We start from the raw sequence: 563993 nt of genomic DNA on the forward strand, positions 1-563993 counted from the left end.
GTTTGGACGGGATGGTGGATTTTGTTCCCTTCCCGAAACCTAAAATCCAAGGGGAAAAATGCCGGGCGTCATCTTCATTTATATAGCGCTTTTAACAATGTAGATTGTTCCAAAGCAGCTTTACATTGATAATAGGAAATTAAAAGTAAAGTGTTTTAGCTTTATAGCAGCTCTAGAATAAAGTTATTGTCCAGCTCGTGGATCAAGCAGTGTGATTAAAGGCAAGACGGAGGCTCACTGACATAACTTAACGTTACTTAAAAATATATTTCAGCATTTTGTTAATCGACGGCCAAACCGTTACCCCAATCCGATCGCGACTCTCCCGTTAGTTCTAGTAAAAGGTAGTTAGTAAAAGGAGGGAACATCACAGGGCTTGCCGGAGATCTCCAAGGAAAAGGTTGGTATGCAAACTTAATCAGTTCATAACAGTAAGTTAGTCCGACGTGTGAGCAGTAACGGTAGCCTGGCGCGCTACAAATATAAGCGGGAGAATGTTATCATTGCAAAGTGGTCAGGCTAATGTCTTGTATTTATTCCATAATACATATGGATAAGCTGTTTGATTTATAAATATTATAATATTTTCAGATTTCACTTACCCTGCTGGGCATGCACAGCTGTTCCTCAAATTTGTGTGTTTCCCATTTGAATGGTCAGCGTATGAGGCGCTGCTGCTTGCGCTGGGACCTAACGTTATGCTTTAACTTCAATTTTGATGAAATTATTCTCTAATCGTTTGCATATTATGTAGTGGATATAGCCCTCGAATGCATACTGCAGTCTTGCTCTCTCATATTTTCACCTGTCCACCAAAAATGACTAATTATCTCCTTAGGAATGTCTGAAACCAGTGCATACATACTGTAATAGACGTGCCAGGCGCAAAAGCTTGACAGGCGTAGCAACAGTAACTAAGGAGGGCGGGGCTTAGCGAAGGGTCAATTGACCCTTCGCTAAGCCACGCCCGAAAACCGCCACAGGCCAATCGTGGCTTAGCAACCGTAACTAGGCGCGGGAGGTCTGGCAAGCTTTCGAGCGAGAGGGAAACATGCCGCGTTGTGCGTATGGATTGTGCAAATCTGATACCCGGTATCCTAAAAGTTTGGACGGGGTGGTGGATTTTGTTTGCACACCTGATGACTGTGTTGGTTGGACGGTGCGGTAATTTGACAGTCAGTGCTTTGGTATTGCAAGGAAGTGACTTCATGATAGATTTTTGTGTGTAATGTATGTTAAGTGTGTTTAGTGTTTTGCAAATCACCGTGTGTAGAGTTTTGCAACAAGTGTGAGGTTGACAATGTGCTTATAGCAAATATGGGCTGATGTTTTGCTTCTTGAGTGTAAGGTTTTGCTAATAGTGTACTACTTTTAATTTTAGTGTGTAAGCAATCCAAAAAAACTGTATATACCATTTAAATGTTTGTGGTCAGAATTATTTAAAAAAAAAAAAAAAAAAAAAATCTTACCAACACTAAACTCATGTTATAAACTCTTGTCTGAATGAAGCCAGAGGAATATTGTGTTCCCTTGTTTACCCAAGAGCTTATAGCAAAAATGTGAAGATACTAAATTCAATTTTAGCTTTGAGGACAGCAGAATATAATGTAAAATAATGAAGCAATTGCATAGAATTCCATTACATTTTTTCTGCATTCCATCTCGCATTCCTTTCGTGGTTATCTCTCTCTCTCTCTCTCTCTCTCTCTCTCTCTCTCTGTGTGTGTGTGTGTGTGTGTGTGTGTGTTTTGCCTAGCTGGACCAGTGCCAGCCATATAAAGCAGGAAAGCCCCAGGGAGCTTCCTTAAACACAGTCTGTACATTGACCCAGTGGCTGGTGGCTTTTAATTACAACTCAAGTGATGAGTTCTGCCTGAGCATGCTCTGTGCCAGCCTTAGTACGAGCTGGTGAGGTCGCCACAAAGACACAGAACTCATTACACGCGATATGAGGTGGCATTCTGCAGTGTATAGGTGTATAGGCAATAGGTGTCATGCAACTTAACCAAATGCATTTCCTTTCAGCAAGGATGTAACATATTCAGATTTTTTTTTTTTTGACTTTTCTTAAACTAGCCTACTCGTTAATAACATTTCAACATGCTTCAACCATCCTCCATGAATAATGTTTAAAAATATATATATATATTTTACTTAAAAGACTACTATGGATCTTTGGCCTCTCTATTGCCATCTGTGGTGAAAACATGAAATCGAAAGTTTCCTGGGGAGTTTTTCATTTTAAGGTAATTTACGTCACTTCGATTCTACATGGATGAATCTGATGGTTTAATGATCACCATATCAGAGCCGATCTCTCATTTTACACCATGACCAACTGACAGTAAGAAGAAAGTGCTATAAGGCATATTTCTGGGGGGAAAAACGTGTTGTCTGAGAAAGTAAGTAGCTTTCCAGTAGTTCAAACTGTAGAGGTGAGAACATACGTAGGTGATATTTACATAAAATGTAAATATCTGCCGCCTTAGGGCGGTTCACAACAGAACATGAGGGTTAAGAATCAACCACTGAAAAACCAAAACTAGTCGACTGCTAATCAGAATACTGGGGAGAACGTTTCCTCTTCAGTGGTCTAATGTTCGTTTATGTCAGTCAGGTAACGTTACAGTAGCCTAGCCTACCCTACATAGAGCTTTTAGTTTAAGTAACGCTTTCTCCCTGAAGGTGATACACACTGTCTCTCATTCATTCATGGCATCAGCAAATCCATTATAATTGTTCTCTCTGTTACTATCCAGTATTTTGGCCTCTTTAGCAGTTTCCTCTTCCTGACCATCTGCTGCATGCGGGCTACTCACCTCATCTCCTCAGTAGCAAAGGGAGCGGGTCCGAGCAGTTGCCATGGAAACAAAACACCACTGTCAGCAATAAAGTTATCCCAGAACAACACACACACACACACACACACACACACACACACGGATAATGTGAGTTATCGAGGAAAGCCTCAGCTGGATTTCACACAGTTTCATGGAGTGTGACTCCAGAGAATATGCTCTTCCTTGCTGAGAGGAAAAAGAGGAAATGACACTAGAGAGAGACTCAAGAACAAAAAATGCCAAAAGGAGACGTGATCTGAAGGAGATAAAAATACATGTATCACTCACTTTGCCATATAACATTGCACACCAGGCTCTGTACTGCATATGCAACCAGGAAACAGCTTAAGTTCTGTTTAAGTTTATGGTGAGCAAAATCATTTACATTTGTATAAGTTTGGGGTCATTAAGATATGTTTATGTTTTTGAAAGAAGTCTCTTGTGCTCACCATGGCTTTATATTATGATGTAATATTGTGTAATATTATTATAGTTTAAAATAACTGTTTTCTATTTTAGTATATTTTAAAATTTGATTCATGTGATGGCAAAGCTGATCCTTCAGAAATCATTCTAATATACTGAAACATTTCTTATTATCAATGTTAAAAACAGTTGTGCTGCTTATATTTTTTAAATTATTTAATGAATAGAAAGTTCAAAAGAACAGCATGTGTTTAAAATATACTTAATGTACATAGTGGACAACAAGGAAAGCTTGTCTTATTAATCCAATCCAATGTGTATTTTGTCAGGTCAGTCACTTGGAAACCATTTGGATGTACATAAGTAATATGTCTTTTTTCTGGTCCCCGTGGAAATTAGCTTATAAATCATAAGTGATGTTTTTTGAAAATGTAAAAATGCAGAAAGTTTTCTATGGGTAGTGTTTAAGGGGTAGAGTTAGATGATAGAATATACAGTTTGTACAGTATATATATATAAAAAAAACATTATGTCTATGGAAAGTCCCCATAAGACATGGAAACACAACGTGTATGTGTGTGTGTGTGTGTGTGTGTGTGTGTGTGTGTGTGTGTGTGTGTGTGTGTGTGTGTGTGTGTGTGTGTGTGTGTGTGTGTTTTGGCGGACTGGACATCTGTCTGTGATGTGGCCAAATGCACAGAATTTTTAAATCATTTTCTCTATGTCCCATGCATAAAATGTTACCCCTAAACCAATGTTACTGATACAGAATTGTATTAATGTTTGCTCTCTCTCTTTCAGGTGTGAGCTGGTGTCTCAGGGTTCCCACTGAAGAAAGGAAACAGGTTGCCATTGAAAAGTAGTTTTGATACTGACCAAATCTATCTGAGGCAGACAGATTCAGCAGAGCTGTGAATTAGATAACATCTCAATCAGGTATCAAAACTACGTCTCACATGATCAGGACCGGAATTATGCATAGGCATTCTATAGGCACATGCCTATGCTTATTATTTCACTCTAATAGTAAAACAATGTAAAACAATTCATTTCAAAATTAACAAAATGTACAATACCAGGCAGAAACCTTGTATCTCCATTTCGTCATTTATAACCTGTAAGTTGATTTTTAAAGAAAACAATGCGATGCACTTACTGCCTTAAGTGCGTCCATTTTAATGGCAGACCAAACACGTATGTCCAACATTCACTGGTCTAAAACTCCATTTGAGCTTGATTTTGGTGGAATGTTAAAGGGATAGTTCACCCAAAGATGAAATTTACCCCATGATTTACTAACCCTCAAGTCACTCACCCTCAAGTCATCCTATGACATTCTTCTTTCGGAGCACAATCGGAGTTATATTAAAAAATCTCCTGGCTCTTCCAAGCTTTATAATAGCAGTGAATGGCTGTTTATGTTTTGAAGTCCATAAAAGTGCATCTATCCATGATAAAAGTGCTCCACACGGCTCTGCAGGGGTTAATAAAGGCCTTCTGAAGTGAAGTGATGTGTTTGTGTAAGAAAAATATCCATATTTAAAACATTATCGACTAAAATAACTAGCTTCCGTCAGACGGCCGTATGCATAATACGCAAGTCGACTTAGGCCACAAGAGTAACCAGTGACGCATGTATGACGTAGGATGTAGGAGTAGCGTAAGTTTAGACGCCTCTCGCGGTTCAACCAAACAGGACTGGGCAACAAACTCAAGCTCCTCCGACATTTCTCTTTAAAAACTGTCGTTTTAGACTTCTAATTCGTGACTGGTGTTTTGTTTTGCTCTATCCTCTGTGCTTCTGCGTTCGTCATTACGTTGTGCGATCGATGCGTACGGCCGTCTGCCGGAAGCTAGTTATTTTATTTTATTTATTTGTTTATTTGTCAGGGACAATGCAAAAGAGACACATTGTAACAGGTTACAATAACTTGAACAGATGTGTTGCATATGGGGTTTCTAGCTGAAGCTAATTTGCAACCCCTGTCCCTGGTTAGGCCTGGTTAGTCGATAAAGTTTTAAATATGGATATTTTTCTTACACGAACGCATCACTTCGCTTCAGAAGGCCTTTATTAACCCCCACAGAGCCGTGTGGAGCACTTTTATGATGGATAGATGCACTTTGATGGACTTCAAAACATACTGCCATTCACTGCTGTTATAAAGCTTGGAAGAGCCAGGAGATTTTTTAATATAACTCTGATTGTATTCGTCTGAAAGATGTCATATACACCTAGGATGATCTGAGGGTGAGTAAATCATGGGCTAATTTTCATTTTTGGGTGAACTATTCCTTTAATATAATGACATGTGCAAGTGTCTGACCATATAAAGCAACGATGTCAACTTTGACAACACAGTGTTTAATTATTTAAAAAATACAAGCCCGGTTTCACATGCTGACCAGGCTTAGATTAAGCCAGGATTAGGCCATAGTTCAGTTAGGACATTATTAGCTTGTATAAACTTTCAGTTGAAACAGCTCAAACATGCATTTAATCTGTGACTAGTCTTAAGCCTTGTCTGTGAAACTGGGGGACAACGATCAATTTTTCAAAGGGCATTTTTTTCTAAACTTATTAGATGTATGCATCACCTTTTATGTCAAATTCTGACATTCAAATTCAATTCAATTAGAGAACACAGTATACAGGGCTGTTACCAATCAATTGAAATCACTATCAACAAAATCCATCTTTGCAGTGCAGAGGTGACACAGAAGCAGCATCAGAGGTGGCATTAATATATTTACAATTGCATAAATAATGCTACAAGATTGTTTTTGAATTCAATATTTAAATATGAAATGATTTCTAATTTTAACTTATTAATGAAAAGGTATTTTAAATATGAATCTAAAACCGCCAAAAAGTTGCGGCAAGTCACTGTCTTAATGAGTTCATTCAACTGATTTGTTCAAACGGCTGATTTATTCAGGAACAAAGTAATTGACCGTCTTTATTGAATGGGTCATTGAATCATTAATTAAACTGATTCGTTCAAAACGCAGATTCATTCAAAAATGAATCATTTATTTTGCCTATATGTCACAATATGAGTTAAAGTCCGGCCCTGCACACACTGCTAATTGTAGGCTACTGTAAAACATTCATTTCAGGATGCATAAAATGGAAATAATCACCTTTCTCTGACAAAACAAGGTCTGTTATGTGTTGTTAAAAATGCTTGCAATCCTGCTGTTGAAATAAAAAAATAAAAAAAATTAAAAATATATATATATATTCGAAAACTAATGACATAATTCTAAAATCACGGTCATCCTGGTTATAAATGACAAATCTATGACTCAATTAATTACCTAAACAACCCCCCCCCCCCCCCCTCCCCCCCTGAAAAAAAAGAAAAAACAAAGAAGGGCATGTTAATAGTTCCCAACCGTCTTGTTCTCATTTAGTGAAAAAAAAAAAAAAACGTTTCTGACTAATGTTATCAAAGAGCAATCTTAGAATCAAGAAGCGCATCATGTGCTGATAGAGGTGATAAACTGCACACTCAAACCTACAACCTCCATTTTAAAGGAGTGTATAGGCTACTGTATGTGTCTTTAGTATTTTATGTATTCCATTTTCCTTCACATCAAGCCAAGCATGACTGAGATAGGTCTGCTTGAGTGACCAACAATAGTTATAGACAGTAGTTATATAACAGTTGGTCAGGATACAGCAGCGGAATCCCATTCACTTTTGCATTCTGACCTGTCTGAGGTCATGTTCTGTGTTCTGTCAGGAAGCTTAACTTGATTATTGACAGACAGGGAAGGATATTTGTCAGAAAGGAGAATTAGAAAAGGAATTAACCCAGAGTTACCACAGCTCAGATCCACCTGGACATAAAACAGCCATTTCAGAGAGTTCTTGGAAATGAGGGGTCACATTTTACATTGCTGTTTCCATGTTACAATTGTAAGTTGCTATATATGCAGTTAACTATGATAACATATTGTGCGTAACAACATAACAACGTTGCTCAAAACATGCAAAAACATGATGAAAAGCCAAACCGTATGTGGCTTGAGGTGTTGGCCTGATTCCTGCAGGTGCATAAAAGGGTTGCACAGGGGGACCCCCAACCAAATACCATACACACATTTTGTCCAGACCTCTGCTCTATATCAAAGCTTGAAGATCCATGAAATTGAACCAGAATCAGATTCATCAGTATGTGCTTAGAATGTAGAATATGTATAACTTTGTCTGGGTGTTGTAAAATGCATAAAAAGACACAAGGTTTCTTACATGGTGTGTTAGGGAGAGAAAGAGAGAGAAACCACACACTTCCAGTGAGTTGTTCTCAAGCTGTGTTTCCTGTCGCATGCTTTGCCACTCTAGCAGAACTGCAGAAATTGTGTGTTCCTTCTCTGCAAACGTTACTCACACAGATAAGCAGACTCAAGTGCATATAGTTTATTTTAACACTACCTGAAACAAACGACATTGCATATTAGGCTACCAACACATCAACCACATGTTTAAAGATGTTACACAGTATATCAAACTATAGCTTTGGGGATTTTGTATTCCTTTTATATACAACTAGGCTATGTAGGCGACATATTTCAACAAGGTTTTCAAAGTGTCTTTTGTTAATCTCAAAAGTTAGGCTACATCAGGCTACAAGATCGATATAGACGCTCGATCGCGAACAGAAGTTTCAATCATGGCAACAGTTCCTTGAATCGACCCCATTGAAAGTCAATTGAATACTTCTCACACGGATATATAGTGCGCTATGTTGGGCGGAGTCAAAGGTTCCGCTCGCTTTTGTGGGTGCTGTACAGTGCCGTGCTTTGAGACGCAGCCCCGCGCGTACGCGCATGCAAGACAGGTAGCGGCTGAGTACAGGGTGATTTGTGAGACGCTAAGGTGACAGTTCTTCTGCGGGAGGTTTATCTTTTCTTCGTTGCCGGACAGTAAAACAGCGAGACAACGGTAAACTAATTTGGTTTGTCTCTAGTTTCATACAAAATACTGAAAGTTGCCACTACCAGAAATAGAAGCGTGAATTCACGCAAGTGAATTCGTCTAACAACTTAAGTTGTTGACGCTTACAACACTGCGTGCGCGCTAACACACTGAGATGCTCGTTTGAACTGTTCGCTTCTGCATTTATATTTGTCATATTAAAAACTGTTGATTTAAAAACGTGCTTAAATGCGTGAAATTTGTTTTGTAGACAAATGTTCCGTAAAATTAACATGAAATATTAATGTTGGTCAGGATAGTGAAGGAAAACCATGAAAGTGGTTGAGAGAAATCCAGAGTATGCAATCTAGCTAAAATATAACCTAGAAAGCGTTGCTACTTGAAGAAGCTAAATAATATAGCCTATAATAATATAATTTCTCCTTTCGCCTTTTCCATTTCAGTTTCCAATTTCTTTGTATTTATTAAAAGTTATCTTAATATCAACTGTAAAATTACAATCAATGCAAATTGTTTCGCTTTGTTTTACTTATAGGCTACATACAGTAGGCTACGTAGGGTGAAGTAGTAAGTTTATGCTCTGAGCTTCTGCAAAAGAGCACTCACAGTTACACAAAGAGATCATCTATCGAGGGAATGAGACTTAAGCTAAGTGCTTATTCATGAAACAACTTCCCGTAACAGCAGTCAAATCAGCTTTCAGTCTTTATATGGTTTTTATTCTCTCTCTTTATTTTAGAGTCCGTATTGATCTGGTGATGTTTGCATGAACTCTGAGGCCTGTATATCAAGGTTAAGAGATAAATGGGAGATAGAAATATGATTTAAAAAAATTCCAAACGCAGTTTTCATTTGAATTCACATTTATTCATATTTTCACATTGCTTTAGCCTGTTATCTTGATATTCCAGATTGACAGACTATAACACGTGAAAGCGTGCAGATCTGTAAAGGAAGTGTGACAGGTTCAACAGCAGTTCTGACAGTGTACAGAATTATTGAATCAATTTAATAACAAATTATATTATCAGCAAAAATTGAATGTCACAATTGAGTAAAATTTGAATTTCACAATTTAATTGAACATCTGCATATTTGGTTCATCCCTCTTTTGCTTTAATGACAGCAGGATGAACTAAATAAACGTATGATCATGTTCTCCCGCATGATTTGATATGATCCAAAGAGCATCTTTTTTTGGAGAACATCTGACAAATGATCAATGTCACAAATCTACTTATTTATGACTTAGGAATAGTGAAGAATATTGAATTTGTTTTAGTGTGGAATTTTAAACCCTGTATGGGAAAGGTTTGGTTTGAATTTTTGATCAACTTTGAAATATTAACCCACCTTTATGCAAAGAATGGATATAATTGGCGTATTCTATCTCTCTGTCTCATCTCTCTGATTTCTCATTCATAGCCAGATTAAGTGAGATTAATCCACAAAACCAAAACAGACCATTTCTCCTCCTCACAAGCTTCCTAATTGTGTATCATTGAACAGAGAACAGACAGTGTTTCTGTAACATTTGCAGTCAGGTTTCTATTCATCATGGATGGCACACTTCGCACTCCATTTAATGTGAAATTGTTGCTTTTTGAACACGTGTCGTCATTTGGCCCCCTCTGTCTCTGTCTGCGTTACGGCAGGAGCTCAGACTCAGTTTAGGCAAAGATAACTGAGCACCGTGGAACTGACAAAGCACATTAACATGACTGACAGATCAGCTCTCGCATCTAATCGCTGCTCATCTGAGAAATGGTTTTTCACAAGGGCAGAGGGGAGAATGAGGGACAGACGACTCCAAATCCATGTGGCTCAGTGTAATCAGGAGGTGACAAATTGAAATAGATGACATCGAAAACTATGCCAGAGTAGGACTCTGCAAACCAGTTCAGTAAAAATAGCATGTACAGTATAAGACCAAAAAGATCACATGAGATTTAATTGCTATCATTATTATTGGGACAAAATATGGACAGAAGTTTTTTTTTTTTTTTTTTTGATCATCGATAGTCTTATCCAAGAGGCATGATTAGATGCACAATCATTTCTTTGAACGAATGCACAGTATTTTATGAAGAGAATATACATCAGCCCTAATATTATTAGTGCGATTGCAGGGATAAAACGTAATTTCAGCTATGAGACAATATCACATCTGTTGCAGCTGCAGCATTATTCATTAACAGCTCTGTTAGAAAATAACCTGTTACATATTACGAGGAATCAAAATGTCCTTGATTTTATTTTAAAAGAGAAGAGCCTGATGCACTAAGAAAATAATATTTAGCAAAAATGACTTCTACAGCATTGTGACGCCAGAGAGATTAACAGATCAACACATGCCTGTCCTTATTTACTCGACACCTATTTGGTTGTTGATTATGCTCGTGAAATGGGTGTTTCTTAAAAGTGCAGAAGTAAAAGGTAAAAGGTTCTGAAAAATTACATTTTGTGCAATGACCTTGCACTAATTTATAAGACCTCTGGGATAATAATGATAATAATAAATGTATGATATGACATCTTGAAATATAAGATCAAAGGTACCCTTGTGTTCACAGAGGTCCATGTAGAGTTTTGTAAGGCCGTAAACCATTTCTTGAACATTGAGGGTGGGACCAAAGTTTTGTTTTGTTTTTGTTTGTTTTTTTGTGGGGATGTAATATGGTCTTTAGGACCATAAAGGAATTATTAAAGGAATTAAATAATTAAAGTATTAAAAGGGATTTAAGGAAATAAAGAAAAAATAAGAAAAGGAAAAAAGAATGGTAAAAGAAGTTCTATGTATAATTGTAGTTGTGAAGTAATCAATTAAAACTATTTACAAATAATATTTTATTATAAAATATGCACACATTCACATACACAGACGAGTATATGGTAACATATTTTGGCCATCTCATTGACACTGACGAGCGCTGTTAGACCACTGAGGAGGACCGGCCTAAAAATGTAACTTTAAAAACTTTTTGTCATAGCATCAAAAAGAGCGGTGTGTTGTATATACGTTGTATTTCGCTGTCTATAGGCCTATTCACACCAAGGACGATAACTATAACGATAACAATGAAGATATAATTCTTCTAAAAATAAAAGAATAGACACATTATAGAGTCCACACCACAACTATAATGTAACGGCACCAAGAAACGATATCGTTGGAATCACTTTCAGAACTAAACTGATAGACGATAAAAACATTGACAGCCCATCAGAATCCACATGACTTTAAAGAGCTTGAGCTTTTAAAGCAGCAGACGACAAAACTGCAGCGTACACTTTTAAGCACACGCAGTTATATAGTTAGCATTCTTGGTGTGAACAAACCCTATATATATATATATAAGCCACTTTTATTTCCCTCTCACGTGTTTTCTGATGTACCGTCACCATCTCAAATGGAGGATGGGGAAGGACATGCATCATAATACTGTAGTGATTAAATATAATTTAATCTGCATTTCCTCCTCAACTGTTCGGGAATCTCTCCTTTCTACTGATGCAAATGATCCTGATAACCAGCATCCCTTTATTTTCTATACACTCTTTCTCTTTCTTTTCGGAGGAGAACAGAGAAGACCTTTAAACTTCTCAACCAATCTGGTTAAAAAGAAGATCAACCAACTTCGTTAAAATAAAAACAATCTCTTAAAGATAAACTCCCATGCACCCACTGCAAATATGAAGGGGGCGGTTTTCATAAAAATTGTATTTACAGTGTCCTTGTTACACATTGCATGTAGTTACTATAGTAATAACTATAAATTATGCATAATTACATGCAACTAACCCTAAACCAAATACTATACTATACTATTCTTATAGTAAGTACATGTAGCTAATTATTATTACTCAGTACGTAAATGTATAATTACGCTGTAACACGGACACCTTAAAATAAAGGGTAACCAAGTTTTTGATGTGTTTATAATGGACTGACTTAAAGGGTTAGTTCACCAAAAAGAAGCTTTAAAAGCTTCAAAACTTTATAAGTAATAATGACTTAAATGTTTGTTTCCTACTTAAAAGTTATCTTACAAGTTTAGACGACCTGGATTATACAGTAGCACACGTGTGAATGGACTAAGTGTATGTTTTGTGATGCCACAATTAATTTTACTTCATTAATTTACACCGGCATCTGTCCGTTATTTAGGTGGAGTTGTGATGGCCTCCTGATGCCAGTTAAACAAGTGTATACTCAGACACCCTCAGATCACAGACAGTGTATTATAGTAAGTCTTGACCTCTTCATTCATAATTATGGGTTAATACAATAATTGACCTGCTTCATTCATTCCTTTACCTTTTCCCCCCATTAAAACCTTTAGGACTGTGTGGTCAAATCTTAAGCTATGATAAGCATTGAGTAGCCTTTTTCTCACCAACTTGCTCCCCTTTAATAAAGATGCACTTTTGCATTGCATACAATTGTGACTTGCCAGCTAACCACAGCTGCACACTTTTGCTTAGCAAGAACATCAGCAGGAGTTTGACCTCTCTGGTCTGTCACAAGCCTGAGGTTAACGCATTTACTCTTCATTTTCTGGTGCTTTCATCACCCTGGCTTGTCTAACCTGTAACATTTCTCTATCTCTTTAATGTCAGCCTATAGACCCTCTCCTCTTTTCAACTCAGTATTTTATCATGGAGGCCAGGGGAAAGTATGACTTCAATGGCACAGCAGAAGATGAGCTCAGCTTCCGGAAAGGAGACATTCTGAAGGTGAGTGATAGAGGACCCAAGCACACAAACTAAAAGCTCTTACTTTGGTTTCAGAGTTGTGAGGCCCTTGAGTCAGGGCTTTAAAACACCGCTCACTGCAAGCGCCATTCTATGCATTGACCGCCACATGAAAAGCATTACAGATGCTAGTAAAAAAAAAACGGAATGTGAACAGTGTAGACAGTGAAAACAAGTATAAGACAAATACAGCTATTGTTTTGATACATTAACAAAAAAAAGGGCTCGCTGAACATGGGCTCATAAAACTCTGAATGCTTCATGACTGCACAGAAAGTGAGGGATTCAAGATTTCTTCAAAATGGTTGAGGTTTTAAACACAAATGGAGGTGTGAATTTGGACCTACACACATTTGATGAGTCATGTGAATTTTCAAGTAACTGTTGGCATCAGCAGCCAATGGGGAATAGTTCAAACAATCTTTTAGTGCTGCTCTACCACTTATACAGCAGTTACTCTATAGCTAGTGCCAATGCATTGGGCAAAGTTGATGTGAGTCATATGATGACTGTCCACTGTTAGTTTTTATTTTTTAAATAAAGACAATTATGCATTGCATAAAATAGAATAATATTTAAAAAATACAAATAAAAAAACTGTAATCATGATGATTATCAAAAAATCTGAATTATGACATTAAAGGTTGATCAACTTCTTGTATCATATTTCAGCTTTTTAAGTCATAAATGACTTTTTATCTCATAATTTCAACTCATGTCGTAAATATGTCCTTGTATTTCATAAATTTTGCTTTTTATGTCATAATTAGGTTTTTATCTCAAATTATCTCATAATTTTGAATTTTTTAACTCATAGTTATAATGTCATATAAATAAAAATATATATCTCATAACTAATATTTACCAAAGCATGATTGTTTTATGTGACAGAAATTCATTTTGACAAATACAACTCTAAACAGATCCTAGGATCTCAAGACGACTGGTTCAAGGCAGAGCTACATGGTCACGAGGGCTTTGTACCAAAAAACTATGTTGAAAGGCAAATACCAAGGTGAGCTCATGTGATATTTATCTTTGCAACCACATGTAAATAACCTGTGAGCATGTAGTAGTTAATAGTGAGACCTGAATAAGCACATGTGTATTTGGATTACCTCTCCAGCTGGTTCAAAGAGAGCGCCACTCGTGGTTCGGCTGAGGAGATGCTAATATCCCAAGAGGTGGGTGCTTTTCTGATCCGTGGCAGCCAGAGTTCCCCTGGAGACTTCTCCATCTCAGTCAGGTAAAACATTTAGTGGAATTAGTGGATTAATATTAGGATGTCCGATTTTAATTTTTGCATCAACACATATCCGTTTTGTTTTGCTTGTGTGTTTACTTAAGTTCACTGTAATCAGCGTAAAATTACACGAAAAGAAACGAATGTTGAAAATGTTATCCTAGTACTAATATTTCAGCTGGCCAATGAAGGTCACCCTTAAAGTGCTGTGAATCTTTTATCCCACAAATTGGAATGTCAGTGCTTAAGCCATGAGGCTGAAAGATCCTCATTGACTAGAGGCTCACACCTGAGCCATTTCAGGCCCACACACACTGAATCTGGCCTATGGAAACACTCCATCAATAATGCATCTATAACATCCATCTTATTACAGCGGTCAGACAGTCCATTTGTTTCAGCCATCCTCTCATAAATCACCTATACAGTAGGTCCTAACTGAATGCACTGTGCAAGACTTGAGAGAGAGAGAATGAGCAAGGGTTCCCTCTAGTGCAGAGAGCGGGTTGTGCAGCTTTTGTTAACCATAGTTAAAAAAAAAAAAAGTCTGTCATATGACCAAACGAGACACTGAAATAAGTGTGAACATTTCGGGTTGATTTTTATTACATTTAATGTTTAATTAATAATTAATATCTCACTTTGTTTTTTCCACTGCTCTACAGACACGAGTATGATGTACAGCATTTTAAAGTTATGAAGGATAAATCGGGCCAGTACTACCTGTGGACGGATAAGTTTACATCTCTGAACAAGCTTGTGGAGCATTACAAGATCATCTCCATATCCAAGCAGAGGGATATATTCCTAAGGGACGGAAGTGGAGATGAGCCAAGAGCACCTCCGCCTGTAAATAAACTTAATTTAAATCAATAAATACAGTAGGTTTGCTGTTAATCTTCTAGGTCTCTGTTTATAATGAATCTCATAACAGAACTCCAGTCAAACTTAATCATTAAACTCTCGTTTTACCTTCTTTGAACTAATCCATTTGCTGATTTCACTCTTGCTTCTCAAGAGATATCTGATGTAAGACCATCAAAAAGATTTTAATTTCTAAGTTTAGATATTATCAATGCACTATATGAGCAGATTCTGTCAAACGTGGCTTAAATGTGAATGAATCTGAGAGTCTGTGTACAGGAGATAAATAATGATCAATAATTGGTCCTTATTTTCAGTTAAAGAGTCAACCAGAAGCTCGGCCTCCCCCAGGTGGTGCTTATGGCGGTCCACAAACCTCATCACAACACCGCAACACAGCAGATCAAACTCACAACCAGAAGGTACAAGCATGTCAACGATCAAACCCCAGCTGTGCATGCATTTAAAACTGAAAAACCTTGCTGAATTATTAAAAAGCTTCCATTCAAAATGGAAGTATACCTGCTCCAACTAACCAATTGTAACCTACAGGAAACCTGGAAAACAGATTATTAAAAGCTTAAATATTAAATATTGTGTAAATAAAATATGTATTACATTTTAATTTTATTATATATATATATTATATATATATATATATATATATATATATATATATATATATATATATATATATATATAAAAATATAAATTGTAAATAATTATGCATAATAGTTTAGCAAAAAAAAAGGGAACAGTTAATAAAGCTGTGCTCTTTTTTTTTAGAGTAAGAGAGGAAGTGTTGAGGAGAAAGCTAACACTGTGGGTCACCATGGGAGGAACAGTCCAGCCCCTCGGCGAACCTCTGAAACTTTGCCTTCTCCGGTATGATACCAGAAATCTCACTTGCTCTCAAGGCTTAAACACTGTCTTGTATGAACTACTTCTTCTTCTTCTTCTTCTTTTTTTTTTTTTTAAAGTGATTTGTGTCATATTTTGTTAAAATACTTTCCTGTCCCAGCTTAATATGCTGAGACAACCAGCCAATGGTGTGAGTTTGGGAGTTAGGACTATCTTTTTGTCCAGCCAATAGAAAGTAGGGGGTGTTTGAGAAACTTGTTTGTGTTACATTGTCAGTCTGTTTTGATTTCTGTCTTTGTCTGTGTTCTGTCTATTAGTTCAGTTTAGTTTTCCTCTGCCCCTGCCTGTTTGTTTCCATAGTTACTTATTGATTAGTTTGTTCAGTTCAGGTGTGTCTTGTTAATTTGCCTCTTTAGTTCTGTCTATTTATACCCTGTGTTCTGTCTTGTTCTTTGTCAGTAATTTTACGTTGCATGAAGGTTGTTCTGTTTTTTTGTTCTGAGTTTATTTTTAGCTTGAGACTGTTTATTAAATATTACTGCTGCACTTAGATCCTGCTTCTGCTTCAACCAAAATTGTAACAATTTTGGCAATTCTTTTTTTGTGATGCTAGTGGCACAGAAATGACACACTTCACCTTTAAATGGCTAGTTATATAAATATACAGAAAGATATTAGTACCTTTTATGGTACTACTGACACTTTATTGTATGTGTGTGTTTGTGTGTGTCAGAAGTCAACCATACAGGTGAGAGCTGTATATGACTTCACTGCAGAGGAAGATGACGAGTTGGGCTTCAATGCTGGAGACATAATTGAAGTACTGGACCGTTCTGATGCATCGTGGTGGAAAGGTCGATTGCGCGGCAGGACTGGACTATTCCCTGTCAATTACACAGAACAGATCTGATATCTTCCGACTGCCTGGAGGTGTGGAATCACCATACTAAATCCATCGTACTCTCGCCAAATGCCTGCCTATAATGTATGGACTGGTTGATTATTTTTAAATTACTTTTATAAAGCTGGCTGCAGAACATTTGAAGAGAAGTGAGAAAAAGACATTACTCATGAAGGTCTTTCTTGCTTCTCTTTTTTTTTTATACATAACTATACGTTTGTTTGTTTTTTTGTTTTTTTACAAATAAGGTACGAAGAAAGGACTATATAATTTCCCTTATGTCAAATTCTCCTAATGACTAGACAGTTTCCCTTATACAGTATGAATTACTGAATTATACAGTACATTCTGTAGCCCATCCAATGACCGTTTTATCACTTTCATGTCCAGTTCATGTTTTTATTTTAAGATTTTCAGTAGAACACACTAACGCAAGAGAAGGTGTTACAGTAACAAGCAAAGCTTTCATGTTACTGTACCAATTTTTGTACTAAAAATCTGTCGTTTGTCAAAATAGGCCTATGGCACAGGCAGAATAGCTATGATGATTATTGTTTTACTATGCAGGATGGAAATACAGATGGCAAATATGATGATACCAGCGGTAGTATGATGGATTTGAATAAACTTTACCTTTCTGTTTTCGGATATAAGTTGTGTTATTTTTTAAAAGGATAGTTCAATCCAAAAAAAAAAAAAATGTCATCAAACCTGTATGACTTTCTTTCAATAAGTAAAGTTATACAGGTAGCCTAAATGATAACAAGTAACTTTTTGGGGGGTGTATTTTTATTGGTGGTAGTTGTATTTATTATTCAATTTCTTGGCAGTTTTAAAAATAGCCTAAATAAAGAGAAAAGTGCCGCGTCAGTCAGGGAAACTACCGTGACAGTTTCATCCGTCTTTTATATTTGAAGTTAAACAAGTGTCGTCATGTCAGTTCCCAATAACCTTCTTACAGTTCGGCGATGCTCCGCCCACAACTGTACAGAAACCCCGCCCACCCATTCTCTTATTAGTCTTGCTCTGAAATCATTCAACCAACCACTCAAACAGGTAAAGGTGGGCTGAGCGTACTGCCTGGAGCCACACAGGTGAACCGTTGTTTCCGGGAGCACAGCTGCCATGGCTGAGTCTCAGCTAGTATGCATGGACGACGATCATGTTAACGTGAAGATACCGGAGTCCAAACCAGAGTTTTATTACAGCGAGGAGCAGCGGGCCGCGCTCGAGCAGCTCTTGAAGAACGGGGATGGCGCGTTTAAGATGCGTCTCAAAGAGGATAACGTTAAAGACTTTCTCTCCGCCAGGGAAATCAAATGGATGCGGGACACGTTCCAGGAATATGACAGTGACTCGGACACCTGCTGCTCACGGTCGCCCCATGATAACAGTGAAGACTCAGGTGTGCACTCTACCTACTGGCCGACCATGTCTGATACGGAGATCCCTCCGCTGGACATCGGTTGGCCTAGCAACGGCCATTACAAAGGGGTAACTCGGGTGTCGGTTTACACCCACCCACCCAAAACTAACAGTCCGCACATTAAAGAGGTGGTCCGCAAACTCATTCAAGAATCTACAAAGGTAGGCGACTAAGGCCGTTTACTACTTGTTCCTAAAAACTAAACTTTTTAATAAATCTATTTTTGTTACTAGCCTACTAGTAGGCTACTTTTAAAAATAGTATTATGTGTTGTTCCAATACACTGTAAAAAGAAAGTTACTGCATTACATTTTTAAGTACAATCAACTTGGATGTTTAAGTCATTTCAACTTAAATTACATTAAACTGACTTATGTTGAAATTAGTTGTATCTTGTATAACATAAAAAAAAGCTGAAAATTGCTTAACTTCTTTTGAAAATGTTGTCATAACATTGATCATCATATCATTTTTTTACAGTGTAGTAACTCGAATGTAGTTAATTTTTACAACTCAGTAGTAGCCTAATCTGTTAAATTAGTCAAATCAAGGCACCTATGTTTATATAGCGCTTTATACAATAGGCTACAGATTGTTTCAAAGCAGTTGCACAGTGATAACAGGAACATTATTCAATTTTCATTTCGGCTGTACAGCAGCTCTAAAAGAAAACAGTGTCATTGCTGAAGTCAGTTCAGTGTTGATTCAGTTCTGTTGTAAATGTCAATTATTAAATTAGTTCGTTTAATCTATAAAGCAGTTCTTCAGAAAACAGTGATGTCATCGTCCAGCTCAGTTCAGCTCTCATCCAATAGTGTCAGTACAGTCAGATTATAATTGTTGAATATTAGTATTCAATGGCCTACTTATGCATTAGAAAATAGTACTTATTCCTTAAATAATATTCACTATACTAAAATCACAAGAAGTTATGATTCCATTGTTACTGGTTACTATTGGCAATGCTATTTGCCATTCAATTCTATGGTAATCTGTGGTTCACAGGTCAACTCTGTTTTACTAGTAACTCATATTACTAGTACCTACTAGTTCAGCTCCAGGAGATCATGTCTAGTTTTCCTAGTGCCAACTGAATAGTCACTATTACATTTTTAATTAGACCTCTGTTGTGAATTCCCATTGTTCGTAAAACTTACTTGGTAAGATTATTTTTTTAAACCATGAAGTAGCCATTTTAACCAGTTAAATAGGATAAAAAGCAATTAGTGATATAACTAGTGACATAATAAATGTTACTGGTAACAACTGGGATACTAATCTGTCTGTCTCAAATAAGATGTTTGAACCACAGATCCTCACACTAAAATCTAATGAATAATTAACTTGTGAAAAACATAGGCTACTAGTAACTATTGGATTACTTTATTTAAAATAAAGTACTAACAAATAAAGTAGTAACAGTAATGGACATTAAGGAAATAAGTGATTTTTAATTAGTGTCTTGACTAAGCCTGTTGTTTAAATATAGTCATATTTTAGATGTTATAGATTTATTGGTTTCTATTTGTATCATGCACATGATGATGAAGCATGTGGCCTCGACCAGCTTTACTGTAAGTTTATATGGGGCTGTCTTTATGACTTGATTCTAAGTTAATTGTCAGTCATGTGGTTTATACTTACGACTGAGCATGAATGATAAAGTTTTGGGGAAACTGAATAAATAATAATGGAATAAAGTTAAGTACAAATATTAAGAATTAAGTTCAGCAGATTTCGTCTGAAGTGAAGACGTCAGATTTCTTGGAAATTGATGAGATCTCTCTCGTGTAGCCTTGGGTTTTGTCTGTAACTTCCTTGTCAATCACACTGCCCGAGGCCTCAAGTCTTACCTATTTGCTACCGGGTTTACACACACACACACACATGATGCGACTTCCTTAACAGTGAGTTATACTGACACACTTCGGGAACAAAGCATTTCAGCGGCATCAGTCCACCCCCAAGTACTGTACACTAACCCTCACAAAAGCTGAAATAAAGGTTCATGGAAAATGTAAGCTCAAAAACTGGAGTTCTACTACATTTCATTTAATTCATGTAATTTATAATTTAGCTATACGTTTCCTCTCACAAATGCCTTGTAAATCTGTCATACATTCCAAATGGCATGAGATGACAGATCATTAAAATCTTTGTACCTGATTTTAATAGGTAATTTGTTTTTGTAACAGTAAAATTAATACAGTGTGAAATGTATAGCTGGTTAATTGAGTTGTTGGGGTATAGCTATTGTGTATATATAAACATTTTATCTTGTGTCTGTTCTAGTTTACAATCGTGTACTTATGGTGCAAAGAGCTGTGACAAGTAGGACTTATTTGCGGTGAAACTTATTCAAATACACTTGTCGAATGAAGTTGATGTCATTCTGGCAGGTGCTGTAGTTTTGTAGTTACGTTCATGTATAAATAAACTATACAGCAGCTGAGATTTCTTTGTCACTAAATTGTGAATTTATGTTTTTACTATTAGTCTTCAAGCTCAGCTTTTGTAATATTCAGTATTAATACAGACATTATATGCACATGTATGTCTAGTACAACATTCTGGGTACATTTGAGATGCTGTTCCTTGGATGATATTTAGACGTGCCTTAATTTCAGAGCCGACTGGCTTTTCATTTTAGTTTGAGGAAATGTGTCAATGTTAGCATTAGACTATGTCTACAGGACATTCCATTTACATATTATTCAGGTTGATCGTGATGCTCACACATATCTTCATCTGTCATCTGAATGTCTTTGATGTTCATCTGAAGCATATGGCACCTCCTCTTGAAGAGCTGATAAGAAACATGCGTGTTAAAAATAACATTTCCTTGAACTTTAACTTGTGAAGAATGCTTAAAAAGGTTATTAGTTCCTTGTCTGAAAGGGATAGCTTACTCACAATATAATAGGCCTGACTTTACAGCACTTCTAAAAAAAAGAATTCCATATGCATTTTTAATTTTTAGCAGAAGAACAGAATCTGTGTTATCAAAATTAATTAAACAGACACGCCTGTGTTTGTTTTCTCTTTAATGCAAATTGCTCCATTCTTATTTACATAGAGCTTTAAAGTGCGAGTCAGTGATGATGAAGAAGGGTTTGAGGCCTAACCTTAAAAACCTTAGAGCTTTGAACTAGCTTTAAAATTATCCAATAAATTCAAACTTTTTTTCCACGACATTGAGTTTTATGCTGACCTAGTTTACATTTTATTTGTTTAAATGCTGAAGTGTGTGGTTTATATATAACACATACATGCCCTTTGACCCAGATTGGCTGCTTTGTTTTATGGTTAGCTTGTGGCAGACTCATGTTGAGTTTGGACTTTTGGTCTAAACCCTTTGAGTAGCCTATCACCTCGCCTCTAATGCGTCTGCCGGATTATGTGTAGCTGTTCCCTGTTCTCCCTTCACCTGTATGAGACTTCACGTGTTACCTCAAGCAGAGACAAGCTACACTGCCACTGTAAAAAGAAGACTAGAGTCATCAAAAAAAAAAAAAAAAAAACACCACTTCATACACACCTCAAAGCAGATGCTATGATAAGCTCAGTGAATTAGTTAAGCTTTTACCACTGTTTGGTTTCGCTTGGTTTTCAGTTAGTTGCAGTGGTCATGGACCTGTTGACAGACCTGCAGATCCTGCAGGATCTCTTAGATGCTGCGAGTAAGAGAGGGGTGGCTGTGTACTTGCTGCTGGAGGAGAACGGCTTGCCGCACTTCCTGGACATGAGCAGCAGGTTGCAGATTTCTACACAGCATCTGAGGGTGAGTGAAAATTATTGACTGATTCACAAACGTTACCCCATAAATCAAAACAAGGAAAATAATAAATTGTATTTTAGATAAAGCAAAAAATGAAACCAATTTCAAGTAAGCACATTTCCCCCAAATGTTCATTACAGTAATGCAAAAAAAAAAAAGATTATCTTTCTTCTATTCTCATTACCATAATGTGAAAAAATGTAATAATGTGAAAAAATGTAATTCATGATTTTAATTAAAAAATATATATATATTTTATGAAGGCATTGTTTTTAAAATGACTGTAAGGAGAATAGTAAAAGTAAAATACCATGATGCATTATACTAAAGCAAATATAAAATATTTTGGTCCTTTACAGGCTTCGTTTTTATTAATGATATTATCAATTTTATATTATTTATATTTATTATTATCATTTTATTTTAGATTATTTTATATAATTCACCATTTTAACTGCACTATTGTGACCATGGAGTTTAAATCCATTAATATACTGAACAATTTTACTGAACAATTCTTGGTAAACTACCAGCTCAGGATTAATCAGTGTCTGTTCTTCAGCCCCATTCAAGTTTTGTTTCTTTTAAAGGGTTAGTTCACCTAAAAATTTTAAATGCTGCCATTAATTAATTACTCACCCTCATGTCATTCCAAACCCGTAAGACTTTCGTTTATCTTTGGTACACAAATGAAGATCTTTTTTAATGAAATCTGAGTCTTTTTTATGTGTGTTCACGAGAGCATCATGACGCATGCATGTTGTTCAGGGCTGGACTGGGACAAAAAATCAGCCCGGGCATTTTGGCCCAGACTGGCCCACTACAAATGATCATAAACACCACCCATCTTTGCACGCCCTTGAATATGTATACCAACTCCTATTCCTTAAAACCACTAATGCCATGTAATGAGTGAGTATAGGAACGAGTGAGAGTTAACAGATGAAATAACAAAAAAAAATTGTAATTTATTAAACAATTGAACTATACTCTACAGTGATGAGTCCTAAAACAAGCTATAAGCTGCGTTGGCATAGCAATACCAGTGTTTCTCACAGGAGTTTTAGTAAAACTGTGGTGGGTAGACCTCTGGTCCTCTAGGGGGTGCCCAATTTTTGTGTATTTTAATGTTAAATTCATCAATCTGGTGCACTTTGAGATTTTAAAATTAAAAGCTCCAAACCATATTCAGTGTGCAAATTCAACAAAGACAAACTCAAACCTCTTTTAGTTATAGTGTCTGTCTACATTACACTACTACATAATAATAGTTATAATATTAATCCCATGACAGTAATGGCCATATATTGTAAAACAAATGCACTGAGAAATAAAGGAAACTTTCATAATTAGTTTTGTTCTAATTTCTTTACTTGAAAGAGATAAACACATGATCTTTTATTTTGACAGAAAACATGGTTTACAAACGCGTCTCATTACAATTCTTGTAAAATTATGACATATCCTAAGTGTTTTGAAAGTAACTGTTAGTTCTGCTTACCGCAGGCTCTACACTTTCTCATCTCTCTCCTTATCCTCCTTACTATCATCATCAGCCATGGGAGCTGATGAAGGTCCTGCTGCTGCAGAAAACATATCTGTTATTTTGACACTTTACAGCATCTGCTTGAAGGGCCTGTTTCTTTTTTTCACGCTATTTCTCTGCACATTCCTTGCGGCTCAGCCCAGTGTCAATCAAGAAAATAACCAATGGACCGCTGATCTACGTGTTTCATGGAACAGTCTGTCAAAAAAAAAAAAAAAAAATTGAACGCTGACTTTGTCAATGAACGTTATTTTAATGCGTTACACCGGCACAAAGACCCCAGCACCGCCAATTAAGCAAAACAAAACAAAACGAATGGGCCGCCAATGTACAAGTTTTAAGGGCCGTTAAGACAAAGACAATAAAAAAAAGAAAATATGAGATGTATCGGCCCAAAAAGCACGTCGGCCCACCGGGTCTGCCAGATGGCCAGTCCACCCCTGGTGTTGTTGACGCAAGAGCAGACGTTGTTGTGTGAATGCACGTTGGAGATTAAAATTTTGTACAAAAAAAAAAGAAAAGTGGTAATAATTTTTTCCGCAAAGCACTCATCACTTCATAAAATTGAGGTTAAACCACTGGAGTCACATGCATTACTTTAATGATGTCTTTACTACCTTTCTGGGTAGTATTCCAAATTTGTGTTCCAAAGATGAATGAAAGTCTTACGGGTTTGGTATGACATGAGGGTGAGTAATTAATGACAGAGTTTTCATTTTTGGGTGAACTAACCCTTTAATACAAGCTATTAGTAAACCAATATGATCCCTTGCCATTTTATTCTTAACTCTGTGTGTGATCACACAATGTAAGTTAAAGAGAAGACGCATGTTAGTAAAACAACGTTTATATGTTAACAATAGGCAGACTTGCCTTATCAGGCTTTCCTGGAAATGAAGTCAAACATGAACACATGACCTGCAATATCACACATAAATGCACATGTTAACAGATTGTCAGTTGACCTTTAAGGGATCTGTGTGAACTTGAAACTCTGGATGGTTCTGCAGCCGTTGCCACAGGGTTCAACTGACTTCCTGGTCTGATGTGCACATGCATAACAGCGCTGTAGAATGAAACCCAGTACTTTCCGCAAGACTGCCCCAAATATCACCGATCTCCTTGAGATACACTGCCAAAAAGCCTTATCTATGTGGATTGTTTTATGTAGGACACTGGGGCTTTTTACTTTGAGCAATAGAGTTGGATAATTCAGCATTGTTATTTCCTGAAAGAGGATCTGCAGATTTCAACAGAGCTAAGAAAAAAGCGCAACTTGATCTCATTTAGGAGAGTTGTGGAGCACCCTCATCTCTCACGCTTCTGCCTTTTCCCTGTCCATGCCAGCCTTGTACTCGAGTCCTTTTGTAGCTACAGTATTCCTTTCTTTTGAGTCCTCAGTGTGCAAATGAAAGCACCACACCTCTGTATGCAAGGATTTATTTTTCATTAACCTCACACTAGCGATATATCTGCCCATGTCAGGTGTGTTGATCTGACACATCTTTTGTGAAAGCCAGATTTCACTTTATACCAGGAGTAAAGGCCCATTCACACCAAGAACGATAACTATAATGATAACTATATTGGCGTCCACACCAACGGGCGATTTACGTTCTGTTTTGTCAGGACTGAATACAGGCCCCCTCAGGCCTGAAAAGAAAAAATAAGTAAAAGTTGTTTTCGTAAAAAATGAAAATAGGGCTACGCGGTTAATTGAAATAAAACCGTAATCACCATATGGCTTTGTGCGGTTATCAAGTTCTAAATGCTGCTATTTAATTAAATATTTGGGCTGCGTGTTTTGTCGTCTGCTGCTTTAAATGCTCAAGCTCTTAAAAGTCGGTGGATTCTGATTGGCTGTTTTTATTTTATTATTCTATCAGCTAGAAAAAACATTCTGAAAGTAATTTCAACAATATTGTTCCTCTGTGTCATTATTTTTATAGCTGTGGTGTGGACTTCCCTATTCTCATAGAATTAGAATAATTCTTAAAACTTTATAGTTTCAGGAGGGTGTCATCAAGATGTTTGTACATTTATATTTTTGTATGAAGCTATTTATTTTTTTTTTTATGAAGTCACAATGTGACACCAAAAGTTAAAGCGGACTGTGTGTCTCGTACACATCTTAGCTAAGACTTAGGTCACAATTTTAACCAGTCCATGTCTGTTTTGACATCCTCTTTTACACACATAATTGAAATGATAACGGCTAGCTCTTGAGCTAAAGTTGACTATATTTTTCTATTAACAAAAACAAACTTGTGAGTCTAGAGTCAGTTGTGACAGGTTACTGGACAAGAGGCATTTCTTAATTCTTCAGACTGAACCTGTGGTAATTTTGACCATAACTTGACTGGAATGCTAAATAAAAAATATATTTTTAGCTAAACGTTTCTATCACATGAACCAATGTCACCCGTCTCATTTTGGTTTTTCATTATTATTTCACTGAATGAACCCCAAATTTAAAAATATGGTTAGGTTTTTCTGAAGCATAAGATTGTTCTCGTCATTTTTCCATTGTGACAAAAGAAATGATTTACAGTCCCAGAATTGTGTCTTGGATGGCAAAATCGGGGCAAACTGATGCAGTGTTCACTGTTCACCCTGCTTTAATTATTTTCTCCTTTGCTCTTTCAGAACCTGCGGGTGCGAACTGTGCGGGGCTCTGGCATGCCGCTGTCCTTTGGTCGTCTGCCAGGATCACATTGCTCAAAATATATGTTGGTAGATGGAGAGAAAGTAATGTTTGGATCCTATAGGTTAGTATGTAGACCAAACAGTACAAATTGCTGTTCTGTCCACCACTGTGTTGCTTTTTTCCCTCTTTCATCATTACATGTGCTTTACTCTTCCTATCTTCATAGCTTTACATGGAGTTCCTCTAGGATGAACCGAAACACAATCACTGTGATGTCAGGACAAGTTGTTGACTTCTTTGACAATGACTTCAGAGAGCTGTATGCAGTGTCTGATAAAGTGGACCTGTACTGTGAGTTTCACATCAGCAAGCCGGCCCTGCCAGTTCCTGTGCTGAAAACGCCAGCAGAACCCAGCAAACTCACAGTTCCCGTATCCACGTCGCGCTTCCAGATCTCTGTAGAGGACAACAAACAGGCGAACCTAAAGGTGCCTGCACATAAATACCACAACCCTAAATACTCTTTAGTCGTTGGCAACAGTCTAGGTGTAACAGGCTCTCTGCAGGATCTTTCTAAGCTGAGGGACTATGTTGACCAGGCCTCTGTGAGTAACATGGAAAAAATAATCTACCCCAACGGGGACAGTGTATGTTCACAGTCCCCTACATCCCCGGATGGGACAGAGGACGGTAAGGGCGATGGGAAGAAGCCCTCTCTGTTTGGTTCCAAAAAGCAGCGCTCTTCCTTCCGGCATTTCTTGAAAGGCAGAGCAAACAACCAGAGTCCAGATACTGTCTCTAAAACAACCCATCAAAACACAGATACAAAACAGATCAATCATAAAGACACCAAGCTTACCAACAGTTCCAAGGAAGCATCTCGGTTGGCCAATCATATTAAGGAGCAAGATGCATCCAAAAACATTTCTCCCGTTTCTCGCAAGATCTCAGAGACTGAAAGCACTGATGAAATTGAGGATACATTTGAGATCATAAATCCACCACAAGTGAAGTTTAAGCTCAAAAAGAGCAAAATGGGTTCAAGGAGTGTTTCTCTTCAGACTATTGACACAGGTGGCGAGGATGGTATGTATCCTCACTACAGTCATGTACAGTATTTTCAAATGGTGCAATATTTCATGAAGGGCTGCATGATTTGGGGAAAAAATCTAATTGTAATTTTTCTGATTAAAATTGTGATTGTTGTTTTAAAATGCAGTTTAAAAAATTCCAGGTTTGTAGGGCTGCACAATTTGGCCACAACTTTTTGATTTATATAGCAGTATGACAATATAAATAATGCTAATATTACAAATAATAAATTACTATTGAAATATTTCACTGTAAAATTATAAAATGCATATTTAAGAAAAATAATAATAATAATAATAAATATTATTATTAATAATAATAATTTTATTCTTCAAGCGTGAGCGTTAAAAGCGTCTTTTCTTTTGAAGATTTTTGAGTATGCACGTTAAAGCAACCCAAACTCAGACAGATGCTGAGATGGAGTTCATGTGGAGCAACATTTACTGTGAACTAATGAGCTGCTCATTTATAAGAACAAAGTGCTGCCCTTCACTCTGAAACACGCAGCGCAAATATTTCATTAAATAGGAGCCTTTACAACTTGATAACCGCACAAAGCCATATGGCGATTAAGGTTTTATTTCAATTAACGCGCAGCCCTATTTTCATTTTTACGAAAACAACTTTAACTTCTGTTTTCTTTTCAGGCCCGAGGGTGCAGAAGCATAGCCAGAAGAAGGCCTGTATTCAGTCCTGAGGTATCCCTGTGAGAGAAATCAACAAAAAGATTACAGATCAGAACCTTGATTACTGCTGTATATGCTGTAAAAAAGAGGACATTTTCTTCATTATGATGATTTTGGACAAGATGTGGATAGTGATTCTCCCTACAATTATGTTGATTCAGATGTTAGCTTAAACTTTAAATATTGGTGCTGTATTTTTAGAGGGTTGAGAAGTTGTTTGAACAGCTTCCAAAATGCTGCTGACACTGTGGAAAAAAAATGACTGAAATATATGCAGCCTGGGATCATGTGATCTCCTGCCGGTTACAGAGCTCATAGTTGGACTGCAGAGAGCTTTGAATTTAAGTGTCTAAAAAGTAGAATGTTACAATTTTTCTGTTTGGCAGATCTCTGCCCTACATATTATCTCTGTCCCAATCCGTTCTACTTGCCTGTGGCTCCCTCAGAGTCATAGAGGAAGGAGGGAAAAGGTCAGTAGCGTTGACAGATGCCCAATGAAAACATGCCTGATCAGTTACCATTAAAGGTGTGGTGACATTTACTGTTGCTCAGAGAACTTTCGCAGGCAAAATCCAGTCATTTAAAAAGGAATCTGCATGTTTGGGAGTTTTGCATGAGGGAGAAAAACTAATGTGACCGCGTTCTCTGTAAAGTATGCCGGTTGGACAGAATAGATGTGACACAACTGATTTTTCCATCATGAGTGCCAATGAATGGCCTTAAATAAATTGATTCTTTGTATTTCTTTTTTATTTAACTTCCTAACTGTGGAAAACTCCCTGGAAGAAAACACAATAAGTTTTATTTTCCAAATGTGAGTTTAATCAGATTTAATTGAGAAGTGACTAACAATTATTTTATGAAAATTATGAGTTCTATTATTATTGATGTGAATAGTCCAACCACATTACAGGTCTTTAAATTTTGAAAATGACACCTGTTGAAAAACCAGTATTATCATTCATCATCCTTTGATTAATGGAGCAACTATTTGGCCACCAGACAGTGAGTTATATAAAAACTAACTGCTTGATAATGTGTTGAATATTTGTGGTGTAGCTTTTTTTTCCCCTTCATTTATTTGCATTGTCTTTTGTCCAAGAGTCCTTGGAGTGATATAGATAGTGAATTATGGTAAATTGGTCATCTTTTTGACAGTTATATCAGTGTCAAAAAGTGACCCAAGTCACCTAAATTCAAAACTGCTGATATTTTTATATTGTCTTTATAAGACCATATAAAACAGCAAAAACAGAACTGTGTCAGTGTGCGTATGGTGACATCCACATTACTTCAGCTGACATTGTCAGAGATACGTCAACAGATCGGTTAGACTAACATGGGTGTGACATTTGCCTTAGCTTGTTTGTTAAGAGTGTTTTAATGTGCGCTGCTAAAATGTTTAATGGATAACAAATATAAAAACTGACATGCCTTTTTTTTTCTTTTCTTTTTTTTTTTTTTTTTTTTGAAGACTCTTCAGTCTACAAAGGTTATCAAATAGTACTGAAGGCACTTTTTGTAAACTGTAACAAGTTAGGAGTAAATTGCTAATCTTGCAAGGGAAAGAGAGGGCTGAAAAGATGGCGAGCGATTGACACAGAGATGAAGGAAATGATACACAGGAAGAAGGGAGTGTTCTCTTGTAGACCACAAGTGCAATATAAATGTTGCAAAGGAAGCAACTGTGTAAACCAATAAAGTTCAGATATCTTTCTTCAGTAGACTAGATTTCAAATGTTTTAGAAACGGTCTCTCATGTTCTATGTAAATATACACATGTATATTTATGAGTACTGTATTTATAGTTTGTATATACACAGTTCAATTCACGTTTATTTGTATAGCCTTTTCACAATAAATAACGTTTCAAATCAGCTTTACAGAAAAAGCAGAGTCAAGGGGGAAAACAGCTTGGGATTGAATATGTATACAGTAAATGTATATACATGAGTGTGTATTTATATATATATGAAAGCACACACACACACACACACACACACTCTCTACATTGATCAACAGTGCCCTCTGCTGGACAAACGAGGCTTGTTCGGCAAATACCTTTAATTAGTTCAGCCTAGTGCAGTCATTATAGTTTAATAACATGGTTGTAATGTATTCACTAGTTTATTTATTAGTTATCTGTAATTACATAAGCTTATAATCAAATAATGATATGTGCATTAAATAAATCATTTATTATGTACAGAATATGAACAATTTCAATCTAATAAACATTAATGCTTACCAGCAATGCAATACTTACAAGATGGACATGTTGATAAGATTTTTTTTAAAAACCTATAATTATAGTATTATAAATGTGTTTTAGTCAAATGGAAAATACACAGGAAAAAAAATAGCCAAAATAGTGACTGAAAACGTAATTAGCCTATTAAATGTAGCTTTTTCATTGAAAATCAAATTTAAACATAACTAGAAAAAATCCTACAGTTACCAGGTGACAGTAGAGTTATGGCTTTTTTACAATATTTTACAAATAAAAGAAACTGCGATCTTTCCAAGATTTCACGTAAGCTTTTAAATAAATAGGAAAATATTTGTTGACGTAACTCCTGAGCACAACACTGCTGTGTGAGTGAACCCTGAGGCTGCACACGTAGCAGCGGTGACCTCTTGTGTGGTGAGTGGGAGGCCTGACAATCAGCACCCTGAGAACCTCATTCATCTTTTCCGTCAGTCCAGTGTACCCATGAACGTCCCATTGGCTACCGTTGATACTTCAGTCTGTGTGCAACTGTTTAGAAAGATCAGATCTCTTCAGTTCATTAATCTGTCAGCTGTTTAATCGTGTTGTTCGGTGTGGCTGATGATCTTCTTCTTGCGTGCAGATACCAGGTCATAGAAAGGGTCTTTTGTGATGCAAGCTCTAAGAACAAGAGAGGAAACGGTTAGACTCAGATACACTTTTCTTTCTCAGTTCCTCTGTCAAAGCTAATCTAAATGCTTTTTCAATTAATTTATTTTTACTGTATGACTAAGTGTGTGTAAATTTCTAAACATACTTAACTTCCTCTTTCCCATGACTTACAACAACTCATTGCTGCACTCATAAAAAGACATTTGTTCACACACATTTTTTACAAGGACTGACAGCTGATAAAATGTGAGCCACTAGTTTAGAGTGTTGTAAATATCTTCTGTCTGCATCATATTCGTCTCTCATATTCCTTCCTGCTATCTTCATTTTTTACTATTATTATTTTATATAAAGGACTTGAATTACCACTGTGTATGAAATGTGCTATATAAATACACTTGCGTTAGTTACATCGGTTGCTATAATAATGATGTAAGCATTAGTGCAGGCGAAAAACAGGACAGAAAACTGGAAATTTTGCCTCTGCTCTTTTCAAAGAGGTCTAAAACCATTGACTCGTTCACTCATTCAATATTCGCTACTTAGTGAATGTCACATAGTAGTGTGTTATACGAGGAAAGAGACACCACTTAAGAAAGTATTGCATTTTGTTTGATGTTACATGAGTACTGTCCTAAATGATGAGAAAATACTTGGAATCCTACTTAAAAATGTAAAATGTTCCTGCAAAACTGGATTTCAAGCCTCATGTCGATGTGGTTTGAATTACATTTGTAAACACTGGATGTCTTGTCTTTTTTTTACTGTGCAAACTAGGGTTGGGTGCCATTCAGAAATTGTTCATGTTTATAGTATCTGCTTATTTTTAATTGTTCACTCATACTGTGCTGTCTGGTACCTGATGGCCTGGATCCAGTCTGCACGTTCTTCTTCAGAAGCAGCACTGAGTCTGTAGGAGTGATGTTTGCCCATCACAACTCTCCCATCTGTCTCGGTTTTACATGCCTTTATCGTCTCTCCTTTGCGATGAGGGCTAAACAACTCCAAACAGAACTGAACGCACACATTTTAAAAGAGAAAATGCATATGTCGTCATTTTCAAAAGGTTACATTCCATGGTTACAAGAGGATGTTACATCACAAACATTTAAATGCCGCTTGGTATTACGAGATGCTGACTCAGAAAGAAAAACAGAAAAAAGGATCTGGGCAGAGTTTGATTGATAAAGCAAATCTAGACTGTGCTCACAGAGAGACAGTTATCACTCAGTGACTAAAATAACCATCAAGCAGTAATAGGGGCCTATAGAGAAACACACTATCTATTGGATCAGTGATAATAGATGAGGTGGAATGGAAAAGTACCTGTTTGTGTCCGTACTCCACCTCGTTCACACTTAAGTTCTCTAGGGGAATGATGCCTTTTGGTTCTTGGTCCTAGGGAGGGAAAAATGGCCTTTTAATTATTTAATTATGAATATTCTTATTCAGCTTGGGGGAAAAATAACTAATTTAATGTGTTTTATATCAGCGAACTTGACATTTTTGTAAAGGTAGAGTACTTACAGTGGTGTATTGGAAATAGTAGAGGCAGCCATCAGTCAAAATGAACCACCTCCTCTTCCAGGTCTTTATCCTGCCACCTATGGATTAACCAGAATTGTTACTAACATTCATAAATATCAAGATGATCAGAAAGAACAGTCCTCTAATCTGATTGGCCGGGCTGCACTGGGCTGTTTCACAGCTTGTAATGCTGCTTAATCAAACAAATTATAGGAATGGAACTAATGATGTAAAATGCTCAAACAGAGGTCTATTATAATAGGGATGAAGCTGCCATGTCATAATTTTATTAACTATATTATATAAGTATTAGCTGTATGAAAGAGTAACAAACCTTCTTTTAGAAGCCAGCCCTCTCGATCAGGATTGAAGAAGGTGTGCGTGAGATCATTGCCGTCATCTTCTGGGATCTTAAAGGGTTCATTCTTAATGCTCTCATAAAGTTTCTACAGAATGTTTTCATAAAGAGAAATGATCAATTCTTGATTATTACAAATTCATGACATCAACAGTGGATTATTAAAAAAGAAATACAAAACTAATTTTCCTTTGAAATAAATTAAATTCCTTAAAAATTACATTTCTAACTACATTTACATGTATGCATTTAGCAGATGCTTTTATTCACATTCAATTCACATTTATTTGTATAGCGCTTTTAACAATACGCATCGTTTCAAAGCAGCTTTACAGAAAATGTATTTCAGAAATGTACATCTACAAAATCACAGTTAGCTAAAAATGTATTATTTTAAACAATGTAATAATTTAATGCAGAAACAATGAGCTCATTGAAGTATTTATCAAAAGCAACCTACAAAAGAACAGTATTATTGTTCAAAAGTTTGGGGTCGATATGATTTTTTATGTTTTTGTCAGAAGTGTCTTCATCAAATCTGCATTTATTAAAAATGATTAAAAAAATAATTTAGCATCTGCTAACAAAATGTAATTTGTTCCTGTGATGCAAAGCATCATTACTCCAGTCTTCAGTATCACATGATCCTTCAGAAATCATTATAATATTATGATTTGCTGCTCAAAAAAACATTTCTTAATATTATTAATTTCCAAAACAGCTAAAAAAAACTGCATTTGAAATAGAAATATTTTGTAACATTATAAATGTGACCCTGGATCACAAAACCAGTCACAAGTTGCACAGGTATATTTGTGGCAATAGCCAACAATACATTGTATGGGTCAAAATTATCGATTTTTCTTTTATGCCAAAAATCATTAGGATATTAAGTAAAGATCATGTTCCATGAAGATATTTTGCAAATTTCCTACTGTAAATATAAAACATTTATTTTTGTGAGTGAATGCAGCACAATCGCGAACATAAATGGACAACTTTAAAGCCGATTTTCTCAATGTTTCGATTTCTTTGCACCCTCAGATTCCAGATTTTCAAATATTGGTATCTCGACCAAATACTGTCAATTTATCAATGGAATGGAAATGGAATCAAACAATGGAAAGCTTATTTATTCAGCTTTTAGGTGATGTATAACTCTCAATTTCAAAAAATTTACCCATGTGACTGGTTTTATGGTCCAGGGTCACAAATGTCTTTACTGTCTCTTGTTTTGATTTTTTAATGCATCCTTGCTGAATAAATGGTAGTGTATCTGAATGAAAAACCCGTGGATTATAAAATACAGTAGATGTGAGTGTTTGGTCTGGTAAAGCTGTGATTTGAGGGAAAATTGACCCTGTGACTTCTCTCACCTCGAGTAGTTCACAGGGAAGATCTCCTCCATTGTTGATTCCTCTGTTCATGCTGATGAAACGTTCTAGTGTGGTCTTGTCTTTCACACTGGGGTTGTGCAAACTTGTGTTGAGCATGATGATAGCGAAGGAAAGGATGTAACAGGTGTCTGCAACACACACACACACACACACACACACAAGCAACTAGTTTTACTTCAGAACTTTTTACAGGATGAATTTTGAGTGTTTAAGCATTCGAATGAAACCTAATTTTTGATGATTATAAAAATACGTTATAGGAAAAATAAAGAAAAGCAAGTGTCCCCCTAGAGGGACACTACCAGTTAACAGGCTATAGTCAAACGCTGACATGTATTAATATTACCATGACCTGCATAGGCCCAGCAATATGCTGAAATATTAACAATAAGGAAAAAAGCACATTTTGGTTTCTAAATGTCTCTTGAATTTTGATTTTTTCATAATTTTGGCAGTGAAACATGAAACCTATCCTCTAAACGCAGAGGCAAACTACCTGTGGACTGAAAAACCCCAGCGTTACAGGTGCAGTAGCGCAGAGCGAAGGCCTCCATCATGCGGTCGATCTTCTGAGCCTCACCAGGTAGACGGAAACTCCACAAGAACTGCCTATGTCCACAATCACAGATTCCCCCCAAATTGACAAAATCAGTATTTGTATATGTTACAACGATACAAAGAAATTAAACAGCAAGTTGATGATCTCCTCTCACCTCAAAGCCTGAACTAGATTAAGGTTTGAGAACTCATGAAGGTGAACAAAAGCCTGCAAGATCTGAAGGTGGATCTCCTCCCTGTGGATACAAGAAGGAAATATATTTTTCTCTATATCAGAGCCACAAGCAGTATTCACCACAAAAATATAACCATCATCATACCTTTCTCCTAAGAAATCACCAATAGCTGTTTTATTGAGGCCTTCCTCTTTGTAAAGGAACTCAGCCACAGCCTCTGGTATCCACTCCAACAGGTCATTATCCACCAGGTACTGGATACCCTGAAAATGGCACAGTTACGATCAATGAAATAATGCAGATTTTATACCTCAGACCATTGGCACCACTGTTTTCAAACATTCATTAAGAAACAGGATATAAGATACAGATCTTGACGCATGATTGGCCATTGCAAGGCCTTATTCACAGTAGAGCCATCTTTGATTTCTAACGAGAATGATAGCGAGACTGTGACAGATAAACATGCATCTCTTCAGTGGGTTGTACTTTTATTTAATGTGTTTTTGGATTGTTCTGCTGACGAAACACAGCAAAAAATATATCTCCAATAAATTTAGTAGACAAATAACTCCAGACAACATGAGCTGTGGAAAATTGTAAGTGATCTAGGAGCTTTTTACGGCGGATGAAAACTGCTCTGAATAAGGTCTATAGGTATATCAATTGCATCACTCAACCTTTTATTGGTGAGATCTTTCACATGTAGGTTTCATATGATTGGGGGGAAACTGCTTTGGTGAAAAGATCAAAACTGGTCGTCGTTTTTAAACATACTGACCATACATACCGAGCTGCTCGGAAAATGCAGTGTGACTTCAGCTCACTTGTTCTACAGAAAACACAGGATGTGGTTCTATCTTTCTTTCTCTGTCTCTCTCCACCCCCTCTTCCTCTAACCTAGTTTAGCTAAATCTGCTTGTAGTTTTGAAGCTGTTACCATACATGCATCACGCTGTTTCACTGCATGCAACTCAAATGATTTATTCTTCATACCTTCTTTGGGTCCATGTTAAACTTCTTTTTTCCACACTGTATTCTCTTGTTCTTCATAACATTTTTACTAGAGGAGAATTTTAAAAAAAGGGCATTATTGTGACAAAAATGAAATACTGTACATTCTCTGTTCCACAAAATGTTTCAAGCCTGTTTATGACAATAGAGTGTTGATTCAGCTAAATCATGATGGAAGTGTGTAATGGTTGTTGCATATAACTGGTCTAACGTGGCTTAGCATGTCCAGATATAAAGTTAGCAATGTCTAGAGCCAAAGCACTTCTCGTAAAATTGATACCAAGAAACAGGAAACAAGTACCCACGCTCATCAATGGTGTTTCGTGATGTGCGAAAGACTAAACCTGCAAATGTTAACATTCATGGTAGAATTCAATTCTGTAGCTTCTAGTGCACATGCAAAGTGTCTTGTGTAAACACATGGTTTATTCTCAAACTAAAAGACTCAAAGCACCTTTTCCTGACTATGGAATGGCCATTGCAAGGTTAAGTTTGAGGCCCGAATTGATAATATGAGTTACATGCTTGGCTCTAGGAGTTTACATAGGATAAATATTGATGCACATGTATTCATATGTTCAGAAATGTGTGAAAATGACCACAATCATTCAATGCTGTCATGAAGAACGGTGCAATACAGAAAGTAACTACACAACGAAAAAATTATGTTGCAAGCGTCCAAATACATTGGATTGATTTTTTTTGTTGTAGTTGCTATGGTACCTCAGAGTTGAGTGATAGCGGTGAATACTCACTTCTCATCATCGGCCTCCATCGTTTGAATTTCTGTCATCATGCTTTCAATCTCCAGCCTGAGTTTCTGCAAGAGTGAAGACATTGATCAGCCAAAGCTTTGTCAACACAAATACCTAACTCCCATCATTTTCTTCAAAAAGTTTTGCATGACATTACATTAGCACATACGCTACTTGTGTTTGTGTGCTTAAAAGCCTTTGTTATATATGACACTCTTAATAATCACGATATGCAGAAAGACACTATAAAGCCAAATACCTGAATATCATCTAGAATCACATGCTTATGGACGTCAGATTGCTTCTTGTCATTTGTATTGAAAGCTAAAGGTGCTGAAGATGACATGGGAGCACAAATAGATCAACAGTTAGCAACAGTCTCACATCAGATCCTGGATCTCACACTCATGGAGAAGAGGAATAGTACAGAAAGGGAACCCTGAAGTGCAAACACAGCCCAAATGTATCAGCTAAATATAACATTGCCACTTCTGTTTTGGAGAACTGCCCCAAATAGGATGTATTTTGGTCTGTTACTGGTTGCATTAACACAACACTGAAATTTCTGTGGATGATATCACACAATATGTATAATACATACTTACTGACTGTGCCATTTGGAATAGTATATCATTAAGTCATTTTTTAAGCTCTCTTCAAGTAACACACACACAGGTTGCTATTGAGACTCCTTAGATCATTCAATGTTATATCCTTAATTATAACACTAAAAACACTGCTGGTACTTTAATATCACACACACACACACACACACACTGTCCTTTACAAAGTTTAGATGAAGGGGATATCACAGGTATCCCACTACAGGTGCACTGGAACATTTTGCCTGAAAATCCCCTAATTCACAGAACTTGTACAGCAATCTCAGACCTTAAGAAAATGATTAAAGAAGAACATACCTTTCCCCCAGAGGAAGCTGTCCTTTCTTTGGGTTCCCATGCTGGCTGTGCTGCAGGGGGACTGCAGTAAAACAGGAAGATCAGTCTCCGAGTCAGTGCACAGACACACACATCATTGCATATCACAAGAAATGTCAAATCTCGAAGTGCTGCTCTTACTATATTAGATAACAGACTGTATTAAAATAACGAGAAGTATTATGGTAATGTCTTGATGCTGTCAGTTTTTCAGCATACACATTTAGGCTATAAAATAATAATCAGTTGATAATATAACAATAATATTCATCCCAGCAACAATCTAACTACCGAAAAAATCAATGTGAAAAGACATAAATAACATGTGAACGTAAAGATAGTAAAATTTGTGAGCTAAAACGCTACGTAGATGTAAAACTTCTTTCTTACACTATAGCTAAGGAAATCAATTACAAAGTAGTCTATGCGATTAAATGGATGTAAAACAAAGTTTTGTCAAAAGCAAAAAAAAGTAGTGAAAACGCATACCTTCATATGTGCAACTCAGTGTGCAAGCGATTTCGCTGTCGTACAGTACGAATCTAAACGTGAAATGCGCTTTAATTGATGAACAAGCGCTGAGTTCCTGCGGGAGGAGGGTGACGTCTCACGACCATGAATGACAGCTGAGTTCTGAGAACTTCCTCAGCATGTCATAATTTTTCCTTCTTCAAAAATGTGAATAAGATTTTAGAATTCACTGACAGACACGTGTGACGCAATTGCTACAACAACCATTTTCAAAATCCTTCCCCTCAAAGTTTTTTTGAAAACTAAATAAATATTAATTAGCCTATAATTAATAATAATTATAATAAATAGTCAAATAGTTTTTTATTCTGTATAGACTATATTTCATACTACCTATTTATCTATATAAATGAATACGACCTATTTATCTATATAAATGAATACTACCTATTTATCTATATAAATCTATATAAATGAAAACGACTCGGTCGGTTACGATGTCCGGCTCCGTGTAAAATGTATGGCCTACATATTTTGTCACAGGTTAGGCTACTGATATGACTGGAAATTACATCACGTATGCACATTATTTAATAATATACTTTGACCTAGGGCTAAAACTTTTTTTATAAGTGTGCCTTTAAAGGCACGTTTCAATGATGATTCGACATTGCCCTCGTGTGGACTATAATGCGTATCACGTCGCACTGATTTAGAGCGCGTTCATGTCTTTCACTTAAAAGTTAAATACTTCCTCGTATAGTTCGACACTATACAGACACGTCCAAAACTGTCACAACCACATGAGCGAGAGCGCAGATTAGAGAGAGAGAGAGAGAGAGAGAGCGCGCGCGAGCGAACTGACACACTGAAGAAGCAAATCAGTTTCCTGTATTACAACTTAGTTCCTTAACAGTTGTTTTACAGCGGCAGCCGCCAGAAGTTTCTTTTTCTTTCTTTTTTTCGGAAAATGCAAGCAATAAAGTGTGTGGTAGTCGGAGATGGGTGAGTGAAGAAAGCTCTTACATGGATTTATTAGCCAAATCTGATTTTCACCGTTTACATTGAAAAGTTGTTTGTAAACATTAAAATGGTTTATAATTTCTTATTTATTAATGTTTATTAATATGAAACTGGCTTGATAGCGTTTATGACCGTTGGCTGTTGATGTCTTATAAAGCACTTATTTCATCTGCTTCGTCTGTTGGTTAGATTTAATTTCCTCATTTGTCACGTGAGATAGGCTACTTTGTATTTTAGTTTATATAGCCTCAGGCTTAGGTTAGTTGCTGAACCTATAGTTCATGCTTGAATACACAATTCATATTTCTCAAATGTATTCCCAAATAAGGATATAAAATAACCTACTGTACTTACAGGTTTCATGAGTTATGTAGGCTACTACAGTTGTGTTTGGCTAAAAGATAAGCACTGAGATGAGCAATATTTGGCTGACAGTCAGATTGGGTGTAGCAGAGGTATTTAAATCTTTGAACATTCACGGCAAAGTTAATACAATGTGGTGCAGGAAGTTATGTCACACATAATACCTGATAAAAAAAGGAAAACAGCATTTGCACTTGAGTTACGTTCCTCTGGAGGTTTTTATAATTTATTATGTGAGTGTGGTCATATGGTCTAAACCAGTGGTTAAGAGATACTTAAGAAGGGTCCAGGGTAAGATTTAGATTTTGCTTTTGCTTTAGTAGATTACAATCAATTTGGGAGGGCATTAATAAAATAAATAATGATAATTAATATTGGAGTTAAAAATGAACCAATTTCTTGGTCTAATGTTGTTGAAGCCATATTTGAACCTTAATGATGGGCCTGTTGTGGTACAGAAGCCAAAAAACATTGGGAAACGTTTGCTTACACAATTGGGCCCTTCATCAGTCTGTAAATATTTGGGCTGTTTCTAGTGGACCAAGCATGTTTTCCATGAAGCATGCATCATAACAGTGCAAGGAACACAAGTATCTGTTCTGAATGCGGTCATACAAAGTAGTGCAGTCAAACTGGCATCTTTTAGTCTGTTTTCAAGATGACTGACAATGACAGATAAGGACATTCTCCTTTATTCCTTTAGACCTAAACATGTCAAGCTTGTTGTTTGCTTTCTGTTAAACACAGACAAACATGTTAGGTATTTCTAGAACATATGCTGACCTACAGACAGCCATGATTCAAGATGGAGGATGAGATGGCTCTGATTTCGAACCATGTGAGACTGAAGCTGCTTTTCAAAAGGAGGAGGAGAAATTTGCATAGGAACATATATATATATATGAGGTTTTGTTTTGCCACATCACTTTATCTCATCTGCTGTATATAATGCAGTGAGACAGATCAATGCTGATGTACAGATCTGGAAGCAGAGCAGAAAGCTGCTGATGCAACAGTTATTAGGGATGTATGATGGAGGTTTAAAGTGTTGAAAAGTTGTAATTCATGAATGACAGTGTCAAAAGGAACTGTGCATTGCTTTCTGGCCTGGTTCAGTGGAACATCTAACATGGCAAATGGCAGCGGGGAGAGGTGCTTTCGCTTTGAGGATATCCTGTTTAAACTCTGTGCACGGTTCTCCATTTTGAAGCTGTTAACTTCCTCTTGCATTTGATGCTGTGACCCAGCTGCTTAAGTTCCTCGTATTGCTTGAAGATGAACTGGCTGAGCATTCCTCATTTTACAGCTTAAGGGGGGAAACATTGTCTAAAAATGAGAATTGTCACTTTTTACTCAATAAATTTTTTGAAGAATCTTCATTTACAGTAGATCTTTCTCATACAATGACAGCTTGAAGTTACCACAGGCTGTTCAGCTGCAACAAGGACGTAATGTGGACTAATTTGTGGTTAAATGGCGTTTTTTTTTTTTTTTTTTTTTTTACTTTGGACTGTGCTACATTTGCCCACATTACATTTGGTTGTAAGACTGCAGAACCAATGACACACCATGTTATGTTTGATTTGAGAGCTTGAATATTATAAGAGATTACTTCAATCAAAGGATTTATTTATTTATTCATAATAAGACGTGACCAATAGGAGATTGATATGTCACATTGTGATCTCTTAGCTGAATTAAAAGAACACAAACGTTAAAGCTGCAAATTGTAGCATTGCCGTAATGGTGAGCAAATTTAATATTTTGTCATGCATTTACAATTATTTGGTATATGTGGAATGTATGTTTTTAAAAAAGCTGAGTGTGACGCTATATTACTGCATTTGAAGTGTCCATAAAAGTTTTGCATGCTTAAAGTGCAGTCTGTGGAATCAGTCTGATTATGTAAAAAAAACCTTCACAAGACTCAAACTTTACAACTGAAAAGTTCAGATAAACAATGACCGATCAATATGTCAGGGAAATAATTCAAAAATTCGTTTTCTAATTAAATGAAACCGAGCGTGACCCCCATTTTTTGTTGTTCATATTGTGGATTCGCTTAACTCGTGCATGTGTGAACACAAATCCTGTAGCACTTGATTTTTTTCCCCCCTTTTTTAGTTTGTTTTGTTTTGAACTCTTATGCTATCACATGCTGTCTGCTCCGTGCTTTAAACTGTCGTGACATCCGGGTGGACATTTTCTACTTTTTCTGACACTCTTCCCAGTATCGGTTTGCTGTATCGACTCTCTCTTGCTCTCTGCAGAAGCCGGTGTTCTGACGATTTGTGCTACCCACTCAGATTGTGCTACCTCCCATTAAAACGGATAGGTAGCACAAATTGATAGCGAAACATGCTACCTATCAGAGTGTTTTGTAACGTCCATACCTACCGTTACCCTAAACCTACCTGTCCATACCTACACCTTCCCTTAAAACAATGCAAATATATTGTAGCACAATCTGATAGCATGTTTCGTCAGTACACCGGCTCCGCTAAAGCACGAGGCCTTGCACTCAAAATCTGTAGCACACAAGCACAAGTAGGCCTACATGTACACACTAATAGTGATCACGTTGTTGTACAGTTGTAGCAAATGCAGAAAATGCTTGTGTTTTACAATCAAGGAGAGAAAAACAGAATAAACAAGTTAAAGCGACCAGGGGCACATTTTTAAAAAACATACTTCAAAAAGAGGCTCGCTGTCTCTCTTCCTGGATGACACCGCCCAACTTCCTGTCATCCTGTCACGACAATGCCAGGCCCCATACTGAGTTTGCTCTCGCTCTCTTTCTCTCTGTATCTATCTAGCCTATATCTGATTCACAACTTCAAAGAGCCTCAGAATGTTTTCTGTTTTCAGCACACTGTCTGCAGTGTTTACTGGAATTTGTGTAGATTAAAATTTATTCGAGTATGCTCAGTGATGTAAGGCATGTTTGATTTCCCCAGTGCCTGCACTCACAGACTCAGTTCTGTTAATATTACATTATTTCGTCATGATTTTTTCCGTTTATGATGTTGAATCATGCCTTACAGTGCAATACACCAGAGCCTAGCCCTTCAGTCAAGTGCACACAAGTCTGGATAACTCAAATGGTGTATGGTTGTTGCCACATCTACAGTGCTGGTCAGAATTATGTGCCCCCTTGTATTGGTAAATATGATCAAAGATGGCTGTAAAAAAATTAAGCTGCATTGTTAATCTGCATTGTAAAAATTAGCAAAAATCTAACCTTTCATTGAAGTAAAAGAATTGAAAGTGGGGGGTAAATCACATTATGAAATAAATGTTTTTCTTCAAAACACGTTGGGAACAATTATTTGCCCCCTTTTATTAAATACTTTTTGCAACCTCCTTTTTCCAAGATAACAGCTCTGAGTCTTCTCCTATAATGCCTGATGAGTTTGGAGAACACCTGACAAGAGATCAGAGACCATTCCTCCATACAGAATCCCTCCAGATCCTTCAGGTTCCCAGACCCATGTTGGCGCTTCTTCTCTTCAGTTCACCCCACTCATTTTCTATAGGGTTCAGGTCTGGGACTGGGATGGCCATTGCAGTTGCTTGGTTTTGTGCTCAGTCACCCATTTTTGTTTTGTTTTTGGATCACTGTCCTGTTGGAGGATCCAGACATGGCCTATTATAAGATTTCTAGCAGAGGTTGTCAGGTTTAGATTTTTTTATCTGTTGGTATTTGATTGAATCTGTGATGCCATGTATCTGAATGAGATGTCCAGGACCTCTGGCAGAAAATTAGGCCCACAGCATTAAAGATACAGCAGAGTATTTCATTTTTCACATGGGGTACTTTTTTATCCCTGTGTGCACAAAACCCATCTTAAGTGTTTGCTGCCAAAAAAGCTATTTTTTTGTTTTTGTTTCATCTGACCATCCCAACGTGTTTTGGAGAGAAACATTTATTTCATAATGTGATTTCCCCCCCACTTTCAATTATTTTACTTCAATGAAAGGTTAGATTTTTGCTAATTATTTTTATTTTTTTTTAATAAAATATCAAAAGGATTAACAATGCAGATTTATTTTTTACAGCCATCTTTGATCATATTTACCAAGGGGGCAAATAATTCTGACCAGCACTGTATACTCTATTAGAGAGAGCAAGAGATAGAAATCAAGCAAGTGTGTGTAATAAAGATAGCAAATAGTTGTGATGTGACTGAACATGTTTAGCCTGAGGCGTGTAATTTTGGCCTTGCCCTTGAGTAGCTCCAGTGATTCTTGATGCGAAGGAGATGTAGCCACAAGCTCCTGGATCCCAGCATTCCTCACTTTCACTGCCTGCATGCAGCAACATGCGCTCCACTGGAATTTGTGTCTCGTACACTCTTATTTCAGCCCCTGTATGTATTTTGCAGCTTCAGGTGACCAGTTTTCATACTGAATGTCATCATCTAACTTTTTTATGTAAGCATGCACAATTGTTTGGAGGTATTTTGATTTGCTCTGCAGTCTGCTGGCACAGCTCTGCATGTGGCATAACTATCCCCTGATCTGACTGTAAAAGCAGTTTCTTTTCTAGGTGTATGAAAGGATTTCTGAGTATACAAATTATTTTGAAGGTAATCTTCTGTTGTTGGTAATATAATAACACATACACAAAAAAAAAAAAAACTTTTTTGCACTTCACAGAAGTGAAATACATTGGTAAAGGGCTGTTTAAAAAATGAGGAAAGGTAAAAAAAAAAGTGCAGCACAGAACGCTCAGGCTTTTATTAAATAGGCCTAGCTAATGCATGCCATAGGCCTACACTACAGACTACACCACTTTGAAAGTCGTCGTATTGCAGTTCTTTTCACACTACACAACTGTCTGTCGTTGTCGATGTCAGTTCCAGTCAAAACATTTCACACTACACGACTTGGATTGCAGATAGGTCTGGATATTTACGTCACATCAGTGACTATCGCTCATGTTTGAATTATCAATGAGGAGAGAGCCGATGTGTCGCTGATGACCGAGAGTTATTTAGCAGGTATCTAGACCTGTTTTCGGTTCAAGTACTGTGAAATACCATTAAAGGGGTGGTGTAATGCCCTATTCACAAGATGTAAAATAAATCTATGATATCCCCAGAGTGTGTATGTGAAGTTTTAGCTCAAAATTCCGCACAGATATTTTTATATAGTATGTTAAAGTTGTTACTTTTTGAGGGTGAGCAAACGCACCGTTTTTTTGTGTCTGTCCTTTTAAATTCAAATGAGCTGCTGCTCCCGGCACAGAGGGCTTCAAGAGCTTGTGTGTTAGCAGCTCCGATTACCTCACACACACTGAAAATTTTAAAAACTTTTAGCCTTTTATGTTCAAACCGGAGTCAGACAAAGATGGAGAGACTCAAGAAGAAGTGACAACATGTAGACAACATTTCTGAATGGTTAGTTGATGAATTTATGTAGCTTATAAGTCATTATCTTCTAGTCAATGATTAGCATATTCTGTCTTGATAATCTATAAATCGTGTTCCAGGGGCGGAGTTTATGTAAATTTTAGGGTTAGTGATGTCAATCCATGAACGTACTTGGTTAAGTCACGTTCACCATTATTTTGATTAAAAGATCAAGGGCACATGAATTTTGTGCATGGATAAATTATTTATAGTAATAATGCAATATTCCATAAAAAACAAGATTTGTCAACTTTGATTTCATGGTGATTTTAAAAGTTGAAGTTCTTTAATAACACTTGCTTCATGAGGGAGACGCTGAACAAGCGGCCACTGTATAGTGGTAAAATACGTCTGCACGTGTTTACATAGAAAAACAATTAAAAAGCAGTGCATGCAAAAAAAAATTTGTTCTGTGTGAACCAGTCATGAGATAGTTTAGCTTTGAGCAATGAAAAGCAATAGTACAGACAAAGTGGATACAGAATCTCTCCTTTCATGTATGGCATTGCTATATGCGGTTAGGAAAAAGGACCGCATACAATGTTCTTTGTATTTGAAAACAAATGTGTGAATTCACTATGGAAGTACAGTACACCTGTTCCTCTTATTAAATGATGGTTACATCAGATATCTAGTGTACTTTGAAGTAATTTTAGCAGCATGTGTTTTACTGAAAGTACTAAAAGTGCATTATATTGTTTGTTTTCCAGCAATCTAACCGATTTCTTTTTTGCGTTGTTGTTTGTGTTCTTCAGAGCTGTGGGAAAGACCTGTCTTCTCATCAGCTACACTACCAATGCTTTCCCTGGGGAGTACATTCCCACAGTGTGAGTACCACAACAATAGTGGAGGATTGAATTGTTTATATTTTTATGTTGAACTTGACAGTCATGGTGAAATATTGAGAGATTCTGTGGGTTGGCTTTTTTCACTCAGGTTTGATAACTACTCAGCAAATGTAATGGTGGATAGCAAACCAGTCAACCTGGGCCTCTGGGATACAGCCGGACAGGAAGACTACGACAGGCTGCGGCCACTGTCCTACCCTCAGACGGTACACATCACCATAAACATTTAGTGGAACACGTTCCCTTTAATACTCATAATTGTGATCAATCAATGTTTTTTTCGTGACAGATTTGAAACCATGGGGTCGGTAATTTAAAAAAATTGTTTTTTTAAAAGTCTCTTCTGTTCAACAAGGCTACATTTATTTAATCAAAAAACAGTAAAACAGCAATATTGTAAAATATTAATACAATTTAAAATAACTGTTGTCTATTAGAATACATTTTTTAAAATGTAATTTATTCCTGTGATGCAAAGCTGAATTTTCAGCATCATTACTCAGTCATTCTAATATGATGATTTGCTGATCGAGCAATATTTCTTATTATTATCATTGTTGAAAACACTTAATAGTTTTTGCTTAATATTTTCTTTTGTTTAGTTTTTAATTAAATAGAAATTGTCATAATTCTTTGATGAACATAATTGAAAAGAACAGCATTATAGCATTATAATAGAATATTGAATAGAAAAGAAATAGAAAACTGATCAATGAATCAATTAAATGTGTCCTTGCTGAATTAAAGTATCACTTTCTAGTTAATAACAACAAAAAAACAACAACAAAAAACAATCCAACTGACCCCAAACTTGTGACCGGTAGCATTTGTTCAGTTTATTCATCAAAAAATGTTCTCTGATGATATTTTTGCAGGATGTGTTTCTCATCTGTTTCTCTCTGGTGAGCCCAGCATCGTTTGAAAACGTCAGAGCCAAGGTAAGTCCTTACGAGTGGTTTAGTCTGGATATTTGTCACACCAGCATGAGCCTATAGACACAATCCCGCTGTAACCCACAATAACCCGCTGCCATTCTGTGCATTCTTGCCACATTCCCACATACACTCATGCTTGCCCTTATACACTTGCTCGATACTGCACTGGACACTAGATGCCACTGTGCATTAATCCAAGATGAATTTACTGACCTTAATCACAAACTTATAAAGTGCACATGTTGTTAACATCGGCTGCGTGTGTATTAGGGCTGTCAATAGATAAAAAAAAATGTAATTGCAGTTATTCTCACACTTATTGTGAAATTAATCTTACACCATTTGTCTTGTTTTTGCATTGTCATTTTGTTATCATTTCCTATATAAACCTTCATACTGAAGGGTGATTATCACAAAACTGTATGTTCTGTAAGCTTTTTTCAAGGTACATTTCGTTGTCTTTCCAAAAAAAGTACATGTGGAGGCCCCAAAAGGACACCAAATAACCAAATGATAAAAGGAAAAAAAAAACTTTTCAGAATTCAGTGTATAATGTGTGTAAAGTGCAACAGTAAAGAGCTTGTTTACATTTTAGACAAGTCAAGTTGTGATACTGAACAGGACCACATGGAAGATGCCAAAAAAGCCCCTAAACCAGCCGGCTTGACCTGACTGGATATACCTACTACAGTAAATGGATCCATTCAGAATTACTAAACACAGCAACATACACGACAGATAAATACCCTACCCTGTATGTGTGTGGGAAAAATGTGAATGTACTGAAATGTGTAAATGTGCATAAGTACAATGTGCGATCAGTGTGTCGAAAGCGCACATACAGGGTTTGTTTGTGCATCAATATAACAGACTCATGCGTGCTTACTTTACAATTCCTGTAGGTCACCGCAATCGTCTTTACCTTGATTGCAATCCTCATCCATCAGAACTTTACTAGCGAGACGCTGGTTTGCTTTATCCTGGCGAGAAACGTATTGCGCATCACAGTGGTGAGATACGTTCAGTCTGTACCTCAGTTCTCTCTTATGACTCAGTAACTACCGCGGGGAAAAAAAACTTCTTTCGTCTGTCCAATGATAGACTGGAGAAATGTTTGTGGTAATGTAATCAAAATATTTAAGACTCATCAAATCTGAATTTAAGACAAGGCCTTTTATTATGAAAACTTTAAGACATTTTAAGAGTTTTTAAGGAGCTGTGGCCACACACATCATCTTTACCTGTATGTTTTCCAGCCAGTCAAAAGGTTCATTCAATACTGACTCTATTTAATAACTTATTTATCTACCTCACACTCACAAAACCCCCTAAGGGAGTATAAAAACAGTGCCAGCAGCGCAGCTGACCTTGACGTGTTCTCCATTAATGCAACTGTAGATGCCTGACAGATACACACTTAGTGTCCTGCTAAAGGTACCGTGTTTAAATTGCTTCTGTTTCACCCTGACAGAGTGATCCCAAAAGAGAATGCTGTTTTATAAGTCAAAATGGCGGTTCTCTGCTGAGTGTGTAGTGCAATCAGAAAAGTCCTAGGGGCAAAAAGAGATGGTGTCGTACTGCCTGCTAGCGTTCAGGCGATGTGGAACGGTTCAGGTAGGCTTGATGGGTTACCTTTGACTCTGGTTTGTGATTCTACACATATCTTACCTGGTCAACAATGGGCAACCACCATATACTTAAGCATAAACAGAATATACTTTTTTTTTAATTGTCAGGGATATGTTCTGTTTAGAAAACTAAGTTTGATGTTTTTTACATCATGTTCTCTCCGCTAAATAGATCATTGTTTGAAAAGATTATTGATTGCAGGATCTGTTTTCACAACAAAGTGCAGTTTGATTGGAGAAAATCTGATGCTTTAAAGGGATAGTTCACCCAAAAATGTTTAAAATGTTGTTTAGAACCAAGTGTTCTTCAAAATATATTTTTTGTGTTCCACAGGAAAAAGAAAGTCGTACAGATTTGCAGCCGTGAAACAATACTATAATGTTCAATTTCTTAAGGGGTTAGTTCACCCAAAAATGAAATTTCTGTCATTAATTACTCACCCTCATGTCGTTCCAAACTGTAAGACTATCTTAATTTGTGTTCTGAAGATGAACAAAGGTCTTACAGTTTGGAACGACATGAGGGTGAGTAATTAATGACAGAAATTTCATTATCATTATCATGAACTACCAAACCGTTTTTACTGCATTTTTAAAGTATGATTCATGTTTGGTTCATGTTCAATTTAAATCATGTTTCTTTATAACAAACAATAGATTATGGCTATGTTCAGACTGCAGTCAAATTAGATTTTTTCTCAAATCAGATCTTTTCAGGCAGACTGTCTGCACTATTAATTGCAAGTGATCAAATAATATTTGTGTGTCCAGACACACATAACTCCTCCGTCACACAGCAAAATGCTGAAATCTTTGGACACTTTCCTGCATCCGGTTTGGAAGCCTCGTCACATACGTCACTTACATACGTAAAAGTAAATTGGCATTGTTGCTATTTCATCAACTAATTTTAACAGCCCTATTGTAAAGTGTTAACTATGCATCGCCAAATTGGCGACCAGATTATCTTTATTGTTATGTTAGTTTGCCATCAGCTATCAGATTAACTGTGACTATGATAGGAAAACTTTGTACTGCAAATGTGTGACCCTGGATCACAAAACCAGTCACAAGTCGCACAGGTATATTTGTGGCAATAGCCAACAATACATTGTATGGGTCAAAATTATCGTCATTAGGATATTAAGTAAAGATCATGTTCCATAAAGATATTTTTTAAATTTCCTACTGTAAATATATAAAAGATTTATTTTTGTGAGTGAATGCAGCACAATCACAAACATAAATGGACAACTTTAAAGGCGATTTTTTTCAATATTTCGATTTTTTTTTTGCATCCTCAGATTCCAGATTTTCAAATAGTTGTATCTCGGCCAAATATTGTCCTATCATAATTATTTATTCAGCTTTCAGATGATGTATAAATCTCAATTTCAAAAAAATTACCCATGTGACTGGTTTTGTCGTCCAGTCTCACATATTAGCCAAAATGAGCATGGTAATATAAAGCTGCATTTGTGAGACAGCAACTGATGGTGTAGACATAAAAAGAGAAAAAAAAAAGAAGAGATTAACATTAACAAAAGGAATCGTGATAATAAAACTCAAACAGAAAGATAGCTTTATAATATTCTACCGTCCTAGATTTCTTTCAATAATACAGACAAAAATGAGAAAGCAAAGAGGAAGCAAGTTCCTTTTCTGCTGAGTTGTTGTTGTTGTTATTATGCCAGACCTTATCACGACCCCCGCAGCACATTTAAGGTGCCTGAGATGGAACGGAAAGCAAATTGTTTGTGATATCAATAATTCTAGAACCACTAGAGGCTTAATCCGGTCCAATTTACATTGCTTAAAATCAGCGCTTGCATAAACAAGTCCGCAAACAGTCCTTTGAATTGTTATTAAGTTCAAACAATGGCAATCTCATCTCGCCGGTTCCTTAATGCTTTATGCTTTCACTCCCAATCAAATACCTTCAGAAGCTTCTTTCACTCTTTGTTTTTTCTACCCTCCCAGTCTTTCCCTTTATTATTTCAACAGTATATTCCTGAGTAGTAACCATGGTAACACTAACCAAATGCAAATGTAGTCTTGATAGATTGTGCAAGGTTGAGGAGACAAATTAAAATCTATTTAAAGGGGAGAGGAAAGCACATTGCAAGATGTCACGTGACCCGTGCTTACGCACCCATTCGGCAGCAATCATGGACAAGTTAAGTGCGAAGAGATCATTTCTCATTACTGACGGGGGCTGATAGTATGTGAAAACGTGGCACTGCAATAAGGGTTTGCTTTGACTTAGTCAGAAAGCGATGCTCAGAGAGCACACCACCCACCCGCCAATCATATATGCTCACAGATACCACTGGAGACATGCTGATCCCTAACGAGGCCCACCATTTTGTGTCTCTAAACCCTTTTGAAGTCTTTTATTAATGTTTGAAGAGAGGAAACAAATAAACCTTTAGTTGCATAGAAAAGCTCTAAGTGTTGAGCTTCTCCAGATCAAATGTAGGACTGAAAGGGAACAGATGAACAGCTAGTCATGAAAGCATCAAGGAGATGCTCTTTTTAAAGTCATCTTTATGTGCACTTAAATTCAAAGTCATTTCACTCGGCGACCATCTTTGAAATGCTTCTCGGGCATGCAAGTGCAGCTCCTATCTCTCTGAATGGGGAAACATCAAATTATCCATAGCTGTTCACCAAGCTTACAATTACATGACCAATGAAATCTAACAACAATTGTCTCATAAATGTGGTTTCTTATGTTAAAATATTGTTTAAAAAGCGTAATTTTCACACTGGACCAGCCAATGCGCATGTGTAGTCGTAAGCGTGCATGTCAGAACACTGACTGTTTCTAAAGCATCCGGAGCTTCTGCAGTGACGTGGTGACTTTACCAATCAGCGATCGACTCTTTTATTTAGAAGGCAGGACTTATTTCGCCTTCCCATTCATAGTAAGATGAGTGCACCATCTTTCTATATGTAAAGTCTTTGCTTTAGTTTGTAGTACAGTGTCTGTTCTGCATTTGTAAAAGTATGAAATTGCTCCCGATTTTTTACTTCAGAGTTCAAAACAGCAGTAACGTCTTCTACAGTATTAGCTTATAAATGGATGACTGCTTTGCCATTGCAAACGGTGTTTTGCCATACAAAACTTGAGTCTGGGATGGCAAGGACACCGTGGGCTTACTGCAATGCTCTTGTGCCCATTGATTGTTCAAGGTCTGCTCAACGTGACTGCATGGGTTGCTTTGTGAATGGAAACAATGGTGTTTATGAGTGTCAGATTAAAGACAACATTCAGAGACCAGGCCTTGAAAAGTGCAGCAGTCCTTGTGTGCTATAGGTTTTCAAAAGTCTTTTTCCTCCGCTCTGCAGTGACCAATTTAGAAACTGTTTTTGCTGCATTTTTCACATACTCTGCACACTTTCTGAGATACTACTCACATTGAGCTTTCTGAGCTTTAACAAAGTATTCAGTTGGTGCTTTTCTGTGGAAAATCTTTTCAGTGAAAAGGCCTTGGCACATCTCAACTTGACAGACATCAAGTGGAATAAACTGCATGTTAGCCTGTATTTTCACTTCATTCTGAATTGGAACTGAACGACTTGCACAGGGATTGTGGCGTTGGTAGCAGATCGTTGGAAGCATCAAAAAGTAGAAAAAATCTCAACTCTTTGCAAATAAATAGCTTCATAGTCCATGTATTTGACAACAGACAGGCAAAGAGAAATACCATAGAGCCTAGAGATGGACTGATAATCAGGAGTGAATTAATTGTTCTGATCTGCTCCTCTGCTCCCTCTAGTGGTATCCAGAAGTGAGGCACCACTGCCCTTCCACTCCAATTATTCTGGTTGGCACCAAGCTCGATTTGAGAGACGAGAAGGAGACCATCGAGAAGCTGAAAGAGAAAAAACTTGCACCAATCACTTACCCACAGGGTCTTGCATTGGCCAAAGAAATAGGTGAGGAGGCAGAGTCGGATTTGTTCTTTTATATCACTGGATGGCATTACACCACTGTTCAAAAGTTGGGGTCAGTAAGATAAAAAAAAAAAGAAAAAGAAAAAAGAAATGTATACTTTTGTTCAGCAAGGACGCATTTAAGTGACAGAAATACATTTATAATGTTACAAAAAATTCCATTTCAAATAAAAACTGTTTTTTTTAACTTATTGTTCATCAAAGAATCCTAAAAAAAATGCATCATAGTTTCCACAAAAATATTAAGCAGCACAACTGTCTTCAACACAGATGATAATAAGAAATCAGCAAATTAGATTGAGCAGCAAATCAGCATATTTTAATTATTTCTGAAGGACCACGTGACACTGAATACTAGAATAATGATGCTGAAAATTCAGCTTTGACATCACAGGAATAAATTGCATTTTAAAATATATTTATAATATATTCAAATAGAAAACATTTATTTTAAAATGTAATAATATTTCACAATATTACTGCTTCCACTGTAGTTTTTGATCAAATAAATGCAGCCTTGGTGAGCAGAGGATTTTTTTTTTTTTTTTTTAAACATTAAGGAAATTGGTTACATGTGCAGTTTACTTACAGTGTAAATATACATTTAAGTACTGAGTAATATCAAGTAACAAAATGTACTTTCTATAGGGCCAGGATTAGGAATGGGGTTTGGTTTAGGGTTAGTTGCATGTAATTATACATAATTTACAGTTATTAAAACAGTAGGTACATGTAACATATGTAACAAGGACACTGTAAAATAAAGTGTTACCAATAAAAGTGTCACCAAAAAATCTTGCTGACCCCAAACTTTTTAACGGGAGATTATTTGAGTTACATACTTCTGACAATAAGGCATACACAACCTTTTTTTACCCTCCACTATATGAGCTCCAGACTTAAACAGTTTATAGTTGCAACAATTGTACTGAAAATCTGTTCGTAGAAAAAAAAAAAAAAATAAGGCTTAAGATACAAGACAAATGCAAACACTGTTTATTGTCTGGTTTCTTTGTAACATATAATTACCACATAGTCTCTAAATGCAAAAAAAAAAAAAAAATTGCAAAGCACTACATATCAGGCTACAGATTTAGATGCTAAATGCAATTTGTTCTCAGTGTGATTTAAACTAGCATTTGGGAGAACACATGGGCTAGTCCTCCTACACGTTCAAGAAATGACAGATTTGTGCACACCTAATACACCCAGACATCTGGTGCTATGTTTCCCACTCAGAACGAATCAGAGATGATTCAGTACTATGCTTAAAATATATAGAGTGAGAATAATAATAATAATAATGCATTTTATTTAAGGTGCCTTTCAAACCACTCAAGATCACCATACAACAACTAGCAGCAATACCAATATTAAAACAGAAAATAACAGTAAATAACAATGGCAATCAAAAATAGCAATAAAAACGTACTAGACTTGAGTGCACAAAGTAATCATGGAAGATAAGCAATTCTGAATAGATGGGTTTTAAGTTTGACTTTAAATTGAGCTAACGAGTCTAAATTACGGATGTTGACTGGGAGAGAATTCCAAAGACGAGGAGAAGCACGGCTAAAGGCCCTATGGCCCATGGTGGTTAGGTGAGCAGAATGTATATGGAGGAGACCCAATGAAGAGGAACGGTTTGAGAAGGGGTGTAGGGCTGTGTAAGAGATCTGAAAGGTAAGGTGGAGCGAGGTTATGAAGAGATGTGTAAGTGAGGAGGAGAATTTTAAATTCAATCCAGAATTTGATAGGAAGCCAATGTAGCTTTTGGAGTGATGGGGTGATATGTTGAATAGATGGAGTCCGGGTTATGATACGGCTGCAGAATTCTGAATCAGCTGGAGTTTATGAAGAGTTTTGTGTGGTAAACCAGATAAAAGAGAATTACAGTAATCAATGCGGGAGGATGCACAAGCTAATGAACAAGAATAGCGGAACTAGGTGGAATGAGGAATGGACGGAGGCAAGCAACATTGCGGAGATGAAAATAACAAGACCTGGCTATGTTATTAATGTGAGCTTCAAATGAAAGGGTGCTGTAGAAGATGACCCCCAAGTTCCTAACCTGGCGGGAAGGAGAAACGGAGAACCGTCAATGGATAAAGTAAAACTGCAGGACCTAGAGAGAGTAGAATTAGTGCCAATAAAGAGTACTTCAGTCTTACTGCCATTAAGTTTGAGGAAGTTGGCAGAAAACCAGACATTTATTTTGTGAAGGCTGTTGGTAAGACAGGCAGGGGGAGAATGGAATCAGGGTTTGTAGATACATAAAGCTGTGTATCATCAGCGTAACAGTGTAATTTAATACCGAATTTGGAAAAGATATTACTGAGGTAGATTAGGAACAATAGGGGACCTAGGACAGAACCTTGGGGTTCAGCTGTGGTTAGCTGTGGTCCAGAACCACACATTTTTTTGTGTTACAAAAATTATTTTTTTTAATTTATTAAAACATTAAATTACATTTTTTTAATTGTACAAACTGTGTACGGTTTGAAAGGTATGAAGTGAACCAGGCATAAGGAATACCAGTGATACCAATATCGGATAAACGGTTTAAGAGAATATTGTGTGAAATTGTTTCAAAAGCTGCACTCAAGTCAAGTAAAACAAGAATAGAAAAGAACCTGCCATCAGTATCCATTAACACATCATTAGTTATTCTCACAATCCTATGCTTAGAACGAAACCCTGACTGAAAACACTCATACAAGTTATTTATTACTAAGGTGAGCATGAACCTGTGCTGCCACTGCTTTTTCAAGAATTTTGGAAATAAATGGAAGATTTGAGATGGGACGGAAATGATCTAGATTGTTAGAAAGGCGGTGCTAGTACCAAACCTGATATGTGTGCATGTGTTTGTGTGCGAACAGATGCAGTAAAATACCTGGAGTGTTCTGCTCTCACTCAGAGAGGTCTAAAAACGGTGTTTGATGAGGCCATCCGTGCTGTGCTCTGCCCACAGCCCACCAAGGTCAAGAAGAAGGGCTGTGTGCTGCTCTAAGGATGCACGGTATGTTTTCATGTGTGTTATTGTTCTGTTGAGACAGAAGAAGTCAGAGAGGGAGAAGGGCGTGCATAAAATTTCAGATGTGACCTCAATTACAGCAAACAGCTTTTGTTCTATTACTGCTTTACAGTTGTCCCGACTTACAAACGCGCTTCCTGTTGTAAGTTAAAGACAGTAATTCTGCTTTATGTCAAAGGCTATTCTTTAAAAAAGAGGATGTGAGGAGATGCAAAAAGTAGAACATCCACTGACCTTTTCTTCTTTCTGCCTCCAGATTCGTCACTGTAAAACAGGTACCAGAGAAATCCACTGGTTTTCTCCCACAAACCAACAAGGGATGCAATTGCATTATGAAAGCCTTTCTTCTCTTTTTAGCTGAATATAACTCCTGAATATACCACATTGATGCCAATGAAATAATATTGTTGTTGACAAAATATTTAATCATATTTTAACTGATGTATTGTGTTATATTGTGTATGAATCCTTTTTGTTCGGTACACAGTTGTGTATAAAAAAGCACAAGTACTTGTTTCACAAAGCTGAACTCAGAGGGACTTTTTAGACATATGAATCACTTCCACATAATACTTGTATAGTTATGTTTGGCAAAAATAAACTGTACAACTCAGTTTCCAATGGCAAAAATAAACTGTTCTGTTTCCAAACAGCTGTCTTTTTTCTCCATTCTACCTCTTGTCTAAAGAGCTCACTCATAACAGGTATACAATTAGTACACATCGTTTTCAGTGAATGTATTTGGAATTCTTTGATTCAGGTGCTCTTAGGTGCCAATTACTGTATAGTGCCTAATGCCGAGAATGTGATACAGATCAGCATGATTTCCCCACTGAGAGCAGAACTTGAGTTTGCATAGCTTCTCATTGCTTCTTTCATTGCTGAAATTGTAACAGCAGAAATGTGAACTTGCAGTATCTGTTGATATGATGGCACTCTCTCACCTTATCAGCCCTTCCTCTTCTATTAGCCATGTGGACTTTGTGACATGACAACACGCCAACATTGACTTCAATGCGACTGTCGTGAGCTCACATCAAAGTGTTGCCATTTACAGCAAGTCTAGATGTGGTACATTCTTCATCTCGTAGCTTTAGCAGTAAAATGTAAAACAGGTTTTGGTGTTGAGCCTATTTTTGCCATGTGCAGCATATTAAATTCAGCACAAAATTGGGAGGAATTGCACAGTAAACCTCTTTAACAACATTATTTAACAATATTTTGAAATTTAGGCTTTTATGAAGCAAAAAAAAGAATAAAAAATTGAGTGAAATATATACCTACTGTTTGAAAAAAGAAACACCTTTCTTGATACAAGTCCTGATGAAAGCCTGTTGTCTCCTCAGAGTGAAAATAAATAAATAAAAAGCAAATTGAAACTTTATATCTCAAATTGTGACTCTATCCACCTTTCAAAACGTAAGTAAGCTATTTCCTATGAATGCGAGACTTTGGATTCATTATCTGCTATAGGTAATAGACTAGAGGAATAACAAAGTGAAATAATCTGTAAAACTATTTGTGTTACAATCAGTGTTTATGATTATGATAATAAATTAAAGTTATATGATAACAAATAAGTTTGAGCTTAACAGATTATGTTTTTGTACAGCTAAAATAACTGGAAGTTAAACATGACCACGGCCACTTTTACATTAAAAATAAGGTGGATATTTTGACTTTGTTTCTCATAATTGCGACTTTATATCTGACAATGTGACATCTTGTGGTGTGACATTCTAATTATGATGTCATTCTGACTTTTGAAATTGCAACTACATTTTTTCTGTATTGTGCCTGATTTTATGTCTCACAGTGTGATTTAGTTCTTATTTTATTTGATCTCACCATCAGCTTTTTAATGTTTTTTCACTCTGAGGTGGAAACAGGCTGTCGAATGTTCCACACGCAGTGACAGACACACAAAACAGCACTTTCCATTCAGTAAACCTGACTGAATCCAGATGATTAAGTCATTTATAGCTACATTTTGGAGTTTCATGTCTCAACATTTGGATTAATTGCCATTTAAATGTAAGTGTGGTCCCCTTTCTCATGTAAATTAGATTTAACCATGCTGAGGTTTGTAATAGTTATCAAAGGCCCACTCCTTATAGCCATTTTATAATGTGTGGCTAGTTATAAAAAAATACTCAATGTAGCAATCCAGAAATAACTTTCTCTTTCTGTACAGAGTCACAGCTCTGAGAAGAAACACCATCAGTGTGAAAGCACAAAACACGCTGTCAATGCATATGGTGTGAAACCGGCCTTAAGGTGTTTTCAAAATGTTAACGACCCAGTTTCATGATAAACCAGCTGATAGTTAAGCAGAAACTCAGGATCGCTCAATCGGTTGCAGTACCTTGTAATTAAATGAATTAACCAGGACGCCATGAAATGAAAAATATTACTTAGATATTTTTCTGCTTTTGAGGCAAGGTAGGCTATTTATTTCAATGATTCACCCAAAAACTTGGTATGACTCACATATCACAGTGACTTATAAATAAAGCACTCTAAGAGGCAGCCATGGGGTCAGTGCAATGAGCAAGGAATGGAATCAGATAAAAAAAGAGGAGAGAGAGAGAGAGAGCGAGAGAGAGAGAGAGAGAGAGAGAGAGAGGAACACAAACACAATCAAGTGGAGTCAAGAGAGATCAGCTTCCCTTCAGCCATCTAAGGGGTTATAAATGATGTGCCGACGTGTGTGGATGTAAACAGGCTTCAGAGGCCGAGCTGCGCTCTGAGATCTTGTGAGGTATCATCTGATCTTCAGAAACCTCCCAGTCATTTGCGATGTGATGAGACGAGAGACCAATCCCACAGAAACGCCACTGGAATACCAATCTGATTGATTGTCTTCAACAGAAAGGAACAAAAGAGAAAGCTTCTGGGCAGAAAGCTAGACGGATACATAAGCTGCATAATTCGCCGGAGTCTGATGACGTCTGTTTTCTCGCTCCCACTCTCATTTGTCACTGCAGTGAATGAAACAATCGGTTTTAATACAATGGCAATCCATCAGCATTAAATTGTATGTCAGTGTTTGACTGATGTAGAATTAATTAATAATTTAAAAGTAGAATGTTTTCATATAGGTGGTCTATCTATCAAAGCATCCAAACATCTGCTGCCATCTCCACGGATTTTCTGATCACAAAATGTTCAATATTTAGTGTGCTGAAAAAGTGTTGAAAACCTGCTGTTGAGTTACTAAGGTCAGAATGGGTTAAATAAGTGACCGTGGCTCATGCTCATGTGATCCCTATACTTCTGTTTTTAATATATATATATATATATATATATATGTATATATATATATATACATATATATATATATATATATATATATATATATACATATATATATATATATATATATATATATATACATATATATATATATATATATATATATATATATATATACATATATATATATATACATATATATATATATATATATATATATATATATATATATATATATATATATATTTTTTTTTTTTTTTTTTTTTTTTTTTTTATCAACATGAACACAGGTCCACACCAGCACATCCTATCCAGTACAATGAACAAAGGTACAAACTGTGTTTTCAGTCTTCATCAGCTCAATTGCACTGTACTGATTTATGACATAACACAACAAATGAGTGGTGTAAGGATTGAATAGATGATCATTTTTAACATTATTTGAACTTTTCATGTCACATACTGTTCAAAAGTAAAAAAAAAAAAAAAAAAGCCAGTAAGACTTAGTAAGACTAAATTAACATGTTTATTCAGCAAGGATGCATTAAATTAATCAAAAGTGACAGTAAAGACATTTATGTTACAAAAGATTTCTATTTCAAATAAATGCTGTTAAACATGTTATATTCATCAAATAATCCTGAGAAAAAAAATATCAACATTGATAATAATAATAAATGTTTCTAGAGCAGCAAATCATCATATTAGAATGAATTCTGAAGGATCATGTGACACTGAAGACTGGAGTAATGATGCTGAAAATTCAGCTTTACCATCACAGGAATAAATTACATTTGAAAATATATTACAATAGAAAATAGTTATTTTAAATTGTATTAATATTTCACAATATTACTGTTTTACTGTATTTTTGATCAATCAGATTTTTTGGCGGTGTGTTTGGGGTCGTTATCATGCCGTTCGGCCCAGTTTCTGAAGGGAGGGCATCATGTTCTTCTGCACCTGACTCAACTTCTTTGATTGACCTTGCGAGGCCTTTTATGAGTGGAACCCGTCTTGGAAAACCTCTGCATGACCCTGGCCTGCACTGTAACTCAGCTTCAGGGTGTTACCAATCTTCTTATAGCCTAGGTCAACTTTGTGGAGAGCAACAATTCTAATTCTCAAATTCTTAGAAAGTTCTTTGCCATGAGGTGCCATGTTGAACATCCAGTGGTCAGTATGAGACAATTGTACTCAAAGCACAAATTTTAAATGCTCTTATACAAGATACACAAATTTGTATGGTCCTGTCAAGCAGACAAAAACATGAACATGATGAATAGGACACGTGGCTTTGCATGGTTAAACGACGTACAGCTATTATCACTTAGGGTGTACTCACTTTTGTTGCCAGCTATTTTGACAATAATGGCTGTATGTTGAGTTATTTTCAGAGGACAGTAAATATATAGGCCTACTGCTATACAAGCAGCACATTGACTACTCTAAAATATATCCAAGTTTCATTTCTATAGTATTGTCCCTTGAGTAGATATACTAAAATGTTTGTTAAAATGTGAGGGGTGTACTAATACTGATACTGTACTAATACACTATGTAAGGCAAGGCAAGTTTATTTATATAGCACATTTCATACACTATGGCAATTCAAAGTGCTTTACATAGAAAGGAATAAAAATAATCACAAAATAAAAGCAAGGAAAATTAAAACAGTTATTCATAATGCTTTACATAGAAAGGAATTAAAATACCACACTATGGCAATTCAAAGTGCTTTGCATAGAAAATAAGCACAAAATAAAAGCAAGGGAAATTAAAACAGTTATAAAAGGAATTAAAAGAGATAAATTATACAGTTATAAAATGATTTAGAGTAAAATGAATTAAAGTAGTAAAAAGATGATACATAGAATAAACTTCTCTTGCAAAACACCAGTGTATTTTATTTTGCTCTTACCCAATTCTCAGTGCCATTTGAGTTCAGTTTAGAATCAAAAGGAAGAATACAGTGCAGTCAGTCGGACATACAGTGGATACAGTTAATAATTAAAAGAGATAAACTGTCAAAACACTGGTGTATCATATTTTGTACAGCTGCTTGTTATACTGTGAGATTATCCCATGTGGATTGTACTGTGTCTGTGGTGATCTTTCGACGTGCCTAAACATTTTTGAACGTCTCCAATGGACCAGATTTTTCCCTAAAATCGGACAGAAGGAGCTCTAGGACTGACTCCTTGGGTTCACTGCCCCATCAGTCCGCACCCCAAAAACCCATTTGTTCGAAGCTCTAGGAATGGAGTCGATCCAGTCCGCACTCCACAGAACCTCGAGTTTAATTGACACATCAGACTCACTACTCCACCACAGACCCAGGTCATTAGCATGGTTTCATCTCTCAGTTTCTCCAATTAAGTAATTTATGTTTGTCTCTTATCCAATTTTCAGTGCCATTTGAGTTTAGAATGAAAAGGAGGATGCAGAAATAAAATACAGTGTAATTGATGTTTTGCCTATATCACTATATAACCGAATATCGTTTATTATCTTTGAGCGCTGTCTCTGTGCTGTGATGTGGTCAGAAACCAGATTGAAAACTGTCAAAGTATCCATTTGAGATTAAGAATTTGTTCAGCTGATTGAAGAAAACTTTTTCAATGATCTTGCCTATGAAAGGAAGATTTGAGGTTGGTCTATAATTGCTCAATATGTTGCTATCCAGATTGCTCTTTTTCAGGAGGGGCTTGACAACTGCAGTTTTAAGGGACTTTGGAAAAGTTCCATAGAGAAGTGAGGCATTTACCACTTCTAGAAGATCTGCTTCTAAGCAGTTTAACACACTTTTGAAAAAGGAAGTGGGGATTGTGTCAAGGGCGTATATGTTGATGTTTTAAGGTGCTGTACTTTTACCACTAATTTCTTCAAAATCAGACAGTAACTTTCTGCGGATGTGGTCTGATCTGTCTGACCTCAGTGCCACACAACAGACTATATATGTAAAAAAGCTAATCAGAGACTTTTTTTTAAAGAAAGTTGAATGGGTTTAATGTTGATAGATCACTTCTGAAAGCTTTTTATTCGTCCTTTGTTGAATCAATTTTAACCTTTGCTATGATCTGCTGGTTTGGCAATTTGAGCGTAACTAACAAAAATAGATTGGGGAGAAATGTAAGCATATGTCGGAAAATAATTGGCATTGATCTTAACAGCACTGAGCATATATACGAGGCCAGAGCTACACAGAGGGCAATGGCCATTTTGGTCAACATCACTCACCCACTACACTCTGAATTTTGCCTCCTACCATCAGGAAGGAGGTATACCTACCGAAAACGTGCCAGGTCCAACAGATATTTTAAATCATTTGTACCATTAGCTGTTGGGTTTCTCAACAAACTATAGGTACATGTGTATTTATGTTTTTATCTACCTATTATCTTATGGTTTTATGTGTTTTGTGCGAATGTGTATGTGTTGGCTACTTGTTGTGAACCAAATTGCCCCTTGGGGACATTAAAGATATTTCAACTCAACTTCAACTTCAACAAGATGCTGATCACCTTTCTGATATTATTGATTTTCTCAGAGAAGGAGGAAGCAAACTCACTGCATTTGCTGTCTGAGAGCATTTCACTGGGAATCTGGCTTGGGGGGGTTGTTAGAGACTCTACAGTAGCAAAAATAGTGAATGTGTTGTTTATGTTTCTGTTTATAATATTGGAGGCTGTCTTTACAGATGTTATAATGGACTACAAGTTTTGTCTTCCGCCACATGCGCTCAGCTTTTCTGCATTGTCTTTTCATATTTTGCTCTGCTGTTGAGTTTCTGCAAGGTGCTTTTTGTCTGCCACTCTTCTTCCTGACTTTCACAGGAGCAATATAATTTATTATACTCTGTACTTTTGAGTTAAAGGACTCAAGGAGAGAATCGACAGAGTCTGCAGATATGCTTGGTGTTAAAGATATGGCCTTCATAAATAGCACACTAGTGTTCATATTTAAGCATCTCTTTTTGACAGACACAGATCTAGCTTCAATAGTAGGAGAGATCAATATGTCAAAGAAAATACAGAAATGATCAGACAGTGTTACATCCTTAATAACAATCGATGAAATGTTTAGACCCTTACTGATAAGTAAATATAGACTGTGCCGCACGATTGTGTGTGGGTCTGTGTACATGTTGAGTCAGATCAAAAGTATTTAAAACAGTTATGATTTCTTTTGCCATATTGGTTTCTGCATTATCTATGTGAATATTAAAATCCCCAGCAATAGCAGAACAGTCAAACTCTGAGGAAATTGTTGATAACAGCTCTGTAAAGTCCCTCAGCAAAGGCTGGAGAGTTTTTTGGAGGCCTGTAAGTAATGATAAGTAAAATGCGTGGAGCACCTTTTAACACAATACCCAGATAGTTGAAAGACGGGTAATTCCCAAATGATACTTGCTTACATTGATAGACATCTTTAAATAGCGCAGCTACACCCCCACCTCTCCTACCCGCTCTGCATACACTCATAAAAGTAAAGTTAGGAGGGGCTGTTTCATTGAGGACTGTTGCACTGCAAGTATTTTATACTTCCTGTCACATGACAAGGGGACTTAATGTCATGTGTCATTTTTACAACCAAACTACAAATGGAGGAGGTTTAAGGAATAGGAGGAATAGGAAGTTTACATACCGGGTGAGAATGTCTCCAAAACATTCCATCTGAAGCATTCAGCGATATCCTCATGAGTTGGGAATCACTTCTCCGTTTGGATTACATTTATGCACAACTTGGATTATGTGTAACTCAGGACGGTGATCATGATTTAACCAAGTACAACATCTTTGTTGGTCCTGGAACAACATTCCATCCAAATCAATCAGATTTGAGGGACAAGATTACAGTTTATGTCAAGTTTAGGCATACAAGGCAAGGGTTAGGTGCTCCTACACCAGTGTTATTCATCATCAGTAGTAGGTAGGGTTAGGTTTAGGGGTAGTTTAGGCAGAGTAGATTACTTACAAATTGTAATCAGTTACTGATTCCAAATTACATGATATAATGTAAGAAAGATTACACATTTTAGGTAATGTATTCTGACTATTTTTTTTAAACTATTATTTAGTTACATTTGAGCTAGCACGTTTATCACATGGATTTGAATGGGATTTTTTTTTCAATTGGTAAAAAAGTGTTCACGTCCTCGTAGAACTCATAATAACAGCTTGTAAACTGGAAATTTTCTGAGAGCTTGTACCAACTTGTACCAGCTAACCGCTGCATATTAATTTGGCTGGTGATAGTGTTGCCATAGAAATCCATAGTTCTTAGTCGGAGGACAGCACTGAGTAGATCGTGACGTGTTGACATCTCAAAATTACGGTAATTGCGACATATGTATGTCGTACGAACCCAGATAACAATTGTGAAAATTTAGGTAGATTGATGGGCCTGTGCAGGAAGGGTTGTATATATTGTATGTGTTTGAGGTAGCAATGTTTTTTTGTTTACACTTGTCTGCAGTCAAACTATAACTGTTTCCGGCTTTTGATATCACTTTAATACACATCTTGAGCAGCATATGAACTCCTTACTCTCAGAACTCATGAACAAGCTCTTTGATAAGCTCTTCAACAATAAATGCATCCACACAGGACAGAAACCTGCATTTGTCAAATTATTTCAAGTATTGTTTTGTTATTGTTTTCAATTTAATTATTTTGGTCAAGACTAAACCTTTAAAATTTTCAGTTTATAGTAGACTGTCAATGAAATGACATTTGAGAAACAGCATCTTATAATTGTTCTTCTTGTTAATGTTAGTGTTTTTTTTAGTTGGTGCCACTTATTACAGCAATGTGTGAAATTACCAGCATGTATTACATGGACATTTTAATGTTTAATTTTAATGTTTATTGTGTTACCAAAAAAAGCCAACAGCTATGTGCTATGTTGTTTCTTTTGATCAGCTATAATGTTGACATGAAATTGACTGTTTTTCATATTTGCATGAAGCTGCAGGGATAGAGTACATAAAAAATGTTAATGATGCACATTTTTGCCCCTCTAGTTAAAACATATGCAATGACTGCGAGCATGTGCATGCAATATGTGTTATATGGAGGCATAGACGCTGATTTATGTTTCTGCCGGTGGGTGCCTAAATTTCATAACCCAACCAACGCAATCTTTCCATTTTTTTAATTGGAAATTTTCTAGTGCAAATACTTTACCAACTATATATCTTTATTCACCTCTGCTTCTATGAGCAAATGATAACTGGGCTAGGCAAGCTGACAAATGCCCCTTAAAACATTTTAACATGCATTGGTTAAAATGAATGGAGAATATCTTGTGTTTTTCCATGGGTGCTCTGCCATTTCTGTGGATCTGTGCCTGTATGGAGGCATTTTCTCACTCTCTTTTTTCAGTGAATTACATTATATCGGCCAACCAAACCTACAAAACCTTTATCATCTTCTCTTTTCTCGTTTACGGGTTCATGACCACACTTTTGTGTGTGTGTGTGTGTGTGTGTGTGTGTACTTTCTTATTTTTAGTTTAAAAGAAGTATATTAATAGCACACTTTAGTTAAAATGTTAAAATTAAATTTAACATTTAATTTAATATTCAACAATAATATTGATCTGCCTGCATTGACACTATTATACAAGAACTGAACTGAGCTGGACTGTGACAGTAATTTCTTCTGGAAACAATTTTTTTGCATTATTTTCCTGTTATCTCTGTAAAGCTGCTTTGAAACAATCTGAATTGTAAAAAGTGCTATATAAATAAATGTGACTTGACTTCACTTCACTTGAGTAAACTTATTTTTCATAAGGGTAGTCTCTCTGAAATGGCCTACCCTACCTTCAAGTTAGGAGATAGGAGACATTCATCTGTCATATCTGCTGGAATCGTATCAGAAATCATATAACATAGCCTCAAGGCATGCTGCTGGATCTGATATAACGGAGGTGTAAGTGGGTACCTACCTACAGTAAAGTGGCTTTCTGTTTTTTAATCTCCTTGACATGTCAATGAATCTCCTTGACATGTCAATTAATCTAATATGCAACCAGTTACACAAATTAACAGTCAGTCCTAGTTAAACTGGAAATCTGCCAATCTTCTGTATTTGCAGGCCCACTCAGTGAAGAAAGTAGGAGAGGTTTGACAGAAATGATGATGCTCTGAAGCATAGCAGAGCGCTTGGGGGTTTATACTTGTTGACATTTACAAGCCTCATGCTGGCTTAATGATACAGGAACAGAAGCAACCAGCGCACCTTAGCAATGACCTTTAGCACACTGTGGGAGTGGACCCACAAAGCTCGCCAGTCAGATACACCAGACTGTCAGACTCCTCTGAACTAACACTTGGACGAGGCACTAATGGAGCTCATTTTTTTATGCCAGAGAGAACCTGGTTAAATTGGGATGGCTGGTGTAAGGTCTGAGTGGTTGTTTATGGTGGCCCAGGGTTTGATGGATTTTAGAGAACATCTCTGGATTTGCTGTTCTTCAGCAAAGGCTTCAGCAGGCTTCAACAGTTCTGAAATGCCATGAATATACAAGGCAGGGATTTCTGAGTCAAGTGCAAGTAACGAGCTATTGATTTCCTGCATCCTATGACATAATCTTGCACATCATCATCAGATTCAGATCAGGTTTCGCTCACATACGAAGGAAAAGGAGCAATCTTCTCATGCATTCACTAAAGTTAACATACAAAACATCTAAATCTTTAAACAAGCAGCCATTATTTATTTTTTGATTTTTAAATGTTTGAAATTGGTATTATATGGTAGAATTAAAGGTGGTAGAAAGGTTGGTAGAATTATTTAGTTAAAGACCTTTTAACTCTAGCAACCTCTCAGTTTTTAAGTGATAACCTGCTTTAACCAGCTATGCACTCAGTGAAAGTCTTTTCTTTTGCATGCGTTGTATTGTATGACTCCTCAATGAAAATCCTGTTATCATTAACCTCTTTAGGCTGGCCACACACTTGAAGATTTTAAGGCCGTTTTTGAGCCCAATTTGCACCCCCCCAACGATCTGGTGAATTGTGTGGTGTCATTACGATTATTTTACTGCTCCCGATCACGTCAGAGCCTTCTACGATACCGAATCTCTTGATCGGGCTGCCTCTGACGTGATACCCGCAATAACCAATGAGAGCGAGCAAGCTTCACCTACCGGATATTGCGTGCTTCTATAGGCTAACTGAAACTTGGCAGCCACAAACATGCCATTAAGGAGAGTATTGAGATTGAGGAAGAAGATCACCCATATTTTTTTTTCTACTTTGTTTTTCACTGTGAAACAGAACGCGCAGCAGGAGAGCCAGCTGACAACGTCGATTGTCCTCCATTTGTTTTTCTTCTCAAGTCACATTTGATCTTGCGAGTCTCTGTGGGATATCATCTCACTGTGAAATCATTCCTAATCAATAAGTGTGTGGTCTTGCAGTCCAGCTGAATCATTTAGTCAGAGGATTATAATGCTAAATCGGTTGGAACTCATTATGTCTGTGGTCTCCCACAGTTTTAAAATCGGTTAAGATTTGAAAATCGTCTAGTGTGTTCCAGGCTTTAGCAGATGGCCCTCCTTCATGCGGCTGACAGCTGTATCACAGATTCATCCTTTTTTTTTTTATCCCAGATATCTCATGAAGGACCTATATCAGACATCGCTGCTGTACTACAGTAAGTGCCTGGTTTCTTGAAGAAATTCAAGATTACAGGGAATTGTATACAGTTATAAGCCATATTATGCAAGAATATTTGCATATCTCAGTTGTTGTTGTTTTTTCTTCAATAAAATACCCTTAAACGTCTTAGACAAGTAGACCGAAGTGAAAACTGCATGTCTTTCTTCAGTAAAAGTAGCTATAACCAGAGGCGTCGTCAGCCGATTTTGCCGGGGCTTCAGCCCCGAATGTTTTGAGTGTAGCCCCGAATGTTTTTTGAAAAGTTGACTGACAAATATGAAACTGGACAATAGCCTATGTAAACCCCCGAAATCATAAGTTGCCTTATTTCATTGTGCTTTGGCTTTGCTGCTGTCTCTGACTAGTGATTGTTGAAATCTGTCTCTGCAGACGCACCACGTGAGTGATTAGATCCTAGAATATCTCCAGGATTTGCGCAACAGCAAACAATCTCACAGCAATAAAAAAAAAAAAAAAAAAAAAAAAAAACGCAGTCAGCACCGCCGCACAGTCCTCTGTCAGACCAGATGTTGTCAGGCTATATGTCAGTAAAACTCAGAAAAACGAACTTTCCTGTCGTATCAGCCGTGTGCTCGCAGCGTGCACTCTTCAATATCACGCGCAAATGCAGCGCGCCCTGTATCACGCAAAAGAAACTACGAGCATGTAACGTTGTGTTCTGTCGTCAATGAATAACCAAAAGGGAGATTAAAGCTGCGTCATTTTTCATTATTAATATTCTAACATTTTATCAATATTGCAAAGTCATCAAAACTGACTCGTGTCATAAAAAAAAAATTTGTGACCAAAAATGTGAAAAATACATCTAGCCTAAATGATCGTTCTTGACATTCTTTTAACTATAAGCAACCCAATTTGTCTAGATCTGTAATATTATTTCCTTTGTATAATGAGCTTGTCTTTGTTTTAAATTATATTGTATTTTTATTGTGAGTGTGAACTGCTGCACAGTCGTGTGATTTAGGCAGCTTGATTAACATTATTACAATGTATTCCTATTTAACACTGATGTTCTTCGCTAATTACAGAAACTAAAAGCAAAATATAAGTATAAATATTTATAAAATAAACAAACAAAAGATTGCACTGGTGTTTGATTGAAATGTAGCCTAACATCTATGCAAAATAATCCTTGAAAGATTTCTCATTTAAGGCCATTCCTGTTTGGAATATGTGATTGTGTATTGTCAACAATAAGCAGAAACGTTCTGCATTTCCATTTTGTACTGTGGATCATTCATTTCAACATTTATCCTCATTCTCATGTTTAAGAATCTGTTATCTGCTTGACAAATAATTTATGCTACTGCCCACTTACATGCTTTTAAAGCTATTGTTATCCATTTTTTTTGGCCTTCAAACACCTTAAAATGCACATATGTAGGGCCAAGAAATCCAAATTTTCTCGGGGGAGCATGCCCCCGAACCCCCCTAACTACCTCACATTTGAATGCGCGTGTCTGTGGGGTAATGTGGGCTGGTGTGGCTGCCCCCTGCGTATAGACCTACAATATATAGGCTATTATTCTCTTTATCGAATCATGTTATCTTGTAACCCAGCCCCTGATGTTTCGGGCTCAGCCCCTGATGTTTTTAAAACCTAGAAACGCCCCTGGCTATAACCCAAGCCTTGATCTTTCTGAAAATTATTACTAGCATTCAGCAAGTATTTCCATCTTTCTGTGGTAAGAAAAAAGTAGCACAAATACTAGAAGATCAGAAGAGTAAATTACATGTCAGATTTGCAGATTTTACACGTGAGACTTGTCTCAAATATGCAACTGAAGCATGTTTTATTAGTCAATATTTAAGTTTAAACCAATCTGTTCCCTGAGGGTTTTCATGATAGTCGAGACAACATGATAACAAAATCCGATGCTTTATTCAACAGTTGAATGCGAACATACAGGTAAGTAGATTTCTGATGCAGACACAAATCCAAATTTAGCTCAAATGTAACAGTCTTTCTCTTTGCAGATGAATCCAGACTGAGGATTGCTAGGCACAGGGAAGGATGAAGGGAGATGAGGATGAGGTGTGACTTGGGTGAGAGGGTGGAGTTGTATGGTCTGGCGCTGATGGAGTGGCTGAAAACCGTAATTAAACAATTCAATAATCAATTAAAAAGGAATTTATTCCTGTATGATATTACACTGGACCAGAGGTTTGGAAAATGGATGGACGATTCAGTTATACCCACGAGGTGGGGCGGAGTTACGCTATGCAAATTCCGCAGACCCATGGCATTTCCTTGCCATTGGCTCATTTTGTAATACTCGAAGGTGAGAGGCTTTCTAAGCGAAACCTCATTCGTCGTCACGACGTAACGTCTCCATTCCCTACACAGGGAACGAGGCGTAACCAAGACGTTTCTTATGTCTCATTCGAACTACAGAAACGCGTCCCGATCTGGCAAACTTGCATAGTGTGGTTATAGCAGATATACTGTAGGGCCGCAAAGTGAATGGAGAAGTGCCTTTCACCCTGTTACAACTTGAAGAACCACTGAAACGATTTTGGAAACATTATTTTAAGGTAACAAAAAGTTATTTAGTGTTGCTTTAAAGGAACACTTCGACTTTTTGGGACTTTAGCTTATTCACCGTATCCCTCAGAGTTAGATTAGTCCATACATACCTTTTTCATCTCCGTGCGTGCTGTCTGTTTGACGCACCCACCGCTAGCCTAGCTTAGCACAATCAAAGACTGGATGTAAATGGCTACAGCTAGCATACTAATCCCAATAAGTGACAAAATAACGCCAACATTTTCCTATTTACATGTTGTGATTTGTATAGTCACAGTGTGTACAAATAACAAGGTCATATGAGACAGACATTTTTTAAACGTTTAAATACTGGGAACTATTTTCTCAGAAGGCGAAGCACTGCTAACGTTACTTGGGCGGAGTGATGAGCGCAGCACCCAAGAAGCGCCGTGGTGAGGAGCAGGAGTTCGCTCAGAGTTGGAGTAATAGAGTCAGCAATTAACTTACTAGATAGTAAATGCAAAGTTTACAATCATGGGTGTTCGCTGTTTTGTAAAGAGCTGCGATAATAAACAGGGGAATTCCAACCAAAAACACTGACCTGATGAGTCAATGGCTACTTGCTCTGGATATAGATCCAAACACACCTGTAAACATCATCAAGGACTATATCGCGTTTGTTTAGAACATTTCACTGAGGACGACTATTTTGAAAAAATGGAATTTGCCACACGGACCATGAAACGTGTTCTGAAGGATAACGTTACGGCCATTTCATCGATAGTAAAGACAGGACAAAGTGGATCACCTGCGGCTGCGGTAAGTGTTCCGTTATGTTTTTAGATGACTAGCCTACTGTTACAGTGCCATTAACGTTAGATGTAATGTAACCTTCGTGACACTATTACATGAATAGGGTGATCACTACTATTACAGTTGTTTCCGGGCTCCATGTATCCCCTGTAATGTTAGTATTGTGTTGTCACAAACGCGCTCTATCGCCCCAGTAACAAATAAGCGGCGCTAAAGGTAACTTTCAGGACTGAAGCCTTCAACTTGCTAATGAATTGGAGGGGGGATGGGCAGTTTTCATTTTTGAGAAACAGTAACCTTGTTTGTGAAATAGTAGGCTACTCCCGTTCTGATTCTCCCCTCGACCTCAGTCTGTTCGGCATTGTTTATCAGCTTCCAAAGTTTGTAACTCCTCGTCTGTGTATTCTGGCTCAAAACGATATGGTTTTGGATCTTGGTTTGATACCAAATAAAAATCCTCTGACAATTCCTCAAAGTCAGCCATGATCACGAATCACGTTCGCTACTAGCTAGTTAGTTGGTTTTGTTGACGGAACGGCTCTTCTCGGGTGCTGCGCTCATTTCTCCGCCCAAGTAGCAGTGTTTTGCCTTCTGAGAAAATAGTTCCCAGTATTTAAACGTTTAAAAAATGTCTGTGTCTCATATGACCTTGTTATTTGTACACACTGTGACTATACAAATCACAACATGTAAAAAGGAAAATGTTGGCGTTATTTTGTCACTTATTGGGATTAGTATGCTAGCTGTAGCCATTTACATCCAGTCTTTGTGCTAAGCTAGACTAGCGGTGGGTGCGTCAAACAGACTTAAAGCACGCACGGAGATGAAAAAGGTATATATGGACTTATCTAACTCTGGGGGATACTGTGAATAAGCTAAAGTCCCAAAAAGTCGAAGTGTTCCTTTAAGGGAAAAAAGAAATAGAGGTTAAGGAGTCACCAAACAACACCAGAATTTGAATGCATCTATCAGATTTGTGTCAAATGCCAACACCAGGCTGAAAAGAATACAGAATAAACAAGGAAACTGAATTTTTGAAATACTTTGTTGATGGAAATAAAATATGAACTTCTACATGATGTTTGTCATATAACTGACCAATATTAGAGAAATGTTAGAAACTTAACTTTAACTTAACTCAAACTAAACTAACAGAATGAGAGTTTAACACATTACTTACAGTATGAGCGCACAGTAGTGCGCTGTGACCTCACATTGTGACCACATCATGAGTATCCTGGGAGCTCATGGTGAGATCAAATTGTTGACTGGTTAGGGAATGATTTCAGACACAGCCTGCGATGCATGAACGGGTGAGTCCCGTTAATGAGTGTGACCAGGTGCAGGTGATTAGAATTTGGGTGAGAGTGAAGGAGTGGGTGGAGATGTAGGGTCTGTCTGGAGCTGATGGAGTGGCTGAATCCATCAAAATGAAGTTAAAATAAGATAAATTGAGAATAAGATGTTAATGTCCCAAAAAAATATACAAAAAAAGGCACATGGCCATTTTTGCTTTATCTGAAATGGCAATCTGTTTTAATGGGTTTATTTTTGACAGATTTTGTGTAATGTAGGGCCTACATGCATGTAAACGTGCTCATTAGTAGGCTACTCAAAAGTACTTAAAGATGTCATATTGGTCTATCAAACTATATATATATATATATATAGCTCAACAGCCAATGTGCCTTTCCTTAAAGCGAACAAATGAAGCTTATTCTCATCTGGGATCATTATTTGGAAATAATCTGTCCAGCAGTATTGTACACTAATGATTTTTTTGTTTGTTTTTTTTTGTTTTTTTCGTGCGAAGACGCCGTGCACTTGTAGTTTAAAACCAACAACGAACAAACCTCGCACAAACACACACACGCACAAGCTGACGGGTACCGGAGTGATTTATATCAACGCCTACCTTATGCGTGTGCTTGCGGAAGAGCCGTTACCTGGTTACAGAGGAGTGATGGAGCATTGAGTATTGTTCAGGACTCCACATATGAGTTTCTCTCTCGCTCGCTCGCTCGCTCGCCGAGTCAAGCCACCACGCGCTTTTCCTGCGGCATCTCCGGAGTGCGCAACCAACAGCTTGTCCAGGAAAAACGATTTAACCTGTGAATTAAGTTGAAAAATATCTCCACGAAGAGTCTTCAGTTTGTCATATAACCAATTGTAAGGACAAAGTTGGCCGACAAATCTTGTTTTAAGGTAGGAAACTTTGCAAAGAGCAATTTTGGGGATTTGTTCATCATTTTTGGTCGGTATATAAAGAGTTATGGGTTTTCATCCCATTTAAAATGATTTAAAATAATACTTTGTAATAAATATTAGGCTAATGTAGATAAGTGCTGTGTGATAGATTCTAGGCTACTTCAGGGCTCATTCGTGCTGCAGTAAACACCGTTGTTTTCCCAGTCAGTGTGAAAGGGATATTAGAAAGACAGGTGAAGCCAGCCTGATGTTGGTGAAGCGCAGGTGCTATTTACACAGTAATTACTTCGCGTTATTAGAGCGTTAATGTTACTTGGTAACATCTTAGTAAAGTCTTCGATTCAGATTGTAGCAACTGCCTTGTGGGCAATGATGATTATGGGCTATGCAAATACTTTGTAAATATTCATACTGATTTTTAATGTGCAAGGGATTTCAGTGACATGATCCTTGCTCCTTCATGGTGTGAAAAACATGCTAATTCTTTATCCAGTTTTGCTTATTTAGATGTTTTCATGACCTATAAATTCGGTAGGCAATTAGTTAGTAGTCTATTTAGAAACACATTATATTATTTGTACCCTTTCCACATTCTATGGAGTTATCAATATGTCTAAATACAGTTTTAAACCCTTATTTTTGTGTTTTTTGACATTCTTGCAAAAGCATTAAATGAACAGCAAAATTAGAATAAAAAATAAAAAGAATAACAAGGTTGCAAAATTTGTGTAAATAAGCTTTCACTTAGTATCTGATTTAGCAACATTTGGTTTGTAGTAATTGATAAACTTGTATTTGCTAATTGATAAAAAAAAAATTCCCACTACAGTAGGCTAATATGGTTTAGCTTGATGAGTGCAGACAATACAACAATTTGTGAAAAAATTAAGAAAAATGTAATTTCATTTTCTCTTTACACTTCATGCTGTAGAAAAAAACAAAAACAAAAACATTGTCATGCCCAATCCTGAATATGAGAATACATATGAGGTTGAATCTTGCATTGAGCTGCATTACTAATACTAATAGAGTAACAGAAGCCCGGACTCAAAAACCCACTGAGTGTAAGCCAAGTAAATCGCACCTTTTGCTCTAGGAGAAAATGCAACTCATGTCTATGTTCACAGAAGAAGCCTGCTAAGAAAGGCAGGCATACTAGCCAGTGAGCCAAGAGAACCAGTCTGTTCGATTCTCATTCAAGATGTGTCAGTTTTAACAGCCTACATAATGTAACTGGTGAACTAGCTGGCTCTGCTTACATGAAGCCATTTGAGAACATCTTGACCATGATCTTTCACAGACTGATAATTCCAAATCTTAGCATTTCAAATGTTTATTGCTACTTAAATGAATGTGTAATTTTTATAGTTAGTTAGTTTTTATAGTTAATTAGTTAGTTGTGGATAAAGATGTCATTTTGTGGATTTGCCTGGCCGCCAAGCGGGTATATATCCGTAGTCTGTCTTCTACATGAATAAAACAGAGAGAGACTGATTGAAAAAAAAAATAATAATAATAATGGGGGGAGAGAGAGACAGAGTGAGAGTGGAAGGGCGGGAGTGATAAATATGTGCCCCCGTCCACTACCTAATTATATATAACGGCTCCTAGTCCTGTTCCCCTTTAGCTGACAGCCTGTCTCTTTAAATCAAATGTTCTCCGGGGATACCTGTTCATTCCACAAGTCTGTGGAGCATAAGTTTTTGACATGTTTCTATAATACAAGGAGATTTGCACATTCTTGCACTGTTGTATGTTGCATGGTCTGATGTAATCCATTGTGATCCGCTGACTCTCACAAACATGTCTGGGTGCATCGAGTGTGTTAGTGTGTTATGTTTTATTTTTACCCACAGAACATGTCAGCGCCTCTGTCAGTAGCCTTTCAACTTTTCTCAGTGAGAGTGTTACTGTGTGAGCAACAGTAGGGCTGCATTGTCTCATCACATGCTTCTCTCCATCCTAACACTGCTCCAACTGTTCCACCCACATGCAGCACACACTACCATCTATCATATAGAAAGTTAATACAGCACACTAAACATCTACCACTTATTTTTCTGCTGGCAGAGATTTTTTTAAAGATGTGCTTCCAAAGTGTGAAAAGCAGGGCTTTCAATTTAACATGTTAATTTAGCTATTAATCAGTTATACTTTAAAATCTGCATAGAAACATTAATGATACTCCCTGACCCATAATGAGGGATTTTCCTACCATAATAGCAATCTAAACTTACTATAGGCCAGGGACAGGCTTATGTTCATTGATATGGAAATAAAACAAATAATATATTGACCTGTAAAGCTACTTTTTGTAATGCCTATTCAATGCTTTAATCTGGCAAAATAATGTAAAGTTTTATCTTACATATAAATATTAAAATAAATATATATTATAAATTAAATTAACAGTTAAAGATTTTAATTGATTGGCAGCCCTAGCAAAGAGTAACATAAAGTACATTCAGATCAGTGCTGTAGTGATGCATGGATCAAATGGCTGCTGTCATATATGATGAATTTCTCTTTCTTTTTGTCTCTCTGTCTCTTTTTCGTTCTCTAGCGTACTGGTATGCAACCTTAATCTCCTATTTTCTGACAGTGGGCAAAGTTCATCATTCCTTTTGAATTGTGAGAGGCTGATTAAATGCAGGGCTGATATTCAAAGATTTGCTTATACTTCGATGAGGTAAAAAATAACGCAAGGACATCAGCTCTTGACTTTAACACAACTGTGCCCAGGTGATTGAATGTCTTTCTATGTCTTCAAGGCTGAGATTGTTTCAGATAGGTTCAAGATATCTGATGCTATCAAGGGTGGAACTAATCAGATCAGCTTAGGGTGCCAAAGTAAGCAGGTGGATTTGATCTGGTGATATGGAGTAATTTTTGTTTGAGGAGGTCTGTGTGACTTTTGCAGTCTTTAGTGTTTTAAGTCTGCAGCATTTCAGGGGAGATAAGTGTGTTGTTTGTTGGTGCTACTGAGCTCTGTGTGGAGATTGCAAATCTTTGAGAGACAAGTTTAGAAACAGTCTGGCAGGCGTGCAGTGAATGTGTGGCCCATAAGATCTAACTGAACCAGCCTGCAGGGAGTGAAATAATCTCTCTTAGGACTGCAAACAATCAGTTACCACAGCTTTGGGGTATAGGAATTTAAAAAATATCTAGTTCAGTCATGAAACTCTAGAGGGCACAGGCTGATAGGTCTTAATAATGTATTAGTAAATGTTGAAATTAATATTAACTAAGATTAATAAATGTTGATGAAGTATTGTTCATTCTTAGTTCATGTTAACTAATGTAGTTAATAATGTTTACTAATGAACCTTATTAGTGTTACCCAATATTCAATAACATGCTAATTTTTTATTCGCTAGTAATTGCTCTGTTTGAGTCTTTATAAAATAGCCTAATTTTAAAATCCATTTCTAGACAATTCGAATAACTGGAAAGATCCTAGAAATCCATTGTCCAAAAACTATAGTAACACTGCATGGTGTTTTCACTAAAAGGGTTAGTTCACTCAAAAATGAAAATTATGTCCTCATTTACTCACCCTCATGTCATTCTAAACCTGAATGACTAACGAGCTGCTGTGGAACACAAAATGTGCCTTTTTTCGAAAATCTTGTATGACACACAAACAGTGACATATTTTTGTTCATAATGCTCTGCTTATATAATAAAAAGTAGATAATCAATAAAAATCTGTTAAAAAAAAGAATCCTTAAAGAAAAACAAGTAAATCACATGAAGGTCAAATGAAGTCAGGTCAAGTCACATTTATTTATATAGCGCTTTTTACAATACAGATTGTTTCAAAGCAGCTTTACAGAGATAACAGGAAAATAATGCAACAAAGTCTGTTTCCAGAAGAAAATAGCCTCACAGTCCAGCTTAAGTAAGTTCAGTGATGTTTCATTTTTGTCATAAAAAAGTTATTAATTTAGTTAATTTATACATATAGTCGCTCTGGAGAAAACCGTGATGTCATCGTCCAGCTCAGTTCAGTTCTCATATAATGGTGTCAATGCAGGCAGATCAAAATTATTTTTGAATATTAAATTAAATGTTAAATTTAATGCCCCCAAGCCCCAACTAAGCAAGCCAAGCCAATGGCAACAAAGGTGAAAAAGGCGACAAAGACAAAAAAGGCGACAGTGGCAAGGAATCAAAACTCCATCAGGTGGCAGAATGGAGAAGAAAACCTTGGGAGAACCCAGGCTCAGTCGGGGGTCAGTTCTCCTCTGGCTAACAAACCAACAGTGTATGATTATGATCCAGGCAGCATTATAGGTCAGAAGGCAGATTGGATTGGAACAATAAGAATATTATCCAGTTCCATCTGGTTGAAGATCGGAGTCATCACACCGGGATGGAGACGGGTTGTTGAGGATCAGTGCCGATGGCTGTCGTGTCGATGAGGCCTTCACAGGGGAGAATCTAGTTGACACAACCTCTGCTGACACTTCAGGGATGCGTTGTGGTCGTGTCTAGGCGCAGGTCCTCCATCTGGTCTGGATACGGCCCGGATCTGGCTGATTACATCATGCGTTGTGGTCGTGTCTAGGAGCAGGTCCACCATCTGATCTGGGTACGGCCCGGATCTAGCTGATTAACCTTGGAATAAGCAGAAAGACTAATATTAGCATAGATGAAGTACATCGGGTGTTATAGGAAGTGTTCCCGGTTCCGGCTGACCTAATTTATGCAGCCTAATAATCATTTAACTGATTTGAATAATAGGAATGTATAATTTTCTATGTGTATGCCAGGTTAAAGAGATGTGTTTTTAGTCTAGATTAAACTGACAGAGTGTGTCTGCTTCCCGGACAATGTTAGGAAGACTGCTCCAGAGTTTAGGTGCTAAACTTAGGTGCCAGCAGTAGATTTTGATATTCTAGAGATTATCAACTGGCCAGAATTTGAGATGGCAATAGACATGAAGGACTATTCACCTTATTTTTAACGGAAATACGGACGCAGCCAGTTGACGGTATTTTGTGCGAGACTTCCGGTCAGGCACTTCCGGTTACTGGCGAGCTCACCGTAGCGGTTAATCAAACAAGTATTCATAACAACTAACTCATCGTTATGGCTTCAAGGAAGACCGGGATTGTTTGTGCAGTTAGAGGTTGTCATAATAACTGGTACAAAAGAAAGATTTACTTGGCGTTTCTGTTGCGTGGCGTTTTCTATATCTCTGCACACCAAACGTGTCTGACGCGGCGCTGCTGCTGCTTGGTGACATATGATAAGCCTCATTGGTGATATATTCGACATATGGGGAGAGAGTTGTGGAAGGCCTATGTTAAACATAAATATATAGCAGCAAAGACAACGTCGGCAGTATTGACGCAAAATAGGTTGTCCACTTAATTCACATATTTACATTTTATTAGTATGCTTTGCGTGGTTTCGCACCTTGGAATGCTTATTTGTGTGTGTGTGCAGTTTTAAGACAGTCCCTTAATTTGCTTGGCGAATGTCTAACGAATGTCCAACATAAAACCTACTTTACCCTTCGCCTGTGGTTAAAAGCTTTACATTTGAAGAAACCACCGAAACGACCGTATGTTTGTTCTTTTCATTTCGTGAACACAAGACCTACAGAAGACCACCCGATACCAGAAAAGTGGCTGGGCTATGAAGTCTCAATAAAAAACTCTAAGGAGAAACAAAATCATAGTAACCTCTGTATAAAATCTAGTCATCATGGCGTTTATTTTGTATGATTTACAATTATTTATAGACATCTACTTATTGCTGTCCTGTGCTTTGGTTGCATTCTGATGGCATTATTAATACATTCGACATGACAAAAATACCTCCATAGATATATTAGTCCAGCGCTGGCTCGGCCGTGTTTAGGGCGGTGCTGAAGGCGCCGGCGAAGTTGGCACTCTGCCAGCTAGATGCATGAGTGTTTTCAACCAGGTCCGGTACCCGAACTGGGTGAGGCGGGGCTTTAGATCTTTGTTGTATTCATCTGTTACGTTATGTGTAACATTTTTCTGTCAATTCTGCATTTAATCCTTTGCGATTGATATCGTTAGTTAGCCCAGGGAAGCGAGGAAACGGAAGTGCTGCACAAAAACCGGATACTGGACCCATGTTTACTTCCGCGTTCGAAAATAAGGTGAATAATGCGTTAAGAGCTCGCTCAAGAACTGGGGAGCTAAACCATTTAGTACTTTGTAAACCATTTAGCAACTGTGTCTAAAGTGCTGGAAAAGAGAGAGTCAAAAGTTTCTGTCGCAATATCGAGTTCTTCTAAGCTATCTGGGATGCTGAGGAGATGAAACTGATCAGGAATATTATTAATAAAGCAATCTTTCGTGGCAGAAGTGATAGTTCTAACATATTTGTAACACAGAGTTGGCTTTGCAACCTTGGCTAAATGGAGTATACACAAGACTAGATAATGATCTGAGATGTCATCGCTCTGCTGCAGAATTTCAACGCATTAACATTGATTCCATGTGTTACGAACCCCTCTTTTCAAATGCTTGTTAAGGGAGGGGTAAGCAACATAAAAGGATATGTGAGACAAAAAAGGCAGTTTAAACTGTTTATTAGTATAACTGCACGACTCGCATACCACCGGCAACAGCAGGCAACAGATAGAAGAATCAAATCAACTAAACTGTAACCCAAAATAAAGTAAATTAAGATAAACAAACGAAAAATAAACAAACAAACATCGATCAACAAAAACATTAAAGGAAACACAAGCAAAACACAGCTTATCCCCAGCTGGCTGGACTCGCACAGGGCTCACGAGATGCACCGCTCAAGCCCTTCTCCTCCAGTGCACGCCACGCTCATTAAAAGAGCTTAAACGGTGACCAGTGACCACGTGGTTAGGAACAGGTAGTAACATCACCGCACCAGCCTTCTTCTCATGTCTACGCTCTCTCGTCTTATTCAACCCAGAGCGTCATTACCAAACAGGCAGCAGGTGTGTAGGGGCGGAGCTTCACCTCAGAAGATGGAAAATAAACCAAATCAGCACAAAGAGAATGAACACCAAATACAAATAACACACAAGGCTCAGGCTGTAACACGTGACAATATTAGATCTAAAGTATGATTATGACAATTTGTGGGTCCTGACACGTGTTGTCTAACTCCAATAGAGTTCAGAATGTCTCTAAATGCCAATCCGTTATCTACAAGTATATTAAAATCACCAACAATTAGGACTTTATCTGCAGCCAGTACTAACTCCGATACAAAATCAGCAAATTTTTGATAAAGTCTGTATGGTGCCCTGGTGGCCTGTATACAGTAGCTAGCACAAATGTCAAGCGAGAGTTATCATTTATACTAAATAGTGTTCCATTAAGCACCAACACTTCAAAAGATTTATATTTTAAACTAGACTTCTCAGTAATTCTGACGATATTACTATAGATTACAGCACCACCCCCTTTTCCTTTCAGGCGAGGCTCGTTTTATAACAGTAATCTTGGGGGGTGAACTCATTTAAAGTAACGTAATCGTCTGGTTTTAGCCAGGTTTCTGTCAGACACAACACATCTAGGTTATAATCTGTAATCATATCATTACCAATAAGTGCTTTTGAAGTAAGGGATCGAATATTTAGCAACCCGAGCTTTATCATTTGTTCATGTGTATTATATCTATTTTTTATTTGTTGAACACCATTAAAATGTTTACCCTTAAATGGGTTTGGGAGTTTTTTGTATTTCCTAGTTCAAGGAAAAGACACAGTCTCTATATGATGATATCTAGGTGAAAGAGTCTCTATGTGATGGGATTTATCTGACCTCAGTGACGTGAGACAGCTAGCAGACGGTCGGTTTAGCCATGAGCCCCAGTTCATGTTTGAGCTCTAAGACTATGTGCCATATTACTAGAGAGAAGATCAGCACCATCCCAGGAGGGATGAATACCATCTCTTTTCAACAGGTCAGGTCTGCCCCAAAAACTTTTCCAATTGTCTATGAACCCTATCTTATTTTGCGGACACCACTTAGACAGCCAGCCATTGAGTGAGGACAGTTTACTATGTATCTCCTCACTTCGGCGAACAGGAAGGGGGCCAGAGCAACGATTAGATAAAAGCTAGCGATGTCAGATTAATGTGATTGGCAATATTAGTCAATATCTAATATATGTTGATGAGTAGGTTATATTTAGCAATATAAACAACAAGGAATGATAATAAATAGAGATTCAAAACAGAAAGCTATATGGAGCTTACAGACGCAAACCAGCAGCAAGGCAGACAGTCTCTAGTTGAGTAAAGTCGAGTCTAGTCTAGTAAAGTGAGTAAATGATGACAGAATTAGAATTTTTGGGTAAACTTTTCTTTTAAGGACATACTGGATCATGAATTTATTAACAATTCAAGGCCTCCTGGCTAGATAGTTCCCAGATGGGAGGCTCCTGCTGCTCATCAGCACAAACACAGACTTTAGCTGTAAATATGCTGCAACCCTTCAACAAGTGTTATGTGATCTACTTTAATATGAATAAAATCATGCCTGTGGTGATGACACACACAGTGTAGATTTGCATGCATCTGTGCAATAACAATGCCAGAACCTAGTTACACTGAGTATTTTAACATATCATGTCATGAGCAGACTAAATAGCATTAGAATGGTCTCTTTGAGTGTGCAATTTTAGTAATGCACACAAGACGGAATGAAAACACTAATTACCTATGTATTGTCCCTTGACACAGAGAAAAGAAACAGAGAGCGCATGGTCTGACATTTAACACAAGTAAAATCAAAATCCTCCTCATCTTAGGTTTATAATTGCAGTTCTCAAACATTGTTCTTAACGTCTTAACACGTTCTTAACATGTTTCATCTATGAGACGAATGTGTACTAAATACTCTTATGTGATTGAATCTGGGAAACTTCACCAGAGAGAAGATTTACGGCTGATATGCGCAGCAAGGGCCAGTGATCTGATTAGCTGATGGGAACACTATGGAGATTGAGAAGAATATTTCAAACAGAACATATTGCACAGGGACACAAAGGTGACACCACATAGCAGATGTTTATAAAACATTCATAGGCGATCTTTAGTAATATTTATCAGACTTTTTTCAGCAGTCCTGTTTTTCACTGTAGCGAGATACACTGTAACATGGACACCTTAAAATAAATTGTAACCATTATTTTTAATCTCAAGAAGACAGCATAAAGTAAGAGGGTTTTTAAATTAATGTTGCATTAGCTTGTTTCTTCAATTGGTGTTGCATGCATAAGACATAGCCTAGTCTCCAACAATGAAATAAATAATTAATTTTTGTTCAAATAAAATGACAGGTGTTTCCACTTTATTTTGCAACATGGAAGCTATTTTTTGTGAATGTGTGAGACTTCCGATTCATTAGCTGCTATAGGTAAATAAATAAGAATAACAAAGTGCAGTAAACCATTTTTGCTACTGTAAGACTTGAGAAGTTAGAAAATGCTGGGCAGTCTGGTTGAGGAACAACCACTCCCTGAGAAGACTTTAACATTTGAACTCTCTCTTGTGAAATTAGCATCACCATTCGAGACGCAAGTCTCACCTAAGCATCATCCTAATCTACATATCTTTCCCTTGACCCCACATTCCACCGTTCCTTCTCTCTCTCATGCTGAGATCACCTGAAATTCACCCAAAAATCTATATGGTTTAATGTGAACAATTATCATACAACACTATACATGTTTGGTATCATTTGGAATGTCTCAGTGCGACAAAGTACCAAGAAGTTTCTGTCTCGGTCTGAGTATTTAAAGAAATCCAACAACAGGCTTAGGACGATTTGTAATGAGATCGGCCCATAATGCATTATTTCTTGAGTCAGGTACATCTTTTACTCTTTATCTCTGAGCATTTGATGTTATTGTATTGATTATCTTTGAACGGATTATGAAATTGGCATGATACATTTACCTGACATAATAAATTGTTACATTTGATTTTATTCTGATTTGCTCTGAAATTATTAACTTCAGTAGATTACGTTGTATCCAATGTTACCGCAAATATGCGTCAGATTAGTAACGGACTAACATCCAGTTTTGAGTGGAGCATAGGGCACACCAACTGCGATTTTAGAGTTCCGGCTAATATTTGGCACTAATTCAGGTGTACTTGGTTTTGTAAAGACTAAAAGGGAATTTCCGTTTAGGACAGCAAACTGCTCATTGACCAACCTAAATAGGGTGAGTCTTACCTCTGTTTAATGTAATGTTACTTTAGTCAAGTGTACGTGGGAAACCATGGCATGACCAAACCAAAGCTACTATCAGAGAAGTATATTGGTCGGCTTATATCTGTAGTAGTGGTCATGACCTCTGTCTAAAGAAAACGTTACTTTAATTCAAGTATATACAAACCAAGGGAGGCTATACAAAAATATCTTAGATTAAGTAACATGAATGTGCCCATCTAAGGTATTAGCCAATTACCTCTGTTTAGTGACCCGAAGCTGGTGAGTTTGTGATCGTGGGCCCGCATAATATATTGCCGGCCGGTGCAAGGACCCTGTGCGACTGAATGAATAATTAATAAGAGTTAAATTGAACAATCAAATGTATTGCTAAACTATTATATAAATGACCAATAACAAATTGGCATTCCAACCTAAATTCGAGTTCATGATAAAATGGAGTGAGATAAAAGCTTAATTAGAATCAAATTACTTTGCCACGCGGAAAAGACAGTAACACACAGAGACCTTCACCTGCTTATCGGAAACTGTCGTTGGACCGATTGGGCAGGCCTTACACTATAAACAAGTGGTATGCATGTTAAAAGTAATTATAAAAATTACATTTAAAAAGAAGGTGGATAGAAAAAACCCAGTGTGCTGTAATTTTGCATATTCCAGTGTTGATCAATGCAATATTGTTGTAAAGTTTATGCATAACGTGACAAAACGACATCAAAATAACTATCAAACCTATTTCAAACTTAATAGAAGCTCATTTGTATCCTACAATATGAGAGATAATCTCTCACTGTCTGTATAATGCATGCGCATCTGTTTGGGAATTGGAAATGTTCTTTATTAATGAGGCAGTATCCAGCAGAGATTTCACTTCTATGAAAAATGCAAATGGAAATATTTGTAAATATTTTAATTGTCACATTGTGCATGTATGCAAAACTAGGAAACAAATGTTAACTGATCATGTTTACATGGATGCAGCAAGTTTCCACGCCAAAGTTTCTGTTATCAGATCAGTAGTTTCTGTATTTATTTATTTTTTCTGTCTGACTAAACAATATCACTTCTTTACAACAACATATTGGCCCTATCTCAAATGCATCCCTTGTAGTCCTCCTCTGAGAGACACTTTGTTGAGCTAATGCCGGAGAGTCTGGAGTCCATAACAGGGCAGGGTCAGCAAAAGTACAGCTTGCTTATGAATCATAACCTGACAAATGGGACACCCTGGTGTTGTGAACTTCACAGACCACCATAACATGCAACATGCAAAGGCCACATCAAGTTATTTCCATGATAAAGATCTAGTTGAAGTGAGTCTCTAGTTGAATTGTACTTCTAGGCAGTAATGATTATCAATGATTATCTCCATATCATATCACATTCACTACAGACATTTATGTCCTAAACAATAAACAAAATAATAAAGGACATCATTTGACAGGGACAAACAGATCATTTTGTGGTTGATTTAATATGTCCATGCAGTTATTTTGTTGTTGATGTTAATTAGGCTGTTATGGTCGTAAAACATTAGTTCTGCTTTTCAGCTGATAAATTCCTGCTAAGTAATTAATTTGAAATCAATTCAGACCCGCATAAATGAGTCATATCTGTTGTTCTCTGTCTAGGTTAATTTATATCCATTTTATTTGGGCAATCAAATTCTCACAAATGTTAGCAATGAACTATAAAAATTGTAATTGTAATACGTGTGATTTAACGTTTATTTTTAAATGGCACTTTTAGAATCTTTTTTAGTCATCTATCTGAAAAGATTTGTTTAAATTAGTCAATGACTTAAAAATACGACGCCATAGTGTACTTGGTGACTTATGTAGCAGACATTACTTGCAAAACAACAAAAACAAACAAATAAACAAACAGAAGAAGCACAGCGTGTTGACCTCAGAGAGAGAGAGAGAGAGAGAGAGAGAGAGAGAGAGAGAGAGAGAGATACTTTCAGTGCAAATACTGGCAAAACTGACATCAAAGATGGCCCACTCATACCTTCCATAAAATCAGAGGGCAAAAAAACGAATAGACAGTGATTGGATTTTCTCACAAGCATATTGTTATCAAATACAATAGAGCATACGGTGTCCATTTGAAGTCTGATAAAGAAGTCTGATAAACGTTGAAAAAGATCAAAAGTCATTCAGAACATGGAGGCTGCACGGTTATGGAATTAATATTCTTCCCCTTGTAATTGCAAATGTTAATTTCAATATTTGCAATTAAATATTTATTGTGGGTGGTAATGGCATTTTTTACGATTCTATCCCATTATAATCAGTAAAGCTGCAAGTTTCATGTGACCGTTTGAGACCACAGTACATGCACCACGTTCTGCAGTCTTAGGAACACTTGCAGTTTCATTGGGTATTACATCATCTGCTTTGCAAGCTAGTGGCACATGTAACATGGATCAAATCAAATTGCTACCAATGCTTTTCACTTCGTTTGTACGCCGTTGTTAGACCCGCTGTCTTTCATCTCAACCCCCCTTAAAATCTGCAATTAACTCAGCTGTCAGCACTCTTGAAATCTGTGATTAGATGATCTCTCTACACCTTTGCTAAAAACAGCAGCTGCAGTAAAACTGTCTAAGGTTATTTCACTCTGAATCAATCCCTTAAAGGTCATTAGAATAATTTTTAAGTTCATTATGTATTCTCCTGCTCTAATCAGTGGAATAATCATTTCTGGGCTCCTCATTCAGCTGATGTTCAGCTCTAAATTTATGGAAAGTAAAACTTTAATCATGCATCTATGGATCAGACTGCTTAAAACACACTTATTATAATCAGTTGTCATTACTGATAGGCTTAAAGTTTCGATTAATTGGCTATCAAATTCATACATGCAACGCAGATGTCTGTGATTGGTAGTAAACACGCTGTAAATAAAACATTTTGGAATAATGGGAGTAGATGTTAATTGAATGCTGTAATTGACAATGCAATTAGTTAATTGTGAAAGTTATATTAACAGCCCTACTAGTGCATTGAGTCAAGCATCTCTTGAAACAAATTAAACAAAAAGAGAAGATAAGATTGTCTCTTTCACTAATTGGTGTTTTTTTTCTGCTGGTGGTGGGGGAGGGGGTAGTATGTCATTGTTCTTAGCAATTGTCCCAGGAGAAAATGCCAAATGATCAGATGAATGCCATATGACCACTGAATCATCCGGATGAATGGCTCCTATGAGGCAGTGGGTGCGAGAAGACAGATTAAAAGTGAGCATTTGTTTAAACAATACTGACCTCTCTGAGCAGAGCAGGTCTCTGTCTACAAAGCAATGAGATGGAAGGAGAGGAGAAAAGGACAGGGAGATGGGCAGTGTTGAATGATGAATTATGCATTGCTCTCACCATCCATTGTCCATAACCTTTCAGAAAAGTATCCTCCCTAAGTTTGAAAAAACATTTTTTTTATATTTAGCTCATGTTAAAGTGATATTTCAAAAACGCTGTTGAACATTGTTGATATTTGAAATTAACCCAAACAAGCACACCCCTCTTCAGTGCTCCGCCTCCAAAACTCACCATCCAATCCTAACCGCCCTGCACCGAGTCGATCTCGATCCCCGATCGGCAGCATGCGAGGCGAGTGCACTAACAATGACGCTAAAAAACACAGAATTCCCTAGCAATCATCAGCACTCACTAGCTGGCCTCCGTTACGCACGCAATCCAAGAGCAACAAGCGCAACAAAATAATGCTTCTCGAAAAATAAAGTGCAGATGATGAACGAATGACAAGGAACCACAAAAAAAAATTACGTACAGTACACAATAGTAATTACAAACAAGAGTTTGTTATTAGTTGCCAACAGCACAGCAGCTCCAGACAAACAATGACACTCAAACCCAGTGTTACTCACGTGTGGAGCGAAATCAAAGCAACATCTGTGTCTGTTTTCAGGCCTCCCCCCCCTTTAAGTAATATTAAAAAGAACTCTGACTTCTGAGTCTGATGGGTTGTCACACTCCATTTCAACAATATAGTTAAGATCATGTAAATAGACAATAAATGGTGGACATCTAAGCTTAAACAAAATGTTTATTTGCTTTGCTTCAAAATCAGCCTGTGGTGCAATGTCATTATAAATTGTATAAAGGTTTTTTTTTCTGCCTTCATGTCTAATTCATCCATGTAACTTTAAAAGACTCAATTAACTTTAAAATACTGCAAAAAGCGCTGCTTGCACACTTCGTCTTAATGAAATCAATCATTTGATCATCTGAGAAGTTTTTAAGCAAAACTGGAGCCAGAAAATGTTTTTGATGGTTTGGGTAGCTATTTAATCATGAAGGTTACGCGCGTGGAGTCGTGTGAATGTCAGGGACTTAAAAGATCACAGCCTTTCTTCTCTTGCTTTTATCTCTTTTCACTTATTATTCTCTTTGTTTGACTTGCACTTTTATTCTTTTCTACATTCATTTTTCAACATGGCGCTGAATACTACTTTTATCTGTTTTGGGGGACAAGTCTTTGTAACTCTTTATAAATATTTTCATAATGAATTAGCTTTCATTATAATGTAACGTCATTAGAAGACTTTGTTCTGAAATGTTTCAAAATACTATCATCTGTTTTCAATAGCAGGGAGATTCAAAGAATGAAGCACAGTAATTGTCAATGCATATTTTAGACATTTCTAAATTCTAAAAACAAAAATTAGCTTAATAATTTAATAATTAAAAAATGTTGTCTGATATACAGTGAGTTGTTGCTGGTATGTGTCTCCCATTTTATGTATAAACTTAATTTATGGCAGCCTATATTACTTTAAACCTCAATATAGAGCATTATGATGGCAGTTCTTCTCGGCATGTTTTCCCCTGTCTCTCTGTATGAGTGCTGCAGTGGCCCAGAGTCAATTTATCTTCCATATATTCTCTGCTTCTAGTTGTAATTGGGAAGGTGAGAGATATATTAAATAGAAATGGAGAGAGGCAGGAGTGAATATCTATTTCAAACAAAGAGGTGTGGAACTGCATCTCCTGATCCAACTTAATCTTATCTCTTACTGTTAAAGACTATACAGTATGATATGGGCAAATAAAAAAAATAAAAAAATCTGTCATTTACTCAACCTTATCCTGTTCCAAACCTGTATGCATTTCTTTCTTGAGTGAATGATAAGAGAATTTTCATTTTTGATGAAACTAGCCTTTAAAGAAAACCAAGGACAGTATAAATCCTAAGAATAAGCATGCACCACGTGCATTGACCAACTGTGAATGGGCTTCTAATCATCTGCTCAGTCAGTTCTGAGTCCCAGTGGGCATGATTGTTACTAAAATGTCAATTATTAGCCGTAGTCCATACGCCACATGTGGGAGTGCAGTGTTTGAATTGTCTGAAGAGTGAATGTACACCAAGACAAGCCAAACACAAATATCCCTGCAGAGTCAGTCTCATTGCCATCACTGCAATTGTTTCCTGACTGGCATGAAGTGCATATCTCACCCTTTATTCATTCATTCTATTTTAATAATGTTGTTTTAAATTACTATTCCCAGCAGAGCAAACCTTGCTTCTGTTCCATCATGCTTTGCTTTAGAATGTAATAGTCATGGTGCTTGTTTGTTTTTCCATATTTCAAGTCTATGCAGTGCTAATGTTTTGTGATGCTTCCATTTTAATGGTTCAGCAAGGTACTGCTGAGGCAGACTTTTCTCTACTGAGCATCACACATACACTGGATAATTGGCATGCCTGATTGCCTAAGGGACAAAAATAACAGCATCCAAAACCCTGTGAGCCATGTGAGTGTTTTTACGATGAAATGTCCTCTGCAATCCCTTTTCATGTACTAAAACCTGGAATTATATGGTAATATATAATTACATTTCCATGATCATTACATACAATAATATTTAATTATAGTAGTAATAATAATAATAATAAATTATATTTTTTTATGTAATATATCTGATTTAATTAATAAAAAAACAACTCTAAAATCAAGGTGTTCAACATGTAAACTGAACATATTTCTTACTCCGATGAAAATGCACCACTCATTTTTTTACACTCTCTCATTTTTTTTTTCACACTGCAGCACAGAGGTCTGTGAAGAAACCTAAAAAGCTTTTATAAACTGCATACATTCACCTCTGACACATCGGACACAAAGTACAGTCTGATTTAGATGAATGCTGATTGCTGTTGCCATTCACATTCATTTAGTAAAGTTTAAAAGAGACTCGCAAATGGAAGAAGACAAAGAATTTTGCATAATAAATAATGAACTTATTCAATTGTGTTCGACAATCAGTGTTTTTCCCCATACTTATCCAGACCTGGAAATTACTCAGATAAATCAAATTCCATATTTTTCTGACTGCCCACTCCTGCGGAGCGGTTCCCTGCTTACAATGAATTTAATCCTGTCTGGTCTCCTTTGCAGCAATCTTGCATTCCCCCCTAATATTTCACATTTTCTCATAAATCAAATAACTTGTGAGATGTACACGTTATTTAATTTCACTTTGATTTAATTAAATTTGTATCATTTTCAATATAATGTCAAAAAAGACATAGTAATTATTAATATATAGGCTACATTTTTTTTTTTTTTTTTTTTACAAAAGTTTAAATCTCAAAACAGATTTCATGTTTAAATGAAATTTCAAAAGGCATCGTTGTCGTGTTTGGCATCAAATAAATGTGGTCCTTTGAATATTGTCTTGGATCTTGAGGTCAGAAGTGTTGAGAACCACTGATCTAGTATTGTATTTTTTCACTTAGTAAGCTATATTCAGATTTGCAAAAACAGTGTGAAACAAACTTGCTAACAATGGTGCTTTTGTCTGTAGATTATGCACTTATTGAATGTGAGAGTGCTTTGAGAGAGAAATGATAGTTTGTGGTTGTTCTCTGTGCAGGACAATGGCCCCCAGCTGAAGGCAGTGACGGCAAGAGGGTGAGATGGAGCTGACCTCAACAGACGCCTCTGCTGCGCAGGGCTTATGGGGCAACAGCTCCATTCCTGGTTTACTCTTTAACGAGAGCGTTCTCAATGACACCTGTTTCCTCAATTCTTCAAACTGCACCAATGAGACAGATCCGGAGAACCGAGCAGGAACAAGCATGGCAGGAATCCTCATCCCTCTCATTTACATAATCGTCTGCGTCGTCGGCCTGGGAGGAAACTCTCTGGTCATTCACATCGTCCTGCACTACTCCAAGACGGAGTCGGTGACAAACATCTACATCCTGAATCTAGCTATAGCCGATGAGCTCTTCATGCTGGGCCTTCCATTCCTCGCCGTGCAGAATGCCATGCACTCGTGGCCCTTTGGCTCATTCACGTGCAGGTTGGTCATGACCGTCGACGGCATTAACCAGTTTACCAGCATTTTCTGCCTTACTGTAATGAGCATCGATCGCTACCTGGCCGTGGTTCATCCTATTCGGTCCTCTAAATGGAGGCGACCGCAGGTGGCCAAGGCTGTGAATGGAACAATCTGGGCTGTCTCCTTTTTGGTGGTCTTGCCTGTGGTGATTTTTGCAAACGTGCAACGGGAAGGAGGAATTTGCAATATCATATGGCCAGAGCCAGCCAACATCTGGGGAGCAGCATTTATCATTTACACCTCCACAGTAGGCTTTTTCTTTCCCTTGCTAGTCATCTGCATGTGCTATCTCCTCATTGTGATCAAGATCCGCAGCTCGGGAAAGAAGGTTCATGCCACGTCAACCAAACGCCGAAAGTCAGAGCGAAAGGTAACACGAATGGTGGTGATAGTGGTGGCTGTGTTTGTTTTTTGCTGGATGCCGTTTTACGCCCTCAACATCATAAACCTGGTGGAATCGCTCCGTGACGAGCCGCAGGGACTGCATCTATTTGTAGTGGTACTTTCTTATGCTAACAGCTGCGCCAACCCTATAGTTTATGGCTTCCTTTCGGACAACTTCAAGCGGGGTTTCCGGAAGGCCCTATGCCGCTCATCTCGAAGGGTCGAGAACCACGAGCCCACCGAGCAGCAGCAGCAGCGTCGGGAGGAACGAAGAAGAGTGCTGATGCCCAGGGAAAGCCTAAGAAGAGCAGTGAGAGATGAAGAGGATGAGGAGGAAAAAGAGGACAGGGAGGAAGTGACGGAGATGACGGAAATTTGCAGGATTACTCAGAATGGAAACGGAAGCGGACACCCTGAAGGTACCCGAGCCCTATTCTTAGAGCGACCCTCGGGTACAGGGGTTTCTGAGACGGGTACGCCAGACAGGAGAGGCACGGGTGGGGATGCTGTTGGTAAAGGACCGGGATTTGGGCTTGCTGCAACCTTGCTGAATGGGGCCAAAAATGGGAATGTGAAAACACTGCCAGAGGAACCGGTGGAAAAGAACGCCTCTCTGGAGATCAGCTACTTGTAAACTTGTGATTGGTGTCAGCTGGAAAAATTGTATTATTGTACCTGCCTCCCTGAGATCTGTTCAGTTTGTAGTTACTTTCTTTCCTGGAGTCTATCAATTTGTCTTAATGTCTGAGTTTACTATGAAGTTTCCTTCTAGTAATTAGACTTAATGATATGGAAGTGTACAACTTTGAAACAGAACATAAAAAAATCACAATGGATTTTACAATGGGTTTTCACAGCATTACATTGTATCAGAACCTATATGAGACCAGCACCACAATATGTGAAACATCTATGTGCCTTTTTCTAAATTTAGTTAAGAGATTTGATCAATGCAATGAATCCATGGCTACGACTGGGCACTAGATCAGTAAGTACATTTACATGGACTTTTGCTTGATTATAACTGTGCATGTAAGCGTACTTAGTGAGACTTGTAGCATATTAATATGTGATAAAATACTGGAGATTTTGTACATGTAAACAGGTCAGAAATTATATACCATACAAATTCCTACATCAGTTCTGTAAATATATTTTAAATGTGTTTTTTTTTTTTTTTGCCTTACTTGTAAAAGTAGTGTACACTAACTGAAATCTGCTGCAAACAGGATCTCAAATTCAATTGAATTGCATTGTTATATTATACAGTTTTGTGCTGTCTGTCAGTTGCGTTCTTGTTTATTGGCATTTTTTTTAATATTACACAAATATTCAACATCATCTGCCCTAAAACTGAATGTTCATTATCCAGATTATCATTTATGATATATTATTATACTGTTAATGCACCACTGCTGGACTATTTAACCAATGATAAATTCCCTCTTAACCACCCAAAAGACAAACATACACACAGGTACTGAGCATAAAGGGTTAGTTCACCCCCAAAAAAAATATAATTCTGTCATCATTCACTCACCCTATTTTTTCTTCCGTACTATGGAAGTCAAAGTGGCCCATCAACTGTTTGGTTACCCACATTCTTCAAAATATCTTCTTTTGCGTTCAGCAGAAAAAAGAAATTCATACAGGTTTGGAACAACTTGAGGATGAGTAAATGATGACACAATTTTCATTTTTGGGTGAACTAAAGGGATAGTTCAACTAAAATGAAAAATTCATTATTTACTCATCCTCAAGTTATTCCAAACTTATATGCCTTTCCAAAGTTATATGTCCACAAGGTAAAAAAAAACAAACAAAAAAAAAAAAACCTCACCATAGAGTAGTCCATATGTCTATTTTATGAATCAATACGACAAGTATGTGTGGGGGACAGACCAAAATTTAAGTTGTTGTTCAATGATTACTGCTTTTGACACAGTTATTATATAACTTTCCTAAGACTTGGAACATAGAGTACGCCATATTGACTACTTTTTAATGTATTTTGTAATTTTTGGAGTTTGAAAGACACTATGAACTTCAGTTGCTTGGAAAAGAGCTGTGTGGCGATTCCTCTAATAGTCTCTTTTTGTGTTCTAATGAAAAAATAACGACATGCAAGTTTAGAACAGCACAAGGGTGAACAAATAATGAAAAAAAAGAGTTTATTCAACATAGTTAAACAACACCAGGTATTTGAGCCTGACTTTAGGACCATTGGTTTTATCCAACACAAGCTAAAGAGGTTTAAGTGCCTCTTTATAATGTTATTTATGCTCTAATTCCACACACACACACAGCATAAGCTAAACATACATTCATATTCCAAAGTGTCAGTTCCCAGTGCCGTAATATGCTTATGTGACATTCAGATACCCTTTTCTGAGTGTTATAAATAAACGTTAACTATTGAGATCATAGCAAGCACTAACATATCAACTACACTCCCCATCACCCTACGCCACCTCCTCCTACGCTCAGGCTTACACTCAGATGGGTTTGGAGGCATATAGAAAGCCATTGCAGACACATTATGGAGAGAGAGAGAGAGAGAGAGAGAGAGAGAGAGAGAGAGAGAGAGAACTACCACCATTTCCATAATGACTCTGTGGATTTCACAGCTTTCGTTCAGAACTGATTGTTTCAATATAAAAAAAGAATGTGTAAAAAGCTGTGCGAAAATGTTATTCTGCTGGTTATTTTAAATTGTTGTGCTATGTGACATTTATCGCACACTGTGTTTACTATCGACCCGCTCAGAGAAGCTGCCGTTTGTGGCTGTGGGAAGAGAGGCGCCCATCCTGTGACCTTATGATTGGACAGCTCTCCGTATCTAAATGAATCTCTGTGATTCACTGGACGCTTGACACCCACCGAGGCCCACCCACACATGATATGGATGCACAAAGAGGCAAATAATGCTGAAGACTGCTTGTGAACGCTGTGATATTATTCATTTCTTGGCGCAGACTTATATGGGCCTCTTGTGCAAACAAAGCCATTTGCTCAAGGATAAAAATACATAGTTGCCCATGTGTTCTTAGTCAGTGCTTCATCAATTTCATGTGCAAATTAAGTGTTTTTTTTTTGTTTGTTTTTTTGGTAACACCAAATGTATAATCTTCTGTTCGTTTCACCTCTTTAAAGTATATAAAACATTGTCCTTTACTGAAGGGTTATTCATTTTAAATTGTTTAAATGTTTGAACCATGTAAGTACATGAATGCAGACAAATCTTGCTAGGAAAGCTCGATTTCACACAAGTAGGCTACACGTTGCATTCTCAGCGTTGCCACATGAGGTGCTATAGAGGTTAGGGATGACATATTTTTGTTGGGCAAAAGCATAGAGGGCAAAACCTGGAAACAAGTTAGCATTTTAGTACTTCCGGTTCCATCGTCCTGAAGTTGGGTTCAGGGTTTTTTGCATGGGTTTTTGGTTAAACACCTGAAATAAGGTCTGTGGTTAACACAAGCTGAAGATATTTTTACGTTTTGTTCTACAACATAAAAAAAAACAAAAAAAAAAACATCTGTAATACCCACTTGTAGGGCTGTGCTATAGACCTTATGTAGCCCCGCCCCTTTTCAGAGCTGCGCTCGTTGTCTTTTGACTTCCGGTCTGTTAAGTCATCTGCTTTAAACATTACAGTCCTCATGATAACTTTCGTTAACTTTACATTAAGTAAATCCTCTTCAAAAGCTAATTACTCCTGGACAGAAATGCCATAGAAATATACAGAGCGACTGCAAAAAACGGAAGTTAAAAGACAATATTCTAAAGATGGCGGCGCCCTCATTTCTCTGGCGCATAAGGTCTATATGACGATATGAAAAGTATATTGTTTCAAATTATGCTCTATCGTTTATATCGTGGTGTCGCAAAAAACATTGTTTACGACAAAACTTTTTCATCATTTGGATGACTGCAATCTTACACGCAACCACGGGGACACAGGCAGAAACGTGAATAATGGCGAGTGAAGGGCTCTGAGCAGGAGAAGGATCAGCCAAGACAAACCGAGGAGCTTGTTCCTACCGCTGTAGCATGAACATGGTTTGGTTAACTTTTTATATGTTTGGTTGACTATTTTATTTTGATAATGAACATGCTGCAATGTCAAGTTAGCAATGCTAGAATGTGTGCGCATGTGAGGCGCTGGCGCGATCACAGGAATTTTTGTCCTTCTGATGGACCTGTTACTCCGTATGGTCATATGGATGGAAGCAAAAAAAAATAAAAAAATGATTCAAAACTATATAGTTTTTGTAAAATACAGAAAACAAGCACGATGCCGTTTTCTGCCGTCTCGGTTTCCTTTACGTGAACTTTGGATCCCGTCGCATATGAGGCCAGCAAAAATTTTCCTTTCATTTTGTTAATCTGTAATTATTTAAGTGAAATAGCCTATATTTTGCGTATAGGCCTATATATTAGTTTTATATATTTAGTTTTATTCTGTTTCCTCCGTTATTTTATTTTGTTTCCTCCGTTCACAAAAGCGCTTTAAGTGCATGATGTGACATTGTGTGAATCAGTGTTCTACACTATCCTGCAATTTTCGCTGGTTTCAAAAACAAAAAGTTGCCAATTACCTGCTATTCATTTTCACTGAAATGTAGGCCTAATTGTTTGACATTTGGTGACATATACAGTAGCATATACAAACTAACGCCAGCGCACCATTGCGACTTTTAGGCTACCTATGACTTGACAGCTGAGCGCGGGCATTTCACTCACGTTGAAATTGGCTATGCCTCAATTATCACATTTGCACAGTAGCCTAGCCTACTATTTGAATTTGTGATTGGTTGACTGGCAAATTAAAATATTTAACAGAATGATAAAATAACCTTAATAACCGGTTAATGGCCTTTTCAAATAATTGTGTCTGTTCAAAACGATTAAATTCGATTTTGTTTCCTTTTCTGGTTATGTTCCTGTCCAAATTTCATTCGTTTGTTCTCGTTCATTGAACAGATTCGGAGCCCTGATTGCTGCTACATTTTAAACTTGAAAGTATAATGTTTACATTTGGCATTTTATATATCAATATTTGATGTTAGGGTTAGGTTATATATTTCATTCATATTTTATATTTCTACATTCTTAATCAAACATTTGCCCAGAAGTTCATTTTTGAGTACTTAAAAAAAAAAAAAAAAAAAAAATATATATATATATATATATATATATATATATATATATATATATATATATATAAAAATATATATTTTCCATGTGGTATATATATATATAACCTCATTGTGTTTGCAAACTATTCTAATTGAAACTTTAAGGCAAAAGTTTAAATTTTCATTTTTTTAATAAAGACTAAAAAAGTTGAGTGATATTTAGTGGCTTAGTGAGTCATGCGACTGTGGTTTAGATCATGGGTGTCCAGTCCTGCTCCTTGGAGGGCCACTGTCCTGAAGAGTCCAGCACCAACCTCAATTAAACACACCTGAACCAGCTAATCAAGGTATGTTTGTTAAAGGTAAGTTTGAGCTAAACTCTGCAGATCCAGGATCGAGTTTGGACACCCCTGATTTATAGCCTATGTTAAGCTTACGATTGTATTTAGGCTTCAAAATTAATTGAAGCACAAGTGTGCTTGTTAAAGGAGAACTCCGGTCAATTTTAACATTGAGCTCATTTTTTTGTACATTTGGAGTGCTGTCAATACAGAGAACAACGACAAAAAACGGTGTTGCCTACACCATGTTATCCTCTTTTTAAAATTTGCAATTTCGAAGTCCATAGTAATCGACTGTCGAGTTCACGCGCGTGATCATAGGTACTAAACCAATGCGCGTGAACTCGACAATCGATTACTATGGACTTCGACCGAAAACAGGATGTAAATACAGGTATGTGCGCTGGCTGAAATAACATCATTTTTATTCATATCTTTCACATCTACTGCAGTCAGATTCACCCGTGTTCACTCTGAAGGAATCACTCACAATGGCTGTGCACTTGTAATGACACATCAAGGATGTTAAGAGGCTAAAAGCAGGTTTAAAACTTGCCCCATTTAAGTCAACAGGGTGCAAATTTTAAAAAGAGGATAACACGGTGTAGGCAACACCGATTTTTGTCGTTGTTCTCTGTATTGACAGCACTCCAAATTTACAAAAAAATTAGCTCAATGTTAAAATTGACCGGAGTTCTCCTTTAAGATTATCATGCCGAACAATACATCTAAGAATCATAAAATTTTGTTGGTCACAAAAGAGCTTGTTTTCTGCAATAATCCAAAAGCCAATGGAAAAATCCTATTAAAGTTAGTATGTTTATACCACTTACCAGAATAATAACCAACACATACATTTTAATGTCAGCGACACCTGGAGGTAACTCTATCGCCCCCCCTTGAGGTTTGTTAAGGTGCACATTAAATACATTTTGCGGCAAAAAAGTCAATTGTCTATTGTCAGTTGCTTAATGTATGAATCAAAGCTCACACAGAAGTCACTTTCAAACCAGCAGCTTTCTCTTGGTCAACGCAGTGAATTTGCGTGACTAGCTTGAACCCATCACGAAAATCTTTCGCCCTCACGCAAAACTCCTCATCACATGGATTCCTACTGAAATAACTGGATTTTGCCTTCGAAAATTTGCCAAACAACAGTAAATGTGACCACACATTTGTCTGTGTCCACGTACTTGGGTACTAAACAGGTCTCTTTAAACAGTTTTGCTAACACTGAAGGGTGCATTTTGTGTAAGATTAAGTGTGTGTAGTCTGAAATGTACCAAATTCTAGATTTATATATATAAATAAATATTTTGTCTCTGTGACTGTGCTTTGTGTGCTTTGTTCATATTGTTATTTGTTTTTATTTCTTCAAATTAGAATTATTGTTGGCCTAGAGGCCCAGACATACTATTTCATTAGTTTTTTTTTAATCATAGCTGCTGGATTTTTTGTTGTTGTTTGCATTTGATCGTATAGCTAAAATAAATAATAATTATGACATTGATCAGAAAAGAAGAGAACTTTAACAAATAAATTCCTCAAAAATCTGCTTTCTAAGAACAACACTGCAGGCATTGAAAACAGGCACAATTGAACCTGTTTTTTATTATTTAACAAATGACCTGCAACTAAATTTAGCTTGACATAATAGAAACCATACTGAGTACCATGAGTGGAACATTACATAGCCATGCACTTGTTTGTGTGTATTCTTTTTCTTTTGAGGGAGACGTTTAAGCATGAACTAGCCAGTGATCGCCCAACGCCAGCCAAGGACGCCAGCCAATTCAGGCCTTTTAAACCTGAAGTAATGATGGAAATGAAGAGGAAAGTGAAATCAATAGTCCTTCACATCATAGACTTAAGGCAATTAAAGCAGTCAATCAATGTCAATGTCTTGCTGTTTCTTTTTTTAAACCCAATAATAAATAGTAATAAGAGTTGCAGCACCCCAAGCAAATCTGTAGGTCTGGTCGATGTTAAGTCTTGACATCTTGACAAGTTTTTATATGAAGGTGTTCGGTGTATATGGCTCAGAGACACGGCCAAGCTGCTTTTAGCAATGCCTTCCTTACTTGATCCACCCATTTAGACATTAGTGCTCTAAATGAACTGATTAGTTGAATTAAGCGTCAGACCAATAAATAAATAAATAAATAACATCCACAGTATTATCTTTAAAAACATACAATAAAAAAAGTATTTTGAAATAATTGATGTTGTCATTACTCATTTAGTGTGGTTGTTCAGATCACATTGTTCCTAATAACACATTTCCTAATTAATCTATCCAGCCATTTTTCAGTGGAGTGACTCACTGGCCAATTATAGCGAGGATATCTCTGAAATTGTGGGCTGCTTCATCAGCCAGCAAGAAAGGTCTAGTAATTTCTCTTTCAATTAAATGCGTACAAACTCCCTGAACCCCTTTCTTCTTTTGTGTAATTTCATTACTCCAGTGTTGGGGAATAGATGAAAAAAAGAAGAGCTTTGCAGGATTCTTGGAAACCAAGTATACACACACTTCCTGAAGCTGTATCATGACATGAAAGATGGACAAAGACAAAGCGGAGGAGTGAAGATTCAAGAAACAGAAAAATAGCAGAGCTGGAGGTCAAGCTCTCGTACTGTAAGCCCTGAAGTGTATTGTGTGGAGTTTAATGGGTTTAAACACAAGCATGACGGTTGACATCTAACTGCCTATTTCTCTGCAGGGTAAGAAATGGCACCGAAATGTCACTCTTAACACGTGGCCCCCATATTTTTGGTAACACTTTATTTTAATAGTCCACTTTAGTCTATATTGGCAGTTTCCCTCGTGGTATCAAAAATGTTATCGAATTTTGACATTTTCAAGGTATCGTAGTGAAGCTGGAAATTCCAGTTTTGTGACAACACTAGTTCAGACTATAAAATAAATTGACCTGATTTGAGTCAGATAGGGAAAAAAGAAGCAATTTTTGCTTCCTGTATAAACAGTGCATCAGTCATTGGTCTGGGTGCCATAATGTGTCACGCTTCCTCACTTCTCAAAAATATTGCACAAAAATTAATGGCATTTAGTGCTACAGATAGTCCTGTTGATGGGTATGACTGCAGCAAAACACACAAGAAAGAACAGGTGTGCTACAGGAAGAAAAGCTTCATGGAGGCCTTTAATACACAGCAGCTGTTGATCATTTCAATCCTCGAACACTGGAGAGCAGCCAACAACTCAATTATTCTTTCCACTCAAGTATAAATTCTTTCATTCTTGCTAAAGCAGGTGTAATACGTGCAGGATGTCGAGCCCGCAGAGGATGTTACCTCAATCTGAGCTGCATGCTAATTTTTTCTTCACGGTTATCTCAAAGGTTATTTGGATTTTTCTCCTAGGCAGATCCTCAAAAACACTTTGAAAATTGAGGCTGCATTAATATTAATTTATCTTCTATCTTTGCAGGTGTAGCCTAGATATCTTTCTTTGTGAGACAAATTACACCAATCATGCCATTATGCTACATTTCTGCACAAATATATAATTTATATTTGTTTTGTTAAGGACTCGCTTTTGGTGAAACAGGTGCAGAAACAGACATGTGTCCAAACGCAGAAATATGTTTACCTCTCACTCTAAACATTATTCTCATTACATAGTGATACATTTTTAATAAATCCTCACCATGCCAGTGGTGGTAATAACTGAATTACCGTAGTGGCTCTGAAGCTCCCTTGGCTTTTAGCGAGGTACAGCGTACTGCTGTGCGACCTGTGGGCAACCTGGAAATGAATGACAGACCAAGATGTAAAACAGCTCATCTACCCTTATTGCAATCCTTCATGAGTTCTGCGAGATGCTCCACCAAAAGAGCCTAATTAAATGTCACCACCTCTAATTTGCTGCCTCTCAGTAACACATACTGAGAGAGCACTCAAGGTATCTTGTCTCCCAGCAGCTTGAGTATTTGCAGACCACAGCAACCCTAGAGCTGCAAGGATTGATTGAATTGTCCTTCATTAGAACCACAGAGGCTTAGTGGCTCTTATGGGAAGGTACATCAGAAGGGTGAGGGTCTCAGAAGACTCTTACTCCCCACATACTCCCTCATTACTGTATGTTTGTTCATTTCAACTCAAAAGTTATTCATTGTCTGCCGATGCTGTTCTGAAAAGCTTCATTTCAATTTAACACCATGAATAAATAGAAACAAAAATAATAAGAATTTACATGTGAACCAAAATGGAAGTTAGAGAGAGATAAAAATCCAAATTCTAAATCACATACACTTTGCAACTAGACAACTTCACTCTAGTCTCAGCGGACGTGAGTCATGTTGCTTAGAGACCAAAAGGCTGCCAGCTAAAGACAAGGAGAAAGAAAGTTTCATGTGGCAATATATTAAGTGGGTGGTTGGAGAATCAAAGTAGTTGAGAAAGTGAAAGATGGAAAGAAGAAAGTGATGATATGCAGAGCCGGACTGGGACAAAATTTGATGCAGGGAAATCTCACAGTCATCTAGGCCATCCCATACACCCACAACAAATTATATTTTGGATCTACACCCATAGACAATATTTGCATAGCCATCACATAAAAATAAAAAAAACGTTTAAAGGCTGGGGCTGTGCAAAACAATTAAAGATTACATCTTTCAAACAAAGATTTAGAAAGTATAATTTCAGTCTACTTGTTATGTCTTATCAGAAATGTACTTTAAATTACACTTAAGTATTCTTCACTTATACTGACAGAGAAGTCTTAGTATATTTGGCCTATAGGCCTACTTAAAAGTAAAATAAAGTACTGTATACTTTGCTTGTAGTTGTGTTTACTCTTTTGATTGAGTAGCCTATTAAATACATTTTCACATTATATAGCCTACTGTCTTATAAACTTACATTGTTTAAAAATATTGATTTATAAAGAAAACATATGTTCCTAATTCTGAGTATGTGAATTATTGTGTAGTTCACTGGTAGTGTACATAGGAATTTACTTCTAATAATCAAATTCCAAAGCTGTTCTCCATGCTTACGATTAAATTTCATATTTGAAATCACCAATGAAATCTGAAAAAAACTGTATCATAAATTTTGTTTCTAAACACTCAAATCATGACCAAAAAAAAAAAATATAATAATAATAATAATAATTTTGTGTGACTGTTTCTATAGCAACCGGAGCTTCTAAAGGCAGCTGCAGTGACCAATAACTTTACCAATTATCGACTGGCTCTTTTACTTAGGAGGCGGGACTTATAGTACATTGGCCACTGCCCTGCAGAGTTTAGCTCCAACCCTGATCAAACACTCCTGAGCAAGCTAATCAAGATCTTCAGGATCACTAGAAAATCACAGGTTTGATCAGAGTTTGAGCTAAATTCTCCAGGGCAGTGGCCTTCCAGGGCCGGATTTGAGGAACCCTGATTTATAAGCTGTTTACCTCATGGGGACCAAAAAATGTCCCCACAATGTCAAACATTTCTGTTGTTACTATGCTTGTGGTGACATTTTGTCCCCACAATATAGGGAATATCTGAAACACACACCCAGAGGAGGAAACACTTTCATTCTGGTTTGTAAATGTTTGTGTGCCTGTGTTGACCTTTCCTCACTGGCTCTGCTCAAGACACTTCCATTACTCTTAATCAGTTGATGTCTGATTGGTTCTTTGCACCTATTATCCCCCTGCAGCCAACTGTGGACAGTGATAACTTCATCTGTCAAATCTCTGATCTCACACCTCACCAGCCGTCAGCTTTGATTTATCTCTATAAAAACGGATAAAACGGATTCCATGTCAACAGTTTTTATTATGTTATAGTATGCTCTTAATATGGAATATGACATGTATGTCTAATGTAGATGGACTTCATTTAAATACCTAGACAGGTCAAAAACCTCCTATTTTAGATTGTTACGATTAAACTATTTGATCTTGTGAACCAAGATTTGTCTTATTTTGCAATGTCATGTCTGATTTATTGCAATATTATCCAGAAAAAGTTGTCAGTATTTAGTCACATTCAGTTGTCTGGTGAGCAAGATCTCTTATAATGGACAACTTGCACTGAGCTTCGTGACGCACTTCCGTTTGGAAATAGTAAGTCTCACTTATGTCCGGTTATACTGTGGTCAATGAGTTGAACAAATGCCACCTAAAATGAGTGTCCCGTCCTCAATAAGATTTAAAAATTTGGCAATTTTTATTGACAGGAAAAGGGATATTATGATGTTTACCGTGTGCAGGATTTTCCAAACATATCGGAACATGAAGTTTTAATCCAACCCAAGCCGATCTGAGAAAGCAGCGTGTGTTACAAATATGCCATTATTTCACCACAGTGTTCGTCTAAACTAGTGACCTGACTGCGACGCTGAAGTGTATGAGAACAGATGTAATGACTATCATCAGTACGAACCACGAACATTTATTTATTTGGATTAAATATTTTAACCATTCTGTGTCTTTTTTCAATGTCACTCTTATCACTAGTTACATGTTTAGGCCTATGCCTAAAATGCCATAATATTCAAAGTAGTTGACTGTCATTCTCCTCTACCCTGTGTACATTATTGATTAAATAGCCTAACCTATTTAACATCGTTATAGGCACCTCGCGAGCATTCATTCATTCAAATAGGCCTATTTTAAAAGACTGGAATAAACACCAGCGCACACAAACAATCCTTTTATCAGTCAATTTCATTTAAAAATGTAAACCCAACAGGTATGAATGTCAGAAAGAGAAAAAAAAAACTGTTAATGAGAAGACGAGCATATAGGGGAGCGCGGGGCACAACCTAACGCGGGGTTAAATGTAACACGGACCTTTTACATTGTTAGTTAGGGTCAAGCATGTTGTGTTTCAGTTTATTTTCTCTCGCTGCCAGAAGACGGTCTCCTGCCGATTTGTGGAAAGTTTTGATAAGATTTCGTGAAGATTCTGGATAAATAGTGTTTTGAAACCATAAGTAGGCTACATTTGTTCGTTTTTTTTTTCGGCCTACCGTACGCCACCAAATCTAACTTTATTACCTTAATCACTATGTTGGCTATATATACTGTCTATGGCTAAAACAGCACCATTTTGAAACATATCAGCAACTCCTAGCAACTGTTATAGGCTTAAAATATTTTTACACAGCGGGCTTAGTTGTATATATATAGCACAGTGTTACGACTAAGCCTCCAAGTTTACAACGATAATGAAATGAAAACAGGGAGCCACAGAACTTTTCAGGTTTGAGTATTTATTTATATATTTACTTTGCCACATTTAACTTTGTTGGACTTTCACAAACAATGTTGGAATTTAAATGTCAAAGTATGATTTTTTTCCACATTTGTTTACTATGCATTGATCACTTGTTTATTTATTACAAATATAGCCTTTTTTCATGCAATACACCCTTTCAAATGTGAAATTTTGAGCTCGTTTTTATTATTATTACTATTATTATTAATAATAATAATTTTGCATGCAGCTGCCACACACAAATATAATTAAATTGCAATTACAATATTTGATATAGGCTATATTTATTTATTTATTTATTTATTGCAAAACTGTGCAGCCCTTTCCTATATCTCTATCCATGATATTGATCCATAAAAGAAAGGATGATTGGATGAGGGATGGATGTATGGATATCTATCTATACAGATGGAAAAACAATATCAAACTATACAGATAAAATAGTACTGAATTATGTGTGTTACACACAAGTGTTAACTAACCCCTCTGTCTGTTACAATTAACCCTGCATATGGGGTAAGTTGTAACATTTGCACTTCTGTCACTTTCAGTGCAACTGTACGAAAATGGTAGGTCCTAGAAAAAAACTTAAAGTGTTTATTTGTTGCAGAGATGTGTATGTTGCTTGTGTAAAAATAAAAAAGATTAATCTAACTTAATTATTTTTTTAATAATTGAGCCAAAACCAAAATGTGTTAGGTTGTGCCCCGCTCTCCCCTAGGACTGCTGCAGCTTAGTGGATAAATATATTTAGCTATTTATTATTCAGAATGCAGTTGGAAAGAAAATATATAGGAACATTTCAGCAGGTTCAAGCTAATTAATACAGAGATCATTATTCATTGTTGTAATCAATTGGCAGCCATAAAACATAGTGATAATCTGCATTCTCAGGTGCGCTGAACGCTCTAACCGGAAACATCCGATATGTACTAGAACGCGGAAGTAGTTGTGTAAGTAGTCCATTGACACTCTTAGAATGGTCACTATTCTAAAAGGCGTTTGCTATCAAATCATGGTTTCATCATGTACTTTTGCTCTTTCCATAATCACATTCAAACATTTGTTCGTATTTGAAGGCCATACAGCAGACTTCACTTTATCATTTTACTGACAATGAAGTGAAAAAGAAGTCAGAGTACACATAATACGGTTTTCACTGGTTTCTGTTTCAATTAAACGTTAGAAATACAAACAGAAATACAAATGTCAAAGGTTTCATCTTTTATACAACACTTAGTTTGAGAGTTTATTGGCTGTTTTTTCCCCTCAAAGCTATGCTGTTGCCATGCTGCTGACAAAATTGCCATTGCTAAATGAGTAACAAATCACAGCAAGTCACATTAAGACGCACTTGCTGTACAAAATCTATAGTGCTCAAAATTTCAAAGAGCTTCACATGTGTGGCATAAGCTGGCACATAAAAGAGAATATGAAAATATGAACATTGACATTCTTTCCCAGTTCCCACTCACTCAGTATTAAGGTAACACTCACAAATGTGTTGCTTTTGCTACAGTGTGTAATAGCTTTCCTCGTGTGACTGCAGACCCTGATGTAGCTACAATTATAAGGGAAAGAATACACACATATCAATATCTAACATCACATAACTTAAATAAAGTGGTGCTCAGTCCAGAGAGCATTTCCTTTCATTAGCACTGCCTGCAACAGCTCCTTAAAACATCAAATGGACTCCCAATCCCTCCTAATGAGGCCAAGAGCGTAAATATGCCTTATTTCTATCGATCCACATAAAACAGAACAGATGTAAAAATACCAGTAGAGAGAACCACTAAAATAGTTTGATGATGTAAGAGACGGCACTCAGCAGGTGCTCTTTGAGATGTGTGCAGGAAGCCAGGGGGGGACGGCATCAGGGAGCCCCAGAACACGTCACCGGTCGATCTGGGTTAATGAGGGAAGGAACTGAATTAGTGAGGTCCAAATCTAACTAAACCCAGTGGAAAAGCAGTACTTACAGGAAAGAGAAACTGTTTCTGTGCCTATAGTGATGATCAAAAGGCTAATTCTCATAGTTTAATGAGTTGATCACATCAGTCTAAATCTGTAGTCTCCTATTGTTCAGTAGAGTCTGTTTCCTCAATGGAATTAATACAGAATGTCTCAGCAAGTATCCCTTCAAAGTTGTCAACTCACACAGTACCAATCTATATCTCTGACAAGTTCTGTACATGAATGCCTTCATTAGTTTTATGTTGAATGAACAGAGAGACCGCGCAATTTATATTGAAATGTCAGCATGTCCCATGGGATCTTTGTGTGTTTGTGTCAGACAGCCAGCAATCCTGATTCTGGCTCCATCCGCTGAATAGTGTACTCAACCGAGCTCTCAACATCGCTCTCATGCGTGTGTTTGCTTATTCTGGATCAGAGTATCTTCCCTATGAATAAATGCATGAATTTTTTCACACTACTAGAGTTCTTTGCACAGTCTGAGATGCAAACTCAGCCTGGTATTTAGCTTTTATATCACTGTGTTTATAGAGGGAAGGAAGTGTTTCTGATGCAATGGGCCTAGTAGTCAGGATGACAAATTTTACATAAAAAGCAGGATAAACTTAATAAAGTGAGAAAAGTGATTAAGTCTCTTAAAGTGAGAGCTCAAAAAAGATAAACAATATAAGAGTGCAAACACACTGCAAATGAATATGTGGTGTAGATGTACTTTCAACAGACATTTTATTTTTTTGCTTTTGCATATATATATATGACTTTTACTACTGACATTTTACACTAAATACAAAATACACTGCTTAGAAAATGTCAGAAGCCTCCCATTTATGCCTTGACATTATCTCCAGAAATTTTGTACAATACAACAAGCCCACTGCCATTAAACATTATATAAAAAAGATGGTGATGTACAGTCATTTAAATTATGAACTGATTTGTGCTTTCAGGCTAATGTTTTTACATACACACAACATTAAAATATAAACCATTTTAATTAAAACGTACTGTGAAAGCAAAGTCTAAATCATTGTTCCTCTTCATATCACCTAGCTCAGAGTGTGAGCTTTTATTTCGGCCATATCCGGAAACCAGGCGGACTTTTATTTTGTTTATGTCGTAAAATTGGACTGACGCGTTCCTTTACGGCACGGGCTCTCACCGAGTCACCACTTCTGTGAGTAGTCGTGCATCCTTGAATCAATACGAATTCGTACTCCAGTAAAGGTAGGTTTTGCGTGAAATTATCTCAGACGCTTTATTATTTCAGTCAGGAACGGAAAACTTAAGCTGCGGCAAATGACTGATCAGTTAAGCATGTTCGTATAGCATGTGCGCTACTGCTAAATCCATCAGCTCAACTGCTTTTACGCGCTCAATCCTTCCTCGCTACTGTTGATCGTTCAGACCCCATTGTTCACACCGTGTCACCGATCTTCGTAGATTAATAGCTTCTGCTTTTTACAAAAATAAACTACGTCAAAATGGAGAGGGATGAGTACATGTGTATGACTTGGTCAGCGGGGAGGCTTTTCATCATGGCCGCTTGTAAAATGCTGGAGGATGTCGCACGCTACGGCCGTGGAGATGCAACTGCGCGCCGTGGCAATGATCATAGATTTGAACATTCGAAGCTATTTTTCGCGATAAAACACGAATTAATAGTTCCATTATGAACCTTCCACGCAGGATTTTGAAAAATACGATTATTTTCGTAGTGTATTTCTATTTTTCTTTTTCGTCTGTCAAAAGAATACTCACCGACCAATGAGAAGGAGACGTTAGGTCATGTGTCCGGAACCGGCATCACCGACTTTTTTTTATTATTTTTTTACTGTTATTATTGCTAAAAAGTAGACTGTATTGTCCATCCTTTGTTAGTATTATATATCATCATTGTTGTTAATAAATGTGACATATATATGCAATAATACAAAATTTTACTTGCATAAATTATTCCTTTAGTGCTTGATATGTTGGTAATTTCTAGTGTAAAGGCAGTGCTCAAATATAAGAAAAGGGATAATATTTGGTAGATACATTTGTTATATAGAAATGTACTTAAATGGTGTCTTATGTTATGGATATACTTTTTTTTTTTTTTTAGGCAATGGCAAAGTTTCATGCACCTGTTATCCAGGACAATCCGTCAGGATGGGGTCCTTGTGCTGTTCCTGAGAAGTTTAAAGACATGCCCTACCAGCCTTTTAGTAAAGGAGACCGACTGGGAAAGGTAAATTCATGTTAATATTCACTGGCCAACCTTATTACATTATGTTCTGAAATGTGCACTATCATAATTGTATTTATCAAAACTAATTTTATTCCCTAAAAGTTAATTGCAATTATTTTTGTATGTAGGTGGCTGACTGGACTGGTGCAACTTACCAGGATAAGAGATACACAAGTGAGTGTTTGCACATTCATTTTTATTCACCCACTGTAATTGTGACATGTGAGCAAAATTACCTTTCTTTTTTGCTTAAGTCACTTATCAGTCAAAATTGTTGTTGTTCTGTTCTGTGTAGATAAATACTCATCGCAGTTTGGAGGCGGCAGTCAGTATGCTTATTTCCATGAGGAGGATGAAACGAGCTTCCAGTTGGTGGATACTGCCAAGACTCAGAAGACCGCCTATCAGCGAAACCGTATGCGATTCGCTCAGGTAGAGCTGCTTTCTAAACATTAAAGCTGTTTCTCTCTTACACCAACCTCTCTCCAATCCTCCATGGCTCTCTCTTTTCTAAGTCTTTGTTATTCTGTGCTTCTGTTCTGCAGAGGAATCTTCGGAGAGACAAAGATCGCAGGACCCTTACTCAGTTCAACATGCAGACCCTGCCTAAGAGCGCCAAGCAAAAAGAAAGGTGAGTTCTGCTTACCCAGTAGGAAAAGCACACAAATAAACTAGTCAACACACACTCAGCCTGATCTTTCTCTGAATAGGGACCGTATGCGCTTGCAGAAGAAATTTCAGAAGCAATTTGGTGTTCGGCAAAAGTGGGATCAGAAGTCTCAGGTATCAAATGCATCCTTTTCATCTCTTTTCATCTTTTCTTTGATCTCCAGCCACACAGCATTTCACCTCCACTTTAATTTTGTTTTATTTCGGTCTCAATTTTTTGCACTCGGTTACCATAATTACTACCATCATGTTTTAGCATGATCTTTTATTTCAGGAGTTGTTTTTCTTTTTATTAATACCCTCAGTGAAATTTCTTATCCATGTCTTTTTACATTTACTTAAAGTTTCTTTTTTTAAATGCATGTTATTGGTCTTATTGTGAACGATTTAGCCATGTATATTCCTTTCTTTTTGACCTCGTAATAAGGCTGGGTGATATGGCCAACAAATTATCACAATAAAAAATTTCTTATCAGTTGATATCGATAATTATCACGATAGATGTCAAATCTTTATTTGTTTTCAGTTTAAAGTCAGATTTTTGCTCCTGAGTTGTAGAAAAAAGTTGTAGAAACCAGACCATTAATTGTGGTTTTATCCTCTGACTACTGTTTATGATCAGAACATGACAAACTCTTGCAAAACATTTCACAAATTAATATTAGATGTTTTGTCTCTTAGAAATACACATTTGACAGTAGCTTGAGTTGAGTGACAGTAGCAGTAGCTTGAGTTGATTACAGATGTAAATTTATGTTCATTTACAAAAACAGTAACATCTTTAAAAAATTAACAATTCAGTATAATACAAATGCACAAACACTGCTATAGCTTAATGACAAAAAAATCTGTAATTATATTCAATTACTCCTTTAATACATTAATGTCATTAATAATATAATAAAACTTAATATGAATATATCACATTTCTAGTGGTTACAGTTTGTGTTACTACAGTAAATACAGTTGGTGATTTGTGGATTGAAGAGCCTTCTGACTGTATCATTGCGGCACAATGTTTCTCTTGTTTTCCATGTCAGTGTTGTTGAGAATGTCAGTGCTGTTTAATCTGGCTTTAAACTAGTTTAAATCACGACACGAGGCATTTAAATTTGTGGTTTGTATGGGAGAACTCTGCAGAACTCTTTTTGCTTTACTCATTTGCTCTAAAATGCTGTGGTGTGTTTTGTGCAGAGCTGATAAATGGTTCGTGTGATGTAGTTCAAACTAGCAGCTCTTTTTTTTTTTTCACTTTTGGTGCGTTTGCCATTTTACTGTTTCTCATATGCAACAGAAATGGCAGCGCTTATCAGGTAGGCAAATTGGTATTGGCACCAGTGCGACAGACTGCAACACGCATGTGCATTGTTATAACATTATATTAAACACTTATCAAACTTTTATTGAAATTGAGGAAAATTATATCGCGATAATTATCGGTATTGTTTTATCGTGCAGCCCTACCTTTTAATGTTTAATCAAAATGTCATAACTCGAAATGACAGACTCCTCTTGTAATGTATACTGTACTTCTCCAATCATTTAGTCTGCTTAAACTCTGCCGCTCCACAATTGACTTCAAGCTCATAAATCTTTGTGCAATGTCCACATCTCAAAATCCAATCATCAACCGATAGATAGAAACAAGTCCCCTACATACCAAGAAAACATCTGTCACTACATCTATTTCAGCATGACTTTAAAACAAACTGACTGTATTTGCATTTAAGACCCCACCAAGATGGACAGTTTTAGTATTGAGTTTTAATATCAACTTGGTATGAACGTATCAGTTCTTTTCACTCTTCTGTTTCTCAATTGCCTGAATATCGTTAAACATCTACCGTCACCTCAGGCCCAGCTCAAGCCCAGGGACTCCTCGGTGGAGGTGCGCAGTGACTGGGAGGTGAAGGAAGAGATGGACTTTCCCAGGCTCATGAAGATGAGATACATGGATGTGGCCGACCCTATCGACGTGTGAGCATTCTGACATCACTCATGTCATCGAGATTTCATATGAGTTTGTTGCTACTTCATTCTCGTTCTTCTCTTTCTCAGTGAGTGCTGTGGAGCTCTTGAGTACTACGACAAGGCTTTCGATCGCATCACCACACGCAATGAGAAACCACTCAAGAGCATCAAGAGGATCTTTCACACCGTGACCACCACTGATGACCCTGTGATCCGCAAGGTACTCTGAAGCACTCTTGCACTCGCCCACTTTCGTTTGTCATTGCTGCTGGTGTCTGACCACTTTATTGATGTGTCTGTCTTTTCTAGTATAAATGGTATTGCTAATTGAGCTTTTTCTGAACACAACTCATCCACAGCTGGCAAAGACCCAGGGCAATGTGTTTGCCACCGATGCCATCCTGGCAACTCTGATGTGCTGCACACGCTCAGTCAACTCCTGGGATATCATCGTTCAACGTGTGGGCAACAAGCTCTTTTTTGACAAGAGAGACAACTCTGATTTTGGTAAGCGTGTGCTTCAGTTGAGTGCTGCTCATTTTAATGGCTGTCAAAAGGCCGTAGTGTCTTGATGCTGGCCATATTCTGGTTTAACTCTAGGGATTATTATAAATTTGCACTTGTCTTGATATGCAGGGCTCAACAATAAGGATTGCCCCAGGGTCAGTGTGAGAGTGCCAGCTAGTATTGCATTCATTTTCATTAATTTACTTTTTATGCCTTGCTAGTTGTTGAGCACTGCAAATTCTGGAGAATTAAATTTGTCACCAAATTAACAACGATGAGGTTTTGTTGAAATTGCAACTGTTTTTTTTATATAGTCTTTGCTAGGGGTGGGAGATATGATCAAAATCTTATATCACAAAATGAGTGATTTTATTTCATTATAATGATATGTATCACAATGTAGTTATAATTGCTTTTAGTAATATTTTTATGAGATACATTTTTGATAACCTTGACATTTCATAATTCTTGTCACCATTTTGAATATCACGAATAAAACTAATACTAAGTTTATTACTAAGTAATAAACTCTCAAGCTTACTGAAGACAAGTAAATGGTGATGAAATAATACCAAAGAAACTCATTACCAGCAGTAGGAAAACAAATTTACAATAGAACAAAGACAAATAGGCCTACCTGAAAAACTTCAAGCACTAGAAATCAGAAATACATACATTGTATAATATAGTATATTAATCAAATATATATACAAAAACAACTTATTCTTAGTTACAAAAGTGATTCAGTCAAGAGAAGTGAAACTTTCTCTTTTTTTTATTAACAACAGCAGGTTTAGTAGGCTGCTGTCACTTTAAGAGCTGCGCGGATCCAATATACTAAGGGCCTGTTTGCACCTGGTCACTTCATGCGTTTTTACTGATCAGGTAGCTATCTGATATGTTAAAACTGTTCCATTTACACATGGCCACATAAATGTGTCTCCGCAAAACGAATATAAGTCCGATCCTCAATTCCTCAGTTCACGTCAACGAAAGCAACAGATATGAGCTGCATTTTATTTATCATCAGCTAATTTCAAGAACAAAGACAGCAATAGGAGAGAGAGCAGCATCAGCACTGGTAAGATCATTTAGTCTCACTACTTTTAATGAAGATGATTGTGTTTTGAGCGTCGGTGACACCAAACTTTGTTTAATTTACGTTAGTTTGTACATTGGCTTGCTGAAGAGATTCTGCTCATCTGCAGCGACGTGTTGCAGTAGCGCCGTCATACCTGGCTATAACATGTCATATAGCCTATAACTCTCACACGTTCATTATTTAACATTTTGGAAGGAGTAAAATTTTTATAAATGGCAATTTTTATTTATTTTTTTTCAGTTGGGCCATTGAAAATATTGGCCTAAAAGCTTCTAACTACTTATGAAAAAATCTTAACCGTTAAGCCCTGATATACCAGTTATTTGTGTTTTTGCTGCATAAAGTAATAAATGTGAAGTTTTAAAGCTTAAACTCATTCTCCCTTGTAGACCTGCTTACTGTGAGTGAGACTGCGAATGAGCCGCCTCAGGACGAGGGCAGTTCCCTCAATTCCCCCCGAAACCTGGCTATGGAGGCCACCTACATCAACCACAACTTCAGCCAGCAGTGTCTTAGAATGGTATGCTTGTGTTTTTCCACAGTAAACCGGCCATTAACATGATACATTAACATCCATATTCTGTTTCAGACAAAGACATTTGTATGAATGCATTTTTGTTGATTTGGTGTCAGGGAGGAGAGAGGTACAAGTTCCCCAATTCTAACCCATTTGTTGAGGAGGACATGGAGAAGAGTGAGGTGGCATCTGTTGCCTACAGGTATGTGCAGATAAAATAAGTGTGTATGTATATATTATTATTATTATTATTTCTTTTTTTTACTATTTAAATCTTTGTTCAGACAGGTGAGGCAGCAAAACTCTTTTCCCATTTTTTTTATTTATTTTCTTGTCTTTTTTTTCTTCTTTTTCTTATTTCCATATGTGGATTTAAATCAGATTTGATTGGAAATGTATTTCATTCTGATCAGTAACATTGAATTGTTCTCCTAAAATTGACTCGTTCACTCTTTTTTGATACAGTATATACATGGTGTTTGAGTCTAAATTTTTTATTTAAAAACCAAATCATATTTGAGTGCTGTTTGAACAAAACCTAAGAATGAAGAATACATTTATTATAAGGGACATTACTAACTATTATGCTGAATTCAAAATAGTGACCTTCCCTGACTGATTCTTAGGTACCGGAGGTGGAAGCTGGGGGATGACATTGACCTCATGGTCCGCTGTGAGCATGATGGAGTGATGACCGGAGCAAACGGAGAAGTCTCTTTCATCAATGTCAAGACCCTGAATGAGTGGGACTCCCGAGTAAGATACAAAAAGAGAGATGGATAATTGCATTTGGCCATTTCAGAGATACAGGTGATATAATTCTTTGCTCTGTACAGTACTGCAATGGAGTGGACTGGAGACAGAAACTGGATTCCCAGAGGGGAGCGGTTTTGGCCACAGAGCTGAAGAACAACAGCTACAAATTGGCCCGTTGGACGTGCTGTGCTATTCTTGCGGGGTCTGAGTACCTCAAATTAGGGTGAGTACAATACCACCGTCTCTACATTATTTGTTATTTTGGTATTGAGTCTTTGTCCTGTCTGATTTCTCACTACATGTTCTTTTCTCTTTAGGTATGTCTCCCGTTATCATGTCAAGGACTCGTCTAGGCATGTCGTCCTTGGCACACAGCAGTTCAAGCCCAACGAGTTTGCCAGCCAAATTAACCTGAGCATGGAGAATGCTTGGGGCATCCTGCGCTGTGTGATCGACATCTGTCGCAAGCTGGAGGAGGGCAAATACCTCATCCTCAAAGACCCGAATAAGGTAAAGTGAAAGATGTTGCATTGTAAAATTGAGATATTTGACATACTGAAGCACAGCAAGAAGCTCCAAATGTCTATCAAACATTCTTTATTATAAACGTATCTTGAGTAGAAATGAAATGTACTGTTTTACACACCTGCATGGTGCTAATTTTAGCTGTAATGCTGTGCCAGTAGGAATCGCCTTGGCAACTTCAAAGTATTTTTCTGCTATAATCTACGTTATTATAAATCCATAACTTTTTTTGTGTGTGTGTGTCCTTAACAGCAAGTAATTAGGGTGTACAGCCTGCCTGATGGAACCTTCAGCTCAGATGAAGATGAAGAGGAGGAGGATGAGGACGAGGAAGAAGATGAAGAGGGTGAGGATAGCTGATTGTTTGTCGCTTCAATATGTTTATCCATACTTTTTATCCGGTTACCTTTGTTTCTTATATATTTTTTAATTTCTTCCAACAGATGAAGACAATTAAGGCGTCATCAACTGCCACAGCTGCTAGCATTATGTGTTTCAATGCTGTAAGAGCTGAATAAAGATAGTTGATTATTCATGTACTGTGGTGATGTCTCTGTGTTTAAAAATGAGCACGCTCAGGTTGGGATGCCTTTGCAAGTTTAATTATTATTATAGATTAGGTTCTGGAGCTTGAGGGCAATACAAATGACCTTTCTTATAAGAATTGATTCTGAACAATCTTGCTATTGAATCTTATTTGTTAAAACATGGTGCTAGGAATGCTGAGGCCATGGGCTTGATTCCTTGATTTTCTTTCTTCTGTTGAACACAGAGGAAGATATTTTGAAGAATGTCAGTAACCAGACAGTTAACTAAAAAAAAAAAAAAAAAAAACTATGGAAGTCAATGGTTCCAGTTAACTGTTTGGTTACTGACATTCTTCAAAATATCTTCCTTTGTGTTCAACAGAAGAAAGAAATTCATACAGGTTTGAAACAACTTGAGGGTGAGTATATGATGACAGAAGTTTCATTTTAAAGTGAACTATCCCTTTAAGTTCTGCAGGTAACACTGTAATTAAATATAGCTGCTAAATGGTTTGTTTCTGGCCTTAAAATAAAACTAAATATGCCTCAGCCACACTGTTGATGCTTAATGGTTTGAAATTGACAAGTCGTAAAAAACAATAAATGCTATATTTATTGATAAGGGGGTATAATAAATAGTAAAGGCATATAATTAAGTTTTCTTGAAAGAAAAAAAACGTAATATTGTGAAATATTGTTACAATTTAACTGTTAGTATTTTAATATATTTTAAAATTCCTGTGATGCAAAGCTGAATTTTCAGCATCATTATTTCAGTCTTCAGTGTCACGTGATCCTTCAGAAATCATTCTAATATGATGATTTGCTGCTCAAGAAAAAATTCTTATTATCGGTGTTAAAAACTGCTTAATATTTTTGTGAAAATTGTGATGCATTTTTCCAGTATTCTTTGACGAATAGAAAGTTTGAAAGAACAGCATTTATTTGAAATATAAATATTCAAGGTTTAACTTTATTAATATCACTTGCGGGCAATTTGGATGCAGCGTAGTAGACAAACATAAAATACACACCACAATATAAAACAAGAGAAATAAAATAAATAAGAACACACAACAGTGCATATAAATCTAAAATACTAATATTTACCCATTAGAGTATGCTGTCATTTTAAATCTATTTAATGTGTCCTTGCTAAATAAAAGTATTAACTTCTTTAAAAAAATAAACCACTTTGGGGAGCATAGCCAATGGGGCTCTTCAGTAACCCCGATGGTTTGTTTGGAAGGTTTTAGCATTTGAATTACCATTAAATAGTGTTTGATTTCCACTGGGAGAAAAACAAACAATTGTTCTGTTTCTTGTGAGACTAGTTACAAGTTTTCCATCCTTTCTTTGAAGATCTGGTCACACATCTCCTTTTGTGCCACAGTGAATGTGTTCTTCCAATCTCCAACAGTACCAGCAACTGCAAAACAAATATAACAGAATAAGTGAAGGATACAGCTTGTCTACACATTCCACCATTGTGATCTTTGAACACTGACCTTTGTGTATGAATTGGGGCTTAAGTAATAGATCTTGTGGGATGATTCATAGTTTGCCTTTGGGTCCTGCTTCATGTTTTTAAAAGTGGCCATCTCCACAATATGTGCGATAGGATAATCATCCAGACTTTTTCCCAAGAACATGCCGATTTTCTCCACTGCTGTCCTGAACGTGGAGCCAAATGCATCAGTATCAAAAGAAATCTTAAACAATCTGTATTAAAGAGCATTCTGCAAATACTATGAGATATTTTGAGGCTGTGATTACCATGACCATGTCCTCATGTGTCAGGAAAAGGATGTTGTACTGCCCTCTCTCGGATGTGATCAAACCAAGATAAACTGCCAGCTAAAACACGAGGTAAGAATTGATACTTCTCTTACACCTTACAGCTACCTTTTGTGTCACATTAGGATCGATGAGGCAGAAGCCTGAACTTTAGGAATAACAAACCAATGTCCAAAAAAAAATTAAAACATACTCTGATGTGCTGTTAGTCTAAATGTTTCCTGTTAGATACTGCTGGTGAAAATCTTCTAAGCTCTTGGGAGTCTCAACTTTGACCCAGACGTGGGAAAAGAGGAAATATTACCACATTGTCTTTTACATTTCTAATCACATATATGATCTGTCATTTAAAAGACACGAGGAGCAATGAAGCTTACACCAAACAAAAATTTTTCTAACATTTGATTATATAACCAAACATGTGGCTTACACAAACACAGGAATAGTCAGGTCTGCCTTCACGGTACTCTAACCACGGCATCTTCTCAGGATTGTTGGAAATGTTTTTGTCTGTTGTGTCCTCACAAATTAAAGTTATGATGTTCTGTGTCCATATTGTAGGCCTACCTGCAAAAAAAAAATGGTTCAGTATGTAAACAACCAAATAATTCACACACACATATCCAGAGGTGGACGAAGTACACAACTTCCTTACTTGAGTGAAAGTACAGATACTACTGGTCAAATATTACTCCGTTACAAGTAAAAGTTGTAAAGACCGATTTTTACTTAAGTAGAAGTACAGAAGTACTCGTTTTCAAAAATACTTAAGTATCAAAAGTAAAAAGTAAATGTCAATGCATTGTTTTATTATTGTTGCATTGTTGCATGTAATACTTAAAGTACCGTATGCCTCTGAATCTACGCCTGCCTACCCTCATATCAATATCACATTTATTTCTAGAACACAGAACACAGTGAGATTGAATGTAAGATTGAATAAGTGCACTCAATAACGTCCACAATGGTTTCGGACACACAAATGGCTGTTCCCTCAAATATTGCCCTATTTAAAGTTTTTTGCTTTTAGTATGAATATGTTAGCCTTACTGTTATCTATAAGCTAGTGTGCTCCAAAAAAGTGACAAAAGTCGCATTTAGAAGACCAAACCCAACGTTGAAAATGAAAATCAGGTTTATGTCAGAATCCAATGTCAGATTGACATTGATCTCCAACGTTGGACAGACGTTGTATTGTGGTTGAAAATGAAAATCGGGTTGACGTCAGAAACCAACATCAGTCGGGTTCTGACGTCAACCCGTCTTTTATTTTCAATCAATATCCAACGTCAATCTGACGTCGGGTTCTGATGTCAGTCAGATGCAGGGTTCTGACGTCAACCTGACTTTCATTTCCAACCAAAATGCAACCCCTGCAACCAAAATCATCCACTGACTGATGTTACTTTCTACTCAAGGACCTTGACAGATTTGTAGTGGAGTAAAAAGTACGATATTTGTCTTTCAAATGTAGTGAAGTTAAAGTAAAAAGTTTCCAGAAAAAATAATACTCAAGTAAAGTACAGATACTCAAAAAGTGTACTTAAGTACAGTACTCAAGTAAATGTACTTTGTTACTGTCAACCTCTGCACATATCTTTATAGTAGCAAATTTAGCAGACCGGGACCATGCAAGTTCCTCTAGGAGTTTGAAATAGTAAAAGTTTTATCTATTTTATTTATTTATTTATTTATTTTCATAATGCGTTGTCATTAGAAAGGGGAGAACAAAGGGAATTACAAAAGTGGTAACAGAACATATTCTTAGTTCTTAAACAGCATAAATGTTCAATAATAAATGTTCAGGAACAACAGGCTTGGTCTTAGTTTGTACTTTGGATATGACAGTAAAAGAGGTTGTAAACAGCCTGATCAGAACTGACGCAGGATTGCGCTGACAATTTACAGAGAAAACAAAATTTAGATAAGAGGACATATGAAATATGTCACAGTCCAATCGTATTCTGCTGTAATCAGAAAATAATTATTTTCTTTTATAGAGAGCAGCACATTTGACTGAACAGACTGGAAGAGAATGGATGAGATTGAAGTATCACACAGTCATGGTCAGTAAACTCGTCTACATGTACAAGTTCTTGCATAGTAATGAGTTAAACTATGTTTTTTTTTGTTTTGTTTTTGTAAGACTATCCACAGGAAAAAAACATAAATTACCATGCTTTGTTCAATGTAGCTGTTTTTTTTATTATTATAGTGCATATAATGTCTTAGTCTATTTTATCTGTGACAGTTAAAGTCTATTTTCTATTTCATTTTACTGATCTTACCAATTTGACTACATTTTCTTACGGGATTGTTTAGAGATAGTAGTAAATTTAAGACATGTAGGCTATTTGTCAAATTCAGATGTTGGTTTTTCAGTGACAGCTAGCAGTACAGTAACACTGTAATAATAGTCAAAAAGATTTGTCTTACTGCTATCAAATTTACCTGACAGCTTTGAAGTCAGTCATGGCAGTGAAATAAGGCCAAAGATACATTCATATGTTTGGTCAACAGAGGTAGACCTATAGTATGTGATATTTGTAACACTTAATGAAATAGACCGCTATTAAACCTCCAAATCGATGTCATGCACCAAATAAAAACTTAATGAAGCAATTAGTGTATTCAGACCTGGTGTGTGCTCATTATACAATATTATTATCGAGGGAGCAATCATTTCAATAGCCAGCAGCAGCTGATATTCATACAGCCTTTTTATTACTGTCTTTATTGCTACTGATTAAAACCAAGCAACACAAAAAGTAATGTAACTTACACAGTATGGCAAATGAAACCCCTCATATGGGAGGTGGGAGAAGATTATTTATGAGTACTGGGCTATTTCCTAAAATAGCTACAGCGGCTTTAATATTACATTTATTTCAGCTTTCCCCTCATGTAAGTGATACAATTCAGTCAACAAGTCATTATTGTAAAATAAACCCGACATCAAATATGTGGGAATTAAATATTGATTTAATTGTATATTATCTTAAGGCTTCCGTTAATAAAAAATATTGCCCATTGCAATATACTAAATCATCCTTGTAACAAGACAAACACTACAACTATATTATAATAATATTAATACTGAAATCCTCTGAGGTCATCACAATCGATAATAGAGATGCAAGATGGCATCAGTTGGATTTGTATGAATTGAGAGAGCGAGTTTGCAATGCGATGATATGAGAGACATCCAAGTATAGCGCCAGTTTCAGTTATACCCAAATGATCATGTTGCCAAGGACAATAGGGATATTAGCCGGGGTGTGAAGTAACGAATTACAAATACTCAAGTTACTGTAATTAATGTAAGTAGTTTTTTTTTCAGAAATTGTACTTTTTAAAAATTGTGTAATTTTACTTTTACTTGAGTACATTTTAAGTGATGTATAGGTACTTTTACTCCACAATTTTCCTTCCGTTTGTGGTCGTTAGCCTGCTCATTACATGCTTATTTTAAAGGGGTGATTGACTATGATTTCACTTTTTTAACTTTAGTTTAGTGTGTAATATTTCTATTTGAGCATAAACAACATCTGTAAAGTTACAATGCTCAAAGTTCAAAGCAAAGGGAGATATTTGCTTTTAAAGAAATCACTTTTTAAGGACTACAACAAATGGCTGGTAGGGACTACACGACATTCCTCTCAGTTTAGTGACATCACCAACCCTAAAATTTACATAAACTCCACCCCCAGAATACGATTTATAGATTATCAAGACAGAATATGCTAATCATTGACTAGAAGATAACTACACATAAGCTACATAAATTCATCAACTAACCATTCAGAAATGTCCTGTTGCACATATTGTCACTTCTTCTTGAGTCTCTCCATCTTTGTCTGACTCCGGTTTGAGCATAAAAGGCTAAACGTTTTTGAAATTTTCAGTGCATGTCTGTGTGAGTGCAAGCTGTTGTAGCTCCGCCCTCTGTGCTGGGAGCAGCAGCTCAGTTGCAATTAAAGGAACAGACACAAAACGGTGCGTTTTTGCTCACCCTCAAAAATTGACAATTTTAACATGCTATATAAAAATATCTGTGGGGTATTTTGAGCTAAAACTTCACATACACACACTGGGGACATCAAAGACTTATTTTACATCTTGTGAAAAGGGCATTATACCACCCCTTTAATTTTTTATTTTATTTTTATCCATCAATGTGGCTGGATTGAGTAATTGGTCTCGTGACTATCATCAAATCAAATTCTGCATAGAAACCTTTAACCGCTAGCCTACCTGCTGTTACTCGTGGTTGCTGTGGATTGTGGAAGTGCATTCTTCAAGCATCAATTCAGTATCAGTGTCTTCCTCTAATATGCTAAGGTACATTTCACATTTCTGCTTACTATGATATTTATATAGGCTGGCCTATCTACAGGGCCTGACATTCGGTGTGAGGTTGGGGGTGTTAACTCCCTCAGGTGACGAGTTCATAATCATGCGGTGAATTCCCGCTCCCATTTACTTCATATTATATTAAGAGAGACGCGCATGCGCTCCCTCGCGCTCGACATGCAGCCGGATTCGGTATGGCTTTAACTTGAACTGCATTTCAGTCAGTGTGTGACAGACTACAGCTAATAAAGTTAATAAACAACGTTTTTTGATTGATCCATTTACGCCTTCATTTGGCAAGTGCACTTGTGTGTGTGTGTGTGTGCTTGTTTCTTTTGTAAAAGTTTCCCGGAAATAACTTCCCTATTTAATGCACAATTTTTATTACAAATTATATTATCAGCATTACAATGTGAGTAAATGTAGCCGTGTAAAATTAAAGGAATTATACCCCCTTCTAGAACTGTGCATTTACGTTTAAATTGTAAGATATTTAATGGCATGGAATTACAGTGTTAACTCACTATATTAGCCTTTTTCAGTGCATTGGGTGAGGTAAACTGATAACTTCAAAGTGTCATTAGTGATTCTCATTTATTTATCAAAACACTAAAACTGGTACCGTTTTGGAGAGAAATTTGGTATTTTTTAATCTCTGTTTAACCCATCTCATGGTGTTTGATGCTGAACTATCGTGTGAGTTTCTAAAGATTTCTGAATTCTTTGCACAGTTATGAACATGATATTTTATGTGCAACAATAGCATGCTCAGGCTCAGTGGCCTTACACCTAATTTTAATATATATTTTTTTCAAACAATATGATTTAAATGGTGACGAATGTACTGATTTGATGCATTTTAAAAAGATGGATGATAGATATTCTTCAATCTTTCTGACAAAGAACAAAAGATAATGTGAATTACAGTATGTGCAATGTTTTTTTATTTATTAATTGTAGTGCAGTGTTTATTATAAGGGTGCAGAATCCGCAGCTCAGTACTCACTACTCATGAGTACTTTTAAATTAGCTACTTTTTTACTCTTAGTAGTTTTTTGAACAAGTACTTTTTACTCTACTCACACTACATTTTTTGGAATGTAATGGTACTTTTATTTGAGTGTGTTTTTTCAGTACTCTTTCCACCACTGGATATTAGGAAATATCTGACCTTTGAATGAACTGTAATCAAGTATTCTTCACTCAAAAGATTTATGTATTTGAATTACATATAAAAATGTCCATCCATTTGGATTGCATCGTTTCAACGTAAACAAACTAATAAACTTAATTTGGTGCATATTTGCCAGTCATACATGATTGAAACGGGTGACTGGTCAGATTTCTGTAACAATACTAATAAACTGAATGGGTTCTAAATACACAGTAGCCAGGTTTATATGCATCATCAATAAATCCAATTTGTTTAAATTACACACATTTAATTGAACATTGCTTGTTCACAGTTAGCCATATTAGCCATACTTCTCGTACTTTTCATTTGTAAATTCACTTTTTAATTTCAAAATGAATAGATGTATGCTGAAAAAAAATAAAAATAAATCAAATAGCCTGGTTTTTTTGTGTGTTTTTTTTTGCTCTGACAATAACATTTTTGTCATGTCTATATCTTTTTTTTTCCACAGAAGAAGGGATTAATCTTTCTGACTCTCCCAAACTGAGATTGGTCCTGGTTGGAGTGACAGAAGCTGGGAAAAGTGCTGTTGGTAATGCCATTCTGGGCAAGAAAGCCTTTGATGAGGTTGGGGTAAAGACTCGAGAGAGTTTCCCGTGTCAGGGTCTGGTGAGAGGACAGCAGGTGCTTGTTGTTGACACCCCGGGTTGGGAATGGTTCAACGTCAATGGCTCCTCTGCATCAGTATGGACGGTGAAGAAGGAGATAATGAGGAGTATGAGTCTGTGCCAGCCTGGTGCCCATGCCCTGCTGCTGGTGGTACCACTGTCATTCTCGTTCTCCCAGCGTGAGTGCCGTGCCGTGGAGGAACACGTTGAGCTGTTTGGTCCAGAAGCCTGGAATTGCAGTTTGGTGCTCTTCACAGTCTTAGACAGAAAACAGTTACGTGGTTCCACCCTAAAGGAAGAAGTGAAGTTGAACGTGGAGCTACACAGGCTGGTTGAGAAATGTGGAGGCCGTTTTCATGCTCTGTACAGCAATTCCAAAGAAGGTGAGAACCAGGTGGCTAAACTTCTGGCCAAGATCACGAAAATGATGGCTACCAATGGAGGGACTATGCTCTACAGTGAGAAGGTGTTGGAACATGCCAGAGAAATGGAGATAGAAGAAGAGAGAAGATTGGAGGAAGAGCGAAAGAAGAGGGAAGAGAACATGGAGAAAGTGAGAGAGTCATTGAAGGCAAAGGAGTTAAGAAGGTCGAGAAGGAGAACAGACCAACAGATATTGGACGGTAAGACAATATTCTTAAAATATTATTAATCTTCTTGATTGTTTTAAAAAAGGAAAACGTGGAGTTATATTTGTGAAAAAGTACCGAACACAAGTTAAACGAGAATAAAAACCTCAAATATGTCTATATTTTATTATTTATACTTTTATATTTTATAATGAAATTTCTTGATAATGAAATTCCTTAGATAATTCATAGTTCAATGCTTTCAAAAAATACAGATAGATAGATCTGTTAACTAATGTGTGCTGCTCGGTTGATTTTGTTTAGATTAGTTCGGAATAATTTTCGTTGGTGAAGCAAAAACAAAGTAACTGAATATTACATAAAATGTGAGCAACAAGTTTATCAAACTCTCTGATTAACTGCGGCTTCATGACTACAGCCAAATCACGAACAGCAGCACTCTCGCTCGTGTCAAAGTCAATACGCTTAGGATGTTTTTCTTGTTTTCTACAGATAAGGAACAGAAAGCCTCAGCTAGATACAATATTAACAATGACCTGCCGATCAGTGGCAGAAGTAACTTTCTTCAGAGCTGCAAACAACAATGAACGATGAAAAGGACCTCAGGATAAAACAGTCATATCCACCCCTGCAACTTCCACAACTCACCACCAGAAGCCAGGCCATCATCATTTCTCATCTGTAGTACCTGATCCAGACACTACAGAGTTAACCTGTAACATCCAAAGCAACTTACAAATGAGGAACACAAGCATGCTCATGCACTTTATTTACATAATTATTGTTAATTATTTACAATATCAAAGCTCTTAATACATTGTTGTAATGTTTTGCATTCAAACATTTCCTTTTTGTGAAAAAGCTCTGTCATGGTAACAAAAGAATATATTATGACATTAACAATTTAAAAGTGTACAGATAGTATGACTTCTGCAATGTTCTGCTCTGCTTTTACCAGTTTTGAGGTTTCAATTTTAAATTTAAAAATAAATTAAAATTGTACAATTGTGTAATGCTAAATTAAACCAGGGGTTTTCTGTGACATTTTAGAAGTGAAACTGTTTGTCATTAAAATTTATTTAAATTTCCTTTAATGTGCAAAAGTTGTTATTTTCTTCTTTTCATTCTTGTCTTTGACAAAATGCTTTGGCCAGAATTACTGTAAAAATGCTAAAAGTGCTACATTAGTTTTCAATCCTCTGATACAATCAGTCTGCATCTTTCAGGATTTCCTTTTATGCTTATACACCCATTTTATATCACTTGATCTGTCATTGTTTAACTGAAGCACTTGAAACTCTCACACCCTAAGAGCAAATAACACGTGACACATAAGACACACACATAAGTGCAATTACCTTTTATAATAAAATATGTGATATTTGACAGTGTAAATCATATGTACACAAAGTTTTCAGCTCAGACTTCCACCAGTATGCAAGGATTTTTAACTCCCAAAACATTAATTTTCCATGTGCTATAAATTACTAACAATCCAGAAAAAAAAACTGTAAGTGTTAAGTTGATAAATTGATTAGTGTTCGAGGACAGCAGGTCTAACTGTTGGTCTAAATTGATGCTCATCTCAGCTCTTCTCAATCTTGAAACATACTTTTTAAAGCTTTTTAAGGAAGAAAAAGTTGCTCCAACACTTCCTGACTCTTTCTAAACCTCCAAATTCCTATGCATAAGGAATCATGGATCTCCTGCCAGGCCTCCAGTTCAGATTTCCATAGAGCTGCTCTGGAGCGGATGAGCAGAGAGGCCTCGCTCTTGCTCCCTTTGGCCAGACTTATACTGTCTTTGCAAATAAAAATGACATCTAAGCCAATAAAGAGGGCATTTAGAGTGATGAATCCAGCTCTAGCAGACTTTGAGAGAGCTAGTGGCGTCCCTTTTGCCAGCTGGCCAATGTCGGGAAGGTCTGCTGCCAGTTTGGGAATGCTACGAGCACTTTGTGCTTCCTGGAGCCCGACCTTTGTTGCAGTCGCAATCACCTCCTCAGTTTTGAGTACTTTAACAGCTGAAGCTGCATCTACCAGAGCATCAATACCTTTGGCCACTCCTCCTGCACGGGCTATCAGCTTTCCTGCTGTAAACATATCCACAACATTGGGTTCCTCTATACGCTCACTACAGACCCGCTCCAGACAGTCTAAAATCTTCCCCACGTCATCCATGTATCTCTGAAAAATGTTCTGTGCATTTTTCCCATGGTGACTGTTGACTGCTGCTTCAGTGATGCCTGTGACTAAGCTATTGACCCCACTGGTCACCCCCAGACCGACACCTGTCAGAGTGAGAGCCAATGACACTCCTGCAGTGACAGGGGCAAGAGCAAGACCAACAATGGACAAAACACCCCCTGCTATCCCAACCGAACTTCCAGCCACAGTGGAGATACTGGCCCCCATCTTCATCTTGTCCAGCTGAACTGCATTCTCCTCCAGGTCTGACAGGAACTTCTCCATTCTAGAGCGACTCTTACTGAATAAACCAATGAAGTGCAGAGCGTGGTCCTGAAAAATGAAGGTCAGCTTTGTGTTCTGGTCCATCCTAGAAAAAAATACAGTTTACAGTCACATTTCACGATGCACCAGACCAGAGTGTGAAGAAAATCATAAAAACAGGTCTCACCTTATTTTGCACAACTGCTTCAAATGATCAAGCATTTTTTTCATGGAGTCCTCACTTAAGTTCAAGCTGAACTTCACAGGTTGAGCCTTCTTACATCTGTAAAGAGTTTAAGTAGGATTAACAAAGACTATATTTTAGAGATTGTCATAAAAGCAAATAATCTTTGAATTCAGGTTGAATGATTAACCCTATAGGTTATGATGAATAATGAAGATGTTTAAATCTTACCCCAATATTACCCTAATATTTATAATACTTGCCTATAAGTATCTTCAGTCCACAAAAAACTCTTGGATCTGTGAGGGGTTGTAAATGTAAAAAAAAAAATGAATTATTGATCTAACTATGGACCTAAACTTTCAATTTAGTTGATTTAGTAAATGTCATTGAGATTATTGTGATAATCTGTGTGTATTAACATGTTTATCAAATGACTATCCTTTTAAATGAACATTGCATGAATGTCAGTACTAACTTTTTCTCCATTCTCTCGCAGATCTTTTCTGTGATACGTATGTATTTGTCTAATTGAAAAGCTAGGACGTCCAAGTTACTGAGTGAAGGAAGGAAGAAGGTTTCTGCATTTCGTTTAAAGTGGATAAGGAGAGGAGAGGCCATTCTGGCAGCTGTGATGACTGATCGCACACTTTCAGGACTCTCAGCCTTTGGCAAGAAGCTCCGTCCAGTGAAGACAAATAGTGAGGTGACTGTGAGCTTCTCCACTGCATCCAGGAAGTTGTCAAGTTTCTCCAAACCCTCAAGTGTGTCCTTCAGGACGGCACCCAGTTCCTTCTCCAGCTCCTGGAGTCTGGAGTCAGCCGTGACCTGAGTTAAACCACTCCACAGGTACTGCCCAAAAGCCTTGGCTTTGTTCTCTGAGCGCTGAACATGGTCAAACTTAAGACTGACTTTGTCTGCTTGGTCCTTGATGTCTCTCATCTTCTCCAGCTCTGTCTCTCTCTGAAGGGTCCATTTTTGTTGTTTGTCACAGAAGTCGCTCACTGTCTGAATGTAGTTGAGTGTGTCCACTACATACTCAGACAGGAGCTCCTGTAATTGTTCCCTGTGTCAAAACAGAGCAATTTACATAGTAACAATGATATTTCCTATCTGAATGCATTTCAAAATATTTTAATCATAACAGTTTAAACTACTTAGAAGGTAATTCTGAGCAGTCAGAGCAGATTTTCAGAGAAATGTTCCCTTCCTGCCATTCAGAAGGGCTATTCTTGGTTGGTGTAGTTCATATTAAGATCTATGTCAAGTTGTTGACTACAGTTTGTTATGGTGTGTTTAAATTTTTTACACTCACTCTAAAAATCGCTGGGTTAAACACAACTCAATTGGCAACCCAACACTGGGTAAATATTGGACAGAACACATGTCAGCTCATTTAGACTAAAAGCTGGGTAAATTTTTGACCCATGGTTATTATTTCCATCTTTCTTGTATCAAATGTTAGGCTAAATATATTCATTTAATTTATATAAATTATTTATATATAGGCTAATATATTAATAAAACCTGTCTATTTTGGAAATTAATGGATATAATTGATATATTATTCAGCAATGTGAGTATGGCAGTGTCTCCCAGTAGTGTCTGGCTGCAGACTTGCACTCTCTCAGTCACCTGCGCTTCCTCTGCAAGTGACGTCACTTACTATATGGTTAGGGTATGATTAGGATTTGGTTTAGGGTTAGTTGCATGTAATTATGCATAATTTACTGTTATTGCTATGGTAAGTATATGTTACATAGTCTGCAAGTCATGGTAGCCGATTTTGTTTTGAAACGCGTCGCGGCTGTATGTGAAATATGGCCGCGTCAAATCTTTCATTCGGTCTGCAAGGCAAGCGAACCTAGCAGATGTGAAAAAATGTTAGCGGAGCAAACATTAAAAAGTTAAACTAAAGATGTTTTTTTGTTTTTGTCAGAACAGTAATTATTTGATATTTAGTGAATGCAAACCTTAAAGTGATTCAGGAATATCACCTCAGGAAGTTTTCTCTCAGGACAAAATGGCCGTTGATAAACCGCCGATCCGGTTTTCTCGTTTAATCCGGTTTGGCAAACCAGCAGTGGGTTAACTACATAACCCAGCAGGCTGGGTAGTTTGTGAGGAGGAGCATCATTTCTACTGTGAGTGAAACTTAACCCAGCAGTTACACAACAATGTGAAAATCACCCAACAGGCAGATCGCAGAAGTCTGGGTAAAAAAACAACCTAGCACATTTTAGAGTGCTGCACAACCAGGTTATGGAACTCTGTAATAAGATTAATACCCACACCCAAACAAAACTGATGGAAAGGTACAAAATAGTAAACTTGTTTTTCTGCATTCTCGGCTGTTGTTTTGTGATAGACTATCTCATCTGAAGAAAACTGTGTTTGATTCCTAAACTTCCACAAACTGCTTATAGCCTATAATTTTCTTAATTCACGTTGAAAACAGAATTTAAAGTTGCTGTCTTTTTTTCTGTTTGATTGCATACTCTTCATTTTGGACGTAACTTTGTGTAATCATAAACTATGGAAAAAAAGGATGATATAAAAAATTATAAATAATAAATGTACCCACCTGGTGCCCATTGTTGTAGCCTATTTCAGAGTAGTCTACTGATGGTAAGCTTTGGTGATGAAACTTGTCAAACTCAGTTGAGAAAACAGGAAATCTTTTGTTTTTGCTCCGGACGGAGGTTTAAGTTTCGCTTTCTTTTCTCTGCGTTTTCTTTGCTCCGCCCCTCAGCACAGCTAGAGGTTCAAGGGTTCAAAAGATTTGTGCGTTAATAACCGGTCAAATGCACATCTCAACAGTAAGGCTACTCTCATGAAAAACGTGTCACGTGTTTTCGGTAGTCACGTCACCGGCCCTAGACAATATGAATGGCGCATTGTCTGGATGTACTGATGGTGATGACTGTCTGACATTCCACAGCTCCATAGACCCCTCGCTGCAGACTGTAGCGCGGTGGCGTCACGTATGTTACCACGCATGCGCAAAGTATCATAAATAAGCATTATTTATGCTGTTTAAACAATTGTGGGTTTGTGTTAACGGCTTTTAATTGTAAGAGATGCCAGATTTTTTTTTTTAAAAAGTTAAAGTTATGACATGTTTTATGATATGTATTAGCATTCGAAATGACAGGGTTTCTGCAGATCTTAAAAGGATCTGTAAAAATCTTAAATAGCCTTTAAACAAATTAAGGCTTGGAATATGTCTTAAAATAGAGCAGAAAGACTTAAATTATGAAGTCATGTTGATTGTTGCATCCATTGCAAAAAAAAAAAAAAAAGAAGTTGTTCCTCAGTATCAGATTGTATCTTTTATTTTATTTTTATTTATTTTTTTGCATTTAAATATTACATTTTACAGACAACTAGCAAAACTTGTCAATCCTGGGCCATGGATGGAGTACAGCTGTGACGACATAAGCAGCAACCATTCTAAGCATAACAGGCCTTCCAGCTTTTGATGCATTAACTTTATCATTATTATTTAATTCTCAGGGCATTCCCAGACAACAAAACCTAATTGCAATTTCTTTAATGTCTGCTCTAATGTGCTTTAATTCATATTGTAGTGTGCACTCTACATTGTAATGGAGGGGCGTTTTGATTTCAGTGAAGTAATCCTTTATTTTATTTTTTATTTTATTTTAAATCCTAAGTGACATGCTAACAATTAGAAGATGGTGGTGCATCCTTCTGCTGAGCAACTATCCTTTGAAGTAAGTTAGATCAAGTTGTACTGTATTTAAAATGTTGCCAACTTATCTGTGAACATAAATGTAGCAGATTAAAATAAATACCAAAAAGTGTTTTTAACTATAGATTGCAAATAATCATTGCGTTTATCAATGTAAACAAGTGGATTTCAACCCTGGTCCTGGAGATGTCATTAAGAACAGACTGTCTTCATGAGACTTTATATTTTAAACATTTGAAGGTCAGATGCTGAAAGAAAAGAACTCTGGAAAAAAGAGGAGCTGGGAGAAAGAGCAGGTATTGGTTCCCACTTTAATTCTTGAACCGTACAAATAACAGGGTTTTGAAAATGATGCTACTCTTATTCTTACTCTCCAATTTAGAGGCGATGGAAACCCCCCTGCCTGTTTATTACTTGACCAAGGTAAGCACAGTATAAACTCCTATCATTCTATTCTCTTTTTAATTTTTCTTATGTAAAGTTACATTTTGGACTGACTGTTGGCTAATTTGGACAGATGCCACCTGACATCCTGACGACGGCGATGTGACTTATGAGACTTTCACTGACGTGCAAGATTTTCAGGGACGTTGTCAGTGAGCCCAAATTCCGAGAACAGGCCCACTTGAATGGCTGGACAGTAATCTCATTAAATCCTTAATAAGTAGTGAGTTCTGTAAAAGTTACTTGAGAAAGTCTTGCTATCTGTCTGTCTGTCTGTCTGTTGTCTTTTTCTGATAGACTGTATTGCCTTCAAAACCTTCAAACTTTCAGGTTGAAAACCAGCTTTCAGGCTATAAGCCAACCTAAAGTTTTTTTTAATCTAGTTTATGTTGTTCATAAACAAAGTAAGTATCTTAGGTACTTTACAGACAAAGGCAATAACACTCAAGCATATCTTTGTCTAACATCTTCCAATAATATGTTTAAAATATATATATATTTTTTAAATCATTGAATGACTCTGTACTATGTTAATGCCTTTCTTCAAAATGATTCAATATTGTTTGGTCTGTATTTTATCTAAATTAAGTGTTGTGAACTGAAGTGCATTTACCTGGGTATGTAGGTGATGGCAGAAGGGGAGTCCTGCATGGATTTTATTCAGATAAGGAGGTTGAGGGCTATTGCTTGGTTAAATGTTTTTTCAATGATGGATGGGAATTTCAGGCTGAGTAGATTTGAATGGTCTGTCTGTCTGCCTGTGTTGATGTATAGATATATATACAGTGGCGGAGCCAGAGGGGGGTCCGGGGTGGCACTGGACACCCCTGACATGCGATTGGCCACCCCGGGTGCCACCCCAAAATTTTATTTGCTACTGGCAGTTGCTGATGCTGATTTAAAAAAAAAAAAATTACGTTCGCTGGCAGCGCGGCGCGCGCGCAGTTTTCAAACGGACGAGCAGAGGACGAGAGATGGTTGCAAGATACCGAACTTCACCGAATAAGAAAACATCATATTTGAAGTAAGTTTTTAAGGTTTAGCATCAGGGTGGTTTGCTCCGAATAGCCTACATTAGGCCTAATACACGCATATGCAGTACCTTGCCGTGTGTACGTTACAGTATACAAATGTTCTAGCTAATGTGAGGATAGGAGATCAAAACGCAGGCAAAGAAGAGCAGAAACAAGTGATATCATAATGCGATCACTATAGGACTATGAAGCTTTATGGGTGTAGGGTGTTGATGGACTCGATCTACTGTGTTTTGATCATCATTATGAATCTGATCTAGATGTAGTCTTTGATAAAAATGCGATTTTCTCAGCTTTTTGCTCATGTTGCTTTTTATGAAACTTGCCAACATTCAAGTGTTGATAAAAAAAGACGCACAAAGCTAGAATAAAACAATTTTTTTTTTGGTATGTTAAGATATTCATACAACAAAATGTTCTGGGGTGCCATGAAATTGTGAAAATTACCAAAAACACAATTTTTTTTTATAGGCTACTGCGAGAAAGAGTTAAGATAAAAATGTTGGTAATTGGATGATGATTAGAATATAAATATGATTGGAATCATATTTTAAATTTGTCATATTTTTGAACAGGGTCAATTAAACATGAAAAGAAAGGGAGATATCAGAGTACTTTTTAAATAAGCACAAACATAGTCCAGTCATTTTATGAAAAAAGGTTGAACAAATTGCAACAGAAGCAAACTCAAATAATTTTGTATCCTCAATATGTCCTGAGTAAGGAAAAAAAGTCTAGAAGAATCCCATTAGGGGAAAGTTTCGAAAACTGTTTCTGGGGATTCACTTTTTATTTTACCTTTTGTCCTTTGCATTCTCCTTACCATTGTCTCCTGTTCTTCCCTCAGACTCGTCCCCCAGAAACAGTCCCACAGACCCAGTCCCAAACCCAATCTCTTGCTTCTGTTGAGTTTGCTTCTGTTGCAATTTGTTCAAGGTTGACCCCCATTTTGGCTTAAAATGACTAACAGGCAGATCAGGTGCAAACAGACCCCAGCCCTTGCATCACCACTGGCTAGTCAGAGTCAGTGTGGTCAGACTTCAGAACCAGCAACAGGTCAGAGCATCTACCAGACACAGGCAGTCAATCACATACCCAATTCAGGAATTTAAGTTGAGATGATTTTGCCAGATTAAAAGGATAGTTCACCCAAAAATGAACACAAAAAAATAATTATATTTAGAAAGAATAATTATAAATTATTATAAAGAAAGAATTATGTTGTATTAAATCTTCCTAGGATAAGATTTTATATTGATGGGCAATACAATTGTTTACATTTTTCAAGTACAATTAAAAAAACAGTTTTTTTTTGTTGTAAATGTGAGTTTTTTTGTAAATAAACGCAGCAGTTCATAACAGACACATGCTACGGTATCTTATCTCCTTAGTGCTTAAGCTTTGTTTTCTGCAAATATTTTGGATGTTCAACACTTATAGACACAAACAGAGTGACCCAATTCCTTCCATAAGCTTTTCCACTGTGTGTGTGTGTGTGTACTGTGTACCCCCGAAAGTAGCAGTGGCCACCCCCTGGCCACCCCATGTATAAAACTCTAGTTCCGCCACTGTATATATATATATATATATATATATATATATATATGTGATTATCTGTATGTGTACATATCTCTATTACACAATTATCATCTTTGTTTTGAAATAAAAGTTATCACTGTTATGAGTTTGTCAATCTCTGTATCCCATATTATGCAATGCCAACTCAAAAACAATGTACTGTATGTATGTAGTTGGTTTAACTTCAAACTACTTTATTGGCATAAATGTTTTATAATATATAATCCACAAAAATAAACAAGAACTATCACAGAGGAATGATTAAAATAAGAAATAAATAAGGTTCCATTAATGTTTACAGTACTTTTGTAATTTACACAGTGAAGTGCAACAAAATGTGAAAATAAACTTTAAATAAAATACTACACATATATTACACAGTACTCTGTAATTCCTTAAGTTTCCCTTAGATCAGGCATAGCTAAAACTATGGATATGCGCTGTACTCCTTTTTGCTGCTTTCATTATTACTTTGGAGTTTTTTTTATAAAAAATGTTGTCACCGCGTAACAAAAATAAGACGCATGCGCATGCGTTTTAAAGACATGCCACACGTAACATACGTGACGCAAATACGTGACATCACTTGCTACAGTCTGCAGCAAGGAGTACTTGCACAGCTCACATGCCTTTTGGGATAATGTGTTCCATCCACGCAAGGGCACTGTAAGCAAAAATGTCTCCACTCAGGGCTATTCGGTTCCACGTTTTCTGAGTTATGAGCTGGATGGCGGAGGCAGGCTAAATACACATAAATTGCACAGATATCAACATAAATAAATAATATTCAATAAAAATAAAGATGAATAAGACTTATAATGGCTTCTATAAAGGCCAGTAGCCTGTCGCTGATACTAATAAGGATACTGATGTCTCAATGAAATAACATTTCATTGATACTTCAATGAAATAACAAATTAACATTTATTATTTAAGTGAACTTAAAAACAATCCTCACATAAACCCACTATAATAAATGTCATATTTACCTGTGCCCTTCCTACCTGTCAAACAGGTAGGAAATATACAGAAATTGAAAAAAGTTATCAAACAGTTTGCGCTGCATCAATTATTTATAGTTTAATTAATCCTTATTAAAGCTACAAAAGTTCTTTAGTCAAGAGCAGTGAGTGAATTTCTCTGTTACCTTTGTTCTTTGATTAACATTAATTGCAGACAGCATTAGTGGCTGCTGTCACTTTAAGACCACCTCAGCCTATCGTGTAATGGCAGTGACGTCAGTGCACGCAATTAAAAATTGTATGACAGTTACAGCTTATGTTAATCAGTTTCATGTGGATTATTATTTTGCGTTGGTCTTGTGAATTAATGTTCTATATTTGGTGTTATATCGCTATAAAGTTACAGTAGGACTGCATTGTTTGTTGAATGTGCTTTACTGTGGAAAAAGCGTGAATGTGAGCTGCAAAGTACTCGTCACTGCAGGGTGCAAAAAAAAAACAAGCGTGTTGCTGTAGCCAATTTAACAGTGTATGGGATCTATTGGGGGAAGTTTACATCCCTAGTGGCAGCAAAATCTGATACAACAAGCATGTTGTATAATCGCAGAACTATTGCTGAAACTAGTGTAGTTTGGCAGGGGAAGCATACACCCTACCTACAGCAATAGCTCCGACTAGCAGCAACACTGATACAACAATGTTATATAACCATAGGACTAGTATTAAAACTAGTGTAGTCCAGTCGGGGAAGCATACACCCTGTAGCTCTGAGTCATATGCAGTGTGCAGCTAAGCAATGAAGTACAGTGTGCTTCCTCATTAATGAACATGATTTCTGCCCCCCGTTGGCTGTGAAGGTGAAGGTGGCGACTCCCATGATTCCACACTCGTTCACGGGATCATCAAGTTACGATGTTGTTAGTGTTGAATGACATACCTCTGCAGTGAACACACCTAATGTGTATTATGGATAATATGTTGCCAATAATTTAGATAAGCTTTAGCCACAAGCATGTGCTAACTTTAACACAGCATGTTGCAATAATCGTATTGAAAGAAAAAAAATGCTCATCTTTATTCTATGCAACCAGATAAGGCTAAAACAACGCTTTGATTACCACAGCATGTTGCTTACAGTATGCTGAAACAAGGACAAGCATTTTGCTGATACCTGGATAAGCTTAGCACAGCATGTGACAATGACACCAGATATAAGCCTAAAACATAGCCATGTTCCAAATAACGATTGGGCTAAAACAACCATGTTTCCAATAGCAACTAACAGCTTTTAGAGCAGTGGTTCTCAAACCTTTAAACCTTTAAAAAAAAAATATGAGCATACTTCTAATAGCAACCAGATAGCCTTAAGCACAAGCATGTTTCCAATAGCTACCAAATGCCTTAAGAACAGCATGTTTCATAAACAATAGATAGCCTTTAGAGCAAGCATATTTCCAATACACTATAGCTTTAAGAACGCCGTGTTTCCAAGAACTAGATAGACCAAGCGTGTCCAGAATCGATGCTGAACTGACTCAACCGAATAGTGACTCTATGTATAAAGAGCTGTGCCACAGATGAAATGATTTTGTTTGCACCATGAATTGTTATTTCCTAACTATCACCACAAGATGCTTGAATCTGTGCTGCATAGTGCTAAAAGCACAGCATGTGCAACGCGAGCAGTTGCCAGGCGGGAAGGAAGTTGACCGGAAGTTGAAGCCGGCCGCGTGCCACCATCTTGTAGCAGAACTTCACCTGCAGTTAGCATCCCATTGACTCCCATTCATTTTGGCGTCACTTTGACAGCGAATAACTTTACATCTGAGGCTTTTGAAGACTCCATTTGTCCATTATTTATTTCTAAAGAAACACGACAATGTATAAAATGCTCCATTACCTTGTAGCTTATGTTATGGCCCCGTAGAAGCAGTTTTTGTAAAAGTAGGCTAACGATTGCGTCATAACCACGCGACTCTATGTCGCACAGTAGAGAGATTACCGTATGGACGGGAGGAGAAGCTCGTGGGAAATCGGGGGAACGTGGAGGCAAAATGACAATATAATTAATCAGAATACCTAGCAAAAGTTGCTCCTGCTCCAAGCTCATGGACAGCTCCTACTCACGCTCTCCGTCTCTGCAAGATTCGGAAGGGAATGATTCAGATTTCTCTTGGCACAGCTACTAGAAGACAGACGGGTTGCTCACATGGTCCGTGTAACGCTTTGCTCGGTTTGAGTCTGCGCGTCAGGAAAGGAAGTGCTAAGAAATCACTAAAAATGGGCTTCACTTGTCTCAATTGAGATCCAATGAGATGGCTCTGTCCACTTCTTATACTGTCTATGGCAGTTGCCAATGACAACAGATAAATAAAGCACATAGCCAATATGATTGCATAATCAAGATCATTTTAATGAAAACAATTAGATAAGCCCAAGCAACACGGATAGCATTAGCAACAAGCATGTGACCAATACCCTGATAGCTTTTAACAATGAGCATTAAAAAGAAACTTAGCTTAGCTAAATTAAATTCCTCTCGCTAAATTCCCGATTGCACGATTCCATGTGAGATGATGTGGTTTGCCAGCCAAATTTCGCATTTAATTAGCTCCTGAGAAACGCAATAGTTGCTGATAATACTGAAGGAGCTTATATACAGTGATAGGCATCGTATTCTTATAGGTAGGCGTGTATCAGCTCAGCTGATGCGAGCTTGAATAACATGACCTGCCAGAACTGACGCTACGCTTAATATTTAACTATTCAAAATGTGTATTGGTCAATCTCAGGCAACTTTATTTAAAGCTACACTGTGTAATTTTTTAAGTTGATTCTTACCAAAAAACACTTTGTTCTTTCAAAATGATATGTGCTCATTAATGTGTAATTACTTCTACCAACTAATCAAGTATTCTCGTAAGTGTAGAATCTGCCATTTAGAATACATACGAGCGAGTCGCTCGAATGGCGGCAGCCAAGTTGCGCATCCATCTTGAAAATACATTAGCCAAAGAGGGACATACCTGGAAATTCAAGCTTCGCCTTTCGCGTTTTGACACTCAGTGGCACCGTGACGAATGCGAGGGGGAGATTACTCGCGACTGCAGGCAGATTTGCGGCCACCGTAGGAGGTAAAAAAAACGGCCACCGTAGGAGTTAAAACACCCTCAGAATGGGAGGGACTAGAAAGTAATATTCAGTTGGTAGTCATAAACAATTTCACCGCTAGATGAGAGAAAATCCTACACAGTGTAGCTTTAAAAGGATCTAAGCAGAAGATAGACGCATGTTTTCTCAGTCCTGTTACCGAAACTCATGTGCCATTTAAAAAGCATGTTTAAAAGCATGTCAATTAATTCCTTTGTTTTCCCCACAAGAACGTGTTTATTTTAAAGAAATTGTTGGTTATATGTTCAAATAATTGATATTTGTGACAACAACAAAAAATCACGACATATTAAGGCAAGGTGTATTTTAATAAAAAACACAAAGCCATTTTTTCATTTTAAAGAAGACCGAAGCCTCAAGTTTATACTTTTTAAAAATAATTTAATTTATTAAACAATTGTATAAATGATGGACCAAACAAAACTGATAAAAACAGTGGTTTAACTTTATTTTTCTTAGAAAAACAGAAATAAATAGTAATAGGAATGAAGACTTGGTAACAGGAATGAACATTGGGTAACATGAATGAGTGTCCATATGTGTGTGTATGAGAGAGAGTGTACATGACTGTGTGTGCATAAGATTTCTGTGTTGAAGTGATGTACTATGTGTTTCTGGCATCTGCATAGTATGATTTCTCTCCATCTTCTACAAAATATAAGAAAGACAAAGACAAAACATTTAAGTCACTTCTTGGTGGACTGGCTCCATGGAAGTATGATGCTCATATTGTAAAACTAATGCTAATGTCTACAATTAAAAATATTGTAAAGTAATTGCAACCGTAAAACTCATAATTCAGGTGAATAGTATTATATCAACTAATATTTACAGTATTAAATCATTAAAACAGAGGACTCTACTCACTCCTGTTACTTTAACGCTCTCCTATTATTTTTCATATAAGTAACATGACTGAAAGTAACAGGATTGAGTTTTTAAGCAAAGATCAAATACAAGACATATGGCCACATAGCATACATGCTAATAGCATGAGGACACTTGAGCAAATTCTAGTGACTTTCCAAGTTAATATTTTTAAAATAAACAAATAACATCTAAGAAATAATTTAGGTAACAGGAATGTATGTTGAGATTGACCTTCTCAGTCATAGTTACAATTTCATCAAATATACAGATATTAAAATGAGAGGACTTACTTATGGTTTTACCATTGCCTCAATATCCAGATGATGCAACATCCTGTTGAAAATGTGTCTTGTGAAATGTTCTGTTGTGAAATGTGAAGTTTTTCAGAGGGGGGAAGGGTAACAGTAAAAACCTGGGGAAACGACTAAAATGTGTATTTTATCTAAAATATTATTATTATTATTATTTTCTCCTGAAAAAAAAAAAAAATCATTTTAAAGCATAGATTGGATATAAAGTCATACAACAATTCCAAAAAAAAAAAAAAAAAAAAGATTTCTGAAGGATTTTAATCATTAGCCTATATATTTCATGGTAAAGTTTAGAGATAGAGTGGGGACATGCAAGAAATGCATTTTTTTTGTGTGTTCTAGGTAGTTTTTATTAATTTTTTAATTATGCATTTTAAATTGAAGTTTAAATTTAAATATGTATTTAACATTTGAAGTTAGCTTAATGTGCAGGACACTTTGCTTAATAATAAAATGTATTTTAGAGTTAATTTTCATGCATTTTTATACATATAATGTCCTGGGGACAGAAATGTCACCCATTCGGTGGAATAGCTCGAAAGCCAAAGAAAGAAAACATCGGTATTGTTTACTTTCTTTAGACAATATACAATATCACTCAATAATATTACTATTAAATACTATGGTAATGCCGTAAATGGGTCCTGCCTGTCGCGACATTACCTTCTCTGCCTTCCCTTATAAAATAACCTTTAATCATAGTAAAATCTACATATCATTCCCAACAAAAGTATTGTTTAGCGTAAAACATGTTGAAGATCAGCGTACAGGCTGTCGATTACTTAAATGATAAGGTGTTTCCTCACAAAAGCGTTTTATTCGGTGTAGTGATGCCTATTCTCCACTGACATCCATTCATAAAAAACGGCCTCTGCTCTCCTTCCCTGCGTACCGGCGTTAGCATTAGCCGTTATGCTTTTTTGGCTAAAGGTTGCAGGCTTGTCATCTAGTGGCTTTGGCGTGATCATATAATGTAATGCTAGCCAGTGGACCTTAGAGGATTATTCTGCCTCTTTTGCTGGAAGGTCTGCTCTTATCTAATTCTTAAACAAACCAAGTAATTACAACATTTGTCTTCATATTTCTAACAATCTTTTTTTTTTTTTTTTCATTATGTACAATAAGTGGCAATGCATTTGTATCAATAATGCAATAGTAAAACACACTTGTTTACAGGTTCAACCTTACAGGTTTCACGACCTGTCTCCCTGTAGACACCAAATCAGGAATGTCCTGCTCCTCTGATTCCTGAGTGGCAGGGTGCGGCTCAGTGAATGTATCCAAGGACTGATCTTGTGTAATTTATCATTTATAGCTGATGTTTGCATAGGAATCAGATGGTGACGGTTATGTCTCACAATCCCATGCTGCGTATTCACAAGGTAAGACTGTGGAGCAACAATTGCAACGATACCCAGTTTAAAAAGACACAGAAGATACTGCAGTTATGTTTTTAAAAATAATTAAATTAATTTTTTTATCTATTTTTGATCTAACAAAAAATAATTAGTATATCTGAGGTGTTACCCAGCGATACCCAGTTTCAAAAAACACAGAAGATATTGCAGTTATGTTTTTAAAATTAATTTAATTTTTTTTTTTTAATCTATTTTTGATCTAACAAAAAGAATTAGTATATCTGAAGTGTTACATCCTTCTCTTGGACCTTACAGTGCGTGCATAAATATTATGCAAGTTGATATTCTGATCATGTTTTTTTCCATGTGCATTTTACCAATTCCAAACCACATCAATCTTAATAACTACTATACATTTTGTATTTAATCATAAATGATATATAATTGTTAAGGAAGGCTGGGAGTAAAAAAACGGCTTATATTCAGGTGTGCATAATTATTATGCAGGTTTTCTTTTACAGGTAAAATGGGCCAAATAAGAGATTTAACTCGTACTGAAAAGTCAAAAATGATTAAATGGTCATGAGAAAGGTTAGAAATTGCAAAATTAAGGCGTGACCAATGGACAGAAAAACTGTTATTGGTTCAGCAGGGTCATACAAAAACAGGCCAAGAAGAAAAGACACATTTCAACTGCAATAAAGAAAGAAAGAAAAGGAATTAAGGTGAAGAATTAGGTGTGAAATCATCAGGAACCCTTTATTCTCCAGTGTCACTATTTTCCAGATCTGCAACCTACCTGAACTCTCCAGAAGTACAAGGTATCAAGTCCTCAGAGACTTTGCTATGGTAAAAGAAAACTGAAATATGACCCACAGTTAATAAGAATCACGTGCTGAAGTGTTGTGAAATACATGAAGACTGCTCACCTGCCCGCTCTAACTCCCACTCTAACTTAGTATCCCGAGTGCATCTCCTGCCTGGGCTGCGCCCACACCCACGCTGAGGTAGCTCTTCTGAACTCCAGCTGCCCGCACTGCGAGGAGCTGAACATCGCGACGCTGCGTGCCCGGATCACGCCCATTGCCTACCATTCTCTAGCCGAGGCAAAATGACTCCGCTGCCTAAACAGTCTGATGACATGCGGCCTCGTATGGACACAGAGCTTTTGCGAGTCCTCACCAAAGCTGTAGAAGAGCTCAGCTTGTTCTGGTTGGCCCGCCCGCAGCTGACTTGATGAAGGGTTCCTGCAGCCAGGCCCCTCGCCAGCGTCCAGCCCCGTTCTTCCCAGAAGTCCACCAGGAGTCCGCCCCGAATGCTCTTCCTCTTCGACCACTCTCTCTGGTTGACGGTTGCCCGCCTAAGGCTAGTCACCCTCCAAACCCTGCAGGACTTTGTCAGCATCTGCCGCTGACAGCCAGGTGGTGGCACCCCATGGTGGTGCTTCAAGTTTATCAGGTCAAACTTCTCCATCACATGGATAGTCTGGACCTGACCCAGCAATGTTTAAGGATTATTTATGAGAATCAATCAATGGCCAACCTAGTGGTGCTCGAGCGCCACTTGTGGCTGAATCTCACAGAGATTAAAGACGCTGGCAGGACTTGACTCCCCAGTCTCCCAGTTGGGCTTGTTTAGCTCCGCAGTAGATGACTTTAAGGAGCGCTACATTGCAGCCCATGAGTCATCACAGGTGTCCCTTCTTGCCCAAAAGAGCCCAGACCTGAGTCACATGTTCTGGGAATGCCCCAGATTAACAAAATTCTGGGCTGGCATTTTCAGAACGTTTTCATTTATATGTAACAAAGATCTTGATCCCAATCCTCTGACTTCCATCTTTGGGGTAGTGCCGGAAGAATTGCAGCTAACAACCAATCAGATAGAGCTCATAGCTTTCTCCACATTATTGGCTAGACACCTGATTCTTCTCAGCTGGAAAAAGGCATTGCCACCATCTTACAAACGCTGGGTTACTGAGGTGATGTCGTGTCTTAAACTTGAGCATCTTAAATACACTATCCGAGGTACCTCTGCAAAGTTTTATGGGGTCTGGCAGCCCTTTTTATCTTATTTGAATCTTCATTGGCCAGTATAGTATAATCAGTACTATTATGTGTATTAATCCCCCCCCCCTTTTTTTTTTTTTTTTTTGCTGCAGGGGTGTGTATGTTGATGTGTGAATAAGTATGTAGATCCAGAATTAATGTTGTTCGTGGTTCTGTGTATTGTGTTTGTGGAAAATGGAAAAATCAATAAAAATATTTGTATAAAAGAGCCAGCTCCTCCACTGCCTCCAGTCACTCCAAGACAGCCCAGTCGACTCAGCAGCGACCCAGACCAACCTCAGCGCCAGTCCAGCCCCAGCTGAAAGGGGAGCCTGAAGTCAAGCCATGCCAGACCAAGTGTCAAGGGCCTCGCCCCAAGCTAGAGCTGGACACTAAGCAGCCGAAGCAGTCCTGATGCCTCAGGACAGAGGAGGAAAGGGTTAAATCCCGCCAAGGCCGGATGTGCCCGTCTCCCACTCCCCTCTTCAGCTCAGAGTACTGGAGACAATGTGTTTTCTGTTGGTTCTGGGCCCGCCCAAACAGTTTGCGCACCCAAACCTCTTCTCGTTGTTATAGCAAACCAAATAAAAAAATTACATTCTCATGAAAAGGGCATTCCTCCTCTCAGTACTGTAACAAGTGCTGTTCTCCCGCTCAACCTGTAATACTTCAACCATTTGCCACTCGATTCAGGGCATGGCAGGCCATCCCCAGAGTGTCGAGCTGGATTTTGGGGATAATAGAACGAGGTTACTCGCTCCAATTCGCTTGCAGACCACCCTAATTCATGGGCATCATATTTTCGGTAACACTTTACCTTAGTTAACATGAACTAAGAATGAACAACACTTCTTCAGCATTTATTAATCTTAGTTAATATTAATTTCAACATCAAAATCAAAGGTTGTATTAGTTAACATTAGTTAATGCACTGTGAACTAACATGATCAAACAATGAACAGCTGTATTTTTATTAACTATGTTAGGGGATTTACAGTTAAAGACCCAAGGACCAGATATGATTAATTAAGACCAGGAGTTAGAAGTGCAGTCAATTTAAGACAAGAGTCAGAATTATAATAAATTAAAGAATTTTTTTACTGAAGAGAGTTTGCAGTTTCATCAGGCAGAAGTCAGCTTCAAGACTCACAAGGAGTTCGTAGGCCGCCCCACTTACAGTTACAAAGATCACAGCAGTTATACCATACACAAAGGTCTAAGCCACATCCTTGCTTCAGGTTGAATGAAGCATATCTCCATTGATTATGCGGCTGAATTTAGGCACGTCGTGACCTTCCAGGTCGCAGATCTGGTTTGTTGGTCAAGGTTGGATTTGGCTAGGTTCTAACTATAAACAGGAGAGTTTTCTTACAACATCAAGATAACATGTTCTTTCTCTCAAGGAGAGGACACTTTAATCTAACAGTAAAGTAAAGACTTTAGCTAAGAAATGGTCACTTAAACTATTGGTTCCAATGACCCTTATATGTTTTAACACGTTGAAGACCTTTCTCAAACAAAACGAGTCCATATTTCATTTCTGGAAGCCGGGCTAAATGAGCAAGCACTGTAACTGCATTGTCTGCATGGCCCAGACCCTTCAGTCACCTGTCAGGTATATTTAATGCAGATATTAGAGAATACATAAAAAGAAGAACATTTCAGTAATCACACTGGTAACTTCTATAAGTAAAATCTCACAAGCCTAGAGAAGTCATTCAACTCATTTTGTATTTAGAAGGAAAAATATTGATTAATACCTTGATTATAATCACTCATTAGATTGAAGCAGCAGTGGATTCCAGAATTCACCCCTTACAACTTACATTAATAAAGATTACTAAATACTGTAACAAATGTATTGCTCATTGTTAGTTCATGTTAATACATTAACTAATGTTAACTTATTAACCTTATTGTGAAGTGTTCCCATATTTTCTTTTAATTTATAAGATAAATTAACAAATGCACACATATGGTCATATAAGCAGCTGTACTGAATTTTGAGAAAAAGTTTAATGTGTGATATGGCACGAGGGCCAAGTATGGTAACCCATAGTTGGAATTTGTCCTCTGCATTTAACCCATCCAGGCTAGTGCACACGCATTAGGAGAAGGGAGTAGTGAACACATACACACTGCAAAACGTGGACACGCACACAATGGGCAGCGATTGGGGGTTCGGTGCCTTGCTCAAGGGCACCACAGTCATTTCCTGTTGGTATTTAGACTTGAACCTGCAACCTTTGAGTTATCAGTCTGACTCTCTAACCATTAGGCCACAAATGTAATCAACTCTCACTCTGGTAAACACCTTGAATCATGTCTGTATTCCATGATAGATTTGTATTTTCATTAAACCTCAAGACAGAGATTCGAAAAAGAAAAGAAAAAGTCAGTTAAAAGTCAGTAAATTTTTCATATGAAATGTACACAAGTTTCTCTTTCTTTGTTACACCACGTATGACCTCAATAAAAAGGAGATCCTTAGTGAATTGGACTGTAAAGATAAAAGACCTGAAACTGACCTGTACAATGCAGTCCACACGAGGGCGCTGTTAAACAACTACACAGCAGCATGCGCCACAATTGTTTTAAAACAACACATTGACTTTCAAGTTCAATATTCCATCATAGTCTTATAAACATTATACATTTGTCATTGCATTAATTAAATAACCACTGTTATAAACAAGTTTTTCTTAAAGCCTTGAGGTCCAGAACTCACAGCACCTCAATCACTCTCCAAGAACTCACAAATCAGAAGTGGCAGAAAAGAGTTATGACGGAGAAACATGGAAGACTCTTGAATTACACTTAAACTAAATGAACTGTGTGTGAATAACTGCCTATATTGTGTGAAAGTATGTGTGGAGGCTTCCAGCTGTGTGTTTATAGAGCTCAGAGCTGGTGTAGTGGTGACACACTGTTAGGCTAATTGGATTGGATTGAGAAGTCTTCCTGGGAAAGGAGCAGTTGGGAAGGTCAAGTATTCCAATATCACTGAATCAAGCAGAATTTGATTAGTCGCAGCCTGTGTGCATGTTAGCAACCCCAGAGCAGAGACAGCACTGCAGATGGACAAGAGCGTGGAGGCTTTATTAAACATCCAACCTCATGTTTTTGCATGCATATTGTGCAGCAATGGGGGTCAGCTTAATCAATTTAGTCAACTTAATAAAAAACAAGGAGACAGCAGGAAGGATAAAATTGTAAATTGCAAAGCATTATTTATCCTGAAAAGCCACTCTCAGTCTCATACCAAGCGACATCCTTAATGCCATGAAACACTTTTACAATCATGTTGCACACCCGTAAAGATATTCTCACTTGGGGCATCAATGAGATTAAAGTACAAGAGTGAAGAGATCCTTTATTCGAGGTAAGCTTTATGAAACGCACAAAGTAGCATGTAAAACCTGGTATTTATCAGTGTGTGCATGTGTGCGGAGGGGTAAGGTTATGTCTGCCATTGCCATGGAAACAGAGCCCTTGTGTACATTTTGCCTATACTCATGCTTTATTTCCTTGTTCCACTGTTCTATCTCTCTCTCATTCATACAGAGTCACAGGGCAGCACCACAAGTATCTTGTTGGCCTGGTTCTGTTTGTTACTTTACTTCCATAGTGGCTCAAAGAATCAACAGTAGACAGAATGGATTTCTATGGAAGCAAAAAATACAACTTAAACTAGTCTTAAGGAAGATAGTCTTAAACTTTATTATTTTTATTTATGTATGTATGTATGTTTGTTACATTTTTTGTAGAAAATGAGATTGTTGCCCATGCAAAATTCACAGACATAGTGCTAGGGTGTTGTGGGTGGTTGTTAGGACATTGGTGTTTTCTCAGGTATTGGCTGCTAGGCATAAATAGGTGGTTGCTAAGGTATTCTAGGTGGTTCCTAGGTGTGGCTATTTGTTTGCTAAGGTCTGAGGGGGTCAATGCTAAGTGTTTGCTAAAGTATTCTTAATGGTTGCTATGGTGTTGCTATTTCAAGTGATCGATAGGTGTTTATTTAGATATTTGAGTGGTTGCAATATGACACTGCTAGGCATTAGCTAAGGTTTTCTGAATGTTTACTATTGTGTTGCTATGCTATTCTGAGTGGCTGCTAGCCGTGTGGTTATTTAAGTCGCCATTGAATAATTACATAATGCAGTTATGACCTCATATTCAACATAAGGCTATGACAGTTGAAACCTACTCCAACAGCTGGATGTTTCAGAGATGCTGTGAATGGTGGTGGCAGTGTGGCATCTCTCTCCCTCGTTCTCTTGCTGAGAGACTTACAAAGAGCAGAAGCTGTAATTAGAATGCGAGGGAGCAAGTCGCTGCTGCAAATTGAAAACATATTGATTCTCCCTCAGCTATGTTCTCCCCAGCCTGAGAACAGGATGGAGATTCACGCACAAGGTAACAGGGAGCAGGAAAGAGGGGTTGGTGGGTGGGGGAGGAGTTTTGGAAATCGAAAGAATATGAAAGAGAGAGAGAGGGGGGGAGAGATTACATCATGCACTGGACATTTTTATTCTGAAAAATAAATGGCAAGGATTTTTAATTAAAAGTTTGGGTTGAACCAAATCTAGACAAGCAAATAGCTCCACCTATTAATCCAGCTAAGTTCTGCCCCACATAAGATGAAAAGAGGGCATTCTAGTCCACTGTACGGGATGATTGCTCAGGCCCAATGTGATTGAATGTGTCTGGGTATGAGCACTAAAATAGGAGCTGAATAGTTAAAGGCAGATGGTAAGTCAGAAGTGTGAGCCTGTCAAATGCAGTCATATACTGTGTTGTATGTCGGTGTCTCCCCTCAGGCAATACAATAGCTTTCTCATCCAGAGCAGTGTATCACCACTAGGCTACAACCCTCAGCATTAAATTGACAAGAAAAATGATTTTTCCACAATTTTAGCATATGATTTGTATTCATTTATTTACAAAAGGAACTGAATAAAGCATGTTATTGCAATGCTAATATGTAAAGAACTGCTTCAGGGTATTGCTGTCAGAGACATACACCTGTGCCCTCAGTAGCTGGTGTCAGTGTGCAACCTGTTGATGGAGCCTTGCACTTAATGCAGTGCCTCAGCATAGTTGAATGCTTGGTGGTTTCAGCTTGTGCATGCAGATTCACTGCAATAATTCTTTCATAGTTGTTACATTTCAGATGAATAGTAGGGGAGACCGGGTATGGTCGTAACATGGGCAGAGATGTAAGACAACCAATTCCACTAATCGGGGATAAACAAGCAGTCCTATGATCATTTCAGTGTTTACCCACTTCCTTCCAGATCCTGTATGAATCACTGTCAAGGCTGTAAATAGGCACATGAAGATTTTCAAAAACAAAACAAAAAGATTTTTGGGGCCAAGACCAGATTTTGTTTAGTACATGAACTTTTACATAGTTTCTTTAATCATTTAACTGAATTCTCAGAAAATGAAAAATAAAGACAGATAGTGTGTCTGCCATTGTTAAAAAAAGAAAGAAAGTGGATTAAAAGGGATTATGAATTTGTGTCTTTCGCTGAACTGTCCTTTTCACATTTTTCATCTTTTAATAGAGTTCAAGTTTCATTATCCAAAAATGAATCAACATTTCAAAATATAGCAAAAATCCATGGTCCTATGTTTAAGGTTCATACAGGCTAATTTTAGTTTTCTACTGTCAATTTATCCAATCGAAACCTGTATTTCCTGAAAAAAAAAAAAAAAAAATGTTTTAAGCCAAATCATTCATGTTGCTTACATAGAATAAGGGGTGTGCCACTAAGGCCTGGCAGGCACTAGTTCCCGATGGGTTTATTCAGACCTCAGAAAGACTAGATCTAGACTCCGGTGTTGGACATGAGACTGTGGCAGCACAAAGACAAGGTGTATTCAGACCAGTGCATCAATTATCTAGGACCTTCAGCAGAGGGAAATAGTGTCTACCCCAAAGACAGAGTGTGCCCTGAGGCGAGTTCTAAAGAGACTCCACATAATCACATCCAATTAATGAAACCACAAAAAAGGAGGCAGTTCAAAGAGCTACCTTATCCTTTGCATTTCCACGACTCACTCCGCTCTCTCTTCTGCTTAAATTCACTTTAAGCTTTGCTTAAGCCAATGCTCAAGGGGTGTTTTAACAAGCAGTTGATTAGCACTTTTTCCTTTTCTTTTCTTTTTTTAGCCTAATGTTTAGCTGACATTAAAGGTCCACCTGTTTGTAATACACTGATAACCACCAAACATAGTGATGATGAGAGTCACATGATGAATCAAAGCTCATCACATTCAGCTTTTCCACATGCTAAGAAGGACAATATTTTTTTTTACAGTAGGTGCACATGGTGAATGACACTGTGCACCTACTGTAAAAAAAAATATTGTCCTTCTTAGCATGTGGAAAAGCTGAATGATGAGCTAAACACCATCAAGGTAACACATGAAATTTAAATGCAATAAACATTAATTTAACAACATTAGATGTAACATAAAACCCTAATGTACATAACTGATGAGAAAAAACTAAGAAAGTTTTTAATAAGTGAACTTATTTCAACGAAAATACATCATATGTGAAGTGTCAGGCAGGGAATTCTGGGAATGTCAATTTACATTTTTTGCTGTAAATTAAACAATGAAGTTAATTTTCTCCTCCAAGAACAAAATTATTACCATAAAGTATTTTACCGTAAAATTCCATTAAATGTATGTTATTCACGATCTGGTCAATCATTTTTTACAGTATACGGGATTTAAGATCATACATGGATGCTACCTTATACACTTCAGCATTAATTACACACTTCTATCTCTAAAATACCCATTCATTTATGTCAATTTAATCATTCCCTGCTGATTCACAGTAGATCACACACTCATACTCAGTGGCCGAAGCCAGAACTCCTGTTTGCTCATTGTTCATTCCAGTGATCATGACACAGCTAATAGAGCCTGGATTAGTGTGCAGGAACAGAGTGGGCAAACACACAGAGACTAATGATGGAGACCAGCCAGTCTGCACCACTTTCTCATGCTCTAACACCACCTCTATCATGTTTGCCCCTACATTTATCAGTGCATATTATGTTTAAGTAGTTCATTAAGATGTTGACATGCACTGAGCTCGTGTCTACTGATCTATTTTATATGGTCTCTTTTTAGATGGTCTATTTTATAGATATACCCATTTTCACCCATCCATCTGCCCCCACTGATAATCATAGCTTTGGATAGCTTTTGCATTCATATGTTATTTTATTTATGCTTGAACACATGTACATTTCCTAAACTCTTTATCTTTTCTCTGCAAATCTAAAATCACAGTCTCCAATTCCCTGCTTCAGTAAATCTACTCCATATATTCCCGTCCTCTTCCTCTTTGTATCTGTCAGTGTGCTCTCCTCATCTGTCGCCTGCGCTTTGGATCCGGAGTGGTCCGCACTGTACCAGACTAGAATTTTAAGCATGTCCTTTGGTCAGGAGAAGGTGTGTGTGTGTGTGTGGGGGGGGGGGGGAACGTTATATATTATGTGGCTTTGGACCTAACGGAGTTGGTGCAGATTTCTCACTCCTGTTTTTACTAGTCTAAGCTACATACATCTACATGGCTACTTACTTTCATCAAATAATTAATTTATTGTAAACCATTGAACTAACTGATGAAAGGAGAGAAATGTTTGCTTTAAAAAGTGGCCAATGGGATGACATAAGGATGAGAAATTAAAGACATGCAATGAACATGAATTGCAGTCAATGAAGTCACGGGTAGATGTGCAAAAGGTGATAGAATCAAAATGAAATGGCATATAATACTGTATTGTGTGAATGGCATCAAATAAATATCCAAGCTGGAAAAGCAAAGATGACAATATTCTTTAAACTATATATATATCAGTTGTAATCAAAATTATTCAACCCCCATTGCAAATCAGGTTTATTGGCAGAATTTACAGACTTTCAGCTGTTTGCAATGAACAAATCAAACAAAAATAATTATATAAACAATTACTTTTGAAACAGCTCAACACAACAAATGTTTCAAGTGGTTTCCCCAAATTCAACTGAAAATGCAACTTTTAATGACTTTGGCACTCTAGCCTCTGGCCAAAAAAGCCTCAGATGAATGACGATTTTTGCATCATCTGAGTTTTTTTTTCCAGACACACAATACAGAAAGGGAGGGAAGCACGGTCATTCGAAAATACTACCGGGTTTCTACTGATACTAATCGGTGAAGTTTCCCTTTAACTCAACCTGCCTGTAATCACATCTTTATCTAGGGCACAGCTGATTGGTTCCTGCTGTATCCGTAGCCAATACAGGCTTGCGTGCTCAACCTTCAAATACTGGGCAGCATTTGCCTTAGCAGTGCAGCGTGCTTCAGAAACCCTCCACCTTCCCCAGCTCCGCCTGTATAGATCTGCTACGGGCAATTCATGCTATATTGTACAGTAGCAGCATGTATTACTTGCTCACAGAAACATGTTGTGTATGTACTGGCAGTAGCAAGTCCCGTACTTGCTCTGCAGAAGCAGCAATAAAAGCAGCAGCTGCATAGCAGATCTATTCCGCCAAGACCAAACATATCCGAGAGTTATATATATCTGTCATGACAACAACTATCGGAGAGATTGTAGAGCATACATTTCTAAAGCACACATTTCTCTCCTTTCATCAGTTACAATATATTAATTATGTGATGAAAATAACACACAATAGCCATGTAGCTGTATATAGCTAAAAACAGGAGTGCGAAATCTGCACCAACTCCATTAGGTACATATATGATACATTTATAGTCAACCTATCTATAAATTACAGAAACGTCTGTGTGTCTGTATGTCTGTGTGTCTGTATGTCTGTTATTCGCATATCTCACGAACCGTTAGTCTGATTGATTTCAAGCTCGACAGGTGTCTCGCTACGGGCACGAGTAGTGCAGTGCCAAGTTTGACGTTGTTTGGATGAGAAATGCAAAAGATATCGTTAAATATATAATTTTTTAGAAGGTTGTGGTTTAAAAATAAACATTCTGTCAGCTACACTGTTTACTTCTGAATATTATAGTTTGGTTCCAAAACGTGATCCATTTTGATTAATTTGAGTAAAAATGTGTTTTCTTTACCAAGAAAGTGGCAAGATGAAAACCATTTTCTGTTTCAAACTTTCACATAGCATCTTTAGGTTATAATAACATAAAAAATTCAAATCCAAATTTTGATTTTCAAAGATTTATTATAAAAATTGATTATTTTTTCCCAAAAATGCAATAAATTCATGACACTTTCTTTCTTTTTTTCAAAATGCAATTAATCCATTGAATCAATATAAAAGTTACTTTTTATCATATTGAAACTGTTGAAATCAGCCATCGCTAAGAAATATCTCCTGAACTTTTTTGACGGCGATCAGCTCACAAAAACTGATTTTGCACGGGCACTTTGCACTGCTCCCTGAATCGACGCGCTTATTCATATGTGGATGTTAACTGAATCTGTTAGTCAGCTATGCTGTTTACTTCTGAATATTATATTTCATTCTGGTGCGCTTAACGTTATCGCTACTGTGTAAATGCTATTCACCAACTAAACATATCCTTTTCAATGCGTTCACAGTCTCTTTCACGGGCATCATTTGTAGTAGCCTATTCACAAACTGTTTCCTCAAGCATAGCGTTTTCTCGGAGTTCACTTTGTGCTTTCTACCATGCACAAATAAAAATGTCACTGAACTTTTGCTGTGTAATTGTAACAATGTGCACTCAAACACACCAAACCAACAATTACTAAAAACACACTTAAAAACTTATTTTGCACGGCCATTTTGCACTAGTCTATCTATAAATTAAAGAAACGTCTGTCTGTCTGTCAGTGTGTCTGTCTGTATGTCTGTCTGTGTGTGTGTGTTATTCGCATATCTCTCGAACCGTTAGTCCGATGGATTTCAAACTCGACAGGTGTCTCGCTACGGGCACGAGTAAGTGCAGTGCCAAGTTTGACGTTGTTTGGATTAGAAATGCAAAAGATATTGTTAAATATATCAGAAAAAGAAGCACTTAGAAGGTTGTGGTTTAAAAATAAACATTCTGACATAAACACTCTGTCAGCTACACTGTTTACTTCTGAATATTATATTTTATTCACGGACATCATTTGTAGTAACCTATTCACAAACTGTTTGCTCAAGCGTAGCATTTTTTCGGAGTTCACTGTGTAGCCTGGTAATACCAAACTCTGCTGCTTTGCTTTGTAGACAGAGTCTGGCATGGCATAATTGAAAAGCGTTTTCTTTCACGCGGGGGGGGTGCTTGTCTGAAGTTTAAAATCATTGGTTACCCGTAAACCAATCACATAACACTTGGTTATGGCGTGTGTTATGCGCATGCTCAGCCGCATCTAACTTCCAATGTAAACACATGTATGATGCGAAAACAAAACCATCGAGCGAAATACCGGAGTGAACATGGCTGTGAACGACTTTTGCAGATTATGTGAAGTAAATCTACGCATCCACGGTACAATCAGCATCTACGTCACGGCTCTCAGGCCGCCCTCTGTTCGTTGATTGGCCGGCTGTTTTCAGGCCGGAGGAAAACGGAAAGCTATTACGCTTTCTCAGACTGAATACAAAAGCGAAATGAAATTGAGCGGAAGTAGGAAGTCTGACGTAGTCAGGCTAGTAGCCTGCTCCCTGAATCATCAAGTTCACTGTGTAGCCTGCTCCCTGAATCGGCGAGTTCACTGTGTAGCCTGCTCCCTGAATCGGCGAGTTCACTGTGTAGCCTGCTCCCTGAATCGTTGAGTTCACTGTGTAGCCTGCTCCCTGAAACGGCGAGTTCACTGTGTAGCCTGCTCCCTGAATCGTTGAGTTCACTGTGTAGCCTGCTCCCTGAATCGTTGTGCTTATTCATTTGTGGATGTTAACTGAATCTGTAAGTCACCTACGCTGTTTACTTCTGTATATTATATCTATCTATAAATTACGGGAACGTCTTTCTGTCTGTGTGTGTGTGTTATTCGCATATCTCTCAAACCGTTAGTCCAATGGATTTCAAACTTGACAGGTGTCTCGCTACGGGCATGAGTAAGTGCAGTGCCAAGTTTGACGTTGTTTGGATTAGAAATGCAAAAGATATCTTTAAATATACATCGGTAAAAGAAGCACACACTGGCTTTTGCCGCTCTAGCCGCTCTGGCTTTTGACCCTTACAGAGAGGGTCGAAGAAAGCAGTGGAGCTTAAGTAGCTTGGAGTTCACTGTGTAGCCTGCTCCCTGAATCGTGTAGTTCAATTTTCCACATTTATTGTATGTCATTATGTCAGTATCAGTATTTGCTTTCTACCATGCACAAATAAAAATGTCACTGAACTTTTGCTGTGTAATTGTAACAATGAGCACTCAAATTCACCAAACCAACAATTACTAAAAACACACACAAAAACTGATTTTGCACGGGCACTTTGCACTGCTCCCTGAATTGACGCGTTTATTCATATGTGGATGTTAACTGAATCTGTAAGTCAGCTATGCTGTTTACTTCTGAATATTATATTTCATTCTGGTGCGCTTAACGTTATCGCTACTGTGTAATAGTAGCCTATGCTATTCGCCAACTAAACATATCCTATTCAATGCGTTCACAGTCTCTTTCACAGGCATCATTTGTAGTAGCCTATTCACAAACTGTTTGCTCAAGCATAGCGTTTTCTCAGAGTTCACTGTGTGCTTTCTACCATGCACAAATAAAAATGTCACTGAACTTTTGCTGTGCAATTGTAACAATGAGCACTCAAACACACCAAACCAACAATTACTAAAAACACACGCAAAATCCTGATTTTGCCCACAAAATCAGATTTTGCACGGGCATTTTGCACTAGTAGGTTAAATTGCAGTAGCCTACACTAAAAAAAAAGGGTGCGCTAAAGCAGCTCGAGAACAGAAGGAACAATAGGTAACCATAGCAACAGTACGCTGAACGACCACTGACCGATAAGATCAGTATCAGTATCGAACATACAAAAAGTCATATCAATATAATTTATTTGATATTATTTACAAATAACAAAAAAAATTTTTTTTTTTAAATGCTAGTGTTATGGTAGTTGACGAATAGCCACTGAACGTGACGTGGTTTGATGTATTTTAAAATATAACGTAAGCTATTTTAATTAAAATAACTTGATTTTTTTTAACTCGATTACATAATCCACATAACATGCAGTACGATAACCCATCACTGTCACTCAGCATGCAAGCATCGATTAAAATCTACTATATTCGTTGAATGAGAGTTTTAACTGCACCCTTTTCTGTCGCCGCACATATCCCTTCTCTGTTGTATAATTCTCTCTCTCTCTCTCTCTCTCTCTCTCTCTCTCTCTCTCTCTCTCTCTCTCTCTCGAGCCACAGCACGCCTGCCTACATCCCTCTCTCAATCTTCACTAACACACAAGCAAAGGGGACCGAAGCAGACCCGTATCCTCCTTTCCCAGCACACCACGTTCCTCATTCTCAGGTTTTTTTGTTGTTGTTTTTTTGTCTTTTATATGGCGCAAGGGCTCTACAAGCGGGACGGTTCAGGGTGCGAGAAAGCCAGCGCGGATTTGGATAAGCGAGCATCAGTGACGGGTCTAGAATACAGCAGCAGCTGCGGCGCCTCCGCCTCCTCGGTCTCTTCTAGCCGGCTCTATGACGAGTAATGGTCGGCTCGTTCTGCTGGATGCTCCTTGCTCTAACCGGATCCTCGACGGCACCATATTCAACAGCAGATTGCCATTTTCGGAAGAAACCTTCAAAGAGCTAGGAGATACATATGGAAACTGGGGATCGGAATTTTAGGAAAAAGGATATATAGTAGTGCTTTATTTTATAAGTCTAATTTGGTCATTTATGTTTTGTTCTCGGTGAATTTCCTCATTTCATCGTTGACTTGATTTGTCAAATTGATGCGAGAGCGGCGGCAGCAGATTTAGATTCGCCTGGACATTCTTTTCGTTGGTTTTGAACTGGACTATCCTGGCCATCCATCCATCTATCCTATATTTTTTCTGCTCCTGCACTTCAGTTGAGCTTATCCTGTTCTTTCTGGGGGGGGTTCTCTCTCTCTCTCTCTCTCTCTCTCTCTCTCTCTCTCTGCGTCTTTCCCTCTTGATTAGAATAGACTAGTATTTGCTTAGCCATATTAAGAGAAGACAGCGTGTTGGTTAAGCAGCTACGTAGGTCAACAGTTGTTGTAACACAGTGAATTGTTTAGATATATTCCGATCCGAAGCAAAACCTACCATTACTCCATCAACGCCAGTCTGAATTCCACATTCTTCCTAAACCAGTGTTTATCCTCAATTCCTAACACATCAAATTTACGCGCCTAAAATTGTCATGATTAAAACCGAGTAGCTATTGTTTAACATTGGCTTAATTGCAGTGGCGTTTGAATGACATGCTCAGGCCATTATTACAGGCCTCGGCAATTAATTATTATCTTTGATTAGTGGCTTTGCAGCGTGAATGTGTAAGTTTAAGCTGTAGCACTAGCTGCTGCATATCTTACCTCGTTTAGAAACAAAGACAAGGACAAACGATTTAGGAGGCTAAAATTGCTCTTTGTTGGAACAGCGAGGAAAGCGTAGCGTTCCTCTCCAAAAACAAACAAAACAAAACAAAAAACAGCCAGAAAGGCTCACCTATTTCTTCCTTAATCGGTTCTCACCCAAACGCAACCATAAGGTTCCTACCGCATCCTCCCCCTTCCCCCTCCTTTCGCTCAAATATATCCCATTTTTTAAATTTGGTTTGGTCCCGTAAATTTTCAAATATTTATTTCCTATACATCAAGAGGAAAGGGGGTCCCCCTTTCATGGAATGCGGAAACATGGGTGTGTTTGACCGCGGAGTTCAGATGTTATTGACCACGGTGGGCGCATTCGCTGCCTTCAGTCTCATGACCATCGCGGTGGGCACGGACTACTGGCTGTACTCGCGCGGCGTGTGTAAGATCAAGACCAACAACGAGAACGAGACCAGCAAGAAGAACGAAGAGGTGATGACCCATTCGGGACTGTGGAGGACATGTTGCTTGGAAGGTAAGACGACTGTCATGCTCTCTTTTATCCACCCGATGACGTTTAGCGGTCCCCCATTTGCATTAGAGGGTCCATCTCAGCACGTGCACACGTGTTACTGTCGGTTGTTACGGAAACGCATCTTAGGCCTGCTGCTTTCACGATGGTTTAAAAGCTCCGCTTTCAGCACCACGGACAGCGACATAAGCGCACACTGATTTACAAAACTGTTGTAAAAAGATATCACACAATGCTGTCTCTTATATTATGGCGTGTTGTAACTTGTTAGCTGGGTTCTTGCTGGATGATCATGTTCTAAAAACAGGGTTGAAAACATGAATCTAATAAGAACAGCTATTAGCTGGTTTGTTGCTGGTCTAACATAGATTTGCTGCAGCTAATGTCCAGCTTGGACCAGCAATTGGACAGCTTAGGCCAACTAGAAACCACATTCTAAGCTAAAAGGGGATAGTTCACCAAAAAAGTAAAATTCTGCCATCATATGCTCACCCTCATGTCATTCCAAATGACTTTTCTTTCTTCTGTGGAGCACAAATTTGAAGAATGTTTTATCCATACAATAAAGGTCCAAAACAGCACTGAATCCCATTTAATTGTTCATTTAATGGCCTTTTGTGTGTGTGTGTGTGTGTGTGTGTGTGTGTGTGTGTGTGTGTGTGTGTGTGTTCAGCATATAAGAAATAAAGTTATGCAGGTTTGAAATGACCACTTAAAAAAAAAAAAAAAAAGATTATTTTGGCATCTATGGTTCCAAATAACCGTTAACATCTATGGAACCTTTCCATTCTGTAAAAGGTTCTTTACAATGGATGCTTTTTTAGATTTATTTTTGAGAGTGATGAGGGTGAGTAAATGATAATAAAAAAAAGTTTTTTTAAAAACAATTTGGGGTTAACTATGCCTTTAAGATGGATTTTCCGGCATTGGAAGGTTATGGATATAACAGCAGATAAATGCATGTACTGGACTTCCACTATAGGTAACACCTGGGAAAAAATTGCTACTCACATGAACCATGTTCAGAAAGGCTCTCTGTATCTCAGGTCAACATTCACAGACTGTTGATTTCCTGTCATGCTTCAGTGGCTGCACTGACTGCTGACTTTGGCCAAGCAAGATCACCTTGTGAGGTCACGGAGCATAACAAATCTCCCTCATCCTCACCAGGGCTCAGCGGAGGCACAGAAGATGGCCTGGGTCTCTGAGGCACACGGCCATATGTATCCTCTGCTGCTTCTAGAGCACAGGAAGACCTATGGAGGAAAATCTATGTAGCATTATTTCAAAGAGGCTGGTCACTTTGAATTAGCAAAGACATGATGAAGCAAAGGCATTTACAGTCAAATGAGTTCAATTACGAGGCATACTGACAGGGGAGATTAGATGCTGCTGATCTTGATTATCATCATGACAGCATGAGTTCTCATAGCCATATGTTGACCATGGCAAGACAAGTGACTTTGACCACATCTGTCAGTGTGTCCTTAACATCTGCTTTTTAGATCTGTCTGTCAATTTATCCTTAAAGGGTTAGTTCACTTTCTGCCCCTTCATTGACAGCCTACGCAACTATCACTTTCAAGCCCCAGATAGTAAGTAAAGACATCATAAAAGACATGCGACTCCAGTGATTTAACCTCAGTTTTATGAAGCAACACGAGTGCTTTGCACATAATTTACACATTTATTTACAAAATATTAATCTCCAACGTGCTTTCACAAGACAACGCAACAATCCATGTGTTGTGTTGATGCAAGAGCAGACGTTGTTGTAAATGTTGTAAATAAAGTGGTAAATATGTTTTTTGTGCAAACAAAGCACTCATTATTAATGACAGAATTTTAGAATTTTTGGGTGAACCCTTTAAGGTTTGTCTGTCAAAATACCTGAAATACTCCAGGCTTACAACATCTGTCATTATGTTACATTTGGAGTGCAGGAGAAACTCTTGGATCAAAAAGTGCTTCATGAGATTAAACAAGAGGAACCTGATCAACATTTCCATGTAAAATATTTCCTAACAGCCTTCTTCGTAGTGCCTGTGTTTAAGTGTGTCACTGGCCCAACAAAATTCCACATGATAATTTTTTATTCATTTTAGCTCTCAGTTACACAGATTTTGCAGACCGAGGTCAAATTCTTTGTATTAGCAATGCAATGGCATACTTTTTGTTTTGGTTCAACTGATAGTACGCTGCCAGAAATGAACACTGGAGAATGAAAAAATTGCCTTTTTTGTGTCACAAAATAAATCCTATAGTTTTTGAACAGCCAGTAACATCAAAATGAGTTGGATAAAATCACTGGGGGAAAAAAACTTAAATAGTAGAACACTTAAATAGCTGATTATACAGTCAGCTCATTTAGCAAAATTAGGTGCTGGTCTATGATAAGTCTTAAGTAAAAGAGGATATTGCTGCTTCAATGTAAAACATCTTCCTTCTGTTCTCAGTTCAGGCTCACACAGATATCATGCTCAGACTATGGAAAAAGCAATTAGTTGCAACAGTAAATAACACTTATCCCTCAACCTACATGGTTGGATCCATCAACCAGGTGCTGCCTCTCAGAGCCCATCTTGCACTAGACTGTGTGTAGGCAGGCTAGGATGTAAATCTCAGTGGTCAGAGCAGAAGATGATTTGCTGGGGAGGAATAGATTTACAGCATGCAGGTGGGCAAGAGTGTTAGTGTAATTTGTCCCTGGAGTGCTCCAAACTGATGAGAGAGAGGAAACACCCTCAACTGAACTGTCCTCAGCAATTTTAACAAAGCTTCAGATATTTAACATCTACCCTTGGAAACCGTCTGTATGGTATTGTTGGTATACTTACTGTACATTACTGTTTAAATGTTTGGGGTCGGTAACATTTTAAAAAAAACTTACACTTATGCCCACCAAGGCTGTATTAATTTGATCAAAATTACAGTAAAAATCGTGATTTTGTAAATGATTATTACAAAGTAAAATAACTGTTTTCTATTTTAATATATAATTTAAAATGTAATTTATTCCTGTGATGGCAAAACTTAATTTTCAGCATCATTACTCCAGTCTTCAGAGTCACATAATCCTTCAGAAATCATTCTAATATGCTGATTTGGTGGTTAAAAACATGCTGAAAATAGTTAAAAGTACTGATTTAGTCTTTCTTAAACTTTTAAACTGTAGTGTATATCTTTATTTTACTTGTATCAAATTCTTTTAATGCTGCATAAAATGTAACTATTGTCAGTTATGGAGGTTTACACCAGTCTGAGAAATGTTTCAAAAAATAATCTATAGAGGCCAATAGCTAATTAAGCAGTGCTTTCATTTGTAAAATCTTAAAGCTATTCTTGTAGCGGGGTCATGTATCCATTTACGTTTTATTTTTATATATTTCAGAGTTGCTTTCAGTACATTTGCATTTATTTCTAGCGTCAGCAGATTTATTTTGTTCCCAATGAACTTACTATGGCTCCAAAAGTGTTTGAACACTTAAGCCACACTTAAAAATGATAAATATCATTAGATATAAAACCAACAGGCAATTATTAAAACAAATACAACAAGCACACTTAAAGAAAAACATGAAGTCTGGTGGACAAACAGTATTTTAGTTGTCAAACTAAGTGGATTATGGTACATAGTGATACATAGTGAATTACACGTGGTTATTCTTGAGATAAATAAATTACAGTAAATTACAATGACAACAGCTTATTAAAAGTAATTACAGAAATGGTAAAGAAATGTGAAGTTACTTCTGAAAAAAAAATAGTCTAGCATCATCTATTTGCAGATGACATCTTGTTATCTAATACAATGAAATTCATATACTTTAAACTAGGCTTAAATGTCCAAATACTTTTAATGGCCATTGCATATTTTTAACTTTTTTATTATTAATATTTTAATCCTAAATCTCAAAGCAAAAATTGTCAAACCAGATAATTAGGGCAAAATTTGCAACACAAAAGAAAAGCACAATGCACTTGCTGTTATCGCACCTCTCAGTGAAAGATGACAGCTTGTTAAGGTCTTATTCTTGACACCCACAGAGCCATTATAGTACCACTGCAGATTAGAATGTGTCTCTATAGTGAGTGGAACCAAATATGAATCAGCATAACATTGCAGCTCTATGAGTTGCAGTACATGCATGTACACATATAAACATTGTCGTAATAAAACACAAACTGCTATATGGTGGGTCGCCATTACCGTAGTGACTCAGACCCAAGTGTACTTCGGCAGAACAGTTAATCTGTGTTATTAATCTTCATTACTCTTACAATGAATGTGAGGGTATAGCACAGAGAGAGCCCAGGAACAGCACAGCAAAGTACAGTGACAAAGGAGGTGCAGTTATATTCTTCACATACCCAACACTTATCATCCGAATCTCTGTGACAGCAACTTTCCCAATAGGACAGATCATTCTTCTGAATGCTTTGAGTCGCCTTGAATATTTCCCAGACTACAGGGGGCTGCTGCTAATAAATGGACATCCTGTGCACGTTTTCTATTCGCAGGCAGCCAAAGCGTGTGTTTGAAGAGATAACCCGCGCCACCTCAGCGGGAGGGGGTGCAAAATACTCTTGCATTTTTCTCACCTCTCGCTGGTTCATGCTCACAAATCTGCTCTTTGTAAGCAAGTGCGTGTGAGGTCTTATACTCGGCGTTCATCCAGGTCGACTGAATCAAGTATGGCCGCTTCGTGCTGTTATTTGTGAATTGCATCTTGGTCAAAATTCTTAGTCACATTTTGTTTAAAAATGCAATATTCTTATGTATGTGTGATAGACAGACAGGCCGCGGGACTTAGCCATGCCTGGCACTGCTGTAGAGACGGATTACTCTCATAAACTGATCAGATAAGGATTACCAGCCTGGCATGTATCTGGCCAGCTAATGACCCAGGTCTAAAGTGGCATTATGCAGTATTACAACACTACTGCATGCTTCAGTTCGCTCACACGGGCCACTTGCCCCAAAACAATCATCCCAGTATAGCTACACTACTACTTACTACACTACCAAAGGAAAAAACAAACAATGTTTTCTTTGGCATGCCCACCATGGCTTTTCACTCTCTCTGTAACACTTTAAAACCATGATCCACTTATCCTATAAACACCAGTGATGTGATAAACAGTGGGAAAAACAGTGGAAGCCAGCATATACAATGCCAAAACATTATGTCAGGTTAAAATATCTCTTATATGTTAAGCTGACAGATTGTTTAGGCATTGTATATGAGCTATTTCATAATGCTGCTTCATTCAAAAACTTTTCTCATTGTCTTGTCACATGATCATTACAGTTTTAAGGTGGCATATGTAGCTGTATAGTTGTGACATTAAAGGGATATTTCACCCAAAAATTTGGTATGGAATGATGTAGGGTAAGTAAATGCAGGGCTCTCAAGTTTTGAAGACAGGCAAGAGTGACATCCTTGAGGGGATGGGGATGGGGGGCGTATTTTTTGGACGGGTCGCAGGGGTGGGGGTGTTTCATTAATAATATTATTATTAGTGTTTTTGTTGTTGTTATTAGTAATTGCTCAAATACAAAGTATTCAATTTCCGCATTTGCGTGTGTGTGTGTGTGTGTGTGTGTGTGTGTGTGTGAGTGAGAGAGAGAGAGAGAGAGAGAGAGAGAGAGAGAGAGAGAGAGATTATGACTGGTGTTGTTTATTGTCAGTGTTTGTTGCCTTTTTGGACTTGTTGCCTTCCACCTGCACTGTCTCTTCCTTTGTCTCCTCCTCTAATGGGCCTACCCTTTTCGCCACCTTCTCTGGGCCAGCATCCTCTAACCTGGCCTTTTCAGGGGACTTTCCTCTCAGGGCGAATGAGAGGATGCTTAATTGCTTTTTACCTGACATCTTTGAAAGACAAATGCAATGATTAATGCATCCATGGCCAGGATATAATTATAAAATATGACATGATTTTAAAAGTGACCTATAACATCGACTATGCAATACACTTTCATTTATTTAGTGCTAATAAAATTATTAAGCCTATTTGGAGAGAGAGATGTTTATAATGTGACAATATGTCAGTCATCGTGTGATAAAGACAATATGACTAGGCCTAGACTACTTGTTCTGAGCAGGTGTTGTCAGTGAACAGGCTGTAAAACTGTTGGCTAAGTTACAGACACTGATGAAAAACTGATGCTAATTATCTGGGAAACATTCTCTAACAGCAGTCAAGTTGTCACTGTTTGTGTAAAACAAGTTGTGAATTTGTTGTAACATTAAAACAGGAGATTATGACTTACTCTGTGCTCAAAGTGATGCTCGGAGTGGTTTCCTCTGTGAACGAAACTTCGGAAGACAACGCTGTAGCAGAATCAAGTGAACAATTCCAGGATATGCTTTTTTTTCATTGGTTGTTGCGTTAAATCTTACCCAGATACAATAGTGCTATTTTCTGATTGGCTATTGTGTAGCCCCTTTCTTTTTTTGATTGGCTGATAAGTGGCAGGCTCGACTAAGAACTCCAGGGGAGACGCGCTTGATTCCTGTCGGTTCCACAGTGAGAGCGGCACGGGCAGAGAAATTTTGGGTGCTGCGGCATATTAAATATATTATAAATAGTTTTTCCACGTGAGAAATACAATGTGTGGCAGGAGTGCGAGACAAAAGACCGAAATGAGTGCCCTTGAGAGCCCTGTAAATGATAACAGAATTTTCATTTTGGGGTGAACTATCCCTTTAAAAGTTAAAATCACTGGAAGTTCACGAAGCAACAGGACAAAAAGTTATGTATGTATATACACAGACAAAAGTTTGGGGTCAGTAAGAATTTTATACTTTTATTCAGCAAGGATGCATTCAATTGATCAAAGTAACCGTAAATACATCGAGGGCCCTATCTTGCACCCAGCGCAATTGACTTTGTACACTGACACATGTATCATTCCTATTTTGCACCTGACGCACAGTGGACTTTTCCCTCCACAGACGCACGTCGGTAAATTAGGGAATGAACTTGCGCTCCCGGGGGCGGTTCAGCGAAAAGAGGAGGCGTGTTCCGGTGCAAACGTTCCCTGGTGCTATTTTGCAGTTCCAGAAAACAATTCCGCCACAGACCAGGAAAAACCTAGTCTAAAGTCAGCGTTTTCAGTGGCGTGTTCAGATGCTATTTTAAGGGCGCATACTTGGCCATAATGTAGAGTGTGTGCACAACGCGCATACACTTTGCTTCTCTCATCTACACACAGACGCAGTAGTTGACATTTTTGCAAACCATACATAATTACAAGGAAAAATATTCCACATGAGGGAAATCATTGTGGTGAAAAAATAGGCATAAATCTAGCTAACACATTTACCAAAATTATTATATGCCTGTTTAACCGAAGCTAATTTGGGTGGGTTTCTCCCTTCCCCATACAATGCCACTTCTCTGTCTTTTTACGGCCCTGACGAGAACGTCGGTCTCCTCGGCTGTGAACCGCTCCTGGCGTGCGCCTGGCAAATCCGCCGTTATAATAGCAATCCGCCATGGAATCATAGACAGTAAAAGAAATGGACACAGCGACCCCATAGACTTCAATTGAGAAAAGTGAAGTCAATTAGAAGCATTCACTTCCTGATGGCTGAGCGTACTGCGCAGACTCAAACTGAACTTGACGATGTAGATGTGACGTGAGCAACCTGTCTGTCTTCTAGTAGCTGTGCCAAGAGAAATCTGAATCATTCCCTTCCGAAACTTGCAGAGATTGAGAGCGTGAGTAGGAGGAGTCCATGAGCTAGGAGTAACTTTTGCTAAGTATTCTGATTAATTATTTTGTCATTTTGCCTCCACGTCCCCCCGATTGCCCGCGAGCTTCTCCTCCTGTCTATATGGTAAATTCTCTACTGTGCGACAGAGAGTCGCGTGGTTATGGCGCAATTGTTAGCCTATTTTTACAAAAACTGCTTCTACGGGGCCATAACGTAAGATACAAGGTAATGGAGCCTTTTATACATTGTCGTGTTTCTTTAGAAATAAACAATGGACAAATAGAGTCTTTAAATGCCTCAGATGTAAAGTTATTCACTGTCAAAGTGACGCCAAAATGAATGGGAGTCAATGGAATGCTAACAGCAGGTGATGGCTTGCTAACCAATGGCGGCCCCCGGGGAAGAAAACGCTTTCCGGGTGCTGGATTACCCCCTTGCATGGAACAAGCGTGCCTGCTCTTAAAGGGAATGTGAGATGACGTTATGATTGGTTTATTTCACGTTATGCCCAAACCACACCTATGAGTAATGTAGCTACTTCAGACCAACCCATTTTAGATTTGCGTCGGGCGCAAGAGTCATTTATCCCGCCAGTATAGTAGCAACAGCGCCCGAGATCCACCCACAAATTTACTTGCCTTTCGTGTTTGATACTTGCGTTTCAGATCGTTAAAATAGGGCCCTTAGATTGTTACGATTTTTTATTTCTAGGATCATGTGACACTGAAAACTGCTGTAATAAATTATATTTTAAAATAAAATAGAGTAATAAATAAATAAATTTATTTTAAATTTTAATAATATTTCAATATTATTTCACAGTTTTTTACTTTTGGTCAAATAAATGTAGTACTGGTAAGCTTAAGAGTCTTTCAAAAACATGAAAAATGGTAGTGGATCCTTTTCTACATTTTAAAGGGTTAGGTCCAATAATTTATATATATAATAGTATCATGTTTTTGCCCTCATATCATTTCAAACCTGAATGACCTTCAAAAAGCACACCCAAAAGCATAATAAAAGTGTCCATTTGACTAGTGCACAATGGCCACATTCACACAGCAGCAGAATACGGTTGTCAGTCCTGTATTTGAGTCCTTAATACGGTTACGTTCACACACAAAGCGATCTAATAGAGGGTCACGGTGACGCTGAGGTTGGATGCGTGAGGGAGAACCAGTGGGTAGTTTCTTAAAACGCAAATAGGTCCACTTCCGCCTGGCCAAACTCCCTCAAAATCAACTCAACCACTTCAGAGTGGAGTCTCCATTCCTGGGCCTCAGCCCCTGCCTCAACAGGATGTCTGCTCCCTGATTCTGGTGCCCAGGGGGAGCAGTTTGCCCTGAGCCCACAGGAGGATCTGGCGTGCCAGTTTGTAAAGTGATTGCGACCGCAGACCCTCCTGTGATTTATGTAGGAGACCATTGATGGGTTGTCTGTCCAGACAAGCACACGATGGCCCCTCAGGTCTGGGTGGGAATTATGACCCCTCCACAGACCTTGCATTGACAACCCCCTAGGATCACTCCCCAGCCTGTCAACACTAGACTTTGGGACAGAAACCAAGGTTTCTTCCATATCATCAAGGTACAAAGGCACTTGCGCATAACCTTGACGATGCGGAATGGGTTGCCCCTCTCCTGGAAAACCCCTTGGTCTTGAGCTACCACTGCAAATGTCTCATGTACAGCAAACCAAAAGGTATCACGCTGGACGCAGCTGCCATCAGACCTAACAGTCTTTGAAACTGTTTGACAGTGTGATGCTCTGCTTCTGTTGTACCTTGTATGGGGAGCTGGTCGACGACTGGAGCTGCTCCCACACAGAAAGCCCCTTGAGACCTGAGCTTGGTGAGGGAGGTAACGTTGGAACACCACCGCCTGCAAATCTGTGGCCTGCATCCGGGCCCACCTCCTCGCCTTCGTCAGGGTCTCTTAGCAGGTCAGCCTGGTATTCCTGCAAGATTGCTATTGTGTACAGACACACACCAGCCTGACCCACTTTACCCACCAAGGCCGAAGTTGTTCTGCATGGCCTGGTGGGTAATGTCAGGGTCTTTAGAGACGATGCCGTGTAAGGGAAGAGATAGTTTGCAAGCATCTGCTCCACCTTAGGCATTGCCCCATATTTTATATAATACTTTGAATAACTCGTGACTTGGGGGCTGAAAACAGGAGCAGAAAATGGTTTCCTCCACAATCTCCACACGGCAGGCCCCGACGTGGAAGTTGCACTTCACCAGGCAGGAAACGCTTGCCGAGTTTACTTTTAGGACAAGCGTCCTGCCTCGCGGCTGGCCAGTCGTTACTTAATTTAGCCACAGCTCAAGTGACAACCTTCACCAGCTCCTCATAAGCATGATAGCTGCAGCACTGGGCCCTTACTCTGGGTGGAAGAAACCGCAGAGCGTGCTTTCAATCCCGGACAGAAGGCGCTGGACCTAGCAGGTGAGGGCAGAGTAAAAGCACAGCCTGTCTCCAATCCCTCCACTAGATCCATTTGTGATTCTCACGATCTCAGCCGCTGCTCTGCCTCGCCAAAAGCCGGACCTGAACTGCAAGGAACGAGTGCCTGGGCGCCTCCGCAAAGAGCTCCAGGTGGGAGCGGAGCATTCTTAACGGTAAACCCTCACAATGAGCACAATCAGCCCCCTCGAGAGCTGACCATGCATGCTCATCTCCCAAACAAGCAATGCACAAATCGCGTGTTTCCCCATCCGTAATATAAAAACGATTTGAACTGGTTTTTGCTCGTCATTATAATGTATTTGTACTTTACATGAATGGAACGGGACAAATTAACAATAAATAGAACAGAACAATTCACACAGAATGTTTGCTTAAGGCACAGAAGCTGACATTGTTTGGTACAGGCGCTATTTATAGAGCTTGACGTCCCGTGATGTCCCACCACATCATTGGATTGATTTCACACATGCTTAAAGATGCAAAAATTCCCATAGCCTTGCTATTCTGACGTAGAAAGGGAACCTGCACTGTGTGAACGGAACCGGACTGGACAACTAGTTGTCTGTCACGTCCTACAGTATGAGAGAGTTGAACCGCTCTGCATTGCACAAACACGTGTCTACCATGTGTAGCGTTTTTTTGTGTGTGGTTTCACTTACGGTAAGTTACAATGATGGAGATATGAGCTGTGTGTCAACTTTGGGTAAAACCCAGTGCTCATCACGGTCGCTTTTTACCCAGATGTCCGATCACAGTGGAGGAGGGGCGGGACAAATACCACACTAACCAACCGTCACTTTCTGCTTGTACAATGTCAACAGATGATAACAACAAGCATAATAATGGAACAAAATAATTTCAAACAAGAGCCAGAGCAAATACGCTACATTGTATCGACATTTTATATAGAAAGAACACAGAAACAAACTCTCTGTGAAATGAGATACTAGTAACACTTCCGCGGATATTCCATATCATAGCAAGCGATGGAAAAAAAATAAACTGCCGCGCTGCCAAAATGCTCTCAAACGCCCACAGCTAGGCATTTTCAGCAGAGCGCCTAGTGGACACACGGCCTAAATGCGGTTGTCAATCCCAAAAACTGACAGTGTGAATGTAACATTTGTTTCAAGTCTTTTGAAGCCATACAATATTTTTTTTTAGGAAGAGGTATACATTTGCATTTATTTATTTAGAAGACAGAAAGGTGCAGCTTGAATAGTTTGCTATAAATATCTGCTTTTGTGTTCCACAGAGGTAAATCAGTTATATAGGTTTCAAAAGACATGAGGATGAGTAAATGATTACATAATTAAATTGTTGTGGGGTTCACTGTCCATTTAAATAATGACAGAAGCTATTTGTTTTGATGAATAATGATCTTATTTAAAGCTAATGTACTGGCAAGCCAGGTCTCACTTTGAACTTCTCAAATGCAGGACACGTTTTTTTTTTGCTAGACAACCTCTGCCAGAATCAGAGGACAAAATTCTCCTCTGCCGCTCAGACAGGAGGGAACATAATTAGGGTCTCAGGGGCATTATTAATATTGGATTGGGAGACGGCCCGGGTGGAATACCATTTGAATCATTCTAATTCTGATTCAGCTCTGAAAGCAGGTTGAATGTGACGGCAGTGATCAGAGTGCAACAGAACAGTCTGTTCCACATCTCATTTCTCACCTTCTCTCTTCTACATCGCTTGCTTTCTTGTTCTGCATTTGTTTCTTTGTACCTGAATGTTGGCAGGTGCATGTGTAGAAGTACTCATGCTATTCTGGAACTTCTGCATCCCTCCCTACTCAGTTGACCGTTTACTGGGATGCACATCTGCATTAGTAAAATCCCTTTTAAGAGCTTTTCCACATTCTTTACGCACTTTGCAAACAATAAGGGACTGCTAAATGATCGGAGAGTCATTGTAATAAACTGTATATGGTGTGGTGAAATTAGAAAGGGTCATTAACGTAACTGTTTGACAGTCCTGTCACAAGTAGGAGGAGCCGAGTGGTGTCCTTCATTATTTCTCCAATCATCTTTTTCCGGATCTCTTTTGCGGGCTGCCTTTACCAGGGAAAGATATGGATCGAATTTTGTTTTTGGTCCTGGTGCGTTGTGTGATTCCTCTACACTTTGACCCAGGAAACAGATCAATAGAGGACACTCCCTGTGTGTGGGAACGGCCTCTACAGTGTAACATCACTGATTATAGCTGATGAATGAATGAATAAGATAAGCAGAGGCAAGCTAAAACGAGATTATAAACTTCAGAAGTATATAATGGTACAATGGCATGAAAATAAAGGCATTTTGAGGTAAATACCTTATAGCCACATGCCTTTCTTGCTAACATTTAAAGTCACTGGTGACTAAGGTTTTTTTAAGATGACAAAGAACAGTGTTAAATGGTTCATACGATTATTACATTATATTCCAAGTCCTCTCAAGCAATAAAATTTATGTAGAGTAACATTTACGTCATATACTAACATCCAAAAGTTTAGGGTCTAATTTATTTTTATTTTTTTTGAAAGAATCTCTTGTGATCATCAAGGTTCCATAAAGAATATAGTTAAAACAGTAATATTGTGGGATATTAACACATATTTTTGTGGAAACTGCACTGTAAAAAATGTTGTGTGCTACTTACTTGGTAACAATGTGGTAACAATATTACACAGGCTTGATTTCTTTCATGGAATCTACCTTAATAAATAATGTAAAATCCCCTAAATTATTTAGTCTATAACACAATGAATTTAATATTTTTAGTGAAATATGTTTTTTTTAGTTTTTTTTAAGTTGACTCTTAAAATTGTGTGAATTTGAGTGAATGGAATTGACCTATTTATATTAGACTTTGAGTTATATTGATATATTTAAAAAGGCTATATGCTGTTAGCACAGCACAGAAACAAAATTTGTTACTGCGTTAACATTATAGCAAAGTTATTACTTAATGAACAAAGCAAAATGCTTCAGAGTTTTAACACATGCAGTTATTCACAACCTAACCATAAGCCCTACTCTTCTGCACAATGGTAACAAAAACTTCAACATAATAGAAACTCTTTCAAATGTCAATCTAAACTGAACATTAAACATTAACAAATGTTTCCCTTTACTCAAAAACACATAAAATAACACTTAATTTCAATATTTACTCTCCATTTCCAGCCATGTGCAAAGCATGCTGGGAACTAACAATGGTGTCCCTAAATAAAAATTGCATAATTGAGCTATTTCTCTTAGAATAAATAGGTAGCCTTTTTTCCTTAATTTTATCAGTTTAATCAGTTCCTCAATTCAAGCCTCAAAACTGTGCATGTTTCCTTAAAATAATTAGGAAAATGTATCTCTTTGGTTTTATTAGTGAAATGTTCTCAATATTTTAAATACAACACTGAACCACAATTTTCTTAATAAAATATACACAATATTTTTAATTATCACCTTAATTTTTTCAAGACCCTTGATTTACAGTGATGTGCTACACGTTTTTTAGGGTGCTTCGATGAATAGAAAGTTAAAAAGAACAGCATTTATTTGAAAATATATTTTTTTTCAATGTAAAAGTCTTTACTGTCACAATTGGTCAATTTAATGCATCATTGCTGGATACAATTATCAATTTCTTTCAAACGAAAAAAAAAAAAAAAATCTTACTGACCCCAAACTTTTGAACGTTATAGTGTATTCATTTCCTATGTAAATATATTTAAATATATTAAAATATGGTGCATCAAGACATTTTATCAGGCATTTTGTTCTTAAATTTCTGTCTGTTCTTCACACCATTCTTATATAATCACTTCAGAAGACTTGGAATATAACTTGTATAGATTATTTCAATGATACTTTTTGTCGTTTTTGAAGCTTGAGAGTCTTGAGAGAAAAATAAAAAATGTATTTGGAATGACATGAGGATGAGTAAATACAGCACATAGTTCATTCAAAACAAAAGATTAGATTTGTTTGAAATGTTTGGTACAGATGCAGAAGGGATTTGCACTAAAGCTCATTTCATGGTTCCAACTGAAGCATTGACATGTGGAGTTCTGCATGGCAGAAAAGAAGTATGGGGTAATTTAGAAATTCGCTCTATGTCCTCTTGCATGTACAGCAAGTGCCAAAATCTCTGTGATACTATTATACTGAGCAAGACCAATTATATAGAATTGATCTCATTTCCACTGTTGTAGACCATTAGGCCAATTTTGTGATAATGTTTAAAGATCATTCATTTATTCCCTTACCCCTTTCCATGGTGGCCATTTTGCCGATTTAAGGCAGAGAGGGGAAATACCACCATAAATGCTGATTAACTCTATATCTGCTCCATTCATTTTAAGTCAAAGTGTTTCGCTGTTTTTCCCCCGATAGCGGCGGTGGAGTCTGCAGCCCTCTCAGGTGTGATGAATTGGTGGTGTCCTTGGCACAGTTCATTTGCAATCCATTACAGTGCATTAGCTTTGTGTCAGAGAGGAACCCAAACACCATGCATCACTAAAGTGAGGGGATGTGATCAGATACCCCATCTTACACCCAACATACCATTGACTTGCAGAGCACGTTTGAATTTTAATTTGTCTTTTATAAAGTGTGTTGAAATTAGTCCAGAACTGTTTAAAGGAAGTGTGAAATATTCAGGAGAAGAACTGGAAGAAACCTGTAGTGCTCAGATGCTCCTCATTTATAGATCAAGAAACGTATTGGAGACCTCAGTTATTCTTCATCTATCAGCTTTGTCTCAGAGTGGAAAAACCCTTAGGAAATGAATGATGCATTTATTTACAGACAATGAGAGTACGTATACACACAAAATATAGTACAGAAAGAGAAAGAGAGAGTATATATAGAATATATACACTTTTTACTTAATTTTCAGCATCATTACTCCAGTCTTCAGTGTCACTCTAATAGGCTGATTTGATACTCAAGAAACATTTTACTGTATGTATATCTATACAAGAAAAAATTCTGATACACACAAAACCGGATGGATGGATAGATAGTTGGCACAGTGTGACATTAAATCTACAGAGGAGACATGTGAGGAGTCTTTTACTCAAGAGAGCAATTTAAGAAGCATGAGAATCCATTTACTCTCCATTTTCTCTTATTGCCATTTAATCTCATTGCTGTCATTTCAGAAATTAATGATATCTTTTTTCTATCCTATGGGTGAGTCTCACCTTGGAGAAGATCATATCTTAGCACATGCTGCTTAGTGTTTGCTTCAGTCCTGATGTATTACAAGCCTCAAGTGTAATGTTTCATATAGGACAACACGCAGACAGCTCATTAAGATGTCCCTAAACATTACCGTGTGTAAACTCATGTTCATTTATTCATGATCTATTTTCATGCCATGGGTACTCACATATTGAGCAGACATCTTCTCGATGAGCATCGGTGAGGCTCTGGATGTGTAGAGGATGAACTGAGATGTTTCCGCCTCTGCAGACCTGCGGTTAACACCTAGCTGGCGAGGTGCTGACAGTCACGCTCCTCAGTCCAGGCAGGAGCATACGGCCAAATCCACCCCCTCTGCCGCTATGTGCTCGAGGGAAAGAGACGGAGGTTGACATATGCACAGGGAGAAATGTAGAAGAGAAGCAAAAATGAAAGTGTTTTCTAAAGTCACACAAAGTTGCACAGTAAGTTCTTTAACATCAATGAGATGACAAATTGAGTTCCTTCCCACACACAAATAAAAAATCCCAAAAGACAACATTACCTCAATTTGTATTTTAGTTTATTAGGTACAAAGCAGCAGGGCTCATTAAGTACATTTTATTAGTTGGCTTTCAAAATATGTGCATTGAGCTACACGCTGCATTTCTATGTCCCTCGTGCATCTGAAACCACATGAGCATGTTAAAGGGATAGTTCACCCAAAAATGAAAATTATGTTATCATTTACTCACCCTCATGTTATCATAAAGCCATAAGACCTGAGAGGCTTCGCTCCCTCCATTGAAAGTCCAGGTAACCAAAACTTAAAAGAGCCAAAAAGGTTATAAAGGCATTGTATTACAAATCCATAAATTGAGCAGTTTATTTCAAGTCTTGTGAAGAAATATGAGAGCATGATGCACAAAAACCAATGAGGCTTGTTCTTGCGCATGAGTCACACTCCCATGTCTTGGATTAAGCCACTCGATTCATATGGATTTGTTTTACAACACTTTTTAAACAATCTTTTAAGTTTTGATTAACTGGACTTTCAATGGAGACAGAACCTCTCAGGTTTCATTCAAATTATCGTAATTTATGTTTTGAAGATTAACCAAGTCATACGGGTTCAGAACAACATGAGGGTGAGTGAATTCTTTTTTGGGTGGACTATCCTTTTAATTATGCACTTGTTTAGCCTGAATTATCGAAACTACAAGACATGCTGTATATAGTATCAAGTTTCATATATATATAGTCATCTTACTCCACTTTCCTCTCCTGCTCTAAGTGGGAGATCAGGTATAACGGTCCACATTGTGTCTGTATTGATTTCAGCTCTGCTAGGGACTTTGAAGACTATTGATGGGAAGTAAATGGTGCCCTGTGTCTCATTCTGATGGTACGAGTATCTCCTCCCTCCTCAATTTTAGCGTGTGTGTGTGTGTCCCACATTGTCTTTTTCTCTAGTGTAATAACACCCAATTCAGTGCTGAAAATTTGCACCCAATTTTAGTTGCAATTCTTGAAACCATTGTGAATTATGTAGGGCCGCTTTGTACGGGTGTCTGGGTCCAAAGGGGCCAAGCAGTGCTGTGGTTGAGCAGATCTGCTCAGATGGCTGTGTTTACATCAGGCACCAGTGCTGGCAAAGCCTCCAGTCACAGCAAATGGTGCTGTTGGCTAAACATACTGCTGTCAGGAGACTGCCACTGTCAACTTCATCTGGGAGAATTCAACAAGACCGGCTATCTCAGGGAAGCCAGAGTCTTGCAGGGCAGTGTAAATTTCAACATTCAGCCTAAAAAAAAAGCAAGCAATATCTTTAGACTGAAGATTTTCAGAAGAAAATGCAAGTGCAGTTTGACCATATGAAACTCACCACCATGAGGCCAGGCAGGGTGTTGCTATGCAGGTACTAAGGTGTACTGAGTGCTTTAAACGTGTTGGTATGAAGGTGATCTGTTTGTGTTTGTGTTGTGTGTGCTAATGGATTTTAGGTGGGGTTTTATTGCAAATTGTTATTTGGTTGCTAGGGTAGTTTGAATGGCTTTAGCATGTTGCTATGTTGTTGCAAATGTTTTCTGGGTGGTTTTTTACCATGTTTCTACGTGGTTTCTAAGGTGTTCTGAGTGAGGGTTTTTTGTCATGTTTCTATGTAGTTGCTGACATGCTGTTAAAAGTGAATGCTTGCAATCATTTAAAGGAATTAACTGACACCGTAAAAAAAGTGTTAAAAAAAGATGTTGAAAAATATTCAAAATAAATTTACTTGGGAAATTTACTTGTTCACTCACTTATAAATTGCTCATACTTGTTAAGACAAGATACATTTGAATTAAAGATACATGCTTTGAAAATAAGTCGTAATACCTTATACAGTGTTGCTTCTTGGGTCAAATTATTCTGATAATGGATATATCATATACAAGAAATCCAGCAACATCCATTAAGGAAATAAATAGGGTTAATTTTAATTTCATGTCAACCATAAATATTTTAATCAAAGCTCTCATGTAAATATACAAATCAGGATCTCGTTGGTTTGAAGAACACTGATTTGAAGTCATTCTGAAAGTAGAGGCTATTCTGGGTTTATAGCAAGACATTATGTGCACCTGGTGTTGTAATTTTTGCAAACATCAAATAATTCATGTGTAAAAAGGGTTCCGTATGTGCCAGGTCACAAAAAATACTGCTTCACAAAAGAGCTGACGACAAGCTTCTCTTCTGAAGATAACCTCAATAAAAGGTTGCACAGGATGTCAAAAGAGACAGCTGCTATCATCTCTTTGTGCAGATGTGCCCATAGATAAGTATGCAGTTTGGGTCATGGAGGATGATGATGATGAACTTCCTGTCAGCTGTGTCATTCGTACCCTCTACTCCCACTTTCCTCTACCTGTCTTGAATCTCTGCTGGGCTAGGAATAGGCAAGTGTGTGTCTGCCTGTTTATTTTTCTTAGAGTAATATGGAACAATATGCATTTTTAATGAAGAGCAGCATGGCTTCTCTTTACACTCTCAGGACAAAGAGTCTCTAATCTTCACAGTGCTTGCTTGTATGTATGTGTATGCAGGTGTAAATGCATTCACACACTCAGGAGTGAACACAAGCTTAAATATGAGTTGTGTCATGTTGAAATACTTTCTCCTTCAATGCGCAGAGTCAGCTACAAGTAAGCCATTTGTGAGCTGATTTTCTAAGGAGAATACACACAGTGGCTCTGATGTATAGAGTACAATAGTGACCGCCCACTGTTAAGTGGTATTGGTTCGAGAAGTATTTTTCCTATTCATTTTTTTTCAATAGGCATTTCAAAAATTTCAATAAAAAGCAAACATCACAACATTGTTGTGCAAAGTTGAGGAAATAATACACATACACAAGGAGTCTGTAGCATTAGCCAATAGAACTACCATGGTCATTGCAAATGATGTAATACTATATATTTCCATTATATTTATATAGATATATTATTGATTAAAATATACACTACCGTTCAAAAGTTTGGGGTCAGTAAGATTTTTTATTTTTTTGAAAGAAGTCTCTGATGCTCACCAGGGCTGCGTTAATTTGATCAAAAAACAGTAATGTAAAATATGTTTACAATTTAAAATAACTTTTTTTTATTTAAATATATTTTTAAAATGTAATTTATTCCTGTGATGCAAAGCTGAATTTTCATCATCATTACTCCTGTCTTCAGTGTCATGTGATCCTTCAGAAAATCATTCTAATGATGATTTGCTGCTCAAGAAACATTTATTATTATTATCAATGTTGAAAACAGTTGTGCTGATTTATATTTTTGTGGAAATCATGAAACTTTTTTTCAGAAATCTTTGATGAATAGAAAGTTCAAAAACAGTTTATTTGTAATAGAAATCTTAAAAATAGAAAAATAGAAGAAAAAAAAACAATGTCTGGAAAACCTGTTGGGAAACAAACGTTATTTTTAACAAATTATTTGGTGCTGCTAGTGACGCAGATTCTAGATTCTTCAGACTTTTGTCAATCTGTGCTGGGAGAGGAACAGAAAGTCAGAGGCAGGAGTAACAGGGGTCTAGTGACCCTGACCTCTGACTGTCAGTACTTCCTCAGCTGGTGAGGCAGCACATGCAATGCATCCCTGCTTAGCCCTGCATGAGCCTAATTAAAGCAATTAATCAGATGAATTACGCAGAGATCACACACCGCTCCCTCTGGGCCTTAGAGTGACCAGAGCTAGCGTGGATGCTAAAGCTGAGTGAACTGTTGCTTGAGTGACATCAGGGGTTTTTGGGTTAAAAGTAATGAGGCACTATGACTGAGTGACTTTTACAAATCAAATGCCAACACATCCATAGAAATGCCATGCTGTGTTGTGAAGTGTAGAGCATTTAGGCTTGAGTGAATGGCAGCAAGGCTGCCATCTTGGATTCATATCTTTCTCTATTTTGCTCTGATATTTGCTCATTCTCTCACAGGCCCACAGCCACACACACAAACGTAGACACACAACATGCTCTGAGGGTCACAGCGGTGGTGGTGGCACAACACATTCCCATCTAAATACTCAGTTTGTGTGCATGTGTGTCTCTGCGTGACTTAGGCATTGTGTCTCGGTATTTGGAGGGGACCAATGGCAGACACACTACGTCAAGCTGCTGTGTGTCACTATCAGGAAGTAATAAGATGAGAGGACAGCGTCACGAGTCACGGGCTCATAGCAACAGCAAGAAAAAGGAAAAGAGGGAAGAGGAGCAGGAGGAGAAGGGAGGGAGGGAGTGAGGAAGATAGTGTGAGAATGAATTAACACCTTTTAACGGCAGCAGCCCATTAGGGCTGCAGAAAAGCAGACAGGCACGAAGAAAGAGAGGGAGAGATTGAGACACAACGTAATGAAGGAAGAAACATGCATAGTGATAGTAGTAAAGAAAATTCAAAGTGTTGAAACACAACGAACATACGGCAGATGTGGGGGGGGTGCTTTTTGCAATGCAAGTCTTTACATGCAATACAACACAGCAATGGCTGAATAATCAGTGTTCTTGGTTTTTCTTGGTCAACTTAAATTTAAAGCAAAACTGGTCAAATTTTAGGACATTAAAATTATTATTTATTAAAATATTAAACTATTATAAAAAGTTTAAAATCTTAAAGCAACACTATGTAACATTTTTTACCTTAAAATGATGTTTCCAAAATCGTTTCAGTGGTTCATCAAGTCGTAACAGGGTGAAAGGCACTTATGCCTCTGCTTTGCGGTCCTTTATCTGCTATAACCACACTATGAGATCGGGTCGCGTTTCTGTAGTTCTAATGAGACATAAGAAAACTACAAATTTGACTAGCTTTACGGCAAGCGTTACAATAGTCATTATTTAGTTTTTCTTCGTTTCTGATGTCGCAATACATCATACTTTCATAAAATCATGCATCATACTCTACCTTGTCTGTGGACATCGTTCATTCCAAAGCCGGTGCTGGATAAACAGTGGGCATGCGTGCGACAGTAGGCTGCGTAGGCTAAATGATTTACGACAGCAGTAATGGACAATTCCGCTTCCAACCTGTAGGGGGACCAAAGAGGAAAAGTTCCATAGTGTCGCTTTAAGATAATTTTACAATTTAAACAATTTAAGACATTAAAAGTAATACTTTACAATAAGGTCCCATTAGTAAGTGAGCAATACATTTGTTTTAGGATTTATTACTTCTTGTTAACATTAATTAATAAAATACAACTGTTTATTGTTATTTCATGTTAGCAAACAGATACAATTTTTGATTTTAATAATGCATTAGTAAATGTCATTAAGATTAATAAATACATTAGAAGTTAACTAATGCAACAAAAAAAAAATATTGCATTATCACATTAAAAGTAATAAATATATTGATACAGATTGAATGTGATATTAAACCATTATTATATTTAATATTACAATTGTTAAATTATTACAAGCATTATGTGTCAAGATATTAAAAACTTTTCAGAAAATATCTTAAAACAAGAAAAAAACTTTGCCACTGTAGCATACATTTGATTTAAGTATAAAATTATCCAAATTTAGTGAGGTTTATTGATAGAGCCTTAAAAAGGGGGGTATTTGCCAATGGGTAAAACAAGTTTAAAAGGATGCTTTTCTAATTAAGAAAATTATTTTTGTAGTGTTGCTCACTTTCCTTTCACTGCAGAATAGAAGGTATGCACTCAATGAATTTCCAGTTGCGTGATAAAAGGAAATAGTGTGATAAAAGGAAATAGGAAACAAATTAAGAGTGGAGGAGAAAAAGGGAAGAAGAGGGGAGGTGGTTTGACGCATCCAGACTGCAACCATGGCTTTTTTCTTCATTAGGGATCAGAGGGAAAAAACTGCAGCGAAGCAGTGCACTGAATCCTGGATGCATTCATCTCTATGTCCTCCTATTCATTCTGAACATCCATCCACATGCATCTATCTACTGTCATGACTAACGTTTCAGTCTCTTTGTCTCTGTCTTTGTCTCCTTCTTTCAGACCCCCCTCCCTCTTTACTCACTCCTTAAAGGGAGAGTTAAGTAAAAAAGTTAAAATTCTGTCATCATTCACTCACCCTCATGTTGTTCCAAACCTGTATGACTTTATTGCCCTGTTCCAAATCCTAGTGAGCTGCTTAATTATGCAGGCTCCTAAGACAGCTTGTTTTGACCAGCATCGGAAATGCACTTTGTACAGAATGCAATGCTAGAATGCATTGCCGTGCACTCCAAGAAAAAAAAAAAATCCAAAAAGATGGACAAGATGAGGGAAATGTTGATAATGTACTTAAATTTATTTCAATACTGAAAGCTAATACAAATGGTTCAGAGAAAATAAATAGATTAATTTAATCTAATGTTCATGTGTGCACTGTGTTAGGCATATAAAAAATATCACATTTTATAGCATAGCAACATGTTTAAGCTAAACTATATTGAACTAAATATATTATTTTTTGGAACACCATGTGTCATGAGTGAGAAACTGAAACAGATATGAGCGCAACTACATGTTCATCTAGCGCATGTTCACATATAAAAACAATCGAAATGTAGTGCAGTGGAATGCTAAAACTTGTTCTGAGTGAACATCCCCTTAGAAGTGAGCTGCCTACAGTAGGCAGTGATGTAACACAGAGCTTCTTACTTCTCCAATCATCATGGGAATGCATGGGGACCGGGGACATTCATGGTGACCATTCACTTTCGTTGTATGAAAATAACAGCTGGAACATTTTGCTGCAGTAACTCCTAAGAAACGCACACAAAATGTTAAATGACATAAAGCTGAGTAAATGGTGACAGAATTATCATTTTTGGACTATCCCTTTAACATCTCTTTTGTCTCCTTTTACCTGTACATCTCACACAGAGTCTGTCTTTTACTTGTCCGTCATCCTGAAGTCGCTCTGTTCCTCTACCTCTCTCATATACATGCACACAGACACTACGTCCCCCCTTGGTCGCTCTCTTGGCTCAGGAAGAGAAATCAATAGCAACAAATTAATCATTCTGCCTAAGGCAATCCGGTAGAAAGGGGGAGGGTTGGAGAGGTGTGCATGTGTGTGTGTGTGTGTGTGTGTGTGTGTGTGTGTGTGTGTGTGTGTGTGTGTGTGTGTGTGTGTGTGTGTTGCAGAGGAAGAATTGGCAGTAGTACATGTTCTGACATTTGATTTAAGCTCTCCTTATGGCTAAACCAACATTATTTCATACTGGGGGTGGAACTGATACTGTTACCCTAACAGTTATTTTGCTTGCTGTGGTGTTTTGCTATCAAGCTAATTTTTCTTGTTCTGTTCAGATCATGTCAGTCAGAGTTACGTACAAAGGCAGGAACCTAGAAAAAGGAGAAAAAGATACTTTTGCATTTGGGCTTGAAATTTTACACCTTCATATCCCTGCTGAAAAGAAAACATCTTAAACCAGCCTGATTTGCCTGGGTCCCAGTATGGTCTGGTCTGCAAGTTTTAGAGGGTTTTTGGGCTAGCCAGGTTAGGAGATTAGCTTGACATCACTGTCAGAGAAGCTTGTTACTGGGACAGTACCCTTAAAAGGACAACTTTGGACCTCATCTATCCCTAAAAGATGTATATTAGTACCTTAGAGTAGTGATATGTTCTCTTACTATACTATTATGAAACATTTAGAGGGAAATAAGTTACAACAATGTTTATTTATTGATACTCAGTGACAAGCTGTTGTACCCCTAAAGGCCTCTTCACATCATCGGCATCCACACCAGTTCAGATATCGTTCTGTTTATTTAAATGCTCGAGCTTGTTACAGCAGCATGGATTCTTATTGGCTGTCAATTTTTTTATCCTTCATCCAACGATATTGTTTCTCTGTGCCATTATCGTTATAGTTGTGGTGTGGACTCTAGGATTCTTTAATATTGAGAACGATTTTTAGAACTATATCTTTATAGTTATCGTCCTTGGTGTGAATGGGCCTTTACAGTATAATATTCGCTTTTTTTTTCTGAGAGTGCAGGGTGGGAAACCTAAGACCAGCTTACAGCAACTAAGACCAACACCATTTTAGGCTTACTGTTTTCAGCACAGATTTCATACAGGGGGGAAAAGAATATATATAGCAGGTAAGGATTGCACAACTAATTGTTTTTTACTAGTCATCCAGAAAAGATTGTAAATGACTATTATGATGAGTGACATGCACCATCAGTGGCCTTTGCTGTTTCTGGCAAGTCTGTTAATGGAGAGCGTGTGTTAGAATGAGATGAGAAACAGAAACATTCTTTACTGTCAGACTCATTCTGCTTCTACAGAGTAAAAAGTCATATCTGACTTATAGTTTCTGTTAGCCTGTGGGCGACACTTGATTAGTTCCAGAGTAGTTTGCAAGAATTTTGGCTTGCGTATGGGAATGCTTTCACTTCTGTCTGCAGCCTACATTTTACAGTTTACTCATAATGTACTTTGTGAACGTAAAGCATCCCAGATTTACATTATTTTCACTTGTCTAATTCCAATAATAATAATAATGATAATAATATTTATACACACTGCTAATTGCATCTCAGTGTCATCAGTTTTGTATAATAATAATTAGTAGTAAGTAGTAAAAAAGTGTGTGTGTGTGCGTGTGTGTGTGCGCGCGTGTGTGTGTGTGTGTGTGTGTGTGTGTGTGTGTGTGTGTGTGTGTGTGTGTGTGTGTGTGTGTGTGTGTGTAAAGTACATTGTACACCGGTTCACTGGCAGTGGTCCTCGTCCTTGCACAGGTTCATTTATAGGATATGATGTAATTGAGCTTTTGAATTGATTGGATCTTACTGGCACAATTGTATCAGCCTGAACTCCATGCTTATATCAGTGAGGGATATTGCTTAAAATAAAACTACAATGACTTTTGTGAAATGTGTATGTTTAAAGTGAATGTACTCACACATATTTAAATACATTTGCTAATTACACTAATGCGTACCTTATACTGGAGGTGGATTAGGGCCCAAGCATGCACTATACACAGTCATGCCATTCAAAAGATATCAGCAATTCCATGTGACACAAAGTTACACACTTTAAAAGTGCTGTGGTGTTAAAGTGAAAGACTGCAAATGAGTTATTCTACCTGAGAGACAGAGAAAATTACACAGGAGGCATAAAAGCAGATGTTATTGATCCACCCCCTTAAACCAGCACCTGGTTAGCAGCGAACCCGCCCCGCAGCCCACACGCACCATAGGGCACTGAAAGCTATGCCTGGAGCAGCACACAGAATCAGGGATGCACATTTATACACACATGCACACAAGGGGTGAAGTGATGCACTCATACATGTAAAATCACATGGGAGGGAGAAAATGCACTTGGATGTTGAGAGTGTAAACACTAATCTGGTTCATAATGTAGTCTATGATTGTGTTTTTTTGCCCTCCTTGGTTTATTTGATAAATTTTCAGCATATATGCACAAATTTTGACCTCACTACTTCTTGGTGAGTTTTACAATGTTGCATGAGCATTAACATGTTACTGTCAAAGTATTAACATAATTGATAATAAATATTATGATAATGGCTGATATTACAATTCTATACTACACAAAATCTTATGCTCTCCAAGGCTGCATTTATGTGATCAAACATAAAGTAAAACAGTAATATTGTGAAAAATTATTACAATTTAAAATAACATCTTTCTTTTTAATATATTTGAAAATGTACTGTGATCCCGTGATGGAAAATCTGAATTTTCACCATCATTCCCATCTTCAGTGACACATGACACAAAAATCATTCTGATGTGATGATTTGCTGCAGAATAATTTTTATTTTATTATTATCAATGTTGAAGAGAGCTTAATATTTTTATAGAAAAATGTTTTAATATTAAAAATACTAAGACCATGATACATTTTATACAGAATACAAGATTTTTTGATGAATATAAAGTTCAAGAGAAAATCATTTTTTGAAATGATTTGTAACATTATAAATGTTTTTACTGTCAATTTAATTCATCCTTGCTAAATAAAATAATTAATTTCTTTCAACACAAAATTCTAACTGACCCCAAACTTTTGAAAGGTAGAGCATTTTTTTTGTCTAAATAAATTTAAAAGAAAACACTAAAAGCTACATCCAGTCATTTTAAACAACATCACAACATTATAATAACAAAATGTATATTTATTTTGAGATTTGCTACATTTAACAGTGTTCTTAAATTATTAACGTTTTTAAAGATTACATTTAAGTGAGTGTTATATGACAGCAAATGTTATCTAAATGTAAAAATATAGTTAAAATGATCATGCAAAATGAATTAAGAAGGAAAAGTATAACATCACCCATAACCAATATGGTACCGTAATATTGTGCATCCCTAAACAGCACTCTTTCTAGAGTGATATAGTATAAAATTCATTCAAGCAACACCTAATGACAAACGTGGCATCATTCAAAGGCGTTGCTGATTTTTACCAGCTGCGCCTCTTCATATGAGAAAGAGTCCAATGCTTGCCGTTTCATCACATAATGATGCTGAACTAAATCAACAGCTCCTGATCCCCCACCCCTCTCCCCAAACTCATCTCTCACCCTCCCTTCCTTCTCATTCACACTCGCATGACATCTCACTTCACTCTCTGTCCCTTTACTCCTCTTTACTCAGAGCGGCTGTTTTATCTAGTTTATACTACCAATCACATTGTCTTTTTAAAGAAGACTCTTATGCTCACCAAGTCTGCATTCGATTTGAGATGCATTCTCAAATGCATTCAATCTTTGATCAAAAATACAGTAAAAAAAAAAAAGCAATATTGTGAAATATAACTAATATTCTATTAGTTTTCAATTTATATAGTTTTTTTTATTGTAATTTATTCCTGTGATGTCAAAGCTGAATTTTCAGCATCATTACATCAATACATTCATTACTTTAATAAACATTTCCTATTATTATCATTATCAATGTTGAAAACAGGTGTGCTGCTTCATATTTTTGTGGAAATCATGGTACCTTTTTTTCAGGATACTTAGTTTTAGTTTAGTTTAGTTCTTTTATTGTCCAAAAGTGGACATGTGTCTTTGGCTTCACTACACCACACACAAGGACACCAACACAACATAACAATATACATAAAAAATATAAAACACTTCTAAAACAATTTAGAATATAAGGGATGAGAAGAATCCTTGATAATAATGCTTTTTGTTTAACTTTTGATAAATATATCTCATTCGGTTGTCTTTGTGTCTTACCTACAATTGCGCTAGCTACATTAACCACCCTAGACAATTTCTGCTTTGCTTTAACAATCAAACCTCCATACCACATAGTCATATTAAAAGACATAATACTCTCCACAAGATTCTTATAAACCATCTCTAAAATATTCTTGCTCACGCCAAAGTGTTTTAGCCTCCGAATCAAATCTCTGCATTACCTTTTTAAAAACATAATCCACATTTCCAACAAAACTCAAATTATCTATGTTATTCTTTGATGAATAGAGAGTTCAAAAGTAAATGTAAAGTTCTTTTGAATGGTAATTAACTTCAAAATGAACTAAAATTATGGTGGCCGAGAGAGCTCAACGCGCTGCAACTGAAGAAAACACATGCAAATAGAAAAACACCTGCAAATTAAGAAAACATCTTCATCAGTTTCACAACACATGTGTGCTCCAAATACTCACAACACAACTAGATACAAAAACGCGCTGCAAATAGCACAGACCACAACGGAAATGTTTCCAGGGGACCCCAATAAGTGACAAACCCAAAGTCTACTTTTTTATTTTTTAACCCTTTTTTTATTTTATTTTTGCAAAACATACAGAGATGACATGTTTATGACATATAACTTTGTATACAATATATGTCATCAGAATACAAATGAGAAAAGAAGAGTTAACAATGAGCTGAAAAAAAAAGATAGAGAAAAAGAACATCAGGGTAAGATATAAATCTATTCATCAGTTACACAGATTTTGTCATGTTATGTTTAAATATGTTTCATAAGAAATGTTAGGTAATGCAGGGTCCAAAGGTGAGACGGTAAGTTTTAAAGTTGAGACACTGTATATACACACAGATATTTTAAAAACTTTTTTGTATAAAATGTATATTAAAGGAGAACTCCGGTCAGTTTTAACACTGAGCTCATTTTTTTGTAAATTTGGAGTGCTGTCAATACAGAGAACAACGACAAAAATCGGTGTTGCCTACACCGTGTTATCTTCTTTTTAAAATTTGCACCCTGTTGACTTCAATGGGGCAAGTTTTAAACCTGCTTTTAGCCTCTTAACATCCTTGATGTGTCATTACAAGTGCACAGGTCATGTGAGTGATTCCTTCAGAGTGAACACGGGTGAATCTGACTGCAGTAGATGTGAAAGATATGAATAAAAATGAAGTTAATTCGGCCAGCGCTCATACCTGTATTTCTTTCCTGTTTTCGGTCGAAGTCCACAGTAGTCGATTGTCGAGTTCACGCGCGTGATCATAGGTAACTAAGCAACAGTGGAGAACTCGACAATCGACTACTGTGGACTTCGACCGAAAACAGGAAAGAAATACAGGTATGAGCGCTGGCCGAATTAACTTCATTTTTATTCATATCTTTCACATCTACTGCAGTCAGATTCACCGTGTTCACTCTGAAGGAATCACTCACATTGGCTGGGCACTTGTAATGACACATCAAGGATGTTAAGAGGCTAAAAGCAGGTTTAAAACTTGCCCCATTTAAGTTAACAGGGTGCAAATTTTAAAAATAGGATTTTTGTCGTTGTTCTCTGTACTGACAGCACTCCAAATTTACAAAAAAACATCCAAGGTGAAAACGTTGTCTTTCGTTGCTCCCTTCACCAAGTGCGTTCCAAACGGCTGCATAATGTCACACTAGTGCCCTGCTCACTGCAAAGTCCCCACTTCAAGGGCTCTGCCCTTCGAAGGGAGTAGGGCATAGGGATGCTCACGAGCTATAAGCACGTCCCAGCTGGTTTCGTCACTTTTATTGGGGTCCCCTGGAAAAATTTCCATTGTGTTGTGAACTTTTGCAGCGCGTTTTTGTATTTGGTTGTGTTGTGAGTATTTGGAGCACACATGTGTTGTAAAACTGATGAAGATGTTTTATTAATTTGCGGGTGTTTTTCTATTTGCATGTGTTTTCTTCATTTGCAGCGCATTGAGCTCTCTCGGCCACCGTATTACATAAAATAAATTGGCTACAAATTAATTTTATTTGTATTCTATTTTTGATACATGGTCTAATATAAAATGTAAATTTTTTTTTTGATGATACGGATGGCAGCCCAAAATACTAACTAACTAACTAACTAGCTAAAATCAATCTGGGGGGGAACTAAAACTAACCTAACAACTAGGAGATGATAAAAATATGAGATTGTACATAAAAACTAAATAAAATATTTAATTAAAATTTAAATACTAATTAAAATAAAAATGTTTTCATTGCACTGGTTGGGGACACTTAATATTCAACAATAATTTTGATCTGCCTGCATTGACACCATTATATGAGAACTGAACTGAGCTGGATGATGACATCACTGTTTTCTCCAGAGCAGCTGTATAGATAAATGAACTAAATTAAACGTTTTTACAACAAAAATTAACCATCACTGAACTTACTTAAGCTGGACTGTGACACTATTATCTTCTAGATCTGCTGTACAGCCGAAACAAACTTTGTTGCATTATTTTTCTGTTGTCACTGTAAAGCTGCTTTGAAACGCTATAGCACTATAAATAAAGGTGATTTGACTTGACACTTGAACATGAAAAAAAACATGGGATTACCATTGTACATGAAAAAAGATAAAAACTTTAAATAAAAATAGTATTACCATGGTATACTACTTAAAAAAAGGTTGTACTTTCTTGTTAGGAAAAGCTCAATGGGGAGGCCATAATAGTAGGTGTTATTTCTGCATGTCTGGAAGTGTGTAAAGCAAATGTTATGTTGCATGTATATTTGTGATATTAGAAAAGAGGAGCAGGTTTGACGGGCTGTGTCTCAGTGGTAGGGGAATGGCCGCTGTGAGCTAAATCAAATTAGCACCTGGTCGGTGAGGGTTCTTGGCCGGCCAGTGGCTGTGTTAATGAGAGCAGCCCAGCCTCAGTCACTCGGTGTGTTTTACAAAGCATGCACCACAGTGCGCCTGCACACACACGTACACATGCGGTGCAAGGGAAGTGTGAACACACCCCCTATGAACCATGAGTTTTCAGAGCTAAGCATGTGTGTGTTTTCTGTTTGACCACCTCACATCTGCATGACAGAAAGGTAATATTACACGTTTCAGTAGAATATTGAAACATTTAGCTCTGTTTGAGATGCGATATGAAAGGGAAAGCCTATTTCACTTTAAAAAGAGTTCACATGCCAGCAATGATTTGTCTCTGTATCCTTATGGCAACTACATTGTCTGCTTGCTGCTGCTGCTTCATAAACACGATATTGCATGTTCACTAGCTGCAAATATGCTTAGTAATTCACTCTAAGGATTAAACAGGACTGTTAACATGACACATGATTTTGAACTTTGTATATGGTTACTTCATAAGGAATTGACAAAGCAGACCACACAAAAACGCATAGTGATATAGCGTAAGAAAGGCCATTCAATTATCTTAGATGTTGATTTCAGAGGATTTCTGAAAGCGTGCTGCAGACTGCTGACAGCAAACAATGCCAGTATTTGAATGTTTGAGCAGCAAGCTCATTGGCTGCTGATGCCAGCGCTATGTCGCTAACAATGTGATCGCTACAAATGGAGTTAAGGACCTATCAGCCTGTGCCATCTAGAGTTTCATGACAGAACTTTGTATATTTCATGAATTTCTTTATTCTGATATTTTGAAAAGTGTTGTTTTGTGTTGTGTGTTTCTCAGAAGAAAGTAAGTCATTGAAGTTTGAAATGACATGAGGGTGAGTGAGTGATGGCAGAATTAAAATTTTTGGGTGATCTATCACTTTAATTGTGATTGGTTGTATCTTCTTTGCACATAATTATAATTTTATAACCACATTTATACTGCAAAGATGGCATGAATATTCATTCTTGTGCACAATCAACTGAAAAGGTGTGTTGAATGTCTGCAATTGGAAAGCGGCTCTTATCCTGCAATTCAGAACCAAACATAAACTTGAAAGCTATTCTTTTGCTGCCCTTTAAGCATGGTAATTCCTTCAGGAAATGTAAAATTAATTTATTCATTTTGATTTTCAGTGATCTTTGATAATATTTCTAAGTGCAGATTTAAAGTCTGGCCAATAAAGGCCTACAGGACTATTCACATCAGTCTTTAACACAGGCAAAATTAAAATATGTGATAAATCAAGACTTGTGTAGTAAGCTGCAAAAATAATTTTCTTAATCAGCATCAGAAGCAAAGCTGCATAAGATTTTTGCATACATTTACATAAATCTAACAAAATTAGTATTGTTTAATCTAAAAACAGGAGACACAGTGGCTCAGTGGGTAGCACTGTCACCTCACAGCAAGAAGGTTGAGTCCCGGCTGAGCCATGGAACTGCGTGTGTGGAGTTTCTGTGTCTGCGTGGGGTTCCTCCAGGTGCTCCGGTTTCACACAATCCAAAAACATGCAGTATAGGTGAACTGGAGATGCTAAATTGTCCGTAGGTGTGTGTGTGTGTGTGTGTGTGTGTGAGTCCCAAGCCATGTAACGGGTAGGGTTGAGAAAAGACCTAGCGAATGATCCAAAAAAAAAAAAAAAAATCATTGGCAAGAAAATTCATGGACAACTCTCGCATGTGGTGAGAGATGACCCATAGAGGACCCATTTATCTTGTTTTAAAGGGGTCATTAAACTGCATTTGTTATGACTTTATAGTGTTTCCTGTGGTGCGCTTATAATGTTAGTATGATTTTTGCATCAAAAGTTGTCATAATTTATTTATTTATTTATTTGATTTTAGCCCTCTGATTTGAGTGTAAACGACCACTGCTGTGATTTACTACTTCATCACATTGATTTACTACGTTTTTACTGTTACAACTGTCGAGATTAACTGATCATGAAATTAGTTATTATAAAGTTATATATATAAAGCTGATTATAGCATTATATTCAGATCTACTTCCGATGCATGAAAGGTTGCAGTGATGAGCATTAGCCAATGACATGCATCTGTTTAACGCATGAATGCAGTGATCTCATCATTGCTCGATTTTTGCCCTCTCACGCATGCTTTCATCATAACTAACAGTGAAAACATGATGCAAATAAGAGATTCATTGTGCAGTGTAGACTAGGGCTGAACGATACATCGAATTTTCATCGTCATCGCGATATGAACTCGCGCGATGAACACATCGCAACAGACAGCCTGACACAATGAATAAGGGAAAGCAGTTTATTACATGCACCAAGCGCATGTAATAAACGTTTTACCTATCACGTTTAGCCCTAAAGACATGGTTGGGGCGTTCATGCTATTTGGCCAATCAGGTGAAGCCCCAGGAAGTGTCAGCTACGCTCAGATTGATTTGTGAGGTGTCAATTTAGTTGCGACACTGTGCCGTTAGCAAATACGATGGCGGAGGAAGGAGAGAAGAGTGAGGAAAATGTGGTGGCTGACGAAGACCTTGTGGTGAAAAAGAACAGCACTTCAGCTATATGGAATTATTTTGGATTTAGGAGAGATGACGCGTTACAAACACAGGTACCTTTTCCCGCCGATCGCTGAATAAATATGAGCCATTACAGTTATTTTAAATGGCCATTTTTATTTCTATTTATTTATTTGAGTATAAAAGTTATTTTCCCCACATTTGTTTTATTCAACGAGAGATGTTTTTGTTGAGTTTGCAAGAAAATATTTTAAAAGGAGCAATGGAAATTGAACGTTAATTTCTTATAGTTATAATGCCTCATTTATGTGTAATTTGTTCAATAAAAGCATGTCAAAAATTATCTATTTGATTTCTTTATTCAGTGGGAATAGGCTATTCAATGTTTAGGTTCGCAAAGAACCTATTAAAGCACTAAGACATGGGAACAGTATAGCTAACATTCACATTTGAATATTTATTGCAAGTCATATCGTCATCGCAATATTAAACAATGTTATCGCACATCGCAGCTTTTCCTCATATCGTGCAGCCCTAGTGTAGACATTGATTATAATGGGAGTTTTGGCAAGAGTCCAGATAAACTTGTGCTGTGATTGACAGCTCCAGTGATTGTAAAGAGAGCGTTCTTTGATCACTTTCTGTACATAATTTAATCAATTTAAATAACAGATTATTTTCATGCTACTAAGAGAAATAATGTGAAGTTGACCGTATAGTCACTGGCTTGATTTACTGACATATAAACAGCAATAACGATTTTGAGACAAAGAATGTCTGACTGCACATGAATCATTACATATCAGAAATCACTGATCACAGATAAAGCTTTAGAATTAACACGGTTACTAACATGTTGTGGCATTACTGTTGGGTTCATAGCTTACTGTAAAAGTCTGTTTGCAAAACCTGCACCGAAATTGCGACTGATTTACCAAAGAATCCACTGTGAAATGTACTGAACAAACAAATAATGCTCTACTTAGACATTCACATAACAAATAACGCTCTACTTAGACATTCACAACATAGTTGAAAAAAATAAATAACCACTTTCCTAGCATTAGGATTAGGGGTGGAATGGATCACAGTTGATCCGTGATCCGTACAGATCAGGCTCAACGGTTTGGCACGCATGTGATTCGTGGATTAACTGCTAAATTTAACCATCGTAGAGTGAAAGTTCATAATTTGGACGTGTTTTGTCTTGCCAATTTACACATTCAAACAATTTTAAACACAGAAGAAGAGGCGAAAATCGGGACGCGTTATCTGTACGCACAGCTGCACGCACATGAAGCGTGCGCAGAGAGAGGGAGAGAAAGAGAGGCGCATTTCAGACAGCACTCGAACACCGAATTGATTTCTCTTTCGTGTTTTCTTGCCCTTAAACGGACACATTACACAAAATTATGTCAAAATACCCGTCTCGGCAAGTATTCTCTCGTTTATGTCATAAGTGAACAGTTTGAAAGAAACCGGATGTTTGTCAGTTTTTTCGGTCTATGCAGTCGGTCTTAAAGTGACAGCACACACCTAATATTCCTACTGTTGTCTGTGTCATTAATATTAATAAAACAACAAAATACAGCTTTAACAAAGATGAAACTATATTTAATTTCTACAATGAACAAATAGTGTTATTTTGGATTTAGGCTTAATTATTAATTTCTGTATCTTACTACTATACTGTTAGACTTGTAACTTTGTTATTTAGTATTCATCTCTGCTTGTGTAATTTGTGTATTTGTTCTTATTTTATTACTGACTCTTCACTTGTTTTAAATAATGTGTGGACTTAATCAGTTAGGCTAGAAGTTTTTGATGTTGTATCTTTTTTTGCTGATCCGAAAAATGATCAGATACGTGAATTTTGTGATCCGTTCCACCACTAATTAAGATCCTTTGGAAGGTAATGTAATTTTTTGTCCAGTGATCCTGTATCTCTCTTCTCTTCTCATCTCGCTAACGTGCCAGTGGGCGGGGAAAAAGATGTGATGATGTAGAAGTAGGCGTTGATCTGATTCTGCAGAGGCAGTATTTGGTCGCACTATTACGTCATAATGTGATCAAATCCAAAACAAGTCATTTACGGAGCTTGGTTTTTGGACCAATGAGGAAGTTGAGCTCTGAAATTTACACAGAATTTTTATAATACAATGACCTCTTATATCTCAAAAGATCAAGGAAAATTCCTCAATTCATGACTCCTTTAAAAATGTTTTTTCTGGAAAACAACACAATACAATATAGGTTAACTTTGATGCACAAGCTATGCAAACCCCTTCTAATGCACAACATGGGTCTAAAATGACCCGTATTCATTTCCTATGTCATTTCATGCATGGCTGGGCATTTTTTTGTTTCATCTTTTGAAATCACTTTATTTCAGCATTTTATATTCCATGATCTATGAATATTCAAAATATCTTGTTTTCAATGATCACAAATTATTATTTTAATATTTCCTGTATAATGTTTAATATTTTGTGTTACTACATCAAGTTTACACACGGGTCAAAAATGACCCATCTATGCAAGCGTGATAAAACAAAAAAATACAGAAAACATTTTGTTAAAATAACAAAATAAAATTTTGTTTACTTTTAGCAGTTATTTAGATCAACACATTTACTGTAACACTTGAAATATGTTTATTTGCCACTTTGTCACACATAACATTCATGTATAACCGATAACACTGAAATTGAACTGTAGTGTAGTGCAACTGTAGTGAATTGTGGTAAATGTGACCGAATGAAAAAAAAAACCCGGACAAAATAAAATCACATCATCTTAAATTGCCATCTCAGTGCTTACATGTCTCACAAATGACAACTACTGTACACGTTTGTGTTCCTTGCACACGGGCCTGGTGCACTCTTCGACTGGCCCTCCAGCTGATGTCCTCCTGTGGCCGGGTGGTGGCTGCGTTTTGTTTTTTAATAATTTGTTACATTTATATAGCGCTTTTCTCTGAACTCAAAGTGCTTTACATGGAAGGGGGGAATCTCCTCAACCACCACCAATGTGCAGCATCCACCTGCATGATGGACGGCAGCCATAGTGCACCAGAAGACCCACCACACACCAGCTTATTGGTGGAGAGGAGACAGAGTGAAGCAAGCCAATCAGTATGGGGATGATTAGGAGGCCATGATTATGGACAGAGGCCAATGGGCAAATTTGGCCAAGATGCCGAGGTTAAACCCCTACTCTTTTTCCGAAGGACATTGTGGGATTTTTAATGACCACAGAGAGTCAGGACCTCGGTTTAACATCTCATCCGAAGGATCCCACATCTTCTCATTGCCTCTGTCATGTGGTTTTGAAGGTGGGACGTGCCCTCCAAGCGCCTCTTCATATGGGGCATGACAAGCTCGACATGACAAGCCGTCGTGCATTGGTCTCATCACCCATGTAATCAGGGTGTTGTGCAGTGAAGTTGGTGTAGGCATTGAGGGTGGCAATATCCAGCACATTGTAGTATTGGATAATTTCTGGTTTCTTAACACTGTTATCATCCACTTTTTTCATCATGCATGGTGCTCAGGAGGACAACAGCCTTTCCCTTCTTCGACACATAGCTTACCATGGTCATGTTGCCATTGAATCCAAATTCTGAGCTATGCCTCTCCCTCAGTTTGGATGGCTTCATCATGACAGGCGGTATGTCTGGCTTGTTCTGGTGAAGAGTCCACTGACAGACATAAAGGGTGATCAATAGCATTGATTTATGACAACAAATAAAAATATTATATACTTGTTATATAATAACGTTCTATTTCAACTTTTATTTTGTTGACCTAGCTAACATTAGATATAATAGAATATGTCAACAGCAAGCTAGCTAATAGTATTGGACATTTTTCTCTTTCTTACTAATAATGGATTTCAAGGTCAAGGTAACCGTAGCCTAACATTCAAATATTATGTCCAGTTGTCTTTCACAAAATATCAAATATTTTCTGTGATTTTTTTTTATATAAAATAAGACTTACATGCATGAAATATACAAAAGCAGCCGTGTTGAGTTGTGAAATGTGTGGCAGGTGAATAGTTTTCTGCAGTAAATATGTTCCTACTTACAAAAATTTACAAATACAAAGGTTCCTATATGGGTCATTTTTGACCCATGTGTGTAAAATTGATGTAGAAATACAAAAACTGTGTTTGTTTATAAAGTAAGCAAGGAAAAATAAACACAATGATTTGTGGAAATCAAAAACAAGATATTTAATAAATACCTGGATTAATAAATGATAAAATACATTTCTTTCAAAGATTCAGCAAAGAAACACTCAGCCATGATTGAAATAACATAGGGAATGAATACGGGTCATTTTAGACCCACGTTATGCATTAGAAGGGTAGTGACACAAAAACGATTTCTATTCAAAAAGATATTAAAAAAAATTAAATAAGGATTTGTAATGATCTAAAACAAGTTAATAGAGGAATACCTGGAATACTGAATGATGAAATTAATTTCTTGCAAAGATATAGAAAATAAAAACTCAGTCGGGTCACTTTAAACCCATGTTGTGCATCAAAGGGTTAAGAAAATATATTTTTTTATTGTCTGTGTGGGATTAAACACCTTTCAGGCGGACATGAACACGGTGTACCTCAGCCTGATATAGATACTGAGAGAATGAGAAAGAAAAGAGAGAGGCGAGAAAAGAACAGCACATGCAGATCTTTGACCAGCTGTTTTTAGAACGCCCTCCAGTCCCCATTGGTTGTAAGCCCCATTCCTCTCTCTTCTCCTTTCTATCCTCCTTTTCCTCTCTCCCCATGTGCTCATTCACTTGTTTTATCCCTATCACCCTTCACTCTGTTTTACTGTGTATTGTCTTTCCTATAGTTTGTTGAGGAACCATGAAAATACTTTTTGTCCACTGCCCTCTTTCCTTGCACCATTAAGTCATGTTTCTTTGCAAAATTTTTGCACATCTTGACCTTTTATTTGCTCTCATTCACATGTGGGTCCTATGGTCCTTTGTTTAATGAATCTGTCTATCATTCATTTGGAGTTCTGTTCTCTGCTCTTTTCTTCAAGGTGAAAAATGAATTGAGGATGACCCAAAAAAGTTTGCCTGGAAACTAGGATAAGAACATCTGTTGTCCTACTAGCGACACCATGTGCGGTAAATAGACAGGGTGACATCTGAATGTAAGCTCTTCACCGTTCCCCCTTCCCTCGTTTATACTGTATGTTCGGGAGAATCCGAAAGGAAAAAGCTGGTTTAACTTAGCTTATATATTTGATTTGATTATTTTAATGAATATTATATTATATTATATTATATTATATTATATTATATTATATTATATTATATTATATTATATTATATTAGGCCTATATATTTGTTAAAATAAATTTTAACTTATATTTTAATAAAAAATATATATTTACGATAATAAAAAATTATACACATATAATAATGTAATTTATTAAATATAACATGATTTTTCATTTAAAATATTTTATATATGGGCACATGCCACCAGTTTAGGTGGGCTGACTACAGCTAAATAATTTAACCTTTCTCTGCAATCTCTACTATTCTCACTTTGTCTCTGGCATTCAAGTCTAGCATACACTTCTCCTAAACATTCTTCCATCTCTCCTTCTCTTGCCTCTATTGCTTCCACTTTCTCTCTTTCTTTACTTGAGCACCCTGTCAGTTCTGATGACCTGGTTCTTGGTAACTGGTCTGGAGTCTCAGATTAGCTCTCCAGTGGAGAGAAAGAGTGAAGGATCATCTCTATAGCTTTGATGTGAATTTCAGCTAGGTCAGATACTCATGACTGCAGTCCCAGAGTAGCCCGTTTTGTATTTGCTGCACAGCGGTACCAAAGGCATAACATTTTAGGAATTTACAAGCTTTGGTTGAGACAGAACATCAGCACATCAACTTCACACGCTGTCACCGACATGAGGGGCAGGTGGAGACGTGAGAGGGGAGGGTGGGGTTAAAAATGTAGGAGAGAGAAAGCTGATATAAGTGACAAAACTGAAAAGGAAAGGAAGGAAAAGACACAAAAGAAGAGGTTATTTGAGAAAGGGAAGGAAAGGAGGTCTGCCAGGGGAAGGGGGGATGGGTATCACACTGTTGAGAGAGGTGATATGTGTATGTGTGTGTGGGGGTGTGGGGGTGTGGGGGTGGGGGGGTTGGGGGGGTTGGGGGGGGTGACTGTGTAATGACTGTGGGGTGCAGACCGCTTTTAGCTGAGCATCAAAGCTAATGCCGAGGGATCTCTGATCCTCAAAAAGTCAACACAAATACTAACAGAATGTATGTGTGTGTTTGTGTGTGTGTGCATGCTTCGGTTAGCACTGCAAATCACTGTCTAAGGCCCCGGTCACACCTGACGTGTTTTTTGCAGTGAGAGGCGCCTTTTTTCAGTTGGTTTCCTATGGCAGCGAGCGTTCTGCGCGCTGTTTATGCGCCTGCTGCGCCTCGCGTTTTTGCAGTTGAAAAAAAAGCAACTCCGAGCGGAAAAAGCGCCCGACGTCATTGTGTTTTTTTTCCACTGTCCAATCGAATGAATGGAGAGGCGGGCCTTCCGTTTTAGTGATGGAAGCTACAGTTGCTTGAATGCACGGAGAGTGCGATGATGGAGGATAAACTTGTGGTGCTCTCGCGGGTTACCAGGACTTCACGAACCGTAACTACCACAATGTTAACAGAAAGTAAATAAAGTTAATAAAAGGCTGATTTGACGTTTACTTGACTGACAGGACAGCTGTTTCAGTGGTTGCCTAGCAACATAAAAAACGCAGCGCACTGCTCGTTCTGTGTGATGGTGCAGTACTGTGCACCTCGCGTTTTCGAACCTGAAAAACAGAGTGAAAGTGAAGAGTGAGTGCCTCAGTTGATCTATGTTTACTTTTTTGGGGGGGGGTTTGCTGTACTCGCAATCAATAATCCTGAACCATGATGACTGAACGACACAACAGCGGCGTGCGAGATATTGTATCATAGAAATATACACAGATCCTCATTAGCGCCTTACGTATAGCAGCCCATTGAAACGGCCATGAGGATTCTATGTATATATACTATATCTATGGTTTCTACAAGCAGAAACCGAGGATAGCGTGGATATTACGTCATTGATAGGCGACAATGACAAGGGCATTCATTTTCCTTTTGTTGACAGACATAAGTGCGTGGAGTATGTCAGAAACTGAATATGAAACTGAACATCCTGTGTAGACAAATGTCAGCCGTTAAGTGACTGAACACCACTGGGCGGGGCCTATGGTGCGATGATGTATAGCTATTTGTTAATGTCTTGCTCTGGCATATGCATACATATTTGCTGTGACGTCACAGATCCCACAATATCAAAACGAGTCATTTCTGGAGCTTAATTAAATAAATGCTTTTTTTATGATTAGGAGGATGCTTTAAGCTATGAAACTTCCAGGATGTTTTAATGGTACAAAGATCTCTTACAGTCAAAAGATCAAGGCAAATATGATTTCTCATGTCATGACCTCTTTAAATCCATGAAGGAATTTAGGGGTCAGTTGTCTCCTTTTAAGAAAACAAACCCAACCAAACTAGTTCAGCTTCTACAATTACTATATAAATATTAGAGCTGTCAATTTATATGAACAAAAAAGTCAATCAACAAAATATAAATGCAAAAACACAATTAATAATGTTTCCATTTGCAAAACTGCCATACAAATTTCCTACCATCTGAGAAATTCCGAAAATCGCTCAAATGTCCGTTCACACAATTTTGGATTCAAATACCCCTGGATGGTGCATAAGGGGAAAAAATGAAGCAGAACACAGGAGTAAAAAGACACATTTTAAAACACTTTTAAACTGTAAGCACATGTCTTAAAAAACACTGTCCTCAAGGCACAAGACACTGAAAAACCACATAAAGCATAAAGCAATTGTCAAAGATGGCCATTTTCACGTATCCATAGATTAACAATTTATAAAAACATAGGAGTACAAGAATGTGTCCTGTGCAAATGTCCTCTAATTATGAAAATTTCACTTGCAAATTCTATTGCTGTGGACTGTATGCCAAACAGAGATGTACTCAGTGATATGCAAATTAAACAAATACTATGTTGCCTTCTAAAGACAATTACCCCGGTTTCACAGACAAAGCTTAAGCTAGTCCCAGACTAAAATGCATGTTTGAGCTGTTTTAAAGCAATTTGCACGGGCAAATCTTAAAATACGTCAGTGGCATTGTTTTGTCTCAAGTCTCAATGTACACCAGTTTGACTGAATTTAATCGACTGACAGCACTAACGATTATATAAATTTGCTGGTATTCATAAAGACCTAAACTAGGTGTACGGTGTACCACTACAGTAATGTTTCACACACGTACGATGCATATGAAAAACTGCATGCAAGCTAAATCAAGTTGAACAAGCTAATAAATTATAAATGATCAGTTTTAACCAGCTAGTTCATCAGAAGCTGGTTTTAGCTGGATTTGTACTAGGAAAATGGCTGTAACATTTACTGAGCATCTAATTTCTGAAGCTGTTACACCAAACCTGGAACGATCCAAAACACACAGCACCCATTCACCAATCCAGCATCATTATTTATGCCAAGGCACATGCACACACAGACAGAGCACCTGCTGGGAACGGTACGAACAGAGCTCTCCTGGCGACGTACTCCAGCACACACCTCACCAGCAGGATTATTGAGATTAATAACTGGTGATTATTAAGATGAATACACCGATTATGTCTGTTGTGCCTTATGCTGCCACTGTCGTTAATTAAGGCCACATCGTTAGCACACCAACGGCAGATATTAACCCCATACCCATCCATCCCCATCACCGAGGGCAACGGTAACCATGGAGTGCTTGCTACACCTCACTGTGGTTTTGGTATAAAGTATTTGGTTATTAAGATACAGTACAAACATTAAGGGCTCTTTAACCGCAGCAAAGTAACATTCATATGTTGTTCAGTAGCTTCACTGCTTAAACCGACCTAAGATGGTTAGGTTAGTCTGGTCTGTTTTGATGGTTTTAGACAGGTTGAGGGCCTGCTAAACCTAATAAATACCAGTCAGGAAAGGTTGGGAGACCATTTGGACCAGATTAACACCAGCTTGGCCTGGGAGACAAAGTAGACCATCTTAAACAAGCTCCAAGACTCCATATAGCAACTTCCTTACTAACTATTAATAAGCAATAAATATGAAGGAGTTTACTGAGGCAAAAGTCGTAGTTTATAGTGAATATGTGTTCCCCAAACTAAAGTGTGACCAAACATTTTGGATAAGTTTTAGTTATATTATATTTATAGGTATATTTCCTCATATATTGTTGGTCATTTATATATAGAACAGCTTACACCAGCCTAGGATGGCCCATTTGTTCAATTTGAAAATATATTTCATTTAAACCTTCAAGTGAAAAAATAAATATTACAAAGTGTACTTAAAGTGGCAATAAAATACATTTCAAGTCTTAAAATACATCGTAGGTAAAGGTGACATTTATTTGTAGGTCTTTATGAGAAAATATGATATACTGTATATTTATATTGTGCAAAACATACTGTAAAACATTTACCCCAAATGTATTTGAAGACTGGACTTTGTAAGGATATTTGTAATATAGTTTTTCACTTGAAGATTTAAATGAAATATATTTTCAAATTGAAGGCTTAGATTGCTGCTTGATATAACCATCTGATAGGCCTCAACTGTAACCATGGAAACTCAGACTAATAATGCACAGCTCATGAGGCTGCTGGTAAACTTTTTTGAAACTATTACACCCACCTGCAGCAGGCCAGTAAAAAAAGATGAGATGGGGCGGAGTCTGATGAAAAATCCAAGCTCTCCCTCTCACAGAAAAAAAACACACACAAAAAAACTAAAATCTGGCCTACTCCTCCACTGAGTTGAACTGAGCTGATTGACACCCCCTACACACACTCACACACACAAATACATCAAATACATACACACACGAACCCTCTTCAGCTCTGTCTTTAACTGTGTGGGCAACGGCATTGATTTTCTCTTGAGCTGAAGGGATGACATCACTGTTGGAGGGGAGCAGCATGTGGGCGGCTCTTCTGCATGCCTGTCTTTAGTCGAGCAGACGATGATAGGACAATGGCCACCGAGGGGTCGGTGACAGGCGAGGAAAAATGTCAATATCCTTGGTCTATGATAGCAGCAGCAAGAGAGAAAAAGAGCTGTGAAAGGGGTCACTCATTGTTTTTCAACCATTAACGCATACACGCACACATACCGTGAGTGAGAAGGGCTGCATAGTGACACTTTCTTCATAGGGAAGACGACTTCAGACTCCACCGCATGAAGGGTGGAGATGAGAAGAGAGGAGGACTGCAGGAGAATGCTCCCAATTATCTTTAATAATCCCTCTGTAATCTTTCACACTGAATGGAAATTGTGCGGAAGGGAAAAGCATGGGAAGATAAAGATTACAATTAAAGTAAAAATCAAATTTTTTCCATGCAGTAATCTGCCATCGTTGGGCAATGAGCTTTATGTTTTTTCTATGGTCATTCATCTCTAAGAAGCTGAAAGGACTAAAAAGGGAGAATGAAACAATGAGGACAAAGGAGAGGACAGATACTGAGCTATACATATAGTTACTGAGTTGATGTTCTCAGTAGACACCCTGCTGAAAAGACCAGCTTAAACCTGGTTTATGCTGGTTAGTGCTGGTCCGACATGTGGCAAAACTTAGCTGGTTAATCAGCATGGCGTTTCTGATGATAATGGTTGACCAAAGATGTCTTCCTTGGATATGCTAGTGGAGAAACATATCTGATTGGGACCAACACAGTTAACACTTTATTTCGATAGTCCACTTTAGACACTCTACTGATACGTAACTTTGCAACTACAGTACATGTCAACAAACACTTATTATTTAGAGTATTAGTAGACTGTCTGCTTAATATTGACATGTAGTTGCAAAGTTACTTATCGTCAGTAGAATGTCTAAAGTGGACTATCGAATTAGAATGTAACCCTGGTAAGGTCTGGTCATGCTAAACATGCTAAATACTAATTTGGCAAGATTGGGAAACCAGTTAGACCATATTAACACCAGTTTGGCCTGGGTGGGAGACTAGTTAGACCATCTTCCATATGGCCAAAAAGATATATTTTCAGATATATTTTTTTATATATTTGAAAATATTCAAAAAAGGTCAATATTCATATTACAAATTTATTTTTAAATATTTTTATATAAGTATATTTGATCATTTTTTGTTACTTATAATTGCTCATATATTTATGTAATATAAATATCAAAAAATATTTAGTTAATATTATAGTATAAAGTATTTATAAATATAAAGTATAAATGCCTTGCTTAGTTCCGATAGTTAGGAAGCATAACAAATTGGGGACCTAACTAACACCAACACACAATGATCATGTTAGTAATTAATATATCTTTAAGCAGTCTATAGACCTTCACTTTGAACTGAATTGAACTCATGGCTTGTTCTGAATTAAATGAGTATAACTGAGAGAATGGGGGAGGAAAAAGTAAAGAGATGAATAGTGAGGAGTTTCAGCAGAGAGAAATTGTCCCACTTTTAACCAGCAGTAAATCCCACGCAGTACATCTTTACAATCCAGCACTTACTTAGAGAGACGGATGAGAGAAGACTAGGGGGAAGGTGCATAAAGGCCCCAATGGCTTGAACATAGAAAGAAAACATTGCTGTAGGGAGAGTTTGCTGGAATTAACTTCACATCTCAACACCAACTGAATTCATTAATAAAATACCTAATCTCTCAAAAACAGGGTTCATTTTTTTCCACATCCAAAACTAATAGAATTTGTGTGTGTGTGTCTGTGTTATCAACTATGGGCATGCACTTTTGGTGCCGTGTGTAAACACTTGCAGTCTCACTTGTTAGTAATCGGAAGTAATTTCAATGTAGCATTCTTCAAAAAATGTTAGATTAAGCTGGCAGACTCTTTTACCAAGCTAAGGCTAATTTCACAGGTAACATTTCATAAATACACACAGCTATGTAAAATTAAATTAAATTTTTGGACAATTTGGCAAATTAGCTTAATTGGAAATCCTAGACAATAAAAATACTGCATTCAAAAATTATTACAACATTTTCCCTTATTGTTCTTTTATTCCTCCATTCATCACATCTCATAGTATTTCCTCTCAACCATTAGTACAGTAGAAGAAAAAAAAACTTTACTGGGTCAAAATTGTTAGTTGTGGTGGAATGGACTGACTGATAGATATTGATAAAATATGTTTTAATCAAACAAGGCAGACAGGCAGGATCAAATAATTTTCACAAAATAAATATTGAAGTGGTTTATTTTTATTTCACTTTTTTTTAGATCAGTTTATAAATGATACAAAATGAATTTCCATAAAATAAATATTGCAAGGCTGAAATTGTGGATCTGAGACAAGAGAAAAAGAAATAATATAAGACATTTGACAAATAGCACAAAAAAAAAATTCATGTGTAAGTTTAAGACCGTTTTAATGTTACCTTCATAAGGAACCTGTTATTTTATTTGAATAAAAATCCACCAAAGAAGTGCATGTAGTTGAAAAAAACGCCCACATACATGTGATTGTACCCAAGCAGCCTCAATTCTCAGGCAGTGTCTATGGAAACCGAATATCCACTGACATGAACAGAGAGAAAAGGATAGGAAATGGAGAACACAAGAGATGGAGGTTCATCGACTGATGGCGAATGGGAAAGCCTAGTGCGTGGGCTAACCGGGGGTTTCTGCCGCACAAGCACTCATAAATTTGCCCTACCAATCCCTCTCTCTTTCTCTCTCTCTCTCTCTCTCTCTTCTCTTCATCCCTGACCCCCTTCCTTTAAGCATAATGATAATTGCATGCTTTATGAGGAACTGAAGCAGGAGGGCAATGCATAGCTCATCTACACGTCACAAGATAGGATGGGTACAACGACCCCTCTCCGCCATTACAGTGATTAAATAAGACTGACTCTGTCCCTATATCAGCTATCCAGATCATAGTCTTCCTCAGCCCTTGAAACTGGAAGGTCAAGTCAGACCTTCAGACTCAACTTTGCTAGTGATAGACGTTTCATTAATGACAGTAATGTCATTTTATGAAGTCCTCATGAAGGCTCTGAGATATACACACAAGCATGGCTGTTCTCCGTTTCTCACTAGAGGAGTTAAGGGAGTTAAGAGTTAGGGGACTCTTGTCCATCTTTTGATTATTATTATTTGATTAATAACTATCGGTAAAATATGTTTACAACCGTTTCCCGCATACAACATGAATTGCACCAGCCAAATAGGAAACACAGGGCCAGATATACTAAACAGCAAATTAGCGCGAGACTGCAGTCTCATAAATGCGCAGATGGGAGTGGAAAGTTCTGCGGTCGATCTACTGACAATGTGCAAATTAAAGAACACAGACCCATCATCTCATTTCCATTATGACCAACACAATCTACCAAGAGAAAATTTAGCGTAGGGTCACAAACAAGCAGAGACAATGATAATCAGGTGCGGGTAATCTACTAACAACACAGGCGCAGCAAACTAAAAATAGTGTAAAATGAACCAAGTAAATGAACACTAGAGCAGAAAATTCTCTCCATTCTAACACGCGCTCTCTGTTCTCTGCAGCGCCTCCTCAGCAGCAACAATCACATTCATGTCAAGCGCAAAATGGGTTAAGACATGCTTTTTTGGATGTTAAATAATGGTGCAAATACCAGTAAATAGCGTTGCATTATTTATTCAAACACTCTCCTCCCGTAAATTTTGTGTCTGAAAGGGAAACTCTTACAAATGCATATGCAAAAAGTTCATCCTAAAAAATAACCCTGTTCATGCCTTTTCAGCGCTAATTTTTCACTGTGTGTGTCTTTAGTAAATACTAACAGTAGTTTTTTAACACTATATGAGTGTTTGTGCTGGTACAAGCTGTTAGTAAATCTGGTCCATATTTTTATAATACTGTATTTATTGATTTATTTTTGTAAAGGCACCGTCTTTAATGAGTCTAATTTACACTGAACACAAATTTTCAGCGCATGCAGCAATTGCACTTTAAGTGGCATGCAATTCCACATGCAAAAATGGCAAAACAATTTCATGAATTTAGCCGTTTGTCATTATACATCATCATTTGTGTATGTGAAAGACATTATAAGCTGAAGCAGAAAAGATGAAAATATTTTAAAATGGTCAATATCAGGTCCTGATATTAAAGATACGTAATTTGATACTTGAACAATATCATATATGTATTTTGACACATAAAGAACCTAAAGTGCATAACATTTCATACATGAATAGGACATTTGTACTGTTTACAGTATCTTATTCTCTGTTTTACCTCAAGGAAACCACCTTTTCCCTTTCATTCTATGTTTGTAATCTTTGTTCGGTTTTTCCTTCTACTCTGTCCTGCTCTTCCCTTTCATCTTCACCCTCTCTCTCTCTCTCTCTCTCTCTCTCTCTCTCTCTCTCTCTCTCTCTCTCTCTCTCTCTCTCTCTCTCTCTCTCTCTCTCTCTCTCTCTCTCTCTCTCTCTCTCTCTCTCTCTCTCTCTCTCTCTCTCTCTCTCTCTCTCTCTCTCTCTCTCTCTCTCTCTCTCTCTCCTTTCCCACCCCTGCTCCAGCTAATTGCCGCAGAGCTCACTGATAGAAATCAATGTGCAATGTTTGATTGTGAGCCAAAGCACAGGAAGGTGAAGCAGAGCAATGAACATCACAAATACACAAACATACAAACTCAGCACTTGCATATCTGATGCTCGGTTGATTAAGAGGTGTCGAACACAACCATTGTGCATTTGTTGGGTTTCTCACAGAACCCCTGAATCAATCTGACCATAACGCCATTAACTATATATGAGCTTGCTTATTATTCATTTATTGCATTAAAGTCAACCTCAAATGGCTTTGAGCAGCATAAAATCCAATAACTGACAAATCCAACAGAGTAAAAGAAGCTGCTACTGCTATAAAATCTATTAGCAAACATTTTCAGCCTTTTTACATTGAGACAAAACTTGAAGAGATATATTTTTAGAAATATATTTTTGACTCTGTATTTTTATTAGGCAATGAATGTAGGGTCCAATGTATGGACAAAAACAGAAAAAAAATTAGTGAGTAACAGAATGACAGAATTTTATTTTTTGGGTGAACTATCACTTTATGGGTGAAATTGATTCTAATCCTTTAGTATAATAAAATGCCGTGACACAGGAGGGCTTCAGCAAACTTCCAAGGGCCATTATTCAATTTCTCATTATTCAAATGAACACATTATTATTAATACAATTAATATTGATATTAATATTAATATATTAAAGCTACTAAAACTAATAACTATAATTTCTGATTATTTCCCAGCTTCTTTATCATAATTATAGTAGGAAAACTGGAGGACATGTCTTACCTTACTGTATATGGCCTTATAAGATTGTTTTGGACATTGAAGGGCTTTTGAGTCAAAATGGTTGGGACCACTGGCTTAATTTATCTTTCTGTAATTGAGCACTATTCAAAAGTTGCTATGTATTCTGACAAAATAATATTTTTTGTGAATCACAATAATTTCATTATATTATAGTAGATAGTAGACTGTCAAAAAGCAAGACATTTTCCCCCTCTCTGTTACCTTTCACAAGCACAGTCGCTCAGGTTCGGGTGCACGTTCTTGTGGTGCCACCAGCCAAGCAGAAAAGTGATTAGTCACATGACATTTTACAACTCTAATTGTAAATCCACTCGCTTCAAGACACAATTGTTTTGCAGATTTTAAATCATGCATTTTCAGCTCCAGCCATGCAGCCAGTGAGATGACTGCGAATGCTAACAGATAGCTTTTTGTCCAGGTATTATATAATGGTTTAACAGTCATTTTGATTGCAATTCCGTTTGGTGACACTAGTGGCACAGAAATTACAGACTTCACCTCAAAGTATTCTTATAAAATGCTTTATTCTATTTTCTTAAAGCAAAAGCTGTCATCTTGAAACTGAAGCGAAAACCAATACTGACAGACAAGACAAGAAAAAAAAAAAAAAACTAATCGACTAACCCTGTAAAAGCAGAAGGTACTGCTCGCCTGTTATCTTTCTTGTCGACCTGAAAGCCTAGTGGAACAGACTGTATGGAGTAGAGAGACTAGTGTAAATCTGTCTACATGAAAGCTTCTTTGATAGGCCTCTACTCTCATCTCATCTCACCAAGCATGCCACTAATGTTCTGCCTCCCAGCCAAAATATCCCCAGCAACACCTGGCACCATGAAGAAGAAGAAAAAACTGATTAAATCATTAGAGAAACACATGGGAGGACGGAAAAGAGAGAGTGGGAGATGAAGGAGGGAGAGTGGGGAGGTAACGGGGGGGTTGGATGAACAACTTCATAAGCTTGGCACTGTGCTCCTGGTGCCGTGCCCGTTGTTTATGTCCACACACACATCAAAGGCTGCGGTAATCGCTGCTGTTTGCAGGCCCACATCTCCAGTTCACCTTGACTGACCTGTAATGCACTACGGGCCAAAGCAGCGGCGGAGGGTGGCAGGTTCCTCACTGGGCAGGCCAAAAAGTGTCTGAACCTGGGCGTTAGCATGTCAGGTTCTTCTAGCACGCTTAATAAATGAACATTAGGAGATGAGCTTCCCATAGCACAGCGGTTGGAGCAGCTCCAGGTCTTCACCAGCTGTGCTGCTCTTGTTTACAAGCCACCGCCTGCTGCTGGAGTGGCCTCGCGACAGGCCTCTGCTCCGAACCGCATCCTCGGCCTCGCTTGAGTAGCCGAGCCCAACCCGAGTGCATGTGTTCTGGGTCTGAACATCCTTACATGTCCCTCGGTGCCCTCTGAATAAGCATAAAGTCATACAAAACGTGGAAATGTGGTGTTTGAATTCACAAATCTAACTCTGCAACTATGTTTCTCTGTTACAGGAAACTTCAAAGGATTGTGTAAGCAGATAGATCACTTTCCAGAAGACACAGATTATGAAGCAGATGCCTCAGAGTACTTCTTACGTGAGTGCCTCCTTAGTGTTTCTGTGACAGTATTCATGTTCTCACCATCTTGTTCTTCCTTGTTCAATCTGTGAGGCATTTCAAATAGTACCAGATATGCTATTTTTGCCCAAGTGCTGTTACTGCTGAAACAACTGCTGGGGTGGGGGGATCCTTAAACTACATACAATCTTTGGGGGAAAAAAAGTTTGGGGAAGGTTATTTCCAGGCCCGCAAAACTCTGCAGGTTTCCCATGATTCACAGACTTAAATATATTGTTTGCTAATAATTACAAAATATTTGGAAAAGTGTTAAAATTGTATTATTATTCAGACACCAATAGGAATGTAGTACTCTAACCACTAGCTGTTTAAAAAATAGTCATTCTTTTTTATTTTTAATTAAAAAAGGTAATCAAATATTAAAATTGTACTAATAATTAAAATATTAAATATTGTGGATTATTTTAGCTTTCAGCTACAAATAGGAATGCAGTACTCTAACCGCTGTTTAAATAAATAGTTCTTCTTGTTCTTAGTTTTTTTAATTAAAATGTAATCAAATATTAAAACTCTATTAAAATATTAAATAATGTGGGTCATTTTAGCTACCAATAACAATGCAGTAATATAACTGTCACGAAACACATTTTACCATGTTTACTGTCAATTATTTTCACAAAATTCAGCAGATTTCCTACCAACAACAAAAATGAGCAAAAATGCAATCAATACATAAACACATAAATAAAAATAGATTCTGTCTGGGCCTGGTTATTACTTCCCAGCTGTTGCTGGCAGTGAAATGTCTCAATAGAGATGTATTTCAAGTAATATCCTAGTTTTTACTTTGTTCCACCTATCTTTGGTTTTCTCATGCTGTTCAGCCGTGTAAGGATGGTCTGTTGTCTCTGCGGGAGAGTGTGAATGTTTCCTCACTCTGTTTAGACTCTCAGCAGCGGCAGACTCTAGCTCGTACAGTACAGCTCAACTAGGCCCGATTACAGTACACTGGCTCCCTCGTAAACACAGAGCATTGATTTCCACTCTTTTTTCGTCTGCGCAAGCAGACCCAGGAAGTGAGTGTCAAACAAGCCACACGCATCAATCCTAAACTCACAAGCAGGACTATCAGTTACTGTCATCAAAACAAGGGCCTGAATTGACTGGAAACAACATGGTAACAACCAAGAGTAATTAAAGATTCTGGAACTGTTGTGGAAGAGGACAATGGCAGACTGGAGAGAGAGAGGAAAAATTAGTCTAAGTGCTGGATTTACAGGGCGCGTCCTGGCCCATTGGGACTGTTTTTGGACTGGCTGAACAAGTGCTAAAGCAGTGTTATTGTTGTCAACGAAATTACTGATGATTAAAGGATTTTTAAGTAAAACATAGGGTGTAACAGTTTGCAATTGTGACTTTTGAAGTCACGGTTCGGTATGTTTTTGGTAAAGCAGTTATCATTTAATGACGTTGGTGTCATCTCGTCATCATCTTCTTCATCATCAGCTTATGCTACATGACTTTTGGCTGGATTTTGCTGTCGCAGACAGATTTCCAAGGTCTGCGACAAAACCCCCGGATCATCTGATATTATCACCATGTGATCTTGTAGTGCGTGCAATGCAATGACAAGGTGGAACTAATCCAGCCAATCACAGTGCAGATGGTGTAAATGGAAAGCTCTCATAATCACTTGCGTGAATTTCTCGCTTGAATTTATTTGAGAACATGTTTATTTCCCCCTCTGTTGGTCAGAACTGCCTCTTGACCAAATTTCTGGTAGTTTGTGCACCTCGTCAGCGTTGTGTTGTGTAGTAGGGGAGAGCGGGGCACAACCTAACGTGGGGCTAGTTGTAACACCCTTGTTTTAAATATTTTCACACATGCTAGCATGACGAAACTAAGTGTTTTAACAAGTTGCTATATCAACACTATATAGAGAAAAAATTGTGGCAAAATTCAGAAATCTTTGGAAGATATCACTGAACATTTATTTAACCATAGCAAAAGTAAATTTCTTACTTATGTTAATTTTTTATTTAATTTAATCTCTATGTTTGGTGTTTATTTTGAATTAGACAAATCTGATATCATTTTAATCTTATATCTGTTATTTAACAGTTAAGATAGTTCAAGCAGAAGACACTCGCCGGGAGGGGCATGTTGTAACACTGCGTTACAATGTGCCCCTATTAGAAATATGCTATTCTATTCTATACTTTTATGAATTCGATTGAGAAAACATGAGAAAAAGGTGAATAAAGACAATGTTTAGAAATTATTAATTATTATTATGTTTTGAACTATGTTGTATAGCTATTTTCTGGTGTGTTCGTTGTCAAACTCAAAAATAATTTTATTTTTAATTATTAAAAAATGCCATTATTTTATCTGAAAAAGGTAATAATTGTATTTTACTGAGAAAGTATTTTAGTTTGTCTTTTATATATATTTTCAGATTAGATCAGATAGCATTTTAAGCTGTCATATGGTCATGTTACAATGTGCCCCTTCTATGGGGCATGTTGTCACATTTCACTTCCATTCTTTCAGGGTATATCAAGAAAAAAGTATACACTGTATTTATAAAACAAAACAACATAATTGTACTAGACATGTGGGAAATTAATGTGGGAAAAAATAAATACTCTAAGCCTTAAGTAGATATACACAATCTGAGAAAGTCAAAAAGTGTTAGGTTGTGCCCCGCTGTCCCCTATGTGCATTGCTATGACAAGACGACGACAGATGACAAGAAAACTTAAACTGTGAGCACCACAGCTGTTCAGGTAGTCTTACAGTCCTGTAGTGTGAGGTTGCCCTTAGTCCTGGAAAAAAAGGTCATCAACAAAGTTTTTTTTGTCATAGATTTTGTTACTGAAATTAACACTAGGCTATTACAATCCGTTTGTTTGCGTGGTCCGCAACTCCTTTATTGAAGTGTAACAGAGACTCGCTTGCTGTCAGAATGAGCCATTATGCAAAATGGAAATACTTGTGTGACCTTTAACATTTATAGATAATGATACAACCGTAAAATGTAAATTATGCGCTGAGGAAAAAAGGTCTCAAATGCATTAAACAGCACAAGCATCTGACAGGAGGACAAGCCACTTTAAACTGCAAGCTTATGGGTTAGTTTGAAGTGCTTATTATAAAGCAAATCTAATGTTTTGGACAACTTGGATCATGCACTTCTCCCACTGCAGTTCACTCTGTGTTCTTTGTTATTTTTTATAAGTATTATTATTATATTAAATATATATCGATATAAACGTATTTTCCCATATGATGGGGGAAACTCTGAGTTTTAAATTACAATCAGCACACACAGAAGTTTCCCACTTTTACCCCCATTTGTTCTATACACATGCATGCTGAAGCAAAAGAGCTTTACCAACAATTTTATGTATATATAATATATAAAGAAAATAAATGTTTTGAATAATCCAGTCATAGTCAAAATTATGCACATGCACAATAAAGTAAACTTAACTATGCAGAATGTGTAAGTCATAATGTAAATACATTTGTTCCGTATAAACAAACACTGACAATGAATAACTAAGCATGGCCGTTGTGACGCATCACCATGGACACCAGGTTTTTGAAATGCTGTGTCAAGTAAAACACATGGGACACCTGAGTTTTGTGCTATTCACGTATGCTTCGTCCAGCTGAATGACCACTAACTGATCCAAATCAACATATAACATTTTCAACTATGTTACTTCTTGTTTATATCAGCTCAGACTGTAACATTTAGCAATAATAATATATTAGAATGTCATGTACAGCCAAGAGCCTTAGAATCACAGCCAAGGAATCAGGCTCATCCTTCAGAGCATTTGCCCATCCAGTCAGAACCGTTTAACCTACTTAACCGAACACCCATTGGTTAGATGATGATATCAGATAAAAGACCATACAATTATCTCAGTACAGAGCCTTCTTCGGTATCAAAGCTTCATGCATCACCCCAAACAGGTGCCTGACCTGCTGTAATTGAATCTTCACTAAGCCTGTGATTATAGCTCATGCATTTAAACAGCGCAGGTTACGCAGTTATGCGGCAGCATTGACCCCATTGCAGTTGATCGTTAATTGACAATGTCATAATGATGCATTCACTTTCTGAGCGCCCGGGTCTCAATCTGGACGTCTGAGTCGGATCTGTCCAAGCATGTCTCGCGCTTTGGGCTGCTAGGTGGGTGCAGAGTCAGTCACATTGCATGCTAACTCCACAGATAAAGCCTTGCCAATGAGTCTTGGTGCTTTGATCACTTGTGCCTTCCCATATGTTTAGCAATAAAGACAGTTGTGATAACAAGTTCAAACCGCTCAAAGAACGACACCCAGAGAAAGGGGAGAATATTGGGACTAGTGGACAAGGAGTGGTCGAGTTAACATGCAAGCCGGGACAGAGAACTACCGCAGACCTTACGCGCTCTGAGTGTGTGTGTGCACGTACAGTATATATGAACGCATGTGTGTTTGTCCTTTTCCTTAGCTGCAATTGGACGAATAGGCCGCAACGCTCCCAGTGGCTTGTGAATTAGGACACTTACTTCCATAAATATTTCAGCCTCTTTCTTATATAGGTCAGTTTTCTGTCTCTCTCACTTTCTCTCCTCTTCTTCCTACTTTTCTTCTCCTTGCCTGTCTATGTCTTATCCTCTTAGACATCTGTTCTGTAGTAACTTTGGTCACCAACTGTGTCCTGAGTGACTGGAGATCTACAAAGTGAGCAGATACAGTGGTGTAGGTTTCAAAAAGTAAGTCATGCATTTACATTTTCTTTATTTTTACCAATACAAGGTAACAAACATTGTGGATATAAAATGGGTGTTTTAGCTAACCTTAACTACCAAGTTGTTCTGAATCCTTCAAGAGCAGTCCAGTCACTGAGGGATATGCGCTATATGCATTGCCACAAGAACTGACTAGCTGAATAGGTAGTGCAGCACGCAAGTGCACTTTTAGCATTGATATTTGCTTGTTGAAAAAGCATGTTGTAATACAGAGTATTTGTTAATATACAGTTGTAATCGAAATTATTCAACCCCCATTGCAAATCACATTTATTCGCAAAATTTACAGACTTTTGTAATGAACAGCTGTTTGCAATGAACAAATCAAACAAAAGTAATCAAAATAGCTCAACACAACAAATGTTTCAAGTGGTTTCCCCAAATTCAACTGAAAATGCAACTTTTAATGACTACTGCAGTCTTAAAATTATTCAACCCCATCATGGCAAGCATCTTTAGTACTTAGTAGAACACACTTTTGCTGTTATGACCTGCTGCAACCAAAATGTCTAACCAGACACCACAGCTTCTGGCAGCATTTCTGAGGAATCTTAGCCCATTACTCATGAGCAATGGCCTTGGATTTTATAAGGGGTTCAAGTCAGGTGACTGTGATGGTCAGTGTAGAATCTTCCAGGACTTCTTCTGCAACCACGCCTTGGTGGAAATGAGGAATATGCTTGGGATCATTGTCCTGTTGGAAGGTCTAATGACGGACAAGCTTCAGCTTCCTCACTGATGGCATGACGTTTTCTCCTAAGATTTCCTGATACTTCAATGAATCCATCTTGCCTTCCACACGCTGCTGGTTTCCAGTGCCAGAGGATGCAAAGCAGCCCCAGAGCATCACTGAGCACCACCATGCTGAACTGTAGACAGAGTGTCCTTTTCAGCAGATGCTTCATTCTTCTTCCTCCAGACATACAAAGCAGAATCACAAAACTTCTATGGCTTATTTATATGATTTTGAGCACTTTTCTTGTGCTTTTGGGTCAGTAGTGGTGTACCTCTTGGAGTTCTGGCATGGAAACCGCATACGTTTAGTACTCGCCTACTGTGTAAGCTGAAACCGCAGTGCCTGTTGCCACCAAATCTTGCTGCAGGCCTTTAAAGTCACTCGAGGGCTTTTCTGAACCCTCAAACCCACACTAACAACACCTGTTTTGCAGATGTGTGCTGTTGTGAGGGATTCTATTCAGGGGGTTGAATCATTTTAAGACTGCGGAAGTCATTAAAAGTTGCATTTTCAGTTGAATTTGAGGAAACCAATTGAAACATATGTTGTGTTGAGCAATTTCAATTACTTTTCTTTGATTTGTTCATTGCAAACAGCCGAAAGTCAGTAAATTTTGCCAATAAACCTGATTTGCAATGGGAGTTTTGATTACAACTGTAAGCCTGCAAAGCGATTATACTGTTCAAAAGTTTGGGGCCGGTAATAAATATTATTACACTTTAAAATAACTGTTTTCTATTTTAATATGTATGTAATTTATTCCTGTGATGTAAAGCTGAATTCAGCATCATTACTCCAGTCTTCAGAGGCACACAATCCATAAATCATTCTAAAATGATGATTTGCTGCTCAAGAAATATTTATTATCATTATCAATGTTGAGAACAGTTGTTATTCTTGTGGAAAGCCTGATACATTTTTTTTTTTTAATCAGGACACTTTTAGAAGAAAAAAAATGCATTTATTTGATATAGAAATCTTTTGAAACATTATAAATGTCTGTATTGTCACTTTTGCACTGTTTATATATCTTATATGATAGCTTTTCTTTACCAGTTAATGCTATGCTAAACATGTAGGCTTAGCTGTTAGCTTGCTAACTAAAGGCTGACTGAAAACACAAAGGGAAATGTTTAATTTGATCAATTTTAGTTTTGGCAATATAATGTGATATGTAATTTAAAATACATTAATTACCATATTCTCATGATTAAGACCAAGGCTGAATTTGGAACAGCATACTGCCATTCTACTCTTACTGCAATATTTACACTTACATTTAGCAGAAGCTTTTATCCAAAGTGACTTACAATAAGGAACATCACAATCAATTAGTCATAAGATCCAACAATATTTGTAGTACACAACTGGCTAAACAGCAGAAATAGTAATAGTATACTCTTAAGAAAAATGGTTCTAAACAGTACCAAATTAGGGTTCTTCGGCTTGTAGCAACAGCAGAACCCTTTTTGGTGCTAAATATAACCCTTTTTATAAGGTTCCATAAAGAACCATGCTTTGAAAGTGCTATATAAAACCTTAATGATGTTATAAATAACCTTTTCAACGATATTTATTTGCATTAATATTAGTATATTAGTATCTTCATATTATTAATATAACTATTATTACTATTATTTTTTTATACATTATTTTATAAATCCCTATCTGCCTGGTCTTATATCTTGTTGCCTCTATTTGGGTTTTACATTAAAACAAAACAGCATGTTGTGTCAATTAGGTACTTTTTATTGACATGGCAGATTGTAGCAATAATTACAGTGCTCTAACAACAGAGGTTAGCTGAATACATTAATAAATAACAACTGACATTGAACAAGATGTAGATGTAATGAAGACCAAGTTTCAGTGAAATATTTTCACAATCTTCTATGATGTCTTTACGTCCTTCGTTATGTGTGTATTCTGAGTGGCAGTTTATCTCAGCAGACGATGAGGTTATGATACGTGACAGCATCTGAAATACACAATTTAGAGTTACATTGTGTCTCTTCCATTTGATTATGTAAAAACAATTATGTTCATGAAGGCCAAAATTAGCAAAAATGGACAGCCCTTTACCATGTTAAAAGAAAAAGTGTTTTAAAGTCATGGTATAGCTTTAATGTTTTTTTGTGACTGTGTATGTTTAGGCATAAAGACATAATTTTAAAAAAAGCAAACAATATGAATCATAAATTCCATATCTCTGTTACTTACTTTGTGGAGAAGAGAAGAAGAGTATCCTTAACTGAACAGAGCTGCTCACACTTACATGTTCTGTTAAACTAAAAAGAGAGAAAAAAAACATGATTGTTAGGAAATGATTGTTACAATTTTTAAAGTTATAATTTATAGACATTTTAAGAAAGAAATAATTTACCTGTTGAGAGTATGTTGACAGTCTGTGTAGTAACTTTAGTTGTATAGCTGAGCTCCAGAAAATCAGAAATGAGGAGGCTTTGGCAGTTACAGATTTGAAAAACAAAAAGGTGGGAATAAAGAACCCTAAACTCTAACACAAAGAACCATTTCAGCATATAAAGGGTTCTTCAGGACGATACGGTACTAAATAGAACTGTAACTAAAAGAACCTTTAAAGAACCATCTTTTTTGTGAAGAGTGTAGCATGCAAGTATGGTATTCTGAATTTAGCCTGAATACTGAAATATACTAAATATTAAAGTGATTTTCTATCATTTCTAATTGGGCACCAAAGAAAGTATCAATAATTTTCACGGCTAGTGGAATTGCTTTGGGGTCTTGCATAACAACGGCATCTTTTACTAAAATCTTCTCAACAACTCACTCCCTTACAAACACTTGGAGGAGCTTTTGGACTAAATCTGAATAGGATAATTTTTTATGCATTTAGAAGTGAGATTTCAGCTAGTATCATGACTTGTGCTTTAGTAGTCACTGTGGTTTGGATGCTCTCATCTCCACCACTCGTGAAAACGTTATGTAAGGAATCAGAGCTTCAACCGAGGAGCCACATTAGTGTAGTGACACATAAGTGATGTCATAGAAAGCGTCATACTGTTTAGCGATACACCAAAGAACTGACGTTTTTTGAAAAACCACACAGTGCAAATGAAGATTTGGGGAAAACCGGGGGAAATAAAAACAGGTCAGTGTTCACATCTGTTCTAACACTGCACATAAAAGCGCATGTATATTCATGCCTGTATTTTTAGAGCCCAACATTTGCATACTTACATACAAAATTACTGTATGGATTCATGCACATTTTATTATGAGGGAATTCTGCACTGATTCTCAAGCACCCACGGGTGTACGCTCGCTGAGGGTAATCATGAAAGAAATATACGACATAGTAACAGCACATCATCTACAAACACACAAGCACACACACACTTTCACACAGGCCCTATCAGTGGCAGGCTTCTCTTTGCTGGAGTGATCATGGGTATGTAGCCTAGGCAGTCGAATCAGGCATTTCACACATCCACACACTGTTATATAAGAGTGCTGAAGCATTCTGAAGCGCCAGTGGGTTTTTAGATCATGCCGTGTCAGAGCTGCAATCTTCCACAGGACCAAACAGCGCTGAGAGGAGGGGGAGGGGAGGACGAAAAAGAAGGAATAAGAGGGACTGAGAGAGTGAGAGCGAGAGAGAGATTTTGAGAAAGTGAACCAGCTGGTAGAAGGGACAAGAGGGTGTTAGAGACAGAGAGGAGTAATAAGGGTGAAAAAGGTAAAAGAGATAATGCCTGAATTAATTTCACATGTATTCTTTTATGCACTCTACTCCATGCCTTCTCTCTTTTTCACTGCAGTTTTGTTTTGCCTTCATCCAGCTAATGAGAGCCACAGCATTAGCCTTTAGCTTTAGCCTGTTTCTGTTTAAAATATACTACTAACATTGACCATTAAACAAGGGGGATCATGCACCCATTCATTTTGAGAGGGTGGTCCTAACATGGTGCCCTATGACTAGGGTCAATTTTGTTTTTTACTAAGTAGCCTATATATTTTTAGGGCTGTCAGAATTAATGTATGCCATTTTTACACATTCAAATTCACCCAAAAATTGCTATTTAATTTGATTTCAAAAGACTGGTTAGAAATCAAGATTAACTGTGATTAAGTTTAAGTTTTGATAAACTGTTTTCAGCATTGATAATTAAAATAAATGTTTCTTGAGCAGCAAATTAGCATATTAGAATGAGGCTCGTGTGACACTGAAAATGATGCTGAAAATTCAGCCTTGCCATTACAGGAGCAAATTGTATTTCAAAACAGATATTTTAAATTTTAATAATATTTCACAATATTACTGTTTTATTATACTAATGTGGTCAAATAAATGCTGTGTGTGTGTTTATCACACTTCTTATTTTTACTCGCACAAAAAGGATTTTTAAACATGAAGTTTGAAAAGCCCTGCTCTGACAAAATTAAAGAAAAAATTATTAAAATGATATATGATTCGTTTAGAGTACAAGTGGACATGGGTTCAAATCCTGACCCAGTACAGATTTTAATTATTCATTTAAAATTATTATTTTTGAGGAAGCTCGCCTGAAAACATCTCCCCCTCTAGTTTGAATAAGTATGACACTTTTGCATTATACTACACTAAATAAAATTGTATCTCAACAAAAATAAAGAATTTCACAACAGGGACACATAAGTTTCATAAAGACAAAGCTTTTGTAAGTTTTATCATAAACACAAAGTGTTTTGTACATTAGTTATCACGATGGTGTGAACTGCTGAACATGTCGACTACCAGCAGGTGCTCTGGAGTATCAGTGTCTGTATGGCTCTCCCCCTCACGGGCCCACGGTGTGGCCAAAACTGGCTGTGACTGGATGACCCAGACACACACACACACATACCAAAACACTGGCCGATAAAATCAATGAGGCTGGCCGAACAGCAACGGGTTTGCATGTGCGGAGGCTGCAGTAGGTTAGCTCAAGGCAGAGGATGGACTGCTGCTATAGTAGACTGCAATAAAAGAGGAAGACACCATCTGACACCATCAGGCCCACCATCCGGCCTGATCACCGGTACGAGCGAGGATTTAATTAATCCTCATTCCCTCGCCACCTCTTTTTTTAACCTTTCTTTCTTCCTGGCACTATCTCTCTCTCATTTTCTTACTCCAAACATGACAATCCATCATAGGGCTGGCAGGGGGGATGGGGCACATGCCACTGAAGCCTCAGGCCCTGGGCATGGAGCACACACACCCATGCACACACACATGAGAGTGCAGGCCACTGCATGTGTCACCTGATATGACATCGCTTAACTTTTAGAGATTCCACATGCCCAGCCGGCGGATCCATGATCATAATAGCAAAGGCCATGCTCTGCATTATTGATATATTTAGATCACAGTTGGTCATGTGAATTGCATCACTGTGTACTGTACCAGATTCCCAGCATTACCGGGACCGCAGCAGCCGCTTATTGGGCTCAAGGGGCACGAAATGTTGGATGATACTGCACACTGTGATAGAGATCAGTGGAGCTCACACTGTAAAAATGAATACACTATATCTAATCAATAAAATTGTGGCAACAGATTACAAGCAATATTATTAATTAAATTTAACTAATTAGAATTGAGTAATAATTAATCAAATTAATTCCTTAAAAGTTAACCATTTAAAATGAGTAAAATTTACAAAAAAAATTTGTAAACAATTTTTTTTTTTATTGCCAACATTGAAGACACCTGATGTTAACAAGCAGAATCACTGAAGGAGAAAACCGTAATTTTAAGTCACCATTATGGTGATCAGTGTTTGTTTTAGTTGGGCTCTTGACCTTAAATCATTGACTTTAGATTTTGTTTGGCTGCTGTACCTGAGTTATAACAGCCAGATGAACAAAGAGAAAAGGTGATCTGATGGTGTTGGTTGTGTTTTAACATAATCATTATTTCACATTCATTTAAAAAAGTGAGAAATCTGACCAGGTTTGCTTAATGATTCGAGTGTTTTAAGGTATTAGTGGATATGTAATGGTCATAAATGGACAGATAAAAGACTTTATTGCAATTGAAAAAGGTAAATACAGGATGATCGTGATTGGCTTGGAGTAAGTATATCAATTACTTTAATGCTTTCTAGGCTATAAATAAAAAATAAAAAAGGAGCTGTAGGGCCCATTTCACACAACACACTTTTTTTTTTTTTTTTTGGCTCAGAACTATTTAGCTGTGCTGCTCATGCTGAATTAAAGTGACAGTGCATTGTTCATGGTTGAAATAAACATAGGTTGACACGAAAAAGGAACAATTTCACCATAAAAGCATGTAAGTGAAGTCTACTGTGTTTCACAGTCACCATATGACTTTCAGCACTGTGTAAAAAATACAACAACAAAAGAGACTATTGTAGGAGTTGCAAAGCCCACAAAAGCATGTTTAAATTATTTAAACTACAAGTATAGCTGGAGCTGAAGATTCATTTTCTCATAAAAAAACCACGCTACACAGCATGTTATGGTTTAACATGTTATATGCATCACAGCTGTATTCCGGTGATCGTAAACAAAAGCACGTGATTGGAGGTCTGCACTTTCAGCAGCGGTTCAGTTGCGTGCTCGGCATGCTGCCAGTGTGAAAGCACTGTGCTGCGTCTGCTCTGTATACATGCAGCTCGTGCGCTGCTTCCGCTCTGCTTGCATGTCTAGTGTGAAATGGGCAGAAAAAGTGGGTAGCACTTACATCAGTGGCTCCCAACTGGTGGGTTGTGACCCAAAAATGGGTCACAGCAGGTCTGTTTTTATAGGATAGCAGGGGAAAAATATAATTCTAAAATGCAAATAATAAAATTCAACTACCATAACAACATACTGTAAATAGTTATTTATTTTTTATTGTTTATTTAAAAGGGACAATGCACATTAATTAACATTTTTTGTTTACACTCAAAATGTAAATGCGCCAGAGTTAGCTAGAGAGCTAATTTTCATCTGTAGTCCCTTTTGAAAAGGAGAAACTGCTTCCCATATATTTTGTTGTTTATGTTGATGGCAATCAAACTCTGATCAAATGTCATCATGGATAAATTGTCATGAACTGCATTGTTATATTGTTTCATAATGTTAATATGATTTTTACTTCAAAAATGGTCATAATTTAGAAATAAAAGGCATTTTCCTAGCCTGAATTTAGCCCTCTGATTTGAATGCTCTGTTTTAAGGGGCGTGTCTGTGTGAGACTTGAGTGTAAACGCCCACTGCTGTGATTGGCTAACATCTTTGCATATGAAATAGCTAGTATTACATGTGGAACTCTCTCGAAAACGTTTATCATGTTTTACTATTACTGCTCTCAATGTTGACTACTTGTGAAAAGTGATAATTATAGCAATGCAATTAGATCTATGGCATTATATTTAGATCGTGGCATGAAAGGTTGCAGTGATGAGCATAGCCGATCACAGAGACATGTATGCAGCGATCTCGTCATTACAACTCGATTTCTGCACACTAACGAATGCTTTCATCATAACTAACAGTGCAAACACAATGTAAATAAGATATTCGTTGATTATTGCGGGAGTATTGGCGCGAATCCAGAACTCAGTCAGTGACAGCTACAGCTATTGTAAGTTTAAATAGCAGATTATTTACACCCTACTAAGAGAAACAATGTGAAGTTTGATTTACTGACAGGACAAAGAACATCTGACTGTAGCCACATGAATCATTACATCAGAAATCACTGGTCACAGATCAGGCATTAGAATGAACAGGGTTACTACCTGTTGTGGCAATACTGTCGAGTCCATATCGAAAAAGACTGCAAAGTCTGCGCAGAATTGTACCGAATACGAATAAATAGTGTTCAACTGAGACATTCACATTGCTGAAAATAAACAACAACATTCCCAGCATTAGGATCCTTTGGAAGGTAATGTTATTTTTAGTCCAGTGAGTGACCCTGTGCTCTTCTCTCTTCCTCATCTCACCAACACCAGTGAGCCAAAGTGAACCAAAGTTGATTTTCTTCTGCAGAGGCGGTCTTTCACTACCTTATTACGTCATAAAGTGGCACATTCCAGGATGAGTCATTCGCTGGGCTTGGTAACAATAAAAGCTGATTTTGGACTAACAAGGACGTTTTCAATTCTGAAACTTTCAGGATATTCTTATAATATGATGACCTCTTATACGTCAAAACCTCAAGGAAATTTTGATTTCTCATTTCATGACCCCTTTAAAGAGATTTGTTTACTTTTTTAGATCAACAATATTTTTATACTTTCCATGTTGGGTTGCCAGTAAATGTGCAGTGTTAATCAGGGTTCAGAAACAAAACCACTGATCTACAGTAGATGTCACATATAGGTATGTGAGACACACAATCCCCATTAGACTTATCACTACTATGATAAAAGCATATTCGTTTAGAGTGATAATGTCATTCTCAGCCATTTGTGTCTGAAAATTATATTTTATTTATTTTTAATAATTTAGTTTGAGAGCATTACAGCAACAAACCTTAAATCTAGTAGCCTATGTAATGTAATGTTCTCAGTTTCCTGAGAATTGCCATGAAGCACATTTTTTTTGTAGAATTTATTGTTGTTTTGGGGGGAAACTGGCAGGGGCTAGTAGATTGTGGAGCAGTGTATGATATAGAGCTGAGTAATACAAATGACGGTAAATGCTGGGTTTACAGATGCACATCAGCTTCTGGAGCTTTTACCCACATATGGAGTTTGCGGTCTTGCATGCTTATAACTTAGATATTTTCTACTCCCAAAGTGTTTTCACTATCATTGCGTTATTTTGAGAACAATACTCACTCCTTGTTTTAAATGACCTAAATTGTTGACTGCTTTCATGCAAAGACTGTCAATATTGACAAGAAAAGCTTTAGCTGTGTTCAGAGAAATTTCACTGACAATACTGACAATTTTTAATCTATAACTATGTAAATATCTGATGATAATATAGTATATATATATATTTGCGAAAAAGAAAAGTTTCTTTCTCTCACATACCTGAGCATGGCCACTAAAGTTTCGTTTTTAAAAAAAGATATTATTTAGCAAGGATGCATTAAATTTATCAAAGGTGACAGTAAATCATTTTACTGTCTATTCATCAAAGAACCCTGGGGGGGAAATGTATCACGGTTTCCACAAAAATATTGAGTCAAGTCAAGTCAAGTCACATTTTTTTATAGCGCTTTTCAAAGCAGCTTTACAGACATAACAGGAAAAAAATGCAGAATTCAACTACCATAACAACATTCTTCTGAAAAAATGTTTCCAGAAGAAAATAGCATCATAGTCCAGCTTAAGTAAGTTTTTGTTTTAAAAAAGTTATTAATTTAGTTAATTTATAAATATATAGCTGCTCTGTAGTAAACCGTGATTTCATCGTCCAGCTCAGCTCAGTTCAGTTCTTGTATATATGTCAATATTATTGTTGAATATTAAATTAAATTAATTAATTAATTAATTAATTAAATTTAATGTCCCCAACTAAGCAAGACAAGCCAATGGCAACAAAGGTGGAAAAAGGCGACAGTGGCAAGGAACCAATACTCCATCAGGTGGCAGAATGGAGAAGAAAACCTTGGGAGAACCCAGGCTCAGTCAGGGGCCAGTTCTCCTCTGGCCAATGAACGAACAGTGTATGATTATGATCCAGGCAGCATTATAGGTCAGAAGTCAGACTGGTTTGGAACAATCAGAATAATATCCAGTTCCATCTGGTTGAAGATCGGAGTCACGCCGGCATGGGACGAGTTTGTTGAGGATCAGTGCCGATGGCTGTCGTGTCGATGAGGCCTTCACAGGGGAGAGTCTAGTTGACACAACCTCTGCTGACACTTCAGGGATGCGTTGTGGTCGTGTCTAGGCACAGGTCCTCCATCTGGTCTGGATACGGCCCGGATCTGGCTGATTACATCATGCGTTGTGGTCGTGTCTAGGAGCAGGTCCACCATCTGATCTGGGTACGGCCCGGATCTAGCTGATTAACCTCGGAATAAGCATAAAGACTAACATTAGCGTAGATGCCATTCTTCTTATGATGTAACGAGTACATCGGGTGTTATAGGAAGTGTTCCCGGTTCCGGCTGACCTAATTTATGCAGCCTAATAATCATTTAACTGATTTGAATAATAGGAATGTAAAATTTTCTCTGTGTATGCCAGGTTAAAGAGATGTGTTTTTAGTCTAGATTTAAACTGACAGAGTGTGTCTGCTTCCCAGACAATGTTAGGAAGACTGCTCCAGAGTTTAGGTGCTAAATAGAAAAAGGATCTACCGCCAGCAATCAATTTTGATATTCTAGGTATTATCAACTGGCCAGAGTTTTGAGATCGCAATAGACATGAAGGACTATAACACCGTGTCCTAACCAGACACGATGCGATAAGATTCCAGCGACAAATAATGTGTCTGTCCACACTAGACGCGACGCAGCTGCGAGATGCATCAAAATCAATCAAAACCCACAACCAATCAGAACAGCGTGTGGGCGGGCTCTTGCGGCAAGCGCACAGCACCAGAGAGTAATCTTGACGGCAATCGTAAGAAAATGGATAAGTAGGCTATATAATCAAATTCACAAATATTACACCATTTAAACAACATCGCAAAAAAATAGAAATCGTTTCTAAAATAGAATCGTCGCGTGTCGTCGTCGCGGCTGGTTTGGACAAAAACTCTTAGCATGGAAAAACTAACATGGAAAATTAATTAACATGGAAAAGATACCTTTTATCACGCGTCGCAGCGTTGCATGTAGTTCGGACACTTCGCTCAAGTACTGGGGAGCTAAACCATTTAGTACTTTGTTAGTAATCAGCAATATTTAAAAATGTATACGATGTTTAATAGGGAGCCAATGCAATTCCTGGTTCTAGTAAGAACTCGAGCTGCTGCGTTTTGGACCAGCTGTAGTTTGTTTATTATGCATGCGGGGCAACCACCCATAAGAGCATTACAATAATCTAGCCTTGAGGTCATGAACACATGAACTAACTGTTCCGTATTTTTCATTGAAAGCATATGTCGTAATTTAGATAGCCTATATTTTTAAGATGGAAGAATGTGGTTTTACAGATGCTAGAAACGTGGCTTTCAAATGAAAGATTGGTATCAAAGAGCACACCCAGGTTCCTAACCGACAACGACTTGACAGAGCAGCCATCAATTGTTAGACAGTATTCTAGGTTAGTACGTGCAGAGGTTTTTGGTCCAATCATTAGAAACTCTGTTTTTTCAGAATTAAGTAATAGGAAATTACTAGTCATGGAAAAAAAATGATCAGCAATGCATTCCGTTAACTTCTTGAATTGGCAAATTTCGTCGGGGCGCAAAGAGGTATAGAGCTGAGTATCATCGGCATAACAGTGAAAACTAATCCCATGCTTCCTAATGATATCAGCCTATAATTGACTAATTATCTAAGATCAAGTTGCGTTTTTTTAATAAGAGGTTTAATAATAGCCAGCTTAAAAGTTTTCGATACATATCCTAGTGACAAAGATGAATTCATGATATTAAGAAGAGGATCTATGACCTCTAGAAGCATTTCTTTCAGTAGCTTAGTTGGTATAGGGACTAACATACATGTTGTCGATTTAGATGATTTAACGAGTTTAGACAATTCTTCCTCTCCTATTGCAAAGAATGAATGGAATTTTTCCTCAGGGACACTACAATGCACTGCCTGATGTGATACTGTAGTAGATGGTTGCATAGTTCTAATTTTCTCTCTAATATTATCAATCTCGTAAGTAAAGAAGTTCATAAAGTCATTACTGCTATGCTCTTTGGAAACTTTAGAAGTACAAGCTTTATTTCTTGTTAATTTAGCCACTGTGTCAAATAAATACCTAGGGTTGTCTTTGTTTTCTTCTAAGAGAGTCGAAAAATAAGCAGATCTAGCAGTTTTTAAGGCTTTTCTGTATGCAATCGTGCTCTCTCTCCACGAAATTTGAAAAACGTCTAGAGCCCCACTTCCTGACCTGAGCCCCAATTCATGTTTGAGCTCTAAGACTATGTGCCATATTACTAGAGAGAAGAGCGGCACCATCCCAGGAGGGATGAATACCATCACTTTTCAACAGGTCAGGTCTGCCCCAAAAACATTTTCAATTGTCTATGAACCCTATATTAATTTGCGGACACCACTTAGACAGCCAGCCATTGAGTGAGGACAGTCTACTAAGTATCTCATCACTCCGGCAAACAGGAAGGGGGCCAGAGCAAATTACAGTGCCTGACATCATACTTGCGAGTTCACACACCTCTTTAATGTTAATTTTAGTGATCTCCGACTGGCAAAGTCGAACATCATTAGTGCCGACGTGAATAATAATCTTAGAGAATTTACAAATAGCATTAGCCAGCACTTTTAAATTTGTTTTGATGTCAGGCGCTCTGGCTCCTGGCAAACATGTGACTATGGTGGTTGGTGTCTCTATTTTCACGTTACGTGTAACCTCATGGCTGTCCCTTGGTCAGTCATCACTCTCTACTTCCACCCCGGACTTACTGCGTCCACTGCGTTCCGTCCCTCCACCGCTACGGCTGCTGCTGGTTCCTCCTTCCCCTCACCATCCCTTCACCACCTCTTCATCCTCCTCCAAAGCCACCTCCCTTGTCATCGTCATCATGGCGCGAGGTCGCACCTTCCCGGAAGGGGGCGTTGTCACCGTTATAGATATTTGAAAGAACGCCTCTACAGAAGTAGATCAACGCCTACTTTTACATCATTACCACTGTAGCCCTGCCCACTGATTCGCACATGACAAGAAGTACGTAAATAACTTGATGCTAACACTGGATCGAGCAACTAAGCGATAAACATGCCTTTGAAGAGTGTAAAATGTTGTGCAGTGCCAGGTTGTGGAAAAACAGTCACTGCATAGCCTAACCTTCCTTCTGACGCTGAATTTGCAGAGAGACTGAAATAAAAAATAAATCAGGAATGGCGCAACACACTTATGCGAGTAAAAAAAGTTTACTATGTGTCACTATTGCTTTGTTACAGATCGTTTGATATGCACTGATTACGTGTACGTGTCTGACTAAAATGATTCTGATATGTAATGATTCATGTACAGTCAGATGTTCTGTCTCAAAATCATTTATTGCCGTTTATGTGTTAGTAAATCAAACCAGTGACTAAATGGTCAACTTCACATTGTTTATCTTAGTAAGATGAAAATACATTATCTAAATATAAAGCTATAATCAACACTTTTCACGATTCGTTAACCTTGAGACATGCTAAAATATTTCGAGAGAGTTCCACTTGTAAAACTTAGCTACTTCATATACAAATATGTTAGCCAATCACAGCAGTGGGCATTTACACTGGAGTCTCACACAGACTTCAGACTTCAGACTTCAGACTTAAAACAGAGCGTTCAAATCAGAGCACTAAAATCAGGGTAGGAAAAATGCCTTTTATTTCTAAATTATGGCAATTTTTATGTAAAAATCATACTAACATTATAAGTACACCCCAGGAAACATTATAAAATACTAAAATAATGCAGTTCATGACCCCTTTAAAATAGAAAAAAATTATTTTCAATTGTAATAATATTTTACTAATATAATATATACTGTATATATATGTGTGTGTGTGTGTGTGTGTGTGTGTGTGTGTGTGTGTGACCATGGAATTATCGAAAAAATTTCGATTTTTATTTTATGACAAAAATCATTAGGATATTAGGTAAAGATCATGTTCCATGAAGATATTTTGTAAATTTCCTACTATAAATATATAAAACATTTATTTTTGTGAGAGAATGCAGCACAATCGCGAACATAAATGGACAACTTTAAAGGAAATTTTCTCAATGTTTTGATTTTTTTGCACTCTCAGATTCCAGATATTCAAATAGTTGTATCTCTGCCAAATATTGCTTATTAAGCAATAAAGCTTATTTATTCGGCTTTCAGATAATTTATAAATCTCAATTTCAAAAAATTTACCCATGTGACTGGTTCCCTTTCAAGGGAACTCGCGTTGCGTCGAGAATGACGCTATGGGGAACACTTTGCGTGATGACGTCTTGAAGCACATGTAAAATCAGTCCAATGGTGTGGCGGAACGTCAGAGGCGGGTGACGTCACGTACCAGGAAGCTATAAAAGCCGGCCTGAAACAGAAAACGAAAGCTTTCTGAGTCTTCAGTCGCGCTCTGTGTTGAAATCTGTCCTTGTTATTTGGTGTTGTCTGTCTATATTATATATATTCAGTATGGCGAGCAATCAGCAGTTTAGAGTGTGTGTTCACCCTTGCCCGCGTTATTTAACGGGAGGTGACACACACACTCTTTGTGTTGTTTGTTTGGGAGAGGAGCATGCCCAGTCAGCACTCGAGGGTGGTGACTGTGTGCATTGCTGTGCGCTTCCATTGCGTACGCTCCGATCCCGCTTGGCTCGGTTCAATCCCGACCACGTTCCCCAGGGCTCGGGTCCCGCCGCTGCCGAGGCACGGCGTCGATCTCAGACCTGGGGTTCACAGATGGATTTATCAGTGGATGTTGAGACGGGCTCTGCCTTATCTCAGCATCCTTCTGATAGATCCAGTGCCTCTCATCAGGGTGTGGAAGCACGCGCTGCGGTTTCTTCCCCCCCGATAGAGGCACCAGTACTGCAACTATCCAGCTCTGAGGAGTTGGATGTTGTGAGTATTGACGCTGAGTCTGAGGATTCGCCACCTCAGTCTCATGCATTCGAAGAACTGCTCGATGTAGTGACTAGAGCAGTAGACAGACTTTCTCTTGAGTGGCCAGAGGATAGGCAGGACGTTCGTTCGAAAAGCAAACTCGACGAACGCTTCCTGCCATCTCGTGCACAGCCTCAGCGTAGGAGTCTTCCGTTTTTCCCCGATCTCCACACCGAGGTGTCGAGATCGTGGGGAAAACCTATGTCATACAGAGTATACACACCTCAAACATCTCATTACTCTTCCATCTACAAATATAAAGAGTATGGTTATGGGGAGATGCCGAAGGTGGAAGAGACGCTTGCTAGCTATCTCTCTCCAGCAACGGCATCTTCCCTGAAGGCTCCTACACTCCCCACTAAACCAGTTAAATTCACTTCCTCCCTGATTCATAAGTCGTATGCAGCCGCTGGTCAAGCTGCAGCGTGTCTGCATACGATGTCCCTTATGCAAGCTTATCAGGCAGAATTACTGGGTGATTTAGAGGAGGGCGGGGGTATTGGTCCTGACACAGTAGCCGAACTGCGTAGAGCCACAGATTTGTCTCTCAGGGCCACCAAGGAGACCGCTAAATCAATCGGGCGGTCTATGGCAGCCCTGGTGGCCACTGAGAGGCATCTGTGGCTCAATCTGAGTGACATCAAAGATAGAGAGAAACATGTTCTATTAGATGCTCCGGTCTCTACTGTTGGGTTATTTGGAGATGCAGTGAACAGTGCGGTAGCTAAATCACAAGAAGCTTCAAAACAGGCTGCTGCACTCCAGAAACTTCTCCCCCGCCGCTCTTTCATTGAGGCTGCTGAGCGGGAGCAGCCTCACTCCTCTAAAAAGAGCGCTGATCATCGTGCCACTCAAAAGCAGAGTGTGTCCTCCCGTGCTCCCCCACAAAAATCTCGGGGACACGGAGGGCGCTCTCAAACCCAGCAGTCTTCGAGGGGTAGAGCGGATCTGCGGACCGTTATTACTGCCAAGAAGGCTGCTGGGAAGAAATCCTGATGTCCGAGGGCTCAGGACAAATGAGGGTAGTCCCCCCCGAAGCAGAGCGGTTAACACCTCTTTTTACGGTGCCCGTCTCTCTTCGGTACCCTCAGGGGACCGTTCTGCCAACCCTGCCGCCTCCGGTGTTACAGGGCGCAGCGGTCTCCGGCGAGCACATATCTCAAGGACCACCCGGAAACGTAGTGGCCTCGGGATGCCCGCCCCCTCCGAGGAGGGTGTTAGAGCAGTCTGTTCGGTTGTTCCCTGCCGGTGCGCCGTTACAGGGCGACGAATTGACTACTCAACAACAACAAAATCCAGAAACCAGTCTCGAGAGGCTGGTACCTCTAGTAGAATCTTTGACAGCGTGGAAGCTACTGTCAAATGTTTCTCGTTGGGTCCTGCAGACCGTGGAAAAAGGGTATCAGATACAATTCAAGAAACGCCCACCTCGGTTTATGGGGGTCCTGCCCACAGTGGTGGCCCCCGAGCAGGTTCTGGTTATGGAACAGGAAGTAAACACTCTGTTAGAGAAAGGGGCCATAGAATGTGTACCCCCCTCCAACAGGGAAACCGGGTTTTACAGCCGGTACTTCATAGTTCCGAAGAAGGACGGGGGATTGCGTCCCATTTTAGATCTTCGAGTTCTGAACGAGTCAGTCATGCAGCTCAAGTTCAAAATGTTAACATTGAGACAGATCGTGCCACAGATCAGGTCCGAGGACTGGTTTGTCACGATAGACCTCAAGGACGCATATTTCCATATTTCCATCCGTCCGTGTCATTGGAAGTTCCTGAGGTTTGCTTTCGGGGGCAAAGCATACCAATATCGAGTACTTCCATTCGGCCTAGCTTTATCACCCCGCACTTTCACCAAATGCATGGATGCAGCTCTGGCGCCCCTGCGCCTCCAGGGTATTCGCATCATGAACTACATCGACGATTGGTTGATTTTAGCTCATTCGCATCAGTTGGCGGTTCAACATCGAGATGTTGTTCTCGCCCACATGAGAGAGTTGGGGTTACGGCTGAACGCCAAGAAGAGTGTGCTTTCTCCACTCCAGAGGACCACTTTTCTAGGCGTAGTTTGGGATTCAGTGTCGATGCAGGCGCGCCTGTCACCGCCACGTATAGAGTCCATCCTTGCAGCTGTGAAAAGTGTAAAGCTAGGCCAGCTACTCACTGTCAAACAGTTTCAGAGACTGTTGGGTCTCATGGCAGCAGCTTCCAACGTGATACCTTTTGGACTACTGCACATGAGGCCCCTGCAGTGGTGGCTCAGGACCAGGGGGTTTTCCCCGAGGGGCAACCCATTTCGCACAATCAAGGTCACGCGGCGATGCTTACGTGCCCTGGTTATGTGGAAGAAACCTTGGTTCCTGTCCCAGGGCCCAGTGTTGGGAGCTCCTTGTCGTCGCAAACTGCTAACGACGGATGCTTCCCTCACGGGTTGGGGAGCGATCCTGGAGGGTCGCTCATCTCAAGGTCTGTGGGAAGACCATCATCGTTCCTGGCATATCAATCGCCTAGAGATGTTAGCTGTCTTCCGGGCTCTGAGGAGCTTTATCACAGATCTCAGGGGACACCATGTGCTAGTACATACGGACAACACGTCGGTAGTCGCCTATATCAACCACCAAGGGGGTTTGCGCTCGCGCCCGTTATCCAACTTGGCACGCCATATCCTCTTGTGGTCCCAGGGGAAGTTACTGTCACTCAGGGCAGCTTACATCCCCGGGGTCCAGAATATAGGAGCAGACACTCTGTCGAGACAGGGGCCGAGGCCCGGGGAATGGAGGCTCCACCCCGAGGTGGTGGAGCTGATATGGAGGGAGTTTGGCCAAGCTCAAGTGGATCTGTTTGCGTCTCGAGAGACGTCTCACTGTCCACTTTGGTTCTCCCTCACGCATCCAGCTCCTCTGGGACTGGATGCTATTGTGCAGACGTGGCCGAGGCTACGTCTGTACGCTTTTCCCCCAGTCGCTCTGCTCCCGGGAGTTCTGGAGAGAGTTCGCAGGGACCGGGTTTGCCTGCTTCTTATAGCCCCGCGCTGGCCGGGCAGAGTATGGTTTCCCGATCTTGTGTCGCTCCTCGACGGGCCTCCTCTGGAGCTACCCGTCAGGAGGGACCTTCTGTCCCAGGCGGAGGGCTCGATATTTCACCCCCGCCCAGAACTGTGGAACCTGTGGGCTTGGCCTCTGAGGGGGCCCAGCTCATAGAGTCAGGTCTCTCAACTGAGGTTGTTGAGACCATTCTACAGTCCAGAGCTCCCTCCACGAGGAAACTTTATGCCCTGAAGTGGAGAGTCTTCACTTCTTGGTGTAGTGACCGTCGGTTGGATCCAGTCAACTGCCCAATTGGTACAGTTCTGGAGTTCCTGCAGGACCGGTTCACTGCAGGTCTGACCCCGTCCACCTTAAAGGTTTATGTGGCGGCCATAGGTGCTTACCACATTCCTTTGGGTGGAATGTCTGTGGGGAAAGACCCTTTGGTATCTCGTTTCCTTCGTGGCACTTGGAGGCTGAGGCCTGCAGTTCGCTCTAGGGTGCCACCATGGGACTTGTCCATTGCATTACAAGGCTTGTCCCTGGCCCCCTTTGAGCCCATTGAGGAGGTTCCTGAGAAGTTTCTAACTCTGAAAGCTCTTTTCCTTCTTGCTATTTCTTCTCTCAAGAGAATAGGGGATCTGCAAGCATTGTCGGTTGCTCCGTCATGCTTAGAGTTTGCTCCGGGTATGGTTAAAGCGTTTCTTCATCCAAGACCGGGTTATATCCCCAAGGTCCCCACTAATGTGGTCAGACCTATTGTCCTGCAGGCCTTCTGTCCTCCTCCCTTTCAAAATGCTGACCAGGAGGCTAATAATTTGCTTTGCCCTGTGCGGGCGTTAGACGCGTATGTCCACAGAGCTGCCCTGTGGCGTAAAAGTGATCAATTATTTGTGTGCTTTGGGTCCCCTAACAAAGGAGGTCCAGTGTCTAAGCAAAGGATGAGCAAGTGGGTGGTCGAGGCTATCTCACTTGCTTATGAGGCGGCTGGGCAGCCTTCTCCTTTGGCTGTCCGGTCGCACTCGACGAGGAGTATGGCGGCCTCTAAGGCCCTTATATCAGGAGTATCGTTACAGGACGTCTGTGATGCGGCAGGCTGGTCCTCACCGCACACTTTCGTCAGGTTCTACTCTCTGGATCTAGACTCTGCTCCAGGGTCTCATGTTTTGTCTTCCTAGTGCTGCTCACCAGATTTCACACAGGACAGACACTTGTAGCTATGGAGGCGTTGGTATAGACGTTCCCCATATCGTCATTCTCGACGCAACGCGAGTTCCCTTGAAAGGGAACGCCTCGGTTACGACTGTAACCTCGGTTCCCTGAAGAGGGAACGAGCGTTGCGTCGCCCTGCCATATCTCCTTCATGCCTGTCAGCCCGACTTCAGACTATACGAAGCTTTCGTTTTCTGTTTCAGGCCGGCTTTTATAGCTTCCTGGTACGTGACGTCACCCGCCTCTGACGTTCCGCCACACCATTGGACTGATTTTACATGTGCTTCAAGACGTCATCACGCAAAGCGTTCCCCATAGCGTCATTCTCGACGTAACCGAGGCGTTTTGTGGTCCAGGGTCACATACATATACACATATGAATATATCTCAAATGTTTACTGAAAGATTTAAAGATTTAAACGTGCAAAGTGTTTAAAAGCGAAAGCACAACATGCAAATTAATAGCAGCACCGCTATATATAAAAATGTCAAAATAGACAAAGTAGACAACCAACATGACCTATCTGCTACCTAAGCCTCTCTGAGTATGCATGCAAACAAATCTCACACTGTTTTTTGAGTGACCTGCTTCGAACGTCTGAAGTTTCAAGTCAAAAATAGTCCAACTTTTAATAACCAGTCACCATACCATTGCATTCTCTTCTCCTCGCCTGTCTAGTTTTATATAACACAAAAACACATCTTGTGTGAACAACACTTTCAATTAGGGTCAGATGAACCTGAAATCAACCTGCTCCCTTAAAACTGATTCATCGACTAGTTGTACAGACAACCCACAGACTAGTTGGTTTTGAAAATATGCAATTTCGTTCATTCCTAATTATTAGATGGGTGATTAGGATTATGTAGCTGCAGTGTGTGTGTGTGTGTGTGTGTGTGTGTGTGTGTGTGTGTGTGTGTGTGTGTGTGTGTGTGTGTGTGTGTGTGTGTGTGTGGTGAGAGGGCAAGGTGCTGGGGCAGGGCTAGATTAATAAGCGTTTGTAGTATTCAATCAATGTGCCTGCAAGCTAAAGCACCTGATTAGCATGACCCTGTCCTGCACATCAGCACATTCAAGCCTGTGGGAGGCTGATTAAGTGTGAATGTTAATTTTCTTCCTCAATGCTGTCAATGAGCATGAGTGTGAGAGAGAGAGTGTGAGGGAAAGACGGCGAGCAATGGATAGAATGAAAGTTCAAAGACAGCCACTGTCAGAAAGAAAGTGTGTGCATTCATCATGTTAGTGTGAGAGAGAGCATTATGTACGCCCCGTGTGTAGGAGCTCCCGCTAATTCCAAGCAGTTGTTCATAAGCAGTTATTTCATACATGCAGCATTATGAAGGCATATCTTACGAGTTGGTTGGTGTGTTGCACCTAAGGCTTAAGGTTTGGCTGGTCAGCATAGCCTAGTTAGCCCCCACTAACTACCATAACTTGAGGTGAATAGGGATGCTAACAGATTTCTGAACAGATACCTAAACCTAAAGTCCTGTGCTGTGCAAGCCGCTCGTCATCATGAGCAGCGTCACCCTGAAGGATCTGCTCGAGCCACCATGCATCTTTGACCTCCACTTAAATCAAAACCATGACCTCTTAGATAATCGCATGTCTCCTAACCTCCTCTCTGATCAGATCTCCCTCTCTTATCTGTTATGGGACAAGAACCTCAGTTCACACCCTCCCATCCTCACCAGCCATTAGCAGGGTGAGAGGTGAAAGTGCTAATTTGGCCCAGGTCAGTGTTAGCTGTGGCACAGAGTCTGGGAGTGACAGGATATTCTTCACGTACTCTGTGCTACGGTGTGACTGCTGGAAACATGAGGGTTGTCTTTTAGAAAAAGGGCTATTTTACAAAGGAACTTTTATTAGACTGTTACCAGGATTGTGTGCCATTCAGAACTTAACTGAGAAGGACTTCAACATTTTAACTGCATTTGAATTGGCGTAGCCAACGGGATGCACAAGTACAATTCACACTGAATGACTTCTTTGAAAGTTTTGAAAAATGCTTATAGCGGGTTTGAAGGTTTACCGGACTGACGGACGAACACAGACAGACAGACAGGCAGATCAGCTACTATGAAAATAAATAGATAGATAAAGATAGATAAAAGAGCTATTATGAAAACATTGTAGAGTATTGTATTAATTTGGACATCTACCACAGTACCATATGGTAATTTTTAAAGTACCATAGCATGGCCCATAAATAGGATAATCATTCAGTACTATGGTATATATATAGGCACTATAGTATTACTATCGGATAGCTTTACAACATATCACAACCCAGTACTTTTTTATAAGGGGTAGATCTTTTTTTTTAGGGTGACCTCTTTCGAAAGCATAAATGAAAGAATGACTGGTAATACAACTTAATCAATAGCCCCGATTGTGTACAGCTTTGAGTCTGAGAACAACCTCTGATAAAAGCCCCAGTTCACCAGCACAAAGCGTTCTAATAGAAGGCGGCATAAAAAAAACACTGCTGCTTTGCTCCTCTCTTTTCCTTGCTTCAGGCTTGACTTGCCCCTGACTCTTCTCTCCTCTTTGCCCATTCCACCATGTTAATAACAACCCCGCAGGCAGTGTTTCTGCCCCTGACAGACCCTCAAACGCTACACAGGGCTTGTGTGAAAATTTCCCTGTGCTTCGTGCCAGTGTCATGCCTGGGGAGTCTGGGCAGATTGCCGAAAGAGACGCGCTTACCCTGGGGCAACATTATCAGTCCAGCTCCCCAACAAACCTCCATCCTCGGTCCACAATAGCCTCACAGACTCACACACAGAGCAGAAGACAATGAAAATATACTTATTCATACATAAATTGAAAAGCCCACGAAAATGTGTTTGATGTAACTTTACAGAATGGAGCCAAAGTCATAACAAATGTGAAAGATGAAAGTGCAATAGATCACAGACAAAAAGTATATTCACACCAAGATGAAATGAATATTCAAAGGGCTAAATTAAAATTAAATTCACTCCTGTACACTAGGTGGCGCTGACCAACAAATAAGTTGATATAAGTGACAATTTACAACAGGTAGTCTCAGCCTCAGACATCATGCGCACAGACCGCTGGCTGAACGTCCAATGCATGTGGCACACTTCAGGATTTTCAAAGTCATCATCTAATTGGTTAAATTCTACAGGATGTCCGGGAGACATGTGTGTCACGTTCTTTAACGGTCCGCCTGGAAATAAAGATGCCGTGACGCCAAACCCCTTCATGGAAGAAGAACTGCGTCATGTTTACAACTGTGACAATGAGCGCTTATTAGGATCAACTAAACGCTGGATTTATGTATGTTAAAGGGATACTCTACCGTTTTTTCATATTAAACTATGTTATTCCCTTATCTAAGACGAGTTGATACATACCTCTCTCATCTCAGTGCGTGCACTTAATCGCTCTAGCGCGCAGTGACACTTTGAAAGAACTTAGCTTACCCCAGTATATTCAATGGTATCTAGCAGCAATGAATTTAGAAGTGACCAAACACATCAACGTTTTCCCTATTTAAAAACAGTTACACGAGTAGTTATACGACCAAGTATGGTGACACAAAATAAAACGTGGCGCTTTTCTAAGCGGGTTAAAAAGGATAACTATAAAGTATTGCGTAATAGCACTTTTGGAAGTACTTCGACTGGCGCAGTAAAAAGTCACGCCTGATCCTCTTTCCACTATTGACAGAAGTAAGAGGAAGAGGATCAGGCGTGACTTTTTACTGCGCCAATCGAAGTACTTCCAAAAGTGCTATTACGCCATACCATACATTATAGTTATCCTTTTTAACCCGCTTAGAAAAGCGCCACGTTTTATTTTGTGTATAGGTATGTATCAACTCGTCTTAGATAAGGGAATAACATAGTTTAATATGAAAAAACGGTAGAGTATCCCTTTAAGTTATATGTAAAGTCGCAGCAGAGACTCTTTAAAATACGTCAAAGAGTTTTACACACCTGTCTGTTATTGTAGGGACATCGATTTTACATTTTCACACCTCTAAACATGACCCGGAAACAAAACAAACTGTGATTGGTTGCTTTACATGTCAGTCAGACATCATCTGGATCGGTCCTTGGCCAATGAAACCTTCTGCCGTCAGTCTGAAGCTCTGGCTACGTGAGACTAGGTGCACACACACCTTTCAAAGTGAACATTTTAACAAGCTTAATAGCATTTTTCAATACTTTGTGGGAAATAGCAAGATTAACTCAAAGTGCCAAAAAAAAAAAAAAAACTTACTCCAGTCTTCAGTGTCACATGATGCTATTGCTATAAGCTGATTAGCTGCTCAAGAAACATTAATTATTGTTATCAACGTTAAAAACAGTTGTGCTGCTTAATATATATTTTTTGGATTACTAAAAAGTTCAAAAGAACCTGTTTGATCCGGTAATGTATATTACCAGACTTACAAAAGAGACCAGCAATTTCTGTAGTACTAAGGGTTCATGAAATGAACTGGCTCAAGAATCATGATCAAAAGCTCATCACTTATTGGTTAGTCTTTTTTTTTTTTTATGGACAAACAAAGAAAATTGCACCACTCTTCGTAAAGAAAAAAAATTGGTCTAGTGACAGACTAATATTTGTGCACGGGGTAACCACTGTTTCTATTCAAAATTTTGTTTGCAATGAAAATTTGGCAACAAATGTTCGGCCTCAGTGTGAAAAGGCCCTCAGGCTGGTCAGTCTCCGGCTGTGATCAGTGCAGGGAGCCTGGGGAGAATCCGCCTCTCTCTCTTCCTCCTCCAGAGCCTCTGCAGCCATGGATACAGCGCTGCTGCCTGATCCGAAAGGTCAAAGCCAAGGTCACAGAGCTGCGAGTGCCGACCGGAGATTTTTATGAGTGAAAGAATGTCTCTATGAGCCCACGTGAGTCCACAGGGCTGATTAGGAACGTATGAAGTCTGTGTGTGAGATTCACACTGTTTCTAGGAATGTCTAAGCATCTCACTGAGCTTATAGAACATATTACATATTATTAGGTATTCTGGAATGACTTTTGTAAAGCATGTTCTCTCTATTGAAAATATCCGTTACCTTAAAGCTTGAAACATTAGCGGCGAATCCCATTCACAACAGCTGAAAATCAACACGGCATCCTGGTCTCCGAGGACATCTGTCACCTTCAAGCCTGTCGTTTTAAACGCTTGTGTTATATTTTCCTTTCCCACTTTCACATCCTGTGTGTGTGTGTGTGTGTGTGTGTGTGTGTGTGTGTGTGTGTGTGTGTGTGTGTGTGTGTGTGTGTGTGTGTGTGTGTGTGTGTGTGTGTGTGTGTGTGTGTGTGTGTGTGTGAGAGAGAGAGAAACAAAGAGATTTGGGAGACAGGACCAGGGTCAGCACCCAGCACACCTTAATATTTAATCAGACCATTCCCAGCAACTCTACACCCTACAGAGAGAGGGATGAGGAAAAAGAGGCAGGATAAAGAGAACACGCAAGGACATCCATCTAAAAAAAAAATCCACCTTTATTTAGTTGCAAACAGGGTCCAAAATAAACTTTTCTGCCAATGGCGTCGGAATAGACAATATTTACAGGCCATGAAACTGTATTTTTCCTTTTTTCAAAACGAAAAAAAAAAAAATGCTAATGCTGTCGACTGATTAAAACTGCAATCAACGCAAATGAATTATGCTGAATAATTCATCAAATCATCACAATTAAATGCATATACAGTAATATTTTCTAACCCTAACCATCCAAATAAAGCTAGTTTAAAAGCATTGCATTAGTTTGGCATACAAGTAAAATGTGGAATAAATATTAGCCTACAGAAAGAGAGTTTATAATGAATATATATTGTTTACAGTCACTACATATGTATCATATTATATTACATATATACATATATACATTTATATATTAAATGTACATATTATATATTAAAATATATATTTTTAATTCCTCATCATTGAACATAAGTTTATTACTGGCTTCATTTTGCTAGCGAGTTTGTCAGTATGTCTGTCTTCACTATTCTTTGTAGAGTTGTGACCAGTGGCTGCTCTTGTATTTTAAAATAGCACACTAATTTTAACGGATCCTCTCTCAAGAATTTTTTTTTTTTTTTTTTTTTTTTTTTTTTTATTAACTGCTTTAAAATGGCTTTCTTGGGTCACTTTTAGACATAAAATGTAAAAATAATAATAATAAAAAAAAAAAAACATACAGCAAGAAAATATAAATATATTGCCACTCACCTAGAGGAAAAAAATCCATCCTTCTGTCCTTTTTAGTAAAGCGGATTGCTGTTACCTATATCTGACTTAGGCGTGGAGTTTTCCTTTTTTATTTGAGCTGCTGCTTGAATAGCATCTTGGTAAATTTGTCGGCAATCAAATATTCAATATCTCTACTCTCAGTAATTAAGGGTATAGTTGCTAGATTACCAGCGGGAGCATTTCAAACTAATATCTCAAACTAGTTTATCAAACTCTCAAACTCGGTTACGTCTCTGTGATGATTGGTTGAAATACCAAGGGAGGTTAGCCTCCTCTACAACGTATTTTTTCTCAACACTGAAAATAGAATATAGAATAGAAAGTGAAATATGGTAGTGATTGGCTACTTTGTTTTGTTTTTTCCAACGCGCCAACGGCAGATTCGCCACGTTCGGGGAAGAACAGTGGTGGTTCTGACATCAGTTATATTTTATGTTACAATGATGAAATTACAAACAAGAAATTCACATTCTGAGACATGAAATGAAAAACTGAGAATTTTAATAACATTTAAATCGGCCTTCTCCCATTTTCCACCTCGGAATTTGGGGTATTATTGGGTGCCTCCCTTAACTCCCCTGATGAGTGACAATCATTCTCAGAATGGACCCTTGGACCCTGGTTGCAAAGGAATTGATCATACACCAATTTACATGTACAAATGGCAATTCCTGACCTCATATGGCTTTACTAGTGGAACATGGTAGCAAAAGAACAAGACACTGAGAATTATTAGGGACTCACTTAGATTGAGTGGATAGAGAGAAAAACAGAGAGAAAGAGACAGAGAGGAGAGGACGGAACAAAGCACAAGAAAATTAAAATGCCGTTCATCACTTCGAGTGAAGTCTCGTTTAGTTTTCTCAGAGAGGGAGAGAAGAACTGCGGCACTAGAAAAAATCTCACCTTATATAACACATGCAGCAGATATCGCCATTTAGCACAGTGCATATTCAATGCATTTACCAAGTGAAATATTCATAAAAGAACAGTTTAAGAACTTTAGGTATTTCTATCTTGCAACATTTGGCTAAAACTGCACTATAGTTGTTTTAGCAGTAAAACTGACGCACATTTGTGGTAGCTGACTTTGGCTTCTCGTGTGATCTGCAGCAGATGGCACAAGTGCAGTGGTTTTAGGGTGAAGGTGAGGGCAGACAGGACAGGACAAGAGAGCAGATGACCCTCTCAGGGGACCTTCAGACCCCGCTTTAGCCAGCAAGAGTTCACAGTCCTGTCATACTGTCCACATATCAGGGTTTACAGCGCAGCAGGGAGGGACAGAGAGACAGAAAAAAAACTGCTGTGCTTGCAGACTAGATGGAGTGGTGAAAATTTAACTAGCCAGATGAAAGCATAACTTTGCATATCAAGTATTTTTTATAAACGGAGATAGATAAAGGAGAAGAGGTAAGAGATGAGTAAGCAGTAAGAATTGAGAAAGACTGTGAAAGGAGAAGGACATGAGATAACAACAGTACTGCATGATAAAAGCAGACTAAAGTATACTTCAGTTTTGACGTGAATGCTTAGCATATGCATACAACCAAATGCATAGCCCTTTCAAAGTATACTCCATTGATACTTTGCATGTGCAAACACAGGCGTTTGACACATGCACACTAGAAAGATTTGTCCAATTCCTGCTCTATTTCTTTCCAGAAGTTACGACTCATAAAAATTGTGAGTGTTGACAGACACTGCCGTTTCAACATAGACCCGCCCTGATCGAGTTCACAGCTGCTGCACTGACGAGAATGTCTCCCAAGCGTTGTAGGTGTTGTGTGGCTGGATGTATTAATCCACGTAGCTCTCTCTATTTACTCCCAAAATCTGAGGCAGCCGCTGAAGACGAGGTGGAATTATTTTGTTTTTAAAGAAAATGCTCCCTCAACTCTACCGAAATTCGTTTATGTACTTGCGCACTTCTTATAACTTACTGTGTTTACTCAGCTCTTACGGTGATTTTCTGAAGTAAAACTGACGCTTCATCTTTTGTGTGATGTACAATAAACTTTATTAAACTCATCAGTATATGTTTGATCATCATTCGGACCTGGTCCGAAACAGCAGACTTGTAGGCTATTAATAGTGGATACATAAGCAGATGACAAATACGTTATAACCGTAATTAAACTACTAAACTATACCTGTTCCATCTCTATACAGCACTCTGACTCTGTAGGCATTATTGTCTGACTCGAAATGAACACCATTACTGAGAGTTTCTGATATTATCATCATTCCGTGAGATGAAATTGTCCTGAGAGACTGACTGAGCGCGAGCTCATGAAGCTCCGCCCCCTGTGCCGTGCAGCAGCAGCTTATTTGCATTTAAAGGGCACACACTAAAACAGCGCGTTTTTCTGAGCCCCAAAAAATGACAATTTAAACATGCTGTAAAAAATGATCTGTTGGGTATTTTGAGCTGAAACTTCACATACACACTCTGGGGACATCAGAGACTTATTTTACATCTTGTGAAAAGGGGCATAATACGGGACCTTTAAACTTGAGTTACGTGAATCTCTTACACAAGCGCTCGCGTCTATTGTTGTTGCCATCTCCAGTAGTTTGTTGTTGTCCCTTCTCATTATTGTATTAAATTCTTTTGACAACGGGCCGAACCAGTTTGGCCACCTTGTGGAACAACAAATTAGTGCAAAAATTCAAGGTGCATGTGCAAGATGAGCGTACAGACACGGTTAGAAAAATTGAGCTGAGCGCATACAGTACACTTTAAACCCGAATAAGTTGGAAAAACCTCAAAAAAATTGTGGTAATCAGTTATATAAAAAAATGTAAGTTAAGAAATGTAAAGTTTAAGTAAGCAGAACTGGCAGTTTTTTTATTTTTAATTCATATTAATTGCTCTTAACTTGTGTTAATGGTGTATGTCGGCACTCGGCAGTGTTGTCTCTGGCAGGGCATGTTGGGGGTGGGGCTTGGGTAGAAGATATAATCGATTGAGTGAGCTAATTATCATGTAATCTCAATTTATACATTTTTAGTTGTGGAAACTTGGCTTGTTTTAACTCGCTAATTCAATAAATGCTAACTTGCTAATATATTATTAGCATAATATAGCAATGAGTAGGACAATATAAAACATAACATATCTGTTCTCAAACCAAGCTCGTGCTTCACTCGTCACCATAATGGTAACCCTATAAACCCAGCATAACCCAGAAACTCTTCTAAATTAGCATAGCAAAACATTATACACTACTAAATCTCCAACTTAACATTAATCTTGCACAATAAAAACATTATATAACACTTAATTTTAGCATTTACTCTCCCTTTCGATTGTCATGGCAAAGCATGCTGGGTAATAGAAATCAGAGCCCAGTTTCAGTTCAATTTAAGTTTGTCTAAATTAAAAGAAAAAAATGTTCATAAAACATAAAACAATGAAACAATTCAGATTACTTAAAATGTGTCAGTTTTGTGAACTCAAAGAAAAAGAAAGTTCTAAATACTCAAATGTTAATTTGATTTAACTAATTTGTTTAATTTAAGTTTACCCTACTTAAACCAATTATTTTGAGCATTAGGGTTTACAGTGTACAAACATATATGTACAGTACTCATCTCAAACTACAAAATATTGTACTCTAATGTCACAGCTCATAATACTGCATAGGCATCATTCTTCACATAAACCCATGAACGAGTTAACAGAACTGTTAAGTGTTTGAGTTATATGATGTTGACAATCTTAAAAGGATTATTCACTCTCACCCATTGTTCACTGCAAATCAATGTGGCAGCAAAGAGTTTAAGTGAAATATGTCTATAATTTCAAACTATTGATCACACAAAGCAATTGTATAGCTTCAGAAGACCTGAAATATTTACAAAAAAACTGAGGGAAAGAGACAGATTGGTACATGCATGGCACTTTTATGAAGCACTTTTTTTTGGTCACTATAGCTTTCCTGCAGCTCAAAACGGTAGAGCATGGTGTTATCAATGGGTTCAAGGGTTCGATTCCCAGGACAAGTATGAAAATGCATGCATTGAATGCAATGTAACTCACTTTGGATAAAAGTCTCTGCCCAGTGCAAAAAAATGAAAGGTTGGAGGTTGGCACTGGTTACTGTGTACTTATAGGAAAGAGCTGCATGGACATTCTGCAAAGTATCTCCTTTTGATTTCCACAGAAGAAGGAAAACAGGTCTAAAATGGCACAAAGATTAGACAATTATGACAACATTGTAATTTTTGAGTGAACTATCCCTTTAAGCAGCACAAACGTTCAGTTGAAAAACTAATTGGTGAGTTGAAGGCTTGGTAGACAGGCCTAAAAACATTCATTAACACATTCACTTGTCATTTCATGGCTCGAATGAAGCCAAGTCTTGTTGAAGTCTCACTACGAACATACTATGTTAAAGCGTGCAAATAGAGGCATCTGTAAATGTCTCTTGTCCTGTTCAGTCCTGGACTACATGAGTGTTTGAGTTAGGCACAAGTGTTTGGTGAGGCTCTTGACCTCTGATTGTTCTTCCACAGGCATTTTAAAGGGTGTGGAAGCTGTTGACTCTACTGGCAAAGTGTTGATTGGCTGTGCTCAATGTGCTCAGAGAAGAACAGCTGCTAAAATCACCCGAAATGACAGCTTTCTTCATTCGTCTCATTCTCTCTCTCTGCTCTTTACACGGATTCATTCAACAAGTAACAGAACATCTTATACTCACCCCACCTTCTTCTCTGTCTCTCCATCTGTAGGGGCCGTGCGAGCGTCTAGTATCTTCCCCATCCTCAGCGTCATCCTGCTCTTCATGGGTGGCCTGTGTATAGCTGCCAGCGAGTTCTACAAGTCCCGCCACAATATCATCCTCAGCGCAGGAATCCTCTTTGTGTCTGCAGGTGAGACTATGGAATGAATGAAGGATTTGACCAACATTTACTGAATCCTGTACGTCACTGATGGGTCATTCTGTGTCAAATCAAACAAACTTCAGAAACTTCCCTGGCTCAATTTTTTATTTTGTTAATATTCTTCATGTAGAAAGACAAACATAAAAAGTGATGAAAGCTAAAATATTAAATGATTAAATTGACTAAATTCTCTATTTGTAGAGGGGGGTCAAAATGACAATTTTCACCTGAGATTTGGAGCCAAATTACAGAGGGGTAAAAATGACTTTAGAAAGATTTCTTGGGTCACTTTTATCTTTTGCCATTTTTGAACTGTCACCATTAGCATATAATGAAACAAAGATTACTAAAGTCAAAAGATTTTACTAATAGACCTACCAATCTCTGTGTAAAAATAAAATAATAATGCTGCCATCTTTCTTAAATAATTTTTACACCCCTCTAATTTGTCTAAATCTCAGGTGAAAATTGTCATTTTGACCCCCCCTCTACAAAATAGTGGATTACTCAGGCAATATACATCTGTGACATTTAATATTTTGGCTTTCATCACTTTTTGTGTTTGTCTTTCTACAGAAAAACAATTAACAAATGAAAAAAATTGAGCAAGGGGCCTCAGGTTTATTTGACACAAAATGACCCGGATAGTCATCACACGCATTCTCTAGGAATACATTACTCATCATGATCACACATACTACAACTCCTACAATGCCTGCATTCCTCAGATATACCCTTATTTCTCCCAACACAGGTTTTCAGTTGTGTAATGCATTACCCTCAATCAGGGCTCAACAGTAAGGATTTTTTTTTCCTGCTGGCCAACTCATGCCAGCTAATTTTTACTTGCCCACCAGTTAATCAATTTTGTGTATATTTACATTTTTATGTATCTTTTTATATGTATACTTTTTAACGTTTATCATTTACCATTTACATATACTACCATTCAACATTTTGGGATTGGTAAGACTTTTTAATGTTTTTGAAAGAAGTCTGCATTTATTTGATCAAAAATACAGTAACTTTTTTTTTTTACTGTATTTACTGAAATATTACTACAATTAAAATGACCTTTTCTATTTGAATATATTTTAAAATGTAAAAAAAACAGCATTTATTTTAAATAGAAATCTTTTGTAACATTATAAATGTCTTGCATCAATTTTGATCAATTTAATGCATCATTGTTAAATAAAAGTATTAATTTCTTTAAAAAAAACATTTGAATGGTAGTCTATATGATATTATATTATGAAATTATTTTTAAAAGTTATTTATTATAGATTTTTCACACATTTCTTTGTCAAATGTATATTTTTTTCTTTACAAATAAAGTTTGCATTATAGCTGGACATTATACAGTTACACAGACACTCCATGATAAGTTCATAAACAATTTTGTCAGAAAATAAATGGCATACATTAGGGCTGGGCAGTATGACGGTATATGTTGTGGCGACGGTATAAAATGTCTATCGTTATAGATGTTGCTATATCTTGTATATCGCGGTATGTAAATATATATGTGTAGCACAGCACTATTGACACTTTAGAGTCATGAAACACATGAATGAGACAATAGAGCGGGACATGATTTATGTAAAAAAAAAAAAAAAAAACTTGATGCGGTGCTTATTGTACTTGAATGGTCGAATACACACACAATTATGTTAAAATGCCCATTGTTTACAATTACATTTCTAACTACATGTTAAATAAACCTATTGTACCTGAAAAACTTAGTTTAATTTAAATTTTTATATTGAATTTGTCCTATTGTATGTAATTTGCTTCTGTGTTCTTATTTTTTATGACAAAAATAAAATAACAAAAAAACTATATGGTGATATATATTATCATTGTGAAATAAAATCATCAAGTCATATCGCCCAACCCCTAGCATACATAAACATTACTAATTAGTTTGTCATTTGCAACCCCTTCTTACACATGCTACCACAAATCGCTTTCAGCCTGATCTTAGCCAGTTTATTTTACCAAGCTGACAAGCCAACAAGTTGACAAGCAGAATTTGCAACTAAATGTAAAAGAAAACTTTAACTTGGCAAGATATAATGCATGTACATGCATGTATCCCTCTGACTCAACAGGGTGACAGTTCAGTCAGCTGGCCCCCGATACGGTTTAGCAGTGCAATTCAGTAAAACAAAGATTTTCTGAAACCAAACCATTGACCTAAATGCCCAGATCAGCACGGTATCACTTAGAAACAGTCTTGCACTGGACTTTTTTGAACAAGCTGCCTCAGTGATATACAGTAGCCAGTTAGCAAGTCGATTTCTTTTTTTCTGTCTCACTTTGGTCCTGATTCTGTAGCTAGGCTTAGAAAGGCCATTTGGGATTAAACTCTAAAAATATGGTGTCCCTGACACACTTTCCCAGTGATCCATCATGGTGGTTTCACTCTGTCACAGACAACTCCACCAGAGTGTGACTGAAGTCAGCAGTGAGCCACAGATCATGTTCCTGTGAGGTCACCCACTCTAGTCCCTGTTATAAGTTCAATTCTTCACTCTGATCTTCTCATTTACTTGCTCCCTCAGACAAATTAAGGCACTCAGTGTTTAGTTTACGGCTAAGGGGTTAAGGATATTGTGAAACTGCCTGTGTTAACCTTACCATTTAGAGGGCAGTTATTTTGTGAGGCATAGAGATGACAGGAAGATTCTGTCATCCTCAGCCACATCCAGGGTCTAAAATTACTATTTATTTTTGCCAACTAATGGTGGATGAATTAAGAAAATGTATTAAATGTGAAACAATTTTTGTCTATTATATATATTATATTATATTTTGTAAATTTGTATATTGAAATTACATATTTTTTCTTATGATAATAGGCTAATTTAAGTTATTTCATCCTTGCACCTTTGTGGAACACAGTGCAGATCATATAAATGATGAAAGATCAACTTCTGATGATAACAGTACCACTGAGGTATAAGTTGTTTTAAAGAAGCACAGCATGTCAGGTTTTCTTTAAATGTCAGTTTGTATGTCTTTGTATGACTTATAATATTGCAATTCTTATATTTCAGATCTATTCAAAACCACAAACATTCATACAGACAATAACTTGAATAAACCTCTTGTATAAGGAACATCTTTTCAATTTCTGATTTAAAATTCATGTTCACTTTTTGTAGGAATTAAAGTCAGAAGTGTATAGGTGTTGTACCTCAATTCATGCCAGGATGGAAAGTGGTGGGATTTCACATTTTAATCCATGTAATCAAGAACACAGCCTCCTAGCATTAGCATTAATAAACACAGTTTACTTCTATGTTGTCATGCTGGGCTGGACAAAACTTGTCAAACATTTTTTTTTAAACCCATCAAATTATAACTGTTGAATGAGAGTCAAACTTACCAGCTTTTAAAGAAGGCTCCTCTGAAGACTGATGTCACTTCCTCATGCTCAGATCATTTAAAGGGACAAGTCACTGTTTTTTGAGGTAAATAATTGGTGCAGCATCAAAACTCACAGACACAGGCAAATTAATGATCCTGTTTTAATTCAAAAAAAAAATATATATATATATATGACTGATCTCCTTTAAAGGGGGAACTAATATACATTTAATTATAAAGTTTTGCAGGTTATATTTTTGTTTAGAAATAATTATACTATGACTGGCAATGTGCTCATGGTAAATGCTTGTCCTTAATTTGCAAAACACTTAATAGCAAATGTTTGTGTTTAGTACACGTCTTCAAACACAAATAGCTCTCATTTTGTGGAATGATTCGTCTTCTTTTCATCATATCTCTTACCCTTGTTATTGGCGTGTATCACTGCACAGCACCCTTAAACCGTGTCCTAACCAGAGGCGATGCGATAAGATTCCAGCGACAAATAATTTGTCTGTCCACACTAGACGCAACGCGACTGCGAGATGCGTCAAAATCAATCAAAACCCACAGCCAATCAGAACAGCGTGTGGGCGGAGTCTCGCGGCAAGCGCACAGCACCAGAGAGCACTCGCAAGAAAATGGATAAGTAGCTACATAATCAAAATCACAAATATTACACCATTTAAACATTATTAAAAATACTTAGGTTACTGAGTTACTAAAACAATCTTTGTCAAAGAATACACTTGTTTGTTCACAGTTTGAACGTTCTTGTTTCCATTTGTTTCATTTCAAGATCTGAGGTGAATTATCCATTGTTGCTTTTAGGCTACAGCAACAAAGCTGAGAGCAGTAAATGATATTCAAAGTCACATTGCATGCTTTAAACATTAAATAAAGCACATAAACAGTACCTGAGATTATCATTGCCACACTTTGTGTTTGTTGTTCCAGCGCGACGTCGCAGAAAAATAGAAACCGTTTCTAAAATAGAATCGTCGCGTGTCGCCGTCGGCTGGTTAGGACAAAAACTCTGGTTAACATGGAAAAGATACCTTTTATCGCGCGTCGCGTCGCGTGTACTTAGGACACGGTGTTAGAGGCCTAGTAACCTTAGTTTACATGTCAATGACTTTATATTCTATTGCAGGGATGGCACTTTTTTATTTTTTTTATTTTTATAAAAGTCACTTGAAGACGTGCTAGATTGTGAATAAGTATTTTAGCCATAGCTAGGGGGTTAAAATCTCTGCTTTCTTCCCCACAGGCCTCAGTAACATCATTGGCATGATCGTGTACATATCAGCCAATGCGGGGGATCCCTCAAAGAGCGACTCCAAAAAGAACAGCTACTCGTACGGCTGGAGTTTCTACTTTGGTGCTCTGTCCTTTATCATGGCTGAAATGGTGGGCGTGCTGGCCGTGCACATGTTCATCGACCGGCACCGGGAGCTGCGGGCAGGTGCACGGGCTGCAGATTACCTGCAGGGCTCGGCTATCACGCGCATCCCCAGCTACCGGTACCGCTACCGGCGCCGCTCCCGCTCCTCGTCCCGCTCCACAGACCCCTCGCACTCCCGCGACACCTCGCCGGTGGGCTTGAAGGGTTTCGGAGCTCTGCCCTCCACCGAGATCTCCATGTACACACTCACCCGTGGGGGCGACACCCTAAAGGGTGGCCACGGCACCCCCACTGCCACCTACAATTCGGAGAGGGACCACAACTTCCTGCAGGTCCACAACTGCATCCAGAAGGACCTGAAAGACTCATCCCACACTAACACAGCCAACCGACGCACCACCCCTGTATGAGGCACAACCTCCCCCCGTAGGCTACAGATAGCAGGGCGAGGGAGACGGGAGCAGGGCAGAGGGGGTGGAGGCCCGGAATATTACAGATCAAACTTCATGTACCATGCGTTTTCACGATTCGGAGGAACCGGGAGGATTTTTACGTTTCGATCAAAGATTACACATGTATGCATGATTTTGCCATTTGCCATTGACAAAATGAGGCTGGTTTGAAATGGAGAGAGGCGATAAGAGATTTGCAGAAGGGTTCTTTCGTGCCGTGACACGGGAGCTGTAGCTTGTGGCATTGATTTGACATGTTTTTGTTAAGAAAACATTTCACCACCCGTCGTCGGTCTACATGGATCAGCAAGCTATTGCTCCCTCATAAGTCTTCTTCCCCTCTCCACTATATTCATCATATTTATTTATATTTTTAATTTGTTATTTGCATAAAAAAAAAAAAACTGTGAACCACAGCAGTAGGGTATTCAGTAAGAAATAGCCTGGTCTGCAATCTCTTTCAAAAGGTACTATATATATATATATATATATATATATATATATATACATACATACATATATATATATATATGTATATGTATGTAGGCTATTAATTTTATAAATAAATTAACATAATAATCAAGATTTTTCAGAGGCAAAAAAAAAGTCAAACCTGTTTGCTGGGTAATGATCTGTTGGAAAAGAGACTCTGTGTCCCTAAGCTGCGACTGTGGCTGGACGAATGGACGATGCACAGAGAATCTTCACTGCAAAGCTGCTGTAACACGAGACTGACAAAGACGTTCAACCTTAGACAAAATTCTATTCTTTTAAAAGAACCTTCTCATCTTTTTCTCAGTCCCTTTTTGCTTCCTTTTTTTCTCTACTATCGCATTCGGTCGTCATGGGAGCGAACGACAGAAAACCAAACGCAACGCCCTTCGCTGACACGAGCGACCAAAAAGGGGTCGGAGTTCGCTGAAAGACTCCAGAAACGACTGCCAAGACGAAATAAAAGGAAGGAGGAGGGGGGGAGGAAAAGAAGAGGATGCTGAACTCTAAATAAATACTTGCAAGAACGCAAGCGACAAATAAAGTACGAAATATTACGAGAAACGAAGCTAAGTGACTCACGAATACAAAGATTAAATGCATGCTATAAATTTACAGCAAACCTGCTCTTGAAACTTAAGTTTTAAAGGATAATGATAATTATAAAGGGAAAAGCAATGTTAAAAATGTTAAATATTAATGTTTTGTGTACTCTTTCTGTTTTGGTTTTTATTATTAATTATTATTCATCATTATAATAACATACATTTGGCGATAAGCCAAACAAACAAATTACGACAAAACTGCTTTTTTAATGCTGAGTTGTTTCTTTGTATCCACATGTATTTCTTTTACTCATTCTTTTTTTTCTCAGAAACACACGCCTTAGTCATTTCGTATTTCTTTGGATTCATTTTAAACGTGTCGTTTTATTTGAAATGAAATCTAAAGGTGCCAAAACAGAATGATCCTAAACTTGGATGCATCAAGTCCTGATGAATAAACAGACAAACCCAAGGGGGAACAAACTCGCTCTTTCTCTGTGTTTGCGAACCCTCACGCACCTGACGAAGTCTCGAGCACTATTCAGCGGGAAAGCAGGCCGTGTTGTGAGCGAGCATGAGGCTTTCCAAATGAGTCAGACGTGAGTAAGTAACAGTAGGGAAGTGAAGTAACAGGCCACGTAATTACTCATCTGTTCCAGGCTCATCTATAAGTGGGAAACGGTATCTTAAATATGTAATGTATCTGCTGCGCTAATAATGAGTGTGAATGATTCAGTATGTTTTGCTTTGATGGAGCGAACCCGGAAAAATGGAGGGAAAAAAACACCGACGAGAAGATGTGCCATGTTCCCGAGAAACAACACAGGTTTGTAATATAACGTGACCTACTCAAGCGTTCTCCTACAACCAGCATGCTAAAAGCATCACTTCACAAGACTTGCGTGTAACAGGTCCGGATTCATGCGTAGGACAGAATCGCCTCAGAGAGCAACAAAGGGCTTGAGTTTTACTTTGAGAATTAGTTCATATAAGCATGAATTCATGCTCAATAAGAGGACATGTCAATCTAGACAACAAGCTTTCCTGGGAGGAATGAATATACATATTGGATTCATGCCTTCTTAATATATGCCGAAATCTGACTCGCATCATAAGCGACAGCCATTTTGTGAATCTTCCCTCGACTGAGGAGGCAGAGAGAGTGTGAAATTACAACCACACACAAGCAGTGTTTTATGCCTTTTTTTCACTTCTCTGAATTAAAATGCTTCCCTCATTCTCCCACTCCGTGTATTCCCTCATCCATCTTGTTGGGCCAACATGCTTGTCCTTAATTTGCCTCCCCTGCACAATCCCTCATTTTTCCCTCCCTCTGTGAATCATCTACTTGCATACTACACCCCCTCCCCCATCTATCGCTCTTGCTCCTTTCTTTTCCTCTCGCTCTCTTTTCCATCTATCCTCCTCTCCATTACACATTCATCACTCGCTCTGTCCTTTTTCTCCTTCATCACATTCCGACGTCTCTCGCATCAACTTTCCCATTCTTCTCATCCGGCAAATCAAATTCTATCCCCCACCTTCCTCTCTCCTCATTACGATATTGTGGAAAAAGGAAAAAAATCAACAGATTTAAACAGACAAATCAATCATCAGGTAATAGCCTCTTCGTTCGGGAGATCAAGATTACCGGCTGATGAATGAACACGCTCACTCTTTAGTTTCCTCTAAATGAGCTGCTGTCTCTCTTGACTGTGGCATGGCAGTACAAACTGAAGCATGTTAGATTTTTCTGTGCTTTACTAATTTGTGTTTATCTTGCAAATTATGTTTTATCTTGCAAATGTATCTGTTACAGTTTTTCTGAATTGCTAAAACACATTTCTTGAAACCATCACTCACTTTCTCAAAACCTTAAACACAAAGCCAAATTTTCAAATCACATTCAGAGAACCTCCGACTCTCCTGGCAAAATCAAACAATTGCCTCAAAACCATTTTATCTGTGCTTAAAATCAAACAATGCTTTCAGATCATACACACAGCGAGCCACAATCATAAAACACTACAGATCATTTGTTAGACACTAAAAAAAAAAAAAAAAAATGGAGAACACAGAATCCAAAGCATGCCATTACAGGAAAAAAAGTATATTGTAACAAAGTAAACTAATTTTCCAATTACATAAAAAAGTATAGTAATGACAACGTACAGTAGTAAGGTGAATAAATGGTATACTGTATGCACTGCAAGTGTAGTAATGGATATTGTATAGTAGGCCCATTGAATGTCTGTATATTCAGCTCTTGCATACTGTAAAAATACAGTGACCCAACTGCAAAAGCCAAAAAGGTTACAGTAAAAAAAACTAAATGAAAAGCATGTTATAGTCACTCAGAAGATTTGTGCAACTGCAGAATCAAGGTCAATGAGAGATTGATTCTGCTTCAGCATCATGTCTTCATGTTTGGTCCGGCCAGAGGACTTTGTCCACATCACAAACAACGTCATCTCTGCAGGCAAAGGGAAAAACCCTAAAGCAGATCCAGCCTTGACAACATTCTCCACACCTGCTCTTTCTCGTCCTCCTCCTCTTCCTCCTTGTTCACCACCTCTTACACACATACTCTTCCTCCTCTCTCTCTAATATTGTTACCATGGTATCAACATTCAGAGCAACATTTTGAGTCAATTTTGGGACTCTGAACTGACTTGTATTATGTACAGCTGGTTTGATCACATCATTAGAAATAAGTGTGAACAATTTTGAGTCGTTGTGTGTAAACGATGACAACTGTGTTGTAGTTGTGTTTAACTTTTGCCTGCCTGTGTTTAGCATTTTTAAAACATAAGTGCATCACAGTGCGAAATGTGTTTTAGTAAGTGAGAATGTGTTTAGAGTTTTGAAAAAAGAGTGCATGAGATTTGCTAACAGTGTTTTAACTACCTGAAGTTGTTTAATGTTTTACAGAAAGAGTGATTTATTCGACAAATTGGAATTCAGAAAAACTGTAATACAGTGGTTCTCAACCAGGGGCCGGGGGCCACTAGGGGCCATCAGTAAACTTCCAAGGGGGCAGCGGGATGACTTAAAATGAAGTAAAAACAGGTAATAAAATTAGTCAAAACAACAAAAAATCAAGATATTTTTTATTATTGATATTTTTCTATATCTTTTCTATATCTGTAGATACCAGATATTTAATAAGTGAATTTACATTTTTCTAATTATGCAAAGCTCTAAAAAAAATATTGGGTAGAAATTATGAGTACATTATTTTCAATCCTCATTCTTAATCCCAAAAAATGGAAAAGTCATGGGGTCATCCAATATTGTACAATAAAAACAATATTGGATGTGATTATAACTTGCAATTGTGATTTATATGTCACTGTTTTGACTATAACACACAATTGTGTTTATCTTATTTTTCTGACTTTATAACTCGCAATTGAGTTTATATCTTATACTGACTTTAAACCTCACAAATGTGAGTTTAGATCTTACTATTCTTATTTAAAATCTCACAATTGTAAGTATATAGTTCAGAATTCTGACTTTATAACTCGCAAATTGTGAGTTTGTATCTCACTATTCTGACTTTAAACCTCGTAATTGTATTTATATCTTAATATTCTGACTTTTGAAAAGGTTGAAAACCACTGTGTTAATATCTATTATGGTTCATGCGAGTGGTATTTTAGTCACACTAAACAAAGTTCATGTAAATCCTAAAGTGTGTAAATTTTGTCTCAGATTTTTCTCTTTAAATTCATTAATACAAACACGAATAGAAACACGATTCAATTGTAATTAGAATGCAGCAAAATTATCTCTGTCATTTTTGTTTGCATTGGCCTTGTCTGGATTTTTTAGGTGTAAAACTTTTTTGTAAAAATGAAAAAAAATACTGCAACTTTTCTTTATGATTTTTATTCCCTTTGGGATTGCACATATGCAATTCAAATAAGTAAACAAATGGCTAAAATATTGAAACTATTCAGATTTACTCAAAGTAACAATGCACAGCAGGCACTGATTTGCACTGATTTGAGTGTGCAGGGTTTGCAGTGATGTGTGTGTGTGTGTGTGCGTGTGTGCGTGTGTATGTGGACATTGGTGTCATGGCTGAAGGCATAAAGCGAGACCTACATTTCCCTGTCCAATGATTCCCTTCTGTGGCCGGGAGGCACAAACTGCCAGCTCTGAATCAGAGTATTAAGGAGAGATATTCCACATCTAAAGTGTGTGTCTAACTTCCATTCTTTAAAATTTCTTCTTTTACATTCCACAGAAGTAAATCATACAAGTTTGGAACGACATGATGTTGAGTAAATCATGCCAGAATTTCCATTTTTGGAAATGGAATTCCATTTAAAAACATTAAATGAAATACGTATATGATTTGTCTCTGTCCACGTATAGAAAAATAATGATGCATGCAAAATCATGTCAGAGTTTGTGAAATTGTTTGTGATAATCGTTCAACTAGTTCAAGATACAATGCATTATTCACTGCTGCAATTTATATATTTATTTTCTCTGCAAAATGTTAATATTAAGCAGCAATGTCATGCAGCCCAGTTGGCCATATGCAGACCTCCAGCAAGAAACAACAATCCAGCGACCTGGTAACCTCCAGCAACAAAATCATTATCAGTCTAAATGATTTTTATATTCTCTTTGCATGGGATCTCTCTCTTTTGGATCCGTCTCTCTCTCTTTCTCTTACCCGAGTGTCAATATCTGCATCATGCTGTGAGACATGATGTTAGGTATTAGCCTCTTGCTGTGTACCTGTCAGTGTCTGTCTGCCCATCTCCAGCCTTCTCTATCCTCCTACCTCTCCTTTTGACACCTTTTCACTCTCTTCATTCTTATTTCCCGTCACTGTCGCTGTATGTCTATCCACGCATATGTTTTTCTCCCTCCCTCTCCTTCTCCCTCCCTCTCCTTCTCCCTCTCTCTCCTTCTCCCTCTCTCTCCTTCTCCCTCTCTCTCTCCTGTTGTGGTGATCAAACGTGCCTTGTGTGTCTCTCTGCAGTGCTGTGTGATCAGAGTGGAGAGTGAGCACAAGAGAGAGAGAGACTGTGTGTGTGGTTGGTTTCTCCGAGACCCGAGGAACATGCTGTCCCCTTCTGGCTGGGAATACTAAAGGCACAATCCCACAGCTGCTGCCTTTGTGTCTCTAGCCCCTGACCACACTTATATAAGCCCAGACTACAAAGCCAACTGTCCAGCAAGCCTAAAATTCAGCATGTCTCTGTCATCCATTCAGACAGTCGGGATTGAGATGCGCCACAGAGCTGTGCTGTGTCTGTTGGGGGGTCTCGAGCTTGTGATGCTCATAAAGCAGCTGGCATCTGATTCTGAGCTCAGCTGAGTTCACCCAGGTCAGGCAAAGTTTAGGAGACTCGAAGATAATTGAAATGATAACTTGGAAAAACACGGAAAAAGAGTGGTATGCTGCCTTGATTTGAAATGTAAACTTTCTTTAAAGGTAGTGTTAACACACACACACACACACACACACATACACCGGCTACATACATAGGCTACATATATAAATATATATATATATATATATATATATATTGCCAAAAGTATTGGGACACCCCTCCAGATCATTGAATTCAGGTGTTCCAATCACTTCCATGGCCACAGTTGTATAAAATCAAGCACCTAGGCATGAAGACTGCTTCTACAAACATTTGTGAAAGAATGGGTCACTCTCAGGAGCTCAGTGAATTCAAGCATGGTACCGTGATAGGTTGCCACCTGTGCAATAAGTCCATTTGTGAAATTTCCTCACTACTAAATATTCCACGGTCAACTGTTAGTGGTATTATAATGAAGTGGAAGCAACAGCAACTCAGCCACGAAGTGGTAGGCCACGTAAAATCACAGAGCGGGGTCAGCGCATGCAGAGGCGCACAGTGCGCAGAACTCTGCAGTTCTGCAGAGTCAATAGCTACAGACCTCCAAACTTCGTGTGGCCTCCAGATTAGCTCAAGAAAAGTGTGTAGAGAGCTTCATGGAATGGATTTCCATGGCGGAGCAGCTGCATCCAAGCCTTACATCACCAAGTGCAATGCAAAGCATTGGATGCAGTGGTGTAAACTAAGCACACCGTCACTGGGCTCTAGAGCAGTGGAGACGTGTTCTCTGGAGTGACTAATTATTAGTAATTATTAAATCTTAACAACCCCAAACTTTTGAATGTGTGTGTGTGTGTGTGTGTGTGTGTGTGTGTGTGTGTGTGTGTGTGTGTGTGAGATATATTAATATATAACTATTATATTAAAAAAAAAAACAACAAGAAAAATTATGATAGGCCTATATGATGTCTTAAATAGTAAATAAATAGTTTTTCCACCTTTTTCATAAAAACAAAAGCATCTTCTGATTTTATGTTTTATCGTGGTTATCGGCATTCCATAGCTAGAATAATGCTGCCTTCACGTGTTATCGGAAATGTCCTACTTCACACTTTTGAAGTCCTGATTACAAGCTTGTTGCATTCAATGCTGCATCAAGCCATGTCGTAATTAGTCTTAAAATGACAAGGGTGAAGTTCAGTTTTGAGCTGTTAGGTGTGTTCGACTTGAAGCAGAGCTGCGAAGACCAATCGGTATGACATCAAAGTACCGCGAGAGCTATTTGTACACATCTGTTCACGTCTTCGTACTGGGAATTATGCGTTTCTATGGCAACACTATATGCACCCACAGGTAGAGATGCAAACCATACAGATGAAAATCGTAAAGCAACTCTGCAAACGAGAACTTTACTGGTTGAATGAAGTAATAAGGAACTGCTCACGAGATAAAATATACTTTGAGAATGTAAATAATGTAAATTATGACACAGCACCAACAAATTCTCTCTTACTCACACAATGAACAGACCGTGGCTAATTAGTAGCTATATCACCCATTGCTCAGCGCGACGATGATCAACCCTGTCCTTTGTCTCTCTTCACATGTACAAGGTGGGATGTCGTGCAGTTGTAGTGCGCCACTCGCCCTCTAGCGGTTAGCTGAGAAAGCGCGTGCTGGGCCTGTCTTCTGCTCAGGAGTCTGGTGATGCTGTTTGTTGCTGGCTTTAAGAATGCTGTGTCCATAGGAACCAGCTCAGAATACTGATTCCACAGTGCAGCACTTGTGCATCGGGGCTGCAGTTAGGCAGACTCTAGCCAAGGACTGTCCACTGTCTTTACCTCCTTCTCTTCCCAAGATAAAACAAATGTGTATTATATTTGGAATTCAATTTATGGCAACATATGACCACACACACACACACACACACACACAAAAAAAGATGGTTAAAGATATGCTCTACTCATACTGTGACCAGAAACTGACAGCAAATAGGAGCCAGATAATAAGCTACAAACAATAATAACCTAAGAAACTAAACAACGTCAAGACAGAAATAGAATATGACCCTCCTTAACTAGCTATGCTTTTATTACCATCGAATTATATTCTGAGGAGACATAAAAAAGATTTCTCAATTCTTCCAGAGCATGTTTTCTTTATATTGCATAGATGCTCTTGTCCTTTAGAAGACATCTGATCTGTGTGCGTTATGGCACTAGTGGTGCTATGGTGGAAGTGTATTTGGGCATTGTATCCTCCTGAAATGCAAGGCAAAATAACCAAGGACAAATATTTATAAACATTTATACATTCACAATTTCAATCTGCAAGAACACATATAACATATATTTTCTGCATGAATCATACACTACAAACAATGATATTATTGAATATGTTAAAAAACACATTTAGAGACCATAAACAATAATGAAGGGTATAGTTATGACATGAGAGGGGAAGAGGAGGAGGGGTGGAGAGCAGAAGATAGGACAGTGAGGGGAATAGCTGTTTGCCCTGCTAGAGCTCCTTACGTAAGAGCACTGTGCAGAGAGGAGACCAACACACACTCGCCCCTCGGCCACAATGACATACTGCTCCGGCCCTTTCATCCCTGCTCTTCTCTCTTTTACAATAGACTCCATTATTATACCTCACAAGGAGGTCTGTATAATAACAGAAACATCTGGTCCTCCCTCAATTATTATTAGTTGATAGCTATTATACAAAGTAATGACATTCATTTAAATTATGTATACATTTCTTTCTATATAGTTTATAATAAAACAAACTGGATATAATGTACATTCTTTGAATTGACTAACTGGTAATAAATGAATAATAAACTAATAATTGAACATCTTTCTTTTAATAACTGAAATATATGGGTAATTGCATTAAAGATTGTTGTAAATATGTGGAAATGTATTGTGTTTTAGCTAAGCTGTCAGGTAAAATTTTTGTATCTTTATGCTATGATAGTAAGAAAGCTAGCTTAGATTAACATTAATAGTCATAACGTAGTTAACATGACAAATGTAATGTGATTTTGTAGGAACTGTAATCAGGTGCTAAAGTTTTAAACCCATCGCTTGTGGTCCCAATGGAAACCCTGATTTTGAGGGAGGATCTGATTTAATGTGACACCTGCATAAAAAACGTCTATCTTCAAAATCTGTAGAACTGCAGTCCAAGGCTGTATACCACGGCTGCCACATCATCAAGCTCTGACGAAAGCCATCTCAATAGACCTTATTCAGAGCAGCGCCATGACAGGTATGAAAGTGAGGTTGTGAGGGACAGACTTGCCGTGTTTCCAATGGCATCCGCTGTAAAAAGCTGTATAAAGCGCCTAGATTACTTACAATTTTCCACAGCTTATATTGTCGGGAGTTTTTTGTCAATTGAAATTTCTTGGAAAGATATTTTTCCAGTATTTCATGAGCAGAACAATCCAAAAACACATTAAATAACAGTACAGCCCATTGAAGAGATGCATGTCTGTCCCTCACAGCTTCGCTTTCATTCCCATTAAAAATCAAAGATGGCGCTGCTGTGAATAAGGTCTATTTGAAGGATCTTTGGAAGGCTTTGTATCTTTTGCGTCACCCACAATCCTTTGCACACATTCCAATTCACAAACTAGATTTGGCGGGAAACGAGTCGGCACTGAACTCCTGCATTAAAAGAAAGTCAGATAATATAAAAATTTTTATTACCAAGTATTTTTCCCAAATTGATTTTTAATAGTATTTTTGTGCCGTGACCGCGTGGGTGGAAACCTTCATGTAGCCAGCAGACTTACTAGACCATCTCATTCTAGTGTTCATTGCTGAGGACACAACCTAGCTAGAATGCCATTCAGTCTTCCATTTGAAAAGCACCCTTTGAGCCAATCACCGCTGCAAATGCCATGTGATCAGGCTAGCATGCTAATTAGCCAAACCTTGACCCCTTGGTTTTTCCCAGTGAAATCCACACTGTAAAAAATTTCTAACCTCCCCAACTAAAAATTTCCTAGTGACTGGTCACATCTAAATTTTTCAATTGGCCCAAGTGAAATTCTGTAAATTTAATTCTATAATTTACAGAATTGCACTTGGGCCAATTGAAAAATGTAGATGTGACCAGTCACTAGGAAATTTTTAGTTGGGGAGGTTAGTATTACAGTGCAGGTCGATTCTAGGATTCATGCGTCTAATAATCAAAACCGTCTTTCATCTCCCCTATCTCTCTCTGATGCTTGCTTGAAGTGGCCAGTTAAAGTATTAGTAAGCCTTTCTCTTTGAAAAAGCACAAAAAAAGACAAGCTGCGACAGAAAAGTGATGACAACACTCCAAGGTCTAAGCTCATCACAAAACGACGGAGCCATCCTTTATAAATCCTTATGAATATTGCCGTAAGGGTTGTGGGTGAGGGGCGAAGCAATTCTTGCCAAGAGTGCAGAAAATCTACCATGTGAGGAAAGAGAAAGGCCTAAATACTGTGTGAAGAGCTTCCAGGGTTCTTATTACGCTGTAAAATGATGGGGGAAGCAGTTTTGCAACGAGTCAGTGAGGACAAAGAGTCTTAATTAGGTGAGCTCCCTTTGGACTCTGTCATAAACAAAAGCCTCAATCCTAACTTGACACCCCCCGATGCACAGAGGGATGCTTGGTTCTCAAGGACAAAACCTACAGGCCTTGCGTAACTAAACTATTGTTGCTTGAGATCACTACAGCAAAATTTACACACATGGAAAACAGGCAGAGGTGCAATGAAAGTCCTCAGCAGCTCTCGTCCAACTGTGATGTAATGGTGGGATTGGCTGGGAGGCCAGAGGGAGTGGGGAAAGCCAGCTGTTTCTTTGCTGTGGACATCTGGGCATGATTGCTGTGGGGAGTTGTTGGACAGATGAATGTTTGTTCAGGAAGGTAGAATTCCTGACACAGCCCTCATCAGTGCTATCATCTCTCATTACAATGCTGCCGTCAGTCTGTGAGCCAATTAGCTCTTCATTAAAGTGATTTTGCAGAATATTATACACCTGCTTTGAGATGTAAGCTTGTCAAATATGGAAGACTGTAAAAAGTTGCACTTAGAACAAGTATTTTGTCAAAGGCTCAAGCTAAGATTCAGCGTAGACTTTTCCAACCTCGTTCTGAATCAGCTTTTGTCCTCCAGGAGCCATGTGAATGTACAACACTAATTAAGGTATATAAAGCATTCATTATTGACCAAGCACCTGAAGGCCAGGATTTTCGCTGAGTCGGGGGGTTCTACAAGGGTGCCATTGATCCACTTTCTGCTCTGCAGCATTGGTTTCGTGGAGCAACCTTTCACAGAGGTCATTCACAGAAAACAAAGTTAGACCACTTTTCTTGGCAAAAGCCACTTTGGTTGAGTCCATAGATCTAAAATTATGGCAACTTTTAATTTTATTATTTGGTTTCAGTTTTAATGGACACAACATTACATTTCAATTCTGTCTGAGCATTTGGAGAAGACTTAAAGTCAGCATGAAAAGGACGTTGTGCTAGTCTTTTCTTCCCTTTTGTGACTTATATCTAAGTGAAACAGCTGATCAAACTAGAAGTGTCAAGCACCAGTGTTTATCAATGAATGGGCCCTCAAAATAACTTATTTAACAAGACAGAAGCATTAGGCCAAAAAATAAAATAAAAAATAGTTTCCCCTTAAAGGTTTAGTTCACCCAAAAATGAAAATTCGTTCATCATTTACTCACCCCCATGTCGTTCTAAACCCATAAGACTATCATTCATCTTCAGGACACAAATGAAGATCTTTTTGATGAAATCTGAGCACTTTCTGTCCAGCTACACAACTGACACTTCAAAAAGTACTGAGAAATACTTTAATAAAGAGATTGTAAAAGTAATCCATATTGAGCAGTTTAGCTCACATTTTCTGAAGAGATGCGATCCCTTGATATGATTAACAGATTTATTTTAGGCTTTTAATCACAAACATTAATTGTGGTAAACGAAAGGCCAAACATGCTCACTTGACGTGCAAGAACCAATCAGGTTCATTCTCGTGTTATACAGCACGTTTGAGCTTCTGTAAGAACAATGAGGTTCATTCTCACTATCGCATGTCAAGAATGAATAATATTTGAGCTTCCGTTTATGGTTGCTGATCAAAGTTTATACATGAATAAAAGCCTAATTTAATTATGGTTATCATAAAACAAATAAGTCTCTTCAGAAAATTGACTGAGATCATAGAACTAATCCATATGAATTTTTTGAAGCATCAAAGTGTCAGTTGTGCAGGCGGAAAGCCTTCTACAAAACGACCTTCATTTGTGTTCTGAAGATGAAACGGTCTCACAGGTTTGTAATGAGAACTTTAATTTTTGGGTGAATCATCCCTTTAAAGAACCAGTAACACTACAATCTTCAGCTACATCAATTTAAGGCTTCTCATTTTAAGTTTAACTTCTAGTCCTGTAAAAGTAATGAAAAATTTAACATACTTTAGGTATTGCCAATTTAAAATGTTTCATTGGGCTGAGGAATGTTTAAAAAATTAAAACTTAATCAGCATATTAAAATATTAAAAGCGTCACACATTCAATTGTGAAGAGCCCTGTTAGAACAATCAGCTCAGTGTAAAATTTGAACTATATAGAGGGACTATAAATTAATATTAAAAACAAAGACAGACATCTTTTTGTTCATTTTTATTAAACTCTGCAGTACTGCATGACAACACCAGACAGAGCAGAGGACGAGCACATTTATGCCATCTCCTCCTTGGCGAGACGGTCTTTCTTGAGGGGTCCCTGTTGAGAAGAGGAAAAAAAAAATTGTTACCAGCTAAATCAAATTTGAGACTAATTACTGCATGTTTTAAAAGTACAACTGGAGTCATGTCATCAGAGAGTGAACAGGGAGAAAGCACAAAGGAGGCACTACTCCCCTGCCTCACCGAGTTTTAATTTTGCACTGGAATGGAACCCAAATCTCAGACTGATTGGCTGAAACAGGTTACGAACAGTGCACTGATGTGCCTAGGATCATGAGTCAGCAGATTCATTACATTCTTCAGCTAAGGTTGTCACTTCAGGTCAGTTGCAGGCAACCAAGTATGCGCAATGTCATTGAATTTTGATCTCTATGGGATAGAGGTCTAAATGCTACCAATTAAAGCTTCTTTAAAGGATCCAGCTAAGCTGCGCATCAACCACAGAGCGGCGATGAGAGTCAGGTCAGTCTCACCATGCACTGACAAACCCTGTAGACCAGGGATGGGCAACTTCGGTCCTGGAGGGCCACTGTCCTACAGTTTAGCTTCAACCCTAATCAAAAACACCTGAACAAGCTAATCAAGGTCCTCAGGATTACTAGAAAATTACAGGCAGGTGATTTTTTTCAGGGCTGGAGCTAAACTCTGTAGGACAGTGGCCCTCCAGGACCGAAGTTGCCCATCCCTGCTGTAGACCCAGGCCTAATTCTGACCAACATCTTTAGACCGCAGTCTGAGAGGGTGCAGCGAGAAACCAGAGTCAAAGTTGTCACACACTCACCATGAAGTTTTTCTTCTCCTCGATGGTCTGGAAACGTCCATGACCGAACTTGGAGGTGGTGTCGATGAATTTGAGTTCGATCTTCTCCTGAGCACGGCGGCTGGTCTGGACCAGAAGAGATTTGCGCAGGGTCAAAACCCTCTTCTTGGTTCCGATCACACAGCCTTTCAGCATGAGGAAGTCGTTGGTCACCTCACCATAGTGCACAAATCCACCCTAGGGAAACACAAGAGTTAGTTTAAAAAGCAACTACATAGTCTGAAGTAACCAAAAACCACATCAGATAGACATCTAGACACTCACGAGGGGGTTGATGCTCTTGTTGGACAGATCATAATCAGTAGAGGCGTTGCTCTTAACTACTTTTCCATCCTTGGTGTGAAAGCCCACACCAATCTTGTAGATCTAATATAAAATAAAAATTACGTAAGAGAAGACACGCACAAAAGCGATGCCGAAGGAACACTTGAGTCTATTTCTGAGGCCTCACCTTCTTGTTGATCTCAGTTCGGTGGTGGTAGCCTTTCTGACCAGCACGAGCAACAGAGAAAGCCACACGGGCAGGATGCCAGGCTCCAATACAGGCCACCTTACGCAGTCCACGATGGGTCTTGCGGGGCAGCTTCTTTGTGTGCCAACGGCTCGTCACACCTACAGTAACACATCTTTGATCAGAAAAGGCCTCTTTGAAGCTCATTTGCTTATAATATGGCAAGTGTGCTGTCAGAAGGAAGGCAGCATGGGAGTTTCCTCATGCGTTTCGGGCGCCATGCCTGACGCGATTAATCCATGTCTTTCATCATTATGTGCACAATGCTTGTCAAGTCAACATTAAAATCATGGGAACGGACAGATGTTGAACAAAAAGCTATCCACCTACCCTTGCATCCATGACCCTTGGTAACCCCGATAACATCAATCATCTCATCCTGAGAAAAGACATTAGAGATGGGAACAGACTGCTCGAGCTTCTCTCTGGCCCAGTCAACTTTATCAGCGATAGAGCCACCATTCAGTTGAACCTCCATCAAGTGGGACTTCTTCTGTCTGTGGGGCAGCAGGCGCATCTACAGACAAATGTTTGGTAAATCTTCATGACAAAACATCCAATTATAAGAAAAGTAATCATACAACCAAGACTTTAATCCAGGTTTTAAAATTTATACAGTTCTGTGTACGCCCCAGCTTGACAATGCTCAATTTCACTGTAAAGCAAGTAACTACATTTTATAAGATTGAATTGAACATAACTTCAGTGGGGGTGGGGAAAGAGATTTCATAGGACCCCCCAAGTTAAAAACACACCTGTGTGTGGGCAATGATGCGAATGATCTGGCAGTACTTCTTCATGGAGGCGAAGTCTTTCTCCAGCTGCTTCTTGCCCTCCTCATCTTGCCACCGCTTGCAGTACTTGGTGAAGGCCTTCTTCTTGGACTTGTACCTGACCGTGGTAGATGAGGGCAGGGGAAAAGCAGAAAGAAAGGTTGGCACAGCCCCTTCATAGCCTAGTGGGCCAGTGGAAGGAGACTGGGCATAGCTGCTTTGCCCTTCCTCATGGTAAAGGGGAGGCGTCGACAGCAATGGGTAATTTCGGCTCATGGCACGGTTTCTAAGGAGCCCTTTCCACCGGCCAGAGGAGCCCGGAGCTCATCAGGGCACAAGGCACCTGAGCGGAGCTGCACCACACCGACACATTAGAATGGCTCAGGAAAACGTGACGGTTTAATCTGGCCAATATCTATTAGCTCCAGACTAAACATGCAAGCAATCATACTTTTCAAAACCAAGCCTTACCAGTTCTTATAGAAGCGACGCTTGCACTCGTCACTGATGTGCTCAGCAAAGATGGTCTTGAAAGAGCGCAGGCCACGCGGGGTCATGACGTATCCAACAACACCCACTACAACCATGGGAGGGGTCTCCACAATGGTCACTGCCTCAACCACCTCCTTTTTGTTGACCTCTAAGAACAAGGACAAGCTAGTTAGCTGCAAACAATTAGACTTCAGATATTAAACACCAAGCTATACTTAATGCAGGTTTAAGACTTTATTATGCAACTGCTCTCAGTACTCGACATTCAGCAAGGGATTAGAAGCCCAAATATGTCCGCCCGTCGAGGATTTCATCACTGGCAGGCACACTACAGGCAAAGTAGAGCACTTTTCTACATGCAACAAAATCTGAACACTTAAAATGTAACTCACTTGAGCCAGGTCTGTCAACCTCACGGACGATGTGGGTCATACCAGCCTTGTAGCCAAGGAAAGCAGTCAGGTGAACAGGCTTGCTGGGATCATCTTTAGGGAAACTCTTCACCTTACCACGATGGCGTTTACACCTCTTGCGTGGCAGGAAGCCCAGAGATCCATGGCGTGGGGCCGAAAATTTACGGTGAGACTAAAAAAAATAAAATAAAAAAAGTTATTCAGCATCATATTCATAAGTTTTGAATGTGAAAACTCCCAGTGTTCTGACATCATCTGTAAAATCCCACAACTGGTGTAATTATGCTGGATACAAACTTAAAACTTCATTCATAAAGAGCAATTTCTAATTTCATAAAGAGGCCCGGCTCAAACAGAATGCATTTTCCCCATTCCACTGCACTACTCTTGCATAATCTTGGGCATGATGAGATGCGAAAATTAAAAAGTTTTAAATTTAGTCTTTAAATTTATCATTACATTGTTGAAAGTATAAGAAACAAATGGAAAAACTACTAAACTATTTCATTCATGTTATGCCATGTCCCCTTGTAGTGGACACCAAGACTCAGTTGGTTAAAATAAGTTTGATGATTTTTTTTTAAAAACCAAACTTTGTATAAAGAGGATTATGTTGCTGTTATGAAAGATAACAATAAATTGATAAACCATTTTACTTCATGCAATATGTGGTTAAAATGTCCATAAATGGGTATTCCCATACAATGCATCTAATTTACTTGTGTTCTTGGGGCAAAATGTAACGGAAATAGTAATGAGCAACATTTTCATACCTAATATTTCATAGGAATATTGATATTTCTTTCCACATTCACTTGTCTCCCAGAATGCCTAAAGAACATGCTGCAAGTCATGCTTCTACAGTGGACGTGAAAATGAATGCCCCGTTTTGTAACAATCATATTGATTAAACATAATATTTTACTGAATTGTTGATTCATGACAAACAATTTTAGAAAATTCATTAAATAAAATCCACTACAGAGGACAATAGTCTATTTCTGGGTCCCAAGAGCATAAACTGCAGCGTAAATTACTGACTGCACCTTTAACTTGCGGCTGTAAAATTTACTTGGTCACCTCAAGAGACAGGCAAGGCCCTACAGAGAACCGCGTAAAGATAAACCATAATGAGAACAATGAAACTCAGAAAAGGCCAATTTAACAATCAGAAAGGATTATAATGTTTAACTAATGCCTTCGTGTTTCTAAAAACAGTCAAATCGTTTGTGTTAAAGCTCAAAGCAGAGAAGAATGCGGCCATTTTCCCCTACGGTCAATCACACACACCATGTGCAAAAAACTCAGCCGCAGAGATTAATTACAATCTATAAACACAGCAAAACAGTCGTTTGCCTTTTATGTGTAATATTTTGAACATGATGAGTCTAAAATAAGCAGGATGCCTTTGATTCAGGTTGGATTGTGAAAAAGAATCAAGCACTCACCATTTTGTCTCCGGTCCGATTGAAAGAGACCGTCTGAGAGGCGGTGCTTCTTTTTAAAGCAAAACGGGCGTTCGACGCGTGTGCGTCACCGAATACGCGTGTGCGTCACGGCATACGCGTCTCGTACGTGACGATCCTCAGTGGCGTCGCCATCTATTGGTGAGCAATACATTGTGCTCAATGTAGGTGAAGTCCATACGATGTGAAATTTTCACATTTATTCCTTCTGTGCCAAGATTAATGTCAAACACAAATAAGAAAAGCTATAATATGCAACCAATCATCTTACTTAATGTTTCTTTTCTTTGCACAATTTTTAGACGGAAAATCTAGGTTGCTGTAGGGCTGAGCGAACATGGGTAGAACTCTTTACTGCCTTAGTACTAGTAGGCTTCTTCAGAAATCCCTTTAAAGATGTAAGCTACATGTGAATTAAACGTGGCACAATGGCCTTCTTCATCACAGTATGCTAATGCCTGTTTAGTGCAATGGCTTCATCAATATGCTGGTTGAGGACTGTTGGGACACTCATTGAGTCGATCACACCTCAATGACACATCTGTACCATTTGCTTCACAGGACACATGTGCTTTCTACTATACTATTAAATATCTACTACTGTGTTCTAATGTATAACTATGTCTTGTTTGGTCTCATCTGACAGCTTATAAACTGAACTGAAAGGTGGTGAACTTAATAGAGAGTATCTAATGTACAATCTAGGTCCTACTGCTTAACCCTTGCGTTATGTTACGGGTCAATTTGACCCGTTCAGATTTTCTAGTTGTTAGAAATACTGTTTTTCTTGATATTTTGTGACTTTTTCTCATTTATCATCATGAACATGCATGCAAAGTTTTAACATGCTGATGTGTTTTGACATATACAAACAAAATTACTATTACGTTTGTGATGTTCGCGGGTCAATTTGACCCTCATAGTTTAACGCTCTAATGCAACTGTACCGACCCAAAATAATACAATTTCTTGGTTATATTTTATTATTTAGTTTTTTTTTACTACCTTATGAAGCTAAAAATGAGCTTTTTTCACAGTTATTTCAATACAGAAAAATATTTTGTCAGTCACAGATGGTAAAAATGAGCTATCATTTATTTTTTCAAGCTGAAATAATATTAAACCTTTGTTGTTGTTTTTCTTGATATGTTGTGGCTTTTTCTCATTTATCATCATGAACATGCATGCAAAGTTTCAACATGTTGATGTGTTATGACATACAAAAAAAAAGTAGGCTACTATTACGTTTGTGATGTTCGCGGGTCAATTTGACAGCTATTCAAAAGCAATAGTAGAGACAAAAAATAAAAACATTTATTTTATGTATGTCAGGGCACTTCAACTCCAGTTCTAAAGTGCAAGTGTATCTAAAAGTGCTCTAACCCTAACCAAACACACTTGAAAAAGCTAAATCACGGTGTTCAGAATTAATTGCAAATTACAGACGAAAATCTTTGTCAGACACAGAGAGTAAAATAAGCTCTCATTTCTATATTCAATATATCTGAAATACCAAGCTTTTAACCAAACCTTCAAAGGCAGCTTCGCAGAGCCAAAAAAAAGTTTTTTTTCTTCTATTTGATGTATGTTTTTGTTATGTTTTGTTTCTCACTCCCTTGTGAGTGAATAATGAGCTTTCCCACACTTTTGCTCAGTGTGGCATGAGACTTTGACATAGACAGCAGGAAAAATGAGCTCCCAAAGATTGACAGTAAAAGAAGTAATTTCACAGGTTTTTGAGTGTGATACTGATACAGATGAAGATGTTTCAGAGTTAGAGGATGTTTCAGAGATTGAGGAAAATGTTGTTGAAGATACAGAAAAAGAATGAAACTAGGGAACTAGGTCTTAGGAAACTAGGGAAAGTTAACTTAGGAAAAGTAAACATTATTTTCCTTATACAGCGAAATGTAATCTTTCAGTTATGATGTTCTAAGCATAAAATGTAAAAAAATAAAATAAATAAAAAAATTTATTTTAACATTTTGCCAAAACAAAACAGTTTAAAAAAATTATTAAAAAACATTTTCATAAATCAAATTTTCAGATATAATTTTTTTGTAATGTTTGACAAATGTTGATATTAAAAGTTTACAGTTTGTACCTGAATCTTTGTTGTTTTTCATAGTGTGATTTTTGAGGAATTGTATTGAATCCAATTAGGGTCAATTTGACCCGCTCCATAAAAGGATGCACACAGAAATCGAACAGTGCACGAGGGTTAAACATGCATTGAGGAGAATACGTTAATGTTCTTCTCCCCCTCTTGATCACCAATCAGTTGCCATATCTTTTAGTTTCCTGTCAGTTGCCTTTAGTGTTGGTATTCCACTCATGTTTAACAATGCTTTGCTCAGGGTATAAGAAGGAAAGAGAACTGTTGATCGGGGAGAAAGGCTTTAACCCTGCCATTCCCGCACACCACCTCCTGCACAGCAGTGGGTCTTTTGTTACAAGTTGTTCTATACAGGATGTTGTTCCATTCTAATGTCTGTATTTAAATATGTTACGTAATAAATAACTTTGCCTGCTTTAAAGATTCCTTTTACACTGATAATGTTGAAAGCTTAAGAAATCAAAACTTTTGTTAGCATTCAGGTTAAATCCTAAATGTTCCTATCAGTTCTAATAAAGACTTCTACTTTTAAAGAATAACAGCTTTAATGGTGTCAGATGAATTATATTGGAGTGAGATGAATCTATAAACAAATCACACAAATGCAATCATATAAAATCATACCAAGTTTACCGTAGTTCCCATCAAAATTAAAATTAGATCATTTATTTATTTGCCCTCACATTGGTCCAACCCTGTATGTCTGTCTAGAGTGGAATAAAGATGATGTTTAGCAGAGTGTCCAAACTATTTTTTTATTGTTATTTTGGCCATACAGTAGAAGTGGATGGGGACCGGTGACAGCTGTGGTCACCATTCACTCTCATTGTACAGAAAACAGTCATTTAAACATTCTGCTGCTGGGTAACTCTTGATGTGTTACTTGCAAAAAATGAAAGCCGTATCACGGCATGGAACGACATGAGGTTGAGGAAACGATGACAGAATTTTTATTTTTGAGTGAACAATCATTCTGCTCACATCCCACAAGGGCCATCACAGACATATTCAATTATTTTTTAGATACTTTCTCTCACATTCACTCAGAAATGCAATCTATAACACATTTATGTAGTATGCTTCAGTAAATGCACAGAAATGATGCACGTAAAGTCGGCTAAAAACCTATAAGATGAAGTGGTTTTTAAATGTCTTTTATTAGATCAAATGTGAGAACTGTCTAATCATTTCAAGTCAGCAGTATGTTTACAAAAGTAGATATTGTTTGTATCGGAACTAAATGCAGGTGTAGTACATAGGACAAGAGCAAAGATCCATCCACCACACTAGGACATCCCTTGCAAAAAAATTATAAAATAATACTAATAAAAAAAAAACAGTGCCCATACAAATGACTAGTCTTGTAAATAAGAATAATTAAAATTGAAAAAAAAAAAAAAAAAAAAAAAAAAATCACATAAAAACATTTTTTAATATTTGTTTTCCCCTGCTGAAAAAGACAGTAAAGCTCAGTACTGACTATTTTATCCATTCGTTCTGAGGTTTCCTCAACATGAACAGCAGAGGGCAGCACTGTCTCTTTAATAAAAGGGACTCAAGTTAAACACTGCAGATTTAACAACCTGGATGTTGCACCCAACCAGCAGCCATTTCAATAAGTGGGGCATTAGTGGGGAGGTAGTGTTTCTGCCAGCATGCTTTCGTATTGTTCCCTAAGGCATCACAGGGTTTGGGGAGGATTGTGCATGAACTGAAGTCCCAAAGTATTAGTTAAAGTCTCACAGCTTATAATTCCTTGTGCCAGTCAGTAGGCACATCACCCAACAATTAGAGTTTCATAAAAAAAAATATAAAAAAAACAAAAAAAAAACCCCCAAACCTCATTACAAAGCTGGTATAAGTCATCAGTGTTTGCAGTAGCTGACAATGACTCCCTCTCAGCTTCGTCAGGGCTAGATCCTGGACAAACCACAGGTCCTCTCGCCCATCTCAAAGACCGCATCTCGCCTGATCCAGATTATGCTTCTGAAAGAAAGTCTTCCCAAACTCATAAGTGCTGATCATGACTGCACAGGCGGGAGCAACTTTGATCACTCTTGGAAGGAAACCTGAAAAAAAGCAAAGCTGATTATTGAATGTATACAACAATATCACTGTTTCAATAATAAAAAGTTAAAGCCATGGTGTGTAATTTCTAATCCAGTTCGGTCCTGAACCAAAACATTGTTTCAGCCAGAAATAGTAAAAAAAAAGAAAAAGAAAATTCCTTATCCTATTATGCTTTGTAACATTTTCAATGTTTTTTTTTAGTCTGTAGTGTTTGAGCATGGAAAAGGTCTGCAAAGTTACAAAGCACAAAGTGACTCCAAAGGGAGTTATTCTCTATATCAGTAAAATCTGATCCTGTTTTCGGAACGAACATGTCACAATATTCCTCATTTAAATAATTTAAATAAGGCTGGCCTGGTTGAATTGCGTTAATAGCGTGTTGAAACTTGCCGTTATGGTAAGGGCCGTGACATTTCCGAAACAAGCTTGAATCAGCTGACCAATCACAACACACTGGTCCAGCCAACCAATCAGAGCACATTGTGCTTTTAGGGAAGTGTGCAGACTGTATAAATTAGAGCTTACCTGCAAACAAACCTCTGTATCCCATGTCAATCCAGATACTCCTCATCATGTTCCATGTAGAGGCCGGTTTCTTCATAGAGATTGCTGAGAAAGGTCAAAATGTCATGAAATTGATACCTGATAAAATGTAACTAAAATGAGCACTGAATTGTTTTTAAAAGTGTCCTATGTCTCATCTATGAGATCATGTCACTCAACCTTCAGGTTGAATTACAACACTCTTTCTAACATATTAAAGGGAAACTTCCAACTTATCGGGACGTTAGTCCCCATGTTGCAAGGTTGGCTTTCCGCATGGGAACGCTGGGGGGAGCGGGGAAAGTCACCATTTTCACCAGATATTTATTTAACCATCCAAATGATTTCTAAATGGTTTTATTAAGTTGAAATAGTTGCCAAGTTCCCCTTTAACAGGTGAAAATACAGAAGCTGCTATACCTCCGACAGCATCCATTTCCCCTAACTGGATTTGCCTGCGCGTTTTCACCACATCAAACGGCAGGGTCAGAACTGCAGCAATCTGTGTCAAAAAGAAAATTGATATTCTGATGAGACCAGTTCTGCATGATAAAATGATTTCATGGTTTTCAGAAAAATATTCAAAGCAGCACAACTGTTTTCAACATTGATTGTTTCTTGAGCAGCAAATCATCATATTAGAATGATTTCTGAAGGATCATGTGACTGAAGACTGGAGTAATGATGCTGAAAATTCAGCTTTGCTATTAAAGTAATAAATTACATTTATTTTCTATTTTATTTTCCCCAAATAAATGCAGCCTTGGTGAGCAGAAGAGAAATTTAATTATAGGGTTATATTCACAATTATACAACTCTATTATCACTGCAAATCCAATTCCATTATAAAGGACTTCAACTATGTAGTGTTTTAAGCATGTAGTAAGATAATACACAAAATATCACTTGACCATTAGTTAAGTGCAAAAATTTCAATGCAAAAGATCAGTTTCACACGTGTCCTATATTCATCTGGGACAGAAGTCAACCCAGCATTTGTTCTCACGTAAAAAGCCTTTATTGTTAATCAGTCAGGCCAGATAAGATATCACACTCTGTTCACATTGTTTCATCTTTTTTCTCACTGTAGTCTTATGTAATCATTCATAAACTCATCCATATTAATTTACAGCTATTGAGTTCCTTCTTTTAATGCGTCATTTAAAATAAAGTAAAAGTCATCAATTATATCTGGCTTTTGAGAGTGAGGTGATACTGGGATACTCACAGCTCCTGAGACGGCCCCGGCTGTAAAACTGATGGTGAAGGAGGTCTGTGGTGCACTGTACCGCTCACACAGCTGTGCCTTCACTAGCTCATAGTTAAACCAGTACAGAGCTAATGGGGGGGAAAAAAACAGTCAAGCACTGCATCTGTGGAACATCCCGTTGCCAGAGAATGTACAGGTCACTGACCTGAAAAGGGCACGTCCCGTAGGACAGTGGGACCCCAGCCTCTCCAGAGAGATAACCAGCCATCCTGAGCCACAGCCGAGCGGATACACACCATCAGCTCGCTGTATGGGAGTCTGCGGGACTGCATCTTAGTCCGAACCAACTCCAGAGGACTGATCACAGACACTGCTCCCACTGAGCAGCACAGAGAGGAGACATCAATAATGTGACAGCAGTCACGATCAAACAGAACACTCAAAAAAAGTACAAAACTGGGGATGCATCAACATTTTGCAGGGGTTTTTTTTGTCTAAAATACAACATTTAAAACAATCATTTAAAAAACTAAATGTGAATTTACAACATTATAATGCACAATTTGAGATTTACTAAAGATTACATTTAATACTGTATATACTTCTGTTCAAAGGTTTGTGATCAGTAATTATAAGAAATGAATAGGCAAGGCAAGGCCAGGCAAGTTTATTTATATTGCACATTTCATACACAATGGCAATTCAAAGTGCTTTACATAGAAGAAATTAAAATAATAAAAAGAAATAAGAATAATTAAAACAGTTTAGAAAATAAAATACAGTACAGCGGCACAGTGCTCATTCAGTAAATGCACAGCTAAACAGATGTTTTGAGTCTGGATTTGAAAGTGACTACTGTAGGAGCACGTCTGATCTCCTCTGGAAGCTGGTTCCAGCTGCGGCTGGCATAATAGCTAAAAGCAGACTCGCCATGTTTAGAGTGAACCCTTGGCATTTCTAGCTGATATGATCCTAGTGATCTGAGTGATCTGTTGGGTTTATATTCAGTGAGCATATCTGCAATATATTGAAGTCCTAGGCCACTGAATGATTTATATACCAGTAATAATACTTTAAAATCAATCCTAAATCTAACTGGGAGCCAGTGTAAAGACCTGAGGACTGGTGTGATGTGTTCATATTTTCTGGCGGCAGCGTTCTGTATGAGCTGCAACTGTCTTATGGTCTTTTTGGGAAGGCCAGTGAGGAGTTTATTACAATAATCCACCCTGCTGGTGATGAAAGCATGCACAAGTTTCACAAGTCTTGTCTGGAAACAAAGCATCTAATTCTTGCAATATTTTTCAGATGATAGTATGCTGATTTAGTTATTGCTTTAACATGACTACTGAAACTAAGGTCTGACTCTAGTGTCACACCCAGATTCCTGACTTGATTTTTAGTTGTTTGACCCTAGGGGTCATGTGAAGGTATGCGTTCACCTTGAGAACTTCATCTTTGTTTCCAAACGCAATGACTTCAGTTTTGTCTTTGTTTAACTGAAGAAAGTTTTGGCACATCCAACTGTTGACTTCATCGATGAATTGGCACAGGGAGTCAATGGGGCTGTAATCGTTAGGCGATAGGGCTAAGTAGATCTGTGTGTCGTCTGCATAGCTGTGGTAAGCAATTTGGTTCTTTCTCATTATTTGGCTCATTGGGAGCATATACAGGTTGAACAGGAGTGGCGCAAGAATTGAGCCTTGAGGGACTCCGCATGTCATGGACGTCCACTCAGACTTATGGTCTCCTATACTCACATAATAACCTCTCCCATCTAAGTATGACCTGAACCATTTTAGGACTATCCCAGAAAGCCCCACCCAGTTTTCCAGCCTGTCAAGAAGTATGTTATGATCGACAGTGTCAAATGCAGCACTGAGGTCGATACTTTTATAATAATACTTTTATTTGATTAAAATGATCAAAAGTGATAGTAAAGACATGTTTCAAAAGATTCCATTTCAAATAAACGCTATTCTTTTGAACTTTCTAATCGTCAAAAAAAAAAAAAAAAAAAAAATTATATATATATATCTCTCTCTCACTGGTTTTAAGCAACACAACTGTTTTATACATTAACAAATATATGAAATGTTTCTTGAACTTAAATCAGCATTTAAGAATCATTTCTGAAGGATCATGTGACACTGAAGACTGGAGTAATGATGCTGAAAACTCAGCTTTGTCACCACAGGTATAAATTATATTTTAAAATATAATGAAATAGAAAACATTTATTTTAAAAAGTAATATTTCAGAATATTACTGTTTTTCTGTATTTCTGATCAAATAAATGCAGCCTTAATAAATGTGAGCATAAGAAACTCTCTCAAAAACATCTTACAACCCCATACCTCTGAATGGTAGTATTTATACACAGTACCAGTCAAAAGTTTGAACACATTCTCCTTCAGTTTTTTTTCTTTATTTTTATTATTTTCAACATTGTACTTTAATACTGAAGACATCCAAACTATGAAAGAACATGTATGGAATTATGTAGCAAAAAAAATAAAATAAATGAATCATGGCGATGAAACACTGTAGACTGAACACGTAATACACATGTGCATGATGTCATCGTCTTCAGAGATTAGCATTTTTGTTGTTTACACGGAGACCGTTTTCAAAAATGTGCACTTTGAAACCCCTTTTCAAAAGTTTGCATTTTCAGGCACCCAAAACGCCGTTGTAGTGTAAACAAACAGCCAAAACGCATAAAAAGTTCAGATTTTAGTTGAAAATGGTGTCGTGTACATTACTTTAAGAAATGAAGGTCAGTCAATCCGAAAAATCTCAAGAACTTTGAATGTATCCCCAAGTGCAGTTGCCAAAACCATCAAATGCTATGATGAAACTGGCTCTCATGAGGACCGTCCCAGGAAAGACCAAGAGCTAACTTTGCTGCAGAGGATAAGTTTATTAGAATTACTAGGGTTGGGCGATGTCCCCTAAATTGGCAGTTGACAATGTTTACAGTAAAACACTTTTTATTTTACTATATCTCTTTACATAAATATTTTTTTCTATTTAAAAACTATAATTTCGTTATTTTACTAAGCCAACTAATTACTCATCTGGGCTTTCCAATAGGTTGCACAGTCGGGCTGCAGCAGAGAAGCTGTGTACAGCTTTGCAAGAATCGCCGAGAAATTCCGTGATGGGCCCACAGAAGAATTCTGTGAAATGAACACTGCCCCTTAAGTTAAGGAAAAGGTCGTGGGTGGGCTTACATTTCCATGACACGCGGGACAACAACGGGACGGTTGGGTTTAGGAAAAGAAGAACGGGACGGTTGGGTTTAGTAAGAGAACAACGGGACGGTTGGGTTTAGGAAACTTGACACGCGGGACACGATCCCCGGTCTCCTAGGTGAAAGTCCTGTATTGTTTGACCCATCCACCACCCCAACCAACCGGATTTTCTGCCTTTCATACTACTCGCTACCGTAGTCGCTCTTAATGCTACGGATTCGTGTTGACCATCACGTAAAAAAAAAAAAAAAAAACAGATAAACGTGTCCGTGTACACAAATCAATAGATTAAATTACGTGACAATTTCACGAACTGCCGTGAGACTGGGCTGATCTGACAGGGTGGGGGGTGTGGCATCACGATGGCGGCTCTCCATCGTGATGTCGGTCAGCCATCACAATGGACGATGATATCGTTCATTGGCACAACCCTAAGAATTACCAGCCTCAGAAACTGCCGATTTACAGCACCTCAGATTACAGCCCATGTAAATGCTTCTCGGAGATCAAGTGGCAGGCATATTTCAACATCCACTGTTCAGAGGAGACTGCGTGAGTCAGGCCTTCATGGTCGAACTGCGGCAAAGAAACCATTACTTCGGAAGAACAACAAGCAGAAGAGACTAGCTTGGGCCAAAAAACACAATGAATGGACATTAGAGAACCACCATGTCTTTGTTAGACGTATAGAGGGTGAACTGACAGTTCCTGAATGTGTGGTTCCCACAGGGAAGCATGGAGGAGGAGGAGGAGGTGTGATGGTGTGGGGGTGCTTTCCTGGTGACACTTTTGGTGACTTATTTAAAATTGAGACCACACTTAACCAGCAAGGCTACCACAGCATTTTGCAGCGATCACTTGAAGCAAATATCCATCCCTTCTTAAATGTCCGCGCCAGCGAGCGTGTTGAGCCGTTTAGTGAAACTGACGCAAATAACAGTTTAAATAAATAAAATAATGATTTAAACTATGTTTTACTTCTGATATAAACATTTAGATTAAATATGCCATTCAAATTAATGGAGTTCAACACTTAAACATGAAATCATTACTGAGAAGTTACAACTTTTATATATTCAAATCAATAGAAATATTTGTTGTGGATGCGATGTTTTTGAAAACTTTTCCTCTGGCATGCTGTGTTTTAATGTTTTAACTACAGAGATAATTGCTTATGATAATAGCAGATTGTCTGAGAAAATAGTTTCGTGCAAATAATGCACAAAGCCTATCTATTTCCATTAAAAATATAAATCAATTAAAAATTCAATTTGGCCAGTATAAAAGATTGAGAAAAACTTTATCTGAAATGTATTTTACACTATTTGATCTATGTATACAAAAACAAGGCAAGGATAGGCTACTAAATGATTTTTATTAATGTAATGAGACGGCACATCCGTATTTCATAGTCTCCTAATGTCTTGTACCGTTAAACGTTATCATGTGGATGAATAATCATATGCAAATGATATGCAGATGAGGATCTGCATAGTAAAACTAGACGTTGTAAGCTCTGTATATGGTTATTTCGGGGTGGAGACACATGTGCGCACAATCTTCCGCTGACTGGGATTTATAAAGTGAATTCTGCACAGGTTCTGCCGTACGAACGATTTTATAAGTCTGAATATTTTTTGGCGCACGCCACATTTTTAGTAAGGATCCTATGCACAGTTTTATAAATGAGACCCCTGGCCTCCACAAATCACCCGATCTAAATCCAATTGAGATGGTTTGGGATGAGTTGGAAAGCAACCAACAAGTACTCAACACCTGTGGGAACTCCTTCAAGATTGTTGGAAAACCATTGTGGGTGACTACCTCATTAATCTGATGAGAGAATGCCATGAGTGTGCCAAGCTGTCATCAAAGCTAAATGTAGGTACGTTAGACAATCTAAAATATACAACATATTCTGGCTGGCTTAACACTTTTTTTTTTTTACTACACAATTCCAAACGTGTTCTTTCACAGTTTGGATGTCTTCAGTATTAAATGTGCAATGTTAAAAATAATAAAAATAAAGAAAAAAGGAGAAGGTGTGTCAAAACTTTTGACTGGTACTGTGTATATATATATATATATATATATATATATATATATATATATATATATATATATATATATGGCAGCAAATCTAAAGGTAAAAGCAGGGAAATGATAATGCATAAGTAAATATCCAATAGTGACAGATACATTAAATATGCCAATAACTGATTTATTATGCAGGTTTTCAACTTTGTTTAGGGATGCACATTATATCATTTTAAGATCTTCATAATACACATTCCAAAACTGCAGTCTTGTAAAAGATGCTTGTATGAGACAGGAAGGACGAGTAAATACTCACATCTCGCTAACCCTCCTGCTATAAGGGGAATATGGTCCCCTTGATAGCCCATGCCGTAACGCAGGAAGTCTCGCAGCTGGTCATAGCAGGTGAAGTAGATGACTGTGGCAGGAACCGCCATCACCCTTCAAACAAACACACCAATGAGCATTCACAGAAAACAGCTTGTGCACGAATTACAAATGTGTGTCATTTTCAAGGATTCAGAGTTGTTTTTATTTGGTTTGTCAGGCTATCCGCTCAAGTCAACTGACCCCAAAAAAGATTATTTACAGTCAACTTGATTCATACGTTTAATAATTAACATGTTATTTATAAATTTACAAAGTTAAATACGCTTGCACAGCATTTCAGTTATTCAGTAAACAGCATGACCACTGTAGTCGGATTCACAACTAATGACTAAGTTATCTGAGAGTTATCTGTCTGAATCCTAAAGAATCCTTCACTCAATGATCTTTGAATCTGTCAAAGCAGTTACAGAATTAAAATCTTAATTTTTCTTCTTAAATCTTAACTTAACTTAATTACAAAACTACAAGTCATTACATTTAGCAACAGCTGAATCAAAGTCTTTCGAATGAGCTGCAGTTACAGCACACACTTTAAAAATAGAGGCACACTAAAACAGGACTAGACTAGATCTGATAGCACCGGTTACAGTTCTGCCTATAAAACTGATGAAGTACAATTAAAGTATGCAAGTCAAGCAGTTTATATGTAACTGTACACTGACATGATGCTGGACTTACAGTGTGGGGGGAAGTCCGCTCCACAAAGACCTGATCCCCTCATTACGTGTGATCTTAACAAATGCATCCTGAAAAACAAAAAGTAAATTAATCATGAACGTGTCATTACAAAAAACTTGAAATCACAATTTGTAAATGTGCGAATAAATTCTTACCACGGTCCCACTGAAATGGGTGGGGGTTTTGTACCAGCTGGAGCAGCTTGACATATTCTGACACACATAGACGTGGTCCATCAACCCATTACAATAGAGGAAACATTTCCCTAAAAAGCCAGAAAATATAGTAGCGTAAACCTTATTTGTAATACTTCTGCAAATACATTGCCAATGGCCACAAGCACCCAAGTACTCAGGAGTATACCTCTCTTTGTATATCTAAAGTTTTTGTCTCTATTTTATTACTTATGAATGGGAGAAAGGGCAACATGCAATATGTCCCGCCTTCTAAAATAAAAGACCCAATCGCTGATTGATAAAGTCATCGCGTCACTGCAGCTGCCGTTAGAAGCTTCGGTTGCTTTAGAAACCGCTATTGTTCTGAGACTCGCTCTTAAGACTGCGCATTCGCATTTAGCCTGAAAAAATATTATTTTTTTTAATGCTATTTGAGCATAAGAAACAACATTTATGGGACAGTTCATGTCAGATTTTGTTTGCTGATTTGAAATATGTTATTTAATTGTGAGTTCAGCAAGCAGTTCTTGAGAGTTCAGGATTCCCCCATTCAAGTAGATAGGACTTGGTCTTGGATGCCCGAAATAGATGCCTAGAGGTGTTGCAAATATGGCCGCCAAGTGAACAGAACTTTCCTTGAAAGGGACTGTGATAGACATCAAAAAAACATTTTTGTGAACTTTTCAACTACAAAACACCTCATTTTTAATCTTGCAATTGGCTATTTTAGCACTTTGAGTAGAAACTGAGTATGATTGGTTAAAGTTGGGACAGCAACTGTACACTGACACTGTACATGTATGAGTTGAAGTCGACATTCAATGAATATTCACCCAATCTATTTTGTAAATGAATGTTATTGATCTGATTGTGAATGACTCCTCATTCATGCATGCCATTATTTTTAATCCAAATGCCTGCCACAATACAGTTAATAACAACAAAAAGAAAAAAGAAAAAATTAATTGTCTATGCAGTGTGTAACCTCAATGACTGTCTACAAATATTGTTGTATTTGTAGACATATAACAGCCATGTGACACTTGAGTTTTCCAAGCAAGACTTTTCTGATAATAACTGAAAAATTATCTGCATTCAGTTCAAAGGATTTGGTGATTAGGACTGTCCGAGGTCTTAGATAAGAGGCTCTATAAATATTAGTGACCATGGCATTGACCATGCCGCGACAGTTTAACCAATTCCAGCCTTGGCACAAACAACCCTACTATTTTTGGACATTACGCAAGACAGGTTCAAGGTAGATCTGCTTTGCATGGCTTTTAATGTGTCCTCATGAGTTCAGTAAATGGTCCACTGCTATAAACACACTGAATAAACATTTATATTCAAGCAGAGTAGACCTCCGAAATATTTTCTGAATGCATTTTTCAACTTCTTGGGGTGTTTTGTGCACACGTGTCATTGCATTTACCCCTTTAGAGAAGAGTTATACAAGCCAAAATGTTGTTAGCACTATGTGATTTAGATGTTTTGCAGAATGTGTTTGTAATTCAAGTGGTAGTTAGTGAAGCAAGCTGCTGGTCTTTGGGAGAGGACCATGATCACAGATGCGAGTTCATCTTCACATACTCACATTTTGAAGGGCGGATGACCCCAGCCCAGGGCCTTGAATCTGCTGCTAGTGCTTCGAGAGAGAGAGAGAAAGATAGCTCATAGTGCATATAGCAAATGCAAAACAGCATGAGGTCTGTGTTATCAAAGGCTTACAGCAGGTTTTTAGATACAAACTAATGTTCAAAAGTTTGGGGTCAGTTTGGCTTCGGCAAGGATGCATTAAATTTGCCAAAAGTGACAGTTAAGTCATTTATAATGCTACAAAAGATTTCCATTTGAAATTTAAAATTTAAATACTATTTCATAATGTTAGTGTTTTTACTGTATTTTTAATCAAATAAAAGCAGACTTGGTGAGCAAAAGAGACTTCTTATAAATGATTTATCCCACTTTTTTTTAATTATTATTATTCATGTGCCTTGGTAACCAAAACAAGTTCCTCTCCCTCTTGCAGTGACATCTCTTGTCTTCTCTGATGACGTCTTTAATGGCGTGAGGGCGGGATCAACCTGTCACTCACATGACATCACAGCAGTCCCACCCACACTTTTCTAGTTCGAGAAGCCGTTTCACTTGGATACACGTCACAATAGGGAAGAAAAGATTATCGCTACTTCCGTTTTATGCCAACTTTAAAGACCCCAATCTTTTTAACGTTAGTGTAGCTTCATTTTCACTGTTAATAAAGCTCAAGTAGTTCTAATTATTTTATTTCAGCTTATTAGGCAGCGGGTAAGCCATTTGTAGCTATCAAAACATTAGCTCTAATTGTACCCTGACCAACCCAACATGACGCCGACTCAACCAATGGTGAGAGTTTGGGGCAGGACTGAGTTTAGCAAACAATGGAAGACATGGCGTGTTTGAAAAACCTGTTTGGAATCAGTGATTTTTACAATGCTAGTGGCACAGAAAATATTCACTTAGCTTTAAGAGAAAAAAAAACATTCAGAGTACAGCAGCAAATGATAATTCCTCAGATGAGACCAGCTTTTGGATCTATTCTAACTTGAAGCATTTGAAGGGAAATTTGAAGCACTGGTTGTAGAAACACTGGAACTGATATTGAACTGGTGTGACTTGTATAATGTCAAGAGAAAATGCATGAAGTTTACTGTTCAATCATCTGACATTCTGTCTGTGATCAAGAATTGAAGAGCTGCTTGAGATCTGTACCTTGATAGAGGGGAGTTTGCTGGGTTTGAAGTCTGATCTTCACTACATCCAGTGGTGTGACTAGGGGAGGGAGAAAAAGAAAGAGAAAAATTAAGGTTTAGCCTTGTATAAAAGTTAGGATTTTGATTCTACATATAAAGCACAACACTAGCACAGGCACAAAACTTGAAATGTCTAATTAAACTGTAAACCCTTCAACCCAGTTACTTTAGAAAAACATAATTATATCCCAACATACACTACCCTTCAAAAGTTTGGGGTCAGTAAGGTTTTGTTTGTGTTTTTGAGAGAAGGCTCTTATGCTGACCAAGACTGCATTTATTTGATAAGAAAACAGTGAAATATTAATGTTGGGAAATATTATTGCAATCGGTTTCCTGTTGAATACATTTTAAAGGGTAACTCTCGCCAAAATGCAACCTAAGGTCTTTTTGTTAATCTACCCGAGGCAAACTTTCGTTTAAAAGCATAATTATAATGGAAACGGCACTTTTAAGTTTGACCGTATTTTCGTTTTCAATTGCCTTTTGAATGGGAGTGCTTGGGGCACTACTATGATAGCATCAAAAATCGCTATTTTTAAAACACTAAGAAGGCTCGACACAACATGAAACTTTGCTCGAAGTATCACCAGAGGCTCTACACATGAACTCGAGCATTGAGAACAATAACTAGAGAACAGTTTACTAAAAAGAAAGATTTTAAACAACTCACTGTAGCTGTGTCCGCCGGCATTTTGTCAGTCAAACATAGTCGATCTCCACTAGATTAACAAAAAGACCCTAGGTTGCATTTTGGCGAGAGTTACCCTTTAAATGTAATTTATTCCTGTGATGCAAAGCTGAATTTTCAGCATCATTACTCCAGTCTTCAATGTCACATGATCCTTCAGAAATCATTCTAATATGCTGATTTGCTGCTTAAGAAACATTTTTTATTATTAATACCAACAGTTGCGCTGCTTTATATTTTTGTGGAAACTGATACATTTTGATACATAGAAAATTCAAAACTCAAGCATTCATTTGAAACAGATATTTTGTAACATTATAAATGTTACTTTAAATCAATTTAAAGGGTCCCTTGCTGAAAAATAAAAGTATTAATAATTTCTTGAATTTAATGCCCTATGCAATTTATTAATCCTAAAACATTTGTATTTGATAAAATGTTTACTCTTTTACTCTTGATAAAATGTTTTGTCCAGCTAAAACTGGACAAATGAAGGAAATGAAATAACAGTAAAAACAGAATTTTCTCTGAATAGAGAAATGATTGTGCCAATTCTTTTCCTCACCAAAAAAAGATGTTAGCACAGCCCCAGTGCCAGACGCCAGCATCTGCTGCACGGGCGTAATAGCAGCCAAAGGCCTGACTGCAGGCCCTTCCCCCATCCTGTCGGCCCACCTGAAAGACAGAACAGAGGGGATATGAATACATTCATCCAAGATGCTTAGATTATATTTATTTTTATGGTCCTGTTTTATAGCTCCTGTCATCAGGGAAACCTATTGGCCTTCTCAGTCCTCTGCAAGACAACGTAATATTATCTGCTCTTAAATAACAGCATTTATGCAAAAATAAACATGGATATTAAGAGAAAGTAACTCCTAGCGGCAGGCGTGATTATAATGGCCCTGCACAGCATATTGATATCTTATCTATTGAGAACACAGATGGGGTGGGTCACCCTCCCCGTACCCTATACTACTCCTGCGGAAGTCAGTAAACTACCTTATGAAAAACAAATCTAGCATGAGACTTTGACCGACACCAAACGTGCCGCCTGGATGCATTCAGCATGCAACATGTTCAGTGTCAACTGGGGTAGTTAGGAGAGTCAAGGGATAGTTCACCCAAAAATGAAAATTGTGTATTTTTTGAAGAAGACTGGAAACTAAACAGTTTTGGTTCCCATTGATTTCCATTGCTTTTTTGTTTTGTTTTGTTTTTGTCCATATGGAAGTCAATGGGAACCAAAACTGGTCTATTACGAACATTCTTCAAAATATCTTTTTATGTTCCACAGAAGAAAGTCATATGGGTTTGGAATGACATGAGGGTCAGCAAATGATGACAGAATCTATCCCTTTAAAATGAAAGAGAAATTGAGAGTACAACATCTAACAAGGCGTATGACTGGATATAATGGAATACAAGAGATGGGAAAAAACTTGTGGACTGGAGATTTTTAACTACATTAACTGGTGCTATCTCCTACAAAACTGGCAAAAGCTAGAACAAATGACAGCTTTAGGCTAGTAACACAGAAAGGAAAATCCATAAGATAAAGATCAACAGAGAGCAGATAATCAGCTGTGAGCACAAAGTTGACCTTCATGTTGGCCTGACACATTTATGAGGTACAGGAAGCTAATGATAATACTCCATAATGGGTTTCTGATCAGTGTAAACATGCTCATTTTATTTCATCTGTGTTATAAGACTGAAAAAAAGACAGAAAAGTGCAGTCCATCATCTCTAGAGCAACAAAAACAAAACCCAAACAGATATTATCCCACACCTTCACATCCCTTCACATATACAGGGGTTGGATAATGAGACTGAAACACTGGCCAATATAGTGTTGGAGGTTTCACGCCTACATGTTCGCGGCCTGGTAGCCAGTCTTCACTGATTTTACATATCATCAGTAAAAGCGGAGTGTGCAGGTTGAATTAGCAGAGCAATAGCACACGTTGTATATAAAATATTGCAATCCACACAACATAATGGGAGACATATCAGAGTTCAAAAGAGGACAAATTGTTGGTGCTTGTCTCGCTGGCTCGATCTGTGACCAGAACAGCAAGTCTCTGTGGTGTATGGAGAGCTATGGTATCCAGGGTAATGTCGGCATACCACCACATAGGACGAACCACATCCAACAGGAGTGACTGTCAAAGAAGCGGTCTTAAAGGGACAATGTGAAACATGTATTGTTCACTGATGAATCCACCTTCACAGTCTTTCCCACATCCATGTGGGTTACAGTGTGGAGAAGCCCCAAATAGGCTTAACACCCGGACTGTTACTGCCCACCTAATGGTACAAACATTGTACCCTGAAGGGGGTGCCGTGTATCAGCATGATAATGCACCAATATGAATAACAAGACTTGTGACTGAATGGTTTGATGGACATGAAAGTGAAGTTGAACATCTCCCATGGCCTGCATAGTCACCAGATCTAAATATTTTTGAGCCACTTTGTGGTATTTTGGAGGAGCGAGACAGAAAACGTTTTCCTCCACCTGAATCACATAGTGACCTGCACTGTTCTGGAAGAGGAATGGCTCCAAGTCCCTCTGGCCACTGTGCAGGACTGTATCTCTCATTCCCTAGACGAATTGATGCTGTATGTTGGCCACAAAAGGAGACCCTACACCATACTGACAAATTATTGTGGTTTCAGTTTCATGGTCCGACCCCAGTATATACAAACAAGATTGTTGAGACGTGGGGAAACACACCACTAGTTTTGCAAACAGTAACATATCTACTTTGAAAATAATGAATTCAGGCAATGCCTTTTGTCAGTCAAGTCACTTAATAGCCGTACTTTCTAATCTACATCAGAATATTTTACTAACATTTCAGTTATATTACATTAAGAGTAATATGCACTTTATGCATAACAAAATGTTATGGCTGTTATCCTTAAGTCTAAAAAAACACCACTGAACAGCCAAAATTCAAAAACAAAGAACAAAACGTGCTGTCAACTCAAAAACAAAACACTAGTAGGCGATGATGGGAAGTTGATCAAGTCTTGGGTAGCTAAAATATTGCCTGTCCAGAACAAAGCACAATATATTTTTTATAGTTGCTACAATTGGTTAAAAACAAAACCATTTCGGAACGAACATCCTCGATTACCAATACCTGTGCTCTACGGCTCTCTTCCACCATCAGCACAGTTTCATGAGCTGTACGCTGATCGCATTAAACGCAATGGCGCAAGATCATGGCACATTGTGTACAGAGCAGAGACCCTTTGAAGCTAATGCAGCAGAAAGGGTAGGTTAGTTAAGAAATAATAGTACGGCTCATGCAGATAACTCACCTTTTGTCTAAACCGGAGGGTTTTCGTGCATCTGTTCGGTTCGTGACATTCTGCAGCGAGTCTCTCCTCCGTCGTGCAGTCGGAGAGTGACTCTCAATGCGCACAACAGCGGCACGCAGAGCGGGTGACCATGAGAAACACACGACGGCGCCCCCTGGCGGCCCAGCTCATGCCAAATACACGTTTAGGGTTGTTTTTCTGGTAATGCAGCCCAGCTAAGTATGTCACGTTTTTCTTAAGTCGTCCTCTAGGGTCTAGGCAGTGAGAAATGGGATAAATGTAATGCACCTAATTATACTGCAGGATGTCTTCTATCAACTGAAATTATAAGACAGCATAACATAGAGGCATGATTTATGATTTTTTTTTTAAAGGATTTACATAAAAAGTTACATAATAGTTTCTTAATGACATAACATATATGAATTGTACCTTTTATTAGATTGAGGAAACAAATATTTTTTTTTAGATCTTCCAACCATCAAGGTTGCAGGGTAATATGAAATGCTGGTTGCACTTTATTTAACACTACTATATTTTAGTTTACAGTTTTCTTAGTTCTTTACCTAAGAAAGTACTGGTAAATACATGGGTTAAGGTTAGGTTTAGAGGTAGATTCAGGCTTAGTGCCTAGTTATTACTTATTAGTTATTGCAATTACTATAAGTAGTAGTATGTACATGGGGAACTGGGCTAAAATAAAGTGCTAACAAAATGCTTCCTCAGCAGTTTCCCCAAACATTAGAAAAGTCCCCAAATTGGGAGGCTGTGGTAAAAAATCCTTGATAGTTTTATATGCTGGCAATTCAAAAACAATTCTGAAATGTTTTCAGACCTAGAAAATTTGACAAGAAATTATTTTTACTTGCAGAAAATTGTCAAAGTTTAGAGCAGTAAAAATCTTTAAATTTCAGAGGTTTGTGTACATTTAGAGATAAAGCTTTACCATCATCAGTCGTAACTATATTCAAGTTCACTTGCATATACAATATCAGAAATCTGTTACAACCCAGCAAGATATGCAGAATAGAAACACAAAGCCTTGCTTTCAGCTTCACAACCTCAAGAGGTTTATTAAAGGTTTCACTCTCAAGTCCTTAAGAGATCACTTCCCTCACACTAGCATGCAATGAGCCAATTAAAACTGTAAGCTAGTCTTGATTTTAGAGTGCGATCTCACTCCGCAGTTGATATTAAAGTGTGTCTGATTCTGCAGTTCATTGTCAAATACAGCATCAACAGGTGAGGTCACTCATTTTTTTATGTGGCCATGTCACAAGGTGGATATGGTCACAATTGTGATGCACTTTCTATTGTTCCATTGTTTCTATTGTTCTATTTCTTTTTGTCCAACAGAAACTAAATTTTTCCACTCTGCAAAAGTTTGCATTTCTACTTGGCTATTTGTTATCCATTGTGTTTATACAGTTTAATTTTGTTCACAAATATCTTATGTGCTGTAATACTCTGAATGATGACACATCCTTACAATGCTAACATCAATGTCAAATTAGACAGATAACCAGTAACAACCTTGAAGATATTGCTTCATTCTGTTTTTATTATGAGATCATAAACTTCAGACAATGCATGTAATTCTCTTCTGAAAGTGATTAGCATGACTCATAATACAAAGTGATAAGCAACCAAAGTCAAAAGAAATAAGGCAAGGAACACTCTCTGGGATTTTTACATATTTATTTGTGAAACCAATGAAAGATTAGAATCGAAGCTTCTGGAAGAACCATTTGTTCTTGCCTGTCTTGTACCTGTAAAAGAAAACATTCATTACCATCACTATCACCACATGTAGGACAATACATGCTTATATTGATAGTAGCAAAGCGAATATTACATCTAGTGCACAACAAGATCAGACTGTTTCTACAGTCAGCATTCTGAACAGACGCTAGAGTTAGCAGGCTTTGGAATACATGACCACAACACTACGAGTCAAATTCTGCCACAGTCTTTTTTCTGGATAAAATTAAGGAAGCCAATTATCTGTGCACTACACGATAATCCTTTATGCAACATGTAAGCATTAAAGATCAAACAACATCCAATTTAACTGCAATTGTAAAATGAAGTAGTTCAGATGGATCTGTTGACAAACACATACCTCTCCTCAAACTTAACCTTGGCCTCTCTCCTGGCTTTGCGCTTCAGAGCAGGATCCCTGAAAACATCCTTGTTGACAACAGTTTTGTCCAGAGGAATGTCAACAGAGTATCTAAGGAGAGATGATGCATTGATTAGACAAACAAATGTACAAAATTAAAATGTGCCTTGTTATAGTCAGCATTCATTAGACAGGGGGAAAAAATAATAATGTGCCAGTCAAGACCCAGAGACAAAACATGCTGTGACAAAATTGAGACATAAAACCTGTCCTGGTTTAAACACTTTGGCTTCAAGAGGAAATTGAGTATGCATGTAGAGCCAAAGTGAATTCAATTCACTCATTTGCTCTCATATTCTTGTTGCAACTGTAACACTGTTTAAAGTGGTCAAATGAAACCCTACATTTAAAAACATTCACAATATATGTAAACCCCGTAACAGGGCTATGAACCGGTTAAAAAAAAAAAAAAAAAAAAAAAACCCCGAAATTAACAGGAACAAACAAAAACGAAATCAAGTTTAAACGTTCTGAACAGAAACACTTATTTGAAGTTACCAATAACCGGTTAATAACGTTATTTTATCGTTCCGTTTAATATTTTAATTCGGCAGTCACCCAATCATGAATTCAAATAGTACAGCCTAGTAATGTAGTATTCGAGTCCGGTCTCGAGACCGATTTCTGCTTTCTCGGACTCGACTCGGACTCGTTCCTTCAAAGACTCGGTCTCGGCATAGGCGGTCTCGTCCCCATCACTAGTCCACTAGAATACATACCACTAGAAAATTTTTATTTGCTCTGCATGTCCTAACTATGATTAAAAAGTCAGGGTGGGCTTAACATGTTGATGACAGAGCAGCACTGTTGAAGCAGTTTAGAAAAATAGGCAGAAGATGATGCATGTGGTAGGGATTTTTTTAATGATAGTAAAAGCATAGTCCATATTAAGACGTTAAGACTGCTCCTCTAAACAATTCCCAATCTAGCTTAGTCTGTAGGCCTAACTGTTGATTATTAACTGGGGTTATATTAAATCATGAATATGAAAACTGACATGTTTTTATGGTCTTGGTCTCGACTCCTAAAGACTCGGTCTCGACTCGGACTTGCTTCTCAAAGACTCGGTCTTGCTTCTCAAAGACTCGGTCTTGACTCGGACACGACTGAATTTGAAAACCAACGGACTCGGTCTCGACTCGGACTCGACCCTTCAAAGACTCGGTCTTGACTCGGACTTGGCATAGGCGGTCTCGTCCCCATCACTAGTACAGCCTATGCGAATGTGACATTGCCGGTCAGACATGCGTGCGTCATATTAACATTTTCCCAAAATCAAGCTCAAATGGAGCTGCAAGGTTTTTCACCAGCAAATGTCAGAGAGATGTGTTCTGTACATCACTGTTAACAGTCACATCTGAGGCACTAAGTGCACTGCAAGTTATCAACTTACAGGTTACAAAGGATATTGCAGCTAAATGTGCGCTCAGTTTTTACTGTCGTTTAATATTTGGCAAAAAGCTTGTTATAAAAGATGAAGTGTTTTGCACAGGCTGTATTGGCTATGACTAGACGAAAAATACCAGACCACGTCACGACACTTCTCCGCTCCTCAAATACATGAAACATTAGCCTTTACACACATCGTGTTTCAAATAAAGAAAACGCTGTACTTATTCAAATAAAGTTTTTTATTTAGCCTTGCACTGAAAACAAGCCAAGACAGTCTCCAAAATGCATGCAGGACTTGATTCAGGATTGAGGTGGCTGGAGCTGCAGTATGAAGTTTTTCCATGTGAGGATCCACTTAAGTTACGAGGTTCAGTCACAAGTGTGACACGTAATGATCCGCAACGGGGCAAAAACTAGACGAGCTGACAACTGTCACCCAACGACTCTATCTGATCCCCAAACCACGTTTAATCACGAAAACATGCACGAGAAGTGGAGAGGGAAATGACGGGAAACGGGAGTGGTTTATTTGAAAATGGACGTCGGGAAGAAATTAGCGCTGCAAGCTGTTTGCGTGATGATCTGTTCTGAAAAACCCAGAAAAAGGAAAAAACATGGGTGAAAGAATGGATAAGCACACGCAGTCAGCAGGGATTGTCTGTGCTACAGAAAGAGTTGGAGGGGAGTAAAATAATGTTTATAATGAAAAAGTAGCTGCCTGCTCGTGTTATGGTTTGGCATGTTGATTCTGCCGTTTTTCTTTCGATGACCTCAACCCATGCCTTGTTCTCTGATTGGCTGTAGACACTTGCCACCACAAAATGTCGATTTGCGGTGACTTGATGCATCGAGTAGTTCGCACAAAGATTGGCGAGTGCTGAACACCCGCTGATTTGCCCCCGACAACAGCCCGACCTGTCGGCGAGGTCGTTGACTTGCAAATCGGGCTTAAAATCCTGTTGTGTGAACTTAGTGCGAACTGCTTAAGCGCCATCCATAAAGCAGCACAACGTATGTGACGGTCAGCAAGGAGCACTTAGATCATAAATAGTCCACCAACTAGACAAATCGCAACTAAAACCATACTTCAACCTCAATCATTCATCATTAAGTTGCATCTATATAGACTGCCGCTCAACTTTGTGGTTAGTAGCACATTAAATTGATAAAAAGTGACTGTAAAGAAATATATTACTAAAGACTTATTTCAAATTAACACTGTTCTTTTGAACTTTCTTCTTTTTTTTTTGTCTTAAAAAAAAAAAAAAAAAAAACTCATGGTTTTCAAAATAAACAGCATGACTTTCCAACATTGATAAATGTTTCTTGAGCAGCAAATTTAGATTATATTACAGTATTACTGTTTTTGATCAAATAAATACAGCCCTGGTGAGTATAAGAGACTTGACTCATATGAGAGCAAGCATTGCTCTGAACCTGTACGAGTTATTGCACACTGTTCACAGCATGTGCATACCTGGTTGGCATGAGGTGGTTGTAGTTGAAGACCTTCACAAAGGCCTTGATCTTGGACCTTTTGGCAACCTTCTTCTTGCCCATGGTTGCTGTGACTTTACGAGGATAACGGTCGATGCCCGCGACCAGAGCGTGGCTGTAAGGACGGTCTGTGGTGCCATCATCAATGTTCTGAGAGGAGGAGTAAGAAGAGCACAACACTGTCAATATAAACAATCATCAAGATGTTATGAGTCTATACAAATGTATCCCCGGAAGCCATCTTTCCCCGAAGATGGAGAGATGTTAAATGGAAGTACCTTGACGATCACAGCCTTGCGTCCGGCATAACGTCCAGCCAGGACCATCACCACCTTGCCAGGTTTCATAAACTTGCCCATCTCTGAAAAACATGAGTATGAATGTAACATTAGCACTAAAGGCAAAACCAGAATACAAGACACCAAGTAGCACAATACAAGCTGCTTACATCTTCATCCCTCCTATGCAAAATAATTACATAACAGTTATCATAGTTAAAATGAGGCTATAAATGTAACTTGCCTCTTCGGGGCAGCACATTTAACGTTATAAGTCTAACTTAGATATGGCAGCTTACAGCACTATGCTAACTGGTAATTGTAAAGCAATTTTACACAAACCAGAGTTTACACAAATATCTTAACCATTTTATAATGGAACAATTTAATCTTCTTCACATATTCATTTGTATATTACACACGAGTTTTGATGAACGTATGCTGCCGCTAGTGCCTCGGCACGGCCAGGAATGCTATCATGTTAGAAGAAGGCAGAGACGGAGTGACTATTAAACCCATCATCTCCGAGTCTTAGCGTAATATCCAGACAATAAACACTTCAAATAAGCAACAGGGATATTCTCTCTCTAAGTGACATGAAAGAAACCCCCATAGGTTTTATATCTTTGTCGATGTTCATGGATTATTTCTCGTGTATAAAACTTACTGATGGTGCTCAATGGCCGACGACAACAGGAAAGGAAGTAGAAAGCGCGATCGTGACCCTTGACACCCGCGGCGAGTGACGTATTTCCGTCGATTTGCACACTTGGGTAAAACAGAATAAATGTAAAACAATATCACACCACTGTAAGAGGTCTTAAAAATAGAAAGGCTATTAAGACCGATCTTGTACTCTCTAAATATGTTTAATTTGCATCCTTTTATGTAATTTGGTCTCGTTTTATTTTTATTTTCTTTTGTGGTTATTGTTTGTTTTGTATGCCTGTTTTAGTAGTGTATTTGTGTATCAACCCTGGCATAAACAGATGTTGTTGTATTGTATTGTTAATACTGAATAAATAAATAAAAAAATAAAAAAAATAAAAAAAAAACAATAAATGTTGAATAAATACAGCTGCACATACAAGTTTTGAATATGCGATGTACTCAGGATTGGGCAAAAATAAGAAATGCCTACCTCCACATTCACATGTGTGAAATTAAATTCACTGGTGATTCTGTTTCAATTCCACGAATAAAAATACAGAATGGTGCATTCATTAAATGCATAATATGTTCTTATCAAAAGAAAACATTATAATTATTGTATTATTTTATATTTATATCTAATGTTTGTGGAAATACCTCAAACGTTTATGATAATGTGGTTATTGTGGGTTATTCAAAATGGAAAATATAATGTATTATTAAAAACTACACTGAATAAATTTCTTATTACATTCTATTTTAATTCCTCAATTTTACAACCAACACACAGTTCTTCATATTACTACCCAATTCAAATTCAGAAACTGCCAAAGCCATTGTCAATTCCAATAACCAACCCTGGGTGATATAAAAAAATACCTGGAGATATCATTATTATTTTGTTTGTTTGTACATCCTTTTAGAAATCAGTTATAAATATGTATGAGATAAAATTAAACTATTAGTATTAGTAGACCAAATCTATTGGAAACCATTCATTTATTAATTAAATTATATTAATTAAATTATTATTATTATTTATGAGAAGAAAAAGTTAGAATTGAAGAGAATGTGACTGCACCAGATTCAAAGAGCATTTAATCCATGAAATCACTGAAAAGACACCATCATTATATCTAAAAATGATGGCACAATTTTAAAATAAAAGTGAATGTAATTGACACTGATTTGTAATTATTGAAAGGCTATTTAGGTCTAAGTACAGGTACACAGATAGCAATCATTTCTGAAATAGATATGATGGGGAAAAAACAAACAGATGGAGATCAAAATATTCAGGTGGGGGGAAAGAGACTACATTAAATAAAAAAGGACTAATTAAACAGGGCTAATAAATGCATCACAACCATTCCTCCATATTCTAATGGTTTTGAATACCAAATGAATTTACAGTAAATGGTAGCAAACAGTCCCTTCTTACTGCATGATGGTTTCAGTAAATCTGGATTTAGGAGGGTTTAAAGAACGTGGAATCTAGAATCAGAATGTGTACAGCAGCAGGATACAATTTCAATGATTGTAGTACATTCAATATTTCAGAACAGTAAAGAAGAATTGACAAGACATGGAAACAGGTATTCAAACAGAGCCTTTGAACACTGGCATAGAATAACAGACCATAAATAATTCAGACAGCATATCAGTTTCAAATTCAGCAAATTTGTTTGATGCACTTCCTCCTATAGCAGCGAACAAGCAGCACTACCACAAGATTCAGTTTTCTACAATCAGTTTTACAGTGTCAACTGGCTGAAATGAGCAAGTTTGTGGAGAGCAGAATCCAGTGATTTACAAACACCACTGAGCATCTCTTGGTTTTTTTCAGAATGACCTGAGTGTGTTGATTGCATGCATGGTCTCCTCAGAAAGCCATACGAAGACAGAGCAGCAATGACACAGATATTATATGCACTGTCCCAGTGTTTTAAATATAATGACAATATAATGCAAAGGGAAACCAGTTTTAAAAGAAAAACATCTTATGATTTGTCAGTGAAGCACTGTACAGTAATGTAGTACAAGGAAATCAGGAAATGAGTGCATTTAGCTACATAAAGTTTATAACAAAAAATTATTTAAACAATTAAGTTACTAATTTGCACTATCGGTATGTACTAATATATATATATATATATATATATATATATGTGTGTGTGTTATATATATATATATATATATATATATATATGTGTGTGTGTGTGCGCGCGTATGTATTTTTGTAGTGTATGTTATACTTAGTGTGTATAAGTAGTATATGTAGTGTATGTTTTATATATATATATATACATACATACACTGTAGTAGTGCATCTCAAACATTTGCAATGGCCCTTGAAAAGAGTTCAAGTAATAAATCCTTTTATATAGTGTAATGTGGTTGATTTTGGTAAAAGCTAGACACAACAAATCCCCTCAAAGGTTACGTGGAGGCAGTCACATGCTCAGGGTCACTAAACTGAGCACATTTCCTTTGAGTTGTGACCGATGCAGCATATTAAAACCTGCCTACATAATCACCCTCTTCAGTTTAGAGGAGACTGGAGGCATTGAAGCCAACAGCAACAGTGTCTCAAAAAAAGAGTGTCTCAGAGTTGCTTTATTTCCATTTTTTAATTCCAGTGTACTCGTTGTTCTGGGAATATGATTTGAACTTCTGAATAAAGAGAAATAGTATTACAGAATATGTTTTCTATCATAATTTTAAGATTATGAGGGTAAATCTCGGCCAGAATTACCAAATATATTTTTGCTTAGAAAGCATCTTTGATATTTTTCAGCTGCCTGACAGCCAAGTCTACAGGAAGGCTGAATTTGAGATGGCTGAGGCGGCCCAGGATTCGCAGGGCACCTTCAAAGCCTGTCTGGGCCATGTAGCTCCAGGGCTGGTAGTGTGAGTGTATGAGCGTCCCAGACTTACACAGCAGGTTAAACCATGACACAAGCCTCTGCTCATTGAGAGCCATGCACACCAAGGCCTTAAACTCAGAGTCTGCGCTACGTTTGAATCGTCCGTGCTCTTTAAGAACTGTATGGATGGCCCATAACAGAGACTGCTTGGGTGTGACCGTCACAGGACCGCCCCCTACGGGCAAACTGAAGGATTGCGAGAGCTGTCGGGCAGGCGATTCCACGAACGCTTGGCCGTTTTTGGAATGATAGTACTTGACGAAAAGTTCCCAAGGATGCAGGGACTGAGGAGCAGAGCTGAAGGGCAGCAGGCAGGAAATGGGGGCAAGGACCAGGCTCATGCCCTGAGAAGGAGCATATAATCCGTGGGCTAGCAGGTCCCGGAGCGCAAAGGCTAGCTCTTTACGCACCAGAGCGGTGAGTTTGTCCCGAGGTCCTTCCAGCGACAGGCAGGCGGAGTGGCTGACCACATGTTCCTCCTGAGAGCTGGGCTGCTGGCGGCAGGCTTGCAGACGCACACACTCCACGGCTCCTTCGAGTTTCTGCAGCAAGGGGCCGTAATCTTGAGCTTCGGCACCCTGAGACCACATGTTCTGGGGCACGTGGCCTGCGGTGCATCCAAACTGGCTCAGAGCAAAGATCTGCAGAACCGCTAAGGCTTTCTGGATGAGCTGAAGCCCGGTTTCCCGTATCCTCTGGGCTTGTTCGGGATCCACTTTGGATGGGGAAAAAAGGGATTTAAAGTTACACGCCTTAGCTTTAAAATCTAATAAAATGGTATCATAAAGTGAAGTATAATTACCTCGCTTCATCCCTCCAGTGGCTCCAGTGTTTGGTCCGGCTGCTTGGGCCTGCTGGCTCTTCACACCATCATTTAACAGAGGGTTCCCCACTTCATCTGCGAGGAGCATGATCAGGACAGTAAACCTAAATGTATTTATTTTACTCTACATAGGCACATCAAACTCAAAGGTAACAAAGGTCAGAATTTATGCACAGGAAACTGCAGATAGTGGCATAAGAGTCAATAAGATACACTACCATTCAAAAGTTTAGGGTTAGTAAGATTTCTTTTTTAAATTAATACTTTTTTAATTATACTACTACTTTTATTTAGCAAAGATATAATATTACAAAAGATTTCTATTTCAAATAAATGCTGTCCATTTGAGCTTTCTATTAATCAGAGAAACCTGAAAAAAAATGGGGGCAAGGACCAGGCTCATGCCCTGAGAAGGGGCATATAATCCGTGGGCCAACGATATCACTTGCAGTTGTTTTTCTTCTGCATGTTGGTCGCACCACATGACTTTGATTTAGCAGACAAACGTCATTTCAAATATTAAAAATCATTGAAGCAGTTTCTTTTTAGAAAAAATAATAAAATATGCAAAAAAAGTTCTTACGGTTCTTTTAAAGGATATTCTCTAAACGATATCAGGTCAGTTTTATAATTGTTTACTCTACTTCCTCCCAAAAAAAACATGCTTATCAAAGAAGGAGTATATTTAGGTCACTACATACAGTATAAAAAATTACATTTGAAAGTATTTTTGAATAAATTAAGAGAAAAAAAAGCATCACATCATTAGCCCAAAGCAGACATCCTCACCCTGTATGAAGTTAATGAACATCTCCAGGTCTCTGATTTGGGTCTTGAGCTGCTCAACCAGCTGTTCTTTGACTCGAGCTGGGTTGACTATCTGAGCTATGGCGGAGTCCACTCTCTGTCGGAGCTCCTCTGGTGTGAGGTTCCCAATGTCTTCATTCAGATTCACATCCAGCTTCTTTATTAGCTCATCAATGATCACCTACAGTGTTAAAGTGAACAGACGCTAAATAAAATGGTAATTACTCACATCTTCAAGTCATTTTTAGTCAAGTCAGTTTTATAGTCATACCCTCTGCCTCTCCATGACGACAGACTGAGGCAGTGAGTCATAGCTGCCCTCTTGGTAGGCGAAGCGTTCCAGGTCGTCGAGTTGGGTCTTCAACTGGAAAATCAGTTCCTTCTGCTTCTTTCTCTGAGCTTCCAAGCGCTCCCTCTTCTCCCTTTCACTCTGCAGATTATAAAAGCAAAAACACAACTTAAAAAAACCTAAAGTCAACCTTAAAATAACCACAATGTTTACATTGTAGCTAGCTGAAGATATTTGCATAATATGCTAATGAGCTTTTATTGGTTTGCTTCATCTGGCTTAGCTTTGCTTATCCCGACATGCAATGCAATTCAGAATAGACATAACTATACATAGCTACTCACACAACGTGGCTTTAGTTTAACCATAATCCTGGAAATGTCTACATTTAATAGGCTCTAAGGTACAAAATGTTACTGATTAATACAAAAAAGAAAAAGAGAGAACAAAACCAAACCAAGTATGAATTGTTTCATATTAGAAATACTTCAAATGACCACTAAGTTGTGAAGAAATGACTGCACAAGGGTCATGCTCATGCTATAGTACTCACCAATTCATCCTGCAAGCAAAGTGTTGCAGAGGAGGAAATAAGGAGAAAGGAAGGCATTTTAATGGCAGTAACAAGATACTCCAGCATATGAGAAGGAAAAGGAAGAAATACAGGGACTTTCAAATGTTCCTTGTGCAGTGTTTATTGTAATTTGTATCACAATGCTGTGCTGATTATTTTAAAGGATGTGTTGATAAGGTGCTGAATGGCACAAAAGGCAATCTTTTTAACAAAAGAGATGCAGACTAATTGAATGCTGATTCCTGAGGGCAAGCACAGGGACTTTGTATAGGCTGATTATGTGTGGGTGGGGGTTTGTCTTGTTGTTGGTACGTGTATCACAGGTATTGTTAGGAGCTACTGAGAAGAACTGAAGTAGGCCTACTGAAAAAAAAAAAAAAACCTGATGACACTGTATATTAGGGGTTTTCAAACTGGGGTCCATGGAAATGTACAGATTAAAACAGAGTAAATAAATAAATAATAATGCTGAACTTAGCTGCTTCCAGCTTGGCCAAGCTGATTTAAATCCCCAAAACAACAGGTCTTCAGCACTGGACTCGCAGCATAGCCAAGCTTTAGCTGGATTGCCAGCTGGTACTTCTGCCCAAAGGCTATGGATCGCCTGCCCTGACCAGATACTCGCCCCTTTCAGAAGACTAGTCTGACCCCACTGAGAGACCAGCTAACTATTTTAGGCCGATTTAATGCGTGTGTTTTTTCCCCTGCATGATAGAGATCGGATCCACTACGACAGTAAACAATGAAACTCACAGAGTTTTCCAGCATCTGAGCATCCTGTGCTCTGCACCCGATGACATGAGGGCATCCTTTGAAAGCAAAGTCCTCCAGCTCCAGCAGCATCCGCTCTTTCTCGTCGCCCTGCGCGTGGACGATCTGTTTCAGTCGAAACTGCACTTGAGCGAAGTGAGATGTTAACGCGAGGAGCGATGAATTCAGCTGCTCCTGCTCATCCTCTAGCTTCCGCAGCCTGACTACCATGTCTGCATCGCTGGACAACACGGAACCAGCCTGCGTGCTCCTCTTCCACTGCTCATCCTCCGGGCTGGCCACGGCTCCCACGGGCGCCCAGCGCTCCCCGGCTCCCGCGAAGGCAGCTTCGCTGTCGGAAGTGGACAGATCCTCCGTCGACATCTGTTTGACAGTTGAAGCAGACAGCCTGGCTGCCCTTTTACACAAAACAACTTCGATCAACTTAATTGATGCGCAGTTTTTAATGTGAATTCAGAATATACGCAACTGCTCCTTCAGCAGGTGCAGCGCGGTGTAATACTTACGTCTACAGAAAACATTGCAACGTAATCAAAAGGACTTAGATCTTGCTGTAATATGGAACCACAGCACCAGAGTTCCAACAGAGCCAGAGTTCTATCAACATGTTCTATGTATCAACGAATGTGTGGGCAGGATGTTTACGTCAATGCGTAATGACGTCAGCGAAACGCACAGTTAAATCAGTTTGTTGAGCGTTTCTGTCCATATTTACTCTTCCTTCAATTCTCTCTCTGTTTGTTTTAAATGCAACGCCCTACGTGTCAGTGGATTGGACTGGGTGCCAAACACACCCTATGATTTTTCTGCCCCAGCAGAGATTTTTATTACATGGCACTCCATACCTGTCAACACTCCCGTTTTCCCCGGGAGTCTCCCGTATTTCACACCCATCTCCCGCCCCCCTCCCGTTTTGTTATTTCTCCCGTGAAACTCCCGTAATTTGTATGTCCCAAACGTCGTTATATGAATAATCACATCAATATATTATCAGACATTCTCTGATATTATTCCAAGGTTGTCCAGTTGCCAGATCTTGTATGAAACCCATCCTACTCGCGCAATCAACACATCATACAAAGTTCTCTGGTTCAACCCACTTGTAAGCTCAATACAACCTGGCAACCTACACTATACAACCCAGTTGCGCAGTCGATATCTGCGCAGGTAGTAGACGCGGGAAGTTGAATTAAGCGTCACTGGTAGAAATGGGAAAAGAAGACTGTGGGGCTCTAACTGAGCCAGCATCCGTTTTTTCTGTCATCCTTTGGCTGGCGTTACATTATATGATGCGCAATTCATCAAATTAAATAGAACAAAGATGAAACAGATTAAATGAAACCAATTAAATAAACACAGCTTTAAGATTTTCAGGTAGGTCTCACATTCACATACAGATATTGAATAATCCAATGTAAAATAACAGTATTTTATTCCGGTATATTTGTTCTATCAACTTAAATCTGCATTTTTTTTTATAGCTATTTATCCAGGGCGTTTTTTACCTTTATAAAGGCACTGATTTTTATGATGAATGCATCATCTTTTATGTCAAATTCTTACATTTGTTCAATAAATTCATTTATAGCCTAATAATAGGCTACAACGGGCGGTTACCAGTCAAATTAAATAATTTAGCCTATATACTGCAAAATTGGGTACAATTAAAACAGTCAGTAATGTGTCTAAAATGTAAGTAACTTAATATATAGGCTACTTGTTTATGATAATAAACATTTATGATAATTAAATAGGCTACGTAATAATATTCAACAAAACAGCTCCCTTGGTCATGTTATGAACTGATTCCGTCATAACCACTCAACTCTCTGTCGCACAGTAGAGAAATTACCGTATGGACAGGAGGAGAAGCTCGCGGGCAATCGGGGGGACGTGGAGGCAAAATGACAAAATAATTAATCAGAATACTTAGCAAAAGTTGCTCCTGCTCCAAGCTCATGGACACCTCCTACTCACACTCTCCGTCTCTGCAAGTTTCGGAAGGGAATGATTCAGATTTCTCTTGGCACAGCTACTAGAAGACAGACGGGTTGCTCACGTCACATCTACGTCGTCAAGCTCAGTTTGAGTCTGCGCAGTACGCTCAGCCATCAGGAAGTGAGTGCTTCTAATTGACTTCACTTTTTTCCACTGATCCAATGGGGTCGCTGTGTCCATTTCTTTTACTGTCTATGGGTGAATCAGGGACATGTTATGACTTGCAAAGGCCCTGGGGCCAATTATCTCCAAGGAAAGCGCAATATGTTATAGTGTCCTTATCAAACTGCAAAATGCTACAATTAAATTAAACATGTATGAAGTGCAGACTTTGCTCACATTATCAGCTCAAGGTCCAGTGTTTTCAGAGTGGCTCGGATTTGTAAACCGCACAGTAGCTTTGGTTTTTCAATCCGTACCCATTTCGCCCCGTGGCTCAAAAGGGACGCACACGAGAAAGCCAAAATAGAATGCAACATTTATTAACAAAATAGAACTATACAGAAAAAAAAACTATGTACAAGGTAACAGTGAACAAATTCATAATCCGTGCAACGCTTTCGCAATCGTTGTTTTGTAGGCTAATATTCAAATTCACAACAATAATACTTGGATTTAATTTTCAGTTCCTGTGAAAACTTGTTCCAGTTAATGGAGTATAGGCTAGGTGTTGTGTAATATTCAGTACCAGTAAACTCCACCCGTTGGAATAGTTTCTTACAGTAACTGAATATTACACAACACCTTGTGTATTGTTAAGATGAATACAACTGTCTTAACTGAATTTTTCTATGATTTGGCGATGGGGTGTGTAATGCATAGATGACATGACCCCCCAACCGTTAAAGGTTTCTTTGTCAGTTGGGTGTCCTGCTGCTTTCTGGTTGACCACTAGGTGTGACTTTCTTTCTTTTAAGTATTGTTGTACAAGCAGTACTTATAACATAATACAGGAAAGAAGGAATATTTGTACTTTTAAAAAAATGTAATTTTTCAAGTTCCTCAAAAGTGATCTGCATTCAAATTAAATAAATTAGGCTATGGAAAAACTGTGATCAGTCATAGCACATAATATGAAAATCTTGTTGAAATAGAAAAAAGTTCCCTATTTGTCAGTCACTTCGATGTTGTCGATGTGAAGACACTAGGGGTCGCACTTGACTTGGGAGCCCCATGCAACACCTCTGATCATAGACTGTAATAAAACACCTCTGATACGCATTTACGCCCATGTATTTCTGGGTGCTGTCGACACCTGTCTGTCTCCATCAGACGCCACGATTGCTGCGTCAGTTGTTTGGCCTGTCCAGCCTGTGCCCGCATGCTGAAGCAGTGTTTGTAGATGGCAGGCTACATGCACTCATGGACCTTATTCAGAGCAGCGCCATGACAGGTATGAACAGGATAGACTTGCCGTGTTTTCAATTGCATCAGCTGTAAAAAGCTTTATAAAGCTTCTAGATCATTTATAGTTTTCCACAGCTCATTTTGTCTTAAGTTTTTTTCTTTTTTTGTCTACTGAAATTTCTTGGAAAGATATTTTTGCAGTGTTTCGTCAGCAGAACAATCCAAAAACACATTAAATATGTCTATGCCTCACAGCCTCGTTTTCATTTCCGTTAAAAATCAAAGCTGGCTCTTTTGTCAATAGAGTCACTGGTCTCATTTGAAATCGACATAAGCGCAACATCATTATATGTGAACATTAAAGGCTCTGTGGTGAACCTAGCTCGAATAGTGTCGAGGTAAACTGTACACAATGGTAATTACAAGCTTTTCAATACACACTTTTCCACCACTATAAAGATGACCATGCATTTACTAAAGCTGTAGAAGAAATATAAAAGTATGGGATTTATTGTTAACATTGGCCTATTGCCTATTACATATTGGGTAATACAGTTTTTTTAAATTGCTTAAAAGTGGTACTTGAGGCCCACTTAGCAATACCATTCACTTATACCTAATCTTCAGACCAAGTCTGCAAAACTAAAAGCACATTATATGCTTTACACTCAGTTTGCAATTGGTAAACAAACTTTTTGCAAAATGCTAAACACAGTTCCTTACATTAGACACATCATTCAAAACTAACAGCTCTTGTTTCATTTGGGAAACACTGCCATGCCGCATTCATTTACCGATTACATACACCCAATGATCATGTGTAAAAACACAATTGTTATACACAGTTTGTACACCTATAAATCAAAACTCAATATTTTGATAAACAAATACAATCACCATTGCATTTCTGTTTATTTTGTAAATACATTCTAAATATGCATACAATTTAAGTCACCTTTATTTCTATAGTACTTTATACAATACAGATAATTTTAAAGGAGCTTCACAATAGTAACCAATTCTAATTCTGCTATACAGAACGACCTGATTATCAGTTGCCTCAGAGGCATCGAGAGGTTAAATCTTGCAAGGCCGCACCTTATTCCCTCTTCAGAGAGACCCTTTTGAGCCCCTACAGTCAGTTGAGGACTCTTTTTGAAGATGGGCCTCATAACCACGCTCACTTCCATCAAGAAGGTTGGGGGCCTGCAGGCGTCCTCTGTCAGCAAAACTTGCCTGGAGTTCGGCCCAGCATACTCTCGCGTGATCTTGAGACCCTGGCCGGGGTCATGCCAAAAGTTCCAACTACTCTATTTTAGGGATCAGGTGGTGAACTTGCAAGCACTCCCTTGTGACGAGGCAGACCCAGCCATATCATGGACAACATACATTCGTTACAGTAACATTTTATAAAAATCATGCCCTGTGTTTTCCCCTGGGCAGAGCTTTGCCCTGCCACCAGCCACTGTGTCTGTAGTGCTCCTCCCTCTTCAAGTGGACCTACAGTTCCACAGGGACTTTTTTCCATGTGTGTTACTTCCTAGCAGTGGCGGAGCCAGAGGGGGGTCCGGGGTGGCACTGGACACCCCTGACATGCGATTGGCCACCCCGGGTGCCACCCCAAAATTTTATTTGCTACTGGCAGTTGCTGATGCTGATTTAAAAAAAAAATTACGTTCGCCGGCAGCGCGCGCGCCCGCGCAGTTTTCAAACGGACGAGCAGAGGACGAGAGATGGTTGCAAGATGAAGTAAGTTTTTAAGGTTTAGCATCAGGGTGGTTTGCTCCGAATAGCCTACATTAGGCCTAATACACGCATATGCAGTACCTTGCCGTGTGTACGTTACAGTATACAAATGTTCTAGCTAATGTGAGGATAGGAGATCAAAACGCAGCCAAAGAAGAGCAGAAACAAGTGATATCATAATGCGATCACTATAGGACTGTGAAGCTTTATGGGTGTAGGGTGTTGATGGACTCGATCTACTGTGCTTTGATCATCATTATGAATCTGATCTAGATGTAGTCTTTGATAAAAATGCGATTTTCTCAGCTTTTTGCTCATGTTGCTTTTTATGAAACTTGCCAACATTCAAGTGTTGATGAAAAAAGACGCACAAAGCTAGAATAAAAAATTTTTTTGTCTGTTCATTCTTTTGGTATGTTCAGATATTCATACAAAATATTCTGGGGTGCCATGAAATTGTGAAAATTACCAAAAACACCATTTTTTTTTATAGGCTACTGCGAGAAAGAGTTAAGATAAAAATGTTGGTAATTGGATGATGATTAGAATATAAATATGATTGGAATCTAAATATGCATACAATTTAAGTCACCTTTATTTCTATAGTACTTTATACAATACAGATAATTTTAAAGGAGCTTCACAATAGTAACCAATTCTAATTCTGCTATACAGAACGACCTGATTATCAGTTGCCTCAGAGGCATCGAGAGGTTAAATCTTGCAATATGGGTGTAGGGTGTAGCTTTATGGGTGTAGGGTGTTGATGGACTCGATCTACTGTGCTTTGATCATCATTATGAATCTGATCTAGATGTAGTCTTTGATAAAAATGCGATTTTCTCAGCTTTTTGCTCATGTTGCTTTTTATGAAACTTGCCAACATTCAAGTGTTGATGAAAAAAGACGCACAAAGCTAGAATAAAAAATTTTTTTGTCTGTTCATTCTTTTGGTATGTTCAGATATTCATACAAAATATTCTGGGGTGCCATGAAATTGTGAAAATTACCAAAAACACCATTTTTTTTTATAGGCTACTGCGAGAAAGAGTTAAGATAAAAATGTTGGTAATTGGATGATGATTAGAATATAAATATGATTGGAATCTAAATATGCATACAATTTAAGTCACCTTTATTTCTATAGTACTTTATACAATACAGATAATTTTAAAGGAGCTTCACAATAGTAACCAATTCTGGGTGTAGGGTGTTGATGGACTCGATCTACTGTGCTTTGATCATCATTATGAATCTGATCTAGATGTAGTCTTTGATAAAAATGCGATTTTCTCAGCTTTTTGCTCATGTTGCTTTTTATGAAACTTGCCAACATTCAAGTGTTGATGAAAAAAGACGCACAAAGCTAGAATAAAAATTTTTTTTGTCTGTTCATTCTTTTGGTATGTTCAGATATTCATACAAAATATTCTGGGGTGCCATGAAATTGTGAAAATTACCAAAAACACCATTTTTTTTTATAGGCTACTGCGAGAAAGAGTTAAGATAAAAATGTTGGTAATTGGATGATGATTAGAATATAAATATGATTGGAATCATATTTTAAATTTGTCATATTTTTGAACAGGGTCAATTAAACATGAAAATAAAAAGAGAGATATCAGAGTACTTTTTAAATAAGCACAAACATAGTCCAGTCATTTTATGAAAAAAGGTTGAACAAATTGCAACAGAAGCAAACTCAAATAATTTTGTATCCTCAATATGTCCTGAGTAAGGAAAAAAAGTCTAGAAGAATCCCATTAGGGGAAAGTTTCGAAAACTGTTTCTGGGGATTCACTTTTTATTTTACCTTTTGTCCTTTGCATTCTCCTTACCATTGTCTCCTGTTCTTCCCTCAGACTCGTCCCCCAGAAACAGTCCCACAGACCCAGTCCCAAACCCAATCTCTTGCTTCTGTTGACTTTGCTTCTGTTGCAATTTGTTCAAGGTTGACCCCCATTTTGGCTTAAAATGACTAACAGGCAGATCAGGTGCAAACAGACCCCAGCCCTTGCATCACCACTGGCTAGTCAGAGTCAGTGTGGTCAGACTTCAGGACCAGCAACAGGTCAGAGCATCTACCAGACACAGGCAGTCAATCACATACCCAATTCTGGAATTTAAGTTGAGATGATTTTGCCAGATTAAAAGGATAGTTCACCCAAAAATGAACACAAAAAAAATAATTATAATTAGAAAGAATAATTATAAATTATTATAAAGAAAGAATTATGTTGTATTAAATCTTCCTAGGATAAGATTTTATATTGATGGGCAATACAATTGTTTACATTTTTCAAGTACAATGAAAAAAAACAGTTTTTTTTTGTAAATGTGAGTTTTTTTGTAAATAAACGCAGCAGTACATAACAGACACATGCGGTATCTTATCTCCTTGGTGCTTAAGCTTTGTTTTCTGCAAATATTTTGGATGTTCAACACTTATAAACACAAACAGAGTGACCCAATTCCTTCCATAAGCTTTTCCACTGTGTGTGTGTGTGTACTGTGTACCCCCGAAAGTAGCAGTGGCCACCCCCTGGCCACCCCATGTATAAAACTCTAGTTCCGCCACTGCTTCCTAGTGAGAAAGTCCATGTGATGTATTCTCCACAATCTAACCTCCCAATGGGTAGGATGTGGTCTCGGGAGTGTCCTTTTTTCTGCATAGGAAAAATAACACTTTCCCCAGCACAAACTAATGGTCCGCACAACTTGTGTAAAAAATAAATAAATAAAAAAATCACGAAATGGCTGAAGTGACCTATTTCCATTGCAAGTACTGTCCTTTCTGTCCCCGCGTGGTATGAAGGACTACACGGCTTACCTGGTGCATTGGAAAGATTACGACATAGCCAAGTACATAGCCAGCAGCTTGCCAACATCAGCACCGCCAAACCTCGTAGCGCGGTTCAGCTGGTTGTGGCGTTTTCCCCAGGGACCCCTAGTGTCATCACATCAACACAATGCTGAAGTGTTGGCATCCTGATGGCATCGTGTCCCTCCTGCCACAACACTACCCACTGAAATGGCTGAATTGTTGTAGGATTGAAAATAATCCAAGATATTTGACAACAAAAGACATTTGCTTTACTGTTTTCCACCCCCTCTTTCTACCACAAGGACCATTTGGAGTTCCCAAAGGCACAGGGGGGCTGATAGCGATCAAGGCCTGTAGGCCAAGATGCGTGTACTTTGGGGGTCTATGAATTGTCACACCTTTAGTACGGTGAGGGAAGTTGTAATTATCTGATTGGTTAGCTTGAATGTCTCACATTTGGGGTTTAGTCACATGGTCAGGGAAAGGATAAAAGAAGATTGTAACTGTGGCTCTGTCTCTTTCATGCTCTGGCTCTGTTCTTATTCTCTGCGTCCTTTTCTTGGGGCTCTCTCTCTTTACCTCCTATTTTCTCTTACTCTTTACACAGCTTGAACCCCTGCAGGAAATCCACGCTTACACTGTCTTGGCTCCTCAGCACAAACTTGAATGAGTGGATGCAAGACACCTTTAATACCCACATGTACAGCGGGGTGGCATGCAAATTCCACTCACCAATTGTCATTTGCCTTTTCTGAAGTATCAGGTGTTTGGGGCTCCCAAGTACGACCCCGGCTTAGAGTCATCACATCGACACAACGTCTCATTCTCCCATCAGAGAATGAAGGTTACAACAGTTGCCATGTTAATTGACTGGGCATTTGTCTATTATGCTATATTTTGTATAAAATTCATAAGAAATCTTAAATAAAATTTATTTTTATATATTTTATTTTTCACCATTTAAATAAATTCATATAAATGTGAAATTTTATTTGGATATATTTATAAGTAAAAATGTGAAAAGAAGATACAAAAGAAAATGAACAGACAATATTTTATCTATCTTTTATTTATCTTTTAGAAACGACAGGGTTTCAGATCGGTCACATTTTTACTTCAGAAATCTTATAGTCATCTGTCACAAAGCTCAATCAATATAGTTAAAAACCAGTAAGCATTTAATTCAATAAAGAAGGAAATTATACAAATAAGAGTAAAGATCAAGACTTGCATAGGGAAGTTACATAGAAAATATAAAGAGGTTGATTTAATATATTTCCTTATCCAGGGCAATGTAGTCATAATCACAAGAGTGCATGATGTCAAGTCTGAAAAAATGTCACATGTAAACCAGAGAGGCCTGTGATGTGTAAATGGCAAATTATAATGTGTGTGAATTGATGTGTAAATTCAGCCACTAAAGGTCATCTACGCTTTAATGTGTTACATCTTTACATGATTCCATAGTCAAATTAGTCTTCAGATAAACTGAGCAGTAACCAAAACACTGGAAACTTGTGTAAAATATGAACACTGTGTACACACTACAATAATGACACATTCTTAAAATGTACAAATGGCTAAAATGTAGTTGGTATTACTGATAGACAATGTAAACAGAACTTAACCATAGTCAGTCCTCATCAAACTTTCCCCTGCTAATAAAATCAAACTTTTGCAGTAAACTGTCTGATTACCGCTGATTAGTACTTTGTAGTAAAAAAAAAAAAAAAATTACATCTGACACTTGGGCACTTTATAAGTGTCTGAGTGGATATAACCCAGGTGTTTTTTTATAGAGTTGAGGCTCGTTTCTTTTTGGAGAAGAACACCCTCCAGTTGTCCCAGTTGTTCCAGTCAAAGCCAACGGCTGGAGTACAAATTCCACCCGCACCACATTTGTATCCAGCAGGACAGCAGTGTTTCATATCATCACAGCACTTCGCCTTTAGAGAGAGCAATAACAAAGGAAAGAATAGAGTGAAGGAAAGTAGAAGAACAAGAATAGGAATTTGCCTAAGATAAACATTTACAGTTTGACTGCCATTTGAATTTACAGTAAAGTCAATAGTATTGAGATCTGTCTGCTCATTTCCATTCATATATTCAAAAGAAATTCATTCCTCGATGCAGCTATTGTGAACTGGAGCTCTTAAACGAACACCTTAAACCAATTAACCCATTAAATTCTGTCATCATTTACTTGATAATCTGAAGAAATGTTTGTTTCTATATAATAAAAGTCATTGGTGTTCAAAACAACATTGGATCCCACTGACATTCATTGTATGGACAAGGAAACATATTTTTTTCTAAATTATTCTTTTGTGTTCCACAGAAGAAAAAAAGGTTGGAGTGACATGAGGGTGAGTAAATGATGGCAGAAGTTTTCTTTTTTGAGTGAAATATCCCTTAAAGTAAATACAGTAGTCAACATGTGAAGTGGATCAAAAAAGTTCATCAAAGTTGTCCTAAGACAAGAACGGGTATTGTTCAAAATTCATGTATAACTTTGATGAAAGGTTTTGATCCACTTCAAATGTTGACTACTGTAGTTTAAAACAGCTAAGTTCCTGCCTTATCTATCTATTAATCTATTTTTCTTACTACATTGGCATTTTTTTATTTTTTCAACTTTTATTTATTTCTGTGTTTTATGCTTAAATATTATTATTTTATTTTTTTACAACTATTTGCTAATAAGAAAATAAATCTGTTTCAAGATTTATTCTCTGAAAAAAAGTATTTTTTATCTTCTCAAGTAAGACACAAGGGTGAGTAAACGATGACAACATTTTTGGGTTAACTATCAATTTAAAGTTTAATACTTTACCATAGAATACAGGCAACAGCCCCAGGAGTTCTGAGAGGTTGGACAACAGGTCTGACCATCTTGGCAACTATATCCATCACCACACTGAATGTCCTTTTCTGAGACACTCGACTGTGGCTTTTGGACACCTATGTGGGCAAGTGGGACTCTTTCCACAAACAGCCAGGTGGTCTTTATGCAGGAGCGTTTACGCAAGTCACACTTGTAGCCTTTGGGACAGCAGTGCTCCTGGTCTTGGCAGCAAACAGCCTATGAGGTTATAAGAGGTTTATTAAATATATTAAACGTGAACAAATATTCTGTAGCCAGTCCACGTACACATATTTTTACCTCAGGAAGAGGGCAGCAGCCCAATTCTCCTGTGGTTAGATGGCAGCAGGTCGAATCTTCAGAGCAACTCGATTGCTCATCGCACTTACTGGTGCCGAGATCCGAGTTTGGAGATAGTGAACTTTGAGCAGCAATTTTATTGTACCAGGGGATCACAACATCTCCCTTGATGCAAGACACATGGCTCACATCGCACTTGTAGTGAGCCGGACAACAGTGTTCCCCATCTGTGCAACATACAGCCTGAAAAACAATGAGAAATAGATTCAAGATGAAAATATTGACCTTCACAACATTCTCCTTGAACAGAGTATTTGTTTTGAAATGGCAAAACAATTTGCATATACCACAGTTCAAAAGTTTGGGGTTGGTGAGAAGAAAATCTCTTGTTCTCATTTAGTGCTGCATTTACTTGATACAAAAATATCCGTAAACAGTAATATTGTGCAACCTTTTTTACAATTTAAATAAACTGATTTAATATATTTTAAAATATTATTTATTCCTGTGATGCAAAGCTGAATTTTCAGCATCATTACTCCAGTCTTCAGTGTCCTTCAGAAATCATTAACTTAATATGCTGATGATGTGCTGCTCAAGAAACATTTATTATTATCAATGTTGAAAATTGTTTTGCTGTCTAGTATTTTTGTGGAAACCATGACAATTTTTCAGGATTCCCTGATGTATAGATAGTTATAAAATACAGCATTTATTTTAAAGAAATATTTTCTAGCATTATATGTCTTTACTGTCACTTTTGATCACTTTTGTTACTTGCTGAATATAAGTATCTTAAAAAAAAAAATATATATATATATATATATATATATATATATATATATATAAAAAAGAAAATATATATTCCTGACCCCAACATTTAAACAGTTGTATTTAGTATCCATTTTCAAGTCAGTGAGAAGTGTGCATATCTGTTACAAGCACAAGGAAGTATCTAAAAATATATATACACATCGAAACAAAGGGCCCTCTTAACACTGTAGATGCAATGCCATGATTGTAAAAACCAGGTAAACAGGCTCCAAAGTTAAACAACAACAGAACATGCAGAACAGCAAAACGTTTATGGATAATTTAGAAGATGTTTGGTAAGGGATAATGTGCATCCAGCCGGTGGTTCTCTCAAAATAACCCCCGACAGGATAATGATGAGGACCCCGACGCGAAGCTGGGAATACATCAAGTATTCCACAGAGCCATATAATAAGCACAAATAAACATCTCTATTTTGTATATAAGTCACACTCACATTAGGCAGAGGGCAACAGCCCCATTTGTTGGTTTTTACAATAAGACAGCAAGTGGTGTGATCTGGACAGGAAGTATGTGCATCACATGGAACCCTGATATACTTCCCCACTTCCTCTTTCACTTCTTTGTGCTGTCTCTGTTCCTCCTTATCTGAGGCTGGGAGTATGTCTGACATAGGTACAGAGGTGGTGTTGCTATTACAGGTGAGTGTTACAATGTCACAAGTGGTGCCGTGTGGACAGCAGTGGAATCTATCCATACAACACACAGCCTGCAGACAAAACAGCCTGACTTTTAGTTATTTTTATGATTAATTCATTATAATAACATGTGCACTATTAGTATTTGGTGTTGGGAAAATAAACTTAATTCAAGACACTACCTTTCAAAGGTTCAGTAAGGTCAGTAAGAATATGGTTTTTGAAAGAAATTAATACTTTTATTCAGCAAGGATGAATTAAATTGATCAAAATTAACAAACATAAAAACATTTATGTAACAAAAAAGATTTAGATTTCAAACAAATGTTGTCCTTTTGAACTTTTATCAAAGAATCCTGAAAAAAAAGTGTATCACCATTTCCACAAAACTATTAAGCAGCACAATTGTTTTCAGCATTGATTGTTTCTTGAGCAGCAAATCATCATATTATAATGATTTCTGAAGGATCATGTGACACTGAAGACTGGAGTAATGATGCTGAAAATTCAGATTTGGCATCACAGGAATAAATTCAATTTTAAAACATTAAAATAGAAAAGAGTTATTTCAAATTGTAGTAATATGTCACACTATTACTGTTTTCACTGTATTTTTGATCAAATAAAGCCAACCTTGCATAAGACAATTCTTTCAAAAATCTTACCGACCCCACACTTTTAAATGGTAGGGGATTTTCAGAAAATTCTGTCTGAAAGTGTGTATTTCATATAATACTTAAAAGTCTTATTTTACACAGTTTGATTTCTCAGATAAATGTTGCTGGGCACTTGAACATTCTTGTAAAACAGGGACTGAGGGATATCACCAAGAGCAATAAAATTCAAAGTTGAAAACAGAGTGTATATTTTCTCATTTGGTTACTCATGCAAGATTAGATTAGTATTTTTCCTTTGAGATATACTGTACCTCAGGCAAAGGACAGCAAGCCCAGTCTCCGTCGACATTCTTACAGCAAGTGTTGGATTCAGGACAAGTGTGACTAGAGTCGCAATTCACGTTCCCAGTTGACCTTTGACCTGCGACTCTAGGAAGAGTAGGCACCTTCTCCAGCCAGGGTGAAGAGCCTGAAGGGTCATCACATGACCCGGCAGCAACGTTACAAGTCGTACCATGAGGACAGCAGTGGATGAAGTCGTCGCAACACACGGCCTGCAAAGAAAATGAATGCACAACTTTAACTTTACCCAATACACATCTCTACATCAGGATTTGCTAAATCTCCGTCTCGCATTGGTCGAGACCATAGACTGTAAAAAAATATGGACGTAGTGTCCGTGACGTCACCCGTAGGTTTCTGAAGAGCATTTTTGAAGCCTAAAGTGGGCGGAGCCGGCCGTCGCCATCTTGGCCTTGCGTCACTCCCGGATAACAGAAAATAGACAAACAGGCGGGGCGTGAGTGGAGCTGAGGAGCCTGGCTATCTGAAATCACCTAGCTCGACGTGATCGAGTTAGCTGATGATGTAAAGCCAATTAAACGTTCCTGTTTTTGCCCTTCGAAATATTATAATAGTTAAAAGACATGGCTACAAGTGAGACTGTGTATTACTTCGAGAGTGTTTGTGTATGACAGTGATTTATGTGCATACATGTCCGTCACTCTTTCTTGGTCCGTCAGCGCGGCATCGCTCAAGTTCGTAGAGAGCTTATTCAGTCCATTTTAAATTCTGATGTTGGCCGTCTCTCAAATGGGTTATGGTTTAACCGCTAAACCATAGATATATTGCCTTTGAAGTGCAAATAAATGCGCTAGAAAATCCGCGCTCATTCATGTGAATTTATTGCACGGACGGAGAAAGCGCCGACGCCTGCATGATTTCATCTGACGGTAACTTACATAAGCATATTATAATCCATCTGTTCCATGGGAGCAGAACGAACGAGCATTTATTGACGTTTTAAATTTGAAAACCCCAAAAAGCAACGAAATTGTCAGACATCCATTAGTGCATGTTCACAGAGGAAAACAACTGAAATACAGCGCTGGTTGTTCTCTCGAACGATAACGACGGAATCCAAAGACGTGGGCTTTGTAACGTTACCCAAGTATTAAATTGTATGAAATAATAATCCCGAAAAAAAGCACAAACACTGCAGAGATGGCAAGTTCAGCAGCTAACATTGCTGAGGTGAAGTGACGGCTAGTAACAGCAGACAAACGGCTAGCACTGACAGCGGCAATCCATCTGTCACTCAAGTGGCTTGGCCACACCCTTAAATTTAAATATTAATCAACTAAACGGACGAGTTATAAAATAATTCACCCCCCTCACAGTTGTTATGAAGGGCAAAATTAGCTGTATAGACCAAATCCACATACAGACACCAGGCTTTAAACACGTTTTTTTCTGCTGTAAAATTTGGCATTTTAACATGGGGGAGATACAGATTTGACTCACTTCTGACAACAGCCTCAAGCGGCCAGTCAACGAATTGCAGTTTAACTCACTTCCGTGTTGGTTTCAAGAGAGAGACGGGGAGGTTGCCGCTTGGTCGAGACTCAATCTACTTGTCAATGGGTGATTTACCTCTGGCAGAGGACAGCAGGCCCATCCTCCATCTTTAGTCTTACAGCACGTGGTTCCATCTGAACAGCTCACAGTGTCATCACAGGGAACATCTGAATACACTGAAGACACAAGAAATGATAGAAACAGATTAAGAACGAGTATATCTGAGTATTCATGTGTCTGTGTGAGATGGATTCAGTGCCTTGAACTACCTTGTGTAACAGCCACATTCTGACTGCTGATTGGTTGGACGGGCACCTTCTCCAGCCAGGGTGAAGAGCCTGAAGGGTCATCACATGACCCGGCAGCAACGTTACAAGTCGTACCATGAGGACAGCAGTGAATGAAGTCGTCACAACACACGGCCTACAAAGAAAATGAATGCACAACTTTAACTTTACCCAATACACATCTCTACATCAGGATTTGCTATATATCTCCGTCTCGCATTGGTCGAGACTCAAGCTACTTGTCAATGGGTGATTTACCTCTGGCAGAGGACAGCAGGCCCATCCTCCATCTTTAGTCTTACAGCACGTGGTTCCATCTGAACAGCTCACAGTGTCATCACAGGGAACATCTGAATACACTGAAGACACTAGAAATGATAGAAACAGATTAAGAACGAGTATATCTGAGTATTCATGTGTCTGCGTGTGATGGATTCAGTGCCTTGAACTACCTTGTGTAACAGCCACATTCTGACTGCTGATTGGTTGGACGGGCACCTTCTCCAGCCAGGGTGAAGAGCCTGAAGGGTCATCACATGACCCGGCAGCAACGTTACAAGTCGTACCATGAGGACAGCAGTGAATGAAGTCGTCACAACACACGGCCTACAAAGAAAATGAATGCACAACTTTAACTTTACCCAATACACATCTCTACATCAGGATTTGCTATATATCTCCGTCTCGCATTGGTCGAGACTCAAGCTACTTGTCAATGGGTGATTTACCTCTGGCAGAGGACAGCAGGCCCATCCTCCATCTTTAGTCTTACAGCACGTGGTTCCATCTGAACAGCTCACAGTGTCATCACAGGGAACATCTGAATACACTGAAGACACTAGAAATGATAGAAACAGAATAAGAACGAGTATATCTGAGTATTCATGTGTCTGCGTGTGATGGATTCAGTGCCTTGAACTACCTTGTGTAACAGCCACATTCTGACTGCTGATTGGTTGGACGGGCACCTTCTCCAGCCAGGGTGAAGAGCCTGAAGGGTCATCACATGACCCGGCAGCAACGTTACAAGTCTTACCATGAGGACAGCAGTGGATGAAGTCGTCACAACACACGGCCTACAAAGAAAATGAATGCACAACTTTAAATTTACCCAATACACATCTCTACATCAGGGTTTGCTATGCGAGAAGGAGATGTATTGGTCAATCTACTTGTCAATGGGTGATTTACCTCTGGCAGACGACAGCAGGCCCATCCTCCATCTTTAGTCTTACAGCAAGTGGTTCCATCTGGACAGCTCGCAGTGTCATTACAGGGAACATCAGAGTCTGAATATGCAGAAAATGGACAGGTTTATGTTAAATGTATACATGTGTGTTTGGTTTCAGTGCTTTGGAGTGTTTGTTGACCTACTTTGTGTGTCAATCACATTCTGACTGATGACTGGTTGGACGGGCACCTGCTCCACCCAGGGCACACCAGAACATGAAGGGTCTTCACATGACCCGGCAGCAACGTTACATATCTTACCATGAGGACAGCAGTGGATGAAGTCGTCACAACACACGGCCTACAGAGAAAATTAAGGTGCTCCTATAACTCAGTAAACAAAATATCAACATTTACAACAAAAAAAAAAGTACCTTTTCATGGAGGTGGATGACTACCATATCTAAAAACCATGGTATCTGCATGCTACTCAAAGGTATTACCATGGTCCATTACCCCAAAAAATGATAATATATATGATGAACCTCTAGTAAGGGCCACCATCATAAAATATAAAAATATTTTCATGTAAAAAGTCCCATTTAAAAGGTTTAAAAAAAATCTCTTAAGTATAATATTTTAAAAGCAAAAAGTTTTGTATTAAATGTATTACATTTACACTACTTTTCAAAAGTTTCAGGTCAGTAAGATTTCTTTGAAAGAAATTAATATTTTTAATTAATGAGCAAGGATGGTACATCTTGATACAAAAGTTTTCCTTTTAAAATAAATCATGTTCTTTAAAATTTTCTATTCATCAAAGAATCCTAAAGATAGTATCACGTTTACACAAAAATATGTTATAATATATCAGCACAACTATTTTTTTAATTTTTTTTTTTCTTGAGCAGCAAATCATCATATTAGAATGATTTATGAAGGATCATGTGACACTGAAGACTGGAGTAATGATGCTGAAAATCCAGCCTGGCATCATAGGAATAAATTGCATTTTAAAATATATTCAAATGGAGAATAATTATTTTAAATTGTAATAATATTTCTCAATATTACTAGCTGGTTTTTACTGTATTTTTGATTAAATAAATGCAGCCTTGGTGAGAAAAAGAGACTTCTTTAGAAAAAATTACAAACTTTTGAACAGTAGTATATATTGTCAAATTATTTTAATTATATCTAGAAAATATATTTACTTAAGTTGACAGCATATTTTTCATTTTTTTACTTACTACAGGAGTAATGTTAGATGTATAACATTAAAAATAAATAAACTAAAAATTTTGTTTTTATTTTTATAATCTACTTTTTTTTTATGAAACTGTCTATGGACCCCCAAGCATCCCCAGTGCAAACCACCTCTGGCTCTGCAGTTATTGGAAAGATGTTACGACTGAGCTAATTGAGCACTGATTCTGCTTAAGTAATAGATCAGGTGAGGTGATTTACCTCTGGCAGAGGACAGCAGGCCCATCCTCCATCTTTTGTCTTACAGCACGTGGTTCCATCTGGACAGCTCGCGGTGGCATTACAGGGAACATCTGAATACACTGAAGACACTAGAAATGAGAGAATCAGTTTAAAGGGTCATTAACTGCATTTTTATTATTTTATAATGTTTCCTTGAGGTACACTTATAATGTTAGAATGATTTTTACATCAAAAATTGTGATAATGTATAAATATAAGGTCATTTTATACCCTGAATTTAGCCCTCTGATTTGAACGCTCTGTTTTAAGGGGCGTGTGTGCTGTGAGACTTCAGTGTAAATGCTCACTGCTGTGATTGGCTACCATCTTTGCATTTGAAAGAAGTATTACATGTCGAACTCTCTTGAAATCTTTAACTACATTTTTACTATTACAGCTGTCGAGATTAACTAATCGTAAAAAGTGCTGATTATAGCATTATATTCAGATCTACTCCCAATGCATGAAAGGTTGCAGTGATGAGCATTAGCCAATGACATACATGTCTGTTGAGCGCATGAATGCAGTGATCTCATCATTGCTCAATTTCTGCCATCTCACGCATGCTTTCATCATAACTAACAGAGCAGACATGATGTAAATAAGAGATTCATTGTGCAGTGTAGTTTCAATAAGGAGCTTGGTTTCAATAAAAGCAGTTTTTGGACTAAAGAGGAAGTTCTGAGTTCTGAAACTTACAGGACTTTTTTTATAGTACAATGACCTCTTATGTCAAAAGATCAAGGACTATTTGATTTCTCAATTCATGACCCCTTAAGAACAAATAAAATAGTGGTTTTATACTGTGTCTGTGTGAGATGGATTCAGTGCTTTGAACTACCTTGTGTAACAGCCACATTCTGACTGCTGATTGGTTGGACGGGCACCTTCTCCAGCCAGGGTGAAGAGCCTGAAGGGTCATCACATGACCCGGCAGCAACGTTACAAATCTTACCATGAGGACAGCAGTGAATGAAGTCGTCACAACACACGGCCTACAAAGAAAATGAATGCACAACTTTAACTTTACCCAATACACATCTCTACATCAGGATTTGCTATATATCTCCGTCTCGCATTGGTCGAGACTCAAGCTACTTGTCAATGGGTGATTTACCTCTGGCAAAGGACAGCAGTCCCATCCTCCATCTTTAGTCTTACAGCACGTGTTTCCATCTGGACAGCTCGCAGTGTCATTACAGGGAACATCTGAATACACTGATGACACTAGAAATGATAGAAACAGATTAAGAACGAGTATATCTGAGTATTCATGTGTCTGCGTGTGATGGATTCAGTGCCTTGAACTACCTTGTGTAACAGCCACATTCTGACTGCTGATTGGTTGGACGGGCACCTTCTCCAGCCAGGGTGAAGAGCCTGAAGGGTCATCACATGACCCGGCAGCAACGTTACAAGTCGTACCATGAGGACAGCAGTGAATGAAGTCGTCACAACACACGGCCTACAAAGAAAATGAATGCACAACTTTAACTTTACCCAATACACATCTCTACATCAGGATTTGCTATATATCTCCGTCTCGCATTGGTCGAGACTCAAGCTACTTGTCAATGGGTGATTTACCTCTGGCAGAGGACAGCAGGCCCATCCTCCATCTTTAGTCTTACAGCACGTGGTTCCATCTGAACAGCTCACAGTGTCATCACAGGGAACATCTGAGTCTGAATATGCAGAAGGCAAAGGAAATGACAGAAACAGTTTGGGAAGTGTTATATTTTATGTGTACATATAATGAATGTATTGTCATCTACACATTTCCACATACTTTCTGGGAGTGCACCAGGCAATGTATTCGGGTTTCCAGCATTAGTGTTTTGTCTGGTTGTAGTGACTTCAGCTTCAGCCCTAATTTCTGCAGCTTTTGAAGGAGAGCAAAGAAATTAAAATGCTGAATTATATCAGTGGAAGACTCCACCGGAAGTTATCAGAAAATGTATAAATCTCTGGGAAGATGGCCTACGTTTGTGATCTTCCCATTCAGCCCTAAGGCGAGCAGGGAACTTGGCCCACATGGGCAGCTCCTGATTGGTGGAGGACATGCATTTATAGCCTTCAACATCACAAACACTGTCCTCTGGGCAACAGTGGATTTTATCATCACAGCATACAGCCTAAAGGAAACGCACATGACAGAGAAAAGAATGCAAGTGAAAACTTTGGGAATGGTCATTTTTTTCAACGATTCTTGTTCGATTCTTTGATTAATAGGAACAGGATAACAGGATGTATTTGAAAAAAAAAAAATTTGTAACAATGTCTTTACTGTCACTTTTTCAATTTTAAGGTATTATATATATACATATTTATTTAAACATGTTTCTCCAACCGTGAAAAAAATTGCATGTCTGCACATATTACTGTATCGAAACTGTACCCATACCCTTGGTAAGGGGCAGCACGCCCACTGACCATCTTCTGTCTTACAACACGTGGTGTCCACAGGACACTCTGACTTCCCATCTCCGCAAAGAACAGTCTTAACTTGTTCTAAAACCAATCACATGACAAAAATGTACACAAAGATGATTTACATTTATTTCCCATCCAAATTTCAACATTTAATCTGTAAATGCTAAATATAATAATAACGATAACTATATTAGCGTCCACACCAACTCACGATAACTTTCTGTTTATTATAAGCACTCTGCAATTATGCCATTTGCCGCTGTAAATGCTCGGGCTTTGTGAAGCAGGATGGAAACTGATTGGCTGTCAATGTTTTTATTGTTCATCAGCTGGAAAAAATTGTTCTGAAAGCAATTCTAATGCTATTGTTCCTCGTTATAGCTATGGTGTGGACTTCCCTATTCTCATAGAATTAGAATGGTTATTATAACTTCATAGTTATAGTTATAGTTATCGTTCTTGGTGTGAGCGTTCTTGGTGTGAGGATAATGTATGTTTTAATCATTAAACTCTCTGGTCCACCTTCATTCCTTCACTCTCTTCAATACCTTTTTGTTTGACACATGAGCTGCTGTCTGCACTACATTCATGGTCTTTTGGGCAGCAGTGTTTCCCGTCTGAGCACACAAGGCCCTGAAACCACCAAAACTATGGTCAGCATCACAGTCAAAAAAATGTAAACCAATTCTTACTCCATTTATATATTAATTTAGAATTAATTGGCTCTCAAATATTAATCCGTCCATACAGGTTTCTGTTTTAGCCACACCCAACCTTCTTTTGGGACAGGGTCCTGATGCAGGCCATTCATCATTTCATGGATGAGGACTCATATTCCTGAAAAAATATAACTTACTTGTGCTACTGGACAACATCCATAAGATGAAGCCATCAGCAGACAGGAGAACTCAGCAGGACAGAAAGAGCCATCAGGGCAGGTGATGTCATCTTCACTTACAGGTAATGAGGGGATCATTCTGAACGACTGAGGAACAAGAATTATTTAGACATTACAAACAGCTCCCTCTGAGTGCTATTATTTCGTCTCTTTATATAATTTCTCACTTTGGGAAAGTTTTGTTTAGCCGGTCTCCTCTCCATCGATGGCAGTGTATGTGTGCCGTTTACACATGTGAAGTCCATAACACTGCACAGCATGCCTTCAGGACAGCAGTGCATGTGGTCCTCACAACACTCTCCCTACACATACACACAATTATACACATGCATGAGCTGATCATTTAAACACTTCAGTGAGCAATACAACACTGAAGCTGATCAGGTGACAGGCAACCTCCTGATTACAGCTTCATTTCTTTGAGTTCTTTGAATAGTAAAATCATCGAGTAAAATAGTGAAGTCATTTGCATGTTGATACTACATGAGTGCCTTATCATGACCTTTATAAAAAAGGAGCTGACACTGTGGATGTGTCTAGTAAAGGGTGCTATTTAAGAATATCTGACAGAGCATAAAAAATGAGTGACCGCAGAACACTTTGGCTTCTGTATCAGTGTGCAATTAACTTCGTCTAATCTGATCTGCTTTCTACAACATTTATTATATTTCTAGAAGAGTATCTGAAACTAATACTCTGAAATTAAACTGTCTTTTCCCCGGTTTCACAGACAAGGCTTAAGCTAGTCCCAGACTAAAATGCATGTTTGAGCTGTTTTAACTTAAAGCAACTTGCAGTGGCATATTTTAAAATATGTCAGTGCCATTGTTTTGTCTCAAGATGCACAGCAGTCTTTTTTTTTTTTCCTAAGGCACATTTATAAAAGCTACTTAAATGTCCTAATTGAACTAAGGCCTAATCATGGCTTAATCTAAGAACTGTCTGTGAAACCAGGCCTTTAAGTATCTGTCACTAGTTCAGCCTCTCACGTGATGGAAAGGGCAGCAGCTGAACTCTCCGGTGGGATCCTGGCAGCATGTCTGGCCTGCCTCACAGACTTCATTGTTGGGGTACTGCGAACAAGCAACCAGGGTCACCAGAGCGAGGCCTACAGTCAGTTTCAACATCTGGATGGAAAGAGAGAGAGTTCAAATGTTAAAACTAACAGATTTAAAATGTGAAATGCGACTTGTGCGTTTAAGTGGAAACATTATGCAAACAGATGAGTTTACAGACTGCAACCCATCAGACCTTCACATCTCAGATGCAGGGTCACAAATTTTTTTTTTTTATTATTTGGATGTACAGTCCACTGCATGTATGGTCTTGTATATAACAGTGCAAGTATGCAGTTTTAATTCTGGTATTGCTTCCTCTTTCACATCCAGATATTTTAAGCTCGCCAGAGAATCTGTGCTGACCTCAGAAACAATAACTGAAACTCTTTATTATTATTTAAGCATTATTAGAGCACGTTTTTCAAATCCAGCAAAAAGAAATTTGGATATACAGTTGGTCAGTGTCTTTGTCTTATTACTGACGGCACAGCAAGGAAACTAGTCAATTAAAAGTGTGCAATTGTATTTCCTTTTCTAAACAAATGGAAATTCCCCTTGTTTGCCAAACCGACAGAGTCCAGCAAAAATGAGGAACTGTGAATGTCGTATTTCACCTGTTGGTAAAAATACGCAGCCAGTTGCTTTTTACACTCAACATAATGCTAAAATGAATAATCATTTTATTCGGAAACATCAACAACCCTCTTCTGAAGTAAACAAACGAGAGAAAATGCTCTTTAATTAAACTTAACTTTTTATGTAGGCTAATGAACAGGTGGATTTGTAAACAGTTGAAAGTGGATGACCAGTCCGTGGATCCGTGGGGTCCAAGTTACCGATCTGTGAGCAGAGATAAATGTTTTATATAGTTAATAAAAAATTACATTTCCATTTAATTATCTTTCACAATTTGGCAGAATACATAAATTAATATGAAATGATAATAATAGCAAATAATAATAATATGCAAATGTGTATTAATATACAAATAAAAATAATACAACTATAAATAATAATTCTACAACTCTAAACAGACGATCGTGTAAGGGCAAAGAGCCTATCAAGGTTTACTTTATAACTTCGTGAGTCAATTTATTGTAGGAAAAAAAAATCATATAGCAACGAGTGACGCGAGATGCTGCTTTATGAAGCACAATGCGCAAAACACTTTTGAACGAAACTTGTACAATTCAGTTTAAAAATACACAAAGGACATCAAAGACGAATGAAAGATATGCAAGACCTACCGTGTCTCCTCGCAAAGCTCCCACACGGAATAAAGAAATGTTTACTTCTTAAATAACTTAGACTTCTCAAGCTCCGCCTATTTTAGAGGACAGCCTTTGGTTAATGTAACTGTCAATTATCATCCGTCGTGTCATGTCGTGTTTGATTACAAGGAAATGTGCATTGCAAGATGATCAAGGATGAGCACAGCACATGCAGTGAGTGTCAATTCACCAAAAGCCACGGTATGGCAGACCATGATGATGTCATCCAGTCTTACTCCCTTGACGTGACTTTCTTCAGACAACCTATTCCAGCACTTCAAAGCTCAAAAGTCGGAATATTAACCAATTTAAGTGTTATTTTTAATATTATTACCAAAAACATTTTAGTTCATCCTACAAAGATTGTCCCCATTTGTAAAACTAAAAGGCAATTCAAAAACCATAGCCAATCAGAGCAGCGTGTGGGCAGGCTCTCGGGCAAGTGCACGACACCAGAGATTAATCTAGAGGGCACTCGCAAGGAAATGGATAATTTTTATTTATTTATTTATTTTTATTGCATTCGAACATTAACATAACAGGCTAACATGAGTAAAACTATAAGACTTTCACAGACTGAGATATTAGCATTACGTAGTGCTACATAATAATAATAAAAACAAACAAAAAACAACAATAAAATTAAAATACAAACTCTGTAGGGGGTTAAACAAAAATCATACTGGCTAAACAAATCAAATAATTCCCTAGCTTTATACATTCTCATACTTTTTAAGGCATCTGTATATAGGTCAAGCTCTTTTTTAAATGTGCGAATTATGGAAGAGAAATGAACATTCAATTCATGGGCAACAGCTCTGGTGGACATTCCTGCAGTCAGCATGAATGAATGTGTTTGGGATGCTCTGGATCGGCGTATACGACAGTGTGTTCCAGGTCCTGCCAATATCCAGCAACTTCGCACAGCCATTGAAGAGTGGACCAACATTCCACGGGCCACAATCAAAAACCTTTTTCGTGAATAAAATATTTTATTCTAAGAAATACACAATTTATAACAAAGTCTACATTTTTTGTCCTGCAAATGTACTTCAAATTTCACCATATCCCAAGTAATAGGCCTAGATGGGGGGAAAAAGGTGTTATCTTTTATCCAATTAAGCACCTCATTCCAAAATGGATTAATATCTGGGTAAATATCATCATTTTAAAATGTATTTCTTTACATTTGGGTGGAAGGGGAAATAAAAGGTATTTGCTTCTAAAATTCCTTTACTGATTTCCTACTGAGATGTTGAAAACTGTAATCTCTTGGATGATATGATCAGGACAGCTTTCCTGCAAAAGATAATTTCTTAGTACACTTCTTATCAACAAAACTTATTTTGCCTAAATTAAGATTTGCAACTTTCCTGGAAATAAGCAATATGTTAAAAACACTTTTAACATACTAATCATTGGTAAAGGAACACTTCTGATGACTTTCATGTAATCTTTTTTCTCATAATTAAATTGGTGCGGAAATAGCACTGACCAAATACATCTTTACCACCACTCCTCCAAAAACAGAAATTAATCTTTTCTCTGAAATAATATACAACGGTTATTCCATTAGGATATATTATGTGGACTGAACTTGTGTTATTGTTATGTATTGGTCGTCTACCCTTAAGGAACTTGGATTGAGTCTCGCCAATTATTTGTGGAAGACCCACACTTAGCAGCGATTGCTCCAGTAAATATTTTTTGTAAGTAGTATTGAGAAGTGTAATAGGCCGTATATCTAAAATTATTTCATCCACTCCAGGCTTTGGAATCAAAATAATAAGACTTTGCTTCATGGTAGGCAATAAGTCATTATTCATAATACAATCTTGTAGTTGGAGTTAGTAATAAACACCCTGACACTTCCAAGCTTTATAATGACAGTGGATTGCAACCATCAGTTTGAAGCTCAAAAAAGTGCATCTATCCATCATAAACAAACTCCACACGGCTCCGGTGGGTTAATGAAGGCCTTCTGAAGCAAAGAGATGAGTTTGTGTAAGAAAAATATTCATATTTAAAACTTTATAGTAAAGTAAAATAACCAGCTTCCAGCCAAATGACCATACGTATTTGACTTGAGTCTAAAACTCAACTTATGCGAGTAATGTCGTACTGCTGATATTTACGCTATGCCATGATGCCGCACTACACAACTTCCGACGTCACAAGTTGCGTAAATTTCGCTTTAGGCGTAAGTAGACTACGAATGGCCATTTGGCCGGAAGCTCGAATTTTACTTTGTAACATGTTAAATATGAATATTTTTCTTACACAAACTCATCGCTTGTAACGTCAGGCTTTATGGTCTTGCCTGACTTGTCTGCCTATTTAAGACCTGTGTTTTCATTCTCACTTTGTCTTGTTTTGTGTTAAACTGCTATTCTGAGTGCCTTTATCCTGGTTTCCCTTGTCTTGTTCTTCTGCCTGTTGTCCTGGATATCCTTGTTTGCCTGTATTTTTGGACTTGATCGTTCGTGTGGATTTGCTTTATGGTTTTGACTACGCCTGTTATATGGAGTAGGATTCTGGATTCTCCCACTGTGATGGATGCCTGAGGCTAATGACAGACAGCAGATGGACCCAAGGGCAAAAGAATAACATGCAGGCTTAGATAATTGAACAAAAGTGCTTTACTAGAGAGTCCAAGTTCAAAAGTACAACAAAAAGGAAGCCGAGCTATACCAGATGAACAAAAGGCAAATCCAAAAACACAACAGACTTAGCTTTCTTGGCGAGGATAACACATGCAAAGTAGGCTCAAGACTGAACACAACTGAAAGAAAGAGGCATGCTTAAATCGTAGACTGTAAAAAAAGACTGTAAAAAAGGCCCAAACTGGTGGAAGTGGAACTAATAAACTAATGAGAAGCAACACAATAAATTATACAGCAGCTGAGGCCACCTAGTGGCTGTGAGACTCATTACACCCAATAAAGCTGCATTTGGAACTTCAACCCAAATCTCTCAGTATATGGTAGAATTTATGTAAATGATCAAATAAACTCAATGACACGTGAAAGAAAAAGCATGCAACATAAGGAATATAACGATTAAAGATGATTAAATGAATAAATAGCTATCAATGAGTAATTCATAAAGAAAATATTAAGATTTATAAAAATGAATAATTAATAAAAGAAATGAATAAAAGACACTAATCAAAAGAATTAACTGAATAAATCCGAAATATCATTTTTTTTTCAGCTATAACCCATCATACATACAAGTAGCCTAATAAATAAATAATACCCTCCACTTACATTATTAAAATAAGACTAACTAAAACTAAACTAACTAAAATCACTTTAACAGTGTGCAAATAACATGTATCATTAATTATTAATAACATCATCACGCAATGGAGTACAAATATTTTAAATGAAACATCAGTGGCGGATTTAGCAAATTGGGGGCCCAAGGCGAAAGTATGTATGGGGCCCCCCCCATTCGATCTTTAAAAGAGAACGAAAAATTTTTTTACAGACTGAATGGTGGATAGGCAGGTAAAGCTAATCTACAGGGAAGTAAAGGTTGGAGAGGAAAAAAAAAAACTTTCCCTTTAAATCCTGCATACATTTTCTTTAATCCAAAAAGCAGAGAACACACAAAGTGTAGCACTACACAAACTAATAGTCACAATGGCACCCAACAGAGAATACGGTTTCAGATAACACCAGAACAATCTAGCATCACAATAAGTGCATTGTGATGTCAAAACATTTTAGTAACTAAACAGAAACATGTTACAATGTTTACATGGTACAATTTCTGGTAAGCTACGGGGTTTTTTTATTGCTTGACACAAATTTCACGATTTCAATTCAATTCTTGTGATTTGATCCAATATTGACTCATTTGGATAAATATTAGGTAACTTACGCAAGATAGGCGTTAATTTTTCCAAAGAAAAAAAAAACTCACATAATGCTGTAAACATATATTAAACTCAAATTAAACATAATGTGTTTTTATTATAATAACAATTTTAATAATATAAGTACAAAAATATACTAAATATGTAATATATTACACATATTTAGCAAAATAATCTCTTTTTTCTAGCCAACTAACATGCTATAACATATATTACGGCTTTCCTGAGGTAACGTAACGTTAAGTGACATAATTGTTCTCCAGCTGTTTTATTGACGTCTTTCCAAGGTTGAAAAACACTGATTGATCGATATATAAGGAATATACATTTCGGTAAGTTGTACTATATCTTTCAACATTGTTCATTCGTGTTTATTCACTATTAGCTAGTAGAGAGGATCGATTCGGTTCACCTGCTGCTAGTGATCTGTCACGTCACATTTACAAGCGCCAAAACGGTATTTATAGTAAGGGGGTAAGTTAACGTAAGAGGGGCGAACTTGGGAGAGGTGATGTTGCATTTTGCTCCAAGCAAATCCACGTATATCCATGTGAGTGTGTTAACATTATTCTCACCTAGCGCCACTTCACAGCTAACGTTAAGTTAGATGCTGCTGCTGTAGAGGCATGTTCAACGCTTTGGACGTTGTTGTTCCTGTCTGTATCCCCAACAGTAGCCGTAAAAAAAATTGTCATCTTTGGCAGCGTTGCCAAATACTTATCTGCGTCTTTTCGCTTTTTTCTTTTATTTGAGCCGCTTGGGTAATTTCGTTTCATTTTCGCGTTTAGACTCGTCTTGTTTCGTCTCTGTTTGTGTACGTCCCAGTCCTCCTGTCACTGCGTGTTTATCTTTCGCGCCGCGCACCGTTACGGACTAGTCCATTTCATTGTGAAAATCGGGGGTGTATGTGTAGAGACGGATAACCATGAAGGCACGAACTGGACATTTTAACTACTACTTCAACGTTGCAACGTATTTCTTAAGAATATTAATACATTTACCATGCTTTTGAAGCGTTCATGATAAGATGCTTTTTTTTTTTTTTTTTGGTTGGTTGGGGGCCCCCCTACTACGACTGCTGGTAGGGGGGCCCCAAGCAGCCGCCTACCTATGCCGCCTCTCCCTCTATGTTAAGACCGCCACTGTGAAACATTATGATGTAGAGCAGTGGTTCCCAAACCTGTCCTGAAGGACCCCCAACACTGCACGTTTTCTTTGTCTCCCTAATCAAACACACCTGATTCAACTCATCAGCTCATTAACCCATGTGATAATGAGCTGATGAGTTGAATCAGGTGTGTTTGATTAGGGAGACAAAGAAAACGTGCAGTGTTGGGGGTCCTTCAGGACAGGTTTGGGAACCACTGATGTAGAGTTCATCATAGTCTCACTTCTGCTGCTATTTCTTAGCCAGCTGGTTCTGGCCCTAATGCTGTGCAGCCTCCTTCCTGAAGGGAGAGTGGACCATTTTCTGGGTGGGCAAGGTCCCTCATAATACAGGTTGCCCTCCTTCTTGTTCTTCATATATATATATATATATATATATATATATATATATATATATATAATATAATATAATATAATATAATATAATATAATATAATATAATATATATATATATATATATATATATATACACACACAATTTTGTGTCATAAGTCTAGCTTTGTTTTGTTGACAAATTTGGGGTTTTCTATCTGACTATATATAAAATGTTGACAAAAATAAAAATAAAAATTTGATAGGTAGGCCTAGATATATAACGTATACTGGCATTCTGTTATTATAAATATATGTTATATAATGCATGTGATCAACACCACCCCCTTGCGAATATTGATTACTCGAAAAGCCGCCCATTGCCATAACTTGCCTGAAACGAAAGCGAAACTGCTCTCTACTGTTTGCTTCACCACGGTACGTGTTTGTCTCATCTGGTTATTTATAATTAACCTATGCGCAAAATAAATTATAATTAGGCAATTACACAACAAAGTAGGAAAAGTCGCTATACGTTAGGCTACTCAACTCATATTTGTTAATTGTATGATGTTTTTTCGTTGTTAAAAAGGTAGTCGCTAAAGACGCAGCGTATATCACAAGTGAAAGTGTTTAATGTCAGCATATTTAAAAAAAATTTTTTTTTTAAAAAGGATGAAGAAAACAAAACAAATGGTGTCTTTTCCTGTTTGTTTCATAGCGCTTTTTGCGACGTCAACAACTCGTCGTGCTGCCATTGAACTTCATGAAGTTCAGCTTTAGTAACTAGCTTATAGTTTATAAACTGGAATAGCTCAGTTCGGACGGATAAAAATGTCCTAGATTTTAAGAATCACATTTTGTTTATAAAGAATGATCTTCTTCTGTCGTGGATAACAGTGCTTTCTGTTTGGTCACAGGTTCTTGCGTTGGTAGAAATGTCTACTGAGGTAAAGGAAGTGATCTGGCAAAGTTATTTTTTTGTTTGTTTGTTTTTTGCATTAGATGCTATATTTAGTATGCTGACCCTGTTTGTCATGTCTGTCAACTCAGGATTTCTCTCTTGTTACGGACGATGAGTCTTTGGACAGTAAAAAGAAGGAGATCCAAAAATGCAAGGTTTGTGAGTGTCTTGTTAAGCTGGATACCTGTCAACCAATTCACACCAATTCAAGGCATTAACCATTATGTCCTTTCTGTCCGCAGAAACAGCATGAAGCGTTATTGAAAGATCAAAAATTTCTGAAAGATGGCATCGATATGAACAAATCCTTTGCCAAGGAATTTAGGCAACGAGCTGAGGAGAGGAAAGTGTCTATTGAGGAAGAAAACAAGAAATGTACTAAGACAATTCAGAAAGAGAAGGTCTGTATAAAAAAAATATACAGACACTCATTATAAGATATATACATAATATAGCCTATATAAGTTCATGTTAATGGGTTCCTCTGTGTGCAGGAGAAATGCAGTAATATTCAGGAGGAGAAACACAGGCTGCAGATGGAAATCATGAAAATAAAGGAGGAGTTGCAAAGCCTGGACCATAAAAACAGCAGTCTGAAAAAACAAACTGAGGTTTACAGTGTCAAAATATATAAAATATATCCACAAAATTATTTTGACTAGTATTCTAAACATTTTCTATATTTTCCTTTATATTCATATACAGTTGCCCCTAAAATCTCCATGTCGATTTAAAAAATCCATGGAAACATAATGCATCTACTGTGAGATTAACACGGCTCTACGTTGACTCCACAGATCTCTACAGCGGTGCCTGAGAGGAGAGTTGTTTTTCAAGGAAAGACAAAAGAGGGTGCGCATGCTGTGAGTTTCGATGTGAATTCCCGCATAGTTTATCCGATGGAGGGTGGAACAGCACTGATCACCTTTGAGGAAGAGGATGGTATGTAGCATCATCACAGTTCAACTGTAATTAAGAATTTCTACTCGTTTACACAACGTCATTCCAAACCTGTATGATTTTCTTTCACAAAATAAACACAGCACAAAATAAGATATTTTAAGTCATTTTTCTAGTGTTTTTGACCATACAATGAAAGAATGGGGCCTGAAAAAACACTGAACAACATAGACCAGTGGTTCTTAACCTATTTGACTTAATTGTCCACAACAATATTCGAAGGCCCCCAACCATATCTTTATTTTTAAAACTTATTTTAATATATGGTCACTCTTAGTTCTTCAAAGAAGACAAAAAGAAACAAACAACAACAAAAAAACAGTTGTTGAAATAAAATATAGATTTTTTGTTGTTTTTATTATTGTTTTAAAGCATTCACTGTAAAAAAAAATGATATGATCAAGAAGTTATAACATGTTTTTACATTGCTTTAACTTATCAAAATAAGTTAAGCAATTTCCAACTTTTTAAGTTATAGTAGATTCAACTCATTTTTCAAATCAGTTAAATGCAATTTAAGTTGAAATGACTTAAACAATAACTTAAACCAACACGAGGTGATTGTACTTAAAAATGTAAGGCTTAAAAATTATTATTATAATTTTTTTACAGTGTTCATTGCATGGCCAAAACACAAAACACTTTGAGACATTTTTTTTTTTTTAAATCACTATAATGCACGGTGGATTATTTTTTTATTAACTTCTCTTCCTTCATTCAAATCTGTTCTGATTCTGCATCTTTAGTGGCTCAGAAAATCTTGAGCCAGAAGGAGCATAAGGTGGAGCTTGGGGACTGTGCCATCACTGTGCGGGCTAAACCCATTCAGTTCCTGGTACCTGAATATGTTGAGGTAATGGAGACAAGCTGACTTCCGTTAACCTACATGGATTGTATGTATATTATGGACTGCATTGTGTTACTATGGAATATCATGACATAAAACGTCTTACTCTTTCTCTCTCCATCTGTTAGATGGAAACACAGGTGTGCCCTCGCAGAATCCTGGTCTCTAACCTGCCAAAGGAAGAACCTGAGGACAGAACACTTGACAAACTGGATATCTATTTTTCTAAGAAGAAGAACGGAGGCGGCGAGGTGGAGGACAAAGACATGCTGCATGACTCTGGCACTGTAGTCATTACCTTCGTAGATGATAATAGTACGTTAACCAAATTCATGCAATCTGACATATCTCAGCACAAGATGCTAGAAGTGTTTTTCTAATTCTTCATTTGTCTTCAGTTGCCAAACGTCTCTCAGACAAACAGGACCATGAGGTAGATTTTGGTAAGAAGAAGTACAAGGTGAAGGTCACTCCATTCCTCAATGGCGAGATTTCACAGATGAAGGTATGTCACGATAATTGAAACTGCTAATACCGGTGTTGTTAATGATGTAAACTGACTGTTGCTCCCTCTCAGATCTGTAACTCAGAGTGCATGCGCACAGTGCTGCTTACGGGCATCCCTGACATCATGGAGAAGGACAACCTACAGGACAACCTGGAGATCCACTTCCAGAAGACAACCAATGGTGGCGGAGAGGTGGAAGGCATCATCTACAACCCTCTGGGCCACACCACCCTGGCTTTGTTTGAAGACGACTCTCCTAAAGACAGCCAGAACGTGTGAGATCTCTCTACAGCCCAGAGATCTAACGCTGCCTGTAGATGACAAAATAGAGGATTCATTCGTAATAGACTGAAACTCTTTATGAACTTTGATGTGGGACTATTTTGCAAAAAGACAAGCGTATGGATCTAATCTGTACCTCATTATCCTTCATAGACTATACATTATACAATAACATACTTCATTCATGTATACAATTTTTCTCTTATTTACAATCCTTAGTTGTATTCTTTGTCTTTTGATGATAAAAATGTTGTCAGACTGAGTAAAGGTGTATGGGTTAATCTGAATCATATGAGACATTTCTCAAAACTATTGCTATTTATGTTAAAACAACAAAATTGTAAAAAGAACAAAGTCTTAAATAAATGTGACAAAACCATCATTGTGATGTTTATGATACAGTAATAGGAACCTATTGAAACCAAACCCCCTGCACAATGAAAATTCTGCACAATGAAAATTAAGGTTATTTTTAAGACTTTTTTTTTTCTTTTACATGATACAATCTTATTCTCACAGTTCATTCTCATTACTAATTTGCCATTTACCTATAGTGATTATATCTAATAAGATAGCTATTAAGAAAACATTTTTCAATTTTATATTACAATAAGATAAAAAGACAGTCTAACAAATACTACAATGAAGTATTCATATTTTACCATTTAAATAAATCCATATTTTGTTGGCATTATGAGAAGTGTTGTCGAAAATAATTTAATTGTCACAGAAAAAAATATAATTTAAGTGTTAGTAGACTGTCTGCTTAATATTTACTAACACTTTATTTTGATGCTCCCTCAACAGACATGACAGTAAGTAACTTTGCAAGTACATGTCAACTTATTCTACTAACCGTAACCTGACAGTCTACTAATATGAGATAAATAAGATTTAGTTGACATGCATCTGCAAAGTTACTAGTTAATAGAAAGTCTAAAGTGGACCATTGAAATAAAGTGTAACCTAATTTTCTTTTGATTACTTTTGGGATAAAATATAAATCAGACATGTTCTTGACAAGTGACATTCATCCAATAATGTGTGCAGGACATTTCCAAACATGACAAAATATTATTTTTTATGAAACTACGCATGAAAGCAAACTAGACCTGCAGAAACAAATATTTGTAGGTGGTTGAAGCAAAAGGCATGTTATACATTTGGACGTCAAAGGAGTTTATTTGTAAAAATACAGTAACAGAAAAAGTAAAGACATCTGTCCCGAAAACCACCAACAAAAAAACCAAGCATGAAACACAACAGCAGCCCCCTCAGAACAGAAATGATAAATGTGAACGATAACTCGAGAGACGAAGTAACAGCCAACTCCATCAGGCACTTAGAAGAGAGATGTGGAGTGCACGGATTAAAATGTAAGTTTAAAACGAAGACCAAAAACAATGAAATAAGAGGGTGTTCACAAAGAATAAAAAAAGACAGCCGATGTGTATTCTAGCCATAACCACTAAAACGACACCAGAAATAAGTTAAAACCAATAAATTCTACATGTTCAGCAAACATTACATATTTCACACACATGTACAGGTCACATTGCTGTTTTAGATATCATAGTCAACACACACAGTCTAGTGATGATCACCTACGATTATCACATCAACATTTTTCTAGTGGTCTCTAGAGCTGCTATGTCTGGGCTGTCCTGAAGCCCTTTGTGCGTGCATAAGTTCAGCTCACGGTTTTAAATCATCTAAATCTGGTGATAATATATTGTCCTTGAAGTAGCATCCTCCTCTAGATAGACATATACAATCATTTACAGTTTTTACATTTCTGACATAAGACCAATTTAGTGTCTTTTAAAAGAAAACAGAACGGTTTAAAGTGAAGCAAAATGAATAAAATGCATGTCCCCTTGATAGTAAGAAAAGCATGACAGTCTGTTCTCTTACATTACACAAACAAGCAGCTCAGCGAATGAACATTTACATTAAAATCAATATGTGCTGAAGTCTGATCCTTCTCAACTGCATGATTTCTTATCCCTCAACATTTTCAATGTTAATACAGTTAAAAGTTGTAGAAAAAAAAAAGGGAAAAAGTTTTCAGCTATTATAGGAAATGGCGAACACAAAAACAACCTTTAAAGACAGGACCAGCAACTACATCAAGGAGAACATATTTGCTTGTGCCTTTGTACCTTGCTACTTATATATGGCTTATGACGCTTGTGCTCGACAGGTTTAAGGACGATTTCTAGTGCAAGCAGGATGTAAAGTCATTTGGAAAGACTATATATGTAATAGGTGGTTTTCCATTTAGAAAGGTTGTAGTTACTGTAGAATAACGCCCCTGTCAATTTAGTCCACACACAAACATGTGAGATGAGAGGTTTTAGACACGAAACCTGCATGAGATCAGTTAGATGACCAGCGGTGCCCAGTCCTTCTGAATGCGCCCATACTGTACATGGAGAAACAGAGCAGAAGTTTAGGATGGAATTAAAGAAAAATTATGAATTTATTATGAATTCAAGAGTAATTCTAGCCTGGAAATCCAGATCCGAAAGATTAAGGGTCTGGCATTGAGTAATGAAAATCGCCCAACTCGAGGGGTGGCACCAAGCATGCATTTGAAAATCTCACTGCACACAATTGGATAACACTACGACCAATCACTGTCGTGATTGCGCTGTCGTCATCTGTTTAGCTCGCCTCTGGCCCGCCTATATCAGATACACCGATGTGATTGGTGCAGCTCGGCTACAAGGGCATATTTAATGAGCATCATTACTCAATGCCAGAGTAACTCACTGAGCAAATTCAAATTGTGCTCTCGCGAGAACTCTGGATTTCCAGGGTAGAGTAATTCCAAAAGTAACAGAATTTTACCTGGATGTCAGTGAGCTCCTTATGGAATCTCTTGGCAAGGTCTGGACCATTCTTCATTGTAGGAATATGGTAGGTCTAAAAAATAAAAAGTTTAAAGTATAAATTAAAATTATTGTGACCAATGTGAAGGGGAGGAGAATGTATACGCGCATCACGTTTAGGCGATAAAACTCTTCCGTAAAGGATACACCGATGTATCATCCCTCATAACTCCTCTGGAAGCCTCCTCACTCCTCGTTCCTCTCCTCCTCGTGGTGCAATTAGAGAAATGAGATGTCCTTCAAGATGGCTGAGTTCGATCGGTTTCCGGGTCATAGTATGTAGGACGGAGGAGCGAGGAAACGAGGAGGGATGTTGAGAAGCACCCCAGGTGTTTACAGTGCTGTCAACAGAGACTGACAGTTATTCGTAAACTTAGACACTTGTCTGTTCCGCCTCGTCGTCGTCTTCTTTTGTATCACAGTATTATAGTGTGTGTGTGTGTGTGTATATATATACAGTGAGGAAAATAAGTATTTGAACACCCTGCTATTTTGCAAGTTCTCCCACTTGGAAATCATGGAGGGGTCTGAAATTGTCATCGTAGGTGCATGTCCACTGTGAGAGACATAATCTAAAAAAAAAATCCAGAAATCACAATATATGATTTTTTAACTATTTATTTGTATGATACAGCTGCAAATAAGTATTTGAACACCTGTCTATCAGCTAGAATTCTGACCCTCAAAGACCTGTTAGTCTGCCTTTAAAATGTCCACCTCCACTCCATTTATTATCCTAAATTAGATGCACCTGTTTGAGGTCGTTAGCTGCATAAAGACACCTGTCCACCCCATACAATCAGTAAGAATCCAACTACTAACATGGCCAAGACCAAAGAGCTGTCCAAAGACACTAGAGACAAAATTGTACACCTCCACAAGGCTGGAAAGGGCTACGGGGAAATTGCCAAGCAGCTTGGTGAAAAAAGGTCCACTGTTGGAGCAATCATTAGAAAATGGAAGAAGCTAAACATGACTGTCAATCTCCCTCGGACTGGGGCTCCATGCAAGATCTCACCTTGTGGGGTCTCAATGATCCTAAGAAAGGTGAGAAATCAGCCCAGAACTACACGGGAGGAGCTGGTCAATGACCTGAAAAGAGCTGGGACCACCGTTTCCAAGGTTACTGTTGGTAATACACTAAGACGTCATGGTTTGAAATCATGCATGGCACGGAAGGTTCCCCTGCTTAAACCAGCACATGTCAAGGCCCGTCTTAAGTTTGCCAATGACCATTTGGATGATCCAGAGGAGTCATGGGAGAAAGTCATGTGGTCAGATGAGACCAAAATAGAACTTTTTGTGTTTGGAGGAAGAAGAATGATGAGTACCATCCCAAGAACACCATCCCTACTGTGAAGCATGGGGGTGGTAGCATCATGCTTTGGGGGTGTTTTTCTGCACATGGGACAGGGCGACTGCACTGTATTAAGGAGAGGATGACCGGGGCCATGTATTGCGAGATTTTGGGGAACAACCTCCTTCCCTCAGTTAGAGCATTGAAGATGGGTCGAGGCTGGGTCTTCCAACATGACAATGACCCGAAGCACACAGCCAGGATAACCAAGGAGTGGCTCTGTAAGAAGCATATCAAGGTTCTGGCGTGGCCTAGCCAGTCTCCAGACCTAAACCCAATAGAGAATCTTTGGAGGGAGCTCAAACTCCGTGTTTCTCAGCGACAGCCCAGAAACCTGACTGATCTAGAGAAGATCTAGAGAAGATCTGTGTGGAGGAGTGGGCCAAAATCCCTCCTGCAGTGTGTGCAAACCTGGTGAAAAACTACAGGAAACGTTTGACCTCTGTAATTGCAAACAAAGGCTACTGTACCAAATATTAACATTGATTTTCTCAGGTGTTCAAATACTTTTTTGCAGCTCTATCATACAAATAAATAGTTAAAAAATCATACATTGTGATTTCTGGATTTTTTTTTTTTAGATTATGTCTCTCACAGTGGACATGCACCTACGATGACAATTTCAGACCCCTCCATGATTTCTAAGTGGGAGAACTTGCAAAATAGCAGGGTGTTCAAATACTTATTTTCCTCATTGTATATATAGACAGTTCTAATGTATGGTGCCATTTGTTTCTTTCATATGTTAACAGTTACCAATAAGAAAAAGATAACTAACTTGAGATTACTATTTATCTAGTAAAATTATTGGTATCCCTACCCCTAATTTATCGGACAGTGTTTTTACATTCACGCTCTGTAAAGCACATAAAATCTTAAATGACCTAAACCACCCACTTATTTCATTCCCCTTCCTTCTGGCCGTAGGTAAAGATTTTTTTGTTCCTGTAGCTATACGAGCTTTAAATACATAGGATATTGGCCATTGATACGTCATCTTATGCTTTCCCTTTTTCTTTTTTTTTTATGATATGTCTGATTGTTTTGATTGTGTTATGATAAGTTAACATGTTTTGTGTCGTGTTATGTACGCATCTGCGGTGGAAACAAATTTCCTCTTAAGTACAAATAAATTATCATTATAATTCTTATTAAGCTGTAAAAATGCATTCAATGGACATTTGCATGAGAGCCGAAGTGTGCATTCCGGTTACCTTTCCTCTGTAGAGCAGACTGCCAACTGGACACACCACACACGCAGTCCCAGAACCGAACACCTCCAGAACCCGTCCATCATCTAAAGCGCCTATCAGATCCTGCATTAATACTTGACGCTCTGTCACTTTGAAGTCCCCCTAAAAAAATAAAATAAAAAAAAGACACACAACCGTTACAAAACGCACTGTGCTGGAATCATGTACAGGTATGGCAACAGACATCTTGGCACTTGATAAATAACATGCTATGGAACGATTACCATAGTCATATGCCAGCTGCTGGGAACCTATGACTCGTGAGCCACACCTGGCTCTTTGACAAAAATCACGTCTCGCCAGGTCTCGCTCTCTTTACCAACAAAAAGCCATGCACAATTAATTCCATATTGCTCATTTATTATTTGTTGTATATTTGTTTGTTTTTAGTTGTCTATGGACCTGAAATAAAAAAAAGTTACTAGTATTGAACAAAACTTTTTTTTAAATAATATATTTTTTGCATTAGCCAGACCTTTGGTCAAAAAAGGGCTCCCGGCTCCGGTCATATTCTATGGTATTTTCATATATATATATATATATATTTTCGTATTCCACGGTATTTAAAAGAATAGCATGGTGTTAGCATGGCACATGTCCTTAATGTGTCATTGTTATATCATTGACATTGTTATTAGTGTATAAATATAGTTCTTTAATCAAGCAAACCTTTTGATAATATATATATGATAGAGAGACAGATAGATAGACAGATAGATAGATAGATAATCTTCCTTCCCTGCTCAAAATCCCTGTCACTTTTAAGCAACTCTCCATTTCACTTTTTCTTCTTCCCCCTTTTCCATCAGCATTTCATATTTCTCTTTCTCTTACCCATTCTCTTGCGAGGTCCAGCAGCGCCTGCCTGGTGACTCCTGGAAGAATGACGCCATCAAGTGGAGGGGTGACAAGCTCTTTCTCTACAAAGACACATAAATGTCCACAAATATCACCAGCAGGGGGAGACAAGCATTATCATTCCACATGGAATACTTAACTATCAACTAAATGAACATCTTGCCAAAATATACAGCAGGGCTCACTGCATGAGAAAATGTATCCCACAATGCAATGCACTTGAATTGACCTGGCTATTCTGAGAGTAAGAAATGAACCAAAAGCAATATCCATTGTGATTTTAACACTTGCTTTTTTTTGTCTCTTCAGGGCTCCCACACCTTTTTATAAATGTATTTCCATAGCTTTCCCGTTCCTTCATGATTATCGAATAAGGGTAAAAAACAAAACAAAAAACAGATTTTAAACAAACAAAGAACAAGTTCTGGCTAAGTAAATATTTTAGAGAAGAGCACAACTTAAGTTATAGATTTCTATGATGAATATAATGTTAAAATTTAAGATTTTATTCATTTTTAAGACTTTTCTGGGCATATCTTAATTTCCTGATATCCCTGACACGAACTGCAGAAACCCAGTAAGGAATTTTTACACACACACGCACGGTTTACAGGGACTCTCCATAGGCATAATAGTTTTTATACTGTACAAACTGTATATTCTATCCCCTTACACTAAACCTACCCCTAAACAGAAAACTTATGCGAGTAATGCGACGTACTGCTGATATTTACCCTACTTCCGACGTCACAAGTTGCACTTTAGGCGTATGTAGACTGCGTAAATGCATCGCTTCACTTCAGAAGGCCTTTATTAACCCCCCAGAGCCGTGTGCATTTTTATGGACTTCAAAACAGAAACAGCAATTCACTGCCATTATAAAGCTTGGAAGAGCCAGGACATGTTTTTATATAACTCTGATTGTATTCGTCTGAAAGAAGAATGTCATAAACACCTAGGATGACTTGAGGGTGAGTAAATCATGGGCTAATTTTCATTTTTGGGTGAACTATCCCTTTAATTTGTGTAAGGATTTGTTTAAGACCTTCAGAAACCATGTAGAAGTTACTCTCACCTCCTTTCTCTGTGGTCCAGTAGATGAAGAGATTCATGGTTCCGACCTCAGTGATCTCCTCATTGTCTCCGTACAGCCAGAGGACCTGCTGGCAGCCCTGCCTGGCCGCCTCGCTCTGAACGGCGATTGTCGGTCCGTAGTTACTGGGAAACATAAAGCCACAATTACAGATTTGCATTCAGGGCACAAAAACAATGGGTTGGTATGTTTAAACCAAACATTTGAAAAGGAAGAAGTTTATAACAAAGAGTGAAAACACTGATTCATAATTTAAACAGACATATGCTGTCTACACATTATCTGAACACTACAGGACAGCAGCAAAAAGCTTTGCTAAAGTGGACCTCAAATACTTGATGGGACAGAGAGACAAGGACTGATAAGAGAGTTGAGACAGATACAGCATATAAACAGAAGCCAGAGCTGCATTAGGGTGAAGGGTCAGCAAACCGCTGAGGATTTACAACAATCCACATAAGCACATGACTAGCTTAATGCAGCCCACGCAAGGCTGAAATTCTCTGAATGACCTAAATGTGATCATCTACTCTTAAGACTCCACATTGGTGCAAAACAACAACATTTGCTTTGAACCATTCAAAGGGCAATGGAGTGTGACAAACAAATAATCTCCAGCCGAAGTGTAACTGCTCTTCTGCAATTCATGACTTCACCATTTAAACAAACGAGAAAATGCATCACTATTCCTGCAACAACGAGAAACTGGATACAAGTTTAATGCAGATAAGTACCATTTGAAATGCTTTTGCTTATTCAATAATAGTAGAAATAGTACAAACCAGAGATAATGGTTCCAAAGAGTTCAGTGACAAATATTAAGGTCCCACTTTATATTAAGTGTCTTAATATAAAACTGCTATGTACTAACACACTGTTGACCCTTCCCTTACCCCTTAAATCTGCCATACCACCAAACCGGTCTCAATAGCAGCAAGTGTTTTGCTGTACAACATGAACACAATAATTACATTATACCTAGCAAATGTGTTTTATTAACACCAAAAAAATAACACCAACATTTTTCCATCAATAAAAAATATTTTCATTTTATTCACGGTTGTACAACTCTTATAATGTATGCTTATGCTCATATGCTCATGAGGAATGTATATGTGATATACAAAAGTCTTTGTGAAAACTCACCCTCCCATCTTGTATTCTCCAACGCCGCCCCTCCAGGCCCGAACGTATCGAGGATCTGCCAGCAAAGACACCGGACTGAAGCCTCCAGTAGCAAAATAAGGTCCAACGGGTCCAATAATGACAAAGAGCAAAGCGTGACCAGCTCGAGACACACCTAGAGAAGGCTGAAAAAAATGGTCACAATTAAAGATGAAAAGACCAAAATCATTCAACAGATTACACTCACTGGCCACTTTATTAGGTACACTTTGCTAGTACTGGTTTGGACACCATTTTGCCTTCAGAACTGCCTCATTTCTCATGGCATAGGTTCAACAAGGTGCTGGAAACATTCCTCAGAGATTTTGCTCCATATTGACACGATAGCATCACAATTGCTGCAGATTTTTCGGCTGCACATACATGATGTGAATCTCCTGTTCCACCACATCCTAAAGGTGCTCTATTGGATTGGGATCTGGTGACTGTGGAGGATATTTGAGTATAGTGAACTCATTGTCATGCTCAAGAAACAAGTTTGAGATGACTTTCCCGCTGGAAGCAGCCATCAGAAGATGGGTACACTGTGGTCATAAAGGGATGGACATGGTCAGCAACAGTGCTCAGGTAGGCCGTGGTATTTAAACGATGCTCAATTGGTACTAAAGAGCCCAAAGTGTGTCAAGAAAATATCCCCCACACCATTACACCACCAGCAGCAGACTGAACTGTTGATGCCAGGCAATGTTTTTCCAATCTTCTTTTGCCCAATTTTGGTGAGCCCGTGTGAATTGTAGCCTCAGTTTCCTGTTCTTAGCTGACACGAGTGTCTATTTGAGTTACTGTTGCCTTTCTATCAGCTCGAACCAGTCTGGCCATTCTCTTCTCACCTCTGGCATCAACAAGGGAATATTTTCTCTTTTTCTGACCATTTTCTGCAAACCCTAGAGATGCGTGAAAATCCCAGTAGATCTAGCCCATCTAGCATCAACAACCATGCCACATTCAAAGTCATTTAAATCACCTTTCTTCTCCATTCTGATGCTCAGTTTGAACTTCAGCAGATCGTTTTGACCATGTCTACATGCTTAAATCAGGCATGTGATTGGCTAAGGACAAAAAAGCAGGAAAATATACTGAGACCACCCCCCCACCCCCACCCCCCGCCGATCAAACCGATAAAAACATCCAACTTTTTATGACACATGACAACAACTTATTTGAATTTAAAAAATAAAATATATATTTTTACATTTTTTTACACCAAACTTAAACTGCTTAATGTGCAATATCCAACTTATGTCATGAGTATGACACATAACAACATAACAAAAAAAATGCAATATTGTGATATATTATTACAATTTAAAATAATTGGTTTTCCATTTATTAGCCTATACTTTAAATTATCATTTATTTCTGTGATGCAAAGCTGAATTTTCAGGATCATTACTGCAGTCCTTTAGAAATCATTCTAATATGATGATTCATTATCAAAGTTGGAAACAGTTCTGCTGCTTAATATTTTTTAATAACCTGTGATACTTTTAGGATACTTTGATGAATAAAAAGTAATAAAATAAAAATAAAAAAGAATAAGAATTAAAAAAAATATAGAAATATTTTGTAACAATATAGACTACTGGTCAGTAATTTGGGTTCAGTAATTTTTTTCTTTCTTTTTTTGAAATAAATCAATACTTTTATTCAGCAAGTATGTGTTAAATTGATAGTAAAGAAGATTTATATTATTAGAAAATATTTTTTTTATTTTGAATAAATGCAGTTCTTTTTAACCTTTTATTCATCAAATATTTTAGGCAGCAGAACTGTTTCCAACACTCATAATAAATCAGAATATTAGAATGATTTCTAAAGGATCATGTGATAGACCGGATGTCACATGCTGAAGACTGGAGTAATGATCCTGAAAATTCAGCTTTGCTTCACAGAAATAAATTATAATTTAAAGTATAATAAATTGAAAACCAATTGTTTTAAATTGTAATAATATATCACAATATTAAAAAAAAAAAAAATAATCTATTTTTGATCAAATAAATGCAGGCTTGATGAGCAGAAGAAACTTCTTTCAAAAACATTAAAAATAGTAATGTTTCCAAACTTTTGGCCTGTACTGTATTCCCCCCAAAACTGCACAACTGTAGGGTAAAACATTAATAAAAAAGTGATAATAAAAAATGCGTCTTAAAACTGACATGATTGTAACAAAATCACACAGTCTGGAGAACTCAGAACAACTGCTAACATTAAGTTTAAGGTAAAAATAACTGCCATGAAATTATAGTATCTTACTCCTATGCAATTAGATAAACTGTTCATTCACTACATCACTTTACCTCTGTCTTTATCCCCTTTTATCCTCTTCTCTTCTTTTTGGCACTGTATCTATCGCAGACTATAATGCTCATTTATAATGTGTCACGTAAATTCGGCCATCCGTCACAATCAGGAAACTTTCACCGTGTCTAGAACTGGCGCGAGCTGCCAGGCCCGTTTCTACGAGCCTGTGTGTTAAGCGCCCTCAAAAAAAAGCTATGCTGTCTATATGGATGCGGCGTCGCGCACGCTACACAACAAATTACCAACAACTGATCGCGCGCGCGCTCTGTTTCTGACGCACTTAAAGCACTCGCTGGGCGGGGAAAGATTGCATCTCTCTGCCATCTGTAACCATGTTGACGTGCCGCCCGGTGTGGCCGCGATTCGCGGCGATTGTGGTTCCGTCCCGGGTTACCATGGTGACGGCTGTGAGATTTTTTTACAGATCTGCATGATTCACGTAGGTCACATTTTCAGGTCGGAAAATTCGGAATTCCGGATTAATCCGGAAAAATCACATCCCTGTTAAATGGATTGAGGTACTGCCATGTGATTGGCTGATTAACAGCTGTACCTAATAAAGTGGCCGGTGAGTGTATATTTGAATATTTAAGTTTTCTTACTTCAGTTCCTATAAACGTGGGTCTGATGTACAGACTGGCATCTGTGGAGTAAGGAACCCATTCTTGATCGATCTCAACTAGCTTACTGATACACTTCATCAGTTCGACCTTATCAAACAACTAGAAGAGACAGACAGGGAGAATATGTTGATGGTGATGGAAGGAGATCCAGTCCACAGATTGGCTCATTTGAAATGTGATAATATCAAAAAGCATCAGTCAATAAACTAAAGTAGGTCTGTAAATGCCTAATAGGATAAGATGAAGACTAACAGGTAGGCAGCTCCTTTCAGAGCTCCGGTACATGCGCTCCATATTCAACATAGGTCTGAAGAGACGGATATGGTTATCTACTCCCCGGAAGGCCTTCATGCCCTCAAATAGCTGAGAATAAAACAGAAGAACAGAAAAGATCAGACAAAAATAATAATAATAATATTTTATATATATATATATTATAATTATAAATATTGTTGGTGCTCAATTATTAATAACGGTTCTTATTATCATTAATGTTGAGATTTTTTTGCAAATTAATTTTTTGTGGAAAGGATGATATGATACAATTTTTTTTCAGGATTCTTTCAATGAAAAGAAAATCAAAAGAACAGCATTTGAAATAGAAATCTATTGTAACAAATGTCTTTACTGTCACTTATGAATAAAAGTCATCCTTGATGAATAAAAGTATTAATTTCTTTAAATATATATATATTTTTGACCCCAAACTTTTGAGCGGAACTGCATATAACCTTCATTGTTGAGCTGAATAATTAACTATATATTAATCAATAATATTTTATAAAATGTGTAAAAAGAAGATTATGAATTATAAAAATATACACACACACACAATAATAAAAATAAATGAAGACAATAATAAATGAGATATGTACATTTATAAATTAATAATTGCAATTATAATATAGAGGAGAAAATTGTGCAGTCATTATATTTCTACATTCTTACATGTCTTGGTGCAGAGCATCTGACAGAATTAAGGTAAAAAGTTTTACCTAGTGGCATCGGCCGATAAGTTTTTCTGATTGTACTGGAAGCGGGACTTTTATTTTGACGGCGCTCCGGACTTTTATTTTGACGGGCGGCGCTGAGAACACCAGCGCCAGAAGAGAACGGCAACGGCAGCTCCTCAGATCAAACAGCGCTCACTCACATTCTCCGTCTTCATTAATTTACGATCTCTGTCAGTCCTATCTAATACTTTGTTAGACAGAACTGGTAAACAAAGAAAGTAAATGGTATGAAGTAAGTAAAGTAAAGCGTTTGCTTTTATATTATTTGTAACAGAAAAGGCAAACAATCAGGCTAAAATATTTCAAATGCGCATCTACGTCATTTAAACAAATTTCTGAATATCTAATAAACATTTAATTTCACAAACCTTGCAGATTTAATCGAATCCAGCTGTGATATCTTGTGAAGTGTGCATTACTGTCTGCAAGTGACGGTCGGTCCGTGCGAAGTGAGTGAATGCGAACAGAAGATCAGCTTCACAGGAGACGCGATCGAAAAACTTTAAATCCTTCATTTTAAAATATGCTGATATATAACCAGTTGCCAACTGTGTCATATTCATATAGTTTTCTTTGTGCTGTATATGTAAAATTAGCGTTACCTTTTCTTTATTGGAAAAATATGATTAACGTTACCAACACGAAATTACCAGATTACTGAGTGCCCTGTTACAGTGTTTACTTTCTTTTTATTCACATATTCATATTTCTAAACAATTACTTTGTGAAAAATACTGTAATAGGATTGCAGATTCAAGAAGTTGCCATCTAAAGTATAAAAGCATGTTTATTTTAAAGATTTGTTTTCTAATTTATTTATAATTTATTAAATATTGATTAAAATAAATAAATATAAATATATCGGCCATCGACCACCCTGCTCTCTAAGATATCGGCATCGGCCATCAAAAAAACAATATCGGTCGACCACTAGTAAAAACAGCTGAGTTGGAAAATAAAACCTAGTCTCTTTTGGCTAAATGAGAAAAAGATGCTAAGAACCATGTGGTTCACACACTCCCTTACCTCTATGGAGTAATGCAGGGCTGAGGCAGCAGGATGAAGAGACAGATTCTGGAAAGGCTTGATCTGAGGTGCCTCCCATCCTCCTGCAGCAGACCAACTGATGGTCAGCATGTGGTCCGAAAACTGCTTGCCAAACACAAGGGTTGAAGGGTCCGGCTTTGGCTTCAGTACAGGGTTCCTCTCTATAGTAAGATCTGCAGCCTGACACAAACAAAAAGGGAGAGAAAGACAAAAAAGAGGGAGAGAAAACGAAAAGACAGAGAGGGGCGGGGGAGTAAAGCGGGCATGTGGACAGGTGTTTATTCATTATCATTGATTGCACATGCATTTGAAAAATGAATCTGGATTCATCATGCCAGTCAAGCTTTTATAGAAATTGAATTCAATTAAATTGCAGTGAGAAGAAGGGAAGGGGGTTGTTGGAAGAAAGAAAGCGTGCAAGAGGGCACAGGCACAAAGAAAAGAGACGTCAGATCCCACAAGGTGACACCGTGGCCTGCTTAACACTTCAGAAACTGCAACTCAGGATGAGCCGTAAAACTTTACAAGTCTGGAAAAGATCTGCATTGCCACCAAAAATGTGATTGTACCGACTCTGAGGTAAAACTGAAACAATTGCACAAATTCACAAGAACTGAGGCCCGGGCTGACCCAGGTTGGTGGAACAGAAATGAAAGTGGTGCGTGAACCTGGCTCAACAGGTTTGTTTTAATACCTTGAAGGAGGAACTGACGAACCGCAACGGCCCACGTGACAGGGAGAGAGGATGAAGAAAGCGTCCATTTAGTGCCTTAAAACACAGAAACAGAGTGTGACTTCAACCAATTCCTTTCATGTGTTGTTTTTAACAGCTGCTGTTTAGCCCTCATGAGATGTGAAGGTTGAGTATGTACCAGCTGTATATACCTGCATTTATGCACAAGGAGACAGCTGGGTCACACAGTAACCGTGCTTTTAATAGCTAAAACCCCAGAGTGAATCAGCAAAGCAAAAAGTTTTGCTTTTTTCCCTTAATAAACTAAGACACACACCAGTCAGCTCCTCTTCTAATTCGTTTTGCATGTTTTATTAGGCATTTGTTTGCCTAATAAATAATGTAGCATGGCTACACGATAGCTTGCTAATCGATCTGTTAGGTAAACTCTCTTAACGCTGTGCATAATTTGGCAAACAATGCGTCTTATGGAAAGATGCGTGACCATTAGATCCGGAAAGATTAACTAGCCTATATTATTGCAACTAGTATTTATTTTAATTAATAGCAAGTAACCTAATAGTTTCTAGTATCTTTTTCAACTTCACAAAAAATAACCTTCACAATAATAAATAAATACTAACATTTACTTCTACTTACTGATTAAAGTAGTAGCACATATTTCTTAGTATGTATTTGGAGAGTAGCCTACTATCTAACTCAGTATGATTTCTTATCTCACTTGTTAACATATCTTTTTACCCCAACATATGTAATGAATACTAGTCAGAACCTTTTAGTTGAATATTAAAAATTAGAGTTAATTTATTATAAAATTTAGTTAAATGTAACTAAAGAATAAGTACTAGCACCTAATGACACGTCGCAAGTAAAACAGGAATAGGTACCAGCACCAATTAGACTACATAGGCTACTAGATGGAAATGAGTAGATAATATCACAGATCCATATTGATTTTATTTGCAATTTTGAACCAATAAAAGTTAGGCTACTTGTTGGACAGTGACTAGAAGCAAAGGAACACTAGTGAATAATCAACTAAAATTATATGGGTCACTACCACTGTAATGAATAGCCTACACGTCTCTCTATCTAACAAATAGTTAAATTGAAAGTAAAATAAAAATGCAGCCTCATAGTATTAAAATACTAGTAATAAAAATAAATAAATAAAAAAACATGCTGGCAACATAAATAGATATGTTAAGCCTGCATGCCGGAAATACGTGGAAAGCTGCAGTCATTCATAACGCAAGCGTTCACCCGCGATTTGCAGGCATTTTTGAAAACAGAAATTCAGAGTAATAAAATAAAAACGTTTTAACCTAAATGTAAAACCAAACACTTAAAAATATGCCTCCTGCACTTGTGATGATTGAAACTTGAGCGTTGTCGATTTGCAACGTCGTCGATGATCCGCAGTTTAAAGCTGATTAATAGTAATGTTACAGTTCTGTTAAATATACTCCAGACACACGTCGAGTGTGTTTACGGAGCCATCAATAATTAATAGAATGATTTGGATATGTGGTGGCGAAGATAAGTGAAATGATCTTTGAACTCACCGTCCTGAGCGCTGCCATTGCTGCTGAGAGATGAATGGTAAACTAGTCCGAGTGGGAGCAACTGCCCCAGACTGACGGATCTCTGCGTTCCGGATTGGAGCCTAAAGAAACAACGGAAATGTGCTCGGGTTATAAAACAGTAAAGCTTATTCTCATCCTTTTCAACACAAGCCAGTGTGGTATTCGCATCAAAATTCTTGTTCTAAATATCTTTGATGCTGTTATTTGTTATGCCACTAGGATAAGCCTTCAAAAGGCAGATACTAGAAACTTTCTAAATGCGTAAGTTAGAACACTTTTATATTTCTGACCATAATATTTAATAAATAAGTATGAATCGATTATATCATTACATCTTTATATGAATTTAAAAATGCATTAATATTACACACAAAACAATCCCCATCCATCAAAGGGTTAATAATAACCCGCGGGTAGGAGTGACGGATCTCTCGCATCTGATTGGATAAAAAAGAGTTGCGGTCAAATCAACTGGGTTAAACAAGGTCATGAGGGGAACATGTGAGGCGTTGGTCCTATCCCGCTTAATGATTGGCTTTTAGAAATTCGAAGAAATATGTTTTATGTCAATACCTTCAGATGATGATGTTTGGTTATTATTGATAAATATAGGCTGTCACCTGTGTTGGTCGCTTTAGAGTTCACAGAAGACTGAACTCCATTTAGCATATTTAACTGATTGAATTTTCTGTCTCAAACTTTCAAATTAAGGATTTACTAGCTCTTTTAATCGCTGTATCATTTTGATATCAAAGGACTCACGATAGTATGGACACATTATCTGTCTTACATTATCTCAGAATAATCCCTTGAGTGGCACTGGACATGTTAAAGGTCTGTCATACTTTTTATAGTTAATATGAAGTAAAATAATTTGACAACACATGTAAAATAATTAATTTAATTGGTACAAAAATACAATGAGAAATAGAAATACAATGTATGAAACAAATCACAACCTATCAAGAGTCATTTATCAAGTTTCAAAACCACTAAATTACACTACACAGTTAAAATCTGATTATTATGTGACACGCTGGCCTGGAAATGATTACTTGTAAACATCAGTCTTTGCAAACACATTCATGGTACTGTAATTTACAGTTCAGGTCCCTTTCATATAATATTTAACTACTGTAATATCTGCATTAATAAAAATGAAAAAGCTTTTATATTAATTAAAATTTCACACATAACATAACACCACCACCACACAAAAATTCTATTACTATTAGAAATGCAAACAATTGCAGATGGCTTTAAATGTAACAATGGTCAGGTATACATCATTTACCTGACCATTATACATAATTATAAGTAATTAACCCTAATCATATAGTAAGTAATTGTTGTAAGTTGTTAATTAATATTGCTAACAGTACTTATTTGAATAGAAACACTAACAAAGGCACCTTAAAAAATCTGCAAATAGTTGCATTTTGAAGCAGCACTTTTGTCTGAGAGGAGGAATGAAACCATATTATCATATCAAGGACCTTTCCATCATTGTTCAGTTATGGAATTTGGCTTTTGAAGCCGTAGTTCAGTTCGGCCCCTCCGCTTAGAAACAAATCTATCCCAGTACAGAAAGTGGCATCAGCTGCCAAGAAAAGAGCAGCTAATCCACTCTCAGCCTCCGTTCCCATTCGACCAATCAACTGTTGAGTAGAAAATTGTTACTATAACATATCCAGCAGAACACCAGCTTCTTCTACTGCTCATTTGCCCTTATGAACACTTACCTGAGCATTTTCTCCCCCCTTAATAGTGGCAGAAGGGTTTTCGGTTATGCCAGCAAGCTCCTCCCACAGAGATGTCATAATATTGCCTGGAGAGATGCTATAAAAGAGTTTGAATTTAAAGCCTGGTAATAAACATAATTAATAAAAAATGTTCACAGATGGAAATTCAGTAGGATCCGAGAAAATAAATGAATAGTTTAGATATGAATAAAAAAGCAAGGAACTGCTTAGATGGCAGGGTGATAATTTCACTCACCAGTTGACTCTCACTTGATAGCGACTCTCATCCACAGCCATTGCTTTAGTCATGGCGGTGACCGCCCCCTTGTGGATATATGGAAGTATTGCTATTACTTTCAAGATGATCACTTGCATTTGGCACAATAAGAAAAACTCACCTTGGTTGCCACGTAGATAGCTGCGTCTTTCTGACCTATTGAGGCGACAAGGCTGGATAAATTGATGATGTTTCCTTGCGTTTTGCGCAGGTACGGCAGTGCATACTGCCCCGAGGTAATAAAAAGAGGTTAGTTAAAAGATAAAATAAAAAAATCAGTCATAATGCAAAAGTAAGGAGACCAGAGTGTTACGTTACTTAAGATTTTACCTTGGAAGTAAGGAAGTAGTTGATGAGGTTCAAATTAAGCAGGTCTCTAAACTCCTCTGCAGTGGTTTCGTCTGTGGACTTGTGAGGGGGGTCTGATGTGTCATTTAGGGATTTCAAATTAAATCAGTATTATTAAACTATTTATTTATTTTGAATCATTATTTGGAAATGAATTATTATTATTTTCTAAATAAATGTAAAAGTCCTTGGTTAAAATAATTACCACAAAATAGTGTAGAACAAATAAAGTAAAAAAAAAAACTTTGACTTACGCCACCCAGCGTTGTTCACCAAACAGTCGATTTGCCCAAATCTCTCAATCGTCTCACTTATTAATCGCTTCAAGGTAAGATATGATAAAAAACAAAACAAAAAAAACAATACATTTAGAATATAACTTTTTTTTAGTTCTTATATAGGTTATTATAAAATGAAAAATCATACACAATCAGAATTATTTAATTATATATATATATATATATATATATATATATATATATATATATATATATATATATATATATATAAAGCCTTTATAAATTATATTTTAAAAAGTTTTAAATGGAAACCTTTTTCAAGCATGGAAAAAAAACATGAACCCTAAAACCATAAAACGTTAAACTGCTAAAGCTTTAATGAATAAATAAAGTAACGTTTGAGAGGAAGAAAATAAAGGGGTAAAACAGAGACTGAGGTGAGTGACAATTATGAATGCAAGTTATGCAACCCTACAATGAACGCCTGTGCATATACCTTGATGTCATCCTCTTTTGTCACGTCACATGACAAAAACATGCATGATCCCGGCCCTTCCTTATTCAGCTCAGACTCGAGAGACTGGCCGGCTGGCAACTCAGCTGACAGTTATAGGAAAAAGAAGGAAACGTTATTGCATTCATTGCTGTAATCAACCTTTCTTCAAAAGTATATTTAAATCAATCACATACTCTCTTGAGCGCAGAACACAACTTTGGACCCATTTTGAACTGCAAAGCAAACAGGACAATATTCTTATTTACTCTTCCTTTACTTTCGATTTATTAACGGAAAGATATGTTCCATAAATGCTTACCAAACACTTTAACGATGCCCCTTCCAATGCCTCTAGTGCCCCCAGTGACGATGACAACTTTGTTGACATACCGCTGAGCACAAGCCATGTTACTAATGCAGGGAATTCTTTTTTTAAAAAAAAGTAAATTGTCTGCACACAACTGACAGCGTCTGTTCGGTTACTAATGCACTAAAATCGCATGACAGAGAAGTAGCTCCCGATATCACGTGTGCGTGCTTGCGTGTGTCAAATAGAGAAGTTCACTTCCTGGATGAATCGTTGTTTCGAATCGCTTTTAATGAACTGAATAAATCAGTTACCAAGTCCTACTGAATCGTCTGAAATATCCTATACCTGCTTTCCCATTTATTTATTTATTATTTACATTATTATTATTTATTTTTTAACTCAAAACCGCGTCCAATGCATAGGGTCCAATGTCCAAGTAGCTGCTGCTTGTAGCCTAACTGATCATGTGTGTACTTTGATCGATACTTATGACCAAATATAGAAACATCTACACTAGCCTATATCAATGTAAAATGTAAAATATTTCCAAGTTGACTTCCACTGAACAAAAGTCAGCCAATGAGCTGATGATGCGTGAATCAAGGACTTGGTGTGAAATGTACGTTTTTAAAATGATGTGTTTACTCTAGGTTTATTTTTAAAACATTTGCGTTTGCACATTATCGCCTGTTTTGGGTGCTTTGATAAACTTTTATGTATGAATAATTATTTGGCCTATTGTTATTAATAGGCTATTTAATTTAATAAAAATGCATATCAGCCAAATGCACTTACACATGATATAACTATTAAATGTGGCAGGATGGTAGTATTATGCCTACTATTAGTGACTGTAGTAATAGTAATTGCGTGATGAGGTAAAAAACTATAGTGAATGTTTTTTTGTTTTTTTTAACAAGCTCATTGAAACTGTTTAAGAGAACCAGTGCGGGCCAAAAAATGTATCCGTGTTGAGTGAGCTCTCACTCCCAGGGGGCATGGCTCATCTTGGGAATGGTATGCTAAGACGATGGCATCCACTATCCAGTGGGCCAACCTCTGTTTGGAGAAAGCCAGTTCACCATCTCCTGAGGAGCAGCTCCCTCCATCTTTGGGTTGCCCGTCTCAGGGCCGCTTCGCCTGCCGTTTGGAATGTTTGGCAGGCGCTGAGATGGGCGGCGTCACCTCATTGCGGGGAGCTTGATGTTGGGGCCTAGGTAAAGTCTGCTGCTGTGGCTGCGACGGAGCAGATGTGGAGGCCACAGAGGGACACCCTCAGTGATGAGCAGGCGGGGCCAGCCCCAACGGACGGGTGTTGGCAGCAGCGTCCCGTCGGCGCAGGATGTGTTTAATCTCCTCCGTCTGTTTTTGTACTGCTGGGCAAAATTCTCAACAGCGTCGCCGAAGAGGCCGGCCTGCAAGATGAGAGCTGAGAAAGCGAACCTTGTCGATTTCCTTCATCTTGGCCAGGTTCAGCCAGAGATGGCTTTCCTGGACCACTAGCGTGGACATTGTCTGCCCAAGGGAACGCACAATGACTTTCGTAGCCCGTATGGCGAGGTCCGTCGCTTTACACAGCTCCTGCATCAACCCTGGGTCAGAACTACCCTTGTGTAGCTCTTTTAGTGCCTTAGCCTGGTAAACCTGCAGGAGGGCCATGGCGTGCTAGGCAGAGGCGGCCTGTCCAGCAGCGCTGTAAGCCTTTGCCGCAAGTGTAGCTGAGAACTTACAGCCCTTGGATGGAAGACGTGGACGACCCTGCCAGATGGCAGCATTTTGCGGGCAACTGCAGTCTCCACCTCAGGGATCTCCACGTACCCCTTGATGCCCCGTCATCGAGGGTAGTAAGAGCGGAAGAGGCAGTGGAGCGGCTTCAGGGAGAAAAAGGTTCCTTACACGACTTCGTGACCTCCTCGTGCACTTCCGGGAAGAAAGGCATTGGAGCAGGACGCTGCTGTTCAGCATGCTCCGCCCTGAGAAATCAATCGTCCAGCCACGATCTTTCGGTAAACGGTTTCACTCAAGCCCAATGCTCGCGGCGGCCCAGGAAAATATGGCAGTCAGCTCCAGGTCGGACTCGAACAACGCTCTTCCCAAAGCGGGCAACGCAGCCGAGCCTTCATCCCCAGAGGACTCTAGCCTGACCTCTGATGCAGCAATCGACATCCGGTCTTCTGTGGGAGCCCCAAATGAGATACTGGGACCTCCATGAGAAGGCCCAGCAACCCCAGCCGGAATCTCCTCAGCCTGCAATGGATGAGAGGAGTGGGGGGCTGCGGGGACTCAACCAGCGAACCCCCACTGTAATCCTCAGATCACCCTGTGTAGTAACCGAAGTGGCCCTGTGCGCATCAAATCCAGATTGGGGAATAGAAGGGGACTCCACCAGTATCTTAGTCTTGATCTCATCATCGCGATGGTCATCTTCCCGCAGTGGGTGCATGACTCAACAACGAACGTCACCTCAGCGTGCTTACGGCCCAGACACGTGAGACAGAGATCGTGCTTTCAGACTGGGCCAGGAAACGACCACATCCAGAAACACACGGGTGGAATGACATCTTTAAAAAGACGTAACGTCAAACCCGTGTTTACTCTATTAGGGAAACTGCTCTTTAGATGTTGAAGTGCCCAGGGGAACAGCGGCTGCACCAGACTGTGCACTCTCAGCAACCACGACCTCTGCTGGAACGCGCCTTCATACCAACACCGGAACAGTATCTCGTTCTGATACTCTCTCGAGCGATGATTGAAGAGCAGAGTGGAAACCCGGTAAACTCGGCCCCGAAGCGAAAACTTAATGTGAGTTACACATTAAGTTTTGCAAAAGAATTACAAAAAAAAGTTACTTTGAAAACACGGAAGAAATGGTGAAAGATTTATGATTCACTTTCCAAGAAATTTAATTCATGTTCTGAATAATTATGTTAAGAATAATTGTTGTAATTTAAATGTTCATATTATTTATCTGAGTAATTATTATGGATGGTTATGTTCAGAATTGTTTTATATTCTGAATATTTATTTGTATTGTTTCCTGGCAGAAGTGTTGGGGTGCATGGGATAAATAAACATATTGCAAATCTTTGTATTGTAAACAAAAAATATAAACGAGAGAAAATGAGTGAGACAGGCATTTTAAGCTGGTGTGAAGATGTTTGGGACAGTGAGCTGATGAGGGGACGAGGGGCTCTGGATTGAATTTCAGCATGACAGCATTCCCCAGAGCTGCAGTGAGCGTGAAAGGGAGTGAAGACAGTGACCTACAAACTGGTTGAAGTAGCTATCCTTTACTGCACTGACGGAGGGAAGGACAGGGTTTATGGTTAAGGGTACAGGAGAAAACATCTCCTGCTGGACTCATAGGGTAGACCGCCTGGCAGAAGGGGGGACAGTAGATACACAGCTCATGGTGTGGTGCAGGTTGGGAAGAAACACGGATAGTGTGGGGTAACTCTTCTGGATCTGCGGTCACCAGTGACAGAGGGTAAGTGGAAAGACAAACAGAGACACAAACCTCTGTATTTATTATACCAGATTTCAGAATAACGGGAGATATTTACTTTCAGGGGATTCTGACACTTTTTTTCACCCCTTACCTTCATTTAAGGCTTGTTTCCATACTTGTTGTCATACCCGGGTTGTGTTGGTGTCTTCATATAAACTGGCTCTGTTCATTTACTGTAGTGTTATTCTCGAGGTGTGGGTCAAAGTGGTAGTGGAGTCAACACAGGGTTAGGATGGAGTGCGTGAAATATTTGTATATGATTTCATGGGAGAATCATTTAAGTTAGGATGACGTCTTCAGTTACATACCTGGAACTGGAAATATATTACACATACTCAGCATTGCAATATATAATTCCATAATAATTATTGTGTAAATCTTTTTGCTGTCATTACATTTATGAAATTTATTATATATATATATATATATATATATATACAGTAATAAATGTAATTAATTTTGAATAAACTATTCAATTGAAATGATTAAAATGACATTTAAATTAAATGTATTACATATTTTTTAGCATTACATCATTCCATATACCATACCATTCCAGATGTGTGTAGTTTGCTATCATTAAAATATGAAAATATTTAATATGATTTTAATTTATTAAATATAATATAGTTACAATTGTAATGATGGCAAGAAACATTGTAAAAAAAATGTTGTTTCAACTTTAAAAAGTGTTCATGCTGTCTTAAAATGTTAAGTTTAGTCAACTTGAAATGTGAAGTTAAATTTTTACTTAAAACTTAACATTTTAAGGCAGCATGAACCACTGTAAAAAAAAAAAAAATACTGTGAAGATGTACACAATAATTATGGAACAATATAATGTTTAAAAAAATAGCAAATAAGTGCTTTTTAAAAAAAAACATTTTTAAATGTATTTCTATACTCAATATTTAATTAAAATTCTTTAAAAATATCTGTAATGTTTTAACAGAAAATGAGATCTCTGTATTGACAAGGCTCTCAGGTGATATTGGAACTGACACCAGGAGGAATGACCACTTCTGTTAGTCAGCCTATAGCTGATACATTGGTCTAACACCAATTATACATTTCTACAATCCTTTGACTGCTGGGTTCATGTTTAGCTGAAATTATTCTGTTTCTACCCCATATAACAGACTGAGTGAAAAAGAAAGAAGAAAAGATGGACAAAGGAGAAGGAGAAGGAGAAGGAGGAGGAGGATCTGATAGTGGAATCGAGGGCAAAAAACAAGTAGAGGAAGAGGTCAATGAGAGTGACAAGAAACTCAAGGACCAGCGCAACAAGGCAGAAAAGGGTGACAAAGAGAAGGGTGAGAAGAAGAGAGAAAATCGAAGGTCTGGCTCAATGGGGAGAGGAGGTTGGGCGCTGTCTGAGCGACTGGCCATCAATGTGTCGGGCATGCGCTACGAGACACAGATTCGAACCCTGGCCCAGTTCCCTGACTCTTTGCTTGGAGACCCTCGGCGTCGCCTGCGCTACTTTGACCCGCTCCGCAATGAGATCTTCCTGGACCGCAACCGATTCTGCTTTGATGCTATCCTCTACTTCTATCAGTCTGGAGGTCGGTTACGGCGGCCTGCCAATGTGCCTCTGGACGTCTTCATGGATGAACTGCGGTTTTATGAGCTGGGAGAGGATATCATGGCTCGCTTCAAGGAGGATGAGGGCTTCCCCAAGGAGGAACCTCGGCCCCTGCCAGACAATGAGATCCAGCGCAAGCTGTGGATACTCTTTGAACACCCAGAATCCTCTGGAGGCGCCCGCATCATCGCCATCATCAGTGTGATGGTGATTGTGGTCTCCATTCTGATCTTCTGTTTGGAAACGCTGCCTATATTCAAAAAGGAAACGGAGACGAAAGAGGTGAGAGGAGTTAAAAGTTTTGACCAGAATGTAGCTAACAGGATTTACAAATGGTTTTCAGTTGTAATGGTCATAGTATGAGAAAGAATGCTAGAATGGCAGTTAGCATGAAGCAGATGGGTTCCTGAGCATTTGAAGATGAATGAGGATGCATTCAATTAAACTTAATTTATTATTATTAATATATTGTGTAAAGTCAACATGAATTGAATGAATTACAATTTTGTATATTTTTTACATTTTAATAGCTATTAATACTACACAATATACATTAATACTATACTATACTATTGAGCTATTAACTTGAAACCTATTTGTGCAGTCCCATTTTTTTGTTGTTCAGTATTTTCACAAAGAATCCACACAATTGCAAGATTTACCTGATTGGTTGGTCACATTCATTTGTCACGTCGACCAACTGAAAGCAGCTTGTTGTGAAAAAGTGACTTCTGTTGACAACACAGACATTTTTTGCCTTCTAAATTCTACCAAAATTTTGCTAATGACCCCAACTTATTAAATATTCTCAGTGAACTTTCCTCACTTCAACAGTGTGCTGGATGACATGTGCGAGCAGAGTTGCCACATAGTAGCACATTTTAATTTTTTCAGCGTTGAATGGACAGGATTAATCAATCAGTCATTTTTGATTACAGGACAGGTGTGGATATCTACCAATCCTTGAAATTAGACTAAGAACAAAACATACAAAAAACAATGAGGAAATTCCCGTTCTTGTAGCATTTGTGACCCAGTGAGCAAACAGTTGTTTACATTTTTGTTGCCACTTTGAATTATGGGAAATAACACTTAGGCTAGTATTGTTTGTATTATATCTGTTTTAGAGCATTTCGCAAAATCGTCCAAGTACCATGTGTAATATGTTTATGCACACTGAATACTGAATTTCTATCAATTGTAAAAACAATGTTATACTGAATGCTGAACTTTTTTGAGGCATTTTCACTGTATGCACATTCATTTACAAAACCACATTTAAAATCACAAAAAAAGGTCAGTTTAGAGTGTGAAAAGTCACATTAAAAGGAAAGAAAGCGCAGATGAAGAGTTCGGGAGCAGGAGAGAGTGTAGGGTTATTGCTGAGATTATTTTAGAAGTGTCGTTAAATCTGATACACTGATTGGGAGCAGGGACTCTGGGGGGTTGGAAAACAGTCAAGTGACGCTTCCATGGAGAGATTCAACCGGCATACACAGATAGAAAAAAGGGAAGGAGATGAGAAATGACAAGATGACAGGTGACAGTATGAAAGAGCGTCTGTGCCCGATCGAGTGAGGGGAAAATAGTGAGACGCAATGCAGGGTGGGGTAGGGTGCGAGGAGGGAAAGTTAGTAAAGAGTATCAAATTAGTTTCCCAGCAGCAACTCACAACCCAGCAACCTCAACACGCTGCCAAAGCAGCTCAGTAATTTTACATGGATCAGACAGTTAGCGACAAGCAAACTAAAGCGGGTGAGAGAGAGATTGTGGAGTTACATTCTCAAGTTTCACCTTAGAGATCTAAGGTGCTATTTTTAGAGTAAGGACAACCCTTCAATGCACATTAACACAGCTACAGGAGCTTGTATTAATAAACAGACATACTCCCACAACATCTTATGATGACTTTAGCAAAAATCTAAATAAGCACTACGATACGGAACACTTAAGATCCAGCTAGCCAGACACAAGTTCACACACAAGCACACGTGCATACATTCACATCTCACATGTCATACCATCTAATCTCCTGTCTTACTCTTTTAAAATCTTTACTTTCTTTTAAAATCTGTTTTTCAAGCAAACACACCACCACTGGTCATTAAAGTAGGGTTATACATCTTTATGGAAACATAATACTCACATACTGATGTGGTTTGCCCTTGTGTACATGTTAGACCAGGTAATTTCTTTATGGAGTTGTGGTGATAAAGAGCTAAAATGACCGACCTTTGAGTGAAAGGTCACACACTGTGGCCTTACAAGCAGAATGGGACCTTCAACTTCACTCAAGTGGTTGTTAAATGAACAACCAAACTGTTTCTGTCAGACACTTGTTAGTCAAAGCATGTCTGTCAGAAATATTCTTATTAGGGTTGGGAACTGAGAACCGGTACATTTCCATTAAACAGAAATACCTGAACTGACTGGCGCACAGTAGTTAATGTTTCTCGCTGCAGAATATAGAGTTCAATGGTCCATTCTTAATTTTTTTTTTTTTTTTTTTACCAGTCTTAGTTATGTAGTATTGTTGCCATTAATTTTTTTCCCATAGGAATTTAAAAACAAATTTTAAAAAAAAAAGTTATAAGCCATGAAATAAACCAACCAGCTACGATGGAAATGATAACATTACAAACTTTTATTTAAAGCAAAAAATGATTTGAAAATCAGACTTTACTTCTATAGACAATTTTTATACAACTACACTATAGCATAACCCTACCTGAACTATTATGAATTAGGTTGTCCCAAAAGGTTTTGTCCAATTGAACTCACTTCTGGGTACAACTTTGTCCTCAAAATATGATTAACACACACTGATGCAGAGTAAATTAAAGTATTAAGTTGTAACAGAAGAAAATGTCAAAAGCACCAAAATATTGAATATTACTATACTTTGAATAGGCAACATGTGTTTTATACTCTAGCCATCAGTTTCCATTTTCTGCATCTAATTTCTCTTTTTTTCTTTCCTGTCTTTTTTCACCAATATGCATACCAGCTTCACCTCGCTGGAAACAGTACCTCGAACATCATGGTGTCTTCCATCTTCCACGATCCATTCTTCCTGGTGGAGACCATGTGCATCTGCTGGTTCTCGTTTGAGCTTTTGATGCGTTTCGCTTGTTCTCCCAGTAAGATGGTCTTCTTCAAGGATGTGATGAACGTCATAGACTTCTTTGCCATCATTCCTTACTTCGTCACGCTTGGCACCGAGCTGGCCAAGTCTAAAGATACGGCGCCGTCCATGTCCCTGGCGATCATAAGGGTCATCCGTCTGGTTCGAGTTTTCCGAATCTTCAAGTTGTCTCGCCACTCCAAAGGCCTTCAGATCCTGGGCCAGACACTGAAGGCCAGCTTGAGAGAGCTGGCGCTGCTCATCTTCTTCCTCTTCATCGGAGTCATCTTGTTCTCCTCAGCCGTGTTCTTTGCTGAGGCGGAAAACCCGGGCACGGCTTTCACCAGCATCCCAGAAGCCTTCTGGTGGGCTGTGGTCTCCATGACGACAGTGGGGTATGGGGATATGTACCCGGAGACGGTGGGCGGAAAGCTGGTGGGCTCCATGTGCGCCATCGCGGGCGTGCTCACCATCTCGCTTCCCGTTCCTGTCATCGTTTCCAACTTCAGCTACTTCTACCACCGCGAGACGGAGTGTGTGGACAACCAGGAGTACACGCACGTCAACACCTCCCTTTGGGAGGAGGAAGAGGGTGATGAAGAAGGAGAAGACGGAGAGGAAGAGCCCGGGGAACAGGGAGACTGCGTTCCTCTCGAAGGAGGCACGACCTACAGGGGGATCTGTGCCCCTCTCAATGGGACTCTCCTGGCTGGGCTGTGTGCGGGACAGGCCGGAGAGCAAAGCGTAGGGAGCGTTTACCCACTGGTCACCCAAGTCTGAGAGACTGGAGATCAAAAAGGGGGAATGAGAGATGGAGGTGGTCCTGTGCCATGTTTAAAGGACACCGCATCGTTGTGACTCTCTGAATATCTGGGTACGATGGGAAGGAGGAATGCAGGAATAAATGCAAGAAACAGAAAACGACTGACACAGAGGCAGAGAAGGTACAAAATGCAATAGCTATAAGAAGAGGAAAAGTATGAAGAAGTCACAAAAAACTTCCATAAAACGTTTTTTCTAACGTTCCGGTTACAAAACTTTTATTTTGACATCACAACCTTTACACTGAATGTATTTATTTGTTCAACATTTTTATCTATTCAGAGAGTTGCGCCTTAATGCTTGGATGCATTTGGAAAAGTCACTGAGCTGTGTTGTGCAATACAAGCGTTTGCACTTTTGCTTTACTGGAATTCTCGACATATATATATATCGGACATATTCATAGGAAGAAGCGCCATGCGGTGTCATTTAAATGTCATGTATTTTGTCACCCGGGTTGCAGCCATGAATGTGCCAGGGATTTGTGTGCCCGACGGATGGCTAAAGTCTTAAGCATCATTCATCTGGAACAGTTTAATGTTACTGCTGTTCTGAATGACACTGTTGACATGATGTGGATGAGAGATGTGTGTGTCTGTGCTTGTGTGTGTATTTAAAAGCAGCTTTTTAGGAAAATATGTACTATCCAATGTGTGCGCGCGCGCATGCTCTATGAATTATGTAACTCTGAGCCATGTTGGTGAACTATTTATTAAAATTTTTAATCACACAAGAATCATACTGAAGTGACTCAGTGAACTACAAAAAGAACAAACAAACTGAAAGTGGAATCTGCTCCAGCAGATATCCATCACGTTATATAAAATGTAATGTTTAATTTACAGTAATAATTATTTAATGTTTAATATAACAATGTTTAAGTTAATAATGATATTTTAATTTAAATAATTTTAGACCATAGTAAATAAATAAATATATTCAAATAAATACAGTTTCAGGCAACAAAATACAGTAACAAAACATTTTTAACCTTGCAGTCCAGTGATAATGTAAAGTGTGCCTCCATAACTGACGATCACCCGTCCTCATTTCTTAGTATGCAGACTTGGACTGAAGAGAGTCTGTATGTGTGACCGATGTCCCATTCCAAGTGGGTCATCAGAGTCCAGGTTTAAATCCTGAATATACTGTTTCACCTCCTGTGTGTGGCTGTCCTCTGCCACCTTTTTCATAATGGGGAGGAACTGAGAAAGTGGTTTGTGTTTCTGTCCAGAATGCTTTGAGAGGAGCGCCAGAGGACGCTTAGTGTGTGGAGAAAGGAAAGAAGAATATCCATCTTCCCGTAGCAATTCCTGAAAGGTGCAGTCTTCTTTAGAGTAATGCGGCTGAAAGAGAAAACAAAACTCAGTACCAAATGTGTTCAAGTCTCCAGTGAAAATGATAAAAGTAAATGAAATTAATTAATATACTGCAACAGCTCATTCACTGTTCACTATGGAAAGTGTTGCAAACCACGTCAAAGCAATTCTACATGTTTTAATATGAATGAAATACAGTATGAAACATAAGATAAATATACATTTTATTATATAAAATATATAATAAAATCTACATTATGATTAAAACAATTTGAGTAGTGGTAAATAGTAATTATTAATTATAAAATCGTCATTTATAAATACATTTTATATCAATGACTTTTAAATGTTTTTTTGCCAACAAATCATAAAAAATACACTATATTGTTTAGGGGCCGGTAATGTTTTTAATGTTTTTGAAAGAAGTCTCTTATGCTCACAGTAAGACATTGTGGAATATTATTAGAGTTTAAAATAACTGTTTCCTATTTCAGTATATTTTAAAATGTAATTTATTCCTGTGAAGTCAAGTCTTGAGTGTCACATGATCCTTCAGAAATCAGTCTATGCTGATTTGATGCTCAAGAAAAACTGCTTAAATGTTTGTGGAAACCATAAAAAAAAAAAAAAAATCAGGATTATTTGATGAATTAAAAAAGGTCAAAAGAACAGCATTTATCTGAAATAAAAATCTTTTGTAAAATTATAAATGTATTCACTGATCAATTTTAATGCATTTAACGGCAGTGATCAAAACTCATTACTCATAAGATTCACTGTGTGTAAATAATGCATATAATAAAGGCCTTTTACATTTAACATTTTTTGGTTTTGTTTACTCTGCTTTCTAGAAAGCTAAACTAGAATGGTAGAATGGTTGCCATTTTCAGACCTGTCCTTTCAAGTTGTCCTCATCATCCACACAAAGAAAGAGAGATGTAGCCACACCTCTGATGACCGTCTCACCCGCTTTCACTGAACGCAGATGCAGCACACCTGCAGCGCAGCACACAAACACCACACCTCTGTCACTACCATAATTCACATGCATCACCTTTGGACCTCAAATATTAATATCCACTGCCACCATGAAATATTTTCATAACAAAAAAAACTAAATGACAACAAACGTGTTATTATTTGCATAATCACTGCTATCATAGCTATTACCAATTCATTATCTCTTCTGATGAGGCATTTTTATTTGAAGGACATATCTTGAAGGTTACTTAATGAATATACTCTTCAAGTAAACGGTGCTCTTTAACTCATGTTTGCAGAAGTTGCTTACAGTTTTGTCCCGGTTCCGGAGACCCTCTGACGGAGCCATCAGGATTCATTTCAAGGAACAGCTCACGAAATATGTCATCTAAAATGAACAAAAACACACAGAGACATATGAACACACTCAATGCCATTACCTCAAGCCAAATGACACTTTAGGAACAAAGCACAGCACACTTGCAGTGCAAAGGATTGCCCTGAAATTAAACACATTAAGTTTTATAGTAACATCACCACACACCAACTAAAAAACGGAACCCACATTAAGCAGATATAGTGACATCTAAACATTGCAGCTAAAAAAAGAAACAGAAACCCAATGTTAAGAAGTGTCAATACAACAAAAAGCACATTGCAGTAGGTTAAAGGTTAGGGTTACCTGTGTAGAGCAGGCGTTCCCTGACTTGTGTGCCGAATTGCAGAAGCACATTCTGTTCAGGAATATATAAACACCAATGAAGCATTGGAAACAGAGTAAAAAAGATGAAAAAACAAGCAAAAAGCATGATTGACCAAGCCGACCAGGTGGGCATCAATAGAAATTGATGACTTGATTGAACAGAAATAGAAGTTTGGTGATATCCAAAGGTAAAAAATATCCTCCAAAAATTAAATAACTGTAATAATAAATCTTAAGATAAGTTCTTAAGTTAAATCTTAAGTTAAGCTCCAGTTTGTGCAAAGAACTGAGCAGTGATATCTCCAAGACCTCCAGATATGATGGTCTCCACAAAAGACATGTCCCTGTAAACTTGTATTTATATGGTATTTATGAGAGAGCGACAGAGAATCCATGAGTCACTCAAGTACGAAAAGGAAAAATGATAACAAACTTGTTTTCAGGAAATGAACGAGGATGATGGTAAATCTCACACGGCTATGCCAGTCATGTCATTGATCTCAGCGAACAGGGGACCCCCGACTTCAGGATCACATTTAGGATGAGGAGAACATATATAAGTTTGCATATAAGAGATTAATCAATGTTTATTCAATACATAAAATGTGTCAGTTATTTCCCTAGTATTGAGAGGAAATGGGAGTGGAGGTGACAGTTTAAACAGAACAGATAAGAGGCCATAAAAAGCACTTCGTGCTCATCTGTACATTCTCACCTAGGAGATGACAGGATGCGAGGACACTACACTACCGTCCCGTCAGCTAGAGAGGGCAGTGTGGCATCAGTTTATGATCTGTTAATCTTTTTAATGAAAAAGTTCAAGTGTGCATGTCTTATCTTAAGAAAAGATAAAACAAACATGCTAGTCTGTCAATAATTGTTAGGTCCCTGTAAATGATTAAAGAGGTGCAATTGGACAGCTGGGCTCCAGTAAGTGATGACGATGTCCTTAAAGGCTCACATCCTTTCCCCCAATTGCCATTTTGCCCTTTCATCCTAATATAACTCCCTTAAGCTTTCCCGTTTCGTGTCTTTGACGTCCCGGGGCCCCACAATAACGTCAGTGTCCCTTGTAATCATCTGTCCCCTGCCTCACTGTTGTCCTCGGAAGAATGAGGAGGATTGACGTCTCTCTGGCCATCTGCTGCTCTCTCCCATCCTTTGCTCTCTCCTTCACTCTTCTTTGAGCGGATTAAAGGTCTTTGTCTCATCATTGTGCGAGAAATTTTTGACTCTGTGTGCATGAAGGGATTTCGTTCGTCCACCGGTCTTAATGCGAGAGCGAGACGGGATTTAAATGCGCTTCACGTTGACATCGACTCTTACACAAGAGGCATTAAAGCACAAACCACTCGAATAAGTTTAAAATAAATTGTTAAGATTTTATTACACACACCACAGACAGCAGCTGATGTGGTAGTCTGAATTCAGAGGGACAAGGGGACACCGTGAGGCGTTTCAGAGATACATTTAGTGGGGAAATTAAGTAAAGTCTATCATAATAAATACAGTCAGACAAAAGACATCATAAACTACAGCTAAAATTTACAATGATAATCCATCATAGCAAATGACAACAAGTTATACTTAAATTGTAAAGGAAAAAACATATAGCTCTTTCCGAGATTCTTACATAGATTAAGAGGCTCAATGGATTTCGTAGTTATCAACTCTTTCAGATAAATAAATACAGACAAACGAGACAATTATTGATGTACAGTAAGATGGCAGAACTATAATATCCATTGCTTATGATTCGGGAAGTATTTGATGAGAAATTTGTGAGTTCATACTGAAATGTGGTATTATTTTATCAAATCTGGGCATAATTTGAGATGTAGATCTATAGGCTACTAGGCTCTTCTCTTTCCTGACTTTCTCTCCATTTTATTTCATGGGACAAACAATTAAGATATCAATATTTTCTATTTTATTTGATTTACTCTACCGTAAGTTTGGAGTCTGTAAGATTTTTTGGTAATACTTCACTTAAAGCGTTTATGTGTAATGCATTATAAAGGTGTTCATAATGTACTTTATAATGCATCATATCGTTTCATAAATAATTGAAAGTGTCAAAGTGAAAATGCATTATAATAATCACAGATTCTTTGTTGAATCTGAAATTGGCTGTTTGTCATTTTTTAATGTATTATACTTTATAAAGGTGTATTATAATGTATTATAAATGTACACAATTATTATATACACAATAAGGTATATTATAATGTATTACAAATGTGGTTACAATTATTCATTCAATTGTAACTTAATGGTTACACTTGCACAATGACAATAACGTACTACGTCAGGTTTGTGTAACTGCACTTGGCTTAGTAACTTTGAAGTGTATAAGCCTGACGTCACACCCACTAATCTAAACAGTGTTTTAGTAAATCCATGAATGCTAATGATGCTTTCAGTATATGATTCACGTTTTTGAGGAACAGGAAAGAACATGAGAGGTACGGGCGGAAACTTTCTTGTGTTACTCACGGCTGCTTGTGACGTCCTTGCCACCGTTAAAAGAAAAACCCAACAAATCATAAAACGGGAGTTTTGGAACAACTTTGGACTGTTTATGGGAACCAACTGCCTCGACTCATTTGAACTGCCTTTTGTCATTTCTTTGTTTACGTTGCACTGGCAGCGAACAGAGGACATCTAGGCTACACAAGTAAACTAAGGCAGCTCAAATGAGTCAAGGATCATCATTGAGTAAGTCTGGGTTTCATAGTGCAGTGCACTGACATCCAGTGTAATAACCAGTCTCCCAGTAACCTGGATAACATTATATGACAGGGAAGTCAAAGACTAAATAAAATCAAGACTGGCACAGCACGTGCAATAAACGCTCAAAGCACTCGTCCGGTGGATTCCAATTTATTATTGAAATCCTGTAAAAGCAAATAACCAATAAAAGTAAATAACTTGCAAGTTACTAGACTATGTCGTGCTGCTAGACTATAAAACTGACGCTAAGAAACATACTTGCCAATGAACCCTCTATTCAATTATGTCAAGTTTCTCAAAGCAGAACAAACACACAACACACGTAGGTACTCAAAGTCTTTGCCAAACATCAATACACCAACTTTCATCCAGCAAGGTGGATGCTGAAATACTGAAGAAGTATTGTGAAAATGTGGTAAAGCTTTGTCTGTTCCTGTTCAGGGCAGGTCACAAGGTGGGATGGCATGGCGTCTATCATACGCCGTGTCATCACTTTCCTCTCCATCACTCGCCACGTCCATCATTCGTTCTTTCTCCTCATCCTCCTCAGTCTCGCTCCCTTTATCCCGCTCCCGTTCTCGCAGTCTCTGTCTTTCTCTGTCTCTTTCCCGGTCTCGGCCTCTCTCTCTGAAACCTCTGGGAAGTGTGGTAATCTGCGGGATATAAAGTGTTGATGAGAGTCATGGAACAGCATATCCACAACAAAAACATCATAGTATAGGAATTACCTGATCAGACTGACATGTATAGTTTACTCACACTCATGTCTTTACAAACAAAAAGATTTGTCATTTTTTACAGAAAAAGACTGCAAAAATGCTACAGTAAAAACCTGTTCATTGGTTAACTGTACAATATACAGTGAACAACTGTTAATAGTTTAACATTGCTGTCAAATTACCGTTAAATTTATGTTTTTTTTGCCAGGAACAACTGTGAACTGGTGTAAAACAGTAAAAAAATAAAAATAATAATAAAAAAACATTCCGAGAAGCACCTGTGTGCCAATTCAAATATCATTATATTTTATACCACTACATTTGTTTATACTTATGTTTGTTTTTTTCTTACTCTGATGGTGTTTTGTCTTGTGTGTATGACCCTGTGCACCATTCTGTATTGCCTTTTTTTTTTTTGGACAGGCCCCTTACATTGAACACTGATTCATCACGAGGCCTTCTATTGTACCACCTGTATTATTATAGTGGTTATTAGTACATTTTTAGCTGATTTTGTGCCAGCCACCGGCAGCATTTTTGATCATTTTCACAAAATGTTAATGGCTCATATTTAGTTGTATGAATATCTGAACATGCAGTATATCAAAAGAATGTACAGAGCCTCTTCTTTAAAAAATAAAAATAAAAATAATTATATATATTGTGTATATACAGTATATATTCTAGCTTCATGCATTCTTTATCAACAATTGAATGTGGGTAAGCTTAATAAAAGAGCAAATTTTTGAACAAAAAGCTGAGAAAATAGAGACTTTTTCAAAATAAATGTTTTTCAAAGACTACATGTGTTTATTGCTTGTTTCTGTTTCATCTTCGCCTGTGTTTTGATCCGGAGATTCTATACTCTTTCCGAAGATGCATAATAGCGCCCCTACCGTATAACAGTGAAAACATGGATTGACGGAAATTTCCGGAAAGAGGCACGTTTAAAGGGGTACTTCGCCGTTGGAAAAAATGGGCTTTCAATAAAACTTGGCTGTCTATATAGTAGAAAGTAGTAAAGTAATAAATAGATATAAAGTATCTTGCTTTAGTAGAAAATGCTGCTTAGCAAACTTTTAGTCATAATGGTGTCGACTTTTATTGCTCCCATTCTGTCAGTTCCCCCCAACCCGAAGCAAAACATTCAAAAGGTTCAAAAAGCATGCAAAAACAGACTTCATGGATCAGTCCAATTTGGTTTTGTGAACTGGGTAAAACAAATCATTGACAAGATCTGACTCAAAAGAAAGATTTCTTCACAGGTTGGACAGTGTAGCTTCTCTCATGAGCACTCCAAAACATGTCAAGGAGCGCTTGACAGTGAATAATGACTTAGATCTCGTTCTGTTCCTGGCACAAAACAATTCTGAAATATTAGTTCAGAAGACTTGGCAATAAAGCACGCAAGTTGTATGGATCACTTTTGTGGTATATGGAAAAGAAAAGGAGTTAATTTTATGTTCCACAGAAGAAAGTCAGTCATGCAGGTTTGGAGCAACATGAACGAAATTGCGATACCTTTAAGACCAATAGTTCAAAGAAGTGTGAGGACATTTATTTGAGAACATCATAGCTTAAAAACTTTGATCATCAAAAGAAATCGACAATGACTTAAAGCCTCACCTGGTTGTCGTAAGTTGGCAGGGCGCAGTATCCAGGCTCTGTCCCGCGTAAAAGACGAGGGGAATGTGTTCGGAAAGGCCTCGGGGAGTGAGAACACACAGAGCGAGGGGAAGGCGAACGGATGGAGTGAGGTGATGGAGAGCGGACGGAACGGGGCGAGTGCGGGATGGAGTGCGATTGAGACTGTGAAGGGGTCAGAGACGGGGCGTGATGATTAAGCTTATGGGGGCGCGGGGATCGAGGGGGCAGTTCAGGTGGTTTGAGAGGATCAATAAGGTCCATTTCAGTGAGGAGAGGTGGAGGGGGGACAAACTCCTCGTCTGATAGGGGGATTTCCCCGTCGATCAAAGCGAGCTCTGCCCGTGATAGGTGGTCCACAATGCCTGCCCCGAAAGAGTCGCCCACCACGTTAATGGAGGTGCGCATTCTGTCACTAAAGACACACAAAAGACAGCTCTAAAAGCTGATATAGAACAGCTCAGGACAGTTGTTTATGTTCATGAAGACAGTTGATAATTAGTAAGGACTCCACACACGAAACCAGGGCCGTCGTCAGGGGGGGATGTAAGAGACGGCCCCGTACGTAACCCAAACAGAGCTGTTTGAACTCACAGAATCCAGTCGACAGCAACGAGCAGGCTGATGTCTTGAGTCGGAAGGCCCACAGCGGTCAATATTAGCAACATGGTGACCAGACCTGCACTGGGAATACTGGCTGCTCCCACACTGGCCAAAGTCGCTGTCATACTGTAGAGCAAGAAAGAGAGGGGATTATGATACTACAATGACGACTGAGACATTATGGGGCGGCACATGGAGTTCAATGGAGCAAAGAAGGAAAATAACAACAAAAGTAAACTGAAAATGGATTGGAAGAAGTGTTAGCTCAGTTAAAGGGGAACACATGTCATGTATCTGCAGGTTTTGTAAATGTTTCATAATTATAGAGCCATTGTAATAAAAATAAATTATAATAACTGTAATAAAAACAGACTGTTAAGGCACAACAATACAAAGGATAGTAAAGTCAAACATGTGACTCATAAATCAAGACTGCATTCAGGCTGCATGTGAGAACGGTGCAAAGAGACAACAAATGGCATTTTAAAAATGGATTATATGTAATCAATTCTTATCTGAACAAATAAAACAAAATAAAATGACTACAAATTTGCAGTCAGTGTATGGATTACAAGGAGTGGTCTTACCTGAACAAAATTTAATAAAATAAAAATAACTACAAGTTTGCAGAATAAGCAACTTAAAAACTAATTGTTAATCTTTTTAAAAATTACAAAATTACAAACTAGGAGCCAACTAAAAGTATTTCTCTTCAAAGAGAAATGGATTTTGCTGATGAAAGGGTTATTATTCTTTATTGCAGCCACAGCAGAAGCAGCCACGGTTTGTCTGGTTTCAGCTCCATAGTTCCATATTTCCTTACCTGACAGTAATAATCTGTCCTCCATCTAAGGCAATGTCATTCATCTGGGCAATGAAAATGGCAGCCACGGCCTCATAGAGTGCAGTGCCATCCATGTTTATGGTGGCTCCAATGGGCAGCACAAAACGAGTCACACGCTTATCAATTTTTAGATTCTCCTCCAGACATCGAAATGTCACTGGCAATGTCCCAGCACTGAGAAAGAGAAAGTTATATTGATCATAATTGTTTAGCAAATGTTAATTTGTCATTTGAAAAACTGCCCTGACTAGCATGTGTCCAAAAACCCACAACAACAGTAATTATATATATATATTTTAAAAAGGATTGCATGGATATTCTGTGCCAAATTGACAGTTGGTTTAACATTCAGTAAATGGTTTGGCTTAATAAATGTAATCCCACAAACCCAGATTTATTCATAAATAACTCTCTAAAATATGTTTTCATAATATCCCCTCCCTTCCATTTAGACTGATTAATCATTTAGACCTCTATTCTGGAGAACTTCAGAAAATGTGTTTTATTTTGGCCAGATTAGATAATGTGATTTATGATAATGTCTAAAATATATCAAAAGTCATCCATCAGATTTTTTTTGGGTTATGTTTGAGTTATAATAAACATTTTAGACCACATACCCAGTACAAAATATATAGGCCTATATATTTTTAACATAAGAATGTGTTTTGGCTGTGCTATATGTAAAACAGAGATTGATTGCAGTAATGCTCTACTCAAGTCAAAAAATGTTTTAACCAAATGTGACCTTTAACTCTTCAGTCTGTGCAGCCAGAACTCTTCAGTCAGCATATTTCCATAAATACATGATGTGAATCTGCTGGCTGTACCTGCTGGCTGTTCCCAGAGCGGTGATCCAAGCTTGGAAAATGCCAGAGTAAAATGTGAAGGGGTTTTTCCGAGTCACGGCGAAGAATATCAGTGGCAGGATGAGCCCGCCATGAATGACGAGTCCAACTATGACCGTGACCATGTACATCCCCAGCTGTCGCGCTACCACTTCCAGGTCACCGATGGCAGCAATTTTCCCACAGATGAGGGAGGCAATGCCAAATGGAGAGTACCTGTGGATAGGCAAGTTGAGTTACTTGGAGGTCAGTTATGGGGTTTTAGCTGCTCTGTTTACAGTTAGACTTTGAAGTGTTTTTTTTTGTTTTTTTTGTTTGTTATGTTGCTGAGCAAATATTTTTGTTCTCTAATTTTGTTTTTCTAGCATTAATAGGAAATAAAAACTAATTTTAATAAAGTTTTTTGACAGACAGACAGACAGACAATAAATAAATAAATCTGTGACCATTTTTTTATTATTAAATGTATTTGTGTCTTGGTCAATGGGGTTGAGGCAATATTATCTGTAGAGCTATATTGGAACAATATTTATTGTGAAAAGTATTATACAAATAAACCTGAGTTGCACTGAAAATATTTCTCAAAAAATATTTTTATTAGAATAATGCTGTTTACAGAGAATGAATATATGTATATTTTAATATCTTCTTTTACCTTTAGTACAAAGACAATATAAAAGCCAATCACACTTACTTTTTTCCATACACAGAATAAATGGGTATTTATATATTTTTATATAGCTGCATTTATATTTTAGAAAGAGAGAGTCTCACACAAAAGGATCATCATATTTATCCAGTTTCTCAACATGAGTGGCAAATGGGAAGATGTTACTTCTTCTGTGGTCTAAATTTAGATCATCATCTTAATTGCTATGTATAAATATTTCATCGTCTGTTATGGTAAGCAACAGATGATGTGTATTGTAGCATTTGAACAGTTTACATACTGTGAGAGGAAAACACGGGACACAGTTAGTTACAGATGGGACGGTCTCAGGGCTGAGTGGAGTCTGTCTTTGTTGTCATATGCTTTTGCTTTGGGGTATTTACTTATTCTGTGTTTGTTCTTTTAATGTTAAAAATGTATTAGAATATGAAATAAACACGTTCCATCCCATCTCACTCCTTTTGTGCTGTAAAATGGCCTGATAGATTTATGGATCAAGCTTTTCATTTCTGCAGACATGATTAAAAAATTCAGCGCTGTCTCTGTTTTCAGTTATTTCTGTCAGTGTGTGGGTATCTGTCTGCGGTCTGTGTGTCGGAGGACGTATTACATCCAGAATATTACATCCCATATTTACTCATGGGAACACAAATATGATTCTGCTCTCTCTCTCGCTCTCTCAGATTCTTGTCCTGTTCTCTTCCTGACAAATTCCCCTCTCTCTTTCTTACATGCTATACTTTTATACTTTAATTCGCTCACTCTGCTGATCACCTTTTAACATGTTTGACAGATTTAAACAAAACCTTTGACACTTGTTTTATTCTATGTATTAGGAATCAAAACATACAGAGTTTAATTAGTGTTATTTATGAGTGGATGACACTCAAAAATGGCTAAAACAACATTTGTTTTCAGTTGCAATAGATATATAACTGCAATTCTAAATAAATGCAGAATACTGACCACATGATCATGGACACCATCTTCATAATGATCTCATTAAGGATGTTGAAGAAATCAGACATGAGCTTCCCCCTCTCTCCCATTTTCCCCATGTAGATACCAAACGTGATGAAGAACCCAATCAAACCTTACAAGTAAATCAAATTTACAATTAAAAACAATGAAATGGAATAAAAATCTATCTATTTTCTATCAATAATTTGTGACATAATTTGGATTTACAATAATGCAGCTACATTTAGAATTGAAACAACACTTTTTATATTTGTTTGGTAGTTAATTACATTTAAGCTGCATTTTTTTGTTTCAAATACAGAAAAAACTGGACATTCTCTAACCTAAAACATTCATTCCCCACTTCATTTCCAGTTTCTTTCTACTGACAAGGATCGGTTCTGTTTGGTTCTGGACTGGCACAGCTACTTTTTTCAGCACTGTTTGAACCTGAAAAGAGAAGCAAGACAAAGATGTTCATTCTGTAAAACACTGTAAAAAGCAAAACACTTTTAGACAGAATATTTTAGTCTAAATATATTATAGGCTAAGTTTAAGTAAAACTTAAAAAGTATGAATTACCATATAATTTATAGTCTAGCAGATATGTTTATAGTAAAATATATTTTTTTCCCCTTCTTTTTTTCTTGGAAGTAAGAAATATGACCCTAATAATTCATAGTGGAAAACAGGAAAAGGATGTTCCCAAAAGTCCCTGCATGGCACAATCACATTTGTTGTGTGTTGTGAAAACTATTTTAGTGTGGTGTTGCTCAATGAAAATGCGATGTGCAACACGCTCAAAGCAAACAAACTCTTAGGGAAAGAGCTCATGATTCAGGTGGATCCACTTAAACCATTAACTGTGAAATGGTGAACTGGAAGGGACTCCTCAGATGAGAGCTTGGTTATTTGGAATCAATCTCATACACATTGCAGTAAAAGTTTATCATCTGCTGTGTTAAAGGGGTCATATAATGGTACATTCACTTTTACAAGTTGATTGTTCTGAAATGTGTGTTGGCAGTGCCTGTACACAACCATCATAAAATGATAAAAATCCATCCAGTGGTTTTTTTAAAATCTCCTTATATGTTTAACAATCTCTCAAATCAAGCCGTTCGACCTAGTGACGTCACACGGTCGGACGCCCCTCCCACGATTGTTGATTGACAGCAGCGTTTCAACACAGACCTGCCCTCGCTCGTGAGCGAGCTGTCTGTCATCAGTCCACGCGTCATTGCTGATACGCTGGAGCACTGTCTATGAGCAGAATGGCGTCTAAGCGATTGTGGTGTTCTGTTCTTGGGTGTAATAACGAACACAGCAGTCATGTTGATGTTCCTAAATCCGAACCGCTGAAGACGCAGTGGCTGAGTTTTGTTTTCGAAGGGAATATTCCCCATGATCAACGTCAATGCTTTCATGTTTGCGCAAATCATTTCACACACCAGACTGCTTTACAAACGAGGGTCAGTATAAAGCTGGTTTTGCTAAGAAGCTGCTCCTGAAAAAAGGATAGGTACCAACTATTCGTGTTCCTGCTGCACCTCCAGAAGAAGAAGTGAGTGTAACGTTTTATTAACCTTTATATTAATATTTATATTAATCTTTGCAAATCGCTTGCTGCATGCTTCATGATGAATGCGGCTATTTTTACACTCAGGGTACATGTTTTCTATGTACGACGTTCTCAATATAATTCATAATCCCATGTTTATAATGAACAACGCGTTATGGTTATTGTGTTATTATTTTAAACCAAACGGTGTACGCACAGAACAGAGGGGCGGGGTGAGCAAAGCTCATTATCATTTAAAGACACATGCACTTAAACGGCGTGCTGAAAACAGAGCTGTTTTTGACCAGGTAAAATGAGTGTTTTCTTACAATACTAATGTGAATTTTTAATTAAAGTATATTACAAACTTTTAATTTAGACCCTAAAGAATCATATTAGCTTGTACAAAAATGGCATTATATGACCCCTTTAAGGGACCATCACTGTAATCAGATTAAGTATTCAAAAGCCTCACTGCATTAGAGTAAATGGAAGAATATGTGCTTCTGCAATACTAAATATAAAGCACAGTGTGAACATACAGTATCTTTAAATTAATTTTAAAAAGAGTGAACGTGTCAGGCTTGTTCTGTTTTTACTTACTTTTAGGTTGTATTACATTGTTTCCTTGTGTTGCGTTCCTGTTTCTTTTTTCCCGCTTCTTAACCGTCTCCTAGGTTACTGATTGTGTCCCTGTTTGTTTCCATGGTTACCTATGATTTGCACCTGTGTCTAGTTTAGCGTTCCTTGTATATATAGCCCTGAGTTTCTGTTGTCTCTTGTTGGTTCCTGTCATTGTTTAATGTGTATTGTGCATTTGTATTAACCGAAGCATCTCTTCAGTGTTTTGGTTTCATGGATTAAAGATAATTGAAGTTATCATTCTGAGACATTCGTGTTGGATTTAGTGATGGGAGAAACAAAGCTTTTCAAAGCTTCGAATCAATTCAGCCAATTGCTTCGCAAAATGATTCACTGTTTCGAAGTGTTTGAAATGCCACACACTAGTGACACCTGCAAAAACTCAGGCCAAACATGCTTAAAACATTTGCAAATGTTTTATTTAAAGTCAAATCTATCAAATGCAATTGACTGATCATCTTATACGATTAAATATCAAGTGTCTCTATAATATGTGTTCTTTTATCAATTTTCAGGGCTTGTTTTGTTTGTTCCATCATGGATGGCTCAGCTAAACAGGCCAATAAGAGACTATAAACTATTATTCCTTTTTATTATACTAATGTCAAATTAAAACGTCAACAAATTAATAAAACTGATCAGAGATCAGGTCAAACCAATAGACACTTGTTCAATGGTTCTCCGCTGGGGTTCATGGGTTCACGGGTTCACAAATATCATCGCCCTCCAGTGGTGATTCATTGACATTTTTAAATGTTTTGAAACAGTTATGACGCAACGAAGCCTTGTTTACTGAAATCAAGTGAATTTGTCTGTCTGATACATGGTCTGAACTGCTGATTCAAAACACAAAGATTTGTAAAGGTTTCAAAGCTTCATGAAGCAGTGTTTCGAAATCAGCCATCAATAGTTGGATTGCAAAGCATCGGAACAGAAATTGTAACTTTTGACTTTTTTAACTATTTATAGTCTATTTTTAGTCACTATTTTTTGTCACTTAGGGTTAGGGTTAGTGACATCCGACCGCCTGCACCATTACAAAATTAAAAATCAAGAAGCACTGAATGCAAGTAAAATTTGGCTCTTTTAACTAAGTTAACTGATAACTTTTTAGGAAATACAACAACACATAGTTTAACTTGCAATGCAAGTATGATAATTTGACTGTATCTTCTGCTGTAGGTCACATCTGGAAAAAAAAACTATGCTTAAATGCAAATAATAAAATAATTGTAAGACTTGTAAGAAAATGCCGGGCAGTCTGGTTGAGGAACAACCACTCCCCGAGAAGACAAAGGACCTTTCTGGAAATTAACATTTGAACTCTCTCTTGTGAAGTTAGCATCACCATTTGAGATGCAAGTCTCACCTCAGAATACATCTCTTTCCCTCTTCCCCCACTCCCTCTCTCTCAGTGATGCTGAGATCACCTGAAATTCACCCAGAAATCTATATGGTTTAAATGTGAATTATTATCATACAGTTTTATCCATGTTTGGTATCATTTGAAATGTCTCAGTGTGACTGCTACAAATGTCTCATTCCCATAGAAGTAAACCAAAAGTTAATAAGTTATTTAAGAGTTTAGAGATAACTCGCACACAGAGGAGGGTGTGTCTTCCAGGAAAATGGCATCCTGCTCTCAAAGGTGTAAATTCAAAGCAAATTCCCATTGTTAGCAAATGTTTCCATGTAAATCAACACTCTGTCCCCAGTAAGTCTGGGACGGTGATTAATGCAAATTCCCACTGTGAGCTCATGTTTACATTTGAAAAGAGGTTTCTGCCTTGGTCTGAGTATTTAGGGAGATGCTGAAGAAGGCTCGTGGCGATTTGTAACTCAAATTGGCCCGTGATGCTGAGAGTGGCCGAGACTCTCAGCATCATATATTTTCTAATGTCAGGTCCACATCTTTTCTCTTTATTCCAGAGCATTTGATGTTTTGTATTTATTATCTTTGAACTGATTATGAAATTGGCATGATACATTTACCTGACATAATAAATTGTTACATTTGATTTTATTTTGAATGACTTTGAAATTGTTTTCCCAAGTAATTAAACGGATTCGTATGTTCTCACAAGTTTTGCGTAAGATTAGTGATGACTAATATTTGGCATCAATTCAAGTGTACTTGGTTTGCAAAGACAAGAAGTGAATTCCTGTTTAGAACAGCAAATGCTGCTTGACCAATCTAAATTTGGGTGCGTCTTACCTCTGTTTTAATTTAATGTTACTTTAGATAACTGTATGTGAAAAACCACGGCATGGCCAATCCAAAGCTATTATAAGAGAAGTAATGTTGGTCAGCTTATATCTGTAATAGTGGACATACCTCTACTGAAGTAAACGTTTAAATTAAATTCAAGTGTATGCAATTCCATGGGGGCTATACCAAAGTATCTTTGATTGTGTAAACGTGAATGTGACCGATCTAAGGTATATACCAATTACCTCTGTTTGATGATCAAAACTGACGAGATTGTGATCGTGAGACCCGCGTTAAAAACATAAAACGTGAGGACCTCTGAGCGACATAGTTTCCAAATCTGAACGGGGTAAAATATACTTAAAGAGTTAAAAAGAATAAATCAAACATTCGCTCACTTTTAATGATGCTCAGATATCATTAAAACCTTTTTTCATTTATGGAGTCAGATGAAATAACGAGGTAATACATATGAGAAAATGTATTTCATTTAATCTTGTTGTGTTGCGTACAAGGAAAGACAGTAACGCGCAGAAACCTTCATCCATATTATTGGAAAACCGGCATTGGACCTTTAGTCGGGCTTACATGATGCAACCGTGGGACGGCCAAATAATTATGCAACCTTTAAAGTGCCATCTATTATGCTTTTTTTATATTACCTTTCATGTATTTTGTAATATATCTGTATGAATGAAAAATGTCTGCAAAGTTTTAAAGATCAAAGTGCACAACTAATAGGCCTAAAGTTATTGTCTCCTAAAAAAAAGAATAGATTCTGAACTGCTGAAACAAGTCGTCAGAAACTCCAATCTCACTTCTGTAACTTATCTAAATAACATATCTAAGGTTTGTAACAAATTTGCATAATGCCAGCCTAAGGTCTACATTTGCTGCCTGCAAATAACGTTTACTAAGTACTTTGACCCACCCTCAAAAACTGTAGTTGTAGCTAAGAAGCAACATGTCGACAACACCACATTGCTACAACATGTTGAGAACACTTTTCTGCGCTACGTTCAACTTTGCATGCACTTCCAAAGGATGAGGACCCGTGCAGGAATGGATACAGTAAAACTGACACCATTTTTACTGTTCATATCACTGTGTATAGACCTTATGTAGCCCCGCCCCTTTTCAGCGCTGCACTCGTTGTCTTTTGTCTTCCAGTCTGTATTTTCACAGCGATCTTGCGTATTTATGAATGAACGGCTCATTTAAAAATCTTCCTGGTCTACTGAGATTTGTTAAGATATCTGCTTTAAACATTACAATCCTCATGATAACTTTCATTAACTTTACATTAAGTAAATCCACTTCAAAAGCGAATTACTCCTGGACAGCAATGCCATAGAAATATACAGAGCGACCGCAAAAACAGAAGTTCAAAGACAATATTCTAAAGATGGCTGTGCCCTCGTTTCTCTGGCGCATAAGGTCTATACAAGTGCTGAGGAAGCATCCGAAGCTGAAATTCAAATATGGCAATGTGCGTTCTGTTTTTGACATACGCTGTAAGCAATAAACCAATCACAACAGACGAGGTCATCTGACCAATCAGAGTAGGCTCTCGGATAGGAGGAGTTTAGAAATAATGAATCCTTTATCAAGCTGTTTCAGACACTGTAAGAAAAGAAGTGATGTGCAATGTATATTATGAGAAAATTCAAGTGTTTTTTTACCTTGGATGTATGTAAACCTGTTGTAGTTCACCTCCAAAACAAAATTAGGAACATTTAAAATAGCATAATAGGGGCACTTTAAAAGAGAAGAGAAAGAGATTCTCATATTGTTTGTTGTACAAACTCTACACAAATTCATCTGTCAATTGTTAGAAGCTAGACAAATTAGGCAGATGGAGAGGATAGATTGTATGACATGTCCTCACGCTCAAAAACCATGAACAAACAATGAAAAAAACAACAACAACAACAGCTATGAATCATTGGCTGCAGACAGAAACCATCGATCAAATGAAATATGACCCTGGTCGAACTCGAACCTAGGTTTCCGTAAGCACAGCTCCTTACACACCACCAGCAACCTGCTCCCTTCTATGCCACTGTTCTGAAAGATTTACATTTTCCAAATGACAGAAAAGCAAAAAGATGAAAGAAGATAAATTGTCCATCAGAGACATAAATTCTCAAAGCACAGACACTACTTTTTACCTGTTGAAAACTGGCCTGAACCAGGTTCTCTGGGAAAAGGTTTCGGATCAGATCCAGAAAGGCATCCAGACTGCTGACCTCTTGGTTCTTGGGGGAAGAGGTGACCTGACCAGATCTGAGTTTTGGGTTCCCAGGGTGTATGCCAAGCACCAGGATGACACCTAGAACAGCAGCAATTATTGTGGTGGACATGTAGTACACCATTGCTCTGGTGCCCATTCTTCCACTGGAGCGAGCATCCAGACCGGCCAGGCCTGCAAGCCAGGAAGAAGGAGAGAGAGAGATACTGCATCAACAAAGATAAACGGCTTACTTTCTTGTGCTGTAGACACTTAACAGCATTTAACAAGCAAAAAACAGAGCATGTGTTCATGGCCTAACCTGTAATGAGACTTGAGATGATGAGGGGCAGGATGAGCATCTTCAGCATTCTCATCAGTACGTCTCCCGGAAAGGAAACCAGCATGAGACTGTTTGTGTCCAGATCAGGAACATAACGCAGCATCATTCCAATCACTGTGCCTGCTATAACACCTGTGAGAGTGTGGCGATTACACCGGTTATGTTCAGCCTGCTTATTAAAAGGTGTATGGATCATAGCATTGTAGAATTCTTGGTTTTTCACATGCACCACTGCATAACTGTCCTGCATCTGCAACATCTCAAACTACTGCTGTATAAACAGTGTCACTACATGGGGCCAAAACATTTTTGGTATTCTTTCTATTTTGGTATTTGTCTGTGGTTTGACAGATGACCACAGTTATGAAACCACAAACAAGGTTTATATGAATGCAAGTATAAGGAAATAGTAGGTGAAAGATAAAGATAAAGCTTGACTGGGACTAAGATTAAAGCATCATATCATACATTTTTAAAAATAAACAACTTGAAAGTTTTTGGACCCACTTATAAGTTTTTGGGCCAAAAATAACAATATTTTAGTTTTTTTATTACCCTCTTTCAAGCTGCTGTGAATTTAATAAACGCCCCCTTTCACATATGAAATAATCTTATCTCTTCCCGTATATTATCAACAGTGTTTAGCAATAATACAGTGTCTCCTGCTTATCACCTCACTGTGACTTGATTGGCTTTATGACCTAACCGGCAAACTCCTCTGAACTTCCAAGGAAGGAGACACACACACACTTCTGAAGTTGTATACAAACACTCCCACACATTCATGTACACACACGCGCACACACACACACACACACACACACACACACACACACACACACACACACACGCGCACCTATCACAGTGAGGGCAAGGAGCAGGTTGCGTGTAAACCAGCCGCATTGTTGGTGTGTGGAGTCTTTTAATTCTGCTTGCACTCCATCGTCCATCTGCAATGCTGCACTTGTCTGGTTGTCCAAATGCTTATTCGTCATTCTATCTGCAAGAGTCAAGAGAAATAAAGGGACAAATGCCAAGGTAAATAAACAATGATGATCATTTAAACATCCTACTCTTCACTCTATGTCTCCAGTGAACTCAGGCCGTCATACAAGGGGTCAGGGGGTCAAGGTTTTGCTGGTTAGCATGGCCCAGTTAGACTTAGCCTCTACTAGTTGATGCCATAATTACACAATTCGACTGCAAAAATGTCTTGGGTTATGAATGTAACCAAACGAATGTTCCCTGAGAAGGGGAACAAGACACTGCGTCCTGGGATGCAAATGGGGAATGCCGGTGTCTAAACAGAAAAATAACATTGGTCGGCGACAGCCTATGACATCACTACTGGTGCGACCAGACGGACCGGCCATCGGGCAGCTTAGCTCAGGGCCTGGTATTCAAAGAACACATTAAAGGGAATATGGCCAAGGATAAAAATATATCCTGCCTGTCACTACAGGGACACACCCCTGAGGAGTGGAGGTCTCATGAGAGGAGACCTAACAACACTCAGGGGAGCTCTAAGAGTAGAGGCCTCAGCAAGATGACAGCGAGAGGAGGCCTACCTACGTTCTACACTAAGGACTACAAACCAAGGAGGCTCAAAAAAGCCTGACATCTTGATACTGCTATCTAGCCAGAGCCCTGGGTATGGAATCCGCAGTAGGAGGACTCTCTAAAGCGAGAGGAAGCCTAGCAAGGCCCACCTTGAAGACTGTTAACCAGGGAGGCTCAAAAAAGAGCCTACAACCCAGTGCACTGCCTCCACGGAGCTCTCAGAGCGGAGGCTTCAGCATAATGACCCTCTGTAGAGAGAGGAAGCCTAACTATGTTCTATGCTAAAAGACCACCAAACCAAGGAGGCTCACAGAGAGCCACACAACTTGGACATGTTATCTAATGAGGAGCTCTGGGGAGCGGAGGTCTCAGCATAATGACTCTCTAAATCGAGAGGAAACCTAACAATAATTCCCTAAGTGTGGTTCCGCCAAGGAGACTCACAGAGAGGCATACAATCCGGCACGACCACCTCAATTGGAGGGAGGCTCTATGAAGGGAGGCCTCAGCATAACGACTCTCTAAAACAAGAGGAAAACTAGCTATGTTCTATGCTAAGGGCCGCTTACCAAAGAGGCTCAGAAAAGAGCCTAACAACTAAATACTGCTATCCAGGCAGAGCCCTAGGGAGCAGAGGCCTCAGCAGGACGACTCTCTAACGTGAGAGGAGACCTAACAACACTCCCCTTTAAGAATAGACAGCCAAGGAGACTCACAGCGAGCCATACAATCTAGCACCACTCTTTATACCTAGCTCCTAAGAGCGGAGGCCTCAACCTAATGACTCTCTAGGCAAGAGGAGGCCTAACTATGTCCTATGCTATGACTGCTTATCAAGGAGGCACAAAAGGGTCTTGAAGGCTGTGCCTTCGCCTCTCTGAACTTCCCGACCACCGTCTCAACAGATGTGCGGAAGAGTTTAGAGGGTGAAACCGGCGCAGAGGAGACAGTTTCTCCACGATGTCTGCCAGATTCACCCAGAGATGCCTCTCTGTAGCCACCATTGTTGCCATTAATCTGCTGACAACAGCAGCAGTTTACTTGGTGGCATGGAGAGCAAGATCTGTAGTGCAGCGCAGTTCTGCTACCGCCTCAGGGGGGTAGATCGGCCTGGTAAGCCTGCAACACAGTTATTGTGCGAAGGGCAGCTCCGGCCTGACCCGCTGTCGCATATGCTCTGCCGTTCAAACATGACGTCACACGCAGCAGTTTGGTCAGCAGAGTGGGAACCTTCAAAGTCGATGCCTCCCCCAGCGAGAGATAGCTGGCCAGCATCATGAGAGCTGGACGATTATGACCAGACAGATATCGCTCGTCTAACCTGCTGCGAGCGAGCTCACATCTCTCACATCGCCATGGCAGATATAATCATATAATGTGGAGCAGGACATAACCTCCAGTTACTCATCGTACACTGGGCAGGCAAAGAGATATTCATCGTCATCGAGACGTCATCGTCCTCAACTGACAAATCCTACTCTTCTTGGCTTGAAACCAAGAGCGCACTCGCTACCATTTCAGAGGATGAATACAATAACACAACCTCATCCAACAGCTTGCACTTGTCAGCTACCGAAGAATGAGAAAGATCCGTATCTTTCTCGAATTCCTCGGCAAGCTCCATCTGCAAGCCCCAGAATCCACGGGGCACAGACGATTGTCCCAATTCCCTTGAGAAAAGGGACAGACAAGAGCAGAGTTTCTTCATTGATGAACTCTCATAATGCTAACATTCAGACCCCTCAAGGACTGAGCGAGCAAGCTCCTCACCCAAGCGAATCAGGCACAGATCGTATGTATCATCAGTTGTCAGATAGTACTGACACAGATGTATGCACTTCCCGAAAGATTTCGCTGCCATAAATGTCTTCAACATGTCACAAACAAATGGCTCCTGAAGACAAGAAAGAGAATAACGTGTACTACAGCCCCCCTTTTATTCTATGGTCACACCAGTAGTGACGTCATAGGCTGTCGCCGGCCAATGTTATTGTCGTGCTTTGACACGTGACATGTCAAGCCGGAGGCATTTCCCATCAGCGTCCTAGGACGCAGAGTGAATTTTGCAATTTTTGCAACATGAATGATTCAATGATTCAATTGGATCAAACATACAGTAAAAATAGTAATATTGTAAAATATTATTATAACTTTAAATATATCTGCTTTATCTGCTTTAATATATTTAAAATGTAATTTATTCCTGTGATGCAAAGCTGAATTTTCCGCATCATTACTCCAGTCTTTAGTGTCACATGATCCTTCAGAAATCATTCTAATATGATGATTTGCTGCTGAAGAAACATTTTTCATTATTATCAATGTTGAAAACAGTTTTGCTGCAAAATATTTTGTGGAAACTATTTGTAATTTGTTTTTCATCATTCTTTGTTGAATTGAACGTTTAAAAGAACACCCTTTATTTTAAAAGTAAACCTTTTGTATCAAGATGTAAAAGTCTTTACTGTCACTTTTAATCAATATAATGCACTGATGCTCAGTAAAAATATCAATTTCTTTCAAAAAAAATAAAATATTACTGACCCCAAATTGAATTGGTAGAGTGTATTAAAAATATTTTGTTACACATATGGTATACCAGTAATGGAGGACTCTCAAAAGCATGGAAATATACACTAGTGCAAAGTCGAATTACAAAGAAAAGTATCTTTCCCAATACCCCAAGCTCTCTTTCTAGCATGCTAATGAGCAGTGGTGGCAAAACAATTCACCACAATGACAACAAACTAGTTTGTGTATAAAAGTCGTACTAGAGATGTCTGAGACTGATACATTGTAGTTGTGGATGAGATTAAGACCCTTACGAGGATGGATTAGCCACAAATGTTTCGCATCAGCAACATAGGTGAATATTACAGCTGGAGAGTGATACGTTCATGAAATTGCATCTGAAAGCCTTGAATGACCCTCTGCTGTGTTTACGTGAGCATGCTGACACATAACAAACCATTATACCATAATTGGCCATTATTATTTTCATCTGTCAAGGTCTGTGCTCATGACACTGGAGGCCAATGTACTGCAAGGCCTCATTTGACTGTCAAACAGCTTATATGCTTTAAATGATTGGTTTATGACCGACTATGACCAAGTCTTTGTAGTGACAATTTAAATTGCAAAAAGAAATAAACAACACTTTATTAAAAGCTTCCCAGGACATCTGCACCACACAACATGCCGCTTTTTCTCATCCGCATCAAGCAGTTGGCAATTCTGTGATCCGTATGATCATCCGAAACAGTCAAGCAAGAGATTTTCACCTCCTCATGTCATGCGCATCTTACAGCTGCTTTTCCTAAGGCTCCGCCTCTTTTTTAAAGAGAAATCGAATGATGCTGAAATGGAGGCCTTCTTCGGTTTGAAAGGCACAGAGATCACTGATCACAAAGAAACAAAACAACAAAGCCTCAAAGGAAACATTATAACCCCCTTCCAATCTTTTAATCTTCTAAACTGCTACTTTTCAAGCATTCACTTACACGCACATACAGACACACCCACATACACAAACCTCCACATGGGAATAATACATAACTCCTACTCCTTTACAAAACCATATGACTGCCAAGTGGGGCCAATAAACATTTTATCAACCTCGCCCTATTATAAACATCTGCATGAAAATGGACACCGATTTAAGTAAGATAAACTGGTTGAGTAATGAGACATATAGAATAAACAAACATGTTGAGAAGAAAGAAAGAGCTGAAAGACAGAGTGACATTTATATTTGCGAACAACCATTAGTGAATTGCATCATCATGAAGAATAATGCTTGTCTCTTTTATCTTAAAATAATTAGATGAGAGAAATACTTACCCGAGTTCGCCGTCTTGGCCTTTTTGCCCATTTTGTCCTTGCTGTTTTTTGGTGCTGTGTGGATCTTACTCTTTGACCTCCATTTCTCTTTCTTTTTCTGGATGTTCCCTGTCCTGTTCATCTGTTTGTTCTTCATCTCAGATTTAAACTAAAACAACAGTTGCTGCTCAGACATAAAGACGGATTGGCAGCATTGCTAAAATGTTTTTTTTTTTTTTTTTTTTTGGAGGGGGAGGGAGTACAGTCATTTGCCAAGTTTCAACTGCACACACATAATCCTCTGTGAAGCCTCATTTGAAGAGAGAGAGAGAGTGAGAAAGAGAAGCTTATGACCTGTGATTCTGCATCTCTTTTTACAATACCTCACAATTTCCCCTGAAGTCACAAGCTTAAACCAGTTTTCACAAAGGTCTTCATATTCAAACACAGGCAACAACATGCCAGAACTGCTCCTATAAAAATGAAGTGCTGCTACATTCTGCTAATCCCTTTTTTTTGGAGGTAACAGGTTGTAACTGAATACATCATTTTCAGGCACACCACTAGTGGGAGGTCACAGGTTCAAAAAGGCCAGGATGTTAATAAAACATTGCTGTGCAATGACAGTCAACAAGTAAATCACAAAGACTTCTGAAGAATTCAAGAAAAAAGAAAAAAGAAAAAAAAAAACACTTGATGGCCTTTGCAATGATGTAGTAACACAAAGAAGCAATTATTCTTTCTTACAAGGAAACATCAATTCTTGTGATCTTAAGCCATGTTGTAAGATCAGCTACTGTCGCAATGCATCCCTCCCCCAAAAGAGCATGTGACTGTTTTTCTTCTCCACCAATCCAGACTGATTTATGAATAACATTGTGAAAAGGATTGGCCAACTAGATATAAAAGCTTTGGCTGTCAGTCAGTAGATGACATTAAAGGGATAGTTCACTCACAATATCCCAAAATATTTTCTTTTGTATTACAACAAACAAGTAATACAGGTTTGGATCCACATGACGGTAAATGAGTAAATGAGGTCATCATTTTCATTTTGTAGTCAACTATCCTTTTAAAACATGCCATTTCATGCCTGAGATTAGAACTGATCCTAGAGATTTCTAATAAAGGTCACTGTGGCGTACAGAAACTACTGGTTGAGTTTCTATTATATATTTTGTGCAAACTGTAATTGGGATTATTCAACAATCAGTATTATATTCAGCTAAACGTGCATCCTTATTTGAGTGCACAGATGGAGTATGTAAGGGATACTATGCGATCAGAAAATTATTGAGAAATTATAAAACCGACAGGCTAATCAGGCCCAATGCGGTGCATATCTATACTAGCCTGGGAAAACCCAGACAAACTTCCGGCAAATTTAGATTTGCTCTGCAAGTAGTCTGGCAAAGAGCCCATTCAAGCCGATTTCTAATCCGTCCAAATCGAGGCACCAATCAGAAACGTAGGGGCGGGCTTTACACGATGACGATCGCTCTGATTGGTTTTAGGTCTATCCAATTGCGCCCAGAGGCATTTGAGCGACGTCCGTTGGTGAAGCGCACCAACTTTTAAATGCATTATTATATTCAAATTGCAAACACATGAGGACAGTCTCCATAAAAGACCCACTGGCAGATGAACGTGCTACTACATTTCTCTCCGAAACGGTAGGAAATTAAATTAGATTTAATAGAGGATTTTAACTGTGACAAGATGATTGACAGGGCAGTTTAAGTGACAGGATGCACGCGACAGATCCGTCCGATAAAGATGACGAAGTAGTATGTCCCAAAGCTTGCCTACTTTTTTGCTACACATTCAAAAGTAAATACCTTTTCTTCACAAAAAGAGTACATACTTTTATAACGTAGTGTAACTTTTATGACGTAGTGTAACACTCTGGGGTGTGTTTCCCGAAAGCATCGTTAGCCAACTATGGTCGCAAGTTCCCTCGTTACCAATAGAGTTCAATGGACATTGCGATGAACTTGCGACCATAGTTGGCCAACGATGCTTTCGGGAAACGCACCCCTGATTGGTTTTAGGTCTATCCAATTGCGCCCAGAGGCATTTGAGCGACATCTGTTGGTGACGCCCCTTTGGAAATGAGTTATTAATGACGCTTTGCCAGACCATAACTCAGTTACTACTGAGAATGGTCTGGTTTTAACCAGGCTATATCTATACATATCTTTACTATAATCATTAAATAAATAAATATGGAGATGAAATACTGATTTGTGTTTAAATTGTTTTATACTTATACATGTACAAAAAAATTTCTTTACAATATACAAATCAATCAGCCTAGCAACAAGACAAACATTGCAATGATTTTACAGTAATATAAATACTGAAGTCCTCTCAGCTCTTACAAATGATTAGACAAGATGATACGAAACAAGAAATATCGAGTCCACAGTGAGAGACATGAAAGTCTGATATACTGCGTTGCCACGGTGAACACTGAATTCCACAACTGACCAATCAGAATGAAGCATTCCAAAGAGCTGTGTAAAAATTAAATTAACATTAATGCGTGTTAAGCAAGCATTCGGTGGATTTTAGAGGGGTCTGGGTTTGTCTTTAATTGATTCAAATAATAGTTTTGGGGGTGCAAAGTGAAACTTAAGATCGAAGGGTTTAAAAACCCATAGCAACTCAGTGTTATAATTTCCAGTGAACAACATCAAAACCTTAATCACAAAAATAGAATAAAATAAAGTCTCAACTTGCTAGTTGCTCTGCATCCCGAGGCAAGGACCATGTACTCTACACAGCATTAGACACTATTTATTTTCTCCACTTACTGACAATTGACAAACATTACCTGAGATCATTCCTCAAACAAGCAACCAAACAAATGCCCGAAGCTTAGCCTAGCTTAGCTAAGCTGCTGGACTTCAGCCATAACAAACAGAACAGGTTCGATTTACACTGGCAAGCTCTTTATGACAGAACAGGATGCTCAGGAATGGAATGGATGAAACGATTAGCCAGAGGCAAAACTACAGCTTACCAAAAAAAAAAAAAAACCCAATCTGGGTCGACCTCCTTTTAGATCACACAGAGTGGAAAGGAAAGATTCTGTCTGGGGTGTTAAGCAGAGTGCCAGAGGATGTTTTTCAGAGATGGAGAGATAGGCCTATCATTTTCACTCCTTCAATCAGAAGACTTGAAGGCTTGGGGGAATCTCTTTAGAAAGCTAGCCAATCACAATAAGCTTTAAGAAGTGAGAAAGTGATTAGTGAGATGGAGCTAAACCTTGACCAAGCCTGGTTTAAGATGGTTTAGATAGTCTCAGTTGACAAGTGTCCAAAACCATTATTAATACCATCAAAACAAACCAGACTGGGACACCTGCTCTAACCACCTTAGGCTTTCAGCAGGTAAACTGGAGGAGATAAGAATTGCTTTTCTTGTGGTTTGGCTGCCCTTATTTGCAGGAACGTCAGTGACGGTGTGGAAAACAGCAATTTCAAACAAAACAGACAGCTATTAGGTTATGCAACAAGTATACCGTGAACAACCACATTTCTGTCACATTGCAGATAAAAATGTCCAATTAGTGGCTAAAGCTAAACAGAAGAACTATTGAAGAACTTCAAGATGACTGTTGTCTATATGTCTATATTTTATCACTCATTCAAATTTTTTTTTTTTCTATAGATAAATATTTGAACATAGTATTAAACAAAAGAAATTCAAAGGATGAGGATGAGGGGGAGTCTTTGTTTTATATGGACTGCCAGAATCACCATTTATTTTAAGGTTACCCACCTCAGAAAAATCAATGAATCACTGATACAAGGGTATGTGTTCAGATGTCTGATTGTGTGGTCAGTGTGAGTGAGGATTATTTTCTGAGGTTGATTGGTGTGGGCTTTGCAAAGGGATAGAGATATAATCCTATAACTCCCTGCTTCAGTGAGAAAATAGAAGCAACACAGTGACGGACTGGACACCACAGTTGTCTTTCAACCTCACACATGAACTATGCAAACTACATCCAACCATGCATATAATCTCATTAACTTCATATTTATATTTAAGAAGATTTGCATTAAACGTATATATATATATATATATATATATATATATATATATATATATATATATATATATATATATATATATATATATATATACATATATATATATATATATATATATATTTGTGTTGCAGATCATACTGTACTACATTCCAGTTATCCACTGCAATAAATGACTCTCTTAATCAGTATTTTCAGCAATGGCAGATGTTTATATCCAAAGCATCTTACATTGCATTCAATGTATACATTTTATCCGTTCATGCATTCCCTGTAATCAAACCTATGACCTTGGTGCTGTACATCCCTAGTCTACTGTTTGAGCTGCAGGAATACAAAACAGCCTTAAAACAATATCAATTCAACTGATAAGCAAAAGGTGAAGTTTAGATCATTTTGATGATTCATTTTGTAGTTAGCTATCCCTTTATAACATGCCATTTCATGCCTGAGATTAGAACTGATCCTAGAGATTTCTAATAAAGGTCACTGTGGCGTACAGAAACTACTGGTTGAGTTTTCATTATATATTTTGTGCAAAATGTAATTGGAATAATTCAACAATCTGTATTATATTGAGCTAAACTTGCATCATTATTTGAGCGCACAGATGGAGCATGTACGGGACAATATGGGATCAGAAAATTATTGCAAAATTATCAAACCGACAGGCTAATCAGGCCCGACGCAGAGCATATATCCAGCTTTACTATAATCATTAAATAAATAAATATGGAGATTAAATATAAATAAATATATAATTAAAAATTGATAATAATTCTAGATATATTCTGTAAAACATAGTATGAAATTTTTATTCTTAAGTATGATTTATCTTATTTTAAGGATGTTTAACTAGACAAAAGTATAAAAATATTGATTAAGATTTTGTTCTGCAGTCTGAATGCCAGAGTCCTAATACAAACATATTCACATACACTTTTTCAAGACAACTTGCAATTATTTTCAAACTATCCAATCTCATTCTTTTTTTTTTTCCAGAATATGATCATATACATCACAATATGTTTAGAAAACTGATGTAAAGTAATGAGAAGTACAGTAAAGTAAGTGTAAGTCCATCTGGGGGCTTATTCTTCTGCATGTGCAGACGACTTGTACGGGGTGATCTTTGCTTAACCACATCCGCACACACACGCACTTTCACACACCCTCCCCCCTTACCCCTACATCTCTGACTATAATCTGAGTGTATTAATCTGTTGTTTGAACTCCTTAAGCACAGACTGTGTATCACATCTGCTCGCCTCACCCTGCTAAAGCTTTGCTATTTATAAATCCCCAATTCCCCCTCTCTCTGTCTTTCTCTGTTTCTGTCCTGCAGGTTTTTCCCTAATCGAGCCCCGGAGGAACCCTCATTTTACCTTCCTAAATCCCTGTCAATCTGTCTTTAAGCTCCATGTCTGCAGAATCAACTCTTTCGTTATTTCATTTCTGAAGCCACAGAGGTCTCTACTCATTGTGATAAATCATCTCTCACCGATATATGACCCAAACTAGCGATCTATCCACGGCTGATTGACTCCTGTTTGAGAAGTGCCTCTAATGAAGCATGAGGACATTCATAATCTGCACTCTTGAAACCATCCATCATCATCTCTCTGACACTTCACACTACCTCTACACTCAGAGTATCCCAGACTTGGGCTATTTGTTAACTGATATGTGCTGTTAAGTTTGCAGCAATGACATCTACAATAACACCACTGACTAAGAGGAATTTAAAGGCAAAAGAAGAGACCATGCACACTTCAACAATCATGGACGATCAATGATATAGTTATGTGCATGAACTCATGTATTGGACTTTATGTCCAATACATTGTTTGAGCATTTCATAATATAACAAGCTGAATTAAATGAAGCAGTGTAAACAAAAATATAAAGTTCTATGTTATACTGAGAGGGTTAAGGACAAGTTTAAACAGAAACAAGAACAGTGATGTGCAGTTCATTCGTAGTCTTACCTGTCCTGTTGTGCCGTCTCCCATCCAACAAGATTGAGGCATTAGGAAAGAGACATGTGGAAAGAATGGACAGAGGGTGAGAAAGAGAGAGATGGAGTGAGAGTCACAGAAAATTCACAGATTAATAAGAACGTTTTGATTCCCTGAGCCTGGCTTGCGCGCTCAGTCTCTCCCTCTCTCTCTCTCTCTCTCTCTCTCTCACGCTCTCTCTCTCTCTCTCTCTCTCTCTCTCTCTCTCTCTCTTGTCATTGTTCACAAACAAGATAGCTCAAAATGCTTAGTGATGTTGTCAATAAAACACTGCACTCTGTTAGTATGTAAACTATGGCAACAGTTTGGATGACAGTTACTGTATTGAAATGTACAAAGCTGCACTTCTGTATGCCATACATCCATTTCAAAAGTACAAATTTACACACTACTGTATGTGAGTTATTGATTGAAAGAGACTGGATAGGATTTACAGTTACACTTTTACTTGTGGTCTGACAAAAAAACAAAAAACATTACAATATTATTGTGATATAGAAAAGAAAAAGAAATACAACATTAGAAAGGCAAACACAGGAAACTTTGCTTTTGCATGCAGCACTGTATATATGCTTGCCAGTTGAAGGTTCATGAGAAGCAACTTTGAGCTATTTCAGAGAACTGGTTTCTCATTGGTTGATCTACATTCTCTTCATTAGTGAAAGTCAAGATTCACATGCACAATTCATCAATTGGCACATTTACAAAAAGTCTAATAGAAATGTCTAATAGAAATCAACCATTTTGCATTTAATGACTTATACGATGAACTAAATGACTAGATGTTTTGAGGGGTAAGACTATTGCACAGAGAACTATTTAATCAATTTTGAGCAACATGGCATTAGCAACTGATAATGTAGGAAACCGCAGACAATTGTACATAATCAATTGCATGAATGTACCAAAGCAATCGCAACTTGTTCAAAAGAATGAGAAACTGCTTTTATGATGTGCACAAGTGACTAGATGATGTGGAGGTTGAACAAGTAGTTTTGAGAATTTCATTTCTGATCTGAGAAATGCACCAAAGCGACTGAGAAAAACTATAATCCTCCAGTATCCTGTTACTTTGTCAGCAGTGTCTGCCTTCAACAACTAATACATAATCAGTTCAATTCATTTACAGGACCAGATTTTATATTATATATATATATACAGTGGTTAAATTGGGCCGGTGCTCTCCGGGGCTCAGCCCCGGCACATAAGCCTGCTCGTTTGCAGTCAGTTGCCTACTGGAAATTATGTCACATAAAATTTGATGAAAGTGATGCTTTTGAAAACATATTTCTGATTATAAATGAAAGATTTTGAAATGGCATGTCTATTTTGTCTCGGCGGAGCTGAGATGAGAACAATCGGGACACGGCCGTATTCTTGTTCAGCTGCTTAATCTCGTTGTCAGTCGACCATGATCGCGCACCGCTCGCGCATGCCATGCGCATCTAGGTAGGCTAGTACTCAGAACTCCCACACGGATAAATGTACGCAGCAATAATGAATGTTCCTGGGAGATCCGTAGTTGCGCGGGATGTGGAAGCGCGCAAAAGTTCCAGAACCTTCGATCTACTGCCTTGAAAAAAAAAAAAAAAAAAACGTGCTGCTGGCCGCCGCTGCAGCAACAGATCAATTTTGTCAAGTTCAGCACAACGTTGGTTGTAAAGTGCCCTGGCCTTGAATGACAAGGTAAGGAAAAAATGCTTGGCACATTGTATGGGTCACTATCATAACAAGGTAATACAATGTGTAATCAAGCGTTTTATATTTAATATGAGGGAAATAGGCTACACATGCCGTGGACGTGACACAAAAAATCTTTAACTTTTAGGTGGCAAAATATTTTTTTGTAATTCTGTGAATTACACTGCAAACCAAAGTAATACTACCCACCGGATGAAGAAGGGTTGGCTCTCCACAGAACATAACATATTCATTTTATTTTATTTTTCATGTTCGCATTTATGAGGAAAAAACAATGTTACGGACGTGAGCGCTCTGAAAGCGGCACTAAAAGACTTTCACTGAGACCTCAAACAGAAAGCACAAAGCCTTTCTTTAAAATGAATTTCATTTTGTATTAAACGTACAGTATGGCATTTTTCGCCACTAGGGGTCGCTAACCTATTTACAATAACAAAGGCGTAGTTTGATGACGCAACATTTGCTAAGAACTATGGATCTTGTCGTCAACGTCAAGCCGACCGATCTAATAATGTTTATGGATGACTGAATACATCGATGCTTTTATCATGACTGTGATATGAAGCAGGTCGGGATTGCTAAGAGACAGACTCCACACGCGACGCGAGTCCCGCGGATATAAAAGGAATATGGACATTTCATTCTACCGAACTACACGCAAGTGCAGAATTACAACTCACAGGTCAGTTTATTAGACAAATGAAACTTGTGAGGTAACGCAGCGCTGTTTCACTTGGTCTAACATTACACTAGCACACTAAACTGCATTTGAGTGTGTTGAAATTTATGTGTTAGTTTGTCTGTATGAGACTAGCAGTAACCTTAAGCTAGATCAACATTAGAATAACATACAGATCATATTATGACATTTTATCATTGTTGAACTATATAACATTGATTAGTTTTATGTAAATGTGCTCACCTGTTTAATAAAGCAGGCATGTAGGAGCGGTCGAAGTCTCAGACGTGGAGCTCTCGTTTATATACTGTCTATGGGAGCTCTAGGCATCTCGAAAACACCGCGCTGATATTGATTCTCGTTTTAGTTCTCCTTTTTTTATCCAAAGTCTGCTTGCCATGGTCCATAATGTTTGAACGAAACAACAACAGCGTGCAAATAGACATTGCGAACTACAAAGTTGTTCGCGTCAGTCGCTTTGGTTACTATCAGACGGCTCTGGTTCATAGCTCTGGTTGCCATGGCAGCACGAGCAGAAACCAGGGACAACGCGGATATGACGCCATTGGCGGCGACAAAACGGAAATAAAGAAACGGGACGTTTCTCGAATTAAATTACAAATTTCTCCTGGTTTGAAAGTTGTTGGAAACAGTCGGGATAATGTAAGTACACAACTAAAAAAAATATATAACATAGATATAGTGATTTTTGCTATTTTTAAAGCAAAAAAAGTTACATATTGTGCCTTTAATTGTATCTTAATTTTAATCAATGTTTCATCAACCAATTGCCTGGATGGATTTAATGAATAAGAAGTAAATATAGTATAGTAGACAATAGATAATCACGACACGGACGCGCCGGCGAGTGAACTGGACTCTCGTCTCATAAATGAACCGAAACTCAGCGTATAAGGAAGCCTACTTGCCTGACAAACCTGATAAATATATCTATAGAAAGCTTGGAAGGTCTTCTTTTAAACAGAACAATTCAAAACGAAAGAAAACAGACCGCTGCTTGTGTAGCCTAATCCGTATATCTCTCTGGCGCGTTCACTACTGCGAAGATTGCGAGGATAGCATCGTCAACTTCATCTATGCAGGGCACTGACACAGAAAACACTTGTTTATTAATAAACAATTAAAATGTCTCCTTGCTATATTTTACATATTCATAATCATTACTTTTGCCGGTTCTTTGTGACAGCTTTTAGATGCTTTTTTGGCAGCGCCACCCTTACATGAACGTGTCACCACCGCATCAGCACCGAAAACAGGACATTTTTTTTCAATCCCTGTTTTGGCAGGGGAAAAACTGATCAGAAAATGTAACGAAACGTTGTAGAAATCTAGTGGAGTAGAAAGTATAATAATTGCTGCAAAATGTAACGAAGTAAAAGTCAAAAGTATGCACTATTGATTCTACTTAAGTAAAGTAGGCCTACAGAAACGAAGTATTTGTACTTCGTTACATTCCACCACTGCTGATTAACAGTAGGCTAATGTAAATGCTAAATGTCCTAATACCTGTTGATACTACAACAAATGCAAATATGCTCTTAACCTTGCAGTTTTTCACATATCATGTAAGACTCAATTTCTCCATTTCTTTGCACAAAACTCTCCAGAAAATGCCATTTAATAGTTTATTTTTCAAAAAAAATTCCCGGGGGGGCATATCCCCAGACCCCCCTAGGGAGAGGCCCCCCACATAATAAATCCCAACTTAACCCCTGTATATATATATATATATATAAATACACATATACAGATAGATAGATAGGTAGGTAGATAGATAGATAGAATTAATAAACTAAGGAAGCCTGAATAATCTACGATCTAGGACAAATTTCATCTCAATGTGTCCCACTTCCACCCACTGGATGGCGATGTGGCTCTGTTTCCCCATATGTATGATGAGGAGGGAGGCGGGGCTTAGTACAGGTATTTGCATAATAGGAATCACATCAGATGCCTCACATCTTAGTCATAGGAGATGACAGTTACTCAATCTTTCTCTTTCCTGTCACCTGAAATCTTTACTTAAATGGCTGTGTTTGGCTGCTGAGAACAGGCACGTGCACACATAGACATCAAAGGGGGCTTGAGCACCTTCCCTTTTTATTCCTGGAGAGAAAGTGCCCTTTTTTCTCGGGTGCTTTTTTTTTTTTTTGAAAGATAATATATATTCTTTTTTTGCGCACAGCTTCCCTGTCAAACAAATATATTGATTGAAGAATAGTTTAAAAGGGAGTTTATTGATTTAAACCCGATTGTATTGCTTCCGCTAAAGAAAATAGTACGCTCCGTCTCTATGGTTAGAATCCTGTGAGTCCATAGCAACGCTCTGTTTTTCATGGCAACGGTCTGTTATACTCCGCACAGCGGTCTGTTATCAAGAAATAACAGACCGCATTCTACATTGGAATTCAACCAAGCCATGTAATAAAATAAGTTTGTAATAAAATAAGCATATATCACCACCAGGTGATATGCTTAAGTTATTTTGTTTATCCTATTTACCTGCATTGCCCTGTCAATTAGATGCAAATGTGCGCATTTTAACTAGTTGACGCCTAATTTGCATACAGAACGTCCCCAGTAATGACTTACATCAAGAGTCTTTCCCCCTGAAATTTAGAAATCTAAATTGGTGAATTTAGAAGAAATCTACAGATGCAAACAGATGGAGGATACACTCTAAAAAATGTAGTAAATCTGAGTAGCTAACTGCATCTGGTACATTAAAGGGATAGTTCGCCCAAAAATGAAAATGCTGTCATCATTTACTCACCCTCAAGTTGTTTCAACCCTGTATGAATTTCTTTTTTCTGCTGAACACAAAAGAAGATATTTTGAAAAATGTCAGTAACCAAACAGTTGATGGACCCCATTGATAGTAGGAAAAAAAATACTATGTTAAGCAGAAAAAAGAAATTCATACAGGGTTGAAACAACTTGAGGGTGAGTAAATGATGACAGAATTTTCATTTTTTGGCAAACTATCCCTTTAATAAATACAACTGAGTAGAAATAAGTTAACATTAAACATTAAAAATAACAATATTTAAAAATTAACTTTTTATTTATGAGTAATTAATAAATTAGCAGATTTTGCTATCTGTAACAAAATAGCAGCAACAGCCCTCTTCAATTTAGAGTGAATATTTGTGTTGATTTTAAAGTGTTATGTATTCTGATAACACCAAAATAATTAAAATGATGTAGGCTACTGCCTTGTGCAAAAATAAACAAATTATTATTAAAACACGCCCCTCTGCTTGATGCAGTTATTTAGGTTATTCTAAATATATAGGCCTACTTGAAACTAGTAGCATAGAAAATGTTTTCAAAACATGCACATTGTGGAATGGTTTCCTTTGCTGCTCTATAAACCTAGTGAATACTAAGGAGACCATGGTTTCTGTGTGAACCGATTATTTTGTAGACATCTTTTGAAAATGAAACAATTGCGTGAGTTTGAGGAAGATAAAATGAATTAACTTTTTTAATACATTTTTTAAAAAGGAAGTCAGAGTTGCGTTAATATATACTTTTTTGTTTAAAAAAATAAAAAAAATATGTAATTATGAGAAGTGCCCTTTATTTCACTTGAGCCCCTGCCCCTCAAAATGTCTGTGCACATCCCTGGCTGAGAACCTCATAAAAATATGTGGTTGTGATTGATGTATCTTTCAGATTCACAGCAATATTTTGTAGAATCAATTTTCAATTATTATTTTTTTTTTTTCGTACAATAAAAGTAAAAGGGGTCCAAACACTTTCACAGTATAAACTAAATAAAATTTGTTTTTAATATGTCTTCAGTTATTTCCAACAGAAGAAAGGAAGTCATACAGGTTTAGAATGACATGAAGGTTCAGAAATGATGACAGAATTTTGATTTGGCATGATAATACTAAACACAGATTCATTCAATTTCCCGGATGTAATGGTTCAAACATGTCCAGATTCACTGCTGAGAAGTAAAAAAAAAAAAAAAAAAAAAAAAAATCATTACTTGCACTGACTACTTAATCTGCCCTAAAGGCTTTAATCAGTAGCAAAACCAATTCTTTTAAGCTCCAACCACTTACCTCAAATTATTTGATGTGGGAAGAATGGGCACTCTGTGTGCTAAACTGTATCAAAACAAACATTGCCACAGGTTTTACCCATTTGACATTATGTGCATGGAATCTAGTAGCATGTTGACTAGTTCCAAAAGACATCAATTATGACATTTTTATGATCCGTTTTTATTTTTATTTTTTTCAGTTTATGTCTATATGAACAGAGAACCCTGTGATTTTTGTTCTTTTCATGACCCAGCTGAATGCAGGGAAAAGGAATACTGAAGATGTTAAATGACCCATTACGGTGTCAGCTGGTTTTGTGAGTCCAAAGAGCAAGATAATTTAATAATACTAAGGTGATAGTGTTTCTCGGTCTCAGTAATACACTCTTTTAAACACCTGGCTTTTAAAGGAATACTTCACCCAAAATGAAAATATTGCCATCATTTATTCACCATTATGCTATTGCAAACCTGTATGACTTTCTATCAGATATTTTGTAGAATCAATTTTCAAGTTTTTTTTTTTGTGTTGTTTTTGTCCCTACAATAAAAGTAAAAGGGGTCCAAACACTTTCACAGTATAAACTAAATAAAATTTGTTCAGTTATTTCCAACAGAAGAAAGGAAGTCATACAGGTTTAGAATGACATGAAGGTTCAGAAATGATGACAGAATTTTAATTTCTGGATGAACTATCCCTTTAAGGTAAATGCACAATCCTGCCCCACCTTATAGACAAGAAAGAAATGACCACCGGAAAATAATAGAAATGAAAGGAGAATCTCTGTCCACACATGCATAAATATACAACAAAAACATACGTTCGAATACGCATTCCAGTCGCTATCACACACCCTGTCCCACAGGACTGACAGATGGAGGGGCAGAGGAGAGCTACAAAACTGGGGCGGCCTCTCTGTCCATTCCTCTCTCTCTCTCGCTGTCTTTTGTGCAACGGATGGGCTGTAAGTCTATCTCCTGCTAATTGCCACAGTGGTTCAAACACAAAGTCTGCCGCTGAAACAGTACCCAACCGGGTGTTGTATAGTGAGTAAAATTTACAATGTGTTACATTTCTCCTTCAGCATACATCAGGGAGGAGGGAGGGCTCATGTCCACCGCATCAGTCAGAATTTAAATGTTTAAAGGCACGCACACATTTCTAATCTCAAAATAAGAACAATTTTCACTGAAACGTCTATCTATTTTCTATTTTTTAATAATTATTTTGCTCTAAATGGTTAGGTTACAATTAAAAACGGGCTCTAATTTGATTTTTTTCCCCAGCAAAATAGTTATTTTTCCGAGAACACTATAGTGACTTTTGCTACCATTTAGACAGGGATTCCTGTCTTTAAGATCTGAAACAGCATTTATCACAAAGGAATCTGCAGCAACTGTGTCTTCCCAGTCAAATATGGTTCATTCTGCCTCTGCTGAGAAAAAAGGAGTCAAGTAACTTAAAAAGTTGCAGTATATTATACAACTTCTAAAGGAGTCCCAGGAGCTGTTATGAATGGTTTGTATTGCACAGGAGAAAGACTAAGGTGTGAATGCTATTAAGACTATGCACAGGTACAATGAGATAAAACATGTGTTATATTTCCTGCGCAACATGAGCCAATTGTTATCCATCAAAGAAACCTCAGAGAAACGGTTTATCACCATTTAATCCTGCTAAATTCATGCTAATTCTAAACCAACCAACCACCAACTTTTGCAAATGGAACATTGTAATTAGATACAGCTTTTTGTCCCATTTTTCTGCAATAATTAAACTGACACACAATAATTTGGAACAGATTCTGTGACCACAGGAGTGCAACTAAAATGGAGCTTGGTTGTGTGGCGATGCTTTTACCATTCTCAATCCGTGGTGTTTGACATTTAAATTCACTTTCTTCTCCCTGTCTCCAGATGCAGTTTAATTGTGGGAACTTACATCAAAAACCCTGTTCCTCTTCCTATTTCGACAAACTGTCATGCTTTTCATAAATTACTGAAAACAAGATGTGGCTGACTACTTGGTGGCATGGGCCAATTTAATTTAAGAAACAGACAAAGCATACATAGTTAGGTCTTGTAAAACATGTCAACGCTATTCTGCCTAAATAACTATCATCTGTGTAATAGCACACGTCATTGAATCACTTTTATGCAAACCTCAATGACCGCACACATGGATAGAAACATTCCACTCGTGTTTATGAATGGGAGAAATAATATGCTCAATATGACTATAGCTATTGTCTGACATTTCTGTAGCTTAAACATAATGCATGGTATAGTAACACCAAAATATTGGGTTCAGTTCCCTGGGAATGCATGAAATTATAAATTGCATACCTCAAATGCATTGTAATCTGGTATTTGATAAGTGTCTGTCAAATGTCTAAATGCCCTACAGTTAAATGAGCCAGTTGCCTTTTTGTATTAGCTGCACTGTAAAAAAAAAAAAATTGTTGGTTTAACTTAAAAAAGTAAACCGGTTGCCTTAAAATAAAAAGGAGATTGGTTTAATCAACAGAAACTCAAAATATTATGTTATCTGAGCTAAATGATCTAAGTTGATTTGACAAAAGAAAAAATGTTGTGATAAATCCTAAATTTTTTTTATTTTTTACAGCGTGGATGCTTAAAAACAGTTTTCTTCTTCTATGTTTTGAAATTAAGAGGCACAGTTGATATTTACATTTATGAATTTGGTAGAAACTTTTATCAAAAAATCTTTTTATCATTTTTCAAATTACATTGCATTTAAGGTATGCACTTGAGGTATAAATTCATGCTCAATAAAATCGAACCAGATTTTATTCCTAATTTGAACATTCTGTATTAAAACATAGTTAGATAGAAGAGGTTTGGGAGTTAGCTTAAAGGTACTTTGATATAGTTTAACAAGTAAATTTAATCAGGTATACCTGTACAACAATAAAACTTAGGCTCAACTAGACTATTCAACTCCTTATACAGCTCCTCTCAAAAGACCTTAAAATGACCAAAACAATCTGACCAACAGCAGATGGTGTTTGTAGGAAATTTGGAAGTGCAATAAATGTAATTAATAAATGTAGCAGGAACAACTGAGAACTTTATTTTCCATGTTTATGTACTTTTAATTCATTCTAAATTAACTTCGAGAATAACTGGAACACAGGAAAATTCCTTCAGTGTTTGTTATGTTTCTATGGCCCTTTAAACTGTCACAAATTATTGCACATTTACATTGATTCAGTTTTATTTTGAAGAGTTTCAAAAGTTTTTGCCCATACAATGTTGGTCATTGGAATCAAAACCACATTGGACCCTCATAACTTTCATTGCACGGTCAAAAAACACATCGCCCAAAACCCTTTCCCTTTAAGGGAATGCATGGCCTGCCTCAAAGATAATCAGTCTAAGCTTATCTTCTCAAGGACACTACTGGTGAAGCAAAGATAAACTCTAGTAAAACAAAGCCCTTAAGACGACAAGAGAGCCCATGGGACGCCTGCGGCAACAGCGGTCCACCACACCGTGCTCAATCAAGAACCATTAAGACTGGTAGCCCCAATTCCATGCACAAATCCACCGCATGCAAGTTGCTCGTTGAATTTATTTCTGTTAATGGCTTTCCCTCTATTGGTGTTATGAGGACTGTAAAGCGAGGCTGAGGGTGGGATTATAAAAAGGGGGGCTCCATGAGTTGTAATCAGCAAACACACACAGCATGGAGCCACACTTTTATGTGCTTTATAAAGGCTGACAAACTTTCCCTCTTGCACTATCATTCCTTTTAAAGTTCAACCATTTCTTCTGCCTCCCGCCATTCCATATGAAGCTGTTTCTCATTAGGGATTAAACAGAGAGTTAGGCTCTCCGTTCCCATAATTAAGGCATTCCTAAAATCAGTCTCTCCTCTTAAATCCTTTGGTCAAACCCCTCTCTTTTCCAGTAGCAAGGCATTCCACTGATTGGATACCTAGCTAGCATATCAAGATGTGTGAGATTGTAGATTATGTACTTTAGCCTGTGTGTTTTGTTAGGAACTGTGTTTGTGTGTGCGCCTTTGTTCTTGACCTCCCCTCTTTGACCTTTTTGTCTTACTACAAAATCCAATTTCAGGCATCGGTAACCCTCTCTACTCCCAAATACCGAAGAAATTACAGCAGTCATGGCCACTGATGAACATGCCCATAATGCTGCGGGACCTGACACAACAATCAAAGATGCTGTCCCCCTCATCCGACCCGCACTCCCACAGACGACCCTTGACTTCTGACCTCTAGCCTGTCTGGCACGGTGGGTGCTATTGAGGATGGATCCATGAGATGGGGGCAAATTAGGTCAGATTGCGGTGAGCTGTGCATTACAGCCGAAATTGGAAACACATGCTGCGGCCCACAGCGTGAGAGAGAGAGAGAGAGAGAGAGGGTGAGAGAGAGAGAGAGAGAGAGAGAGAGAACACCAGGAGAGAGCTAATAGTGGTGCTGGGGGTGAGGAAAATGAAGGTAATGTAAGGTGGAGTTCTGATGTGGGGGGAATGGATTTATTAAATGAATGACGCCTCTTTGAGAACATAAGTCTAACCTCAGGCCCAGGAGAGCGTCTGTGGACAACATACTGGTCTCCTTGACAGCTCAGCTATTTTCAATAATTGCTATAATGGCTTTGTAACAGATTGTAATTGCTTTGATATTTGAGGTTTGAGCTGGGATAGCCATTGCCATGGAAATAAAACTAACGTGCAGAGACACTATGAGCAGGGGACACAAAGAAACAAAAATGTACCATAAGTATAAGAATTACTTAAAAGCTTCTTCAGAGTTTAAAAGAAGAATGTATTACCATTAATAATTAAATTAATAAATAAAAAATATCTATATTATTACATTTGATCATTATATTTATTAACATTATAGATGCAATATTTATTATTTTAATGTTTTTTATATTGTTTTAATATTGCTTAAATATACCCCCGGTTTCACAGACAAGGCTTAAGCCTAGTTCGGATTAAAATACATGTTTGAGTTGTTTTAACTAAAGCAACTTGCACTTGCAATGTTTTTTTTCTAAGGAACTTTTATAAAAGCTACTTAAATGTCCTAATTGAACTAAGGCCTGATCCCGGCTTAATCTAAGACCTGTCTGTGAAACCGGACCATAAAACGTATTATTATTATTATTATTTTTATATTTTATTATTTACATTATTATTTTAATTTCTATTACAATTAATTTTAAAAACGCAGTTATTATAGTTGACTAAAACTATATAGACATACTAAAAACTAATAAAAATGACAAAAACAACAAAATTACTAAGTTTAACTAAAATTTTAATTTTAAATAGAAAATAAAAACTCAAAATAATAAAATTACACAATGATATAAATTTTACTAAAAACTATAATAGAAACATTGGCATGATTATAATACGCAGCATCTATTTATTGAACGCCTTTCCCAAAGCTCAAGGTTATATTACGTGCGAAGGATAGTCTCTTATCTGGGTTCGGCATCTGAAAAATGTGCAATTTCGTCAGAGGCTCTCGTTTATGACTCAGTGTCAGCGACGTGCGGTGTGGTCCTTGTGTGATGAGGTAGGTGTTTCATCAAGTTCTTTCATAAAAACAAGTAGGCCTAATGCTGGTTCACACTATACTAATAAGGCCTTTTGCCTAATTAAGATGCAGAAATACATTTTTATCCTTCGGCGACAAGGTGTTGGAGATTTCTGTGCGTGTGTGTTTAGCCATTTGAGTGCGAGTGTGTGAAAGAACTTTTGTACCTCCGTTTGAGTTGTCCCTTCTTTTCCTTTCTACCTTTGTTCGCCTGTCATCTCGCTCAATACCTCAGTGACTCCTCTCTCTCAATCATTCTCTGTTCTTGTGGCTCTCTCTCATTCTCACTCCTTCAATCTCACCAATACACCCTGGGGTTGAAATATCTAAGTGCATACGAAACAAGTTCAGACAAAACCAGAGAGACAGAATAGCGTTTAGGAGGTAAGGACTAGGAGTGAATGACACTAAATGCCAAGAGGGAGGAACAGCGTCAGGAGAGGACAGAAGCAAAGATCTGAGGGGGCCGGACCACATTTTAGATCTTACTGAACTTTCTATTTGTATTTGTGTGTGTGTGTGCGGACGCACCTGTGTTTGTGTGTGTTAAATATGAAGTTCCACAACGGTTCCCCGTTCCTCATTTGAAAACCTCTTTTCTGTACCCCTCTCTTTCTCTTATTCTCTCCCCCATCTCTCTCATCCCCTAACTCTTTCATGGACAGTCTCACAGGGGCAGGGTTGTAACAGAACACGTCTCTCTTTTGTGTCCTTTCTTTTCCTTATCCTTTCATCTTTTTAAACTTTCTGGGGAAATGGGTTTTGGTGGGATGGAAATTTCTGCTAGGTGAAAGAAGGAGAGAGGAGGGGAAAACAAGAGATGGAGAATGAGAGAAGGCAATATACATCTCCTGCTATAAAAACTAAGGGCTGGTTGGCAGTAGACGCTGTAAAAAAATAAATAAATAAAAAATCTCCAGAGGAAATTGCTTTAACAAATTGCCCCCCATTTCAAGAGCTGGTCCCAAAATTCAACACATTCAGACCCCCACCCCATAAACTGACATGAAATAAATGAGTCTGCTGTCCTCTACTTTTTGTTGCAGTTATTATAATAACAAATCATCACTGGTGTATAATGCTTGCATGTGGTGATTAGTTTGGACTTAAACTCAATTAACCAGTTCCTAGACAGTCTATCCATTGCATTTAAGCAATTTTCCCACTCACTTTTTTGTGTTTTTCCATTATGAGATTGAGAACTCTCTACACCCACCGCCAGCAGATGGTCCTCGTCCTTTTTTTCCTCCACCATAATGTCTTCTTTCACTCTGTCCATTCCTCTTCTTCTAAACCAGCCCTCTTTCACTCCCACTGGCTGTTGTCCCCTCACCGCCTTTCATGAAGATACCTTATCGCACGCACTCAGACCTTCTCGCCGCGGGAAGTTTTGCACTCACTTAAAGTTCTATTTTAACTTTTTTCTTCAGATTCAGCGTCTCTCATTTGAAGCTCAAAGTCGGCGATTTGGTGTCTGACTGCTGGAAAAGTAGAGCTCACGCTCATACACAGTGCAGACGTGCATTGTTGCCCTGGTTGTTCACCGCTTGCATGTCCTCCAGAAACTCGCGCGTGAAGACAGACCTGGGGTTAAAAGGCGCGTTTTAAACAGATAACTGTGGAAATACAACTCAACGTGGACCTTCTCAGAGTGGACCCTGGAGATGATATGGGACACGTCTGCCGTTTCAACTATGTGAATCGAGAGGTATTCTGGAAATTTCGTTGATTTTTGCGTGAGATTGACGGACTGTAGAATCAATGTGGTGTTTGCCGAAGATACATGTGGCTCGAAACTCACCTAAACGGTAGGTGCTACGTCAACTATTACTAAGTATTCGCACGCTTCTGATAACATCTAAAGTGGCGAAATGACAGATGCAGTTTATTTGGGTCCATTTTCGTAACAGCTAATTTACTGTGAAGCAGGTGTTGATCGGAATCGTTGATGACAGGTTGTCAAGAGTCATAATTAGTGAATGTAAACGAATCGTTCTTTTGAGTCGAATCTTTATAATAAATCTGATGCACCGGTTCGCAAAATGATTCGTTCACAAAGCGGACAAAATTCAGTACGAGTAGATCGAGTCACTCAGTGAACCGAGTCTCTTTCGATCCTTTTCTCTCTCTCTCTCTCTCTCTCGATCTTTTCTGAGAAAAAAAGTCCAAACACATTGGTAGCTACACAAATTGTTTGTTGTTTTATTAAAACATTCTTTCAGGTGATGTCAATTAATTTCAGTATTTTTATTGGTTAAAATTAAAATTACATTTAAGTAAATTACTTGTTTTAATGAGCTGAATCATTACTGCAACAGGGACACATACAATCACAATAAACATTCGTATTAAAAATAGCCTAACTAAAATAGCAATAAAAAACTGCAATAAACATGCAATTTGCCTGCATATTTGCTAGAGCATGTAATATGAGACCATCGCGTAGGCTACATACACATACAGTAATTGAAAAAAAAAAATGCTGAATATTTTTTCTTTTCTTTTTTTAAATGGATATTTGAAATGATTTCTTCGAAATAACCTATTCATGGAAATGAGTTGAACTATTAGGCTAGTCGGCATTAAAACAATCGTGAGAAGCGCTTCCCAAGGCCTTGAAAGAGATGGATTGAAAACTATTTTGGCAAAAGCCCAAATGTGTTTAACCTCATATTTTTCAACAGCTAGCGACTCGACAAAACTGGAACAGGTTAGTCATCGATGGTGCTCAGTCCCGTCACTCGCTTGCAGACAGTGTGCGGTAAAACGGAAGCTGCCCGCGTCTACTGTCAATTCAGGTTAACCCAGTGTTTACTTAAGTGTTTACTTTCCGCGGTCAGCAATTCATGTTCACCTTTGTTTACCTGTCTGCCTGCTCACCTGTGGGGAGGAGGTCTGTGAAGTCAATGCAACATGCTGTTTGAAATACACAGGTGTGTTTTTGTTTGTGTTTTTGCATGTACTATGGTTGTTTCTTTCCTGTGATATATTAAATAGGCTAACCCATATGAATGATAGATTAAATAACCCTTATCGTTTAATCATATGATGTTTTTGGTATAATCCAATGGAGCAAATGTGAAAAAAAAACCAAAACAAATGTAAGGATTTATAGGCTACCCCTTATTTAGGTGTAGCAATTCACAAGGAGAAATATTCGTTTTCCAGACCACAATGAAAGCAAAAGTAAATCTGCAGCTGGCTGGTTAGAACTGTAGTAGGCTTGTAGTTTGTCAGTATCAGTGTGTTTACAGTAAAGGTGTTTTGGGTGGGTCCATGCAGCCATAAAAATAATAATTAACGTATGCATGCACAGCCTGCCAGTCACCTGCCCAGCTAGCCTTTAAAAACAAAAACAAAAACAGAAGCTCACAACCTTTGTTTACAACATGATGAGTGTTTACTATTTTCTCACCCTGTAACACATCTTGTGTGAGGGGTAAAGGCTATTGAGACAGAAAAAGTTAGAATAAACCTAAATGTATTCAGTAGGGATATGAACTGAAGCAGATTAAAATTCTTTCTCTGACAGAAAGACGAAAAAGCGGATGGAGATCATCAGAGTGTGAGAGTAGTGGAATGTGTCTCGCAGTGTGTGGTAGATGTGTTTAAGCTACTTATTTCTAAACAGCAGCACAGTGCCTGTGATCAGAAACATCTGTACGGTATGCAGATGTTTTTTTTTTTTAAATAAATTATTTAAAGAGAAATGATTTCATAAGAAAGAGGAGGGTCAGTAATGTTTGTCTAGGAATAATAGCCCCTATCTGCCAAGATTTTTTTTTTTTCTTTGAGGAAATTTGTGCAGCATCCTTTTAGGAAAGATGGCTTTTCTCCTCTCTCTCTCTTTTATTTTACTTATTAAATGGGTGAAATCATTTTTGTTTTATAATTTCCTCAAAAAGTTTGTCATTTATAGTTCATAATTTAGGCTAGTTTTACATGACCACAGTTGGTCTGCCACTGTTTTTCAACTCTATCTTTAAGACTTCCGCACATGTTCCACAAATATTTCAGACATGCAATTAGGAAACTATACAAATGCACTATTTAGTAACATCTGAATAATGTTTAATCCTCTTCCTAATTATTTGACTGTGATTGGGCAGGACGAAATATGTGTCTGATTAAACAAAATGTGGAAGCTGCAAGCCATTATTGCAGCTCAGTTTCAATAAATGGTATTTTTTGGTTACAGTAAAAGGTACAGTATTTAGTATACCGTCCCCTTGGAATTATAAGGTTCTGTCTGCGTTCTGAGCAGTTTTGAGATATTGAGCTTTAAAGTTTTTGCATTCCATTCGACTGTGTAGAAAGAACCTTTTTATTTTCTAAATAAAAAGTTCCAAAATGTACACAACTTAAAAAACAACATCATATAATGTAAAGAAGTGGTCACAGAATAAGAATATGTGAATAACTAATTTTTGACAAAAATGTGGGGACGATACAGTAACTCATTTATGATGTGAAAAGTAAAACATTTTTTAAAAGATACACATTTAATATAAAATTAGATGTTGTCATGATTTGACCCCCTTCACATGGTTTTAAACCTGCGTTCTTGATCTTTTCTTTTCTTTTGAATTCTTCATCTCTTCATATGGGAGTTTAGACAGTGTGCTGCGTTGGATGCTTACGGCCGAGTGTATAGGGCGAGTGGGACGATGGGAAAATTCCAAAATCGTCAGACACGTCAAGTCTGAACAGGGGGCTTGTAGAATGTCTATCATGAGTCATGCTTTTGTTCGGATTGGAGAGGATAAATAAAAAAGTCCATACATTTGCAGTAATTGATTTGACAGGCATGATATTGTGACACCATGAAGTGGTACTGGACCCTCCGGCTGATTTCCAGTTGAAAATCTTAGAAAGAGGTTATTTATAAATCGGGCTTAAAGTTTTCAGTGGCGTGAAGCTGAGAATAGAAGGTGGGAGAGCCTAAAGTGTTTGTCTAAGGTGGCTTTTGTCTAGAAGATCGCAGATTATGCTTGTCATGGGGGTGGGAGTAGTGTGTTCAGATCAAAGATATGTGTGGATGTGTGTGCACAGGTTCTTGGGAGGCAGAGTGTATAAGATCGGTTTAAACATGCGGGTTCATTGTGTTCAGGAGCTTGACGTTTTCTATGTGAGGGAGGCTCGTTTTTGAGCTGCTCGTAAGATGAGGAGAGAAAGTGCAGGGCCACTCTGGATGGCAGAGTTTGTGATGCATGTCATTGCTGCAAATGGAGCGCGCTGAAGAAGTGGTTCTGCATGTCTCCCAGCGTCTACAGATATGCCTCCTGCACGTGTGTGTGCCTGCCTACTGCTTGTGTTCCCGTTCCAAAGCAAACATATGCATTAACCAGCAAGTTTCCTCTCAAGTCACACACGTACACATGCACTACACCCTTTTTGCTTAGGTGCGCACTTTAACCATAAAAATTCTTTTATTTTCACTCGTAAATTCTGTGATAAGTCATATTTGGACCGATGACAAAACACTTCTTTTTTTTTTTGTCTAGATCTTTTGCAGTAAAAATGCAATCACATTGACTTGAATGTGCGTCTTCTATGTTGAGCATGTTTTTAATTTACGAGTTCAAATTCATTTGGACTTTCGCCAAAATAGTTTTCAATCCATCTCTTTCAATACATAAAGTCCATTCATTATTAGTTTTTAGAGAAAAACCCACATGACTGTGTGTCAAGGATAACACGTCTTTTAAAATATAAGATCATTTGACCATTTTATGACAAGGCAAGGTTAGTACATGCTGAAAAATGTCATGTGGCATGATTTCTAAAAAACATGATATTTATGAATTAATAATTCATGATTTTTGTGGGGGGAAAACATTTATTTAAAATAATGATCATTAAATCATTATTATTAATTATTTTCTAATATATTTTATTGTAGATTAATGTGTGTATATAATCACAAACTTTATTTTATTACTTGAGGACACCATGATATTTTTAGATTTGTTCAATTTAAATCTTTTCTTGATAAAGGCCACGTGAAACCAACATGGATACAAAGAGTACATTTCTAAGAACTTGAAATTAGTTGTTTTTTTCTGTATTGGACTCTCTCGTTTTATGTTCATATTATCTGAACACAGTCTAAATATTGATTCATTCTTCTATGCACTCGTATATGTGACTTCAGTTCAGCTGTAAACAACATGCTGGGATTTTATTGACACTGTCTCATAATTGAAAAAAATGCAAAGTATGACAAAGTATGAAGTCCTGTCAGGTGCATAAAATGTTTCTGTCATCATTTGCGGTTGTGAAAGAACAAAACTATAAATCGCTCTGCGTTAGGCAAGTAAATTTGCATTTAAAAGACGGCAGAGCCTCATTTGTACATAGCAGAACTGTTCTTATGTTTAACGTAAACAGGAAGTCAGCACTTATACAGTAATGCTCCATGTCCCAGCATGCATATGTATGGACTTGGTGGCATTCTTTCCCTGCATGTGTCCTCAGGCTCAGTTGTGCGTTTTGTGCGAGTGTGTTTGTTTGGCTTGAGTGTTATAAAAAAACAGTGTGTGAGGTGGGGTGCTGTTATTATGAGTGTCACAAGTGGTGATTTTGCTCTTTACACACTACCTTCCTGTCCACCCACCTTCTTCCTATGAGCCTAATGGTTATGTCTCCTCATACGAATAGTCACTTGACTCTGTGTTGCTGGTCTTACCCTTCCCTTCATTCTAGTGTGTCCCGCCTGGGGAAACCCAGGAGGAATTTTCTCGATTGAAGCCTCATCACTGACATTCTGAGCATTCTTCTTTTCTTGAACTCTCTTTCTCTCTATATGCCTCTCCCTCCCTCATTTCTCAGCACACATCAACAGGTTTGGTGAGTGATTTACATCTGGCCTTAACATTGGACAGTTTGGCTGCATGCCTCACTGTATCATCAACAAAACGACACACTCTCTGTGCGGTCACTTTTTTCTTGTTGAATACTTGCTTCTAAATCAATCTTTAGAAGATATGTTTGAGTTTTTGCTGCTGTTAAGAGCATCACAGCTGAGCTTACTATGTAGTTTGCACACATTTTTGTATAAATCTGGTACACATTTGTTTCCATATACAGTACTGTTAAAAAGTTTGGGGTCAGTAATACTTTTTAAAGGAAATTAATACTTTTACACAGCAAGGATGCCTTAAATTAATGAAAAGTGACAGTAAAGACATTTATAATGTTACAAAAGATTTCTATTTCAAATAAATGTTGTAAAATGCTTTCTCTTCATCAAAGAATCCTGAAACAATGCATCACTGTTTCCACAAAAATATTAAGCAGCATTTAAACACCAAATCACATTAGAATGATTTCTGAAGGATCATGTGGCACTGAAGACTGGAAAATTCAGCTTTTCCAACACAGGAATAAACTACAATAGAATACAAAATATATATATATTACAATAGAAAATAGTTATTTTAAATTGTAATAATATTTCACAATATTACTGTTATTTTTGATCACTTAAATGTAGCCTTTGAGAGCATAAAAGACTGTTAAAATGAAAAAGTCTTACCGACCTCAAACATTTGAACAGAGTAGAGTATATATTTTGATTGTACAATGAGACAAAAAAGTGCCAATGATGAGACACATTTGATCATTTTGGATGTGGTGGTTTTGCTTCCACCTGGTGGTTGATTGGTGGTTTGCTTAAAGGGATAGTTCGCCCAAAAATGATATTTAAGCCATGATTTACTCACCCTCAAGCCGTTCGAGATGCATATGTCAATCTTTTTTCAGACGAACACATTTTCAGTTATTTTAGAAAATGTCTTAGATCTTTCAGTGGTTATAATGTGAAGCAATGGGGTCCAGCTGATTCAAGTCGCAAAATGTGCATGCATCCTTCACAAAAGTAATCCATCCGGCTCCAGGGGGATAAACGAAGGCCTTCTGAGGGTAATCCGTGCGGTTTTGTCGTAAAAATATACATATTTAAAACTTTATAAACGAAAATAACTGGCTTCCGGTGGCGGTCGGCGCGCGTTCATGGAGATGGAAGCGTCGTGACGTAGAAACAAAACTCAACGTTCGTTCTACGTCACAACGCTTCCTACGCTACGTCCTACGTCATACGCCAGCATCCATCTCCATGAACGCGCGCCGACCGCCACCGGAAGCCAGTTATTTTCGTTTATAAAGTTTTAAATATGTATATTTTTACGACAAAACTGCACGGATTACCCTCAGAAGGCCTTCGTTTATCCCCCTGGAGCCGGATGGATTACTTTTGTGAAGGATGCATGCACATTTTCGGACTTCAACGAGGTGGACCCCATTGCTTCACATTATAACCACTGAAAGATCTAAGACATTTTCTAAAATAACTGAAAATGTGTTCGTCTGAAAAAAGATTGACATATGCATCTCGAATGGCTTGAGGGTGAGTAAATCATGGCTTAAATATCATTTTTGGGCGAACTATCCCTTTAATGAGTGCTGAAAGTAAAAGGAAGGAGTTTATCATTCATTAGTGAGGTTTTACTCAGACCCCCACTAAATAAGCACATAAATCACTACCACAGGGCCATTAACCACCCCGGAGCTTGTCTTAGGTAGAAGACTGCTGAACTTTGGCGCTCCTGTCAATAAATAACCCAAATCTCCGAGGTGTATTCCCGCTGTTGCTGAGAGTCATGTTACCGAAGTGCGAACATGGGACAATCAGGTTAAACATATGGAAAAAAGATGAAGGTAAAGCACGTCAAACAAAAATGTGCAAAAAAAGGATAATAAATGACGATCAAATCAAAGCATTTCTATGAAGCCTGAAATAATGTTATCTTCTGTTAATCTTCAAGTGGAATTTATTCTTTGCCTCATGCAGTAAAGTGGCATCTTTTTGTTTCCCTCAGTCATACTCATAAGCTGTGAAATTTACAACTTTTTCCACGCATACCGGAGTTGTTTGTGGTCTCATGTGAAACTAGACCAGCACCAGACAAACGCTGTTAGTGGCTTGATTTCAAACTGAGCTTTGCCAGACGTTGACTAGCTGGTGACTTCATGTCTGTGCCCGACCAACCGGAGCAGGCGATGGTGAAGCATGTTTGCGGCTTCATTCTCTCTCTACACCAAAAATAAGGCAATTTTGCATCTTTTTCCATTGGCTGTTGCCAAAGCAGTAAAGCTATAGTTTTACAGTTTTAGGCTTATTTTACCTTTTTTATTTTTTATGAGCTGGCATTGAGCCGTTCTTTTGAAAGACCGTTTATGCCTTGCAAAAAAAAAAAAAAAAAGTTTGGAAACATTACTATTTTTTATGTTTTTGAAAGAAGTTTCTTATGCTCATTAAGCCTGCATTTATTTGATCAAAAATACAGAAAAATCATAGTAATATTGTTAAATATTGTTACAATTTAAAATAATGGTTTTCTATTTTAATATACTTTCAAATATAATTTATTATATATATATATATATATATATATATATATACATATAATTTTTTTTTTTTTTTTTTGTATTTTTTTTTTTGTAATTTTTTTTGTAATTTTTTTTTTTATTATTATTATTTTATTTATTTTTTTATTTAACAGACAGACATACAGACCAAAATAGTGCAGTAACGAACAATCTAGTAATTCCATAATTCCAGAAGTGGAATAAAAGTGTGTAAATGTATAGGTGAGTGTGTGTGTGTGTGTGTGTATGCATAAGCAAAGTAACCATTTATTATTTATTACCATCTTCATTACCATCACCACCACCACTCCTCACTACCATCATACTGCCAACATTGTATTAGTCAATTTTTATTTTTATTTCTATCTTTTCTCCTATGTAACAATTACCATTGTCAGCACTCTCTATAGATAAATTAATTTTTAGATAGTAAGATAATAATAGAAGATAATATAATAAGATAATATAAGATAACCCTCCCCCCACATCTCTTCAGTCCCTATTTTCTCCTATACTATTTTTTTTTTTGTATGTTATGTGTAGTGTCTAAGGTGCATTAAAAGAAGGGGTACAATGTGAGAGTGTCTCAACTTGGGACAGAGATGCTGTCCTATGGAAACCACTTCTCGCCTGTCTTGCCTGCCTGAGTGTTTATGAGGTTTTTCAATGTGTGTGTATATATATATATATATATATATATATATTGTTTTTTTTATTATTATTATTATTATTTTTCTATTCTACGTTGTGGTGCATTATAATTAAAATATAATTTATTTATGATGGCAAAGCTGAATTTTCAGCATCTTTACTCCAGTCTTCAGTGTCTAAATGCATGTTAGATCTTATTGTGAATGATTCATCTGTGCACATGTTTCCCTTTTTTAATCAAAATAACAGTCTTCTCTCTGGTGACATATGCTGGACTTCTCCAATAATTTAATCTGCGTAACCCCGCCCCATTCTTACAATCAACTGCAAGCTCGCATTAAGATCTGCCTCCTTCCAATCAACAACCCATGGATAGAACTAAGTCTCCACTCTACATTTTGTTGTTTATTTTCGATAATCCGTCATACAGTTACAGTCATCTATCTGTTCACATATCTATGTCATGTTAAACTCCACTGTTTTTCCTCTTTATGCGCTTTCTAATTCTTCCTCTCTTTTTATCAATTTATAGTTGACACGTCTTGGGAGTGATGCACTGGCTTCCCCTGGTTGCCATGGTGATCGCCTCGGCCCTGCCTTTCCCTCAAAATCCTCTCCCCAGGCTTGTAGCCGCGACGATAGAGCCTGGCAGAAACGACAGCAACACCAGCAGCATCCCGACAGCTGAGATCAGCATGCCAACCAACTCATCAATGGACAGCCACTCCCATGATGCTACTTCTCACAACAACTACCACACAGTCGACAAGCAGAGCACGTTTACACATGAGGAGGACCACATACCCAAGGGTAGAGCAAACCAAGAGAATCTTTTAACAGAAAACATTGTTTTCAATAACACAAAACAGGACTACACAGGTGAAGGCAGGACTACCGGAGCAGATTTCTCCCGGTCGCACGATCATAGGGAATACAAAACAGAAAAAAGTCTGGCCGAAAAAGCCAGTTCCCCAAACAACAACATTCTCAAGGACTATCAGCTTAAACATGAAGAAAACAATATTGAGGCAGAAACTTTTCTTAAAGATGACAGGAACGCAAGAAGTAAACTGAAAGACGGGCCTGTTGAAGGTCCTAAGGTCACTCTGGAGAGCTCTCCAGTGCAGGAACATCTGGATGAAGCTCAACCGGACGGGAGCACCATTGGAAAAGAGTTGGCACAGCTAAATGAAGTGTTTGGAACGGAACCGGGCTTTAGGATCGACAACCTAGGCCTGCGAGAAGAAGATCAGCTGCTTTTGCTGGACGCTCATCCCCGGGTGCTCTTCTCCCCGGCTCTTTCCCCACCCAAACACCCACCTCTGCTCCTAATGCTGGAGTTGGGTTTGCTGGCTGAAGATGTTGAGGACGAGGAAAGCCACACAATGGATGTTACCACACCCAGTAATGGAGGCGACAAAGAGGCATACAGGAACTTACTATTGGGTCTGTCTGATTCTGACGACCACGTTCCAAGCGTCCGCCGCAAACGTCAGGTCGGCAACACGCAAGGTCGCGAGCGCTCCGTATGTGAGGCCGAAAGCGGTTGGGTGACCGACAAGAAGACAGCGGTGGACCTCCGGAGCAAAACCGTCACTATTCTGCAAGAGATCCAGACCCAGACTGGGCCGCTGAAGCAGTACTTCTTCGAAACGAAGTGCCGTAAGCCACTTCAGCAAGGGAACAGTGAAGGGCAGGGGGTGGAGGGGGCGGGCTGCTTTGGGGTGGATAAGAAACACTGGATGAGCAGGTGCGAAACCAAACAGTCATACGTACGTGCGCTCACCTCAGGCGACAACATGAGGATAGGCTGGAGGTGGATCCGTATTGACTCCTCCTGCGTTTGCGTTCTGCTCACTAGAGGAACGTACAGCACTGAGAGGAAGTTCGAGAGGGCAAGAGCGCGAGAAGGCAGAAGGTAAAGATAGTTGAACGAAGGACTGACACAGAGTTGAAAGATCATATTAATGAAAGGGACTGTATCTGTTCTGGTTCACATGTTGCTCAAAACCCATATGATTTATTTTTGTTCGTGGAACACAAAAGGAAACAGTGGCCCCAACATTTTTTTGTACACTTTCAGAAGACTATTTTACAGAGTGACTTAATTTAATTGCATTAGATACGTAATATCAAAGCAAGTGGCATTTTCAGTTTTTTTAACCAACTGGTCTTGAGGTCATTTTTCATGGAAGTAGGAAGCCAGTTCCCATCAAGTTCACACAGGTATCCTCGCTGAATAACCACCGGGATAGTTGAACAAAGTTTGACCACCATAAAGTGTTCATTTTGAGCAATATGTTGTTTATTAGTTCATATTTGAAGACCTAACAAAAGCGTGCTTGTGCTTTTTTCATTTATACATTTTTAATTGTGGCTTAAGCGTCCAAATAGTTTTTGGGGTCACTTTACATTTAGCACATTTCTTCAAAAAAAATGTTAAGCTCCAAGAAAGCACTATAAAAGTGATCAATACAACTTGTGGACTAAATCAGAATCCCTTGTAAGGAAAGTCAGTTTGTCATCCACATTTGCAACACCTCTAGGCAGCTATTTTGATCATGCAAGACCGACCTATCTACTTCAATGGTGAAATAACAAAAAAATCAAAGACCAAACACAATTAATTAACATTTTAAATCAGCAGTAAAATCTGACATGAACTGTCATATGATGTTTTATTAACAAAGTTCGGGAATTACCCAATCAGTGCAAGAGGAGGCTTATATATAGAGCAGACTTACCTCTGTTCCATGACAGCTTTTCCAGCATCCCTCCTCCAACCCGACTCCTCACTCTCGATTATTCCTATCCCAGCCAGGCTTACAGGGGGAGTACTCTAGGTTCGGGCCAAATTCCGATTTCGGAGCCTCTCCTTGAACAGCACGCCAAATACGCGTATTTTATACTATATCTGATTATATGTTAGTGTGAAGTCATGAAATAAAGGGTGTTTCTTGTGCTCAAATATCGTTAAAAAACAGGTATGTTTCAGGTTGGTCCTGCCAATGCACATGTGCTGTCCCAAGTGTGAGTCTCAGATTTCTATGGGAACCTGAGCTTTTAACTGCAGCTTTCATAGTCATTTGAGTCAACTTCTAAAGCCATGGGATAGTTTTGTGTGAGGATCAGACTGAAATTCACAAGTAATCCATGAAATTATCACTAGGTCATTTTGTGTTTCATGACACATCATCATGCGGGATTAAAGTGATATGAGGTGATGATGAGTACCTCTACTCTGCTGTCATCCCTCCAGTCCAAATCCACGGCTCACTAGGCCAGTGTGTAAATGTACTCAAACAAGAAAACCTCAATACTGAGATATTTTTTTCACTATTCTTTTCATATATTGTGTTACATTTGTTTTATTGTATCTATAGTTTACAGACAATAAGTTATTACTTTTGAGTTAGTATGTAAGCACAAGTACTTGATATTAATATATTTCTTTATAAATGTACAATATGTGAAACATATTCAAATATATGTGTATTTATAACAACCAAAAATGATTGAGGACTTGTGTTTAGTGTCATCAGAATTGCAGATTAAGGCTTTCTCGTGAGTGTCCTTCAAATGCTTGTCCCAAAACATGTGCCTCATCATGGTTTTCAGTGTCAGCTACATCATGGTTCGCCCATGTTCACTCATCCAACATTACAGAAATACAGTAAAAAAATGAGTATTGGATTAAATGAAATGTAGTCCGATTCCCTGGTTACTGTATTAAGAAAGCTATGGAGATCAGTCAACAGGATTTGATTTATTTTTTCACATTGAGTCATTGTAATAAAGTATTATGTAATCTTTGTAAGGTAGAAACTTTTGTATATGACTTTTTTTTTTACAAAGTAGATGGATGAGCGAGAGGGGCTTTAGTAAAATACAAAGTGGAATATATGATTGTAGTTCTATTTGTTTTGTAATAAAAAAAAACTTTAAAAAAACAGGAAGCACATCGATTTGCAGTCGTCAGATTCAAATAAACTCACCTCACACACACACACCCTTTTCAGCAAATTAGCATCTCAAAATCACGAGCACACCGAACTCTAGTACCATTAGGAACACTTTATTTTATTTTGATTTTCATCATTATCATTATTGTTTATTTTGCAGACATCATTTTCAAATCGAATCACTGTCATCCTCATCAACAGTAATGGTTTGTTTTTAAATCATAACACAATTTTGTTGTCAAAATTTACACATACAAGTAGCATATTTTAATGACCATGTTTTTAATATTTCATAATTACGCTTTAAACTAGATCAAATTAAATTACAGTCAGAATTATTAAATGAACATGTACATACAATTATTCAATACATACATAAAGAAAATAAATATAGTTATCATAAAAATAAAAAATAAAAATGAAAATACACACATTTTACAAATTGTTCCCCAAGCTCTTAACCTCATATGTTAATGTACACATCGTTTTTATTTTTAACTTCATATCGTCTTATTCCCCGAAAGTTTTAGTTCGTTGTCGTCTTGGTTGTTTGACATGCATCGCAACACAGAAGCTAAACAATTTCTCTCACTTGTTTTCCCCTGACCCTCCCTCCTTCCCTCCCTCCCTCCCTCCCCGTCCCCCCGTTTCTCCTCCTCGGTTCACCTCTTGTTGTCTTTTATGGCTTGCGTTGTTGGAACGATTCTGTCCGTCAGGACTCATTTCTGCTGGTCACTTGCTTTGTCCGCAAGCATCTTCCCTCTCGCTTCACCTCCCAGTGTTTCTATCTATCCGCCACCACCAGCTTCCCTTTGTTTGCTGACTCGCTCTGCTGATCTTTCATCTTTAATCTGAATGTTTGAAAAGAAAAAGAAAACACCTACTGTAGTCGTAACTGAGCAAGAATTGTGCCCTTTGCAGCCTCACGTGTAGCTCTCGGTGCGCCTGTCTTTCTCAGCTTGTGCTCGCTCTCCTGATTGAGAAACACATACAGCGAAGTCTTGGCCTCGACTGTGCTCTTTAGTACACTTCCTCTGAACCTCACCGCATGTAAACATCCCTGAAGTCCAGGTTGATTTGCCACAAACAACTCCAGAGAGACTCGAGATACCAATTGCAGAAAGCCATTCTGAGGAACTAGGGCTGCGGGCAGCGCCATTGAAACGAAGGACGGAAAGACAAGAGAGTTCATCTACAGATGTCCCATCAGCACAGACACAGGAAGTGATAAGAGAGAACGACAGAAAGAAAGATTAAACAGTCATCCGATTCCTCCAACCATCCCATTTCTTACCACTCACTTGTGTCATACATTCTTCATGTCTTTTGTCCTTTTTTGCTCTTTTTCCCCCTCTCTTCTGTTATTGCAGAATGGTCAGACCAGTAGAGTTATATTTATAAATGTATATATTCATTGCTTTTTTTCTGCTTATCCCCCCTCCTCCCCGTGAATGAAATGTAAAGCCGGTTCCAGCTCTCTGACAACGGCGCCTCCTGTGTGCGAGAGACAGAATTGCAACACATTGTCACGATTTTCTGTGCTGAAGTTAAGCCAAGAAAAAGCATCAACAATGACCAATCCCAGATGGAAACTGCAGACTGTTGTTTCATTTTTTTCTGAGCTCATTTTGAGAAGAACTGTGCATTTTAACAAGGATGAGCTGAGTGCACTACACTATTGATAGCTGAAAGCTTTATCATACAAGGTGCGTTTGTGAATGACAGGCGTTCATATGCTACAAAGTTTTGCTGACACCGATTCCATGCGGCTGATAACGATTCACACACAACCGCAAACACAAAGCACATGATGAATGACAATAAAAACATAAAAGGCAACATCCTTTCCAAAACAAGTTTAACAACACAAGACATTTAAGGTGCATGCGAAATATGTAGGAGGGGTCAATCAACTACATTATGGCCCTGTAAGGAAACCAAACAGAATGCTAAAACTGTTTCCGTCGAACTCGTAAATGAGTGAATTTTTGTGATTTCAGTATGTACAAAGTATGAACACAGAAAGGTATTCATTGGCAATGGTGTACCGCAATTATTGGGGGCCCTGCCCACACATGGTCATTAAATACTTCCATTAAATGCTTTTCTGTTCAGTTTTCTAGATTTTGTGGGCTACAGCAAGTGAACAATTATTTTTTTATTGTTAATTATATTAACAATATATATATATATATATATATATATATATATATATATATATGTATATGAACTGAAAAAGAAGCTAGCTAGTCATGTCTCACCTTTGCAGTCCCTCAACAGGAGTATGTCCTCACTGAGCCAGACTCTGCCCTTGGAGATGCTGGAGAGACAGACACAGACCAGTGAGATTTAGTCATAAAAAATTGTATTCTAAACAGCATTATAAAGCTTTCACTCCTGAACCACTTACTCCATAAGGAAACAATGTTCTAACAATGTTTATCTGAGCATCAACACTGTCATAAAGTTACTTTAGAATTAATTGCGGGGATTTCCACAAAGCCTTGTTTATCTTTGAGTCTCTATCCTGGTTATTTTTTCAGTAGCCTTTCCTTTAATAGGTTTTGCCCTTATTTATAGTTATCTGAATTACGGTATTATTCCTCTTTTTTGTGTGTCTTTTTTGTTGTTGAGAATTTATTAAAATAGTCTGTTTTATCTACCTACTTAGGGCCTGTTTCCTGGTTACTTCATGTGTTTTCTTTGATTGGACAGCCATCCGATCGTGAAAAGACCAGGTGTAATTGCCCTCCGAAACACTTTCGAGATGGATTTAAATGTGTCTGAGACGCATTCCAGATGGATCTGGACAAGTGTAAATGCATCTGGTTGTTGAAACCACATATAAAAATGTTACTCCTCCCAATATTTAAAAAAATTAATGTGTGAAAGCGTGTTATAGCCAGGTATGACAGCGCTATTGCAACACGGATCGCCACACAGATGAGCAGTATCTCTTCAGCAACCTGATGTGCGGACTTTAAAGATCAGATTTATATTAATTTGCGGTGTAGTGTGTAAATGGATTAGTTTTAACAAATTCAATCAGTAAAAATGCATGAAGTGACCCAGGTGCAAACATGCCCTTAATCAATCCATCTTATAATATTCAGAGCATCATTCAAAAATGTGACAAAACCTGATGAGCACAGAGGCTTGGCAAAAACCTCCAAAATGATTTAAAAACACTTGTGACATTTCTTGAATCCATTCCCGTCTTTCTCTCCCACTTCTTTCTTGTGAATTGAAAGCATAAAAATGCCATTATTAAATGAAATTCCAAAAAATGAGGAGGCCGTGCGAGCTCACCATCGCTCTGGACCTTCCTCAGGGTGACCGAGGGGGTAGAGATGGCTGAGGCACGGAAGTTAGCAGGCAAGGTCTCTGAGGAGTCAGAGGTCACTCCCCTCAGATCTTTCTCCCGGAACATCTTCCTCCATGAAGGGGAGCGGGTGAACGTCTTAGTGCCGTCCTAGAGGACGAGAAGGCAGAAGAGAATACTTATGAATTGAATTATCAGCCAGGTCATTTCAATACAAAATACAGTTGAATGTTCAAACTGGCTACGAAATCTAGAAAGTACAATAACCCTGTAAGAGGAGTGTCATTATACTAGTGTGTATTTCAGTGGTGGGAGGTAAAGGATGATAAAAATCCAGCTGTGTTCATGTCCCATGGTGCTCACCTCGTCTGGCCTCCTCTCTGTTCCCATGGCGATGAGGGAGTTATATTCTTTCTCCAGAAGTTGTCGTGCCTGGATTTGGAATAAACATAGCTCACATGTAATCAACCCAGACCAGTCAGGAGTAATGAGTAGTCGCTGCTTTCATCTATGAAGTTCTTATTGTTTTGAGACTTGATGAATCAACAGGGTTTGTTTTTTTCATTCAGTCTGTCCCTACATCTGCTGTATAAAGAGACTCCCTGTATATACTGTAAATATAAAGGCTGTCGATATATAAATATGTGTGCCTTTAAAGTAAAAAAACAAATGGTATAAGATTTCTTTTCTTTTTTTTGATGTTGCAAGCACATTAATGTCAGTACAATTAGCTATGTTTGCATTCAAGTTGCAAATTTAATTTCAGAGAAAAAATTGCAATTTCGCACAAAAACTATTTGCAAATAAAAGTAATGCTTTTTTCCCATTTATTTTATTGACTTCTGATGTGCATCTTTATTCTGTATGTGTTTGCACAGTTTATGTGCATGCTATCTTATCAAATAGAATGTGTCCATTAAAAAAATTTTTTTTTTACATTTTCTTCCAAAATTCCATCGTTTCCCTCATCCGTGACAGGTTGAACCTGCACATCACACTGTCCTAGACCAATCTTCTGAAGTGTTTTATATGTTCTTTTGAGATGGGAGATGTTTGATGACGTTTGCATCATTGATAATCATTTTCCTGTTTATTACTGTGAAACCACTTTGAAACAATCTGCATTGTATGAAGAGCTATAGAAGTTGAGCTGACTTGACTTGAAATTGTATAAAGATCTATATATCTGCAAACAGTCTAGTCATTGTACCTGTGTGTTCTGATTGGGTATCTGCAGGAGCAGGGCGAGGTCAGTGTAATCAAAGGTGTCGTCCAGGGCGAGCAGGGCACCATGCACACCGCTCTCAGTCAGATTATCTGCATACTCCTTCAAGCCGATGGACTGCACCCAGCACATCACACGCTCGTTTGACCACACCATCACATCTACAGAGGAAACACAAGGGCTGGACAATGAATAGAATTCCAGGCGGGTGTTAACCACTGATCATTATCAATTTCCATCTTGGGTGATGCTTGTGGATTTCAACTTTTGTTTCAGTTGCTCTCAGATGGAACTCTTATGGCCACTGCAGATTTGGACACATCTGCTTTTGTTTCAGACAAATTCTTTGTCTCTGTTTTGTATTTTCATGGTATTCCAGAGGCTTTGCATTTGTTTTGTTGACTCAGCTTCTCCAAACCCAAGTTCAAAGGAAGGAATGCAATCATGCAAACAGTCAAACCATTCCTCCAGAGTCATTTACAGTGTTAATATCATGGTGTCAATCAGAGCATGTGAGCGGAGTGGAGCGGTGAGAATCTCCGCTCATCGCTCATGGAACTGTTCACCCCTCCGCTCCCCCGCTCAAAGCTACATCAGGCCGCTCTGCTCATTATCGTTCAGCGCTCAATTCGCGCTCCACTCAAATCGCCCCCCGCTCGCTCCAAAAAAGGAAAAAAATCTACATGTAGGCTAGGCCTATATCACTTTTAGCTTAGACCACAGCCTTACCTCCTAAAGAACTAATGAGTAACAACATTTTTCAAATTGAAATGTTTTATTTCAAATTACAGGCCTATGTAAGAAGGAATGTAGCCTACACAAAAAGTCCTGTAAAATTAAACGAATAAATGGGCCTAATAATATAAATAAAAATTATATAAACAAAAATATGCATACATTTTTTAAAAGTAAATTAACTATAAGGCCAGAATTTTGATAAGTGAACTTTTGCGCAACGCGCACGATTAAAATTTAAATTGGCTTCCATACACACAAACTGCTGTAAAATTAAATGAATAAATGGTCCTAATAATATAAATATTATTACGGACGACACAAATTCGGCTAAATAAAACGAACCATTAGGTCTACTTGAATGAAAAAAAGAATTTGTTTGAATATTACGCTATATTTAATTTACACTTTGTTACAAGTTACCGTATTCAATTTGCTAACCTTTTGTTTTCTTCCCAGCGTGTTGGCGTAGCTCACGTTCATGTTTTCGAGAGAAGTGTCTTTTGAGATTCCAAAATGAATCTTTGCTGACTGAAACGATGTCTCCACATTCGTTTTCTTGTACCACATTATCATTGTTTGTTAGTTTTATTATATTAATAGTAGCCTACACCTGTGTGACTTCTCATTTTCCTTTTTGAAGTAGCCTACTTTTTGAACTCCATTATTGAGCCGAGTTTTGACTGAAAATAGTCTACTGTTGATGACTATGCAAGACAGATGGATCCTGGTTTAGGTTTGACTGAGCATGCTTCAGACTCGTGGTGTGAGCTGAGCGAAATTGGAGCGAAATTGGAGCGGGAAATAAGGCAACGCTCCGTCCTTTTAAAAATGCCGCTCTGCGCTCTGTCCAAGATCCGCCCGCTCCCGCTCCCCGCTCGCTCCCGCTCCACTCCGCTCACATGCTCTGGTGTCAATATAAGAAACACCCGCACAGCTTCAGATAATGACATGCAGTTCTGCTGATTAGTTTACATGCCCATTGCAATATAAACAAGACGTTAATAATATTAACAAGAGGGGTCATAAAAAATGTGTTATTTTTCATTTAGTACTGTCCTGAATAACCTTTTTCACATTGCAGAGGTTAAAAAGTTCATAAAGAGATCGTAAAACGAATCCATATGAATTGAGCGGTTTAGTCCAAATTTTCTGAAGAGACACGATCGCTTTATATGACGAACAGATTGAATTTATGTTTTTATTCACATAAACATTCATTACCTCACACATCAGTAGTGGTAATGGAAGCTCAAGCATGCTTGCTTGACGTGCAAGAAGCAATGAGGTTCATTCTCGTGTTATGCAGCACGTTTGAGCTTCAGCAAGAACCAATGAGGTTCATTCTCGTGTTACGCAGCACGTTTGAGCTTCAGCAAGAACCAATGAGGTTTGTTATCGCACGTCAAGCAGGTTCGGTTGAACTTCTGTTTATGGTCGCTGATAAATGTTTAAGTATGGATAAAAACCTAAATTAAATCTGTTCATCATATAAAAGTGACCGAGTCTTTTCAGAAAATTTGGCCAATTCATATTAATTAGTTTTACGATCTCTTTATGAACTTTCTTAAGCATTGGAACGACATCAGGGTGAGTAATTAATGACAGAATTTTCATTTTTGGGTGAACTAACCCTTTAAAAGTGCGTGTTGTTACCTGAATAATCAACATGTGTTTTTATGTTTTGTGATAGTTGTTCACTAGTTGTAACTGCCCACTGCTCTTCGGAGATTTCCTCCAGGTCCTGCACACTCATTGGTTTTTTAGGCTCTTCTGCATATTTGAACCCTTTCCCAACAGTGACTGTATGATTTTGAGATCCATCTTCTCACACTGAGGACAACTGAGGAACTCATAGGCCTTGTTTACACTGTCAGGGAAATGTGACCCAATTTCAATTTTTTGCTCATATGTGACACAGATCGGATGTGTTCTATGACCGTGTAAACAGGAAAAAAACGCATGCATTCGGATATTTCAAGATCGGTTTCAGGCCTCATTTATATGTGGAAATAAATCAGATATACAGTAAATCAGATATGTGCCAATGCGACTATCATGTAAACAGGCAGATCGAATTTTCTGAGGCATTAGGCAACGTCTCTGCGGTTTAATGACTACAATGGCTGTCTACGTGCTCGCAACATTGTAACAACGTAAAATTGTAAGACGCGCCAGGGCTGTAGCAACGTTGTACATTCAGCAACTGAGAGACAACATTCTGGCCATTTTTTTTTTTATGTTAGATATAGATATCCCCCATTTAGCATGTTTTGTGGTTAATTTTTAATTAGTCATATGTTAAAAAATTATATACTTTTTAAATATTGTTTATCCCTATTATTATTTAGGTTACCTAATTCAACTTTATTAAAACTGCATATGGTAATCAAATTGCACTTCCAAAAGTCATACATTTGTGAGAAAACAAAACAAAACAAAACAGGGTGTGGATTAACGTTAACTAGCATGAGCAGACATGAGAATATTTAGCAAAGAAACGAATGAGATGACAAATGAAAGGAATAAAAAACAGTTGTGCGAGCAGTTACAAACATTTTTTTTCTCTGTGCGTTTCCAAAAAAAAAGAAGGAAAAAGCATTAACGTGCAACAAGTAGGCTACGCGCTGAAATCAATCTCATCATTAATTTTGGCATTTTGGCTTCATACTTTTGGCATAAAGTTATTAAATGTTTGTCATACCTGACCAGAAGATGTTCACATAAATGTCACATTAGACAAGAAAGTTGTAGGTTGTGTTTGAATAATTACGTATCTTATTTAGCTGAGGTAAATTAAACGCAATTCTCACGTAAGGATTGCTCGATGAAGAATGAGAGACGGCCCAATGGTCAGTTGAAATTTAAAAGGCTGATTTTCGCGCTTCAGGGCAGTGTACATATGTCGTCCAGTGGTTGTCCAGACACCCTAGGCACAACCTTAAGCAATTGCCCTGAACGGTCGGTGGTTCAATGTCAACATTGTGACAACGCTGTAACAACCTTCACCACACAACGTAGGCCTTCTAGTTATAGCAAACATTTGGCCATGTTGTTAAAACGTTGTTAGAAGGTTGGGTACGTTGTGCCAACATTCTGTGTTAGCTGGGTATGGGTCACAATTGAAAGAACATAGGCAACAAATCAGAATTGGGCATCAAGACCTGCAGTGTAAACGAGGCCATAGACAACTATTACAAAAGGCAGAAACATTGACTGATGCTCAAGATGGCAACATGATGCATTCAGAGCTGGGTGGTGTGCATATAATGTACAACAGGGGTGCCCAATCATGTTCCTGGAGATCAGCAGAGTTCAGATCCAACCCTGATCAAATACACATGTCTGTAATTATCAAGATCTTAATTACCTTAACTTAATAAGGTTCAGCTGTTCGTTCAGGGTTGGAGCTGAACTTTGCAGGGAGGTAAATCTCCAGGAACCGGATTGGGCACCTCTGATGTAGGCTACAGCATGAAAAATAATTTTGATATTTGCTACACCTCCTGTAGCAATGCACACAAAAGTACATGCATACATCTCTCCCCACTGTAGTGCAGGGATAAAGTTATTCACTCATGCTTAATATAGTCTCAAATTGCATGAAGTGTTGCTATGCGATGAATAACTTCTAGATCAGCAAAGGCATCTGTTTCTAATCAAGGTACTGAATGAGGCGGTAACGGCACCTTTAAAGCAACTCAAAACTGTGAGATGAATAATGCTATCTGTGCATTGAGCTTTGATCAGTTGCTCTTCAAATGTAAAATCTCTATTGTGCCATTGAATCCTGTGCATAATGGAAGGTTGGGCTGCCAAATGCTTTCCAGACGTCATTACTGGTAATGTATGTTATTATTAACAAATGCACTCTGTGTAAACACCCTTCCTCTCTTTTTGCCATATTCTCATTCACTGTCCAATGTTTTGATGAACTGTACATTCCACGGGTGACTGTTGTTGCTTTTTCCCTTTTGTACATTGTGTTTATCAGACTGTTCTGCTGTATGATTTGATTGATGATGCAAAGCAAAAGATTAACATGATAAAACCCAAACATAACTTGGAAAACAACCAGAAAATGTCCTGAAATTCTTGCTAGACCAGCTAAGACCAACATGGACTTCCATGCTCTGTCAGGCTAGTTTATGCCGGTTTAGAACTGGTCTAGCTGGTGGATCAATATAACCCATGCTGCAAAACTTTGCTGGTCGATCTGTTAAAACTAGTTGATGAAGGACCGTCTTCCTGCATGAACTACAGTGTAGATAGTGTAATGGAAAGAATAAAAAATTTACACTACCATTCAAAATGTTGAGGTCAGTAAGATTTTTTGAAGTCTCTGATTTTTTATGAAGGCTGCATTTTTTTCAGGATTCTTTTGATAAATAGAGAGAACAGCATATATTTGAAATAGAAATCTTTTGTAACATTATAAGTGTCTTTAATGTAATTTTTCATCAATTTAATGCACCTTTGCGAATAAAAGTATTACATTATTTAAAAAAAAATCTTACAGAAGCAAAACATTTGAGTGGTAGTATATATGAAAAATGAATATTTAATAAATCATTACAAGCTAAATGATTGTTAAAAGTGTGTTACGGACATCAGCATGCCATGCTAGGGACCAGCATCATGTGCAACCCCGGAAAAGACCACCCTTGTACTCTATGTTGGGCATCTGTGTTAGCAACAGTAAGCAAGAAAGAGAGATAAAGGAACAGATAAAAAATAATAACCTTTATTCTGGTGTTGGCTCTCATCTCTCCTCCTCTCCAGCTCCTTGCGGTCATAATTGAGGCGCTTCAGGCACATAATTCCATAATGCATGCTCACCCTGTGGGGTCAAAAGGTCACAAGGGTCACTGGAGGTCACGGGGCTATCTAAATTAATTAGGTCATTCCACCCTGACAAAGTGTTACAAGACCCCAAGCACATTAGATTAGGAAAGGCCCTAAGACACACACCTGCACCAAGAAAAGAATTGGTTGGCATGAGACTAAGGATGATAAAGAGAAGGAATAATGAAGTGTGTGACAGCATTTAACAGATGGGGAGAGGGAGAGAGAAAACACCTGTGGAAACTGTCCACCATTTTCAGCTGCCCACGCAGCTCTTTCTTGGTCAGATGGTCCAACATGCGGGCGTCCACCAGTGACTCCATGAAGTAGCTTCTGTACTGGGGCAAACCCAGACTGGGCAGCCAATCATTGCCCACCCACTCATGGTTCATATCTCCATAGGCCAGGATCTACCACAGAGGAAAAAAAACCATTACAAATGCACTTTAGATTTCACAGTTGTATTTCAGTTCACTCATTGCAATGTGTATTTGATGCCTCCAAATCTAAACTTCAGGGGTTAACAATAAAGGTTTGGGCCAGTTTATGAAACTGTCACTTGCCTTATTGGATCTTAATTTTTATTTTATTTTATCATGCACATGGATTTTTATGCCTAGCATAAAACAGTGTTTTTATTGTTAACTACAACAGTTTTCAGTACCTGAAATAAAGATAAAATAAAATATAAATATTCAATAAAAACTTGTTTAAATACTAAAATTACTAAAACTAAAGATATATAAAAACAAAAACAAAAAAAAAATGACAAAAGCACTTAACAAAATTACTAAAATTAAACTAAAATTCAAGCTGAAATATATAAAAATTAAATAATAGTACTATAACAGGCATAAAAAGCTGTTAATGCTATTACATCTATTAGTGCACATTTCCTTTTGTAATGAAATTGTGAAATTTAATGAAAAAATAAATAACTATTATATAATAAATGTAATATTTAAAATGTACAATTGTAAATAATACATTTGTGTCATTTAGGCTTTACTTTAAGATAATTTAGTGTCAACCATCTGATGGCACCATCAGTTTCGAAAGTGTTTAATGGATGTATTGACGTTACTCACCTGATCCCAGCTAATCTCTTTCAGCTCCTTGTGTGCGGAGGTGATAGCATGATAGGAGAGAGGTGAGGAAGAGGAGATAAGGAACACAGCAGAGGGGCAGAAGGAAAGACACATCGATGGACAGGAAGAGGGAAGAAGAATGAAGAGGGAAAGCAGGAAGAGAGGTACAAAGGGAGGAACAGTTTGTTAGTGACCGGGTCATTAGTTGGAAGCAGTTCACACTGAAACAGAAAAAAGAGGGAAAGTTGAGGATGTTCAACGCTACAGCCTAGCCAGACACACAGAGGGGGAGAGAGAAAGAGAGAGACGCATCAACACATGTCCGATCACTCCACTCTCTCCGCATGCCGCCTCTCATTCTGTCCACTAGGAGGCAGAGCGCTTTACAATCCCACACTTGTGGTGTTTCATTTTATCTAGATGAAATGTACAGTTAAAAAAAAAAACGGATGAAAAAAAGCAGGATGGTCAAATTAATACAGAACAAAAACTGAATATCAGTTCCAATAAATCCGTGTCAGAAGTGCATCAATGATGGGTAAGAGGTTTTGTGTCCAAACCCATTGCTTTCTGAAATGTATTTTTATAATTGATTGCTTCAACATTGTTACATCTACTTCTCCCAAACTAGTAACCTAGTCAGAGCAACATTAAATAAAATACATAAAGTGTGACTACTAACTGGTTTGGTTGCTGCAGTCAGGGACTCCATCTCAGCGTGGGTCATCCACACGTTACTGGTTGACTGTGGGAAGAAAAGAAAACAACACAAACCACACATAAAGTTATCAGGATTACTATTTATTAGATTTGTTATATTAAAGTGGGGTGAAAAGAGTCTGAGAATACAAATATTTAAGATTCTGCACTTTTTTTTGATCACTAATAACTTGTACATACTTTGTACAGACGGTCATATACATTGGGAGAGGCATGAGGGTGAGTAAATGATGAGAGAATTAAAATTTTGGGTGAACTATTCCTTTAATTTTTCATTTGTGGTCTCAGATTTTTAAAAACCCACTGTAATTTTTATTAAAGAATAGTAATTATTTGATGGTGCATTTAAGCGTACGGAGCGTGTGCTGGCCGGGGCCGAGGGACTGGTCAGAGACACCATCTCTTGAATGGCCAGTCTCAGTTTGAGGCGGTGCAGAGGGTTACTGATGCCGATCTCTCTCTGGATCTCTGTGTCCGACAGATTAGCCATGATGGCCCCACTCTTCACGTTAGCACGACATGCTGCCACGTACCATGCTGGCATGCCCACCCACAGCTGAGAGAGAGAGAGAGAGAGAGAGCGAGAGAGAGGTGTGATCTTTAGGAAAATACAAAACTAACGGGATCAAAGTATCACAGAATGGAAGTCGATGATAATCCCAAATTTTCAAACATAATATCATATATCAATATAAAACGAAACAAGCCCCCTTTTTATCCATTGCAACATTTAGATATGCAGCCATACTTCCAGCCAGGAGACAACAGTGGGCCCATCCCAGGATGCAAAGGGTAGCCCCTGTCGGCATGCCTCCTCCAACAGCTCATGTCTAAAAGAAAGGGAGGGATGTTCATTCAGTACAAAGAATCAGATACAGAGTGTGATGGAAGCTACTCATTGTACGAGTATAATTACTTCTTCTTGCTGCGACGGTCCTTGTCCACCGGACCGGCCATCTTAGTGAGTCCGAGGGTATCCACAGAGCCCAGGTCATCTGAGGGGGTCGAGGCTACAGGAGACACAGAGATGTTAAGGGTGAAAATCAAATGAACAGGACTGACTAAACAGTTGTTTTTAAACACTTTAATGCCCATTAAAGGAACATAAAATTACCACAGAAATCACTTTCAAGTCAGTTTATCCTGAAGCGATTATCAGTGTCCCATTGATTTCCAATGTAAGTTCCATTGCATTGATATAGAATAAGATTGAATTAAAATGTATATAAAGCTTTTTTGGAAATGAGAGCATTCCTTTAAAAATCACATAAAATCAACATTGTTTTTAGTTTAGTTTCTGTTAGCTTTGAAGCTACCTAGTGCACAGTATTAAAATTCACTTTTAGCCGATATAGACACCCATTTAAAAGTTTGAAAAAGTTTTTTATAAATTCAACAAGGATACATTAAATAGATAAAAAATGACAGTATGGACATTTATAATGTTAAGAAAGGATTTCTATTTCAAATGAATGCTGTTAGTTTAAACTTTCTATTCATCAAAGAATCCTAGAAAAAAATCTTCCACAAAAAATATGAAGCAGCTCAACTGATTTCAACATTGATAATAATCAGAAATGTTTATTGAGCATCAAATCAGCATATTAGACTGATACTGTATCTGAAGGACCATGTGACACTGAAGATTGGAGTAATAATGTTGAAAATTCATCTTTGCCAACACAAGAATAAATTACATTTTAAAACATATTACAATAGAACAGTTTTTAAATTGTAATAATATTTCACAATATTACTGTTTTTACTGTACAAATAAATGTAGCATTGGAGAGCAATAAATTGGAGACTTCTGTCAAAAACATTTTATTATATTTATTACATTATATTTATTACTTTTGAACACTAGTGTACTTAATTACAACGTACAGTTTTTGGTTACACTTTATTTTAAAGTGTCATTGTTACAGTGTAATTACTGTATATATTTAAGTACTGAGTAATATTAAGCAACTTACTAATGTACTTACTATAGGGTTAGGGTAGGATAAGGATTTGGTTGAGGGTTAGTTGCATGTAATTATGCATAATTTACTGTTATTTCTATGGTAAGTACATGTAACATATGTAACAAGGACACTGTAAAATAAAGTGTTACCCAGTTTTTGTATTCCAGGAGAATGTACCAAGAATATTGACTCATTTTGTACTACACAGATTTTTGTCCAATCAAGTGCTCTATAGAATGCCCTCCCACTAATGTTAAAGCAAACAACTAGCATATAGACCTTATGCGCCAGAGAAACATCTTTTTACTTCAGTTTTTGCGGTCGCACTGTATATTTCTATGGCATCTCTGTCGAGAAGTAATTAGCTGGTGAAGTGGATTTTATTGGAGTTATTGTAGAGTTAACGAAAGTTATCATGAGCATTGTAATGTTTACAGCAGATGTCTTAACGAATGTCAGTAGACCCGGGAAGATTTTTAAATCGAGCCGTTCATTCATAATAAGATCGCAGTGAAAATACAAACCGAAAGACAAGAGACAACGAGTGCAGCGCTGAAAAGGGGCGGGGCTACATAAGGTCTATAGCAAATCATGTTCAATGACTGTGACATAAATAAAAGTTATTTGTTAATTTTAAAAGGCAATAAGCCCGTTGATAGGTCCCAACCAGACTAATACTTTCAATAGGAAATAATTCATCAATTTAATTGGGGGCCTTTAAGGAACATTTCCTGATAATTTAAGGATATTGTGCAGTGCTATTTGTCATTTTTTTTGTCAAGCATTTTTTTGTGTGTGTTTTTTTTTGTATATTTTGCTGTATTTTTAGGTTAGACTCACCCAGAGATGCTGACTCACGTCCAGGCTGACCCATTCGGACCTTATCCTTCTTCCCAAAGAGCCGGCCGATGGAAGACTTGATGCTTTTCTTTTTGCTGGCCTTGTGGAGGGAGTCCTGGCTGCTGTTTGAGCTGCTGCCATCAGCTGAGAGGCTGAAGTCCACAGAGAGAGACAGGGAAAGGTCACTTATACAAGGATATTAAGACTGAAGTGTGACGGGAAAGACGTTTTGCACATTGCAAAAAAAAAAAGAATATCATTCCTATGCATGGATTGATTTCGGGCCGGGGCGATTAACGCACCTTCGGAACTCACGACTGTCATCCAACATTGCACCAGGGTGAGTGTGCGTCATCCTGTCCAGTCGCAGTGCACGAGGGGTGGGAGGAGGGGTGGAGTCCAAAAGGGCTAGGGACCTGTCGTCATCTTTGTTGTTCTGATGGGTAGAACGGTATAGAGTCAAATGTTTGCACATGTTTATTCAATGTGTGATAGCAGTACTTCACACATGCTCCTACCTGTCTGTCTGTCTCGCGTGCTGGGGAGTGGGGTAGGCGGGGAGTGGAGTGCCCGGAGCTGGGAGGAGAGGGCGATGCCAGGGTGGAGGATGTGAGGGACGGGGGGATGAAGCCACGTCCTGTGCTGTCCCGTCCCAGAGAGGTTGGGGGAATGGGAGGGCCATCCAGAGCCACACTGCTGACTCTACTCTCAATTTCTTCAGCACGAAGCTCTGTGCTTTCCTTCTCTTCCTGAATCAGCCTGGAGAAAATATGACAGGTGGGTAAGACGAGGGCTTCTGCAGGTTTCGTGAAGCTAAATGAAAGACTTTTTTCCAAAGACCATTTAAATGGAAATTTTGAAAACACTTTTGGCTCCAATTTAAAACTTTTAGGCATTCAATAAAAAAATAAATTAAAAAAAGTTAGACCTTTAAGACTTTTTTTAAACCTAAAGAGAGAGAGAGATCAAAATGAAAAGAAATAAATCACATTTTTTTTGTGTGGTGATTTACTATTTGACTAGTTGTCCAACAATCTACTAGTCTACTAGTTTATTCAAATAAATTTAAAATCTGAGGCCAGTATTTTTTTTAAATTAATGCTTTAATTCAACAGGGATGCTTTAAACTGATCAGAAGTGGCAGTACTTTTACAATGTTAAAAAGATTTCTGTTTATCAAATAATCCTGAAAAAAATTATCACGCTTTCCTCAATTATATTAAGCAGCATAAATTTCAACATTAAATAAGAATAATAAATGTTTCTTGAGCAGCAAATCAGCATATTAGAATGATTCCTGAAGGATCATGTGACACTTCAGCTTTCAGAAAATTCAGCTTTGACATCACATGAATAAGTTACATTTTAATATATATTACAACAGAAAATAGTTATTTTAAATTGTAATAATATTTCAGTGTTACTGTTTTTACTGTATTTTTGATCAAATACATGCAGCCTTGGTGAACATAAGAGACTTCTTTCAAAATATTAAAACATCTTACCAACCCCAAACATGTCCAATAGGGGTCAGGTGAACCCAAAACTGACAGTGTTTTCTTAAGACAGAGTTCAAGCAACCCACCAACGAGTCATTTTTGAAACTATAATACTTTTAATGTACTGATGGTCCCTGCCATATAACCTCCTTATTGAGCCTCCGTCCTGCTCTTTCCAATTAACCTCCCTTTCAGAGCACTCTCCATTTCTCTATTCTAAATGAAAGTTTGATTTTTCAAAGCGGTCTCCAGGCCCCTCCGTTTCGAGTACACTCACTTAATCTCTTTGTTGATGGCCTCCAGCTGCTCCTGCAACATAATAGCGAGAGTCTGCACATCTGTCTGGCCGCTTGGTGAGAGCAGCTCTGAGCCGAAGAGCGTTTCGCGATCCTCTTCATCATCAGAACACCTGTCCTCCACGCCGCCCTCAAACCCAGTGCCTAGCAAAGCTCCAGTGTCCCAGTCGCCGTACTGCAGAAGAGAAAGGCAATAAATGACCCGTTTAATTTCACATGGAGCCATTTTGTTCACCTATTAGCAAGTTCAAACAAAGATGTTCTCACTTTGCTAGTATCCTCCCTCGCACCGCCCCAACGTCCACGATGAGCCCGTCTGACCACTCCTCCTGTGCCTGTGTTTCCATAATGATCTAGGTGGGTGGTGGAGCCAGCAGGAAGTGACCCTCCTCCTTGGGAGTACCTCAGCTCCAGAGCACTTCCTGGCAGAGACCTAATAAAGAAACAGTGGAGGTCATGGTTAGAGTTAACATGAAATTTGCCCGTTTACGAGATAATGCCCACTTTCACTTCACAATCCACATGATTCCTGATGGATAAAATAATAATTTTCCGCACTAAATACCGTTTTACTCATAAATACGCTATCGTTCAAAAGTTTGGGGTCTGTAAGATTTCTTTTTGAATATATTTTAAAACGCAATTTATTCCTGTGATGCAAAGCTGAATTGTCAGCATCATTACACCAGTCTTCAGTGTCACATGATCCTTCAGAAATCATTCTAATATGATGATTTGCTGTATTATCAGTGTTGAAAACAGTTGTGCTGCTTAATATTATTGTGAAAACCATGATACATCTTTTCGGGATTCTTTGATGAAGAGAAAGTTCAAAAGAGCAGCATTTATTTGAAGCTTTTCTCTTTACTGTTGTTTTTTTTTTTTTTTTTTACATCCTTGCTCACTAAAAGTATTAATTTCTTTAAAAAAGAAAAAAAATGACTGGCCCCAAACTTTTGAATTTGTATATGAAGTAAAATGGATTGCGAATGTCATTTCATGTCAACTTTAGAATAAAGATGAACTAATAAATCTCCTAAATACCTCATAAATTGTCATAAATGATCTTTTAATAGAGGACAGCAGAAATGTTATGTGTCTTACCGTGAGTAAGAGGAACCAGGTCTTCCTCTCAGCTGGTCCAGCTCTAGCTGAAGCCTTTCCAGCTCTGCAATCAGTTGATCCTGGGAGGAATAAGACATTATTATCTGATAATGTAGCCATCTAAATACAGGTCAAGTGAACAGAACCTTTTTTTAGCATTAAAGTTTAGGAACGTACCTTGTTCGCTAAGAGATCATCTTGGATCTTCTTCATGTTAGCGAGCTCCTCGGAGAGAGCGTTCTGTAAAACATTATAACAGGCTCTAACATTCATTTAAATCTCAGACATTTGTGTGTTTGGGAATCAAACCCATGACAATGGCACAGTTAAGGTGTGTTCATGTCATGTCGGCATTACAATAATTACAATATTTCGTAATTAAGCTTTCAAATCCTCATAGAACTCGTAATTATAACTTGAAAACTCTGAATTTTTGAAGAGCTCTGACTGTGACTCTGAAAATGGAAGCAGTCTCGGCAGTAAATAGTAGTTATGTAGTTATCTCATAATATTTCTGTTTAATAATTTGCATAATTGACTATTAAGCATGTCTCAGTAATGAAAGAGTAATCTGAAAATAAACAAAAAGCATGCAATACCATTTAATGTAGTTAGCACAGAGGTGGATAACTATCTAATAAACTATAATGCATTTGTAAAACAATTTTTACTGTATTGTACTTCTGTCTATTGATTACTCAAGTTACACAGATCAGAATATTTCCAGGTTTCCTGGGATATTTACTGGGAAACCTGGGCATCTTGTGTTTTTAAGACAGTATGTTGAGCTAAAAATTATTTTCCTAACTTTTAAAAATGCATCTGGAGACATACCGTCTGTTTTTGAACACCAGAAAATGCCCACTTACAAACACACCCAATTGTGTTCAAAGGAACCAGAAACAGCCTAATTATACTTTCTCGAGACCGATTAGTTAACTACAGTATTTGTTCAGGCATCCCACAAGTGGATTTTGAAAATTTGCAGTTCTGCACATTCCTACACCAATCTAGTCATGTTTTCTGTGTTCAGAAACATATCTTCTGTTTCTGACATTAAGCTCAAATTACGTTTTGGCCATTCATCACTGATTCTCTGATGAGAAACGCATTGAACACCTGCTTTCGTGCTGGAATTATGAGGGAGGACACAAAGAGGAAGCCTGAAACTCCTATTAGGCACAAACATAATTGAGGCAACATCTGGATTTTGAGGTAAACATCTAAGACGTGGTGACATGTCAAGGCTATTTTTCTTCTTTGGCGTTGACAAAGAAATTAAATCTGAAATTGTGGAGGATCATACCTTCTCCTCCAGGGCAGCCATTCTCTCCTTCAGGTGCAGCTGAAGTCTCTCATTGGACTCAGACAGAAGCTTGTCCACCGTGTCAGAGAGACGCTTGTTGTGTTCGTCGTTCATCCGCTCCCTCTGCCTCGCCTGAGGGCAGGGAGAGAAAAAGAGAGGGAAAAGTGGCGAACAGAGAAAGGAGAAGGATGATGAATATTGAGTATATACTTGACTAACAGTGAATAAAGTATGTGGCATCAAGGTGATGAGAGACGAGAGATCCAAGAGTAACACTATTCTGATTATTATACAACTGGTTTGTTAAAGTCGCACATCCCATCAGACGGGGATCCGCTTTAATGATGGAAAAAGAAGCAAAGCGCTACAAGAAACTTATTAGATCAGTTCCTTACAAGCTAGAAGTTGACATGAAATATAAACAGACTATATAAACCACTTCTCTTTTTTTATAGAAAGTAAAGATGTGAAATGCTTAAAAATAAGAGTTTTTTTTATTTATTTATTTTATGTGCAATACTCAGTTCTAGTCTACTTATCAAATTGGTTTCATAAACTCCAAATGAATCTAATGCTTTTTTATTATATATATATATATTTTTTAATGTATTTAAAATTAAAATGTATTTAAATATTTGTACATTTCTGAAGATCTTTTTAATGTAAATTGTTCATGTATTATTTCAAAAGAAACAGGTTGTTGATGTTAGCTCATTTCGGGTGTATTCACACTTGTAGTTTGATTTTCTTGGTTCAAACAAACAAAATGATACATTTATCATTTTGTGATGATGTATGGTTCGCATTCGCTAGTCCTGGTCATTTTTAACAGCTAACCTAAAGATACAAAACAAAGAACAGCTTTTATAACATACGTACATATGATGGTATTCTCACAAAGAGCTTATCAAATGTGTAAAGGAGTTAAAACAGTGCCAGGAATTCCTCAGTTACACACACAAAGAAGTTCTGCTGCAAGGAGACGGCAGTTCTGACACCTGTACCGAACTGTAATGGGAAACATCGCGACAATGACAAGAAAAAACATATTTGGTTTGATTAGATGTCTTTGGTCCGTGTTGCATTCATGTTTCAGCGGTGGGTCTCGGTTCGCTTGTTTGGGTTTTAGATGGAAGTTTTCACATTAATTCAAATGAACCAAACTAACAGAGCAATCGCATCAGAGTCTGTTATAATCGAATCAAACCTGTGTGAACACACCCTTAGAAACTAATGTTGATGTAATGTTTGTGAATCAAGCTAAATATACATTTTACAAACTTCAACTCAATATTTTTAACTTGCATTTTAATTTTTGAATAATCCATTACTTTTTTGTTACTCCAAAAGATCATCCATAGTAAAAACGCCTCACTATATCTGAGCCTGACATGCTGAACAAACGTAAAAAGAGAGGATGAGTCACCCTCTGTAGCTCCTGATTCTTCTCTTCCAGTTGTGCCTCCAACTGTCTCAGTCGCTCCTCAAAGTTGCCGTGACGCTCCTCAGCCTAAACAACAGAGCAAGGATAAAATAGATTTTAACACAGTTTGGACCTGTTTTCCATTTGAAATGAGTTAATAGCACATGATCACAAAGAGACAAACAGATCTGAACCTGACAGCACACACCTTGTTGAGTGCCGCCACCCTCTGGGCGAGCTGAGCCTCGATCTCGGGCAGCGTCTCGGCCCTCTGGAGGGTTTGCTGCAGCTTCTGTTTAGCATCGTCCAGACGCTCCTGGAGCTGCCTGTTCTTCTCTTCACTCTGAGGAGACCGAGGGATGAGAAGAGACAGAACAATGAGACCAAGACAATGAAGAACACCATAAGGAACACATTCTCTTCAGGGGGAAAAAGGTGTTTTGTTTTTGGTGGAGACCTGGTAAAAACACAATGGAACTTCTCTTAAAATCTCACAAGGTCACTTATAAATCCACCAAAGAACCAAATGAAGATAATAAAGGTTATGAACAAAAATCTATAACTAGTGATCATTTAGATAAGTATGAAAGGCAAAGACATACTGTATGTTACGTAAAACCAACAGGTCTAGACATATCACAGAGCCTGGAAACAGATTCTAAATTCTTGTATCCACAATTACAGACCTCAAACCACAAACCTTTAAAACAACAAAATAAATTCACTTAGACTTAAATTAAACTGACACTAATTTGTGGTTCCATTGCTGAGAATGTCTAAATCTACAGTACATCTCTATTTATTATGAATATAGTGTTGCCCATTGCAAAAGTTGTTTAATTTTCACGATTTGACAGAGAAAGGCTTTTAACGAATATAAAGATATGGAATGAACTTTAACCAGATGCAAAAATAAAATAAAAAATGTAATCCAAACCTTTATTCATTTCATTATTATAAATCTGAAGTCAGATTTTGAACGCTAGCAAATGGTATGAGCTTGTTTATATGGATAGATCATGGAATGAAAGACAGTTCAGTACAAAGTACAAAATAAATGTCAAGATTGCCATAGTTTAGGAAACATTCATCTGTGAAAATAAAAAAAACCTAATAATAATTGAATAAATACATTTTAAATGTGTTTTTTTTTTACATCAGAATATCAATCAATTTGCATGTTCATTCATAACCATTCAATTGTAAATGAGAATATAGCCTACCTTTCAAAAGTTTGGTGTCAGTACGTTTTTACTTTTTAAAGAAATTAATACTTTTATTCAGCACAGATGCATTAAATTGGTCAAAAGTTTCACAGTTTCCATAAAAATATTAAGCGCCAAAACTGTTTCCAACACTGATAATATTAAGAAATCTTTTTAAGCACCATAAATATATTAAAATATAAAATTGTGATTTTAAATTGTAATAATATTTAACAATATTAATGTTTATACTGTAAGACATACTGTAGTATAGACATGCTGTTGAACTGTAGTATAAATTATATTTAATCTAAATTTAGATTTTATTGAAATAAAAACATCAAGCTTTCACCTTGTCAAGTTTGAATAATTTTATGGGAAAAACCCTAGCTTGATGTTGTGGTTAGTAACAAAAATCAAGCCCTACTTGTAGGTTAATAACCTGAATATTGGAGGGAGCATGACACCCCCCCCATAGTGGATGGTTAAGGCCCTGATAGCCTGAGGTGTTAAAATCTGAAATATTTCTTCACAGATAAAAAGAAAGAAAAGTCTTGAAACCTTTTCAAATGAAATAAAAACACAACAAAACCTTCCGGCACAATTGGTGCCATTCCCTGAGAATAACCCTTCAGAGACTGAAGATGAACATGCTGTTAAATGTTCCTTCAATAGTTACACCTTTCATGTGTGTCTGTACATGATTCTCCTGTTGTACCTGTCTGTATAAAGACTCTTTGCTGGCAAGCTCGTTCTCCAGCTTGTCTTTGATGTCATGGAGAGAGGTTGCCTCCCTCTGGGCACTGAGGTACCTACAGACAAAAACACACACAGTGAGGATCTGCAGGGCGCTTGATAAATCAAAACTGCAACTCTATCTGTGCCTTTTGAACGTGCGGACTGAGCTAATTCCCACTTAAACTCAGCAGTGAGATCTGGTCTAATCTGGTCTAGTTTACCTGCGCTCTAAGGTGGTGATTCTTTCCTCCATATCCTCTCTTTGACACAGCGCCTGCGGTTGAGGGGGTGGCAAAAATGTGAGATAAAAGAGAGAAAATGTCACAAAGAATAAATACATAAGGTTAATAGATTGCAGAAATAAACACACACACACTAAACGATTCCAATCAGACCATTCAGTCACATTATGGTTGGGGCTCTGTCTAGACAGCAGTTTTACAGTAACTGTTTACCTCAAATGGAGCTGACTATAAAAAGTTATTGCGAAACAAAAAACCTGTATAGAATATTCCAGAATTGTTATGAGGGAGGAGGAAGAGGCGATGAAAGACAAGTGTAGCAAAAAGGACGAAAGGCAAAGTGTCTTGGGAACTGAATGAAAAACTTCATTCTCCACTATCGAGACGCAGATTACAAGCAACAAAACCTGCTCAAAGCAAAGGCATCCAGTTTAAATAGGACGCCAAGCCAGCACGGTAGCAACCGACAATTCTGGAAAATTCCATAACTAGCGAGTCGGTGACATGAAACAAGCGCTGTTGCCAAGTTGGCAAGTCATTGTTACCGCAGGAGAGTACGGCGTGCTTCTATTATACATAAAATTAGACTTCTTGCATGAGGAATGTCAGATAGACAGCTGATTATTTTGTTTGGCAGTTTGATTGATCTCGCTTTGGCTGACAGGCACACCCATCAACAACTAGAGCACTTTACCGACAATTAATCACTGCATCGTGGCAGGAAACCCTTCCAAATGGGAAGGGAGGCGGGATGACAGCAAAACTATGGTTGCGTGACACAGTGCTCTTGATTTTCTTTTGAAGCTCTCTCTGTGAGAACTTAACCTCCGACCCACCTCTTTCACGTCCCTCTGAAGCTTCTGATTGGCTTCCTCAGATTTAGCTAATTCCCTCCTGGCGGTAGTGAGCTGTTCCTCGATCTCTCCAACCTGCACATGGGAGACAAGGCTCAGACGTTAACTTGTGCGCATGAACGCATGCAAACACAGAAACGAGCCAATGAAACTTGGATGCGTTCCAGTAGCCGTATCTCCCTCTGTCGTTTCTTGTTTGTTTTTTTCTTTTGCAATCTTGGAATGCGGTGCACATCCACCAGAGGGCAGCAGAACGAACGTGACACCGTCTTTCGCTCAGCATCTCCTCTGATCCTGCATCTCTATGGCAACCATAGGAATGCCAGGCTAACTGAAACCTTCTCATCCAAAATGTGTCAGTGCTCAGAGTGTGTCATACTGTAGGTCTTCTCCCACTCCGTCTGTCCCGTATTTCCTTCCTGTGTCTGTGAACATTATATCTCCATCACACACATACACTTACAAGCTCTGTTCCAAAGCCCAACTGCCTTCGAAGGCAGTGTCCTAACATCACAGATCCTCATAAGTTGCTGAGTTGCAATGCTCTTCACAGAAAGGACCTCTGCACATCACACTAATAGTGCACTTTGTTTTCACATAATTTATATTTCCATAGAGTTGCCGTTAGCATGTTGCAATACTCTAATAAGAAATAAAGTGCATAGCACAATTTTTTTTTTAAAGAAATTAATACTTTTATTCAGCAACAATTAATTAAATTGATCAAAGTGTCACTAAAGACTTTTATAACAAAAGATTTCTATTTTAAATAAATGCTGTTCTTTTGAACTTTCTATTCATTAAAGAATCCTAAAGAAATTGTATTACAGTTTCAACAAATTATTAAGCAGCACAACTGTTTTCAACTTTGATAATAATCAGAAATGTTTCTTGAGCATCAAATCAGCATATTAGAATGATTTCTGAAGGATCATGTGACACTGAAATACAGTCGTCATCACAGGAAGCCGACATCACAGGAATAAATTACATTTTAAAATATATTTAAAAGAAAAGTTATTTTAAATTCTAATAATATATTCAATATTATTGTTTTTACTGTATTTTTGATCAAATACATGCAGCCATGGAGCATAAGAGACTTATTTCAAAAACATAATATTTTTTACCATGAAATATGTATACAAGATATAGTAATAAAATATATAATAAAACAAATAAATGCACTGAATAAAATACTTTTTTTTATTTCTAACGGATTCGAATTATCTCGCCTTGTCTCCCATCTTGGAATCATTTTTTACCCAGCTTGATGCAATGCATTATGGCAGATATATCCAATCCTGCTTCCTGCAGAATTTAGCTCCAACCCCAATTAAACACACCTGAACCAGACAGTCAAAGTCTTCCATATTACTAGGAACCAGTGTTTTTGAGTAGGTTGGACACCACAGCATTATGAAATTGCCTTCTCTGTGAAGGATACATGTGATGTTGCCTTAGAACGTGGATAAATTTGGCTTCCTTTTGAATCATTTTGTCATCTCAGGATTGTGCCTACTATGATGCCTTAAAATGCTTCCGCTGTAGGCAGCAGTGCAACACTCACCTGTCTGCACATGAGCGCCAGTCTTTCTTTTAACTGTGAAAGCTCTGCTCTCTGTCTCTCTATCTCTCCCTCTCTCTGTCTGTCGATCTCGCCATCATCCAAGATGGAGGAGGGGCCGTTCGGGAGCCGCTGTGTGAAAAACAGAGAACATGAGGAAAAGAACAGTGAAAAGATTCAATACAAGATTCAAACAGTTGTGACTCACCTCCTTTCCATTGTCCAAACCCCGCTCTCTCCTTTTAATCTGATCCCGTAAAGACAGTACCTAAGCATAACGAACAAATCTAAGCATGCAAGACCAGCGTGCCACATACTGAGAGAAAAGGGGGTACTAACATATATCACGATAGTATGATGTTCACCTCATTTGTGGACGATTCCAGCTCTTCCTCTAGAACAGCGACTCTCTCTAAAGCCACACGCAATCTCTCACGCACCTGAGGGAGAGAAGAACAATAGACAATGAATCAACAGGGAGAACCTGTCCAAAAAAAATCACCTCTTTGAAGAGACACAGTTATTCTATAGAAGTCTAGCTTACACATTGATATCGGCCTTAAAAACTAATGAGTTTGTAAAGTGTAATCTGAGCATGTTCACCTGCTTCATTGATAGCTATGGTTTTTGAAGTCTTTAAATGCTGTACATTAGTCATGTGGGTTACTTTTGTGATACTTTTATGGTGCTTTTGCTCATATTTGGAGCTTCAGACCAATGTGTTTTCATCATAAGCAGGACTAACCAGCACAACACAATGAAAACAGAAACTAAAATTAAGATGGATTGGATTTATCGTCATGCCGACATGGTGTAGGACAGGACAGAGTAGGGAAGGGGTGCTGACCTTTTCATCCAGGGCTTTATGGTGTTCGAACAGGGACTTGAGGGCCTTGAGCACCTCCACCTCGCTGGAGACTCCAGCAGGAGACTGAGCCTGCCTCTTCACCACAGTCATCCTCAGAGAACGCTCGTGACGAGACACCAGACACTCCAGATGCTCCAGCAGGAGCTAGATGGCACGGGAAAGAAACAGAGAAAGTCAGTTTCAATTGGGGAGACGGGGACTAGTCATTACCCATTTGTTACTATAGTGAACATTTCCTAGGGTAGGATCAGATTAGGAGAGTCACATACACAACCATTCAAAATTTGGGAGTCGGTAAGATTTTTATGTTTTTGAAAGAAGTCTCTAATGCTGCATTTATTTGATCAGAAATAAAGTAAAAACAGTAATATTGTGATAGATTATTTTTAAAAAAACGTAATACATTGTTTTCTATTTTAATATATTTTAAAATGCAATTAATGTATTTAATCGTAATACTTTTTTTCAGGATTCTTTGATGAATAAAGTTTTAAAAAACAGGATTTCTTTGAAATAGATATCTTTTGTAACATCATAAAGTCGTTTCTGTCACTTTTGATCAATTTAATTCATTCTTGCTGAAAAAAATAAACTTTTGAATGGTTGTGTACACCTTAAAGTCTTGGCTACAGAAAAGCTACTTCATATTTTTACCATTATTGCCCAGGCCAGGACAAAACATTCATTTCACAAGTAAACCGTCCTTTTGTACACAATAGCAATATTAAAGGGTTAGTTCACCCAAAAATGAAATTTCTGTCATTAATTACTCACCCTCATGTCGTTAAATGTGGTAAATTGAAACAACAACAAACAAAGCAATTCTACTTTGTATTTTTACATTAACAGTGAAATTATTGTTGTATTTATTAAAACAAAGTATATTTCTCATCCGGTTTTCTCATCTTTTTTTACATTTATCCCAAAACTAACCACCATAAGAAACATTAAAACTCAATGGGCTCAAGAGAGGCAAGTGAGACGCTGCTTCGTAACTTTAACCGCTCATGTCGCTGTTGGACAGTGTCAACATTTTGATTATACACGTATTATTTATACACTTTTTAATGGCATATTTTGTAATATTTGCAGTGTTTTATTTTTTTCCATTTTTAAAGAGGCACTTAAAAAATGCCTCCCTTGCCTCCTGGGTGGAAACGTCCCAGCAAGAGTAGGATATTGCACCCCAGCCAAAACATTTCATCAAAAACAAACACCCTAAACAGAAAACCACAAACACGCGATATAGAGAGGATATGATGTCTGTTTCACACACACAGATTATGGTTATGGGGTTACTGACCCGTGTATTGTTCCTCTCCGCCTTGAGCTCAGCAATCTCCTCTTCTCTCTCCAGCAGCTGCTCCCGACATACATTCAGCTCTTTGGTCAACACCGCAAACTCCTGCTCACACACAAACACACACACAACAACAGAAAATTAGCCCTGTTCTGATCTTTACAGGCTCTTTACAATCAACACAAATAATCCAGAGTGTGTATCCAGTGCTGTGGTCAGCTTGAAATATATTTACAGATCACTCAAACCACACACACATAATGTAGAAATAAACACATACACCATATACATGTGTCCACTGTGTCTGGGCTTCAGACAGCCTGCCCACGGACCACCCACGACTCACTGACCATCTGAGGCATTACACACAACTGAAATGCACTTTCTCCATCTGGCAAGATCTTATCTGATTCGCTGACTTCACCAGATGTAAGAGTGCCCTTATGAAAAAGTAGTTTATTCAAGTGTTCTATTAGTATACTTCTTTTAAACTAAAAAGAAGAAAGTGTACTTTCAGTCTACATTTTATATACTTCTCAAAAATATACTTTATGTACTTCTCAGAAATATACCTTTAAATTACACTTAAGTGTACTTGACTTATACTGAGAGAAAAGTCCAAGTATATTTGGCCTGTACTTGTACTCAATCTTTTGATCGAGATATACTTAAAAGTATAATTAAGTATTCAAAGTATACTTGGCTTGTAGTTGTGTTAACTCTTTTGATCGAGTAGCCTATTAAATATACTTTACATAGTTTTTCATATACAGTCTTGTGAAACTTACATTGTTTGAAAATATTGATTAGAATATTGATATAAAACAGATATATTTCTAATTCTGCATATCTGAACTTTTGTGTAGGCTAGTCCACTGGTAGTGTATAGGAATTTACTCTAATTCTACTCTTTCCCCACCATTGACTGAATTTTCCAGTTATCCATGTTTTCACTGTTATACGGTAGGGGGCACTATATGACACATCTTCTAGTACAGAATCTCTGGATCAAAACACAGGATAAGAAGAAACTGAAACCAATGATAGAAGATTGCTCACTCAAATGTAAAATAACGTGATCATCAAACATTAAACAGCGTGTAAATCAAAACTGCTTAATATTACCAAATGAAATGAAGCGTAACCCATGAAGAGAAAACGACTGTGAAGCTTTGGCGCCGTTGGACTCGATCTACTCCATCTGTGTTTGATCATGTTTCTGAATCGGATCAAGGCGTAGTCTTTGACAAAAATGTGATTTTCTCAACTTTTCTGTTTAAAATGTCGCCTTTCTTTATGAAACTTACCGACATTCAAGTGTTAAAAAAATTATGCATGAAGCTGATAAAATGTTATTAAAATTAAAGTACAGTTAAAGGTATTTTTCAAGTATAAAAAATAATATCTACATTTGAACATAGTAGTATACTGCAAGTGCAAAAAATATATATAAATAGTAAACTATAAGTATAATGTTATGTTCACTTAAAAGAAAACTTTCAAGTATACTTGCAGTATAAACTACTAAACTAGTAGTTTACTGAGAGTACACTTAAGTGTGTACTTTCATCAACTAAAAATGTACTACTAGTATTAAAATAGTAAACCAAGTAGTTTACTACTCTTACACTTATAGTACACTTAAACGTATACTTTTTATATACTAAAAGTGGGCCAATTTAGTCCCAAGCAGTATTGAAATAGTACACTTACAAGTTTACTACAAGTACACATTGATATTAGTATACTTACTACATAAAGTATACTTAAAAATATACTTGAACATTACTTAAGAATACTTCATAAAATGAACTTGAAGTATACTTCTTTTTCGTAAGGGTGTGTCTGAAATCGCACACTGTCTGAGCACGTACTACATTTGACAACCATTAAAAAAAGTAGGCCTATGTTCAATGTAGTATGAATGAAATTCAGACATACTATATCAGTCATGTTGTTACAGTCATGTGATCCACCAGCATCAGTTGCGTTGCTTAACTGCCATTCATAAATCCTCTCCCGTGGCCTCATGGGATAGTAAAGTGTCCATCACATGTGCACTTCAGAATCTCGCAGGAAATAGCAGGTCATCTGGGTACTTTTCGCCTACTGTTTTCCCGAATACAGGCGGTTTTTGCTCCAAACACATATTTTTTTGTTCGTTTAAGGCCAGTTTGGCCTGTAATAGAGCATATAAATAAGAAGAAAAAAAGAAAAAGCAACCAGTATCAGAATCGACCCAGTTGCTTGTAAAAAAAAATCTGAATCAGCCATGAAAAATCATGATCGCTGAATCCCTAATTATATTTACACATAAGAAAAATTTCAATGAAAGCAAGTGGTTGTGTCAAAAGCAAATGAACACAACAGTTCAACAGTTCAGGCAGTGAGATGTGAATTAATCAACATCTCATGGGATGACATTTGAGATTCTTTAAATCAGTTGTTCTTATCCAGGGGACGGGGCCTCAGCAAACTCCAAAATGCTAAAAAAATCTTGATGTAAACTGAAATTGTATTTCCTTTTCCACCTCAATAACTATTATTTTTATTAAAACTCAGAATCTTGAATCACAGAATGTTTAATTCATTCAACAGTTTTGGTTAATAACGAAAGGTTTGAAAACAAGTAGCGTTGTCATAATTACAGAAATGATAGAGGAAATATCTTGGCCTATATGGAGGGCCCTCAGGTCAAAAAGTTTGAGAACCACTGCTTTACATAACATTTTTTTAAATAGTTTATTAAATACTTGAACTATTTAATAGTATAGTTTATATATCTATAAATGTAATTAATGTGTATAAACCAATCCAGATAGGAAGTAGTAATTTATACTCTTTGTGTAGAGAATTTAAAGGTCTTCAAAAGTTAACAAGTACAAATTATTTCTCCATCATTGGGAAGACCATCAGATGACAGCAGCAAGAAATCTTTGTTACAAAAGTGTAGAAAAGATTATTCAATTACTGTACATTTACACTGAAACCAAAGCTTGTTTGCACTTCCCGTGTGTTTTGTCACAGTTACGTGTTTTTGTTATATCCTCATGTGTACGAGCAGTGTTGCATATATTGATCTCTTTACCTGCTCTTTTTCTATGTGCATATATTCTGCAAACAAATCGCCGATCCCAACAACTGAATGTGTTAATGCATTGACCTAAAAAACATGAGATTAACCACAAACTATCAACATTAAACAATTTCATTTATTGACAGCCCAGTGTCGTTTCATCGGTTGTCTAAGGCTGTTGATTTGTAACAGAGGCTGGTTTCATAAATGCCAAAATCTTGGTATCGTACAGCCAAATCTTGTTTGCGTACATGTGAGACTGAATCAGAGTCCGTTACTTTTTTGCTTCTGTGTGAACAGATGACAAAGTCCACATTCTGAACACTCCGATGAGCAACTCTCGGGTGTAAGGTCTTCATAGCACCATGTTGTGTAAGATGACATATGGCCTCACATGGCTGCCACTGCGAGCCTAAAGCCACACCATCTTTTTCTAGCTACCTATATGTGACCGGGTGCCTTCATCACGCATGACACGCCTTCCCTGTCTTACGTAGATAGAATCGCCACGTGCACGTGGAAGTATGTACTTTGTGTATTCGTTTACTTCAATGCGCAGTAGATATTGGGATTTTTATTAGACAATGTTGAAATATGCGTGCGAGATGACATGGCAAATGTTTGTAAGTAAAGAACCACCAATAACTTAACCTAATAGTGAATCAAATCCTGTTCAATCAAGTCAGCGAGTCTTTGGACATAAACAAAAGTAAATCTGAGCCAAATCTTTCTAAGCAAACACATTCACTCTGTAATGCAAACCAAACCCCAATCAAAAGGCATTTACCAAGCAAAGCCCAATTCTAGACCAATCATGTCGCATGTTCCTTCTGAGCTCAAATCGGTCAATCATGTTCCCTTTCCTTCATGATGAACGTATTTGGTGGGTCATGTCTCCATCCATCCCGTCTATATCTAACTGCCTCACTTTCTGCCAACAAGCAAAAATAGGGGGAAAGAAGCTGGATCAAGAATTAGGAGAGGAAAGGAAAAGGAGGAGGAGTAGGGGGGCTAAGCTTAGGAGTGGTATAGTGGTACACAGATGGTAACTCAGTGGGCCCATAGGACTTTGGCATTCTGGAAATGTACCTTGCTGAGATTGGACTAGAATTATGTTTGGCACAAGTATGCCAAACACAATTGCGTGATAATGTCCTGCCTTATTTCTTTTTCTCATTCAGACTCCTACAACAGTTCCACTGACACAAAGGACCTCAACAATGGATTTACATCCTCTTTTTTCAGTATTTCTCGATTCGTTTTTCTCTCATACGCCCAACGCTGATGGGATGCACCGACTGAACTCTGCTTAATGTATCACTGCTCTGAATATGAGTCTGCTTATTTCAGAGAGTGTTTGCATATGTTTTTGTGTATGTGTATGTGTGTTGGTTATTGATTCCCCTCTTCTCTGTGCCCCTTAAATACATTGTCCCAGAAAATGGGTCTCTCTGATACATGCTATTTCAAGCCACATGTCAGTGGCAGTTGGCTCCAAAATTGATTATTAGTTTGGTATACAAATTGTTTAATGTTTTTTTTAATTATTTATTGTTTAATCAGCATTTGCAAATTGTCACACATTTGTGGGTCAGTTTTGAATTGTGACTTTTCTGACAGGTTTTGAATCACAAATTCATTTTTATAAGTACATGTATAAGTACAAAAAAAAAAAAAAATGTTTTGTTCATCAGTAATTTTGTCTTATTTACATTTTAAAACAACTGACCATTCTTAAACCAAGATTCATTTAATAGAAAAAAAACAAAAACAAAATGGTATATACAGGTGATGAATTACCTTGCAGTTTTTTTCTTCATTTGTAGCATAAATGTAACAAAACAAGTAACATACTTTGTTCAATTTTACACTGATAAAAGAAAAAACACGAATGCAGTAGGAAATATGATTGACATATTCTGTAAAATGACAAATAGAGAAAACATTTAGGAATGCAGTCAATCACAATATTTATGTTCAACTCTGTGACTCAAGCAGTTTCGTGTTGTGTCTCTTAGGGCGAGATGTAAAGCTGAAATGTTACAGTTACACAGGAACAAAACTCGTATGACATCACAACCAAATTCATAGTGGCAACAAATTTGATGAAAAATGAAATCCACATTGTGTGCAGAGAAAGACCAGCTACTTTCTCGGTTAGGTAACTCATACAGTGTGGTTCAAAGAGTTTGGGATATTAAGAGTGACTCCATTATTCTGTACACAAATTACTTAAAAGATTCACTTCTGCAAATAAAAGTGGTTGCCGCTTGCAGAATATTGTGTGCCTGTATGTTCTTTAGCACTATAATATGACAAACAGGCAGCAAGGATTACAGAGAGGTAGTAAGTGACTTAAATTGCAAAAACTAAAAGTATTAACATGTAATTGTAACATTTAAACATAACACAACTCTTCCTAAAAAGACATGCTACTACATGAGTTACAGAGCTGAACAAAACTGTTCTATGATTGGCCTGACTGTAAAATGTCTGATCGGCAGAGAGTACAAACTTTGTGAAATGTATTTGTGAATGAAAATAAGAGGGACAAATCTCAAAACATCTAAACACAAATCTAAGGTGAAGTCAAATGTATAAAGATTTGCAAATGCTGGATTCAACAATCTATTTCTATTTAAATATAAATATAACTCATGAACACACATTTATATTTTGCGAATTAGGTTTACGCATTAGTGAATTGCAAATTGTGAATATATATTTATTTTAATACTGTTCTGATCCTAAATACAACTGCAATGCCCATCATATTACATCACCTTAAGCTGCTATGATGTCATTAAAGAGTTTAAACTCATTAATTGACAAAATCTACCAATGAAACAACCAGGACTGTTCAAAAGATTGTCTTAACCAAAAAACAAAAAAAAGTAGCGCCCTAATTGTAGATAAGCAGATAATCTCAAAAAGATATGTAGAACACCTTAAATTAGATCAGAGGAGAGAAAACAGTTCAAGACCCGATGCAAAAAGGACCAGAACAGCCAACAAGTCTGGAAGATAAAGATTAGCTTGAATGTTAGCCAAATCAGACAGGTATACAGACTGTTCAGTTCAGACAAAGGAAATAATACAAACCACACAAGCTTAGTTCTGACCATCTCTTTCTAGATTCTTTAAATCTGTCTGTATGTAACATTACTTATACTTCACTGGCAGCTTATCCTTCCTGAAGACATAGTTCATCTCAATGACCTGTTTTTCCAAACTATTCAGCACAAGAAATTCTTAAAGGGATAGCTCACCCAAAATTAATTACTCACCATCATGTCGTCCCAAACCCATAAGACTTTCGTTTATCTTCGCAACACGAATAAAGATCTTTTTGATGAAATCTCATAGATTTCTGTCCCTCCATAGACAGCTACGCAACTGACACTTTAACGCTTCAAAAAGTTCATAAAGAGATTGTAAAACCACCCCCCCACCCGTTTGATCTTCAGCAAGAACCAATGAGGTTCATTCTCGTATTACGCAGCACGTTTGAGCTTCAGCAAGAACCAACGATGTTCATTCTCATTTTACGCAGCACGTTTGATCTTCAGCAAGAACCAATGAGGTTCATTCTCGTGTTACGCAGCACGTTTGATCTTCAGCAAGAACCAATGAGGTTCATTCTCGTGTTACGCAGCACGTTTGAGCTTCAGCAAGAACCAATGAGGTTCATTCTCGTGTTACGCAGCACGTTTGAGCTTCAGCAAGAACCAATGAGGTTCATTCTCGTGTTACGCAGCACGTTTGATCTTCAGCAAGAACCAACGATGTTCATTCTCATTTTACGCAGCACGTTTGATCTTCAGCAAGAACCAATGAGGTTCATTCTCGTGTTACGCAGCACGTTTGAGCTTCAGCAAGAACCAATGAGGTTCATTCTCGTGTTACGCAGCACGTTTGATCTTCAGCAAGAACCAACGATGTTCATTCTCATTTTACGCAGCACGTTTGATCTTCAGCAAGAACCAATGAGGTTCATTCTCGTGTTACGCAGCACGTTTGAGCTTCAGCAAGAACCAATGAGGTTCATTCTCGTGTTACGCAGCACGTTTGAGCTTCAGCAAGAACCAATGAGGTTCATTCTCGTGTTACGCAGCACGTTTGAGCTTCAGCAAGAACCAACGATGTTCATTCTCATTTTACGCAGCACGTTTGATCTTCAGCAAGAACCAATGAGGTTCATTCTCGTGTTATGCAGCACGTTTGAGCTTCAGCAAGAACCAATGAGGTTCATTCTCGTGTTACGCAGCACGTTTGAGCTTCAGCAAGAACCAATGAGGTTCATTCTCGTGTTACGCAGCACGTTTGAGCTTCAGCAAGAACCAATGAGGTTCATTCTCGTGTTACGCAGCACGTTTGAGCTTCAGCAAGAACCAATGAGGTTCATTCTCGTGTTACGCAGCACGTTTGAGCTTCAGCAAGAACCAATGAGGTTCATTCTCGTGTTACGCAGCTTGTTTGAGCTTCAGCAAGAACCAATGAGGTTCATTCTCGTGTTACGCAGCACGTTTGAGCTTCAGCAAGAACCAATGAGGTTCATTCTCGTGTTACGCAGCACGTTTGAGCTTCAGCAAGAACCAATGAGGTTCATTCTCGTGTTACGCAGCTTGTTTGAGCTTCAGCAAGAACCAATGAGGTTCATTCTCGTGTTACGCAGCACGTTTGAGCTTCAGCAAGAACCAATGAGGTTCATTCTCGTGTTACGCAGCTTGTTTGAGCTTCAGCAAGAACCAGTGAGGTTCATTCTCGTGTTACGCAGCACGTTTGATCTTCAGCAAGAACCAATGAGGTTCATTCTCGTGTTACGCAGCACGTTTGAGCTTCAGCAAGAACCAATGAGGTTCATTCTCGTGTTACGCAGCACGTTTGAGCTTCAGCAAGAACCAATGAGGTTCATTCTCGTGTTACGCAGCACGTTTGAGCTTCAGCAAGAACCAATGAGGTTCATTCTCGTGTTACGCAGCTTGTTTGAGCTTCAGCAAGAACCAGTGAGGTTCATTCTCGTGTTACGCAGCACGTTTGAGCTTCAGCAAGAACCAACGATGTTCATTCTCATTTTACGCAGCACGTTTGATCTTCAGCAAGAACCAATGAGGTTCATTCTCGTGTTACGCAGCACGTTTGAGCTTCAGCAAGAACCAATGAGGTTCATTCTCGTGTTACGCAGCACGTTTGAGCTTCAGCACGAACCAATGAGGTTCATTCTCGTGTTACGCAGCTTGTTTGAGCTTCAGCAAGAGGTTTGTTCTAGTGCGTCAAGCAGGTTCGGTTCAGCTTCTGTTTATTTTCGCTGCTCAATGTCTATGTCAGTAAAATACAAAATTCAATCTGTTCATCATATAAAGCAATCATATCTCATCAGAAAATTTGGACTAAACCGCTCAATTCATATGGATTAGTTTTACGATCTCTTTATGAACTCGTCAAAGTGGTAGTTGAGTAGTTGTCTATGGAGGGACAGAAATCTCTCAGATTTCATTAAAAATATCTTCATTTGTTTTTCGAAAATGAACTAAATCAAATCAAATCAAATCAAGTATATTTGTATAGAGCTTTTCACAATACAGATTGTATCAAAGCAGCTTCACAGTATTAAATTAAAATAAAATAATACAACAAGGTTTGTTTCTAGTGGAATTTATTGAACTAAAGTCTTAAGGGTTTGGAACGACATGGGGGTGAGTAATTAATGACAGAATTTTTATTTTGGGATGAACTATCCCTTTACAGGAATATTCCAAGTTCAATACATGTTAAAGAATATGTTCGCCAATTTTCAACCAGCCTAGTATTGTTACAAGGACAGTAGTATATGCAAATGAACATTACTCAGTACTCTTTCTCCATGTTCCCTGCACCCAGGATATCCCCATTTATTTGTCTGCAAAAGTTTGCCGGATGCTGGGGCTTTTGTTAAAACTACAGGTTGAACTTCTGCAATTTGCCTGTCTGCCCACAGACAGTAGAATCAAAAGAGGTGCGGTGTTAAAATCAAAAGTGCATTATGGGTGTTTTAAGTTTTTGGCAAAAGGGGACATCACAGCCCTTTTCTTCTTTTTTCTCTAGTAATATAGCACTGATTTAATTTTCTTTCTTCATATTTCTACTGCATAGACAGCCAAGTTCTATAAAAAGCTTTGTCAGTGGTGAATTACTCTTTATGCTGAATTGACAGCATTTGTGGTATAATGTTGATTGATTATCACAAAAAAACTATTTTGACCCTAATCTAAAAAAAAATCTCTGTTACGGTGATAAACTTACAATGGAAGACAATGGGGCCAGTTTTGAAGAATTTGAAGCAGAAATGTGAGGTTATCATTTTGTAAAAGCATGTACATCAATTCTTCTGTTAAAACGTGTGTATTATTTGAACAGTAATGTAAATCTGTTTAAATCCCAATTTTTATAGTCATTTTATGCTGTTGCGCTGTCATGGCAACAACATTGTAAGAATGGATATAACTTTACACAAACTTTGACACGTCAAAACAGATTGTTTTTGAAACAGTGAGGTTTTTCTTAATGTTTACAGATTGGCCTCGTTCGCTTCCATTCTAAGTGTCTCACTGTAACCCAGGTTTTTGCTTTGTTTTTTAAGAAAATTATGTTTTTGTGGTAATCAACATTATGCCAGTCCAACAAATGCTGTCAATTAAGCTTACATGCAACCTGCACTGAACCCTGGATATTATTTTAAAACATGTTACTCCAAAGCCAAGATGATAATTTGGACGTTAAGATACAAGGTGCATAACATATCTTTATCATGCAATTTAAAATAAGGTTTTAAACACACATACAGAACCCCCTAAGCGTACCTGTGGCAGTGCGATGGAGAGTTGTCTCTGTAGCGAGTCCTTCTCATGACCCAGCTCTCGCAGACGTAACTGTGCCGTGCCGAGACTGTCCTGGGTCTCTCGGAGACTCTCTAGCAGCCGCTCTCGCTCCGTCAGCATGTTCACCATTAGAGACTCCAGATTTCCAGTGCTCCCCCCCTCGTCTCCACCACGGGCCTCTCGGCTCCCATAGCCACCACCCATGCCCCCTGCACCGCCTCCCATACCCCCACCGCCTCCGGCAGGAGAGGACGAGCCTCCTCCACCACCACCCCGCCCGTCCTCCGAGATGGTGGGCATCACCTCACACATCATCTTGAGGCCGTGAACAGGTGTGAGAGTTTGTTATCTGATAGCGTGAGGGAGGTTAAAGGTGAGTGTGTGTATGTGTTGGCCTTACAAGTTTGCAAAGAGGAATTTGAGAGAATCACTGTGTGGGACCGCAAATCTGACAGTATTTGCGTGCCAGAGAGCCTACGGCAAACAGAAAAACAACTTGTCATTCATATGCGGATGTCTAGGATGGAGTAACGTGAGGACTGTGGTAAGAATGTGTGCTGTAACAGTCGTGTAATGTGTGTGGGAATGTGTGTTGTGTGGAGTATTGCAGATATATTATGCGTACAGTTGTTCTCTCTTACTTTTCCTCTATATCTTGTCCCTCAGTTAGTGTCTGTTTGTTTTCACCCTCTATTCAAGCTTTCTTGGTGGAATATCCTAATTGCTGTGCTCTTCTTCAAGGGTGGACCAGTGCTGCCAGTTTATCTGAGAGGTCTTCTTTTTGAGCTTATTATCCACTGTCTTTTCCTTTATTTTTCCTCAGTACTCAGGTAGATTCATGAGTTGTGTTGCTATTTCCTGAATGGCTTCAAGGCTCCTGATTGGCTCTTAGTATGTGCTGTTCAAAATCCGTGGCTTGGGTGTGTTTGGGTTGAGCAGCAGGGTGTGGTCTCAGGTGGAACAAAAGTGGCAGGAGAAAGTTGGAGGGGAAAGTCGCTGGGTCGCAGGGACTGGATTGGGTGAAAGGAAGGGTGGGCATGGAGGAGAGTCTTCTACCCAATGGGTTCGAACTTCAAGTAAAGGAGAGCTGAAGAGGGAAATAAAGGAGAGTGACATTAGCACAAATGGTCAAAGCTGGGCAAGTCATGAAGAAATCAAGCGTTATAGATCAAATCCAGTGAATTCTCGATCTCTCAGTAAACCAGACTTAGAAAGTAAATCTGATGGGTTGATGTTTCATTTTCAAAGCAGTAAGTGTCCCAAATTACTTTTGGTATTTTGCAATAGTTTTTTTATTGATAACCTCGAGGGATAACATAGCAAAAAAGGAAAAACAAGACAGTAAATAGGGAGAAAATAACACAATAAACAAAACCAAAAAGCCTTCGGACAGCAAGAGGTGATAGAAAACTTTTAGGATATCTTACTCTTGCAATTACTGATAAAACATGCTTTCAATGCATTAAATGTTGCAATACAAGCTGTCAGGTAACACTGGGAAAGGACAGCATCTGTGCTGTTGGTTTACTATCAGCTGTCATTTAAATCTTTAAAACATATTGTTATAATATGGACCCCATTAAAACATTGAATGGAAAACACTAATGCTTAAAAGTCATCGGCCAATCTTGATGGTGCAACATTTACATGTAACTTCCTGATTATACGGTCCATATTCTGTGTAAGACTTTATTTTGAAAACAGACTTTCATATGTGCCAGAGCTTTTGACATATTACTCATTTTTATATGTAATCAGCATATGGGTGAAATGAATAAGATATGCACATGTTTTTGTTTGCTTGTGCCATTTATAGTCCATCATACATTTTAGTGATTTAAACAACTCATGAAATATCATTCATATCCCTAACAATAACACACAGGCTATGAATTGCAACATGTAGGTCATGAGACTCTTACAAATATAGGCCATGATGTTGCTTTTAATTTCATAAAATCTTTGCAAGAACAGAAATAGAGTCTCCAGTGTCTCAGCATTTTTTTTTAGCTGTTTATATCTAATATCCCCACGAAATACCTTTGCCTGGACAAATGCACATAAAGAATGTTCAGTAACGGTGGATATTCTGAATATAACCCAAAAATCGTATTAATACACAAACATACCATCAAAACGGCTTATTCTGGCTATGGCAGTGTTCGCATGACCCGTATCCTTAGCACAATATGACCAAATTCTGTTTAACATCAGAATATTCTTGTGCATGTAAACGCACTGAGTGAGAGACATGGACTGAAATCACTCGGTTCTTCGACACAGGAGTCAGCACTAGATGGTGGCAGACACATTGGGGAGCATCAAACTAAAAATAACATTGTAACCATTGGGTTTCCCCATTACAGAAATCTGGGAATAGCATGAAAGAGCGTCCTGTTCCAGTGAATGTGGACACAGGAATTTGGAAGAATCAACAGAGCAGTGATTCCTCGCACAGGCCACAAATCGTGTTAAATACTCCGTCTTAAATGTTAACGACGTCGAGGCGAATGAAGACAATGTATCAGCCTCGTTTCCGCGACTGTCATGCAGAACATTCAAATCAACACCCAATTCCATTTGTTTTGTCTCTCTGTCTGTCGGTCCATCCGTCTCTCTGCTTCCCTCCCTCTCTCTTCCTCCGACACACACCTATTTCAGATTCCCTTCAATATAGACAGCAGCCGTTTCCTAATACCACATCTCACCGCTTTTATTTTCCGTTCGGTTATATTCCTATATATATTCCTTTGGTATATCTGCTAGATGGGCTTTGTAGATCCTATTAGTCATCAGGCTAATGGTTGCGCATGATATACGGAAATGAAATTCATGATGTGTAACGATCATGTAGCCGGGCAGCGCTTTTTGTGTGTCCATGGTCGTTGTCGAAACGCAGGAAGGAAGAAACGGGTGTCGTTTTAAGGGAAACCAGTGCGTGATTGGAAGCTACTGATCTTGTTTATTCCGTACTAACATGAAGAGAATGATAAAAAATAAGCACCGCTCCGTTTCGCCCAAACGACGCTCAGTTTCATAGTGTAAAAGGCTGAATGTATATGTGTTGACGTATTCCTCTGCCGCTCGCTCCACCATGATGTATATATATATATATATATATATATATATATATATATATATATATATATATATATATATGTATGCCGTCTCTCTCCTGCAGATACGCGACTGGACATGCCGTGTCGAAATTAAATGATTACATTTAAACTATAGTCTTATGAATAACGCATCGTGTCATTTCTTCAAATGTTGCTATTTTATTCTCTTCCTCCCATCCTTTCGCCTCGCCCCCTCCTCCCAAGTCCTCCATCCCCCTCCTCATCTCCACAGCTGGGCGATATCACACACATACAAACATGCATATATAAGAAAATACATGCGATGCTGACATATGCACCGCTCACCGTTGTCATCGTCGAAGAGTAAACGCTAGACATCATCATCATCATTTCATCCCCGTCGACCCCATCGGAGCGCAGCGCTTTCGGGTGCCGAATTTGCCCAGTTATCAGCCTCCCCCCTTCCCTCTTCCTCACACATGTAACGACGGCACCGAGCAAGCAAACGTTACACCTAACCACAGTCTCTCTCTCTCTCTCTCTCTCTCTCTCTCTCTCTCTCTCTCTCTCTCTCTCTCCCCCCTCCCTCTCTCTCGATGTAAAGGTGCTGGCTCTTAAAGAAACACTCGCGCCTGCTTCACCACCACAGTAATCACAGACACGAGCTGTTGCTAGGGCTACTACTGTATGATATCATGTCTGTGAAATACACGATCCGCCACCTCACATAAGAAGATAAACGTGTTATTTTAAGAGCAATGCTTGAGCATTCATGGGCGAAAGGTCCAAATGGTCAGCTCAGGGTACCACTGAGAACTTGAGCAGTCTGTCCACTCGCCACATCCACTCCCTCCACCGGTCACTTTCGGTATTGCGCCTCTCAAACCATCCGCACTTGTTAGCAATTATCACCTAATTTTTCAGATTCTCATTGCATCGTCACTCAAGAGGGGTTTTTATTGGGTTTAAAACGGTAATTCTATGATAACTGTGTTTGAGTAAAATAATATTTTGCATAGGCAAATCCTTTTCGAAATCCGTCAGTCCACTTGTCTGTCCTAAACATTTTCCAGCAACACGAATCACTCTATGAAGCAGTTTTTTTACATTAAAAATAACTCCTCTATTTGGAATTCTATTTGAATACTTAAGAACTGAACGCCTGATAAAACGAAAGTACAATTCATATTTAAAACTTTTAGGAGGTAAGTTAGTTTTGTTATTTTCCCGTCAGATTTCGAACTGAAAGCGCACGAGCTGAGTTGTCTACTGTTGCTATGGTTTCCTCCTCAGACAAACGTAACGTCTTTTCATATTTAGCGCACCTTAATTTAATTTCAATAAACTTAATATAACTTATGTTGGTTTAAACGCTGTTACAGTTAAAACATCAATATTTGATATAGTAAAATATAAGCCTGTTTGTAACACCCATAATCTTACTTTGACAGAATTTGAGAAAGTTCCTTAGCCGCCTCAGACACCCCACAACCTCTCATAAAAAAAGCTAATAATTTGTGATGTTGTATATAGCCTATCTATCACATAGCCTATTTTTATAACCAGCCATGAAATAATAAAAAGCTATCCGTATGACGAGCGCTTGCGGAAAATCATGCTGCGTTCACACCATGTCGTAATTACCGTAAATAAGAGATGACAACAAGTGATGCTGTAACGTTACTTGGAGCTGCTCGCGTCCTCTGGTAAGGTTTTATACGTTTCTCACTATTAATTACAAAATTAATCTGCGTGGTCGCGTGGTACAGCGGTCACGTGGTACAAACCGTATAGCTCTCAGAATATTACGAGTCTACGATATTACGCATCTTGTGATTACGCGCTCTACGGTCATGTAAATGCTTTTTGCAGGTCAGAATTGCCTTTAAATTGCCCGCGACACGTCTTGCGCCGAGAATCCCCTTTCAGTGGTGGAGGCAACAGACATGAATGCAATAAGCCAATATAAAATAGACACCGGTGACATCTCCACCAATAAAACAAACGGCGAGGAGAGCTTCTACTTTGATAAACGCCAATAAAACAAGGGTAGAAAAGGGTGGAGCTATGAGAAGAGTCCCGAAAGGGATGACGTAATGTGTTTTTAGAGGATGATGTCATCGTTGTGCACAAGATGAGGATTTAAAGACACAGCTGTGCTTTGGTAGCCTACAACTTGCAGCTGGAGCAAGTACTGCACGAGAACAATGTGGTGGATGTCAGCTTTACATTAGTCGAAATAAAACGACCTCACGTGATATTTTCTAAGCAGTTTTTCCACTTCTCACTTTGAGAACCCCAAATCATATGCCAATTTTACACAACACCCCCAAATATAACAAGGTGCCAAAATGCACGCGAGCCTTAAACATAACACACTACTCTAATGCATTACATGTATCTGTAACTTGCATAGCTTGTAGTACTAGCATCTCTACCCATGCACTGCCAGTAACCATGGCAACAGAGGCAACATGGTGTTTATCAGAGTATCTTTTGCAGCATCAGAGCTTTCCAGGCCAGTGAGCGCTTATGAAAGGAGAAAAGGAGAGGACACTGTTGAGGAACACTGGGATATAACCAACCCTAGTCCTCACAGGTTCAGGAAAAGTTCAGGATGAGCAGCAGGTCACAAAAAAAGCCTCAGCTAAGAAGAAAACCTTGAGCGATACTACCATTACAATTATAACTGAGGGTTTTGTTTACTTTTATTTAAAGGATAAGTTCACCCAAAAATGGGCATTCTGTAATCATTTACTCACCATTTTGTTGTTCCGAACTTGTATAACTTTATCTTCTTCTGCAGAACACAAAAGAAGATTTTGAAGAAAGTTGGCAACCAAACAGTTATGGTTACTTACCATTGATTTCCATCAAATGGAGAAGAAAACCCAGATATATTTCTCACAACATCTTTTATATGGAACATGGAACATGGAAATGATGACAGAATTTTCTTTTTTGGGGTAAACTATCCCTTTAAGATGTTTGTTGCAACTGACACACTCTTAATTATAAAGGTTCTTCATTGGCATGGTTCCTTGAAGTACCTTTAACATCTATAGAACCTTTCAATTCCACAAAAAGTTCTTTATAGTGGAAAAAGTTTCTTAGATGATTAAAATGTTCTTCACACCAAGAAAAAAATGGTTCTTTAAAGAACTGTTGAAAGATAATTTGGGGACCCAAAATGGTTCTTCTGCGGCATCGCTGCAAAAACCCTCTTTTGGAGCCTTTATTTTTATGAGTGCGCAGATGTCAATTTATGTGCTGCTCCAGGACCCAAACAGCAGATTCATACAATCAACGTGCTTTTTGCACGTTAGATTATTCATGCCGTACTATAGCCTACTCTTGTCTCCATGTCCTGCAAATGACTAGAGATAAAAATCGCAGAGGGAGACTGTTGTCTGTCCCTGTGAACTCAGCACATTTATATTCTGTGTGTGTGTGTGTGTGTGTGTGTGTGTGTGTGTGTGTGTGTGTGTGTGTGTGTGTGTGTGTGTGTGTGTGTGTGTGTGTGTGTGTGCTGGTGGCCTGAAGTGCAGGACAGTTTGCTTCTGTCAATAGCAAAGTGATGACCCAAAAAACACCCGAGCATTATCAGAAAGTACATCAGGACCAATGTTTCACGCTCAGACTGCAATCCATTGTCTGCATTTTCATCGCTGCCTGACCATACAGCACAGAGAACAATAGATAGGCTACTGCATAATGGTGCAGAAGCAGCAGAAATGGCTCATATGTGGATATCATGATATAGGAGATGACACTATGTTTGGCACACGTCTAGAAGTGCAGTGGGAAGTTGTATTAGCTCATAGCTCCCTCTTCTGTCCATCAAGGCTATTGCAATATGGCCCAGATACAAACACAAGAGGTGCTGTAGTGTTGAATAATAGTGCTCTGTGTTAAATGCTTAGTTGTCTCTTATCATCACTCAAACCTCACAGGCTGAGAAAAGACAGGGAGAGAGAAAGATCAAGGGTAGAGACAGGAAATGTGAATGAGAGAACGTCAAGAGAGAGAGTATCAAATACCTGGTTGTCCAATAAGAAATCAGCTATTGTGCCATTCTAGTGGCCGCTGACCAATACATCTGCCTCAGATCTGTTTCTGCTAAAAAAAACCTAATACACAAGAACTTCCGATTTTAAAGGGACTGTTCACCTAAAAATAAGAAGTCTGTCATCATTTACTCACTCTGTTTTTGCTCCAAACCTGTATGGCTGCCATTCTTCTTCACAAAACGTCGGCCTCATACACCATTCACTTACATGGTATGGCGATGAAAAACGATCTAAGGGTGAGTGAATAGGAGATAATTTTTTATTTGATTTGTTTGGTGGACTAATCCTTTAAGAAACCTGTCAAAAAAAAAAAAAAAAAAAAAAAAAACTTCGTTACCGGTTTTTGCACATATAGATGTTGAACAAAAGTTGAGATGTGCCCCTAACATAAGCAAATGCGAGAAACAGGATGTGGAAACCAGACTGTCAATACTTCAGAGACTTCTGTAAAATACCTACTGACTTCATGAGGGTTGATATTATAAAATAAAAAAAAGAGGGGCATTGTGAAAAGTGTATGATTCAGCAGCAGTCAGCCCACTCAGTGATGCAAATGACTCGAACAGAAGCCCTCTTTCACACTATCCAAAGCAAGTACTCGTTTCATCAGACTCTCTTCCCACAGTCTTTGAGTCATCTTTCTTGGCTCTTTATTTCATTCCTCTTGTCTTTTACAGGCAACAGCATTCAACAAATAATTCCTTCCTCTGTTTGCTGGTTAACACAGAGTTCCCTGTCCTTGCGAAATGACATCAAACCAAAGGAAAAATCTAATCATAATCTACTCCATTTACTTTCTTAACGCACATTCCTAGTCTTATTTTTGATTAATATCCATCAGTGTTATTCTAGTATTATTTATTATAGTAGGCCTATTAATATTTTGAGTTAGGCTACCCTTTATCTTAGTCATTTTAGTACATTAACTTTATTTTTTATGATGCTTTGCTTCAATTAACGATTGGTAATAGTTTTAGTTAACAATAACAACAATAATCTCGCTAGATTCATCAGTGCATGCTATTTCAATGGAAAAAAACCCATTATAAATGTAAAATGGGTTCCTAACACAATTTCATGTCGACTTCAAGAGATAATTTACTCAGCATAAATTACTTGCTTTACTCATTCCAAACCTGTATGACTTTAATTCTCCTGCAGATCACAGAATATATTTTTTAGAATGTTTCTATCCATATAAAGCCCATTGATTTTTATTTTATGAAGAAAAAAACATTTTCAAAATATTTTTAGTAACACCTCACAATAAAGTCCCATTAGTTAACCTTAATGAATGCATTTACTTACATTAAGAATGAACAATACATTTGTTTTAGTATTTAATCTTTTGTTAACGTTAATAAAATGACAATTATTAGTGACAGCTCAGTTCTATTAAATATTAACAGATGCAACTTTTGATTTTAAAGTATCAAATTAACATCAACTAAGAATAATAAATGATTATGAAGTATTTCTTTTTTATTGTTAGCTCATGTTAATTTATGTAGTTAACCTAACTAATGTTAACAAATGGAACCTTATAAAAAAAAAAGTGTTACCATGTCATCTTTTATTTTACAGGTCTGGAACAACACGACAGAGAATAAATGAGGAAATCTCTTGGCGCAAAACCTCTCAAGTAAACAAGAGAACAGTTTAAATATGTGGACAGCACTCAAGTTTCAGAGCGCCGTAGTGATGTTTGAGTGGAAGGACATTATTTACACATCTATGTAGCATCAGTGAGTGTAACTGAAAGGTGACAGCTGCAGCAGAAGAGGCGGAGCAACGAGGTCACCGGGGTTAGACAGAGAGTGTCTGACCGAATTGGAATGGAATTTACAGCAAGTATGTGCCATGTGGCAAGGAGTGCGAGCAAACGACATTCAACACAGATCAGTGAATACTTCAGAACAATGCCAATGTCACAACAAGAGAGGCGTGAACTGATTTACTGGAGGAGAAATGCAGAACAGCTGAAACTGACATTTGGACAGTTTGGAAACATATGGGTCGAGTCATTTTGATGGTATTTGTTGGAGATCACAGTGATCTAAACATGATATAAAGGAAAGCACAACACTACAATCTCGAAGTATCTGTTGAGTAAGAGAGTTAGTTTACCCCCGCAAAAAAGATAATTCTGTCATTTACTCACCCTTATGTTAATCCAAACCATTTTGAAAAATGTCACCATGTTTTTTGACTATACAGTGAAAGTCAATAAGGGCCCAATCTTGTTTAACTATTAGATTTGTTCAAAATATATTTTTGTGTTTGTGTGTGCGCGTGTTCGACAAAATGTTCATGTGAGTAAATGACAGAATTTTCATTTTTGGCTGAAACATCCCTTTAAGAAAACCACATTTTCTTTGCAATAGATTGCAGGATTTAAAATCTGACAGCAGTAGCATATTTTTTAAATATTCTTTATTAAATGAAAGAAAATAACAGTCATAAAACAGTCATAAAATAATTGGGATTTTATATTACATTAACAAAAATGCAGATTCATTGCACATTGCTGTCTCTTAATACGTTTGGTTTACAGGTCTGCGCTCGTCTCAGTCTGAAAGAAACCATAAAATCAGAAAGCCTTGTTTTACTGACACAGAAAAGACACATTTTTTCAAAAGAGTCTAAAAAGATACCAAAAGCAAACAAGGCTGTAAACCTTGAAACCAGGGCAACCGTAACAATATTTAAGGGGAAAAAACCTGACTACCACCAAACTAAACCACACATCCAATATTAATATGCCATTCTTTAGAAGGGAACATGCGGACGCTCTATGATGCCAGTGTATTAGGGATTTAAGCATATTTGGTTGAGGATGAAACAGAAAACATCATTAGTATGTATTTGAGGAGTGTATACTGTTCACATGTGTTGGTCTGGTTATGGTATGCCGAGTTTCAGATTAGGATTAAGCCAGTAGGTTTGTTTGTGTATGTGCAATGGACAATTAAAAGGCAAGTTCTAGATAAGTTCAAATCAGTTAGGTGTGTGTGTGTGTGTGTGTGTGTGTGTGTGTGTGTGTGTGTGTGTGTGTGTGTGTGTGTGTGTGTGTGTGTGTGTGTGTGTGTGTTAGGAGGTGTGCTGAGGCAGATTCTGTGGTGGCTCAGCTGGCAGGTTATTCTTAACATCTCCATTCTGATCGACTGGGACTTTTACCACTAAAAGACAAAACAGGCCATGTTTACTGTGATGAAACATTTACCCTGAAAGGGTTAATATAATCAGGGTTTTTTTTTTTATTATATTAAGGTTATAACCAAAGGCTGAATCATGGACTATTAATTTCATTCTTCTCACCTTGACTGTCTTCATTTGCTAGTTTCTGGATTTCATTTTGAAACTGGAGCTCTCCATTAGGACCCGAGGGAGGCTGTCTATTCACTGCCTGTTGCTCCTTTTGTTTTTGTGACATCTCCATTACTGCCTGATTAGAAGTAAAACAAGCTCTCAGCTCTCAGGCATCCAAAAAAATATGCCAAAAAATACAATAATATGCAGTACAGATGTTAAACGTATTAAGATCCATTTAAAAAAAAGTTTTTTTGGCTTTCACTTACAACACGTGATTTTTTTTTAATGTATTTTTTTACACAAACGCATACAAAAAAACCCCCAAGGAATTTAACAATATGAACTTAAATTACATATAAAACTACCTACCTGCTGATATTCTCGTTTCTGTGCTTCTAGAGCTTTGCTTCTCTCTTTGAGAAGTTCCTGCTCCTGGCGTAATTTCTCTGCCCTTCTGTCAAGCTCCACCTCCTTATCCCGAAGTTCTACCTCGAAGCGCTGCAGCTCCTCTTCTGTGTACACTGGCTTTGTATCATCCAGCGTCTTAAATTGAGTCAGAAAGAGTGTAGAAAGATAATGAGTCGGCACAAAACACTGCCATGTAAAAACAGTATAATAAATCCAGACATGCATCTAAATCTGGCTCTAACCTCCCATTCCTTTTGCTCATTAAACTCTTTCTTCTCTGTAGATTTGAGGAACTCTTCCAGGCTGACCAGCCTATCATGATTGATATCTACCTGCAGTGTGAGGAAGCAGTGAGAGAGGGGGGAAAAAAGCTTATTTCAGCAGTTATAGTCAGGTATTTAAAAGCCAACTGAAGAAACTAATTAAAAAAAAATAAGACATTAGGGCAGGGAGTATTTTAAGCCAGATAAAAGAATGACTATTTCTTCATCTCATGCACCCTGAAGGAACAGGACAGATGGAGTCACTGCTGCTCCACACATTGGGAAAGTGTTAAAAAGCTGAAGGAGAGTCTGAGAATGGCCGATAAAGGCAAAGACAGAGAATGAGTGCATTTACACACATACTATTGCACCAGTTACGCTTAAACTGTCAACCTATAAAGCAATTCTGAACAGTGTTTCTTTTATCAGATAAAAGTTATAAATAGTTTAAACACAATCAGCAGATACACTTTTTTGCAGATTATCAATTTTGCACTGACATTTTGGCGGCTTATTGAATGTTTACATTTTAAACAGCAAAATCAAAGAAATGTATCAAATTTCCAAATAGCGTTAAGGCTTTTATGGCTGAATTTGGTAATGTTCAGTGTTTTGTTGTACATGCAAACACACTCGACAAGAGTGTTCGAGAAAGAAAGTGAATATTTTACGTTTTGCATGACATGTTCTCGCATCCTCAGCCTTTCCTCCTCCATCTCCATCATGTCATCCTCTTCATTCTTGGGATCATACACTTTCTCCAGCTAAGACAGCAAAAAAGAAAAGAAAAGATGGACACATTGAAGAGATAATAGCCACTTGCACTTTTTCAATGATTGATATTTGCTTGTTATGCTTTTATGGCTTTATCAAAAAAATTGTCATCATGGATTCCAATGCTGAGGATGTTTTACTCAGGACAGCCACTAGAGCCTTACCGACTCGAGACTCGATTACAGCATAAAAGAGGCTTCTGTCACCGTCAATAACAGACTGTCATGACTCACCAACCTCAAATGTCAAACATTTTCTGCTTTTCAAACATTTTCATTTCATTCAAACATCAAACCTCTTTTGCGAAGAGGGCCTCCAGCTCTTGCTCATCCAACACACCGTCGCCATTTGAATCTAGGAGAGAAAAAGCTATTCAATTAATTTTGCCTGCAAAACGGCTGCTTATGGTCTAACTGAGGACAAAAAGACTAACCGTGGAGCTTAAAGAAAGTCTTGGGATTGAACTCCTGTGGATCCAGCCCATCTGTCTCTTCCCAGACCTCCCGTAACTGATCCACGCTACCCTGAATGGATGGTGAGGAAAGAATAAAAGAAGAAAGCTTTACTAATAGCAAATGTGAAGTAAGCAGAAACAGATACAACTCTTCTCAGTCTATCTATCCAAACATCTTCCATTCTTCATCCCTCTCACCGGAGCGTTAACTTTCGGATGTTTCCGGTGCTTTTCTTTCAGCTCTTCGATTCTCTTCTCCTCCTTCTCCCTCTTCTCTTGGTCCAAACTCTTCAGGTACTCCCTCCTCTCATGTTCTTTCAGCATCTCGTAGCGCTTAAACTCCTCATGGCGCTCTGCATCGTAATTCTCAAGATCTTTAGTGGCCTGACAAAAGCACAAAACAAATGCGTATGATTCTATATACACTATAGAAGCTGAGCATCCCCCCCCACCATTTTAGGTTTTTATTTATTTTTATTTTATTACCGTATTGTTCCAAATATAAGACAATGTTTTTTTTCTTCGAAATAAATCTGAAAAAAAGTTGTCGTCTTATATTCTAGACCAGTGTTTTTTTTAAATTGTGGACTAGGGGGCCTCAGTGACAATAAGATTTCACTTCTACTCTTGATGAAATTTTGGTAGGCTACATAGTACAAAAAGTGCTTATTTTTAAATGTGATCATTGGCACATTTTACCAGTATTCACCATACTTTCAATACAAAAATTTAAATATGAAACACATGCAGTATGAAAATTATTTTCAAATAAAAGCATTTTCTTTATCAAACAGCCTTTTTCCAAAAGGATTCTGGAATTCTTATTCTGTTCTAATTTTATTTTATTCCTAGGTATTTTATTTTACAGTTTTAATTTATGTAATTTGTAAGGGTTTTGCTAATTTACTGGGGAATATTAATTTGAGGCAAATGGGTCTGTTATCTGTGCAACTGTAGCATAAAGTTCTTTTGCAGTTTCACATTATGGCGTTAAGTAATGGGCATTACTGTGGCGATAAGCAGCTCTAGGTCTTTGGCCTCAAATGTGTTCTGATTGTGAGGATCCAGATGTTCAAACTGCTTCAACAAAGAGGCGTGATCCATCTGTACACCTGCAATCACAATAAAATATGTGTGTGTACATAAGCGTGGGAGTCACATCAACAGAATCAACAGATTTTCTTGCTCATCAGTATCACTTGAGTAATACATAAACATACTCTGCGTATTGGTGCTGTCCAATTTTGCCTTCAGCAACATCCTGAGACGCGAGACCTCTTGCCTCTTCAGCTCATCCAGTCGAGTCCTCACATGATGGCCCACCAAATCCAACTCCTTACTGAGGCGCCCATTCTAAAATTGAGTATCTGTCCATTAAATACTTGAACTACAGATGAAATTATAAAACTTCAAAGCACAAAGGTAACAGAGCGCAACACATTTTCAGCTACATTGGTATTTTCCCCATTCATTTTTCAGTGCTGAGATGAATCACATCATCACAAACTTAAATTTGTAGCAAGTAAAAAAAAAAGTATGAAAATCTAAGAAAAAGACAAGTTACAAGACTGTGTACTATTTATTAGGTAATGACAACCTACACATTTCAAACTGCATACAATTTTTAAATGACTGACTTTAAGGGATAGTTCACCCAAAAATTTTATTCTGTCATTTACTCACCCTCAAGTTTTTTCAAACCTGTATGAATTTCTTTCTTCTGCTGGACACATAAGATATTTTGAAGAATGTGGGTAACCAGACAGTTGATGGTCCTCATTGATTTCCATGGTATGAAAAAGTCAATGGGGCCATTCAACTGTTTGGTTACTGACATTTTTCAAAATATCTTCTTATCCAATCATACAGGATTGAAACAATTTGAGGGTAAGTACATTATTTTTGGGTGAACTGCCCCTTGTATAATAAAAGTACAATACATTCTAAATATAAAATACAACAGGTTTAAGCTATTAAGCTCAAATAAAACATATAGAAAATATGAGAGTATGTGAGAGTACAGTCCGACTAGTTTGAACTTTACTTTAACAGAAGCATATGATATTGCCTAAATCTCTGTTCTCATGGTAAATCTATCTTGAAGGATATTTATAACTCTATGGAGAAGATGAATGGGCTTTTTAGAGTGTGGTTTACCTTGATGTCTTCTGTGTTGGCCGTCTGGAGTTTTTCTCTGAAGTGAGGGTCTGTTTCCAACACCTCAATTACCTCTCTGAGGTACCGGTCATAGTACAGACCAGTGTCCTGAAACATACACATACAGCATAAACAAGAGTGCATGTCAATACTGAACTAGATGATAAACGCACATGACATGCTCTTGATCTGAGACCAGTCTTACCGCATTCTCTTCTGCTTTCTCCTCCTGAGGGGGGTCTTGTTTGCGATCTATTGGCACTGTCCACACCAGCAGACAGAGAGACAGAAGAATCAACCCTTTAAACCCGCCTGTCATCCTCGGATATCTTGAAAATGCACAGATGGACATTTATTAGACAGCCTTCACTTTCACCCTAAAGGAACACCTCGACACTGCAGAATCGTTAGCTTATATTTTTGTTGCGAGAACTGTCCCTTTAAGCACACATGTTGAAGTACACGTCGATCACGACGAGAGATAATAGCCAAATAAGGGAAGTCTGTATGGCAGTTCGCGAAAACACACTGAATACGTTTGACAACAGAACCAACTTGTGAAGAAAAAAAACCCCGCCACAGACATCTACAGCTGTCTGTAGTGTCGTTTGGTCCTATTTAGTCTATATCAAATAAACAGCGAGTTCTCTTACCACAGGGTCAGATCCGGTTTGAGTGGTGAGTGATCCTATGATATGATGACGCCAACAAATTACTCAGCACTGCTGCTTAAAAAAGCGGCTATGGGTTATGACGCAATCCAAACGCGACGCTACTTGCGTGCAACTGTCTATGGTGCAAACCATAGACTAAAAAAAGGTGCACACATGAATTCGCCGTAGCTGTTTGTATAGTAACACCGTTTGTTATTAAAATTATAAATGTAATACATTTTTCTATAATTCCATTAATTAAGCCAGTTTACCAAAAAGGCTAATTCAAACCTTTCGGAAAATCATGACATCCATGTTATGTAAGTATCGCGTAACAAATCAACTGTTATTCGTTTGTAAAAAATAAATAATAATAATAATAATTAATAAAAAAAGTGATTTCTTATATTATTTTTTATTTATAATAACTAATAACAACAATAGTGTATATTACTATAATAGTGTCTATTATTTTATTATTATTATGCCAGTAACTTTTTAAAAGAGCAAGGACCAAGATCTTGCACGTTTTTTTTTTTTTTTTTTTTTTCATCTTTCATGTTAAATGGACTTTGAGAAATGCACCACAGTGTGCAAACATAGACACTTTATTTCAATAACTTCGAAAAATAGATATACATTTTTATCCAACACTTTGATTACATACAGGCTGAAACACTGACAAACAAAATAAATTAAATATAAAAATGTGCACACAATAAATAATATGATAAATCAACTATAAAATGTAGAAATGTAATACATAAAGTGAAAAGGATAAACCTGAAATACATAAAAAGTCAAAATTACAGTTATGGCAATAGAAGTAATAAATATGGCACAAGTAAATCGTAATCCCTTAAACAAATAAATAAAAAAAATCATTATAAATTAGATCACTTCAGAAGTTACAAAAGATATAGCCTAGGCTAAACGTCACATTGTGTTTAAATCAGTTTTACTGATAAATAGAAGCGAGACGCAATAAATATGACTCATAAATGAACCCTGTATTAAAAGTCTATTTCTCTTAGGTCTGTGGGGGTGCTGGCTCTTTCATCTTCGCTATCAGCAGCCTCTTTCTCTTCCTGTGCTCCGTTTCTCAGTCTCTCCCTGAGAGCTCCTTCTATCAGCTCAGTGCAGCACTGCAGCACCGCCTGTTGGCAGAAGCGCAGACAGTCAACAACAGTCACTGACAGACACATACCAACACGAGCAGAGCAGATCGATCTTTGCTTACCACATCAGTCTGACAGAGTGTGGCCAGGGCAGAGGTCATGACGCTCAACTCTCCCGGACTGTTGGTCCTTAAACCCCGAAGGGCAGAGTTCAGTGCAGCCGCAGCAACCAGTGACGGAGGTGTTCCCAGAAAACGCGAGTCACACACACACATGGCAACAAGTGTATCGCTGTGGCGCCGCAGCGTTGCGAGAAAGTCTCCCGTGCGCACGTCGCCATCCTTGAGTTCCCCGAGAGTGCGCAGGAAGTGTGGGATAAAGTCCTGAGGGGTCACTGCTGCCACATCCCATCGCAAAGTCGCCAGGACAACACGCTCCATTTCCTGTTGGAATAAGCATGTATATACTGACTTATACGGTCTCTCTCTCTCTCTCTTTATATATATATGTATATATATATATATATATATATATATATATATATATATATATATATATATATATATATATATAGTATTTATTTTATTATATGTGACCTTGGACCACAAAACCACAAAAAATCGAAACATTGAGAAAATCACCTTTAAAGTTGTCCATTTCTGTTGCTGATATCGCTGCATCCACTCACAAAAATTTATTTGATATATTTGCAGTAGGGAATGTACTAAATATCTTCATGGAACATGATCTTTACTTAATATCCTAATGATTTTTGGCATAAAAGAAAAATTGATCATTTTGACCACAATGTTTTGTTGGCTATTGCCACAAATTTACCCGTGCTACTTGTGACTGGTTTTGTGGTCCAGGTTCACATATTTTATTTTGTTGTTTCATACTTTAGAGACATTGTGCATAATATTGAGCATTAGTGACTTTTGATTGATTTTTTTTAAAAGTTTAAAATGGTGAAAACACTCACCCGCAGATTTGATAAGAGAAAGTCATACTCTGCTGCTGCACAGAGGGTATCTGCACTAACTGTGTCACTTTCTGTCAGTTTTGAGGCCACCAGGACACACGCCGCAGCCAGGCAGGATGGAGAGACGGGCAGAGATAGAGTGGCCGACAGATATCGATCCAACAGGGAGACAGCCAGAGGAAATACAGACTCATCGCAGTCACACTCACAGCACACCTATTAAAAGAGGGATGGATGATTTAAACATCAACAGCAACATAAAAACCCCTCAGTCATAGCAAACAGGTCCCGGACTTGAAAAAACATTTGGACTGTAGAACTTTGTCCCTGTCATTATTGTTAGTATCATTCATCTTGATCTGAAGAACTAAATCATTTCTTCTTAAAGGGATGAATCACACAAAAATTACGCATCTTTTACGCATGTCGTTTCAAACCATGACTTTCTTTATTAGAAGATATTCCTAAAACTGTTGCAGGGTTTTTTGTCCTTATCACTATAGGGGCCAGTGTGGTTTTGGACCCCAGTGACTTTTTAATTATTTGGACAAAAACATTTGAAACATTATTCAAAATATCTTTTTTTCAAGTTATTTGTTAGGTGAGCCATCCCTTTAATTGTAAAAATAATAATAATATTTCAAACCATTTTAAATAGTTTACAGATCTTCATAAAACCCCAAATCTACCTTCATGTTCCACTTGGCCAGTGTTTCAAAAGTGTTTTATTTTGATTGTTTTTATTTTAATTTTACATGTTTGGTTATTTAATTATTAGCTTTTTACTCACCTAACCCATACCACAATTTGGAAAACCCTGGAGCTTCTGACCCTCTTTTATACCCTTCTTGTGAAAAGTGCTTAGAATATAAAATGACTGGTATTAAATACACACTTAGTAAAAAAAAGGATCAGAGTTCTTGACTCAATTTTAAAGAACCCTTTATGCCAAAAAGGTTCTAAATAAGGAGAAATATCTTAAATGATTGCATAATGCTTTCATGTTTAACAGTTTTAACATTAATTAAAACTAAATCCATAAAAGGTTCAATATATGAAGTGCCTGACAGAACCCTTTAAGGTTCTATATAGAACCTTTTCTAGTGTTTTAAGAACTGGATTTTGGTATTTAGCATGCAAGAACTACCTCCATGGTCCACTTGGCCAATTCCTCTCTGCGCTGTGGTTCTCTCTGGATGAGAGAGGTGTAGAGAGGAGACGGCAGGTATCTCTCCTCTGACTGCAGAAGTCTCTGAATAACCCTCAGCCCGGAGGCGCTGGGGTCCCATGGGGCTCGGACTGAAGATTGAATCCTGTCCTGGCCCTCTTCCTCCTCACACCACAGAGACACCGACATCACTCCTGCCAGCAGTTGTGGTCCAATACTGAAGTTGTCCAAAGTGTGTCTCACCAGTCTTGGTCCCGAGTAGAAGAGTAAGTGCCAACTTCCTCGTGCTCTGTAAAGTGCTTAAGTTTAAATGTGTGCTGGTGAGTGTCTGTTTCTCGCGTTGTTCTCAGCCGCCTTCTCTCTTCAGTCTGTTTATATATCCCCTGAGTGAAAGGGTGACTGGTGATGAATAAAGTGAAGAATAAAAGGGGTGTGTAAAATGAGTGGAGTAAAAAATTAAACGACCACAATGCTGGCTGAGCAACAATGGCATCAACAGGTGGAGAGAGAGAGAGAGAGAGAGTGAGAGAGAGAGAGAGGGAGTCGCCCAGAGGGACACGGCAACAGCTTGTCACCGTCAGTGAGCGAAGAAAAGAGAGAGCGAGAGAGAGGGGAGAGAAAGAGGTCATCACCATGCTGTGACAATGGGAATGAATAACAATAAGACGTGATGTTGGTGACAGTGAAGGGTATCAGATAAAGATTACATTTACACATTTGTATATCGAATAAAGATATCCAGTAATTCACGAACTTTGATGTATTTGACTCCTAAAAACTCCTGCTAGTTGTTGAAGGTCATGGTTTTTAAAGAATTCTCAAGCCACAAATATGGTACATTCTTAAGTGTCTCATAACTTTAGCATTAGAGGCACAAAATATTGTCTACCATAAAGTTAACCTAGCGTAAAGAAGAGTGAGTTTGAAATACATCAAATGTATCTGTATGTGTCTGTATCTCTTGGGAATTGTGATTTTGGTCTGTCCCACATCACGCATAATTTTGACATAATGTATTGAATTGATATTAAGTTAATTATAATAAAACATCATTTTGAATGATTAACTCAAAGCTCAACCATTCAACCCAGTTACCCATGTTGTAAAAAAAACAAACATAATAAAACAATTTTTTTCTTACATTTATGGAAAATATAAGTTTATCAATAACTACAAACCACCTTATAGTAATCTTTTTTTTTTTGTTTTATAAATTGTCTTTTTGATTTTTATAACATTATTAGCCTATATTATATTATTAAAAATAGTATATTGAAGGGTTAAACATTTGCAAACAAGTTAATAGAAAATATAACATATATAATATTAATAGGATTCCCAAACTTTTTGTCTGCAATACCCCTTTGACCTAAAATATTTACTAAAAATAAATTTGAGATTTTCATTTAATATTTTAATAATTTAACAACACATGTTCATGGTTCTCAGATTTCGTATGTAACTGCACTTTTATATGATTCAATTAATTATTAACTTTACATCAACTCATGAACCCCCATGGGTTTGCAAACCTCAATTTGGGAAACTCTGGTTTAAGAGTTTCAGGCCCTGTTTTGTACCCTATTTGTCAGAAGTGCCTCGAATATTAAATTACTGACATTAAAAACATGTTCAGTTTTTAGCTCTAGATTTTGGTATCATGTGAAGACTTTGTCTTGTCTAGAATATGTAATGAAGCCTCAAAACTGAAGAAACGGTGAAACTGATAACCCAGAACACCTGATTTTCCAGGTCTGAACTGACTCAGAGCAGATGGAGAAGCTTTTTGAAATCTGATACAGAGACTGAGACTGATGGCTAGAACTGGAGAGTGTACAACTTTTGTTTTCGTCGAACTCAAGTCACACTTACTCACGTGCCACCTAATCGCCCTGTCACCCCCCTGTTTTCTGTGGAATCTCATTGTCAAAGCAACTAGTCTCCCATTATGTCTCTCCATCTCACAGCGCGCACACACACACACACACACACTCGGCCTGTGGCAATCTGGTGTCCTGTTTAAAGAGCGGTGAGTCCTCATGGGAGGGCTGGGCGAGGTATGTGCAACAGACAGTGGAGCCGGCAGGTCAATGAGCCGTATTGTCTCTCTTTACAAATCACTGTCAGACACCAGTGCCTGGCCTTCTGCTCCCACTCACTCACACACACTTCACACGCTCGCACTCGACTCCTGGATGGCCCTCACAGTCACAGCAGGACACGTTTAAGTGGACTGGATTTGTCATCGTGTCAACAGGTGGCTGAACATTTCAAATGGCAAAAGTTGAGGTTTTCTAAACATGAGTAATACATGAGCCTGGGCCAAGTCAAATGAACTTACCCCTTGGGTTAAAAAAAAAAAAATCATTTTCAGATTCCTAAATATGACTTATTTTGGCTGTTTTATAAAGTCAAGACATTTGGAAAAGTAATAGCACAAGTTCACTTCTCAAGAACATATTCATCTCTACCTTCATTTGTGTGAAAAGAGGACAGAACAATGTGGAAACTTCAGGAGTCCAATATAACTCAGTCCAATGATATTGGCCAAACTGGCACAATCACACAACAATAACCCTCTAAAAACCGATGAAGTTCTCAAATGTACAAAGAGTGACTTCACTCAGACACCATAGAGCAGCTTGAACTGCTTTAGTCCTTGAAAACTAACTAGAGCTTAACTCAGAGCGGATTGATTTTGAATGAGACACTCTTCTTTTTTTCTGTTCCCCATAAAGCGAGGTCATGCCGGCCGTAAAAGGGACAAGATGAGTCTCAGGAGTAAAAGTGTGTTTGTGTACAAGACAAAGAAGGGTGGCAGATCGCAGGGCTGTTTAAGTGCCATGCTAAATTCATATGTTGCAGCTGTATTCAAACAAACACAGTGGGAAAATGGAGGGAGGGCGAGAGAGAGACAGACAGAGAAAAGAGGAGGACGACCAGCAGAAAGAGCAGTGAGCAGGACGGCGAGAAGGAGGCGTGGTTCTCCACCCCTCATTTTCCAGCTCATTTGGTAGGACAGTGGGCAACAGTGACCCCATTTACCCTGATCTTTTAACCCCAGTCAGACACCTGCTGATGGAGTGTGTGAATGTGTTTGTTTGTAGGACGACAGCACTGGTGGTGGTGAGCCATGCCGTTCTTTCTGTGCCAGACATAATTTAAATGGTTTAAAAAAACATATGCTGAAATAAAAGATTTTCTGGTTCATTAATTCATCGTTTTACTCTAAACATTGATTTTTTGGTTTAGCCTGCTAACTAAACAAAATAAATTATTTTTTGTTTATTAATAAATTCTAAATACAAGCGCTCCAAGTTCTTATCTCTCAGTTAATTTCTCTCAAGACTTTTTTTTTTTAAACTGGATGATCTGTTGTAATCCTCTAAATAATGAAGTGTGATCTATCCACTTATTCGGGTGAGAATCTGAAAGAGAGAGGTGGGCAAAAACATAAGGGGTTATAAACATTGGTATTAAGATACATAATAATAAATATTTTAAATAAATGTAATATATATGTGATTAAAATAAAAAATCTCTTGGAAATTTTATTTTTTATTCTAATAAATAAAAGGGGGAAAAAAAATCAACATCCTATATATATATATATATAGGATGTTGATTTTTCCCCAATTTTTTTTATCTATAGTTTTTAATCTATTTTATATTGAACCAATATAATGGGGCAAGGAATAAGAATAAACTGGGCATTGGCAAAGAACAATACTTCAAACTCAAAATATAATGAACTCAATTTCAATGTTTTATTTTATTTTATAGATGCTTTAGCTGTATGAAAATGGGTAATGTTAAAAACTAACAAAATAAGTAATATGACAGCTCTTGCTACACTGCATGCAAACTAGTAGTGCAAAGCATTATATTCTAGCTGTCACTGAGCGTAATAGTAAAGAAAGGGAAAAGTGAGTGAGGGAGAGACAAAAAAAAACATTACAAGAAAGGAACAAATATACATTATCATACAACACATAAGGAATAACATGGAATTCAGGACAGCAAGTAGTGGATCAAACAATTAGATATCTAATGCTCATAAATGCATAAAATATTAACTGATAAAATATGAGCTGCGACTATAATAGGCACACTATAAGCAGATTTCTCTCTGTTCTGTGACTTTGTCCGCAATGCCCAAAGTCATTCACACATCACTTTGAACAGCATGTCGAAAATAGGCCCTTCTTAGGAAAGTACAGTTCGAAACAGTCAGCTGATCTCCTTTTTTATCTAGATTTCAATCTCTGAATTACATCCACCATCTTTCATAAATACAATCATCATTTTTGGAATATTCATCATCATATTTCAGCTAAAATCCTGCCGATCCACTTGTGGAATTAGGGGTACGTAGGAGGCGGGCGCTGTGGTGTCTGCCCGTTAAACGGCTGGCAGGAAGCGGCTCCTCTGGCCTCTGAATGAGCGACAAGGGTGTCCTGTGCTCTGGGCTCTGAGTCGGGACTCTCTTCTGCCGAGTCTGATGGGACACGCAGCCCAATGACTTCTTGCACCTTTGAAGGCAGCTCCTGAGAATGGAGCAGTTAGTAACCATTATGTAGCATCCATGACAATGGTTATTCTTCATAGCATTTCAGCAGCAGTCATATCTGTCCCATCTCACCTTGCAGTGTGCCAGCTGCAAATAAATAGCCTCTGCTCCACAAAGTACAGACTGCAGATCCAGCTTCATGGTCAGCTCATTAATGTGCTGTAAACACACACACACACACAACTTAGAATAAACCAACAAACTTACTCTATATGTCATTTTCCTGATTCCGCTTTACGTCTCAACGGGCTAAAATGCTTTCATACACACCTTAAGTATAGAGTTAAAATCATGATTTGAACCAATCAGCTCCCCTTTTTGTGACTCGAGAATGGAGCAGGCCATAAGTAAGTGGAAGTTTTCACAAGGCAGACGAGTCCACAGGACCTGCAAAACATAGGAATCAGTCTCATTATTGTTAACTGAAACTATAGAGTGCTGCAGTGATGACGTATTTTTATAGGCCAACCCGGAAGTTAGCATTACACTGGTTCCCTCGACAGAAACCCAATAGGATTTTTTCATAGGCTTTAGAATTATTGCAAAAAAAAACTATGATCAACAAAAGATTATGATACTTACACATTAAAAGCTAATTAAAAATATTGATATATACAATATTTGTACTATCTGTACAAAGGTATTGTCTGGTACTCAAGAGAGCACCTGGAGATGCTGCTTGGTTCTCACACTTATCCTACAAGCTGTCGTCATTACTTTCCTCCTGACTATAACACTATTTGTTCACTGTATAAATTAAATATAGGTTCATCTTTGTTAAAGACGAGATGATGATGTTTATTTTATTAACATTAATGACACAGACAACAGCAGGAATAATAGGCTGCTGTCACTTTAAGACCGAATGCACAGACCAAACATACTGACACACATTTTCTTTCTTTCTGACATACATTTCCACTTTCTTTCTCAACTGTTCTGAAACACACATTTCTCTCTCTCTCTCTCTCTCTCTCTCTCTGCAGTCCCGATTTTCACCTCTTCTTTTGCGTTTAAAATCGTTTGAATGTGTAAATTGGCAAGACAAAACACGTCCAAATGATAAACGATAAATTATGGTTAAACTTAGCAGTTAATCCGCGAATCACATGCGTGCCGAACCGTGGGGCCTGGTCCGTACGGATCACAAATCAACTGCAATCCGTTAATGAACACGCTTATCATCATGATCGCGATCTTACCAGAGACGGAGAAAAATCCTACTCCAGTAAGTAAACGTGTCCCGGTCCCCAAAAATGTCCCCTCTTTAATATGTAATATTTGAATATAGCAAATCAAAATTAGGAATCAAAACAGTGCTGCTTTTGTGCATGTAAATATAATGTGATTGTAAATCACCTTTAAGCTAATTCAACAAGAGAAAATAGAAAACTATGTACATTCACATGCTGTATTGTGGTCATTTTAATAAGCTAAAACATATTAATTCAAATTATTTATAAACATTATTTATGATGATAATTTATGGTGTGTGCATTTTTAATTTTTAAAAAATGCCTTATGATAAAATGTGTTTTTTGTTTTTACATTCACATTTATATGAAAAAAATAATAATTTAATCAATACTTGATTTATCTGAATAAATACAGAATACTTGATCCTACTAAAAATAGTAGAATATGAACATAATTAAAGGTAGGGCTGGGTATCGATTCAGATGTCCCGATTCGATTCGGATTCACAAGATCTCAATTCGATTCACTGATTTCAATGATTCCATTTTCACTGGCCCCACCACAAAGTAATACATAAATAAAATGGTATTTTTTGCTGTTTTTGACCCATGCATTGTATCCTTGTATTGTAATAAATAAGGTTATGGCACCAAAAATGTTAGATACCAGTGAAATTTAACAATTCTCGATTCCAATTTCAATACCAGAGCTAAAACTACTAAGATTAGATAATATCAAAGATTATTAAAAAACAAGCAAACAGTCAAAAAAAAAAAAAAAAAAAAAAAAAAAAAAGGAAGAACAAATAATTAAACTACAAGCAATCATACAAATAAATAAATACAATAGAACAACGATACAAATGAAATAATCAGTGCTTATAATCTTCTCTGTACAAATTCAATAAAGGTTAATCTTATTAAAACTACAAAAACGTTATTCAGTGAAGAGCATTTACATCGATTTACAGTGAAAGAGTAAAACTTGACCTTGACGCATAACGTAATGACGAACGCAGAAGCACAGAGGATAGAGCAAAACAAAACACCAGTCACGAATTAGAAGTCTAAAACGACAATTTTAAAGAGAAATGTCGGAGGAGCTTGAGTTTGTTGCCCAGTCCTGTTTGGTTGAACCGCGAGAGGCGTCTAAACTTACGCTACTCCTACATCCTACGTCATACATGCGTCACTGGTTACTCTTGTGGCCTAAGTCGACTTGCGTATTATGCATACGGCCGTCTGACGGAAGCTAGTTATTTTAGTCGATAATGTTTTAAATATGGATATTTTTCTTACACAAACACATCACTTCACTTCAGAAGGCCTTTATTAACCCCTGCAGAGCCGTGTGGAGCACTTTTATCATGGATAGATGCACTTTTATGGACTTCAAAACATAAACGGCCATTCACTGCCATTATAAAGCTTGGAAGAGCCAGGAGATTTTTTAATATAACTCTGATTGTATTCGTCTGAAAGAAGAATGTCATATAGGATGACTTGAGGGTGTGAAAATCATGGGCTAATTTTAATTTTTGGGTGAACTATTCCTTTAATTACGGTAGTTATGGCGTGAACGCAGCATAAGCTTGTTGTTTTGAAGAAACTACCGGTGGCTGCTGTTTGTTTGTGGTGCTCCATGACCGACGCTGCCTGTACTCTGCATAGCATGAAGCGCACTGATGACGTATGATGTCTGCGCGAACAGGCTGTGTGAGGGTATGTAAAAACGAACTTTGACAGGCAGGTAGGACATCGTATCATTTCATTTCAGACCAAATATAATAATTGGATTTACATTATATGGTCCTACGCCTTCCATAGATGATATACATTTATAAAAATACATTTAGACCGTTTAACATAGCGATTGGTATCAGGATTATGAGGAGATTTTCAACCAGCTTAACAAAAAAAAAATTGTAGAGAATCACCTATTGCACCTTTAAGAGACAGTGACATCTGAGTTTACAAAAGAGCAATTTTACCCTAATTTAACATTAATAATGTGGTGTTGTTTTATGTGCATGACAAGATTTATTGTGTAACATACACCTCTATACCTATAATGTGCTACCTCTATACCTCTAAAGACACCTTTATACCTTTACTATAACTTTTTTCTACATAATTCATAGAAATACAATTAACTCATTTATCTCATCTTACCTCCCAAAGACTCAAGATGTCTTCAAAAGAGAATTCTCTCTTAAACCAAATCAGTAACCATCGGAAACAGAAACAAAGTGAACCACTGTCCTGAGAGTCTGGGAGAGAAAACCACAACAACTATTAAACAGATCATGCCACCATGAATCCACCCTTTTTTTTTTTTTACATTTATAGAGAATGTGTGTTTGTATTTACCCAGGTAGTCACACAGCTCTGGATCGAGTGCCCTCAGTAGGAGGCTGAGCTGAAGGAGCTGCTGTTTCATGGCCTCCTGAGACTCTTCAAAGTTTTGGTGCTGAAGTCGGAGAAAGACTTAATGCATGAATTGAATAACACACAAATGAAAAACAAGAGCGTTTACTGACCAGTAGATCCATGAAGCCTGTCAAACACCAGAAGGACTCCACCTCATTCAGGGTAACAAAGAGGAGAGGAGACAGAAGGTCGCTCATCCCCTGGACATAACCTACAGGGCAAAGTGAGAGAGTGATGAAGTGAGATAGCAGCATCCTCTAGTGGGCGGTAGGTGGAATTAAAACGACATGAGTGAATTGCACATACCTAGATCAAAGTTATACATGCAGTACGTCATCAGTACATCATTGAGCAGAGCAAGCCCTGGGTTCTCGTTCCCAGAAAAGAAGGAATTGTGTCTGTCTGTTCGATTCACATCCCGTTCTGTCGTATCAGAGAGTAGGAGCAAATCAGATGTAGAAAGTCACCAGTTAGACTTGCTGTACGGTTTATGACACAGCTGAACGTACCTATGAGGCTTCGGTATCCTCGGAAGAGAGAGTTCCTCATCTCCTGCTCTTCACTAACTGATTTCCACTGAACCTTCATCCTGAAATATTCATCCCTGAAGAGGAAAAGAACGAATGGAAACATCTAATAAAAGTTAATAGAATAATTTACATTGATTTTTAGAGGTGTTAGAAATATTTGAAAAGAGGGTACAAGTTCAAAGTGGTAAAAATATGCATATACACTACTGTTCAAATGATTGGGGTTAGTAAGAATTATTTTTATTTTTTTAATAAATTAATACTTTTATTAAGCAAAGATGCATTAAATTGCTCAAAAGTGACAGTGTAGAAGGTTAAAAAAAAAACATTCAAATGCTGTTCTTTTTATTCTGAAAAAATAAATACAAATAAACAGTTTCCACAAAAATATTAAGCAGAAAGACTGTTTTCTGTCATTTATCATAAGAAATGTCACATGTGACACATGAAAATTCAGCTTTGTCAAAATTACATATTGAAATATTAAAATATAAAACAGTTATATTAAATTGTTCAACATTTAAATTTTGATCAAGTGAGCAGTGAGCACAGCCTTCTTTCAAAAACATTTTAAAAAACATCTTACCAACCCCAAACTTTTGAGCAGCAGTGTGCATATCCTGTGCTAAGCTTAGGTCTAAAGTGATCATGAGAATACTAAAGAAAAAGGATACAGGAAACCACAACAGCTGCAAATAGCTCACACTGGGTTGAGAGAACAAATACAGCATGTCAATTTGGACATCTTTGTGGTTTGAGACAAAAAAACAAAACAGCTGTTCAGCTTACGTTTTGACCCTAAGGATGTCCTCTCTCTCTTTGCTTGTGCTGTTCCATGGGTAAAACCCCAGTAAGAACTTCCATACCTCCTTCCGCAGAGATGGAACAATGCCCTAGAAAAAGCAGAAAAGTTTTTATTTAATGGAAACTCCACTGGTTTGTGGCATGTAAGCAGGATTAAGAAAAGATCAGTGAAACAGACACACCCCTCTAAACACTAGCTCCTTGACCTTCTGTGGATCTGTGACACGGCCCTCTGGATCCAAAAACTGATCCCAATCATCCAGAGGCTTTCCTCTTTTGACCTCTGGTCTGGGACCGAGCTCCGCTCCCTGATGGAATATATATATTTTTTTTTTCATGTTTACACACTAAATCAACATTTATAGATAGATAGCCAGAACCCACTGAGACTCACGCAGGTAATGAGCTCGAAGCCTGGCTCCTCATCAGCTAGATGTGGGAAATGGGCGTCCTGAGGTGAACGGTTACTGTGGGGCGACTCTGGATGTCTAAGTGTTCCCCGGAAGAAGTTAGTCACTTTGGAGAACCCCCCAAATGTGGTCGCATAAGGGTCCTGAATGAACCTCTGTAGATACAACCAATCAGATGGCATGTTTACAGGCCCGTGCTTATGGCTTTAGCCACACTAAAAACACAATAAATATGACTTACAGACACAAGGTCTGCACTGGTATCATCAAATAGGTGCAGCTCATCAAACGACTGCGACAGAGCTCCAGAGTCATGTGGGTATGCCAGGAAGAGCCTACCATCCATCGGGGACCTTAGAGCAGAATGTGTCACATGAGTATGTAAATACATAGGTACTAAAATGCAAATTTTGCAGGGATGGTTGCAAAAAGATACATTAGCATGCCACTCACGGGGCCAGTCTGATGTAACGCTGCATGGCTTTTAGCAGCTCTCTAGTGCCCCCTCGACGGAAATGCAGGGGTGGGAGAGGATCGCCCCCTCTGCTGGTCAGAACCAAGAAGTTTCTTCCCAGAGAGAAGCGAGCCCGCCGAAGGGAGTACAGCTCCGACAGGGGCAGAGAGAATGAGCCCCACTGACCTGCCAAAAGATGGAGGACATCAACTTTTGAAAGCATGTTTAAAATGCAAGCGTACATCATCGGACAAGTACCAGTTTAGCACAGTACCTGTTTCTCTGACCGGTGGAAGTTCCTGCCGTCTGTCCGGCTTGACTCTACTGATGACGGCCCAGTCCGGCTCATAGCCTGGGTCAAACTTAGTTTCCTCTTCCCCTCCTTCGCCATCCTTTCAAGAAACAGAATGTAATGAGAGATTAAGAGAGAAACAGAGGTTTAGGTGGCATAGAATACCATTGAAAAGTTTTGGGTTAGTAAGACTTTTCCATGTTTTTGAGAGAAGTGTCTTATGCTCACCATGGCTGCATTTTTTTATTTATTCAAAATACTGTAAAGGAACAGTAATATGTGAAATATTACAATTTAAAAAAACTTTTCTATTTGAATATATTTTAAAATGGAATTTATATGTAATTTATAAGCTGAATTTCAGCATCTTTACTCCAGTCTTCAGTGTCACATGATCCTTCAGAAATCATTCTAATCTGATGATTTGATGCTCAAGAAACATTTCTTATTATTATCAATGTTAAAAACAGTTGTGCTGCTTAATATTTTTGTAGAAATCGTGATGCAATTTTTCAATATTCTTTGATGAATAGAAAGATCAAAAGAACAGCCTTTATTTCAAATTGAAATCTTTTGTTACGGTAACATTTTTTAAATCAATTTAATATGTTAATGTGCTAAAATAAAGTATTAATTTCTTTCAGCCCAAAAAAAACCCTTACTAACCCCGAACTTTTGAATGGTAATGTACATGTTAAAGACCCCCTGTAGTCAATCATTGTATCCCTTAAAACTTACCTCTGATCACCAAAATGAATATTTCAACACATTTTCCTTGAAAAAAAATTATTCATGCCTTAAAGGGGTGGTATTATGCCCCTTTTTACAATATGTAAAATAAGTCTCTGTTGTCCCGTGTGTGTATGTGAAGTTTTAGCTCAAAGTACCCCACAGATATTTTTTTACAGCATGTTAAAACTGTCCCTTTTTGAGGGTCAGTAAAAACAGTTGTTTCATGTGTGTCCCTTTAAATGCAAATGACCTGCTGCTCCCGGCACAGAGGGCGGAGCTTCAAGAGCTTGTGTGTGTGTGTGTGTGTGTGTGTGTGTGTGTGTGTGTGTGTGTGTGTGTGTGTGTGTGTGTGTGTGTGTGTGTGTGTGTGTGTTAGCAGCTCCGATTACCTCAAGCAGACAACCACTAAAATGTCAGAAACTGTTCTGCCTTTTATGTTTAAACTGGAGTCGGATAATGATGGAGAGAATCAAGAAGCAGTGACGTAGAATGCAACAGGACGTTTCTGAATGGTTAGTTGATTAATTTATGTTGCTGATGTGGAGTTAACTATCTTCAATTAGCGTATTCTGTCATGATAATCTATAAAATCGCTCATGTGGGAATTGTTGTGCCTAGCGTGACATGCTATTGCATTTGTGTTACGTACTGTATTGCATGTGAAAAGACGGATGCGACAGCTTGAGCAGACTCTCAAATGTGCTCGACTACAACAATTCTTCCTCTTCTCAACATGGACTGCATGTTCCCAGGGGCGGGTTTATGTCAATTTTGGGGTTGGAATGTCGTGCCGTACCAGCCGTTTGTTGTAGTCCTTAAAAAATGATTTCTTTAAAAGCAAATATCTTCCTTTGCTTTGAACTTTGAGCGTTGTAACTTTGCAGACGTTGTTTATGCTCTAACAGCAACATTACACATTAACTAAAGTTAGAAAAATGAAATCATAATCAACCACCCCTTTAAAATAGCTAAATTGCAACTCTACACCCTTGCCTCATTTAGTATAGGCAGTTCTATGAATATGTAAATTAGCCCCGCCTCCACTCACTCACACCAGCTGAGATCCACTCGTTGACGATCACGATTGACGTGATTGGTTACAAGGTAGTTTGTGACGGCAGAAACACCAGCGATTTCAAACCGCATTTTTGAGACTGTCTTTGGTTCACCGCAGTTTCAAGGAGAAAATACTTAGCAATGGTGTTAACGTATGCATTTGTACACGGTTTGTCTTATAGCACATTAAAAACACCACATAGACATATAAACAACATTAAAATCTTGATTTTCACCACAGGGGAACTTTAATCATTTCTCAGGGCTTTCACCACTTTCGTGGTTAAATATTGATGACTTTTACAGTTATTCTTGATGGCAATTTTACATTTTTAGAATTTTACTTTTATAGAGATTTAAAGACTTAAATATCTCCAGTAAGACAAAAACATTTTAATTTCCGTCAGTTTTTCATGCCCTTTAGGATTTTATTTCCAGGCCTGCAAATCACGATTTTAAAATTTCCCCATTTGTTTTTTTCTTTGAACATGAAGTTCAACATTGACCTTAACTGAGCATGTGACAAGTGATCTTTGAACTTTGAAGAGCAAACTGTCTGAAGAGCAAACTGTCTGAAGAGCAAACTTCCCTACTATATAATATGTGAAAAACAGTCACATATACCAACAGAGTAGTATGTCCAAATGCAACATATTCGAAAAACAGTAGGAGAAAAGGATGACCTACTACTTTCGGCGAGATTCTAAAGTGTGCATTCGATAGATACTTTAATATCCCATGAGGCCACAGGAGAGGATTTAAGAATGGAAGCTAAGCAACTCAACTGATGCTGGTAGGTCACGTGACAGTAACATGGCAGATGTAGTACGTCCGAATTTCATTCATACTACCCACATTCATATATAGAACATACTTTTTAATGGTCGCCATTCGCCACGTTCAAATTCAAATGTAGTACCTACTCAGACAGTATGCGATTTCAGACACAGCGTGAGTGTTCCTGTGCTTGAAGAACATCTAGTCATTTTCTTACCAACCTTTTTGGTGTAGAAGACAGCGGGAGCATTTCTCCCATCATCCTCAACAGGGCTCCATTCTAGTGCCGGCTCTCCATCCTGTAAGAGTTTAACCGTCAAAACAGCCTTTAAATACTCTCAGGTTTTGTAAATGTTGTTAATAGATATTCCTAAAGACAAAAGTATTTATTAATATATAACAACATTAATAATATATTATACAATAATAAATGCGTTTAATAATAACATTTGATAATCCTGATACTGTCTGTTGGTCATACCCGCTCAACTATCCGGATAAAGCCGGGGATGGTTGTGTCCTGATTGCTCCTCTTGGCATTGGTGTGGAGGTAAACTCCCTCCTTCTCAAAGATCAGCTGATGAATGACATAATATAATCACACTTTTACAGTAGGAATGCCAACAAAAGCTATAGATAGAAACAAGATGTTAAGAAACGATCCTACAGTTTTGATCATATCAACAGCACTAAACAGATTTAAATCATTTAAATGGTTGGCTTTTCCCCCCCAATACCACAAATATATACATATATAGAGAGAGAGTAATATAACGTTACTTAAGTTAAATGGATTGATAATTCAGCGTGTTACAAATTATTTATTTCAGAAATCAGATCAGCAAAAGATAATAATCGCAGGGAGAAAGCGGTAGTGTCAATTCAGCTATCTATAATATTGTTTTTCGTTATGAGCAGATCTCTCCAGTTAGCAGTAACTGGTTTAACCAGTAACGTCCTTCAAAACATTTTCCTTGCTGAACGTGTTACCCAATGAGCGACTGTGGTATTTGAAATCAGTCCATCATAAAGACATGACAGTGACTAAACCGTCAGGCTTGAAGAGCGTCAGTCAGTCACCAGCCAGAGCTATCGCTAACTAACTTAGCTCCAGCTGTGGAAAACTGTCTTATCCAGTGACAATAGATGCGTGAAAAGGTAAAATCAGTATATAGAGTTTTGGGTAACTTAGAATAATGTCACATGTGACATCGTCGATCTAAACGAGATTATTGACAAACACTATCACTACTTACCTTGTGACTCTCCTGCTTCGCCTCCATTCCTCCCCCTGTGTGTTCAAGTAGAGATTGACCAAAACAATCGCACTTCCGTTTTTTTTTTCCGGATGACACCGCCCACCTCCTTATCAGCCAATCAGAGACTCAGAAATGACGACGTATCTTTGGCGCTGCAGTGATGGCAGTGACAGCCACTTGTTTATTTGTGCGATCATATTGTATTTAATTTTCTATGGAGGAATCGTGTGCACTACAGTACATTCGTAAATCTGTTTTTAAAAATTCGCTTAAAAATGGTGGCCTTGATTTTCTATATTTCTCTACTTAAAATAAAACCCTCAAAATTAATTGGTCGATTTTTTGTTTGAAAAATTTGTTTGTTTGGAATTTTTTTCCTAAATTAATTTTTGACCGACTTGGGGGCCTTTCCTAATGTCACGTGTGATTATAAAACTGACAAATTTCCAGTGAAACTTTCTGCCTTTCATGCTTACGCTTTATTGGCTTGGAAACTGATCTACAAGCACAACTTTTCTCGCAACATTATTTTATTTGGAATATATAATTGTATAGTTGTATAAACACAAAAGTATTTTTTTTTAAAAGCTGGTTTGATAAGGGTATTGATTTAGTTTGTCATTTGTTTAACACTCAAGGATACCTTATGACATATGACGAGTTTCTTTTGCACTTTAATTTTCTTGTGACTGCCAAGGCATTTTCTCTTGTATTTTCTGCAGTCAATTCTGAAATAATGTCCTTATGTAGAGATGTGTTGTCATCGGTTGATATGCCCATAATTAAACTGATACAGTATGTGGGAAAATTTGTTTTGTACAGTCCAAAAACAATAACAAATCTATTTGTTCTCTATTTTTAAAGAAGGTTGTCACCAAATCTTGCTCTATTGCTTATTGGACTAAATTTGTTAATGACCTTGATTGGGAAAGTGTTTGGTTATTACCTCATAAGTTTTTTGTTACAAACAAGGTGAAAGAAATTTCTTTCAAGATAATGCACAAATTCTACCCTGTCAAACATTTCCTTAGTAAGTTTAAGAAAGACATTGATGCTAGCTGCTCTTTTGCTCTTTGCACTTGGAAACATACCCCACATTTTCTGGCATTGTAGTCATGTGAAAAAGTTAGGGTATAGATGTCTATGTTTATTAAGGAAAAGGTACTCTTTAATTTTTGGATATTTAAAGTATGATAACAGTGTGAATAAGGAGGCTTGTGTAATTCAATTGTTTATTTTATTAGTCAAATTTCACATTCATAAGTGTAAGTTTTCTAACAAAAAGCCCCTTTTCTCAGTAGTCCTTAAAGAATTTGAAAATGACTAATGAATTTGGAAAAGCTATTTAGACTGTTCATTTGTGTACTGTCTTCAAAATCTTTGAATGATACAAAGGTCTTGTATTTGTGTGAGTTTTTATTTTTATTTATTTTTATTTATTTATTTTTTATGTGTTTTCTTTGCTCCCCTGGCTCCAAAGTGTATGTTGTATTGTTTAGTTGTGCTTATTTTGAAGATTGGGATGAGTATAATGTTCATAGCATATTGATTTTACAATATATGTAATGCAAATCATATCGTGGAGAGGATAAAATGGAATAAAATTATCGTTGTTAAAAGTACCCTAAACTGTCACCATTGGAATTTAAAATAAATAAATAATACATAAATAAATAAATAACAGTATGGGTGAAAAAAAATTAAAGCGGTAACTGAGGCTGCTATTCTGGAGATAACAGCAAAACAGTCTGCAAAACCACTAGAAAGCAAGCCTGCAACCTTAAAGCTACACTGTGTAGGATTTTCTCCCATCTAGCAGTGAAATTGTTTATGACTACCAACTGAATATTACTTTCTAGCCCCTCCCATTCCGAGGGCGTTTTAACTCCTACGGTGGCCGTATTATTTCAAATCTTCCGGCAGTCGCGAGTAATCTCCCCCTCGCATTCGTCACGGTGCCACTGAGTGTCAAAACGCGAAAGGCGAAGCTTGAATTTCCAGGTTTGTCCCTCTTTGGCACATGTATTTTCAAGATGGAGGCGCAACATGGCTGCCGCCATTCGAGCGACTCGCTCGTATGTATTCTAAATGGCAGATTCTACGCTTACGAGAATACTTGATTAGTTGGTAGAAGTAATTACACATTAATGAGCCCATATCATTTTGAAAGAACAAAGTGTTTTTTGCTAAGAATCAACTTAAAAAATTACACCGTGTAGCTTTAAGCCAAAAAAGCATAACAAGCTAACTCTCCAGCAGTGGCAGTATGAGACAAGAGGCAGGTTTTTTATATAAATGGAGGAGAGGCTTCACTGCACTGAATAAACAGCTTTTACAGTCTAAGATTCGAACACCTATAGTTCCACTAACGCTCACAAATCTGCATTTTTATAACAGTAGCTTTTACTTTTCATGTAGTTGCGATATTATCTGGTCATGTATATCGAAATAAAACTGATAAAAAAACGTTGACCCCGCTACACTGGTATTTAAATAGTATGAGCTTATGTTGAAATGTATTCTTGTACAGACGTTGTATTAAGCAGTAAAGTTAAAACGTCTCTGAAACGTAGTGTATTTGACAAATATTGCATAAAATATGCAAACACCATGTGAGCGTCACTACGGGAAGCAGAAAGTGTCCGACTTCAGATCTCTGTTTTCAGCTCCTCCCCGACTGCAACTCTCGCTGATCGGTTACATCCAGCCGCAGCCGATGTTGAACACACTTTTCGTTTTCATATCTTTTATTTTGTAATCCTAGTTATGTTTCCTAGTTCCTTGCCCTCATGTGATCATGTTCGTGTCATGTGCTTCCCCTGTTCATGTGTCTTGTTTTCATTGGTTCCCTTGTTTCATGTGTCATGTTCTTATTGGTTCATTGTTTGATTGTTCACAGGTGTTTCTTGTTAGTCATTAGTCCTTGTGTATAGCCCTCATGTTACCATCATCTCTTGTCTAGTTTTGTATTTGTTGCAACCTGCTTTTGGTGAGTCAGATCGAGTCATGTTCAGGGGCCAGCTGCATAAACATAGCCATATGCCAACTGCCATAAACAAGCAAGAAGAAGAAGAAGAAGAAGAAGAAGAAGAAGAAGAAGAAGAAGAAGAAGAAGAAGAAGAAGAAGAAGAAGAAGAAGAAGAAGAAGAAGAAGAAGAAGAAGAAGTATGGGTGAAAATACTTCTAAGAAGAAGAAGAAGAAGAAGAAGAAGAAGAAGAAGTAGTATGGGTGAAAATACTTCTAAGAAGAAGATTAAGAAGAAGTAGTAGTATGGGTGAAAATACTTCTAAGAAGAAGAAGAAGAAGAAGAAGAAACATAGCCATTATGTTAAAACTGAGTCTTAAAGAACAAGTATGACCAACTAGCAATTAGTTAGGGGTAATCAGTGGTGGGCAGATCGAGGCACACTGAAACAGTTGAAGCAAATGAGCCGTAGGCTTCGAAACAATCCGACACCAGTCGCCAGGGTTGCCAGATGCCAGCAATATTTTCGAGCCCAAAACCTCGTCAAAAACCGCGAGAATGCACAAAAAACCGCCCAATTTTTTGTGTGGCTTGTATCTCGTTTAAACACATTGAAATCACTAACAAGCTTTAAAATTACCCATTTTTCGACTTAGCCTATCCGATTTTAGAAACAATATTCAATCAAATGAACGCAAAAGTACGCTGTAGGCTACCTCAGTCAGATTATTCTATTATGTTACGGAAAATAATGCGATCAACTTAGGCTATCAATGAGTCTGTTTATTGTCAATAAAAGTCGCTTGGAAGCATTCAGTAACATAAAAACATTGAGTGGATATATGTACATAAAAAATAACCCACTTTAACATTTCAATTATTTCAAATGGCAACACGAAACATGCATATAAGGGCTGGGAGAAAAAAAATTGATTCACCTAGGTATCGCATTTTTTTTTTACGATTTTAAAATCGATTTTTTTTATTACAGAATATTACAGATATTAATTCAAATTAAATGGTTTTATTTTTTCCCTTGCTTATAGATGAGGTTGACAGAAGTTAGCCACTTTCGTTTCAAAAACGTTTCAGGATGAAATGTGTCATTACGCGATCTAGTGTGTTGATGTTTGAGGGGCGGGCGCGTGCATCACTTAAGGTAGTGGGACGGAGTGTCTGTTATGAGGTTAGGGGGCACGGTAAGCCGCCCAATCTGGCAACCCTGCCCGTCGCCACGGTGACCCCTAGTGGTCAGAACAGTATAAATGCAACAACACCCAGGCCAAACATGCATAAAAACACCTTTGCTTCATGAAGCAGTGTTTTGAAATTGCCATCACTAGTAATTAGTCTTTCTGTCCGGTATCAAAAAAAAGTTAACAGTCTTAAGAAAAACAGTTGGATGACTAACTTGTAAGACTAGTCTTAAGCAGTTTATGCAACTGCCCCTGGGTTTATGCTCATGTTAGTCAAGCCCAATTCTAGTCATCTTCTTGTTTTGTTTATCTGTATTTTGTTTAATAACTGCACTTCAGTTTAGCTGCAACTCTGTGGACTCCTCAGTGGACTATTATTACATTGACTACGACTGCCATGCACTGTGATGCTGATATACTGCATTTTAATTAATAAATAGAAAATAATTTAATTATAAATATTGTATTATGATGTTGTTTAATGAATTAATAAATAAAATTATCTCAATGGCTTCCAAGTTTTAACAAATAAATTAGACTTTAATTGTAGGCCTAATGATTTTTTATGTCTGCTGTAGGCCTAATAAAAATTATAACGCTTTTTAACGAATGAAGGTAGCCTAGTAACAAACAAACAAAAATAGAAAGATTTTAATGAATAAATGTATTTTTTCTATGGTTTCCAGGTTTCAACAAACTAAATTACACTTTTTGTGTGTTCTATCTATAATCTAATAATAATATAATCTTAAATGTGGTTTTATGCGCACTACATATTGACCAAGTAGCCTAATCTGCAGCTAACAGAGTCAATTCGCGCTCTTTTCAGTCTCAGTCAAGCACATATTCCACAAACATTGCAGTAGGCTACTACTACTGTACGTTTACTAGCGGTATAACAAAATATAGGCTAGAACATCATTCACAAGACGAATGCGCTAATCCTCAAGAAACAGTGTGTAGCGTAAACTGTACGTTAACTGACTGTCATAAAACTCTGGCCACTGACGTTACTGCCATTATTTGATGGGCTAGGCTGAGGTGCCTCACAAGATCCAAGTTAACCGGTCGGTTACGCTTTTTCCAATGGTAAGAGATACAGACCCTCAATCTCCGATAGCAGTCTCAATCAATTTTGTGATCCATAGACGGTAGACCTTATTCACGGCAGTGCAAAAAGCGAGGCTGAGTGATAGACATGCCTCTCTTTAGCTGTTTAACGTGTTTTTGTATTGTTCTGCTTACGAAACACTGCAAAAAAATATATTTCCAAGTAATTTCAGTAGAAAAAAATTCCAGATAACATGAGCTGTGGAAAATTATAGCCTAAGTGATCTTAGCTTGAAAGCACCCTCACAGCCTCGCTCTCACCTGCCATGGCGCTGCTCTGAATAAGGTCTAAGGTCCTGAATGATCTTTAAGAAAGACAGTCAGTCATGTCAGTGATGCCAGAATTGCAATAATAATAATAATAAAAAAATCTCTTTGATGAAAATTGTAAGTTGATTATGCGATATGACACACTAATTTTTGTATACTGGGTGCCACTATGAATTTTAAATAAGTAGGCTAAACTCTGTTGTCGTTTAAGTCTGCGCCAAAAGCATTACTGCACATTGAGTCAGGTAAATCATTATACATCGTTCATTATCAGCTTCCTTCAATGTCACACCTGCTCTCTTATTTGTACATTCTGCACGTTACAAATGTGTTGACGCATGATCTCGCTCCGAATGTTGCCATGTCCAACGCGTATTCTGGGGCTTGTTCTTTGCGATTGCAGATAAATTAAGTAGAGGATTGCGTTTTGGGGGGGCTTATTCCCAGAAGGTCCGTCGAAAAGTCTAGAGAAAAACAGCGTTAAAAATTGAATAATGAATACAATAAAAAAAATAAGATGAATAAATGATAAATAAATAGTTTAAATATATATAGTAGGCCTAGTGAGTAAAACATGTAATAATGTCATCGTCATGTAATAGAAACTTTTTGAAGTTTCTATGCTAAATGACAAAGAAAAGAACACATGTAAAAATAAATAGGTCGCTTATTTTGTGCATGTTTTTCAGACCATTTGTTTCTCATGCGCAATCTGGCAACACGGTTCTGCTCCTACTGTAAACAGCGCTGTGCGCGCCGCTGCACTGGAGTCTAGGGGAGAGAGAGAGACAGGCTGGCACAGGGGTAATAGGCTCCGAACAAAGAGGGCTGAATAAAGTTGGAAGTAAAGGACGACTGTGACAGAGGCTGGAGGATATTAAGAGGGTAAGTCAACTAATTTTATTTCTTTCCTCGAAGCAACCCGATTGATTATGCAAAACGTTTAAATAGATTTTTAGCTGCATTGCTAACGCTGGAGCGCATTGGCCTGTCTGTGTATTTCACTTGGCCACTTACCAGTGAACTAATCAACAAGCTCTAAATCAGTTAATGTCGTAATGCAAATACCCCGCTCTTTAGCCATAGATTTTGGCAGTTACATATCACAGTGACAAACAAACAAACGAAAGCAGCAGAAATAATGGTTGGCTGTACGTCATGTTGTCCAGAAAATGCGAGAGACAGACAAGTCCGCTCCATGCAGCTGCACAACAGGCCTCGAAAATGATTTTTAGCGTTTCACGAAGACTGATCCTCGTTTAAACGAGAACGTCCCAAACAGACCGTGTACGTGTGCTACACGTGCGAGTGAATGGAGGCGTACCCTTTAAAGTGAGTGAGTGGGTGGTTTGTGGCACAGCATTTGATGAGCCAATTCGAAATAAAAATGCATGTCTATTTTGCCTACATAAGCATAATTATATATTTTCATTGCATGTTTGATTAATGCATATTATCTTTCCTTTTCTAGGTAACATCAGCAAGTGGTGGCGTCCTTCCATCTCTCCCCTAGTTCTCTCATGCTCGCAGACACCGTCACCCATTTCAAATGTGCCTCTTCTAACAGTCCCGTCAGCATCAACTAAACCAAGTTCTCATTACCAAAGAGTTGTTACCACAAAAACACATTTCATAAACACACACACACACACCAGCATTTCAGCGTTCCAAAAACCCTTCAATAGAGCCATAGGTTGTTGCATAAACGCATCATGGCCTCTGTCACCAAATCCTCTCACCCCGAGATCCCTGATAATCACAAGGAGAGCTGGCTGGCGCTGCTTGCTGCCGCTGAGGCTTACAGCCAGACATCCGGTTGTGATTTGGCTATTTTGACCGCGTATAAAAAGTTCCGTCCCTCCGGGATCGAAGTGGAAGGAACAAGGAATAACGGCGGGGGCGTAACTTCCGGAAGCAGAAAGTTTGATTATGCCTATCACGTTTGGGGACAAGGGGCACTGGCTGAGTCGTCACGGCGATACATGGATGACATCGCCGTTCTGCACTCCACCACTGTACTGACGGCACAGAGACACAAACGCCTGAATACAGTGGAGGTAGGAGCCAAACTGGGCGTGGATGTGCCGTCTGACAGGCTGGTGAGTGGTGATTCGTTACTGCTGGGGGAGGGGGGGCACCTTGATTGCAACACCTCATGACTTTCTGTGTCTTCTTTCCAAAGAGCTTGACTGGAGATGGAGTCGGGACGGTTAGTCCCAACATGAGGCTCTATTCTCAGAGCTACCCGTCCATCTACAGCTCAGCTGCTGCCATTGGCCAGCCAGGTGGTCAGCATGGAGAGCGTGAAAGGGAGAAAGCAGCGGTGGAGGAACGTGAGAAGGCAAGAGAGAGAACGGAAATTGTGGACTTAGAGGAAGAGGAGGAGGAGGATGATGATGATGATGAAGATGAGGAGGAGGAAGAAGATTTGGATGGAAGGAGACGTAACCTGAATGAATCGGCAGGTAAGTTCACCTGTTGATGAGATGGTGTTTGTCATTTGTGAATTCAAATTCAACTCTCTCTATTTCTCAGGTGTCTTCTCAATGGATGAGGATTCTCTGTCCCGGGACTGTGAGCCCTTCTTTGAGTCTGATGGGGAGGAGGAGAGCACTGATGGTGAATTATTATTATTATTATTATTATTTATTATTATTATTATTATTTTTAATGGGAATGTACCAAATTCTGACAAAAGCCAAAAATAACTTTCATGTTATGGCACATTTCCTCATGTTTAGACATTACAGCATTATAATGTGCAGAATTAAATATAGATTTGTTATTTAATTATTGGTGTTTTAAAAGATTAACTTTAAGTGGGTGTTAGAGGGTCATCTAAATGCAAAGATAGGGGAAATGAGGAAATGAGGAAATGAGCATACATAAAAATCACTTCAGCTCATACAGGAACTCTACTGTTCAAAAGTTTGGTGTCAGTACTCATTTTGTTTTTAAAAGAAAATAATACTTTTATTCAGCAAGGACACATTAAATTAATCAAAAGTGACAATAAAGACACTTGTAATGTTACAGAAAATTTCATCGAAGAATCCTGAATACAAATTTCTCACAGTTTTCACAGAAAAATATTAAGCATCACAACTGTTTTCAACATTAAAAAGTTTTTTTAAGCAGCAAATCCGCATTTCATAATGATTTCTGAAGGATCATGTGACTGAAGTCTGGAGTTCAGATGCTGAAAGTTCAGCTTTGCCATCACAGGAATAAATTACTTTTTAAAATATATTAAAATAGAAAACACTTATTTTAAATTGTAATATTTCACAATATTAATGTTTTTACTGTATTTTTGATCAAATAAATGCAGTCTTGAGCATAGGAGACTTATAATCTCTAAAACCGGCTATGTTACCAATATAACATGTATTCATAGTTTAAAATCCTTATTCTGTGATCACAAGCGATTGGTAATATCATTGAAAGTATGGAAACCCTGTGTGAGAAACTGAGTAAATATAATGATTCTCCATGTTTTAAGTGCTGTTCAAAGAGATCATTATCTGAGTTGTGTCTGACACTGGAAGATAAATGTGTTTTTATTGCTGTTCATGTATTTATATCTGTTTTTATTGCTGTCAGGCTCTCTGAGTGAAGAAGCCCCTCCCCCTCCCCGTGGCTTGGCAATGGGTCACCTGGCATCTCGCTCGTCTAACCCCATGGCAATGGCTCGTTCACTGCCCGTGTCTGTACCTGTGTGGGGATACAGGAACAACCATGCCCATCAGGGTGACTCCCATAGTGGAGAACGGGTCAGTTACACATCCGCTTCATACATGCCCTCATCTACATACCCTTCTTCTACAGCTTTTTTGTTTTTTTGCAGATGATGTATGCACTTTTAGTACAAAATATGTGTTAAATTGTAGGTAGCAAAATTATGCCACCAATATGGTATGTGCTGCGATGCACCATTTTTGAACAGTTTCATATAAAATGGAAAATGATGCAGAAGGAAATGTATATTGCCAATATACACTACCTTTCAAAGGTTGGGGATTGGTAAGATTCTTTTAATGTTTTTGAAAGAAATATCTTATATGTATCAAGACTGCATTTATTTAATCAAGAATACAGTGAACTGAAAACAGTAATATTGTGAAATATGATTAGAATTTAAAATAACTTCTTATTTTAATATGTTTTATATGAAATGTTGAAAACAGTTGTGCTGCTTAAAGGGATAGTTCACCCAAAAATGAAAACTCTGTCAGTAACTACTCCCCCTCATGTTGTTGCAACCCCGTAAGACTTTCGTCATTCATCTTGGGAACACAAATTAAGATATTTTTGATTAAATCTGAGAGCTGTCTCACTCCTTCAAACGCTTCTTGGTAATTGCATCTGCCGGCCCAGAAAGTTAGTAAAGACATTGTTAAAATAGTCCAAGTGACTACAGTGGCTCAACCTTAAGTTTATCAAGCGACGAGAATACTTTTTGTGCGCAAAACCCCCCAAAAATAACGTCTTTATTTAACTATTCATTTTCTTCCGTGTGGGCCTCTGATGTGAGTTCACGAGAGTGCCACGACGCATGCGCGAGAACTGAGATGACACTCACGATCATTTGATGGGAAAGTGTGAAATGTAAGCCATTCATTTAGCGGCATTGGTTAGGCACTTTTACGTTTTCTCGTTGGTTTCTCACGATTTGGACATCCAGGAAATGCACACTTTAGAACCATTTTAAACACTACATCGAGACCCATCTCAGATCGATCTGTTCGATCGCGCCCGCGTCTTACACACATGCGCGCACACACACACATACAACATATTCCAGCATTGTAATCTTGACATCGCAGCCTGTTCGTTATATAGCCGTAATAAAATAGTCAACCTAACATATAAAAATTACGCTGCTCTGTTTAAATAATCAGTAATACAATTTGTACCTTTCAGCGTAAGCACCGCTCCACTGCGATGTTTCCAAGCACTTTTTTGCGTGTGAAGAGGATGATTTTTTTCCGTCGATATTGGAACACGAGTGAAGTACAAAGGCTATAATAAAGAATAGTTTACCATCCAAATACATCGCGAATGTTGAAACATTTTGATTCTAATGAGAGAGATACGTGAGCCCAACGCCGCTTACTTTCACTTTCGCTTTAAATTATTTCGTTTTGGCTTGTTTATAGTTATTTTTTTAATTCTGGTTCTGTTCTGAATATTATTAAATTTAAAGGATAAATCATTGATTTAAATGTCAATCATCAATCATTGATCAAATCTAATTTTTGTGACATGGCTTAACATTACCGTGACTTTGCGCACGAATTGTCTATGCACGCGAGGTTATGCGCATGACTCAAACACTGGCAGACACAGCAGCAGTTGTAGGCAGGTATATTGATCATGAAATCAGAATTTTCTTGTCTTGAATTAGTCATTAATTCATTCATGTCACTTGTTTAAGTTAATTAATATGTAAAAAAAAAAAAAAATCGATTGGGGGCCCCCTGGTGGCCACTTAGTTCGCTTATGCCTCGGGCCGGCTCTGCCCATCTGCGTCGTCATCTCAGTTCTCGCGCATGCGTCGTGGCGCTCTCGTGAACTCGCATCAGAGGCCCACACGGAAGAAAAGGAATAGTTGAATAAAGTCGTTATTTTTGTTTGTTTTTTGCACACAAAAAGTATTCTCGTCGCTTGATAAACTTAAGGTTGAGCCACTGTAGTCTCTTGGACTATTTTAACGATGTCTTTACTAACTTTCTGGGCCGGCAGATGCAATTACCTAGCAGCCTATGAAGGAGTGAGACAGCTCTCAGATTTCAACAAAAATATCTTAATTTGTGTTCCCAAGATGAACGAAAGTCTTACGGGGTTGGAACAACATGAGGGGGAGTAATTGCTGACAGAATGTTCATTTTTCTGGAAACAGCATTTATTAGAATGTTACAAAAGATTTCTCTATGTAAAAGTCTTTACTGTTACTATTTATAAATTGAATGCCTCCTTGCCTTTTTATTTTATTTTTAATCTGACCTAAACTTTTGAATGGTAGTATAAGTATAGTTTTGTTTGTTTCAATAGTAAACCAATATTTTCAGTGCCACAAAGTTTTGTATTGACTCATTAGCTTTGCCACATGCTAACATTTTATTTAGTGTCACAAATCAGTCACTTATTAGGCTCCATTTTATTTAGACAACTTCCCATTTGGGGTGAAGGGATATTATGTAGTATTATGATAATTTTACCTTAAAAAAAAACGGCCAGAAAAAGTATTTTCCCGCTGGAAAATTTTTACTAAAGCTGTATTTAAATACATTTTGGGGGGTGAATCTATGTACTAAACGGGTGCAATATTATTGTACTGTATTATTGACCTAGTTATGGATACAGTGTTTTGTTGCCAAGTCCTTTCTGACTACCACCCTTGCTGACATTGTGATAAAATCCACCTAGATATTTGGTTTATTTTGTAGAAAATGTTTATTACACTTCTTATAATTTTGTCACATATAATTACTTTTACATTTGTGTTCAGCTTGATTAAAAGGACTCTTTTATTTTAGGTGGGCTGTGCCGATCTGGACCACATAGCTGCCAGTATGAAAGCCCTGCTGGTTCCAGGGGCGACAGATGGGACGGAGATGTTTGGAGCACTGCCGCGACCTCGCCTTAACACGGGCGACTTCTCTCTTAAGCACTGAGAGAAGACCAATGTGTGCGTATGTATGAGCGTTTGAGCGTGCTTGAGAACGAGCCGTGAGCTTGTTTGCGTGTGAAAGTGATTTGAACAGAACTGGAGAGTTTAAAAGACACAAGATTTGATGGATGTTTTTAGCAAAGATGTTGCCAAATCTGAAGCTTTTCCTGCATATCATTAGTATTTCTATGGCGTTGAAAGTGGCAAAACCTTTACCAAACCTTCACATCTGCAGCAGAAGGAGGAGGATTTAATTAGCATGTCTTAATTGAAGAGTTTCTTCTGGCTTTGAATGATGGTTGTGGCAGACTTTTGTGCATTTCATTGAGAAACACTAACAGAGCAAATGTCATTACTGCATTACATTACTAATCGTGCCCTGTAACTGTCCTCTGCAGTGTGGGATTTACTGATAGTATATGAGCCTATTTACACACTGAGACACTCGCACATCCATCACCAGAGGAGCATTGTGCATTAGCAAACACTACATGTTCTTGGAAATATAGACTACTGTGAATTCAGTAATGTATATTCCATGGCAGGATTGCCAAAGCTGACTAGATGTTAATGTGAATGCTTGCAAATGATGTCATTCTCTGCCTGTGTGGGCTCACTTTTATTTCCGATACTGTCCTGAAGACTTTCTATAAATCAATGCTTTGTAAAGCAAAAGGACAATGAGAGGACAAAGCTTTGAAAAAACACCAATGTTTGGGATTTTTCACCCACAAATGACTTGTTTCTGCATTATAACTGATTAATGTGCTGATAATGGATATGAATGCAGGAATATGTGTTGTATAATTGTTGATTAGTTTGATAACTTCTCTAAAATTTTTTTGCTAGACTGAAGGATGTCAAAAATGAGGGTTTATAACACTACAGATGTCAACCAGCAGTGTTCATCTTAAACATTTCACAACTGTTCAATGGTTAAGTAAATCCGTTTTGAATAAAAGTTATTCGTTGTCGAAACCTGTTGCCCTTTGTCTTATTTTCCTCTAAAAGTTCAGTTTTTGTTTTGGTGTGGTTGAGTAAGCTGAAGTCTGAATGTCTAACTCTCTGAGGAAGGTATGCTTCCGGTGTCCAGCAGAGGGCGGTGTTGACTTTTTCATATAATTTTTGTGTACAGTTACTCCGAGCTATCCTTAGCATTCGTTTATGAATTTAGACAAATACAACAAAGCCATTCATCTTAAAGGGACAATTCACACGAAAAAATTTAAGTTAATTAATTACTCACCCTCATGCTGTTCCAAAAGACTTTTGTTCATCTTCGCAACACAAATGAAGATCTTTTTGATGAAATCTGAGAGATTTCTGTCCCTGTATTGACAGCTACACAACTACCACATTGACACTTCAAAAAGTCAATAAAGAGATCTTAAAACGAATCCATATGAATTGAGCGGTTTAGTCCAACATTTTCTGCAGAGACTCGATCGCTTTATATGACGAACAGATTCAATTTAGGCAGTCCCATTACCACTTCAAATGTCAGTCCCATTCATCTCAATGGTAGTTGCTTGACAGTTTCTTTAACAAATGTAAAAAAAAAAAAATGTTAGACATAAATGCATAAATTACTCTGGCTGGTGGTACCACAAGAACACATACATAGAAAAATGTTTGTTTTTTCTAGCAAAAAAAAAAAACGTTTGAATGGCAGTACCTGGTTTTAATGACATGTCAGCAATAAAAACAACACACCACTCAAATAAAACACAAATTAGTATTATTTTGAACTGGTTTATTAGAGCACAGAAATAAATATTCACTACAGAATCTGCATTTGTCATCACATGGAATATAAAATGAAAACAGTGACTATTCAAAATCATTAGTATAAAGATTAATGCTACACCAATTAAATTACTGGTTAAAGTTATATATTATGAGGATGCACACTTTTGAACCAACCTAATGGTTTGTAACAAAGGCAGATTCAGGTTTAGAAAGCAAATCTCCATTTACAGTTTTATTTCGTTATTGTAGTTAGAGACCTTTTTTTTGCTTCTTACTCCCTACCAATAAAATTTTCCTGCATAGCTATCCTCTTCTTTTCCTTACATCACCCTTACCCTGTTTTCTTCCAACCCCTCCTTCTTTTCATGTATTCCCCCCTTTACTGGTCCTTCTTTCGGATCCAGCAGTAGGAGTTCCTGCCTACCCAGAAACCAGGGAAGAGCTTCTCATTTAATTTGGCTGTAAATCGATGAACCAGTTTGACCTCCTTGGAGCCGTTCTCTCCCTCTTCAACAAGGTAAAACTTGATGATGCCAGCTGGCTGGTCAGCGTAGATGCCGATGATGGGGCAGAGAGGAGCCTGGAATTCTGTGTTCTCTCCATTGTGCCAGACATGGTAGCAGGATCCGGCCCAGCCAACACCCCATGACAGGTCATTCTCTCCCAGGCCACACGAGCCATCCTTAGCTTTTCTCCCCGCGCTTTCACACGCTGCCCCGATCACCACCCAGCCCTCACAATCCACCTCCCAGTATCCACGATTGCCCAGAAGACCCTCCTTACACAGCACCTTCAGGAGGATATTGTCAAAGTCAGTTATATGCTTACTGCATGTTGACCATGACAGTCTTATAGATTACATTCTGTCATCATTTAGTTACCCTCATGTCATTTCAAGCCCGTATGCCTTTCTTTCTTCTGTGGAACTGTGAGCTGAACTTGAGAACTGGATCAGTTTGATTTGCAAACGGATCATTCAGACTCGTCTGGTAAAGCAAATCGACCGATTCATTGAAAAGATAAGACTCACAATCACAATACAACCACATATACCGAATTATGGAAGTCCATTTCCATCCCACACACAAAGATTGGTAAATTGTAATTATGAAAAAAGAGAGATAAAAAGTCATAATTATGACAAAAACAGTTGACAACAAGACAAACTTTGAAGTTGGCTTGAGAAAGCCTGAAAGTTTAAAAAAGTGTTAAAAGCTTGGATTTTGAGAGTTTTCAATTTGAAGTAGTTTGAAGTTTAAAGTAATTTTAAAGCTTAAAGTTGAAGGTTTTGAAGGCAATACAGAAAACAGACAGAGAGACAGATAGATAGATAGATAGATAGATAGATAGATAGATAGATAGATAGATAGATGGCAGACTTACTGCTTAATGTTTAATGTTGCTAGCATATTTTAACACACTGCTAGCACGAATTAGCATGTTTTAGCACATTGCTAGCAGGAATTAGCATGTCACTAGCATGTCCTAAGGTAGTTGCTAGCTTTTGCTAGTGATAGATATTTGGTGGATGAAGCTTAAATACTCTATTAGAGTTTTTGTATAAAAGTTTTTTACCCTCTGCATGAAAGTCTATGGGACTTTTCCTAGTTTTGATCAGTTAGAAAAGATATAAAGAAGCACACTAAGTCAGAACACTCTGAAGGTTTGGCCTGAGTTTGGTGGTTCTAGCTTGAAAGCCCAAGGAGGAGTTAGAGTTGAACATTTTAGTCTCAGAATAATAATAATAATAAAGTTTAAATAGCATTTCAGTAATGAATGAAAATTATGAAATAAAAAGAATAATTATAACATAAAACATTATGAGACAGTCACAATTCTTACGAAAAAATGTAAATTTTGATTTCATATGTCATAATTCTGACTAGTTTTCTCATGTCATCTCATAATTTCAACTTTTATGTCATAATTATGACTTTAAGTCATGTTTTTTTCGTTAATCAATGTTTATATGTGAATAAGCACTTCAGTTAAATCTGATCAAATCGTATTGTATATATATCGTGTAGACGTACATTGTGTCTCTTCAGAAGAAATGGATTAAACCACTAAATTCATATAAATTACTTTTACAATGTCTTTCTGTACTATGTGAAGCCTGACAATTTTGACTACGTAATGGATGGACAAAAAAAATGAGAGAACGTTCATTTTGTTCTGAAGATGAATGAAAGGTTTGGAAAGACATGAGGCTTAAATGATGACAAAATGTACATTTTCGTGTGACCAAACCCCTTTAAAGCATAAATAAAAAACCCAAAGTAAAAGACAGTACTAAAAGAAAGAGTTACATGAGTGGATAGAAAATTGATTTCTATATTATACTACAGATTTGAACAACAACAACAACAAAACATAGAGAAGACAGATAGAGGAGACTGACTTACATACCTGTGGTGAATGTTCATATCTCTCTGGTCTGTCCAGAACAGGACACACTTCCTCTGACATACGTGACACTTTGGCCCCACCTTCTGAGAGCCACAACATTTTCTGAGCAGTTCTGTCATCCAGAGAAAGATTTATCCAATCTGAGAGAGAAATAACATTTCAGAGGACAAGCGGCTATAAACTTACAATAAAGAATATATAAAAGGACTGTCCCATGCTGATGCGTACACTTCATCAGCTCAGCTCTAGTATTGGGTTCGGTGATGTTGGGCTCATACGGTGGTGCCTTTGCTGTGATGGAAGGGAGAAGAAAGAGCAAGAGGTCATTATATTATTTACCACGACTGCACAATCCTACTTAAATGTCAGCTGTCTAATGGAGGCTCAGGCTTTAGGTGATCTCCATTGTATTATGATCCACTCCCATTAACACTATTAAGACAGAGAGGTGTAAAGACAGCAGCTGTGCAGAACTCACCTTGAAAATGTCACGGTAATGATCACATATGCAATCCATATTGTCAGATTTACATGCTATTTTGATCTGAGTGTCCAGATCTGTTCTATTATAAGAAAACAATGTTCTCCAAACTTTAAAAGGCCTGAAATAACAATCTGTTTGTGAAATCTAACTACACCTCCGTGTCTGTGACCATCATGCACTGCAAAAATATCTTTAAAAGATTTCAGTAGACAAAAAAAATGTGCTGTGGAAAATTATAAGTGATAGGAGCGTCACACAGATTTTTACAGCAGATGCCATTGAAAACCCTGTGAGTCTATCCCTCACACTCAGCCTCGCTTTCATACCTGTCATGGCGCCGCTCTGAATAAGGTCTATAGGGGGCGCTCTGATGAAGTGGTGGAAGTTAACCTTAAACAGTACAGTAATGTAGGATTGCATGGTTCACAAGTACCTGCAGGATTTGCTTCTGCTTTTGATCCTTTTCTTCCTGTAGGAGGGAAAATTGACATCAATTAACACCAGGGGTTAACCTCAAACCACTTTAAATGAAGCAATGGGCAGTTTTAGGATTACACTGACGCTACACAAGCATTCTAGAGTCTTCCATTTCTATCCATTGCTTTTCTGATCCCCCTTCCTTACCTCTCGTGTGCAATGTATCACCCTATGGTATGCCATTCATCTTCCCCCACTGTTGTTAGCACTGAATCATATAGTTTACCCATGCCTGTCAGGGTTTAGGTTACATCTAAGAAGCATGCTAGGCCTAAACTTACATTCACCATGGACACACATCATAGGCTCTGACAGCAGTTTCTAAGAATACTTAATTTCCATGGTGTTAGTGGTGTTGGCATGTTTATGTCCAGCACTGGGCTTGCAGGTTTAATACTTTTCTCTCTATTGTTGATTTTCACAAGCACCTTCTCAGAAAACCATCTGCGGTCTTCTGGCTCATGCATTAGTGCTCCCACATTTTTGCCTTCTTGGACATTAACATTAGTTGCTCCCTCCCTTCGGTTATCATAATGCTCAGCGGCATTAAGTGTATTAGTTCAACTTGTTTGTCAGTTTAAGTGTTAAGTGCCAGAGGGGGAGAAGGTCACTGTAATAATGAAATGTACAACTAGACTTCAACATAGTGTCCTGAAAAAAAGAGCGTTGTAGTGGTTAAAACAGAAAGGTTGCTGGTTTGAGGCCTGCAAGTGGCATATCTCTCTCTCTCTCTCTCTCTCTCTCTCTCTCTCTCTCTCTCTCTCTCTCTCTCTCTCTCTCTCTCTCTCTCTCTCTCTCTCTCTCTCTCTCTCTCTCTCTCTCTTTTTTTTTTTAAAGTTACATGGCTATATATATGGTTATATTTGGGCTTTTTATGGCTTTATTGGACTGGACAGAGTAGAGATTAGAGAGGAAACCACATAGTGGAGCAAGAGGCACATGATCAGCAAAGGACCTTGAGCTGGGAATCAAACTCGGGTTTGCGGAGTCGCAGTTGCGTTGTATGTCAGAGCGCTGACCTCAGTTAAATGTCTACAAATTTATGTACAAAATAAATGTGATTTGTTTTACTGCATTGACATACATTTTTAAGTATAAAAATGTTCAAAACAAGTGAAAAAATCTATACATTTGGATTTTGACTTAAATATGAATGCATTTTGCAGTGTTGCTTCTCAAATAAATGAATCTTATTTTAAGGTATATTTTTAGCCATTTTATTTTAGATATTTTTTAATGTTTTTAAATATTTTAGTGCTTTATTTTTTAAATATCGTTAGATCAAAAGACTAACACTTTAACACTTTATTTTACTGTGTCCTTGTTACACATTACATGTAGTTACTGTAATAATAACTATATATGCATATAATTACAACCAAACCCTAATCCTAACCCTATAGTAAGTACATGTAGTTAATTATTATTACTCAATATTTAAATGTATAATTACACTGTAACACGGACACCTTAAAATAAAATAAAATGTAACCATGTCATATTTTTAGTGTAGGGTTCTGCTGTCGGCTGATTAAAGAAAAAGGTCTGAAAGTGACACCTTGTAGAATTTTTGTCTCACTTTCAGTGAAACCAGATACCATCAGATATCCCCATCAGAGGTGACTGGCATCACTATAATGGATCTTCGTGACAGCGTGCAGCCCTAAATGATCGGGTCAGCTGTGTTCCAATGCATACAGGACAGGGACTTCTGTACACCTGTTCAAGACCCCAACCAATGTTTGTGATCTTGCTGACAATCACTGAAAACAGATCAGTTCAGTAATCACCACCATCGCCAACATTATCATCTTTTATCAATCTTCAATTCTTTTATACGTTATACATCTCGAAGACACACATGCTGTATGCACATTATGACAAGCAGGCCCTTGAGGCCATCAAGTAATTATGAGATACAAGCTCGAACAAATGGAGGATAATGAAAAATGGCGGTGCAGTCATTAATCCTTATTAATGTTAAGCACGTGAAATGAAACCTTAGAAATAATCCAGGTGCACGTATAAATTCCATCAATGACTTTGGGCTTAAAGAGGCAGTTATAGAGGAATGGATGGTAGAGGAACGAAGGGAACAGAGGTTGAAAGGGATCAAGGCAAGAGATTAGCAACTGCTGCTGACAGTTCACTCCATCAGTCATAGCCTGTTTCACACTCTCTTCGGGACCTCTCCCTTATAGGGGCTGGTATGGAGGGACTCAGAAAGAACAAGAGGGAGGGGTCGAGCAGAACAGCCAGCATACTATGCTATAACCATGGTCATGAAGCAGAGCTCCAAAATAAAACAAGTCAGAAAGATCTCGGTGAGTCTCTGTTCACGCAATTTAAAGACGCACTGACAGCTCTTCAAGTTAGGGTTTTCTCCCGGGTGTGAGATTCAACCCTGGTGTTTTGTGAGTGGTAACTCGGTGGAGAACGACCATGAGTGGAAAAATGGTGTAAACAAGAGGTACATTAAGGGGGTCTGGGGGACAACCTTGTTTCAAACTCTCTTATGTCCAATGAGGGGTCATCCAGAAAGCTTTGTTCATTCACATCTTTCACCAGATCAACACACAACTGTGAAAGGTTTGGCACAGATCAGAAGACATAAACAACAAAACCACGGAAAAGGGGTTTTCTTCCCAGACATCAAGTTTACGAGCATTTCCATTAAAGGTGACAAATGATGCCCTTTTCACAAGATATAATATGAATCTATAGTGTCCTAAGAATGTGTCTGTGAAATTTCAGCTCAAAATACCCCCCAGATCATTTATTATAGCTTGTCAAATTTGCCCACACAAAAAAGCGCACCATAAGTTTGCTTTATGAAACAGAATCAACCGACTAACCAAAATAAGCCTGGCTTGTATTCTAATCTTGTTTTGTGGAACAGCCCATAAAACAAGATTAGAATACAAGCCAGGCTTATTTTGGCTTAAAATAGTTCAAACTCAGTTACTCTGGCAACTTATGCTGGGAAACTAACTTGGTCCAGGGCAGGCTAACTGTCAGGCTAATAAGCCTGAGTTGACACCGTTCCTCTAACACTGACAACCAGGAACACAATGATAATACCACTGACACTCTCATACCATTATTTGACTTATACATAAATAAATAAATAAAAAAATCTTTCTTTTTTCTATATATATATATATATATATATATATATATATATATATATATATATATATATATATATATAGTGCATTCTGGGAGTTGTTGTCTTTCATCCACATGAGCCAAAAATACATTTTCTGGCTTTTCTCAGTCTAGAAGGCACCAACTTCTAAAATAATTTCACATTTCTACTACATAAATGACCCAATTTAAATACACATTCATCTTTCCAGCGGTGAAATATCCCTTTAAGAAACGCGTGCACACAATTATCTAGACTAGATTAACCTGGATCAAATTAGTGGGATTGGTGAACTTCAATTCCCTTTTATGAAACTGCTTTAGCCCAAGTTTATTTGTTATGTTCATTCAAATCAGGTGTTGGAGTTAATCTTCACATGAAACAGCCCCCTGGACGTTTCTGAGTGGTTATTGTAGCCTAATTTATGTAGTTGTTGTGGAGTTAAATTGATTCATCTCATTGACTTGCATGTACTGTCATGTTCAATTTTTACACAAGTTGACACAGTTCCCTGAGGTCTTTATAAGACAGCTGTGAAATGTTTTGGTCAAATAGTGTTCTGTGCTCGTCTGTAGGCCTACAGCCAACAGAACAGTTTGCATGCTTTGCTCGAACTTTTGCCATTGCGTTAGAACTGGTTACAATGTTGTCGCTTGCGAAAACCAAATGAGTGGGGGCGGTAATATTATGATAAGATCCACTTCCTACGTCAGAATGCAATGCTTAATTCAAAATATGGGTAAAATGTGAAAAATCAATATCTAATAATATTAATTTGTTACGTATATATAGCGCTTTTATTGATACTCAGAGTGCTGTAGCATATATGGAAGGGGGAAATCTCCTCAACCACCACCAATGTGCAGCATCCGATGATGGACGGCAGCCATATTGCGCCAGAACGCCGAGAACACACCAGCTTACTGGTGGAGAGGAGAGAGAGTAATGAAGCCAATGTGTGTGTGTGTGTGTGTGTGTGTGTGTCGCATAAGGTTTCTGCTGCTTGCAAACGGACTCTTTTGAGGAGAGAGATTTTCCATTAATTTGTTGCGCAAATACACTGTAGGCTCACTCTCGCTCGTATCCAAGGTAAATCATCAACACTAAATACATCATAATCAGCTAAAACGCATGCGCAGGGTTACTTTACTTTCTGAACAAGTGCGCACCCGAGTCCGTGTTGCTTTCACATTCACGCGAACCGCGGCACGGTTCGAGTGCAACCGAACTCAGACCACCTCATCCAGGTAGTCTCGGGTTCGGTACCCCAGTGCGCACCCGGGTCCGCATGACAGCGTTCACACTAGCGATTTTTCATGCAAACCGTGCCCTGTTCCAAACTAAACTGCCAGTGTGAAAGCATCCTTAATGACCACAGAGACTAGAGAGTCAGGACCTCGGTTCAACGTCTCATCCGACGGACGCTGCTTTTTGACAGTATAGTGTCCCCATCACTATACTGTGGCGTTAGGGCCCACACAGACCACAGGGTGAGCGCCCCCTGCTGGCCTCACTAACACCTCTTCCAGCAGCAGGAGGTCTCCCATCCAGGGCTGGCCATCAGCCATATCACCCTGAATCTACAATTCCATTAACATGGTAATATTACATGTTTTATATATATATATATATATATATATATATATATATATATATATATATATATAATATAGTAAAAATATTAATAATTTAATGAGCTTTAAGCTTAAAAAATAATGAATACACTTTTTTTTTCATTTGTACATACATAATTCAAGATATATTATCTAAAAAAGTTTAAACAGTCTTACAAAAATAGTGCTTCTAAAGTAAATGTATTATAGCCTATATATTCTTAAAATATAATACATTTACTTGAAAAATCACTATTTTTTTGTAAAACTGGAAAATAAGATTTTTTCTTTGCATTGCAGGAAATTACAAACATGTAGTAAGAGTAGTGAAGATTGATAAGGTTGTGTCATTCACACTTGTGGACACCATGAGCATGGCATCATGGTAAAATCTGTTATATCATCCATGTTATAGTTTCAACATAATTTATAAACTACATGAAACCATGTCCTTTTATTAAATCTTTACAATAAAACTGGCATCATATAAACTGGAACAACCTTCTACTGTTGAGTAAGTTTGAACTTCACCTCTTAGTTTTTAGCATCAGCAGCTATGTTGTTGACCTCAGGGTCTTTGCTAGGCTTTGGTGTCTTTTGTTGGTGTTGACAGTGCAGAAAGCGAGTTGTTTGTGTTGGACACGTCCGTTGCGTGTCTTGCCAACCCCTGCCATGCACCCAGCCGCTATGGGCATGCTGGGATGGTTCATATTTGGTGGATGGATCAAGGAGATGCTATATGCATGATGATTTGAGAGGGAAGGCGATGGATATGATCTTGTGGCCCCCCGAGTGTTGAAAACCACATGCTGAGTGTCGGCCTTCTGTTGATTGCTTACTTGAAACAGGCCCGATGGAAAATAACATGAACAGACAGATGCACAAATAGAGGGATTAATGTCTGTAAAGGGAGATTTTGGAGGTGTGACACATTACAGTCCTGAGAAAGACATTCTACCCGCTTGGGTAAGAGACGTTCTCGGGTACTGGTTAGATCAGATCTCTCTTAACATTGATTGAGGTGGTTTCCATGCTGACTTAGATTCCTGAGAATTACGCACTCATGGTGTCTCATGAGCTTGTGGTGACTAATCTTGCCGAATACTGCCATGCCCAGTAAGTCAGACCCAACTTGGCTAAGAAGGCATACAAGGACAGTAGAGCGGTGGAGATGAGTTACTGTGGAGAGTTTTACACTTCATCACTTTCATCACTTATCACTTGTACACTTTTACGCCTGTGATCAAGAAGGTGGCATGTCATCATTGAGAAGTTCATAAGAAATCAGTGGGAGCCTCTTTTCAACTTTAGTTGTTAAGTGAGGTGTTAACAAGGTGAAAGGCAATACTAAAAATGATATTATATTATGTTATTTAATTTGACATGTTTACTTATTTTATATTGCTTTAATTGAAAATGATGAATAAGATTTTTACATTTTAATACAATATAAATATTAAAAAATAAAATGAGCAAAAAATTTTAATCTAACTAAAATTGAAATGAAATTAAGAGCAAGATGGAAGAGAAAGAGATAGAGTTGTTGAGATGACAGATGAGGACGACGTGTTAAAGTAGAAGGGTGAAAGGGGTACTGTGCAACTATATTAACACCTTAAAGAAGATTCATCTGATGAATGCAGATCGGGTTACTTTTGTACATATAGCCTACATCAATCTCACTGTCTGATATTGAATTTGGAAACATTTTAAATATGCAATGATTTACTTATAGTGTTGGGCATACACAGTATACCTTTACGGTATTTGTAAATGCTGAGTAAAAGCCTTGTTTATGTGTACGTCGCATTTGACCTCTTTAAAGCACTTTAAATAGTATGTAAGTGATAAGACTGCTTGGGTCTAGAGGATTTTTAACAACATGCTTATCTTAAAATATATGCGGGGCCAAGAGAGAGTGGTCTTGTATGAGCATCTTTCCTCTTATTATAATTTGTTGTGGAGAGATTGAGTAGAGCAGCTGCTAAACTCTTTGTCTCTGTAAAGACTATTATTATTTTACTGTGAGATGTTAAGCTGTGCACAAGGGCCTGGAGAGTAACAGTATGACAATAATGTCCAAGGTGCCCTCTCCTCATGCTGTCGACCGTTAGTCTTTCTTGTGTACCTATGATCTCAGCTTTCTCAGAGTATATGCAACTCACACAAACTGTCAGAATAACCTTCCATCAAGTCAGCATTGTGGTGACACTTTTAGTTTGGGTACTGTCACCAGAGCTGTAAATACTGCAGGTCCTAGGCATGTAGACTCGGTTTGAAGTGTCTGGAATGATGTGTGTTTGCATGACCAGGTGCATTCCATAGTCTGGGATAAATTATTATCTTTACATTTCAGACTACGGTCACATGCACACATATTTACTTAACTATCTCAATGGGGACATTCCATGGACTACTATTGTTTTTATATACAGATTTTATTTATTTTTTTCAACAAATGAGGACGTCCCTAAAAGGAGGTTGTCAGATTTAGCTCACTACAAAGTTGTCCACAAAAATGGTTAAGGCACACACACTATTTAACCCCTTCTGTTCCAATCATACCTGTCAGTTAGGTTATTTTATGTTTTAAATTGTGTGATACCACGATAAACGAGAATATAAGAATATACACATATATATATATATACATATATATATACACACACACAAATCAAATATTTATAAATTAAATAATGTAAAAAATATTATTTTTCATCAAACTAAATATAATTATACCATAACCACAAATATAGACTGTTTACTAGGGCTTTTCCTCAGGCAACTTAATTTTCTTCTGTTCTCACTTATTTAAAGCACAAGTTTTACTTATTTACTTCTAGAGTTACAGATTACTAAAAATATCAAGCAACATCCAATTGTGCATTTGTAGCAAGTTACAGTTCTTAGCTTAATTGAGGCAGAAAGGTGACAACAAGGTGTCCTGGCAGACAGGTGAGCCTGTTTGGAAAATAGTACATTGATATAGGCGAGGCAATGAGAGCAGTCCTTACCTGCTTTCTTTGCTTCAGGCATGATTCCGTTGGTGCTTGGGGTACTACTGGGCATTGCAGGGGTGGATGAGCGTCTTTTGACTCCGAATCTCTCCGTCTCTGGGTTCCCTTCTTATTCACTCTGAAAAAAGGGGGGAGGAAAAGACACCGCCTATGGGGAGGGGGTCTGTAGGTGGCCGAGGTGGTGAACACGAGGTTGATCCTGTCACTTAAACCATGTGTAGTTCATGTGTACCATGAAATGAGCCAATATAGTACCACACACATACACACAGTTGTGAATATGAAGCAGATCTGATGAGAGGGGGAAAAAAAGTGCAGAGTGCAAAAGTTTCAAGAAAATAGCAGGGTATTTTAGTTTATTTCACTGAAAGTGTTTTGTGCAAAAAGTGTTTACTTTTTTTTTTTTGTTTATACAAAAAGAAGAAAAGAAAAGGTTTTCTGACCGCAGCGTTCAGCAGGGCGTCTGACATTGCACTCACATTACTGTCACGCCTGAAGGACATCTTCACACGCAACCCGAAATGTTGTGGGAAATGTTATGTATCCACAGCAACTTTGCCAATACTGAGATTTTGGACTTGCAAATGGACCTGGAGCGTGTCATAAAAAGCCGAAGATTTAGACTAATCTTACCTCTAAACCACCTCGAAGCAATGCGGTTTGAAATAAATGATTTACTGATATTGCTGACACTTGGCTGCAGAACTTGTCACACCTCATATAAGGCCTCCAAAAATTATAATATCCTTAATTTCTTAATGGAACAAAGGGACCGTAAAAAAAACAACAAATATGTACTAATCTAAGGTGGATCCACTGAACCGTATTACAGCACATTATCGCTTCGTAATGAGACATTTCTTCATCTTCGACTTTAATGCTTGAAAGCAGACTGTCGATTATGTAAGTATCTAGCCCATCTTCATTCCTGATAAATGAGACAGGTGTATTCCTCCTCTCTCATTCTTAGCACCTCGGTTCTCTTTAACATGGTAATGAAAAACGGCTTCCCTTCCACTTTGAAGATGGTGGAATTTTAATAGGTGGCAACTGTAAGCTATCTTTAGCTAAAACACAGTACATTGTGTGGGTATGTGAATGTATAAGACACTTTAAGAGACACCCTAAACATACCTCCCGCCGAAATAGCATCGGTGAAATGACCATGTTTGTAGGTTAACCAGCACAATGTTTGTCTGTTCTGCATAAATCAGAAGTAACTATTATCAAAAGATATTGTCACAAGATAAAGATTCCAGTTTCCAATATGAAAAGTCTTTTATTATTATTATTATTGTTATTATTATTAGGGGCCAAGCACCGAAGGTGCGTAGGCACCTATTGTATCTGTTCCTGTTCTTATTATTATTATTATTCCTTCTTCCAACTGGGAGTCTATGGCAGCCCATAGAACCGAATGCGGGAAAGTTGTTTTGGTTTGACATTCTGATAGAGGACAGTCCCAACATTAAATACACCAATTTTGGTGTGTCTAAGTCATTCCCTCTAGCGCCACCACCTGTCCAAAGTTTCACTTTTATTTTGCTAATAACTTTTGAACCGTAAGGCCAATCAACAAAATTATTTTTCTCTCTGATTCCTGAGCTCATGCCAATTCGATTGCACCCTATGACATCATTTCTGTCATAACAATATGGCCGCCATTTTGAATTTATCTAAAAAGCTACTTTTTCGAACTCGTCCTAGACGGTTTGTCCGATTTGCACGAAAATTGAACCAGATCATCTACAGACCATGCTGACAAAAAGTTATGGAATTCAAGTTGATTCGCTTAACAGTTTTCGATAAACCCACGAATACATTTTACGTAGCGCTTGCGAAAACAGATGTAAGGCCGTATCTCCGCAACGCTTTATCGGATTCAGACCAAACTTGGTACATGTCATCACAAGCATGACCTGAGGCTACATGCTGTGTTTCGGCGCAGCGCCACCTACTGGTCCGGAGATATGAAAAATGGCTATTTTTGCTTATAACTTCTGAACAGTTTGTCCAAAAATCATACAATTGGTCTCGTTAGATTCAGGGTAACATGCCGAGTCGACTGATATCCAATATTACCATATCGGCCATTTTGACTGTCGGCCATTTTGAATTTTGTGCTAAAATGCTGTATTTTAAGAACGCATGAACAGATTGTTACGAAACGTGGTATGGGTCATCAGCACAATGCCCTGAATGAGCCTGAGAAGTTTCGAAACAGCGCCACCTAGTGGTGAATTTTTTTTTTCAAATGCTTATAACTTTGGGTGTGGTCGACTTATTTTCACGAAACTCATCTTTTTAGACTCCTGAATCGTTGCCGAGTCCTATGATACCAAACATGCTAGGTTTCGCCTTACGGTTTGTGTAGCGTTGTGATTTAGCGCTTAAAAAACATTTGGCTATATCTTTGAAACCGCTAGTCCGATCGAGATGAAACCACCGTCAGAAGTTTGGAAACATAGGTCGATAGCTATATGCCAATGCCCAAATGCGAAAATATTGATGTTTAGGGGTAGTAAATTCCAAACAAAGTCATGTGTCAGTCATTTTTTACATGTTTTTTCATATAAATGTCTATAACTCCGAAGCGAATTGAGATATTTTCACCAAAATCGACACACATATGTATGAGCTCACTCTGAGGACATGTAAAAAAGATGGTGGGACTCAGCCTCTTGGTGGCGCTATAATAGAACAAAACATGAAATTCCCATTGACTTCAATGCAGTTTTGTGAAATAAAATGCTATACTAAACAAATGCATTGGTGTAATATTACGAAACTCAAAATGTGCCATCAGCACCATCCCCTGAAGGTACCCAAAATATTTCGAGACAGTGCCACCTAGTGGTCAAAAGTTATAACAAAATTTACAAAACTGCTAATAACTTTTGAATAAGTTGGCCTATTGTAATGCAACTGGTCTTAATAGATTCCTTGGGTCAAGACGAGAACATAGATACCAAGGTTTCCTTATTTGGCCTAGCTTCCTGTCCGCCATCTTGATTTTCAGTCAAAACCTACTTTTTCGAACTCCTCCTAGACCGTTTGTCCGATTTTCACCAAAATCGAATCGTATCATCTCCAGACTGTGCTGACTAAAAGTTATGGATTTCGTGTCTATAGACGAAACCGTTTTCGTATAGCGTAGCAGCAAAGTTGAGGCATGATGCTAAAAGCACTATTCAGGCTTTATCTCTGCAATGCCTTGACATATTGACACCAAACTTTGTATGTGTCATTGTCACTTCACTCTGACCACATCACATCAGTTTTGTAACTGCGCCACAGATTGGTCGAAAGTGATAATCCATTAAATCATATTTCGAATGACTTTTTATATGATTTTTCAGCCATTTCGCCTAAAATCCTCTTTAAATGTATTTAATTGCTCATTGTTGCAGTTGGTCTGACACCTTCAGCCATGTTGGCATATCCTGTCGTCTGCTTGCGCTTGGCCCCGATAATTGCTGCTTGCAGCTATATTTATTGTTATTATTATTATTATTGTTATTATTGTTATTATTGTTATTATTATTATTATTATTATTATTGTTATTGTTATTGTTATTGTTATTATTATTGTTATTATTGTTATTATTATTATTATTATTATAGTAAACTGTGGTAAAATACAAAGGGTGTAACAGGGTGTGCATTAAACGCAAACAGACCAACAAAGTGAAGGAGAGGAACTTAAATACACATGAACTAAATGACAAACAGCTGTGAAGAATAGTGTCCATGGAAACTGATAAGTGGCGGGAAATTCAAACAAAGGAACACGTGATGAATGAAAACAAACTAAAAGTCCACGAAAACAAAATCAAGAACAAACGCAACTGAATAAGCATGACAGAACGCCCCATCCTGGAAGGCTCAACCTCGTGGCGTGGAGTGGAGGCGGACGAGGAGGAGGTGAAGGGATGGTGATGAAAGGACGGCGATGAGACCCCGGCAGCGATGGTGGAGATCCGATGGCACAGACCCAGAGCCTAAAGACACAACAGCCCATGGCGGAGTCGAGGGAGGGAGGAGCCAAGGTGGAGTAGAGACTGACGTCAACTGGGGGAAGACCGGAGGCGAAGCCGATGGATCACAGGGCGCAGAAGGAGAGCCGATGGAGCAGAGCGACATCACTGGCACAGGAGGCATAGGCAATGAGCATCTGAGGTGGAGCCAGATTACCCGAGGACGAGGCGATGCCGGTGTGATGGAGGACTGAAGCATACCCGAAGGGAAGCAGGAACCCGCTATAGCCATAGGGGTGGAGGAACGGAGCGAAGTGGAAGATCCGCAAGTCCGTGGCAGAGGTGGAGTGACGACTGACCAAGGGGGAGCTGATGGGACGAGGGAACCCAGTGGAGTCGAAAGGCCGAGGGTGGACCCATAGAATCTACTCGCTCAGGCGCTGATGGAGTTTGCTCGACCTAAGGCTTGACGTCACAGCTTTGCCTTACAGATGGCGAAGGGCTGCAGACTTCCAGCAGAGCCGGGGCTGGAGGACTGGCTGAGCAGATGGAGGGTCCTCTTTCTTGCGAGGGTCAGCGTTGTTCACTTATCATCGGGCTCTGGCTGACGCATCGCACCGGGTGGTAGCTCTGTCTAAGGGGGGCTCACGATTCCTCCATGGCCACAGGTGGTGAAACAGGCTCTGGATCCAGATGTGTTCTGGACAGGGGGTAGACACTCTCCAGAAACCAGATGATGACATCCCTCCAGTTTATTCCAGAGGTGTCTGGGAGGTCTATGGTATAGTGGTAGTTAACACCGATTCAGAACAAAGACTTCAGGATCTTGTCGTCGAAGGGGCGGGTGATGGCAAGACGACAGTGATGTGTCATTCGCGAACGAGTCGGCACTAAGAGCCAATTCTTTGTAGCGAACGAGAAGAGCCGACTCCCATTTGGGGAGAGACGAATCTTCAGACGCAGGCAGGGGCGCAACTTTTTTTGGATGGCCAATCACATGGGAGGATAGACTAGGATCATACCATTATGTGAAAGAAGGAAGGGGGACACACGCTCCGAAGATTGCGAGTGTAGTGGTACAGGCCAGGTACACAGAGCAACAGAGAGAGGCAGGGGAGCCGGATTTAAATGCAAGCGCGTTGGGAGAAAGTGAAGAAATGAGCGAAAACCGAAAAAGCAGCAGCATCTGGCTGCACTTCAATGATATTGGAGACTTCTCAAAAACAGGACAAATAGTCACAGAGAGGAGAAATCACATCAGCCCATCCAAGCTGAGGCATCTGATATTGAAGTTTTATTGAAATGTTAAATAGGAACTTTTTTTTTTTATCAAAACAAATATATAAAAAAGGCTTTTATGAAAACACTGAATAAAAAATTGCTTACCAACATAAAAATCATTCACAATTGCTAAATTAGGCTAAAATAGAAGTTTTTTAAAAAAAGAAGAAGAGTAATACTAAATGAAGAGCTATTTGGGAGCCGTAAGAGACTTCCCATCACTACAAGGCAACACGTTTTCAGCAAAAAAAAAAAAAAAAAAAACCAACGCCCTCCTTGGCAATCACAGAAAACTTAGCTGCATAATCCATCTTTTGGATTGGTCGATCTGTCACAAGATGGAGACGATTCCACAGGTTCCAATACAAAAAGTCCTTAATAATGTACTCTGGCAAAATACAGAGTTTTTCAACAAATTCAACATAATGCAAAACAGAATTTTAAACAAATGCAAACATAAGTATCAACCAACAAACACAGGCTGAAGGAGAGGAACTTAAATACACATGGTGATGAACTAAATGACAAACAGCTGTGAAGAATAGTGTCCATGGAAACTGATGAGTGGCGGGAAATTCAAACAAAGGAACACGTGATGAATGAAAACAAAGTAAAAGTCTATGAAACGAAACTAAAAACAAACACAACTGAATAGGCGTGACAATCATATATATATATATATATATATATATATATACATACACACACACACACACACACACACACACACACACTTGTGGTTTAAGCAGAACAGATAAATTAACAACAATAATAACAGAACTGATAAAAATAGTAGCACAAATGCAATATTAAGTATGATATAATATATCATATTATATAGGTGTGTGTATTGTTCTATACAATATAAAAATATATACAAAATATATGATAACATATTATTCAATAGTTATGAATATATTACTTTATTATTATTATACTATATTACTATATTATTATTATATATATATATAATCATGTTAATGTGCCAATAGCAATAGCAAAATCAAAACCGTGAGACCTCACTAAACCTTTGCAGTAAACACAAGCTCAGAATACTTCAAATCCCAGTGGCATCCCTGGCGCTCTGAGTAATGGGTAGTCATGGCGACAGCTGATCAGACAGTGACAGGATGTGAGATTTATGACTGTCCACTGACAGAGGCCTCTTCTAAACAGAGGTTTCTGTTTCCTTTTCCTGCCATGCTTATGTGCTCTATTCTCATATGCCAGTTCTTCTTGTGGACATATTTGAAGTGGGATTGAGTTCAGAATCAGACTTTATATTAGCAAAAGTTGAGCAAGTCGCATACCATGATACATTTCTCCTGGGAAAAAATTAACAAAATGTTTATTCCCTGAATAAACAACAACATTTCAGTCTGAATAACCTAAATGCAATACTAGCTGACTAAAACTAGCATGTCAAATTGTGTTTGTTATTCTCTTTTTGGGCTTTTTGTGTCTTTCTCTGTGTGTTCAGACAAATAGTGGCAGGCGGAGAGCGAAAGAGTGAGCCAGAGAGAAATGCCCTTATGACGCCACACACACCACTGTTCTGTCTCAGTTTCAACCATGTGCTTCTTGGTATCCACACATTCATCAGGGCTGTGATGATAGTTCTTCACTGAATGATCTATTTGTAGAGAAATTTACAAGTTACCTAATACCAAACATTTAGAGAGGGCTAAACGCTTGAGATTTGTAAAGTCAAATGTACAATGTTTTACTTCTCATTGGTTTAACAGTTAAAGCCGGGAAAACAAATGAAGGTCTCCTGCTTGGTCGTTTACCTGGTACATTTTAGCCCACCAGGGCTGTTTACAGAGGCCAGTAAGCACAGAGATGTCAGACCTTGGCATACCAAATGACTTTAAAATTCATTCAAGCTCTGTTTTGCTCGCTTCAGAGTTTAACCATGACTTTGACTTTGGCCTGGACACAAAGAGACTGACAGTGATTGATTAAGGTCATTGACTTCTCCTGCTCCATGGGACTACAAAATCTTTCAGAGAACATGGGTGGGTGGTGTGGTCAAGGGTTTAGGGCAACACGATAGAGTGTTGTCGGTGCTGAGCCTCGTAAGATCCAGATTTACCACACACTGCCAAAGTTATACATGAACGGACCCAAGAAAAACAGGCCCACAAGCTGAGAATGACTGACAGCTGGCAAAGATAGCCACAGAAAGGGGACATGAGCCTGAGGTCTGCGGGAGTCGATCAAGAACATTCTATCCCCAAGTTCACTTCTGTTTACAGCAAACAAACTACTAGCCGCATGATTGGCAACGTCTTATGAAATAGCAATGAGAGGATGGATAAAATCTCAGAGAAGAGCCATGTCTGTTGAAAGTCAAGCTTTGATGATTAATCTCAAGCAACTGTTGCCATGAGCTGCCTTTTTCTGAATATACAAAGTCCCTTTCACGTCACCTACATTATAATTCAAAAGTAAAAGTTTGGTAGGATTTTTTAATGCTTTTGAGAAAAGTTTCTTATGTTTACCACTGCTACATTTATTTGAATACACATACAGTACAAGCAGGAATAATGTGAAATATCTTTAATATATTTTAAAGTGTAATTTATTCCTGTGATGGTAAAGCTGAATTTTCAGCATCATTATTCCAGTCTTCAGTGTCACATGATCCTTCAGAAATCATTTTGATATGATGATTTGGTGCCCAAGAAACATTTATTATCAATGTTGAAAACAGTTGAGCTGCTTAAGGAATACCTCTGATGGATAAATATGAAGTTCAAAAGAACAGCATTTATTTAAAATAGAAATCTCTTGCAATATTATAAATGTCTTTTTAATTCAATTGAATGTGTCTTTGCTGAATAAAAGTATTAAATTCTTTAAAATATATATATATATAAAGAAGCTGTAATATACACTGTAAATACATTGTAACCCATAGCGTACTTCACTTTTTACCAGTAAACTTCTCAGGCTTATGCCCAGTTATTTATGGCATCAATGTGCAAAGAGAAGTGGCATTTCCAGCATCAACATGCAAAATAAACCCAAATGGCACTGGGTCAGAAAACAAGACAAGGAGGTAAAGTCGAGAGCATTAGATGGTAGGGGTGTAACAATATATCGTGTCACAATATATCGCAATACAAAAATGCAACAATATGTATCGTGGAAAGTTCACCCAAAATAAAAATTACCCTGCGAGAAAAAATGTAAGTCAGAGTCAGAGTCAGTACTACATTAAAATACAATATATTGAATATAATGTATAATAATGGGGGAATATTAGTGGGTCCTGATAATGCTTATAAGTCTTATGTTACCAGTAAAAAGTGGCCTACATTATTTTAAATATATCGAGCCAGTGACAGAGTGCAAGCATATTCGTCTAAAATAATTCTGTATTTTCAGGTTCAGAATCATGAATATATTTATTCTAGTGTCAGAATAATTTTTTCTTAACCTTTTATTATATGTCTTGGAATATCGCAATAATATCGTATCGTGATATGTATCGAATCGTGAAATTAGGGTATCGTTACACCCCTATTAGATGGAGTTGTAAAGATCTCCTGCATGCGAATGAGGGAGACAGGAAACTCAAGCTCAAGCGAATCATTTTTGCATGTCGCTGTTTTTCAAGTTCGGGAAACTCTGCCCAGCGAATTCCTTTCACGTGAAGACGTGTGACTAACAGAAGAATGATATGCCATAACGTGATTTTTTTTTAGCTGCAGTAAAAAGATGCAAACTTTAAATCTTCAGATTCCAGTAAAGTGGAGTAGTTTGACATTTTTGATGTACTGTCTTTAAAAAACAAAAAAACAAAAACAAAAAAAAAACAACACAGAATGGGATGTCATTTTGCAGCTGTTGCAGCGTCTATGCTCAAAGTCCAGTGTGACGCGGCTTTAGTTTTCGAAGTGCTTGTATTATAAATATGAATGGCAGTACTTCTTGTAAACATCCATGCTGACAACTTCGAATGGTCATCAAATTATTTTATTAAATCAGTAGTAAAAACATAATCCAAGAATGCAGTTATAAGTTAAGCTTTTCAATCATTATTTCTCCAGAACAATCCTTCGTTTGTAAATGTGTACGTGTCATGATGTGTGTCAGTGAACTCAAAATCTGCTTTAAAATATTATGTACAACACAGGAGTTGTTGCTGCCACGGGGATCATCGTCCTCCTCCATTGCCCGCCCCTCCTCCGGCTCCGCCTCCAGACTGATCTTGAGCTCCAGACATCATCAGGAAAAGAACAAGAGGGACAATATACATCCACTGGTGATGAAAGAGAAAAGAAAAACACACAAGAAGGTTTTCAACATATCTGTTAGCGGTTTGAAATGCAACATGACGGTTCCTCTCCGGAGTGCAGGGCAATCACAGGCTTTTGGATTAATTGGCAAGTTAAGCAAATAATTTTCAGTTTCATCCTTCCTTGCTCTCTTTTTGTCCAACCTCCACCACTTATTGCTTCTTACAAATCTGACTTTCCACTATGAGGGAGAAATGAGACTGAAAGAACAGGAAAGCGTGAAGCAAGCAGAGTGGGTCATGAACATCTCTGAGCTTGAGACTATCATCACCTGCTAATATTACTGGCCAAAAGACCCTATTTGATCAAAACACCACTGATTTGGTCATGACCCAGCAAGAAACGTACACGAAAAAAGCACATCAAACAACTGAACACCAAGCTGAAACAGAGGATTTGAGTTTGTGTGCATGTGGTGCTTGTTCAGACCCATATACACACACAATGAGAAATGCAGCGGGAGTGACAGAGTAACCAAATAGGCTTAAATGAGTTTCAGTACTTGAAATGAATGGAAATCAGCTCTGCTCTCTGGCGCCCCCTGGTGGGGTCTGTGCTGAACTGGTGGCCATGAGGAACACTGCACCTCCCAGAATCAAATACCACTGGAACACAGCACAGACCAGCACAAAGTCAACACAGACACAGCACAGTCACAGCATTGTGAATGCAGAACAGCCAACCACGACACACGCTGCAGGAGAGTTTAGAGGTCGGTTACAAAGAGGGACATTAACTGGTAGCTGTATTTAGGAAAGGAAGGAACAGACCAGCAACTTCAGTCATGAAATGACTGTTAGCTCAAAATACAGCAAAAAAATTCAGTAACGGTCATCTTGGGCATTGCAGTCCACTGATACACAAACTAATTCTAAAGAGACACAGTAGAACAAAAAAAAGAAAACTATTAGCAGGAATAGAGGCCACTTGGAAAGGAGTTATTACACAAAAGGAGGTGAAATAAAAGATGAGAAAATATTAATGTGATGAAAGTGCATAAGGTTCCACATTTTTACTACCTAGATCAGTGTTTCCCAACCTTTTTTCAGCCACGGCACCCTTTGAAATGTGTCAAAAATTTGTGGCACCCTACACTAGTGTTGTTATAAAACTACTTTGATACGATACCTTGAAATGTATCGATTTTCAATACCACAGGGAAGAGCCGTCTACTGTCATTTAGATATTTTTAATATTATCACATTTTTTTGTCCATCCATTGAAAGTCGAGGAATCAGTCATTTCTTCTGAAGAGATCACTTTATATGATGACATATTTAATTAAGGCTTTTATTCATATATATATAAACATTACTCAATTACAATTGCAAATCTCACCTAAATGTTTGCTCACTCAGTGTATTTGTGTTTTTATATTGGGATAATGTTGTTGTAATTGCACAAGATAGCTTGTTTTTCATATAAGATTTTAATATATTTTATAATGTAATAATTTCAGTTAATCTCCAAATTAATGTAGAAACAACATAAAGACAGTATATTTTAAATAATTGTTTAATGGCATCTTTTTAATGAATGAACGCCGGTATCACTGATACCAAATGTCTTCAATTATTTATTTATTTTCTATTTTAAACATTAATTATCGCCATTCAACATTACAGTATAATTGAAAGCTATCAATTTTAACATTTATTAGGCTCCAAAAAAATAAAAAATTTTTAAGTGAAGTTAAAGCAATCTTCACATAAGCCCATAATAAATGTTATATTCACCTGTGCCCTTTTTCACACAACTCTTTACATTCATTTAAGACTTTATTTAACTAATTTAAGACTGCTCTTATGAGGACACTCAACAAAACGGAAATTTTGGCATAATTGTGTGTTATTATTGGTTCAAGCGCGAAAGAGAAGTCTATTCTGGCGCGCGTCGTTCTGTGCGTCGTGTGTGGCATTCACAGACAGCGCATTCTCTTCTGTCATGTCGCGCTTGAATGGTGTAAAAGCTTTTGCATGAAGAGGAACGTGATCATATAATGTAACGCCAGCCAAAGGATGACAGAAAAAAACGGATGCTGCGTTAAATATTTTTAACGTGTTAAACTGAAAAACATTCATCGTATGCGTTACTGTTGATAGCACGGACATAACCGATGTGTTTATGTGAATAGGCTAAGCGGCAAGACGGACGTTGTGACAATATTTTCGTGTGTATTTGACCGTACGCGCAACAAGCCATGAAAAAGAGGCCGTTTTATGTGTACGAAATCATGCGCTACCCCCGCCGGACACTTACGATTTGCATTTTTATTATAAATTTGTGTGCGTTATTTGTTGTTATTAGAGACATCCGAGAATGATGGTACATAATACTTTTTAATACTTAAAAAGTTTGATGGAGTTTTTACAGGACACCCCTGCTCTCGCCAAACTGCACCCCAGTGTGCCGCAGCACCCCGGTTGGGAAACGCTGACCTAGATAGTTGGGAAAAATTGACACATTAATAATTAGTCAAAATGCAAACACAATTACTTCAGTGAACTTAACTTTCACAGAAAAGTCAAGTAAAAACTGGCACAACTCAAACCAGTAACGAGTCTTCAGTCTCACACATAATAAAATTACTCACATATTTGGCAAAGAAGGATTTCTGCTCTTGTGGGTTTTTGCCTTTCTTTTCCATTTCCTGTTCCATCCTCTCAATGTAGGGTGCTGTTTCGGGTCTAAATAAGAGGCACAAGACAAACTAATTTCTAAAGGAGCTGATAATAACATATACAGTGCAATTTGTGGGTGCACTGTTTGTATACTCTTCAAATAATAAAGTAAATGTGTAGACCAGTGGATCTCAACCCACTATGAGGCCTGCAGACTTCCAAGAGGGGCCCAATATGTCTTATAAATATTTAAGCGTATAACATTAAACTGCAATCATATTTTTGAGATCATTTAATTATATTAATACAGATTTACCAGAGATACATATCTGCTTAGACAGGAGGGCATTTGAATATTGTCTTGGAAAAAAGAGGTACTTTGGAGTCAAAAATGTTGAGAATCACTGGTAACAGAAATAGCAGTCCGAGTGTAAAAGCATAAGAGTGTGTGTGTGTGTGCACTCACACAGGTGCAGTGACAGGTGCCACAACACTTATTGTTGTGTTAAAAACTTCCAGGTCAACCTCATCCTCCACCTCTATTCCACGACATGAACCGGGGATTGTCACTATGGAGATGCCGATGACATTTCCGCTGACATCAGTGTGAAGGGTGATGACGTCACTGAGGTGGGACTCCACTAACGAGCACTGCAAAAAAGAAAGACAGAGACAAGATTTATAGCTAAAATATCTATAAAAAAATTGATTTTTAATACAAGTTTATATTATATAAAAATATAATATATGCTGTGAAATGGTACAATTTAAAATACCTTTTCTATGTTTATATATTATAAAATGTAATTTATTCCTAGGATGGCAAAGCTGAATTTTCAGTCTTCAGTTTCACATGATTTTTCGGAAATCATTCTAATATGCTGATTTGCTCAAGAAACATTTATTAATATTATCAATGTTTATGAAAACAGCTGTCCTTGATATTTTTGTAGAAACCATGATACATTTTTTCAGGATTCTTTGATGAATAATAAGTACTCAAGAACAGCATTTATTTGACATTATAATCAACTTTGATCAGTTAACGAATATTATAAATTAACTTCTTACAGACCCCAAACTTTTAAACATGTACATACTGATATTTAAATTCAAATATATCTAATGTTGATATTTGCAGGAGGTTGACTTACAGCTCTAACAAACGCTGTAATGTAACCTTCAGACTGTCTCTCTGTCTGCCGGTCCACCTGTAGAGAGACTCTAGGCACCCGGATCCTGTACAGACCATCAACTGCTGCCACATCCTGAAGGACACAGGCAGAGAAATACACATTTAGACCAGAGAGACAGCAGACAAGGTTACGACATTTCATCCTTCATGACAAATATCCTTGCTTTCCTAAAAATAAAGCAGGTTCTCACCTTCAATGTATTCCTGTCTTTCTCAGAGAGCTGGTTTTGTGCGAGATACACACCGTTTTCCCTTCCACCCCTGAACTGTAGGGCACCACGAAGGCGAAATCTGGGAACATCATCTGAAACAAAAACAAGCAGTCACGACACTACAAAGAGACACTTTAATAGACAGGCTAAATATTAAATATTGACCTTAATACTCACCTATTTCAAATGAGTGCTCTAGTGGCACAGAGAATCCGCTGAAATCGGTGTCCGCCGCATCTCCTAACTGTCAAACAAAACCATTTACATTCACTCCGCATACAGACACATCAGACAGCAGCCTAACATGCTAACAAGCTCCACATGCAAGAAATCCGCACAGAATACACACGACGAGAATGATGTTTAACGGACATATTCAACTTACCCTTCGACCATTATTGCATTCGCCAAATTGTGTCCATAACAGCGTAATAGTTGACAGGACGGACAAAAATAGCGACAAGATTCCTTTCGTGGCCATTTTGTCGCAAGCCTTAAGAGAGACTTCCTCTCTGTGCAACGGAAATAAGGCGTTTCAAAACAAAAGTCGGAAAAACATTAAAGATACTCCTCCATTCACTTATGAAATGTATATTCATCTATATATAATAATAATAAACAAATATATAAATATATATATATATATTTTATTATTATATATATATAATATAAAAACATTGTGTGGTATTTCTTTTTAAAGCATTAATATGTCTCTCACAATATACAACTGGATACCACATTAAAAGTCTTCAGAGTTTTTATTTTATTTATTTTTTATTGCTTTACTTGCTTTACTAAAACATTTTTTATCCTCATTTATCTCGGTCTTATGTAGGCTCTAAAATCATTATGTCTATATATGTCTAAAACTGATACTTTTGCTATGTTTCCGTCAGCCGTTGGAATGATGTTCTCCTTGCAGCCACTAGAGGCGCCCTCACACTGGAGCGCAGTCACGTAGAAGTATTGCTAAAATCGTCTCTTCTCTCGCCGGGTGCAGTGGCGTGCGCCTGTAATCCAAGCTACTGGGAGGCTGAGGCTGGCGGACCGCTTGAGCTCAGGGGTTCTGGGCTGCTGTGGACTATGCCGATCGGGTGTCCGCACTAAGTTCGGTATCGATATGGTGCTCCTGGGGGAGCCCGGGACTACCAGGTCGTCTAAGGAGGGGTGAACCGGCCCAGGTCGGAGACGGAGCAGGTCAAAGCCCCCGTGCCGATCAGTAGTGGGATCGCGCCTGTGAATAGACACTGCAGTGCAGCCTGAGTAATACAGCGGGACTCAGTCTTTTGTGTGTTTTATCAGATTCTCATTTTAAATTTTAATTGAATTAATTGAATAGCTGTAACTTAACCTTTTTGGTTGAACTTTTAATTTTTTGGGGTACAGAAGTCAACATTTTCTACCTCCAAAATAAAAAATATGTTCACGGATGCTATTAATTTAAATTTTTTCACAAAAATTGGTTCATTTTAGTGCCATTATAGTGCCCAGAAAATACATGATGTACTGCCCCCTCTGTTTACGAATTTGAATTACACCTGCATTTTGTGCAACACGAATCACTGAATCAATAGGAGTCGCTGTTCGCAATCTTCAGCTTATTTTTGTAATTCATTTCATGACAGAGATTTCCCCCCACGATTAATCCACACTCAGTGGTCCAGTTTTCTGCAAATTGAGTGTTTTTGTTGTTGTGTGTTTTAGGAAAGATGTCGCTGTATGATTGACTAATCACATTGAGTCTGCAACCAACACGGTTCACTGTGAGACCAAGACGGATTTCCAAAAGACATTAACGGGTAAACTGGACAAAAACACATGCTTGAAAGACATAGAGCTCTTAACGTTCAGTAAATGTGTGCGCCAGTGTACAAGTTTGTGGTTAACTTCATTATACCTGCTGTCACAAGTAGAGAAAATGCAATGACAGGAGTTGGACGCTAGAGAGTAGTTTAGTAACAGGAAAATGTGCCCAGCCCACTACAAAACACATTTTAACATGGCTCAAGACAAGTCACATGCTAAATTGATTGATAACAAGACCTTTATATTCACCTCAAATAACTCCCTCCAATCATAGTATTATTATAGTAACACTTTACAATAAGATCTAATTTGTTAACATTAGATAATGTATTAACTAACATGAACTAACACTGAGCAATACAATTGTTACCATATTTGTTAATGTTTGTTAATGTTAAACTAATAAAAATACAGTTGTTGATGGTTTGTTCATGTGAGTTCACGGTGCATTAACCAATGTTAACAAAAACAACTTTTGATTTTAATAATGTATTAGTAAATGTTGAAATTAAGATTAACAAAGATTAATAAATTATTCTAGAGCTGCTGTACAGCCAAAACAATCTCTGTTCTATTACCTTCCTATTATCACTGTAAAGCTCCTTTGAAACAATCTGTATTGTAAAAAGCGCTTTAAAAATGAAGGTGACTTGACTTGACTGTGGTAGTATTGTTCATTCATAGTTCATGTTAACTTAAGTAGTTAACTAATGTCAACTAATGAAACCTTACATTAACGTGTTACTATTATTATAATATTTTATTCTACTACCTTATTTTCAATATTCAGATGTTGAAACGCATGTCAATTTTGCGTAAGGCCTATGCGGTGTTTCTTCAATAGCAGAGGTGCCTAATGTCCAAAGCTTTGATTTTTATTTTACCGCAGATTTAAACTTTTTCCCATTAAAATGTTTTACCTCGCCCTTTCCACCCTTCTTTTCAAATGCTTTTTTTTTTTTTTGGTATATATTTTATTTTCTTTTACTTGTACTAGACCCAGATTGGCTTAAACTATTAAAATCCATCTTAAATAGGCAAAAACAATTACTATAATAATCTTAACAAAGAGTAAAAATAAATTTCTATTGTTTATATGCATTATATGGTTTTTTTTTTTACTAAATTATAACTGTCCCTCTGTTATGATGGCATTTGATGGCCAACAACTTGGCACCAAAAGTTAACCTACAGGCAGCGATGTGTGTCAGTGAAGAGCATGTTTGGGATATATAATGTGTGAAGACAACAAAGAAAAGTGCAGGGAATAACATGCAGAAATTGTGAAACATTTTATTGTGTGTATTTATGCAATTCTAGCTCTGAAAGTGTTAAAAAAAAAATCGTTAGCAAGAAAAAGAAGTCTGTCTAATTTAGTCCAAAAAATGTCATTTTCTCCACTCAATGCTAAACACGTTACATAATTTGAGACGCGTTAGAAATCACAGAGTGGTGAAAATGTTCATAACTTCCAGGGGAAAAAAATGACAAGAAGTCTTCAGTGATGCACATTTACATGATAAATATAATAATCCAGTCGCAGTGCGGAAAATGACAAATTTAATAAACTAGTCACAGTGTGGGAAATGCTTAAAGAGCTTATTTTCTAAAAGTCCACAGGGCCAGAAGTGGCCATTAAAGAAACACCCTGCTGTATAATGTAATCATTTGTGGTGATGTTCTTGGGTCTGACATATAATGCAATCAAATGTTTTCCTGTTTAAGCTGTTACAGACATGACCAAAGTTATGTCTACGCAAATATTGCAATGTTCCCCAACCATCTGAGAACTTACTCCTTTTCCTCAATATCTGTCATTGTAGTGAGCCTATAAGATAATAACCGCATCGACAACAGAATGGGCCATCAGGGCCACAGGTTAATCAAATTTAGCTTACCGGTAGATCGATTACAGTCAATTACAGTAACACGCAGTGTTTGTGTTCCAGAACCTCATTTTGTTCTGTACATTGTTCTGTAAATCAAAGTTACTGATTATCTTACACTCTTTCCCCCCAATCAATAGTGTACCTATTTGCGCCACTCAGTACGGGACCCCATGGACTCCCATTAAGATCCAAGGCATGAGAAAAAACAAACAGACGCACGCCCTTTCAATTACATCAATCAGATGACACTGAGGTAAGTGATACAGCGTGGCGTATTGGCATTTCCATAACTGAACACATCGCTAAGAGAGCCTGTATGAGTAATGGACTGTTTCAGCAGAAGGGCTTGGGTTTTCCATGCACCCTTGCCATGTGATTTCCAAGACATTCCTACTTTGAAATGAATATATATCTCTTCCATCTAGTCATTGCTGTCTGTCATCACACCCCCAGACAATAGTGAAGCCCCACACTCCTGCAGAACTATAATTAGCCTGGCCATCTCATCACCGTGAAGGCATCTATGTGGCATTAAACTCGAGGGGTGACATTTTATTATGAAGCAGTATAACATGTTCTGCTTACATTTCATGATGAGAGTTGTTATATTGTGACATATGATTTATATTTTCTTTACCAAGTCCATATTACGTTTAATTGAATCAAATAAATTAAATTAGCACTCTGTGAAGCATGAAGTATCTTGTTTCCTGGCTGTTGTCTTCAATATATCACTTTCCCTTCTGCTGCTTATGTCTTGTGCTTGTGGTTGTACGTGAGTCTCTTCTGTCTCGATCCTCTCCTTCGTAATAATGTGTAATTTTTCTCCTTGACACCTGCCTCTCAGGTTGCACTTTCTATAAATAGCACAGTCTCCGGCCAGTCTTCTCTCCCCCAAATTAAAGTTCAAAAGAGCGTTTATTGGTGTGCCAAGCTTAACAGAGCGTCATTGAACGGTACACTTCAAGCATTCACACCAGGGATGTGACTAAACTCTGATCTCTGCTGTTTTGCTGTTAAAGACTTTTGTCGAGAGACCGTACACAGTTGTGACCGTTGAGTTCAGCGTCTTACACCATTATTGAAGTGTTACATTTTGCATTTTTATTGTTTTAGTTGTCTTTTTTAACAAAATATCCTATTAACTCAGTGTTTTGTCATGTCATGTCATATTAATTAAACTGTCATACATGTCATGCAAGTTTAGTTGAGGAAAATGTCATTTTAAGCCAGATATTCAAACATTTTATAAATACTACCATTCAAAAGTTGAGAAGAATCTCTTTTAGTCACCATGGCTACAGTAAAATCAGTAATATTGTGAAATATTATTACAACTGTTTTCTAACTCTATTTAAAAAAAACAATGAAAAAAACAGTTGTGCTGCTTAATATTTTTGTGGAAACAATGATACATTTTTCAGGATTCTTTGATGAATAAAAAATCCAAAAGAACAGAATTTATTTGACCCTAACAATGTAAACATTTTGATCCATTTAATGTATTCTTGCTGAATAAAAGTATTTAAAAAAATCTTACTGACATCAAATGTTTGAACGGTATCGTATTAATTTAAACATGCATCACCCTTATGCAAAACATGCAAAAACTCTCAATGTTGTAAATTCTTAAAGTTTTACTTGATCACTGTTCACGTTTTAGCACATTGTTGCAGAAAGCGTGTGGCTTGCGAATTCTGATTAGCATGCAACTTCACTTGTGCATTCACGTCATTTTGTGCAGATGCAGTTATGATATTAAGTTATGTTCTAATTATCTCATGTATCGAATGGGTTTGGGTGAGTTAATTAACCCACTAGCTCAAGTTTAACCGCTTTCATTCACAGTTTAGCCTTGTTATTCGTAAAACGTCACACTTCTTTTGACACTCAGTGTGTGATTTGTGAGGATTTATGACTGGCCTAATGAATGAGCAGAATTGTCAGCACATTTACTTGATGAAAAGATAGGGGTGGTTAGAGAGATGTAAGGTCAAAGGTCAGCGTGTCAAATGTACATAACCTCTGACAGCCTATCAGCAGGCTTGATTCTGTTCTTTCCAGGTCTCTCTTTAATTTTCTGAGGTAACATCGCTTCATAGATGATCACAGATGTCAAGCAGCTCCGTTTTAATATGCTTCAAACAGGCTGTCAGTCTACAAATATATCATGCCGTTTGCAAATAGCTTGGTTTACAGCACGCTTTAACAAGTTTACCAATTAACAGGTCTGCCATAGAGACACCATGTTTGTTATAATGTTAAACTTTTTTCACCCTTGTCGCTGTCTTTCGTCTGCTCCTCCTGTCCAAGTTGTCTCAAGTGACACTCGTTCTGTTGCTCTCTCTCCTTGTATCGCTTTTTTCTCTGCTCACCCACCCTTCTCTATCTTACTCAAGGATGGGGAGGACATGCCAAGGGAGGAGGGAATAAAAGGCATGAAAGATGAGTAAAGTGTGTGAGAAAGAAAAGTCAGGGTGACCGACATATGACAAACCGCCATGCCTGAACCGAAGAAGCCAGGTAAGCCTCTTTAAGTTAATTTTCAGCATCGATTTTACATTTAAAACTACAGTGTATATTTGAATCATCGCAATTTGTCATTTCATATGTCACGTTAATGTAAATGATGCTTTTATACTCTGACTGGCAGAATGCATCAGTGTCTGGCCCACACTTAACATTCATAAGAACATCCACTTGTTGATCATTTCATTCAGCGAGCTGTGTAAGACAATCAGTAGATAAATCTTGATCATTGGCTCACACTTTTTGTTAGCTAACTACCTGCTGAAGCGGAGAAAATTTGCTTTCTTTGCTTAAAACGTAAATCATGGGCCTGAATGTATTATTGTAAGGAGCCGTTTAGACCGCCTTGGCTGAGACAGGTGTTGAAAGATGAATTTTCGAGGTTGGGTTGGCAGCAGCAGGAGTGAGAGGTCAATTTTCAGTTTGGGGTTTGGCAGTATAGTCGAGTAGACTGAGAAAACACTCTATAGCTTGATGCCCATCAGTTTGAATTATATATGTGTCTTGGTGATGATTGCTAAGGCTGGAATACTCCGACTGCCCAAAATCTACAGACTGACTGACTTTCGACATCTAGCATTCACTCGTCCAGACTGTAAATGAAATATTTGTGTAGTGTATTCCAGCCTTTTATCACTAATCATCATCCAGTGGACAATACACCTATAACAAAACGTAAACGTCTGAGAGGTAGAATCACATTCCAAGAGGGAAAAATGATCAAATTCAAATCTCATTATATGTGAATACTCTGAGGATATCACATAATACTGCATGAATATGGTGTTTCGCCTGCAGGAATGTTTTCTTAAAGACCTTCATTCAAATACTCAATGCTCAATGGACCCTGTAAGTGAAATTCTGATCATTATGAAAATGAATCTATTGATTTAAGTAGTGCACAATTTAAAATCAATAGCATATCAAGTGTGTGGTCCTTTAAAGTATTAGTGCTGATATTTGGAGTGGGTTAGTTCTGAACATACAGTATGATTTAAGTCGCTGGCACTGATACAGAGCTAAAAGCTTTGGCTACCACACCTTTTTATGGAGCTTTTAAGGAGTGAATTGCAGGCATTGGATTATAACCGGCAGATTGAATTAGCATCAAATATCAGAAGCTGATGTCAAAAGATAGCCATGTTCATCTATGTAGTGATGTTGTGAACTTGTGTATCTGACTGGGGTTCTGAAATACGACCTTCTTCATTTTCATCGTTGAGTCCACAGCCTTGAGACAGAAAGAAATCTGAAAGATTTGACAGATCCTGAAACATCTCCAGGTGAAAGAGGAAGTGCTGTTCAAGAAACTAAAGGTTGTGCAGTGTTTTGAGCTGCTGCTGAATTTCTCTGATGAAGTCTAAGTCATCCTCACAGAAATGGCATTACTCCAGCAACAGCAGGATAATAAGCAAAACTTATGCTGTAATAGTCTCAAAATGCATTTAATGTACAGGGAAGTAATTGTGGCGCTAAGCTGCTTAACGGTGGACGCTGTTAAGGAAAACAGATCAGGATGTTTGTAATTATTGGAAATGGAACTGGAAATGACAGATATTTAGAAGTAGGAAGATGGAATAATCCACAATCATTCTCAGGAAATGGAACCATTTATGCTAAAAATATAAAAATAATTAAAAAATAAAATATTATTTTAATTTTAATTATTTGTCAAACTGACTAAAAACTAATTTGTACAAATAATTTGACCATGTTTAATTGCACTGACACAAATAAAAAGTCTGCATGAGCATTTTAAATGGAGATTTCAATAGCAGTGAACAATTTTAATTTTATATTTATATGTACAGAGGTTTTATTTTTATTATTTTTATTTTGCATTATACAGATTTAAAACCATTGTACAATGTGACTAAGTTCAGTATTCCGTTAAGTACATCATTTGTTTGCCATGGGAACGCATTTAGCAAACAAATCCGTCTCCTATAAGGAACGAGCCTTTCAAAAAAACCACAAGGTCAGATCAGTGTCACCATGCCTTCTTGAGATCTGCCTTGTCTCTGTTATGATTCAGTTTTCCTTGTAACTCAGGCCCATGACTTGGTGTTAAACCCAGTCTGAGAGCATGACATCACGAGTGTCAAATAACTGGATCGTTTTTTTGGAGCGTAATCTGTTGCTCCCTCTCTTGTCTATCCTTTCGTTTTCTCATTCATCCCAGCTTCACACTTCAGACCACACACAAAGCCCCTCTTTTAGTTTATTGCTTCTTAAAGATCAGATTTACCACCCTCCACTCAAGTCCCCCAGTCACATATACGGGCCACTTTGTGCTAGGAGTCTGTCTGGATCTCCTGAAGCCTTAGTTACTGGCAAAGAGCACGATTCCTTAATAAACAGCTTCCAGAATAGCCCCGAGCAGCTTTTAGGAAGGGTGTGCAATTTTACAAACAGGCATGGTGACAGTGGAAAAGTGTTCAGAGAAGTGTGTGTCTGTGCATATTGCTCCATGATTATCCGTACTCTGTAATGATAGTACTGTAATAGTGAGTCAAGGCTGTGCGCTATAAATTGTGCATTTGCATTAATATTGGATTGGGGCTGAAATAAAGCCTATGAGATATGTCACATTAATATAAATCACTTTACGAAGAGTCTAATATAATATCCAAGCTTTACCATAATAGGGAAATGTCGGGCCTGTGACAGTTTGAGATGGGTGAAGGATTTCTAAAAATGGCCTAAAATGTTTTGAAATGGCTCTTTGATTATTTGGTTGTGGTTTAAACATCTTCTGTGACAATGTTGTGATTCCTTTTCCTTCTTTATAAGCATGTCCTGCCATGCTGTAATAATGTCATTTCTGTCCTGGCAGGACAACAAGAGTTTGGTTCCCTGTAACACTACTAATGAAACACCCAGAGTATTGAGTATTAGTGAAGTTTAAGCCTCTTACTTGGCATCTGAAATGTCATTACCATGATGCCCCCTTTTCCCAAATCCCCCTACTTTCACCACAACAGAGCACAGAAATCATGACTCAAACACTCTCTTTGAACTCTGCGGTCCAGGATGGACAGATTCTTGCTCTATCCTCTTTTTTTTTTTTTTACCATTTTGTTTGAATGTGAGCAACACATACAAGTACACAAAAGTAGACTTTACCATACATGGCTAAAGATTTTTTTCTGTTGGCCCAATTGGGCCAGTGGTTAAAACAAAATACAATATAACAAATACAAATGAAATAAACAGTGCTTTAAGTTTTTCAGGTAGGTCTAACCGTGGTATTCAGGTAAAGAAAATGAATAATCTGATGAAAAATAATAGTGTAGAGTCTTTATTTTACGTAGCCTATAAATTATTTTTCCAACTGAGGGCATTCCCAAAGGGAGGTTTTGCATAGCTCAAAGTAAGTAATCCCCTCACTCACTCACAGACAAACACACACACATACAGTGACAGCGTCTTAACATTCAACGTCTCATTTCCAGCTGGGATAGTGTAGCATTACCTCATAACCGTTAACATCACAACGCGCTCCTTGGCATGCATCTCCTTCATGATGGATTACACGCAGATGTGTGAGTGCTCACTTTTGGTGTGTTTCTGAATATGTCCTCCAACTTAACCGTAATGGGATATGTACTGCATGACCTGAAATCGCTTTATGACTGTATTCATGAACCGCTGTTGCATATTGCACACCTCAGCTGCGCTCAGTCCTCCTCCTGGAGATCTGGAGAGATGAAATATTCAAGTGAACCCAATGACCTTGATTAGCTGGTTCATGAGCATTTGATTAGATTTTAACTAAACTCTGCAGGATGGTAAATCTACTCAAACGTCACGTCAAAACCACTGTGCTAATGTGTATTTATTTAATTGTGTTAAAATGTCAACCTTTTCTCCTGCTTCGTCCGCACCTGCAGTATAAATCATTTCCATTCACGTAGAAGCGGCATGTCCATTTAAACAAGGTGGGGAAAATACTGGGAAAAACCAGTGTAAAATTGTGTTTACAACCTTGACATGTTTATTGACCACTGTATCATCTTACATACACTTCCATCAGTATGATTTTTTTTATGTAAGGATGTATAGGTGACCAAACGATTGTGTTTAGATGTGATTGCATTTTTTTAAGGAGAATTGATGGTGATCACTGCCTGTCAAGATTAGTTCAAATTTAGCTTGGTTTATTAAAAATGCAATGTGCTATCCTGAGAGTGGAAGAGAGAAAGAGATCACTGTCAGAAAGTTAAGAGGCCATAATTAATCTCAACATCATCACACCATAAACCACACCTTTTGACAGTTATTATATATGATACCCTGTCTTTACGTAATAAAAACTGGGAGAGAGAATCATTTTAATTAAATGTTTCATTTTAAATCATGTTTTGAACTTCAGCTTATGTAAATCATTTTTTTGGAATAAGCTGAAGTGATATTCAGATTAAAATGAATTTTAATTCATGTAAAACTATAACTATTCTCATAACACTATAAAGGTTGTAATTACATTCACAGCATGACCCATAGCAACCAGTTTATTTTTATTCTCAGATCAGATGATCATGATCAAACTGTTTATGCATAGTCAGCATCTCCCTAATCTTCATTTTTATCCTCACCCCCTCATCTTTCCATATATGTAGGAAAGAGATATTTACGATCTATATCCATAACTCAAATCATCAGTACTGACACGCATGAGACTGATAGATATTGTAACGTTTCTCTTAAGTGTTTCCTCTTGCTGCCAAAAGAATCACTCTCTCCATCCTCATAAAATGGGGAAACTTCATCATGTGCGGCCGACCCTCCCTGCACTTGTATCCACTCCAAATGCTTCTAATGCCAAAGTCAGTCCATCACACACACAGCTTGTAAAAATAGCTGCTTTCAATCTGGATCTGAGGAGCTGAATGAAGCCTGAGGGGAAAACACATCTCTTTTTTTTCCTGTCTTTTTTTTTTGTTTGATATCCTTAGAAACACTACATATATCACTTGGCTGTTCCCATCCGTGTCTGTTTATTTTGAAAATTGAAATATTTTAAATGGAATTCATTAGACATCAGAGTTGAAGTCAAGGCCACCAGCCAGTTGCAACAGACCCCTTACATTAGAAAAACCCTTGTTATTAATACAATGAAGGTTTTCCTAACGTAACGGACTGGGTATCGATACAGATTTCCAGACTCAGTTTGTTTACGATTTTCCGAACCAATTGATTCAATTCCGTTTCACTTTGATCAATTCATTTTGGCAAATTTCGGTTATAATGTCCACTTTGCTTACACATGAAAGAAATTGATCTCTCAGCTAATGTCAAAAATTATACTCTAAAAATAAATAAAATGATAAACTCATGAACACTTCAGTTATAAACTCCCATGAAAGCGCATAGACGGTTTATGCGCTCAAAAAGCGCATATAAAGTTTTTATCACTGGAACTGCACTGGTTGTGCTTTCTATTTTTGATTCACTAAAAGGAATTGGAAGAGTCATTTCTGCGTAAATACGACTACACTGTCAGATTTAGCATTGTTGAAAAATTGTTCTTGCCTGAGAACATTAACCGAGACCCAGACCCAAGACCAATACATTTTGAATATTATGCATCTTATTTGTATTGATTAATATTACACTGGATTGGCAGTATACAATGAATACAAAGTTCTGTCATGAAACTCTAGATGACACAGGCTGATATTTCCTTAACTCAATCTGTTAGCAATCACATCCTTATCTACATAGCGCAGCTGATTGGTTGCTGTGGCATCAGCGGCCAATGAGCTGCTGCTCAACATTTCAAATATAAACATTTCAAACTTTGTTTGCTGTTAGCAGTCTGCAGCGCACTTTCAGAAACCCTCCACCTTCCCCAGCTCCGCCTGTATAGATCTGCTACGGGAGGTTATTTAATGTATATTGTACAGCAGAAGAATGTCTTACATGCTCACAGCAATGTCTGTGAATGTATTGACAGTAGCAAGACCTAATACATTAACATTGCCACATCCATTACCATGTCAATCTCTCTGCGAGTTGTCATGACAGACATAACAGTATGCCACACGAAGGGCAGAGATCAGAGTTTTTTTTGTCGCACTCGAAACACATTTGAGCTTGACTCTAAACACTCAGACATCCTTTCAGGTTTTGTTTGTACAACACTGTATGTGACAAGTCAGAGTGCATTGGGAGCATATATGTGGTGATATGCGAAGGGCATTAACGCATAGCGGTGTGGGTAGACATGTTAACTCAAGGCCACACGCAGTGAGGCCCCTGCTTTCAGTTATCACATCCCGAGATGTGTCTGAGAGACTTCACAATCTTCCCCCACTGGCCTGTCAAAATGGTGGAATTTAACTGACATGTAAATGACATGAAAGAGATGTAGAGAAGTAGTGGAGTAAATGTCATGAGAGATTAACTTTGTGAACATTCGACTGCAGTTACTCGGCCAAACAGAGTGAGGGAGCGAAGAGAGAGGAACAGAGAGTAGAAAGAGATTTGTCAGCAAAGTGAACGTGAGAGTACTAGCGCTGAAGGCTAATGTAACTAAAGTGAGCAAATTCTGAGTGCAGCCATGTATATGATATAGTTTCAAATGCTGATGCTGGCATTTCAGCCTGCACTCAATTTCAGGGCATCGTGTGCTTGTTTTTCTAGGTTTCAGAATAGCTGCGTGACCCAGGGGCCGGGGGCGGGATGGCGTCTCTGAAACAACTATGGATTAGCAAAATAGGACCTTCAGACAGAAACTATTACGGACGTAAAAACTGAAATATTCTCCAGCCTATATATGGAGTAGATATGTAATCAAAGATGTTGTATTTATGGAAATGGATTCACATTATCGACAGAGAGAGAGGCATAGGAGACGAGAGGGCATTAAACCGCTCGTTTACACTTTTCTCATATGATGTTTGTGCAACGCACTTTTAGATATCCGAGACTTCTCCGGGCTAATTTAACATGACCGCATTAAACTGGGTCCTTCTTACTGACCTCATGATCTCGGTCTGGCTGTCTTTCTCTCTTCTATGGAAGCCCATTTCTGCCTCCCTCAGAGTAAAAAAATGAAAAGTTTTAAATAATCAGTAAAGTCAAATTGTGAGACATAAAGTTGCAGCTGCAATAAATACAGTCAGATTGTGCGATTTTACTTTTCTAAAGTTGTACTTATTTTATTATAAAAACAATTTTTGATATGCTGCTAAATGGGCATCTACATATCATTATCGACATCCCTTTTAAAGAGAAAAAATAATAATAAAAAAAGGGATGTTATGTGCAATGTTATTTTAGTATTATTTCTACACTATTATAATATTTATTAATATTTTGAATTAGCTTTTATTTTTATATTTTCAGTTTTCATTTTAATTTTAGTTTAAGTTTTAGTCATTTTGTGTCATTGTTATTAGATTTTTTTTATATATATTTATAGCTATTTAGCTTTAATTAAAAAAATGTGTACTTCAATTTGTACTTTTTCATAATATCTTATTTCAGCTTTATTTCAGCTACCAAATACAAGTTAATGCGTTTTGGTTTAACAATAATAACACTGTGGCAGTGAAGGCGGTTTAGTTACATCTCTGTGCATTAGCGTTTTAGCATGAGCTACACTGGCCTCCATTTGACTTCTTATGACACCTACACTTTTAGAACGCGTGTGTTTGTGTGTTGATTGAGAGTGAGTGAGTGTCTGTTAGTTTTTTGCGCTGTGGCTGTATGTAGCAGTGACAGGGACCAAGACTAGCAAGACGGAGAGAGTGCTGACGACTGGAAACCAGAGAAGACCCAACAGATCAGGATCATTTATATACTATTATAGTATCTATTAATATTTTGTGTTAGCTTTTTTTTTTTTTTTTAAGTTCGGATTTCATTTTCATTTTAGTAATTTTATGTTACATGCTTTTGTCATGTGTATCAGTTTTTTTTCTATTTAGCTTTGTCTTATTTTTATTTCAGTTTTAGTACTTTTTTCACTTAGCTGCCAAGGCAACATTTTCATTTTACATTTCAGTTTTTTTACGTTTTTTATCTTTCATTTAATGAAAACTATTTTAATAGTTTTAGTTTTGTTAATCAATAATACAAATTATATAGCTTCAGTCAAATTTTGGGACATGTTTTAGGATGCTGTTTTTGCTAAATGTAAATGTGTGAGTGAATGTCCAGCATAACCAGCAAGACTGTCTTAATCAGCTGAATTTTACCCATGCTTATTAGATATTTACTTGAGTTCAAGATGAGAGCAAGAGAATTATGTTGGTGTTCATATAGCGACAGCAAACTGCCTGCACGGCATTGCAGTTGTCTCAGCAATGGATTTAAGAGGAAAGAGCCATTTTAATAAAAAGCTGACTGGGTCCTTCACCTCAGCAAAGATTTTTAACTACATTTCAGCTGAACAAATTAACGCCGTCAGACCAATTCATCATGGGTAAGGTGAGAGCTGCACTGAGCATTTGAGCATTTCCCTGTGGAGTTGTTACAGGTCCCTGTTTGTGTATAGACGTGACCTTCAGCTGTCTGATGATCCCGGTGCTCTGTTCTTTTTTGGGAGGACATCTCAGCCAGCTCCTTAGATCCTGAGGCAAGGAAAGCATTTATAACTTGCCAGATCACCGTACCCCACCGAACTCCTCAGGGACGAGGAGATATACCAGAAGTGCCTGAGATCCATTAACATACTGTGCTCTGAAAGACAAACCTAATCAAAAATAGACGTGTCAAAACTTCAGTATGCAAGCAGATCACGCAATCTGACCCTCAGTACCAAGGCCAAGTTCGGTGTCTCATATCCTTAACACTAAAGAGTGAAGAGCCTACCACACCCTCCAGATTCGGAGTCAATCCGAGGCCAAGATTGTGACTTGGAAGGTGACGGTGGTACCATGTAGCAAAGCTTTTTACACCTACCGTTGACCAGAGGAACGGACAGAGAGGCTCAGATGCATGTATTCCAAAATACCTTCTGCCTTCACTCAATATACTGTAAAAAAAAAGTGTTTTTTTCCTTATACTTGCAGACTTGAGAATAGGTTTGGCCAACTTTAAAAATGTTTTGTTATGAGGATGTATGCGCATATCTAATCTGTGTATTTTACAGTCTATGATTTCAAGTCAAGTAGAATTTTTTGCTGTTAACCTGCTCGGACAGTTTCATGATTTACATGTTATATACATCTAAAAAAAAACTAATATGAGTTTAAGAGTTTTAACTTGTACTTTAACATGACCCCAATTGAATACTGTGATTATAAATTTAATTTCTTTCAGGTGCCAAGGGAGTGAAGGAAGCTCCCCCTGCTGGTTTGTACATGCATTTCATTGACTCTACTAAATATTCGTAATCTGTTTGATGTAATGAATCATTTTAAAGCAGTCGGGCTCACTCTCGGTATGTTTGATTTTACAGATAAGCCTGCAGAAGGTGGGTGAACTGCTCTGAATCTTGTCATGAATGCCATGTCTTCATTCAGTCTGCCAAGAGTACAAGGGGTAGCTTTGCTTCTACAGATGAGCTTTGCTCAGACTGTGTGTGTGTGTGTGTGTGTGTGTGTGTGTGTGTGTGTGTGTGTGTGTGTGTGTGTGTGTGCGCTAGTGCGTGTGTTTGTGTGTGTGTGTGCTAGTGCTGCAGGGGGTTAGGATTAGGATTAAGTAAGAGGTGTGCTGAATTACACATCAATTGAATGTGTTCCAATTCATCTTTAGATACAGCAAATACGCCAATGAATCATACCTAACACCAACTAGCAGTGCTCTAACTTGACATTCTGCTTACATATTGCCACATATATCTAGTGCATTGCTTAGTCGAACAACAATATAATTATTCATCATAATGCATAAAGACATACTAATATGGTTGACTTGATCTCCTGCCTTTATAAGTAGAAGCACAGCCGGCTTTAATAAATGTGAATTTAACTAACTATGTTCACATGCAGAACCATATTTATTTACTGTTATGTATCTACATGATACAATTTACATAAATTACAGTATATTGTTTCTACATACATAAATAACATCATAGCTGCTGAAAATACATTATAAACAAAAGCCGAGCTTGCTGTGCTGTAGAAGGCAACTTCTTATTGCTTTGCTGCATGTATTTTAAAAACATGTAAAAATGTTTTAAAGTAAACATGTAAGCCAATTTATTTGAAAATATACAGTATATGGCTCTTTTTCCAATAAGAGTGGGAGATGCCGTCTCTACTGTTTAGATGGCAGAATGTGGGAATGCAGTAAACAGTTTTCTCTGGAAAATAATGTCTTAAAACACTTTTTAACTGTAAGTAGAGTACAGTATACGATCTTAGAATTAATATTTACAGTCATTCTTTCATTCACTTTTGATAGTAATTATGAATTATGCTTCATAACAATGATAAACATTTAGTTATTTCCTTTATACTGACCACTAACTACATAACCATGAAATGTGTCAGTGTTGTTACTGGTTCCTATTTGCTTTAAATATAAGTAATACTACTTGACAATAGTGCAAGTTTTTATAAAAAAAATATTATTATTATTAAAAATATTATGAAAATTATTATTATTTTTACAATTGTACTATGAGTTTGAAAACAAGACAGAAGATAAAATAATTTATGATCAAAATACATTATGATAAAAGTGTGACTGCATTTTGTGTGTGTGTGTGTGTGTGTGTGCATTTATTGGTGTATGTAATGTATGCATTCCTTTGAACACTGAATCTGATTGTGAGCTATTATGATAATGCAGCCCATTACCAGAGCGCACATGTGCATATATGGTACATGTTTCCATTTCTCAGTTCATGTTATTGTGCATTTGGCGTCTTAAAACTAACACCCGCACTGGGGTACAAATCGTTCCCTCTGGAAGAGAGCAAAAGCTTTGGCTGAAAGGTGTGATCTGTACACAGTGTAATGGTGTTAACATGTGTGGCACTTTTTTATTCAAATGTGTTTTATATTTCAGTGCAAACAGCCCACAATGACCCCAAATAGTATGTGGACACTTAAAATGTCATTGCTTTACACAACTAAATATCAAAACAAGTGACATTTATTAATTGTTGGCAGTGTTTGACAGGTGCTGTTTTTTTATTTGTCCAGTTCTGTTTAAACTTTCTCTCCAGCTCTAGACTCCAGGGACAAGACATCGGATGTAGTTTGTAGTAATGTTGGTGTTTTAACCCGTCTCTTTGTATGTGCTGCCTTAACCTCATTATGCTTCCATTGTTTCTTTTAATTCAGATGAAGAGGGCCGCGACGGTAAGGGAAAGAAACACTCCTCTTGGCTCGCTATGTGTGTGTGAAAATTTGTCAATGTGCTAGTTGCTTATCTGTGACTGCGCATGTGACTAAATGTCAGTCACTGTCTCTGTCGGTGGTCCACAGGCCTGTCACAGGGGTTCTGACTGGCCAAAATAAGACCAACAAGCAAACAAATGGTTTGAATCTGAGATTGCTTTGGCGAATGCCAGCAAGAGTGATTTTCATTCATTTTAATTCATTGGTCAGTGGTCTTTTAGTGAACAAATTGTGTTTTGAGACTCACAATAACAGAAAACAATCTCCCTTGTCTGTTTCGCCAAAGCATCCAGAATTTGTTATAAATATTTTAGCATCTACAGGTGCTGTAAGTGATTTTAGGCAAATGGAAATAAAACTCTATTACCTGACAGATATCACTAAAGTTCTTTTTTTTGGCCAAACAGAAGATACTTTCTTCACGTCAAACATTTTGAGTGTTTTTAGGGCAAACCAGTGGAAGTAGGAATTAGGAAAGCAATATTTCTAATTTCAGTTCAGTGTAAGTTTTTCATGAAATATTTATATTTTATTTCAGCTTTATTTCAATTACTGAAATTACAGATTTTTAATAGTTCTAGTTTTAGTTAACGCCATCAACACCAGTCAGGATTTACCTAGTTAGCATGGCCCTGCAGCCAAATAGCATCTTCCTCCATTGACCACCATTCAAAAATATTGAATAAAATATTTAATTGTTGTAAATTTAGATGTTTTACCAGTGCCACATCATTTTAGGAGGTCTTTTAAAAGTGTTATATCGACTTGATGTCACAGCTCAGGATGGTGGTCACTACTGAAGGGGAAAAGCTAGCAAATAGCTTCTTTATATTACACAGATAGCAAATGACATCTGGCCCAGTTGTGGCCCACATCTCCCACATTCTTCTGGCCCACATACCGCATGGAATGACAGCGATGACTCAACCTGAGGGTGGCTGGCTCTTTGGTCTCAACAGGGTTTTGGAACGTCTGATTCCATAAAGGTTAGGTCCATAAAAGGTCCATAAAAAATTCCAGAGTGGCTAAAATTGTTTACAGCACCTTAAACTATATCCCTTAGTTGTAGTTTAGATGGAATTTGTTTAATTTGAGAAAATTTGGATATATACTTTGTTTATTAGAGTGAGTATATATCAGTGTATGTGTGCTTGAGTGCATAAACCAAAAGATATTTCATTTCAATCATTTACATTATATTTTAAGAAATGTAATACCATTTCATTCCGACTAATTTGGTTGGTGTTACTTGTTTGGATCATTTATCATGACAGACATTGCTTCGATGTCTTCGACCTTGTTTTAATTTAACCTCTTGGAATAGAAATTCGGTGACCGAAGCCAAGGTTATGCAGTATACTGATACTCTGAAGTGGTTGTCCCTTAGTATACTGATACTCTGAAGTGGTTGTCCCTCTAAAACTTTCACCATTGGAAATATCTGGATCTGTGTATGAGATCCAGCATTAGGGTGTGATAGTGTGATTATCAGGACATTTAGCAACATGAGGTAAGGAGTAAGGACACGCAGAGCTGGACTAGCATTTCCACTGTGTATATGTTTAGTGACTGACATTGGTGTTAAACTATTTCTACATCTATCTAACTGGGTTAAGTGTATATGGGTAAATCATCTTTATAAGGATGGTTGGGTCTAAACTATATAACCAGAGTTCCAGTAAGAGCCTTATGCAATGCTGTTTTGAAATATAAGCCAAACTATGCATTGAACTGTGACTTTATATCCTTGTTCGGTATATCACGTTAACTTGCATAAACATAAAACAGAGAGTGATGGTTTTGTTCTCTGGTTTTATGGAATATATGGAAATGGAAATGCATCATCTGGGCCTGATCCCACCATGGATAGTTTATGTAGCCATTTGCTGTTTCATGTCAGCCTTTTCTGTAGAGATGTTATCTGATTCTGATGTTGAGATGGAAAAGAATGTCAAAATATGTTTTAAATAACCAGCCATCAAATCTAAATAACTTGAGTTTAACCAGCATCAACCGACCAAAAAACCCACCCACCCATCAGTGCCACTATACGATCAAAATGGGTTTCAGGACACTTAAGTTGTTTGGATTGGAATGACTGGTTTGTAGAGAAAATAACTTAAATAGCAGCTATGCACCTTCTCATTCTGAAAAACTGAAGGACAAAGGGATGTCAGTTTCTACATGTATTTGTGTTATTATATAGTATGTGTATATGAATGTCTTAGAAGAGCCCTAATGTTGTCCCCTATATAACTTCCTAATGGTTTCCCCCACTCTTTCTCTCTCTTTTTCTTTAATACAGAATTACCTGAGGATGGTAAGACACACAAATCCTTTAGCATGTATTGTCAATGACATATACATGAGGAAAAAAAATTGCTTAATTTTTCATGCAAAAGGAAATTTTGTAAGTGTCTTTCACATCCCAGAGCAGATCCTAAAATTGTAGTTCACACAACAATTAAAATTCTGTCCTTTTTTACTCACCCTCCTAAAAAAAACGGTTCCACAAAAGAAAGAGAGTCATAAAGTTTGGAAAGACATGATGGTGAACAAATGATGACAGAAGTTTTACTTTTGGGTGAACTCGGTTTAAGGATCTGGGAAGGTTGAAAGGTGAGAGCCAATAATCAATAGTTGTTTTGTTTTTGTTTTGTAATTATGGGTATAGGTTTGCTAGATGGTGCTATATGTTTTAGGGAAGCTTTACCCCAGGCTGCTTACACATCAATATGAACAGTAAATATCATAATTGATTTACTCTTTTCAGCCTCTTGTCAGTCATCGTTGACTAGCCAGTCTTAGTGTCCATTACTGTGAGCTTTCAGCAGTTCATATCAGTTTACACTGTTTCTCTGACTCTGCCGGTAGAACATGTCCCAGGAGAAGAGCCTCAGATGTCTGAGATAAGTGGCCTGTTTGTGGAGAAGCCTCAGAGTGTCACTGTCAATAAAGGTGAGTTTCTGAACCACATCTGCACCGGTGAATTCACTCTGCTGTGTCTATAATTTAAATTGAAAATTAGTGGTATTTTATTTTTTTTGTCAATTGTTCTGCAGGTTAAACAGTTACGCCAGTAGGTAATGTGTCACTGAATCATTCACTCATTTTATTTGTTTAAAAAGCTGACTTTTTAAGGCTGGGACACACCAAGACGACGGTCAGCTGTCAGACAATGTCAGGCCGTTTTTGAGCATCGGTCGGCTTAGGTCTTTCGGTGTGTTTCGCACGTTGGCTCTAGTCGGACACCATCTGGGTTTTTTGGGTCGTTTCTGGATGTTGAATCGCCGTCTGTGAGAGAGAGAGAAAACTCTGGCCGTTCAAAGAACGAGTGCACGAGAATAAGCGAAAGTGATGATAGAGAGCAAAGAAGTCAAGACGGTACAGACAGAATGCTGTTATAATTTTCTCATCTTACATGAACATTCAGTGCACAGATATATTCATAATAACATGAGCCGATTGGATTGAAGAAAGTAATCAGCGTGATTGATATTCAAAATGATAAACAGGCATTGCATTGTTTGCGGTTTGTATATCTGCAGTCCTAGTTTCGGTTTCCCTTTTTGAATGACAAAAATGTACTATTGATACCGGCTGATATAGACAGATATTTACTTACATGCAGACGAAATGCATGTGACGCTAAGCACGTGCTAGTTGACAGTATACCCTTTAGTCCTTTTGGTGTGTTCAAGCGCAGTTTTGGCCGAGAGGCAACAACACAGTCAGCTTTCGTCAGCGCTTGTTCTTTGATGTCGGCTTTGTGTCCCTGGCTTTAAAGAACGAAACCAGCTTTTAATTATGATTGAGTCATTCAATCATTTACATTTTACATTTACATTTATCCAAAGCGACTTACAAATGAGAGCAATAGAAGCAATCAAACTAACAATAGGGCAGCAATATGCAAGTGCTGTGATAAGTCCCAGTTAGTCTAGCACAGTACGCGTAGCAAAGTGTTTATTATTTTTTTTAATATATAGAATAGTAAGTATTAGTATTAATGGGTCATGTGTTGCCAAAAGAAATGCGTCTTCAGCAGTTTCTTGAAAATGGTTAAAGACTCAGCAGCTCGGGTTGAGTTAGGCAGGGCACAGTCCAGGTAAATCAGGTAATCATTCACTCAACCGATTCATTCATAAACATTCCTTCTGGAAAAAAATGCTACTACTATGTGTTGCTCAGAGATGGCCAACAGTTGATCAGCTTTTAGTTATTATGGAACTATTTCTGTTGATGGAGCAAAAATACACAAAGTAACTGGCAATATGTATTTGTAGTCTAATGTCTAGACTAGTCTTAGACTATTATCTACTTAATTACTGAGCTGTCATATACAAACAATATCACATGCAATCTTGCTGAAATTACCAATATTGAGAACAGTGGCACTCTTTCTTGTGTGATATTGCTTAATATATTAACATAAATGGTCACATATATGGTCCACATACACCATATATACTATATACATACTGTATATAGATTAATGTAATAATGACTAATGTATAATTTAATAATAAATAATGAATAATTTAGTTCAGCAATGTTACTCATGTCTTCATTTTATTGGTAACAGGGAAAAATGTCACATTTGTGGCTAAGGTGGACTCCTCTCAGCTGCTAAGGAAGCCAACTATGAAGTGGCTGAAGGGAAAATGGTTGGATCTGGGCAGCAAGGCTGGAAAACACCTACAGTTCAAAGAAACCTACGATAGGAACACTAAAGTGTGTGAGGGACAGTGTGTTTTATTTGAGATTTGTTTACTAGAGCACAGAGTTACTATTTACATTTTTTGATACCAGATATACACCTATGAGATGACCATTGTTAAGGCTGTGGATGGGGATGCTGGAGGTTATCGTTGTGAGGTCACATCTAAAGACAAGTGTGAAGTCTGCACGTTTGAAGTCACCGTTGAGGGTAGGATATTGCGCAGTTATGCGTACAAAATCTCAAGTTATCACTGAATCTGTCTAGTACCTCTAGGCAATGAGAGTTGGAGATCCTCATGTACATCATTGGACATTTATAAAGCATATAATACTTTTTTCAGATGAATAAAGTCAGTTTATACACACCTGGTGTGTGTGAGCAGACTTTACGTCAAGTCTATACAGCTGATTCATTATTCAGTAGGTATTTAGCATATTAGATCCTCCTTTTAGTTTTGCAGCACTTAGTAAATCACCTCTACACATTTATTGGCTTTGACAGTAATCAGATTGTGGAGCAAATCAAACACGGTTTTTAATCATCATTATGAATTTCATCTCCTCCTTCAGCTGCTGAAGAGACAAAGCAAACAAACATTTTGGAGGCATTCAAACGATCGTAAGTTTGTTTGTATGTATGTGTCTCTTACTCATTAGTAACTTGTAGATGTCTTGATTTCACATTGTTTCAATGTACTGTTATCATATATTTGTTCATATTGTCAGTGTCACTTTATGTTTAGATACTGCTGTAAGTGTACTTACAGATTTAGTGGTTTATGCACCTTATGTTAATACATGCAGTATAATATGCTCTTGCATATGATTGAGGGAGCAGTCTGTTGCCAGAAGCTGCTCTTCTAAGCAGTAATAATCTCACAGATGGATTAAGAGGTGTTTTACCTCATGTCTGAGAGTTTGGTTCCAGGTCCCAGCTCCGGGAGGTAAAGGTTTAGCCCTAGGCCTGAGCCAGACTTCTTGATCTACTATTTGAGCATGGTGCTAGCAATACCAAGGTCATAGGTTCGACCCCCAGGGATCAATTGATAAAATTTAAGCCTTGAGCGCAATGCAAGTTGTTTTGGATAAAATTGTCTGCTAAATTCATAAATGTAAATGTTGGTTAAGATGCTGTATGCATCTTGTTCATCTCTAGGGGAGATGCAGGAGAGGATGCAGGTGATCTGGACTTCAGTGGTTTACTCAAAAAAAGGTTTGTACGATGTTCTAGACCCTCTAAGTTTTTTTCATCTTAATCTGTTTACTTTATGTGCAGATTAAGTTATTAATTTTCACTTTAACCATCATGATGCATGGTGTCATTTATTCACTGTTGAAATCTGATTTAGATTTTAACTTTAATCATTATGTTCTGTCTGAGGTCGTAAGAGAACTTATAAGACCACGTAAGACCACACACACACACACACACACACACACACATAAATCAAACAAAGTAATTGAAATAGCTCAACACAACAAATGTTTCAATTTGGTTACCCCCAAATTCAACTTAAAATGCAACTGACTTCTGCAGTCTCAAAATTATTCAACCCCCTGAATAGAATCCCTCACTACAGCACAAATCTGCAAAACAGGTGTTGTCTCAAGCACACCTGATGCAACTAATCAAGGGCTTCATTAGTTGCACCAGGTGTGCTTGGGCTAGAACACATCTAATATCTGAACTGACTAGGTTTGTTGAGTGTCACGTTTGACTGCATGTTAGAAATATGGCTAAGTTAAAAAAGTTATCAAAGATAAAGAGAAGATATCATCGCTCTTCACAAACAAGGAACAGGATGCAAAAAGATAGCAAAGGCACTAAATGTTCCTAGAGACACCATTGGAAGCATAGTTTGCACGTTCAAAGTTAAAGGAACAGTGGTTACACTACCTGGACGGGGCAGAAAAAGAAAGCTATCAACGGCTGCAACCAGTTTTCGTTGAGCTATTTCAATTACTATTGTTTGATTTGTTCACTGCAAACAGCTGAAAGTCTGTCAATTTTGCCAATAAACCTGATTTGGGGGTTTAATAATGGGGGTTTAATAATGGGGGTTTAATAATATTCCTAATCTTATGAGAACAGATTATTAACAAAATTTCACAGGAACTTATTAATAGAATTTGAAGGAAACACAGCATCACTGGGGTCACTAGGACTCCAAATATAAAAACAGTCAATCTCAACCAAATGTGAAGATTAACCATATTTTTGATTCATGTGTACCTCAGAGAGAGGAAGCAAAAGGAGGAGCCTGAGGTGGATGTGGATGTCTGGGAAATCCTGAAAAATGCCAAACCATGTGACTATGAGAAGATCGCATTTGAATACGGCATCACTGATCTCAGGGGCATGCTCAAAAGACTTAAGGCGATGAGGAAGGTGGTGGAGCCCAAAAAGAGTGATGGTGAGACACCCGATGGATGCACACAGACATACATACATACGAAGGTCCCTGGGTTCAAGTCTAACCCTAATATATAATTTTGTTGACAAACCAAGGAAAAAAGTTTTGGAATTGGTGGTTGAGGATTGTAAGGATTGCATATGTTAGTGCTATTTCTGTTTCAGCTTTCATAAAGAAGATGGAACCTGCTTACTCTGTGGAAAAAGGAAAGAGAATACTGCTTAGTGTTGAGCTGTCTGACCCCAACGCTCAAGTCAAATGGCTGAAAAATGGACAGGAGATCAAACCTTCAGCCAAGTATGATCCTGTGTGTTTGTGTGTTTAAAAAAATACTATTTTGTATAACACTTTGAGAGACCAAAAGGAGCACTGGTCATCATTGATGATGATTGTAAGGATGGGGAAAAGACAATGTCACAGCAGGGCATGATGGGAAGGTTGATGCTCCATGCCTTACATGAGGTTTGTGTTGAATTTCTCTCCCTGTTAGATATGTCTTTGAGAGTGTGGGTGGTATCCGTAAGCTCACTATTAACAAGTGCACCCTCGCTGATGATGCCGCGTATGAATGTGTGGTTGGAGAGGAGAAGAGTTTCACTGAGGTCTTTGTCCAAGGTACACTGTCATTAAAATCATCATCTTCATCATCATCACTGGGATCATTAGCAGACCCCCTCTATGTAAATTCAGCTGTCTCATTTGTACTGTCTTCTTATCTGTCGCCGTCCTGTGTCCCGTCTGTCCTTGAGTGGTAGCCATTTGCCCTATTGATTATTTTAAAACTCTGTCTATTCTGTCAGTACTTAGTCATTTGTTTTGAGCCAGGTCTCTGCTTCTGTCTATTTTACTTCATGTAAGGTATAATTTTTGTTTTATTTCTTCATGGATTGTAGTTGCCATCTGCCCCTGTTATTATCTTGTACAGAATATACAGATACAGAACTGTAATGTGGTTCATATTCATTCTGCTGTTAAAGTGTTTTTGTTCTATTGTGTGTTTGAATATATTAACCACTTATTTGTGTGTTTATATGACCAGAACCCCCTGTCACCATCACTAAGATGTTGGATGACATCCATGTGGTGGTTGGGGAGAAGGTGGAGTTTGAGGTTGAAGTGTCTGAAGAATCAGCCAATGTGAAATGGTGAGATACTGGACCAAACTGGTGACACTGACCTGGTCAATCGGTGACCAGCTTATTTTGTTCAGTCAACAGGCCTACAAATAAACTGGCCAGCTGCACAAATGGAAATGCTCAATAAATGACTAGCTGACTAAATTAATTCCAGTACTATCAAGGTCAATATCGCTAATTATAGTCATTTAGTATTAACGAGCTATTATTAACATTAAATAGGACTAAACGGCAAATTATCTGACTGTATTTTTTTTTGTTTTCAGTTTATTACCAACAATTATAGAACACAATGAATAATTAAACAATGATTATAGTCATGTCAAACCCCACAAAAACCTATTAGCCTATAATAAATGGCACATTTAGTTTTAGATGATGCATTTTTCTCTGTCATTACCTCTCTCTGTTTAAATGAGCAGTGTGGCTGAGCGCTGTCTGTGACTGCTTGTGCTTTTCAACATTTCTGCTCGTGTTCAGACAAGCAGATGGAAGGTTTCCAGTCTTGTACTCTTCACTACATTAATTTCTCCTCTTTAAAGTTTAAGAGTAAATAAGTTCTCATGCTAAATAAATGATAAAAGCTCTAAAAGGATCAATCCTCTCGATACAATATGAGTGTCATAAGTATATTTCAAGATTGATCCTCTTATCACTACTGTCTTCTGCTGTATCCAAAGGCCTGGACAAAGTTTCTTTTTTCTTGCTGTACATCTTTCCGTCATGTCCCATTTTGTCCATCCATGTTTCCTTTGTACTCATCCCAATCTTTCCCACTTTATCTTCAGTCATCTTGGCATAGATTACCTTCCTCAGTTTCTCCTTATGAACATTATTTCCATCTTTGCCTCACTCTGTCTTGCTCTTCCTCTGTCTCTCTTCATCTCTCTCAGGATGAAGGATGGAGTGGAACTGAGCCGAGATGGAAAGTATCGCTTTAAGAAAGATGGGACAAAGCACTGGCTCATCATCAATGAGGCGACCACAGAGGACATAGGAACATACTATGTGTACACTAGCGGAGGGGAGTCCAAGGGAGAGCTGGATGTGGAAGGTACTTCTTTTGAAAGAGTAAAAACTCTCGCTTCTCAGCCCTTCCCCCGTTTGGCTGATATTTCAGTATTTATTTTTAGTATTAATTGCCTCATGGCCCCTTTTTCTCTATTATAGAGAAGGAACTGGAGGTTTTGCAGAGTATAGCTGATCTAACATTGAAGGCAGCAGAGCAGGCTGTCTTCAAGTGTGAAGTGTCTGATGAGAAAGTGACTGGCAAGTGGTACAAGGATGGGGTGGAGGTCATTCCCAGTGACCGCATTAAAATGACACACATCGGCAGGTATATTTGTCCACTGACAGTCACCCTTATCGATTCATGCATAAGCAAGCTCACCTTGTCCCTGACCTCACTAATATTGTTTTATGTTTGGACACAAAAACAGATTAGTCATCGAAATGTCCATTTTGCTCCATCATTGCTTTTTCTGGGGACAGTAATGTGGCATACACTTCTTATGTCGTGGTAACATTTTTTATCCTGATATCTCAGGACTCACAAGCTGTTGATAGATGACGTGAAGCCTGAGGATGCAGGAGATTACACCTTTGTACCAGATGGATACGCTCTTTCCCTTTCAGCCAAACTCAACTTTTTGGGTAAGAGAGAGAATCAGATTTTTTTTAAATCAGACTTTAAATTTCAACGTTGACCTAGATCTATATTTTTGTTCCCAGAGATCAAGATTGATTATGTTCCTCGTCAAGGTAAATGTCTTACCTGCATCAACAAATTTAACATTAAAGTTTTGTAAGGCGACAGTTTTGTTATGTTATTTAAAATTCTTTCTATTATCATCTAGAACCACCCAAAATCCACCTGGACACTACTGGCAGCGTGGTCAACAAAAACACCATTATCGTTGTTGCAGGAAACAAGCTCCGGTTTGATGTTGACATTTCAGGGGAGCCACCTCCCACTGTCTGCTGGAAAAAAGGAGATACTGTGAGAGCTTGCTGGCAAACTGTCACATTCTCTCATCTGAAGCAAAGCCAAGAACACATATGGGCTTGTTTTCATATCAGATTCAGTGATAAAACCCTGCTGAAAAGACTAGCAGCATGTTTTTCGAATTGAGTCTCTACTAGCCTACCTTAACCATCGAGACTTCCATAGTCAACCAGTTTATCTAATTAGGACCATCCTGGATGACCCCATTCACTCAAATAGACCAGCAAAATCCAGGCTGATCTTTCCAGCAGGAACACATTCTCTCTCATTTTCTTACATCACATAGGATATGAAAATCAACTTTGAAATGTAACATCTCTAATATATTACACATGCTTGAAAACATGACGTTTGTTTGATGCAGGAGATCTCTGAGGCTGAAGGCCGTGTGAGAGTGGAGACCAGGAAGAGCCTAAGCTGCTTTGTGATTGAAGGGGCAGAGAGATCCGATGAAGGCCTATATCATATCACTGTAGTCAACCCAGCAGGAGAGGACAAGGCTGATGTCATGGTTAAGATAGTTGGTGAGTTCATACATGTTAACCATCTGCAACTTCTTCTTTCTCTCCTCACTATCTGCTATGTCCCATCTGTTCCATACGGCTCTTCATCCCTGTATTTATTCTGTGCTGTGTTCAGATGTGCCTGATCCACCTGAGAATGTGAAATGCTCTGGAGTGGGTGAGGACACTGCTGCAATCCAGTGGGATCCACCCAAATATGATGGTGGAGTTCCAGTGAAAGGTAAAACCGATCCTTACCATTTATGTTTCTTTCGAACTTGACATGCAATATTTAGGGATGCACTGATATGAAAATTTTGCCCAATACCGATAATTCTTTATATTTGAAAGCCGATAACTGATATATTGCCTGATAAATCTAAATCCACATTTTTATATAGTTTTTGAGAGCCTCACCATTAAAAGCCATGTCCCAAGTTCACAATTATAATGTTCTCATAATTTGCCTTTGGCTTGCTCAGTTGGGGATATTTGGGGATATTTAATTTAATTAATCAATCAACAACAATACTATTGATCAGCATTACCAAACGTGGACGTTTTCCACTAGAAACAAGCATTGATGTATTATTTTTTGAGAATACTGTGAAGCTGCTTTGGTACAATCTGTATTGTGAAAAGCGCTATATAAATAAACTTGACTTGACTTGACTACTTCCAGGTTACCTAATGGAGAGGAAGAAAAAGGGCTCTTCTAGATGGACAAAGCTGAATTTTGACATTCACGAGTCCACAACATATGAGGCTAAGAAGATGATTGAGGGTGTGCTATATGAGATGAGGGTGTTTGCGGTTAATGGCATTGGCATCTCCCAGCCCAGCGCCAACTCCAAACCTTTCATGCCCATTGGTTAGTTTTCATCAGACTGTCTGCTGTAACTTTGGATTTATAGTACTGCTTTCTCAACAAACGTATTTCAATCAGCATTCATTCTCTTTGTTTTCAAACTCCTTTATAGCTCCAACTAGTGAACCAACACGACTGATGGTGGACGACATTACAGATGGTACCTGTGCTTTAAAGTGGCTTCCCCCTGAGAGGATTGGAGCTGGTGGCATTGACGGGTACATCATTGAATATTGCATTGAGGGAGGTGAGGCACTAAACTTTGCTATAGAGCTGACATTGAGTGCCATCTCAGTTTCAAACCATCACAGTGAAGTAATCTTTTTTGATCATTTTTTGACATGTTTACATATCTTGCTGGTTTTCCGCTTACTTTGCCCCTGGTGGAACTCACAGCCACTGAGTGGGTGCAGGCAAACGAGACCCCTGTTGAGAAGAATAGTTACAGGGTCAGAGGGCTGCCTGTTGGAGAGAAGATGCTGTTCAGGGTGACAGCTGTGAACATCGCTGGCCGTAGCCCTCCAGCTGTGTTGGCGCAAGCTGTCACCATTCGGGAGATTGTTGGTGAGACTCTCACGTACATACATACACAAACAACATACAACACACTCTCAGGAGGATCTCTAGATTGCTCAATGAAATCACAATGGGAGTTTGTAGCTTTTAGTTCATGTCAAATTCCTGAAAATTGAGAAAATGAACCAAATATATGCATTTAAAAGTTCCTTTCTTTCGAAAAAATAGAGCTAAATTTTGCTCAAAACAACATAGGATCTCACTGACTTTCATTGTGTGGACAAAAAAAAAGACATTTTTCAAAAGATCTTCTTGAGTAAGTGATGAGAGAATATTAAGTTTTGGGTGAACTATCCCTTTAACTACTCAAATACAGATTTAACACAGACACAACACACTTGTCTGTGACACACTGAACATGAAGTATATAAACACCCCACTGTGCGTGTTGTCATTTTCAGCACGTTTTCTTCTGTCTTTTCCCCCTCTCAATCTCCTCTCTCAGAGCGTCCTAAAATCCGCCTCCCTCGGCAGCTTAGGACTAAGTACATCAAACGAGTGGGTGAGAAGGTCAACCTTGTCATTCCCTTCCAGGTCAGTCATGCACATACATTGTTCTGCTCTGTACTTGTGTAGTGCTACTTTTCTATTCAGTTACTGGTCTTTACAACAGTTCAAATTATTAACTTAGACCATGTTAACTGTTATCAGGGCAAACCACGTCCAACGGTGACCTGGTCCAAGGATGGCGGACCTCTTGACACAGGGCTGGTGAATATCCGCACAAGTAATGTCGACACCATCCTGTTTATCAGGCAGGCGGTCAGAGAGCACTCCGGCCAGTACACCCTGTCCGTGCAGATTGAGAACATGGAGGAGAAAGCCACCATTGAAATCCAGATTGTCGGTTAGTGCCAACAAAGTGATTTGGTTAATGTTTTAATAGGGATGTGCACAACAACATAATTTCAAATTCAAGAGTTGTGGGTTGCCTGAATAATTGGTCTTAATTGAAAGACATGAATATTAATTTTATATTTGTGATAATGATCATTTTGAGTTGAGTTGATAAGAGCACATGAGGAGAAACAGGAAAAGCAGCAGGAGATGGGAAAGTGGAATGGGATCGGGATATGACCTCAAGCTTCCCAAAGCTATGTTGAGTGATACCCACAAGGCCTTCTCTCTGAGTTTTTTCAACTTGACATGCCGTCATGAAGATGCAATGCTCTTGGCACGATGCTCAAAAAACAGCATGAGATGTGATGCGATGGCTAAAGACATCCGTCACAATGTATATAGCAGTAGTGGTGATGGTTTAAAGGTGACGTTAAGGCTACGTTTACACGTGGCCGGTTATTTTCATAAACGGACATTTCACCCTCTCCGTTTTCAGAAAAGTGTTTGTTTACACAAACCCGTGTATATGCCATCAAGAGCATGCCAAACCTGTAGGTGGCAGTGTAACGAGAAGCTCAAGCCCATGTTAGCCAATCAGAATCCTGAAAATATAGGTCGCACCTTTGGCGCAGTGCAAGTTCTGTCGCATACTGTGACGTCGACTGCCTAAAACTCAGTTTTTCTCAGTTTACATGCAAACGTGCAAACAGAGTTTTCCAAAATCTCCACTCTGGCCGGAGTTTTTAGAAAGAATCGTTTTCAGAGGCGAATTCTCCGTTTGCGTGTAAACGAGGGGCACAACCGAAGGGAAATGTCTCAGTTTTTCAAAATAACCATGTACGTGTAAACGGGGCCTAAGGTGAATTTAAAGACACAGAGTGTTTTACCTTGCCAACAGTTTAGATACAAAAATAGATGAGAAAAAAATCTGGGTGAGCCATTCCTACTTTTAAGTTGTATTGAGGCTGGTTTCTCCCAAGGATTTTTGTCCATTTCTGACACCTTAATGGAGTTTGGGTTCCTTGCCACTGTCGCCTTTGGCTTGCTTAGCTGGGGTTTAAAAGACACTTAGGGCCCTATCTTGCACCCAGCACAATTGACTTTGTACACCGACGCATATCATTCCTGTTTTGCACCCGACTTTTCCCTCCACAGACCAACGTCTGTAAATTATTGAATGAACTTGCGCTCACGGGGATGGTTCAGCGAAAAGAGGAGGCGTGTTCCGGCGCAAACGTTCCCTGGTGCTATTTTGCAGTTTCAGAAAACAATTCCACCACAGACCAGGAAAAACCTAGTCTAAAGTCAGTGGCACGTTATTCAGATGCTATTTTAAGGGTGCATGCTTGGCCATGATGTAGCGTGTGCACAACGCGCATACACTTTGCTTCTCTCATCTACACAGATGCAGTAGTTCTCATTTTTGCAAACCATACATAATTACAAGGAAAAATATTACCACACGAGGGAAATCATTGTGGTGTCCATGAAGATGTAAAAAAAAAAAGGCATAAGGCCATGGATCCATTAATCCGCCATGGAACAAGCGCGTCTGCTTTTAAAGGGAATGTGAGATGTCGCTCTGATTGGTTTATTGCACGTTACGCCCAAACCACACCTATGAGTAATGTAGCTACTTCAGACCAACCCGTTTTAGATTTGCGTCAAGATCCGCCCACAAAGTTACTTGCGTTTCGCGTTTGTTTGATACTTGCGTTTCAGATCGTTAAAATAGGGCCCTTAATATTCAGTTATATTGTCGATTTGACTGCACTGACACTATCAGATGAGAATAAAACTGAATTGAGCTGGTTTATGATACCACTGACTCTTGCAGAGCTGCTTTATCGCTAAATCGTCTTTGTTTCATAATTGATGAATTTTGCAACATTGACACTATTGAACTGAATTGAATCAACATTGAACTCGAGCTGAATAACGACTGTATAGCTGCTTTACAGCAAAATTTTAAATTCATTGTTATTTTCTTGTTTATTACTGTGAAGCTGCTATAAAGCAAGCAATCTGTATTGAATAAACACTATATAAATAGGTTACTTGACTATTTAGGATATTGAAGATGTTGCAAATTCATTTGTAGATCACTTACATCAACATAATAGTTGGCCACAAATTCAGTGATGACATAAGATTAAAGGATTAAACTGCACTGTTCAAAAAGTTAATTTCCCTACAAAGTGTGAGTCAGGTTCATTTTGTTAACCCATGGAAACTGTTTGAGGATCACTTTCAAAAGTGACGCTGAATTTCAAACTCTTAAACTGCCAGAAAGGTTTCATATTAAACACTTACACTTTCATCAAAATTGAGGATGTCATAGGTCAGTTCAGTTGCAGGGATTATTCTGCAGGGTTTTGTTTGGATTATTCCTGGTGTTGAACGGGATTAGGATAGGATTAGGGGACACTCACTCGGTGTTCCCGCTGGGAGGTAAGCTAATGAGAGTGAAAAAACCCTTCAGATGAGCCAGACAGCCATTTAGTCACAGTTTGCTGCCAGCATCCCAGCAGCTTGGCCAGGATTAATGCCAACCGCTCCCAGCCGCAAACTCGAACTCTCCTGCTCTCAATCTTTTTTTCTCTTTTTTTGTAGCATGATCTCACCTCACCTCATGTTTTCACCCTCTTCCCCATTTAATTTTATCCCTCTTTCATTTTTATCATTCCTCTGCTCACTCACTTGTAGCTTCTTCTCCAATTAGCATACATTAATTAGTCTCATGGTTAAAATTAGGACAGTGTATCGGTGTCAAGCTCTACAGTAATACCTACAGTAATTTTTTTCTTTTCATTCCCATACTCACAGACAAGCCTGGGCCACCGATGGCTGTCACTGTAACGGATGTTTGGGGTTTCAATGCTGCTTTGGAATGGAAGCCTCCAAAAGACAATGGCAATGCGGAGATCACCGGCTATACCATTCAAAAGGCCGACATGAAAACCAAGGTAAACCTGGACCAGCAACAGGAAAGTTTTGGCCAAATATATGTGGACACTCCTTTCTAATTAGCAGGTTTGATTAGGCCCCTAAACCTTAATGCTATTGCATGCAGTGACATTATAGAGAATTGTGTATTTCCAATCGTTTAAGAGAGGACCGTTTTCTGCTCCATCTACACAAAGCGCGAGCACCATGAGGAAATGGTTTAATGAGCTTATAGAGTCTTGTGTAAAAGAACTTGACCAGCCTGCACCAAATATTTTTGGCTGTTAGAAGTTTCAAATCAATAAATAAACACACCTGAATGGTTGTAGGTAGCCTAGAGAGTATGGATAAAAAAAAGAATACCCTATGGCCTGGTTTCACAGACAGGGCTTATATTAAGCCAGGATTAGGTTTTAGTTCAATTAGGAGTTTTAAGTAGCTTTTATAAACGGGCCTTAGAAAAAAAAACATTACTGGTGTGCATCTTGAGACAAAACAATGGCACTGACATATGTTAAGATATATCAGTGCAATTTGCTTTCAGATAAAACAGCTCAAACATGCATTTTAGTCTGGGACTAGGCCTTGTCTATGAAACCGGGGGGAATATCTCGCAAAAAAAGTTTATATAAAAATATATAAAGCAACATTTGTGTTCTAATTCTAAAAATAAAACAATTTAATCGTATATTTAGAATTTTTGACAAGAAGTAGCACAGGAAACTTAAGGAATATCCTAGCCGATGGTGGATAGAGAAATGGAGGTCTGTATCTACCCACAAGGCCAATGACAGCATGAAAGCAATGCACAGAGCAACTGTTCGTTTGTCAACAATACTTTTGGTGTATAAATGTCTCTTCGGTGTTTCTCAATTCAGAGGTTCTTAAATTGGCATGGCTGTTTCTCGACAAATCTGTCTCTTACTTGTTTTAGGAGTGGTTCACGGTTCTTGAACACAATCGCAGACCTAGTTGCACCGTGTCTGATCTGGTGATGGGGAATGAGTACTCCTTCCGTGTGTTCAGCGAGAACATCTGTGGCATGAGCGATGATGCTGGCATCAGCAAAAACACAGCTGTCATCTGCAAAACAGGTACCTGCATCCTGGCGGTTTAAAAATTAATCTCGAAACACTGAATGTTGCATTACATGACGATTAGTGCACGAGTGTCTCTGCTGAAGCGATATATGTAATGTGTAATCCTCTTCCTGCCTCTTTCTCTTAGGTCTTAAGAATAAAGCACAACCCTACAAGGAAAAAGATATGACCAGCTCTCCTAAATTCATCACACCTCTCGTGGACAGGTCCGTCGTCGCAGGTTACAGCGCTGCCATCAGCTGTGCTGTCCGTGGATTCCCGAAAGTATGTGTTAGTGTATTGCGTGACTATATAAACCAATGGCAATCACCCGTGCAGTTGTTTTGAGCCATTTAAGCAACATTGTTCTCTCTTTCTCATTCTCTGTTGTTCTCCTCCCAGCCAAAGATTATATGGATGAAAAATAAGATGATTATTGGAGAGGATCCAAAGTTTATCATGCAGAATAATCAGGGTGTGCTGACTTTAAACATCCGTAAACCCAGCTTGTTTGATGGAGGGAAGTATACATGCAGAGCTATCAATGACCTAGGAACAGATGAAGTGGAGTGCAAGCTGGAAGTTCGAGGTACGGCCAAAAGCCTCCAGCCTGTCCAGTGTGCAACACTTGACTATAACAATGTTTTAGAAAGCATGATGTTGATGATGGATATTATTTCCCATATTTTTACATTTCAATTACCTTTGCCTGTCCTAAAACACTAATAATTTAATAACACTGTTCGATGTAATTTTTAACAAATCCCAATTTTGTCATACTGTAGATTATAATGTTGAGATGCCTAAACTCACTCTCACCATTTAAAACAACTCAATTTAGTTAGATAAAAATGATTTCCAAATGTAATACTTTCTGTTTTTCCTGTTTAGTTGTAACAGAAAAGGAGGAAGTGAAGAAGTGAACGCACAAGCATGAAGATACCCTAAAGATGGCTGTAAAAGAGGGATATAGACACCATTAGAGTGTCGAAAAGCAATCAAAATTTGAAACTAAAATTAGAACAAAATTGTTACAATGCTGTCCTTTCTCTGCCTTTTTCATTTTGACTAACAAAAAGTACTGTGATGTTAGGCCTACTCAAGGATATCCCTTACTCATTTACCTTGGTATTTACATGGCACTTAAAAACACCAAACAACTATGGTAATCCCTGTACTGTTTTGTGTTAGTGTAATCAGACTAATATAGTGTGATAAAGTAGGGTTTTTTTCCTTCTCCAAGTATGCTTTGTCTGTATGTCAAGTTAAATTGCTTGAAATAAAAGCACATGAAAACAACTTAAAATGTTGTAATGCTTTTATAGTAAATTTAAAGTAAAAGCCACCATATGAACGTTTGTTTATAGGTTTGTGAAAATTATATCATTCATACCCTATGTCTGCTGGCTGATCCAGAAGAGTTGGAGAATCAGGGTCTCATTAGCATATCACACTAGAGACTCATTTACGCACCCATCAACACTGCCCCAATTAGCTCTCTCCCACGTCATTACTGAGCAAACGAATTATGGCTAATTTACACACCAGTAAAACAAACACCACCGCAGCTCCGCTGGGAGAATCTGCTGCCCGCCGATGTTCACTCGATCCAGGACAATGTTTCTGAATCCATGATCCGTGCGGCAGAAGGTAGGCTTAAGAATTGAGAAAATAACTATTAGAATTTAGGAGTATTCAACAGCAACATAAAGACATTAAATGAGTTTTGTAAGGAAAACAACACGCACGTTATTATAGGAGGACACAAGCGGAGACCGTTGAGTTTGAAAGTTTTTGAACTTACAACCGAAACTAACAAAATCTTCTCGAAGTGACCAGCAGATAGCGCACCTAACTTACTCAACAATCGCTTCTGGACATTCAAATGATTTGCTGTAATAGTTTGCTGACAGTACAGCATTTGTGGTTCTACAACTAAAGGCTCACTCGCTGTGTTACATGCCTTTCTCTTTGCTGAGAATGTGTGATGTGATGATAAGAGCACCAACAGACATGCGCAATCTTTCACATGTGAAAATATGATCACATAAAGCGAGGAAAGTCGAAATGAAAACGCATTGAATTTAAGAGGATACTGTTTTATATTTTCTATCACTTTGCTATTAGGTTAACCCTCTCACACATATTTTTGCATTTTTAGGTTTCCATCAAGACATTATTTAGCCGTTTCTGTTGGCTGTTCCTCCTAATAAACACATCTATTCTACTAAAATAATTTTTTTTTTCAAAATTGTTTTTGTTGCATTTTTAATCTTTTTGTTTAGATATTTTGCTCCCTTATCTATCTAAATGATCTTTTAGCTTGAGTTGTGTCCCAAATTACATATTATACACTATATATACACTTATGAACTAGGCTATGTACTAAACCATCTAGTTTATGAATTTTTTAAGATTATTTAGTCATCCAGTGGAGTCTGATAGCCCCTCCCCCTCTACTAAGTATGAAAAGCTGTGACAGATTTTGAGTGCATGAAGTGTCCAACACTTCTTCTTTTTTCCAGTTAATAAAGTGCATAATTTTTGGTATTTTAAGTGCACATTTCTTTTAAAATTTTCAGTGTTAACATACACTGTTGGTCAATGAAATTGAAACACCTGGTTTTAGACCACAATTTGTCAGTATGGTGTAGGGCCTCCTTTTGCGGCCAATATACAGCATCAATTCGTCTAGGGAATGAGAGATACAGTCCTGCACAGTGGCCAGAGGGACTTGGAGCCATTCCTCTTCCAGAACAGTGCAGGTCACTATGTGATTCAGGTGGAGGAAAACGTTTTCTGTCTCACTCCTCCAAAATACCACAAAGTGGCTCAAAAATATTTAGATCTGGTGACTATGCAGGCCATGGGAGATGTTCAACTTCACTTTCATGTTCATCAAACCATTCAGTCACAAGTCTTGTGTGTATTGGTGCATAATAATGCTGATACACGATTTTCACCCCGTGCTTCACTCTGCAGTCCAAGTGTTAAGCCTATTTGGGGCTTCGCCACACTGTGTAACTCCCATGGATGTGGGAAAGACAGTAAAGGTGGACTCATCAGAGAACAATACATGTTTCACATTGTCCACACTCAAGACTTGCACTGTTGGCACCATTGAAACCGACATTTGACCTCGGCACGAGTGACCAAAGTTTTGGCTATAGCAGCCTGAGCATGAATACTGACTCCCGACGTACAGTTTTGGTGGAAACGGGAGAGCTGATGTGCGCATTTAATTCTGCATTGAGTTGGGCAGCTGTGGGTTTTTTTTTTTTGGATACAATCCGAGTTAGTACCTGGACATCCCTTTCTCAGGTTACTCCTGTTGGATGGGGTTCATCCTAGTGGTATGCCGACATTGCCCTGGATACCATAGCTCTCGATACACCGCAAATAACAGTTGAGCCAGCGAGATGAGCACCAACAATTTGATACGTCTCCCATTATGTTGTGTGGATTGCAATATTTTATGTGCAGCGTGTGCTATTGCTCTTCTAATTCAACCTGCACACTCCGCTTTTACTGATGGAATATGAAATCAGTGAAGATTGGCCACCAGGCCATGCATAAGCGTGAAACCTCCAACACTATATTGGCCAACTATATTTTCCATGTTCTTTTACTCCCTCATCAGTGACATTCTAATCGGTCTTGCTGATTGTACCTGCTGGGACGTCACATTCACATTCTCATTCTCTCCATAAAAGTTAAATGGGGAAAGTTGACAAAGTTGTGTCTCTCTTACCAAGCTCTTTTAACTTCAGAGCACAAGGACTGTGTACAAGTGTACAAGTAGGCAATGTGTGCCACTTTTTCTCAGCAGGGCCTCTCACATACTCCATTTCGACAGTGCTCAGGAGAGGCACTGTGAGCCGCTCGATAACCATAGCGATACAACAGCCTATATGATATGTTTCTCAGTCTGAGCGAAATAGAGAGAGAGAGAGCTACGGTGAGCAAGACAAAACCATAATGGCAGAATGGATAGAACTATAATTATGCAAGTAATTATGCATGAATTCCATGAGAGAGAGAGAGAGAACAGAGGGAGATTTTCATGCATGTAATTACAGTATAGAAACTTGGGAAGGCAGAGGAGTGAAACTCTGTAACATTATCCACCTCATAACCTCATTTATGGCAAACAATCGCACACAGACAGATATTATTAAAAAAACGGCAGCTGCGGTTGCCAGAACTTTACCGTAAAAAATACGGTATAGCAACATTTACAGATTTATCTTAAATTTACAGTAAAAAAAACGTATTTAACTGATATACTATTAATAAACCTACCTATTGAAGTGCTAATATCTGTTTTAATACACAGACAACCACCAAAAACAGGTGGTGATGAGAAAGTCAATTTACGTTTTTTTCACTGTAAATGATACAATGACTAAATATACAATCCAAAAACTAAATTTAACAGTATTTTTCTGTAAAATTACATTAAATGTAATATTAGATCAATTATAGTTATTCACTGTATGTAAGGAAACTTAATCTTAACCAATTAACTGTTTTTTTACCATCGTATTTTTACAGTATATAGAAATATGAAATAAGTACAGTATATGAAATAATTTTTCAGTGTTGCATTTGCATGTACCGAATTGTTCTTAACGGTCTCACACGAGCTGTAGTCAAATATGGAAACGCTAACTCAATCTTATAAGAAAACTGTGTTTTCCTATGAATTCATACTGTGATTTGTTCAGAAATGTGTGATATTTAGAAAAAAAAAGTAAGGATAAAGCTTCACCCTTCACACCTTTCCTGAACCTAACAATCAGTAGGGCATAAAGCATATCATACGAAAACATAAAAATTCATACGAATTAAAGTGCAGTCACATGAGTGAAATAAAAAAATGTCCATTGTCAATAGCGTACGAAGCACAGCTAATACAGAATTCACTTTCAAACCTAGCAGCTTTCCGGTGGTCACGGAGGCGAATTCGCATAAACAATTTCAGCGAAATCTGTGTGGGGGATTTTTTCGCCTTCACTCAAAGCTTCCAAGTGTGCAGATTCCTATTCGAATGACTTTCGCCTGTGAAATTTTGTACAGCAACAGTAGATTTGACTGCATCTTTAGCCACCAATTCACCAAAGCATTAAATAGTTACGATTGTATTTACGACACGCGTAAATACACAATTTCCACATATTTGATGGTTGTTGCATGGTGGTGTTGTATCCTCTCTGCTGTTCTGTTCATGACCAGTGTAATGAGCTAACTGTATCAGATTGAGTGTACTCAATATGGGTATACATGAAATGTTACTTTAAGCTTATAGACATCTAAAATTTAACATAGAGCAAGGCTGTCATTTTTTATCGGTCCATTGAAAAGGCTTCGCCAACCCGCCATATGAAATTCCTCTTAATTTCCATCTGAGTGCCGTCAAATTGTGGAGACTGCATGGTTTTGCCCTGTTTGGCTAATTGTCAGTGACACTTCTGCTGTAGGTGTGTGGGCTCATCTGCTATCACAGACTGTCTAAAAAGGCTCTGAGGTCTTTTAATTAAAAGAATTACGCTAATTACAGTTTAGTGGCTGTGGGAGAGATGGAAAAAGCCTTTTATTTCTGGATGAAAATGGAAGAGAACAAAGACAACACACACTGGAAGCCTTAAGACAGAGAGGTGTGTTGGGAAAATATGCTGTTGATGGTTATCCATTGACATCCTTGGGACCCCAGAGCTCACTGAAATAACTCTTTATTTTGTAAGATAATAGATAACCACATAAGCACATTTTTACTCTCAAGTGACTTGACATCCAATTTATGGTTAATTTACCCCATAGATTATAAGGAAGATCAAATTCTACAATCTAAAAATTTGTTTATGCACTGAGGATCATCTATATTTCTGTTTTCTTGAGATGGCAGCATTGTACACTGACTTGGTCTTAACAGAACAATCATAAAATAACTTCTGTTATCTCAGCTTTAAGAGACAAAAAGAAAACTTTAAATGTCTCTGAGACAGGCAAACACATCCTCATTTTCAGCCGGCATCATGCTGGGACTCAGAACCCAATTTAGATCCACACTCACAGGCGCAGTGGGGAAAACAGAGGTGGGAGTGAGTCGCACATATGCAAGTCACAAGCAAGTCTCAAATCCAGGTTTGCAACACAATCAATCCAGCCAGACAAGTCAAGTCAGTGGCTCACGGTCACCTCAAGCAAGTCTAGAGTCAAAGTCAAAGTACCAAAAAGTAACCAGTAGTTGTTTATAATTACTTATTTATTTATTCCCCTCCAGGAATTATGAACTTTCTGAATAATGAATAAAACATGTTTAAGAAGAAACTTAATGTTGCTTCTATATTACATTACTATCTGGAAACTTATATTTATAAACTTATAAATATAAGTTTACTTATAATAAACTTATAAATATAAGAAAACTTATAAACTTATATTTAAACAATATTTAATTCTGTCAGCATTGGATAACTTACTTAGTGGATAACTTACTACTTCTAAAAGGTAGAAGTAAACAAACAAAAATCAATACAACTCTTTCTAGAAATACATAGTTCTGTCATGAAACTGTAGATGGCGCAGACTGATTGGTCATTAACGCAAGCTAATGATAATTACAGCGTTAACTACTTGGCACAAGCTGATTGATTCATGTTGCATCTGCAGCCAATGAGCTTCTTGCTCAACACATTTAAATGGCTGGTTACATTCACTATAGCAGTTGCAGTGCTTCAGAGTTCCTCTAAAACCCTCCACCTGTATAGATCTGCTATGGGTTACTGAAATATGGTATTTGTGTACTGGCATAAGTTTCTGTACTTGCTCTGCAGCAGCAGAAATAATCAACAGCAGCAATTCAGCAGCAGAGTAGCAGATCCTTTCCGCCAAGACCAAATACATTAACATTGGCATATCCATACCATGCTAAAAATCTTGTCAGAGTTGTCATGATAGAAATATATATATAACCTAACAAAATTCAAAACTGACTACTACGATATACACTTCAAGCAGCTCTATATCCCACAATTCAACTTGATTGTGACGTCACAGCAGATCGTGCTTAACTAAAGTGTATGATATATTAATTATTTTGAGAATTAATCGCATAATACTTGTAGCTACGTTATGTTGCAGTCAAAGTTTATACTATTGAATTTTTTTCCCTATTTGTGTTATTTTATTTTTCTCTGACAGCTCATATACCTATAGGATTTTATATATTTTCTCCAACAACTTATATGCATATAGAATGGTGCATAAAACAAATTCATAAGTAATAAAGGGGTTTAAATAATAAACCAGCGCATAGTGAATTCCAAGTGATCAAGGGCTTAGTGCGTTCCCTTTAAACTGTATGCACGAGTACTGCCAGTTGTGGGCACTCGTGCAACGTAAGCAATGACACACATCCGAGTGAACGAGACGGAGGGAAGTTTGCGAGTGAAGGGCATAAAAATTTGGAGGGGTTCGCATCACAGGACCAGTGTTGGGAACCGATGATCTAGTTAATGTGCTACAAACAAAAGACACTTTGGCAAATCCACTGATCCACTAATTGATTTTCAAAAGTGCTCAAGCTGGTACCTGCAAACATGATTTTGTTTTAATAAAGACGATGAAATAGCCTGTGTGTCTTGACTCCTGGAAAGTCTGTCAATTCAGCCAATCAGAATAGAGATTCCCAGTGCTTTCCCGTTTTGAATGCAACCATGATCAGCAAACTTGCAGTGTGCTACCAATCTGAGGCCCCACCTCTGAAAACAGAGAACATCAAGTTAGCATCCTTTATGAGTGTCTCTGGCTCACTTTTGTCCCAGTAAACACGGTTGGCTTTCTTGATCAAACATTCACTGATCTCAGCACGTTACACTGAGCAATTCATTTCTTCAGCTCTTATGGGCCATTTATAAATGTGGACTGTGCTGTAAATGCTGGCAGTGTGTTAGAAAGAGAAGCATTTGAATCTTTCCACTCATGCATTATCTCATGGCTGTTTTAAAGCCTATGATTGGTTACCCCTTTTAAAACGACCAACTACAGCTGTGAGAGTCTATTTTGGTTTTAGCAATTCCACTCACTCACAAACAAATGTCTGTGTCATTACATATCAGAGGAAGATGTGTCTGTTGCACTACTTCCATCACTGCTTTAGATTAAAAAGGACTATGTGGAGACCCTCAGCCAGGTATCTTAGTTGAATTAACATTACAATAGATTGATTACATCTCTTTATGCTGACAGTATAGAGGGTCTGTTGAGCCCTGAAAATAAAATACAACACGATCCAAAATAGATAGCTCAAAAAAGCATTAAAACATAGGGTGAATTCATTATTTTCAAAAATGTTAAATTGATTTATATGGATCTTCTCAAATTAAAAACATGTATACAAGTTTGTCACCCCTTGGTTAACACTTGCTCGTTACACTTCTAGATTAACAGGGGCTGCGTCCGAAAGCTTAGGCAGTTGACTTGTTTGCGCACAAAGGTACCTCATGAAACTGATTTCGAACAGACTTCTGAGCCCACGCAACGTAATCTACAGCAAAATATCATGATCTTTGGTGACCACTAAGCGAATGTTTAATTAATTTCTCACTAGAAATGACATCAGAAGTGGAAACGATGGTAAAAAACGTACATTTACACACAAACTGACTGCAACTTTCAGACGCCATCTTTATTTTTTTTAGCAAACTGTCACTGATATCCCACAATCCTGTGCTTTCCATTCTAAGGCAGTGAAGGATACATCT

General features: G+C 37.9%; 30 protein-coding genes across 54 annotated transcripts; 12 read left to right on the forward strand and 18 right to left on the reverse strand.

The window, feature by feature from the left end:
• The first annotated feature begins 8077 nt into the window (after window positions 1-8077).
• On the forward strand, window positions 8078-17488 carry grap2a (GRB2 related adaptor protein 2a). The gene is made up of 9 exons (XM_084127709.1): window positions 8078-8217; window positions 12380-12458; window positions 12832-12948; window positions 13890-13981; window positions 14093-14212; window positions 14875-15058; window positions 15391-15495; window positions 15860-15958; window positions 16668-17488. Exons 2-9 carry the CDS (start codon window positions 12402-12404, stop codon window positions 16842-16844), a joined length of 951 nt encoding a protein of 316 aa, XP_083983835.1. The 5' UTR covers window positions 8078-8217; window positions 12380-12401; the 3' UTR covers window positions 16845-17488.
• Window positions 17489-17829: 341 nt separating this feature from the next.
• On the forward strand, window positions 17830-28751 carry fam83fa (family with sequence similarity 83 member Fa). The gene is made up of 5 exons (XM_084127681.1): window positions 17830-18422; window positions 21875-22042; window positions 26232-26353; window positions 26459-27318; window positions 27972-28751. Exons 1-5 carry the CDS (start codon window positions 17961-17963, stop codon window positions 28019-28021), a joined length of 1662 nt encoding a protein of 553 aa, XP_083983807.1. The 5' UTR covers window positions 17830-17960; the 3' UTR covers window positions 28022-28751.
• Window positions 28752-30189: 1438 nt separating this feature from the next.
• cyth4a (cytohesin 4a) lies at window positions 30190-38251 on the reverse strand. Its single transcript, XM_084127690.1, has 14 exons — window positions 38104-38251; window positions 37597-37657; window positions 36936-37009; window positions 36677-36741; window positions 35904-35970; window positions 35052-35170; window positions 34887-34967; window positions 34670-34782; window positions 34153-34301; window positions 32753-32864; window positions 32419-32495; window positions 32218-32289; window positions 31751-31905; window positions 30190-30900 (listed from the first exon to the last, which is right to left on the reverse strand). The coding sequence occupies exons 1-14, from the start codon at window positions 38107-38109 to the stop codon at window positions 30816-30818; spliced, it is 1236 nt and encodes a 411-aa protein (XP_083983816.1). The 5' UTR covers window positions 38110-38251; the 3' UTR covers window positions 30190-30815.
• A 523-nt stretch (window positions 38252-38774) lies between these two features.
• On the forward strand, window positions 38775-55943 carry rac2 (Rac family small GTPase 2). The gene is made up of 7 exons (XM_084134140.1): window positions 38775-39090; window positions 45641-45712; window positions 45822-45939; window positions 46609-46671; window positions 52079-52238; window positions 55139-55278; window positions 55550-55943. Exons 1-6 carry the CDS (start codon window positions 39056-39058, stop codon window positions 55267-55269), a joined length of 579 nt encoding a protein of 192 aa, XP_083990266.1. The 5' UTR covers window positions 38775-39055; the 3' UTR covers window positions 55270-55278; window positions 55550-55943.
• A 16470-nt stretch (window positions 55944-72413) lies between these two features.
• Window positions 72414-94064, forward strand: LOC311095880 (somatostatin receptor 3). The gene is made up of 2 exons (XM_084134728.1): window positions 72414-72746; window positions 89862-94064. Exon 2 carries the CDS (start codon window positions 89905-89907, stop codon window positions 91348-91350), a length of 1446 nt encoding a protein of 481 aa, XP_083990854.1. The 5' UTR covers window positions 72414-72746; window positions 89862-89904; the 3' UTR covers window positions 91351-94064.
• Window positions 94065-106500: 12436 nt separating this feature from the next.
• Window positions 106501-114233, forward strand: eif3d (eukaryotic translation initiation factor 3, subunit D). Of its 4 annotated transcripts, none has more exons than XM_084124624.1 (17): window positions 106501-106593; window positions 107524-107649; window positions 107778-107823; window positions 107945-108081; window positions 108195-108280; window positions 108360-108432; window positions 110174-110295; window positions 110377-110509; window positions 110649-110796; window positions 111827-111877; window positions 112288-112418; window positions 112532-112617; window positions 113042-113171; window positions 113252-113394; window positions 113489-113681; window positions 113949-114042; window positions 114140-114233. In XM_084124624.1, exons 2-17 carry the CDS (start codon window positions 107527-107529, stop codon window positions 114151-114153), a joined length of 1710 nt encoding a protein of 569 aa, XP_083980750.1. In that variant the 5' UTR covers window positions 106501-106593; window positions 107524-107526; the 3' UTR covers window positions 114154-114233. The 4 variants fall into 4 exon arrangements, with proteins under 4 accessions (XP_083980750.1, XP_083980752.1, XP_083980749.1 ...); XM_084124623.1 differs by having other exon boundaries at window positions 106520-106643; XM_084124626.1 differs by lacking the exon at window positions 111827-111877.
• Window positions 114234-114530: 297 nt separating this feature from the next.
• sult3st1 (sulfotransferase family 3, cytosolic sulfotransferase 1) lies at window positions 114531-116517 on the reverse strand. Its single transcript, XM_084124772.1, is given in 5 exon segments — window positions 114531-115652; window positions 115732-115776; window positions 115779-115897; window positions 116000-116080; window positions 116494-116517. Coding segments are annotated over 4 exon segments (276 nt in total). The 5' UTR covers window positions 116017-116080; window positions 116494-116517; the 3' UTR covers window positions 114531-115557.
• LOC311089778 (uncharacterized protein) lies at window positions 115910-124260 on the forward strand. Its single transcript, XM_084124746.1, has 4 exons — window positions 115910-116092; window positions 118021-118086; window positions 122020-122799; window positions 123259-124260. The coding sequence occupies exons 2-4, from the start codon at window positions 118056-118058 to the stop codon at window positions 123351-123353; spliced, it is 906 nt and encodes a 301-aa protein (XP_083980872.1). The 5' UTR covers window positions 115910-116092; window positions 118021-118055; the 3' UTR covers window positions 123354-124260.
• apol (apolipoprotein L) lies at window positions 123519-156168 on the reverse strand. The gene is made up of 6 exons (XM_084124668.1): window positions 155974-156168; window positions 127985-128157; window positions 125879-126466; window positions 125664-125699; window positions 125404-125499; window positions 123519-125322 (listed from the first exon to the last, which is right to left on the reverse strand). Exons 2-6 carry the CDS (start codon window positions 127993-127995, stop codon window positions 124392-124394), a joined length of 1662 nt encoding a protein of 553 aa, XP_083980794.1. The 5' UTR covers window positions 127996-128157; window positions 155974-156168; the 3' UTR covers window positions 123519-124391.
• On the forward strand, window positions 153336-246827 carry cacng2a (calcium channel, voltage-dependent, gamma subunit 2a). The gene is made up of 4 exons (XM_084124739.1): window positions 153336-154965; window positions 204400-204483; window positions 239928-240068; window positions 244726-246827. The coding sequence occupies exons 1-4, from the start codon at window positions 154740-154742 to the stop codon at window positions 245268-245270; spliced, it is 996 nt and encodes a 331-aa protein (XP_083980865.1). The 5' UTR covers window positions 153336-154739; the 3' UTR covers window positions 245271-246827.
• Window positions 246828-258359: 11532 nt separating this feature from the next.
• Window positions 258360-263022, reverse strand: rpl3 (ribosomal protein L3). Its single transcript, XM_084123095.1, has 9 exons — window positions 262897-263022; window positions 261428-261620; window positions 261015-261183; window positions 260526-260661; window positions 260101-260287; window positions 259711-259871; window positions 259524-259625; window positions 259221-259436; window positions 258360-258476 (listed from the first exon to the last, which is right to left on the reverse strand). The coding sequence occupies exons 1-9, from the start codon at window positions 262897-262899 to the stop codon at window positions 258432-258434; spliced, it is 1212 nt and encodes a 403-aa protein (XP_083979221.1). The 5' UTR covers window positions 262900-263022; the 3' UTR covers window positions 258360-258431.
• Window positions 263023-266168: 3146 nt separating this feature from the next.
• Window positions 266169-282330, reverse strand: slc25a39 (solute carrier family 25 member 39). 2 transcript variants are annotated; one of them, XM_084123254.1, is made up of 12 exons: window positions 282208-282330; window positions 279440-279549; window positions 278143-278202; window positions 276986-277036; window positions 275371-275480; window positions 275216-275283; window positions 274464-274588; window positions 269059-269232; window positions 268872-268981; window positions 268064-268145; window positions 267626-267709; window positions 266169-267099 (listed from the first exon to the last, which is right to left on the reverse strand). In XM_084123254.1, exons 2-12 carry the CDS (start codon window positions 279534-279536, stop codon window positions 266981-266983), a joined length of 1080 nt encoding a protein of 359 aa, XP_083979380.1. In that variant the 5' UTR covers window positions 279537-279549; window positions 282208-282330; the 3' UTR covers window positions 266169-266980. The 2 variants fall into 2 exon arrangements, with proteins under 2 accessions (XP_083979380.1, XP_083979381.1); XM_084123255.1 differs by lacking the exon at window positions 276986-277036.
• A 1558-nt stretch (window positions 282331-283888) lies between these two features.
• On the reverse strand, window positions 283889-288299 carry rpl27 (ribosomal protein L27). The gene is made up of 5 exons (XM_084130431.1): window positions 288224-288299; window positions 287557-287639; window positions 287259-287428; window positions 284330-284440; window positions 283889-283976 (listed from the first exon to the last, which is right to left on the reverse strand). Exons 2-5 carry the CDS (start codon window positions 287635-287637, stop codon window positions 283928-283930), a joined length of 411 nt encoding a protein of 136 aa, XP_083986557.1. The 5' UTR covers window positions 287638-287639; window positions 288224-288299; the 3' UTR covers window positions 283889-283927.
• A 2147-nt stretch (window positions 288300-290446) lies between these two features.
• rundc1 (RUN domain containing 1) lies at window positions 290447-295440 on the reverse strand. Its single transcript, XM_084089672.1, has 6 exons — window positions 294905-295440; window positions 294381-294795; window positions 293036-293194; window positions 292747-292945; window positions 291937-292032; window positions 290447-291849 (listed from the first exon to the last, which is right to left on the reverse strand). Exons 2-6 carry the CDS (start codon window positions 294759-294761, stop codon window positions 290978-290980), a joined length of 1707 nt encoding a protein of 568 aa, XP_083945798.1. The 5' UTR covers window positions 294762-294795; window positions 294905-295440; the 3' UTR covers window positions 290447-290977.
• A 7926-nt stretch (window positions 295441-303366) lies between these two features.
• On the reverse strand, window positions 303367-318225 carry grna (granulin a). 10 transcript variants are annotated; one of them, XM_084135516.1, is made up of 27 exons: window positions 318004-318218; window positions 317509-317596; window positions 316688-316825; window positions 315866-316000; window positions 315657-315785; window positions 315349-315433; window positions 314772-314878; window positions 314352-314502; window positions 314157-314249; window positions 313955-314052; window positions 313679-313832; window positions 313485-313585; window positions 313209-313362; window positions 312347-312456; window positions 311084-311240; window positions 310901-310998; window positions 310632-310785; window positions 310438-310547; window positions 310162-310315; window positions 309968-310077; window positions 309692-309845; window positions 309498-309607; window positions 307877-308119; window positions 306747-307019; window positions 305477-305719; window positions 305147-305395; window positions 303367-304259 (listed from the first exon to the last, which is right to left on the reverse strand). In XM_084135516.1, exons 3-27 carry the CDS (start codon window positions 316823-316825, stop codon window positions 304107-304109), a joined length of 3663 nt encoding a protein of 1220 aa, XP_083991642.1. In that variant the 5' UTR covers window positions 317509-317596; window positions 318004-318218; the 3' UTR covers window positions 303367-304106. The 10 variants fall into 10 exon arrangements, with proteins under 10 accessions (XP_083991642.1, XP_083991645.1, XP_083991644.1 ...); XM_084135519.1 differs by having other exon boundaries at window positions 309968-310068; window positions 310438-310538; window positions 313485-313594; XM_084135518.1 differs by having other exon boundaries at window positions 310438-310538; window positions 313485-313594.
• A 5539-nt stretch (window positions 318226-323764) lies between these two features.
• On the forward strand, window positions 323765-327329 carry ifi35 (interferon-induced protein 35). Its single transcript, XM_084124719.1, has 10 exons — window positions 323765-323827; window positions 324310-324339; window positions 324443-324508; window positions 324596-324754; window positions 324848-324964; window positions 325151-325295; window positions 326060-326166; window positions 326289-326475; window positions 326559-326665; window positions 326738-327329. Exons 2-10 carry the CDS (start codon window positions 324328-324330, stop codon window positions 326945-326947), a joined length of 1110 nt encoding a protein of 369 aa, XP_083980845.1. The 5' UTR covers window positions 323765-323827; window positions 324310-324327; the 3' UTR covers window positions 326948-327329.
• A 783-nt stretch (window positions 327330-328112) lies between these two features.
• On the reverse strand, window positions 328113-343089 carry bcat2 (branched chain amino-acid transaminase 2, mitochondrial). 3 transcript variants are annotated; one of them, XR_014607753.1, is made up of 11 exons: window positions 342837-343089; window positions 341272-341346; window positions 340557-340757; window positions 338770-338880; window positions 338497-338616; window positions 335552-335715; window positions 334388-334530; window positions 333289-333374; window positions 332416-332556; window positions 329804-330185; window positions 328113-329375 (listed from the first exon to the last, which is right to left on the reverse strand). XR_014607753.1 is itself a non-coding variant. In XM_084124699.1 (11 exons), the coding sequence occupies exons 1-11, from the start codon at window positions 342852-342854 to the stop codon at window positions 329334-329336; spliced, it is 1176 nt and encodes a 391-aa protein (XP_083980825.1). In that variant the 5' UTR covers window positions 342855-343055; the 3' UTR covers window positions 328113-329333. The 3 variants fall into 3 exon arrangements, 1 of the variants encoding a protein (XP_083980825.1); XR_014607754.1 differs by having other exon boundaries at window positions 340557-340920; window positions 342837-343058; XM_084124699.1 differs by having other exon boundaries at window positions 329804-329878; window positions 342837-343055.
• A 655-nt stretch (window positions 343090-343744) lies between these two features.
• hsd17b14 (hydroxysteroid (17-beta) dehydrogenase 14) lies at window positions 343745-346741 on the reverse strand. Its single transcript, XM_084124761.1, has 9 exons — window positions 346279-346741; window positions 346154-346192; window positions 345960-346063; window positions 345479-345545; window positions 345207-345298; window positions 344998-345102; window positions 344856-344923; window positions 344600-344696; window positions 343745-344515 (listed from the first exon to the last, which is right to left on the reverse strand). The coding sequence occupies exons 1-9, from the start codon at window positions 346364-346366 to the stop codon at window positions 344372-344374; spliced, it is 804 nt and encodes a 267-aa protein (XP_083980887.1). The 5' UTR covers window positions 346367-346741; the 3' UTR covers window positions 343745-344371.
• Window positions 346742-349566: 2825 nt separating this feature from the next.
• kcna7 (potassium voltage-gated channel, shaker-related subfamily, member 7) lies at window positions 349567-356071 on the forward strand. Its single transcript, XM_084116824.1, has 3 exons — window positions 349567-349756; window positions 350917-351644; window positions 354370-356071. The coding sequence occupies exons 2-3, from the start codon at window positions 350943-350945 to the stop codon at window positions 355264-355266; spliced, it is 1599 nt and encodes a 532-aa protein (XP_083972950.1). The 5' UTR covers window positions 349567-349756; window positions 350917-350942; the 3' UTR covers window positions 355267-356071.
• fgf21 (fibroblast growth factor 21) lies at window positions 356003-358573 on the reverse strand. Its single transcript, XM_084116836.1, has 4 exons — window positions 358291-358573; window positions 357919-357996; window positions 357520-357623; window positions 356003-356654 (listed from the first exon to the last, which is right to left on the reverse strand). Exons 1-4 carry the CDS (start codon window positions 358442-358444, stop codon window positions 356355-356357), a joined length of 636 nt encoding a protein of 211 aa, XP_083972962.1. The 5' UTR covers window positions 358445-358573; the 3' UTR covers window positions 356003-356354.
• Window positions 358574-359668: 1095 nt separating this feature from the next.
• Window positions 359669-385958, reverse strand: slc1a9 (solute carrier family 1 member 9). Of its 2 annotated transcripts, XM_084116805.1 has the most exons (12): window positions 385743-385834; window positions 379718-379865; window positions 375174-375317; window positions 374297-374449; window positions 373916-374169; window positions 367677-367782; window positions 367339-367465; window positions 365685-365918; window positions 364834-365028; window positions 364002-364136; window positions 363390-363822; window positions 359669-361697 (listed from the first exon to the last, which is right to left on the reverse strand). In XM_084116805.1, the coding sequence occupies exons 1-12, from the start codon at window positions 385782-385784 to the stop codon at window positions 361482-361484; spliced, it is 2187 nt and encodes a 728-aa protein (XP_083972931.1). In that variant the 5' UTR covers window positions 385785-385834; the 3' UTR covers window positions 359669-361481. The 2 variants fall into 2 exon arrangements, with proteins under 2 accessions (XP_083972931.1, XP_083972932.1); XM_084116806.1 differs by lacking the exon at window positions 379718-379865 and having other exon boundaries at window positions 385743-385958.
• A 13191-nt stretch (window positions 385959-399149) lies between these two features.
• Window positions 399150-411843, forward strand: ntf4 (neurotrophin 4). 2 transcript variants are annotated; one of them, XM_084124679.1, is made up of 2 exons: window positions 399150-399644; window positions 408449-411843. In XM_084124679.1, exon 2 carries the CDS (start codon window positions 408468-408470, stop codon window positions 409836-409838), a length of 1371 nt encoding a protein of 456 aa, XP_083980805.1. In that variant the 5' UTR covers window positions 399150-399644; window positions 408449-408467; the 3' UTR covers window positions 409839-411843. The 2 variants fall into 2 exon arrangements, with proteins under 2 accessions (XP_083980805.1, XP_083980804.1); XM_084124678.1 differs by having other exon boundaries at window positions 399204-399544; window positions 408449-411269.
• A 127-nt stretch (window positions 411844-411970) lies between these two features.
• On the reverse strand, window positions 411971-452544 carry ppfia3 (PTPRF interacting protein alpha 3). Of its 3 annotated transcripts, XM_084124594.1 has the most exons (32): window positions 452381-452540; window positions 448938-450042; window positions 439026-439127; window positions 437702-437866; window positions 437220-437294; window positions 437063-437122; window positions 436858-436986; window positions 435270-435362; window positions 434413-434465; window positions 434172-434265; window positions 432457-432591; window positions 432252-432335; window positions 430826-430957; window positions 429697-429759; window positions 429520-429599; window positions 428683-428848; window positions 428397-428590; window positions 427139-427379; window positions 426923-427056; window positions 426621-426772; window positions 424730-424823; window positions 424562-424643; window positions 424169-424369; window positions 423776-423838; window positions 423094-423120; window positions 422240-422415; window positions 421903-422000; window positions 416411-416586; window positions 415564-415632; window positions 415188-415350; window positions 414140-414198; window positions 411971-413372 (listed from the first exon to the last, which is right to left on the reverse strand). In XM_084124594.1, exons 2-31 carry the CDS (start codon window positions 449268-449270, stop codon window positions 414152-414154), a joined length of 3681 nt encoding a protein of 1226 aa, XP_083980720.1. In that variant the 5' UTR covers window positions 449271-450042; window positions 452381-452540; the 3' UTR covers window positions 411971-413372; window positions 414140-414151. The 3 variants fall into 3 exon arrangements, with proteins under 3 accessions (XP_083980720.1, XP_083980721.1, XP_083980722.1); XM_084124595.1 differs by lacking the exon at window positions 437063-437122; XM_084124596.1 differs by lacking the exons at window positions 411971-413372; window positions 414140-414198; window positions 415188-415350; ... (1 more) ...; window positions 416411-416586; window positions 421903-422000 and having other exon boundaries at window positions 422276-422415; window positions 423094-423361; window positions 452381-452544.
• Window positions 452545-458519: 5975 nt separating this feature from the next.
• On the reverse strand, window positions 458520-464257 carry nucb1 (nucleobindin 1). Its single transcript, XM_084134189.1, has 13 exons — window positions 464127-464257; window positions 463679-463802; window positions 463474-463581; window positions 462537-462669; window positions 462325-462428; window positions 461515-461700; window positions 461296-461386; window positions 461158-461216; window positions 460760-460852; window positions 460068-460157; window positions 459787-459960; window positions 459424-459550; window positions 458520-459284 (listed from the first exon to the last, which is right to left on the reverse strand). The coding sequence occupies exons 2-13, from the start codon at window positions 463790-463792 to the stop codon at window positions 459196-459198; spliced, it is 1368 nt and encodes a 455-aa protein (XP_083990315.1). The 5' UTR covers window positions 463793-463802; window positions 464127-464257; the 3' UTR covers window positions 458520-459195.
• Window positions 464258-464719: 462 nt separating this feature from the next.
• ccndx (cyclin Dx) lies at window positions 464720-467583 on the reverse strand (the record flags this gene model as incomplete). The annotated part of the gene is made up of 4 exons (XM_084090281.1): window positions 464720-465283; window positions 465367-465687; window positions 466227-466442; window positions 467374-467583. The coding sequence occupies 4 exons, from the start codon at window positions 467581-467583 to the stop codon at window positions 465140-465142; spliced, it is 891 nt and encodes a 296-aa protein (XP_083946407.1). The 3' UTR covers window positions 464720-465139.
• Window positions 467584-471137: 3554 nt separating this feature from the next.
• On the reverse strand, window positions 471138-482026 carry tbc1d17 (TBC1 domain family, member 17). Its single transcript, XM_084117046.1, has 17 exons — window positions 481902-482026; window positions 481127-481222; window positions 480867-480944; window positions 478063-478180; window positions 477788-477974; window positions 477576-477687; window positions 477319-477489; window positions 477107-477232; window positions 476910-477013; window positions 476100-476194; window positions 475897-476013; window positions 475701-475801; window positions 475531-475630; window positions 475333-475430; window positions 472235-472351; window positions 472037-472123; window positions 471138-471941 (listed from the first exon to the last, which is right to left on the reverse strand). Exons 1-17 carry the CDS (start codon window positions 481926-481928, stop codon window positions 471756-471758), a joined length of 1920 nt encoding a protein of 639 aa, XP_083973172.1. The 5' UTR covers window positions 481929-482026; the 3' UTR covers window positions 471138-471755.
• A 6145-nt stretch (window positions 482027-488171) lies between these two features.
• akt1s1 (AKT1 substrate 1 (proline-rich)) lies at window positions 488172-495097 on the forward strand. The gene is made up of 6 exons (XM_084089388.1): window positions 488172-488331; window positions 488918-489545; window positions 489629-489911; window positions 489982-490065; window positions 491050-491219; window positions 493986-495097. Exons 2-6 carry the CDS (start codon window positions 489159-489161, stop codon window positions 494121-494123), a joined length of 1062 nt encoding a protein of 353 aa, XP_083945514.1. The 5' UTR covers window positions 488172-488331; window positions 488918-489158; the 3' UTR covers window positions 494124-495097.
• Window positions 495098-495864: 767 nt separating this feature from the next.
• Window positions 495865-507108, reverse strand: LOC311067499 (tripartite motif-containing protein 16-like protein). The gene is made up of 5 exons (XM_084089401.1): window positions 507014-507108; window positions 499195-499230; window positions 498506-498568; window positions 498278-498417; window positions 495865-496658 (listed from the first exon to the last, which is right to left on the reverse strand). Exons 1-5 carry the CDS (start codon window positions 507066-507068, stop codon window positions 496248-496250), a joined length of 705 nt encoding a protein of 234 aa, XP_083945527.1. The 5' UTR covers window positions 507069-507108; the 3' UTR covers window positions 495865-496247.
• A 9132-nt stretch (window positions 507109-516240) lies between these two features.
• On the reverse strand, window positions 516241-521128 carry emc10 (ER membrane protein complex subunit 10). Of its 2 annotated transcripts, XM_084089413.1 has the most exons (8): window positions 520995-521128; window positions 520787-520853; window positions 520589-520701; window positions 520357-520470; window positions 519669-519853; window positions 519175-519268; window positions 517084-517186; window positions 516241-516544 (listed from the first exon to the last, which is right to left on the reverse strand). In XM_084089413.1, exons 1-7 carry the CDS (start codon window positions 521088-521090, stop codon window positions 517100-517102), a joined length of 756 nt encoding a protein of 251 aa, XP_083945539.1. In that variant the 5' UTR covers window positions 521091-521128; the 3' UTR covers window positions 516241-516544; window positions 517084-517099. The 2 variants fall into 2 exon arrangements, with proteins under 2 accessions (XP_083945539.1, XP_083945538.1); XM_084089412.1 differs by lacking the exon at window positions 517084-517186.
• A 5556-nt stretch (window positions 521129-526684) lies between these two features.
• mybpc2a (myosin binding protein Ca) lies at window positions 526685-556527 on the forward strand. 5 transcript variants are annotated; one of them, XM_084089304.1, is made up of 30 exons: window positions 526743-526827; window positions 536107-536139; window positions 536246-536260; window positions 540445-540459; window positions 541014-541097; window positions 542725-542873; window positions 542952-543069; window positions 543432-543480; window positions 544018-544074; window positions 545100-545275; window positions 545440-545572; window positions 545766-545890; window positions 546315-546420; window positions 547305-547465; window positions 547582-547747; window positions 547958-548064; window positions 548143-548172; window positions 548268-548410; window positions 548781-548940; window positions 549056-549160; window positions 549602-549790; window positions 549900-550034; window positions 550184-550351; window positions 550809-550897; window positions 551015-551210; window positions 554030-554169; window positions 555084-555243; window positions 555377-555513; window positions 555631-555817; window positions 556120-556527. In XM_084089304.1, exons 1-30 carry the CDS (start codon window positions 526806-526808, stop codon window positions 556149-556151), a joined length of 3387 nt encoding a protein of 1128 aa, XP_083945430.1. In that variant the 5' UTR covers window positions 526743-526805; the 3' UTR covers window positions 556152-556527. The 5 variants fall into 5 exon arrangements, with proteins under 5 accessions (XP_083945433.1, XP_083945432.1, XP_083945431.1 ...); XM_084089306.1 differs by lacking the exon at window positions 540445-540459 and having other exon boundaries at window positions 526720-526827; XM_084089307.1 differs by lacking the exons at window positions 536246-536260; window positions 540445-540459 and having other exon boundaries at window positions 526685-526827; window positions 536107-536176.
• The last annotated feature ends 7466 nt before the right edge of the window (window positions 556528-563993 follow it).

The sequence above is a fragment of the Abramis brama genome, assembly GCF_963993115.1.
Source record: "Abramis brama genome assembly, chromosome: 1".
Classification (NCBI taxonomy): domain Eukaryota; kingdom Metazoa; phylum Chordata; class Actinopteri; order Cypriniformes; family Leuciscidae; genus Abramis; species Abramis brama.

Excerpts from the sequence above, each read along its gene's own strand:
- rpl3 (XM_084123095.1), bottom strand. Across the intron at positions 260,662-261,014 it reads CGTCGCTTCTATAAGAACTG|GTACAAGTCCAAGAAGAAGG; the intron begins GTAAGGCTTGGT and ends TACCACGGTCAG. Across the intron at positions 259,872-260,100 it reads CAAGGGTCATGGATGCAAGG|GTGTGACGAGCCGTTGGCAC; the intron begins GTAGGTGGATAG and ends GTGTTACTGTAG.
- hsd17b14 (XM_084124761.1), bottom strand. The coding sequence starts at position 346,366 with ATGGCTTGTGCTCAGCGGTATGTCAACAAAGTTGTCATCGTCACTGGG. Across the intron at positions 346,193-346,278 it reads GGGCATCGTTAAAGTGTTTG|TTCAAAATGGGTCCAAAGTT; the intron begins GTAAGCATTTAT and ends TTTGCTTTGCAG. Across the intron at positions 345,299-345,478 it reads GGTGAACAACGCTGGGTGGC|ACCCCCCTCACAAGTCCACA; the intron begins GTAAGTCAAAGT and ends ATGACACATCAG.
- slc1a9 (XM_084116805.1), bottom strand. The coding sequence starts at position 385,784 with ATGCCTCAATCTTGTTGGATGGGAGACGGCACAACAGGACAG. Across the intron at positions 365,919-367,338 it reads ATGGTGTCCATGATCATGTG|GTACTCTCCATTTGGCATTG; the intron begins GTCAGTATTCTG and ends GCCTATCCACAG. Across the intron at positions 364,137-364,833 it reads GGACAGATTATTACTGTCAG|TATGACAGCGACTTTGGCCA; the intron begins GTAAGGAAATAT and ends CTTGCTCTACAG.
- LOC311089778 (XM_084124746.1), top strand. The coding sequence starts at position 118,056 with ATGGATGAGATTGAAGTATCACACAGTCATG. Across the intron at positions 118,087-122,019 it reads TGAAGTATCACACAGTCATG|AAGAAGGGATTAATCTTTCT; the intron begins GTCAGTAAACTC and ends TTTTTTCCACAG. Across the intron at positions 122,800-123,258 it reads AGACCAACAGATATTGGACG|ATAAGGAACAGAAAGCCTCA; the intron begins GTAAGACAATAT and ends TGTTTTCTACAG.
- ppfia3 (XM_084124594.1), bottom strand. The coding sequence starts at position 449,270 with ATGATGTGTGAGGTGATGCCCACCATCTCGGAGGACGGGCGGGGTGGT. Across the intron at positions 439,128-448,937 it reads TCTCCATCGCACTGCCACAG|GAGTTTGCGGTGTTGACCAA; the intron begins GTACGCTTAGGG and ends GTGTGTGAGCAG. Across the intron at positions 424,824-426,620 it reads ACGTGAGTCAGCATCTCTGG|CCTCGACCCCCTCAGATGAC; the intron begins GTGAGTCTAACC and ends TGTCTCCTGTAG.
- rundc1 (XM_084089672.1), bottom strand. The coding sequence starts at position 294,761 with ATGTCGACGGAGGATCTGTCCACTTCCGACAGCGAAGCTGCCTTCGCG. Across the intron at positions 292,946-293,035 it reads TCGTCATGGAGAGGCAGAGG|GTGATCATTGATGAGCTAAT; the intron begins GTATGACTATAA and ends TTAACACTGTAG. Across the intron at positions 291,850-291,936 it reads CACTGGAGGGATGAAGCGAG|TGGATCCCGAACAAGCCCAG; the intron begins GTAATTATACTT and ends CCCCATCCAAAG.
- nucb1 (XM_084134189.1), bottom strand. The coding sequence starts at position 463,792 with ATGACAGGCGGGTTTAAAGGGTTGATTCTTCTGTCTCTCTGTCTGCTG. Across the intron at positions 460,158-460,759 it reads GAGAACATGTCATGCAAAAC|GTAGATATCAATCATGATAG; the intron begins GTAAAATATTCA and ends CTCACACTGCAG. Across the intron at positions 459,551-459,786 it reads AGAAACGAGAATATCAGCAG|GCAGTAATGGAGATGTCACA; the intron begins GTAGGTAGTTTT and ends ACTTCTAATCAG.
- LOC311095880 (XM_084134728.1), top strand. The coding sequence starts at position 89,905 with ATGGAGCTGACCTCAACAGACGCCTCTGCTGCGCAGGGCTTATGGGGC.
- fgf21 (XM_084116836.1), bottom strand. The coding sequence starts at position 358,444 with ATGCCCACCTGGTCGGCTTGGTCAATCATGCTTTTTGCTTGTTTTTTC. Across the intron at positions 357,624-357,918 it reads TCCGGAACCGGGACAAAACT|GTGTGCTGCATCTGCGTTCA; the intron begins GTAAGCAACTTC and ends GCTGCGCTGCAG. Across the intron at positions 356,655-357,519 it reads AGGACAACTTGAAAGGACAG|CCGCATTACTCTAAAGAAGA; the intron begins GTCTGAAAATGG and ends TTTCTCTTTCAG.
- slc25a39 (XM_084123254.1), bottom strand. The coding sequence starts at position 279,536 with ATGGGGGAAGGGCCTGCAGTCAGGCCTTTGGCTGCTATTACGCCCGTG. Across the intron at positions 275,284-275,370 it reads CCCATTTCAGTGGGACCGTG|GATGCATTTGTTAAGATCAC; the intron begins GTAAGAATTTAT and ends TTTGTTTTTCAG. Across the intron at positions 268,146-268,871 it reads CCGGGGCCGTCTCAGGAGCT|ATTGCTGCAGTTCTGACCCT; the intron begins GTGAGTATCCCA and ends TTTTTGACACAG.
- kcna7 (XM_084116824.1), top strand. The coding sequence starts at position 350,943 with ATGGACAAAGGAGAAGGAGAAGGAGAAGGAGGAGGAGGATCTGATAGT. Across the intron at positions 351,645-354,369 it reads AGGAAACGGAGACGAAAGAG|CTTCACCTCGCTGGAAACAG; the intron begins GTGAGAGGAGTT and ends TATGCATACCAG.
- cacng2a (XM_084124739.1), top strand. The coding sequence starts at position 154,740 with ATGGAATGCGGAAACATGGGTGTGTTTGACCGCGGAGTTCAGATGTTA. Across the intron at positions 154,966-204,399 it reads GAGGACATGTTGCTTGGAAG|GAAACTTCAAAGGATTGTGT; the intron begins GTAAGACGACTG and ends TCTCTGTTACAG. Across the intron at positions 204,484-239,927 it reads TGCCTCAGAGTACTTCTTAC|GGGCCGTGCGAGCGTCTAGT; the intron begins GTGAGTGCCTCC and ends CTCCATCTGTAG.
- LOC311067499 (XM_084089401.1), bottom strand. The coding sequence starts at position 507,068 with ATGCCCAGTAGTACCCCAAGCACCAACGGAATCATGCCTGAAGCAAAG. Across the intron at positions 499,231-507,013 it reads GCCTGAAGCAAAGAAAGCAG|GAAGAAAAGGATCAAAAGCA; the intron begins GTAAGGACTGCT and ends TCCCTCCTACAG. Across the intron at positions 498,418-498,505 it reads TAGAGCTGAGCTGATGAAGT|ATTGGATAAATCTTTCTCTG; the intron begins GTACGCATCAGC and ends TTTCTCTCTCAG.
- apol (XM_084124668.1), bottom strand. Across the intron at positions 125,700-125,878 it reads TGCGAGAGAATGGAGAAAAA|ATCCAAGAGTTTTTTGTGGA; the intron begins GTTAGTACTGAC and ends AACCCCTCACAG. Across the intron at positions 125,500-125,663 it reads TGGACTGAAGATACTTATAG|ATGTAAGAAGGCTCAACCTG; the intron begins GCAAGTATTATA and ends AACTCTTTACAG.
- fam83fa (XM_084127681.1), top strand. The coding sequence starts at position 17,961 with ATGGCTGAGTCTCAGCTAGTATGCATGGACGACGATCATGTTAACGTG. Across the intron at positions 18,423-21,874 it reads TCATTCAAGAATCTACAAAG|TTAGTTGCAGTGGTCATGGA; the intron begins GTAGGCGACTAA and ends CTTGGTTTTCAG. Across the intron at positions 27,319-27,971 it reads TGACACAGGTGGCGAGGATG|GCCCGAGGGTGCAGAAGCAT; the intron begins GTATGTATCCTC and ends TTTTCTTTTCAG.
- bcat2 (XM_084124699.1), bottom strand. Across the intron at positions 335,716-338,496 it reads CCACGTTTATAGGAACTGAA|CCTTCTCTAGGTGTGTCTCG; the intron begins GTAAGAAAACTT and ends CATTTTTTTCAG. Across the intron at positions 332,557-333,288 it reads TGGACCTCGCAAGAGAATGG|GGGGACTTCAAAGTGACAGA; the intron begins GTAAGAGAAAGA and ends TTATTTTTTTAG.
- emc10 (XM_084089412.1), bottom strand. The coding sequence starts at position 521,090 with ATGGCCACGAAAGGAATCTTGTCGCTATTTTTGTCCGTCCTGTCAACT. Across the intron at positions 520,702-520,786 it reads AGAGCACTCATTTGAAATAG|ATGATGTTCCCAGATTTCGC; the intron begins GTGAGTATTAAG and ends TTTTTGTTTCAG. Across the intron at positions 516,545-519,174 it reads AATCCTTCTTTGCCAAATAT|TGGATGTATATTGTCCCTCT; the intron begins GTGAGTAATTTT and ends TTTCATCACCAG.
- ifi35 (XM_084124719.1), top strand. Across the intron at positions 326,476-326,558 it reads TACCTTCGTAGATGATAATA|TTGCCAAACGTCTCTCAGAC; the intron begins GTACGTTAACCA and ends ATTTGTCTTCAG. Across the intron at positions 326,666-326,737 it reads GCGAGATTTCACAGATGAAG|ATCTGTAACTCAGAGTGCAT; the intron begins GTATGTCACGAT and ends GCTCCCTCTCAG.
- rpl27 (XM_084130431.1), bottom strand. The coding sequence starts at position 287,637 with ATGGGCAAGTTTATGAAACCTGGCAAGGTGGTGATGGTCCTGGCTGGA. Across the intron at positions 287,429-287,556 it reads GCAAGGCTGTGATCGTCAAG|AACATTGATGATGGCACCAC; the intron begins GTACTTCCATTT and ends TCCTCCTCTCAG. Across the intron at positions 283,977-284,329 it reads AAGGTTAAGTTTGAGGAGAG|GTACAAGACAGGCAAGAACA; the intron begins GTATGTGTTTGT and ends TTTCTTTTACAG.
- rac2 (XM_084134140.1), top strand. The coding sequence starts at position 39,056 with ATGCAAGCAATAAAGTGTGTGGTAGTCGGAGATGG. Across the intron at positions 46,672-52,078 it reads TTGAAAACGTCAGAGCCAAG|TGGTATCCAGAAGTGAGGCA; the intron begins GTAAGTCCTTAC and ends TGCTCCCTCTAG. Across the intron at positions 52,239-55,138 it reads TGCATTGGCCAAAGAAATAG|ATGCAGTAAAATACCTGGAG; the intron begins GTGAGGAGGCAG and ends GTGTGCGAACAG.
- grap2a (XM_084127709.1), top strand. The coding sequence starts at position 12,402 with ATGCCAGTTAAACAAGTGTATACTCAGACACCCTCAGATCACAGACAG. Across the intron at positions 12,459-12,831 it reads ATCACAGACAGTGTATTATA|CCTATAGACCCTCTCCTCTT; the intron begins GTAAGTCTTGAC and ends CTTTAATGTCAG. Across the intron at positions 15,059-15,390 it reads AGCCAAGAGCACCTCCGCCT|TTAAAGAGTCAACCAGAAGC; the intron begins GTAAATAAACTT and ends CCTTATTTTCAG.
- tbc1d17 (XM_084117046.1), bottom strand. The coding sequence starts at position 481,928 with ATGGAGGCGAAGCAGGAGAGTCACAAG. Across the intron at positions 476,014-476,099 it reads AGGATACCGAAGCCTCATAG|AACGGGATGTGAATCGAACA; the intron begins GTACGTTCAGCT and ends CTGATACGACAG. Across the intron at positions 475,631-475,700 it reads CAGGCTTCATGGATCTACTG|CACCAAAACTTTGAAGAGTC; the intron begins GTCAGTAAACGC and ends CTCCGACTTCAG.
- grna (XM_084135513.1), bottom strand. The coding sequence starts at position 316,825 with ATGTTGAAACTGACTGTAGGCCTCGCTCTGGTGACCCTGGTTGCTTGT. Across the intron at positions 310,078-310,161 it reads GAATGTGGCTGTTACACAAG|TGTCTTCAGTGTATTCAGAT; the intron begins GTAGTTCAAGGC and ends TATCATTTCTAG. Across the intron at positions 304,260-305,146 it reads GCTGTTGCCTGTATTCTATG|GCGAAGTGCTGTGATGATAT; the intron begins GTAAAGTATTAA and ends CTCTCTCTAAAG.
- ntf4 (XM_084124679.1), top strand. The coding sequence starts at position 408,468 with ATGCACTGGCTTCCCCTGGTTGCCATGGTGATCGCCTCGGCCCTGCCT.
- mybpc2a (XM_084089305.1), top strand. The coding sequence starts at position 526,806 with ATGCCTGAACCGAAGAAGCCAG. Across the intron at positions 536,140-540,983 it reads GAAGGAAGCTCCCCCTGCTG|TTTACACTGTTTCTCTGACT; the intron begins GTTTGTACATGC and ends AGTTCATATCAG. Across the intron at positions 542,874-542,951 it reads CCTACGATAGGAACACTAAA|ATATACACCTATGAGATGAC; the intron begins GTGTGTGAGGGA and ends TTTTGATACCAG.
- cyth4a (XM_084127690.1), bottom strand. Across the intron at positions 35,971-36,676 it reads ATGGAGGCCGATGATGAGAA|TAAAAATGTTATGAAGAACA; the intron begins GTGAGTATTCAC and ends ATTCTCCTCTAG. Across the intron at positions 32,496-32,752 it reads GGGCTGGCTTCTAAAAGAAG|GTGGCAGGATAAAGACCTGG; the intron begins GTTTGTTACTCT and ends GTTAATCCATAG.
- akt1s1 (XM_084089388.1), top strand. The coding sequence starts at position 489,159 with ATGGCCTCTGTCACCAAATCCTCTCACCCCGAGATCCCTGATAATCAC. Across the intron at positions 489,912-489,981 it reads TAACCTGAATGAATCGGCAG|GTGTCTTCTCAATGGATGAG; the intron begins GTAAGTTCACCT and ends TCTATTTCTCAG. Across the intron at positions 490,066-491,049 it reads GGAGGAGGAGAGCACTGATG|GCTCTCTGAGTGAAGAAGCC; the intron begins GTGAATTATTAT and ends TATTGCTGTCAG.
- eif3d (XM_084124624.1), top strand. The coding sequence starts at position 107,527 with ATGGCAAAGTTTCATGCACCTGTTATCCAGGACAATCCGTCAGGATGG. Across the intron at positions 110,296-110,376 it reads GTGGCCGACCCTATCGACGT|TGAGTGCTGTGGAGCTCTTG; the intron begins GTGAGCATTCTG and ends TCTCTTTCTCAG. Across the intron at positions 112,419-112,531 it reads GCCAGCAGTGTCTTAGAATG|GGAGGAGAGAGGTACAAGTT; the intron begins GTATGCTTGTGT and ends ATTTGGTGTCAG.